Raw genomic sequence first — 542,173 nt, 5'->3', positions numbered from 1 at the left:
AGCTGGGTAACTAAGCCAGTGAATTTTACTTTCCCAATTTTAAAATACAGAGACTACTCTATCTACAAAGCATAGGTTTGTTATAAAGAATAAATGAATGACTACATGTATATTGTCTGTACGTAGAGCTGCCCATCTTGGAGTAAGTTCTCAATAAATGACAGGAATTATCTCTTTGAAGAATTGCTTTTTATGCGATATAGTGTTTTTTATTTGCTAATGCAGGTAGGCTATACCATTTCTTTGTTGTTGCTATTGGTTTTATCATGATATCTTTGTTATGAAAGAGTTTCACTCATAGGGAATTAATTAATTAAGGAACTCATGTACTGAATGTAACAGATCCTCTACTCTGAGTTAGGAATATCGATTGTCATCCAGATAACTCACTTTCCCCGAGTATCTCCCTCCAATCCACATATGTCCTATATGGACCTGTGTGACCTAACATCTTCCTATCTGCCCCCACCTTATGTCACACATGCTCCCTCATGTGCTGTGCTCAAGGCACACTGATGTGTTTAACAGTTTAACAGTTGGCATTCTTCAAGCAACACTTGCTTCTTCCCAGGCACCTGCTTTGTGTCTAGAGTGTTCTTCTATATTCTCTTCCCTTAGCTAGCACCTGCATATCTTTCAGAATGCAGCTTTGCTCCTCCCCAGGTCTGACCCACACCAGAAACAGGGAGCCTCCAAGCAATCAGGGTGCCCAGCCTGATAAATGATCTGTGAGTCCCAACAGAAGCCCTGTTTCCACAGCGGCTCGCCAGCTGCTCCTTGAGGTCTTGCCCTTTGTCACCCCAACACAGCATCCTTGCCCTTTCAGTGCCCCCTCTGGAGTCTTTTATCTTCTGAGATGACCACGGGGACTTTATTACTAACAGTAATTCTCACCACAGAACTAGTGGCCGCAGGAGCTCCTCACTGCTCTGTTAAAGAAGTTGGTCACATCCTTTAAGAGGGATGCACCAGAGCAGTCAGTGGTCATCCAACCGCAGTTGCCTGGAGGGCTTGTTAAAACACAGATCACTGGGTCCCAGTCCTGATTCAGTAAGTTTGTGGTGAGGCTTGGGATTCCATACTCCTAACAAGTTCCCAGGTGATGCTGATGCTCCTGGCCTGGGACCACACTTCAAGAATGACTGCACTGGGGAAACAAGCCTGGGGAAACTTAGTCCAGCACCCAGCGCTTCTGGCTCCTTCAGTTCTCTTGAGGGTCTGAGACTGACACAGGCTGCTGTCCCTTTTTTGGCTCATGCTGTGTTCTCCTGTTTTTAAGGGACTTCCTAGAGCCTGTATCATCTGGGTCCTCTTCTGGTTCCCTAATGGTAGGTCCCCTCACCCCCCACTCCTGCTCTCTTTTCTCTTTTCCTACTCAGTCTCTTGTAGCCATGTCTGTCTTGCTCACTATGGTATCCCCAGCATCTAACACAGCGCCTGGCACAGAGTCAGCATGCAATTGATGAGTCCTGAATTGACTGAACGCCTTCGTAAGTATGTGGTTCTTATATTAGTCAGGATAGATCAGGTTATGCTGCTAGAAAACAACTCCCAAATTTCAGTGGCTTCAAACATCAAAGCTTTATTTCCTTTACACTATGTGGCCATTGCACACTGGCAGGAGGCTCTCCTCCTCATCCCCACTTCGGGACCCTTTCAGAGATGCCTGCACTATTTGGAACATTGCTGGCCATGACAGCAGATATAAAAAACATATGGAGAAGTTCGCTCTAGCTCCTAAATGCTTCCACCTGAAAAGGACACACATATTTGGCTCATATTTTGTGCTGAACCTTATCGGCTCTTCTACAAAACTGTTGCAGAAGCCCGCTTGATGGTCCCCCGGCCTTCAGGCTCTGACCTTCCGTGCCACAAAAGAATGGGAAGAGTAAGATTAATCTTCCTAAGCAAAGGATTTATGTCATCCTCAAAAGTTTTCAATGTGTCTCTATTGCTTCAAAATAAAGTGACCTTCAAAGCCCTCCCATTTCACTCCACTCTATCTTGCTTGCCACTTTTGTCACCTCACTGATGTAGTCAAGCAAAATGAAATTGCTCACAGCTCTCCTTACACATTGTCTTAGCTCTGGCTGCTATCACAAAATACCATAGGCTGGGTGGCTTGAACAACAAGCATTTATTTTTCACAGTCTGGAAGCTGCAAGTCTGAGATGAGAGGGCCAGCATGGTTCTCGGTGAGGGCTCTCCTCATGGTCCACAGATGCTGCCTTCTCACTGTATCCCCACATGGTGGAGTCAGACTAACTTTGTGCCTCTTCCTTTTCTTATAAGGGCACTAATCCCATCATGAGGGCCCTACCCTCATAACCTCCTCTAAGCCTAATTAATTCCCAAGGCCCCACCTCCAAATACTATCACATTGGTTATTAGCGTGTCAATATATGAATTTTTTGGAGACACAAACATTTAGTCTACAACACATACCGTCCATGCTTTCTAAATTCCAGCCCTTTCCTCTGTCTGGAATATCTCTGTAGTCTTTGGGTCAAGGAGCCCACATTTTTCAGATACTATATCATCAGTGAAGGTTTTCCTTATAAGCCCATCATAAGTAACTTCTCTCTCTTTTTAATGACAATAAGGCTCAATCTGACTCTGTTCTAAGGTACTTGTGTGACCAGTGTTTATGTGTGTACTACTACCTGAATAAACCCGGGGTTTCTTTGCCTGGTGAGTAAGAAAGGACTCTCCACAAGAATGCAAGTTTTGATCAATAGGAGTTTTATTACTTGTCACAAGTAAGGGGTGCACCAGGAGTGTTCTCCAAACTAGGGTCTCCCAGAGGGAAAGGTTTTATGGGGGAATGGAGAGGTGATAGGGTGCATCACTGTATGTATAGAAAGGGTCCTCAGGCCGGGCACAGTGGCTCATGCCTGTAATCCCAGCACTTTGGGAGACTGAGGCAGGCAGATCACCTGAGGTCAGGTGTTCGAGACCAGCCTGGCCAACATGGCGAAACCCTGTCTCTACTAAAAGTACAAAAATTAGCCAGACATGGTGGTGGGTGCCTGTAATTCCAGCTACTCATGAGGCTGAGGCAGGAGAATCGTTTGAACCCGGGAGGCGGAGGTTGCAGTGAGCCGAGATCGTGCCACTGCACTCCAGTCTGGGTGACAAGAGCGAAACTCTGTCTGAAAAAAAAAAAAAAAAAAGTGTCCCCTGTGGTGCAGACACTGTGAGTCATCATGCCAGCACATAGGTCACATATTATGGTCATAAAGCTACAGCTCCTGCCTCCTCCCGCAGGGAAATTTTAGCATGTTTATGAGGAAAGTTCACTCACGTTCACCTATAAGTTGCCGGGGTTATCAGGAACTAGTTCCAGGCAACTAGATGACCGTATTCCACACAGTGTTTGGAAAAAAACAGGCTGCAGGGCAAGAGGCTATAAAACGGGCTGATTACTCAAGCTGGTTAAATTCCTAGAGTCCCTGGAGACCCTCCCTGTCTGCTTACAATACCTTACCCTTCAGGAGGCTGTAACTTCCTTCCTGGTGGGGACAGGCCTCTTTCTCACAGTCCTGGCCAGTAGAGTTTTGCACAGAGAAAGCTGTGGCTGTCTGACTGTAGAGTCCACCACTGTCCTTAGTGTCTGGACCCAGGACCCTAAGGAGTTTGTTGCCCTCTGCCCCACTTCTCCTTTTCTCATAGCAGATGCCCTCAGGATGCTTTGGGAGATCCTCTTATTTTTTTCTCTAAAAAAAGGCAGATCCATGACCACATCTACTCCCTGGAACTTTCTTCAACCTTTCAGTAAACTTTTCCTATCAAGCAAGATACATGTTCCTCTCTTCCTAGCCTAGTTCACCCACTGTTTGTCTGCTTTGAATGGACATATTTCCAATTCTCTACAGGGTTAGAGGGTTAAGGTCCAGTGAGTGGGAGCTCATGATGGCTTTGGAGACTACTGGCTTTGGTTTAAATCCTAGCTTTCCAATCTAGAGAGGCTGTGGCTCTGGGCAAATTCCTTAAGCTTGTTGAATCTCTGACATTAGTCTGGATAATGGGGATGTGAGAAAGGAAAAAAAAATTCTTTCCATCTTGGGTTCTCCAGTGGAAGCCCTGTGAATTAGAGTAGCAAAGGACAGATTAACAAGGAAAAAAAGCCAGTTTATTAACATGTGCATTGGGCATACACGTGGGATCATCCAGTGATAAGTAACCCAAAGGGGTGGTTAGGATTTGGGCTTCTGTGCCATCTTAAGCTAGATAAAGGAAAAGGAGTTTGAGGCTTCAGGGCAAGAGAAGCAAGTTATGAAAAGGTGACAATGAAGTAGGGTAAACAATAGGTGTTTAATAAGGTTTGTAATGCAGATTTAAGTCAGTGCTTTCTCCATTGATAATAATTGTTAATAGTCCTCTTTTAGGTAAGGGAGAGGAAGATAACTTTTCAAATGGAAATTTCCTTTATAAATGTAAATTTCCTTTACAAAGAGAAAACTTGTGCCCTGTTTTTAGAGCTTTTCCTGAATCTGCTGATTTTCAATGCTCAGTAGCTCAAAAACCCATATGGCAAAGAGACATATTCGGGGGTGGCATATTCTGGTATCCTTCAGGGATAATCATGCACCTGTCCCCCAGGCAGAGCGAGAAAATAAATCGGACATGCTTCACTTATTGTTTCCATCAAAGTATATATCAATAAACTGTCACAATTATTCCAGTCTGTTTTGATCCCCACCTTGCTTTGTTCCTCCCCTTCCCTCCCTTTAACTATGGAACTGCCATCCATCCATCTCCTAATGCCACACCTCCATCTCCTCCTCCCCTGCCCACACCCCGCCCCCTTCTCCTCTTGGTCCCCACTTTGTCCTCCTGAGGAAGGGAAGGGGCACTTGGGAGAACTAGAGTGAGATGGACAAGTCCCAGGGAAGCCTCATTTCAAACGCAGCTGCTTCCGTTTACTGCTTCTCTTGTCGGGAGAGCAGAGGGCTTTCACTTTGGATCCCACAGAATGTGCTTTTCTGCTCCCCCAGGGCACACCTAATCCAATCATCACTCTTATTCAATGCCAGCTGCCACTGAGCAGCAAAGGGTCCCCCAGCTCCTCAGCTTACTCCTGAGTCCCAACCTGCTTGCTTTCTGTAGGAGCCAACAGGATTGAACAGTGTTTCTCTCTCGTATCCAATGTGGTCCAGCCAAAGCCTTAAGTTTTGCCTTGTTTTGTTCCAGTGTACCATATTACAAACTTTTTTGTTTTTGTTTTTGTGGTTTTTTGTTTTGTTTTGTTTTGTTTTTTTGAGACGGAGTCTAGCTCTGTCTTCCAGGCTGGAGTGCTGTGGCGCAATCTCCGCTCACTGCAAGCTCTGCCTCCCAGATTCATGCCATTCTCCTGCCTCAGCCTCCCGAGTAGCTGGGACTACAGGTAGCCACAACCACACCTAGCTAATTTTTTATATTTTTAGTAGAAACGGGGTTTTACCATGTTGGCCAGGCTGGTCTCAAACTCCTGACCTCAAGTAATCCACCAGCCTCAGCCTCCCAAAGTGCTGGGGTTACACTGTGAGCCACCCTGCGCAGCCACCATATTACAAGACTTTCTGCTCAAATACTGAACAGCAACAAGGAAGATCCCTAGAAATGCCAAGCAAAGATTTTTATGGGCATATTTTAACCGACTCCTCATGTTTTAGGTCTGAATTTGACAGGCTCAGGCTGTGGGATCTCAAATGACTTTACCTCTGGGAGCCTGGGTTTCCTTCTCTACAAAAGAGGAGGATAAGCAGGAAATGTTCTAAGGTTTCTCCCAGAGCAAACATTCTGGGAGTCTAGAGGTAGGTACAGATTTTATAAAATATTCAAACCCAACTTCCCATGGGTGATTTTTGGGTCAAGTCAAGACTATGACCCAATACCAAAGATGCTAATTCCAGAGTCTCTTGACTCTATGCAGCTGATGGCTCTTGAAAGCACCAGTTAGAATCAGCCAAAAATTTCCAAATAGCAAGAATATTAAGAATAATGGCTAACACATGCCAGCCACAGAGCCAAGGTTTTTATGCATTAACCCTTGAATCCTTATAACAGCCCTAGAAAGCACTTTTACAGAGGAGGAAGCAGAGGGGTCCGTATTCTGCATGGGTACACGTACAACTCTCCCTCACCCACACTCTGTAGAGGGCATGCTTTTTAGAACCAACTGACAGCAACCGGCTATATTGTATACTATATGCATATGTTGGGAATTGCTGATTTATTCTGTTAATATTCTGCTATTTTTATTTTTTTTAATGTCCATTTTTATTATAGATTCAGGGGGTACATGTGCAGGTTTGTTACAAGGGTATATTGTGTGATGTTGAGGTTTGGGCTTCTATTGATCCCATCTCCAGATAGTGAACATAGCACTCAATAGGAAGTTTTCCAGCCCTTGCCCCTCTTTCTCCCTCCTTTTGGAGTTCCCAGTGTCTATGGTTACCATCGTTATGTGCATGTGTACCCAATATTTAGCTCCCAGTTATAAGTGAGAACATGCAATATTTGTGTATTAACCTTTCTCAAGCTGCTAATAAAGACATACCCGAGACTGGGTAATTTATAAAGGAAAGAAGTTTAATTGACTCACTGTTCAGCATGGCTAGGGAGGCCTCAGGAAACTTACAATCATGGTAGAAGGAAGCAAACATGTCCTCCTTCATATGGCGGCAGGAAGAGAAGTGCTAAGCAAAAGTGGGGAAAACCCCTTATAAAATCATTGGATCTTATGAGAACTCACTCACTAGCATGAAAACAGCACAGGGGTAACCATCCTTATGATTAAATTACTTTCCACTGGGTCCTTCCCACGACACATGGAGATTATGGGAACTACAACTCAAGGTGAGATTTGGGTCGGGACACAGCCAAACCATATCAATTGGGTTTTCTATTTCTGCATTAATTCACTTAGGATAATGGCCTCCAGCTGCATCCATGTTGCTACAAAGGACATAACTTCATTCTTTTTTTATGGCTGTGTAGTATTCCATGGTGTATATGTACCACATTTTCTTTATCCAATCCTCCATTTATGGATACCTAGGTTGATTCCATGTCTTTGCTATTGTGATAGTGCTACAGTGAACATATGAGTGCATGTGTCTTTTAGGTAGAATAATTTATTTTCCTTTGGGTGTATACCCAGTGGTGGGATTGCTGGGTCAAATGGTAGCTCTATTTTTAGTTCTTTGAGAAATCCCCAAACTGCTTTCCACAGTGGCTGAACTAATTTACATTCCCACCAACAATGTATAGCCATTCCCTTTTCTCTGCAGCCTCATCAATGTCTGTTATTTTTTGACTTTTTAGTAATAGCCATTCTGATTGGTATGAGATGGTGTCTCATTATGGTTTTTATTTGCATTACTTTGATAATTAGTGATGTGGAGCATTTTTTCATATGTTTTTTGGTCACTCGTATGTCTTCTTTTGAGAAGTGCCTGTTCATGTCCTTTGCCCACTTTTTAATGAGATTTTTTTTTCTTGTTGATTTAAGCTCCTTATAGAGTCTGGATATTAGTCCTTTGTTGGATACATAGTTTGCAGATATTTTCTTCCATTCCATAGGTTGTCTGAATACTCTGTTGATAGTTTCTTTTGCTACACAGAAAGTCTTTAGTTTAATTAGGTTCCACTTATCAATTTTTGGTTTTGTTGCAATTGCTTTTGAAGACTCTTCTTTCTAAGTACTTTCCTGATCCAAGAGAGATTTAACTAAAAGCGTGGCCCTTTTAAGGCCTGATAAGAGACATTTGCCATCTATTCTACATCTTAAGAACCTTGATCTCCACAATCTCTTTTCTTAATCCAGACACTCCTTTCTATTGATTCCAGGTCATTAGATAATAATTTAACTCTTTCAACCAATTGCCAATCAGAAAATCTTTGAATTCACCTATGAACTGTAAGCCCCTGCTTCCAGTTGCCCTGCCTTTCCAGACAGAACTAGTGCATACCTTACATGTAATGATTGATGTCTTATGTATCCCTAAAACATATAAAACCAAGCTGTAACCCAACCACCTTGGGCACATGTTCTCAGGACCTCCTGGGACTGTGTCACATGTCATGGTTCTCATACTTAGAATAAATATTTTATAGAGTTTGACTCTTTTTCATTGATAAAAAGGTATGATCTAATAATAATAAACCGAGGGTGAAAACTCAGCAAGGACTCTCTGTTTAGACTCTTCTTGATCTCTTGGTGTAGCATTTCTTCCTCCTGGGTATTGGGCAAGACCCCCTAGAATGAGGGTCTTCAAGGGAGAAGAAAGAAGAGAGGTTTTATGGCTTGCTTGCGGGGAGAGGGATTCTTGTTTCTATGACCTGCATTGTGGAAGAGGAATTCTGCTTTCTATGACTTACTTTGGGAAGAAAAAGGGGCACGACACAGGAGGGCAAGAGAAGGTCAGAGAAATCTTGGTTCTGAGGCCTTGAAAGCTCCTTTAGTTCAAAATATTCAGTATGCCAAAATTCCTTACTGTTTTTTAAGTATTGTTTTCTGAACCCTAACATTATTATTATAAATTAGGCATAATTTTTGGGCAAACTATATGTAAAATAAGCATTCTGTAGTTCGCAGATATTAGAAGATCACATCACTTAATGTGTCTTATTTTAGAATAAGGCACTAGACAATCTATACAAGGTACTTGGCTTTGATGGGGTTCGGGATATGCTACTCTGAAACATGGCACCTTGGCCTTTGATAAAAACAGCAAAAGCAGGAAGGGCACTCTCACTTTTCCCCTGCTCTTCTCCTCTGAAGCAGGTCATAAGACCCTTAAGAGGTACCCTTTCTATACCCAGAGGAAAGGAACATCCTTACATGGGTTAAAATAAGGGGTTGTGGAGACCAACGTTCTGACTATGTAGAATAGATGATAAATGTCTCTTATCAGGACTTAACAGGTGCTGCACTCTTAGTTAAATCTCTCCTGGATCAAGAAAAGACCTGGAAAAGGGGGGATTCTCTGCAGAATGTAGTTTTTCCCCATAAGAGACAGCTTTGCAGGGTCATTTTTTAAAATATGTCAAAGGAATATATTTTGGGGTAAAATACTTTGATTTCTTTCCGTCTCTGCTTTTTGTCATGTGATGCTGTGCTAGAATCAGTTTGGAATCTGGTCTCTTATTTCTACAAAGAGTCTGTTTTGTCAGTCTTAAGATCTCTGTTTTAAATGTGAATGCTGGTTAGTTGTGCCTGAATTCCAAAGGAATTAGAGGAGGGAGGAAGGTATAATGAGGCATGTCCATGCCCCCTTTCCTACCATGGCCTGAACTAGTTTTTCAGGTTTACTTTGGAATGTCCTTGGCCAAAAGGAGGGTCTATTCAGTTAGTTGGGCAGCTTAGTATGGTTTTGTTTTGGTTTACACTTTTGTCCAATCACATTTCTATATGGCTGTCCATTCGTCATCAAATCTAACCATAAAAACAGACAGTTTTCCTTGGTCTTTGAGTCTTCATTTCTGAAGTCTCTTATGTCACATAAAACTTTGACTAAATAAATCTGTTATGCTTTTCTCTTGTTAACCTGTCTTTTGTTATGGGAGTGTCTGCCATAACCCCTATGATCAGTGAGTGGAGGTATAACACCTTTTTACCCTATAATAATAGTAGCTAACATTTCTGAGCACTTCTCATGTGCCAGACCCCCAGCCTAACATATATGCACTGCCACATTCACTACCACAGCCATCCCATAAGACAGAGATGGCTGGTGCTCCCATCTATAGGGGAGAAAAGAGGGCTCAGAGAGATTATGCAATCTGCCCAAGTTCACAGAGCTAGGAAGTATCAGGCCTAGGGTTAGACCGCAGGCTTTGTTTGCTTCCAGAATCTATGCTGTTAACCACACAGCAGTTGGAGTTAAAGTGGCTGTATATGTAAAATATTTGACTTAAAAAATAAGGAGTATTGGGGGCAGACAGAGCAAAAGGAGGAAATTCGTGGATCAACAGGACCTAGTCCTCAGCAGAAATCTTCCCTTAATTCCTCTGGAGAATGGAAGCCTCGAGCTACAGGGAAGCGAAAGCATGAAATGTCCAGGAAGCCTCATTCAAGAACTTCACAGGGTGGGGGTGGGAAGCTTTGTGTCTCACCTCAACACTTTCCTTTCTTCAAATTCATGTCATCTTTCCTGAACGCATATCATTCAGTCCCAACATTATCCTTTCTCCCTGCTTCAAAAACCATCATCTGCCCTGTGGATAATTTTTATTGACACCCTATTCTCTTTGAGACTCTTGACTTATAGTAATGCATATTAAGAATTTATAAACTTGCTTTCAAAGACACCACAGGAACATTGTACAATTTTTTACACATTGCTTTGTCCCACTGGAAGAAAAAAATTAAGTGTACAATGGAATATAGTGAGTTAAAGGAAAGGTCTTAAGTGATAACAATTGATTTTCTGTGAAGTCTTTTCTTAGAATGCCTTTTAGAGAACAGCAGGGGTCCTCCCACTTTCCAAGGGTTCTCAGAACCATTCTTTTCTCTTATCTTGCAAGTGGAGGTGTCAAGTCACATGGGAGAGCTGTGGGGCTCAGCCCCAACCTTCATGATCTATTCCCAGAGGACAGCAGACTGCTCTCTAAAAGTTGCCTGAAACCAGTTCTAATGGCATACACCAGCAGCATTTAGTCAGACAATGCGGACATAATTACTGCCTTCATTCAATCGGTAGCTGGGGGAAAAACCACCAATCAAAAGCCTTGTAGTGTAGCTTCTTTATTAGGACAGGTTTCAGAGCTGCCTGCTGTAGCAGGGAAGCCCCCTGGAGGATACAGCGTGTGCCAGTAACGATTTCTGGATCCTCTCCTTAACAATTCAAAAGACACTGGGGAGAAATGTGACAAACAACTTTCTACCTAAGAAAAGCCATTTGTTTTCAAAAATTTAAAGCTGAAGAGACAATACTTTAGCATTTTCCAATGGACCCTTGAACTCCTAACAGGGATTAGGCGAGCCAAACTCCCACACACTTGAAAATTTGTTTATCACATTGTTCTCCCCCAAAACCTTACTAAGAGCCTACTGTGGACCGGAAGCCTTATTGGTAACATACACAGTAATGAACACATTTTTAATGTTATATGTATCATGTACTGTATCCTTATATTAATAATGAAGTAAATGAGAGAAAATAAAAATGTTAGCTAAAAAATCATAAGAAAAATATATTTAAATACTATTCATTAAGTGGAAGTCAACAATATTTATTCTGGTCATCTTCACATTGAGTAGGCTAAGGAGAGAAGGAAGAGGAGGGGTTGGTCTTGCTGTCTCAGTGGTGGCAGAAATGAAAAGATGGAGGTGGTGGAAGGGGAGGCGGGAGAGGCAGGCACACTTGGTATGGCTTCATGGAAGCATATTGTAATTTCTGTTTGACTTTTTTGCTTTTTAATTTCTCTAAAAATATTTCTATACAGTACCAATCCTTTTACTGTTTGCTTTAGTTTCAGTGCCCATACCATAGAAGGGGTTATGTCATAAAAGAAGTAGAAAGCAGCCTTTAATATTTGGAACCCTTCTGCCACATTGTCTAATGTCAATTTGTTTTCTGGCTGATATGGTTTAGATGTGTGTCCCCTCCAAATCTCAGGTTGAATTGTAATCTCCAATGTTGAAGGTAAGGCCTGGTGAGAGGTATTTGGGTCATGGGGCAGATCCCTCGTGGCTTGGCACTGTCTTTGTGATAGTGAGTGAGTTCTCACAAGATCTGGTCATTTCAAAGCATATGGCACTTCCCCTCCCAGCTCTTTCTCTCACTTGCTCCTGCTTTCACCATGTGACATGCCTGTTCCCTTTTCACCTTCTGCCATGATTGTAAGATTCCTGAGGCCTCCCTACAAGCTGAGCAGATCCCAGCACCATGCTTCCTGTACAGCCTGCAGAACCATGACCAATTAAACCTCTTTTCTTTATAAATTAACCAGTCTCAGGTATTTCTTTATAGCAATGCAAGAATGGCCTAACACAGAAAATTGATACTGAGAGTGGGGTATTGCTATAAAGATGCTGGAAAATGTGGAAGTGGCTTTGGAACTGGTTAATGGTCAGAGCTTGGAAGAGTTTGGAGGTCTCAGAAGAAGACAGAGGGTGAGGGAAAGTTTGGAACTTTTTAGAGAGTGGTTAAATGGTTATAAACAAAATGCTCAACTTTCCAGGCTCAAGCCATCTTCCCATCTCAGCCTCTCAAATAGCTGGGACTACAGGCATACACCACCATGCCTGGGTAATTTTTTGTATTTTTTTTTATAGAGACAAGGTCTCACTGTGTTGCCAGGGCTGGTCGCAAACTCCTGGGCTCAAGCAATCCTCCTCCCTCAGTCTCCCAAAGTGCTGGGATTACAGGCATGAGCCATTGCACCCATAGGCCCCACCTCTTCACACGGTAGCATTTGGGATTAAATTTCAACATGAATTTGGAGGAGACACAAACATTCAACCATAGTGTCTCTGAAGACACAAGGATACAGAGACAAATCTAAACAAACAGGCCTTGCTAAAATCCCCGCAGTTTATTATCATTAGAGCGTACTCTTGTCCTCCAATCACATTTCTCAGCAACTGCCCACTCTTCATCAAATCTAAGCACAAAAATATACAAGTTTACCTGTTTCTTGGGATCTTAATTTCCTTATACAAGCTCCTGTGTCAGGTAGAACTTCAATTAAATAAATGTGTGTGCTTTTCTCTTGTTAATCTGCCTTTTGTTATAGGGACCTTAGCCATGAATGTAGTGATAGGTGAGAAAAAGGTATTTATTTTCCCCTAAACACGCTACCAGCCTGGTCCAAGATATCCCCTGCCCACTCAGGATCCAGAAGACTCTTTTTAAAGCCATAATTTAGATCAGCCTGTCTTACTTTAAAAACCTCTGATAACTCCCTATTTCACGCTGACTAAAAATCAAAGCCCTATAAAACTAAATATAATCTGCCCCTCTTCCCCTGTTACCTCCCAGATCTCATTTCCACACTCATCCCCTCACTCACTCTGCTCAGCCACATTGGCTCTTTGCTGTTCCTTGGCTATGCCAGGCACACCCTTGCTTAAGGTCCTGTGCCCTTGTGGACACTCTTCCTCTGGGTAACCACATCACTCCCTCCCTCCCCTCCTTCAAAACCTGCTCAAAGCCCCTTTGCTAAGACTGCCTTCTCTGATCAATTTATTTAATCCTACCCTCTCTCTCCAGTCCATTTCTCACTCCACATTCTTGGTCCTTCCTATCTTGATCTACTTCTTTCCCATAGCCCTGGAACACTCTTCCTTCAGATATTTCACTCCCTCACTTGGCACATGGTACATGGGAGACAGTCAATAAATATAATGAATGAATGAAATTTCATTCTGCAAAATGAAATGTACAAGTTTACAAAATGAAGCAAAATTTTCAACAGCTTAAAAATATTTATTGAGCATTCCTTCCCACACAATCCACAGATAAGTTATGGGCAATTTTATACAGTATTTGTGGCTTCATTGTGGCAAAATGCAGGACTAGTTCTATACAAATTTATGAAATTGATAAAATTCCTCTTCTTTACCTTCCCATTTGGTCTTTCAACACTGTGCCCCCCACTTTTATTTTCTATTCTGTGTTTCTCCAACTCCAATTTAGTCCAGTTATCATGAACACAACAGAATGGTGATGAACATGTGCTTTATCTTTACTGTCCAGTATCATAGCCACCAGCCACATGTGGTTATTGAGCACTCAAAATGTGCCTAGCACAACTGAGAAGTTGAATTTTTAATTTTATTTAATTTTAATTCGTTTACATTTAAATAGGTACATGTGGCTGGTGGCTGGCATATTACAAATTACAGCTCCATCCTTACATAACATTTATAAGCTCTTTGAAGAAAAACATGTCTTTTTACCAACGTGTCCCTACAAATATCCCATTCATCGTTATATGGATTAACAAAAAACCAGTTGATATTCTCTCTTATTTAGGAGTTGGGAAAGTAGTATAGAAAGAAAATACTGAGAATCAAATTTTAGATCAAATACAAAGTTTTAAATTAAGCCCAAGGTGGCTAGTGTTGGGAGAAGGGAAACTGGAATGAAGGACACAGATTTCCTCTTCTTTCTTCCTTCACTTCCAAGAATAGAGATGATAATAACATCCCTCCGTGAGCACTGTGCCAGGCACCATGCAAGCATTTTTATCAATAATCTCATCAAATTATCCCAATAACTGTGAAACCCATTGAACCATTATCACCTGCATTATACAGATGAAGAAACTGAGCTTCTGAGAGCATGATTTCCCCACACAGCTGACCTGAGATGCTAACAGTTTATGCGATCCCAGCGTCTAAGCATTGTGCTGAGCCCCCTCTCTCCCTCCTCTCCCAGGGCTGAGAATCTATCTTTAAAATAAATCAAAGTAAATAGAGAGCATCTCTAACACCTCTACTGCATTTTCACAAAAGACTAGGTGATTTAAAATCAGGAATTAAAGCTGACTTACAAGGCACTTATTAAATTTAGCTTACTTTTTGAAAAGTAAGAGCAAGGAAATCAAAAGAGAGTAGACCACTGGGCTCTGGTTTTGCAATGTGAACAGTTCTGCCCACTTGCTTTTCTCTCCCCATTATGATTCCATGAGGGGGTACAGATCTTATCCAAGTCCTCATTTTCATTCATCTCTTTGTAAAAATGTGAAAACAATAATTCACCCATAGTTAATAGCAATGAAGAATGTCCCCCCTTAAGCATTCTCACCCCTCCTATGGGTTTTACTTTTCCACCCAGCAGGGGAGCCCCAGCACTTTATAATTACACATTAATGAAGAACAGAACCCTTCCTCATTTTATTTTGCATTTCATTTTCAGAATAATTTGATGTGTGTGTGTGTGTGGAGAAGGGAGGGTGTGAGGAAATGTAAACAGTGCTCATTTATCACAGCTTTAATCGAGACCAGATCTCCCCCTAATCCAATTCGGAGTTGCACAGTTTATACCAGTGAACAGTAAACATTAATAAAGATCAGCTGCAGGAAGGCGAGGGACAGCATTGCTGCTGGGTATGCCCGCCAGTGCAGAAACAAACAAAAAAACCAATATGTTCATAACTCACCACTTAATTTTGACCAATATATAGAAATCATGATAAAATTTTAGTTCTAAACCGTGTAGTTCTATGAGGCACAATCTTCCAACAATGTAGCTAACCACCTTCCTTCAGACTTATACCTATGGCCATATCCTTGACCTTGTTACCACCAAAACTAATACCAAACCCTGTAGAGCCTTGAGGTTTGGTATCTGAATATCCAGCTTATTTCCTCTAATATTTTATATTACTGAGTGAGCATTCCTAATCTGAAAACCAAACTCCGAAAATGCTACAAAATCCAAAACTTTTGAGCATCAACATGATGCCACAAGTGGAAAATTTCACACGTGACCTCATGTGATGGGTCACAGTCAAAACTTTATTTCATGTACAAAATTATTTAAAATGTTGTATAAAATTACCTTCTGGCTATGTTTATAAGGTGAATATAAAACTATAGTGAATTTTTGTGTTTAGACTTGAATCCCATTCCCAAGATATCTTATTATGTATATGTTAATAGTCCAAAATCCAAAATAAGCCCAAATCCAAAACACTTCTGATCTCAAGCATTTCAGAAAAGGGATCCTCAACCTGCAGTGTTTTCTTGCTGTCATAGCAAATCACTACAAACTTAATGGCTTAAACGACACAAATTTTTCTTACAGTCTGTAGATCAGAAGTCTGACATGGGACTCACAGAGCTAAAACCAAGATGTTGGCAGGGCCGTGTTTTTTTCTGTAGGATCTGGGTAGCATCCTTTTCCTTGTCTTTTCCAGCCTGGAAAGGCCACCTGTGTTCCTCGATTCATAGCTCCTTTCCTCCAGCTTCAAAGCCAGCAATGGAACGTTGGGTCCTTCATCGTGTCACTCTGACCTTCTTCTGTAGTCACATCTGCCTCCAACTGTCTTCTACCATTCCATTTTTAAGGACCCTGTGATTATGTTGAGTCCACTCTGATGAACTTCCTTTCTTAAGGTCTCTTAATTTCATCTGCAATCTTAATTCCCCTTTGCTGCATAACCTAGCAAACATATTTAAAGATTCTGAGGACTAGTGCATGGACATCTTTGAGGGGCAATTATTCGCCCTACATGTTCCAACTCCAGTAATACTTCTTAAAATTCTCAGGACTTAAAATTCATTGTTCCCGCAACTTGAACTCTCCATTGCCTTTCTTCATATCTTCATTTCCCTCCTTACCTAGCCTGAATTCCATGGTCAATTATTATAATCTTGTCTTCCATAAACCCTTAACTCCTTTGTCCCCCCACTCCTGCTTCATTGTTTTTACTTGGCAAAACAGCTGACTCTCTGCTTACTCCAAACCTGCATCCATGCAGCTAGAAATATTACCAGAGCAAATCCACCATCACATAGGACTGCAATGCTGCCTACCTGATGTATAGCATTTCCCTAGTTCATTCATTCTCCCATTCTCTTACATGACAGTTTCATACTTTCTGTATCCTCAAACTTCCAGCACCACCTATCCATCCACACTTGCAGCCAATGACCAATTTCACTGAGAAAATAGAAGCAATCTGAAGAGAATCTTCTACAAATTATCTCTATCACATTTATCTACTCGTAAGCGTGTGTTCCCATGTATACTGCCTTTTCTTCTGATACCCTATGACCTGTCTCTGTCCAAGGCCAGTCCCTCCTCTCTGTCTAAATTCCAGACCCTCTACTGGATAATTCCCATTAGCACTAAAACATGCATTATTTCCCTTTTCCTAAAAGCAAACAAGCAAATCCTTCTGTTGACTCCATTGATCTTTCCAGCTAACATTTCATTATTCTCCTAGCCTTTAGAGTGAAAAACTCCTCAAAGGAGTTACCTATATTTGCTGTCTTCTACTTCTGTCTTTCAATTCTCTCTTAATCTTTTGAAGTCAGGCTTCTGATCCCACCATGCAACCCAGACTGCTCTTATTAAGTCACTAATAACTGCTATGTGGGTAAATCCAATAGTCAATTTTTAGTCCCAGTCTTACTTTGCACATTGATTGCTCCATCATCCTTCAAATATTTTCTTCACTTGATTCTCAACACCCTCTTGCCTCTCTTCCTACCTCACTGGCTACTTCTCAGTCTCCCTTTGATGGTTCCTCCTGGACTGAAGAACCAGATTGATCCTCAGTCCTCATGTCATCTCTATCTATACACTCTTTGTGAGATCATCCATTTTTGTGGCTTTACATACATCTACATGTTGATGATACTCACATGTCTTTATGCCAACCTAACAGTTCCCCTAACCCCATACTTGTATCCAGTTGCTTACGTAATGGAGGAAAAACTTTCCCTTTACCCTCTGAGGGTTCAATAATTGAGTCTATAAAATAAAATAACAGTAGACAAATTTACAGGAGAAAACGTATACAAATTTCTTATGCACATGGAGACATAATATGAAGGAAAAATGAATACCCCCAAACCCAGTGAGATCTAGAAGCTTATATGCCCTCTTCATAGAAGACATGAGGGTGGGTGGGGATGCAGGGAGAGTAAATGATTTGGAGGTAAGGTGAATGGGTCCTCAGAAGAATAAACATTTGTCTGGGCATGGAGAATTCTTTCCTATGATCCAGTTCAACCTTCCCTAGTTAATAAGATTCCTGGGGAGGGGATTCATGACGGCTGAGTCCTTTTGAAGGATTCATCTTTAGGCAGATAAGGAGAGCTCAGAGAAAGCTTCTGTCTGTATATGAATTTCCTGAAGTAATCAGCATACCGAAGTGGCATATTTTGGCACATTCTGAACTCCTTTATTTCCCCTGTCTAAAACTTCTCCAGAAGTTTCATACACTAAAACATGAGTTCGTATAGAGAGGAAAACAAGGTTAGTAGCTGAGTGGTAAGAGACATAGGAATAGGTCAATCCAGTTAAAGAGTTGTGTCTTGGCCGGGCGCGGTGGCTCACGCCTGTAATCCCAGCACTTTGGGAGGCTGAGGCGGGTGGATGACAAGGTCAGGAGATCGAGACTATCCTGGCTAACACGGTGAAACCCCGTCTCTACTGAAAATACAAAAAAAAAAAAAATTAGCTGGACGTGGTGGTGGGCGCCTGTAGTCCCAGCTACTCGGGAGGCTGAGGCAGGAGAATGGAGTGAACCTGGGAGGTGGAGCTTGCAGTGAGCCGAGATCTCGCCACTGCTGCACTCCAGCCTGGGCGACAGAGCAAGACTCCGTCTCAAAAAAAAAAAAAAAAAAAAAACAAAGAGTTGTGTCTCATTTCAAGAAGTGGTGTTGCAGATGGGTTCCCATCAAAATTAGGCCTCTTTATGGTGCAAGCAATCAGGGATTTAATGAGATGCATTTCTATGGAAACAAAAGAAAAACAAAGCTTGTTGTCTGGAGTTAGTAAACTAGTTTTGTAAACTAGTTTCAGAGTCTGGAGGGTATCCAGTTGTGACTATTTCTAGATATTGGGCTTGAAGCATCTTTAGTTGGAGTGCAGGCAGGCAGTGGCAATCTGACAGATTTTCCCGGTTTGCAGTTTGCATTAGAGGTTCCAGTGAACCTTAGGAGTAGTCCATACTTCAATAGGCACAAATGTTGTCCATACATAAGTTGTCGTGGTGAGTTCTCTGAAGTTTATATCAAGACATCTAGCTTTAGCTTGCAGAGCTTTGGGAAAAGGGCAGTTTTAATTTCATAATTTCCAAGTCAGACAGATGGAAGAAAAATTGAAAACATTAGTTTGGAAAGTTGAAGCCAGATATTGGAGGAAACTAGAGGAATTCAGGATCCAGTCCAGTTTGTATGTAAATAACAAACCCTCAAAAACAATAAGCTGGAATCTAATAACAGGTGTACTATAGTTTCCTTCTGTAACATAATTTTTTCTCTCCATAGTCACCTCCCATTTTTACCAAAGGCAATCACAGTAAGATTGCAAATAAGTTTAGTATCATCAAACTTGGCCTGATTATTTACATAAATGCAGCAAGAATAATGACTGACCATACAGGCTCTTTTAAAATCTGTTTTGCTTAAAGGAAGTCTTATATTAGACTTTTAAAAAGCTTCTCTAGGCTAGGAAGCCAAGCCAATGACCTACTACAAGATTTTGCCTATAATACCTTCAGATTTGGATTAGTTTTTCTCTTCTTGAAGTTCCCAAAATATTTTTAAGCTCCTGAACCTGCCAGGAGTTGACATTCTTTACTCATCACAAGGCAAGGAACCCTGTAAAACAACCATGTATGCAAGCTACCAAGGCAATTTTTCCAGTGGGGGAGGCCTTATTGACTTTATAAAGTTAAACCTTAGTTCCTTAAAACTGTCTGGTCATGTATAAAAATATGACATCCTAGTAAAAGCCTTGGTAGTATAAGCAGTGATCTCAATTGTATCCTGTTATAAAGAGAACAGATTCTTATTGAACTTATGCAAATAACTATACACCATAAAATAAGAATACTCACAAACATTTTCCAAATTCTGGAAAGATCAGGTAGGGAAAAAAAAGTAAATGTTTCAATGCTGTTTACGAAAGTATAATTTACCAAATTGTTGTAAGCTATAGATAGATTAAGAGTTTAAAAAAAGTTTTCTTAAATATGGAAAACAAAACATTTTTAAAACCAACAAATTTGAAATCATAAAGACATCCTCATCAGTTTATTCAGCCTCGTGTAATTAATTATTGTTCTGCTTAATGAAGCTATCAGTTTCTTCATTAGAATTTTTAAAATTCTTACCTGATACAAATAAATTCATCAGCAATCTGTATTCGATAGTACTTGCCAGAGTCCTTTCCATGAAACTTCTTCAAGAAGAAGTAATTTTGGACTATGCCTGATTGCAAATGCTTTTAAAGAATAATCAAAGTAAAAGAATAACTCCTCAAGGCTTACGAAAGACTTTAAATGGCCATAGTTAAGAATATAATGAGAGTTCATTTTAATAATGGCACAATTGACAGAAAATTTTGGTTATTTCTATAGTATGCAACATTTTAACATAATAACCAAAATTGTGACTGATAACATATTAGATTTCTAGGAATTTCATATAATTTTTAGCATACTTATATTAATAACATACCCATAAATATAACTTAAAGAAGTTTAGCATCACTTATTATTTGGCAATGCTTCCCATATAATTTAACATGTCATATAATTCTAATTATTTTAATCTCTCTCTTTTATAGGGTGAAAGATATCTCCTTCAAAGCTTTTCAGGGGCCCAACTGGAAAATCTTAATGTTAATTTAAGGTCAAAAGACATAATTTAGAATTTGTTTTGGACAGGCACATAGACCAATGGAACAGACTAGAGAACTCAGAAATAAAATCACACCTCTACAACCATCTGATCTTCAACAAAGTTGACAAAAACAAGCAATGGGGAAGTGATTCTCTATTTAACAAGTGGTGCTGTGAGAACTGGCTAGCCATATGCAAAAATTGAAACTGGACCCCTTCCTTACACCGTATACAAAAATTAACTCAAGATGGATTAAAGACTTAAATGTAAAACCCGAAATTATAAAAACCCTAGAAGAAAATCTAGGCAATACCATTCAGGACACAGACGTGGGCAAAGATTTTACGATGAAATTGCCAAAAACAAAAGCAATGGCAACAAAAGCAAAAATTGACAAATGGGATTTAATTAAACTAAAGAGCTTCTGCACAGCGAAAGAAACTATCATCAGAGCAAACAGGCAGAAGAAGGTGGAAGGAGCTGACTTGCTGAGTCTTCCCACCTTCATCTTTCTCTTGTGCTGATGCTTCCTGCCCTCGAACATTGAACTCCAAGTTCTTCAGCTTTTGGACTCTTGGAAACTTACACCAGTAATTTGCCAGGGGCTGTTAGGCCTTCAGCCACAGACTGAAAGCCGCATTGTTAGCTTCCCAACTTTTGAGGTTTGGGAACTCAGACTGAACCACCACTGGCTTCTTTGCTCCTCGGCTTGCAGGCAGCCTATCATGGGACTTCACCTTGTGATCGTGTGAGTCAACTCTCCTTAATAAACTAGAATATTTCTCAGAAGCCTGAACAACATAACTTCTAAGACAAAGATTTTTTGTGTGGACCAACTCACACTCTCCTTAATAAACTCTCCTTAATAAACTCCTTTCATATATACATATATCCTATTAGTTCTGTCCCTTTGGAGACCCCTGACTAATACACCACCTTCACTCAACTGGACTCTACAGGCAGATACCCAAGAGACTGATATGGTAAGAAGTCTTAACTTTGTCAGATGCCAGGGTTTCTTAGCTGCAGCCTCACAGTTAGCGGTATTTGATACCAACTTCACTGCCAGAACTTTAGGGAAGGAAAAACTTTCCCTCTACTCTCTGAGAGTTTGATAATTGAGTCTAAGAAATAAACTGATAGTAGACAAGTAAACAGGAGAAAGGTATACAAATTTATTGCAGAAAAGTTAATATCCCAAAACCCAGTGAGATCTAGAAGCATATACACCCTCTTCATAGAGGGGAGGGCAGGAGTGTGGGCAACTTAGAGGAGAGTAAGTGATTTTGGGGAAAGATGAATGACCCCCAGAAGAAGAGATAATAGCTTGTGACAAAGTCTGTCTGGCATGGTGTGGACCTCCAGTCTCCTCTCCTGAGATCCAAGTCAATCTTCCCGGGTTAATAAGACTCCTGGAGAGGAGATTCATAAAAATTGAGTTCCTTTTGAGTTCATCTTTAGGCAGATAAGGGGAGCCCAGAGAGCCTATGCCTATATTTGCTGTTTTCCAAGTGCCCTCTGTTAAAGTAATCAGCATATCAAAGTGGCATATTTTGGGATGTCATTTCCTTAACTGTCTTACTTACATGACATGGGAACTTGATAGACACCTAAAAATTAATGTGTCTGAAACTGGCTGATGATCTGAAAACTTGATATCCCTGCAGTCTTCTACACTTCAGTCTATGGCAAGTCTATTTTCTTAGGCCCAAAACCTTACCTCATCCTTGACTCCCCTCTCTCTCTTATACCCATATTCAATCTACTGCAAATCCATAACTTTACTTTCAAAGAACACCCAGACTCTGCCTGCTTCTCACCAGCTCTATGGCTATCATCCTGCTCCAAGCCACCATTATCTGGCCTCAGTTATTATAATAACCTTCCAGCCAGTCTTCCCTCTTCCCCTCTTGGCCCCATCCCCACGGTCTTTTACAATACAGCAGCCAGAGTGATCCTTGTAAAATGTAAGTCAAATCATGTCCCTTGCGTACTCAATGGTTCCCCATTTTTCTCTGAATAAAAGCCAGAGTCCTTAAATGGCACACCAGACCCTGGAGGTTCTGGCCCTGCTTATTTCCATGCTCTCCCCTTGCTTGCTCCACTCCAGCCACACTGGCCTCTGCGGAGTTTTCTGAACTCACTAGGCATGCCACTCAGAGCTATGAATTTGCTATTCCCTCTCCCTGGACTACTCCCTCATCACTATAGCCATAAGATAGTGGATAGAGATAGTCCTCCCCGGACTGCTCCCTCCTCAGGTACAGCCATATGATTTGCTCCCTTGTTAACATCATTTTCTCAAAGAAACATTGACTTTAAGCCTTTCGATGGCTCGTTCCTAACAGTAAAACCCAAGCTTGGCCTGCAAGTCCTGGAGCAATCTAACTGCTTCTCCTCTCTGCAGAGTCATCTCCCCGCTCTCTTCTCCCTGTTTACTAGACCCAGCCATTGCAGCGTTCTTATAGCTTTCTGAAGGCACCAAGTTCTTTGCTGTCCCTGCTTAGAACTCTTTTCCATCTACTTCTCACTCACTAGCTCCAACTCATCTTCTAGGTTTCAGAGCCCACGTCACTTCTTTAGGAACGCCCCTCCTCACTTACCCCTGCCATCTATATTTGATCTCTCTCTGTAAAGACTCTATACTGTTCCTTCATAGAACTTAATGTATAACTTCATATTCTCATTATGTGATTATTTGTGTAATGAATGTTTCTCCTACTCCACTGTAAGTTCCATGAGGTCAAAAATCTTGTCTGTCTGGTTGGTCACCAGATACCCCACACCAGGCACAGTGCCCAGCTCATAGTATGTATTTAAAAATGAATAGATCTGATTTTATTATACCTCTATCTTACTTTTGCTAATTTTTCAAAAGGACTTTATTATCTGTTTACCAGAAAATAAAGTCTATTATCCAAGCTTGTGATAGATTTCTACTTGGCTAAATAAAACATAATATTCTTTTAGGTTCTCTGGGACTAGAGAGTAGTCGAAGAGCAAATGATTTTCATTGGTTTATAATGTATTCCTATAGAAATCACTTTGATAAAATAGAATAAAAATATGCTGGAAGTTTTTGAAAACAAAGCCTATAACTGTTCCTTTAAGGCTTAGATCCTTAGCAATAAAATCCCCCGTGATTCTAAGTCCCACTGAGTCTCTACAGCACTGCCCTCAGCTCTAACAGCTCCTGGAAGCACTGGCAGGACATGATCTACATTTCCACATGGCAGGGTTACACTCAGATTTTGTTCCAAGCATGCTTTTTATGGATCTGATTGTCCCTCTTCTAAAGGCAGAGTTACCTCACTAGGGTATTGAGGATGGGGGGCTGGCTATAGTAGGGATGGTGCTGGAGATTGTTGATACAAAGGGATCATGAAAATGAATAAAGCTGTCCAGGAGACTCAGGAAGATTCAGCCAACTCTAAGGAAGATATCAGTCTGGATTTAATCAGAGAAGCAGAACCACTAGGAGAGAGATATATAATAAAGGATTTGTTCAGGGATTTGATCTTTCACAATTACGGGATTTGGTTATAAAGTCTCTGTAAGGCCCTGTGTCTAATGTTAGAGCCTGAAGTTTTCAGCAAGTAGTTGGGAAAGGAATATGGCTATAAAGCAGAGGTTCTTAACTAGAGCCTATTTTGACCCCCAGGAGACATGTGGTACTGTTTGGAGACATTCTGGCTTGTCACAACTTGGGTGTAGGCTATGACATGTAGTGAGTACAAGCCAGGGAGGCCACTAAATATCCTACAATGAATAGGCCAGTCCCCCACAGTAAAGAATTATCCAACCCAAATGTCAATAATGCTGAGGCTGAGAAACCCTCACATAAAGTAAGGAAAAAACTGGAAACTGCGAGTGTAAGCTGGCGCCCAAGAAGATGAACTAGAACCAATGCTTCCTAATGCTTCCAGCTTTAACAATGCAGGTGTTCGGCAGCAGACATGGGTGCCTTTTGTCAAAAAGCTAACCGTGCACTTCACTAGAGCCAGAAAAGCTGAAGAAAGATCCAGGGGCAGGTGGAAAAGCTGCCAGCCCAGCTGCGGTTCCACACCAATAAGGTGAGCCAACAGATAGTGACAAGATGTGTGAGCTGCAACCAGCACCTGGTGCCTCTACAACAACCACCCCTGCAACCCCTGACTCTGCCCCCTGCACATAAAAGCAATATTGCCACTGCTTCCAAATCCTAGGCCAAATATCTCTTGCGGCCCACCTTAAACATACAGGGAAGAAATCTGTGGAAAATGTAGTTTAGCCTTGCCAAGTTGACACTTTATAAAGGTACTCACAGGATATGCATGGAGGAGTTACGTATTAGGGTTCTCCAGAGAAACAGAAGCAATATAAGGTGTGTGTGCGTGTGTGTGTGTGTGTGTGTGTGTGTGTGTGTGTGTGTGTGTGTGTGTTTGGAGAGAGACAAAGAGAAAGAGAGAGAGGTGTATTATAAGAAATTGGCTCACATGATTATGAAGGCTAACAAGTCCCAAGATCTGTGATCAGCAAGCTGGAAACCCAAAGAGCCGATGGTATAAATCCTTTCCAAGTTTGAAGTCCTGAGAACCAGCAGAGGCAATAGTTGAAGTTTTATTCTGAAAGTCATCAGGCTCAAGACCCAAAAGGAGCCAATGTTTCCATTTGAGTTGAAGGCAGGAAAAGACCAATGTCCCAGCTTGAAGGCAGTCAGGCAGAAGAAATTATTTCTTACTCAGCCTTTTTGTTCTACTGGATGAGACACACCCACATTAGGGAGGGCAATCTGCTTTATAGGAATATAGGAAGCTTTCAGTCTTTCTATTCAAATGTTAATCTCGCCCAGAAATTTCCTTATAGACAAACCAGAATAATGTTTCATCAAATATCTGGGCACCCTGAGGCCCAATCAAACTGACACATAAAATTAACCATAACAAGTTGCTTAAAGCATTTCTTAGGCTGTACTTCAGTAACCTCAAGACGTTGGAATAATGGTCCCTCTCTTCAGACCTTCTGTAAAACCTTGAGTGTGCTCTATTATACCATTTATTGATTTTTTTACACTGTCTTTCACCTCCATCCAACTATTATCAGATCCACTTTTATTCAGTTTTATATCTTTGCCTCCTGGCAAATGGCTTGGCACATAGTAGATACTCAATTAATACTGGTTAAATGAGCACAGGCTTTTAATGTGGAAGAACCCCAAGCTAAATTGGAAATAATAATTCACCTCAGATGAATTTGGTCCACACAAAAAATCTTTGTTTTAGAAGTTATATTGTTCAGACTTCTGAGAAATATTCTAGTTTGCTTACATCAACAACTTCAAAGACCTTCCCTGGGATATTCCAGCAATGACCTGCTAGAATGCTTTGTTAGAGTAAAAAACAAACTGGTCTTTTCTCTTGGTAGAAATGAAGTAAGGCAGAAATAAAAATGTTAAGAGCAAATACTTCAAGTGTAATAGACCCTTCAAGATGATTTTTCACGTTCAAAACATACTAATTAAGCAGCAAAATAGTAAATTCTAAAATTTGAAGCAACAAGAATCGATAGGAGGAAAAAAAGAGCGGCAGACAACCCTTGTTTTTAATCTAATCACAACAGATCACTGTGTTCAACTGGAGGAAGGGAAGCTTATAGAGATGAAAGTTCCCAGGAAAACAAAAATCATCGCTTCCCTGCTTTTCATTTTTATTTTTTGTTTTTGTTGTTTTTGTTTTGAGATGGAGCATCCCTCTTGTTGCCCAGGCTCGAGTGCAATGGCATGATCTCGTCTCACGGCAACCTCCGCCTCCCAGGTTCAAGCAATTCTCCTGCTTCAGCTTCCCAAGTAACTGGGATTACACAGGCGTGCACCACCATGCCCGGCTAATTTTTTTTTGTATTTTTAGTAGAGACAGGGTTTCTTCATGTTGGTCAGGCTGTCTCAAACTCCTGACCTCAGGTAATGTGCCTGGCTCCCTTCCCTGCTTTTTATAAATAAAAAAAATAAAACTGTTCTGAACTTCATTGGTCACCAAGAAAAAAACATATTATCTTAAGGAGGTTTTTTAAAAAAAACATATTATATTACATAGGTTAAAGGATCAAAACTTCCATTTCTATAAACTTTACTTTTCTATAATATTAATAATTTCTGAAATTATTGTGCATCTTGAAACCAGAAGGTCCTTTGGCAACTCTTGAGTTTCTAGTTGGGCTCATTTCAGAACCTGTTAGCTAGTGCCTTTTATAAAGAAACTACTACCAAGGAGGAATGTTCTCAAATCTGATTTCCACAAGAGCTAGAGAAGTGGATAGAAAAACACTGCAATCTCTATTAAGATGGTGTCTGTCATAAGAAGTACCAGATATAACGGGAAAGCCTTGACTATTAAGTCAGTTTCAAAATAATGTGAGGTGCCTCTGGTTTTAGGGAAAGAGTTCAAGATTTGGAGTTGGAAAACTTTAATTTAATATTTGGCTTTGCTGCTTAAGAGCTTCATGACCTTGAAGAGAAAAAAGGATGTATTAGTCCATTTTCACACTGCTATAAAGACATACCTGAGACTGGGTAATTTATAAAGAAAAGAGGTTTAATTGACTCACAGCTCTGCATGGCTAGGGAGGCCTCTGGAAACTTAGGGAGACAGGGAAGAGGCAGTGTTACACAGCGGCAGGCAAGAGAGAGAAGAGGGAGAAGTGAAGGGGCAAGGGCCCCTTATAAAATGATCAGATCTCGCGAGAACTCAGTCACCATCACAAGAACAGCATGGGGGAAACTGTCCCCATGAACCAATCACATCCCACCTGGCCTTTCCCTAGACACATAGGATTATGGAGATTACAATTCAAGATGAGATTTGGGTGGGGACACAGCCAAACCATATCAAAGGAGGAGTGCTATGGACAGAATTATGACCTCCCAAAATTCTCATGTTGAAGCCTCAACCCCTAATATAATGGTATTTGAAGGTGGGCCTTTGAGAGATATTCAGATTCAGACAAGGTCATGAGGACGAGACCCTCATGATAGGATTAGTATACTTGCAAGAAGAGACATCAGAGAACTTGTGAACTTTCTCTCTCTGTCTCTCTCTCTCTCTCTCTCTCTCTCTCTCTCTGTCTCTCTCTGTCTCTCACTCTCTGACATATAAGAACACAGCAGGAAAGCAGCCATCTGCAACCTGGAAGACAGCCTTCACCAGAACCCTACCATGCTGGCATCCTGATCTCAGACTTCCAGCCTTCAGAACTCTGAAAAAATAAATTTCTGTTGTTTAAACCACCCAGTCTATGGTATTTTGTTATGGCAGTCTAAGCTCACTGATACAGGAAAGCATTAATCTTCTCTGTGCTTCAGTTCCCTGTTTGTAAAATGGGGATAATGATACCTAAGCCATAGGGTTACTGAGAGATTCAATGAAATAATACAGTACTGCAAAGAATAGTACAAATGTAAAGTGTTGTTCCATGATTACTTGTAGAACAATAATTAATATTCGATAGCACAGTTTATAATATACTTTTAAGCACTTTAATTTGATGGCTAAAACAGTTGTACTAAGTATACAAAACAGTGTGCTCATCTTGTTAGTGAGGAACTGAAAGCCACAATTTGAAAATTAGGTCTTCTGACTCCAAATCAGCAGTATTTCCACTCTGCTCTTAAAAGGAGTTCTGGGCCAGGCGCGGTGGCTAACACCTGTAATCCCAGCACTTTGGGAGGCCAAGGCGGGCGGATCACAAGATCAGGAGATCGAGACCATCCTGGCTAACACGGTGAAACCCCATCTCTACTAAAAATACAAAAACAAAATTAGCCGGGCATGGTGGCAGGTGCCTGTAGTCCCAGCTACTCCGGAGGCTGAGGCAGGAGAATGGTGTGAACCTGGAAGGCGGAGCTTGCAGTGAGCCAAGATCATGCAACTGCACTCCAGCCTGGGCGACAGAGCGAGATTCTGTCTCAAAAGAAAAAAAAAAAAAGGAGTTCTAGTCAACTTCAACAAGACACTGAAAAATGTTTGCAATGAAGGCTCAGTTGGCGATACAGCTCTACATGAACCTAAGATGTTTTCTCGAGAGCTATTGTCCATAGGTACAAGTACTACAGCAAGTCCCTCCATTCAGAGTTCAATTGGTGGGGTGGTAGTGATAATTTTCTGGCACCAGTAAGAAGTGTGGGCACTTAGAATAATAAAGATGCTGAGAGAGGATCCTTGAATGATTATAATTGTTCCAAGAAATCTGGAAATTTGGCAGATGAAGCAGAATTTTTTAAAAGGGAAATATGGAGGGTAGTTAATGACAGAGATTCATGATCCTAATCTCAGATTTGACCTTTATAAACTATGTACTTTTGGGCAAGCTAACTTGAACAAAGCCTCTGTTTCCTTATCTGCAAATGAGAATAATAACAATACCTATCATAGGGCTACCTTAATGATTAAATGAGTTGATTCATGCAAAGAACTTCAGACAGCTTTTGAGCACATAGTGCTCAGTTTATGTGACCTTATGAGGAAACGGACTGTTGCAAGAAAAAAATAGGTGACGAGACAACAATGAGGATTCACAATTCTTTCCTGCCTTCTAAAAAGGGAAAAGCCTGTTTCCTTTAGCTTGTTGCCAGTGTTGGGGTCTAGATTTGCTAGTGAGGACATAGGTGGAAAGATCACATAATTTATAGCTTTTGAGGGTAAAAGGGGGTAAAAATTCAAATTAGGTAACTCTGTGACATGTTTTTAAGTTACTATTTTATTTTATTGATAGATCTTTAAAACAGTTCAAAAAGTATTTTCAAAAATAAATTAATTTCCAAAAAATAAAAGTAACATATACTGTGTACATTAAAGCAATATTTAAAATTGCTTTATTTTGATTATCTGAATATTAAAATATAACCCAAGTAGAATAATTATTTTGGATACATGTTCACGCATTTTAATCTGTTTCTTAACTGTATCTGTCTCTAACACCATCAGTGAGATTTCTCAATGCATTTTTAATGTGGTCTTATTTTCATAAAATAACCTGTAGTCTTCTTCATAGGTGCATGTTATGATTTATAATTTTAAAATTGTTGACACTCTCAATGACTCTTTTCTGTACACCATACTATTCTTAATTGAGAAAATATTCTCTCTATAAGTGCTGAGTTACCTGGTAAACTCACAGTCAATTCTGCTAAATGGAAGATAGTCTTATGTCTAATATTTTAATCCAAATATGTAAGTCTTTCAGCCCAAATATTTTTACATGTATTGTCTTATTGTCTCCATTCAGAATACCTTTATTTAACAAATAGTTTTACAAGACAAAACTTGTCAAATAAATTATCTCAATTTATTATTGGTCACCTTAGACACTAAAAAATACTGCACTCTTAATTTGTTTTCTAATAATGAATATAAATTTCTCTAATTAAAAACGGAAGCTAAAAAATAGTCAGAAAGGAACTCCCTCCTAAGAGTCGATCCCCCTCCCGCTGGATAACTCTCATTGCCCCTCAGGTCTCAGCTTCACCATCTTCCCCTGACCCTGCCACCATGCATTTCCCTACTCTCAAACTACTTACAGCTCCTTGTTACGTGTTTCTACTCCAACCTGGTGATGTTCAGTTTAATGTTTTCTCCCACTAGATTCCACAAGGGTGGGGACCCCATCTGTCTTGTTCACGGCCATTTCCAGCACAATGCCTGACACATAGTAAGTCCTCAGTAAGTAATAACTGAATGACTGAATGAGCAACCCATTTTAAAGACAAATACATAATCAGATCAATCTGTAAGAATTTAATAAGATCCCATGAAATGTGATTTCAAACCATTTTTTTTCCTAATAGTAACTTCACATTGCAGAAACTTGGTAGGCCTATTTTGGCCTTATGATCAAAATTAATATCACCAATAATAAGACATACTGGTACCATGTACCCATTGGTGAGGTGTGCCCAGAAGACATCATCGCTTCAGTGGTATTCTTGCCAAAAATCCACAATCTCAATCTAATCATAAGAAAACACCAGACAAACCCAAACTGAGGGACATTCCACAAAATAACTAGTCTGGACTCTCCAAAAGTGTCAAGGTCATTAAAGACAAAGAAAACCTGAAGAAATGTCTCAGTGTGGAGAAGACGAAGGAGACATAATCACTACATGCAAAGTGGAATCCTGGATTGGATCCTGGACCAGTAAAACAACAGAGAGTAGTGGGAAAACTGCAGGAATTTGAATAATGTCTGCAAATTATTTAATAATAGTTTACCAATGCTGATTTGCTGGGTTTGGTAATAGTATTATGGTATGTGACATGTTATTGGGGAAGCTGAGTGAAAGGTAAATGGGAAATCTCTGTACTATGTTTGCAACTTTCCTCTAAGTTTACTTCAGAATAAAAAGTTAAATATTTTTCCTAGTTACTTGTTCAAAGACCAAAAACAAATGTTCTCCAAATAGCTACCTTAAACACCACATTTACAGTATTTCTCTTGCCAGGGTACGTTGCGCTGGTTCATAGCTCATTTATCAAGCCCATCCACTTCTGCCTGATCATCAAGGCCGCCTTCAACCTGTCCACCCATGGGAGCAGACCCTTACCACTCATCAGCACAGTGCCTCAGCATTCTCTTCTCCTTGTCTTTGCACTCTCCAGGTCTCCCAGTGCTGATGTCTTCCTCTCTGCTACTTCTGCCAAAGGTACAGTCCCTCTCCATCTTTAACATGGCTCAAGGGTCACCTCTAGAAGGCCCTCTGGAATTTGCCCTTCCCAGAGCTGATGATTCCTTCCCCTCTCATGTCCTGGAGCTTGAATGATTATGTGCTCCTATGCATGGCTCTGCTGTGGTGCTGTTAAATCTTCCTTTGCATGCATGATGTGATGCCCAGATCAGTTGTCAGGGAATCTTCTGATGCCCATGACCCCAAGGGTCTCTTCAGGCCCTAAAATTATAACATTTATTGTCTGTAATCAATAATTGATAAATGAGGACCATAATGGCCCAGAGAGGCTAAGTAACTTACACAAGGTCCTGCTGTATGTGAGTGGTAGGGCTGAGAACACCCAGCTCTCCTGAATGGCTGTGCAATGCTAAGCACATGTCTCAGGATGCTCTGGGTGAATGCCATGGGGCAGACCAGGCCCAGATGATGCAGGTTATTGCAGGTCTGGGCAATGTGTGTGGTCTTTAGCCTTAAAACAATGAGGCACCTTTGGCCGGGCGTGGTGGCTCACGCCTGTAATCCCAGCACTTTGGGAGGCTGAGGCGGGCAGATCATGAGGTCAGGAGATCGAGACCATCCTGGCTAACACAGTGAAACCCCGTCTCTACTAAAAAAACAAACAAAAAAAAAATTAGCCAGGCGTGGTGGCAGGCACCTGTAGTCCCAGCTACTTGGGAGGCTGAGGCAGGAAAATGGTGTGAACGTGGGAGGCGGAGCTTGCAGTGAGCCCAGATTGCACCACTGCACTCCAGCCTGGGCGATGAATGAGACTCTGTCTCAAAAAAAAAAAAAAAAAAAAAGAATTATAAGCCTAGTTATTATTGTCAGCTCTGATCATGTAACTGCCTTATTCAAAAACTTTCAGTGGCTTCCACCACCAACATAAACTCTAAAACACTTAGGCTAGCGTTCACACATCCCCTCTCCAATCTGTTTTGATTTACTTTTTCAAACTTATCTCTTATATTTCCCTTTAATGTTATGCAAATTCAAATCAAACAATATACTGCCCCAGCACTTAGCAAAGTGTCTGGAACTGAAACATTCAATGAAAGAACTTTGATTTTCCTCCGAAGTCTTGGCCTATGATATTCCCCTAACTAGAAACACCAGTGAACTCTTTTCTTCATCTTCTCATCTATATTTCCATCTCATTGCTTCCTTCTCCACAAAGTCTGTTTTTAAAAAATTTTTCTAGCTGGAAGAGTGGCAGAATGCCCCCTCCTCTAATGATTCACATGTCTCATATCCTCCCAAATACTTTTGTAAGGCAGAGTCAGTTCTGTTTTGCCTCTGTTGTAGGTGATGCTGTAGTGACCCATCCAGATCCCTTTTACTATGCCAGTACACCATGCCCCAGCTTCTCTGAGGGTTGACTGCAAAGGGCTCACAGATGCCTCCTCTGTCCTGAGAATAGACACTTGTCCCTGGAGGTGACACTCCATAATCCCAACCAAGGCAGTCCACAATGATTGACTGATATGAGATGCAAAAAGCTGGCCCCTTTGTCTCACTGGGGAACAACTCTTCGGCTGTTAATGCTCCCAAGCCCCCAGGGATTGGGCCATGGCTAGACTTCACCTGAATCTACATCCTTCCTTGTTTTCTCCCCCTACCTTGTTTTGCTTCACTCTCTCCCTTATAGGCTTTTCATTTTATTTTCTGGGTTTTTTTTAAATACACAACTGTTTATAGCAGCATTATTTATAATAGTCAAAAAATGGAAACAACCCAAATGGTCACAAACTAGCTAGCAGATAAACAGAAAGTGCTATAGTCACACAATGGAACACTACTAAGCAACAAAAAGGAATAAAATACTGATACGTACTACAATGTGGGTAAAACTTGAAAACACTTCACCAAGTAAAAGAAGCCATTCTCAAAAGACCACCTATTATATAATTCCATTCACAAAAGGCCACATACTATATGATTTCATTCCACTATAACATTTCACATTATATGAGATGGCCTGAATAGGGAAATCCATAGAGACAGAAAGCAGATTACTGGTTGCCTAGACCTGGTAGACAATGGGAGAGTAGCTAAGGAGTTGCAGGGCTCTTGGGGGTAATTAAATGTTCTAAAATTGATTGTGTTGACGGTTGCACCTTATGGGTTTTTATTGAAATGCATTCTCTCAATAAATTACTTTCACAAAAGTAATTCCCATTTTGGGTTCTGCTTCTAGTGAACCTGACCTAAAACATCTGTGACCCTACCAATACCTAGATAAAGATGGGAACTAAGAGTTACTAAATGTCTGCAATGTGTCATGCACATATGCATGATCTCATTTAATCTTCTTGCAACCCTGTGCAATAAGAACTATTATCCCTATTTTTCAGAGAGGGTAATTGAGGGTTAGAGTTAAATAGCACAGCCATGATTTTAACACACATCTGCTCTTTCTACCATACCTAGCTGCTTAGGGTAATCTACTAGGATGATCCCAACTATCAGAAGAACTGAATAATTGTAGAGCAAATGAATGAGCCATAGTTGTGCCATCTCAAGACCGATTGCATAGCTTAGAGTTGGTCATTGCTTTGACCAACTTGAAAGAAGAAATTAAAGCTGGTATCGTGGTTCCTGCAAATAATTACAGTCTCCATGGCAAATATAATGTGCTAAGCTGACCAAAGCAGTGTAATGAATTGAAGTCAGAAAGGAATCATATCTTACTGCCTTAAGTTTGATCATCTCTTGTAATTAACCCAATCTGTTTTGTTTCTGTACACATATTAAACAACCATCTTCAGCCTCCAGCAGCATTTTATAGTTTGTCCATTTCTTTATCTTCCACCTTTTCAACATGCCAGATGGTTTTTATTGCAGTGGGAGGAGAAGATTAAAACAGTTAGACAAACAAGTCCAAAGACCCTCTTGTTTCCATAACAGACTCTTGCAGTGTGGAGAAAACACAACTTTTTCTCATAGCAGACATGGAAAAGACAAAAATGTCCATAGACGCCTGGTCTTCTTCTGTGAGCATTGTCTCTTCTCATTATAACCCTTATTAAAAATAATGTAAAGTATGGTAACGACAAAAGAAAGAGAGTTGCTTTTTCTCTCTTTAAATAAAAAAGGAATGGACTTTAAAACTGGATTGCAGTTGATGATTTCACAACTCTAGAAATTCATCAAAAATCGTGAAACTATACATTTACAGTGTGAATTTTATGATACATAAAGCTACTTCAATAAAGCTGTAGAAAAGTAGTAACCTGTAAGGGTTGGGGAGAGGACAAATAGATGAAGCAAGTTTGATAGTGTATTGATCATTATTGAAGTTGGATGATGCATATTGGGGGTCCATTATACTATGCCTTCTACTTTTGTGAATATTAGAAATTTTCACAATAAAATACTTCTAAAAAGGAATAGAGTAGAACAAAGGGAGACTGCTGCTTTGGTGTTCCCCATTAAACCTTGCCAAGCAAGTGGTATTTTGCCACTGTTCCACACTGTCCCATATAGTGAGTAATTACAATGATAACTACAATCATAATGATAGCAGCCATTGATTGAGTTCTTACTGTGTGCCAGGCACTGTGCTAAGGACTTTTGCAAGTGTCATGTCTACATAGCCCTATGAAGTAGGCACTATTTTTACTCACATTTTACAGATGATAAAGCTGAGGTGCAGAAAGCATAAGAAACTTGTGTAAAGCCACTTGCCACTATGAAACCACATGGTAAGCGCTGTACTAGAGAGAGGGAAGTAATCAGTAGGCTCTGAAAGCGCAGGAGGAGGTGGCAGTTACTTCAGGCCAAGATAGCAGGGATGGGGGTGGGGGATTTTAGGAGGACGTTACAAAAGAGAGAGAAATTCAAGGTGGGTCTTGAGGAATGAGTAGAGGTTCATCTAGCAAGCAAGTGAAGAGAGGGTGGAAGATGATTTCAATCAGAGAGAACATCAAGAATGATGGCATGAGTGTTAGGAAGTGCAGAGCATGTTCAGGGCACCTCAGGACGTGAAAGGTGGGAAGTGGCTGAAATTAGAGAAGAACAGATGACAAAGACAGGAGTTGGGAGCCCATAATGATCTGAGGAGGCACCCAAACCAAGAGGGTCCAGGCCTGTGAGCCCAGGGCTGAGGCTGGAGAAGGTGGTAGAAATAACCCTCAGTGACCTCAGCCTGTTTTCTCTTTGAGGCAGTCCTGGCATATCCACTACATAAGGTTTTTCAAGAATGTTGGAACAAGAATGAGAACTGGTCCCCATGCAGCAAATGTTCAACCTCGTACCAGCCTGCTCAATTACATTGTTTGGCACATAGAGTCAGAAATAAATACCCAGCTGTAACAGAACAAAAACACAGGTATTTTGTCAAGTAAACAGCCTCACTTCACCTCATCTGAACTCACATTACATATTTCATTTTGTCCTGCTCACCAGAAATTGATCCAAGAATGTAGGAATTTACTGATAAGATGTCTCAGTTGAATGAAAGCTGAACTGCACACTCTTTTGTCCTCTTTATCACTTTTCTTTAGGACATGAGAGCCATTTCTTAAGGCCTGGGTATAAATCTATGCCCAAAGGGGTAAGAAAAATGTTGAAGGTCACAGAGTTCTGGCATAAAGTTTCAAAAATCAATATCCTAGCTCAGATTCTGGAATCTTAATATTATTTAAGCAGGAATTTATCACCTCCTTGAACTACACAGGAGCTCAACAGCTTAAATTAGAGATTCTCTTTTTTTTTTTTTTTTTTTGAGATGACGTCTCGCTCTGCCACCCAGGCTGGAGTGCAGTGGCACGATAGCTCACTGCAACCTCCACCTTCCAGGTTCAAGAGATTCTCCTGCCTCAGTCTCCCAAGTAGCTGGGACTACAGGTACACGTCACCATGCCCAGCTAATTTTTTGTATTTTTAGTTGAGATGGGGTTTCACCATGTTAGCCAAGATGGTCTTGATCTCCTGACATTGTGATCCACCTGCCTCGGCCTCCTAAAGTGCTGAGATTACAGGCGTGAGCCACCACGCCCAGCCCAAGATTCTCATAAAAACACTCAATGTATTTTTTACATGAGTTTGAAGAAAGAGAGTAGAAAATACTGTACATATTCAATCTATATAAGACAAAAAGCCATTATTAATACCTCTAAATAAACCACTTTGCCCTGCACACTCATAGTGAATTACACTCACCTAGTGACCTGGTTCTAAATTCCTTATTCCCAAGTGTTCGGTTGACAGTAAATGAACTCTACTAATTAACCCTGGTGCCTTGTCTGTGAGGAGATTTCAAATAAGTAGAGGAACTGAAATTTGCTTTGTGAGTGAATTCAGATCAGGCCACAGGAAGACACTTCCATTTCCACTGCTGTTGCTTTAAAAATCTTCAGGAGAAAAGGCAAGTGCCTGAGGCATCCATGTCTGAAGAAAGCCTGGGCAGCTCCTTAGGAGTGTGCAGAGGCTGTGCCCTTAGGCCTTTTCAAGCCAAGCCAACGTCTCCCTGTGTGAAATCCATCCAAAGGGGAGCCAGCATCCCCAAAGTCACCAAAGTGAGATCCTATCCCCAGGCGCTAGCATTTGTCCTCAACCAACTAGTTCACTGACCATGGGGTGAGAGCAAGATGTTCTCACTCCCCTCCCTCTTTACTGCTCCAATCTTACCCTGGCCTCTGAAATACCCTGTGGATCATTAATCATTTAGGCACTGGACATTATCCCCCGCACATTGAGGTGAAATGCCCAGGGAAATTCCAGTGGCAATGCTAGAAGTTTATCCAACCTCCATTTATAGGCACCCACGGCCAACAAATCTTGATTTAAGGCTACTCTTTCTAAGGGACATGCTCAGGACAGCATCTTAGAAGCTGTCTGTGTCTCTCAACTTGAGAGACCCCCTTTTCCCAATGGGTGCCCAGTAATGATGGAATTTAGATGGCTAGCTCTTGGGGTAGGGCATAGCAATTCTCCTGTTTGGAAAAAAAGTGGCCCCACACAGGTTACTCTATAGGCCACTGTGCAACAGGCCATTTTTTTTCTTAAAACAAAACAAACAAACAAACAAGAAAACTCAGCCCTAGTCATGATTAGGGGAAAGCCATTCTAATGAGACTCTTAGAATTTGAGAATTTAAAAGGCACTTTAGAGATTATATCATCTAAGCATGCCATCTTATAGATGAGGAAACTGAGGTTCAGCAAGTCCACATGACTTACCTCCAAATAATCTGGAACTGAACAGAAGTCTGCAGGTCCTAGTCCAGTCTTTGTGAGGTTCAAGGTAATATGCTATTAGAAGCAGAGCCATAGGGTTAACACAACCTTTTCCCAGAGCAATGTTTAGGTAGTAAAAAAATCATTAAAATGTCATTTTATACTAAAATATATATGATAATTTTTTAAATTAAAATATGTCTCTTTAAGGAAATTTCATAGTTGTGGTCATGTTTAGGGCTATGTTCCCAAACCATAAGCACTGGGGCTGCACTATCAATATGGTAGCCACTGGCCACACGTGGCTATTGAGCACCTGAAATATGGCCAGTAGAAACTGAGATATGCTGTAAGCATAAAATACACAACAGATTTCAAAGACTTAGTAGAGAAAAAGGAATAAAATATCTAAATAATTTTAGTATGGCTATGTGTTATTTTCCATAATTCATTTCAATAAAATGGACTATTAAAATTATCTTAACTGCTTCTTTTTCACAATTTTAATAGTGATACTAGTAAGTTGGAAATTACTTTTGTGACTCTCATTATAGTTCCATTGGACAATGGCTAAACTAGAGGATAGACATTAGGGCCATTCACTAGTTGGGCTATCTTCCTTCCAGGAACACAGTAGGATTGCATGTCCCTGTCCCCTTTGAAATTAGGTGTGGTCATATAATTTGCCTTGGCTAATGACATGTGAGTGGAAGAGGCATACTGCTTCTGGGCAGTGCATTTAGTTGCCAACGCACAACACTGCAATGCCCTCCAAGGAAATCACTGAAGCGAATGTAGAGACTGAACTGCTGTCACGCTGACTGTAAGCTGAGGTGCTGACCCACCTGAGATATGGAAAGTGAGCTCTTTTTAAAAATAAGCAATTGAAATTTGGGGATTATAAATTCCTTTAGCAATCTAACATACTGCCGGGAAAGCCTTCTGGTGTAAACGTGTGCAAAGAACTATGCCACAGCAGCATTTCCCAAACTTGCTTGACCACAGAACACTTTTGAAAGTGTAATTTATTGACAGGATATTAAGGAGAGCTCATGAGGTATAATGCATACTTCAATTATATTAATGAAGACAGAAAAAATAATCACACTGATCAGTTAGTTGAGTCAATGATCAACATTTAATTTGCATGTGTTATTTTTCATAGCACAATGCAAAAAAAAACATTTTTATGTTGAGAATAAACTATATCAAGATCATGTTTTACTTTTTAAAATAAGTTATGCTTCACCAAAATTTTTTCATGAGAATGATGTTTTCATGACTTTTTAGAAATCGTGAGCCTAATATTCGAAATAATGTTGATGATCAAAGACAGCATTTAGTCCATTCCTAAAGTTTATCTTTACTGTGTTATAATCTGAAAAAAATAATATTTCTTTCAAAGTGAAAAACAATATGATCAGTGTACTTTGAGGACTAGTGAAGCAGGCTTCTCCAAAATTCAATTGTTTCATCCTAAATAGCTCACTTCCTTTGTTTTTTAAGCAAATAAAGTCTGTGATTTTCATTTTCATTTTGAAGCACTCATTTTTTTCTTGTTTGAGATAGACACAGTTTGTGCAGTATCAAGACTGCCTTTTATTTGAAACTTTCAATATCAGATCCACAAGGTTCAAGTTTAGGTAGTACAAATATTTTTACATTCAATGAAAACTAAATATTATAAATTGATTTTTAATTAAAATATAATGTGCCACAACCTTTTAATGTGGATTTTCAGTATAATCACAAGTCATGCAACTATCACTACTAATTTCAGAATATTTGTATTACCCCCAAAAGAAATCCCATTCCCATTAGTAGTCACTCCCCATTTCCCTTCTCCAGCTTTTGGCAACCACTAATCTTTCTGTCTCTACGAGTTTGCCTTTTCTGGACATTTCTCATAAATGGATTTATGCAATAATTATGCATAATGAGTCATTTTGCCCTGCTTTATTTCATTTAGCTTGGTGTTTTCAAGGTTCATCCATGCTATAGCATGAATCAGTACTTCACTCCTTTTTATTGCTGTATAATATTCCATTGTATGGAGGATATACTATATTTTGTTTATCCGTTCATTAGTTGATGGTCATTTGGGTTGTTTCCATTTTTTGGCTATTAGGAAATATGCTGCCATGATAATATGTTAATATATACAAGCATTTGTGTGAAAATGTGTTTTCAATTTTGGGGTATTTAAGTAAAATTTTAAGACAAAAAATAAGTTTTAATGCAAAATACTTAGCACAGACTTAGATAAATGCTGTCCATGTAACAAAGTGCATATTAAACATCCTGCCTCTGTGTCAGGCATGATTTGACTTCCTGGGGAACAGGAAGAACTGGGGAATTTCCAGATGGCTTTTATCATCCCAGCTTGGTGCAGGCAGGAGCTTTCCCTTCAAGCCACCATCATCACCACCAGGTACGCATGCCCTTCCCTGCATTTCAGGGGGGCTTCTGAGCATCCTGACTGTTACCCACTCATGGTAAGATGTTCGTCACTTGTGCTGGATAATTGATGAGAATCGTGCTGACAAGGGTCTATTGGCAGTCCTCTCTGGACCGCTACTGGAAGCACAGAAGGCCCATACTTAACTTTTGTAAGCCTTTGGGGACTAGTATCACATTGTGCTAATTCTGCGGGAGCTTATGGTCTCTCGTTTGTATGCTGCAGCCCTTTCAAATGGTTCCTCTCAATTCTTTCTCATATACACCTTTGCATCCCATGAGTTCTACCTTTAACTACTTCTGTAATTTTCGACATATACCAGTTAAAGACTCAAATATGCCATCTTTATTTTCTTGTCTTCTGTGCCCCTATCTACCTGGTGGAGAGGGTGCCTGGATTAGGGGAAAGAAGAGGTGAAAGGTCCAAGTAAAGGAAATAATTCTGATATACAACTTTAGAGTGGGAGGAGGAATGTAAGAAGAGCACCAATTGCTAATTCTCAACATTATTCTACCACGGCCATGTTCTCAGTAATGTCATACCATTTTTAATGATAATTATCCCATGCGATTAAGAATAACTATAGGTTTGATATTTTTCTTAGATATTTAAGAAGAAAGAAATTCACCAGTATCAATTTTCTTCCACTGAATTGTATTAATACTTGGCACAGATTTAGCCCTCTGTGGAACCCAGCTTGAGAAGTGAAACACTAAAAGCATGTAGGCACAGAGCATCCCATTTGAGTTTAGTATCGAGTGCTCTCAATTAGTCCCAACGGAGGAGTCAGGATAGCTGGGCTTTGTTGCAGAAGCAAACAATCCCTACATCAAATTGGCTTATAATCACAAAGGTTTCTTTCTCACCTGGCCCATGTGGGTCTGCTGTAGCTCTGCTCTGCCTCCTCTTCACTCCACGACCTCAACTGACAGAGCAGCCCCCATATGGAGCATCCCCAGTCAGAGGAAAAAGAGCAGAGTACACCACACACTAGCTAGCTCTCTGCCTTGCCCAGAAGTGACTGACACACATCACTGTTTCTATATTTCACTGGCCAAAACAAATACTACAGTCAGTGTGGTGTCCAAGTTCATAGGCTAGAGATATTTAATCCTCTCATAAGGAGGAGTACTACAGTGAGGGGCACTCAATTTGAGTGGACAGTAAATAAGTCAGCTACAGGACCAGAACCAGCAAACCCCACAAATTCTTGGATCCCTGTATAGCAACCAAATCACCAAGTCATACTTTGTCTTCCTTTCAGTGAGTTCTTTTTTTGCGTCTTTTGAGTTTTTTTGCACTGGAACTACCTCTCCTGGTCAAGGCCATCTCATTCCACCCCATCAAGTGTCCCTAACTTTGAATCTCAGAGAGCAGGGATTGGAGTCTCAGAGTCTTCCCTCTGAGAAGACTCTAGGCTCCTTATAGAAATTGATCTCCTTCCTTTTTGGCAATGTGTACAGCATTCTGTTGGCTGCCCTTTCTACTCCCTGCTCAGAGGCAATGTCTGGGTAAGAGAGCCATCTGAGTAGCAGGTTACATAGCTAGCTCCAATCCCAAGCCAAATCACAGATGGCTCCAGATGTTTGAGCTGCCATGTTTTCATGTTTTCGCTGTTCATGATTTCCTCCATGCAGTGATATTGAGTAGTTACAGAATAAGTGACACACCTTTGATTATAAAACGATAGGATCTTAACTAGTGTCAGCAGAAGTGATATGTCTACAGCACCCATGAAGCTCTCAAACATGCATGCTTATGTTTATGTATTTATTCTAAATCTAAAACCTTTCACTTCTTTGACCGCTGTATCAGTTAACATCGCATTCATTTGCAAATGAAGAAGACTCCAAAAATGGTAGTTAAGGCAGGATGTTTTTTTCGTGGAACATGAAGTTCTAAGCTAAGCAGAGCTATTACAGAAAGAAGCTCAATGATGCTATCAAAGGCCCAGGCTCTTTCTCTTTTTCTGCTTCTCTATCTTTAATGTAATGATTTTCACATCCATGTTAGCCAGTTCATGGTCCTCCAGTGGCTGCTGCCCCTCCAAGCTTCACTACCATGTCCAAGAAGGAAAAGAGGAAGGGACCACGGGCAAGGGGCTTTCTCTTCAAGAGGCTCTGGCTTTTTATTCAGAAAGTGACACACTAGGGGCTCCCCCAAGGGCTTCTGCCTGTGTCTCATTTATATCAAGTGTGTCATTTGGTCCCCTAGATGTAACAAAGGCTAGAAAAATCAAACGTTCAGCTTTTACAGCCTCTGTAGTTGAGACGGGTGAGGGAGAAGGAGTTAGACATTGATTTTAGTTCAGCCAGCCTACGACGTCTTCCCCATCCCTCTTTCGAGGGCTTTTACCCAGTATCTCTTTGTCTTGTTTGTACACTCCCCACAATATTACCTACTTCAGTGCCCAAATTAAGCATTTACATTGACTTTCTTCTGAAACCACATGATTATCCTGTGGGAAGCGGTTAGTGTACCAAGCTTCCTTTCCCTCCTTCCTTGGTGAGCAGCCTAATGCCAGTTGGTTTCACCTAACTGTGTGTAAGCCATATTATTCTTTGGTGATCAAAATTATGCAATGAACTAGATGTCTTCTTTCTGTTATATTGGAGAGATGCCAGTCAGTATTAGCCTGAACTATCTAATTTTCACCACCCTTGTTTTTTTTATTCTGTTTCTGGTTCAAGCTCATATTTCCTCGGACTACTAATTTTTAAAATACTGATTGAACCTGATTACACTTAAATATTTTATTCTCAGTTGTACTCCTCACTATTTGACCTCCTAACATATACCAATATAGCCCATATGAAGGGCCTGCTTTTTTTTTTTTAGTGTTTAATTTTTGTGGGTATCTAGTAGGTGTTTATATTTATGGGGTATATTAGATATTTTGATTTAGGAATACAATGTATAACACTCATATCAGGGTAAACGGGTATCCATCACCTCAAGCATTTATCCTTTGTGTTACAAACAGCCTAATTATACTCTTAGTTGTTTTTAAATGTACAACTAAATTTTTATGGACTATAGCCACCATGTTGTGCTATCAAATATAGATTTTATTCATTCTAGTAATTTTTTTGTACCCACTTCTGCCAAAAAACCCTACTCCCCTTCTCAGCCTCTGGTAACCATCATTCTACTCTCTATCCCCCATGAGTTTAATTGTTTTAATTTTTTTAGCTCCCACAAATAAGTGAAAACATGTGAAGTTTGTCTTTCTGTGCCTGGATTATTTCACTTAACACAATGATCTCCAGTTCCATCCATGTTGTTGCAAATGACAGGATCTCATTCTTTTTATGGCTGAATACTAGTTCACGGTGTATATGTACCACATTTTCTTTTCTTTTTTCTTTTTTTGTTTTTTTTTTTTTTGTGTGAGATGGAGTCTCACTCTGTTGCCCAGGCTGGAGTACAGTGACACAATCTCAGCTCACTGCAACCTCCACCTCCTAGCTTCAAGAGATTCTCCTGCGTCAGCCTCCTGAGTAGCTGGGATTACAGGTGCATGCCACCATGCCCAGCTAAGTTTTGTATTTGTTTTTTTTTTTTTTTTAGTAGAGATGGGGTTTCACCATATTGGTCAGGCTGGTCTCAAACTCCTGACCTCGTGATCTGCCCACCTTGGCCTCCCAAAGTGCTGGGATTACAGGCATGAGCCACCACGCCCAGCTTCCCACATTTTCTTTATCCATTCACCTGCTGATGAAAACTTAGGTTGCTTCTAAATCGTGGCTATTGTGAATAGTGCTGCAATAAACATGGGAGTGCAGATATCTCTTTCATATAATGATTTCCTTTCTTTTGGGTATGTATCTGTCAGTGGGATTGCTGGATCAAATGGTAGCTCTATTTTTAGTTTTTTGAGGAACGTTCAAACTGTTCTTCATCATGATTGTACCAATTTACATTGCCATCAACAGCGTACGAGGGTTCCCTTTTCTCTACATTCTCACCAGCATTTCTTACTGCCTGTCTTTTGAATAAAAGCCATTTCAACTGGGATGAAGTGTATCTTGTTGTAGTTTTTATTTGCACTTCTCTGATGGTCAGTGATGTTGAGCATGTTTTCATATACCTAATTGCCATTTGTATATCTTCTTTTGAGAACTGTCTATTCAAATCTTTTACCGAATTTTCATTGGATTATTGGATTTTTCTTATACAGTTGTTTGAGAAGTTATTAATCCTCTGTCTGATTGAGAACTTGCAAATATTTTCTCCCATTCTGTGGATTGTCTCGTCACTTTGTTGATTTTTTTTTTCCTTTGCTGTGCAGAAGCTTTTTAACTTAATGTGATCCCATTTGTTCATTTTTGCTTTGCTTTGGTTGCCTGTGCTTGTAGAGTATTATTCAAGAAATATTTGCCCAGATCAATCTCTTGGAGAGTTTCCCCCAATGGTTTCTTGTAGTAATTTTATAGTCTGAAGTCTTGGATTTAAGTCTTTAATTGATTTTGATTTGATTTTATATATGGAGAGAGATAGGTGTCCAGTTTCAGTCTTCAGCATATGGTTATCCAGTTTTCCCAGCACCATTTATTGCAGAGACTTTCCTTTCACCAATATATATATTCTTGGCACCTTTGTCAAAAATGAGTTCACTGTAAATGTGTAGATTTGTTTCTGGGTTCTCTATTCTGTTCCATTGGTCTATGTGTCTGTTTTTATGCCAGTACCATGCTGTTTTGGTTACTATTGCTCTGTAGCATAATTTGAAGTCAGGTAATGTGATTCTTCCAGTTTTGTCCTTTTTGCTCAGGATAGTTTTGGCTATTGTGGGTCTTTTTGTGTTTCCATACAAATTTTAAGATTTCCTTTTCTATTTCTGTGAAGAATGTCATTGGTATTTTGATAGGGATTGCATCGAGTCTGTAGATTGCTTTGGGTAGTATGAACATTTTTAACAATATTGATTCTTCCAATCCATGAACATGTAATATCTTTCCATTTTTTGGTGTCCTCTTCAATTTTTATTTTATTTTATTTTATTATTTTTTTTGGAGACAGAATTTCACTCTTGTTGCGATCTCAGCTCACCGCAACTTTTGCCTCCTGGGTTCAAGCGATTCTCCTGCCTTAGCCTCCCAAGTAGCTGGGATTACAGGCATGCGCCACCACACCTGCCTAATTTTGTATTTTTAGTAGAGACAGGGTTTCTCCATGTTGGTCAGGCTGGTCTTAAACTCCCAGCCTCAGATTATCCGCCCGCCTCAGCCTCCCACAGTGCTGGGATTACAGGCGTGAGCCACCGCACCCAGCCCTCTTCAATTTCTTTTAACAATGTTTTATAGTTTTCATTATAGAGATCTTTCACTTCTTTGGTTAAATTTATTCCTAGGAGATTAATTTTATTTGTAGCTACTGTAAATAGGATTACTTTCTTGATTTCTTTTTTAGATTATTTGTTATTGGCATGTAGAAATGCTACTAATTCTTATATGTTGATTTTGTATCCTGCAAATTTATTGAATTTGTTGATCAGTTCTAATAGCTTTTTGGTCTTAGAGGCCAAAATGATATGACCAGATCATATGATCTTAAATTTGGAGCCTTAGGTTTTTCCAAATATACGATCATATCATTTGCAAACAAGGATAATTTGATGACTTCCTTTCCCATTTGGATGCCCTTTCCTCTTGTCTGATTGCTCTAGTTAAGATTTCCAGCACTATGTTAAATAACAGTGTTGAAAGTGGGCATCCTTGTCATGTTCCACATCTAAGAGAAAAGACTTTCAATTTTTCCCCATTCGGTATGATACTAGCTGTGGGTCTGTCATAGATGGCTTTTATTATCTTGGGTATCTCTAGATAAACAAGGAATACCATTTTAAGTAATTCTTCTCTAAATAAAAAAAATCTGTTTCAAAATAATTTGCTGTGTCTTTCTTGGTAGAATCTTCCAGTTACAGGTGTAATAAAAATTTACTTGTAAAAACACTACCACACTTTCAAAAGGAGATGGACAAATAAGAACCTAAAAATTTAAATAGTCTGTGTGCTGAAGCCAATAGTAAACAAAGATTAAAGGGAAAAGGCAAAAGCAAATATAATTATTGTGAAGGTACATATGACTAATATTATTCTTTGGGTTTAGTGAGATGCAGAAAATATGGAGAAAGAAGAAGTGGATTAATACTTCTGTCTCAAGCAAACTCTGCACACATATTTACATTTGACTGTTCAGTCTGTTCAATGTAAACAGGGTTATGTGCACTGTGCATGTCCTCACCTGATTTTTTTGCAGCATCATCATGCCCCTTCCAACAAACATAGTGATAGTAGTGTTGAGGATACCAAAGAAAGAATGTCTCAGGATGCCTATCTCTCCCATCTGCTGGTCTTCAAAGCAGGCCATGGCTTATGGCTGCTGTCCTCAGATCCTCTATCTACTTCTCAAGGAGAAAAGAAATCCTAGAAATAGAAAGGAGACAAAAGTGGGCACTTAATTTTGAGTTGAGAAACTCCAGAAGACTCAACATTGTAGCTAAACATGATTTCCAAAGAGTTTGCAAACACAAACTGAGCTTTTATTTCTGTCATCTTCTCTATTTCTTCCTCCCCAACAAAAATATATGGTAAAAAGTAGAAAAATAGATTTTGGAACTTATCTTCCCAGAAAAAACACCTAAAATAGATAATATTCTCTACAGAGATCTTGAAGACAAAACAGATATGGAATCATGGTGCAACTCCAGCTGCAGGTGAGATGAGGGAACACTTAGGCCATGAATGTAACTCTGCCCATCCCAAATGACACATTCAGTCTTCTAAATTTGCCAAACCATGCCCAAGATTTATCTGTAGGTCAAATTCATAAGAACATTTAAAAAATGGCATTCATGACCAAAACAGTGGTTTAACTAGCCAATTAGCTAATTATTTTGTCTCTGACAATATGCAGGATTTTTCTGGGGAAGTCTAATTAAGCTACATGACCTCAATCTCAGATACTAAGAATATGTAACTAGTATTTCCATTTTTCTTTATTAATCTATTTATCATAAACTTACCCATAATGCATTCAAAGCAGCTTCGAACCACTACCAATAGGTAATGTATTGTGTAGTTACTGATACATATATTCATCTTGTTACAATAATTTCGGTTAATATGATCTGTATCTACCATCAGAGAAGTAAGATTTGAAAACCAGAGTGATAAAATTGTACTCAAGTGCTTAGGGTAAGAACTGTCGGCAATATTGGGCAATTTCGTTATATTAAGAGTTTTCTGAATGCAGGTAAGATTAGATAGAAGAATTTATTCTCCCATGTATTCCTGTCAGGATAACTTCTGAAATTTATGTAAAGTAAGAGTTGTGAATCATAGACCTTTAAAATTATTACTGGATTTATGTACATACAATCAGAGCTTCAAGGAACCTTCTGAAACATCTAGTGCACCCCCTTCTTTTAAAGAAAAGGACACCAAAATCAGGAGTACAGACTTCCTTAAGCCTGCACAATAGACTAGTAGAAAAGCTAGAACAGGTAGCATTTTTTTGTTTTTTTAACTTTTAATCAAACACGCTTTTTCCATCAACATTAAGTTAGAAACTCAAGCTCAAGAATGTATTCTTGCAACATAAGGATGGAATAATTAAAATTTATCAAGGAAGAGACTTCTATTAATAACCATATTCCTTCCCTTTCTCCTGCAGTAAAGGAATCCCCATTCTAGCTGGGCATATGGCTACCATTATGCAACCTGCAGATCTGCAGACTGTCCAGGGCCTATGTGGGGCCCACACAAGGCCCAAGCCAGGCTGCTCTCCCAGGGGCCACCAGAACAGAGATTAGGCAGAGCCGGCCACCCTGCAGCCACAACCAGTGAGAGCCCAGCATGGAGCAGAGGCTCTTCCTCCACCGCCTTAAGGTCTTATAAAATGCCCATCTACCAGCTGCCATTTTTGAGAGAATCTGAGGAAAGAGGCTTTATTCTGAAACTGAGACACAGGGACTAAATTACCCCAAAGGGATGACCCCAGCAGAGCCTGTAATATTACCTACAGGCCAGATTAGAGCTTGCCTCCCTCCCATCTCCACCCTCCCCTAACGCCCCATGGGGGCTGTCAATGAAAGTTAAATATCAGGAAGCTGCCTTTTGCTCACACATCCAAATGTAGCATGGGTGAATATTCGACCCTGGCAACTCTTATAAAATCAACGGCAGTGGCTTTTTAAAGATGACAAATCTGTGTATCTGCTACCAATCCTGTGATAGGAAGGTGTGATACTTACATAACATCAGGTCTTGCAGCACTTTGCTAAAACAACGGTGTTTCCTTATGGAGTATAAGAGTATATATATATATATATATTTTCTAATGTGAATTCATGAGTGGCGATTGTTTCTGCTTGGAATCAAAACAAAACAAAAAAATGTATTTCCTTTTTTGTTATTTTGGATATATCTGTGGTCCAGGTGCAACATCTGGAACTTGTTGAATCTGGCTCTTTTTACAAACAAAAATATCTCTAATATTAATTTTGTTTTGTAAAGAGATGGATATTTACTTAAACTGAGGCTGATTGATACAAAATGTTCAGTGTTAGAAAAAAACAAATTTGTCTAATTTGTGACTTGAAACAAAAGCTTTGGTGATATTGGATTCTGGGGGAATTTTGTTTTTACTGGTCAGACTTTGCACAAATGCCCATTAAGCATTTGAATGAGCTATTAACAGAATAGCATTTCTTTTAAACAGTGAACAGAAATATCAAGAAAACTCAAATGATTTTAGACTTAAAACATAGCCAAGGAGTCTTTTGTTCATTTTTAAATCATGTTTTAAATTAAATAAGAATTTTTGAAGTTCTTTAAGAGAAGACTTGTAATTTGCTAGTATATGTGCTTAAAATTGTGTTAAACTTTCCTACAAGATTAATATTATTCTAAAGTAAGAAGAAGTCAAAGTTTAATTTGTATAATATTCAATTAAGACCAAAGTTGGTGTCTCTAATATTAAAGTTAATTTGTAGCCTACTCATAAACAAAATAAGAAAATTTAAAAACATGTACTAAATGGCCAACTGTCTTTTCTTGATTGCCTCTTTTGAAATTAACGTATTTTTTTTACAGATTCTGAAAGTAATTCATGTCATGTGTAGAAATTTGAAATTTAGATTAGTATTATGAAGATAGACCCATAGACAGGACCTATAAATCCTAACACTAACAGATCACACAACCACTGTTTGTATTTTGGAATATATTTCTTTATTCTTTTGTCAATTTGGAATATATTTCTTTATTCTTTTATCAATTTTAAAATACTTTAAATTTATCAAACCAACAATCTGGAATTGCATTTTGCTAATCTGACAGATAACATATCATCATGTTTCTCTTTTTATCTGCTTCTGGAACAGCTTAAAATATTAACTAAAAAGGATTGCAACTGCAGCCAGGCGCGGTGGCTCACGCCGATAATCCCAGCACTTTAGGAGGCCGAGGCAGGCAGATCACTTGAGCTCGGGAGTTCAAGGACAGCCTGGGAAACATGGCAAAATGCCATCTCTACAAAAAATACAAAAAATTAGCCCCGGGCGTGGTGGCATATGTCTGTAGTCCCAGCTACTCAGTGGGCTGAGGTGGGAGGATTGCTTGAGCCCAGGAGGTGGAGGTTGCAGTGAGCTGAGATCACGCGACTGCACTCCAGCCTGGGCAACAGAGTGAAATCCTTTCCCAAAAAAAAGGGGGGTGGCAATCAATCAATCAACAAATAGTAAGGGATCTCAATATACCTTGTTGTTAATACTGTTTTAAGAACTATGAGAAATAACATATGATTGATTTATGCCTTAAACAATTTATAGGTTGTGCGCAAGATGAGACAAACATGAATGAAACAATTAAAAAACAAAATAGGATAGTAAATATTATACCAGCTGTTATTTTAGTGATCATTAACAGAGACCATATACGTGAGTCTGTGATTTAATCAGGGTTAATCTAATTTCGAGAAACAAAACCCTACTAAATGGAGCCTTTATTGGAATGTATCATAGAATGTAAAGTTTTAAAGTTTGGTTATACCACCAACGCACCAAAATCAGGAACTATTGATTCTTGGGCTCTTAATTAAAATCCTAATGAAAGAGAATCTGATTGATTCAGCTTGGGTTAATGTTTATTCCCATCTAATCAGTTGTGGTCAGTAGAAAGAGGTCATGTGGCATCCTGAGTTACCCAAAGAGTAACAGGATTGGTGCCTATGTTATAGCCATTCCCTCTTCTCCTTTGATAATAGAACACCACTTCTGGCAGGAATGTACCCAATCCCAGGAGATGAATCATAGCTGGTCCAAGTCAATTATGATAAGTGCAATTTCCTTCTGCCAGATATGTACTTACTCAGAATCCCTCCAAGCTTGGACACATCACATATTTCTGGCCAATGAGACATAAAAGAAAGCCAAGGGAAGGTTTTCTTCCAAAATAGTAAGTTGTAGGAAAAGAGTTCCTTCCTTCCATACTCTTGACTCTGCTGCATGAATGTAAGTCATGCTTTGTGGTACTAACTGATTCCCAGAGATGGCAATTCAGAGCCATGTATCATTGAGCCTCGACACCAGCACTAAATTAACATGAAGTATCATGTTAATTTAGTTTTTTTTTTAGTCAGTATTATTTGATTACTTTTAGTTAGGCATTCTGTTACTTAGATCCAAAAAGCATCTAAACTGGTAGGTATCTCTTCTGGGGCTCTAGCAGGCATAGATTCTTTCAGAAGGAGATATGAAGACAAGAAGGAAATTGTTGACACTTCTGGTGTAGTTCTTCCTGTGGCAGGCATGATGTTAAGTACCATATACCTATCTTTCCAGCTATCCTATCTTTTACCTAAGAAGTAAAGGTATCCTTACCTCTAAGGTGAAATCAATATTGTCCCCACTTTACAGATGAGAAAATGGAGCTTCAGAGAGGGTGAGTACATTGCCCAGTGTCATTAAGTGCAGTGCTAGGGACAATGCTAACCCAACGCAAATCCAAACACTTTTCCCACTTTCATACGTATTGCCATCCAAAATGGCACATTACATACTGTGGATACTGAAATGGCTACCAGAGGGGAAGATAAACTGGACAAGACAGAAAATTTCACAAAGAAGGGAAAACTTGACTGGACTTTCAATAAGAGGTAGAATTCAGAGAATAAAAGCAAAGCAGGAAGGACATTTTAAATGGAAAGAACACAGAAGGCTGTATGAGAAGGCAATGCTGGTTAGACTGATGAGGGCTAGATAGGATGGGGTCATATATTGAAGGGTTGTAAGAGCCAGCTTAAACTTAAAGCTTATATTCAATATAATAAAATTGGTACTAGGGAACCCTGGAAGGTTTCTGAGCAGAGCAGAAAAGCAATATATTGACAGTAGTGTTTGATAGAGTTTTAAGGTGGCATGAATACCGGTAATACAGGTATTGGAATATTCCAAAATAAAAAGAACATGACCTGGTTTTCTTTTAACCAAGGATATGTGTTATTGTCTAAAAGAAAGTGGTGAAATGGAAAGGAAGATTTGTTAGAGAATCCATTTAAAGAACTTGTTGGCCTGGCATGATGGCTTATGCCTGTAATCCTAACACTTTGGGATGCAAAGGTTGAGGACTGCTTGAGACCAGGAGTTCAAGACCAACCTGAGCAACACAGTAAGATCCCATATTAGTCCATTTTCATACTGCTATAAAGAACCGGCCAAGACTGGGTAATTTATAAAGGAAAGACGTTTAATTGACTCATGGATCAGCATGGCTGGAGAGGCCTCAGGAAACTTACAATTATGGCAGAAGGCAAAGGGGAAGCAAGGCACCTTCTTCACAAGGTAGCAGAAAGGAGAAGTGCCAAGTGAAAGGGGAAGAGTCCCTTATAAAACCATCAGATCTCATGAGAACCCACTGACTATTATGAGAACAGCATGGGGAAACTGCCCCCCATGTTTCAATCACCTCCACCTGGTCTCTCCCTTGACACATGGGGATTATGGGGATTACAATTCAAGATGAGATTTGGATGGAGACACAAAGCCTAACCATATCATTCCGTCCCTGGCTCCTTCCAAATCTCATGTCCTTTTCACATTTCAAAACTAATCATGCCTTCCCAACAGTCCCCCAAAGTCTTAATTCATTCCAGCATTTAACCCAAAAGTCCAAGTTCAAAGTTGCATCTGAGACAAGGCAAGTCTCGCCTATGAGCCTGTAAAATCAAAAGCAAGTTAGTTACTTCCTAGATACAATGGGGGTACAAGCATTGAGTAAATACATCAATTCCAAATGGGAGAAATTGGCCAAAATGAAGATGCAGCAGACCCCATGCAAGTCTGAAGTCTGCAGGGCAGTCAAATCTTAAGCTCTGAAGTGATCTCCTTTGATTCCATGTCTCATATCTAGATCATGCTGATGCAAGAGATGGGTTCCCATGGCCTTGGGCAGCTCTGCCCCTATGACTTTGCAGGGTACAACCCCTCTCCTGGCTGCTTACACAGGCTGGCATTGAGTGTCTTTTCCAGGAACACAGTGCAAGCTGTCGGTGGATCTACCATTCTGGGGTCTGGAGGACAGTGGCTCTCTTCTCACACCTCTACTAGGCAGTGCTCCAGTGGGGACTATGTAGGGGCTTCAACCCCACATTTCTCTTCTGCACTGCCCTGGCAGAGGTTCTCCACGAGAGCTCCACCCCTGCAGCAAACTTCCTCCTGGGCATCCAGGCATTTCCATACATCCTCTGAAATCTAGGCAGAGGTTCCCAAACCTCAGTTCTCGACTTCTGTGTACCCACAGGCTCAATACCACGTGTTGCTTGTGGCTGGCACCCTCTGAAGCAATAGCCTGAACTCTATGTTATCCCCTTTTAGCCATGGCTGGAACGCAGGGCACCAAGTCCCAAGACTGCCCAAAGCAGCTAGGCCCTGGGCCCAGCCCACAAAAACATTTTTTCCTCCTAGGGCTCCAGGCCTGTAATGGGAGGTGCTGCTATGAAGTTCTCTGACATGCCCTGGAAACATCTTCTCCACTGTCTTGGCAATTAACATTTGGCTTCTTGTTACTTATGCAAATTTCTGCAGCTGGCTTAAATTTCTCTTCAGAAAATGGGTTTTTCTTTTCTATCGCATCATGAGGTTACACATTTTCCAAACTTTTACACTCCACTTCCCTTTTAAACATAAGTTCCAATTCCAAACCATCTCTTTATGAATGCATAAAACTGAATGCTTTTAGGAGCATCCAAGTCAATTCTTGAACACATTGCTGCTGAGAAATTTCTGCCACTAGATACCCTATATCATCTCCTTCGAGATCAAAGTTCCACAGATCTCTAGGACAGGGGAAAAATGAATGCTGCCAGTCTCTTCGCTAAAGTATAGCAATAGTCACCTTTATTCTGGTTCCCAACAAGTTCCTCATCTCCATCTGAGACCACTTCAGCCTGGACTTCATTGTCCATATCACTATCGGCATTTTGGTCAAAGGCATTCAACAAGTCTCTAGGAAGTTCCAAACTTTCCCACATTTCCCTGTCTTCTCTGAGCCCTCCAAACTGTTCTAACCTCTGCCTGTTACCCAGTTCCAAAGTTGCTTCCACATTTTTGGGTATCTTTATAGCAGAACCCCACCCTCTGCAGTACCAACTTACTGTATTAGTCCATTTTCATACTACTATAAAGAACTGCCTAAGACTGGGTAATTTATAAAGCAAAGAGGTCTAATTGACTCACAGTTTAGCATGGCTGGAGAGGCCTCAGGAAACTTACAATCATGGTGGCAGGTGAAGGGGAGGCAAGGCACCTTCTTCACAAGGCAGCAGGAAAAAGTGCCAAGTGAAGGTGGAATAATCCCTTATAAAACCATCAGATCTTATGAGAAGTCACTACCATGAGAATGTCATGGGGGAAACTGTCCCCTGTGATTCAATTACCTCCACCTGGTCTCTCCCTTGACATGCAGGGTTATGGGGATTACAACTCAAGATGAGATTTGGGTGAGGACACAAAGCCTAACCATATTAGACCCCATCTCTACAAAAAATACAAAAACAAAATTAACTGGACATGGTGGCATGCACCCATAGGTCCTATCTACTTGGGAGGCTGAGGTGGGAGGATCCCTTGAGCCCAGGAATTTGAGACTATAGTGAGCTATGACAACATCACTGTACTCCAGCCCAGGTGACAGAACAAGACCCATCTCTTTAAAACAAAACAAAATAAAACTTGTTGACTGACTAGATATGGGAAATAACAAAAAAAGTTTCCCTCAACTTCCTTCCTTTTTTTTAAAAAAAGTATGTATATTATCTCTGTGTCTGGTCTTTCTTTATTCCATGATTTTCCTTTGACTGTATTCTCTTCTTTAGTCCTTTCACTTCCTCGTACTTGCTCATGCTGGCTGAAATGCTAGCTGCAGGTACACAAAGTTTTTGCCAAAAAAGTTTTGAAATTGTGGACTTTTTTTTAGTCAATTCCACATAAAACACAGGAAAAAAATCCTTCATGGGAAAAAACAAACATTTCAGCTTCTCCTTTTTATGGTGATCAGAGATTAATTTAGTTTAGTTTCGCATTAATCAAGTTGTTGTCAGAACCTTTCCTGCTAATCTGTAAATGCTGGGCTTTTCAATGTTGTATTTACTCACGTGATGTCTCACTTCTTTTCTCTACAGATATTCTCAATCTAAATTAAGGGAATCAGGGCAAGAAGAGAAATTTAACAGTTGTTAGACCACAACAAAATGTTGCCCTCAGCAAAGTGCTTTGAGATTGTCACATTGCCTAAAAAATGCAATATTTAGGAAAGTTTTTTAGAAATCACACCAAACAGTTCTCCTTTTCTTTGGCAATTCCTTGAGCTCCTTAAAAAAATGTTTGAAAGTACAGAGCTAACTGACTTGAGTAACAGCTCTCATCTGATTTTTTAGGAAGAGGTCCAGTGAAGTTGATGGGTTCAAAGACATTGAAAGGTTCAGTGGTTGATGTTTACACCAGAAATTTCCCTCCCTCTCTGATTCATGGCTTAAATCACTCCAGTTTAGGGAAAGAAATTCTTGGAAATTGATGTAACTCTCGTTCATTACACTGGACTGGAACACTTCAAAGAGGCACCAATACCACTGCACCTTTTCCTGAGGGACTGAGGAGGAAAATAAAGAGGGAAGCTGGCCGGCCGTGGTGGTTAACACCTGTAATCCCGGCATTTTGGGAGGCCAAAGTGGGTGGATCCCCTGAGGTCAGGGGTTCGAGACCAGCCTAACCAATATGGTGAAAACCCGTCTCTCCTACTAAAATTACAAAAATTAGCTGCACATGGTGACATGCACCTGTAGTCCCAGCTACTCGGGAGGCTGAGGCAGGAGAATCACTTGAATCCAGGAGGCAGAGGTTACAGTGAGCTGAGATCACGCCACTGCACACCAGCCTGGGCGACAAAGCCAGACTCCGTCTCAAAAAAAAAAAAAAAAGAGGGAAGCCAGATTCCCACAAAACAATATGAAAAAGACAAGCAACTCAAAGGGAAATTGGCCAGAGACTATAAACAGGTCATTCAATGATGAGGAACCTGAACAGTCAACAAACAGTAGAAAAAAATTTAACTCCATGAGCAATCAGGGAAATGCAAAGTAAAATGAAAACGAGATGCCATTTCTTGACCATCAGGTAGGCAAATTAAAGAGTGGTGATATCAATATTGGAAAGTGAATAGATAAATGAAGACTAACTCACTGATGGTGGAGTGTAAATGGGTATACATTGGCACAACACTTTAAAGGGCAATTTTGTGATATCTATTAAAATTTGAAATGTGCATATCTATGAACTGGCAGATATACTTCTTGGTGTTCACCCCAGAAAAAAAAATACTCATGTGTCTCCAATGAGACAGTTTCATTGTATATTATTTATAACCATGACAAAGTACAAAAGACCTAAACATCAATTGACCAGGGAATGGCTAATAACTGTGGCGTATCCATATTATGTAAAATTATGCCAAAGTTAAAAGGAATTAGGTAGATCTATATGCTGACATTAGAAATTTCTGAGTAACTGGGTGTGATGGTACACCCCATTAGTCCCAGCTACTCAGAGGCTGAGGTGGGAGGATCACTTGAACCCAGAGGTTCCAGGCCAGCCTGGGCAACATAGCAAGACTCCATTTCTAAAAAAGAAAAAAAATATATCTACCTAGTAATGTAGATATTTCTGAGTCATATTGTTGGAGAAAAAAAATCAAGTTACATACATTTTAACAGCATTTTTGTTCAAGAACATATACCCCAAAATAATATATATTCCCTCTATATACCCTTTAAGTATAAATATATAGTGTAAGCATATATTTTCTATAAGTTATATATAACATTTTTATATGAATATAATTTCTCTATTACAAGTATAATAAAAATACCACATATTTTATGTATCAATATGTTCTATAAGTTCAAATAGCAAATGTTCTATGTAAGTGTTAAAAGAAAACACCTAGAAAAACATCTGAAAGGATTTACACCAAACTACCAATCTCTGGGGATGGATCTGGGATGTAGAGCTGGTGGTCAAAAGGTAACTTAAGCCTACCTTAATGTTTTTAATTTTTTAAAGAAAGGGACACATATTATGTATTACCATATTGTCAAAAAAGGATAGGAAACAAAAAATTAACATAGAAAGAATAAAACTATGGAAATGGAGGTGAGAGTGATTAGGGATGAGGAAAGGAAAAAGAGTGAGTTCTACCAGCTTTTTCTCTCTGCTTCTTCCACAAGTGTTCAACAGCTTCTACCTCTCTGATTTGCAAGGGTTCGCTCAGCAGTGATGCCTCTTGATGCAGAAAAAGCAGTTTCAAAGCAACTGGGAGAAGTATGTGTGTGAGTAGGGAGTCAGTGGTGTAGAGATAAGATTGATTCCAACATTTGAAAAAAGTACTGAAAGATTTGTTAACAAGCAAAATTCAGAAGGAAATGTGGAAATTTTATTTTTGTTAAGCAGATAGGCTCCTCAAGGGCCAATTGTTTTGGAGCAATTCATTAGTGTAGGTTGGTGTCTTATCTGTTCAGGCTGCTATAATAAAAGCAATATTCCACAAAACACTAGTACACGAACATGATTCATCCAAGTTCGTTGCTACTTTATAACAAGGATTGCCTTTCCTCTAGTTTCCAATAACATGTCCCTCACATCACAATGGCTTTTACTGTCCATATTTCTACCAAGTCTGTTCACAACTACTTAGGCACTCTCTAAGAAGAGTCAAGCTTTCTCTACAGCTCTCCTTTTCTCCTTCCAAGCCCCCATCAAAACCAGCCCTTTATGGCCTGGTCTGTTCATAGCAATGTAGGATTTTTCTATGATACATGTCAAAACTCTTCCAGCCTCTACCCATTACCCAGTTCCAAAGCTGATTCCATAGTTTTAGGCATTTATTATAGCAGCACCCGTCTCCCGGTACCACCTTTCTTAATCTGTTCAGGGTCTTACAATAAAAATATCTTAAACTGGGTGGCTTATAAACAACAGAAATTTGTATCTCACAGTTCTGGAGACCGGCAAGTCCAAGATCAGGGTGTCAGCATGGTGAGGTTCTGGTGAGGACCCTTTTCTGGGGTGCAGGCTGCCAACTTCTTGCTGTATTCTTACATGGTAGAAGGAGTGACTAAGCTCCCTCAGTCCTCTTTTATAAGGGCATCAATCCCATTCATGAAAGCTCTGCCCTCATGACCTAATCATCTCCCAAAGGCTCCACTTCCTAATACCATCACCTCAGGGACTAGGGTTTCAACATATGAATAGGTGAGGAGGGCAAACATTCAGACCATAGTGTTATTTGGGGTTTTGCTTCTTTGTTTAGCTACTCTCATGGGAACAAGAGATTTAATACATAACTTTGTCCCATTATATTAGCCCTTTCTTCCTCCATGTAGTTTGCTAATATAGCATAATGGTTGAGAACTCAGACTTTAAAGTCTGACTGGGTTTAAATTCAGCTCTGATACTTACCAACTATCATCTCAGGCAAGTTATACAACCTCTGTGCACCTCTGCTTCCTTCTCTGTAAAATTGGGATAATAATAGCACCTACTATTGTTAGGAGGATTAGATGAACTACTAGTAGAAGTAAGATAATTAGAATAATGCCTGGTACATAGTATGTACCGTATTAGTATCAGTGCCTAGTGTCAATATTATTACTTTTAACAAGTCAATCATTTTTCAGTTAAATATTTAGGCAAGTATCATGAGGCCATCGTGAAGATTATGTCAGTTTGCTTCAGACCAACCCCAAAATTCAGACGACCTGCTTAGGAGATTTAAGTTTTGAGTGAATAAACTATTATTGCAGGTACCAGGGTTAAAGGTGAATAAGCAGGGCTTAAGCAACATTGCTCAGTTGATAGATGTCTCTGCAAGTATTCACAAGTGTACATGAGATGTGTGTTGCTATGCTGGACCACATGAATGCAGGCCCAATAAAAGACAAGGCACCATACCTTGAGATTTAAATGGAATTGGTTTAAACATCTGCTTACATGCAATGGAAATAGCACATATTTCTTTCTATCTTGCTGGGAATACTGAGCTTATGATTTTTGCTTTTCCAGGTCACTTTTGGCTGTAAGCTACTGTTCCTGCTGAATTATTTCATCTGTGGGTCATCTTGCTGTAGATCAGCATGCTATCCCTGTCCCATGTTGCAATGGAGAGTGTCCTTGAGACTCCTCGCAAAACACCACTGACATAAGGCATTTGTGTGTGTACTGGAAGCTTACTAAAGGTTGGACACAATAGCAGGACATTGCTACATAATCACAGCAAAGAGTCATAAATCTTTTAGCTGTTAACCTTCTTTTTAAAAGCAGTTTGGCTGACCTCACTCATCACCTAATGTAGTCCAGAAGCTTTGTTGTAAGCAATAGTCACAGAAGTTTTGGCTGGTTTAAGCAGGAAAAGAACTTATTAAAATTTATTGGGTAACTAGCTCACAGAATCTCAAAATGAACCAAAGGGTCAGGTTGTCTCCAGGAATGACACACGAAATCATGCTGCAGAACTTGTCCAGTGAAGAAACCTCAGCTGGCACTGAGTACACCATGGTTTGCACAACTGACAGTAGCAGTCATTGCAGCTCTAACCTATACCATGGCTGCTGCTGCTGTTGATACTCTTCTCCAGAAAGTATTCTCTGCAGTCCCTTCATTATGGCATCATTAGTCCCCTATTCAAAATTTAGGATGGCTGCATCTCATTGATGTTGTGTAGGTCACCTGCCCAAGCTGTTAGCTGCAAGAAAGGCTGAGAAAGTAGACTCTTAATTTGTAAGGTGAAGGATTCTCAAATCCAGGGAGGTAAGTTGTTTATGACAAGTGCTCTCTATGGCAATGTTTCTTCACCTTCAGTGTGCACATGAGCCATTTGGAGATCTTGTTAAAATGCAGATTCTGATTCAGTAGGTTTAGGGTGGGGCCTGAGATTCTACAGCACTCACGTGATGTGAAGCTGCTGATCTGAGGATCACACTTTGAGTAGCAAGGCTCTATAGCACCGATTTTCAAATATGGCTGCATACTGGAGTAACTAGAGAAACATTTATATATATATATATATATATATATATACACACACACACACACACACACTGACTTATGAGCCTTGCCCTCAGCTGATTTAATTGGTTTGGGGCGAGGCATGGGCATATAAATTTTTTAAAGTTCCCCACATGATTCTAATGTACTCAGATACCTTTCACTGCAGGCTCCAACTTTTTGTCACTTTGCAAGGTTATTTTTTATTTTTTTGAGACAGAGTCTCACTGTGTCACCCAGGCTGGAATGCAGTGGGGTGATCTTGGCTCACTACAACCTCCACCTCCCACGCTCAAATGATCCTCCCACCTCAGCCTCCTGAGAAGCAGGGACCACAGGTGCACACTGCCACACCCAGCTAATTTTTTGTATTTTTGGTAGAGACGGGGTTTCACCACATTGCCCAGACTGGTCTCAAACTCCTGAACTCAAGTGATCCATCGGCCTCAGCCTCCCAAAGTGTGGGGATTACAAGCATGAGCTAACATGCTGACCTGCAAGGTTACTTCTTTTCTCCAGCTTCTAGGACCTCCAATTTCCCTGTCTTGCTTGGTTTCTCCCCTTGTAATATGATTACTCTCATTTATTAGGCAGAACAATTTGAAACTCTACTCTTTAGTCCCTTGGGCCTAAGTTTGCATATCTAAAGCTCTATAGAGTTCTGCTAATCCAGTGTTTCCCAAAACTATGTTACTCGCTGCCCTGGGAGTATGTGGTATGAAGTGATGCATAAACAAACATTGTTTTAAATTCTAATCATTCTGTATTTATTTTAATGTCATTGTTAAAAAAATGTAGCTAAAACAGTAAGTCTGATCTTGCAAATATTGTTGTTTAGGACAAGAAGTTAATTTTTAAAACAGGTAAATAATAATAGAGACTCAGGACAGATATAACAAAAATCTTGAAAATGATTTGCAGAAGTGAAGTTCAAGTGCCTATACAAACATAGCCTTCTTTCCAAAGCCGTAGGCTTTAGGAGCACAGAAGAACTGGCAGAGGTGTTCAAAGACACCAGCGTTTTTTTCTTCTCCCCCCATATAGGAAGCAATATAGAGATTTATTTCTGAACTGATACGAATTATGCCACTAATCTTAACACATTGAAATGGATACAGTCAGTTTTGATCTTAGATAAAATTCTTTCTATTAAGCGATTTCAAGAAAACAGCACCAACCTTTGAAAAATTCATGATCTAAAGAAAAGTAAATTATAAGAATAACTTATGAAATATAAAATACAAATAATGTTTAATCCCTTAACCAGCTAATCTTTAACAAGAAAACGGGTGAAACTGTTCAGAATTATTAAGAGCTAATACACAAATCCAGAAAGTCTTAAAACTCCTAAGCAGGAGAAATTTTTTAAAACTCCACATCTACTTACATCATTGTGAAAATTCAGAACACCAAAGAAAAATTGGTCTTAAACATCAAAAAGACTGACAGCAGATTTCTCAGTAGCAATAGAAAATAGAAGATAACAGAGTAATATGCTCAATATTCTGAGGGGGGAAAAAATACTTGTAAACCTAAAATTATATATTCAGTAGAATTATCATGAAACAGCAGGGAAAAATCAAAATATTTCAGGTGGAAAAAAACGCAAGGGTTTACCACATCACACTCTCATTCAAGGAAATTCTAAAGAATTTGCTACAGGCACAAGGAAAATGATTCAGAAGGAAGATCTGAGATATGCAAAGAAATGGTAAGCAAAATGTTGTTACATATGTGGGTGTGTCTAAAAAACGACGTCTAATTTATATGATGAAACCAGGATAGAACTAAAATAGTGAATAACTTATAAACTGAGAGAGGGGAGGGTGTGTAGAGCTAAGACATCCTAAAGGCCTTTGCATTATTCAAGAAGAAAGTAAAGCTATTTATTAGCTTTATATTTTAAGTTTACATTTTAAAATAGTAATACAAATCACTTAAAAATACGGAGTGCATTGGCTCACGCCTGTAATCCCGGCACTTTGGGTGGCTGAGGCGGGCGGATCACGAGGTCAGGAGATTGAGACCATCCTAGCTAACACGGTGAAACCCCATCTCTACTAAAAATACAAAAACAAAATTAGCCGGGCTTGGTGGCAGGCGCCTATAGTCCCAGCTACTCGGGAGACTGAGGCAGGAGAATGGCATGAACCCAGGAGGCGGGGCTTGCAGTGAGCCGAGATTGCGCCACTGCACTCCAGCCTGGGCAACAGAGCGAGACTCTGTCTCAAAATATATATATATATATAATTAATATAATATAATTAATATAATATAATTAATAATTAATATAATATAATTAATAATTAATAATTAATATAATACATATACACACACATAGAGAGAGAGAGAGAGAGAGCCAGAGCGTGAGCATTACTCCAAATAAGTTGAGGAAAAAAACTGAGAAAAAGAAAAAAAAACCACGTATACACAATGCAAAAGAAGCTGCTTCTGTTAGTTTTTGACATTTTAACTTTCTTTTTCGTATGCCATTCTTATTCAAGGTAAGTAGTATTGTATAATTTTTTATTGTGAGCTTTTCATTAAAGGGTCATTTTCTTATGAGAATCACTTTCAGCCTAGGTTGCAGAAGCATTCATTCAAGTCGGTTTTATGTTTGCTTCTGCCAGGCATTCTAGATGCCCCATGTCTAGGATCTCTTAAGGCAGGAGAGAGGGTGATGGTGTAGGAGGATCCATTTCTTGGCTTGGGGATTCCAATAATATATTATAGATTTAAACTCCAAACGTTGATGAAATGCAGGTCTAGGGTTTTGAAATTTAATCAGAGTTAAATACATATTTTCTTCATCCAGAGATGGGACAAGCCTCCTCATCTGCTCGCCATGGGTGTTTCACATTTTCCCTACTCCATCCTTTTCCTAAGGATTTTAGGGACAATGGCGTTTTGCAGAGTACTCAGTTCCAGCTCCCACCCTGAGCCCTTACCTCCTACCACTAAACATCCAGATCTCAAGTTACAGAGAGTAACAACACTTTGCCCACACCTAGGATGACCAATCCTTCTGGTTTCCTTAGGGACGTAGGAATTTCTCAGTGCTAAAATCATGTAAGTCCTGGGCAAACTAGTATGACTGGCTGCCCTACAGCCCAGCCCCCATATCCCGGGCAGGAGAAGAATCAGTTGAATAAGTCATTGCTCTGGTTTTCAGTTTATTTTTGGTACTTGGAATTTCCCTTCTTTTCTTATGGGTTTAGCTGCATATTGAAAATAAAACGTTTTATTTTAATCCCGCATTACTAGGTGTTAGTAATGAGATACTGCTCACGTTATAGAAGTCCACCGTTTTGCCAGCTCAAAAAGTAACATTTTAATGCTTTCCGTCAGTACAGAAGTGAAGTTTGTGGATAAAGGTCATAGCTACTTAGCCCTGTGTGTATAGCTAAGGTGCTGCAGTGGTTCCCGAAGTTACGTGATGGGCTCCACCAACTGGCCCACAGCTTGCTCCTGCTCTACGCCCGTATTCTGACCTTAAGAATGTTCTAGAATTCTCTAGGCAGGCCTAGCGCCTTCCTGTAAGGCCTGGAAGGTGAATTCTCCCATTAAAATGTAAGATCCCTGAGCAAACACATGTTCTGTTATTCTGTTCACTCCTGCATCTGCTGTACCTGGTAATCACAGGCACTCAGTAACTATTTCTTGAAAGAACAAACATCCTGAATGTCAAACTGGCATTTCCTCCCATCCAACCCCTTCTATCTCAAACTTGACAGAAAGGAGTGCAAGTTTCTGGCCTGTTGATGTCTCCTTCTGTTTTCCACAGACTTGCTTCGATTTATTTCTGTAGGCATTTAAAAAAGATTTTGGGGTGAGTGTGAAGCTAAAAGTGATGGCGCTAACCCTGTGCCTTAGAGAAGCCATTTGGAAACTGCAGCCTAGACACATTAGATTATCATTTTTGTAAACTATACCATACATTTCAGTATGCATACTTATTTTAGGGGTGTTTTGGGGGTGATGTGTGTGTCTGTGGGTCTATGTGAGCGCGGCGCCTTCCTGGGACTGAGGCACCGGACCTGCGCACACGCGCTGCGTACCCTACGCCCCCGCCGCGTGGGCGCCGTCGTCCCCCGCAGCCCCCCCACGCAGGGGGCGGGGCGCTGCCACCCATTGGCTGAGGCCGATACCACGCGCCCCGATACCCGGCGCAGGAGCCACCTCCCTGAGCCCCGCGGACCACGCCTCAGTCCGCCTGCGCTCCTCAGCCTGACGGTCCGCCTTTCGGGGCTCCTCAGCCTTGTCACCCGCTCTTGGTTTTCCTTTTCTCTTCATCTTTGGCTCCTTTGACCACTCGAAGCCGCGCAGCGGGTTCCAGCGGACCTCACAGCAGCCCCAGAAGTGGTGCGCCAAGCACAGCCTCTGCTCCTCCTGGAGCCGGTCGGGAACTGCTGCCTGCCGCCATCATGGTGAGTTGAGGGAGAGGCCCGAGGGGCAAGGCTGGCGGAGTCTTCACTCGTGGGTGAAACTCGGCTCTGCAGGGTCGGAAAGTGAAGTCATCCTCGGCTTTCCTGTTTGGGGGGCACCTGCCTGGACGCACCACAGCCATGGCCCACAGAGTTGGGAGAGGCGGCCTGGCAGTGGCGCGGCCTACACAGAGAGGCAGGCGCGGGACGCCAAGGGCGGCAAGGTGGGGGTGGGCCCCGAGGACGCGCTGCCTCGCCGGCCACGTGCAAGGGCCACGGCCTTCTTGAGGCACCCATTTCCCGGTTCGGGTTCTCTACTGGCAGAGGTTTGGGGTGCGGGTTCCCCACCCCCGACTGCCCCACCCCGCCCCCACTCCCACGCGCTCCCCCACTCACGCGCCTCCGCCCCTCCCCCACTCCCACGCGCCTCCGCCCCGCCAGCCTCATTTCTGGCGCGCTCTCCCCGTGGCTCCGCAAGATGGCGGCGGGCCTGCTGAGGGACTTGCCTTCTTAAACTTCGAGGGCCGGAGCTTCCTTAGGAAGTGGTTCCCTCCTGGTCCCTGTACTTGGTGGGGTGGGCGGGGTTCGTGGGGGCCTCAGCGTGGGGTGTGGGGCGTCCTGAAGGCATGGCCCTGTAGCTGAGGGGGCTGGGCCGGAAGTGCCTCTGGTCCCCTCGCGCCTGTCAGCTGCGGGGGACTTGCTGATGGCGGCTCCCTCGTGTGGCGGCGACAGAAAAGCTCGCCTGACGCCATCTTTGCCGCACGAGGTTGGTTTCAGCAGTTACCATTAAGAATTTTAGAATTTTTAAATTCTGGGTACGGTTTTTTCCCTCTCGATAAACCAGGATCCTTTGACAAAATGTCCATTTGGTAGATAGCGTTGGGTGTGCGTTTTTGTGAGTTTGGTAAATGCCTAGCGTTGCTTCAGCGCCACCACAAGATGCAGCTCTGAACACGCAGACCAACCACTGAGTCACGAACGCGCGTATTACATGCTGTGTGTGTGTCTGCATTGATAATTCTCAGTCTCTTCAGGGAGGAAATTTATACACAGTTTATATTACCATGTATAAACATTAAAATAAAAATAAACACCTATTATGTGTAATTGTGCAACATATAGTTATCCATGCTAATAAAAAGTAATCACCTTGAGTTGTAAGTAATTATTTATTATAACACTTTTCATTTTTAGAGTTAAATCCGAATTGTTTCATTGGATTATTTTTCTGATTATAAAAGTATCATATTTACTCATTTGAAAACAATCGCTGTAAGAAAATAGCAATCCATCTTAATCCCAACACTTATAACCGTTAAATTTTGGTACATGTATGACCTTCTAGATTATTTTTATGCATGTATTGCATATAGATGGGCCAACTTTTACAAGAGTTACACCGTGCTGCATAATACTATTTTACAACTTGCATCTTTCAATTGATGTGGGCATTGTTCTGAAGATAATTTTAATTTTCAGTATATGTTAAAAATTATACCATTATTTTACCGAATTCGCTTATGATGAATACTTTTTCAATATTAAAACAATACTATCATGGGCTGGGCGCGGTGGCTCACGCCTGTAATCAATCTCTTTAGGAGGCTGAGGCGGGTGGATCACTTGAGGTCAGGAGTTCGAGACCAGCCTGGCTAATACGGCGAAACCCCATCGCTACTAAAAACAGAAAAATTTGCCAGGCGTGGTGGTGCGCACTTGTAATCCCAGCTACTCGGGAGGCTGAGGCAGGAGAATCACTTGAACCTGTGAGGCAGGTTGCAGTGAGCTGAGATCATGCCACTGCACTCCAGCCTAGGCAACAAAGAGGGGAGGCTCAGTCTCAAAAAAAAAAAAATGCTATGAATATCCTTGTGTAAATATCTTGGCATGCTTGTATTATTAATTCCTTGAGATGAATTGCTGTAAGTGGAATTGCTGGGTGAAAGCGCTTTACCCCTTTGGTAACAATTTTAAGTTACACCCCTCATTAGTATAGTGATGAGTATCCTCGCCTATCAAATTATGATACATCTTTTCCAAGCTACTCTTGGTGTAAAGAATGTATCAGTATTTTCCCACTGATGGTGTGTAGAGTGATCTCTTTTCCACACCCTTTCCAATGAAAGGTATTAGGATTTTTTGAATTGTCAACCTAATAGCTGGAAAATATTTTACTATGTTGATGTGCACTTTTAAAAATCATCAATGAAGTTGATCGATCATTAGCTTTTTAAACTTCCTTTTTATTTTTATTTGTATTGATTCATAAAGACTGTATTAATGTTCACCTTTGTCATACATAGTGGAAAAAAATACATAGTAGTAATAAGGAGGTGCCCTTACCTTATTCCTAATTTCAATGGAGATGACTCTAGTATTTCACTTTAAGCTTAATGATAGGGTAGAATTAGATTGATAGAAAATAAGATGTCTCTATTTCTGTTTTACTTGGATATTTAGATAATTTAAAAATGAATGCTGTATTTTGTCAAATGCTTTTTCAGTGGTGAGTTAAAGTAACAATATCCTGTGAAGTATTCTTGCATTTCCAATATAAACTATATTCTTTATATACTGCTGGAATTTTGCATTTGTGTTGAGGGCAGGGATGGCTCATCTTGATGAGGCTTTGTTACTTATATGCTGTTAGCTTTGTAAAATGCGTTGAGAAATACTTTTTTCCTCTTTGAAAATTGAAGAAAAGTGTTTGAATTTTTTAATCTCCTCTTCTGTGTTTTCTGTCTTTATTTCTGGTGTCTGATGTGTATGTGCACCTCTCTCTGACACAAACATACACCCAAGTTATCTATTTCTTTACAAGTTGAAAAAACTCCCACGGAAACTGAGCCAGGTATCATTAGGTGTTTTTTCTCAAGATTGTTTTGTAAAAATTTAAATTTCTCTACAAGTTTGTCATGTCGTTGATTTCCAAATTTATTTCTATAGAGTTTATGCATAGCATTGTTTTATAATCTGTGGTCATAACCCATTTCTCAGGTCTCATATATCCTTTTGCTTTCTTGCCTTTTCTTGCTTAGTTTTGCCAGGATTGTTTATTGCTTGAATTTCATCCTCCCCACCCCCAACTCCCCAAGAATCTACTCTTGGATTTACTTAAAGTTTTGATTCTGATTTTCATGTCATATTTTCTTAATTTTAGCATTCTCTTTATTCGTTCCTTCCTATTGGTGTGAACGTAACTTTGATAACTACAAATTATAGCCTTTTTCCTGGTCAGTTTATATAAATCTCAGTTTGCTTTCATGTTCACATAGTAATTGAATTAGATAATACTGTGAAAGAAGCTGACATCCCAGGAGTTACATAATAATTTTTTCCAGCTTTTAGCTGTCTTTGTCACTTGGTTGTCCAAATATAACAAGGAATATGTTTGCTATAAATAACAATGAGAGTTGTGTATATGATGGTCTTGAAGCTCACCCGTTTACTATTCCAACATTTCTCATTTCAAAATTCACCAACTCACTTGAAGGTATGATTAAGAAAATTACTTCTTTAATGCAGTTTGTTTTCAGGATGCTATTGACAGTTACGATGGTACTTTCTTTAAAATTAAGCTTTTGCTTATCCTAAGCATTCATTTATATTTTTGGCCACGGTTTCACCAAAGTTTGTCTATTGATTGTGGATTTTTATATATACATTATAATTATGTATAAATACAGTAGGAATTTAACAACCCTTGCTAATCAAGCCGTGGTAAAAATGAAGTACATTGCTTACTTTGTTAGCTTTGAGCGCCACCTGCTGGCTGAGAACTAGGACATGATGGTGCCTCCTTAATTTAAGATGTTATTACGCTATTAAAGTGATCCTATGAATTTTATATTTACGATTCCAGTTAAGCAGGCAGCCAGTTTGTAAGATCCAAGCCAAAGTCAGACTTCCTAATAATATCAAATGCCTCTTTTCCTCTTTACCAAACTACTGTTGTCGCCAAGTATCCGTTTTACTCTTGTATAGGGTATGAGAATTAGAAGAGACACCAGAGATCTTTTCCAACCATTCATTTTCAAGCAAGGAAACTGAGGTCCTGAAAAGACTTACTTTACTGAACAATGGAAATCAGGTTCTTCCCAAACAATAATTTTCCTCCTCAATTCTTGTGGCACTGTCACAAGGTTTCTTAACCACACCCTATTCAAATTTTGGACCAAATAGTTCCTTGTTGTAGGAAGCTTTCTTTGCATTGTAGGATGTGCAGTAGTATTCCTGGCCTTCAGCCCATCAGATGCCAGGAATACACCTCAGTTGTGACAAGCAATCTCTAAACGTTGTTAAATGCCCCCAGGGCTCAAAAATCTTCCCCAGTTGAGAATCAATGCATTATCATGACCTCTTATAATCTGACACAGTTTTCTGCCAGATGTTACACTTCTAAATTAAAATACATCCAAACACTGTGATGCAGAGACAATACTGTATATATAGCTTGTTTATCAAAGAAAAACATATCCAAAGTTCATCCACAAATCAAGGGGGAATTGAAAAGGAGAAAAAACTACAAGAATTTCAGAATTTATTTTGTTTTGTTTTATTCTGTTTGGGATTTCTGAATGAACTGAGAAGGGATTGGTAAATTGTCTGTAGGGGGGAAATCTAATCAGGTTCCTAATAGTTCAAGATACGCAGCTTAATGTCATTTAGAAAAACAACGTAAGACATTTTTAGAAAGGAAAAACTGTAGAAATAGTTTTTAAATTTTTCTTCCACATCATTGTCATGAAATACCACTATTAAAAGAAAGAATTAGGAATTATTTACAAACCCAAAATAGCAAGTATAAGCACAAACGAATAGAGAAAAGCAATAAACTCAGCTTTAGTTGATTTGACAATTTAGATTTCATCTCTAGTAAAGCTGTGTAGAATCAGTAACTTCTAGCATCTAATTAACAAAGCAGGAACTCTACTTTCTTATTAATTCCTATAAAATTACTGTGCTTTTCAAAAAGATAACAGTTGCTTTCTTTTGTCTTGTTTTCTTTCAGACAGGTATATGTGTAATAGCTTTCTCTTTTGCAGCTTTTTGTAGTTACCTTTTGTAGTCAACAGGCACTTCACCAATGATTTTTAAATTAATGATGTTTCATAGTTTCCTGATGTTTCAATTCGTTCTTAATTAAAAGTATCTTCAAGATAAGTCAGCTAAAATAGTAAAGCCAAAAAAGAAACTTGAAAAAAAATCTGAAAATAAATTCAAATAACAGGACACTAACTTATATTGATATACCACTTTATACTTTACAAAATGAATTCACAGATGTTATCTCATTTCCTTCTCAAAGCAGTTTGCCCAGAGATACACGGCTGGCAAGTAAGTGGCTTGTAACCACTTACCTGTAAGGGACATAAACCTAGATCTCCTGACTAAATTAATTTTTGTTTCACTCTGCTATATTGCTTCTCCAACATATATATTACTTACAAATTCTACTTCAGAAAATTTTACATTAGCCTTAGAGTCTACTGCGGAAAGAATAAAGACAGTTCTGATCAAAATCCAGAAAAAATGAGTTATATGTGTGTTTCTTTATCTGAAAATAAAGATGGTATAATTTATATCTGCCTACTGTGATAATTAGAATTATCAGTGGGACTGATTTGGTGTTAGGAAGAAAAATGTTATTTCAAAAAATGATTTGAACACCCTAGCATTAGGGAAGAGGATTATAATCCTTTTTTTAGAAGGAGCTGTGACATGTGAGCAAATAATGTTTCCATGATCCATTTCCAAAGTAAAGCAGGCATACTAACACAGCGTTAAAATTGTAAAAATTCATGTTAATTTTGGTGAAAAAGGCGAAGCAGGACAAATTGGTTTAAAACTTTGAGGCTTATTTTCTTTTTGATGTGGCTTTTTGGAGTTTTTTAATATTTGTCATCCTTTTTATTAGTGTACTCAGTAAAATGAAAAGTTGTTTATGAATATAGAACAGGATGATTTTAATTTTGATTTTTACAAATCTGAACTTTCCAATTTTGGGTTTGTTTTTTTTTTAAGTAATTCACATAGTATTTTCACAAATACTAAGTATTCTTCCACAGCATTGTGCAAGACTCGGTAATGAGCAATACTGGGTTTAAGAAAGTACTGTATCCTGGCTGCGCGTGGTAGCTCACGCCTGTAATCCCAGCACTTTGGGAGGCCAAGGCGGGTGGATCACCTGAGGTCGGGAGTTCGAGACCAGCCTGGCCAACATGGAGAAACCCCATCTCTACTAAAAATACAAAATTAGCCGGGCGTGGTGTCGGGCGCATGTAATCCCAGCTACTCAGGAGGCTGAGGCAGGAGAATCGCTTGAACCTGGGAGACAGAGGTTGCAGTGAGCCGAGATCACGCCATTGCACTCCAGCCTGGGTGACAAGGGCGAGACTCTCTCAAAAAAAAAAAAAAAGTACTATATCCTTTCATTAAAATTTCATGCTGATCTACTCTGATAAGTTTAAATCCTGAGCCTGAACTAACTTAGAATGAAAGTAATTTATATAAAATATTTTATACTTAAAATACAAAAATTATATTTCACATTATGTATAGGTTTTTCCTGTGTATCTAATTATGATGTCTACTTTCCAAATTACAGTCTACTGCAAATCCTGAAACTCCAAACTCAACCATCTCCAGAGAGGCCAGCACCCAGTCCTCATCAGCTGCAACCAGCCAAGGCTATATTTTACCAGAAGGCAAAATCATGCCAAACACTGTTTTTGTTGGAGGAATTGATGTTAGGGTATTGTATTCATACCTCATTTTTACCTTGAAATGCATTATGAATAATGGGATTTGGGCCCTGTTACAAACTTAAGGTTTTTTTGTACTTCATGGAGGTTTAGAATTGGTTTTACATTTGACCCATAGGTACTAAAAATATCTTTGACAAAGAGCTACTGGTCATTTGGGGATAAATGGGGGAGAAATTGTCACATCATCGAACCTTCTTTTAGTAAAATTAAAATTTTTGAATGCTGAATTTTTACTCTTGAAGTTCAATTCTTTTCCATAGATGGATGAAACTGAGATTAGAAGCTTCTTTGCTAGATATGGTTCAGTGAAAGAAGTGAAGATAATCACTGATCGAACTGGTGTGTCCAAAGGGTGAGTAATTTTATCAAAAATATCTGAACTCTAGCCACGTATAGAGTATCAGAGAAGACTTCAAAATTGGTATTCTGACACTTAACATAAATTTGTTGCTGTGTTAATTTCTTTCATGTAGAGGATAAAAGTTTATTGCCAGCTCTTTTAATCATTTTTCTAATGTTTGTTTTTGAATATCTTCAATCTTTATTTCATACAAATGAATTAATCAGTTTTCTCAAAGAACTGTTTTCTTCATACATTGCACAGTATCTTAAATTTTAACCACCTTGTCTTAGATAGTAAGTTAAATTCAGGTTCATGGATATGAATTCTTTGTTAATCAATGAAGTTTTCACACTACCCTAATCTTAGCACATTTTGATTGACATAGTTCAGATGAAGAAAAAGCAGTATTTGTAGAGGATCTATCATGTACATCTTAAATATTTAGCATAGTATATTATTCATATTTTAGTCATGATCACTTCCGTATATAGTAGAAGTTCTGAACCATGTACTGTATGATGGTGATTTTATACTTCATTTATCTGCCTTTATAGCTATGGATTTGTTTCATTTTTTAATGACGTGGATGTGCAGAAGATAGTAGAAGTAAGTAATCTAATAGAAAAATCTCATTTGTTTAATTGATACAATGTTTAGTGTCAAGTGATATACTCAGTCTTGTGTAAAATTTGGAAGACGATACACTTTCTGGTCAAAAAAATCCAAACTTAGAGGAATCTTACATAACTTGTTAGAACCTGTTTATTTTTGACTGGGCACCTAGGTTCATGAACTACAGACAGGAAGGGTTGGAGACAGGGCAGGGTAATGAAAAGTTTTTGATCAACTTTCACTTGATGCCTCTTGACACTGATTAGAGAAATAAGGGTAAGGTAGCTTCATGATGACAAATTTTAATTTGGTGTGTAGTTATCACTGATCTTCTATGATAATAGGAATTTTAGAAGACTTTAGGTGTTCATCCAAGTCTTGGAAGTAAAGACTTGAAAATTGATTCTAGTTTTGTTACTGTTTTATTTTCAGTCACAGATAAATTTCCATGGTAAAAAGCTGAAGCTGGGCCCTGCAATCAGGAAACAAAATTTATGTGAGTACAAAAAGAAATTGTTCTTTTTAAACATAAAAGAAATTGTGTAGCTTTTCAAAGAACTAAAAATAGGCCTTTTCTTTTTGCTTTTCAAAAAGGTGCTTATCATGTGCAGCCACGTCCTTTGGTTTTTAATCATCCTCCTCCACCACAGTTTCAGAATGTCTGGACTAATCCAAACACTGAAACTTATATGCAGCCCACAACCACGATGAATCCTATAACTCAGTATGTTCAGGTAAGAATTGCTTAACGTTCCTATTCTCTTGTTTATTGTAGTCATCGTACCTTCTGTGGAATTACATCCAATTTCTGTAGTAAGTGGTAATGGCATCCCTGTTTGAATACTTTGAGTGATGGGAAATTTATTACTTTTGTTAGAAATTTCTTATTCTTAGTGTTGTTCTTTATATGAGCTAAAGATCTTCTGTATACTTTGTCTTTATCTTAGAAATGACCTCTGTAGACACATGAAGAAATCTCTTCCTTTTTCCCCCCATATAACTAGTTCCTAAAGCATTTGAAAGCAGCTATCGTTATGTGTCTGTCTAGTATATTCTTCTCTAAGGTTAGCAAATCATCTAGCTATTCTTTATTTGCAATGATTTCCAGATGCCTCCTCATATAAATTGCTGACTTCTGGATATATTCTGGTTCTGGAATGGGTAGATTTCTGATGTGTTTTACTATGTAAATCCTGTGAGTTTCTGGCATATAATTTCTCTGATCTTGGTTACTTTGATATTTAAAGTAGGATTTGACATACTATCACTTACTGGTGGTAAATAACATTTTCTTCTTAGTTCATTTTATTTAACGATTTAGTTTAAAAGACATTGTCTTTGCTGGAAAATAAAGTAGCAAAACAGGAGTGAAATAGTTCTTCAGTGTCTTTCATTCATTGACATTTTCCATGTACTTGAAATGTGTAGGGTGTACCTCCTCTTCTTTCTCCTTCTCTGAACAATGGCTAGAAAAAAAAAAGCCCTACTTGTTTCTAACATTTACTGTGAGTCATTACTGCATCTGGGTGTATTCGTGTATGCTGCCACCTATATGTTTTCAATCAGTAGCTATTTATTGAAAAATATAAGACATTATACTGTTTCTTTTCCAGTTTTGGATTATATACAGCCCTTAGTTCTTCGAAATGAAGTACAGAAAAAGCCATAGCATCTGTAGGAGGACTACATATTACCCTATAATATTGTCAAACACAAAACTGTCTAGAAGTATTTTGACAAAGAAATAGCAAATGTATTAATTTAACTTACATTGAAGTCTGTCTGAATAGAGCCTTATCACCAGTATAAAAAATAACTTCTGGGTGGGAATAAGTACACAGTATAAATATGATAAACTTTGCCTGTTGAAATAGTCACTTCTTTTGTCATTTGTCTGTTCCCCCTCCCCACCCAAAGGGTAACACTTGACAGAGAATATTTCTTTCTTCATAAAGTCAGTCATGCATTTAGAATTCTGCATTGTTGTATATAGAAAAATATTTTAAAAGTTTTCATATTTTTGTTATATTGGGAATAATATTTCTAATTTTAAAAAATGTTTTATATTATTCATTCTTTCTGTAAACTTGATTTTCAGGCATATCCTACTTACCCAAATTCACCAGTTCAGGTCATCACTGGATATCAGTTGCCTGTATATAATTATCAGGTAATTTAAAAGGGAGTAAAATGATTTACTTTCAGATTTTATTGAGGCCTTTAACTTGTTTATACAAATTGTCTGAATGGTTTGTCATTTTAAACTAGTGAAATGTACCTAAAATTTAAGAAAAAAATTAGTCTAGAATTAAGACCTCTTTATTATTTAGAAGTAATGGAATAATATTTTGACAGGGATATACTTAGCAATAACTTTTCTCTACAACAGTTTTATGAGATTCGGTGTCCCCTTCTGTATTTCAGCATGTATTTTTTCATCTTTGCTGTCAAATAGCCGAAACAGCCAGACGGACTTTCATCAATTTTTTAGGGAGATAGAGTGAAATAAAATTATCCAATTCTTAGAGCACAGAATTCAAATTGTATTTTTATTTTAGCTGACTGCTTCATGATAGTAGTTCTTTGAGACTCTTTACATAGATATGACTGTATCTGTGACCCATAATCATATCTATGGTAATAAATTCAAGGAACTAATATCTCTGAGATTTCCACAATGCCAACTCCAGAAAATTGGGAAAAAGGTGAGGTTTTATATATGGAAGTAACAAGAACATCAGGGATTAGAAACATAAAGTACTTTTTTTTCATTCTGTTTCTTTTATTATAACAACAAAGGAGCCAGCATGATAAGTACTTCAATATTGTGTATCTCGTGTGTTTTTGAAAATTTGTAGGAATATTTGAATAATTTTGGTTTCCTTTTTTTTTTTTTTAAGATGCCACCACAGTGGCCTGTTGGGGAGCAAAGGAGCTATGTTGTACCTCCGGTAAAGTGAATTAGCCAAACATATAATTCCTGTTATTTTAAAGTATTTTTTTTTGTTTAACTATATTTCTTGATTGTTTTCCATGTCATATATGCCTATATTTTTAAATAGTTTTTTGTATTAATGTGTTACATTTTGTTACTTTCTTTTTAACCCAGTTAGAAACTCCCATGGGAGCAACAGTGCCTTCTTCTCTCAGGTTTTTGTGTGCTTAAGCAATGGCTGGTCCACATAATGATAAGTGTTCAGTTACTTGTTGATAGACTATATAATTCAGGAAAGGTAGTATTAATGTGGCTTTAGAATTAGCATGTATCTGCCTAGACTCTGCCTCTGGCTTTACCAGCCATAAAAAAAACTGTTGAAGAGGAACAGAAATGTTTTGCTGTTAATTACTGTTAAATAAAAATAGGAATAAAACAAGAGTATTACGTCTAAAACACCCAAGCTGCTGTCTTTTATCAGGATTGGAAATTTGAAGGATATAATAAGTGTTAAAATTCTCAAACACTCTCTTACTACATTAGTTTCTTAGAGTTCTTCTACTTCTGATTATGTTGATGCCTTAAAGACATTCTAAAACAGAAGGCTGCCTTACTGTATTTCAACTGTTCATTTAAAACAAAGTTTTTGAAATAATATAATTGAATTTCAACACAACCTACATTGAAACTTTTGATACCAGCTTAGCTTTTTGAAGAATAAGTGGCTTTTAAATATATCTGTATATCTGTTTAATTACACTTTCATTATTTTAAATATAGGCTTATTCAGCTGTTAACTACCACTGTAATGAAGTTGATCCAGGAGCTGAAGTTGTGCCAAATGAATGTTCAGTTCATGAAGCTACTCCACCCTCTGGAAATGGCCCACAAAAGGCAAACATCTAATTTTGTTTATATATATTTCATATTTATTTTTTCTAGTTTTAATAATGGTTTTTTGAGAAGCAATCATCCTTCAGCAGAAATTTGTAATTGAAAAGGTTAACTAGAGAAGAGTTAGTTGACTGGCTTGACCAAATAGTAAAAGAAAATTTTAGATACAGAAAGCAGATCTTGGCTGGGTGCAGTGGCTCACGCCTGTAATCCCAGCACTTTTTGGGGCTGAGATGGGTGGATTGCTTGAGCTCAGGAGTTCGAGACCACCCTGGGCAAGATAGGAGCCATAAATTATAGATCTTAAATAATTGACTAATATTCAGCAGTTAATGTAAAGGTTGGTGAAATTTCAGATAGCCCAAATTTTCAATGTATACATAAAGTTTCTGATTCAGCAGTCCTTTCCTATATTCCAGTTCCACTAATTTTTAAAAACCATACTTCAATAAATACTATATTAATAGGATTTGGCAGAATGTTATGGGAAGGTTTCCTCAAGAATTCTACTCTTCAAAAGAGGAATTGGTACGAATTACATGTACCTTTTCTTTTATAATTTTGATATTTACTTAAACAGTGAAACACATTACTTACGGCATTCTCTCTGTAACATTATATATGGCAGTAGTTCCCAACAGTGGTGAAGTCAGTAATAATTATTCAAATATTGAATTAGGCAGGGTTCTTTCTTCTTTTTATCATTAGAGCAAATTTCCATAATAATACTATCACTCTTGAATCACATATGTTCTCTTAAATGAGCGGGAGTGTAGAAGTAGTTGATGTGTTGGTAATATGTATAACACTGAAGTCCCATTGGAGTGTAAATTCCTTGATTTGATACTCGATTTTAAAATGCGAATAAATATTAAAATAGCTTACAGTGTAATTTTCAGGTTTTGTCCTGAATATTTTTTCTTGAAACATTGGAGTTCACTTAGGGATTTAACAAATTCAGCTTTTTAAACCAGTATTCTATCACTAAGGTTCTAAAATCTTTGTCAGAAAACTTGCATATTGAGTGATACGTGGTAAGAATTATGAATCACATTTTTATGAATTTCTTTTTTTTTTTTTTTCCCCAAGACAGAGTCTCGCTGTGTTGCCCAGGCTGGAGTGCAGTGGTGTGATCTTGGCTCACTGCAATTTCCACCTCCTGGATTCAAGCAATTCTCCCTGCCTCAGCCTCCTGAGTAGCTGAGATTACAGGCACCCGCCACTATGCCCAGCTGATATTTGTATTTTTTTAGTAGAGATGGGGTTTCACCATATTGGCCAGGCTGGTCTTGAATTCCTGACCTCAGGAGGAGGCAGGAATCCTCCTGCCTTGGCCTCCTAAAGTGCTGGGATTACAGGCGTGAGCCACCACTCCCAGTCTCTTTTAGCATTTTTTGCATTTCTTTAGAAATAAAGTAATATATTCATTAAACTATCAAAAAAAAACCCTTACTAAGAGTGAGTGAAAGAGTCGTCTTTACATTACTGAAAACTTCTGTGTTTCAGAAATCTGTGGACCGAAGCATACAAACGGTGGTATCTTGTCTGTTTAATCCAGAGAACAGACTGAGAAACTCTGTTGTTACTCAAGATGACTACTTCAAGGTATGAATATAACAGTTACGCACAATTAAAAAGCACACTTGTTAGCTTTAAAGTATCTGTTTTCCTTGTGGTATATGTATTTTGAGATTTCTTAGAGCATTTAATTAACTGTTGGCATTTGACTATAACACAGTAAACCAGAGTGGGTTTTACCTGGCAGTATATTTTCTGCTGCTGAACCTTGACATAATGTAGTTATCTTTAGGGAAGAATCCTTCAGCAGAAATTTGTAATTGAAAGGGTTAACTAGAGAAGAGTTAGTTGACTGGCTTGACCAAATAGTAAAAGAAAATTTTAGATACAGAAAGCAGATCTTGGCTGGGTGCAGTGGCTCACGCCTGTAATCCCAGCACTTTTGGGGGCTGAGATGGGTGGATTGCTTGAGCTCAGGAGTTCGAGACCACCCTGGGCAACATGGCAAAACCCCATCTCTACAAAAAATACAAAACTTAGCCAGTTGTGATGGTGCACGCCTGTAGTCCCAGCTACTTCAGAGGGAGGCTGAGGTAGGAGGATTGCTTGAGCCTGGGAAGTTGAGTCTGCATTGAGCCATGATTGTGCCACTGTACTCCAGCCTGGGCAACAGAGTGAGACCTTGTCTCAAAAAAAAAAAAAATACATGCATATTGGACTATAGAGAAGAAAAGAAATGGTTTACTCAGAAGATATACCTGAACAGTGTGAAGGGAGAAAAGGGGTAAAGTGAAGCAGTAAAATGTTGAGTAGAAAGAATTGGAGGTTGATTCAGACAGAGTTGGTAAAGTGGAAGAGAATGTGGGTAGTTGAATTCCAGAAAAATCTGATTTCTGATCCCGCCGTCTATCCATGTTGGATAGATAAATCTTATTAAGACTCCAGTTTTTACAAGTCTAAAATGAGAAGGTACAGGACTAAAGGTTTCTGGGTCCCTGTAGTTCTAAGTCTATGAATAGGAAAAAGAACTAACTTGGTCAGTCCAATGGGAGAGAAATATTACGGTTAGTAAAGGGAAGGTGTTTTTTAAATAATAGGTTTATTGAAATATATAATTGAGATACCAGTAATACAATTTACCTATTTAAAGTTTGCATTTCACTGGTTTTTCATATATTCAAAGTTGTGTAACCATGACCACAATCAATTTTAGAATACTTAAATCACCCCAAAAATCACCCCCCTACCTTAGCAGTCACCTGCTATTTTCCCCCATCCTGTGCAGCCCTAGGCAACCACTAATTTACTTACTTTCTCTAAGGATTTTCCTGTCCTGGACATTTCATGTATATGGAATCATACATAATGTGGCCTTTTGTGACCGGTTTTTTCAGTCAGCATAATATTTTCAAGGTTCATCAATATTCTAGCACGTATCAGAACTTCATTTCTTTTTATTTGTGGCTATTATTCATTCTGTTTATCCATTCATCTGTTAAAGACATTGGGATTATTTCCTCTTTTTAACTGTTAGAAATAATGCTGTGAACATTCATGTACAAGTTATTACGTGGACATATGTTCTTATTTCTCTTGCGTATATACTTGGGAATGGAATTGCTAAGTCATATTTAACCTTCAGTGGAACTGCCAGAATTTGTCAAAACTGGCTACACACTTTACATTCAAAAGGAAATGTTTAACCATCACTTTGTGTCTTAAAACAGAAAGACTAGCTTTTTTTTCATCTGTGAATGGATATAGGATGAAGCTTAAGCCTTTTTAAGGGGTTATTATTATGGATCTCCTGTATAATGTAGAAGAGTAGAGCCGTATAGCAGAATTAAGTTCTTAACATCTTCGCAACAGGGAGTAAACATACTTAAAGTTGACATTTGTTCTCTTGTTGCTTCATTCTACATAGATAGTATAATTTAGAAAAGAAGGAACTGAAATTGTATATCAGCTTACTTTGCCCAAAGTTCTGATGATTACATAGGTGTCTACAGTAGTACTTAAATGATTTTCAAAGCAGAAGATAGTCTTCTGTGGTTTTTTGTTTTTTTGAGGTGACCTCATTTAGTCACCTAGGCTGGATTGCAGTGTAACAATCACAGCTTACTACAACCTCAAACTCCTGACGCAAGGGATCCTTCTGCCTCAGCCTCCCAAATAGTTAGGACTACAGACATGCACCGCTACACTTGGCTAGTTAAAAAGATTTTTTTTTTTTTTTTAAGAGACAGAATCTTACTATATTGCCCCTGGCTGGTCTTGAACTCCTGGGCTCAAGTGATCCTCCTACCTCAGCCTCCCAAAGTGCTGGGATTACAGGCGTGAGCCACCATGCCCAGCCCAGAAGGAGTTTTGAAACTTGAGTTCTCACCTGGTATTAGACAAAAGACTCCCTTTAAACTCCCAGAGTTTTCTGCTTGTTTGGGAGACGAATCAGAAGTTGGCATCCTGTGGTTGTCTGACATCTAGACCTATTTTGATTGACTGCATGTTGTTGTATTGAATTTGAATGCATGAGGTATTTTTGAATGTATTTACTATTTCCATAGCTAATTCCACTCTTCACTGTCTTGATTCTGTAGTCCCTTCATAATCTTGTTTCCTGCGTGACCTGTGAAGATACATGTTGGTGACCAGTTTTCTAGATTTTAACTTAAATAGGATATCACTCTTTTGACAGATTAGGTAACTTCCAGAAGCCACTTTTATTTATATGACAGTGAAACTGAGGTCCTAGGAAAAGGGCACAGTTAACTTTGTAGAAAATAAAATGCTATTATGTTATTACTCATTTGCTTAGTCCCATTTCTCCTTTTAAGGCCTCTCACTTTTTTCTCTCTGCACATCTGTAGGCAACATAGAGTGAAAAGAAAGTTTTGCATGTATTTAAATTTTTTCTCTTTCTTTCTAAAGAATAATACATCTTCACAGGTTAATGATATGTCTTTAAATGCCAAAACTTACATCTTTTAACCTAAAAACATGAAATTTCAGATTGGAGAGCTGTTCACAAGCCGTGGTTCCTATTAGATGCAGTTCAGTCAGTGAAAACAGTATTTTTTAGAATTACATTTTCTACCAGCTGTCTTTGGGACATTACTGCAAAATCATTAATTAAGAAGTACATAAAATGATATTGAGTCTAAGTCCTGTTATTTCTGAGTTTAATGGGATTTCTTTTTTTTTAATTGATTTCTTTTTTAACTAAACTGTTTAATAAAACTAGCCATCCTGGTATATATGTTATCCCAGTGTTCAAGAATGCTTCTCAAAAAGAATAATCTTTTTTCTCATTATTTATAATGTTTAAACCCAAAACAAATGGTTTAAGTTTTTGACAACTTTCAGATCTATAGTAGTAATCAGAAATTTTCAGTAAAGTAAAAGGACTCTTTCTGTCTTTTCCAGGATAAAAGAGTGCATCACTTTAGAAGAAGTCGGGCAATGCTTAAATCTGTTTGATCCTCCTGGCTTATCTAGTTACATGGGAAGTTGCTGGTTTTGAATATTAAGCTAAAAGGTTTCCACTATTATAGAAATTCTGAATTTTGGTAAATCACACTCAAACTTTGTGTATAAGTTGTATTATTAGACTCTCTAGTTTTATCTTAAACTGTTCTTCATTAGATGTTTATTTAGAAACTGGTTCTGTGTTGAAATATAGTTGAAAGTAAAAAAATAATTGAGACTGAAAGAAACTAAGATTTATCTGCAAGGATTTTTTAAAAATTGGCATTTTAAGTGTTTAAAAGCAAATACTGATTTTCAAAAAAATGTTTTTAAAAACCTATTTTGAAAGGTCAGAATTTTGTTGGTCTGAATACAAACATTTCACTTCTCCAACAAGTACCTGTGAACAGTACAGTATTTACAGTATTGAGCTTTGCATTTATGATTTCTCCAGAAATTTACCACAAAAGCAAAATTTTTAAAACTGCATTTTTAATCAGTGGAACTCAATATATAGTTAGCTTTATTGAAGTCTTCTTATCTAAACCCAGCAAAACAGATTCAAAGCGAACAGTCCAATCAGTGGGTCATATGTTTATTCAAAATATTTTATCTTTTAGCTAGAATCCACACATATATATCCTATTTGATTAGGGTAGTAATTAGGATAACTAAAATTCTGGGCCTAATTTTTTAAAGAATCCAAGACAAACTAAACTTTACTAGGTACATAAGCTTCTCAATGAGTCACCATTCTTCTTTTTTGTAAAAACTTTTTTCTTTGAAATGCTAAACTTGGCTGTATGTCAAATTGTGCAAAATATTGGTATTAAAGAATGCTGCAACTTTTTTATGTCTCTTAGAGGTTAATCAGAGTATCTGAAGGGAATTGTTTTTATAAAAACATTGAAATATTAGTTACTTGCTATAAATAGATTTAGTCTGTTATATTTCCTTTTGTAAAGTAAAATATGTCCAGAAGAGTCAAAGTAGTTAGTTTTGGTTATTTCTAAACCACAAAAGTTGTTTAATAAGTATATCTTAAGAATGTGCTAGAGTTAAAAGTTAGCATTGTTTCTAGATTAGCTGGTGTCTTCATTTTACATTGTGACAAACAGCTAGAGCATCAGAGCCCTTTTGCTATACCACAGTCTTTCGTTTCCAGCCTTTGTCACTAGTCTTTGAGGAGGTTTGCTCCTAGAACTGGTGATATAAAGAATGAAAGTAGCTGTATGAGCAGAGCAGTTCAAGGGCCAAACCCTGGAACGGTAGCAATGGGATATAATACCTTTCTAAGGGAAAAAGTTGTATCAGTACCATTTGATCTGCCATGGACATGAGTTTAAAGCGGCTTTCTGGCCCTTCTTTCAGTGACTTCTTCCCTAAAATGTAGAAATTCTAACTTAATGTAGTTACTGTGAGCCATATTACTAGTGCCCCCTAGGGTCTATAATTCCTTAAAATTTTCATTCTGAATCTGAAGGAGAGAGTCTTTTAACTTTAGAATTCCCAAGAGGGCTTTATTACACCTCAGAAATTGAAAGCACTATGAATTTGTCCATTTAAAAATGATCTGTAGTTTTTTTGGTGCTATAACATTCTGACACATATCATTCTGTGATTAAATCTCCAGCTTACTATAAATGATATCTATATTCTAAAGAGCTACTTCTAATTATTCCAATATGACCTTAAGGAAAAGTAAGGGAATAAATTTTTGTCTTTGTTGGAGTGAAGCATTTAAAAGAGTAAGGGTAAAAAAGATAAAGTCCTGAACCTTTCAAAATGGAAAATTAATTCTAAACTTAGAAATATGCTTCTGCCTATTGCTGATACTGTCTTTGCATACATGAATAAAAATAAAGTTTTTTTCTTCAAAAGTGTTTTTAGCATTCTGATGTAATAATCTAAAATGGTGGGGAGTTGGGTGGGAACTGTGTAACAAGATTTAGATTCTTAAAATGCAAAAGTATAAAGTTCAATTTACTGATCTGGCAAAGTTAGGTCATAAAAGCAAATTCAGGTACAAAGAGAAATTTAAGAGATGCATGAACAGCAGTGCCGAGTAGGAATGCTGATGAACACATCTGACTCTGCTATCTCATGGCTAAGGTCCCTCTCAATTTGGACCCTATGAAACATTTTGTCTACTGTACGCTTTGGGCCTAATCTCTAGACCTTTTATTTCGGGGTATTGCGGTTGCCTAATAGAGCTTAAATTTTTTGTATTGCATGTACTTCTTATGGATGCAATCAAAAAAAAATCAGTACTTACTACCTCTTCCAGCTGTAGTTCTAGTACTCCCAATTCTATAAGCTGAGCCCAGTGGAGAGGAAATTCTCCCCTCAGACACTGCTTCTATATTTCATCATTTAGTAAGCTTACTGATTCATAACCAGAAAGTTGACTCCAAGGTTCTGCAGGATACCAAACAGTGCTTTCTGCATCACCAAAGATTAAATTGTGATGTTTAATGTCTAATAATAGGCTAAAAATTAGTAATTCTTAAATGTGTATATGTGTATATATGTATACATATGTGTGTCTGTATATGCGTATATCTATGGTTACGTATATACCAACCATTACCCAGAATATTTGGTTATAGCACAAGCTCAGTGAGTTTATGGTATTTTCAGACCCCAAAACTAGACTTACATATGCCTTAAGATAGTTGCTTTACACCAGCTTGTTATCTCAAGCATGTTTGTGGTTTAGTATTAAATTCTTAACACAAAATCAAATCTTTGGAATTGAAAAATACTGTTCAGCACTTTTTTGTAAAAAGTTCAAGTTATGGCAAAATCAAGCAACTCTAAAAAGGTTGGTCACCTCCATAAGTGTATTCTGCATGTTTGTTTTTTCTTTTTCTAAAATCAGATTACCTTTAATTCAGAATAATTTCAAAATTGATAGTACCCATCTTGCAAGGAAGTCATTAACTTTTAAAAATTAATACTCCATGGCAGTTCCCTCTAGTTGTAAAGCACCTCTGGCCCTTCTTCACTAAAATTCTCTTGGCTGTCTTTAAAGGTAAACTCAACAATGGGCTGCCACATTGCTTAATCGCCTTGCCTGCTTTCATTGCTGTCAATTGAGGGTAATAAGGAGCAGCAACTATAAGGCAATGTGCCACTCTGCTTTCACAAAGATGGCAATAGAGAAGGTGGGGAAATATAAGGGAGAGAAAAGCAGCAGTATTTTCCATTGACCAAGTCTTGCGAATAGGGCCAGCTGTTGAGTATGATCATTTGGAATCCCTGAAACACTTCTAGATGAGGATTGCTCCTGTACATATTTTGATAACTGTGTAATCTAACCCTTCCCAACATTATGTGTAGTATGTCTCTCTCTGTGTAACTGATGGTTGTGAGCAATTCCTCACCACCCATCAAAGACTGAGTTTTCCATCTGTAGACAGTACATTTGGTAGTAGAAAACAATAGACATAAGAAGTTCAGACTATAAACAGGCGTTTTTGAATGCTCATGCAGAATATTCAATCTGCATAGCAAAGAAATGATAGGTAATTCTACATTGCATTTAGAGTTAAAAACATCTGTCCAATATGGCTGTAGCTGTGGGCCTATCCCAAGAAAATGCAAAAAAATTGTCTCCTGGTACAGAAACTGAAACTACCACTGTACAATTAAACTCTATGGTAGCTGTATTTTACATTTTTAACTGGTCTGAAACAAAGTTTTCTAGTTGAGTCTCTAGTTCATTTTCCCAAGGCAAGGCTTTGTATCTTATGTGCACCTCCATTAAGGCTGCATGCCAGGAATGTGCGTTTTCCCACATATAAAACTTAAAGATACCAGTTCACCAGGTCTTTAACAGTAGAACAAATGCTTGCCTGACTGGGATATTCAGGTCATGAAAGCTCTTTATAAATTTGAAGGAATAGTAACATTTCAAGCACTTTGGAAAGTTGGAGGTTTTATAATCCTTCATTAGTTCTTTTTTACAGAAAAAAAATCTAGCAAAAGTATACTAAGGCTCTAATCACATCTATTGTCTTTGCCCAAAATAAAATGGATAGAGACACACCATTCTGGCTCAATCTTAATGGAACTCTACTATAGAAGAAAGGCAGAGTTGATACTAATACGGCCAGGCCGGCTGTTTAAGTGGACATGTCCCCTCTGCCCTTGTACCTTTGTTTAAAAATTTTGATATGATTCTCCCCACCTCCTCCACAACCTCCATAAATCTGACTGGGCCAGTAAGAATGGAGACAGGTAATTTAAAATGCAGAGAACATTTTCTCTTTGTTTTTATCTATGCTGATCCCCTACCTAGTGTTGGAGTGGCTTCACTGAGTAAAATCTGAACAGTATTTAAGTAGTACACCCGCTATATGAGAAAAGCTTGACTCTGCACTTTTTTTTTTTTCTGAACATGACTTGGTTGCTGCTTATCATTCTAGTTGGTGATGTGTCTGTCTGACAAAAAACCCATATGCTCACCATCCAAAGTTGTATCCATGATTAGATTAGATCAGCCCAATATTTGATAGGGCAGGTTTCCTTGATGCCAATTTTACAGGGAAATCAAAGAGAATCAGAACTATCATCAGGGGTGTTTTTCAGAGTTGCCAAATCCTGGGCCCCATTCTCAGATGCTCCTATTCTAATGCTCTGGATGGGCCCAGTGATCTGCATTTTTAACGTGTGCTCCAGGTGATTCTGATCACTGTAACACATACTTTGAGAAATACTGCCTCAGATGAGGATCTCTCATTATATCATCTCAAGCTACCCCTGGATTTAGGATAGAAACAGCCCTGTCAGGTCCATTATGACTTTCGTAAAGGATTTCATTGGCTTAATTCACTGAATTCATCTTCCCCTGCCAAGCCTGTGCCCGGGAGTGCTGGTTGTCCATAGGCAAGAGTGACTCATGAATGGGCTGAAATGGATTGAATGAAAAGTCCGAAAACCAAGACTTTTGGCCGGAAATGAGTGATAGGAGAGAGTGATTACAGAGGCAAAGCTGGATTGCAAGGCCAAGTGCAGGCAAGCCAAGGGTGAGGGACTAGGCTCGAGTGGGAGGGGGCAGAGTGGATATCATGGAGACAGAGACACTGTGCTTGCCTCCTGGAGTGAAGAACTATGCCCTTGACCTACTTGACAAATTTTACAAACGCTATTACCCATGGTTTTCAGAAAAGTATGGCCTGTCATTGCTCCTTTTCCTGCCGTGGAATTAACTAATATATCTTTAAGCAAGAATAATAATGACAAATCAATATGAAAAATACTTTGAGATCAAGTTCCAGAGACAGCCTTTAGGCATTTGATATCCATATTCTTTTTGAATGTGTGTTTGTGTTTTAAAATTTCACATTTAATTCACTCAAAAGTATAAAAATATTTCTTTAAAGAATAATACCCGTTAGCTTGAGAAATAGAACATTTCATTAATGAAAAAATGTGCCCTTCCTAATCGCACCCTCTTTCTCCCCAAGAAGAAGCCACTAAATTGAATTTTGGTTTAATCATCTGCTGAATAAAATGTTTATTTTCACATGATTTTGAACTTTAGAAGAACTTACACGGAAACTTTTTTTTTTTTTTGGCACATTGTTATACTCTTCCATGTTGACTGGGGGATTGTATTTATTTTACTGGTTTTTAGTTGTATCAGTTGAATATTCTGTGGTTTATCGTTTCACATGCTGGGGGACAATTGGATTTTATTTTTCATTTTAAAATTTAAAATGTTTAAATTGTGATGATTGGTTGATTGCTGTTACAAACTATGCTGCTATGAACATTCTTAAATGTCTCTGATCACTTAGGTACTAGAATGTCATAAAAAAGAGTGAACTTTAAATCCTAGCCCCAGATACTTCGCGAATAAGCTTGGATGAGCGTCTCACTGAGCCTCAGTTTCCTCCTTTGTAAAACAACAACACTAATACCTACTTTATAAGGTTATTATGAGATTAAATTGGGCAACACATCAATGTGGTTAGCTTCCCATCCGCCAGTCTACCCACCTACCTCCCACTCAAACCCAGCCAAGTTTTCTCTGGCCTTTACATTTCAGTAACTAGAACTTCAGAAGTGGTCTATGTACAGAACTGCCGTGGTTTGGTGAATGGCTGTGTCCTGAAATGTAGTCTTTTGTGTACCTTCTTTGGTAGTAGGAAGTAGGTCATCATGCTAGGCTCTTCAGGATATGTTCTGGAATGGTTCCCTTTCTTCTGAGAGGGCCTTAAATGAGTAGAACACTAATAAATGAGTAAAATCATTGTACATAGGCCAGCATTCCCTAAGCACAATTTCTGTTTTTCCTTCATAAAATGCTGGAGGTGGCAGGCAGGATTTCATATCCCATTTTTCTCATTACATGTATACTCCGTGATATTTGTATAGGAAGGATTTTAGGGCTTTCAGAGCTACTTCATATATATGATTTCATTTGGTCTTCATCAACTCCTTTGAAGGGCTAGACATGTCCAGGTTTTAGGTGTGATTTTCTTAAATGTACACACCCTGGGATTCAGATAAATAAGAACTTTATATGAGACTTTACATCTGGGCCATTGCTTTTTCTACTATATCATAGATAGCAGACTCTCCAAAAGACAAATTTTTTTTATGAATACATAATAATTATGCATATTTATGGGATACATGTGACAATTTGATACTTCCGTACAATGTGTGGTGATCAAATCAGGTTAATTGGGATATCCATCACCTCAAACATTTATCATTTCTTTGTGAGGGGAGCATTCCTAATCTACCTATTTGGAACTACACAATAAATTATTGTTAACTATAGTCACCCTACTGTGCTGTCAAACACTAGAACTTATTCCTTCTAACTGTATTTTTGTAACCAATAAACAATCTCCCTAATCCCCACCCCCCAACCCCAACACTCACTCTCTATAGCTTCTGTTAACTACTGTTCTACTCTTTACCTCCATGAGATCAATTATTTTGGCTCCCACATATGAGTGAGAATAAAGACATTTATTTGTCTTTCTGTGCCTGGTTTATTTCATTTAACATAATGTTCTTGGTTCCATCCACGTTGTTGCAGATGACAGGATCTCATCCTTTTATGGCTTAGTAGTACTCCATTGTGTAGATGTACCACATTTCCTTTATCTATTCATCTGCTGATGGATAGTTAGATTGGTTCCAAATCTTGGATATTGTGAATAGTACTGCAATAAACATGAGAGTGCAGATATCTCTTCAATATGCCATGGTGTTTTGGTTACTATAGCTTTGCAGTATATTTTGAATTTCACTAGTGTGATGCCTTCAGCTTTATTCTTTTTGCTCAGGATTGCTTTGGCTACTTGGAGTCTTTTGTGGTTCCATAGAATTTTAGGATTGTTTTTTCCTAATTTCTATGAAGTCTTTGGCATTTTCACAGGGATTGCATGAAATCTGTAGATCACTTTTGGCAGATGGTCATTTTAACAATATTAATTCTTCCAATCCATGAACATGGGGTGTCTTTCTACTTTTTTGTGTCTTCTTTATTTCATAAGTTTTTTATAGTTTTCCTTATAGAGGTCTTTTACATCATTGGTTAAATTTATTCTTAGATATTTTATTTTTTGTACCTATTATTATAAATGGGATTGCTTTCTTGATTATTTTTTCCTGCTGGCTTGTTGTTGGTGCATAGAAATTCTACTGGTTTTCATATATTAATTTTGTGTACTGCAAATTTACAGAATTCATTTATCATTTCTAAAAGTTTTTTGGTGGAGTTTTTAGGGTTTTGTATGTATAAGATAATGTCATCTGCGAACAAGGACAATTTGACTTCTTCCTTATCAATGTGGATGCTCTTTATTTTTTTCTCTTGCCTAATTGCTCTGGCTAGGACTTCTGGTACTATGCTGAATAAAAGTTGTGAAAGTGGATATTCTTGTCTGTCTGTTCCAGATCTTAGAGGAAAAGCTTTGAACTTTTCTCTGTTCAGTATGATGTTGGCTGTGGGTTTGTCATATATGGCCTTTATTGTGTTCAGATATGTTCCTTTTACATCTGAGTTGTGGATTTTTTATCATGAAGCCCTGTTGAATTTTATCAAATGCTTTTTCTGCATCTATTGAGATAATCAAATGATTTTTGTTCTTCACTCTGTCAATGTGATGTATCATATTTAAGTTGGTTTGCATACGTTGAACCATCCTGTCATTTTGATAATTATTTTCTGGTTGTTTTGTATATCCTTTGTTCATTTCTTTGTCTTATTGTTTATCATTGCAGTTTAGTATTTTCCTGTAGTGATAAGGTTTGATTATTCTTCCTTTCTCCTTTGTATATCTGCTCTACCATGATGAATCCCTTGCATCCCTGGGATAAATCCCACTTGGTCATGGGGAATGATCTTTTTAATGTGCTGCTGGATTCAGTTTGTTAGTATTTGGTTGAGGTTTTTGCATTTATGTTCATCAGAGATGTTTCATTTTTTTGTTGTGTCCTTGTCTGGATTTGGTATCAGAGTAATGCTGACCTCATAGAATAAACTTTGAAGAATTCTCTTCAATTTTCTGGAAGAGTTTGAGAAGAATTGCTATTATGTATTTAAATGTGTGGTAGAATTCCGCAGTTAAGCCCTCAGTTTCTCAGTTATTTGATGGGAGGCTTTTTATTACAGATTCAATCTTGTTACTCATAATTGGTCTGTTCAGGTTTTCTATTTCTTATTGGTTCAGTCTTGGTAGGTTTTATGTGTCCAGGAATTTGTCTATTTCTTTCTGCTAGGTTTTCTAATTTTTTGGTGTGTAGTTGTTCAGAATATCTCTAATGATCCTTTGTATTTCCTTTGTATTTCTAGGAGTTGTAATGTCTCCTTTTTCATTTCTGATTTTATTTGGGTCTTTTTCTCTTTTATTCTTGGTTTGTGTAGCTAACAGTTTGCCAATTTTATCTTTTCACAAAACCAACTTTTTTCTTTTGTCAATCTTTTGTATTTTTGTAGTCTCCATTTTATTTCTGCTCTGATCTTTATTTTTTTTTCTTCTACTAATTTTGGTTCTGGTTTGCCCTTACTTTTCTAGTTCCTTGAGATGCATCATTAGTTTTTTTATTTTCTATTTTTCAGATATAGGTATTTATTGCTATAAGTTGCCCTCTTAATATGGCTTTTGTTGTATCCCATAGGTTTTCAAATGTTGCTATTTTCATTTGTTTCCAGAAATTTTTAAATTATCTTCTTAATTCTTTTATTGGCCTACTTGTCATTCAGGAGCATGCTGTTTAATTTCCATGTATTTGTATAATTTCAAAAGTTTCTCTTGTTATTGATTTCTAGTTCTATTCCACTGTGGTAAGAGAAGATACTTGCCATGATTTCAGTTCTTTTAAATTTGTTGAAACTTATTTTGTGGATGAACATGTGGTCTGTCCTCAAGGATGTTCCAAGTGCTGAATGTACTGATGGAAAGAATGTGTATTCTGCAGCTGTTGGATGAAATGTTCTAGAAATGTCTGTTAGGTCTGTCTGGTCTCAAATTCATTTCAGATTTAATGTTTCTTCGTTGATTTCTGTATATGTATCTGTCCAATGCAGAGAGTGAGTGTTGAAGTCCCCAACTATTACTATATTGAAGTCTCTCTCTCCCTTTAGATTTAATAATAATTGGTTTTTATATATCTGGGTGCTCTGACGTTGGGTGCATATATATTCACAATTGTTATATCCTCTGGCTCAATTGGACCCTTTATCATTACATAATGACCTTTTTATCTCTTTTTGCAGTTTTTGACTTAAAGTCGGTTTGATTTGATAGGTATAGCTACTCTAACTCACTTTTGGTTTTTGTTTACATGGAATTTTTTTTTCTATTCCTTCACTTTCAGTCTATGTAATCACACAAGTGTCTTTACAGGTGAAGTCAGTTACTTGCAGGCAGCATACAGTTGGGTCATTTTTTAAAATCCATTCTGCTAGCCTAAATCTTTTATGTGAGGAATTTAATCTGTTTACATTCAAGTTATTATTGATAGGTGAGGACTTCCTCCTGTCATTTTGTTAATTATTTTCTGGTTGTTTTGTATATCGTTTGTTCATTTCTTTCTGTCTTATGGTTTATCATTGCAGTTTGGTAGTTTTCTATAGTGATAAGGTTTGATTATTTTTCCTTTTCCCTTTGTATATCTGCTCTACCAGTGATCTTTATACTTGTGTCTTTATAATAGTGATTATCATCTTTTTACTTCCAGATGTAGGACTTCCTTGAGCATTTCTTTTTTATTATTATTGAGACAGAGTTTCGCTGTTGCCCAGGCTGGAGTGCAGTGGTGCATTCTCGGCTCCCTGCATGCAATCTCCGCCTCCTGGGTTCAAGCAGTTCCCTGCCTCAGCCTCCCAAGTAGCTGGGATTACAGGCAGCCACCACCACACCTGGCTAATTTTTTTGTATTTTTAGTAGAGATGGGGTTTCACCATCTTGGCCAGGCTGATCTTGAACTCCTGACCTCGTGATCCACCTGCCTCAGCCTTTCAAAGTGCCAGGATTACAGGTGTGAGCCACTGCACCTGGCCGAGCATTTCTTGTAAGGCTGGTCTAGTTGTGATGGACTCCCTCAGTTTCTGCTTATCTGAGAAAGACTTTATTTCTCCCTCATTTCTGAAGATTGTTTTGCTGGGAATAGTATTCTCGACTGAAAATTTTTTTCTTTTAGCACTTTGAATATATCGTCTCATTTTCTCCTGGCCTATAAGATTTCTGCAGAGAAATCCACTGCTAGCCTAATGGAGATTCCCTTATATGTGACTTAATGCTTTTCTCTTGCTTTTGTAGAGAAAGACTCATCTGCATCTGAGTTTTCATGTGCCAGTTGAGAAGGGTGTAGTGATTCTGTTTCAAGATAGGTGCAGTGGTATGGCCTCATGCACCTTCTTTGGCTGCATTCAACATCAGCAGTAGCTGTGGGTACCTCAGTTTCTTAGGCCATAAAAGTTTGTGGTGGTGGTGGCATAGGTTGTTAATAGCCTCCGTGTCAAAGGCTTTGGGGGGTTTCTTTATTCTCATTTTCCATACAATGGGGAGATTTAGACTATAGAGTATCCCTTTTGGAGTCAGGTCTGACATGGCCTGTAAGCAGCTATAGCAGTGCTTGGTTCCAGCTTCAGGTGCTCCTAATGGCTATGGTGCTGGGGTCCTAGGCTCAAGGTCTCATGAACTTTTTGTGGCACTTGGATCTTGGGGTGCTTGTTTGTTCTCTGTGGTGAGGTTGAATGCAGGTTGCCCAAAGAGCCAGGATCTGTGACTCTGAGGTACCCCCTAGCAGCTTGGGCCCAGAGATTTGGGTTGTAGCTGTGATTCTATCTTTAGGGGCCAGGGAATGGCACTGGACCAACTCTGGAGAAGAAAGGGTGCTCTGGATATTTGGGCCTAGGGAGCAGGATAGTGCTGCAATTCAGGAACCTAAGCCAGTAGGGATCAGTGGCAATGTGGGTCCCATTGTAGTTGTAGTAGTAGTAGTGACTCTAGACCTTGAGATGGTGGAGTCAGCAGTATCCCAGACTCTCTGAGGCCAGGTGCAGCAGTAGCAAGTACCCTGAACACTGGAGCACAGCTGTCCTTTGGGCCCTGTTAGGCAGGAAACAGCACCGTGATGATTTTACTTCCCAAGGAGAGGGGTGTCTCAGCAGTTCCAGCTCTAGAGGGCTAGTCCAGCTCTCCAGGAAATTACGGTACTAGAGTTGTCTGGCCTGTAGGGCACATGGTCTCAGTTCAGCCACTGTTCTGTTTCTCTGGGATGCAAGGTACTACAGCAGTTTAGCTGTGGGGTGAACAGCTGCTCAGCTTGGCCAGGGCACTGATTCCCCAGGTGACCCAGACACCATTTTCTGGGATACAGGGCACTGCTTCAACTTAGGCACAAGGAGGCAAGACTGCTCAAAGTGACTAAGGTATTGTTTTCTAGGAGGCAGGGTACTGTTTCAGATCTGGCCTGAGGGGTCAGGGGAAGAGTAGGTGGATCAGCTCCACCTCCACTTGGCCCCACGGAGAAGGGTGTAACGGGCTTACAGCTCACCTTGGGGATGATCAGTCCCTAGGCTGGGGGTGTTTTGGTGGCAGTTTAGCCTCAGTGATGAAGGGGACCTGTGACTACTTGCCCCCTGAGCAAGACACACTCCAGCTGTAGGTCTAGCTGCGAGATGTTATAGCACAGTAGCCATGTGGGCCACAGAGGGGAACATAGTGTTAGCACCTTCTCTGGAGGGAACACAGCTTTGCGGGCTCTAGACAGCTCCTTCAGCTGGGCTTAGATAGTGCCTGTGAGGAGACTGCAGGGAACCTTTGCAGTGGTGAGTTCTGTGGGTGTCCAAGGTGTTGATAGGGGTTGCCGGGATCCTCTTGCTTACCTCCTCACTGTATGGAGAAGTTCCTCTTTGTTCCCAGCTGATCTCAATTTGGGGATGGAGTGGTGAAGGCCTGGCATTTCTTTCCATTCTGTATGTGGCTGTTCTGTTTCTGTGCTCATCAGCATTCCTGCTATTCCTCTGATTTTCTCTGGAACTCTCCTTCAGTTACTCTCATTAAAATGTAGTGTTTTTTTTTAGTCATTCTGGCATCTGTGATGGAGACAAGCACTAAGGGCTTCTAGTCAGCCACCTTGCTATAGAAATATTTTTGACTGGGCTTTATAAAAGCTATAGCTAGGACTATAATGTGAAATGGACAACTTAAACTTTGAGGGAGAAAAAAATTCACTTAGAATAGGTTGAGCTAAAATTTACCATGTTTCAGGCTCTGTACAAAATTGCATCAAGTAGCTTACCCCATTTAATCCTTACAACACCCTAGTGAGATTAGATATTGTTCTTATTTTTTATAAATGAGAACACAAATACTTATAAAATATCTTGCCTAATGTCACAGAGCTAGTTAGCTACAGAGGCAGGGGTCTGGCTGCAAAGACCCCCAGTTTAACTACCACCCTAAATTCCTATGTCTGTCACTTAAACTTCAATCCCACCACACTCCACGCTCTTTTCTTAGATTGCAGTGGTTTACACAGAACAGATCTGATTTGTTTAGAATATGGAGAATCTTTTGAAAAAATAATTTGTTGAGGTGAAATTAACATAACAAAATTAACCATTTTAAAGTAGCAGTAAGTACATTCATAATGTCATACAAACAGCACCTGTATCTAGTTCTAAAATGTTTTCATCATTCTGAAGTAAAAATACCTTTAAGCAATTTTTCCCCATCCCACTACACCTGCAATCACTGGAAACCACCAATATGCATTCTTACCTTTTCTGGATATTTCATATAAATGGAATAATATAGTATGTGAACTTTTGTCTGCTTTCACTTAGTATGTTTTGTTCACTTAGCATACATTGTAGCATGTATCAAATACTTCATTCCTTTTTTTTTTCTTTTTTTTTTGAGACGGAGTCTTGCTCTGTCACCCAGGCTGGAGTGCGGTGGTGTGATCTCACCTCCTGGGTTCACACCATTCTCCTGCTTCAGCCTCCCCAGTAGCTGGGACTATAGGCGCCCGCCATCAGCCCAGCTAATTTTTTATATTTTTAGTAGAGACGGGGTTTCACTGTGTTAGCCAGGATGGTCTCGATCTCCTGACCTCGCGATCCACCCGCCTTGGCCTCCCAAAGTGCTGGGATTACAGGCATGAGCCACCACGCCTGGCCTACTTTATTCCTTTTTATGGTTGAATAATATTCCATTCTATGAATATACCACATTGTTTATCCATTCCCCCTGCTGGACATTTGGGCTGTTTCTACCTTTTGGTTATTGTCAGCAGTGCTGCTATAAACGTGTGCACATGTACTTGAGTCTCTATTTTCTTTTTTTTACACTTTTATTTTAGGTTTGGGCGTACATGTGAAGGTTTGTTATATAGATAAACTCATGTCATGGGGGTGTTTGTTTTACAGATTATTTCATCACCCAGGAATTAAGCCCAGTACCCAATAGTTACCTTTTCTGCTCCTCTCTTTCCTCCCACCCTCCCCCATCAAGTGGACCCCAGTGCCTATTCTTTCTTTCTTTGTATTCATAAGTTCTCATCATTTAGCTCCCACGTATAAGTGAGAATATGCAGTATTTGGTTTTCTGTTCCTGCGTTAGTTTGCTGAGGATAATGGCCTCCAGCTCCATCCACGTTCCTGCAAAAGACATGATCTTGTTCCTTTTTTATGGCTACATAGTATTCGATAATGTATATGTACCACATTTGCTTTATCCAGTTTGTCATTGATGAGCATTTAGGTTGATTCCTTGTCTTTACTATTGCAAATAGTGCCACAGTGAACATTTGTGTACATGTGTCTTTATGGTAGAGTGATTTATATTCCTCTGGGTATATACCCAGTAATAGGATTGCTGGGTCGAATGGTAGTTCTGCTTTTAGCTGTTTGAGGAATTGCCATACCGCTTTTCATAATGGTTGAACTAATTTACACTCCCACCAACGGTGTATAAGTGTTCCCTTTTCCCCGCAACCTCACCAGCATCTATTATTTTTTATTGAGTTCTTATTTTTAATTCTTTTGGGTATCCACACAGAAGTGAACTTAAGGGTCATATGGTAATTCTATGTTTAATCATTTGAGAGATTGCCTTACCGTTTTCCACAGCAGCTGAACCATATTACATTACAACCAGCAATGTACAAGTTCTAATTTCTCACCAGCAGTTGTTATTTGCCATTTTTAAAAAAGTGTAGCCATTCTAGAGGCTGTGAAGTGATACTTTATTGTGGCTTTTATTTGCATTTCCCTTATGACTAATGATATTGAACATTTGTAAAACATGTTTGCCATTGTATATATTCTTTATAGAAATATCTATTCAGTCCTTTGCTCATTTTTTATTTGGATTGTTTGTTTTTTTGTAGTTGTTAAAAGTTGTTTATATGTATGTTCCCAATACTAGATCCTTATGAAAGATATGATTCACAAATATTTTCACCCATTTTGTAGGCTGGATTTTTATTTTCTTGGTAATGTCCTTCCTTTGATGCATAAAATGTTTAAGTTTTGACAATATATCTAGTTTTGTTTTTTATTCTTTTGGTGTCATATGTAATAATCTATTGCCAAATCCACTGTCATGAAGATTAACACCTATGTTTTCTTCTAAGAGGTAGAGTTTTGGCTTTTATATTTAGCTTATTGATTCATCTTGAGTTAACTTTTTATATAGTATGAACTAGGGGCTTGGCTTTATTCTTTTGCATGTGGATATTCAGTTGTCCCAGCACCATTAAGAGACTCTTCTTTCCCCCACTAAAAGGTCTTGGTACCTTTTTGTTTGTTGAATAAGTGATTAAAGTCACTTTAGCTTAATGCAAAGAATCAATGAGAAGAGGAAGTGCTGGGACTCTGCCCCATGTTTTCTTGATATGTCTGTCATCCAAGCATGTTCTTCTCAAGGTTCAAAGAAGGTCCATCCCAAGTGTCCTCCTCTCCACTGGCTGCTTCTCCTATCAGTAACAGACTCTAAAGTCTAGGAAGTCACCAGATTCTTCTCCCTACCCCAGACCCACAAAATGGTTCTCTGTTGTTAACAAAGATACAAATTGGATGCCATGGGTCTCATTCAGGCCCATTCACAGCCTTGTCAGTTTTACTTTTTCTCTTTTCCATCCTTTTAACAGCTTCATTGCAATATAATTATTGTACATAAACTGCACATATTTAAATTGTACAATTTGCTGAATTTTGACATGTGTATACAACTGTGAAACCATCACAACAGTGAAGATAAGAAACATTCCCATCATCTCGTTGTAATTCATTCCCCACCCCACCCTCAACTACTAATCTGTTTTCTGTCACTATAAATTAGTTCAAGCTTTCTAGAAGTTTATGTAAATGGAATCATACAGTATACACCCTTTGGTCTGTGGTTTCTTTCATTCCTCATAATTATTTTTAGATTCATCCATGTCATTGCATGTATCAATAGTTTCTTCCTTTTTATTGCTGAGTAGTATTTCATAATAAGGATTTTCCACAATTTGTGTTTCCATTCTTCTACTGATGGGCATTTGGGCTATTTCCAGTTTGGGGCTATTGCAAATAAAGTTGCTACTAACATTAGTGTATAAGTCTTTGTGTAGATGTATGCTTTTATTTCTTTTGCGTAAACACCCAGGAATTGAATGGCTAGGTCTATATTAGGTGCATTTTAAGTTTTTAAAGAAATTTCCACACCATTTTCTGGAAACACACAAGAATAAATTAACATAATCTTATCTTTTGTCATCTTTGTGCTACTATAACATTTGGAAGTCCTTATAACAATAAAAGTGTGCATCTATGTCACCTATGCCTTTGATTGCTTGGAGTAGATTTACTTGTTCTTTTTTTTTCCTTCAATTCCTAAAACAGTCCTTTGCATAGGAGGGTGGTTAATCAGCTTTGGATGAACAAATGTCAGATAATGGCTTATCTGAACAAATATGATGATGAACCAAAATGAATGATAGGGCAAAATTGGAGATGAGAGGAATAAAATAGGTAAATAAATAAAATAACACTGTCTTTTAAAATTATGCACATAATTCATGGGGAAAAAATCCAAAAATACAGAGTAGCTTAAAGAAGAATATAAAAGTCATCCGTGATCCTTCATGTCACTCTTTAAAAAATTATTTTGTTGTTTTATTTTCCACCCAATATTCTCTTAAAGTTAGGGCCACTGGTTCTCAACTCTTCCTACACATCAGACTACTCAGGGAGCTCTTTTAAATAGATCCAATATCTGGATTCCATTAGAGATTCTAATTTAATTGGTCTGAAGTGGAGTCTGGGTGTCAACAGTTTTTTTTAATCAATCTTTCCAAGGTATGATTTACGCACAACAAAATGCATTTATTTTCAGTGTACAGTTCAATGAGTTTTGACAAATATATATCCTCCCTATAAACACCACTCTAATCAAGTATAGAATATTTCCATCATCCTCAAATACCCCACATTTCATCCCAGGCAACCCCTGATCTGGCTTGTTACTATAGATTAATGGTAATTATTCAAGAATTTCACATAAACAGAATCTAACAGTTTGGCTTCTTTCACTCAGCATGTCTATGAGAGTCATCATATTGTTACATATATCCACAGTTGTTTATTCTTTTTTACTACTGATTAGTATTTCATTGTATGGAGGTACCACATTTTGTTTATCCATTTACCTGTTGGTGGATATCTGGGCTGCTTCCATGTATTGACTGTTAGGAATAGAGCTTCTGTGTACACTCATATTAAAGTCTTTGTGTGGCGATATGTTTTCATTTCTCTTGGGTAAATGCATAGGAGTGGAATTTCTGGGTCATGTAGTAAGTGTCTGTTTAACTTTATAAGAAACTTCCAAACCATCTTTCTTTCTTTCTTTTTTTTTTTTTTTTTTTCCCCCAAGACGGAGTCTCGCTCTGTCTCCCAGACTGGAGTGCAGTGGCATGATCTCGGCTCACTGCAACCTCCACCTCCCAGGTTCAAGCAATTCTCCTGCCTCAGCCTTCCGAGTAGCTGGGATTACGGGCATGTGCCACCATGCCCTGCTAATTTTTGTATTTTTAGTAGAGGCGGGGTTTCACCATGTTGGCCAGGCTGGTCTTGAACTCCTAACCTCGTGATCTGCCCGCCTCAGTCTCCCAAAGTGCTGGGATTGCAGGCATGAGCCACTGTGCCTGGCCTCCAAAACATTTTTCAAAGTAGTTGTACTGTTTTGCACTTCCACCAGTGATGTGTGAGTGTTCAGTTGTCCTACATATTTGTCACAACACCAAATATTGTCAGTATTTTAAATTTTAACCATTATAGGGGGCATTAGCAGTTTCTAAAAGCTCCCCTAGATATATGTACTTTTCTATATGTAATACATCAGTAAAAAGGGAAGAAAAAATAACTCTAAATGATTCTAATGTTCAGTCAAGGTTGAGAACCACTGAGTAAGACTAGACAAGTCCCAAGTATTTAAATAATGACAGATTTTCATTTGTGCATTATTTTTTTCTCACCCATTCATTTATTCAATAAGAGCTAGTGGGCAATATAGAGATACTACAATATTTCTGCCCTCAAGAAGCTAACAATTTCTTTTTTCTCTTAAGAAAACCAAATTTCACCTGTGTGACCACAGTTATTTCAGACAGCTTAGAATTTTTAATTGGTCTTTCTCAGTATTTTGCAGCCCTGGCCTTGAGTCAATCCTGATGAGGGGGAAAAAATAAGGGGATCATTCACGGTGTTTGAGATGTTGCTTTATTGATTTTGCACTTTTCCTTTCCTGCTTCCTGTCTCCCGTATTTGCTTTCGTACATAATTCAGCTTTGGGAACAGTGTCTATAAATGAGGTCACCACGGGAGCCATAAAAATAAAAATAAAAATACTTTGCTTCTGGTATTTGCACATTGGTGACTGCACTCCATAGAGGCCATGGCTGATTTCTAATTTTCATATTTTATTTTTCTCCTTTGTTTTTTTGATATAGGAAATCTTCAATAAAAAGAATATTCTAATAAAAATAAGACAAACTAGCATAACATTATAAAATCCTCACCAGAAGCCTATTAAAGAAATATAGTAGATGGGTAAAAAATAATACGGCCTATAAGCCCAACAAAACTCACATGTAAAATTATGTAATCAAATTGTAAAATATTCTCTTATTTGCTATTAAATGTACACTATAAAAAGACTTTGAAATGGTACAATAATGTCTACCTCCCTGGAATTGTTAGAAAGAAGTACGTAATACTTAATTTCTGTGCAGAATTTTTTTATCTTCTAAAAAATGGTAAGGTCAGTGTGAGAAGTGTTAAAATTGGCTGTAACTTGCTTGCAAAACAGGTTCTGCACAGCGCAATGATAGGAGATTTCATTTTCCTTTTTCTTGGGGCTTTAGTGATTTCAGAGACCCCGAAATTCTTGTGAAAAATTGGCTAATGAGAAAAGTCCAGTAATGAGTAGAAAGTTATTTGTCTAGCTGTGGCTTTAAAGAAATTTCATCCCCAACAGAGGTGGCTTTTCATCAGGAAAATATTTTCCAGCACAATGTCAAGCCAATTTAATCCCTTGATTGGTATTCTGTACCATGCAGCAAAGCCAGTTTCCATGTTTGCTGTGTTTATTTTTATTTCATCGAAATTTCTTTTCACTGCAATTCTTTTCTTATTTTCATTGTTTTTACACAAATCAGATTCATTGATCAGTTTTTTGTACCACATTAATTCTTCCTTATTTAGTTTCAACAGCCACAATTTTTGCTTCTGTTTTACAAATCCAAATCTCCCTGACATCAAATTTTGCAAGTCTAAATTTTGTCAAGAAAATGTCTTTTGCAGCAACTTGGATGGAACTGGAGGCCATTCTAAATGAAGTAACTTAAGAATGGAGAACCAAATACCGTGTGTTCTCAGTTATAAGTGGGAGCTAAGCTGTAAGGATACAAAGACATTCAGAGTTATATAGTGGACATCGGAGAATCAAAAGAGGGAGAAAGTGGGTGAGGCATGAGGGATACAAAACTACGTATTGGGTACAATATACACTACTCAGGTGATGGGTGCACTAAAATTTCATACTTCACCACTATACAATTCATCCATGTAACAAAAAACCACTTGTATCCCTAAAGCTACTAGAATAAAAAACAAAAACAAAAAATAAAAATTGGATAAATTTTATTAAAATGATGTGAGCCATCTGTCCACTTTTAATCAATAGCAATGTTGCCATGTGTGGTATGATCTGTTGTCAGTTTTATTTTATGCTGATTATTTCTACCAGCCGTAACAATTTGGAAATAGGCAAAAAGTTGGTTGTATTTATTTCCTAGATAATCAATAACAAAATCAGAGCAATCTAATGAGACAGAGATACAGGTAGACAGAAGGAGAAGAAAAGCTACAGTTGTGTGGAGCATGGATGGTTAAACTCCCAGTAACTGGATGGGGTCAAAAGGACAGTTGTGGCCCAGAGTTCAGATCTTTCGGCAGGCTCAAAGGATCCTGCATCAGTCCCTGGCTGCTCTCTTCTAAGTTTTCAGCCTCTCCTCTTCTCCATTCCTCACCAGATCCCTGGCCTCTTTGGAGCTACCTGGACAAGAGCTTTCTTGACCTCTGGCAAACTCCTGGCCAGGTTGTGGTTGGAAATTCCTGATACCTTTAGTTGAGTTCATACAAGCTGAACGTTTTCAAAAGGAACTAATTTTACTTGAACCAACTAAACAAAACCAAACTACACAAAGAAAATACAAAGGCACAGAAATAGATGAGGTTTCCATGCTGTGGGCATTTTAATCATGTGTATCAAGAACGTTTACAGAGTTCATGTCTGGCCCAGCCAGTCCACTTCTAGGAAGTTATCCTAAGGTGATACACTGGACATGAGTCAAAAGATATATATATATGACCTATTCATCAACAAAAATAGAAACAAGCTAAATGTGTTCTAATAGAGGAATAATTCAAATAGAATATTTTCATACCATTTAATACTCAGCTACAAAGCAGGGCTGGCAAACTCTTCTGTAAAAGAATAGATAGTAAATATTGTAGATTTGTGGGCCATATGGTTTCTGTCAGAAATAGTCAATTCTGCCATTGTAGCACAGAAATGGCCATAGATAGTACATAAAGGAATCAGCATGATCATGTTCCACTCTAAAACTTTGTTTACAAAAAAAAAAAAAACAGGTGGATTTGGCTTATGAGCCTTAATTTGCAGATTCCTGGTTTAAAGAAATGATACGGATTTATATTTACTGATACAGAGAGCTCATCGTTATATACTGTTGAGTAAAAACAAAAACAGATATTAGTATAGCATTTATGGTATGATGTCACGCAAAATGAAGATTTATATGTGTACATATCAGTACAGAAGTGTCTAGAAGAATGTTCAGCAAATATTAATGGGGGTATTATCACTAGGTTGAACAATTCGGGATGATTTTTTCTCCTTTTTATGCTTTTGTAGTTTTTCATTACCAGAAAAAAAATATTTTTATTTAATGATTCATACTCTTTGACAAAGTAATTCCATGGTGGTTGTTGGGGTTGCCGCACAGCTGTGAAGCCTGTGCAGTTGCACAACTCCAGGAGCTGCCATCACATGGATTACAGTGTGAAGGGTGCACCCAGAGTTGTGTGACGAGGCAGTCTTCCTACCTTCCATTCTCTGTTCAGCTCTGTCCAATTAATTCAACAAGCATTTGTTTGGCATCTACTACACTAGACATAGTTCTAGATAGAAATATCAGGAAACAAAGCACACAAAAATGTTGCCCTTGTAGTGCTTATTTTCTAGTCAAGGAGAAAGACAATAAGGAGAGTAAGGAGTGACACATATGGAAGGTTAGCAAGTGGTACTAGAGCAAGGAGGCAAGGGAGATCCAGATGGCTTCAGCAGAGTGGGATTTCCATTTTAGATAGAATGGTCACAGCAGGCCTTACTCAGAAAGTTACAAATGAGCAAAGACTTGAAATAGGTCAAGTAGGAAATCATACTGATATCTTGGGGAAGAGCATTGCAGACAGAGGGGACAGCCAGTGCAAAGGCTCTGAGGAAAAAGCATGCCTAGTGATCTTCAGGAACAGCAAGTTGGTCAGTGTGGTTGAAGTAGAGTGAGGGAGGAACCCAGTGGCAGGAGTGAGGACAGATTGGTAATGGGTGGCCATGTCGCAAAGGCCCTCAGAGGTCATAGTGAGGACATTGGTTTTTATTCTGAATGAGTTCTTAGCCACTGAAATATTTTTGGGTAGAGAAGTAGTGATATTGCTTGGCTGTGTCCCCACCCAAATCTCATCTTGAAATGTAGCTTCCATAATCCCCACGTGTCATGAGAGGGACCTAGTAGGAGGTAATTGAATCATGGGGGCAGGTTTTTCCCATGCTGTTCTCATGATGGTGAATAAGTCTCATGCGATCTGATGACTTTATAAAGGGCAGCTCCCCTGCACACACTCTCTTGCCTGCTGCCATGTAAGAAGTGCCTTTGCTCCTCTGCCTTCTGCCATGATCGTGAGGCCTCCCCAGCCATGTGGAACTGTGAGTCCATTAAACCTCTTTTTCTTTATAAATTACCCAGTCTTTATTAGCAGCATGAGAACAGACTAATACAAGTGGCGAGATTTGATTTATTTATGTAAAGAGTCACTCTAGATACTGAGTTGAGAACAAACTGTTAAGGTATTAGGGTAGAGGTAGCCCTTGACAGTGTTTTCGAATTTCCTTTTTTCTTACCTGTCTCCCTCACTGGCCTGTAGATTCCTGGAGGTCAAGGAGCCCAGTTTTTAGTAGAGGGAATAGCCAGTGGGAAGAAGGCAGGCAGGGCAAATATTTACAACCCTAGTTTTACAGAAGAGAACACTGGAACTTAGGAAGGTTTAAGTGATGGCTAAGGGTCAGAACAGGGTCAGCACCAGAAGCAAGTCCTTTCAATTTCAAGGTCAGGGTCCCTTCTACACTAGGACAAGAGGCAGCACCTACCAGATCAGGTGGAGGTGAATGAACAGAGGTGGCTTGAGTTAGATTCTGCAGACTTTTATGACAGGCCAAGGCATATAAATGATAATAGCTGACATCACATTAAAAAAAGATGCAACATCTCATGAGATCTACTACATGCTGCTGCTTAGGAAAGGAAGGTTGAAAAATAGCACTGAGTTTAAAAAATAGCATTTAGAGTATAAGCCTCATGTATTTAATACATGAATGCTTAAGAAAGATGTTCACCAAATGTTAATGATGCTTATTTCTTGATGGTAGGATTTCAGAGAGTTTCAAATTTTTTTTTTCTGAATTGTTTCAGTTTTTTGCAGTAAGAATGTGAAAACAGGAGAAATAAAGTTTGATGTTAGAAAGAGACCTTTAAGCTAACATTTACGTGCTCTTTGCAGTTCCACAGCACCTGTAGTACCACTATTTCTTTGTAAATTCTTCCAGGGCAGAGATTGTGTTTTATTCATTCTTGTATGCCCAGCATGTGGAACCTGCTAAAAAATAGGTGTTCAGTAGTGCTTGTGGAACCAACGCAAAGTGCGTTTGTGAACTGTAGCTCATATAATCTTCAATAGACACCTAGGGGGCCTCATGAATGACATGAACACAGTTTCTAGCCAAAGGGAGTTTCATTTCTTTTTCTAGTTGGAGTTGCCATGGCACCCAGAAAACCAGAGATCCTGGTAAGAAGGTTTTAAAAAGCTTAAGTGTTAAGTTTGTACATTTGTGATACCTGGTCTCAGGTCCTACTTTAGCAATCTACAAAAATTGAGCCTTTTGAATAGAAGTGTTTTAGTGAAGAATCAGTGATGTGACAACTTATTCTGATGATATTTCAATCTAGCTTTTTGGTTTTAATGGCAGTTGTCATTACTATTGGGCTGTATCATTCCCAGGAATGCCTTCTTTTAAAATCAGTACAGGTTGAGCATCCCTAATCCAAAAATCTCAATTTCAAAATGCCCCTAAATCTGAAAGTTTTTGAGCGCTAACATGAGATAGTGACACCTTTGCTTTCAGATGGTTCAGTGTACACATTGTTTCATACACAAAATTATTTAAAATATTGTATAAAATTACCTTCAGACCATGTGTCTAAGGTATGTGAAACATAAATGAATTTCATGTTTAGACTTGGATATCTCATTGCATATATGCAAATATTCCAAAATAAAAAAAAAAAACAACAAAAAACCCCAAGTCCGAAACATTTCTGATTTCAAGCATTTTGGAGAAGGCATTTTCAACCTCTACTAGAGATGCATTTGTTTGATGTGGTCAATTGCCTGATTATTCAGACTCCTCAAAAAGTGCTGGGTTTTCCTCCATACCACCTGGTTAGGTTTTGAATCATTTAGAAAAAAAATAAGTGACTGTCTTTAAGTCATCCATTAAAAATTAAAAAGCTTAAAATGCTTCCATTTCTATTTTATTACTAGTTACTGCTCAAAACGAGTTTTAGTAGTAAGAAGGAAAGTTGTCACCCATAGTTTTAGGCACAATTTTTCAGTCTCCTTTACTCACTTAGCATTAGACCATAAACATTTTCACAATGGTTTTGGGTTTTTTAAATACTTGTGTAGTATTTGAATTTGTAGATTATCACACTGTACAAAACCATTGCACAATTAGCATACATTCACATTGGTGCTAGTTTTTTCATGATTTTTAATTGAACAAGGAAATTATACTTATTTGGCTCTATTTATTCTCTAACTACAAGCAAAATCTTAACTGACTTTTCCTTCTTTCCACTCTTAATTATTAAACTCACCTGACCATTTTATCTTTATTTACTTAATTGATGAAGATTATATATACCCAAGGTATACAATGTAATGATTTGATATACATATATTAGGTTGGTGCAGTTATGTTTGCACCAATCTAATGCATCGTATAATGATTACTACAATCAAGTTAAAACATACATACATTATCACCTATGCTATACATTAGATTCCCAGAAAATGCTCATCTTATAACTGAAAGTTTGTGCCCTTTGGTCAAAATCTACCCATTTCCTCCACCCCCATTCCCTGGCAACTGCCATTGTACTTTATGTTTTGATGAGTTCTACTTTCTTAGATTCTGCATATAATATACTGTTGACCCTTGAACAACATGGAGTTGGAGCACTGACCCCTGCACAGTCAAAAACCAGCATATAGCTTTTTTTTTTGAGACATGAGGTCTCACTATGTTGCCCAGATTGGCCTTGAATTACTAGGTTTTAGGGATCCTCCTGCCTCAGGCTCCTGAGTAGCTGGGACTACAGGTATGTGCCACTGTGCCCAGCTCTTGCATAACACTTTTGACTCTCCAAAAACTTTAATGACTAATAGCCTACTATTGACCAATAACATAAACAGTCGATTAACACATATTTTGTATGTTATATGTATTATATGCTGTATTCTTATGCTAAAGTAAACTATAGAAAAGACAGTGTTATTAAACGAAATAATAAGGAAGAGAAATATATTTACTATTAAGTCAAAGTGGATAGGTCTTCAACCTCCTTGTCTTCCTGTTGGGTAAACTGAGGAAGAGAAGGAATAGGAGGATTGGTCTTGCTGTCCCAGGTGTGCCACAAGCAGAAGAAAATTCACATATAAATGGACCTGTACCATTCGAACTCATGTTCTATTGGTCTGTTTGTTTTTATGCCAGTACTGTACTGTTTGGATTAATATAGCTTTGTAACATAGTTTGAAATCAGGATATGTGATGCCTCCAGCTTTGTTCTTCTTTCTCAAGATTGCTTTGGTTATTCATGGTTTTTTGTGGTTCCATATGAATTTTAGAATCATTTTTTTCTATATCTGTGAAGAATGCCATTGGAATTTTGATAGAGAAATTCTGTTGCATTGAATCTATACATCACCTTTGGTAGTATGGACATTTTAATAATATTAGTTCTGATACATGAACATGTGATATCTTTATTTTTATTTGTGTCATCTTCAATTTATTTCCTCAGTGTTTTATAGTTGTCAATGTACAGATCTTTAAACTCTTGATTAAATTTATTCCTAAGTATTTTTATTGTGTTTGATGCTATTGTAAGTAGGATTGTTTTCTTTCTTTCTTTTTCAGATAGTTTGTTGTTGGTGTATAGAAATGCAATTCATTTTTGTATGTTGATTTTGGTATCCTGCAACTTTACTGAATTAATTTATCAGGTCTAACAGTTTTTTGGTGGAGTTTCTGTATACAAGGTCATGTCATCTACAGAGACAAGTTTGCTTCTTCCTTTCTGATTTGGACGACTTTTATTTCTTTTCCATGCCTAACTGCTCTAGGTAGCACTTCTAGTACTATGTACAATAGAAGTGGTGAGTGTAGGCATCCTTGCCTTGTTCCTGAACTTAGAGGAAAAGCTTTCTGCTTTTTTTTTTTTTTTTTTTTTTTTTGAGACAGAGTCTCACTCTGTCGCCCAGGCTGGAGTGTAGTGGCATGATCTCGGTTCACTGCAAGCTCCGCCTCCCAGGTTCACACCATTCTCCTGCCTCAGCCTCCCGAGTAGCTGGGAGCTGGGACTACAGGCACCCACCACCACGCCAGGCTAATTTTTTGTATTTTTAGTAGAGACGGGATTTCACCATATTAGCCAGGATGGTCTCGATCTCCTGACCTCGTGATCTGCCCGCCTCAGCCTCCCAAAGTGCTGGGATTACAGGCGTGAGCCACCATGCCCGGCCAGCTTTCTGCTTTTTACCATTGAGTATGATGTTGGCTGTGGGCTTGTCAAATACGGCCTTTATTACATTGAGGAACATTCCTTCCATACCTAATTTGTTGAGAGTTTTAACGACATTTTGAAGTATAAATGACATAAAATAAACAGCATATATATATCTAGTGTACAGTTTGATAAGTTTTGACATATGTATGTACCCATGAAGACAATCAACATAGTGAACATATACATTACCCCAAAAAGTTTCCTCATGCCCTTTTGTAATCTCTCCTTCCTGTCTGTCTCTGTGTACCCTCCTCTCAGGCAGCCACTGATCTGCTTTCTGCCATATAGATTAATTTTAATTTTCTAGAGGTTTACACAAATGTAAGAATACAATAAGTACTTTTTTTTGGTCTGGCTTCTTTTTACTCAGCATAATTACTTTAACATTCATTCATGTTGTTATATGTATCAATAGACCTTTCTTTTTATTGCTGAATAGTATTTCATTGTATGAATATACCAAAGTTTCTTTATCTAGTTACCTATTATGGACATTTGGGTTGTTTCCAGTGTGGGACTTTTACAAATAAAGCTGCTGTAAACATTTATGTATGAGTCTTTTTATGATATGCTTTTAGTTCTCTTGGATAAATACATACGAGTGCTGGATCATATAGCAGGTATATGTTTGACTCTTTAAGAAACTGCCAAACTATTTTCCATTTTTTGTTTCCAACAGTGTATGAGTTCCAATTCCTCCACCTCCTTGACAACATTTGGTATTGTCAATCTTTTTAAATTTAGCTATTCTAGTAGGCATATAGTGCTTTTAATTTGCATTTTCCTAACTATTAATGATTTTGAACATCTTTTCATATGCTTATTTGCCATCCATATATCTTCTTTGTGGAAGTGTCTGTTCCAATCTTTTGCCCATTGTTTTATTGTTTTTATAACTGAGTTTTGAGAGTTCTTTATACATTCTGGATGAAGGCTCTTATCAGATGTATTCTGTGCAAATATTTTCTCCTAGTCTCTGGCTTGTTTTCTCATTCTCTTAATAGTGTCATCTGAAAAACAGAAGTTTTAAATTTTGATGAAATCCAATTTATAAATTTGTTCTTTTATGGATCATGCTTTTGGTGTCACAGCTAAGAAATCTTTGCCCAATGCAAAGTCACAAAGATTTTCTTCTAGGAATATTATAGTTTTTGGTTTTTTCATTAGGCCTGTGACCCATTTTTCAGTTCATTTCTATGTATAGTGTGAAGTATGGATTTTGCATATGGTACCCAATTATTCTAGCACTATTTGTTGAAAAGACTGTCCTTTCTCCACTTAATTGCATTTGCACCTTTGTAAACACACACACACACATACACACACACAGAGTCCATATATGTGTAGGTCTCTTTCTAGGCTATTTTGTTTAATGATATCCCTTGTCTATTGTGATGTCAATACCCACGATTTTGGTTACTGTAGCTTTGTAATAAGTCTTGAAGTGAGATAATGTTCATCCTCTTAGTTCTTTTCCCATATTGTTTTGTCTAGCCTAGGTCCCTTTTATTTCCATATTAATCTTAAAGTCTTTCAATTTCTATAAAATGTCTGCTAGGGTTTTTATTGTGACTCCATTGAATTCATAATTTGGAGATCATTGGCATATTAACAATAATGAGTCTTTTAATCCATAAACATGGTATATCTCTCCATTAATATAGGTCTTGAATTTCTCTTGGCAATGTTTTATAGTTTATAGTGTACAGGTCTTTCACATCTTATGTCAGATTTATCCCTAAGTATTTCATATTTTTATGTTATTTAAAATATTTTTAAAATTTCAACTTCTGATTGTTCTTTGCTAGTCAGTAGAAATACAATTGATTTTTATATTGATATTTTATCCTAAAACCTTAGCTAAAATCAATTATTACTTCTAACTTTTTTGTGGTTTCTATTAGATTTTCTACATAGATGATCATGTTGGCTATATATAAAAACAGTTTTATTTCTTCCATTCTGGATGCATTTTTTTCATGTCTGATTATATGTTCCAGAGTCTCCAGCACAAGGTTGAATACAAGTGGTGAGAGCAAACATCCTTGTCTTAGTCCTGATCACACAGAAAATGCATTCAGTCTTTTATCATTAAGTATGTTGTTAGCTATAGATTTTTCATAGATGCTGTATTATTCAGGGTTCTCTAGAGGGACAGAACTAATAGGATAGATGTATATATGAAAGGGAGTTTTTAAGGAGTATTGACTCACACGATCACAAGGTGAAGTCCCATGATAGGCCGTCTACAAGCTGACAAGCAAGAAAGCCAGTCCAAACCCCAAAACCTCAAAAGTAGGGAAGCCAACAGTGCAGCCTTCAGTCTGTGGCCCAAGGGCTGAGAGCCCTTAGCAAACCACTGGTGTTAAGCTTGAGAGTCCAAAAGTTGAAGAACTCAGAGTCTGATGTTCGAGGGCAGGAAGCATCCAGCCCAGGAGAAAGATGAAAGCCAGAAGACTCAGCAAGTCTAGTCCTTCCACGTTCTTCTGCCTGCTTATATTCTAGCTGCACTGGCAGCTGATTAGATGGTGCCCACCCAAATTGAGGGTGGGTCTGCCTCTCCCAGTCTACTGACTCAAATGTTATCTCCTTTGGCAACACCCTTACAGACACACCCAGGAACAATGCTTTGCATCCTTCAATCCAATCAAGTTAACGCTCAGTATTAGCCATCACAGATGCCCTTTTTCAGTTTGAGGAAATGTTTTTTTATGCTTAGTTTGATGAAAGTTTTTATTTAATAATATGTGTTAGATTTTTGCCACATGCTTTTTCTGTGTCTTTTGAGATGATCATATGATTTTTCTTTTCTGCTAATATGGAGAATTGTATTGATTTATTTTCAGTGTTAAAGCATCCTGAATTCCCAGGAAGGAAAATCCCAATTTGTCATGATATTTTATTCTTTTTACATATTTTGAATTCAACTTGCTAAAATTTTAATTTTTTTCTTCTATATTCATGAAGGATCTTGGCCTATAGTTTGCTTTTTTGGTTATATCTTTGTAAGGTTTTTGTATCATGGTAATTCTGGTCTCTTAGAAGTATTCCCACCTCTTAAATTCTCTGGGATAGTTTGCATAGAATTGGTATTATTTCTTCATTAAATGTTTGGTAGAATTCACTGGCAAAGCTATCTGTGTCTAGAATTTTCTTTGTGGGAGATTTCTAACTACAAATTGAAATTTTTAAAATTTATTTTTATTTATATATTTACTTATTTTCTGAGATGGAGTCTCTGTCACCTAGGCTGGAGTCTAGTGGCATGATCTTGGCTCACTGCCACCTCCATCTCCCGGGTTCAAGTGATTCTCCTGCCTCATCCTCCCTTGTAGCTGGGATTACAGGTGTGTGCCACCATGCCCAGCTAATTTTTTTGAATTTTTAGTAGAGACGGGGTTTCGCCATGTTAGTCAGGCTGGTCTTGAACTCCTGACATCAGGTGATCTGCCTGTCTTGGCCTCCCAAAGTGTTGGGATTACAGGTGTGAGCCACCATGCGCAGCCTAAATTGAATTTTTTTTAAAATATAAGGCTATTATCTGTTTGTGACTGAGCTTTGATATTTTATGTGTTTTAGGAAATTTATTAATTTCATTTCCATTGTAAAATTTATAGGCATAAAGTTTTTAAAATGATACTCCCTTTTTATCCTTTTAATATCTGTAGATATTATTCTGTCATTCCTAATATGAAAAATTTTGATCTCTCTTTTTTCCTAATCAGTCTATCTCGAGTTTTATCCATTTTCTTTTTCTTTTCCTTTTTTTTTTTCTGAGATGGAGTTTCACTCTCGTTGCCCAGGCTGGTGTGCAATGGGGCGATCTCGGCTCAATGGGGCAACCTCCGCCTCCCGGGTTCAGGCGATTCTCCTGCTTTAGCCTCCTGAGTAGCTGGGATTACAGGTGTGCACCACCAAGCCCAGCTGATTTTTGCATTTTTCAGTAGAGATGGGGTTTCACCATATTGGTCAGGCTCGTCTCAAACTCCTGACCTCAGGTGATCCAACTGTCCCGCCTTCCAAAGTGCTGGGATTACAGGCGTGAGCCACCATGCCTGGCTCCATTTTATTTTTCTTGTCAAGGGACCAGCTTTGTTTTTGTTGATTTTCTCTACTGTTTTTCTGTCTTCTATTTTATCAATTTCTGTTTTGATCTTCATTATTTCCTGTTGTCTGCTTCCTTTGAGTTTAATGTGCACTCTTGTTTTTATTATTTATTTCCTGAGATGGATCCTGAGGTCATTGCCTTGAGTCATTTCTTTTTTTGTAAAATAGGCATTTGGTGCTATACAGTTCCATCAGTGGCATCCCACAAATTCTGATATACTGTATTTTCATTTTCATTCAGTTCAGAATATTTAGTAATTTCCCTTTTTATTTATTCTTTGAACTATGGGTTATTTAGAAGCATGTTATTTAGTTTCCAGATATTTGGATATTTTTCAGTTATCTCTCTTCTATTGATTTCTAATTTAATTTCATTGTGGTCAAAGAACATATTTGTATGACTTGAATCTTTTTACATATATTGAGAATTGTTTTATGGCTCAGAATGTAGTTGGTCTTTGTAAATGGCCCATGTGTACTTGAAAATAACATGTATTCTGCTGCCATTGGATAGAGTGTTGTAAAAATGTCAATTAGGAGTTGTTTGATAGTATTGTTCAAATCTATTATATCCTTGCTGATTTTCTGTCCACTTGTTCAATTAATTATTGAGAAAGGATTATCGAAATCCCCAACTACAATTATGGATGTGTTTATTTCTCCTTGCAGTCTATCAGTTTTTGCCTCATGTATTTTGAAGCTCTGTTATGAGGTACATAAACACTTAGGATTGCCACATTTTCATTAATTGACCAATTTATCATTATGAAATGACTCTCTTTGTCCACGGTAACATTTTTCACTCCGAGATTTACTTTTATTTTATTAATATAACCTCTGTCGAGAGCTGAGCTGCTAGGTTTTAAGGTGGTCAGTTAAGAAAACGGCCAAACTAAAAAAAAAAAAAAAACCATTAAGACTTTATTCACTTATGCAATAATATAAGCAAGAAGCAAAACAGGAAGAAGTGCCAGCTCCCAGAGTGTTCCATGTTTTCCCCCATGTAGCAGCTCTGAGGAGGGGAATTGGAGTATGGGGGTGATCGTCTCCCTGCTGAGGGAGAGGGGCTGCCGAACAAGAGGCTCCTGCTATTTTGCTTTTGCTGGGATTTTATGGACCCTGTGGTGAAGGGTGGGGATTGGGTAGGGGAAGGCCAGGAGTAGAAAAGTACTGAATGCTGGGTTAGAATGGAGAAAAGCGGCTGGGCACGGTGGCTCACACCTGTAATCCCAGCACTTTGGGAGGCTGAGGCGGGCGGATCACAAGGTCTGGAGTTCAAGACCATCCTGGCCAACATGGTGAAACCCCATCTCTACTAAAAATACAAAAAATTCTGTAGTCCCAGCTACTCGGGAGGCTGAGGAAGGAGAGCTGAGGCAGGAGAATCGCTTGAACCCGGGAGGCGGAGGCTCGTTGCCGTGAGCCAAGATCACGCCACTGCACTCCAGCCTGGCGACAGAGGGGGGAAAAGAAAGAATGGAGAAAAGCATGTTCAGGTTACCCCCAAAAGGCGGTCTCAGTAGAGGCAGCCAGTAAAGACCTCTGCCAGGGCCCCCCTGATCCAGGGGCCTCTGCATGGAAATGTCTGAGCTGGGAATGCAGGTATGTGTAAGAACATGAGGGCAGGGGAACTGAGTCCTTGATACAACTCCCCCCAAGGGACTTCAGTGCTCAGACTGTGCACCGAGGCCAGGTGGGGAGGGCCCATGGAACAAACCCTGTGGTGAGGCCTTTGTAATGGCTAAAAACTCACACACAGGGTTGGATTTTGGCTCCCAGGGAACTGCTCAGCCACTCCAGCTTCCTCTTGACTAGTGTCAGCAATGGCATACCCTTGTCAAAACTTTCACTATTTGGCTAGGCACCATGGTTCATGTCTGTAATCCCAGCACTTTGGGAGGCCAAGGCAGGTGGATCACCTGAGCCCAGGAGTTTGAGAACAGCCTGGCCTCAAGAAAAAAAAAAAAATTCACTTTTAATCTATTTGTGTCTATATATTTTAAAATGCATTTCTTGCAGGCAACACAAAGTTGTCTTGCATTTTTATCCAATCTGAGAGAGTCTGCCTTTTAATGGGGCTATTTGGACTATTTTTATTTAAACTTTTTATCTGTAATGGCTAACTTTCACTCTATCAGGTTGGCATTTGTTTCCTATTTTTCCACCTGTTCTTTGTTCCTTTTTTCCTCCGTCTTCTTTTAGATTAATTGGATTATTTTAGATTAACTGGATTGATTTGAATTAGTTGGGCATTTTTGTGGTCTATTTTTATCTCCATTATAGACTTATTAGCTTTAACTCTTTGTTTTATTATTTTAGTGGTAGCATACATCTTTTCTTATCACAATATACTTTTGAGTGATATTATGCCTCTTCATATGTTGTATGATATCCTTACATTAGTATACTTCTGTTTCTCCCCATCAGCCTTTATGTTATTGTTTTTATGTTTTCCAGTTTATATAGGTGATAACCCCTATAATACAAGGTTATTATTTGTGTTTAAATAGCCAATGATCTCTTATTGTTAATTTTTATTGTGATAAAATATACATAACAAAATTTACCATTTTAGCTGTTAGCAGCGGCGAATCCATACAAGACTGCAGCAACCTCAATTCTTATCTCCTCAGAAGAAATAATTCAACCAAGGGGAATAAGGCAGAGGGAGAAACTGAGGCAAGTTTAAGGGCAGGAGTGGAAATATATTAAGAAGTTTAGAGCAAGAATGAAAGGAAGTGAAGTACACTTGGAAGAGGGCCAAGCGGGTGACTTGAGAGATCAAGTGCGAGGTTTGACCTTTGACTTGGGGTTTTATATGTTGGCATGCTTCCGGGGGGATTGCGCCCTTCTCCCCTGATTCTTCGTTTGGGGTGGCCTGCCAGCACTTAGGAGGGGCCACATGTGCAGTGTGTTTACTGAAGTTGTATGCAAGCTGACTTGAAACATTTTTCCCTTACCGGTGGAGTATTCCCAGAGGAAGGTCATATACCGGTTAATTCCACCATTTTGCCTCTTAGTGTGCATGCTTGAGTTCACTCACCCAGCTCCTGAGATCTTATCAGGAAGCTGCTGATCATCAGTTTCAGGTGTTTTCTATCTATTGAGAGCTTGCCTTTCCCTGGCACCGGCTGCAACCAATTTGTATTTTAGAGACAGTTTAACAACCACTTGATCATCACCTGATGGTCGCCTGACATTCCTGGTGAAGGGGGCCCTCTCCTGCCCTGCTCGTGTCTGCCTAACTACTTATGGTAACAAAAGCTTTTTTTTTTTTTTGAGACAAGGTCTTGCTCTGTCGCCCAAGATGGAGTACAGTGGTGCAATCACGGCTCACTGCAGCCTCAACCTTCAGGGCTCAATTGATCCTCCCACCTTGGCCTCCTGAGTAGCTGGGACTACAGGTGGGTGCCACCACGCCTGGCTAATTTCTGTATTTTTTGTAGAGACAGGATTTCGCCTTGTTGTCCAGGCTGGTCTTGAATTCCTGGACTCAAGCTATCTGTCAGTCTCCACCTCCCAAAGTGTTAGGATTACAGGTGTGAGCCACGGCACCCAGGTCCCCGCATGACCATTTTTACAGAGACAGTGTGATAGCTGTCAGACCATCACCTGACATTCCTAGTAGGTGGGGGAAGAGCACTCTCCTGCCCCGCTCATGCCCATCTAACTACCTGCAACAATTTAGCTCAGCTTACTGTTATAATTTTTCTCACTGACATAGTTTTTGCAAAGGCAGTTTCAATACTATCAAAAGAAATAGTAACCATTTGGAAAGCATTTAGAACTAATTAAAGTCTCTACTTAAGTCAAATGAGGAAAAGCCAAACTACACTGTGGGACACACAGTAAAGCCCTGCATTAGTCAGCTGTTGCTGTGCAAAAACCTCCTCAAGACTCGGCAGGGTAAAGCAATGATCATTTATAACTGCTCTCATGTCTGCAGGTCAGCTGCTTTTTGGCTGACATAGGCAGGGCTCAGCTGGGCTGGCTCTGCAGCGTGTGTCTCTCATTCTCCTCGTGTGGCAAACAATGGCAGATGGCAATGGCAAATGTGGAAAGCCTTTAAGGCAGAAATCTCATAACTGGCTCCCTGTCACTCCCATTCATCTCCGTCTTTCAGCCAAAGCAAATTACATGGCCAAACCCCAAATCCAGGGGTGGGGAAATATATTCTGCTTTTTCTTAGGAGCAAAGTCACATGGTGGTCAGTGCAGAACCGGTTGAATAACACAACCATTCATCAGCCCTGAAGAAACTCATCGCCTATCTGCTTCCTCAAGACTCCCCTTATCAGGGTACCTGCTCTCCTCCAAAACTTTCTCTTTCCCAAACTGTATCAAACAGTCCACTCACACTAGCTACCCTGCTTCCTTTGGCACCCTCTTTCCACTAGATAACCTGTTCTCTCAGCATTTCTATTTTCATTTGCATCTCCACCGTTTGCCCCATTACCCTAGCAGCTCACAGCGGATCCTGACGGAACAGGCAAAACCCAGAAGTTGGGTGGGTAGGCAATTTTTGAAAGCTTCCACGTTCCTGATTCCTCCTTGCCATAGTCCATTACTAGCGAATGACATGTTTGGGGCCTTGCATGTTTGCAGAACCAAATCAGTTGTGGAGGAAATATGTAAATATCTCCATGGGTGTGTGATTGTACCGTACCTCACCTTAGCAAAGCTTAAATGTCATTTCCAAACTTGGCTAGGTTTCCCTGCGTTATATGTCATCGAGAGCCACTATAACTAAATATTTGTGGGAGTCCTAGCTGACTGCCTGCTTTGTTTCTCCCACTAAAGTGTAAGCTCTTCATGAACAGAGTGTGTCTGTATGATTCACCAGCTGTGTCTCTATCTTTACCCCACAGCCAATCCACAAATGAATGCCATCAGCCTTGCCCCCCATCATATCCCAACCATCCGTGTTTGGCTACTCCATTGCTAGCCCAACCTTGCATCTCATGCCTGTGTTATTTCACAGCCTTCTAGGCTGATACTCCCGCTGCTGCTGTGCCTGGCTGCAGCCTATTCTCCACATCATGAAGAGGAAACTTTGAAAAATGGATAAAATTGATAGCAAATTGTGTTTCTCCTGCACTCAGAATCCTCCTCTGGCTCCTCACTCTAATCTCTGGCTTCAGTAGTTGATGGCAAATATTTAAAAGTCAGCCTGCAGGAAGGACCCTGATTTACTGAGTTTTTCAATGTTGGTGGTGTAAATACTCATCATGGCCAATTTCAAGCCGCCTTCTTTCCTTCCCTCCCTCCCTCCTCCCCTTCTCCCCTCCTTCTTTCCTTCCTTCCTTTCCTCCCTCCCTCATTCCTTCTGTCCTTCCCCCCTTCCCTTCCTTTCCTTCTTCCTTCTTTCCCTTCTTCCTTCCTTCCTTCCCTCCTTCCCTCTTTCCCTCCTTTCTTCCCTATTCTCTACCTCCTACTCTAGAATTGACATTCCATGACAGGCAATCCATGTCTGTCTTAGTCATTGCTTAGACGTACCTGGCACATAATGGAGGCTCAGTACGTATTTCTTGAACAAATAGTTGACTAAATGAATAGATGATCCTTTCTTAATTCTGTACCAGGATTTAAGAATTATTCAAAGTAGATGTCATTGTTTTACAATAACCAAGTACTGCTCAGCACTTTCAAGTTCACAAAGCACGCCTCATGCATCATCTCTATGATCTGTACCCAGGTGCCATCCTGAGAAGCTGGGAAAGGCTTTTCTCTTCCTCCCCACTTTATAAATGAGGAAACAAAGACTCAGAGAGGTGGAGGTTCCCCCTCAAGGCCACACAGCAAGTGTGTATGCACAGGTCTGACTCTCAGTCTGGCACTCTTCTCAATGGTGTCCAGTAACTGTTTAGCTCTTGAGGGGATCTCATCAGAGAAGCCTGGAGGCTTCAGGGAAAGCCGTTCCAAGGAAGAGGAGAGAAAGACATGGTGGCGAGGAAGGAGGATTGACAACCAGGGAAGGCCTTACCTAGGCCTCCACCAGGCTGAGCTTCTGGCCTCAGGCCAGTAACATAATGATTCAGGTCCCCACTCCTGATTCTGCCACTAGATTCCCACTATCCTCCCCCAAGACATGGAGCATTGAGCCCCCCTTCCCCACAGATAGAGTACCCTGGATAGAGTGGGCTCCACACCTAGCACCCACCTTCTTGCAAGACTATAGCAATGAACAGCAGAGAGCGCAAGCTGGAGACCCACAAGCTGAACTCAGTCCTCGGGGATGATTTCTTTAGCCCCTGTAGAGTTCAAAAACTTGGGCCAACATTTACAAGCAGGAGATCCCAAGTGGTTACTTTCTTTAGGCAAACAGGAAAATCTTGCCACACCTCCTGGCCATTCTGGGCTGACACCAGTCATCCACCTGAGACCAGACAAGTGTTGTCCAGTTCAACGCAGCCCCAGTTTCCTATCCCCTCTCCAACCTTGAGGGCAGCCATCGACTGCAGTTCATTTCCATGCTAGTGCTGGAAGTTTTACTGGCGTCGAAAAACATGGCTCTGAAACCCAAGCTTATACCAAAAGGAGAAAAACAATATATGTAGGGCCTCATGATTTTATTACATCATGACTGACATAACCCTGAGTTTAAGAGCCTTGGGCTATGTCTCCATTTCAAATATACCTTTTCTTTCCCCTTTCTTTCTTTCTTTTTCTTTCTTTCTTCTTCCTTCCTTTCTTTCTCTTTCTTCTTTCTCTTTCTTTTCTTTCTCTTTTTCCTTCCTTCTTCCTTCCCTCTTTTTCTTCCTTTGTTTCCTTGCTCCCTTCCTTCTTTTCCTTCCTCACTCCCTCTCTTTCCTTCTCTCTCTTCCTTTTCTTTATTTCTTTTTTCTCTTTCTCTTTTTTCTTTCTTTCTCATCTTTCTTTCTCCTCTTTCTTCTCTTTCTTTCTTTCTTGACAGAGTCTCTCTGTTACCCAGATATGGAGTATGATACAGGCTCACACACCACACCCAGCTAATTTTTTAATTTTTATTTTGTAGAAATGGGGTCTTGCCATCTTGCCCAGGCTGGTCTCAAACTTCTGGCCTCAAGTGATCCTCCTGCCTCAGCCTCCCAAAGTGTTGGGATTGCAGACATGAGCCACCTCGCCCAGCCAAGTACACCTTTTCTTTGTCCTGTGAACAGTCTCACAAAGAAGGCATCCAGAAGCCTCCTTTAGGTGAGGATCCTTGAGTTCAGAGGCGTGGAGGGACTTGCCCAAGGTTAAATAACTAGACATAGACACAGTACGTGACGATAACATCTCATCCAGCACAGGCATCTGCATAAACTGCATTCCCAGCCACACACCACCAGTGTGTTCACCATGACAGGGTGTGCGACCTGATGCAATAGCCCTTGTGTAATCTGACACATCCCCATTAGGTGGCACCATAAACCAACAAAGCTTTCCAGGACAATGCCTTTGCGGAAATTGGTTTTCTTGCATTATTAGGGATTTTAAGGCAGAATTGTTTTTCCCCTCTTTCTCTCTTAAAAAAAAAAAAAAGTCTTTCAATATACAATGTAGCATGGCTTTCGTGCCAGGCATAAAATGAAATTTGCCTTAATCCATTGCCTAGGGAGAAAGTGTGTGTGTGTCACAACTGACATCTGTTAAATGTTAAATGAAGTAAGCAAGCAATAAGAAGGTCTGAAATACATTCTTTGTTCAAGAAGTCGTGCAGACACTGATCAGCTGCTCTGTACAACTGGGAATAAAACAAGCACCTTTTTCTCCCCCCAACAAGCGCCACTGAAAGCCCCCAAGGAGGGCAAAAGCAGAGGATGGGTGGACTTGCGTGCCGTGAGGTTAACACTTCTGTTTCAAGTTCAAGCAAATTGGCTTGGCACAGCAGGAATGACCACACTGCCAGCTCCATTGTACCTGCTTCCTCCCCAGGGCTGAACAGGAGCCCAGGCTTGTCTGTCCTTTCCTGCTATTTCTTTTGCAAAGTGTAAGAAGGTGTGAGGCTTCATCCAAATTACCTGATCAGTTTTGACCATCAGCATGTTATTATGGTGGATCTATTCTTAAAATATATTTGTTCTTTTGTTTTCCTCACTAGCAAGGAATTTTGAACCAGTCACTCCAAAGTTAGCCCTTGCAATTTATTAGTCAAGCTTCGTTATTAACATTATTAACAAGAGAATGAGAACAGATGTAATTCCAATATGCAGCTGGAATATCAGCTAAAAATGTGCTCCTTATAAAGATATACAGGATTATCAAATGAGAAAGAGAAGCTTTGCCTATGCAACCAATTATAATTGTGGGATGGTGTATTTTGGGTATTGGAATTTTTTGATAAACATAAGGATAGGCAGAAAGCCCTTCGGTTTCAATCCTTTGTTTCATCCTTTCCCTCATTCCTAGAAATAGGTTAGGTATCTATGGCAGTAACAGTGAGTGCTTCCCAAAGAGCCACACACGTTTTCAAGCCTCCCCTGCGGTTGAGTTGAGCCATATGGATGAGTTCTGGTAAATGGGAAAATATTTACTTGTATTTTCTTTGAGTTCTATTGTAGTTTTATTTTTGTATTTAATCCCTGTGGAATTTATTTTAGTATATTAGTTTCAAGCCGGTTGTTCCCAGACTATTTAATTAATCTTTCCTTTTCCTACCAATTGCACATACCAATCAGTATATGATAAATTCTGATTTCTGGTTCAGTAATCAATTTTCTCATTCCTATGTTGGTATCAAATTCCCAAATTAGAGTAATTTTGAAATATATCTTACTATCTAGTAACAGCTATCCCCTTTAATTTTTTAAATGGGGTCTCACTATGTTGCCCAGGCTGGTCTTAAACTTCTGGGCTCAAGCAATCCTTCTGTCTCAGTTCAGCCTCCAGAGTAACTAGAAATACAGTCCCGTAACCACCACACCTGGCTCCTTTTAAAAAAAATTATTTTAGTTACTTTCACATATTTATTCTTTGAGTAGAATTTAAAAATCAGTTTGTCAAGTTAAAAAATTAAAGATGGATTAAATTCACAGATTGATTTGGAAATAATTGACATTATGTCGGCCCCGAGCCTTCTCATTCAGGTGCGTGATGTTTCCCTGCATTTCAAGTCTTCTTCCATGTCCTTAGGTCGTTTTGTTTTTCTTCTGTGTTTGATCCTGAGTATTTGATTTTGGTTGCTTTTGTAAATGGGATATTTTTCCCATTTCTCATCATTTTTTTCTAATTTATTATGGCTGAATATTATTCCACTGTATGTATATATCACAATTAATTTATCCATTCATCCATCAATGGACATGTGGTTTGCTTCCACCTTTTGGCTACTGTGCTGCCATGAACATGTGTATACATGTACTTGTGTCCCTGTTTTCAATTCTTTTGGGTACAGACACCTAGGAGTGGAATTGCTGGGTCCTGTGGTGATGCTGTGTTGAGTCATTTGAGGAACCGCCAACTGTTTCCCACAGTGGCTGAACCGTATTACATTCCCACCAGCAATATACAAATTCCAGTTTCTCCACATCCTCACCCATACTCGCTATTTTCTGTTTTCTTTTTTTTTAAAATTATTCCCATCCTAATGAGTGTGCAGCGGTGCCTCATTTTTATTTGCATTCCCCTAATGATGAATGATACTGAGTGTGTTTTCATGTGTTTGTGGGCCATGGTCTGTCTTCTTTGGAGAAATATCTATTCAAGTCCTTTTTTCATTGTTTAAGGGATGGTTTGCCTTTTTGTTGTTAGTTTCCTAACTTTTTGACAGGAGAAAGGTTAACTGAAAGTTGCTGTGTTACATAGGATGCTTTCAAAAGCAACAACTAGAAGATGCAACACAAAATGTCTTAAATGATAAAAAAATGTTAAATGTTTGAGTGATCAGTTATGGTTCTAGCATTCTCCACATATCAATTCATTTAATTCTAAAACGAATACTACAGGGTAGGTATACAAATCAGAAATATGAGGCACAGAGAAGTCCAAAGTCACACAACTGGTAAGTGGTAAAGTTAGAATTTGAACCTAGGAAGTCTGACTCCATAGTCTCATCTCTGAGTGACTAGGTACTAAGTTTGTAGGGAGGCAGTACTGGCATTGATTGGTTTAGCAGCTCAACCTAATATAGGAGTCTAGATTTGTCGATATTCCTATTCTGCTACCCTAAGCATGTTGCCTTTGCCTCAGGCTTCTTCCCTCATGATTGCAAAATGGCTGCAACAGCTCCAAGCATCACATTATCTCCCAGCAACATCCAAATGACAGAAACAGAAAGTCTCTGTGATTTCTTCTTTTTTGAGATTAAGGAAAACTCTTCTAGAAGTACCTCCAGCAGACTTCTCATTGACTACAATTGTGGCACATGCCCCATCCTGAACTCATCACTAACAAGGGAAACAGAACTACAATTTTGGACACAGACTGATCAAGGTTTACACCTTGAAACTTCAATGGGGTCCAGATTCCAAGAACTATCTGCTGCTCAGTTCCTGAACAGAAATCATTTTCTATTAACAAAGAAGAAGGTGGTAATCACTGTTGAGTTGGTGACCAACAGCTGTTGCCACAATTGTCATTTACTTCTGTTAGCCTCAAGGTCAGTGACATCTCCTCTGTGGGCTGGTGATTTCTCACTCTTGATTTCTCCTAGGCCATGTGTCTGATTTCTTCTAGGCCACAGATGCAACACGTACATGAAAATCTGAATTCCCACCGCACATTTGTTTGCAAAACTCTGTTTGCCATTTCTCTCCACTTCTTACGCCTACCTCTACAGATAATAGGGGCATGCATCTCTTTAGGGTGACCTTTGCATATTTATGCTAATTGCAGATTTAAACTATAAGCCCTAACACTCATAATCTCCTAGCTTCCCTCTGTAAAAAAATCCCCCTAAGTGATACTTAATTTCACATGCTTGCCAAATCTTAAATCCAAAAGCAAAAGCCGATTTACCTCTGTACTGAAATTAAAGCTATACAAAGTTTTTGGCTGTGGGGGCACACCTCACTGTCCTCAGTGGCCCTTCGTAGCACAGATTTAAGTTAGGAGTCTCCCTAATTTATTATGACTGATATTTTAAAATGTCATCAAACTATCCTGTCTATAAAGAAATGACGAAGCTTTCTTCCACATTTATGCAAGTCACAGGAGACCTTTCTAAATGGACGAAGTAAAATAATCTTGGGACAAAGCATTTTACTCCATGTAAACACAATGAATACACTGCCCTGAGCATCTGTGATTTTTTCTGAACATTGCCCCTAATCCAATTTTAATGTAGGCTTGTCATGGAAACAAAAACAAACACACTTAACCTTCAAAAGGGAAGATGAATGACACTGACTTCAGGTTTTTGACAAATATCTGTAAATATCTGAGCAACCCAATCTACATGATGATCTTTCTGCTATTGCTGGCAGAGTCTAGTTCTCCCTTCCCATTTACTCTGGAGCTTATATGAGGTGGCTATGATCTAACCAGAGCAAGTTCAAGTCATAAGGCTTTGTGGTAGTGAGTTTCTCATCAAAGAAACGTAATAAGTTTCCCATAATAGAAAGGAGTCAAGCAGAGGGTAGATGACCTTTTGTCCAGGATTGTGCATAGTAGAGGTTGAACATAGAGAACTTACTGAAGGTCTCTTATTGAAGGTCCCTTCCAAAAGATCCTAAGATAAGTCAGGAAAACAATCCTTATATTCATGTGTTGTTTTATGAATCAGAAAACTCTTAGACATGTGCTTTGTCTCATTTAAGCATCAAAACAACCCTATGAGGTAGGTGGGTTGATTATTCTTGTTTTACAGATGATGAAATTGAGGTTCGGGTAGAGGTTAAGCGACTTATCTAGGGTCACACATTTAGGAAGTGGGAGGTCCTAGGACCTCTGGGTCACAGATATCTCCGTTCTCAGGACAGGGCAGACAGGAGGCAGGCCCGTCTCTGCGTGGCTGAAGCATTGTCAGGCGGGCGGCTGCACTGCTGGGCACAGAGAAGTGGCTGCTCCGGCCTTTCTTTTTCTCCTACGCCCTAAGGCTGGTCCTTGGCAAAGCTGTCTGTCCTCAGGGACCCCTATGTGTTCTTTCTCAGTTGCTGCAGGTCGGAGCTGACCAGCCTCCCCAAAAGCGAAGTGTGTGAAGCCTGTGGTTTACACTTGCTTGGTGTTTCAACCCATGCCCTGACTACACCCTCTTTTTTTCTTTATTTTTTTTTTTATTATACTTTAAGTTCTAGGGTACATGTGCATAACGTGCAGGTTTGTTACATTAAACATGTGCCATGTTGGTGTGCTGCACCCATTAACTCATCATTTACATTAGGTATTTCTCCTAATGCTATCCCTCCCCATCCCCCAACTCCACCACAGGCCCTGGTGTGTGATGTTCCCCACCCTGTGTCCATGTGTTCTCATTGTTCATTTCCCACCTATGAGTGAGAACATGCGGTGTTTGGTTAAAAGGACCATGGCAGAAACACCCCAAAGTAGGGGGCTGTCAGGTGGGCTTTCTCTCAGCCCACAGTGTCGGTGAAGGAGAAGGGGAACACTTCTGCTCAGTGGGGTCGCTCCAGTCATGCCGTACAGGCTACTCCACCTAGTCTGAATTGTGTGAGAACACAAAAGAAAATGCCACTGCTTGGTGGGGAAAGAATGTTGGTGGAGGGGACAGGATGTCCCGTTTCAATTCCCTCACAGCCCCCAGGCTCTGACATAGATGGGAGGACAGAGTCCCTTGTGTGAGGGCCTGGGAACTGAGCTTTCTTCCACGTAGTTCTTCCAATCAGATTCTGCCCTTTTCTGGTAATTCAATGGGAAATGAATCCACCCAGGAGTCTGGGCTGGCCCCCGAAAGGAAGGTAAATACAACAAAGAAAAAATCATTGCCAATTGCAGAGACCATGTGTTCACAGGAATAAACAGGAATACAGCTGAGCGGGAAAATGGGCGTATCACCACACATTACATCTGATCAGGCAAGTGCTGGGCCAGAAATGAGTTTTGTATCTTTTTTCATTTGGGTCAGCCAGAAGGGGTATATGAAAGGGAATAAAGTATACACAGATAGCTTCAAAAATAATATCTCTAAGCTTTTACAAAGCCATCCAGTCTTGCTATTCCTAATGCAACAGGAGATCATTACATTTTCATTGAATCTGGAAGATTTTTCTCTCTCTGCTTGACTGTATTTAACCACACAGGATGAGCCGTGGGCCTGCTGGCAGTATGTTTCCTTACTGTGAGGGCCTGAGGAAACTGATGTTTGGAGAGAGGTCAGAGGCTTGCCCAGGGTTGCACAGCTTGGAAATGTGAGGTCAGGACTCTCCACCTATGTCCTGGGTGACAAGACCCAGGCATAAGATAAGCCAGGCACCCACCGCACAGCAAGGTGATGTGCGGGTCCCGATTTCCTCATTATTTTCACCCCAAGGGCTTTCTCCCATTGGAACTATGCTGGGAGGTATCCGCTCTCTAAAAGAAGGGATGCTGAGGCATAGGAAGAGAAACTCATGTTTTCTGTTCCCACACAAAAGCTTTTGAGATGCAGGAGCTTAAAACCCTGAGCCTTAAAGGAGTTCAGGTACTAAGTTGATGCCAGAAGCAATTGACTTGGAAGGGTAAATGAAGTTGCAAGAGCTGGTTCTTCTCACTCCAGAGAGCGCGAGAGAAGAGAGACGTAGGGACCACGACAATTTGGCTGTTGGTAAATGTCACTGAGAAAGGGGACTGTGCCTCATTCCTGCCACAGATCTTTCACAGCAGCCCCCCAGGGGGATGTGGGAATCGCTGAGAGGATTCACTGCAGTCAGGGAGCCCTTGCTGATGGGGCTAGGGCAGAGGAGGTCTTCGTGGACCAATGGTGGAGAGCACAGGACAGCAAGGACATCTCAGAGGCACAACAGTGGGTGGCGATGGAAACCAGGTGGCCCCTGGGATCATGACTGTCACAAACCCTGGGAGTGATGGAGATACATTATCATCTGGGCCATATGTAGTTGCTGTTTTTATAGTTTAGAAAAGATCAAATAGCAGCAATTTCATATTGTTCTGTGTAACATCATGGGAAAGCCTAAATGGCCTGAGATTTCATTTCTACCATCCAGTAGAATAAGGGTTTGAAGCGGAACCAAATTCAGTCCTAGTCAAAGACAATTAGGCTTCTCACCCATTTGTGTGGAGGCTGCGTGTGGCACTCACCACACTGAATTGCCTCGACACTACCTCGCCACCAAGCAGTTCTTGAGATGCGTGATGGTTCAGATCTGCTTCCCCAGGAGGAGGCTGGGGTGTCTCCATAACATTTGACTCTAATTTGAATGGATTCTCCTCCACACTCTGCTATTTAAGACTTACACATAGATTCCGGTATTCAGATGGAACAGGCTTGGGAGCTGGGGAAACTTGATCTTTCCTCACAATTCAGACAAGATTTCAGTCTTGTCTATGTTATATGCCCATGAGCACAGGATGAGAGGAATGTAGGTAATTTCAGAATGTATGCAGGAGCCTACAAATTATCGCTTTTACTTTTTAAATGGGTTGGGTTTTGCTTCAGGCTTCTCACTGGAGTAAGGCAAACTGGATGGGGAAGCTTGGTTCCTCCTGGCTGAGGAACGATAGCCGGGAAATTGCTGGTCAAATCATCAGCCCTCGGTCCTCCTGACATGACACAGGAACCTGGGAAGGACAGAGGAAGTGGCTGCCAGGGAGGTGAGAAGGCATTACTCCTCCAGCAGATCCATATCTAGACATAGCATGGCGACTTGTACCACCATGCTTCTCAAGCTACATGCTGAGGCTCTCTGAGGAGCCTCAGTGAACACATAGGAATGCTGCAAGATAATTTAGATTTTTGAAGGAAACTCGTTAACACCTGTCAGATACTGTGCAAAACCACTAGTTTTGATGGTTTTGCCTAGTATCTGAGTTTCAGATGGTTGCTATGATAAAAAAAAAAATAACACATTGTGAAAAGTCAATGTGAAATAGAAAATGACAATGGCAGTATCCAATTTGAGTCCAAGGTTTGAGTAATTGTTCAGTGCCCAACAGGCACACACCTCCCATTATTAAGAAATTATGATCATTTAAAAGTAAAGTAAATGTATTTTTATTTCAGTCTGTCTGTGTTATTTTTTCCCGAAGTGGCAACTATGTTTTCAGGACATAAATAATTATTAAATTATTTGGACCTGACTAATTCATAAGCAAATTTTCTGGGTATTTCTTTTGACCTGTAGTTGCTATGAAAAAAATTACTGAGATACTAGGGGAGCTGTGAACTGAAAAAACTTGGGAATCTCTGCTTTAGAAGATGGTAGAGCAGGAAAAACAAGCTAAAACAAACCTGGGTCCCTGTATTGACCTCCCCGAACTTCCCAAGACCTCTGGACTGTTGGGTCTGGACTACTGGGTGAAAGAAACAAACTTCTAATTTGTTTGAGCCACAGTACTTAGGGTCTCTTTGTTACAGCAGATTAGCCTCTTCCTAAACCATACAGCAGTGCTCAGTAAGCACTTGTTGGTGAATAGGCTTGGCATTGATTTCTTTCATTGTTATAGATTTTGGATTTGCTTCTGGAGCAGTAATAAGGGGTGGGTTATGAAAGAAAGAAAAACATAGCAACAAGGGCCCATGGGAAGTATAAGAAAAGAACACTGGGTACTTGGAGCTTACTTGGGGTAAATTACCATGATGTTGGTGTCAGGATCCTGGTCTGTAAAATGGAAATAACATTTCCATCTTGTATACCTTGTAGTGCTAGAAACTGGATAAGATAATAACCATGAAAATATTTTGAAAAATGTTGTGTGAGTAGTCTTTCTTGTTGAAAGATTGATGAAGATGCTAATGACTCAGGGGACCATCTTAAAAGGTGCTTGTTGGTAGGAAAGAAAGCCTGAATTAGTGCAAGGTCTGAATAATCGGGTTTCTTCTTCCTTTTTTTAAAAAAATCAAACTTAATTGTTCACAAGCAGTTCAGAAATACATTTTAAGGGCTACCACTTAGAGGCTAAATTTTGACAAATAAAGAAAGGCCAGGCACAGTGGCTTATGCCTGTAATCGCAGTACTTTGCGAGGCTGTGGTGGAAAGATAACTTGAGGCTAGAAGTTTGAGACCAGCCAGGGCAACATAGTGAGCCCCTGTCTCTGCAAAAATTAAAAATTAAAAAAATTTGCCGGGCATGGTGGCATGCACCCGTAGTCCCGACTGTTGGAGAGGCTGAGACCAGAGGATTACTGGAGCCCAAGATTTGGAGACTGCAGTGAGCCATGATCATGCCACTGTACTCCAGCCTGGATGACAGAGCCAGACCCTGTCTGTAAAAAAAAAAAAAAAAAAAAGAGAGAGACAGAGAGAGAAAGCTAAAATTTCAGCCTCAGTAGCTCACCTACTTAGGTGGTTTGACTATCATTAAATTCATCAGGGTCCCCAAACAGTTAATTAAGTAGTTAAACAATCTACCATTTTGTTGATACCTTTTATTAAAAACTTTATTTTTCTTTGTCAACATTACTGTTAAACTCCATTCCTTCCCCTATGTGAGCTCTTGTAATATCAGATTGGTAGGATCTGAATTCATAACTGTTTTGGATAAATCTATCACATTTAATAAAGAACCTAGGAAAGAACAACTTGAGAGGTGGCCATAGAGGGGACAGGAGCCCTGTACCACATTGATCATTCGCAGGCTGCCTGGCCTCTACTTCCCTCTGTGACTGCCTCCTCTTGAGGGATTTTCCATTATGTGGGGCTTTGGGAGGTGGGAACACAGCCAGGGAAGAGGACTCTACCGTTTGTGCCCAACTTTCCCTGAAGACTCTGAATCCTGTAGACATGGGGCAAGCAGTGGCCATGGTACATCTCAGACTGAGGAGAAGCTTGGATCGAGTAGTTACTGTGACATGGCCCTTTTCAGGACCTCCCTGGTTCTGGGACCCCCCCCCAGTCTAAAATCAAGTTAATAAGCCCCAGAAATTACTCTTCTTTTCATTCAGGAGAGCCAGAATCGGCTTTTATTTGTAAATCGACAGCCTGCCTAATAAGGTGTCCTTTTCTGAACAGTTTTTCACCTACAAACAACTTTTTTGGTGCTAATCTATAATGTTGCTGAGTGAAGTGTTTAACAAGAAGGAAATCAGAGTGATTTCAGCAACAGGAGCATTCATGCCTGTCTCGATCTAGAATTCCTGAGATTTAAGATGGATCTGGAAAAAGTCTGTGTTCTCTTAAAGGGTAGCCATGTTTTCATAATTGATGTGTTGTGCCTTTTTAATACACTTTATCTGCGTGCAGCTGTAAAAATTATAAAGGAAAGTTTCTGTCCCCAAAGCATAATTCCTCTACAGAAAGTGGTTTGTTGGTTTTTTTTTTTTTTAAGTCACAATCATGTTTCTGAGAATGTTTATCTCACTTTACTATAACATCATACAATTCAACCTCATGGGCATTTTTATTCTGACACTTATAACTCTAAGTAAGAACACCATCCATCTTGGGAGAAAAAGCACAAGGAGAATGTTTCTTTAATAAATATGCTTAATGTTCAACTAAAGTGTGTCTGTGGCGGAGAAGAGGGACAATGGATTTTTCTTGAAATTTGTGGAAGACTAAGTTATTCAACACAGGCTGTCTACCTTGAATAAACTTTATCAACTAAAAACATTAAGAATTTGGGTCTTTGGATGCTGACATTCTTAACCTTGGATACAAACCCAAAGGAAGTGATTGCAACACCAATGGCTATATTTTGTCTGTAATATTCAGTCTGAAGGAGAGACTAATTATGAATGCAACTCTGCCTTTTTGTGTGTAAAATTACTTAGCTTACCATCCTAATTTTTGATTCAGCTCTATCTGTGCTAACCAAGTAGTTTAATCAATTCTCTCAAGCAATTTTCTTCTCTCTGCCACCATCTTGGTCCAGGCTGCCTCATCTCCTGCTCTTAGTAACATGACAGGTTTTTATCTGATTCTGTTATCCTCTTCTCACTCCCACTCATCTTCTCCAGTCCATTTTCAATAGCCACAGAGATCTGTTAAAACACAAATCTGGCCACTTTATCCTCTGCCAAAGATTAATATCTTTCCATTGTTCTTAGGAGGAAAACCAAAATCATTAATATGCTAAGGCCAGCATTATCACTTTATTTTTAACATTTAAAAAACCCCTGAAAGGTTTATCATATAATTGATATCTACCATATCATATAGTCAATTATTTCAAACGAATGAACCAGAGATGGATTTTGAAACTTGTAACTTGCCATCTTTCAATAACTTCATCTTTCAATAACTATCAGTAAATAATTGGTCAAATTTCATGCTTTTGATGGGGAAAAACTGACATTGCAAAGAAACAGAAACATCTGGTTTGATGGAAAGAAGATGTCAAAACTAAGCAAAAATATGTAAGTTGGCAAAAATTTGAGCCAAGAAACCATGGAGAAAACAGCCAAGCCCATCCATCAGGAAGCGCCTGGTTAGTGCCCATATCCAGCCTGGAATATACAATCCCAAAAGTTGAAAAATGTGTGGGAAAAATGTAACTTTGACCAATAGTCACTTTTTTTTTTTTAAAGACGTATGTGCTTGTCAGTGGGAATAAAAACAAAATGATATGCTTTTGGAATAAAATTGCTCCGGTTGCAATATCTTCCTCAGTGGGCAATTGGCCATGCATCATAAAGAACACGGTGCCAGAGGGAGATCTTTAATACCACATCTTTAGTATAATAGCCCTATTAACCTTGACTTCAGATGGATTGGCCATGGGGTTCGCTTCCTTCAGAGCCCCAGCCTACAGAAAAGGACTTATGCAAAACTAGGCTTATTTTTTCTTACCCTAGAGGGAAGGGATGTGTCAAATGTATAAAGATCCACTGCTTTCCTAAGTCGAGGTTCAGAACTGTAAAATGGTGTGGCTGGACTTGGAAGATCTTTGATCTGTGCTAGGATGCATTCTTTGCAGAGGTAATGACAGTATCTTCATTCTCTGGAGAAAAAGTTCAGATAGACCTGAATCAAAAATTAAGATGGTAAGCTAAAATTATTTAGCTAAAATTATTTAAAATTATTACATATTAGGCACTTCCCATAAGCCACACTGTGCTCTGTGTTATCTCATTACATTTTCACAATGTAGCCACAGTTGTTCCCATTTTACAGATGAAAAGATGCAGTCCCAGAGAGAGAAGAGACGTCTCTGTCTGCTCCATGCTCAGCATCCTTCCCCCTTTTTCTGGTGCCAGCATCCTGGCTTTCTTTGAGGGATGTGCTTTCTTCCCCCATGTTGGTGAACAGATGCCAGGAAGCCACCACTGATGGTATCCTGCTCTCCCCTGGCCAGTCGTACCCTCTTCCCAAAGAACCCAATATTGATTAAGTAACAGGCAGATAGAAAATGTTTGGAAGAGATTCATCTCTCCCTCAAAGTATCTTCTACCACAATCCCCCTTCTTCCCTTTCTGAGTTCTGGTTCTTCAATTTATCTTCCTTTCTGGCTTAGGTTGCCCAGAGTGGATTTCTGTTGCTTGCAGTTAGATAACTGTAGCTGAAACGAGAGGGTGAGTAGCTTTCCTGCCCACACACATTCCCACTGCTACATCCCTCACCCCTTCTGCCTCATCTCCCTGCTGCCTGTGGTTGTGATTGCTGGGCACTGGGTGCTTGACGCACGTGGGTCCCGACACTCCTTCCCACACTAGGGAAGTGGAGGAGGTGGTCATGCTGTGCTCTCTGGGCACAAGGGTTTGGGTTGCTGTTTCTCAGTTCTTAGCCCAGTTCTCAGCTGGACTGCACACAAGCCAAGCTTCCATCTCAGTGTGGTTTGAAGGTGGCCAAATGCTCTGGTGGCCTCCAAGTATTCATTCCCTGACTTGTTTTTGTTGTCTGAAGCTCCACCATGAGGGTCACTAGCTATGGGACTATTTCTAGGAAGTTCTTGTTGAATGGCATTAAGCTAGGAGTTGGTTAACCCTAGCGGATAGTAGGTGTGTATTTAGTGTCTATTGATTATCTAATCTTACATAATTATTTTTAATGAAGTATTTTATTCATCACAATGACTATATATATTTATTTTTAATATATATTTTAATATAAATATATAATAAAAATATATGAATATAAATATATAATATAAATATATATATTATATAAATATATATAATATAAATATACATAAATATATATAATATAAATACATATAATATAAATATATATAAATATATATAATATAAATATATATAAATATATATAATATAAATATATATATAAATATATATAATATAAATATATAAAAATATATATAATATAAATATATAAAAATATATATAATATAAATATATAAAAATATATATAATATAAATATATAAAAATATATAATATAAATATATAAAATATATATAATATAAATATATAAAAATATATATAATATAAATATATAAAAATATATATAATATAAATATATAAAAATATATATAATATAAATATATATATAAATATATAATATAAATATATATAATATAAATATATAATATAAATAGATATTTATATTTATTCATCACAATGACTATATATATATATATATATATATATATATAAAATATATACATTTGAAATATAGTGGTAGAACCCTGTGGGAGACACAGAAGAGATTGGTCCATGGACAATAAGCTTATCGATGGGTTTGAAGATCATCTCGCAAAACCTCTCTGTCTCCCCAAAAGAGCCTCCTGGTCTATGGGTGGGGATCCACTGCATTAATCTGTGCAGTATTCATTATCATATAGGAAGGATTCATTTGACAGACAACAGAGGCTGGAGAATCACACCCAGACAGATGCGTTGTGCTGGAACCTCCTCTGCTCAAAGCTCAAAGCAGACCCACAGAGGACGGCCCCACAGGGACCTGAATGTGGATTCTGCAGGTACCTTTGAGAGGGCGTTTAACTTACAGGAGGGCTTTGAAGACTAATTTTGCTGCCTCGTGGTTTGGGTTTGTTTGTGCCAACATTTTTTGAGAATCAGCAGTGGAAATGTAAGAAATGCAGTCCTGATTTTAGGAACATCAGTTTTCTTGCTAAAACTGCCTGGAGCTTGAAAACTGAGGCCCATGGCTAGGATGTGGCAACCATGCAGTGCATGTTTTGTTTTCCAGCTGAGCCTAGGGTGCAGCTGATCATAGGAGGGACTTGTGTGGACAGAGCTGAGGGCGCCCTGGGGAGCACAGTCTGCAAGGAGAAAAGAGACATTTGTTTAATCTTGTCTGGGGACGGAGGCTGGAGGGGGGAAGCTCCAAAATGGCAGAAAGGAAGATATGGAAAAAGAAATAACCAGGGGGTCTGATTCCAGCCCAGCCCAGGGACTAATAATAAAAACTCCCACTTGTTCATTTGGTCAGGGCCAGGCACTGTGCAGCCTCTTGCTCGGTCCTCCCAACAACTCTGTCGCAGGTACTTTTACTATCCTTCCCATTTTAGAGAAGAAGAAACTGAGGCTTGGATGGTAATTTTCCCAGAGTCACAAAACCAGATCTGTTGTTCTTTGAAAGCTGACTTAAAGGCCCTCCAGGGCTAACTTTTAGTGGCATGTTTCCGTATCTGTGGGCACATGACATAGCTCCAGTGAGTGAAACCTGAAGGGGACACTTTTTTTGGCACCTCAACATTATCAACTTTGGGAGTTGAGTGAATCAACCAACCTCAAGGGTGGGGCATTATTGTCCTTGAGGAACTAAAGTGCACACCAGCTATGGAAACTTGAGACTCCGTCTCTTCGTCTGTAAAATGGGATGACAATGCCTCCTATATCAGAACTGACAGAAAACACAGAGTTAACAGTAGCCTAACAGGAGAAGTATATTTCTCTCTCACATAAACAGTCTCTGGAAATTATAGTCCAGAGTTTGTATGGCGGCTCCGTGGTCATCAAGTACCCAAGATTTCTATATTTTTGTTCTGCTATTGTCACCACATTTCTTCCATCTCATAGTCCTAAATAGCTGCTCTAGCTCCAGCCACTGCTTCTGCTTTCATCCATCCGGAAGGCGGAAGGGGCAAAGAAAGGCACAAGCCCCTTTAAGGTCACGCCCTTCCTGGAAGTTGTACGCGACCCTTCAGTTGACATCCCATTGGTCAAATTCAGTCACGTGCCAAATCTAGCCATCAGGGAAGCTGCGAGAAATGTTTTTTCTGGGAGACCACAAGTTTAGCTAAAAGCCAGGAGTTCCATTCCTAAAAAACAAGGGGAGAAGGGCTGCTGAGGCTGCAGGGAAGCTGGAATGAGTTAAACATATGTAAGTTACCCAGCAGGGGGCTTTCCTGGCACTTCGCGGACAGTAGATAAACACTAGTCATAAATCTTTCTTTCCTTCCTCTGCAAGTTTTCTGCCAAAACTTTCCAATTTGGTCATATCTACATTTACATATGGATAGCAAGCTGATCAGGCACTTATCTTTTGGTGCTCTTATTATTTTCTAATATTTTGTAATAGAAATTTTTTCATGTAGCATTAATTTTTTTTTTTTTTTTTTGAGACGGAGTCTTGCTCTCTTGCCCCAGCTGGAGTCAGTGGAACGATCTCAGCTCACTGCAACTTCTGTCTCCTGGGTTCGAGCAATTCTCCTGCCTCAGCCTCCCGAGTAGCTGGGACTACAGGCACACGCCACCACGCCCGGCTAATTTTTTGTGTGTTTTTTGTAGAGACGGGGTTTCACCATATTGGCCAGGCTGGTCTCGAACTCCTGGACTAGTGATCCGCCCACCTCAGCCTCCCAAAGTGCTGGGATTACAGGCGTGAGCCACCGCACCGGGCCCATGTACCATTACTTTTTTAAAATTCCTTGCTGTCTCCAAAGATTTCTTAGTAAGGGAGTGGTCTTTACTTCTAAAGTTGCAATACTTGGCTTTCTCCCCTTTCCCGTAATATAATTAATGCTCATCACAGAGGGCAAATAAAAATGACATCAGTATTGTAATAAAGTGTGATAACTGAGAAAGCAAAACACCATACTCATCTTTTCTTGGCCTTGGGATAACTACTGATGCTCACAGCACTTCCCAAAAGGCAAAATAGGGTCTGCCACACACAGGCTATTAGAGTTTGGGCAAGTCAGTTTCCTGCTGTAAACCTTTATTTACTCATCTAGCAGATGGGGCTGTGAGGATTAAATGGAATGATTGATGGAAGGAAAACGCTCAGCAGACGGCCTGGCACATTATAAGCCCTCTACAAAGGGCAGAACTTATTGATTTGTTTATTTTTCTATCCAAAAGGATATTAGGCTTGGTGGGAGATTTTTATCAAGGCTTCAAGCTCATGACATTTTGCTTTTGTTATAATAAAACATAAGCTCTTAAAAAGCTTTATTCATTATATCCCCAAACTGGAAACAGTCCAGTCCATCAACAAAAGAATAAAGAAACTCTGGCCTATTCATGGAAAAGAATACTGCTCAGCGATCAAAAGGAATGAACATGGGTGAATCTCAAAACCATTATGCCGAGTGAAAGAAGCCAGACGCGAAAGAGCACATACTGTATAAATCCACATAAAGTTCTATAACAGGCAAAACGAATCTATGACAGACTTTTAAGAACCAGGATAGTGGTTGTGTCTGGAGGGTGGAGGGAGTGGATTACTGAGAAGGAATCTGAAGGAACTGTCTGGGGTGATGATAATGTTCTGTACCTCGACAGAGTTTGAGATGCATTTGTCAGAACTCATCTTATGGCACACTTAAGATTTGTGCACTTTATCATATGTAAATTTTACCTCAAAAGGCAAAAAGAGGCAGAGGACTTTGAGTAGACATTTCTCCAAAGAAGACACACAAGTGGCCAAAAGGCACATAAGAAGGTGCTCAACATCAGTAATCATTAGGGAAATGCACATCAACACCACAATGAGATACCACCTGCTATAGTTGGGCTTGTTTGACCCTTCCAAATCTCATGCTGAAATTTCACTCCTCCAAATCTCATGTTGAAATTTCACTCCTCCAAATCTCATGTTGAAATGTGACCCCTCCAAATCTCATGTTGAAATTTGACCCCTCCAAATCTCATGTTGAAATGTGACCCCTCCAAATCTCATGTTGAAATGTGACCCCTCCAAATCTCATGTTGAAATTTGACCCCTCCAAATCTCATGTTGAAATTTGACCTCCCCAAATGTTGTGTTGAAATTTAACCCTCAGTGTGTGGTAGGGCTTAATGAGAGGTGTTTGGGTCGGGGGGGGCAGATTCCTCATAAATAGATTAATTCCCTAGGCACGGGGATGAGTGAGTTCTCACTCTATTAGTTCCCATGAGAGCTGTTGTTCAAAAAAGGCTGGCACCTCCCCCGGTCCCTCTTTCCTCCTCTCTGGCCGTGTGATCTCTGTACACACAGGCTGTCTCCATCTTCTGCCACAAATGGAAGCAGCCTGAAGCTCTCGCCAGAAGCAGATGCTGGTACCATATTTCTTGTGCAGCCTTCATAACCATGAACCAATAAACCTCTTTTCTTTATAAATTACCCAGTCTGTGAAGGCTAAAGCAACTCCATCTCGGATGCTAATCTGCCATGACTTCTTATTAACCCCAGTTCTGGGAATACCTCTAAGATATCTATTTTCACATATTTACCATAAACCCTGTCCTTAGGCAAATTCCTTATGGTATATAAGCCCTGGGCCTGGGGGATAACAGTGCGGGGATCCACCATCTTGTCTTATGGCTGCCCAAAACATGCTTCTGTTCATAAATCTCTGTTAAATATTTTTTTTCTAAGAAATTGGATTTGTCAGCTTCTTTCTTTGGTCTTTCATCTTCCTTGGCCTTTGGGGGTAGGTTTGCATAGACCTGCTCACCATGGAACACAGCCTCAGATATCTCTTTCTAATAACACAAAAATGTACTAAGACACCACTTCACATCCATTAGGATGGCTAGTATGAAAAAAAAAACATATGTTGGGAAGATGTGTAAAAATTTAAACTCGTGCATTACTGGTGGTAATGTAAAATTGTGCATTCACTATGGAAAACAGTATGGAAGTTCCTCAAAAAAATAGAAATAGAATTATCATATCATCCAGCAATTCCACTTCTGAGTATATACCCCAAAAATTAAAAACAGAGATTTCAACAGATACTTGTACACCCATGTTCATAGAAGCATTATTCACAATAGCCGAAAGGTGGAAGCAACCCTGTGTCCAATGACAGATGAATGGATAAACGAAGTGTAATATATACATACTGGAATATTATTTAGCCTTAAAAAGGAAGGGAATTCTGACACATGCTGCAACATGAATGAACCTGGAGCGCATACAAAGTGAAATAAGCCAGTCACAAAAGGACAAATACTGTATTATTCCATTTATATGAAGTATGTAGAGTAGTCAAATTCAGAGACAAAAAGTAAAATGGTTGTTTCCAGGGGCTAGGAAGAGAGGGGAATGAGGGAGTTATTGTTTAATGAATACGGAGCTTCAGTTTTGCAAGATGAAAGAGTTATAGCTATGGATGGTGGTGATGTTTGCACAGCAATGCGAATGTTTTTAATGCTACTGAACTGTACACTTGAAAATGGTTAGGATGGTAAGTTTGATATTATGTCTGTTTGGCCATAATTAAATTTTTTAAATTTTAACAAGGAAAAACAGAAATGCCAACAAATATTGGACTCTAGTTAAGGATGTGCATGCTAAAATGAGTAGAGGTAAAGCATATTTATGTCTGCAACTTTGCAATGCATAAAAAAATACAATGGATGGATAGATAGATGGTTGAACTGATGGCTAGATACGTGATAAAGCCTGCACAATAAGCTGTAAAATTTAGAATTTAGGTGGAGAATGTATGTGTGATCACTCCACGATTTTAATTTTTCAGTGGGTTTGAAATTTTTCATAATAAAATGTTGGAAAACAAATCAGCACTTAAGTAGGACAAATATCTTGTGAACCTGTGCAATGCTTTCACTCACCCACTCACTCAATCATTCAATGAACTTTTATTGCATTTCTACCATATGTCACTGTGCTGAGCTCTGGCAATGCAAAAATATAGAAAACAGCATCTCTGTCCCTTCTAATGAAGCCAAAACAGATGTCTGAAGGAAACATCCCTAGACACGGGGAATGCAGAAATATTATTTTCCCTAAAAATTTACTCCAACCCTTTGTGCTCATAGCTGAGACTGCCTAATCAGTGGCCCCAAAGCATGCTGGGCTGACCCCCATAGCCTCTCTCCCTTCTCTGTCTCCTCTGGCCTAGCCCATCCTTCAAAGCTCTGTTCTATTTCTAGCACCGCCAAATAGCCTTCTGAGACTGTTCCTGCCCAGTGAGCTCTGGCTTCCTCTTTAAGGTCTCTTCACGGATTTTTGCTAAGTTGAGAGGGGCCAGGCTAGGGCTTGGGGTGGGAGTCCAAGACTTTGGACAAATATGAGTACAAGCATCTGGCTCTGTTAGGTATCAGAGGCTGTCTGCAGATGGTAGAGGCTTCAGGAAAGCAGAAACCCAAAGTAACCATAGTTTACATGGATTTGCATTATATACATTATAAATAGCAGTATAAAAATGTAAAGTCTTAATTTATGTACAAGACATAATAATTCAACCTATTACGTTGAAAAGCCTGTCTAGAATCAGGTAGTATTTCTGAGCTGCAGACTGATTGAAAGGTGGGTTTATGCTGCTGGCACCTGGAGGAGCCACTCCAGCCATGGAACAGAGTTACTATCACGCTTTGGAAGGATGTCTCTGGGATTATGTAAATCTTGACTTATTCCAAGTCTTCAGGGATGCACGGCTCCTGTAACATGCAGCCTCCGCGTAGCCTGGATGCAGAGCACTGAAGAGTGCGGCTGAGGTAAATGTATGCCAAGAGATCCTGGGGTTGGCAGAGAGAGGACACGTGAAAGGATACCGGGGGTGACAGCACAGGCGCTCTTGTCCCCAAGACAAGGGGACATAGTGGGGCAGTGCATCTGTCTCTGCACTCACTGCCCACATCTGGTTCTTCACGGAGGCTTTGGGCTGGTGTGAGTCGTAGATGTGGAGGCATCCCTGTCACCTCCCACCCCATTTGTTTCATCCCCAGGTTCTATCCATGCAGCCTCTTCAGTCTCTCCCAGTTTGCCATTTTTTTCCCTTTCCACCAGCTCTACCCCGGTCCAAGCCCTCAACACTCTCCCAGGAACAACTGCATTGTTAATTACCTCCGTACCTGGACAACTAGTATCCCTGGTCCTACTCTTTCCCCCAGCCATCCTCTACACCACAGGCAGAGTGGCCTTTATAAAATGCAAATCTGATCATGTCGACCTCCATTAAAACCGCTGGTGGGTGACAAGAAGCCTCCCCGATCCTGCAGGCCCTATCCACTCCCTCGCCCGCTCCCAGCACCTCACTTCCCCAGCTTCACTCAATCTACCCCAGCTGTTTCAGCCCCTTATTCCTGTCATCCCAAGAAATCACCTGGACACATGCTGGTCCCTCTGCCAGGAACACTCTTCCCTCCCCTCTTCACCCAGTAAACTTTTATTCATCCTTCAGACCTTAGGTCCACATCATTGGCTCAGGAACTTTTCTGAGCCCCTATCCCCGCTATTTTAACTTCATACTGTCGAGAGGCCCTTCACTTGGAAACATTTCTCACACTGACCACTCTTCATCCTCTGGTGGAATTTTTTCCTTCACATTTGTGTCCCCACAAGGTTGCAGATTCCTGGAGGCAGGGGGTGGGTTTGGCTCACCACTGTCTCTCCATTCTCTGCTCCAACAGCTGGCTTAGGCTAGAGACTCACTTAGTGTTAATTGAAGGAAGGAGCAAGAGAGGGAAGAAGAGAAGGAGGAGGGTGTGGCTGCCATGAGCACGCACCCAGCAGCATGCCTAGCACAGGGAGCACAGGTGGTCAAGGGCCCTGCTGCTGTGCTGAGAGGCCCAGCTCCACACTGGCGTGGAGCTTGCCTGGTGCTGCTGCTCCCAACCAATGACCCAGCACAGCAGGGATACTGAGGCAGTCCTGTTTCTGGGAGACATGGGACTTCTTGGATGGCAACTTCGGCTCAAGGGCTCCCTAACAGCCTTGCCAAACCTTCTTTAGGTGACACAGCAGTCTAGGGCACGCAGCAGTCTAGTCTCCCTTCCCTCTCTCTACTTGGGTGGACTTGCATTACCATTTGACTCTGGTACTCTCCAAGCCTTGCCTAGCTCCTGCCTTGTTTTCTCTGGCATGGGCATTTCTCCTAAGAAAATCCTTGAAAGTTGAACCCACCTTGGCATCTACTTCTCAAGGGCTCCAAATCACATAGAGGAAATGAATGAATGAACGAGCCAGCGCTGGCTTGGCCCAAAGTGACATCCTGATTGTCCAGCAACACCTTCTAGGTGGCTGACATATGTTGCTGTTTGTATTTTCATTACTTCAGTGTCTTGCCTCCATAGTTAGCTGCCTGAAGGGTGAAGGAATGGTCAGTGTGCTTCATGTAATTTGTTCCTATCCTTCCCCAGGACAGGTAAGCAGCCTTTCACACAGAGGAAGCAAAGTCCCAGCCACTATTTTAAAAAATGGAAACAGATTGGGCATGGTGGCTCATCCCTGTAATCCTAGCACTGTGGGAAGCCAAAGTGGGAGGATAGCTTAAAGCCAGAAGTTTGAGATGAGTGTGGGCAACAGAGCAAAGCTCTGTCTCTACAAAAAATAATAAAATAAAATAAAAATTAGCTGGTTATGGTGGTGCATGCCTGTAGTCCCAGATAGTTGGGAGACTGAGGTGGGAGGATGCTTCAGGCTGGGAGTTCAGAGGCTGCAGTGAGCTATGATTACTGCACTTCAGCCTGGTGACAGAGCAAGACCTGTCTCTAAAAAATGAAACATAAAAAAATGGAAACAGAATCAGACAGAAGAGGGCAGAACAGAGTGCAACTGTCAGGATATATTACACAAAGTAGGAGTTGGTTTTGTGTCCTGAGTGCTTTGTGTCAGTTTTTTACATATAGATGTGTTTGTATCAGGTCATGGGGTGAAACGTGTTTCTGACTGTGGGTCATGTTCAAAAATGTTTGGAAAGCTCTGATCTAGTGGGATAATCTAGTTCAGCATTTCTTCAGGATACATTTGTCAGCTAAAGTATGCCTTTTAAAAGGGATTTCCTCATGAAATTGCAGGATAACCCTGAGTGAGTGATTCTCATAGAAGGAAATCTCCTTAGTACATCACAGTCTGCCTGGAGACACACAAGGAATTTAGAGTAGCAAAGTCTCTGTCTGCATTATCAAATCTAGCAAACAAATAATTTTTCAAACACATTTGAGAATTAAATGCCGCCCTTTTATGTTTAACCGCCTGGGAGCACCTATGACTCTTTCCCTAGACATGACCGTGGTGAGACATGGCCCAGGCTCAGTGGATTTCTCACTACACTGTTCTTGTTGGTGTGACAGTGGTGATAGGGAGGTGGCAGGACACCTCTTTGGTGTCTGGCCAAGCCTCTTGGCTGCACACTTCCCACTCAGACGATGATACACTCAGAGGTCCACTGCCATGGCATGTGAACACCAAATGGCTTTTTTCCATTACGCCCCAGTAGACCTCCAGGATGCATTTACACTCTCTCCTGGCCCTTCTGTGCCAAGTGCATGCATGTGCAAGACTGCAGCCAGTCACAGGACTAACTCCTGAGTCATGAAGAGAGGGAAGTTAAGTGGCCCACTGGGGACTGGGTTTGGGACCTGGCTCTCGTTCTTCATTCTTGGAAAAATGGAGTGAAATAGGATGCTCTGGAATCAAAGAAAGTAAGTGCTAACAGTGTAATAGAACCCTGCTCCTCTTCTATAATTGGCAAGGAAGTTGGTCTGCCCTAGAGGACAATCTGAGTCAGGAGGTCTAGGTTCTAAACTGTGTCCTGGCTCTGTGACCAGGGGAGCCCCTGGGCCTTATAGGTAAAATCAGGGAGTTGATTTAAAAGATCATACTGACATAGAGCAGTCGAGGTGAAAGGGACCTGAGAAGGCTTTCGGTTCATGCCTTTGGTTGAACAGGTGAAGAAACTGAAGCCCAGAGAGGCCAAGAGACTTGTATTACTAGTCCATGACACAGATACCTGGCTCCTATTCCAGGCCATCCCCATCTGACTGGGCTGTCTTCCCATCGCAGCGTTTTCCAGCACATAAAATAATGACAGCAGAGGGGCCTCCAGCGTATGCAGCTCATGTTAGTGATTCTTATATGGTCTCTAAAAACAGAAAACAGTTACAGAAATGTAATTGACAACAGCATTAGCACACCATGAAATTTCCAAGTGCTTGAAAAATCTTATTAGCTTAATACAAATACATGAAGCTTTTCCCTGGTTTCCCTTGACAAATCATTTCCTTAATTCCAAACAAATAGCCTTTACATTATTGGGTGTTTGTCCAATTTCTTAATTAACCAAGACTCTTATGTGCAGTAGATAGAAATCCAATGATACCAGTTTGAGAAAGAAGGGGAAATGTATGGCTCACGTAAGTGGAAGTCCGTTCACAATTGCATTCAGAAGCTTAAGTGAGATTGTCAAGACGGTAGTTCATTCTCTCCCTCTTGCTGTCACGGGCTCTCTAAACTCTACACATCTCTGTGTTGTTGTGGCCACATTTTCTCCTTCTAAAGATACGCTTTCTCCACATAGTGGGGAAGATGTTTGCCAATAGCCCATTTCCAGCTGTATCACCAAAAATAATACTACCTCTTTTTCTCTATCTCTAAATAAAAAATTCTGGGGAAGAAACCTGATTGTTTCTGGTGGGGCCACCTGAGTATCTGTAGACTAAGCACTAGGACCATGTGATTGGATTATTAGGAGTAGCTGGGTCTAGATCATGTGCCCACACCTATGGCCAGGATATCTATCTGTTAGTATCAATAATGTCCCAGAATCTCATGATTAAGCTTGGGAAAAACACTCCCCAAACCAAATATAGAGCCAATTGTAAATGGTAAAAATTAACTAGGAAAGCAGAGATTGAGAGAAACAAGTAGTCTGCCTAAATTCCAGAAATGAGACCACTGACTAGGGCAAATATTTACATGTCCACACCTTGTTCACAGGTGTGTATTTGCAAAAAATAACACAACCCTTTTCACACAGCTATCTTTCAGCTGGAAGTGACGAAGCTACATAATTCTGACAAATGAAACGTAAGTGCTTGTTTACTCTGTGGTTTTTGGGCAAGCATATCCTTCCATGATATGCATGTTGTCTCTTCCCTCCTCCTTCTTCTCTGCAATGGAAGATCATTGTGATACTTGGTGTTGCAGCAGCCATCTTGCAGCCATCTTGCAACCATGAGGGAAAGGCCCATAGCATCATGAGATGCAAACCAGGGCCAACAGCTGTTGTCTTCAGACTTTTGTTATGTAAAAAAAACTTCTCTATTTGTTTAAACCATTAAGATCAGGCTATCTTGTACTGGCAGCCAAAATATTCCTAAATGATACAATGGATAAATCAGATTCATTTGTACTCAGAAATAAAATCTCAAAAGTTATAGAAGCTGATACAGTTCTCTGTCTCTCTGTGTGTTATTATCAGAGTTTTCAGTTATCCATCATTTCAAACTTTGGGGAAGATGAAGAAGACACAATTCTTTTACCCAGAGGAAGCTTACAATTAAATAGAGCTTAAAATTTAGGCCAATGTTGAACAAAGAATTCCTTCTCATGTTTAATTCCGCAATGTTTCAATTAAGCCCATTTGCTTTTTATTTCTTCCTCAGTAGAGCTCAGGAATGGCTAGTTACCATCTTTTTTTTTTTTAATAGGGAAGATGACTTAATTAAAATACTTTTCCATCTCTGTTGTGTGTGTGTCTATGCATGTGTTTCAGTTTGTTTTTCCTGGTTAATTAGCACCAATTTCTTTGACTCTTTTCATAGATTTTATTTTTCAAACCTCTAATCTTTATTTAAGATTATATCAAACAAAATCTATACGTAGAGTTTTTAAAACTTCTGTGGTCACTAAAGCCCTCTGGCCTAGTGGAGAACAAAATTGTGATGACTTTTTAGCCTGCTTTCAAATCCTCCAGCCCCAAAGCCGGAGCCACCTGCCTCTCCTGGGTGATTGAGTCTTCAACTGCATGACTCTTGCTCTCAATTCTGGAATCAAGATTGTCCCTGGGTAGAGGAATCTGATGCAACGTAGGTTCAGGGATGTTGAGCTCTGAATGGAGTCACTGTGCCTACCATGATCATTTTAACCTGCTGTTCTAGTTCACCAGTGACTGAATTCCTTACATGGTCTTTACTTTCCTTTGTTTGGGGTATTTTTCCTGTCTGGTCTTATCCCACTTCTGGTAATCACTTTCCGATTTTCCTGTGACATTGCTTCTCCTTTCCACTTTTGGAGTGAGCTGATTGACAAAACAGAAAGGCCAGCTACAGTTGGTGTCCACCTTAATCCTTGGGTTTCCAGTGAAATTAACTCCCTCCTTAGCTCCAACGGTGGGCATGTGAACCAGGCCTGGCCCATCAGAGCATCACATCACCTTAGCCACAGTGATTGGTTCAGAGATGGCCATTCGATCAGGTCAGGCTAATCAGGCCTATGACACTCAATGACGGAACTTTTGTAAGCTTGATTAGGAAAGGAAAGCCCTTTTCTCATGGGTATGCGAAGGAGAGAATATAAGCCTGGCATTATTGGCAGTCATCTTTCCACCAAAAAGGGACATACCTCCTAAGAATAAAGTCCACAAAAAGAACTGATAGAAGAAGAGCGGTTAGAGAGAGAAAGAGAAAGTGCTAGACCTTGGAGATGCTCTTTGAGCCCTGGATCCAATCTGGGTCAGCACTGTCCATTGACTTTCTCATTTCATGAACCAATGTATTTCCTTTTTTGCTCGTGGCAATCAGTAGACTTCCTGCCCTAAACCCCAAGTGTCTTCTGACTGGGTCCCCAGATCCTGTTTGGATTAGATACCTTAGATGCACACACCTTCTGCTCAATCCTTCACCATCTCCCATCCTAAGGACTAATTCCCTGGACTCACCTTGAAACTCAGGTCCTTACCTGCTAGTCTCTATAAAACAGGCCTTGAATGTGCCCCCATATCTTAATGTAGCTGAGGCTGTTGCAGTCCCAATCAGATCTCTGGCAATCTTTTTATTAACTGCTATTAAAGGCTCACAGAGCAAGCCTTGTCTGGGAAATGCCTTTAAGCAAGAGGAGTTGCCTGTCTACGAGATACCTAGGAGTTACAACCCTTCCCCTGGGGCTTCCCTAAGCTAAGGGTTGACTGATATGTGTGTACAAAAGCCCCACTTTTTTGCCTCAAGGAAGGACAAATGCTGCAGACAATGTGAGATCCAGTGCTGCCTACAAGATCAGGTTGAAGCTGGACTTCACCTGAAGCTACATCCTCGCTTAGCTTCTCCCTCTTCCTTAACTCACAAAAGAACCCCTATTTCAACCTCTGCTTCTAGGGAACACAACCTGTGGCAAATTGTAATTTCTAAAGATGGCAGCCATAATACCTCCCATTCCACATGCCCCTCTTACAGGGTGAGTCCTCTTATTAGGGCAGAGGTGTCTATATTCCCTTTCCTAGAATCTGGGTGGGTTTGTGACTGTTTGACCAACAGAGTATGATGAATGTGATGCTCTGTGACTCCGAAGCTACGTCATAATAGGCAGTGGAGCTTCTGCCTTGTTCATAGAAATATCTGCTATGGAGCCTTCGGCTTCTGTGTGAGTGAGTGCTCAAATTAGTCCATGTAGAGACTACCTGGGGAGAGAAAGAGAGAGAGGGGAGAGGGGATGGGAGAGAGGGGAGAGGGCAGAGAGGAGAGGAGAGAGGACAGAGGAGAGAGAAGAGAGAAGAGAGAGAGAAGATGATGCCCAGCCAGCTGCTCCAGCTTCAGGGTCCCGCTCCAGCCATCTGACTATAGCCACATGAGAGACCTTGAGCCAAAACCACCCAGCTGAGCCCTTCCTGAATCCCTGATGCACAGAAACCCAGAAACTTCTTAAATGGTTATTGTTTTAAGTCAATACATTTAGGCATGATTCACTGTTCAGTGATAAAAATCTGGAACACGACATGAGACACCAATCCTCAGCCTTTATGAAATATATGTGTTTGACCTGATTTTCCCTGGTCCTATTTGGCAGCTCAGAAAGCCAAGTCTTGGCAACAGCTGTTGATAGTCCTGTTGATGAACACATGTGGAAAAGCTGTGGCTTTCCAGTTTTCCACCATCAGGAAATGGGACAACATGGACACTTGTGGGTTATCATTGTCATTCCACCTATACCCAGGAGCGCTTATCTGCCAGGAATATGTGGCACTCCACTTGCTGTGTGGTCAGGCAAATGAGTCAGAGCCTGTATTTTTCCCTCCTGAACAGATTTTACTTGTAATATTCATAACACTTTCTGGGAAATTCCCAGATGTCAGGGTTTGAAAATCCTGAAGCAGCTGCTAATTGTGCCTTGGTTTTGTTTAAGTAAAAATGCTAATGAAGGTTTCTTCTAAGTGTCGTAATGAGAACCAAAAATAGGAACTCAAAGCTGAGGTAAGCTAGTGGTTCTCAACAAGTAGCAGGAATACTTTTGTTATTGTCCCTTTGTGGGCCACAGGACTCTCTCTCTCCAAACGATCTGAGGGTTGATGAGTCTTAATATACATCCCATAAAGTGAATGCATGTTTGTATGTGTGTGTGTTTGTGTCTTATAAGGCTTAGAGTCATTTTCTTACATATTTCAACCAATATTTTTAAAACGAAAAATGAGCATCAAAAAACTATGGCCCCCTTTAAAAAAAAAAAAGATATAGTCACAAAATAGGTGCCTACCCAAAAAAACAGCACCTGATATCTTTGACTGAGTTTTGTTTTATAGTGGGGACAAATAGGAATGGCAGGAAAGAGGGGCGGGGAGATTTCTGGAGGTTTTTGCTTTAGATTACTAACTTTACACTTAAGAAAACAATCTGTATGCCACTCTGAAAATTCACTGTTTTTTCTTATATTTCTGTAGAACCAGTGACTGAGCAGTGTGAAGTCTGGGCAGGGTGGAGGGAATCAAGCTCATGAGAAGGTTCTGTGTGAAGAAACTGTTTTTGATCCTGTTCTTACATTCCTTTGTTTCTGACTGTTCTTTTCTGCTTGCCTATTGCTGCATGATATGGCTTGGATGTTTTGTTTTCTCCAAATCTCATGTTGAAATGTGACCTCCAGTGTTGCAGGTGGGCCTAGTAGTAGGTGTTTGGGTCACAGGGGCTGATCTCTCATGAATGGCTTGGTGCTCTCCTCATGATGATGAGTGAGTTCTCACTCTGTGAGGTCACATGAGACCTGGTTGTTTAAAGGAGGCTGGCACTTCCTCTGTCTCACTCCCACTCTCACTGTGTGACAGCCCTGCTGCCCCTTCACCTTCTGCCATGATTGAAAACTTCCTGAGGCCCTCACCAGAAGCAGATGCCAGTGCCATGCTTCCTGTACAGCCTTCAGAACCATGAGCCAAAATAAACCTCTTCTCTTTATAAAGTACCCAGCCTCAGGTACTTCTTTTATAGCAATACAAGAAGAGACTAACACACTGCATAACCAGTGACCGTAAAACATACTGGCTTGAAGCAACACCAATCATTTTGTTATTTCTCATAATTTTTGTGGGTCAGGATTTGGGCAAGGCTTGGCTGGGTGGCTCTGGGCTAGGTCTTTCATGCAGTTTAAGTCAGTGAGGGGCTGGATCAGCCAAGAGCTGGCTGGGCAGTTTTCTCTCTCTCTTCATATAGTCTTGAGTCCTCTCCACATGGTCTCTGTGTGGTCTAGTTTGGGCTTCCTCAAAACATGGTGAGTTCTAAGCATTTAGACTACTTACATGGTAGCTTAATATCTCCTCAGTGAATTCTAGCCATCTAGGTGAAAAGTACGTTACCTACTAGCCACAGAAGTCACACAGCTTTACTTATGCTACATTCTACTGGTTACAAGTGTGTCACAAACTGCCCAGATGAAGGAGAAGAGAATTAGACTCTACCTTTTGATGGGAGAATGTCCACACTGCTTAAATCTGTTTTCTCAGCCTTCCCATCAATTCTGTGAGCTTCCCAAAAGCCTTTTTATAATTTTCTTTACAGGTTAAGGTGACCGAAGCCCATCTCTCTGGTATGCAATAAGAACCCTGACTGGCACACTCTTAATTGTTTAAATTGATATTTACTAATAGGCTTTTGCTTAGAGCCTCAAACTGGGGTTAGAGAGAATACAGGGGAGAGGTGGCTTTTAAAATCAGGGTTCCTTCCTTAAGAGTCAGTGTAATAACCTTGAGAGAAAAGGAGAGATGAAAAGAAGGACTTGCCTTATTATATCTTGACCATGAAGGTCTTGTCCTGCATGATTTAATTAGCCATCTTTTCAAGGAGTGATAACACTTGTAAAATATTGATAATTCCTTAATAATAGCATTAGCAAAGATGCTTGATACTAATTCCTGGAGAAGAAGGCAGATGTTTGAGCCTGGCCTATTGCCATCCAGCTGTTTCTCAGCCAAGGCTGCCTGCCAAAACCGGGATTTTAGGCCTGTTAAAAAGTCTCTCGTGCTCTTTCCCCTGACTGCCAAGGCTGCCAGCCCGACTCTTGGTACTTGAGCCTGGAAACTCCAGGGCTGAGGGAAAAGGGCTCAGTGGTGATTGACAGAGAGCTCTATTCCAAAACTCCCATTTCAGCTGAGAGAAAGACCACTGACAATGGGAGGGAGGAAAGTGGGCTTGCAGCCACTGACATTTAAACCCTCTAAATGCAACTCAGAAAGGGGTGGGGAGAACAGAATGAGTCTGGAGGAGGGAAAGAGCAGGCTTTACTAGAAACATTGTTATTTCAATATATACACATCAGCTCCTGGTATGAATGGTATTAACTTCTTCATCCATTCATTCAGTTCTTTGTTCATTTGTTCACTCATCATGTTGTTTCATATTGATATTTCTCATTCTGGGAAATGGGGAAGTGACTAAATCAGAACCCTCATGTGGTTGGGGAAATAGAGGAATAAATGGCTACCATATAAGGCACTGCAGTTACATCTCAGTTAACACCACCTCTTAGAAGGAAGTCCCTTTATAGAAAGTTATATTTGGTGGGTAGTTGGGGTGGATGGGGGAGTAGTGGTGGGAAGCAGATATCTTGAGAAGCTGTTCTCACACCTTAGAACCTGAACTACGTGCTAACAGTTAAGGGGGAAATAACTCTAAGTAGTTTCCATCTATACAGCATGGCGGGGGTGGGAAGAGGTCCTTCTGCTTGTCTGCTAATCATAAGTGTCAACCTTCATTGTCTAATCTTGTCCCTCATCTCAAACACACACATTTATCTCACAGTAGAGATTCAGATGTCCTAGGAAGAAAACATGCCTTATGTTTCTGTAACATTTCAGAGGCTGAAAGAGGCAGTAGAGGCTTATTCCCAGTCCATTTCAGAATGGGTCTCAGCTCCCCTGGAGTTATGCATGAGTTCTGCAGGGCTCACATCATGCCAAGGCGTGAGCAGGATTGAGTGTGCCTGGTCTGTGTCATCAACATTCAGGACAGCATCCACAGGACATCTTTGCATCCTCAGGCTGCCTGTTGTCTGATACTGCTCTCTGCTGCGCTATCCCTGGGGTCTGTCACAAGGCTCTGTCTCTCAGCTGACTCCCTTGCTCCTCGCAGGACATGAGAGCATTGTGCTGCTTTAGCGCCTTCACTGACTACAGAAATCTTTGTGGGACTGTTTGCAGCCCTTTGTCACTTCTGTGCCTCCCCACCCCACCCCCCACCCCCGCCCACCCTGTGCCCAGGATTGATTCTATCTCTTCCACAGTGTGTCAGGGGCCAGGGAACCGGAGACTCCCTCAGGCCCATCTGTTCAGTTGCTGTGGTCACTAGGACCTCTGTCTCTTGATTCCTCTGTTGGGAAGACTGTGGGTTTCTGCCCAAGTGTTGACTTCCCTATGGGGCACTCTCTGAGGTCTGCCCTTAGATGAAAGCAGCTGTAAAAAAAAAAAATGCAAAATCCACCCCTTGATGTTTCCAAGTGTTGCCTCCCTCCTAGTACCTGCCTATTTGTAGTTGTCCACCACTGCCTTCAGAGTTGGGTTTTAGATTTTGTCCCGAGTTCATCTGTAGGACAGTTGGTTCAATATACTTTACTCTGCTATGCCAGAGTGGCATTTGCTGCCCTTCCTTTTGAATAAATGGTAGGGGCAGGATATTGGCTCATCTTTCCTTAGGGGTTTACGGCGTCCACCCCCTCCTGCTTCCCTTCACGCTCCTTTCTCCCTCCCTGCAGTCTGGGGATATGTTATGCTCTCCAAGAGGTTGGGAAATATTTTTCTGGCACTTTAAGATTTTTTCTTCTAAATTCTGAGTCCCTTGGACATTTGCAACTCAAACATCCAAGGATTTGAGTCCTTAAAGACTTTTCTGCTGAAACAACCATGCCCTGAGATATGGATGCCATATAGTTTAGCCAGTTCTCAGATTGAAGAAAAGGAGAGAGATAACAGAAAATAATAGGAAATGTTGGGATTGTAAAGACCATCAATTAATATTTCAATAAAAATATTCCTCGAGATCAAGCATAACACCTATCTTGAGTGATTGCTGGCTTCTGGTTTAGCATGAGTGAGATAGAGTGCATCTGATATTTCAATCAACAGTTACAATTATGTAAGCCCACTTATTCATTTATTTATTTATGCATGTTTTATTCATTCAGCAAACATTTAGACAGTGCCTGCTATTTGTCAGTCCCTGTTTTAGGTACTAATTATGGAATGAAAAGTTTGGCTTATTAAAGAGGTTTCAGGTATCAGCAAACATTAAGGAAGGAGACATAAGGTAGCCTGGAGTTAAATTCCACCTACTCCTTGGAGCAAACTCAAAGTTATACTGATTCTCTTATTTTTAGGTGGCTTAGAAGAGTGAAGAAAGCACAAAATTTAGACTCATAAAGTTCAAGTGAAGTCCCACTTTACCATTTATTAAAGGTATCACCTCGGGCAAGTCTCTCAATTCCCCTAGGCTATAGTTTCATTTTCATGCAGTAAATAACTGCCAAGTGTTACTAGTCTGAAAGCTTTTTGAGGTCGGGAACAGTGTCTGTTTATTCCCTGCTGTATCCCCTATTCCTAGCACACAGTGAGCGCACAGAATAGATCCTAAATAAATACTCCTTAAATGAATGAGTAAATAACAGCTCTTTATAGTTTTTTGATCATGGGCTTCTCTAACTGGAAACCTTGGGAATTATTATGATTCCAGGTTAATGTGGGAAATGTTTCTCTAATTGGATCTTTTCCTTTGGCCTTCCAGCTCCTAGGTATGCTCATAATGCCTTTAAGAACATTCAATGGATTCTAGTAAGGTGTATCAGTCAGTATAGGCTGGGTTATGCTGCAGAAACAGACAACTTGTAATTTCAATGGCTTAAAAACAAGTCATTTCTTGTTTATGTTATGTAAAGAGTATAGGTCAGATGGGGGCTCAGCTTCTCACAATCACTCAGGGATCTAGACAGATGAGCAGCCATCATATGGAAGGTTGCCAGTGGCCTTGCTAGAAGGAAGAGAAAGCCCTGAATGGTCTTGTCCTAACAGTTGATTAATTGTTAAGGAAGTGATACATTTTGCTTCTGCTCACAATTCATTAGCCAAAGCTAATTACAGCCCCTCCCAACTATAGGAGCCAGGAACAGCCATTACTGTGGGGCCAGAAGGGGAGGACTAGGAATATTCGAGGAACAGCATTGATGATCACCACAGTGCTACCTTGTAAGGGGGATACTGAACTGGTCCCTTCGGGTTCTTCTACGTACAGGTGTGATGGGAAGTAGGTGGGAGCATCTTTTCATACCCTTGGATCTTCTCAGGGTCCAGGGCCCTGCTGTCCATCTCAAGAGCTTACCAGCACTCTAGGCTATTAAATGAGGGTTGAACTCATGGAATAGGAGTTAGCCTCTCTGGATGATCCACGGGTTGTGCTCTGGCTGCTGTTGATGGGAGTTCATTGTCCAGCGTCAATGGGAAGGATGAACAGCCTGTTTCCTTCCTCTACTGAAGGTCTATAATGCTCCTCCTGCACAAATCCCAAGAGCTGAACAGCTGTCCACAGGGTTCTCAGATACTATGGATGGATGATTTTCACTTGAGTGGAGGTGGTGGGTTTCTGAATTCTGACTCTGGTCAGTCACTGTGTCCTACCAGTTGCTGCCATCAACATATTCCCTGTGCCTTTCCTTCCTTGCTTTTCTCCAGTTGTGAAGCTTTTATTGATTTTTTGAAGGTATGTGTGTACAGGATGGTGGGTGGGTAGCAAAAGGAAAGGAGATATGCTGCGGGACACTGGTTCTGCCTGATTTCCTATTTTTCCATGTATTTTCGTTTTATGCCTGGACATTGACTTCCAAAACTCAAAAGCCAAGAATTTGACTTTTTTTCTGGTGGAGTTATGATAACTCTCCTTTTGACAACACTTCCGGCTGTCCAAATTGATGGGAAGAGAGTTGTACAGGAACAAGAAATACAAGTTGTACAGTGTAGCAAGAAATACAGTGGGGGCGGGGGAATGATGGTGGAAGGGAAATCAGATTAATTAATATATCAAAATGTTATCCTGCCATTCATTTAATGATGATTTATTTTTATGATCTCCTTATTTTGACATCTGTAGAATGTATAGGCTCCTTATACACACACCCCCCCCCCCCCCCACACACACACACACATTTCCCCCTTATCTCTGGTAATAAAGTTCTCAAATGCAAGTCAACAAATGTGTCCCATGAATGGAATAACCAGTGAAGGGGTGTGGATGTGGATGGCTTTTGGTAAATTCAGACAATTCCTCAGGCTGAGTGAGGGAAACAAAGCTACAAATAGCAATGTGTTGCACGCAGTATTCCTGAAATTCAGTCTCCAGTGGCTCTTTGCTCCAGAGAACAAATTCCATCTCAGCCACAGGAGGGCCCCTGCTCCCCTGAACTGCTTGACTCAGACTGGGAATTCAGAGGTAAAATGAGTGGATTCAGGAGCAGAATAACAATAAATGTGGGTGGTGGTTTTTTTTTTTTTTTTTTTTTTTTTTTGTATGGGAGTGAATGGAACATTTGGCTATCATCCAACATTTCCTCAAATTGGTGATGTCTGTGGGTGGCATTTTCAAAGTATTGTTTTGACTATACTTTGGACAAAAGTCCCTAGCCTTGGCTGATCAATGCATATGCAAAAAATGCCCTAACCAGCTCCCTGCCCCCACCCTAATTCACATCTCCACTGTACTGGGGAGTCAAAAGCATGTTTTGGCACAAGTGTACTCTGCTTTAACGTGGCCAAGGGTGCCATGGTCTTCCTAGGGGCGTGCCTGTGCAGGCTGTGCCTGTCACCATGAACAAAGGGCAGGGGCCTCCTCCAAAACCACTGGCTTGGGGCACAGAGCTCAGGCCCCTGCCACCGTGGCTCCTTACAGGCACGATTGTCACCGGATGCAGGGCCAGCTTCCTATAACTGTTTAGTACAGAGCAGCTGGCCAAACTGTGAGCTCACTGTGGCTGCAAACCCATTAAAATATTAACTGTGATGATAAAGATGAATAATTATTGCACCTCCAGGGCATAGATAAGTCTAGTTCTGTCTCCCACCAGCCCTGAAACTCTGCTGTTCAGCTGGCGAGTGTAAGGTCTGGGTTTCGTGGTCCTGTACATAAACAATTAGGACAATAGCTCTTCAGGTTCCAAAGCTTTTGTTTGATCCATTTCTGCTATGAACTGTGATTACTCTCTGCAGAGAGGGGGAATTGAATTATTTTGGGCTAAGTTAGGAGCAGGGTGGACCTAAGTGAAGTGAAATTGTGGGGATGGGGTCTGGTGGGAAGAAGGTGAGCAGAATAGGTTAGCTGGGATTCTCCTTCCCTCCAAGCCTCAGCATAGTTAGGATGCAGCGAAATTGCTCCGGCTGCTGGTACCCATGGCCTTAATCATCTCCAGAGTGGGGTGGTGCTGCTGAGGCCAAGAAAGAATTATTCCAGCGGGGGGTTCCTTTAACTGAGCTTTTACAAGAATCGTGCAGTCTGGCCACAGCAGCTTCTTACACTTGCCTAGGCTGGCTTAACTCCTCTTCTTTCCACAGGGGGTGTGAGGAGATCCAGCTTCCCCATTAGCTTGGGACCTGCGTCTTATTGACTGTGAACACTCGGGACCCCAGTTCTGGGGCCATCTGTGACCTGTCATGCAGTAATAGCTTGGTTTTTCCCGTGTTCAGCTCCTCCCCGAGTACTTAGTGTTAAATCACAGGGGGAGGAAGTGTGAGCAGAGAAAAAACAGCACTATTACATGACCCCCGATGAGACCGCTGTGATAGAATTAAAAGCTGCCGCCCTAGGACATTCTAACAGATGACATTGTGAGGTTGCCAAGGTAACCCACTAGGATACAGTCCCAGCATCTTTGGGGTTGGGGCTGGGTAGGCAAGGTCAGTTAGAAGTGAGACCCAGCTGCCCAGGGTCTCTCCCATGGCTGGCCAGTCCATAGCAGTCAAGTGGAAAATCCAGGCAGCTCTCTACAGAACACAAGTGAATCCAACATTTGGCTCCTCATTAAATATTCCAGGTGAAAGAGAATTGGAACACCCTGGATAATTGCTGAATGCAGGTTAAGAAGAGCCTTGAAAGATCTGCATGCTATTGGCTCATCCACTCATTCCACACATATTTACTGAACACCTACTATGTGCCAGTAGGAAGCATCAGAATATCAAGAAGATCAGGAGTTCTAGAAAACCCTCAAAAATGCAGATCCAAGCAGGGAAAAAAGTCATTTAAGACATTTGCCCATGATTATTAGCACTCGGGAAAATATTGAGTGGAAGAAAATGGAAGCAATCAGAATAGCATATTAACCTCAAGCACTGGTGTCTTAAAAAAAAAAAGCACAAAAAACACAACGGTGTGCAAAAGTTTTATAGAGTGAAAATGATTTGCTTAAAAGAAATCAAGCACACTGCAACTAGGTTATGCTGCATTCCCCCACCCCCACCCTCCTTTTTCCTTTATCTTCTTTTAAATGCCTACCGGTTAACACCTATCAATTTTATTTTCTTTCTGTGGCCTAGTGACCAGCAAAGGATCAGAAAGATTTTGGATGGACCCTGACTTGCAGCAATTCAAGGCCTCGGGCAGATAGATAGCATGAAGACCCCTCCCTTTGGCTTCATAAATGGGTGTTCACAACCTCTGGTGATGCCCCTGAGCAAATGTCCCTGCGCACTACTGTCTGAACCTGGACTTACGTGGTCACCTGGTCTTATTTTCTTTCATGTGGCAAGCTCAAGTGTAGGGGGGAAATGGGGGACACTGGGGATAGTGGTGGTGAGTGTGACACCAGGAAAAGGTGGGGTGGAAAGGGAAAGGAGAAAAACAAATAAAAACAAAACAGTGGTGAGGGAGGGGGAGCAAAACAGAACTAGAAAGGCTATGGAAAGAGAAAATAAGGAAGAAAATCTCTGAGAAGCTGTGGTAACAGGAAGAGTCCCTGAAAACAAAATAGTGCTTCCTTACTTGCTGGAGGAGTGTTATTAGTGCCAGAAGGACCTCATCGAAACACTGCTGGGCCCCTAAACCAGCCCTCCACCCTGTGTGCTCCAGTGCTTAACTTTGCCCACACAGGGTCTTCTTTGCCCAATTAGAAAATGGAGATAATTAATTAAATTATCTCACCCTTCTTGTTCTAGCCCCCTTAAAATAATGATAATAGCTAAGTTATAGAGTGGTTGCTAAACACTTTACATATAATAACCCACGAAGAAGTGCCATGTGACAAATAGGCGCAGAGCAGTTAAGTCACTTACCCAAAGTCACACAGCCAGTAAGTACTAAAGCCAGGAATCCAACCCTGATTATTTGACTTTAAAGTTCCCCCTCTTAACCCCTACACTGTAATTCTGCTTGGTTTAGTTTTACGAAGAAAATATTTTCTAATGGCTCCTTGCCTCACATCTTCACTTTACTAATGCAGCCTGGTTTACTAGTGCTTCACTCTTTATATAATTTTCTCCCTGGGTGCCTCAAGTTGCCACGCAAGGTGATTCTCCAGATCTTCTCAAACCTCTGGACATCTTAAGTAGGTAGACCAAGGGATGGCAACGGAGACAGTGGCATTACCCTTCCCTGAAGCACTAACTCGCAAGAGAGAATTTCAGCAGCACCTGAGATGTTTAGGGATGCTCCCACCTGTGGAATGGGGTCGAGAAATGGTCCTCTCTCAAGTCGGCCCCAACCCCACCCCCAGCCATCAGCACCTTGATGGCAGTCGCCCTTTCAGCATCCTGGCTCAAATCTTGAAGGATCCTTGTCTCCCAGGCGCTCTTCCTGACAGCACACAACCTTGATTAGGAGGGGCTGGGAGGGAGGATCGATGAGCCCCTGACCCCTGGGTTCTGAGGCTGCCAGGGTCGCTTGCAGCTCGGCCGCGTGGAGGTGACCGGGCGGAACTCCGAGGGGGCGCGGGGAGAGCTGGGCGGGCCCACCGCTCCAGCGGCTGCTGTCAGGGGCCGCGAGGCTTTCCCTGAAGATGCAGCGTAGCATATTTTGCACATGAGTTCAGAGGAAGAGGAAGTGTAGCCGGCGGACGCGCGGCGGCGGCGGCGGGGGCGCGTCGGGGCTGGAGCCGGAGCGCGCCGGGCGCTGGGCGCAGCGAGCGAGAGCGCGGCGGCCGCGGGCTCCGGCGAGGGACAGACGCACCGATCGCCGGAGGGACAGACACACGACCACGCGGCGCCACCGCCCACGCCTCCACCCACCGGCGCCCAAGTCCTCCCCGCGCCGCCTCCTCTGTATGGCACAAACTTTCCTCCCGGGACGGAACACGCTGCCTCAGGGAGCCCGCGACCGCGCCTTCTCCTCCGCCGGTCCCATACGGTAGGCGGCGGGGGGGGCGCGACAGGGCTTGGGGTGTCGACCGGCACAGGCCCCTCCGTTTGGCCCCATGGACCGGGTCTCTGGCGGGTAGTGGGAACCGCGCGTGGCGCCTCCCTGCAGGTTGCTCTTTGCCGGGGCTCCGGAGCTGCCAGAGCAGCACCCCCTGGCCCGCGTCGGATGGGGACCTGGGCTGATCCTTGGGACGCCTGGATCTTGGGCCAACTTTTTTTTGCGGGGAACGGGTGTAGGGGAGTCATTCCTGGAGCGATGTAGGGAGAGGCACTTCGGAGCAGCCTGTTGGGGGTCGTAGGCTCTGCAGGCTCAGAAGCGCCTAGGAAGGACGCAGAGGTGGGGGAGCTTGGAGGCTACAGGTGGGTCCAGGACACACTGCCGCTGGGGTCCTCGGAAAAGAACAGGAGGGAGCTGGTCGCGGAGTCCAGGTTTCCGGGGTGCGCGCGGCCTGGGTGGGGCAGGGTGGAGGCGGTGCCTGACTGCCCCTCTGCGTGTGCCCTGGGAGGTGGGTTTGCTCTGGGGACAGAGGTGCTGGACGTGTAGGAGCAGACATGCCGCGCGCTCCGAGGAAGCGCCGGAACCACCAGAAGCACAGGGACGCGGGTGCCGAGAGTCCCCAGCACTGAAAACGGGGATCTCCTCTTCTGTAAGGGATTTTCTTCCCTTGTCTTAACCCACTTCTCTAGACTCAAGGGACGCCAGGATGGATATGGGTCTGGGCGAGGAGGAGGTGGTTGTGTATTTCGGGAAGCCCCGTTGTCAGGCACGCGCACCCCAGTCCTAGGCCAGGGCTGGTGCCCTTCACCTCCGGTGTCGCTGCCTTTGGCAGCAAGAACCGCGTGGAGGCCAAGGTTGTAGAACCAGGCACGCTCCCTGCTGTCTGTCTGTGACTCTGTGCTTGCCCTCAGCTGCCCTGTGTGGTTATGGGTGATCCCTAGGGACGCTGGGTGGTGTCAGTGAGTTTCTTCGGGGGCTTAAAACAAACAAACAAGAAGTACTTTTTTAAAAAAAAAGTCTGGCTCAATCTCTGTCAGTGGTCACCCCAGTTTCCAGCAACTCATGTGCTGGAACCCTTGTAGTCGGTACAGCTGTTTCAGGAGCTGGGCGCTCAACTAGACTAGGCATCTTCCAACCCCTGCCATCGTGTGTCATCTCAGGATAAGTTAAGGCCTTGCCAGGAAGGAAGCCGGGTGTAATGTGAGCGACCTCTGGGCCTGTGGGTAGGGCCTCTCTGCTGCCGGGATTCCTAATTTGTATCTCTGAACAGCTGAATCCCAACGAAGTTCAAGTGACCCCAGATGTCACCAAACCCCAGAGAGGGGTTACGAAGCAAGCTGTTTGGGACTCTTTGGTGCGTGTGTGCTAACCTCAGTGAAATCACTCTAACCTCAGACTGAGCTCTGCATCCTCTTTTGCCTTCAGTGGGGTTTCTGGCCCGCCTGAGTGATTCAAAGCCCCAGAGCTGGCACGTCATCCTCTGGCTGCATTTGTATATCAAGTCACTGGGTTGGTTTTTCTTTGTTTGCTTTTTGGCTGTATGGACATGGGGCAAATGGAAGTGGAGTGTTGTGCAGTTAGCTAGTAGATTTGGTACAGGAATTGAAAGATAATAAATTGGGAATACAAGTCAGTGAGTTCTTTTTCTCCCTCTTGAGCAGGAATTTTTGGCTTACATTCAAATAATTGCTTTGTCTGTAGGGAAACAAGCAGAAAATCTTTGGCATGAGTGATGTGAGTTCCTGTAAAGCTACTTATGTTCTTCCAGTCTTCTCTTTTCAGCAGAATTGAAACTATGTGGTCCCATGGCTTGGTGGGGCATGGTGCTTTGCCAAATTTCTAACTTGGTGGACTAAGGAGAGGACACTGTGACTCTATCCCCATCCCATTTTTTAAGATATAGAAAAGTTGCAAGAACAGTGACCCCCTAAATATACACACCTAGAGTCTAATTCACATTTTGCCATCTTTGCTTAACTACACACCTCCCCCAACCATCCAGCCATCCCTGTGTCCATCCATAAGTCCAGCTGATGGTTTTATGCACTTTAAAGTAAATTACAGATGTTGGTACAGGTCATTCCTAAACATTTTAGTACACATTTTATTATTTTGACTTCAATATGTGCTTATGGTTTCCTTAAGATAAAATTTATATACATATAGTGAAATGTGCAAAGATGGAAAGTACCATTTGCATAATGTTTTGACAGATGCATGCACCTGTGTAACCCTAGTCCTTATCAAGACAGAGAATATTACTGTCACCCCAGCAGGTGCCTTCATCCTCATTCTCAGTCATTCTCTGCCCTCACCCTCTCAGTGGCAACCACTGCCCTGTATCTCATCATAGGTGAGTTTGGCTTGTTCTTGAACTTCATGTAAATGGAATTCTGCAATATTGTGTAAAGCTCACCATATTTTTGAGATTCATCCATGTCGTATCCATGATTTGGTCTTTTTTTATTGCTGACTTATGTTCCGGAGTATGTCTTACTCCACAGTTTGTTTGTATATTCTGTTAATGGATACATGGATTATTTTAGTTTCTTTCTTCTAGTTTCTTTCTTTCTTTCTTTGGTTATTGTGAACAAAGCTGCCGTGAACATTTGTGTACAAGTCTCTGTAGGGACATGTGTTCTCATTTCTCATGGGTAAACACCTAGTAGTAAATTGCTGGGTCAAAAAGGAGATATATGGAAACCTGAAAAGAAACTGCCAGACCTTTTCCCAACATGGTTATACCATTTTACAGTCTCACCAGCAAAGAATACAAGTATGAGATTCCAGATACTACAGCCCTGTCTTTCCTATCCTAAAGTCAAGAGCATGGTTTGACTAGTGTTCTTCTGGGGCCAGAGGGAATCTGAGGCAGTGGGGAACATGTTTTTATAGGTGGAGGGGCCATAGGAAGTCCCTGACTCTGCCTGAAAATGGGTTTAAACTTAAATCATTGCAGACGATCAGATGAATATTTTATTTTTAGAGATTTTCAGAGAAGGGAATTCCATAGGGGAATGTACCCTTGGTTGTGAAAGAAGATTGATTGAGTGCTTTCTATAAAAAGAAAAATAACCCCAAGCCCCACAGAATTTTACTAAGCTTCTGCCTAGAAACTCCCGGGGGATTTCTGGTCTATTGGTAGGGTTGATATTAACTTGGTGGAGAGTCCCCTTGGATTTCACCGGCTTGGTCAGCCGGCTACTGAAAGGGGTTGTGTTTATTTTGAGGGGCAGGTCAGATTTGGCTTTGTTAAGACTCAGAGAATGACTCTCTTGTGAAAGTGATCTGGCCTCTCAGTGAGAAACATGGCCTGTCAACACCCCTCTTATTGTCCTGACTGGGAAAATGGGCCTGTGCCCCTCGGGTCCCCTAATAACTTAGTCCCTCTCTGTGGTGCCAACAGCCAAAGCTTGCCTTGGCTGATCTAGGAAACGGGAAGTGAACTTTTCTGTCTGAGTGGGACCCCAGGATGCATGTTTTGCATCCCATCAAGGTGTCCCAGGGCTGACCAAGCTTTGCAGGAGTCAGATGGCAGACAGCTCAGTCTTGAGACATTGCACTGTGTTTGGGGACTGTTCCCTCCTCCTTAAAAGCCTAGCGCAGTGCCTGCCAGAGGGTAGGGACACAGTAAACATTGGCTGAGTGATTTCGTGACTCGTGATACCCATCTGGGTGATCGCCTCTCTGGAGGTTGACAGTGGGTGTCAAGATGTCAGGGCCCCAGGATGTATTTTACTCGAGGGCACTTTACCATGGCTTGGAAAACACATTCAAAGGGTTTGGGCCTAGGAAAATTTTGTTCAGTGTAAACTTTCATTGTATTAACACTGTTCTCTTTATTACTGATTTTAATATTGTTAATAAAATACAAATAATTATAGCTGCCACTTGCTGAGTGCTTACCCTTTGCCAGGCACTGTTGTACATTTTGCACGCATTATCTGAATTTAATCCTCATGAGAGGCGAGTACTTATATTATCTTCACTTCAGCCCTGAGGAAATTGAAGCTTGCAAGGTTAACTTTCCCTAAGTTCACGTTTTCATTTTTCTAAGACCTTAAGGGAAGAGACTGTGACATTCTGGTTTTTTGAAGGCAAAATCTGTCTACAATCACGGATTTCCAAATACACAAAGCCATATTATAATAGAAATGTAAATTAGATAATCAGAACAGCGTTACAGGAAATGATACACTGCAATCATTTTCTTTAGTTTTTTTTTGTTGTTGTTTGTTTGTTTTCATTTTGTCTTAAGCTTACTGAGTTTGGCACAGCCAGGGGCTTATACTAATTTTGATGATAATTTAAAATATTATTGGTTGATTAGGATTACAATTTTATTGAAGGAACAGAAAGACGTTGCCAGCTGAACTGTTCAATACAGTAGCCACTAGTTACATGTGGCTATTTACATTTAAATGTAATGAATTAAAAGAAAAGAAAATTTAAAATTCAGTCCTTCCGTCTCACTCACCGCATTTCAAGTGGCCCAGAGCCACGTGTGGTTAGTGGCTACTGAATTGGATAGCACAGATAGTAGTTTCATCATTGCTGAAAGTTCTGTTTGACAGTGCTGCTCTGTGGTGTTTTTTTTTTACCCTTCAGTTTAAGAATTGGTAACACACTTGGCTAGGGCTTCTGCTATTTTTCACTGACAAAGGGATACATTTAGCCAGATGTTGCTTTTGTGTTTACCTTTTAAAGGGGTGTGTGTGTGTGTGTGTGTGTGTGTGCGTGCGTGTGATCTTTCCTTCCATTCACATTCAGTTTTTGACATACGTTTGAATCTCCCTTTTCTCCTGGGCCCCAAAGGGGCTTTCATTATTAGCATTGCATGTTTTATCAAGACACTTTCTCATAAAAAATTGGTACAGCAGGCAAGCGATAGCCACTGCTTGAACCCGGCTAATTCCTTGCTCTCCAAATAAGAATTCAGTTCAGCTTTTAAATATGCAATTGTGTGACTTACTCCCTACCTGGGCTGAATTCAGGAGGAAAAATCACTCTCAGTGGGCCAGAACCAAAGAGCTGGAAAATCAGGTGACATTCTGCAGTGATGGCTCCCTGCCAGGACTGAGATGGAGGAGACACCATTTGGGGTACTTGAAAGCTTCGTTTAGAGTTTTCCTGGATTTGACCTGCCTCCGGGGTGCAGGGATTGATGGAGAAGGCTGGCAGCTTTGATGTCCCAGTTACATGGGACAGTGGAGGGCTGGTACTGTGGCTGTCACCTCTGCTGGGGTGTACAGTACTTCAGAACCAGCCTCACAGGAGAGAGGAAGCCACTCCTCAGGTGTCTGCAAGCAGCAAGTCCAGCCAGAAGTGGGAAATCAACATAAGCTATGCTTGGCTCAGTTGTTTGATGCCGACAAACTCTTATGCTACTTTAAGATCCCGTATTGGAGGTTTCCACACTTCTTCAACCAGGAAGCCAGATGCACCTCACTGACAACTTTCTCTGGCGTTTACACCTGAAATGTCCCGTCGTGTTGTTCCATAGGCAGACCTCCTTGAGGGTTACAATTTATTCTTTACGGGGGCCTATCAGCTTTCATATGTGTGCATGTGTGTGTGTATATATATGTGTGTATGTGTGTGTGTGTGTATGTATGTATGTATGTGCGTTTGTGTGTGTTTGTGTGTATGTGAGTGTATGTGTGTGTTTGTGTGTATGTGAGTGTGCATGTATGTGTGTATGTGTTTGTGTGTATGTGTGTATGTGTATGTATGTGTGTGTATGTGTGTGTTTATGTGCATTGTGTGTGTATGTATGTGCGTGTTTGTGGATGTGTGCATGTGTGTGTGTATGTGTGTGTGTGTGTGTGTGTGTTTTGAAACTCCCTACTTTGCCTTTTACCCTTTGTCCTGAGGAATCCTTCAAGTTTTATGGAATAGCGCTAAAGTTCCTCAGATTTGGGGGAACTGTTGTAATAGATTTTACTCAGAAAGTTGGGTAAGAGATTTGGTTAATCATAGACTCTGGTTAATGGAACCTGATCATATCATGTATTAGCAAATTTTGGAAATATAAAGCACAAGAAATCAGGTTGTTTATTTAAACACTTCTTTAATTTAGAGAGGTCTTTTGGGATTTTCTGGTGTCTTATGATACCTTATAAGTGCCCTTTTCAGTGTGGCATAATCATGACTATAGGCCAGAGTAGGTCAAAAGGTGTCTTCATAATGAGCAACAAGTAATCCCAGTAGAGTACTAAAACGGTTAATATTTATACTGCTCTTTCTATGTGTCTGAGCTCTTCTGAGCCCTGTTAAATAGTAACTCACCCTACCTTATTTAGTCCTCACCCTAGAAGTAGATATTGCAGTTGTCCCCATTTTACAGATGAGAAAACTGAGGTTAAATGGCTTCCTTGAGGTCACACAGGTAGGAAATAAGGGCAGCAGGATTTGAACCTAGTCAGTCTGGTTCCAGAGCCTGTATGACCAACCCCTGTGCTGTACTGTTAAGAAAGTGAATTTGAGAGCCACAGATGGAATATTCCAAATGCCCTTTACCATCCTGTACCAGATAAGTGTCTTTCCTATTCCCGAAAGATGCTGCTAAGTAGGTATTTATTGTGCATCTGTTATGGGCAGGGCATTGGAATAGCTGCTGTTGGGGATGAAGAAGACCCGCTTGCTGCCTTCCAGAAATTTACTGTCATGTAGGGAGATGAGGCATTACCAAGAGCTGTGGAGCTCTCCTCTGAACTCGAAATGGTACATCCAGCGGCCTACTGCATACCTCTGCTTGGGTGGAGTTAACATGGCTAACTCCTGGCTTCTTCTACCCATCTCAGAAGATGGCCACTCCAGCCTTGCAGGTGCTGGTGACCAACCCTAGAGGTGTCTTGGATGCCCTCTTTTGCTCATCCCCTTTTTCCAAATCATCAGTCAATCCTGTTTTCTGCCTTCAAAACATATACAGAATTTGACCACTGCTCACACCTCTACTTACTGTCATCTGGGTTCCCTGCTGTCATGGTCAGTCATGGCCAGAGTAATTGATGTCTTCTTTCAGCTCGAAACCTTCCAGAGGCTTCCAACTCAGTCAGGGTAAAGCTGAAGTGCTCACGGCCCGGCCAGGCCTACGCTCTGTCTCCCCAGCCCTGTTTGACTTCACCCTGAGGTCTGCTCAGCCTCCCAGGGGCCCCACACCCCAGCTTGTTTGCACCTGCCACTGCCTTGCCTAGCCCACCCTCCCCCTTATCCCATGGCTCGCTCTGTGGCCTTCCTCATGATTTTGCTTAAACGTCACCTTCTGGGTGTGGCCTTTCCCAATCCCCGTATTTAAAACACTATACCTCCTCCTGTGATTGCTATCCCTCCCCCCTGCATTGTTGTTTTCTAGTTGGCATACTTTAAAAATGGGATTTTGTGTATTATTTTTATTTGTTTGTCTATTGCCTGTTTCTCGGCTTCTGAAGGTAAGGTCCATGAGGGCAGGCGTGCTCTTTTATTGTGTGAATCTCTTTTGTTTTACTTTGGTATCACTGGCATTTAGAACAGGGCCTTGCACATAGTAAGTGCTCATTACTTATTTATTGGATGAATCAATGGCCTAGAGTGGCAATCCTGTTAGAGCTCAGCCTTGAAGGAGTGTGATGGTTAATTTTATGTCATTTTTTCCTAGGCTACGGTGCCTAGTTTTTGGCCAAACACCAGTCTGGGTATTGCTGTGAGTTATTTTTTAGGCATGATGAACTTTGAAATCAGAAGACTTGGAGTAAAGCAGATCACCCTCCATCATGTGGGTGGACCTCATCCATTCAGTTGAAAGCCTTAAGAAAAAATACTGAGATCCACAAGAAGGAACTCTGACTCCAGACCGCCTTTGGATTCAAGATTGCAACATCAACTATTCTCTGGGTTTCCAGCCTTCTGGCCTGCCCTGAAGATTTTAAACTTGTCAGCCCCCCAATTTCATGAGCTAATTCCTTATAATAAATACCTCTATTTGTCTCTCTCTATCTGGGTACACACACACACACATCTGACTGGTTTTGTTTCTCTGGAGAACCCTGACTAATAGAGAAGATGAGAGGTACGGGAAAGGAATGTCAGGTGGAGGTCCACTGGAGGAAAAGGGTGGTGCCTGGAGAGTTCTGAGGGTGTACAAAAGATTGCAGTAGCTTAGCCTGACTTCACTCTAGGGTCAACTGTGAAAGGAAACAATGGGAGGTAGGACTGGAAAGGAGGGAGGATGGAGGGAGATTGAGGCTGAGGACTCCAAGCTGCACAGCAGATGTGATTATGCTCTTTGAGCCACTTGTGTGGTGTAAAATGGTTAATGTGGGAAAAGCTGGAGATAGGAATTAGATGGATGAGGGGGAGGCAGATTCCAGGAAAGCGTTGGTAGCTGTTGCGATGGCAGATTGGTTTGGAGAATAAAGTGGAGGAATGGATAGCATCCACCAGCTCTGGATGGGCCAATGTCAGGGTGAGGATGGTGGCGGGAGCAGGCTGATACTGGGGTTTTGGGCCTGGATGTTGGGAGGGCAGTGGTACCACCCAGAGACGAGAAATGCAGGAGGAAGAGCAAGCTTGTTGGGCAAGGTGCTGCATTCTGTGGGGCATATTCTTCCAGAAGTGCTGAGAAAGTCTCAGGTGAAGAGAGAAAGTTCCAGGTGGAGATGTTGAAACAGTTCTTGGAGATGTCTGCCTGGAGCTGGAGAGAAGACAGGCAGGCTGGGAAGGGAACTGGGGAGCTCTTGCCTGGAGCAGGTCAAGTTAGGGCAAGAGAGGGAGTGTGAGTGCTAAGGGAGAGACAATAGCATGTAAGTAACTTTTTTGAGCATACATAATACTATGTATTGGTGGTTCCCAAATTCTGTGCTAAGATACCGCAAGGCACTGCAGCAAAGGCACAGGGTGGCCAAGGGATATTTCACATCTTTGAGGGAAATGCAGCAATACTTAACATCTGTCAGATACCACGCTAACTACTAGCTTGAGGCACTTCACAATATCAACATCTGACAGTACCATATTACTCTTGATGATGTCATATCTTTACAAGCTACATTTTGGGTAGTTGCTAAGAAAATCAGTGTGGAACTGAAAATGAGGGTGGTGGTGTTCAGTGTGGTTCCAAGTTTTGAGAAGTTGCTCAGTGTCCAACAGATGCACACATCCCATTAGCAAGTAATTGTGGTTAGTTAAGAATGAAAGAAAAAATATTTCTTCTTTCAGTTTATGTGTGCTATTTTTCTGAAAGGCTGCTGTTGTTAGGCTGTGAATAAGTATTAAGTTGTTTGGACCTAACTACTTAATAAAACGAACTATTGGGTATTTTTTTTTTAGTCTAGGGCATGCCATTAAAAAATGTACAGAGAAACTAAGGGCACTGTGAACGGAGAAATCCTCAGAATCTCTGCCATATGTTGTTCTGGGTGTTATATATAGATTGTAAAAGAGTACACGCAGGGATAGAAAGATAGGGAGACAGGGAATGGCATGAGGACTGTGTCCAAGATGTCTATTTATCCAAAAATAAACTATCTGAAGCAAATAAGGTAAAAATGTAAGCACTTGTGAAATCCAGGTGGTGGATCCATGGACATCTCATTTTCTGTACTTTTCCATATGTTTGAAGTGGTTTATAATTAAAATAATTTTGGAAAAGTGAGGCAAGAGGATGGAGGAGGACAGAAATGTAGGAGGTGCCTGTGCTTGCCTGGGAGGATGGCAGAGGAGACTGGGAAGGGGTGTCTGAGGTAGAAAGAGATTCAAGAGATTGAGGGATGTGGAACTAAGCAGATCCGTATGGCTGAGCTCTGAACTGTGGTTCTCAGTCCTGGAGGTGAGGGTGTAGGAGAGATCCTGGGCCCTGCTGAGTCCTGGCTATTAGGAGATTGGAGAGGGCTAGGAGTGGGAAAAGACTGGGTTTGCTCCTAGAGCACTGATGCTCAACCCTGGCTGCATGTTAGCATCACTTGGGGGTTTTAAAAATAATGGTGCTCTGGCCCCACCCCTAAATGCCTGAGCATCAGGGCTTTTAACAGCTCTCCAGATGGTTCCAAAGTGCAGTCAAGATTAAGAGCCACTGCCACAGCTCAGGGTTTCTCAAACTGTACTGTGAGTCAAACTTTAAGGGATCATTTATTGCTCAAATACAGATTCTGATTCAGCAGGTCTGGGATGGGGCCTGGGATCCTGCATTTTTAACAAGATCCTGGATGCTGCTGCTGGTCTGAGGTCCACATGTTGAGTAGCAGGTTCTGAGTGGGAGCTATTTTTAGCGAAGGGTGGCTGGAGAGCAGCAGAGCAGAGATGGACTCAGGTTCAGACCCCTCCTGAGACAGACTGAGATGGTGGTAGGTGTGGGAGTTGGAGGAGTGGGGGTAAGCAAGTGTTTTCTTCTTATAATGCAAACACCACTCCTATTAGGTATCTTTTATTGTGTAACAAATTACACCAAAACTTGGCCGCTGAAGAGTCAGCTCTCAACCACTCCACAATGCCACTTCTCATATAGGAGCAAGACTTCTGTTAACATGAACTGCCTGGATTAATTATCTATTGATGGGTGGTAAATTGCCCTAAAACCTGGAGGCTTAAAACAACAAACATGTTATCTTGCATGGTTTCTCTGAGTCGGGAATCCAGAAATGGCCTAACTGAGTGCTTCTGACTTAGGGTCTCTCATGAGGTTGCAGTGAGGATGTTGGCCGGGCTGAAGGCTGTAGGATCTACTTCCACATGGGTGCTGAGTTAGTGCTGACTGTTGGCAGGAGGCCTCGTTGCCCTGCAGTGGAACTTCATCCTGCTGATAGAGTGTCCTCACAACATGGCAGCTGGCTTCCCCCAGAACGAGAGATCTAGGAGAGCGAGGTAGAACCCACAATGTTTCCTATAAAGTAGCCTGGGAAATCACACTCATTTCCACCATATCCTTCTGGTTACACAGGTCAGCCCTATTCACTGTGGGAGGGGACCACACAAGGGTGTGAATACCAGGAGGATCACTGAGGGTCGTCCTGGAGGCTGGCTGTGATATCCTTATTGTTTTCTTTTCTTTTCTTTCTTTCTTTTTTTTTTTTTTTTGAGACAAGGTCTCACTCCGTTGCCCAGGCTGGGCAGTAGCGTGCAGTGGCACAATCATGCAGTGGCGAGATCATGGCTCACTGCAGCCTCAACATCCTAGGCTCAAGCAATGTTCCCTCTTCAGCCTCCCGAGTAGCTGGGACCTGCCATGTCCAGCTAATTTCTTTTTTAAATTTTTTTGTAGAGACAGAGTCTTGCCATGTTGCCCAGGCTAGTCTTGAACTCCTGGGCTCAAGTGATTCACCTGCCTTGGCCTCCCAAAGTGTTCTTATTGTTTTCAACCATGAAAATAATGCATGCTCAACAAAGAAAACTTGAAAATGTAGCCCATAGTGTCATGACTCAGAAAAAAGTTCTGCTAACAGGTGGTTTATGAACTGCCAGTTTTTCAAAAGTATGGATTTTATAAACAAATACACAGGCACTTTTAAAAAGTGGTACCATATAAACCGTTAATACAGTTTGATATAGATTGTTCTTTACATCTGGCATTGGATCAGGAACACTTTCGACGGGTACATTTTAGTTTTCCTAGGGTTTCTTAGACTCTGTTGCAGGACAGCAAAAAGTCTGACACCATCTGAATACTCTACTGAACTTTTAAGTTTAATTTATATTTCTGGATCTAGAGAGATGTCGTTATCATGTAAAGACTTTTTAATTTGGATGATCAGTTCTTACTTTGGATGACTGAATGAAGTAATAAACATGCTTGCGTCTTCAAATACAGAATTTGAGTGTAGAGATAAAAAATGGGGTTGCCAGCTGATCCAGCATCATTGCATATAATTGCCCCATCTCTGGTTGCTTGTCACGAGCTGTTGGCATTTGTTAAAATTAGCTTTACAGGCTGCCTTAGATTAGCAGCAAGTGTGGCAAATGAGGGCTTACTCTTAATGAAGCTAATTTGTATTTGAAAATATAACTGCATTTATTGCCCCCATTATTTAAATGCATGCATGCTAGTTGATAGTAAAAATGAACTTTTAAACTAAGCCTTTTCTACGTTATAGCTGAAAAATAGTCTTTTAAGAAGGTGATCCTTTTGAAGTGGTTTTCCAGTCTTTTTATGGGCATCGTGGGAAGCATTTCAGAAACAAATTAGGATACTTTTAAAATAATAATTTAAACATTTCAACATTTAAAATGACACAGGACATTGTGCCGCATTGCTGGTCAGCTTCTTCTGGAGCCAAGTATTTGGCGCTGTGCTGTGTTTGTGTGTGTGTGCGTGTGTGTGTTTTGTTACAGACAAGTCTTGCTCTGTCACTCAGCCTGCAGTGCGGTGGTGCGATCAGAGTTCACTGCAGCCTCGCAATCCTGGGTTCAAAAGACTCTCTCACCTCGGCCTCCCAAGTAGCTGGGATGACAGGTACACAGCACCACACCCATCTCTGTTTTATATAACAGCGATTTGTTCCGAATGCTCCCGCATTCTGTCCAGACTTCCCGAACAGTCAGCCATACTGCACCATGGGTATCTCGTCATTGTCTCTGTGATCTCCCTGAGGGCAGGGCCTGGCCTTCCCAGTTTTAGTGTTTCCTAACCAAGTGCCTGACTCAAAGCAGACCTCAATAAATGTGTGTTGAATGAATGGATGGATGAATGAATTTGGAACATAATTTCCCTCCCTCATGGAACTGATAGCTCCTGTAAGAAGCTGATCCACCGCTTACCAAAGAGACATCCCACTTAAGGTTTGATTCAGCCAAAATTTTTTCCAGAAGATCACCATTCAAGGGATCTTTGTTTCCAGATCATTTGCAATGTCTGTCATCTTCTTCTTGCAGTTCGGGTCTCGGAACCTTCTTCTGATTACTTTATTTTCCTCTTTAGAAAGCATCCAGTTCCTAATTACCCTTACCAATTTCTGCTAGGGAACTGCATATATGCTTTGATTATTTCCCCACTGTTTCACCATAGAAATGGGGAAAGACCTCTTCCATTTCCTCTACCTTTGAAGACTTCTTGGAAAGTTTTTCTTGGTACCTTGATGCTCGGGAGACCCATACACATAGTTTCAGGGATGTCTGCTGAGAAAACAAAATATAAAAAGAGAAACAAATGCCTGGACACCTGTCAATCAAAGCTGATCCAACAATGAACTCACACATAAAATAGGTAATCTGATTGACATTAGGTGTCAGTGTGAGGTGAGCATAGGAATTTGGAAGGGTGGAGCTGTGGGAGCAGGATGGAGCATAGATGAAGTACTGGGGGAGTCTCACTAGACACAGGTGACTTTTAGCATGTGTTTTTTACAAAAACAAGCAACAACCAGAGAAAAAGTCAGTGAATAGCACCGCTGGGCATGATTCCACCTAGTGGGCTGATGCCTCAGTTGAGCAGGGGCTAGCTGATCTTTGAGAGATCTCACTTTCCATACACTTTTCATGGCGGCAGTATCTGGACATCCTACATGTGTAAAGAGAAGCATTTTTTCATTAACAGGGCTCCTGCACTTATCATATAACCCAACAACCCCACTCTTAGGTATTTACCCTAGAGAAGTGAAAACTTATGTCCATATAAAAACCTCTACACAAATGTTTATAGCCACTTCATTCATAATCAGCCAGTGCCAGAAACAACCCAAATGCCCTTCAAAGGGTGAATGGCTGTAACAGGGACCTTAAAAGCAGGCCAACTTCAGCAGGTGCCAAGGAGGCGGCAGGCCATGGTCATTTCGAGCAGACTTGGTATATAAGTTGCTTATGGTATAAATGAACCACTCCAAAACTTAGAAGCTTAAAACAACAACAGTAGCTTATTTTGCTCAGGAATCTGCAGCTTTGGCAGGGCTTGGTGAAACAGCTTGTCTTTGCTTAACATGGCATCAGCAGCTTGACTGAGGCAGAAGCTCTACTTCCAGCATGGCCTGCTGGCAAGATGGCCAGCAAGTTGGTCCTGGCTGTCGGTTCCTCTCCACATGGGCCCCTCTTTGGGGCTACTTGAGCTTCCTCATGGCATGGTGGCTGGATTCCACGAGCAGGCACCCCAAAAGTCAGGGAGTAAATGCTCTCAAGTTTCTTAAAGCTGGGTCCAGAAACTGGAACTGTGTTATTCCGTCATATTCTATTGGTCAAGCCATCCTGGAGCCCAGATTCAGGGTAATTGACATAGACCTCACCTCTCAATAGGCTCAATAGGAGGAATGTCAGTGGATTTTGGAGCCACATTTAAAAACCATCCTACTTACCATTTACCTTCCACCTTACTAGAGACTTTGACCCATGTGAGAGATGTCCTTCTACTGAGACACTCCCTGAATGTCTGTGTGCGGGAATGTGCAGCACACCTGTGTCTTCTGTCTGCATCTGACAGTACTATTCCTTAGACCTTTTCCTCTGCCTTCCCTCCCACTGCCCTCAAAAGCAACATACCCATCTTTTGCCTCCATCCTCTTGCAGGATTCTAATGTGAGCATGGTTTGGGAATGTCACATGGTAAATAATATAGTCTACAAAACTCTACAATAGTGTGCAAGTCACTGTTACAGCTGATTTTTCCTACTTTTTATAAGCTAGATTTTTCTGACTTGTTTTGAGCATGGTATAGACATTTTTGAAATGATGTAAAAGTCTTTCCTATTTTGACAGGGGTGGGAGTTGGTGGAAGAATCCAGGGCGAAATGAAAGGAATGCCGGTGTGGCAGCAGGGAGCAGGCTAGCTGCCTCTACACAAAAGAGTAGGAGGAACTAATTCACACTAAGGTTTTGATGGCCAGCAACTACTTCCTGTGTCTCCCTTTCCAAAGAGGGCTGTGCTTTAGAAACAGTTGCTTAGCCAGGGTTGCACGCACTCCAGAGAAATCAGTCTCTAAAATTTGAGATTCAAGGATTCAATGATATTACAGTTTTGCTGCTGGCTGGTATTTATTAAAAGAAAAACTTGATACAAATTAAATTTAACAGAGTTTGAATGAGCAAAGAAAACTTCATAAATTGGGCAGCCTCAGAACCAGAACAGGTTCAGTGACCTGCCTGAAACACATCCTGGCAGTGTTTTGTGTACAGAAAAGAGAAGTGAGGTACAGAGACAGCTGGCTTGGTTACATTAATTCACTGCCTGTGATTGACTGCATTCTGCTGCTGTGATTGGCTAAGACTCAGCTATTTGTTACAGAAGTTTACATCCTAAGTTAGGCTTTTATATAGTTTACCTACTAAACTAAGTTGCAGTCGTTATGTAATGACTCAAGTATGGAGGCATCGTCAAGCCAAATTTGGTTTAATGTAACATACTCTTTATCTTTTCTGTGTCTGATCACATGGATGATTTGCCCAGAGCCCCTTTATGTCCTGTGATATCAAGCACAATGCCCTTTGGGATGAGCTGGGGCAGAAGCCTCAAGGTTGGGAGTCTGATTGAAACTTTAAACTCTTGTGAATCACAAGAGTTTTCTAATGCTTCTTGGTACTCTTCTGATCCCCACCCCAACCCTTTCCAAACCTTTCTTCTCATCCTGGTAACCCTCTCCTTTCTGCTATCAGGGAACCTGTCCTTTATCAAAGAAACTAAATATAGATTAAAAATTATAGACAAAATAAAATCAAACTAAAGTGGTAGTGGCTACCAGGAGCTTAGTTTCTTGTCCTTCCCATGGAGATATTTGTCATTTAAAAGCAGATACTTAGGAAAGGTAATTCTGATTTCAAAGGAATGAACCTCTAATATGAGAATTTACAGAATAAGGTAGCAAAAGTGGGAGGATTTTTGAGGAACAAGCTCCTTCTTGGAGGTCTTCAAACACCTTGCCTTCCAGAGCAAGGCAGGTCTGCCTGAGTATGCAGCAGGGTGGGCATGAGAGCCTTCCCTTGCTTGCCAGCCTATCCGCTCCTCATTCAGCCTTGGTCCCATCAAAGTCTCCAGCAGGGCCCAGTAGGGAGAACCTGCCGCTACCCATTAGAAGCTGCCACCAGCCTGATAGAGAGAAGAGTCCTTTCGCCTTCTCAGAACTCTGTAATGTATACACAGTGGCTTTATTGGATAAGCTAGCATCAGATGAACATGCCTACTGTAAATATTGCTTCAGTTTTTATTCAGAAGAATTGAGACCCAGTACGTAGATGATTTTGTGTTTTGCCTTTATTCCATCCTCACGTTATTGTTGGAGATGTATCTGTGCATTTGTAAGGTCACAGATTTGTTTATTATTTTTGAACGTTTTAGTGTAAGTATGGGAAAGCACACAAATCAATACAGAGACTGCTCAGTGGCCCAGTGAATCGTCACAAACTGACACCCAGATCAAGAAACAGCAAAGCTGGTACCCTAGAAGCCCCCTCATCCTCTATGCAGTCACTGTTCTCCCAAGGGTAACTGGCACCCCAGCTTCTAACACTGGAGATGAGTGTTGCCTGTTTTGGAACTCTGTATAACGGGAGTAAGAAAGAATGTACTTTTTGTGTCTGGCTGCCCCCACCCCCACTCCTTTTTGATTTTTGAGATTCATTAATGTAGTGTGTAATCCTAGGTTCCATGTTTTCGTTGCTTTATAATATTTCATTGTGTGAATATACCATAATGTATTCATCTATTCTCCTGGAAGGTGTTTGGGCGGTTTCCAGGATGGGGCTGGTATGAGTAATGCTACTGTTAGCTTTCTCATACGTGTCTTTCGATGCCCATATGTACACATTTCTGTTGGTATATACCCAGGAGAGGAATTTCCGGGTCACAGGATAGGCATGCGTTCAGCTTTCCAACATATTGTCAGTTTTCCAAGGTGGTTGTACCAATTCACACTCTCACCATCAGTGTAGGGGAATTTCATTTGCTTCTTATCCTTGCCAACATTTGGTATTATCAGTTTTTAAAATGTCGAGCTATTCTGGTAGATGCCTGTTAAATCTCACTGTGGTCTTCCCTTCATTTCCCTGATGAGTCATGAAGTTGAGCTTCTTCTCTTATGTTCCTTGGCCATTTGCATATCCTCATGGGTGTTTGTTGGGGCATTTCACCTGTTTGCTGTTGGGTAGTGTATCTTTTCCTTATCAATTTGTTAGGCGCTCTTTGATTCATGGTGGATGTGAGTCCTTTGTTGCATGAATGCATTAGTGTGCAGGAGCCAACACACACTGGCTTTTGAGAGCTGATTTTAGCATCTCTTCCTGACTCTGCCTTCTGTGGCATCATGTTTGGCAGCTTGAAAGCTGCCATGGTGGGTGTGTTTACACCACAGAAATAGGCAAACTACAAATCGGGGCTTCCTCTCTTTCTTGGAGAGCTGGTTTACCAGTGCACCACTTGACAAATGTATTGCAAATAGCTTATTTCAGTCTCTGGATTGCCTTTTCACTCTTTAATGTGGGTTTTGAGGAACAGAAGTTTTAAATCTTAATATAGCCCACATTGTCAAAATTTTCTTTTGTAGTTAGAGCTTTTTGTGTCCTCTTTAAGAAATCTTTGCCTCCACCCCCATATTTGTTTACATGGCTAACTAATCATAATCAATTTTGCTTAACTTCCCCCCTACTGAAGCAGCACTGCCACATACAGTTATAAAGATTGTTCCCAAGGGGGGATGCAGGGGCTTAAATCCAGACCTTGCTGTGCTCAGTAAGACATGGCTGGGACAGGGCTGCATTCCTCAGAAGAGGGGGCACCTTTTTCGAATTCTCACAAAGGCACCATATGGGCTAGTGGTGGGATCTCTGACACCCTAAACCCCACGCTGCCTCTCTGGCCTGCCAAACCACACTGCCTGCCCTTTCCCTTCAGGTAGGGCAGCTTCCTGCCTCCATGCCTTTGCTCTTGCTGTGCCTCCATCTCTACGTCATCAAATTTGGGATCTGTCCAGCAAAGCCCATCTCAAATACCCAATCCAGGTCCCTGCCATTTTCCCATCTTGTGTTATAGCTTGAATGTCCTCCCTCTTGTAGTAGCCTAACCTCCTTGAGGGCAAAGACCACATTGTTTGAATCGCTAATAATGCTTTGCCTGTAGTAGGCATGAGTAAATCTGCATGAATGAGTGACTTGGCGAGCCTTTGGGCTCTTTGCAGAGAGTAACAGTGCACATCTTGACGGGCTACGTGTTCCCAACACTTAGAAGCTTCCTTGTCCATTTCTTTTCTGCTTTGTCCCAGTGGATGCCAGCCGGCTTGCTTTTCAGCAGTTAAATATGCAGCCTTTTACATATCAGCTGTTTCATCTGCAGAACTACAGAGTATTTTACAAGTAATCAGTTCATGCAGATTGCACATAAATCATGTCTGCTCTGGCCCTTTGGATACTCATGTTCCTTTATTAAGGCATAAGTAAGCCTTCCTGTTCTCATCCATTCTTTCAGACTTTTTTTAATTACTGAAAAGTAGAGCCTGGTTGTCGCTACACCGTCTCCTTCCACTCCACCCGCCCCATGCCCTCGTTGCTTTTCTGAGGTTCAGTTTGTTTTTCTGGAGCTTGCCAAATTGCCTTAGGAAGCTGGGTACCTTGTAAATGAATTAAGCAAAAGGAAATTCTTATCTCTAAAAGGAAGCGGTCACTGGGTTTCTGTGTGTGATATTCTTGGCTGGTTAATATTTTTGTGAAATATGTTCTGATGGCAGCAGTGGTACCCCAGAGAGGAGGAAAGCATCGTTTATCCTTAGTACACAGAAGCAAAATCTCTTCTGCTGAAGTTGGGAGAGTGGATGAAAAGCTATTTCGTGAAAGTCATTCTGCCCAAATAAACAGAGAGCCTTCATTGCTTTTAATCCCATGGAAGATTGGAAGCTCAGCTCACCTTAATGTGCCCATTACTTTAACATTTCTTTATTTTCTTTTCAAACTGGAACTACAGATTTTTGCTGTAATACACGTGGATTTCTGCTTCCAATTGCTCTATCCCTGCTATTAGTGTTCAGTCAGTTTTCATTTTGGTCTAAGATGACTCTCTAAGAGCTTGGAAGTATAAAATTATTTCCTGCAGTTTGGTCTAAAAACGAAGAAAAAGGGGACTTTCAGACAAGGCCCATAAAAATACCACCATCTACTTTTAGGATGTTTTATGAATATAAATTTCCTGTCTAAATAATTACTGTTGAGGGTAGAAAGGACTCGGAGTTTGGAAACTGTAACAACGACTTATTCTGTGTTAGCAACCACAGTGAAGGTGACACATCTCTTGTTTTTTATAGATGGGCTGACACTATAATGCACCGTATTGCTTTTTAGATTCCATTTTTTATTCATGGATACAGATTATAGTGGAACTGAGGCAGTGGGAGGTATTATTTTCCTCAGATGGGGAAAAAAGATATAAAACAGGTATGCTTTTGGTGTCATTTAAAAAAATCTCAGGACGGCTGGTAATAGTATCTTAGCAGAAGGAGAAGCCAGCCTGAGTACTGAGCACAGTCCTCTGTGTTCAGGTCCTATATTAAATTATACTCTCAGTTTCATAAGGGCTGAGGTCTGTCATGTATTCTTCAGGAAAATTACGGCATCTTTTATACTAGGGTGTTTAAAGACAAAATCTCAGAAAAAAATCACCTCCCCGCCTTTTTCCTTTGGCCAGCAGCTGCTGAAATGGGTTGCGGATTGAACAAGTTAGAGAAACGTGATGAAAAACGGCCTGGGAATATTTATTCAACTTTGAAGAGGCCTCAGGTGGAAACCAAGATAGATGTGTCCTATGAATACCGCTTCCTGGAGTTCACGACTCTGAGTGCTGGTGAGTACATGGGGTGGGAATGGATGGGGGCAGGTGGGGTCTCCAGCAGGGGCCTGCAGGGGATGGGGGTGCAGTTGGAGAGCTGGATGGGGTGGGGGCTGTGAAGAAATGAAAAGGGCAGGCCTGTCTCAAGGGGGCGGCTTACAGAGATCCAGATTTTTATGTGAAATCTCTCACTTTTTAAAAAATAGTGTCTGGGCACAGTGGTTCACGCCTGTAATCCCAGCACTTTGGGAGGCCGAGGCGGGTGGATCACCTGAGGTCAGGAGTTCAAGACCAGCCTGACCAACATAGTGAAAACCTGTCTCTACTAAAAATGCAAAAAGTTAGCCAGGCGTGGTGGCGGGTGCCTGTAGTCCCAGCTACTCGGGAGGCTGAGGCAGGAGAATTGCTTGAACCCACGAGGCGGAGGTTGCAGTGAGCCGAGATCACGCCACTGCACTCCAGCCTGGGCGAGAGAGCGAGACTCTGTCTCAAAAAAAAAAAAAAGCAACGAATTACAGTTTTAACAAATGAAAATCATGTGTGAGCCAAGCAATACATATGGATAGGCTGAATTTGGCCCATGAGCCAACCAGTTTGCAGACTGTTTCATAGCAAGCTCCGTGGAGAAGGAAGGTTTGCCTTCTCTCCTCGTATGAAACTTCCTCTCCACCCAAATTCACCTGCCTGTTGTCTGCCATCTCGCAAGAGGGCTCATTCATCTGGGCTTGGCTTTGCCTTGGCTGAGCCAGAGGGAGTCGGGTCACCTACCATACAAGTGTCCAAGGACTAAGGAAACAGGGAATAGCCCGAGAAGACTGGCAAGGGATGGTCAGCATCAGCATCAGAGCATTTGCTGAGCACCTGCTGTGTGCAGAGTGTTGGGCCAGTGTTGGGGGGGAAGTCGTGAGCCTGTCCTGGCATCTTGGAGTGTTCTATCTGATGGGAGACAGGAGACCCATACAAATGAAAAGAATAAAAGAACTCCACAGGTTTTAATTGTAAGTTGGAAAACAGTATAAGACATGTTTTTGGAAGAGGAAGAACATGCTATTCTTTTTGGGTCCCAGGAGTTTGAGAGCAAAAACTGGGCACTATGTAATGAAGTCATCTGAACACATTTTCTCCCTGGGCTTCTGGATATACTTTAAGCTTCTATGATCAGAAAGGAGAATGAGTGGGAAAAGCCCTCATGCTCATGGATTTGAGTCCTGGCTCTGCCTCAGAGCAACTGGGTAAATCACTGAGCTTCCCAGTCCTGCAGTGTCCTCATCTATAGCAGTGTCCTCATCTATAAAAGGAACACGGGTGTCCACTTCATGGGGCAGTTGTGAAGATTAGAATGGGGTAGATATGTGTGAAGCTCGTAGCACAATGTCTGGCATACAGTAGGGTCTGCAGGTGTTTCTCTTCCTCCCCTCCTCCTTGACTACTCTTTCTGCTGTGACTGTCTCCGTGCGGAGGCTCCAATTGCTTCTTGAGCTCTGAAAAAGGACAGCTGAGTGTCTCTGCAGGGACATTCTGTGCATCCCCCTCAACAAGTCACCAAAACTGAAGCCAGCATCTTCCTTTTCAGATTGCTCCCTTCCGGTGCCCTTGATGGGTCAGTCATGCCACCACCATCCTCTTAAACGTGCAGATACCTATGACCATGCCTTCCCCCTGTGTGTAGTTGCCATTCCTTCACTCAAGCCTATTAAAACCATGTCTGTAAATGCCTCTAATATAGCTAATGTAACATACAATTATTTGGAGCATTTGGTCATGCATTTGGCCCTCCATTTTTTTGTTCAGTGAATTTTTAAGTGCCTACAATGTGCTGGGCATTGCGGGAGGATTAGGGAAAAACAAAAGCGTGTCTAGGAGAAAGGATTGAAAAGAAGTATATCAAGATGTTAAGTATTAGGATGCTGAGATGTTGGGGGAATTCTTTTTTCTCCCATTTGCAGTTGTTTTTTTTTTTTGTTTGTTTTGTTTGTTTGTTTGTTTGTTTTTTGCATCGTGGTTATGTGTTTTTCATTATGACGAAGAGTAACTTTGCTCCTAAGAACCTTCACAAACACATGAAGTTTCCATGCAGTGCTTTGTCCCCCCACTGCTTCATAGCTGGTCTCTGAATGATTTCCCCGACCTCCTTATTTGTTTGTTTCCCTGAGCTTCAGCTGCAGCATCCACACTGCTTTTGTGCATTGTGCTGTCCTTGATGGAATTATCTTTTGTTTTCTGCTTATGAAATAAACATACACCCATTATAATGAGCTAGGACAACACTGGGGGATATCCCACGTGGCCTCCCTGCTCCTGCCCTCGTCCTCCTACAGATCCTGCCAGTTCTCTGCTCAGAGCTCTCCTGTGGCTGCCACCACACCAGGAGTGACATAGCTCTCCTTGACCGCATTCTCCCACTGCTTGTCTTTGGTGTTCCGCTGCTTTGACTTTGCTCTTTTGTGAACCTGCCAGGCCTCCTCTGGGCTTTTGCACTGCCTGTTCCTCTGCCTGGAAGTCCTCCCCCAGGATCCCCCTGCTCATCTTCTTAACCCCCTTCTCTCTGAAACTTTCCTTGACCACCTCTTTAAAATTTCTACCTTCTCCCCAATTCTCCATGTCTTTCCCCTCTTGATTTTCTCCATAGCACTTCTTACCATGTAACCTGCTATATATCTTGCTTATTGCTATTTGTTTCCTCTTTGTTGTCTGCCTTTCTTCATTAGAAGAGAGAATCCCTTCCCATGAGTGCAGGGATTTTCTCTCTTTTATTCTCTGCTGCTCCCTCAGTGCTTAGGACAGTGCCTGGCACTTAAATAGATAATCAGCAAATATTTGCTGAGTGAATACTCACCATGTATTTTTGAATCCTGCTTTTATGCGACTTAACATTGTACAGTGAGGTGTGCACCTGTCATGCCTATGCTCGGAAAGTATGATTTAATGGCTATATATGATTTAATCACTCAGTGTACCATAATTTATTTTGCAGTCCCCTTTTATTGGACATTTAAGTTATTTTGGGCTTTGGGCTATTACAAATAATGTTGTGATAAGCAATATTGTCCATAAATCTTTGTACACATTTCTGACTATTTCCTCAGGAATTACTGAATTGAGGGATGCGAATGTCGGCACTCTTGATAAATTGCCCAGTTGCCCTGTAGATAGGACCTGCTTGTGTAAAACACACATCTGATTCTGCACAACTCTTTAGGGGGTTCCCCTGGATGGATGAAGTTGAGATTCAAGCCAGAGCTCAGGGCTTTCTGTAGCTTGGTCTTGCCCTTCCCAGATCCTCCCCCTATTGTTCCCTGGAGGACAGTGTGTCGTGCCCACTGCCCCCGCCTAGGACCCTCCTTTCTCTGCTTCTCTGATTCAGTGCAGGCAGCTCTTTCTGCACAGGCCCCTACCTCTTACTGCTTGCTAGGACCCCACCCACCTGGATTTGTTCCTTCTTGACAACCATTCTATCAGAATTAGTCTCTTGTGCACGCCTGTAGTTTGTCAATACTGTCCTTTTGACATTTTGATTACATCATATATTAAACCTATTTGTGTTTCCCTCAGGGCAAGGACCAAGCCTTGTTTATCTTTCTGTTTGTCTTCCTTGTTCAGCTTTCTAGCTGAGATGAGCCTGTCTTGCATAGTCGGGTCCTAGTAAACCTAGAACTAAATGCTGACTCCTTTCCCTGGCGGTCTCTCATGTTTTTCTCCCAGGAGTTCTAATGAGATTATTCTTTATTCTCCAGAATGGAGCTGACGTTTGTTGAGTGCTACTATGTGCCCAGTCCTGTGATAGGACATTACGTCCTCACCTCATTTTTCTTTCTTTATTTTGTTTTTTTTTGACATGGAGTCTCGCTCTGTCACCTAGGCTGGAGTGCAATGTTGTGATCTCAGCTCACTGCAACCTCTGCCTCCCAGGTTCAAGTGATTCTTATGCCTCAGCCTCTTGAGTATCTGGGATTCCAAGCATGCACCACTACACACGGCTAATTTTGGTATTTTTAGTAGAGATGGGGTTTCACAATGTTGGCCAGGCTGGTCTTGAACTCCTGACCTCAAGTGGTCCACCCACCTCGGCCTCCCAAAGTGCTGGGCTTACAGGCATGAGCCACTGCACTGGCCTGCTCTCATGTTTCAGAAATTTTTCAGCTTTATCAAGGTATAAATGAAGTACACTACATTGCACATATTTAAAGTGTTCCAACCCATAAAACCCTCATCACATCAAGATGCAGAACATTTCCATTGCCCCAGAAGTTTCCTCATGCCCCTTTGTTATCCCTCCAACCCCAGACAACCACTAATCTCCTCTCCATCACTGATTTTTTTTTGAAGCGAAGTCTCACTCTGTTGCCCAGGCTGGAGTGTGGTGGTGCAATCTCGGCTCACTGCAATCTTCACCTCCTGGGTTCAAATAATTCTTGTGCCTCAGCCTGCCGAGTAGTTGGGATTACAGGTGCCCGCCACCATGCCCAGCTAATTTTTTTATTTTTAGTAGACACAGGCTTTTGCCATGTTGGCCAGGCTGGTCTCGAACTCCTGATCTCAGGTGATCTGCCTGCCTCAGCTTCCCAAAGTGCCGGGATTACAGGTGTGAGCCACCTCACCCGGCCTCCATCACTGATTTTATTTCCCAGGATGTTATATAAATGGAATCAAATAGTACGTACTCTTTTTCAAAACCTAGCTCTTCTCATTCACTCAACTTACTCATTTAAGATTGATTTATGTTGTTTGGTGTGTTTTCTGTTTTACTGCTGAGTAGTATTCTGTTGTTTGATTGTACCACAGTTTGTTTTTCCATTCACTGGTTGATAAACATCTGGGTCATTTCCAGGTTTTGGCTATCACAGGTTAAGTTGCTATGAACATTCATCTTTGTGTGGCTTCTTATGTCATTTTATGTTTGCAGTAACCCAGTAAGGTAGGTGGATACACTCATTTCTTTTTGCAGACAAGGAAATGGATACTCAGCGAGGTTAAGTAACTTGCCCAAAGAGGCAGTGCTAGGAAGTGGTTGGGGGAAGAATTCGAATATAGAATTCTAGAATCTTGGGCATCAAAGCTCTTGTGATGCCAGACTGCAAGATGCGACACAAATAGGCATTAACACCAACTGGAATGTTGTTGTTAGAAAACTTATTATCATGTAGAATGGTATAAGAAGATTCCTCTTCCATAAGGTTTTAACCATAGCAGATTTTTAAATGACACTCTATACACTTATTTTTCATGGAGACGATGCTTATTTGACTCTTAGGCAAATACAAGTCAGGGAGGTATTGGCCCATGTCCACCTGATGGCTTAGGTAGGAAGGGTGCCATGTGCATTTTCCAAAAAGTGAGGATAAGCTGGGTGCAGTGGCTCACGCCTGTAATCCCAACACTTTGGAAGGCCGAGGCAGGGGGATCACCTGAGGTCAGGAGTTCGAGACCAGCCTGACCAACATGGAGAAACCCCATCTCTACTAAAAATACAAAGTTAGCCAGACATGGTGGCACATGCCTATAATCCCAGCTACTCGGGACGCTGAGGCAGAATTGCTTGAACCTGGGAGGTAGAGGTTGCGGTGAGCTGAGATCGCACCATTGCACTCCAGCCTGGGCAACAAGAGTGAAACTCCGTCTCAAAAAAAAAAAAAAAAAAAGTCAGGATCACAGTTAACACTGTTGAGTTTGTCCCTTGCTTAAAGCTCAGTGCTGTTGTTGAAGATACTGGAACATGCAGCCTCACTTGTGGGGCTGGCAGAGGCGAAAGCAGCAGGAATCTTACAGTGAAGCACATAAGCTGCCAAAAATCTCAATTCTGGGTGATTTGATTGGGTCTTAAATTTTCAATTAACTCTGGTCACCGAGGGATGAACCTGCCCTTTGATGGGTTTCATCGCAGATGGAGGCCCATAAAGCATCACAATTTCTGCAAAACGGTACCCCGTTATGCCTTTTATGTGAGCGTTTTGCCAGCCTCTCTGTGCCAGGCCACTCTAACACCACTTGAAAGCTACCTATGTCAGCTCTGTGAAAATCGACTATGTTTTATGCACATTTGGTGCCAGGGACAGTTGGCACGGAGAGCAATCTGTGTAATGAGGCCGGTGCCCAGGGCTTGGGCCTTCCTTGAATGGTCCAGTCCTGCACTGACTAGTACAGGAGCCACCAGCCACATGGTATTTATATGTAATCATTAATTAAAACAAAGTAAAATAGAATATTCTGTTCTTCTGTCACACTAGCCACATTTCAAGTGCTCAGTAGCCATGTGTGGCTGGTGACTGCTATTGGACAGCGCAGACAGAGAACGTTTTTATCATTGCCGAAAGTTCTATAGCTTAACACTGTTCTAGTCTGTTTTCAAGAGAGGAAAATTCGGTTTCAGGTCAGAATCTGTGTCTCTAAGTCATAACAATGTACCATTTTATCATGAAGATTTGCCCTTAGGTTCATAGTGACCATAAGAGGATTCATTGATTCCACAGATATTTATTGAAGGTCAACCTTGGGCCAGATGCCATGTCTTGGGGACATTTGGGTGAACTAGACAGGAGGTGTTCCTGGGTTGCCTTAGTCAGCTCGGGCTGCCATAATAAAATACCACAGACTGGCTTAAACAACAGATGCTTATTTTCTCATAGTTCTGGAGGCTGGAAGTTGCTACCCTGGATATCAAGGTGCCAGCATGGTTGGGTTCTGGTCAGGGCTCTCTTGGCTTGCAGACAACAGCCTTCTCATTGTGTCCTCACATGGCAGAGAGGGAGGGAGGGAAGACGGGGGTTGGGGGGAAGACAGAGAGAGTGAGAAAGAGAGAACAGGAGCGAGCACAAGCTCTCTTGTGTCTCATCTTGTAAGGACACTAGTCCCATCACGTTGTGCCCCATCCTTATGACATGATTTGACCTTCATTACTTTCTTACTCCAAATGTAGTCACTTTAGGGGTTAGGATGATTTGGAAGGACACAATTCAGTCCATAGCACCAGACTATAGATTGGTATTTTACTTTGGTTCAAACTCTCTCACAGATGAAGAACCAGTACTTGATGCTAGAGTAATGGAGACTGATGGGATGGTGGTAGCCCAGGCTTGATGGAGGAGTCTGTGTGTCAAGGAAGACTTGAAATCCTCAGGTGGATTTGGAGTTTTATGCAAATTTGGTGCCAGGGACAGTTGGCTGTTAGTCAGGCAAAAGATGGGAGAAGAGGGTGGAAGCAGATAATCTTTTCACGAAGAGGAGACAACTTGTGGGAGGGATCAAAACACGGAGATAACCCTGCATATGTGGGGAGCCACAGGCAGTTCAGTTTGGTTGGAGCATGTTCTTTGGGGGAGAAGAAAGTAGGGCCAGATGATGAAAGGTCTTAGGTGTTGGGCTGAGGAGTCTAAGCTCAAAAGCACTGAAGGTTTTTAAGATGGAGGGGGTGCAGGTGACATCAGATTCTCATTCTGGAAAGATTTCTCTGGATTTAGAATGAGGAAGGATGGAAGGGGCAATGCTGGGGGAGGGGAAACATATAGAAACCATTGCAGTCATCAGGCAAGGTAAAGGTGGCCTCAGTCAAGACAGTGGCAGTGGGGACAAGAAAAGGAGTGGGGGAAAGAGAAATTAGGAGGTGGTCCTAGGGACTGCCTGGCAGGTGAAGGAAAGCAGAAAGCAGAGGAGGAGGTGGGTGTGCTGGGCACCTGGGATGACACGAGTTCCCCACAGCCAGATGCTGAGTCTGCTTTAAAGCATTCTCCAATAATGCTCTCACTTGATGATTCAAGTAGCCCCGAAAGTTGAAAGGAAGGTATTTTTCTTTTCTTTTCAGATGAAGAAATTGATTTGGCAGGTAACAAGTAGTAAGTGGGCCCAGAATCCAGTGTTTCAGCTCTTTCCACTCAAAGCTTATCCACCGCACATGAAAGAGAGCTCAGCGCCAACTGCCAGTCCACTGAAGGGTGTCGCAGTGATATTTGTTTGAATAACTTTATTGAACTATAATTTAAATACCATGAAACACACCCATATGAAGTGCCTGGGTGATGAGTTCTGATAGGTGTAAACATTTGTAGAACTATCACCACACTCAAGATATAAAACTTTTCCATCACCCCAGAAAGTTCCCTCAGGTGCCTGCCCTGACCCAGCCAACTGCTGATCTGCTGTGTCACTGTTGAATAGTTTTGCTTCTTTTTGAATAACATGTACATAGAATCATACCGTGTGTGTGCCTCTGGCTTCTTTAACTCAGCCTAATGCCTTTGCAGTTCAATCTGTGCTGTTGTATGTATGGAGTCCTTGATGTTGTATGTATGGAGTCCTTGCTGTTGTATGTATGGAGTCCTTGTTGTTGTATATATGGAGTCCTTGCTGTTGTATATATGGAGTCCTTGCTGTTGTATGTATGGAGTCCGTGCTGTTTTATGCATGGAGTCTGTGCTGTTGTATGTATTGAGTCCTTGCTGTTGTGTGTATCAAGAGTTAATTCCTTTTTGTTTCTGAGTAATATTCCCTTGTTTGCATGTGCCACAATTTGTTGAATCATTTTCCTGTTGAACATTTGGGAAATTTCCAGTTTGGGGCTATTATGAAAAAAAAAAGCTGAATATCCACGAACAAGTGTTTTGTGTGGATGTTTTCACTTCTGTTGGGGAAATATGTAGGAGTGGAATTGTTGGGTTTATGCTAAATACATGTTTACCTTTATAAGATACTGCTCAACTGTTTTCCAAAGTGTTTGTTCTATTTTACATTTCCAACAACAATGTATGAGAGTAGAGAGCTTCATTTTTTATAGGTAATAATCAGAGTTACTTTTTATTCAGCACCTACTGTTGTATTAATCTCTTCTAAACAAACTAACAACAATCTTATGAGGTAGGTGGAGTCACCCCCACGGTATAGAAGAATAAATTGAGATATTGAGTTTGGAGCAGTTATAAAAGAAACTTGCTAGGCCACCAAGCACTTGGAGCTTTGCAGGATATCTTGTAGTTTTACTGAACAGCAAAGCCTTCACTTTGGCTTTCTTGGTTCCTGAATCTTCTGTGTGCTGTGGTGGGTTTAAACTAAATTGAAGGGCTTCAACATGAAAAAGTTCAAAGGTAATTTATTCACCTTTGCCCCTTTCTCAAGCTTGTCTTCTTCTATTTCTATTCTTAAGTTCCTCCTTATAAGACATTCCCATGACACGCATTACAATTTCGAGGATCATTCCACACTGCTGCATTTTACAAATTCCCATCTTTGTGGTTTTCCTGTCTAAGAGGACTTTAAGAACTGATTTTCGGGATGTTTTCTTCGACATTGTGCTGACCAGGCTCATACTTGGCTTTCGGCCACCAGCATTCTAGCCTTAAACTCTGTATATAAATTTTGGGTGGTCATGATAATAACAGGATGACATTCCTTATTCAAGACATGCACATTGCGCAATAAGTTTTCTACAGGTCCAGTTTTTCTTTGACCTCCAGTCTGGGGGGTGTTAGTCTGACACACAACTACAGAAGCAGCTGATAATCATTGTTTATAAGAGTTGTCCTTTCAGTCTCCCTTCACGGCTGGGAAAAAGACTAATCTAAAAAAATGGATCATGATTTACATTATATTCTGAAAATTAAGAAATGAAAGTTGTGGGGAGCTAAGTGTTTGGGTGCCTAATGGCTAGTTATAAATCCTGGCACTATTAGCCTTTCTGATTTCGTGAAGGGAGATGATAGGCCAGTTCCATGGCCTCATCTAAAATAATGTCAATCTCCAGAAAAGCCTTTAAAACTAATCATTAGCTTAAAGGAGTGGTTCCCAACCTTGAGAGTGAATCAGAATAGCCTGGAGGGCTTGTCAAAATGCAGAGTCCTGGGCCCCATCCTCAAAGTTTCTGATTTAGTAAGTCTAGGGCAAGGCCTGAGAATCTGCTTTTGTAATAAGTTCCCAGGCAATGCTGATGCTGCTGGTCTGGGGACCACACTTGGAGAACCTTAAAAGATCATGTGGAGTACAATTTTTTTTTTTTTAATTTGAGTGGAGATGGCAGAAAAAAATTATACTAGTGTGATCTTTTGAGTATAAAATAAATTCAACAAATGTTTACTTACCTACCTATGTATTATGACCAAATCATAACTTACTTTCTTTAGGTGACTTGGAATATATTTGGGAGGACAGGCCAGAGGAATAAAAATAAGGATACAAGGTGACACAATGATTCTCAAAGTTTGTTTAAAAAGTTCCCATGCCCAGCTGCACACCAGACCCATTAAGTCAGTCTTGGTGTTGTGGTTTGGTTCTGTGTCCCCACCCCACCTACAGTTGACACTACAGAACAGGTGTCAACAGACTCAGCTTAAGTCTGTGATGTCTCAGGGAGCTGGCTAAGATGGATACCTGGCTGCTGGTGCCTGCAGGTTCTGGGAGGGAGGGGGGTGCTTTACAGGGGAGCCCAACATCGTAAACTAGGGAAAGGAAGGAAGAGAATTGGAGGGGATGAGTACTTATTTGCATTACAGGAGGATTCTTGGTTTAAAGTGGGTTTCACCATGGGGTTCCTTTAGATAGAGCCTCAAGTACTCTGAAGTGTTTGTTTTGCCTTTCCTTAATGAGGTATTTATTACCTCTCTGTAAATATGATACCTGCAGTTTTAGAACATAACAAATCCATCTATAACATTTGCAGCTCTTCAGCAGAACTGAGCATACAGTCACTGACGTTGATGGCATTTTTTCTAAGTAAAAACAAACAAACCTTGGAGCAAAATGTCAGAAGCCCTGGAGGAGGGAAGGTGGATGGCTAGAAGGGAGGCTCTAAGCAGCCCTTGATACTGCTGCAAGAGGCCCCAGGGTCAGAGTTGGGTGGGGCGGGACTTTCTATATTTCCGCAAATTTAAGCTCACCCCGGTGGGAGGCTCCTCCTCGTACAGTCCTTCATCTTCATGGCAGAAAGGCTGTTCTGCCCCTGCGCCCTCCCTGGCCTCTCTGGGGATCCCTGCAGCTGATGTATTGTGATGGAGCAGTGGACTTGGATGCTGCTGGTATTGATATAATCATTGTTAACAGTAGCAACAGTAATAACAGCTAATGTGGCATGCATGGTGCTCAGTGTCAATTAATCCTTATAGAGATCTTGATTTTACAAATGAGGAAACAAGGCTCAGTGAGGTTACCTAATGTGCCCGTGGTTCTGCAACGAATGTGTGATGAGCTAGAATCAGAACTCAGACTTGCCTTCTTCAATTCTTTACTCTTAAGGATTGTGGACAATACCAAAGGTCCCTCGGGTATGGCTTTGAGATTTGGTTGGCTGTGATCGGTCATTCAAGGACCCCAGCTTTGATGTTCTCTTTTTGATTGAGCCCTACTCTAGGGAGAATTTGGCTGCATGTTTTGGTGAATCATAGATGGTGGGGATGAGAATAGACTGAGTGGTTGAGCATTGTCTTATGCTGTGTTGTTTGCAATGCAGCTTGATATACTTTAGCTCAATTCATCCTTACAAGTCTAGAGATGTTTTTTGTTCTGCTTGACAAATAGGGAGCCTGACAAATAGGGTGGTCTTGTCTTACAGAGCCGCAGCTTGCACTGAGGTCTTCCGACTCCATGTGCCCTGTGTGTCTTGCTGCTGCCTGGGACCCACAGAGTCTCTGAGGGTCCGGAGCCACATTAAGGGTCATGCTGCCCATGACCTGTTGGTGACCACTTTCCTTAGGTATCAAGAACATGAGTGTTGGTCAATAACCCACTGGAGCGTAGTGCTGGCTTCTGTTGTTCCCAGCTTTAAAATAGGGCTAGGTTTGACCTCCAGCTCAGATTCAGAAGGCCAAGTCTGAGCTTGAGTATGTGTGGATGGCTGCCACTTAGTCCCAGTTTTGTAAGTGTGCCAATATCGGGACTTTTCCTGTGCTGAATATAGACTCCTCCTTTGCTGAAAATAGTATATGCGGTAGGGTAGGGAAACATTTTTCTTTCCTAGAAAATCGCTCCTTGCTCCTCTAGGTAACATTGACTTCTGTGAAACCATCTGTTTCTTCCAATATAATTTCCAGACTATTAGATTAAACAGTTTCTCCTGACCCACTTTTGGCTTCTGTTTCTTTTCACTGTTCATTAATAAATTGTGTAGCAGAGTTTTTATGGAGAGTGTGTGTGTGTCTATTTATTTAATTTCAGTTTAGGCAAAAGCAATTGTTGGATGCAGTGAAGTTATTTAACTTCCTACTTGTGTTTCATTTTTGTTTCCGGTTTCTATAATTGCTAAGAGTTGGTTTTTGTTTTTGAGATTCATGCAAGGAAGTCAATGGCATGAGTTATGAGTTGAGGTTCTGGCTGGGAGGTGTGTTAAAAACAGACCATGTTTTTAAACAGAAGATGCAAAGAGTAATAAGGAAATCGGTTCCCATAAAACATGTCTCAAAGTAGATAAATATGCTCTTACAGTTTGAAGAGATTTTCAAAAGATAAATGAGATAATATGTGTGACGTAGCTTTAAGTTTTTCTGAGCAAAGCTGTTATATTCATCTTTGGTATTGTTGCTTTTGATGTTGCGACCAAGTCTGCTATTAGCGTTAGTGTTATTGTTAAATATTCACTAATGGGAGTAATAAGATTAGATTTAAAAGGAAGGAAGGCATTCTTTACATTCCTTTGCATTCCTTTCTGAATGTAAAAACTCTTCATGCTGTTTTCCCAGCTACTCTAAATCCAGACCAAGAAGCAACACTACTCAGTCTTGTATGAAAATGGGCTCAGGTGTGTGTGTGTGTGTGTGTGTGTGTGTGTGTCTGTGTGTGTGTGTGCATGTGCATATGTGTGTAACCCAAGCAGTAAATTTCAGCAACTAAGCCTGCCTTCAGTAAAATGAAATTCCTTGCTGATGACTGTTATCTGTCAAAGCAAAACCAAATTATTTTTCTGCAGGGATTCATAAAAGCAGCCTTGAGGTAGTGGTAATAATTGTTATCTAATTTGGTTAAAGCGGAACAGAAAACAAGTTAATATTCTATGCACCCTACTAATTATTATTAGCAATATTGCGTTAAAGAATTTTAAGCTTTCTCTAATTTCACTGGGTCCACTGTCATTTTATAGTTTGACCATATTTCACCAATGCTTCAGAAGACAGGAGTCCTGTTGAATTTTATCTACGAAATATTTTCAAAAGCAAATCTGGTGTGAAAAGGTAGGTGATTCTGGCCTCAAGTTGCATGCCACTGTCATTAAGTCTAGAAGGTCATTTCCTCAGTTCTGTGTTTCAGGCATACTCTTCTTTGTTTACAGGTCAGGGCTCCTGATAAGTAAAAATTACATGGGCAAGGAGTACCTGCTACACTTAGCAGCCACTGAGATGTTTTTCTATTCTGTTGCATAAACATACTTTGCAGGTACATACACATGATTTATCAGGAGGAGTACACATTAGTTTGACAGCCTCATTGGGCCCTCTTAAAAGAGGGAAGGGATTATTTCACTTGGGCATCCCTAGTGTAAGCTCAGAATTAGTTTGTAAGCATGAGTACAACATGGCACTATAAGGAATGCATGTTGCTTTGACACAAGATAGGTATAATAATATATTCCCAAGGGAGCTGGCAAGCTTGTGGGTGGACTTTTCTTTTTGGAGAAAGCAGTCTTGTCTGGCAAAGTTACTTAACAAAATTGATCCATTCAATATTTATTGATTATCTACTCTTTTTCAGGCTCTGTATTGAGCATGCAATGGTGAACAAGATAGTAAGGTCTCTCAATGTAGGAAACAGCGTCTGAAACATCCCACCAAATTCTGGAGTTTTTAATGTCCTAGTCTGGTGTCTGTTCTCCTATATCTGGAAACCAGGCCAGCTTGGGTATAGCCCTAATAGAGTCTGTGTGTTATCTTGGAGAAGCATCTGCCATGATTTACCATTATTTGCCTTTGGCCTGCTGCACCTTGCATGGCTAGAGACTTGTCTGCTGTTTGGTAGGTGCAGGGGGCCCTGGAAATCCTAAACCAAATCTAATCTTTGGACCCACCAACCAAACTGCAGCTTGGAAAAGGTACCTCAATCAAACGAGCTTCCTGGGGGTGAGTGGACTCATCAGGGCTGCTGATGCCAACAGGCTGAACTTTTAAGGCCTTAATAGATGCATCAAAGATGCCCTGAGCATGGGCTCACCGGTCTTCAGTCCATCATGGCTTGCTTGGTGAGAAATGGTCGAGATGAAGTGTGTGAAAGAAAAGTTACTGATGCTGTTTCTAATAGCCCAGGCTGGAATAATGCTGTAAAGGTGTGCAAGGAATGGGGAGAAGGATGTTGAGGTTTTTCTGGATTGCCTTCCATATCCCTCAGACTGGTGATCCAACTGTTTCTTTTCTTACCACTGTTTCTTGCCAATCTAGAGACTGTAAATGAAAACAAAAACTTACTCTCATGTCTATAAGTAGTTTCTTATTGTGGACTTCATTTAATGAATTAGCCTAAAACAACTAAAAACCAAGAAAATATCTTTTTTCTTAATACCATTTACTTTCTTGGATATAAAGTGTGAATTCAGAAGTGGCTTAAGGCAAGTGATGGGGATCAGTGTCCCTGAGGGGTGAACCAGCCAAGGTTTTGTTCTCCTACCTGCAAGGAATGTTAGAGTACTATACAGTGCTTGGGTTTGGGAGCCAAGTTACCTAATGAAAAAGCAACTTTAACTCAACTTTCCTGCTCATTAGTGTTATGATATCAAGTAGCATGGTGGACATCTGCCAAGATGGCCCCCAGTGACCCCTGCCTACTGGTATCCACGGCCTTGTGTACCTAGTGAATTGCTTCTAGTGAACAGGATACAGCAAAAGTGATGGGTTATCACTTCCGAGATTAGGTTACAAAAAGATTGTAGCTTCCATCTTGCACTCTCCCGCTCTCTCTTGATTACTCCCCTGAAGGAAACTGGTTGCCGTGTTGTGAGCTGACCTGTGGAGAGACCCATGTGGCAAGGAACTGAGGGAGGCTTCCTGTGAACAGGCAGTGAGGAATTGGGGCCCTAAGCCCAATAGCCCTGGGGAAAGTGAATCTGAATCTTGCTCAACAACTGTGTGCATGAGCTTGGAAGTGGATCTTCCCCCAGTGGAGCCTTGAGATGACTTCAGCCCTGGCCAATGTCCTCAGGCAACCTCATGAAAGATTTTGAGCCAGAGGCACCCAGATAAGCTGCACCTGGATTCCTGACTCACAGAAACTGTGAGAAAATAAATGTTGTTTTAAGCCACTGTTTTGTGGTAATTTGTTATATATTAATAATGCAGGCAGTTTATGTTAAAAAGTCTTGCTTCTATATGAGAGACAACATCATGGAGTTGTTGGGAGCACAGACTCTTGAACCAACCTGGTTTCAAATTCTGGCTCTGCTGCTTATTAGCTGTGTGAGCTTGAGAAAGTCACTTCACTTCTCTGTGCCTCAGTTTCCTTATTGGGAGATGGGAAATGTAGCTTTTGGCCCCCGGGCTCTATATTTCAGGAAGATTAGCTAGAAAGAGGTGGAAATGGGTTTTAATTGACACAGCCCACAGTCTGTGTCACAGTGAGTATAACAAAGGGGTCACATTAATAGTTTTTGTGACACTCTCAAGTCACTTAAACTCCCCCAGGAAGCTCCTGTTTGGTTGGGGACAATTTTCCAGAGGAAGGGGCAGCTGTGAGTGCTTAGCAGCCACCACACAGCACCTGGGAGATGGGAGCGATGGTCCTTTAAAGACCATCAACAAGAGTGGTCCCTACGATGTTCTTCTGCTAATCTAGAAGCAAATGATCACTGTGTTGATTTTTCCATTTTTGTCATTTCTTTGATACTGTGGAGACACATGCTTAGCATGTTTTTCTAATTTCATGCCATGGGCCTGTTGAGCAGAGCTCATCACTTCTCAGATTAAATTATATGTTTAAGAAATGCCTTCTGCGTCAACCAGTTATTCATCAGCCTGGTTGTAAGTGGCTAAGCCTGGCTTTCAGCTGTGAAAGTCAAGATTTGTGACATTTAAACATATTGATGAGATGCAAATGTCCTGTGGTTAGCCTTCCACAAGGCCCTAGCACTCATGTAAATAAATGAGAAGGAATTGGAAGTGTGGGCAGCAGAGCCCTCCCTTGAATAGGAAAATTGTTTTTTCCTGGGTGCCAGCATCTGGTCGCTGCCGTCAGTGGTAATGAGGTTTGGCTCTTCCCATATGTCCCTGATTCATTGCAGGTTGTTTATTTGTAGATACAACTTGGTTGTTTTTCTCCTTTTTCTTTTCTTTTTTTAAACTAGGTTTCCCTAATTCAGCACCACCACAGCCTCTCTAAAAATAAGCATCAAATTATTTGTCTAGGGAAACATTTTTTTAAATGATACTAGCTCTCCTCAACTTGTGAAAGTTTCTTGTGTCTTCTTGCTGTTTTCACTTTATCTGCTCTCTAGCAGAAAAATAAAATTGCATTCAATTGACACACTTTCCTGCTGGGAATTCAAGACATATTACAGCCCTATCTGTGTGTTCTCAGTTGTGATGAAACTGTGGAAAATCCCCAGCAACCTTAAATGAGATAGGTGCAGGTGATTAATCCAGTTTCAGGAAAAAAACCAAATAATTTACTCCTTTTTCCCCATTAAAGAAACAACCATGCATTGAGGTAGCTGATGCCATGTGAGCAGGAGTGTGCTTTAATGGAGGCACCATTAATAATTTACCTTAATAGTGTAATAGTTGCCATTTTTGTGACCAAAAATTTGTTTCAGCCCCTGCTTTATGGATGAAAAGTAGGATCAATTAATATTGAGTGATGACAGCCTCCCTGTGGAGAGAAAATGGGAAATCTTGGTGTCGTCATCCGCCTTATGACTAAGAAATAGCTTTTCTTAATTGTACGGAACAGAGAAACCCAGGGGGATGTAATTCATTTCTCTCCAGGCTTGCAATGTAAATTGAAAGTAAAGAAAAATAACCACATGCCAGAGTGAGGACATGAACTCAACCACTAAGCTATATCTGATTTGTAGGATTTGCTGAAAGTAAACAAACAGTTTCCCCCACGATGGTGAGTCTCCTTCGACTGTGGCATTGCTCCAAATACCTCTTATAGCACATGACCCAGGGTGTTTCTCTCTGATGGGGTAATGGAGCCCCTCTGCCTAGAAGCCTTGGGTCCCAGGTCTTCTCCCAGTTCATTCACTCTTCCCTCCCATCCTTATAGTCTCTGCCTAAATGCTAGCTTTTCAGAGAGGCCTTCTTTTACCACCTTGCCCCAAACAGCCTCTTTCCTTGCCCAACTCACTGTCAACCTCTGTTTCTATCTTATTTTCTTTGTGGAACTTACGATCATCTGAAATCATATTATTGTTTATGTGGTATTTACCATGTCCTCCAACCATAATGGTAAGCTCCATGAGGGCATGGTTTGTCCTTGTTCTCTAAGCAGCTAAATCCTTAGGGCCTCAGTGCTGAGGATGCTTGTTGAATGACTGAATGAGTGAATGATTAATATGAAAATGCAATAATTCAGAATAATTTAAAACTCTTGCACATGCACACCAGCTTTCTGTAAAGGTATATTGACTTTAAGGTTCCCCTCTGCCTTCTCCATCTTGAGCCCCTACTGGCAGAACCCAATAGAAATTCAACTGGCAAAGCGAGGATGCAGTTTGCACAGTCCTCGCCCCACCACACAGGTCAGACTTGGATCAGAAAGATGGCAACTAAATGACCAGCACAGTCCAACCCTTCAGATTCTCAGCATTCACATATCCTCCTGCACATTTTCAACTTGGCACAACAGCAGGACAGCTTTGTTTCTGCCTATGATGTGTCTATGCTTCATGCAGTATTCACACTCTTAAGGGAAGACAAAAAGTCCCAGTTGGCATGGTGTCTGTCTCTGGGTGGCATAAATTATTTTCCTGGTTCAGTCTGTAGGATATAGAATATTTATCTGGGATTGGTGGAATGAGAGGAGGAATTAACATTGCTTCAATATGGAAACCGTGACTGCTGGGACTTGGCTTTTGCCCTCAGCCAGCACCTTCTGTGGCAGAGGTTTATTTATTACCCGGTGGAATAACCTAGGGATCTCAATCCTCAGTGATTCTCTCTGTGTGTCTGTTAGTTGCTTTAGTTTTCCATTGATTTTTACTCTTGGACATGGAAGTACCAAGAGGCACTCTAGAGACTCTCCAGGTGCCAGGCATACTCTTCTCTGCCCCTGTTGTATGGCAGCAATGGCACCAGTCCAGTTTCCCTGTGGAAATTGGGATCATTCACCTCACCCAGTAGGGTAATTGCCTTCTTTGCCTTTTGTTTCTGTGGCATTGGTAGTCTAAAATAGCCAAGGGGCAATCTCAACTTCTAGTTCAGTAAAACCATTGCAGTGTCTCCTGGAGGAAGCATTCCTCTCTTGGGAACCAGCAGCTCCAAATCTGCAGATTCAAAAATTGTGGGGCTGGTAAGCAAAACTCTAAACATACTAGGTGTCTTGGTCTGTTTGTATTGCCATAAAAGAATACTTGAAACTGGGCAATTTATAAAGAAAAAAAGTTTATTTGGATTATGATTCCACCAGCTGTACAAGAAGCATGGCGTCAGCATCTGCTTCTGGTGAGGGCTTCCAGGAGCTTCCAAACATTGTGCAAGTGGAAGGGGAGCTGGTGTGTCACATGGTGAGAGAGGAAGCAAGAGACGAGGAGGTGCCATGCTCTTTTAAACAACCAGTTCTCACGTGAACTCACTCATTACCTCGAAGGAGGACAGCAAGCCTTTCGTGAGGGATCCGCCCCTATGACCCAAACACCTCCCACTAGGCCCCACCTCCAACGTGGGAGATCAAATATCAATATGAGATTTGGAGGGGACAAATATCCAAACCATATCACTAGGTTTAAGAGGAGAGGAGCCATTTTTGCTTCTACCCCTTGATGGCTAGTCCTGTGTATTCTGGCTGGGGAAGAAATAGAACTGATGCAGCTTGTATTCTTTGTCCCGAAAGAGTCCAACTTGTCAAGATGTCATCTCCCAACTGGCTCCATGGGGAATGTTGGGCTAACAAATGGTGCTTTTTAAAACAAAGTACAGAATTTTTGCAAATACAGTAGTGGCTAAGGTTCTTTTGACTTTAACACTGCATTGCATGGTGAATCAGTGGTTTAAAAATTGCATTGGAGGGGAGCCTATTTTTTTTTTCTTCACCTCTCCTTGAGTGCTTTAAAGTGGCCATCAGATGCCCATAGATGTCCAGTCTGCTGTTCCCAGCATCACTCATCACCAGAGAATCGGCTGGCTTCCTGGGGGTGTACTGGTATCTTTCTCATGGTCAGCCTTTGTTTATCTTGGGGGAGGAGGGCAAATAGCAGCAGCATTCACTAATTAATCAGCAGCTGTGTAGCAGTCCATCACCCTGCATGTCAGGGAATAGTGCTGGCAGAGTGATTAAAAGCATGGGCTGTAGTGTGGCACAGCTCTGGGCTGAGGCCTGCAGATTTGCTGGGAGACCCATCTCTCTCATTTGCTCTGTGACCTCGGATGAGTTACTTAGGCCCTGTGAGTCTGAGTTTCTTATCTGTAAAATGCAGTATATTTCCTGGCGTTGTTAGAATTGAATAAAGTCATCAGAAAAGGCATTGGTTAGACCCCTAGATAATTCTCAGTAAATGATAGCTATTTTTATACCAAATGCAAAGAAGAGTCAAATGTAAGTGCAAGATTTCCTCCCCAAGACAGGAATGATGTAAAGAATTCCTTTGAACCTTCATTCCTTCATCTGCAAAATGAGGGCGTTTGTCCTAATCAATCCCTCTCCAAGGGCTGTTGTTCACCATATTGGGTGGGCAACTGCACGATAGAACAGTGTGGAATGTGGCACAGCCCAGGTCACCAGGACCACAGGCATTGGTCAGAGAAGTCAGTGTTCACAAGGGCGAGGGCAGCCCGGAGAGGTAGGTTTCGTGCTTCTAGGACAGGGAAGGATAGGGAGAAGTGGGAGGACTTTGAGGGACTCTCCGTCTCTGAGGGAGTAGCCAGCAGGGTGGAAGAAAGTAAAAATGCCTTGTACTAATAGAATGCTTTCAAGAATACCGAGTATTTGGCCAGGTGCAGTGGCTCACAACTGTAATCTTAGCACTTTGGGAGGCCAAGGCGGGTGGATTGCCTGAGCTCAGGAGTTCCAGACCAGCCTGGGCAACACGGTGAAACTCCGTTTCTACTAAAAAAAAATACAAAAAAATTAGCCAGGCAGGGCGGTGCATGCCTGTAGTCCCAGCTCCTTGGGAGGCTGAGGCAGGAGAATTGCTTGAACCCAGGAGGCAGAGATTGCAGTGAGCCGAGATCACACCACTGCACTCCAGCCTTGGCGACAGAGCCAGACTCTATCTCAGGAAAAAAAAAAAAAGAAAAAAGAAAGAAAACAGAGTATTTTTGTGGACCTTATTTAATCATCTGACAGGAAGGTACTTCAAGTCTTACTGGATTTTTCAATAGGTGTGATAAGATGATCAATATGTGGACATTTGGCACCCCACAGCACACCCAGTCACCTGGTATCATGGAGTCTGGCCCAGTATTGGGGTGGAGGTGGTATACTGTGGTCAACAGTGTTGACCTAATTGTGCTGAAGGAATAGACAGGCAATTGCAGACTGAAAGTACTGTTTGTGTATGTGTGTACGTGTGTGTACACCATGGTTGTCCAAAGTCACTTCCTCAGAAAATCTAAATGGGAAATGAGTGTTATCGATGAGTTCATTTATAGCCAACAGATTTCCTAGTATCATTTAGAAGGGAGATGAACTTTTGGGGTCGCCCTACCTGTCTGACTCTGTGCAGATGAGGAAACTGAGGCCATTGTTGGAGAAAGAAATCTCCCAGGGCCAGTCAACCTGGTAGTGCCAGCCCCTGGAAGAATCCAGAGTTCTTGGTGACTCACCATGGCTCCACACTGGCCCCTTGCCTCAGCTTTCGGTCGTGTAACATTGTGTTAATTGCTTCAGCTTCAGGCGTCACTCCTGTGTAATGAAGAGACCAGAATGTCAGCCTGTGAAGATCATCATGTGTTGGGACAAAGCCCTCCTCCATTTCGAACAGGAAGTCACGTTCTCCTGGAGTGGGAAACATAACTGAGAATCGTTTCTGCCTTGCCAAGATTCCGCATATTAATCAGGCCGGTTGTTCCTTGTAATTCTAGAATGTTCTGGCTGAGTTCTCATCAATGCCTCCTGGTCCAGTCCTCCCACCATACACCTGTCAGAAGTTCCTGCACCCCTTTGGGCTCCTCCAGGTTTTCTGTCCTCTTCCTGGCTTGGTTGTTTGGGGTCTTATTCTGAAAACTTTTTAAGGTTCTAATTTCTTCTCACAAAACGAGAACTGGGCTAGAGGCTCTTGGCTTAGGTTTGGATCTGCCTATTTGGATGATCTCTGTTTCTTCTTTGCAGTTAGTGTTTAATACTTGTAGTTTATTTCTCAAGCCCTTCACTCGGTCACAGGGAGCAAGAGGGCTATGCAGAGAAGAACACTTTGCCTTTCTCAGTGGCTTTCCATCCCAACACCTGTTTGTTTGTTTTTTTTTTTAAAGACAAAGTCCCAAGTTTCACAAACAGGTATAACAATCCTCACATTATTCAGGCAAAGAAATGTGACTTTTCCTCTTTAACTCCTCAAGCCTTTTTTTTTTTTAACAGCTTAACTTCTTTAATGCTGTGTCAGCTGTTAGGGAAATGGGAAGGAAGAGAAAAGAAAAATGGTGAATGCAAAGAACCATATTCAGGAGGTGCTTGGTCTCTGCTTACAAAGGCTGCAGCGAGACCCCCCCATATGAAGATGCTATCGAGGATTATGTGTGAGTGAATTCTGAGGCTTGGTGTGGGCGCTGGTGAAAGTGATTGGAAATAGAAAAACACTCATGTAAAATTTTCAGGGTCACCTTTTAAAAAGGAGAGTGTCCTTCTAAACCACATCTTAAGACTTTTCAAATTCAAAGGAATAAAAAATAGTTTAAAAATAAAATATTCTGATTTCTAAAATTCATAATTTTTTGATCAAACTTGTGCCATGACAGAGCTATAATTTGTGTTTTTATGTGTGTGTTTTAGAATGCTTAAGGAACTTGGGATAACCAATTTATAGTGCATGTGTGTCTATTTAAAAACTTGTGTGAAGAAGAGTTTTAAAAATGGAAAAATAGATCCAGGTTCTACTCCCTGTTCTGTAATTGGCCAGCTGGACAATGCTGGGCAAGTTTCCTTCTCTCCCTGACCTCCTTTACAGTGGCTGCTATTTATTAAGCACTCGACTGTGCACCAAGTTGCTATGCAGGCCTGTATGTGAATTATGGCAACAATCCTGAGAGGCAGGGACCATTAATATTGATATTTTCCAATAGGAAACTGATGTCCAGAGAGGCTAAGTAACTCACCTTGGAAGAAAGCTTCTCTGTCATGAGGCTAAGATTTGAGCCCAGGTTGTCTAACTTCAGAACCAATGATGGTAACCACTATGCATACTGTCTCCTCCCACTGCATAAAGTAGACTGTGACATGTGGCCCATTTTGCGTTTTAAAATGATTTGTGGCGTAATAGGCATTATAGGCCTTGATTTATAGTCACACATTTTTGTCTTTGTGATTTATTTAACAATAGGGTTTTGATCAATCCTTGAGTGTAACTTATTCCTAGAAGAAAGATGCATATTAAAATGGTTTGCTTTATTCTGTGGTTTTTGGGAACAGATATAAAAAGTGGAGACCACTTCTATTTTTATTTTTTAGAGGTAGTGTATGTGAAACTTTCCAAAGCACTTTTTGCTTGCATATTTTACCTTTAACAACTCTGTGAGGTAGGTTGGACAGATATTGAATTTAGTTATAATAGTTATCTGGAAATTCTTGTTTGTTAATTCTAGCACCCTGTGTAACTTGGGATTGGTCTTCATTGATTGCCATTTTTCTTTAAAATGGGTAACATTTTTTATGACATTTTTGTGGTAATTTTGAATTGTATCCTGGACATTGTGACTGTGATGGTGTGGAGACTCTGGATTCTGTTATATTCTTCTGATGACTGTTGATTTTGTTTGTTTGCTTTAGCAAACAAGCAGTTGGACTCCAGCTGCCAACTCTGTCTCTTGGGTGGCAGCTGAAATTTGTTCTTTTAGCCTTAGCTGGGTTGCTTAGGGAGTACCTCGTGCATGCATGGTTCAGGAGTCTGCCAGAGATCTGGGCAGAGTTTATACACAGAATCTGGGGCTCTTTTCTCTGGCTCTCTCCTTTCTGGGGTTTTCTCTTCATATTCTACCAGCTGAAGTAGCCCTGTGTTCTGTCTTCTGTTTCTTCAAGCCAGTAAACTGTGGGTTTCTGTCCGAGTTTTAGCTGCTCCTGTGGTACCAACCAGGGCCTGCCCTTGGGCTAAAAGCCATCAGAGACAAAACCTCGCCCAGTGCAGTACTTTTCTTGCAAGTGTTGATGCCCTCCAGTATCTGCCTGCCTTGGCTTCCTCTCCAGTGCCCTCAGAAAGTTGCTTTGTTTTGTTTTGTTTTGTTTTTATGTCTGTATGTGTGTGTGTGTGTGTGTGCGTGTGTGCAGAGTTTATAGTTGTTATCTGCAGGAGACTTGATCTATAGGAGCATCCTCAGTCATACCAGAAGTGGAGCAGGAAGGACAAATATCCCCATTTTAAAGATAGACAAATGAAGGCCCAGAGAAATCCCATCTCTGGTGTCAGAACACAAGTTTCTGGGTCTGTAGCCTGGACCCCCCTCTCTTTCTGACAGATCTAGGTTCAATTTTCACTTCTGCTCCTTGCTAACCCCATGACCTTGAGCAAGTCACTTAACCCTTTCTGAGCACACAGCTCCTCTGGGTTATTGTCAGGGTGAAATGAGATAACATATCTGGAGCGGCTGGGGCAGAATAAACCTTCAGGAAATGTCCCTGTGTCAACAGAAAGGGTCCTTGGGGATGTACTTGCTGTGATTGTTTGTCCTATCTTCCCCTGGGGTTGACTTTGGCTTTGTGTCCAGTCAGTGCTGTTGTGCAAGGAGGGAAAAAGAAGTAGCTTCATGTTCAAGGTGAGCAAGCATCCTCTGGGCCCAAGGCCGTCCTCTGTGGAAGTCCTGGAGGGGCCTCAGGCCAGCATGTCTGCCCCCAAGCTCCTGGTCCTCTCTCTTCCCCCCTTCCCTCTGTGGAGCACGCCCTACCATGCTCCCCAGTGCGGCATCCTGGAGTCCCACTTTGCGTCTCCAGTTCCTTCCCGCCTGCACCAGGCATCTGTGGAAGGTCGTGCACCTGCCTTTGCACTGTCTCTTGGTGTCAGCTTGTCTTCTCCATTCCTCTAACCAGTGGCCCAGATTTGTCCAGCCTGGATAAGCATAACAGCCTCATAACTGGCTGCTGATGGCAACTCTTGCTATTGTAAAGTGCTTAATAATAATGATGATGATGATAATGATACTATTGGGAAGTATGTAATAACAACAACCGACTCACATAGCACCTAATATATACCAGTCACGCTTCGAAGTCCTTCACATATATTAATTCTTTTAATCCCCACAACACTCAGTGAAGTATATACTATGATTATGCACATTTTACAGATGAGAAAACTGCTAGGGAGTTGCGCAGCTAGGATTTGAACCTTAGTGCCTAGCTCCGGAAGCTATGCCCTTGACTTCTTCAATAGACAGCTAGATATTTTTCACATGTAACCTGTGGGATAAGGACACTGTTATTCTTGTACTTATTTGGACGTGGGATAGGCGGGAACTCAAGGATTGTTAGTGGCCTGTGGCCAAAGGAAACTCCACCTTAGTGGCCAGTGTCAGATGCGATTCAGGCAGGCTGAGTGATGGGGGGAATGGATTGGCCTTTTGGCAGTGAAGAAATGGCTGCATGCCTGCCCTAATGGGCCAGCCACAGGAAGGGGAAGCATACGTACCCTTTTCTGGCTGTGTCTAATTATGTGGCATTTTTTTTGTCTCAGTTATAAAGATTTAATTGCTCCATTGTACTGGGGCACCAGGGCCTCTTATAAGTCATCTTTTATGATTGGTGATAATTGGCTCAGCTTGAATTGGCTACAGCTAGTTGCAATTTCCTTACCATTTTTAATCTGAGATCTGATTTTAGCCTTATCTTTTTTCTGAGTAAAGTTTTTTTTTTTTTTTTTTTTACTCAAACGCTGGGTTGTACGTGAGGAAATGCGTCAGCCTCTCCCCGCTACTCCATCACTCTATTTGGGCTGATTTATGCATTAAGCATCTAATCTAAAGATAGCAAAGATATGAAAAGGCATCTTAAAGTGTTTTAATGGCTTGGAAGAGAAAATCCCACCAAAGGGAGAAACGTGCCCTTCACTCTGTCAGTGTTGTTAGGATCTGATGCCTGATCCCAGGGTGGGGACATTTTTGACAGTCATGGGGTATAGGCAGACAGCATCTAAGGGAGCCCTACTTATCTACCGGAAACTCGAGACAGAATGCAGGTACTTCAAAAACGAACGACAGTGAGGGTTTGGGAACTCCTACAGATAAGTTTCCAAATGAAAAAGATAAGAAGCCTGTCAGCTGAAAGGGAATGAGGAATGAGCCACATAAATTAAGCCGACGGAATTTCTAGAGAGTGAAGTGTGCTGAGGCATCACCAGCCGTGGGATATAAATATAGCTCACCCTGTTATCATTCTGGGGTCTGCAGTCTCCATATTGATGTTTCTATGTTTTGAGTAAGCACTTCCTGAATGTTCCAGTCTTTGAGTCTGGCAGACTTGATTTATGAAGAAAAGATGATGATAATGAATGGGAAAGGCTTGCTGAGGAATTAATTTGGGGGTAGTAGTAAGAGCGAGCCTGCTTCTCTCACCCTCTTTCCCCAAAGTGTACTCTTAGGTGGGTGCTGCCAAAATGCACGAGTGGGGTGAGGGATGAAGCTCTTTTAGACTTCCTTCCTCTGGGGTCTGCTCCCTGCTCTGTCTGCCAGAGATATTTGCTGTGAAAGGCTTTCACCCATTTCTGTCTTCTTTCCTTCCTTTCTTTATTCCTTTCTTCAACTGAACTTTGTTTCCATTCACTTGCATGCCCCTGAAGCTTTTGATGTGCATGAACTGCCGTTGGCTTTTTGCATCTCTGGTTTCCCTTCCATGGCGCACGGTCATCACCTCTTTTGGCCACTCCTCTTTGAGGGCTTTTCTCTGCTTCCCCTTAACCCTGGGCATTCCCCGGGCTCAGGCCCTGCCCACTCTCTTACAGAAGGCTCCTTCCGGGGTCAGCATGTGCTTGGCATGTTTGAGGATCACGAATGAGTCAAGTGTCTGGATCCAGTAGAGATGAGGATGAGTGGCGGGCAGCGGAGGCAGCCGGGGCCATGTCCTGTGTGTAGGGCCTGTGTGGAATGTTGTGGATGGCACTGGAGCAGTCTGAGAAGGAGGGGGCTGCATCTGGATGGCTGAGTTTGTGAGCCAAGGGGCCTCTGCATAAGTGAGGTGTTATTGACCTTGGGATCTTTCTTCCTCAAAATTGAAAGACCAAGGCACTGTGGTTTATTCTCCTGCCTTCCCTCATTTCCAATGCCATCATATCCACTTGATTATTCTTTCCAGCATCTCTCTATGCATCCGTCTGTTTCATTCCTCCCACTGGTTCCCAGGCTCAGGCCTTTAGCTCAGGAGTGGACTACGATCATGATTTCCTTCTACCCAAAACCCTCACCCCCCTTTTTGTTTTGTGTATCTCTCACACATCATTAGACTAAACGCTGCTGGTAACACATTTTTCTCCACACTGACAAGATAAGAATTGACCTTAGGCCTGCCAGTCTCTTTCTCCCACATCTGGCCTTTGCATCCATCCCCCTACTAACCATCTCCTCTTCAATCAGAGTGACCTTCCTTTTTATCCTCCCTCCCTTTGTCTGTAGCGTAATTACTGTGTCTTGACTTGTATTAGATACTCACTGTCTAGAAAGATGGACTGCCTTCCATGTTTTCAGCTATGAGAAGCGTATGTGTGTCTGTGTATGTGTGTCTCAGTGTGTGTGTCTCTGTGTACATGAGTGTCTATACCTACCTCAGTATAGTTCTTGCTTTGAGAAGCTGGCAGTCTTGTTTGGCAGACAGGAGGTATGATTTTGAAATTCGCAGGTAACAGGTTGGAAGAAACTTCTGCCTGTAAAGAAGGTTGGTTTCTGAGGATGGTTGGTGTTTTACTTTTTCCTTAAATTAGGAAGGAGCCTGAGTTCAGGCCCAGAAGGAAAGGGGTGTAATGGCTGCTTCTCTGAAACGGCCTTAAGTGTTCATCAAAGAACAGAAGGAATCCTCTGCATCTTTTTCTGAGCTTCATGAACCACCAGTTGAGGAATTTGGAGTATATGATGTTGGAGGTCACTTCATACTTCGTAATTTGGTAATTTTTGCAATATTTTTACTATCATAGGTAAATAACAACAGAGATTTCATAGATATTACATCTTTAAAAGTAAAGTAAAACACTGATTTCTTTTTTTCCCACGTAAATCCCTGAATAGGAATGCAGTCCTCATGTGTACCTGTTCCTTTGCAAGCTGGGATGAGAGGACGATGCAAGTTAAAAGTGTTCTTTGTTGCAAGAGCAGGACGTGCTAGGCAGACAGTGGCTGAAAACGGAATGTGATGAGAGATGCAAGATTGTGGTGCATGGTGTATCCTGCATTCAAGCGCTTGGACCCCAAAATTGAGCACTGGGGAGCCACAGAAGAATTCAGAGCATGAGAGTGATGTGGAGTGATGGGCATTTAAATGGCTCATTCAAAGAAATGTGAGCTAAGTTCTGCTTCTGCCTTTCTGCCTCTGGAGAAATCTAAGCGCTGAGAGAAACAACTATGGAATCTTGTCAGGGAGGCCCGAGAGCTTTTTGTTTCTCAACTTTTAGAGGAGTTTGTGTTTCTTTTTTAAGGGCATGACTCCCTTACTTTTATGAATTAGTCTTTCTCTACCTTACATCTTGCTTTTCCCGCTCAAGTCCTCCCTGGGAAAATGGAGCTCCAGGGTTGGCAAGATGTGGACATCCCCTGCTCAGCCTTCTGCACAAGGTATAGTGAAAAGAAAAAGATTAGCTGTCCCCAGCAGGTCTTTTTGGTGGGTGTGATAATTTTGGTGATCTTATAATTCTGAAATTTTTAGCATCCGTAATTGACATGGGGGCTAAATTGCACCACTCATCAGATTGTACAAACTATTAAAAAGAAGCAAATTACCATGTATTTGTATAAAGCAGAAGAGGGGAAAGCAAGTGGCCTTTCTTTTAAATTATTGTTAAGTTTCGAACTGTATTGGATTTTGGATTTTTAAAAATTATTTTGTTTAATCAGGCATGGGGTGTGTGTGTGTGTGTGTGTGTGTGTGTGTGTGTGTCCCTCTGAGCTGCCAACCTCTGTTGGGGATATTTTTTTCCTGTGCTCAGAGAATTGCCTTGATGAAAGCGTTCAGCAATCAAATGGATAAAAATTGAACACATTCTTCAGGATACTTCTCATTTTTCTTCCTTATATGTTCATTTTCTGAACAACAACAACAAAAACCTCTATGAAATACTAAGGCTTTTTTTTTTTTTACCTTGAAGTGGCATCCTTGAATAGTTGCCTTCCATTATTTGTTTTAGCAGATTTCCAAGGTGACTGCCAAAATTCCCCAAATATTCCAAAAATAGAAAGACCCTTAATTGTGTTCGCTGAGACACCTCCCTTTTCCTTACTGGGACTGTCTGCTTCAGACTCATTCCCCTCTGTCTCTCTCCTTGTTGTGTTAATCTTAAAAAATGATTGTAATAAATCATTGTGATGGGAAGCAAATTAGAAGAGTGGGGAGATGGCTGGAATAAGAATCAGGGAACCGCACATGCAATCTTCTCTCCAAAGTTAACTTGCGAGTCACTGAATGTGTCTGAGCTTCAGTTTCCTTCAAATGAAGCAGGGGCTGGCAAACTTTCTGTAAAGGGAAAGATGGTAAATATTTTGGGCTTTGTGGGTGATGTGGTCTCTGTTACAACTACTTAAATCTGCAACAGCTTTTGTAGTGCCAAAGCAGCCATAGACAATATGCACATTTTATTGGAATATGCACATGGCTGTATTCCAATAAAACTTTATTTACAAAACCAGGCAGTGGGCTGGACTTGGCCTGTGGGCCATAGTTTGCCCAACACTGGCAAACTGTGCTCTAAAATATCAGAGTAAAAAATACTGCCTTCTTCTTATTATTAGTTTATATGGGGGGGAACTAATTATGACAATGAAAACACTTTGAAAAATATAAAGGAGAAATTTCTGTTTCTGGCTAGGATTGGGTAGTTTGAGGCAAACTAATGATCCCAAGAAGAACAACAAAAACTATATAAAATACAGAAAGCAACATTCTGTTTAAATCTGGGAAGTGTTGAAACAATGAGGAGTAGGGGGCTAAAATATCAAGAAGAAGAGAACTGTGGAGAGGTGAGCTGACGATCTGTAGCTACTTTATTTTTGGGAGATTTCTAATTCTGAGTGCTGACAAAATAATGGGGACCTGGGCTTTGCTTGGACGGAATGTTGCTGCTCTGGGAAAAATAAACCTGCAGAGCGTTTGTGTTCTCTTGGGACTGGAGTGGAGAGACAAAATTGGAGCTTGAGGAGCCAGAAATGCACAGTTGGCTTTCCCTTCAAGACAGTTGCTAAATTCTGGACTGCATGGGACGAGAGGTTCGAAAGATAAGCAGAATCCCTCCGGAAAGCAGAAGGGGTGTTGAGTAATCTTCTGGTGCTGAGACAATAAGGATTTACAGTTCAGTACCTGCTTTTGGAGGTTGGGAGGGGTGGGGGCATGGTGAACACACCAGGCTCTCAGTGAAGTCCAGGAGGGCTAAGTCCTAGCAAAGGGTGTAAGCCAGGAGCAACCTGAGTCTTGTAATAGTTCCTGATTGGTTTAGGTCATCAGCCCGCACCCCCATCCCCAACTCTATTTTCCTGACAGAAGAAAGGAGAGCCATCTCTTGAGGAAGATAACTTCATCAGAAATCTTTTCAACTTTCTAATACATGATGTCTGGTATTCAATCAAAAATTATTAGGTGTGTCAATGTGACCATTCCCCAAAAATGAGAGAAAAACAAATGATAGAAACAGATTCACAGATGATCCAGAGTGAATAGAATTATATTTAGCAAAAAAGGAATTTAAAAATAACTAATTAATATGTTCAAGAAAATAAATTTTTAATGGATAAAATAGATGAAAATATGAAAAATTTAAACAAAGAATTGGAATCTATAAAGAATAAAATGGGATTTCTATTACTTGAAAAAGATATCTGCAATTAAGAACTCAATGGATAGGGTTTTAACAGAGAGATCATATGTAGCAGAAGACAAGAATAGTGATCTGGAAGAAAGGTTAATAGAAACGATTTAAGCTGAAATGCAAAGAGGGAAAAATGGAACATATAGAAAAAAGCATAAGAGACAAGTGGGGCACAGTGAAAAGTCTAAGATATGTATAACTGGAGTCTCAGAAGGAGCAGAGAGGGAGGGAATGAGACAGAAGCAGTGTTTGAGGGAGGGAATGAGACAGAAGCAGTGTTTGAGGCTAAGAATTTCCCCAGATTTGTAAGAGAGATCAACCCATAGATTCAAGAAGTTGTACAAACTCCAAGCATAATAAATAAAAAGAAAAAGCATAGAGTACTGACTGGATAAACATGTTATTTAGAAACAAACAACACACTGGCATTGTAGATTTCTGTCTCTAGTGGGTGAGAACCATTACAGGATCAGGCTCTAGCCTCATGCTTCCTGTGTTTCCTTCCCCGAACCCTTGTGTATCCTTCAACCAAACCTCTTTGCTCATTGTCTCTTGCATTCTTCCGCTTCTTTACTTTTGTTAAGCTCAATTCATAACACCAGCCCTTGGTGTTTCCGTTTTTTAGGCACCTTTATCTTTGGCTTTATCATTGTCACTGTTAACATCTGCAAGTTGTAGTTTAAAGGTCAAACGAGACCTGCACCCATTGAGGTAGTGTATTAGTTTCCTGGGGCTGCTGTCTATGACAAATTACCACACATGTGGTGGTTTAAAGCAATAGATACGTAGTCTCTTGGAGCTCTGGAGGCCAGAAGTCTGAAATCAATGTGTCAACAGAGTCGTACCCCTTCTTGAAGGAAAATCTATTCCTTGCTTCTTCCAGCATCTGGCAGCTGTCTGCATTCATTGGCTCGTAGCTGCAGCTCTCTGCTCTGTCTTCATATTGCCTTCTTCTCCATGTACCTATGTCCTCTCCTGTGTGTCTGCCTCAAAACTCTCTGTGCCTGTCTGTTATAAGGACCCATGTGACTGCATTTAGGGACCACTTGTATAAAACAGGATAAACACCTCTTTCCAAGGTCCTTAACTTAATCACATCCTTTGTTATATAAGGTTACTATTCACAGGTTCTAGGGATTAGGACATGGACACATCCTTTGGGGGAACCTATTAAAGGTGGTGCTGCTATAAGAATAATAATAGTACGGGCTTAACAATAGTAGTTATGTGCCAAGAAGCATGCTAAGTGCATTATGTGGATTGTCTCATTTAATCCTTGTTCTGACTCTATAAATCAGGTTCCCTTATTACCACCATTGTACAGAAGAGGACTCAGGCTTGGCAAGGTTTAGGAACTTGCCAAGGCCATTCAGCTAGTAAGTGGCAGAGCCAGGATTTGAACCCACGCATTTGGGCTTCAGACCTCCTTGCCTTACGTGCTATGAGTGAGCAGGCTGAATTTCTGGTTGGACTGCTTCCAGGAGCTGGCTTTTAGACTGTGGGCCCTGGATGGTACTTCCTAGCTCTAAAATTCTATGGTCCAGTGAGTTTTTGTCAGAAAAGAAAACCTCAACCTGGATTATTAAGAGTATAACAAATTTTAATCTGCCAGATAATGGAGAGGATTTGCTTACACTGCTTATAGATGAAACTGACAGGAGTTTGCTGTTGTGCATTTTGATATTTGCTGATGGTTTAAGGTGTGTGTACTGGAAGGAAAAATTACTTGTGGACACACAGGCCAAATCTATACCATCTGAATGAATTGAAGTAATTACTCAGGTTATTTAGACCCTGCCTGCCAGATAATTGAGGTAAATGGGGTTATTAATTTGAAGTAGCTAGGTAATTTGGTCTGCCTCCCTTTGATAATGTAAACATGGTCATATCGTGTAATTGTATAATTGGCTGAAAGGGCCCTATTCTTTCTCTTGAAGCATCTGCTATTGTCTGTGGCCAGGCCTTTGGGTTATAGTGTGATAGTGTGTTCAATTAGTACAGAAAAACCCTAGGTATTTAGTGTGGGTTTCCTGGTGGAAAATTCATACATTTATGTGTATGTATTTATGTACGTGTATGTGTATATATTTTTAATTAAAAATGGAAATATAAAAAGTATTTTAAAATGGATAATTATTCCTGATTATTCACGGAAGAGTTTTAAAGAAATATATATATGCTTCCCAGTTAAACCACCTTAGAGTCTATTTGAGGAGATCAGCTCCTTTGTGAGAGTTGTTTTTTTTTATTGAGCCCCACTGTAATGTCTATATTTGAATTGCCTAAGAAACTCATTATAGCAGAGCTTATTCCTTGTCAAAGATGGTCAAAAGAAAATTAGATTCAGTTCATTAGCTTCTACCTAAACCTTGCTTAATGGGGCCCATGTTGTGGTTTTGTTATTGGATCACAAACATTTAACTTGATCCTTCCTATTCCTGGCACTGGCCCATATTGTCATGGCAGCTGTGCTGCCCGAGGGCCTCTGTGGCGTGGCCTCCTCATCTCACTCTCCAAAATGGCTGAGCCGTGGGTTCTGAGACTTCATTTTACATTGGGACCAAACCTGCTTTGTCTGTCATTTGTTGAAGAAGTCTGGCCAGCCTCGAGTAGGGGCTGCCTTATGAAGGGTAAGAAATTCTGGGGTGGGTAGGTGGGAGAGAGTGGGCCACTTCACAGCTGTGGTGGCCACATGTCTCAGATTTTCTGGAACCATCTAGCTCTAAAATATTCTCTATGGTTTTAGACCTTAAATCCTGAATTTTGGCATGGAAAATGAGGCTCAAGTGACGTCTGCTCACGTGTCTCTTGCGTTAGTTATCTGTATAACAGGCCTCTTACATGATATTTCTACCCTCACCAAAAAAGGAGAAAATGAGAAGAAGATTTAGGTTAAAAAAATATATATTCCCCACCCAGCCTCTGCTTGAAATGTGAGGTTTTGGTTTTGGACAGCGGCGTTGGTTGTTGACGTCATTGATCCAACTATTTTATTTCCCACTTCACTTTGCTTGCCCAGGTGTGGTCCAAGGAGTATGAGGGCTGTTAAGATAAAACCAGGCTCCGGAAATTCAAATGAAATGTCTACCTGAACCTCCTCAAGTCTTTCCTGTGGGCTGTGTATTTATTTATAAGCCTATTGGGCTTTGGCAGCAGAAAAAAAGAAGAAAGGAGGAATTTGTTTCTAAAATGAAAACCAAATTTAGTTAATATAAATGCTACCCATGTGCAACTCATCCTGCCAGATCCCAGTAAATGTACAAATATCAAAATAACACAATAGATAAAAATCACGGTGGAAAAAGAGAAATTGAGACACTTCTGTGTTTTGCAGGGCCAGAATAATCTACACAGTTTACTCCTTCCACCATGCATATTTTACATACTACATTATTATCTGATTTTATATAATATTCACATTGTAATTTCTGAATCAACTCTAAAATTCATAAAAATTTAGAATAAAGCTATGCCCACTCAAAGCATTGAAATAAGTCAATCATATGGAAAATTCATGTTCTCAAAAATGTCTTGGCTTCAGTTATCTGAGAAGAAAAAAATCACATTTAATTTTCTTAGTTTTCCAGTTTAGTTTGCAAATGTCAAATAACTAAAAGTTATAGGAACCAAAAAATGATAAACTTCTCTCAAAACTTATTGTATATAAATCTTATTTTTTTTCTAGCATTTAAATAAACAACAATGGCCAATAATTCTATAATATGTTCCTTTTTCAACTTTTTTCTATAACATGATGATATTGACTAGATATAAGTGATGGCTTATTTAAGCAAGTGAATTCTGCACATGGACTAGAATTTTTAAGAAAAATTTTAAGAAAATTTTGAATGTAGAGTTGAGTTTTATTTGTAATTTTCATTTATTTACTTATTATTATTATTATTTTAGAAACACAGGGTCTCACTCTGTCACCCAGGCTGAGTGCAGTGGCACGATCACAGCTCACTGTAGCCTTGAACTCCTGAGCTTAAGCAGTGCCCCACCTTAGTCTCCAAGTAGCTGGGATAAAGGCACACGCTGCTATTCCTGGCTCATTTTTAAATTTTTAAAGTAGAGACTCCCGCTTCAGCCTCCCAAAGTGCTAGGATTTGTAATTTTCAATCTTTTGAGATATGAGAAAATGAAAAATAGTTTTCTACTAGGGCACATAACTCTTCATGTAAGAGTTTAGGTGTCTGTTACACATTGTGGATATTACTTAGTCCTTTCTGGTTCTGTTAAAACTAATTTCCTTCAGAAAACACAGTAGTGGCCAGGCACAGTGGCTCATACCTGTAATTCCAGCACTTTGGGAGGCTAAGGCGAGTGGATTGCTTGAGCCCAGGGGTTCAAGACTAGCCTGAGCAACAGCGAAACCTCATCTCTACAAAAAATACAAAAAATTAGCTGGGCATGGTGCACACCTGTGGTCCCAGCTACTCGGGAGGCTGAGGTGGGAGAATCACCTGAGTCTGGGAGGTCGAGGCTGCAGTGACCTGTGATGGCATCACTGCTCTCCAACCTGGTGACAGAGTGAGACGCTGTCTCAAGGAAAAGAAAAGAAAGGAAAACCCAGTAGCCCTGGGTTGTAACTTTTAGGGAATTCGTGAAGCTAAGCACCATGTTTTCAGATGACTCCCCTGATTTTTGTACTTCTAATCTGCTAGAAAAACAGATGGACAGATTCATTATAAATGTGTATTTAAAAAGAACAGCTATATGGCCTGAAGGACTGCCCAAAGGGAACTGAAGTTTATGGAAAGCATTATGGTTTTGAGAATTATTTGGCTTCTTGCTGTTTTGTGGATCTGAGTTTTTAGTTGCTGGAATTTGACATCTAAATAAGAGGCTGTTTGCTATGATATGTAAATAGAGTGTGTGGGTCGAAATGCTTGTCATTATGCATGTTGAAAGGACAATTTACGATTTACAAAGATGGAAAAGCTCAATAAAGATCCACTATTGAAAAGCTACTGCAAAAGGAAAGCTATAGATAGATGGGCTTCTTGCAGATGAACAGAATTAATGACAAGTGAAAGGAAAAATTCACATCATGAGGAGGGAAAATGTCTTCCAAATGTCAGTGAGAGAAACACTTTTCCTTTTCCTTTCTGCTGTATCCTGGGCATAGCACCCCACTACCTGAAACTCCAGCACCCCGAGCATACCTGGACCTGAATAATACAGCAGAACATGCTGCAGCAATCTATTTCCATGCTTGCCCCTGCTGGCTTTGTACACCTCTATTGTCTAATCATCTCATCTTGTTTCCTTTTATCTTCCTGGTACCTAACACAAGCATGGCACATAGTAGGTGCTCAAAGAATGTCTGTCTTAGTCTATTTTGTGTTGTTGAAACGAAATACCCAAGACTGGGTAGTTTATAAAGAACAAAGATTTTTTTTTGCTCACAGTTCTGGAGGCTGGGAAGTCCAAGATCAACTTGCTGGCAGGTTTGGTGTCTGGTGAGGGCTGATCTCCACTTCCAAGATAGTGACTTGTTTTTGCATCCTCCAGAGGGGTGGAATGCTGTGTCCTCACATGGTGGAAGGCAGAAGGCAAAAAGGACCAAACTCTGTCTGTGAAACCCTTTTATAATGATATTAATCCACTCATAAGGGCTGAGCCCTCATGACCTAAGCACCTCTCAAAAGGACTCACCTCCCTTCACTGCTGCGTTGAGGATTAAGTTTCCAACACATAAATTTGGGGGAGACACATTCAGACCACAGCCATGTCTATCGAATTAAGTCTTAATGGTAAAAAGTCTCCTTTGTCTAATAGTTGTGTGTATACTTATTCCCTGCTCCACTGTGAAATTAGTAATGTAATTTTTGTTTCAGGCAGCACTTGCCACTTTCAATCAGAGGCACCGAAACAAAAAACTAAAATTTTATTACTTAAAATTTACAGAACTAAATAAGTGGTATTTGAGGTAAGTTTGTAATGCTTATATTTCTGAAATTTCAGCATAAAACTGTATTGAGACTTTTGGGATGCCTTGTATATCGTAAAAGAAGGTATAATGATAACCGGCATTTATTGAGTACTACTATGTTCTAGAAATGTAACCCTTCATAGGATTCCTATGAAGATCCTACCAGTTAAATATTGTTATTCTTCCTTTTTATACTTGGAGGAAGATTAAGAACTCATGCAAGGTCACTTGGCAAGAGGCCAAGCCAGGATTTGAACCCAGGAAGTCTAAATCCAGAGCCTGGGCTCTTAACCACTGAGTTAAACTGCTTCTTAAGAAGACTTGCCTCCCTGCAATGTTTACTGAAGGGAATGGATTTACCCAGACAGGCCTGGCCTTTGGTAGAAACGCTGCACAGCTCTGCGTAGAAGCAGTTAGTCATCTGTACTTGCAGAGGCTGTAAAACAAATGTGGTGAACTGTAAAAGATTAAAGAGCCTGTTTTCCTGCCAGCTACCAGAAAGTTTCACATATACTTATTAAAGTTCTTATAGCAATGGCATCTGTCATTTAAAAAAAAAACTTTTTATTGACACATAATACACAGAGTGTTTGTTTTTATGACAGAAGTGGTTCTTGAAAGAGTTGACCTCTCTATAACTCTAACACATTTCTATGTCAACCAGACATGACTCTAGGTCAGTGGTTCTCAGAGTGGTCTGGGGACCCCTGGGAGTTCTTAAGGTCCCAACTATTTTCAAAATGATACTAAGACCTTTGTTCGCCTTTTCCACTCTTATTCTTTGACAAGCGTGCAATGGAGTTTTCCTGTGGCTACACGACCCATGATGGTATCATCACTAATTAATATGTGCTTGGATATTCTTATTTTTAAAATGTCTTAGTTTTAAATGTTCTAACGTGAAGAATATAGATAGATGTAACCCACATAAACAAAAGTTCTTAGGGGGGTCCTCAAGAATTTTTCAAAGTGAAAAGTGGTTCTGTAATCCTTTTCTAAGAGTTTGGTCAGCGGAGGGTGTTTATTACTTTTTAATAATAAACTTATTCCTAACATACCTGAGTTTACAATCACCTTCCAATGTGTAAGAAGTTGAATGAGATGAAATTAGAAAGATAAACCATTCAGAAAGATAAACCATTCTCCTTGAGTTTCCTCTCATCTTTTAGGATGCTCCCAGAGGCTGGAGTACCTTATTTTCTAAAAAGAGGGGTATACTTTCTACCACAGATCTCCGAAGATGGGGTCTTTATTCTAACTTGCTAGGCATTCTTTTGAAAAGAACAGCCCTGGTTACTGTAATTGTTAATAAGGCAGCCTGTCGAGTGCCGGAATCCATTTTTCTGTGTGATTAGAACCCGGCTGCATTCCTCCTTCCTGACATTTCATCCACTCTGCTTCGAGGTCTTAAGAATTAGCTGTTCTTGGATTAAGTGCCCTTAATCAGCTCATTTTACATTACAATGTAAAGTTTCGCTCATGTTCTGCAGAGAACTTGATTTTCATTTGCTGTCCTTGATCACAGAATAGTAAGTGGATTCCCAGGAAATTTCATGAAGTGGAATGATAATGCAGAGACGGGGGTGGGGGCGGTGGGAGGGAGGTGTCGGGGGATGTGAAACTAATTGATTAGTTTAGAATCTTCTAATTTCCATGAGGAATGGAGGAGCCCAATTTGTATTTCTTCTTGGCATCATGTTCTCACAGATTGTCTGATGTTTCATTATCATCTTGACAGAACAGCCGATGTAGAATTATGTTGACTAGGATATCCGTTGAGTTTTTGCCATGTGCATTAATAGTCCATGATTAGATTATTTTGACTCTACTAGTTGGTTATCTGAGAGCTTGAGGAGTTAAGAAGAGAGTGTCTCTGAGTCCTGAGTTTTCAGTGCCACTGTCCTTTGAACACAGCAGACACCTCCACCCCCAACACCAATATACTGGGCTTTGAGGACCATAAATGACTGGTGTTAATGTCCTCTCCTAACAAAACTTGTGGGCAGAATGCTCCCCTATTTAGAATTTTCCTAATCCTTACATACAGCTGGCTTGAGTGTTTTCATCTGTCAGGACTAGTCCTTTGCCTGGTTTCAGTGTTAATTTGCATGCTTGTCATCCTAGGGTTTTGTTTTCCTGCCCCCAACCTGTTTTTGGAGTCTCTTCCCAGTGGATTTGAAAAATCCTGGCTACTAGCGTGAGGATTTTCACATACGCACACAAAGTAGAAGTGAACAGATTGTGGCTTTTGCCAAATAAGCCTCTTTGGTATTCCTCACCCCCTGAAAATAACATCATTTCTCCACGTAATCGTTATAGAAAAACACCACAGAGCAAATGCTCCTCACAAACACACGCCACCTAAACAAACTGGGCAGGTCATATGCTGCTGTTGCTGCAGCTGTTTGCTGATCCCAACAGGGTCCAACTCTTGTGAGCAAGGAGGTGTTTATGGCGTGGAGACAAAGCCTGGCTGCAGTGGGAGGGTTGCTGGCCGCCAGCCCTCATTTATCAGCCTGTTTTTCCTTACCCTTGGAAGACCTGGGATCTTCATGGGAGACAGCATGGTGGAGAGGAGGAGGCTGGGTTTTGCTGTCTTGTCCTTCCCAGTAACTGGTTCTGTATTTGCTCTATCCTTTGTTTTTGTTTTTTCAATCACGTAGTCATTTGCTAAGGATTTATTGAATTCTAGTTATGGACTAGGCAAAAAGCTAGTTGTGAGGAGAAGAAAATGAACAAGACAAAGTCCCTGCCTTCCCTGGGAGACACGCCAGAAAACTGTGATGGTGAGTGCTAGATGGTGCCTTGACACAAGGAGGGAGGCCTTGGTGTATAGGTTGAAGAAGTCTCTTCTAGAAAGAGTTGTGAAGGATGAGTAGGAATTCTCTAAGCAGTTAGGGAATGAGGAGGAGAGGAGAAAGGAGAGATTTGTGTCTTATGTATCCATCTACCCAATTCCCCCATTCCTGCCACCATGCAGGCATTATGAATTGATTGGGAACTGTTTCCCAGTGAGCTCACCCTTGGCTTCACAGTCTTTCTCCAGACGTGGCTCCAGGCAGCCTCTCACACAATCGTCCTCAGACTTGAGTGAGCAAACAAGTCAATGGCCCTGGTTATTGAAATGCAGGTCTGATTTAGTAGATCTGGGGATAGCCTGGGACCTGCATTCCTAATGTAAACACACTCTTCCCACCCCTAGATGATCCTGATGCAGGTGTGCTCACCAGCTGCCACTTTGCTGAGAAGTCAGCACGGCATGGTCTCACTCCATAGATGGACTGTGAATTGATAAGACCAATGTGGGGCAATTTGGCAATTCCTATTAAATTTTGACCCTGTAAAGATATATAAGAGTGGGTTTTTAGAAAATCATCATTGTGATAGAAACTATTAAAATCTATGGAAATGACTCTCATTAGGAGAGCAGAAGGTGACTAAGGAGACCTGGTTACAGTGGCAGCCTTGTCATCTAGGGAAGCTCAGATCTGGTGGAGCTCATACTCCTTGTAGAGGTCTGGCATCATGTCCTGTTCACCCCTGGCTTTGACTTTTGTCTTCTGCCTTCCATTTCTGCACTGTGGGAAGGAAGTCCTGGGATATGGAGAAGGTCAATAACATGTTATTTGCATTTTGCATTATTTGCATTATTTGCATTTTGCTTGCCTTAATTATATCACTCTCTCTTTATAAATGTCTTTGAATAACACTTTTAAAATTAAAATTGGAAAGTTGAATTTGCTTTAAATATTTGCTTCATTTATTTTCTTGTATCATACCCTGAAATTAAGCATGTCTGGTTTATGCTTGATATTTGTAACCACTGTGTAACTATTCTTATTTTTCTGGTTCTTCCATTGTAGACTCCCATAGCAGTAAATACGTTACATACGTTCATGCTTTATTTTTTTCCAATTACAATTATACCACTAAATTCACTGAGGAAATAAACATTACATTTTTAAAAGGCTTTGTTTTTCTTCGCTGTAATCAACCTTTCAAAGAAAACCTGAGCCCAAGAAGCTGACTATTGATGGAACTTAAACAAGTCCTTAAGCAAGGAACATCTTGGAGGCACACAACTGTGTAGAAGCAAGGAGGTGTCGTTTGTTGGTTTTTAAGAGTCATTTTGTTCTGATCTTGCTACATTCACTTGCTGCACTACTGTGGTATAGTAGAAAAAGCATAGGATTGGGATCTGAGGGTGTCTTCTATAGTCCTGGTACTGCTATGTCTCTTTAGCCAATTGTTTAATCCCTCTGGACATCATTTTATGATCTATAGAATGAGAACATTAGCTTAGTTAATTAGGGAGAATTCATAGTGTAGAGGTTAAGAGCATAGGCTCTGAATGCGTGGGTTTGAATGTCAGGTTCAACCCTTAGTGGCTCTGCAGGCTTGGGAAATTTACTCAACTTCTCTGGTCCAGAGTTTTCTCATCTTTAAAATGGAGATAATAATAGTACATAGCTGAGAGATTGAGAATTAAGCAAGGATGCTTGTAAAGCATATAAAACAATGTCTGGTGGACAATATATGTCCAATGGAAGGTAGCTATCATTGTTACTGTTGTTCATATTATTTCCATAATACTTCTATCATCATCATCATCATCCTCATTCTCATTTTTAAGGGCTTTTTCTGCTGTAAAATACATTGAAACCATTTGCTCAAAAAAGGAGATTAAAAAGCAGCATTTAAATTCTGAAACACTAAGTGCAAAAGAACTTGATAGGGAAGAACGGCTTGTGATATTGTCACATAACAGTTGACTGTCTTCGGCCTGACTTGGTTGCATTTCTCCACTCCCAGTGATCTCTAAATCCAGTGGATGTCTTCCATTCCTCATCTTACTGAAGGGCCTGGCAACACTGACCACTCCTTCACTGTCACAGTTGAGACCATAATTGGTCAGTAAATCAAAAAGGTTGGTTGGAACAGGGAATTATTTTTTAAAAGGTATATATTGTAAACATTTTATTTTAGCTTAAAACACAAAACTGATTGTGTTTTCACAGTGAATTCATTGAAAACAAACGTTCATCTGCCCATCATTAGGTGCAGAGCTGTGGTCTTTGACAGTGTTTCTGCTGACTAGCTCTGCGTCATCTTTTGGCATAAACCCATGATACAGTAGCTAAGCATTTCAATCAACATTGTGAAGATGGAGGGAGACTTTAGATGTTTACAAAGGTATCTGAATGTAACCCCGCACATTTTAAAATTACTTTTCCCTTCGCCTTCTATTATATCCTTACCTTCATCTACCTTGACAGCTATTATTTTTTTTTTAGTTTTCTTTAGAATCTTTGGCTTCTTATGAATAACTCTCATTCACTGTTTGTACAGTAGTTCCCCCTTATCCTTGGTTTCATTTTCTGTGGTTTTGGTTACCTATAGTCAACCGTGTTTCCAAAATATGAAATGAAAAATTCTAGAAATAATGCATAAGTTTTCAATTACTCACTATTCTGAGTAGCATGGTGAAATCTCGTGCCATCCTGCTCTATTCCGCCCAGGACGTGGATCATCTATTTGTCCTGTGCATCCATGCTGTCCATAATATACCCACCCATTACTCACTTAGTGGCCACTCAGTGATCAGTTCCACTGTCTTGGGATAGAACTGCTTGTGTTCAAGTCACCCTTATTTTACTCAACAGTGGCCCCAAAGCACAAAGCTAGTGATGCTGGCAATTCGGATATGCCAAAATGAAGCTGTAAAGAGCTTCCTTTAAGTGAGAAAGAAGAAAACTCATATGCTGAAGTTGCTAAGATCTAAGGTAAGAATGAATCTTCCATCTATGAAATTGTGAGGAAGGAAAAAAAAATCACGCTAGTAGTTTTGCTGTCACACCTCAGGCTGCAAAAGTTATGGCCACAGTGCATGACATGTGCTTAGTGAAGATGAAAAAGGCATTAAATTTTTAGGTGGAAGACACGAAGAGAAATGTGCTCTGATTGGCAGCAATTGGGTTCTTTACTATCTGTGGTTTCAGGCATATCCCCTGTGGAGAAGAGGGGACCACTCTATTTTAGTTTGTATTCATATAATATTTGATTAGGCTTATTCATTATAACCAGTGCAACTGGCATAAACAGGTTTGAGACTACACCTAGCCAGCTGTTGGTTAGCCTACAAGCCAGCTAATGAAGCAGAAAGTCATGGGTGTACTGGAGAGTGCCCTATTAGACTTCGTGTCCAGCATGCAGGGGCATCTACCATGTGTCCTGGAAGGAATGAAGGCTTTGGGGGATCTGACGTGGTGGGTAAGAGGAGGTCACTGATGAGACGTTCTGCTGTTCCGTCTTCCCTTGACTTCTAGGACAGCACTCTTCTGCTTTGCTTCTTGTCTCTCGGGCTGCTCCTCTGCCTCCTTTGCAGATCTGCCCATCTGCGCTCAGCCACTAACTATTGAGAGTTTGGTAATTCTTGGCTGGAGACCTGATCTTCTGTCTGCATGTTTTCTCATAATGAGAGTTTATCCAAGCCCCTGACCTTAGTGAGCATTTATGCACAGGTACGTGAGCCTCCGTTTTCTATCCCCAGTCCAGAGTTCTCCGTTTGAGCTGAAGATCCTATATTAATGGCCTGACTAATGTTTCCTCTGGGATATCACAGAGGCCCTCTGTAGTCAACAGGACCAAAACCAAGTGGTGAAAGTCACCACTATCTGTTCAGGTCCATGCAAACCAGAGACCTAGGAGCTGTCTTTGCCATCCCTCTCCCTCATCTCCCAGCCATCTCTTTGGCTTTGTTTTCTTATGATGGAAAAAAAAAAGAAAGAAAGAGACTTGAGAACAGGGTCTGATGAAAAGGTAAGAGAAGGCAAAATAACACCTTCTCTGAAGGTTGTGGAACAGACACTAGATTAGTTTTATAGCATTTGTTAAACTTATTGTTTTAATCCTGGTTTGGGGTGCCTGTCCTGCCTCAGGAGCAGTTAGAGACAGGAGGTAGAGACAGGCCAAGACCTAGTGTTGTTTGATGAAGCTAATTTGCCTGTGGAAGCCACCTGAGGGAGCATAGACATGGGAGACATGTTAACCTGAACAGGATGCTGGTGGACTTCAGGTCATGCAGCATCATGGTGCAGTGGGAGAGAGCCCTTGGATGGGCCTCAGGCTCTTATCCTACCTGCCTTCCTTCTCTGAGGCCACCACCTCTGTGCACCTGGATGTGGCCAGACACTATCTCTTCAGCCTCCCCTTTCTATGCCATAGCTAAGGATAGACATTTGGGGCTTATTTTTTCATTTTAAATGTTTTGCCTGAAATGCTCCCAGACAGAGCTGCAAGCAAGGCAGGCCTGAGGTGGGAGGAGAATTTAAGATATGAGCCCTTGTTCTGGCAGTTAGTAGAGGAAATTAAAAATTGTGGGTTAGGAAGGAAAGTGGAGAAGCTGACATTTTATGACTCTTTCAGAGAAATATTTTCTGTTTGCACATTTAATTTTACAAATTGGGATGGATTTAAGACAGGCATGGAGAGTGGTCAGGATGGGGGTGACATGTCTTCTGCCTTTGCTTTGTGTGCTATGTCCTTAATGTATTCCTGCCGCAATTCCACCTCTTTCCCCTGCTGCGCCTCCCTGGGGCCTCCTGCAGCCCTCCTCCTGCTGCTTCCTGGTCACTTCTAGAGATGGGGCCATTTTCTAGAACCAGCTCTCTAGGCTTCTGCAGTTCCATTGCAGACACGCCCTGCCCCTTCCTCCTCACATCCCTTTCCACAAGTACTTCAGCAGCCTGTAGTGGAGTTCAGTGCAAATCAGAGGCAGCAGTCTGTCAGCATGGCTTTTGTCTCGTTGATTTTTCTGAGTCTTGATGTTCTAGACCATTTTTGGCTCACATTCAGAAATGACTGAGAAATCAAAGTCAGTTGTGAAAGCTGAAGAATATTGATGCAGAGCTGGAGTGGTTCCGAGACTTAAGGATCAACTCGTGGACATGACAGTCTGTCACGTTAGTAACAATGTGTGAAGTGATTAGGGTTATGCATAATGGTGATAACAACAATGATTTTAGCAGCTCCCGTGTATGGAGGAGTTACCAGTTCCAGGTGCAGTTCTAGGACTTTATGTGCATTATCTCAATCTTCATAGCAGCCTGATGAGAAAGGTGTTATTTTTATCCTCTGTAGACAAAAATTGAGGCCCATAAGCATTCGTAATTCACCCAAAGTCATATGGCTAGTAAGGGATGGCACTGAAATTTGAACCCAGGTAATCTGGTCCAGATTAGGAACTGGAGCCAATACACCACCCATCTGCCTGAGCCAGATTTGATGAATAATCAGCTTTCTCTCCTATAATTCAATTCCAGATTTCTGTTCTTTATTTGCCTAATAGGATCTGCATAATTTAGAACTAAGATAAAATGCACTCTGGTTAAAACAAAGTAATAATCCTACTCATTTCGTATGAATTTGTGGGGATTTCAGATATCATGAAGCCTTCCCACTCCACTCCCCAAGGAACCAGACCAGAAAGTACAGGAAGGGGAAAACTATGTTAAGTTGAAACATTAATACCACACGGATGCATTTATTAAGTGTGTGAGGGAGATGTTGCCTTTCTGGAGCATAACATAAATCATCTGGAAAATTCAGTACAAAGCATTTCCAGGGACTCAACACAACCAACTGGAGGGCCTACTGTCTATTGATATTTCTGCTATGAATAATCTCTGTGGGATGCCGGCTGGCTGCTTGCCTCCAGCAGTTATTTCTAGTTTTGCTAGAGCAGTGAGTCGCAGCCTGTAATCCCCGCATGGGGTGAGACTTGTGACTCAGGAGGATGTTTGGGGCCTGCCAATGGGGCAGAAGAAGGTCGGGAACGCAGTGGCTCCTGAGAGGTAAACATTTTAGAAGCAGTGTGATTGTGTTACTAGAGATTCTTGAAGAGCAGGCATTTAAGGGACACAGGGAGCAAACCATCAAACATGAAGGCAGTAAAAAGTTGTACTTTTTTTCCTCCAATTTGGAATAGCGACAGTTAGTTAAGAAAAAAAATTTAATGTGCTTCAAGGAAGGTTACTCTTTTGATCCCACATTGTAAGGGTTGTGACAGCTTGTCCCCATTCCTTGGTGTTATGGATTTATTTTGGGAAAAAGAAGTGACCTCAACTCATAGCTGTAGCTAAAGAATGTTGAAAAAGGAATTAAATTGGCACCTCCATAAAAGTCAACAAGGGATCATGTTTTTTTTTGGACTGTAAGAAAATGCATCTGTTTAAAACAAAAGGTTCTAGGACAGAGCAGTCCAATAGAAATACAATATGACTTGTGAATGCCATTGAAAAATTTTCTAGTAACCACATTAAAAAATAAAAACAGGCAAGTTAATTTTCATGATATATTTTATTTAATCCAATATCTTAGACAATTTATCATTTCAATATGGAATCAATAAAAAATTATTATTGGGAGACTTTTTTTTTTTTTACCAAGTCTTTGAAATCCTGTGTGTATTTATTTATACTTTGGGCACATCTCAATCACACTGGCCACATTTCAGATGCTCGATAGCCACATGTGGCTGGTGGCTCCCTGGATGGAAGGGAGGAAGAAAAGAAAAAAGAGAGAAAAGAAGGAGAGAGGAAGAGAGGGAAGAAATAATACATTAGAGAAAATCTAAAGATTCCTTATAAGCACACAAATGCCTATCAGATCCTCATGCGTAACCTCAAAGGCCAGACTTCTCCATGGCCCATCTCAGTAAGTGATCACTGGCAAGTCCAGAAAGTACATTCCTTTGCCTGATTAAAAATCCATCTTTCCCTTCTTGTGCCAACGGTGGATAGATCGTATTTTTCTTCTGGGTGTAATTAGAAATGATTTTCACCTGATTGCTTCGTTGTATTAGTCTGAAGAACATCCCCCTGACCATTGGCTCTCACCTAATTGTTTACTTGATCTCATTCTCAAACTTTTCTCTTTTTCACTGGAATGCCTGAGAAGGCAGCTGGGAGGGACATGTGCATGTGCCCCCAAACACCATTAGGGACCCCGTTTTCTTTAGTGGGAACCAAAATGCCTCTGAAAAGCAGAATCCCAAGGCATCCTAAATGCCATCTCTTACATAGGCAAAAAATAGACCAGAGAGTGCTGATGTCGATTTTGCATGCAAATTGGTTAATGGAGCCGGAGCTGCTCAACTCGTGTGTATGATTTTCTATTTCCATGCACCAATTTGGGAGTTTATGCAAGAAGGCGGTAATCCTTCATGCAAAGCTGAAAATGCAGCTGTGGAAGCCTGTTTTAGAGAACAAGAGCTGTCTGGTCCTGTTCTCATTTGACTGAGTTTTGTTGAATCTTTTGTGATGTCATAAGACAGAGGAATATTATTTGTTAAAATGCATTTACAATGCATAGAACTTTATGTAGACTTAGTGAATGGTTTTGTGGCTGCACTGCTGAATATATGGTGTGTCTACACTACAGTGAGGAAAAGGAGAATCCACTGATAGGAATTTGCTGGTGTGTCTTGGGGTGGTGCCTTTGAACAAATGAGTGGTCTTCTTTTGTGGATAGAAGTTGTGCCAAGCCCCCAGAGTGTGGAATTTATTCTGTCATAAGCCTCTTGAAACTAGTCTTACACGTGGTCTTTATGATTTCCAATAGTTTCCATAGTTTGTCATTTTATATTACTATATTCAGAAGCTTTTGAAAATTCACCTAAGACTTTATTGATAAACCAGTGTGAAATTTTGTTACAGAGTCGAGACCTTGATGATAATAACTCAGGAGAAAAAGAAATGACCTCGTTTCCTGTGTAGATGCCAAACTCAAGTGTGCTCATACCCTCGGGTACCGCACTTTTTGGGAAATCTCTTGTTTTCCATTTTCTGCTGTTTGGAGTTGAGATTTCCAGTCACTGTCTTGTATACAACCATGGTCTTTGTCCTATTATTATTTGGCCATCTTTACAAAGTGAAATTTTTACATTCTTCCTTTGCTTTTGTTGTCATATCAACCTTTGATTTTCCCAGTGGCATGTTTTTGAATTATCCCAACTCAGCAGCTTTTTTCTTCCTGTTGCTTTTGTAACTCCTGCTCACACTAGCAGAGACAGAGAAGGATAGTTGGTGACCTGAAAGTGAGGTGTCCCTTCTGCTTGTTGGACGTGGACCGAGAGATGAGGCCGATGAAGATTTCCTGGAGATAGATGGTGGTGATGGTTGCACGACAATGTGAATTTCCCTAACGGTACCTAAAATTGTTAGAATAATAAATTTGATGTTAGGCATATTTTACCACAGTTTTTTTTTTTTTAAAGGTTTCTAGGTTTCCTCTGAGCTTTACACTGGCTGACTCTTTTCCAGGACTCATTATGGTTCTTTCATCTTGGTCTTGTGGCTAATCTGCTTTAGGGCCCAGGGAATATGGGGACCCCAGAGTTCACCATCCACCAGAGTGACTGCAGGTAGCAGTTTGCATTGGACTTTCTTTGACGGAGAGAGTGCTACTGCAGTCCTGATGTGGACTGTGGCCTTATCAGAGGAGAATTTCTTCATTTAATGACAGCTGCTAATGAGCCTTCTCCAGGCACTCTTGGTTTGGCCACCTTGTTGGCAAATAAACCCAGCATGGGTTCTGGCCCAGTGGAAATTATTTAATAGGCAAGACAGGGAAAAAAAAAAAAACTTCAATGAACAATTTGTAGAATTAAAAGTTGTGATAGATGCTGTGAAACAAATGATTGGTAATTAATGATATAGAACAGAGCTGTCCAATGGAAATATACTTTGAGCCACATATGTAAGTTTAAACTTTTTAAAAGTCACATTTTTAAAAGGTAAAAAGAAACACATGAAATTAATATTAATATATTTTATTTAATCTTAATATATCCAAAGTATTGTCATTTCAGTGTTATTAATATAAAAAACTTCTTACTTAGATATTTTACATTCTCTTTTTCATGCTAAATCTTTGAAATTGGTTGAACATTTTATACTTATACCACATTCATTCAGACTGGCCACATTTTGAGTGCTCAATAGCCACATGTGGCTACTGTCTTGGACAGCGCTGGTAGAGAGCTGTGTGTGTGTGTGTGTGTGTGTGTGTGTGTGTGTGTGAGAGAGAGAGAGAGAGAAAGAGAGAAAGAAAAAATGGCAACAGACAGAGAGAGAGACAGAGTGGGGGGAAAGAGAAAGAGCAGGAGAGAGAATTGTATGGATGAGGGAGGGGGACTCATCCTTAGACGGTGTGGATAAAGAAAGCCTCCCTATATCTCCTTTTTGTCTCTCTCTCTTTCTTTCTCTTTTTCTCTTCCTTGAATTTGTGAGGCCCATGAGAAGGTATCAGAGCAATCATACTCTTAGTTGAAACTGAGACTCCTCAAAAGTGCCTTGTAAAGATGCATTATTTTTCTTATATGTTTTCTCTAAGAGCTTGGCTGCAACAGCATTGTTTTTGGAACTGTTTACATCTGCATAGTAAGTCCTCACTTAACATTGTTAATAGGTTCTTGGAAACTGCAACTGTATATGAAACAGTGTGTAATGAAACCAATTTTACCATAGGCTAATTGAGAAAATCAAGAGTTAAATTCCTATGGCATATTTCTGGTCACAAAAACATTACCAAACTTCTCGATAAAGACCAAAACATTTCTAATACTAAACATGGAAATAAATGTGAGCTATACATACAGTTAAGAAAGATTAATAACAACAAATAAGATGATGACTTACCCAGTTTTTGGTAAAACAGCGAGTGATGGTGGTTGTAGTGGTGGTGGGTTAAATCAAGGAATAAATGTTTGCAAAGTGAAACTCGTAAGGAGCACTTACTCCCACCACGAAGTTCAAAACCAATAACAAATTTGGTGGGCTCGCCAAGTGCTTTCATCCCACATTGTTTATTGTGGTACATTGTGGTACACATTTTTATTTTACAATTATTTGTATTCATTCCTTCATTCATTTTCCAACTCGCTTATTCCAGTTCAGTGTCTGGGGTGGCCGGAGTCTGTCCCAGCAGCTCAGGATGCAAGGCAGGCGCCAGCCCTAGACAGGATGTCATTCCATTGCAGGAGTACTCTCACACATACACTCACACTTGCTCAGACTGGGACAATGTAGACATGGCTGTTTACCTAACATGCACATCTTTGGGATGTGGGAGGAAGCCGGAGCGCCTGGAAAAAACCCATAGGGATATGAAGAAATTAAGTCTTAAGATTTTATAATAGAAAATCCATACAGGATTTCTATGACAAATCATTTTACATTGTAAATCCAGTAGTTTAATTTTTATATTGTTTGTACATACTCATTAGTGGCTAGTCTTTGATGCCATCAGCATAATGTACTCTCAAAATCAAGAGAACTACCAAGAATGCCAGCTATCATACTCATTAGGAAAATGGCTTAAAACATTCATAATTTGCTTTCTTCTGACTCACAAAAAGCTCTTCTTGGATTTGGTATGGATGAGTTTCGTTACCGATTCTGAATAATTGGTGATCCTTTGTGTCTTCTCTAACAAAAGTACTTTTAAATGTATGAAATATTGTATTAATACTCCAGGTTCCATATCTAGTGGGTTGCTTTTAATATTTGAGTGCCCACTACTAAACCTAAGCATCAGGGGACCTGGTGTTTCTTAAAAAGGCTTCTTGATGTATCTTAGCCTGTGTCTTCTCTGACAAAATGGACTGGTGAGGTGAACAATAATGCCATCTTCTGAGTTTTATTAATGGATGCAGTCAATGGAAATTGTTGAGTCAGTCTCCTTACAAATACCTGGACACTGAATTTTTACAGTACAGTGGTGTGTGTGTGTGTGTGTGTGTGTGTGTGTGTGTTGTGTGTAATTCATTGACTATGTGTGATTCTCTGAAATGACGAGCAAACCAATAACAACTTAACTCTTCCCCGCTCCCATTGTCACGACAGCCTGATGCTTTAACAGTCATTTGTGGTCCGGCGGCCGGCAACTTAATTCATTTGATGAGGCATCTGTTGCTTTGCCAGTTACTCCCTAATTGACCTGCAGAATCTTAGGTTTATATAAGCTTAAAGAAGTTCTTTTAGTCTTACTGAGATTCCCCTGTGTGTTCATCCATGGTTTAATTAAGGTATTAAGAATAGTATTTCAGAACTCATTCAGCTCAATAGCAAAAATACAAATAACCCAACTTGAAAAATGGGCAGAGGGCTTGAATAGACATATCTCCCAAGGAGATATAAAAGTGGCCCACACATATATGAAAGAATGCTTATTAACATCACTAAACATCAGAGAAATGCAAATCAAAACCACAGTGAGATATCAGCTCACACCTGTTAGAATGGCTACTATCAAAAATACAAGAGATAAGAAGTGTTGGTGAGGATGTGAAGTATAAGAGAACCCTTGCACCCCGTTGGTGGGAATGTAAACTAGTACAGCCATTATAGAAAACAATATGGAGGTTCATCAAAAATTAAAAATAGAAATATCCTATGATCTAGCAATCCCATTACTGGGTATTTCTCCAAAGGAAATGAAATCAGTATGTTGAAGAGATATCTGCACTCCATGCAGCATTATTCACAATAGCCAGGATATGGAAACAACCTACATGTCCATCAATAGATGATTGGATAAATAAACTATGGTATATATATGCAATGGAGTATTATTCAGCCTTAAAAAAGAAGATGATCCTCCATTTACAACAGCATGGCTGAATCTAGAGGACATTCTGCTAAGTGAAATAAGCCAGACACAGAAGGAAAAATACTACGTAATCTTGCATATATGTGCAATCTTAAACTAAAAATCAAATACACAGAAACAGAGAGTAGAACTGTAGTTTGGGGGGTCAGGGAGATGCAGGGAGATGGGGAGTTGTAGGTCAAAGGTACAAAGTTGCAGTTATGTATGATAAGTAAATCTAGAGATCTAATGTACAACATGGGGACTATAGCTAATAACATCGCGTACTGGAGATCTGCTCAGGGAATAGATTTTAGGTACTCTTACCACGCACAAAAAAGAAAACTAACTATGTGAGATGATGGTTATGTTGGTTTTCTTGACTGTAGTAATCATTTGAACTAAGTATATATACATTGAGGCATCATGTTGTACACCTTGAATATACACAACAAAAATCCATTAAAATTTAAAAAAAGAATAGTTTTTTTTTGTGAAAGCATGTTATTGATTGCTAGGGCTCGGGGAGAGAGGGGAATGGGAAGAGTAACTGCTTAATGGACATGGAGTTTCCTTTGGGGGTGATGAAAATGTTTCATAACCTATAGATAGAGCTGATGGTTGTGCAACATCATGAAGATACTAAACGCCACCAAATAGTTCACTTTAAAATGATTAATTTTATGTTATGGAAATTTCACTTCAAATTTTAAAAATAGTGTTTTAATGGTGTGGTCTCCTGAGCCTGGATATGTGTTTTGTTTTGTTTTGTTTTGTTTTGTTTTTTAAGTTTCAGATACATGAGTTTGTTTAATGAGAAGATGACAGAAGTCTAAATTTTTAAAGCCCTTAGAACAAACATTTTAACTTATTCCACAGATTTAGAAATGGCACATACAGAAGACATGGGCTTTGTCTTCTGCAAACATTATTTTAAAAATTGGACTCCTATTTCCTACCTATACAATAAAAAGTCCTGCATCAAAAAGTGATTGATTTTAGTGTTTTGCTAAATTGGATCTACTGCAAAGCCCAGGCAGATTGATGTTATGGCACTAGCAGTCTTGAAGGAACTTTTTAAAAAAGAGAGATTTGGTTGAGCAGTGTAACATTATCAGCTTCACCTGTGAGGGAAATTTCCCGAGGGAATTGGTGTCTGTCTCATGTTGCACTCCTTCGTATTGACAGATCCATTAGCGGATGTAATTAGAAGACCAAAGTCAGACTTTGAATAATTAGGTTAAAGTCACAAATGATTTCTGGGCAAAATAATAGAAGCTGTTGCAGTTCAGCCTGCTGTTTCCTGCTTTACAGAGCTGAGTGAAATGGGCAGTTGCTGTATGCGGTGGTTTCTTTCTTGTGTTGGAGGCTGATACTTTCCCAATAATCAAGTTTGAAATAGCAAAGACCTCACTTTGGCCCTTTGCAAATGTCTGAAGGGCTTCGTTTCCAGGGAATAAATGGAGCTGTGGAATGTTTTTGCTAAACAAAACATAGTCATAGCAAAAACAAAATTTACTTTATCCCAGGAGTGTTAAGAAATGTGTGGTTTTGTGGATTATGTTTTTTCTCTGTTTTCATTCCTTTCTTTTCCTTTTTTTTTTTTTTTTTTTTTAGTTCTTGGAATAATGGTTTATTTATTTATATGGAGTTATTTTCTGAAAGAAAAACAAAACACTTATTTCAAAAGACGTTTGGACTCTCATGCCACCCAAAATACCTTTTCAGCAGTAGTTTCTATATTTTGATTTTATAAAAGCCTGTTATTGGTAATAGAGTCTGGAATAAAAAAAAATATTTCCAAAAGATTCAAAATGCAATCATGTGATTCTAAACTTTTTGTTCATCTCAGTGCCAATATAGAAAAAAGAGGAATTAGGAAATAGAGGCCAGTATCAAATACCTGCAGATGTGTCCTTGAAGCTTTTGATGTACCTTGTGATGATGTGGGATGAACAGAATGACATCCTCCTCCATGTATGACTGATGCTCACACTGCGCCTGGACAGTGGCAGGATCAGAAATAGGAAGAAGTGCGGGGCATCCATCCCCCAACTTTATCAAATGCCCCATCCATACTCTGCAGGCTGCTAGGTCTTGACTTTGGCCATATGGGATTGAGAAAAAAATTACAGTTACTTGTCACATTTAAAGATTAGGAAGATTAAGATTTCTGACTTCTTGAAAGTAAGAGTTAGAAGTTCTGGCACCATTGGGCCCCCCCCCCATTAGCAGTAACCATCTTGTCCCCTTGGGCAAGATGGGGCCTCGGTGTTCATTGCTGTCCCCCTGGCTCATGTCTCTTGTTTACTTTATTTTCCTGGCCTGCAGATACCTCTGTTAATGGCTTTGGGATCTGCACCAAGCCCTCTGTCCAGTAAGGAGATGAGACTCTGCCCCTGCCCAGGTAGGGGAGAAGCCAGGAGAGAATTGTCCTTTGCACTGCAGCAGGACAAAGCCCTGGTATGGGATGAAGATGGGCAGGAGTTCAAGACCAGCCTGGCCAACATAGTGAAACCCTGACTCTACTAAAAATACAAAAATTAGCTGAGCATGTTGGTGCACACCTGTAGTCCCAGCTACTCAGGGGGCTGAGGCAGGAGGATCACTTGAGTCCAGAAGGCGGAGGTTTCAGTGAGCCAAGATTGTGGCAGTGTGGGAGCACGTGGGTGTCCTTCCCAGATGAGGCGAGTGTGATCACTGTAGATAAAAACTATAGAACCTGACAGATTAGAAAGTGGAGAAAAAGTGTGATCAGCCCTCGCGGCAGCGGCCCACTCTGAGTAGGCTGGCATTTTCTCTTTTTGGAAGGTAACGGTGGCTAAGACAGCCATACCAGTGTCCCTTATCTTCAGACTACGAAGTTATAATTAGAAATTTTAACTTATGATGAGACGGTTCATGTGGTTCAGCCTTAGAGTCAGCTCCTGGTCAAAGGCCAGGAAGCCAAAGTAACTACAGAATAACTCATGCCGTTTCCTTGTAGCTCTCTTCTAGGGTGAAGGAGACCCATCATCCTTGATACTTAAAACGTTAGTTTTCTCTCCCACCGCTGGGCAGGCATCTCTTCCCTAGAACTCCTCTGAAAAGCTCCCCACACTCCCCCAGAGGACAGTTAGCCCAGAATCCCTAGTGCCTGGGCAGGCAGAAGGCTGGAACCCTCGGGCAGCAGTGATGTTTCTCCCGCCCACTGGCAGTGGGTATCTTCCAGCCTCTCCTTCCTCACTCCAGCCACCCACACATGCCATGTGGGTGTTCCTTCTTCCAATTCTAGCTCTGGTTTGGGGGAACTCTTTTAGTTAACATTGAAAACAATTGTTATATTATCCAATGTTACTTTTTAGTTAGAAACTGGTACCTCAGCCTCCAAATTGAAATAATAAAATTATTGCATTTTAAAGTTGAAAGCGCCTTTTGCAATTGCCCATCCAAAGTCTTCATTTTGTAAATGAGAGTCCCAAGAGATGGGGAGGGAGCTATATAGCTTGCCCAAGGTTACATAATTTGTAAATGAAATCAGGCAACTATTACAAAACAAAATAGTGGAGAGGTTACTCTGATAAGTAGGGTGAGAAACAGACCAACAGGCTACAACTGGTATGTCCATCCAAGTGGAGAAATCATTCCTTTGTTTATTCGCCTAGGAGTAACACTGGGGAATTGGTCACTTCATAAGAACTATGTTTTCTTTTGTATTTTTAAGGTTAGGGTTCAAATAGAAACATGAGATTAAGGCCTTTAATCATGTTTATAATAGGAGCCTTTTTTTATTGCTTTAAGATCATTGAGATTCATTTTTATTTGTTTCTTTTAACCATGAAGCTAAATTTACTTTGACAGCATGCATACCAAAAATTAAAGCCACAAAATTGCTCAGCTTTGACAGGAGATACATCTTTAGATTTTAAGATAAAAATTTAAAAGGTATTATGTTTTTTTCAGGAAGCATTTAAATATAAAGTGGTTGATTGACTAACATTTTTAGTGCACCGATTTGGGAGCATGGAGGTTAAGGAGTGTGGGTGGGAATGGGGAAGGATTTCATGGCCCCACATCATGTTGTCATCACCATCCCGGGGTGACCAGTCCTCCCATTCACCACAGCCAGTGCCACCGCCTGTGATTGTTTTGTGTTCTGTAGATTACACACACATCATCCCACGTGATCCTCACAATGACGCTATGATGGAAGACAGGTTGATGTTGTTATCACCATTTTATACAAAGAAATTGAGTGTTCACATGACTGGGGTTAGCAGGCAGTGAGGAGAGCAGCTGGTATAGAAACCTGTCTTCTTTTTTTTTTTTTTTTTTTTTTTTTTTTTTTTTGAGACAGAGTTCTTACTCTGTCTCCCAGGCTGGAGTGCAGTGGCACGATTTCAGCTCACTGCAACCTCTGCCTCCTGGACTCAAGTGATCCTCCCTCCTCAGCCCCCTGAGTAGCTGGGACTATAGGTGCACGCCAACATGCGCAGCTAATTTTTGTATTTTGGGTAGAGACAGGGTTTCACCATGTTGGCCAGGCTGGTCTCGAACTCCTGCTCTCAAATGATCCACCCGCCTCGGCCTCCTAAAGTGCTGCGATTACAAGCGTGAGCCACCATGCCCAGCAAGAACCCTGTCTTCTAAACATATTAACTACTTTTATTTTTTATTTTAGTGTGATGCATAAGAGGAAACAAATGTATAAATTATCAAACTCTCAATAAAGGTTTATTTTATTATAGCAGGAAGAGTTTGAAAAATTTGAATCATTTAAAGAATATTGAACTGTAGAGACCAATATGAGTTTGAGTTAAATATGAGTTTGAGGGCCCATATTCGATGACTCACAGATGCTGTTTGTATATAGTTTTATCAAAGGAGAGGGGATCTTGGTGCTGGATAGTATTTTTAGGTTTGATTGACAACGTGCAGTTGCCTTCCATAAAGCCCTACACTCCTACCAAAAGTACATTCAGTTTTTCAAATAAAACAAACTGTCTCCGCCACATGTGGTTTTGCCCTTTTGGTTCAGCAGCCTTGTAATCTGTTGACAGCCCCTGGTTTCCATAAGGTCGACACCCAGCATTTGCAGGCTCTGGGACAAGAGGACAAAAGGAGATCTTGGGCTGGGCCAGGATTAGGGTGAGGGGAGTGAGGCAACATTTATAATAAATAAAGACAAGATCAGTGACAGTATTGTGCAAGCCGTATTGGAGCTTAAAGTGAAAGGAAAAAACACCGATCCTATCTTTTATTTATTTATTTATTTATTTATTTAGTAACTCTGTCACCCCAGGCTGGAGTGCAGTGGTGCGATCTCAGCTCACTGCATCCTTGACCTCTCTGGGCTCAAGTGATCCTCCCATCTCAGCCTCCCTAGTAGCTGGCACTACAGGCACATGCCACCACACTCAGTTAATTTTTGTATTTTTTTGTACAGATGGAGTTTTGCCCTATTGCCTAGGCTAGTCTCAAACTCCTGGGCTCAAGCGATTCTCCTTGAGGGCAGGGTGGTATTGCCCTTCAAACCTAAAAATGCACACACTCTTTGTCCAGCAACCCTACTACTGGTAGTACTTCTATGGCTGGACTCATGAATGTCTTTCAAGATATATGGACAAAGGTATTTACTACTAGGTTGCTCTAACAGCCCTCAAGAAAGGTTCACTCCCACCACGATGAGGGCCATGCCTGTTTCCCCAACACCCTTGCATGCAGTGAATATTACAGAAGTGAAAAAGGAAAATGTATTATTCCAATAGCAATAAAATATAGAATAACTAGGAATAAACCTGATAAATATGTGCTATCTGTGTGAAGAAAACTTTAGCATGCTCCAGAGGGACCCAAAGGAAGACTTGACCAAATCAAAATTTTGCCAGTTTCTTGCATGGGAACTTGTAGCATGGTGAAAATATTCATTCTCAGTCAAGCTATGATTTGAACATGACCCAATAAAAATACCCACAGACTTTTTTAGTGGAGCAAGGGGAATTTACTGAGCTGATTTTTAAAGATCATTTAGAAAAACGAATTAGGAAAATTCAAAATATAAACAGGAATATAGGAAGATTTGACAAGTAGTTTAACCAGATATTAAAACATAATATGAAATTAAAATTGTTTGAAGTAGTGTTTTATACAAATAGATTAATGGATCACAGTCATAAACTCATATTTGGGAATATAATAAATGATAAGTGGCATATGATATATGGCATCTCAAATCAATGAGGAAAAATGGATAAACCCCTGTGGTGGGGGGGTGTTCAATTCATATTGCACACTTTACATGGGATAAATTCCAAATCGATAAAAGATTTATATGCAAAAAATGAAATATGTATTATGGGAATTCACAAGAGAATTGTTTTATAATCCCAGGTCTTTCTGCTATGACACAAAACTCAGAAGCCATTGAAAGCAAGATTGGTAAATTCAGCTTCATTTAAAAAGTTTTTCATGGAATCACTTGAACCCAGGAGGTAGAGTTTGCAGTGAGCGGGGATAGCACCACCGCACTCCAGCCTGGGCAACAGAGAGAGACTTTGTCTTAAAAAAAAAAAAAAAATTTTTTTTTTCATGGCAAAACCCACTATATGCAAAGTCAAAAGGCAAGCAACAAATTGGGGGCAGATACATCAAAAACTAAATTTCCTAATATGTAAAGAGTTCTTACAAACCAATAGAAAAAAAGCCCAATGACTAAATAGGACACGAGGCAAAGATAATGGACAGACAGTTCACAGACAAGGAGACACAGCATTTAAATATGAAATGTTTAATAAGAAAAAATACAAATTACATAATAAGATAAATATAAGTTACCATGTCACAGGGATCTTTTTTTTTCCACTGAGAATTGTCAGAGTATGGGAAAAGAAATAACTTTATACATCACTGATGGCAGATAAATCCATAATACTCTATGGGGGAAATAGCACTAGCTGAAAAAATTACAATGCACACATACATATGTGTGTGATATATATATATATATATATATATATATTTACATCTCTGATTTTTTATTTATTTACTTTTTGTGGGTACATAGTAGGTGTATATATTTATAGGGTACATGAGATGTTTTGATACAGGCACACAATGCATATATTTTTAACCCAGCAATTCCACATCTAGGAATTTATTTTGTATATGTACTATAAGCGCACACATGCAAAATCATGTAGGAATGAGATTTTTCACTAAAAGATTACTTGTAAGAGCAAAAGTTTGCATACTCCATGGTATATCACACAATGGATCTGTAGAAAAGAATGAGAAAGCACTCTGTGTACTGCTATGAAATGGTCTCTTAAGAAAAGTATACTGTTTTGTTTTGTTTTTTTGCTTTTTGAGACGGAGTTTAGCTCTTGTTGCCCAGGCTGGAGTGCAGTGGCGCAATCTCGGCTCACTGCAACCTTCGCCTCCCAGGTTCAAGAGATTCTTCCGCCTCAGCCTCCCGAGTAGCTGGGATTACAGGCATGCACCACCACACCGGACTAATTTTTTATATTTTTAGCAGAGATGGGGTTTCATCATGTTGGCCAGGCTGGTCTCAAACTCCTGACCTCAAGTGATCCGCCTACCTTGGCCTCCCAAAGTGCGGGGATAACAGGCGTGAGCCACTGCCCCTGGCCGAAAAGTATACTGTTAATTGATAAAAATTGATTCTAAAAAGCTAGGTGTGTAATGTTATGCTGACATTTGTGTAGAAGAGGAGGGAAATATATAGACCTGTTCACTTTTGTATGAATTCTTTGATTGTTAATGCATATACACACAAAAAGATAATACTGATTTCCTCTAAGGAAATAAATGTAGGAGGTAGAGGATAGGGCTAGGATGTAGACTTTTCACTGAATACACATTTGTACCTTTTGACTTTTGAACGTTGTTTGCCCTTCTCAAAAATAAATAAATTAAAAATCCAAATTTTAAAATAATTCAATAGGTGAAAATATTCCTGGTTTTTATTTGTGTAATTCTAATGCTGAATTAAAGTGTGTTTTCAAATATTGGTTAGCCTTTTACACTTTTAAGGCAATTGCCTATTCATATATTTTTCCCGTTTAAAAATTATTTTGGGGTGGGGAGTGTTTTGCAAATTTAAGGAAATTAGCCCTTTGTCTTAAGGGTCACAGAAATTTTGTTCCAGTTTGTCTTTTGACTTTGTTTATGCTGCTTTTTGCCACCTAGTATTTTTATATTTGCTCAATGTATTTTTCTTCTTTTCCCTTCCCTTCTTCCTTTCTTTCTTTATTTCTGTGTGTTTTTTTTTAGAGGGTGGAAATGACTTTTTCATTGTGATCACTGATAAGACGACTCTAGATCTAAGACAGTCCATTATTATTTTATTTTATTTCATTTTTGAGACAGTGGCTTGCTCTGTTGCCCAGGCTAGAGTGCAGTGGCCCTATCATGGCTCACTGCAAACCTCCCCATTTCCAGCTCAAGCGATCTTCCCACCTCAGCCTCCTGAGTAGCCAGGACCACAAGCACTGGCTAATTTTGAGGGGGTTTTTTTGTTTTTGTTTGTTTGTTTGTTTGTTTGTTTGTTTGTTTAAGAGAGACCGAGTTTTACTATGTTGCCCAGGCTGGTCTCAAACTTCTCGGCTCAAGCGATCCATCTGCCTCGGCCTCTCAGAGTGCTGGGATTATAGGCCTGAGCCATCACGCCTGGCCGACATCCAATTATTAATGCCTTTGGGTGATTTGGAAAACGACAGGCTGCTTATAAAGTCTGTTTGAAGACAGTAAAAACTGGGACAAACTCATTTTAGCAGTGACCTAGAGGATCCTCCCCGAGGGCAAGGGAAGAGGGGTTTGGGCAGGGCTGAGTGGGCGTTGTGATGGGTCTTTGATGAGCCTCTCCTCTCTCCACTCCAGCGGAGCTCCCTGGGTCCTCAGCAGTGAGGCTGGCCTCCCTGCGTGACCTGCCCGCCCAGCTCCTGGAGCTGTACCAGCAGGGCTTCTCGCTGGCGGCCCTGCACCCCTTCGTGCAGCCCACCCATGAGCGGGAGAAGACGCCCCTGGAGCACATCTTTAGAGCCATCCTGATCAAGAAAACCGACAGGTAAGGCCTCCACGGGTGAATGGGTAGCATCCTGTTGCGGCTAAGTTATGCTCAATAGAGGAGGGGAAGTGAGAGGATGGGGTTGGGGGTTGAAATTTGCATGCTGTCCTCAGGGCCTCAGCCCTCAGACAGGTGAGGCAAACAGTTAGACAACCAGAGAGGTTTCTTTCCTAGCATCCTGCGATGAAAAACAAATGCATGTCCAACTGCAAGTAGAGAGTTCCATTTTACATTCTTTCCCTCTTTTAACTCACTGGATTAAACTCAGCTAGAAAAATGTCTCCTCAGAAGAAGCATATGCCCAGAATGATGTGGCTAGTAAAAGTGCAATACTTTTAAACTGAAAGGCATGACTGGAAAACAAATAATTTTGTTTAGAGGCTATAGACAAACTTAATGTCTTCCCGCAAAGTCTAGAAATACTTTAACATTTTGCGCCTACCATAAATTCTGTCAATCACTTGACAGTTAAAAAAATACAAAAAATAAACACCACCTAAATAAAATGCTATAATTGGTTTGGTCTTGATTTAGATTTTCAGGGCTTGGGGATGTTTTTCAGTTTGGCTTGCCCAGTTGAATGCTTATGCCTATATTTCAGTTGAGCCTAATTAAGAAAAGAGAAGTGGGGTTAGTCTTTCAAAAGGAACAATATTAATTTTTTTAAAAAAAAAAAACAGTGAGGATGGGATGGAGAGAGCAGTATGTTTTTCCTGCTTTCATAAAAATAAAAATTAAAATGAAGTCTGGGAAAGGAAATCAGATTTGTCTTTTGGCCAACTATCATAGAAGGAATGACAGCATGTGCCACATTTTAAAAAGGGAGTACAGAGCAGCTCCTCCTTGTTCTCTCCTTTTAAAGTCACTTTGCAGGTAGACAAAGCATTTGGCTGGTGTGCTCATAAGGGACAGCTGTGAGGCATGAGGTTGCGTGTCTAAGACTGACTCCTCTTTCCTTTCCTTTCCTTTATTTCTTCATGGTTGATCAAGCTCTGGGGCTCTTACTCTACATCAACACACATTACGTCAACACACATTAGAATTCAAAGTGAAAGGTGGTGCATGTTTTTGCTCGAACCCAGAATTCACACATGTTTTGGTAGGGCAAGACTTTTCTCAGTGTCTGCCTTTTATGTGTATTAGTTTGTCTTTCTCTCTCTCTCTCTTTTTTTTTTCTGTAGAAACAAGGTCTCGCTATGTTGCCTAGGCTGATCTTGAAATCCTGGCCTCAAGCGATCCTCCCACCTTGGCCTCCCAAACCACTGGGATTATGGGTGTGAGCCACTGAGCCTGGCTGCATATTGGTTTCTTTTCTTTTCTTTTTTATTTCCTTGAGATGGGGTCTCACTCTGTCACCCAGGCTGGAGCACAGTGGCATGATCTCAGCTCACTGCAACCTTTGCCTCTCAGGCTTAAGCCATCCTCCCACCTCAGCCTCCCAGGTAACTGGGACTACAGGTGCACGCCACCATGCCTGGCTAATTTTTTTATTTTGGGTAGAGACCGGGTTTCGCCATGTTGCCTAGACTGGTCTGGAACTTCTGGGCTCAAGAGAGTTTCCCACATAGGCCTCTCAAAGTGCTGGGATTAGAGGTGTGAGCCACCACGCCCAGTCCATTATTGGTTCCTTTAGGTTGATTGGCTGTTGATCATTATCTGGGTCAATCATGAGAAGATTGGGGGCCACAGTGGTTTTGAGTGACACTGACACATAGGATATGTATAATGACAGTAGCTTATATTTAGTGAGCACTCACTGTATGTGAGGCTTGATCATTATCATTTCATCTGTATCATATGGCTATGAAATAAGTGTCATCTTTGTTCCCATTTTAAAGGTGAGAAAACTGAGACACAAATGTTGAGTTGTCAAGGTCACACGGATGGCAGCAAGCAGAGTTCTGCCTTGCTCCCAGGAAGGCTGTCTCCCGTACCTGCATTCTTAATCCTGGCATGAAGCACGTGCTGAGTTCCTTTACCCACAATTCTTGTGGAGAACCACTTTAGGAAAAGAAAGTGGGGGAGGATATCTTTGATCTTCCATAAAGAAGTACTTTTATTACTCAACCTTTCCCCCATTTTACCCCTCAGTAGTCAGTAAGTAAATCAGAATTTCAGCAAGGAAACAAAACAGACAAATGAGTTGTATGGATTCTATAAGGCATCCACTGGGCTCCAGGGATTCTATTCTGCAGATTATCCGAGTGGCCTTAGTGTTTAAAGGAGACAAGTCCATTTGGGTCAGATCACTGGCACATCCTTCAGTGTGATCTGCCATAGGCGGTGACATGAGCTCAGGACTTGGCCTGAGCTTAACTCAAAAAGTGAAGGTGTATCTTTTTTTTTTTTTCTCCCTGCTGTGGAGCAACACTTCTCAAACTTTAATGTGCTTGTGAGTCTCCTGGGGATATGGTTAAAGAGCAGAGTCTGATATAGCAGGTCTCAGGGGAGGCCTGGGACTCTACATTTCTAACTTGTTTCCAGATGGGGCAGATGCTGATGGTCCGTGGCACGCACTTTGAGTAGCAAGTGTGTGGAGGACCTAATTCTTGCCTGGCTTCATGCCTGGCACTCAGCAACACTATTGGGGCTTGCCACTTTACTCCTAGGAGAGCTGTAAGCACCAGGCTAGGTAAGAAAGAACACAGAACTCGTGGCCAGGAGGCCTGCGTTCTAGGCTGCACTTGGCTACTAGTAAGCAGTGTCGTGCAAGGGGCACATCGATGGATCTTTCTCGGCCTCCGTATTCTAGCTGCTACAATGAGGGGCTGTTACTACATGATTTGCAAGGCTTGCACCAAACTCTAAGTTATCTGATGGGACAAGATGGGTGAGGAAGCCCGTCTTCAGAAATAAGAACCACCACTTTGGGGAATAGTGCATTATAAGCCAGCAGTGAAGCTGGGGGCTCAGTAGGGGTTGTTTACTTCCACTAACGTAGCATGAACAAATGAACTTACTTTCCAGAAGACAAAAATGAGCAAACTGTTGAGAGGAATGAGACTTTGTATGCAGGAGGGTTTTCAAGAAAGGGAAGTTGGCAGTCTCCTTGGGTTTGAGCTGACTTTCATCCAGAGTTCCTGAACTGCCTGCCTGATGAACTTAATGAACATTTCAACTCCTGGACAAGCAGATCCAGAGAAGGAAATTCCTTAGGTAACTTTGTGTTGAGTCTTTGGAACTGCCTTTTTTAAAAAAATGCAAAAGTTTGATAATTTATCATGTAAAATGAGGCAAAAATGATCAAGAGGATCATCCCCACTTCTAGCCCCAATGGTATTAGGTGGGAGGAGTGGTGGAGGTTGGAAGCAGTCATTGTAAAATATAATTTTAAAGTACAGGAATTTTCTCTCCTAGCAAATGCAATAACTGCATTTTTTTTGTATTATGGGGAAAAGACTCCAACGATCTTAAAAATAAGCAAACAAAAAAACATCAAGGCCAGGTGCAGTGGCTCACACCTATAATCCCAGCACTTTGGGAGACCAAGGCAGAAGATTCTCTTGAGCTCAGAAGTTCCAGACCAGCCTGGGCAAAGTAGAGAGACCTAGTAGCTACTAAAAATTTTAAAAATTAGCTGGGTGTAGTGGCGCACGCCTGTAGTCCCAGCTACCCGGGAGGCTGAGGTGGGAGGATTACTTGAGCCCACGAGCTGGAGGCTCCTGGGATGTGACTGTGTTATTGCACTTCAGCCTGGGTGACAGAATGAGATCCTGTCTCAAGAAACAACAACAACAAAAAAAAAACGGACTTTTTCTTTATCAATAGGGAGTTTAAGTAGTAAAAACAAAACAAAGGAAGACTTTTGTGATTAATTTTTAATTCAGACAGTTAAAGTGATACTTTTCACAAAGTCTGCCAAAGTTCTGACAGTTATAGATGCTGTTAAATGAAATGAGTTAGCTTTTAAAAGAGAAAGAAATACTTGGTTAATATTTTTCAAGTGGAGCACATTGAAAGAGATGTAGATACACATTCTAGATTATTGTTGACCCAAGTGAACTTCATTACCAAGAATCACCATGAGATGACTCTGTGAAACTTCGATATCAACCTAATGTGTTTGGAGGGTTCACATAAAATTTTTAACAAATAACTGGGCTTTGGGATATGCCAGAAACACCAGACGGAACCCCTCAAGCCTGCATTTATCCCCTCACTCATTCACTAACACTTGCTGAGTGAGTACTCTTTTCAGAGTATTGTGCTAGGAGCTCTATGTGGTGGGAAGTTAGAGAGTGCAAATGCCAGGCTCAGTTGAATGTGGAGCCTGCCTTCCAAGCACTTGCAGTCTAATTAAGTAAATGAGATATGTGCCTCATGCCACAGGAGTTTGGGAGAAGGAGATGCCACCTCTCACTGGAAGGGAAACCAAGGAAATGTTTCTGGAGGGGCAGCTTTTAACTTGGGCCTGATTTCTTTTGGGCAAACATGGGGAGTAATGAGCATGAGGCAGGAAGAGTTTATTTAAATCTCCTAATGAAATGTTTTCTAGTAGTATTTGAGTAATTGGAGAGCATCGTTGACAGTCTAACTAAATTATTAATGAGTCATTCCAAAAGTAGTTCTCAAGTGCAGTAACATTCCTCTGAGCTCACTGCCATTTTGACAGATTTCACTTACATCCCTGAAAAATTACCTGATCTTTTCTTCTGAAAATTCTAATAACTGCCATTTCATTTTACCATGGCAGGCCTAGCCACACATCTAACTGTAAACTGTTCTTAATTCTAAGTGTATTGAATTTAGTCAAGTCAGTTACTTTGACTCAAGTTACTTTGACTCAAGAATGAATAGCTGAATATGAAATACTTAGTGAATAAGTAGAAAGAGAGTTTGTACTTCATTTTCTCAACTCTTTCTTTGGAACACTTAGTGATTTTTAATAGACAATATAGTTGCACTCACTCTGAATTCTAAGTATAGTTAAGTGATCCTTCATTTTTTTCAAGTAGTTTTCCTTAGAATGAGTTGCTAAAGATCTTGAAACTTGATGGCTAACAGAAGTCAGTTATTAAAACGTCACTTCTGATGTTTCATGAGTGTGGGTTTAATTCTAGGTTGTTTTATGGTTATAGATGTAACTGCAGTACAAAAATGCATGGTGCTGGCCATTTTTCAGCTGTTGAATTGTCGTTGTACACACATGGAGCTAGGGGCGTCATTGGTGTGTTTTTCATCATGAATGAGTTGAAGTCCTTTGGCGACAGCTTCCGTAGAGTAATGCCTTACATGGTACAGGGACCAGCATACTAGGGAGCTCTGTGGACATTTATCAGGCACCTTTTGGCCTAGGATTAGGGTGGGGGCACACAGAGGACCTGTAGTTAATGCAGAGGCTGCAATTCTAAAATTCTTGTGGAAGGTGGAAAATGTGTACAATCAAAGTTACCCTTGAAAATCTTTTGAAGTGCATATAAAATGTAATACTGTGGCATCTCTCTACCTGACCAATGCATGTCTTCCTTCAGGACTAGATCAGATTGCTTTTCCAACAGTGAACCCCAAGGGGAGGTAAGCTGGTTTGGGTTTATAGTGAGTACTCATTGGAATCACACCTAGGATGGTGAAATTTTTGCACCTAGGGAAGCATTTGTGGGAATTGGCATTGAGGGAACAGGAACTCCACGCCTCCCTTCTCGAGTTCATTCTGGGGCACATCTGCCTATTGAATAGAATAACTGGCACTGTTTTAAGTGGTAAACATTTATCCCTTTTGTTTGGATTTTTCTAAGGTAAATATGTATATGTAATTTCACTATGCAAAGATGACTCTAAGGAGCTCCTAGATCTCAAGAAACTTATCTATCTACTAGGGAGCTGCAAAATATATGTGCAAATTATATAATTGCCCAGGTAAGTCTACAGGTCTTGGTTTGCATCTCTAACCTGGAATTTGTTAATGAGAGTGCTTTAGAAGAGGAGGCTCTGCGGCTGTCATTTGCTCTAGGTTGGGCATGATGGGTAGACTGGAATAGGGAGTGAAAAAGTGGGAAGGGCCTTCCCACTATTGACATTGTGGAACAAGTGGAACGTGGTGTCCAAAGAGAAACAGTGGGAGGGCAGGCATGAGAAGCCTGGAGGAGGCTGTGTGTGGTGCTGTAATGAGCCCCTCAGGCCAGGGCCCACTTCTCTAGCTGCTGACTTAGCCAAGGCTACTGCAGTCCTTGTTCTAGAACAGATTCCTCCAGTGATTCTTAGAAGAGATGCAGTGGGTTGTTGAGAGTTACGGTGAGCTGCTTCATCCCAAATTGACCATATGCTTGGAGTCTGTGAAATGTTTCCTCTTAGGCCATATCAGCAAGCTGTACTCCCAAGTGCTTACGAGCAACACAGATGACTGAATGAGTCAGCCTTGTCCACCCAGGGTCAAGTGATGCAAGAGAAACGATTCTTTTGGCTTTTGCTGTTTTATTTCCAGGAAAGTAAATCTCAGAGAATGCTCATCCCTTACCCTTTGTTTCTCCTCTTGAGACCCAGAATCTAAAATTCTGAAGACTCTGTCTTTATTCTAAGACAGGGCTTGCAAGCTCAGATCCCTACAGTGGCCTGGCTCATTGAATGGGGACTCTTGGGAAGTAGTGAGTCAATGCCTTAGCTCTGTCCTATGGTTATCAGGTGTTGCCAGGTCTTGTACTTTTTTCAAGAAAAGCCAGAAATCTGGATTTTTATGTGAAAACTTCTCTTTTAGCCTCACTTTTCCAAAGTAGGATTGTTTGTCCCTAACCCATGCCACTGGCTGCCATCTTGCAGCCTCTAAGATTTCTGTGTAGTGCTTACATCAGTAGAGGTAATCACACACCCTTTGAGCTGCTTATCCTGCCTTCGACACACAGCAATTGCTGGAATCTCAGTCTCTCCTGTTATTGTGTTTTAGATGTCTGCCCACCTCCACTCCCTTTGCTGAATCCTCTTCCATCTTTGGATTCCCATTGCTTGCTCAGAGTGCCAGGCCTTGAATAGATATTGCTCAATAGATTTTGCATGAATTGAGTGGGATAAAACCATGCCCTGGAATTTTGCTACAATCTTTTACTAAAGGACCATAAATTCATTATGAGATAGATCTGTCTTTGGTTTACGTATTTATCAGTACCAAAAGTATATCTTAATAATGCAGCCACATAGCACAGACCTCAAGTAATGGAACAGACACACACACACACACACACACACACACACACACACACGATCCTTTCATTGCCAAAATAACAGTGATTTGCCACAAGAATAGATGTCCATTATTTTTCACTCTTCTTTTTCTTTTAAAAGACATTCAAAGGATGGCCTTCAAAGAAAGGAAATCTTTGCGGACCATAAGTGAAGTACAAATGCATTATGTTATCTTTTTTTTATAGCCTACAAGATAATATGAACATTTTCTTTGGCATTTGAAAAGGGCAAAATTGGGAAAGTACAAAATTATACTGAAACTAAAAAGAAAATCCTTTAAAAAATTACAGTCGAAAGTGTCCTCTTTAAGTGGCCTTGTGTCTTTTCATGTCTAATTTTTACCAATTACCTTGACTCTTGGGAGAATTATAGGGCTTCTAGAAAGAGGTTTCATAATTAAGCGAAATACACAGGGGGTGGTAGCGCCTACTGGGGTGTGCCCTAGAAAATGTTCACACGCGAGGCCGAGGATCAGCCCTAGAGTGCGCTGATTGTTGGAATCACACGTGGGGAAGAAAGTAACGGTGGGTTTAGCACTGATTGATGCGTGCTACTGTGATGGGAAACTGCAGCCGCCGGTTTATTCCCAGAGAGCAGACATTGAGGAAGGTGAATTCAGAGCTCTTGCTTAAGGCAGAGCGGGGAATGAGAAGGTGTTTGTTTAGCATGTGGGTCGTTATTTTGGATTCCGATTTAGGTGGGGCGAACACCCGTTGCTGGCAGCTGCCCCTCGTTTCTGGTGTGGTATCTTTCCTCATCAGTTTTCTCTAGCTTCCTGAGGGGTGTGGAGGATTTGATTAGCTCTCCGGGCTGCCACCGTACCCCCTGAGGAGCTGTCCAGCATCACCAAGACTACCTTAATTTATTCCTCTTATTTTCCCATCTCACTCTGGAGTGACACCCTTTTCTGGTGTGTTGAAGTTTCAGGATTCACCGTTAATTATTTGTTTGCACTTTTCAATCTCATATGCCAGCGTAAAGCCACCTTCTCTTGGGGGAAAGAATTTTTTCCAATCCACACTCCTAAATGGCTTGCCGAGTTACTCTTGTTCTCTTCCTCCAAAGCATTGGCCTTTACCCCGGTGGAGAGAACAAGAAGGAGACGTGCATGGTTGGTGTGAGAGCTCATTTTCCCCACTCCTGTTCTATAGCTGCCCTTGATTGGCCTGTGTCTTTCCTCACATTTTATTTATTTTTTGTTTGTTTGTTTCTTCTGAGAGAGAGAATTAGCACACTAGTGATTTCCACCCTCTCCCCAGAACTATTTTGAAATGACAGAGAACAGTGAGCAGGTACCCAAACAAATGCACAAGCACTGAATTTCTTTGAAATTTCCTGTTAATCTTAAAACTTGGGTGAATACTTCAGTACCATGAAATGTCTGTATTTGTTTTTAAATAAAATAGAGGCCCCCTCTTCCCACATGTACATACAATCTTTAAGTAAAAATTGACTCTCTAGGAAGATTTATTTGGTAGCATTGCAAGGTAGACTACAGGGACATGATTTTGAGAATCGTATGCATAAGTGTAGGTAATTTAGTTGCAAATAATTTTACTAAAGCGTTGGAGTTTTCTATTTATATGTCTGTCTCATATTAAATATAGGAACTCAGATTGTCTTACTTTAAATCTTTGTGGGAGTCTTGTATTGAATAGTCTACCTATTCAACTCTGTTGAATTGAAAATTGACATTTTTTCCTCTTTGTCAATCAGAAGTAACTTAGATTTTTTTTGTGTGTTTTTCAAGCTGAAAAAGATATAATGGGCATTACCAGTGATGGGTCCTGGATGAGACTAGTCATTGAGTTTTACACTTTTAGATATGAATGCAGAAGTAGGTGAGATATAATGTTTAGATGTATATAAGTACATTATTAATGATTTAAATGTTCATGAGATTTTTATATAATGATTGTCTCTAAAATCTGTCCAAATTTTATATTTTAAATGATTGAAAGATGGAACCATTTACAAAGAGGTAAATGCTATAAAGATGCTATAAGTATATGAAAATATGATAAATATGCTATAAATATGAATACATCATTTCATTCACTTCCTATCATCGACCATGAGTTGGAACTTAAAATGGCTACAAAGACTTTAAAAACCAAATTAGCAGCTTGTATTCACATAACACCTGTTTCTGAGAGTCTGAGAGCACTTTGCTTTGTTCCTGTATGTTTTCGGTATTATAATTAATTCTCATTATGTCCTCATGATGGTTGTTTCTGTTGTTAATATTTGTCGAAAACATTACTGTGCTTTCAGCAGAGGTTTTAGACATACACTGTTTTGTAACCAAAAGATACCATGACCTTCCCTCATTCCCCACTTCTCATTTTATGTCTAGGAAAATGAGGCTGAAGAAGTCATTAACGACTTCTCAGTCCGAAGTTTGGAGTGGGTAATGGGAGTGTGTGGTGAATATAGAACTCAAGTTCCATCTTGAGACTCATGGCACAGAAATACATCATCTTTCAACTCAGAGGCCCCAGAGCTTATAGAAACATCCTCAGAGAATTCTGAGAATTTTCTGGGCTTTGTAACATCCCCAGTCCCCATGGCTACACTGTGGGACCAGAAGCTTTGCTAATTCCCCAGCTGGTTTCAGAACATAGGGCTACAACTGCAAACCACTTAGAGCTCCCCAAATGGCCCCATTCAGCAGGCTGGCTGGGTCTTTTCAGTTTCTGCACCAAATGATTATATGCAAATAATGGTTCTACGATTATCAGTGTGTTATTTTCTCTCTGCTCCCTAAAAACAAAATAAAAATGTATTTATTACGTGTCTTTTGGGTCCGCTAAGGTAGCAGTCTTTGTTAGAGAGAATGAGATGGACACGATTCCTGTTCGTGGGGAATTTGTAATATATTGCTATAGTTTAAGTCTCCAAAATTACTCCATCAAGCAACCTGGATCTCTTAGGAACATAATGCCCCCTTTTCTTGTAAAGAACATTTATGTGTTTGCAGGTACTTCTTCATATGATTTCTCATTTTTGATAATAGCCATCATAGCTACCATTTATTTACTGCTGTGGCTGGCTGGAGTCCTTGTTCATTGCTTCATGATATATATTATCTTTATTCCCCTAAGCCAAGATGAAGGAAATGAGACTCAGAGTGGTACTTGTCCAAGCCAGTGTCCACACGTTTCATGAGTGGAGAAACCGGTTTTCACATTGGCACCTGTCTTCTAATAGCATTCCTCTTTAATTGTTTAGCTGTGAGGGTTAAGGTAGGTAAGGATAGAATTTCTCAGCCTTGGTACTATTGACATTTTGGATCAGACAATTGTGTGTGGGACTGTCCTGTACATTGTAGGATATTTAGTAGACTCTCTGGTGTCTACCCACAAGATTCTACCAGCAAACCCCCCATCCCTGCAGTTGTGACAGATTCCAGACATTGCCTAATGTCTGTGGAAGGACAAAACTGCCCCGATTTGAGAACCAGTGGGTTAGTTAGGGAGTAAGACAGGGAGTCTAACTTTTTTTTTTTTTGAGACAGAGTCTCGCTCTGTCACCCAGGCTGGAGTGCAGTGGCGTGATCTTGGTTCACTGCAAGCTCTGCCTCCTGGGTTCTCGCCATTCTCCTGCCTCAGCCTCCCAAGGAGCTGGGACTACAGGCACCAACCACCATGCCCGGCTAATTTTTTTTGTATTTTTTGTAGAGATGGGGTTTCACTGTGTTAGCCAGGATGGTCTCGATCTCCTGACCTCATGATCCACCCACTTCGGCCTCCCAAAGTGCTGGGATTACAGGCGTGAGCCACTGCACCCAGCCAGGAGTCTAACTTTTATTTTCTTCTAGGTAGCCACCTTTGCCAAGAGCACTTATTAAGTTAACCTAACTTTGCCATTGAATAAATGCCACCTTTATTATAGTTAGGATTTCTATATGTACATCCCAATCTATTCCTGATTCTTTATTGTTTCTTTGATCTACTTATTGATTTTTGTGCCAGAACCATGTTATTTTGATGATAATAAATTTGTAATGTATGTTAACATCCAGTAGGGCACTATTCTTTTTTTTTTTTAGACGGAGTCTCGCTTTGTCACCAGGCTGGAGTGCAGTGGCACAATCTCGGCTCACTGCAACTTCCGCCTCCCGGGTTCAAGTGATTCTCCTGCCTCAGCCTCCTGAGTAGCTGGGATTACAGGCACGTGCCACCACGCCCAGCTAATTTTTTTGTATTTTTAGTAGAAACGGGGTTTCACCATGTTGGCCAGGATGGTCTCCATCTCCTGACCTCATGATCCACCCGCCTCAGCCTCCCAAAGTGCTGGGATTACAGGCGTGAGCCACCACACCCGGCCAGGGCACTATTCTTTTTTAGGATCTTGATAACTTTTGTACGTTGATTTTTCCATGTAAAGCCTGAAATAATTTCTTCAGTTCCTGGTAAACTCTGTTGAAATTGTAGTTACATTAACACACTAATTTAAGAAGAATTTCCACCTTGTGTTTTCAAGAACATAATGTTCAATATTATTATTGGAGGTAAATTTTATTTGAGAGCTTCATAATAATTCTGGAAATTCTATGTACTATCTAAACAGTGGTTACCAAAGTGGGGTAGACATATTTAATGTTGAAGGAGAACTGAGGTGTCTATTTTTATATATTTTATTGAAAAATTAGGAGAGAGATGATGTGTCATAATATTTAGCATTCAGGTTGAAGGTGGTGTCCTGGCTTGGTGTGTATGTCAGAGGTCACATGTGCTGTATGGAGCAGGAGGGGCCTGCAGAAGGGCTGGGTTCAGGGAAGCACTTTCAGCTGAGATCTCAGTAAGGTGAATTAGTGGATCGCTTTTTGTAATTTTAGCTAAATTAACTCTCATGAAATATACACATGGCTTTAAAAAATTTCTATGAAGTGATTGCAGATTGAAGAGAATACCCGTAATGTAAATGTAAAATCCTTCTCTCTCTCATGTGGAAATGGCTACACTGACCCGTCTCTGCCCATAAGAGCTTTGTGGGACGCAGTATGAGATTAAAACACCAATGTTGGGCTGGGCGTGGTGGCTCACACCTGTAATCCCAGCACTTTGGGAGGCCGAGGCGGGCGGATCACGAAGTCAAGGGATCGAGACCATCCTGGCCAACATGGTGAAACCCTGTCTCTACTAAAAATACAAAAATTAGCTGGGCATGGTGGCATGCACCTGTAGTCCCAGCTACTCCGGGGGCTGAGGCAGGAGAATCACTTGAACCCGGGAGGTGGAGATTGCAGTGAGCTGAGATTATGCCACTGCACCCCAGCCTGGGCGACAGAGTGAGACACCATCTCAAAAAGAAAAGAAAAAAAAAAAACACCAATACCAATGCCTACCTGTTCAGATCTGATTTAGAAATTTGGAATTATCAAGAAGACTTTTTGAAAAGTGTGTTATAGTTCCATTATGTTAACAATGAATCTCATTTCAAGTGTATATTTTGCCTTGAGGTATTAGCTATTAATAGTGTGAACTTACTGTGATCATCATTATAAAATATTGCTTATTTCATCATTTCTGTTGTTTACGATTTTCTGTTTTGTATGTTTTGTTTTATAACATATGTAAGATGTTAGTACAGTGGTACTCAGGAATTTTTTTCTGGCACGCTGTGTGATCAGAAAAATTTGGAGACAATTGATCCACTCAGCATTTGAGACACACTGGAACTGGTGGTTCCTGAAGCAGTCGGAATCTTGCTACTCAAAGTGTGGTCCATGCACCAGCAGCATCAGCATCACCTGGGAGCTCTTAGAGACACAGACTCTCAGGCCTACCCAGACCTGTCGAATCAGAGTCTGTACTTTAACGAGGTTCCAGATGATTTGCACATACATTAAAGTTTGAGAACAGAATTAAGCTGTCTTTTCCTGTAACACAGCCATTAGCCATGTATAGCCATTTAAATTGTTAAAATTAAGTAAGAATAAAAATTCAATTCTTCAGTTGCACTGGCTGAATTTCAGGTGCTCAGTAGCAAAACATGCTGTAGCAAAACCGTAGTGGCTATTTTACTGGACTGTACAGATATAGAACATTTCTATCACCTAACTCAGTTAGTGGGTATAGGTGGGATGATTTGGGAAGGAAGAAAACAATCAGCAAAGTTTAATGTGGAACATGTGCATTCAATGCACGTAGAGAAGAGGCTTCTTGTAACCTAACTGGACAGGTCCCATGAGAGAGTCTCATGAACACCATTCCTATGTAGCTATTATTGCTATTTTTGTTTGCAGATATGTGACTTTTCTGAACCAGTAAATGTCAGGCAGACTGCTTTTATTCAGTATTCTATTTGTGATAAAATATTATTAATTATGCATCGCTACTAATATTAGTTCTTTCTACATCTGTCAATGTAAAGGAGAGACTTGCAGCATTCCAGAGAAAGCAGGACCCTCCCCCAGCTCCCATTCTGTGTGGCTGCTCTCCTCTTTTCTGCAGCCCAGCTCACTGGGCATTGAAATTCTTTCACAACTCCATTAGACAGGGAGCACCGAGGCAAAGTTTGTCTGTTTTCCTCTTGGTCTTTACGGTTAACAGTGCACTCCTTGTAGTGCACAGTGGCTGATAGTTTGTCTCCCAGGGAGCCAGCCCTGACAGTAAGCAGCAAGACAGGATGATTTCTCTAGAATAAATAGCAGGGTCGGATAGTTAGATGTCCCTGGTAACATCTCCCCAGTAGGCATGCACAGCTCCCTGAGAGAGTGTGTAGTGGGAGTATCCTTTGCACATCTCCCCCATCATGTCCAGAATGTTCCCAGAGATACCAAACTTTTTTCAACAGAAGTGCTGAATGTCTTCTGCTAGAAGGGGAAGGGAACATCGGAAGAAAGGACAGTGACTCATCTGTGGGTAAATTCTTCTCCTTCGTTGTGCTTCCTACTTCACAACTCCCCTGGGGGACCCTATACTGAGGTGCTTTATTTAAAGATTTGCTAGGATTTGTTTACTTGACTATTTTTTCCTCAAGTATTTCTTCAGTTTTGCTATAGGGGAAACTTTTAACTCCAACAGGCTCATTGTATTTGTGTAGATTTGGTTCATTTTGCAAAGAGGGTTCATAAAATTATGGGAAACCTTTTCCCTATTGTACTGGGAGCATCTCTGGGAAGGTGCAGGTTATTCCCCTGCCCACAACCACCACCAATTGCAGGGACAAGAAATACTGCTCTTCCGTCCACCCACTCCCTTCGACAAAAATCTCAGTACAGTTCTCATTGCTGCTGTCCTAAAATATTCTTCCCCCCTTCCTACATCATACACACTGCCGCCTGCTTAATCTTCCCAGAATCTGTCATAGTATCTTTCTCTCTAAGGCCACCCATGACTCTTCTTTACTTCACAGTTAAGGCGAGTACCGTCCTTTCTCAGTAACTTTGTTTCCCACTATTCTGCCCCGGTCACTGCAGAGCCCACAGTCACAGACTCGTTCTAACAGTGGATTCACCCACACGTTCCCTAGGCTCATCATTACAGCCTCTGCTGAGTTACAGGCAACCCGCACCTTCACACACCTTTTGCCTAACTGACCTATTTATTATTTCCATCATATAACTCATGCTTTTCTCAATCTAGGTCTTCATTAATTTCTGTTCTCAGGCCTAGAATGTCCTTTTATCCATTGTCCCATGACTAACTTCCATACAGACTCAAAGACTCAGCCCACACACGCCTTGCTCCTTAAATTTTCCCCTGATCCTTGACACTGGAAATAATTGAATTCTCATAGCACTTCTGTTTATACACAGTCTATCTAGACTTGAGGGCAGGATCTAGACTTGAGGGCAGTGCCTTCAATCCCTCATATGTGGTCAGCAGTCAAGCAGGTGATGGATAGACAAATGAATAAGTGGAGATTTTTATTGTCATTAGTTATACGTAAGTTAATGAAACTAGGAATAGCTTTCTTTTTCTTTCATTGACAAATCTCTTTCAGATCTCTAGCTCATTTCTCTCCCTAATACTTCTTTAAAAAAAAAAAAATAAGCTGTTCTGATTATTCTATTTGAGCTTGGTGTTGCTTTGGGAAACAAAAATCTTAAAATTCCTTCCTGTTTCCCAGAGATAGAGAATTTGTTTTTGTCAACTGACGTTTAGTATTTTTTTTCCTGGCTGGAGAAGTGCCTAGTAATCTGTTTGTGTTTGTCACCATTTTTTTTTGATTATTTCTAAATGAAGCAAAAATAACCCTACTGATGAACTGCACATTCTCTCTCCTTTTCATAACTGCCTGTTGTCCTGGGAAAAAGAAGACATCGTTTAAACTCATGGTCTTTGAAGAGATCTAAGGGATTTATGAGCCAAAATGGGATTTATTACATGTTTATTATTTAAAAGTAATGTGTATCATAGTTTTTAGTCACATGCTTATTTTTTAGAAGTATAGTTTATAATAGTTTTTCGACAGGCAATTGTTTTTTAGTGGCCTCATTTTAGATCTTCCCATGAGACCAAAATGCATATTCAACTTACTACTTGGCACTTTGTCAGTGATTTGAGGGTTAACTGTTTTGCCTGTGATAATTACCAATATTGAAAGCACTCATAAGTGTTAGCAGTACTTGTTACAACAATGCTATTTTAATGTCTTAGGAAAGGGTTAGGTCCCACCACTGTGAGAGCAGAGTGAGGGGCTGTTTAAATGGGTCAGACAAGGCCGGGCATGGTTGCTCACACCTGTAATCCCAGAACTTTGGGATGCCGAGCTGGAGGTTCACTTGAGCCCAGGAATTTGAGACCAGCCTGGGCAACATGGCAAAACCCTGTCTCTATAAAAAATATAAATATTAGCTGGGTGTGGTGGTACACGCCTGTAGTCCCAGCTACTTAGGAGGGTGAGGTGGGAGGATTGCTTGAGCTGGAAGGCCAAAGCTGCAGGCTTTTATATGAGAACAAAATGTCTAGATTATGTGCTTTGGTTTCAGAAAGAATCTTTCACTCGTTGCCCATGGGCGTTTGAGTTTACAGCGCTAGTTTGGCCATCTGACCCTTCCCCTGCCTGGAGAATGACTACACCACCCTTGGCAGACGCTAGGGTGGTGGTGAGTGAAGATCTCCAGGTACATCTCTGAGTTTGCACACAGTTTTACAGTTGATGTTTGTGTATGAGTAATGAGGTCAACCTGACACAGAATAGGGGTCTTTTATCATGTTCTGAAACGACCCTGACATCTGTGGCCAGTTGTGTTGACATTTGTGTACAAGTGCTCAGTGTCCAAATCTACTTTCATATGTTTGTCTGACAAGCATTATTTAATGTGTGTGTGGTTTTTTTACTTGTTCACATTCAGTTTTGGCCCAAGTTCTAGATATAAGGTGTTAAAGAAATGAGGACTGTTTGGAATGACAGAGAAGTTCTGGAGGCCGGGTGCGGTGGCTGATGCCTGTATTCTCAGCACTTTAGGAGGCTGAGGCGGGAGGATCACTTGATGGCCTGGGCAACGTAGGGAGAACTCATCTTTACTAAAATTCAAAAAAAAAAAAATTAGCCAGACATGGTAGCATGTGCCTGTAGTCCCAGCTACTTGGGGGGCTGAGGTGGGAGGATTGCTTGAGCCCAGGAAGTTGAGGCTGCAGTGAGCCCTTGATCATGCCACCGCACTTCAGCCTGGGCAACAGAGTGAGACCCTGTCTCAAAAAAAAAAAAAAAAAGAAAAAGAAAAACAAGTTCTGGAAATGGGTAGTGATGGTGGTTGCACAACATTGTGAAGGTACTTAACGCCACTGAATTGTACACTTAAAAATGATTAAAATGGTAAATGTTATGTGATGTGTATTTTATCATAATAAAAAAATTTTTAAAAGTAAGGAAAGCAAGAAGTTGGAAGTAGTTTTGAGTTTTTCTGACCAGAGGAAGCATAGACCCCATTCTTTCATTTCATTATCCCTGGTCTTTTTCCTTGAAGGTTTATTTTCCTCTTAGAATACAAGAGTCTACATTACTCATCTTTATAAGTCATTCTTTCTATTTTTCCCTTTTCCATGGACTTGTTCAGTTATGTCCCAAGGAAAATCTCTAGGAGAGTGGCAGATACAACATACCCTGCCTAGGAATAACTTGAGATTTAACAGAAAAGTTGCAAAGGTATTCCAGAGAATTCTCATATGCACTTCCCCAAGTTTCCCACCACCATTAATATCTTACATTACCATACTATGTTTGTCAAACTAAGAAATTGACATTGGTACTTCACTGTTAATTAAACCGTAGATTTTACCATTTTTCTATTAATGTCCTTTTTCAGTTCCAGGATCCAATCCAGGGTACTATACTGCATTTAGTTGTCATGTTGTGATGGCTTTTTAAAACTTAACGGGGCTCAGATGTCTTAGTTGCTTCTCCATTGCCTCCAGCAATCAGAACCACTCTGTTTATGTGCATTATTAAAACTATGTTGCTACACTCTAAGGATTCGAGTTCATTTTGTCCTATTCATTCTTGATTTTCAGGAAATCACATCTCTGCCAGTAGTACCCTTTTATTCTCACTCCTTTCAGAAAATTCCTTTGGAATGGTGAAATACAGCCTCTCAAATCTCCAGTGCTCTGTGTAAGTGGGGGGTCCCAAGATGTAAGATGGGTCAGAGCTCTTTTTAGTTAATTTTTCCCCAGGCTGTTTCTGAGAAATGACTCAGCAGCAAGATGATGATTTTTTTTTTTCAAGGAGCCAAGCTATTCTGAACCCAAATCAAAATTTAAATTTGACAATCTGCCCAATTTATATGATTATCTGCCAGATAATCATATAAACAGATAAACAGATTAACAGATTTCTTCACACCTATTTGCATAGGGTGGATTAAATTCAGTTTCCCTCTTGGGATTTCAAGAGGATAAGTAACTTGGAGAGAAGATTATAAATTTGTTAATTGAGGAAATTGACAGGATGTCTCATACCCTTCTCCTTGACTTGCTTCCTTGCTTCCTTGCTTCCAGGAAAACAAACGTGTTCTCTTTGTTTTCTTCCTTCTTCCCTGGTTATTCTTTCTTTAGCTCCTTGGCTGTTTGTTCCTCTTTTCACCCCACCCTCTTCATGGTGGAGGGTCCCAAAATTAAATTCTTAACCCTTCTCTTGCTACATTAATGGAGAGCTCATTTAGCCTCATGCTTTAAGTAATACCTGGGAGACTGATGACTCCTAAATTTATATCTCCAGCTGCAGTCCAGACCGTTCTCCTGCAGTCCAGACTTCAGTATATATATTCAAGTATATATGTGTGTGTGTGTGTGTATATATATATATATATATATACTCAACTGTCTACCAGACATCTCAACTTGGATGTCTTCTGGATATGTCATATTCAACATATCTGAAACTTGAATTATCTTTCTTCCCCCCTAAGCCTGTGCCACCCAACCCTTCCCCATGATAGTTCTGGCAAAGTCATCCATTCTCCCAGTTGCTAAGGCAAAGATCCTTGGAGTCATCTTCATCTGCTTTCCTCCTTCCACACCCCACAACCTGTTCATATGAAAATCTTGAAGGTTTTACCTTGAAAATATAACTGGAACCCAGCACTTCTCACTGCTGCTAGGACACTGTTGCCAACCCACTCTGAGCCATCATCATCCCTTGCCTGGACCACTTAGATGGGCTTCTGGCTGCCCCTTACAGCCAGAGGGATCCTTTTAAAATTCACCAGATCATGTCACTTCTCTGTTCCACACCCTCCACGGACTTCCTCTGTCATTCTGAGTAAAAGCCATTGTCTTCACTGTGGCCTGAATGTCTATACTATCCATCTCCCCTGAGGCTCTCCAACTGTGTCTTCCTCCCTGCACCCCTCTGCACTGAGCCCCGGCCACAGGGCTTCTTTGCATGCCCTCAGCTTAGGGCCTTTGCATGAGCTGTTGTTCCCTCTGCCTGGAGAGCTCATGCCCTGGATGAGCCCGGTCCCTTACCTCCTGGAAGTCTTTATTCCAAATTTCACCTCATCAGTGCAGCTATCCTGACCACCCTCATTAAAACTACAACTGTCTCCCTGCTGCCCCTGCCATTCACCTTACCCTGCTGCTGTGTTTCTTTTTTCCTTTTCTTTTCTTTTTTTTTTTTTTGAGATGAAGTCTCACTCTGTTGCTCAGGCTGGAGTGCAGTGGTGTGATCTTGGCTCACTGCAACCTCCGCCTCCCAGGTTTAAACAATTCTGTCTCAGCCTCCCAAGTAGCTGGAATTATAGGCGTGCACCACCATGCCTGGCTAATTTTTGTATTTTTAGTAGAGATGGGGGTTTGCCATGTTGGCCAGGCTGGTCTCGAACCCCTGACCTCAGGTGATCCTCCCACCTCAGCCTCCCGAAGTGCTAGGATTACTGGCGTGAGCCACTGTGCCCAGCCCTTTTCTTTCTTTCTTTTTTTTTTTTTTTCAAGACTTCCCACCATTGGGCATACTCTGTTAGGTGCTCATGCATGTCTATTGCTTATTGTCTTTCTCCTCCTATTAGATTGTTAGCTCCACAAAGGCAGAGGTTTTGTCACTTCTATCTATTGATGAATGCTAAAGTATAGTACCTGACACAGTAGTAGTGTGGTCCATATTTAATGAATGAATGAGTAATGAACTGTGAAAAGTGCTAGGAAGGAAAAGTAAGAACACAATTATAGATGATAATAACAGATCAGTAGCAGGTAGGATTTGTTGAGCCTGGATGTTGTACCTCTGTGCTAAGGGCTTTGCTTCTTTTTGTCCTATTTAATCCTTACAGCAATGTTAAGAGGTAGCTCCGTATAATATCCCATTCATTAGTGAAAGAAACTGAAGCACAGAAAGTTTAAGTAAATTGCCCAAAGGCTCACAGCTGGTGTATTACCTGCCTCTAGTTAGCTCTAACACCGGTAGCCTCTAACTAATAAATCTATTGGAATTATCATACCAAGTTGGGGATGGCGAGTGATGGGGAAGCATATTTTATTATTAGTCATGCTCTCCTCAGAGTGTCTTTATTTAATTGGAGAGTGCTTAGTGTTAATTTCCAGATAAAGTAGGTTGGGGGGGCTTTTGCTGTTAGTTAACCCTGTGTACGTCTCCAGAAATGCATTCTGTGTTTTCTTTTTCTTACTGTTTAAAACCAGATCTCTCTGTCCTTTCCAAAAGTGGAAGTCATCTGGACTTCTGTCCAGGGGAAGTTTGGTGGTTTCCCATATTCTTTTCCAGGATGATACAATGACATGGCCCTTTGGGGAGCATACCTGGTATTTCCACTACCCCATAGGAAGGTGGCAATGCCTGCTCAGCTGGGAGTTTCAGGTTAATGCTTCTTCCATAGAAACTAGATTGATAGCGGAATATTTATTCCTTTGTCCTGTGGTATCTTGGACAACCAGGCCACAGCCCTGGAGGTCACTTCTAGGACATGTCCACTTCTGTCTCCCAGGATAGTCCTTGCCCTCAGGGACACAGAACACTCCTCACCTGATGGAGCTGCTTTCAGATGTCTGGCTGGATTTTGTGGGTTTGGGCCTAGGCCTGGTCACCAGTGGGTGGCCTGTTCTAAGCATGAAACTGCCATGTCTTCCTCCTCAGGAACTGTGTTAGTTTTCTGTTTTCTTTTTTTGGTATTAGTTTTCTATGCTCTGTAATAAATGATAACACATTTCATGGTTCAAAATGGTACGTATTTATTATCATATGGTTTCTGTAGTTTATCAGGGTTCTTTGCTTCAGAATTTTATCAGGCTGTAATATCAGTGTTGGCTCAGGCTGCAGTCTCATCAGAGGCTCAACTGAGGAAAGCCCCACTTCCAGCCTCCCTCAGTTTGTTGGCAGGAATCATCTCCTTGTAGTTGTAGGACTGGGATCTCTGTTTTCTTGCAGCTGTTGGCCAGGGACTACCCACAATTTCTTGCCATGTGGCTCTCTCCTTCTTCCTGAAGCTTTCTTCTTCAAAGCCAGTAAGGGATTCTCTAGCTCAGAGGGAGTCATATAACATAATGCCATCACAGGAGTGACATCCATCACCTTTACCATGTTTTATTGAGTAGGTGCAAGTCACAGGCCCTGCCCCCACTGAAAGGGCTGGATTGCACAAAAGTGTGAACACCAGGAGGTGGGGATTGTTGTGGGGGTCATCTTAGAGTGTGTTTGCCACAGCAACCATGGTCTCCCCACCACCACCTCACTCCCCACCTCCAGTGCTGAGAAGCCCAGAAACTCCCTCTGGCAGCTCTATAGGGCTTTGCTAGTGGATTTAATGCTGTTTTTCATAGGATTAGTGGCAAGGAGAGAGTTTCTGTGTGACTGTGCCTTCTGCCTTCAGCTCTTCCTCTGTGAGGCCATAGCTGCACCATCACAGAGTGCTGACTTCAAGGCTGGGCAGCCAGCATCTGTCCTCAAGGGGTTTAGGGATTTTTCCCCCTTCCTCTCCCTTTCAGCCATTCTTCAGTGTAATAATCCTTTCATTTCAAATTGAGGAGCTAATTCCCAAAGGCAGGAGAACGCCTATTACTTGCTCACCTATTCCCCCAATATGCATTAGATTTGCTTTTCCAAGAAACCATAGGCTGAGATGTAATTTTCCATGGTTCATCTAAAAAATTTGTAATGCCTATTTTTCTTGATCTTTTGTGCCCCTTTCAGTTCAGATGTAACTGAGTTAATTATTTGAAGAAATGAACCAGAGCTTCCTTTCTTGTTATAGAACTTCTTGTTCCAGAACCAGAGATGGTACTTATTAGATTCTATGCTAAAGATTATTCCCTAGAATCGATCTGGGCTGTGAGTTGCTTACAGACCAACTTGTCTTCCTTTTGTTCATCCTGTGAATGTTGTACTTAATGGATACAGCATTGACTTATTTAAAATGATTATAGTTTTTTAGTCTATTCATTTGAAATCTCAATGGATATTTCTAAATAACCTCATATAGCCTGTTTCCATGTAACAGAACAGCTGGATTTTAGATTTTAGAACCCCCTCTCCCTCATCCTGATTTTTGTTGTTTGAGACCTCACATGGTACGTATGACAGTGTGTCTTGACCAAGTCTTCTTTTCAAAGGTCTGGAATCATCTGCCTTAGTTCCTCTTAATATGTCTTTTGTTTGGGGAGGAAATGAGAACATGAGTCTAGTCTCTGACCAAGTATTAAGGCAAAAAGGTTAGGGTTCAGAATTGGTTTATTCTTTTGGGATTAGTTTGTTCCAGATTGAAATCAGTTTATTGTTTTACATTTTGAATGTATGCGCCACAGTACCCTACCCTTGGAAGGGTATGTTGGAAAGAAAAATAAAAATAAGCTATTGAAGTTTGCTTACCAAATCACAGTTGCACACCTGGGGAAAACCAAATCCTCTTTCATTTTTTTCACTTTTAAATTTAAGGTGAATCATACACAGATGGTTAATGGTAGCAGAAATTGCTTTTAATGCTATATAAGAATCTTAGAAATTTATTTAAAACGTTGCAGCAAATACACAGTTAGAAACTGGTGAGATGCATGTATCTCAGGAGTTCAGTGTGGAAGTGCCTGCTTTATGCATTTTCTGGACAGTCCTGCTCTCACAGGGACTTCAGGGGCCCCTCTTTGGTAGAACAGCCTCATAAGTGGGCCAGGAGGGCTCTGCTCCCTCCTCCACCAGTGCAGATTAGCTGTGTACATGAGCCCTGGACAAGGAGCTGGGAGCCTTGGTCTCTAATTCCCACTCCCCAATACCACCAGCCACCTAGAAGAGACAGCACGTTCTGCCAGCCTTTAGCTGCAGTACCACTCTTGTTGCCTTATGCCTGGCTGGGCCAAGGAATCCTCTTCAATTTCTGACACCCACGTGATTTCCACTCTAGTGTCATACAGGAGCCCTGCCTGTGAATGGCTGTGAAGTGGTGGAATTTCCTCCTGGTGACCACTTGCTGCTGGCTCTCCTGAATGGGTGCAGTTTTGAACTGTGCTGTATCACAGGGATGTCTATGTGGTGGTGCTTTGGAAAGCAGCCCCTGTGTGCAGAGATGGCAGGGTGCGCTAGGAAGCCTCTCCTTTGACAGCAAGACTACAGGCCTTCACCTCAGACAGCCGTTTACACCCACGCTGTTTTCCCAGAATTTCTTTTAGTTGCTCAGTAGTCTTTCTTTAATGCATCTTTAATTTCCATAGATTTTGCCAGATTGCCCTCTAAAGGGGTTGAACCCTTTTAAAGTCTTTTAAAAATTAATTTTTAATTTTCTAAGTGATATAGGAATATATTCTTTTCATTTAAAAATGAAAACAATTAGGGATTATGGCTAAATTCACTTTTGATCACCACCCCCACACCCATACCATCACCACCCATCCCCATCCCCATCCACATAAGCCTTCCCCATTCCCCAGGGGTACCTGCTATTATTGGTTTGGTGTATGTCTTGCTTGTTCTTTTTCTGTGCCCTGGCGGATATAAACCAATGGGACATAGACATTACTGGAGTGAGAGTTTGTGTGTGTGTGTGTGTGTGTGTGTGTGTGTGTGTGTGTGTGTGTGTATAACATGTAAGCTGTATTGTACCAAACCCATCATTCTATAATGATGTGTTTTACATGATGCTACATCTTAGAGGTCTTACTATGATGTGGATATGTATATATTACTTGAGTAGTTTCCATAAACCATTTTTCATCAGTGCCTTTTTGACGTTACTTTCGGGAAAGAATCTGGGGCTTCATTAAAGACCCAATGATTCTTTTTAAAAAAAAAAAAAAATATTCTGCGTCTGGGCACAGTGGCTCATGTCTGTAATCCCAGCACTTTGGGAGGCCAAGGCGGGCGGATCACCTGAGATCAGGAGTTCCAGACCAGCCTGTCCAACATGGTGAAACCCCATCTCTACTAAAAATACAAAAAAATTAGCTGGGCGCAGTGGCGGGCGCCTGTAGTCCCAGCTACTGGGGAGGCTGAGGCAGGAGAATGGCGTGAACCTGGAAGGTGGAGCTTGCAGTGAGCCGAGATCACGCCACTGCACTCCAGCCTGGGCGACAGAGCAAGACTCCGTCTCAAAAAAAAAAAAAAAAAATTAGCCGGGTGTGGTAGTGGGTGCCTGTAATCCCAGCTATTCGGGAGGCTGAGGCAGGACAATTGCTTGAACCCGGGAGGTGGGGGTTGCAGTGAGCCGAGATCGCGTCATTGCACTCCAGCCTGGGTGACAAGAGTGAGACTGTCTCCAAATTATGCAAGATATTAATCTGTTTCTGTGTGTGCTTTTCTTTCTCTTCAGATCTCAGAAAACTGATCTTCACAATGAAGGCTACATCTTGGAATTAGATTGCTGTTCCTCCTTAGACCACCCGACAGACCAGAAACTCATCCCAGAGTTCATTAAGAAGGTGAGCGCTACAGTCAGGGTACCATTGAAGAGGTTTGCGAGTGTTCCCCTGAGTGAACAGGCAGGTAGCTGCCTTAGGACAGATCAGCCACACTCAAGAGGCCATGCAAGAGCTGTGACCTAAACCTTTGGCAGCCCCACAGGGAAGCAGCCCCCTCCAGAGCTGACTCTGGAACAAGATGGCTAACCCCTCCTCCCCAGGCATGCAGGAGCCCGGGTCCTGTCTTTTCCAGCTGGAGTGGGGTTAACAGCTGACAGACCTGCAGGCCTGCGCCGGGACTCCTTTCAAACCCTCATGGTAATGTGACTTCCCAGATCCCACCTTCCTTTTATCTATGGGTCTTCATTGCCGCAAGCCCCCTTCCCTTCCTAGTGTGGAAGCATGCCAGAGTCCTGGGCCACCCACATTCGAACATACCAGGGAAAACTGCGTAGTTGCAGGGAATTCATATTTCTTCATGCCATATGAGGTTTTGTGCCTAACTGTAGGGTCTACTTGAGTTTTAATATGACATTTACTACAGAAGGAATGTCCTAGCCCCAAATTGGGGCTGAGTTCACTGCTTGATGCTTATCTTGTTCTCTCTTACCCAGTGTTCCCTAGTAATCGACAATTCCCCCACCCCATACAGGTGATTGTGATTTGAGGTCCAATCAGCCAATTAGGGAATTTGTTAATAATTATTGTCAGCTGTCAGCTTTGGGCCAGGAATAGTACTAGATGTTGGGATACAGAGAATAAAACAGCCGAACTAGTGAACCATATGAGGTTTTGTGCCTAACTGTAGGGTCTACTTGAGTTTTAATATGATATTTACTACAGAAGGAATGTCCTAGCCCCAAACTGGGGCTGAGTTCACTGCTTGATGCTTATCTTGTTCTCTCTTACCCAGTGTTCCCTAGTAATCGACAATTCCCCACCCCATACAGGTGATTGTGATTTGAGGTCCAATCAGCCAATTAGGGAATTTGTTAATAAATATTGTCAGCTGTCAGCTTTGAGCCAGGAATGTACTAGATGCTGGGATACAGAGAATAAAACAGCCGAACTAGTGAGTGTTACCAGCAGAAGTGGCCGGGGCTGAGGAGCAAGGGGATCCGGAAGGTACTTGGAGCTGAGATGGGAAGGATGACGGGGTGTCTTTGGGGATGCGGCTGTGCTCGGACAGGTCGGGAAGCCCTCCAAACAGGGAACAGTGTACATGAGGGCCTGAGGCAGGAGGGAGTGAGGGGAATCAAAAGAACGTCAGAGGGAGAGTGAGGGTCGGGAGAAGGGGCCAGAGACAGCTGGGACAGGGCTGTAAAGGCAGCGGGAAGCCGTTGAGAGGAATTTTGTATAACAGTAAAATGATTAGGCTGTCCCTTTAAAGGAGATTTGTTTCCTTGCTGCCACCCTCCCTTCAACATGTATTGAGTGTTCAGGCTCCAGGGACTCTGGGAGTAGCCGCTCATGTATGGGTCTATGGCCCATAGACCAGGAGCCAGATGATCTCTGAGGTCAGAATTTCTGGTAATTTTACTAGGATGAGGGAGGCTCTTTCTACTCTGGTAGAATTCAGATTATTATTTAAGAAATGGGGGAGGGGGGAAGTAGCTTTTGTTCACATACGCATAAGCCTGAGAACACAAGTGTTTTAATAACGCATGTAGCTTTCTATAGAAATAGAGCTATCTTTGTTTGGATTGCTGCAAATAATCAACTTGTATAGGGACATCCTAGAAGTGGAATTTACCCTATGATCCGAATACCAGGAAAAAATCATTTTAGAAATGGTTTTGTAATTAAGACTCAGATGCTTGGAATATTTGAGGGGTAAGTGAGTAAAAGAAAGGCATAAGGCTCTGCCCACTCTCAAATATGCTTTTTAAAAACATGTGATTTGAGGCTGGGCACAGTGGCTCAGCTGGTAATCCCAACACTTTGGGAGGCTGAGGCAAAAGGATTGCTTGAGCTCAGGAGTTTGAGATTAGACTGGGCAACATAGTGAGACCTCCATCTCTGCCAAAAAAAAAAAAGTCTCTTTAAAAAGCCGAGCATGGTGGTGCTTGACTATAGTCCTAGCTACTCTAGAGGCTGAGGCGAGAGAATTGCTTGAGCCCAGGAGTTTGAGACCACAGTGAGCTATGATTGCACCACTGCACTCCAGCCTGGCTGACAGAGTGAGACCCAGTCTCTTAAAAGAAAGAAAACATATGAGTTGATATGAGTTGGTGACTTTGTCTTAACCAAATTAGGTTATTGCATGGCTGACCCATTGCAGTGGTCCTGTCTCAGTTCTTCAGGAAACAGCCCGATTTGCGAGCTACTGGGGTGTTGTTTCTGTAGTACCCAAGTGGAGATGTCCATCTGTCCAGTGGGAAAGGCCCTCAAAGTTAGGGTTTTTATGCCCTGAAGGACATTAGCCAGTTTTTATCTTAACTTTTATGCCAGCATTCTTTTTTTCCCACTGATTATAGATGTGTGTATGCACATGTGTGTCTGATGATTCATTAGATAATTTATGAAGTAAATGACACCTGCTCATTCTGTGTTTGTATAAGTCCTTAACACTGTGTAGGTTCTTAGAAACTGACTTTTAGTGAAACAGCATACAGCAGGTCCTCAATTTCATTCAGTGTCATTTAGTTTTAACCTTGAGAAGAAAATTGGTTTCATTTGTCATTTTGCTCAAAGTCTCAGTTTCCAAGAACCTATTGACAACATTAAGTGAAGACTTATAGTAAGAATTCTGTTCTTAACGTTTTGAAAATAATAGGCTTTAAAGCCCATCGTATCATCCTGTTCCTGTCATACACTTGGTTTTTAAATAAGAAGACAGACTGGACAGCTTGTAAACCAGGGCAGCAGTGAGATTTCTGACCCGCAGTGTCTCCAGATGTCTATCCCAGAGTTCCATCTCTGTTCCTCTAAACAGAAATGTGGCTTACGGTCATTCCTGCCTTGGAGGAGCCAGGTGTGTTGAGGTTGCCCCACCGTTTGCCCCCGCATTGTCTGTTAGTGGACAGGGCTGGACTTGGAAAGACCTAGCATTTCTCGCTGTCATTGCTGGCTGTGGCTTTAGTTTCTAGTCCAGTTGCCATGACAACAAGAAGTGGGACAAAATAATGGGACTGGGCCCCCTTCTCCCTGCTCCTCTTTTCTGTTGCTGGCCATAATTTCTAAAGAAAATACCACCTCTGTGTGCAAAGAGCAGAGGACAATTCCACGTACCTCTCCAACACCCGTGGCTATTCCAACTGATGGCTGAATTTTACATGTGTAAATTTTTCTGTCATCACACCAGGTAGAAGACCACAGGTGCTTCCCAGGAAGAAGTATGCTAAAAACCATTTGTGGTTTTTTTCACTGCAAATATTTAATGAATAGCTTTGGCCCTATTTATATATATGTAGTGGTGACACTTGTTAATTGCAGCTCAGTTAGGTCAAGATGAAGCTGTGTCATTGGCCGCCTCAACTTGCAGTCATTTTTATCTGGGTCATTATTTTGTGTGAAATAATGGCTCCCGTTCCTATGACAAGTAGATTGATCTTAGGATGAGATGGTAATTAACTCGTTTTGTCATAGTACCATCATGCAGGACAGGTTCATATTCTTCTCTGCATATTAGAATTAAACTCAAAAGGATTAGATTTTTTCATAAGAACAATGCCCCAGTATTATTTTTCCACCAAATGTTTTAAATTAGCAGAACCTTTGGATAGAGGACACGGATAGAAGGAGGGAGAGAAGATTTCATTATTTCTCACAATTAGGAAAAGTAAAGTCATTTGTGTCTGTGTCATGTAAAATTAGCTGAAGACGCCGTAATTTATGCCTCTCTCCATCATGACTTTTCAGAGTGTGAAGGGAGTTGTGTAAAGATGATGATGACTCCATTCCTTTTGGTGTGGCCAGTTTCTCTGAGTGCTCTAGCTGGTCAAATGAAATCTACCTTACTGCATTTTGTTTTCTCCTGTTGTGTCCTGCTGTGTTCCATCCTATTGGCCCTTTATGTAAGTTATTATGGACCACAGAACATTTAAAATGCAGAGCTATGGGCAGACTTGGAGAGACTTGTTTTCTAAGTCCTAGAGCCGAATGCTCGAGGGATGAAAAATTGAGAAGCTGTGAGAGAGTGATGGTGCTGCCAGAATTCCTTTGGGACGAGGGCTCAACCAGCCCATCAGGTGCACCTGGAGACTGTGTGGCTGGCAGGTCCGTGGGGGCCTCTGGAATTTCCCACTCCTCAGGGCTCCCAGAGGATTGTAAAGCAGGCAGAGTGACACAGAATGAACAGCCTATGTGTTCATCTTCAAATTGCTGTTCATTCATGAGAGCGTCTATGGGAAAGGTCTACAGTTTGGAGAGCACTTTGAAGTTTTCAGTCATTGTGCACGTTTTCTGGCATGTACTTCTGGTCTCTCAAAAGTTCCATTTGAGAGACCAGAATGGCAGTGGAGTCTCCCTTCTAGACACCAGGAAACTAAGCTCAAGGGGCAGAGGGCTTTGTCCAGGGGCTGGAACTGCTAAATGATGGAGCCTGGATTAGACCCTCCATAGGAGAGGCACGAGTGGGCAGCCAAGGGGCTTCAGAGTGGCCAGAAGGTTCTTTGGCTAGGTGGACTGGAGAGAGCTTCGGAGAGGTGTGGAACGAGGGCTCTGCAAAGTGAGGAACTGAGACTGGAGGAGGCTGAGAGGCAAGGTGGGCAGCTCTGTGCCGTTGCTGGCATGCACAGGAGCATGGGTTGAAGGCATAAGGCTGAGGAAGAGCCAAGTCCTGTTTGACTTGAGTGTAGCTTGGACAAAAGAGAAGGAAGGCTGTTCTGGGTGGGCTTCCTTTGATTATGTGGAGCAGAGCCTTAGTCTGGCGAGCTCTAGTGAGTCAGGCGGGTTTACTGTAAAGATGTAGGGCATGGCATGGAGTCCCAAGGAAGAAATACAGGAAACCAGGAGAAAAACAAAATATATGTATATTGTGTATATATATTATATATTGTATATATATTATATATTATATATATTATATATTGTGTATATATATTATATATTATATATATTATATATTATATATTATATATAATATATATTACATATTATATATATTATATATTACATATTATATATATTATATATTATATATTATATATAAAATATATATTATATATAAAATATATATTATATAATATATATAAAATGTATATTATATATTATATATAAAATGTATATTATATATAATATATATAAAATGTATATTATATATTATATATAAAATGTATATTATATATTATATATAATATATAATATATAAAATATATATATAATATATATAAAATATAATATATATATAAAATATATATTATATATTATATATAAAATATAATATATATATAAAATATATATTATATATTATATATAAAATATAATATATATATAAAATATATATTATATATTATATATAAATATAATATATTATATATAAAATATAATATATATAAAATATATATTATATATATATATAAATATAATATAATATATATAAAATATATATTATATTATATTTATATATAAATATAATATAAAATATATAATATATATTATATATAAAATATATAATATATATTATATATTATATATTTTATATATAATATATAATATAATATATATAATATATATATTATATATTATATACATAAAATATATATTATATATATATTATATATTATATACATAAAATATATATTATATATATATTATATATTATATACATAAAATATATATTATATATATATTATATATTATATATATAAAATATAATATATGTGTGTGTGTGTGTGTCTCTGTCTCTGTCTCTCATATGCTGCTGGCCCATGTTTGTGTATCTATGGTTTATTTAAATTTAAAATAAGATTTTACTCTGCAGAGGGAATCCTCCTCATGCGTTAGGCAAACCTTATGCTGAAGTGCTCATGTCTACTCTACCCTTAACCCTCATCTCATGCCTGTGAAGACTTATCCTCATTTGACAGATGAAGAAACTGAGACACAGAGAAGCTATGCAGTTTGCCAATGTTATAACTGTGCATGGCAGGACTGAGATATGAACCCAGCCTGTTGGACCCAGGGACTGTGTTCTAGAGCACTTGGCCATGCTACCTCTCCTGTATAGCTTGTCCCTTTCTGGACAGAGGTGGAGGCTGTCAGAGCCAGAATGTGAGGTTGAGCATAGGAGGCAAATGGCCATAACGCGTGTTGGGTACATGGGGTCAGATGTTGGAGTGCCTTGAAGGTGTCCCCTCAGTGAAGGATGGGCTCCAGGCCCTTGCCGCCCAGGTTCTGCTGATGGAAATTGCCTCGTCCTGCCTGCGGGAGAAAGCCACGCTCCCTGCCCTTGTCCAGATAAGACATGGTGGCCTTTGCCTTCAGGCCCTCAGCTCTGGGCTCTGTTCCCCAAGTTGACTCCCTTTTGTGATGGAGCTCCTGACCTCCCTGATCTCCTTAAGAACTAGGTTCATCTTGCACTGGCCCACTGAGCCTTTGCAATGAAGACCGTTGAGGGGCGGCTGGTCCCACTCAATGAGTGTACTGTCCTGGATTAAACCGAGTACATTGTCCTTCAGAAAACCGAATGATGCTACTTATGCCTCAACCTAAAGAAAGCACCTTGACAGATGGAAAAATCTCAATGGCTTCTTTTAATGAAACAGAATATCCCAAATCTCCGGGATGATGAAATTTTGCCTGTTATGTAAATGACTCATCATTTACTTTCTGGCTGATTGTTGAGTATTCAGAGTTTCATTTCTACAAGTGCGGTGCAGAGAGTCTAATTTTAATTAGGGTAAGATGCCAATTCAGAGTGAAATGAAAATTATGTTAAAAAGGCTCTCCTGTGCTTGCTGCACCAGAACCCACCCACAAACCAAGAGAATAGTGACATTTAAAAAAGATGAACCTGGGGAGGGGGGTTGTTGAGGGGAAGTAAAGGCAGAAAATGGAGTGTCATCCCAGCAATGAGTGTGTCTTCAGAGTGGAAGACAGTGAGCTGGCGGCTGGCGCAGGCCTTGCAGGGGGCAATGGGGTACCCTGCTTACTGTTGTGTCTTCAGGACTTAATACATAAGCGTCGAGTTAATGGATACATTGAAAGAGAAAGAGGAATACTCACTAAACCTTCGTGTCATTGAAGGAGAGAGAGGTGCCAAGGATGACACCTGGGTGACTCAGGTGTGAGATGGGGTCATCTGTAAGGACCAAGAACACAGCATGAGGAGCCCTGGGGGCAGAGAGGTGATGAGAATGGGGATGGTTGTATGAAGACTTGAGGGGTCAGGGGGACACTCAGGGAACATTCCAGAAGGCAGCTGTGGTTGTTGGGCTGGGACTTGCAAGAAAGCCAGGAACAGAGATGTGGGTGTCTGAGGTGTCAACCCTGAGAGCAGGCAAGAATGGTGGTAAGGATGGTCATCCAGTGGCACATGCCCATCTCAAGGGGCAGTTTCCACTGAGCCTCCGCTCTCTGATGCCTGGTGGAAATATGGACCCAAAATTGCAAGATCTGTTGTTTGGTTGGGCACCTGGCTGGCTTTGTTTTAGAGAAGTTAAGTTTATATTTTCTTGTGAGGTTTCTTGGTTTTTCAGCGTAAGCAGACAGATCTATTAAAAAGACTGCAAGATCTAGACCAGTTTGTCTCACGCTATCTGTGGTGAAGGACCAGTTTTTTGCCAATTCATAACAGAGATATACTTTGGTAAAATCCAGAGAAAGAAAAATAGCACTTTTCCAAGGTAGAGGGAGGAACAGAAGAGTGTGATGTTACAGAATCCAGGGGAAGAGCATGCTTTGAGAAGAGATGGAGAATAGTATCAAAAGCTGGGAGGAGGTCAAGTGGGAGGGGCCCACCGGGTTTGGCCACTGGATGCCACGGGTAAGTTTTGCAAGAGCAGTTGTCATAGTATAAAACAGGCAGAGGCCTTCCTGCCATGGGCTTAAGTAAATGTGTCTAGAAGGACAGAAGAGCAGTTTACTTTAGGAGATTTGAGATCCCCACCCCGTCTTTTTTTTTTTTTTTTTTAACACGGCTTCATTCCGTTGCCCAGGCTGGAGTACAGTGGCACAATAACAGCTCACTGAAGCCTCGACCTACCCAGGCTCAGATGGTCCTCCTGCCTCAGCCTCCCAAGTAGCTGGGATTACAGGCGCGAGCCACCATGGCCAGCTAATTTTGTTACAGACAGGGCTTCACCATGTGGTGTCAAACCAACAAGGTTTTACCAGGTTGGTCTTGAATTCCTGGGCTCAAGCGATCGGCCCCCATTGGCTTTTCAAAGTGCTGGGATTCCAGGCATGAGCCACCATGCCTGGAAGATTTGAACATTTTTTTCAGCTGAAAGGTATTGGGAGAGAAGAGGTGATAAAAGATGGAGGCAGGTTCCAGGCAGGGCGAGGTGGGAGGGGCACAAGGTAATGGGCATCCCCTCCTTTGATGCTGGCAGGGGAGGGAGGAGGAAGGTTACAGGCTTAGATGTTCCTAATGGAGGAAAAAATGCAGGAGCTACTGCCTGGAGGCCGCTGTTTTCTTATGAAGTTCCTCTCCCACCCTGGCCTCTCTTGATCCTCTGTCCTCTTGCTATTTTTATTAGCCTGTGATCTTCCTGTTCTGTCCAGAGAGGTTCGCTGAAGTTAATTTAAGCCGGAGGGAGGGAAGGGGTCATACGCTTGTCTCAATCACTCCCCAAAAAAGGAGATACTTTCTTGTGCTTCATTTTCTCCCTCTGCGGGAATCTACTGTCCAGCATCAGTGGGTCAGGTTTCGTTCACATTTCTTTGAACAGATCTTTGCTGGTAGTGTTTGGGAATACTTTAGTAAGCCGGTCTAGGTAATGCCCTGGACACGTGAAACTTAGAGTCTAGCTGAGGGCACAGACACAGAGCAGATGGGCACATGAGGGTTGTAGGATCACAGATGGGTGAGCGCTGTCGAGTAGAACATGGCAAGGGGCCTGCCCCAGGCTGGCAGTGTTGGGGGAGTGCTCCATGAAGTGTACATACCAAGACCTGAGGGTCAACAGGGGAGGGAGGGTGGAGGTGGTGGGGACTCCTGGAGCAGCTCAGACAAAGCCAAGGTGGGAGGGAGTAAGTTTGGTTTGAGGAGCAGAAGGGAGTTCACTGTCTTGCCTGCAAATGACAGAGGGGTGAGTGAGGTGGAGTGAGGCTGGAGAGTGAGTCGGGTCCCCATACAGCCCTGCAGGCCAGGCTGAGGATGGGGCCCTTTATCCTAAGTGTAGTGCAAAGCTGCTGGAGGGCTTTCAGGAGCAGCTGGAGAATGATTCCTAAATGTATACTTTGGAAAGATCAGAATGGCTGCAGGTTAGTGACTGGCTTCTGGGTCAAGAGTGGGTGTGGTTAGGACCCTGTTGGAGTAACTCTTCATAGACAAGAGATCGTCACTTAGTTTAGGTGGAGCGTCTTGACAGAGATGTAGAGAGGTAGATCTAAGAAATATTGAGCCAGGCAGACCACCAGGGTTGCTTCTGGATGGGGTAACGAGGCACCGTGGAGAGGGAGAGGACAAGGCTGGTTTGGCTCCTGCAGTTGGATTAATGGGCCCTTTGCTGAGATAAGGATGACTGCAGAATGAGCTGTGGCATCTGTGCTTCAGGAGCTCTGTGCAGAGATCTGGGCTGGAGACGCCTGCTGGCAGATGGTAACTGAAACCACGGTCATGGATGAAATCGCCCAGGAAGGAGGGGAGGGTGTGAAGGAAAAAGGCCTTAGGGCTGAGCCCAGGGGAATTCCAGCATTCAGAGAAAAGAAAAAGTAAGTAGCCAGAGAGGTCAGTGTGAAACTTGCTGAGTGTGGGGGATGGAGGCCAGGGGAAGAGGGCATTTCAGCGATGGAGGAGTTATCAGCCCTTTCCACTAACCCCTAAGACTAATGTCAGAAACAGCTATTGCTGGAGTGGCCATGAAGTCACTGGCAACCTCCACAGAAGCATATTTTTGTGAGGCATGATCCAAAATGTTTTTGGGGTACAATTAAAAACCGCTGCCATTTATCCTATAGAGGTCTTGTGTGTTTTTGCCTTAGTCCTAGGATAGTTCTGAGGTTGTTTTTTTAAAATTTAAAATTTTAAGATGTTCTTTTTTTTCTCATGGGTTTGCTGAATTATCTTCATTGTTCTCCTTAATATAATTTTTTATTGAGCAATTGGTTTTAATATCTGACCAGGGAATTAGATCTTGCCCATGTAAAGCATTAAAATTTTATGTAATTTTTAGCATTTGGAGCACATATCATATGAAATAATAATAAAATGACTTATAGTTAAATCAGAAAGAAATAACAACTTGGGATCCCTAAAAAATGTGCACAGAATAGACAAGTGGCCTATTGTTAGCTCTGTGGACAGCCTGTGGCTGCTGTGAGGCCTGTACTCCTTTGTCGTCACTGCAGAGAAATTACCCCACATCCAAGGAAGTAAAACTATTCTAGAGCTAGTGCAGGAGGCAGATGACCAGAGGAGAAGCAGAAGGTAACCAAGGGGAGGTGGCAGCTGTGTGACCAGGAATGCTTTGTTCCAGGGAGAGACTGGGCCTGGGCATAACACTCTGTCATCTCAAGGTGACTTTCCAGCCACCCAGGGGATGTCTCCATTCCGCTTGTTGCTAGGAGGTTGATGGTATCAAGGCTGACATGACTTTGCCTGAGGCCTGGTGTTTTGGGTTGATTGTAGGCCAACCTGGGAGCTCCTGAAGGTGAGGGGTGAGCAGCTGCTTCTCCCGGACCTGGCTGTGGCCATGGGGCACCTGGATGTTACTTTGTCCCTACCCTATTGAGATGGGTCCCAAGGTAGACTGGCAGTGGATGAGCTGGGGCAGCCCACAGCTTCTGGCCCCTGTTGTCTCTGAACCATTCTTGCTCACAGCAGACACTCATGTTTGTTTTTGGCCAAGAGTGAAGCCTAAAGGGCTGAAGATTTGGAGTTTCTGTTTTCCATCCAAGCCAATGGCTCTTGATTGCACCCTCCCTGGAATGCTGCTGGGTAAGAGTTTTCCTTCTCCAGTATGTTTCAGAGGCACACACGTTGTAAGTAAGCCCTCTTGGAGAGTCATGATGCTTCTTTTTTTTTTTTTTTTTTTTTTTTTTTTTGAGACAGTCTTTCTCTGTCACCCAGGCTGGAGTGCAGTGGTGCGATCTCGGCTTACTGCAACCTCCACCTCCCGGGTTCAAGCCATTCTCCTGCCTCAGCCTCCCGAGTAGCTGGGATTACAGGCGCCCGCCACCACGCCCAGCTGATTTTTTCGTATTTTTAGTAGAGACGGGGTTTCACCATTTTGGGCAGGCTGGTCTCGAACTCCTGACCTCGAGATCCACCTGCCTCAGCCTCCCAAAGTGCTGGGATTATAGGCGTGAGCCACCGCGCCCGGCCCATGATGCTTCTTAAAAGAGTCAAGGCTCTGAAGAGGTCCCGGGTGCAAAACTTGCTTGCTTGGTTTAACTTGGCATTCTTCAAAATGACCTGAGAACTTTCTCCTGGCTTTTCCTCCTCTCCAAATACCGCTCTATTTTTCAAGGTGAGAGAAAGAAAGAAAAAAGAAAGAGAGAGAGAGAGGGAGAGAGACCGAGACCAAATACCTATCTATACCATAGCACATACTTCGGAAAATGTACCAAATCAATGATGAATCTATTGACCACCTACCAACCATGGAAAAATCACAGGTAGTCAGTGGGGTGGGCGGGGGTGTGGTCAGTTTCTTCTCTCTTTTCTATTTATTTTTAAGTTTTATTTTTATTGTACATATTTAAGGTTTACAGCATGCTGTTTGATACACATAGTGAAATGGTTACTGTAGTTAAGCAAATTAATATATCTTGCATAGTTACCATTTTTGCGGTAAGAGCGCCTAAAATCTCTCAGCAAATTTCCAGTATACAATAAAATATTATTAACTGTAGTCCTCATGCTGTGCATTAGATCTCCAGACTTATTCATCCTGCATATCTTCAATTTCGTACCCTTTGACCTACATCTCCCCATTTCCTTTCTGCCATAGTAACCAGTGTTTTATTGTTTCTATGTATTTGATATTTTCTTTTTTTTGATTCCACATATAAGTGAGATCATGCACTATTTTTCATTTCGTGTCTGCCTTATTTCACTTAGCATAATGTCCTCTAGGTTTATCCATGTTGTAAATGGCAAGATATTTTTTAAGGCTGAATAATATTCCATTAGACACACACACATATACCTCTTACAATTTTTCATCCATTCATCTGTTGACAGGTTTTCTTCTCTCTCTCTTTTTTTTTTTTTTTTTCATTTTGAGACAGAATTTCACTCTTGTTGCCCAGGCTGGAGTGCAATGGTGAAATCTCAGTTCACTGCAACCTCTGCCTCCCAGGTTCAAGCGATTCTCCTGCCTCAGCCTCCCGAGTAGCTGGGATTACAGGTACCTGCCACCACGCCCAGCTAATTTTTGTATTTTTAGTGGAAACGGGATTTCGCCATGTTGGCCAGGCTGGTCTCAAACTCCTGACCTCAGGTGATCCGCCCACCTCAGCTTCCCGAAGTGCTGGGATTACAGGTGTGAGCCACTGCGCTCAGTCCTCTTTTTAAAATGAGTACTAATCCTGGCTGTTTACAAAAGTACAAAATTGCCATAGATTCAAATGAATCTAGTACTTTATTGCATTTTCTTGGTTCCATTAAAACAAATCTTCCTGTCCCAAACATTTGGTGTAACTGTGTGTTTTCTAATCCTCAATGAAACCTCTAATGGAGGGAAAGATTTGGAGCAGAGCAATTAAAAACTCCCTCCTCTCTTTTTTCACTCTAGAAAGACGTGCTCGGCACTTCTGCCATTCTTCTAGTGTCTTTAATAACAGATATAGCAATCTTCTAACACCTAGCAAAAACTAGGTCAATTGGATTTGTTGACAGTGTGGAATTGTAGATAGAATTTGCTGTGCTGTCTGGATCAGCCCCGGGTAATCTGACCACTTTCTCTCAAGAGGTGCACTAGCTGAGCTAGGATCACGCTGCTGCACTCCAGCCTGGGTGACAGAGAAAAATCCTGTTTCTAAAAAAAATTTTTTTTAATTCTAAAAATTTAAAAAAAGATGCACTGGTTTCTCCCTTTCCTTTCTGCTTTCTCATATTTCTCCTGACTCCTGGACTTTTTCTGCCATAGCTGTTAATCAGATCTTCAAATATCAGTCTTTCCAGGTTTGATTTTTCTTTCTTTTATCTCTCCCCTGAGGTCTCTGATCAAAAATGGCATTTTATTCCTTAGCAACTCTGTCTTATAAAGTGAACCATCTATGTATATTTTAAATCTAATAGTCATGTTAAGTAAAAACAAGAGTGAAATTAACTTTAGTAATAAGTCTTATTTAACCCAATATATCCAAAATAGTATCTTTTCAACATATAATGAGATATTTTACTTTTTAAAAAATTTTTTACAAGTTTTTACAGGTTTCTTTCAAGGCTTCAAGTGACATCAGGTTTTCACACTTATAATCCCAGCATTTTGGGAGGCCAAAGTCTTGAAAATCTGGTGTCACTTAAATCACATCTCAATTTGGATGCTAACTTTTCAATAATTGAAGCGAAATATTCTACAAAGTAAAGTTGTACTTAACAGAAAAATATTTCATATTGCTTTCATTTTAAAATTAAAATTAGAGGCAGGAGGATTGCTTAAGGCCAGGAGTTTGAGACCATTCTGGGCAACATAGCAAGACCCTGTCTCTACAAAAATAAAAAATAAAATTAGCTGAGCATGGTGGTGCATGTCTGTAATCCCAGCCACTCAGGAGGCCGAGGGGGGTGGATCTCTTGATTCCAGGAGTTCGAAGTTACAGTGAGCTATGATCACACCACTGCACTCCAGCCTGGGCAACAGAGTGATACCCTGTCTCTTTAAAAAAAAAAAAATTCAGCTCCTTGGTCTCATGAGTCGTATTTTAAGTGCTTGATAACCACATGTGGCATATGGCTACTATCTTGGACAGCATATTTTAGTAGAATTCATTTATTTAAACAATTTTCAGTTTTTCATAATTTCTAAGTTGATACAAAGCATTTGTGATTGAGTCTTCTCAGTCATAAGGGGAGGCAGAGCACAGAGCAATATAAGGCATATATGCCAAGATCTAAAAGACAAGCTCCTATTTTTCCCATGAAAAACATTTAAAAAGTTTGGGGCCAACTTTGGCATATAACATTTGAGGAATATATTTGAAATAATTTCTGCTTATAATAATTTAATTGCACATGCATATTTTAAATTATATAAATTGTATAAACTTGGAAATGGTGCTTTTCCCCTGTGTTTAAATCTCATGGAACAATTTTATTTCTGTACTTTTTTTTCATGTATTATTGCACTTGGTTGCCTTTATCATCACCAGCATGATTTTCAGGGCTATCTAACACAGTTTCAAGCTCATCCTATTTACTTTCTTCCAAATTGTTTGGGATTCAGCACTTTTAAAATTCATAAATGATGCTATCTCTGGAAATTCTGTCCTGAGTCATAAGTGCTCAGTCACATAACATTAGGAGAGTTGATTTTTCTTGTCCAGCTCATATGTCAATAAGAAATCTCCATAATGGAAACACTTCACATTGCTCTTAAAAAAAAATAGAAAACACCTCTTTTTATTGAAAATAACATCAATACAGGCGAGTGCATAAATCATAAGTGTACAGCTCAATGAGTTAGCACAAAATGAACACACCTGAGTAACCAACACTCAAGAAATATTAATAGAGCAGGAGCAACAGCCTGAACCCTTCCTGTAGCCACGCCCACAATTCCCCACTCCCCTTCCAAGGGAAGCCTCTCTAACTTCTAACACCAAAGGGTGGCTTCGCCTGTTTGTATAAATGGTGTCTTTTGCTCAGCACTGTGTCTGTGAGATTCATTTATGTCACAGTGGTTCATTGGTGTTCATTTGTGTGTAGAATTCCTGCATTGCTTTGTTTTTTGTTTGTTTGTTTTTAAGGGACAGGGTCTCACTGTGTTGCCCAAGCTAGAGTGCAGTGGTGCAGTCATAGCTCACTACAGCTTCAAACCCTGAGCTCAAGCCATCCTCCCTGCTCAGCCTCCCAAGCAGCTAGGATTACGGGTGTGCACCACCACACCCAGCTAATTTTTTTAAGATTTTTTTTATAGAGATGGGGTCATGCTATGTTACCCAGGCTGGTCTCAAATGCCTTTTCTGGCCTCAAGTGATCCTCCCATCCTGGCCTCCCAAAGTACTGGGATTACAGGTATAAGCCATGATGCCCAGCCCTGCATTGCTTTTTTAAAAGCCATCTTTAAGAAGATTGCCTACTATAGCACCCCAAATTGTTTTCCATGTTGTAGGAATTATTTTAAATTTTTCTTAGATTTATTTTCCTCCTTAAAAAAAAGTCTGGCCGGGTGCGGTGGCTCACACCTGTAATCCCAGCATTTTGGGAGGCCGAGGCAGGCAGATCATGAGGTCAGGAGATCGAGATGATCCTGGCTAACACGGTGAAACCCCGTCTATACTAAAAATACAAAAAAATTAGCCGGGTATGGTGGCGGGCACCTGTAGTCCCACCTACTTGGGAGGCTGAGGCAGGAGAATGGAGTGAACCCAGGAGGTGGAGCTGGCAGTAAGCCAAGACCGTGCCACTGCACTACAGCCTGGGTGAGAAAGCAAGACTCCATCTGAAAAAAAAAAAATTAAAAAAAAAAAGTCCATCAGCTTATTTCAATAAATGTCCCAAAGTAGCTTTGAATATGTTTTCCCCAAGAAGCATCTTGCTGTTCAAAATAAAGTAACTGAGAGAGTCCTTATATTGTGAGAGATCTTGAACGTATGTAAATGTCAGAGCAATTCCCTCATTTTTGAGAAATAACATTTTAGGGGGTAAAATCCAGGAGATCACTAGGTTATATCCAGGCTGTATAGTGTATGAGTGTTTATAAGTGGTGTATTTCACTTTCTGTCTTATGTGCATTGGAGTTTTATGCTGTAGTTAGTGAATATTGGTCCCACTCTTGGCAGTGAACATAATGTCTATGGTGCATCTATCCCTAGATATCTGCTTGGCTGATTCCTTCACCTCCTTCAAATCTTCGTTCCAGGTTACCTCAGTGCACCTACCTTCCCACCCATCTTTAAGAGAGCAGCTTGCCTCCTGCCACTCCCTACCCTAGTATTTTGGACTCCCTTTGTCTCCTCTATTTTCCTTTTACCTAAAGTTCTTGCCACCTCTTAAGACACGTTACTGTTTTTACTTATTGTGTGTATTGTTTCTTGTCATTTTTTGTTTGTTTGTTTGTTTGATGCTGAGCTCAGAATAGGTCATTTAGCATGTGCTCAGTGAATGTTTATAGAATGAAAGAGCAAGAGCCTGTGTGTTTCCAAGGCTTGCAGGGCCTCAGAATTGTATGGGAACAGATGCTGTGAACAGTGATGCAATGAAGATAAAGTACAGAGGGTTAGGAGACTCACACATTTTCTTTTTTTGCAACTCCAAGTAGCTTTTTTCAGTATCTGGCATGGTTGGGACTTGTTGAAAAACCCTCCCTGGAAGTGACTTGTGAGGGTTGGATATCACCTGTTAATGCTTCATACGTCCCAGCAGACTCATTTACAAATATGGAATTTGCTGTTATCACCAGGAAAATTTCCAGACTTTTATTTATGATATATATATATATGTGTGTGTGTGTGTACATATATACACATATAACTTTTATGTATGTATAAGTAATATATACTTATATATGTAATATATACTTTTATATAGATGTAATATATATTTATATATGTAAACTTTTTATGAGCTGGAACATGTTTTGAGTGTCAATTATGCACCGTCAGTGAACACATGGGGCAGCTGACTGGTTTACAGCACAGGTTGAACTTTCCCATCTGTGTGTTCAGAAGTGCTGAACATCCCACCTCGGTGACACCTCCTGTCTGGGATCCAGCACAGATAATGAGTGTGGGAATTTGAACTAACCTCATGGCATGTGAGGGTGGGGTGTCTTGTCTGAGAAATGGAGTGTATCCTGGCAGGCAGTTAGGCTGCCTGCTGTATCTTCCCCTGACACTGGAAGGTTTCATTTTAATTGCTTGTGATTATGTAAAATCTTTTCTGAGGGTTTTGAGAATCAGTGTGACAGAATTACAACCCACATAAGGTTTTCCCCTTTTCTGCCTTTGGGAGAATTCCCACTCAAAGAGCCAGGTCCCATTAGGATTGGAGTCAGCAGGGCTGAAGATGGCTAGAGGACACTGCAGGGAGGGAGAAAGCACTTGGAGATGAGATACTCAATTATTGAAACTGACTTGCCTCCTCAAGAAATCTGGAACTTTAAACCCAGTTCCAGAATTCTCTCCTGATTCCAGTTAAAGAAACCTACTACCTAATAACTTAGGCAGCCATTTAGGTGGGATGTTTCACTTTCTGAAATTCTTAGCTTTCTTCCCCGTAAAAAAAACAAAAAAAAAAACAAAAAAAAAAAACAAAAAAAAAACCTTTGCACTAGAATGATAATCTCTAGGATTGCCTATAGCTCTGATATTCTGTGAGTCTATGGTCAATCCAGCTTTTAAATGACTTCCCCTTCATTATCAAAGAGCCTTATTTGATTAGTTCAGGTTTATGATAGTGGTGTGCTGCGTTTCGGTGCCATATACCCTCATTTTGTGAATTTTTCTGGGTATGTCTTAGTATTCCCTCTGCTCTTCATCCACTATGGCAGTGTTTGCTGATTGATTGGTAACTATTTTTGTCCTCCCACTTAACTAACAACTGTAATTGGAGCTCAATATAAGGGCTATTATTTTTACAAAGTTTGTTTTCCTTTTAAGGTTAAAAATAAACATTGCCTTCTGACACTCCAGTGGAAAAAATCTGTTGTGAGAAAAATCTAAACTTTAAATGATTCATTTGTGGGATCACTTTTGACTTCTTATGTGTTTAAAAGAATGAGAAAAAGGGCATATTACCATTATAGGGGTGGTACTGTATTCTATACATGTAACCCAGGATATGTAAGTTGGACAAAAGAGTCAAGTATTTTAATAATTCATTATTATAAATTTAGCATATGAAATAATGAGAAAATAGAATTAAACTGAGGTTTCCCATCTAATTAATTACTTCCCAATCTACATCTTCATTCTGTTAGCCTGATAGCAGCATTCCTAGTTTTGAAAAGGTAGCTGGGGGGAGATTCGTAGTGTAGATGTTAGGGATGAGGGTGATGGAGGTGTTATTCATTGGGGTACTAGTGATGGTCTTGGTAAAGGTGATAGTGGTGGTATTGATGGGGTGGTAGGGATGTTATTGGGCAAAAGCAAAAGCAGTCAAAGGAGCTGTTAGAAAGAAAGATTCTTCAGAGAGAAAAAGGTTGTCATGGGGGGTACAGGGAGTAGAAATCAGATGGAAAACACCTGAAGAGATGGAAAAACTTTAAAAGAAAATGTTTAAATATATTCCTGGTGGAAATAAAGTTAGTTTTTTGATGAACTATTCATCGTTCAGTTGGTGTAGAAATTTTGTTTCCAATGACTTCCCAGTTTGAATGAGATGCAGTGTCTACTCTGACTAACTTCTAAGACACTCCCCAGAGGGCAATGACAGCTTCTCGTTATGATGCCTTAAGAATAACACAGATGGATATATTTTTTAAGTTTCAAGCACAGGAGTCTCTGTGACCCTTTCTGACTCTGATGGTGCCTGGGAATGTGGGCATCATTCTTTATTGCTTTTGAATAGTAAAGCATCATCATTAATTCATGCTCTGTACATTTGTAACTTGTGATAAACAAGAACTAAGCCTAAGTTTGCATACAGGTTTGCTAAACCAATTAATAATGTAAGCTAAGCTGCAGGGGCAGTGTTTATTTACCTCAAGGCTACCTGCTTTTTCCAGCAGTTTGGATGCACCATCACAAACTGAGAGGCTAGTTACAAATTGCTCTTACCTCTTTATTAAAGCAGATCTCTGAAGGCTCACTCCTTCAGAGCTTTTGTGTTATCCTCGTTTACATTTCTGTATATTTGAGTGTGCTGCTAACTGCATCTTTTATAAAGGATTTAGATTTTACACTTTACAAAATCATTGCAGTCTGGTATTTCCTGTGGGTATGGATTAGTGACGATCACTGTATTTTAAAAGATGTCTATTGCTGTGTAACAAACCACCCCAAAACATATTGGCTTTAAACAATAGCAGTCATTTATTTTGCTCACAAATCTGCAACTTGGGCAGTACTTGGCAGAGGCAGCTAATCTCCATTTCACATGGTATCAACTGGGCTGTTTGGTGGTAGCTGGGGGATCTACTTTCAAGATGGCACACTCATATGGCTGGCAAGTTGGTGTTGGCTGTAGGCCTCTCGACAGACTGCTTAAGGCTTCCTCAAAACATGGCAGCTAGGTTCTAAGAGCAAGCATCCCAAGAGAAGAAGGTAGAAGTTCATGGAATTCTGATGATTATACCTTGGAGGTCACATAAGGGTCCTTTTCACCTACTCATTGGTTGAGGCCGTCATAAGGACCCATAGTGGTTGAAGTACAGGGGACATGGGTTCCAGCTCTTGATGGAGGAGTGACAAGGTTCCAGCAGACCATGTGGAATGAGAAATATTGTTGTGGCCATCTTTGGAAAATACAGTCTGCCACATACATGAATTCCAACATGCTTATGTTCATTTCTGGTTCATTCTTCTACTAGGAGAGAACTTTGAGAATACGTAACAAATAAAAATGAAGGCGAGAAGTGGAAATAAATTCAGTATTGAATATAAGGGTTATTGGACATTGAAGATAATCTTTAAATGTATAATTCTCAGTAGTTGTTAATGCAAAGCTGTTCCTTCCCTCCCCCCCGAAAAAAAACCCATCTCCTATTTGTTACTCAAAGGGATCACATATCTTCATGTGCTCTGAAACTCTCTTAAATCATTTCCATCTTCCAGAAAAACCATCCCAGTGTTCTCCAGGGTATTTACAAAAGAACAATAAAACATTCATTTTTTTAGCACACTGTAATGAAAACCATCCCCAAGTACTTAGTTTAACTGCCTTGTTTACCGTGGGAGTTTCAAATGTCATTAGGACCCTGTTATATTTTTGTTGGTCTGGAGTCGTGGGAATCACAAAGTATTTTTTAACCAAGGGTTAAAACTAGGATAGCAATGCCCAATGGCACCATCTCAACATTTTGTTAAAGTGTGTTTCATTAATGCTTTGGAAGCCTATGTAAATCAGAGGATGGTGGGGGGAAGAAAAGGTCACGAATACTGGATGTTAAAGCAGTGTGGTGTGAAGAGAAACATCTGCTCCTGGTTAAATTCTTTAAACTTATGTTCTTTTGACTCACTCATTTAACTGTGGTGCTGAGATTTGAGTTCAATGAAGACTCTAAAGCTGGTTTTCCAGAATGTTCCAGGGAGTCTTAATGAACCCTTGAGTTCTTAACCCCAAGCTTGTAATTCCAAGGTCACTGGTATTACCAAAGTATAAAACTAGGGTTGTCAACCTCAGCAACTCCAAAAAACTGTCTTTTTGTTTTTTGGGACCTACATTGCCTCATCTTAGTGCCTTTGTGAAACAAGGCCCATGGGTATGCCTGATTATGAGGCATTTTTTACCTTGATAAGAAGTAGTGATATTAACAAATTGCTTATTGCTACTTCTTTTCTTTTTCCTGAGGGGAAGATTGACTTGGTTTCTTAAGAGATGGACTGAAAACCCACGAACTGCACATTTTAACAGCAATGCTTTCTTGAGACATGTCTCTGGACCTGCAACCCCCTTAATGTCTCTAGGCCTCAGTTTTCTTCACTGTTAAGATGATAGGAGTAGCAAATGATGTGCAAGTTTTCTGAATCTCAAATGAATATATTTTTAAAACATTATTGGTCCCAGATGGATATTTCCTGAAATTGTAGACTCATAGATGTTTCCACTTGGGGGTAACCTCAGATACTGCAAATTTAATCTCATGCCTATTCATTCCTTTAATAAATGCCCAAGGAATACTTACTGTGTACCAGGAACAGTTCCAGATGCTGAGGACAAAGCAGGAGGCAAAAGAGACAAACTGCCTGTCCTCATAGAGCTCTCATCCAGCTAGGAAAACCAGTTGTAGGGAGATGGAGGGGGGAACAGCATGCCAAACAGAGGGATCTGCAAAGTGCTGAGGCCCCCTGATGGGAACAAATCTTGGGGTAGGGGGGAAACAATGACAAAGACTTGTGAAGGTGTCAGGAGTTTGGGATGTGGCCTGAGAGGTGGGCAAGACCCATTTCAGGGGCAGGGCAAGGGTTGGGAATCTTATTCTAAATGGGACATCGTTGGAGAGTTAAAACGAGCAGCCTTAACTGGCTCACATCTTTCAGATACCAGCCTGGCTGCTGTGAGGGCTGTATACAGGCCAGCATGCAGGAAGAAAACCAGCAGAAAGGTGGTGGTGAGGCCAAGGAAGAGCATCTCCAGGAGGAGGGGAATGCATGAGCTACCAGAGAGGATGGGGTGGTGAGGGCTAAAAAGCCTGTGGGATTTGGCGTCATGGAGGTGACAGGAGGGCTGTGGGGAGCTGCCGGTGAGGAGGCAGTACAGAAGCTAGAGAGTGAGTGGAGGTGGAGTCGGTGAGGCGGGTGGGTGGACGAGGCTTGCTTACTTCTATTGTTGGTTGGATTCTTTCCTCTTTTTCTTCTTTTAAAAAAAGATAACTTGAATTTAGTTGTATGCTGAGTGGAAGGAGCCAGTAGAGAGAGAGAGAGAGAGAGAGAGAGAGAGAGAGAGAGAGAAATTGAGGATATAGAAGAGAGAAGTGGTCCTAAGTAGAGCTGGGTCTTCCAGGGTGCCAGAAAACATGAGCTCTATGGCCTGGGTTTTGCCTTAACCGGGTCACACCGATGCTGGGGACAAAGAGTGGAGGGCCAGAAGAGGACATGGGGATGGGCTTCTCAGCTTCTGACCTCGATTTTGTCTTTAAGTCATCTCTGGAGGTGGTGGGAAAGTGGGGAGAGGGTGGGACCCAGCAGAGGGGAGAAAGCCCTGGGGAAGCACAAGACAGCTGATCAGGGAGGAAGGGAGCCACTGCAGGGTGGCCGTGTGGCCTCAGCCTTGGCGGGAGACCTTGAGCCCTCCTCCTTGTGGCCCTGGGTGGACTGGATGGATGCGACATTTGTGGGATGTGTCAGACAGAGAAAGCCAAGGATATAATAGGAGGAGAGTGATGGAAGCAGTGGGTCATGTGATGGACAGGGAAGGAAGAGAAGGAACACTCATCTGTGTGCCTCTTAAAGCAGCTTTCTGGGTCTTCACTGCTGGTCACACTGAACCAGGTGACCATATGTCCCAGCTTGTTCAGACAATCCCAGTTCATGCCTGTCATCTAAGCGTAATTATTATTTTACTTTTTGCTTCAGTTGTTTGACAAATCAGCATCCCATGGTGTGTCACAGACTGCTGCCTCTACTTTTTGTCTCCCGTGGACTTCTCACATCCTTTCCCATAGCAAGTGTAGGCTCTTATGACCTTTCCCATGAGCTCTGCAGTTACTTCCGGGCCCCAGCCATGTCCCTTGCCTCCTGTCTCCTCGCTCTGTTACCAACCCCCACCTCGATCCATACCACATCCTGTGGGCAGATTTCTTTTCCTTAGGACAGGCCTGATCATGTCACTTTGCTCAGAAGTCATGATGGCATCTCATTGCCTTCAGAATAAAAAGTCCAGACTCTAAAGATGCAAGACTCTGCAATCTAGCCCTGGTATTTCCCAGTACAGCTTAGAGTGTAGGAACATTGCAAATACAGCGCTGAGCAGCGTAACAGGTAGCAACGTGGGCTCTGGAGCCAGCTGCCTAGGTTTGAATCCTACTTGCCCTTTACTAGTTGTCTGACCTTGGGGAAGTTGCCCAATATCTCTGTGCCTCAGTTCTCTAATCTGTAAGATAGGGATGAAAAATAATACCTATTGTTATTATTATAAGGATTAAATGAGTTAATCCACGTACAGCCTTTAAAACAGTGTTGGGCATACAGTAAGCTCTCAGTAAATTGTGATTACAGAATTTCAGCTCAAGCACACTGAACATTTGCTCTTCCCTGCATGACTTCTGAGGCTTTCTTGCCTCTTCACTTTTGCTAGCCCTGCTTCTCATAGGAATCCTTCTCCCAAATCATTTCTGTATGCACAGATTTTACCTGTGGGTAAGGTTAAATCCATGGCTACCAATAATGGATTTTGACAGCCACAGAACTAACAGACTGGGAAGGCTGGCATGCATTCTTTGACTCCCACAGGACTATGACGAAAGTCTCTTTAAATGCTTTGCTAACATAACATTTTGAAGTTTGATTTATCAGTTTCCTTGTGGGTGTGCAGCAGCATTTAATGGAAGCCTGGGGGTCTTGCAGCCTTGGAGGGGGCAGCAGATTCTCCTGCCAGTTCTTTTCCTCAATGGTCCTACTTGGATGATGGCAGTTCTCATGGGCCAAGGTCGTCTTTGCTCCAGAATCCTGTTCTGAATGCAGACAACCACACATATGTTGAATTCTGCTGATGGGCATACACTGAGGAAGATTGGGATGTTCTGGGCCAAGGAAAATCTGCCAGAGGTGACTCCTGACTACTCCAGCGTGTTGACTCTTTGACTGTGCCCTCCTGGTCAGGGCATGCATCTACTATGACAAACTACTCTGTGCAATGGAATGGCTGGGGGTTGCTTGGTGATTCCAATTGGTATTCAGTAAGTAGTTATGGAATGAATAAATGAATATTAGTATCTTCATTTTATAGATTAAGAAACTGAGGCTAAAATAAATCAACTGATTTGACCAATAATATAACTACTGAGTAACAGAGCCAGGTCCAAAGCTTTAAGCCTTCAAACTCTTTGTCCAAGGGCAGATTCTAAGACCTCTCAGTCGCTAAATGAGAAAACCACAACAGCAGAAAGTTTACATGATCTTTCCTTGTGGCCCTAAAACGGAGCTAAACATCCAGCAGCGCCTGGCAAAGCTTCCAATTTCTGCAGCTAAGTGTTAACATGTCAAAACTAAAGGCGGCTTCAGATGTGAGCTCAAACCCGTGTTATTTTTGAGCCTCCCTTTTCAGAAAGCTGTACAAGAGTGTAGGTGACAAGATGGGAAGGGTTGTGTGTGTCTGATAAAATATTCACTGTAAAGACTCATGTGTAACTGCAACCCAGAATGGCATTTTTGTACCTGTTCTTGACACCTAGGGCATGCCTCTGCTGTGGGCTCCCTGCGTGTGCTGTGCTATGTTGTCACGGATCGGGGGCGTGTGAGTTATGAGGGAGGGCCGGAGTGGGCAGTGGTCTGATCTAGGGTATATAAGTATGTGGATGTGAGTCTTGGATTTACCCCATATTATATGCCTCAGAAATCACTGTCAAAAACTCTATTATTCAGTATTTTATGTGATTTATTATGCTCTATAGCAGAGCTACCCAATAGAACGTTCTATGATGATGGATATGTTCTACACCTGCACTGTCCATGGGGTCATCACTAGCCACAAGTGGCTGGTGGGTGCTTGAAATGTGACTCATGTGACTAAGGAGAGGAATATTTAAATTTTATTTTATTTGAATTAATTTAAATTTAAATAGCCACATGTGGCTAGTGGCTACCTATTGGACAGCACAGCTCTCTATTTTTTAGCAGTAGGTTTCTGATTCCCAGCATTAATTAGCTCATTAGTTACAGGCATTTCATTAAGTTTATTATGTAACTTGTAGAAAATAAATCCATCAGTTATAGATACAACCTCCCTTACCTGGTGTGTAGCAGCTCTCCTCAAAGCACAATGGGGGAAATTTCCTTTACCTGGGCAACAGTGATGGCTGAAAGCCTCCCTGCCACACTTCAGCCTCTCACGTAGGACCTGGAATCGATACCAGATGAAGTCCTAGTTGTCTTGTTTCTGTTTGGGGCTCACTGTCATTTGGGAGCCTGTACCGAACTTTTATTTCATGCCTAGTCAGGTTTAGATTTAGAGACCTCCATCAACTTGCCCTGTGCTATCTTATTTTCCCCTACCTCCTGGTGGGAAGAGAGAAAATTGATTATTTTAAGGAACTGGCTCATGTGATAGTGGGGGCCAACAAGTCTGACATCTGCAGGGCAGTCCAGCAGACTGGACATTCAGGTAAGGACTGGTGTTGCAGTCTTTGAGTTTGAAGGGGAGAAAACCCAGGGAGAATTTCTGTGTTGCAGTCCAGAGGCAGAATTCTTTTTCCTTTGGGAAATCTCAGTCTTGGCTCTTAAAGCCTTCACCTGATTAGATGAGACCCACCTAATAATGGAGGAATCCACTTTACCGAAAGTCAACTGATAGTAAATGTTAATCACACATTTAAAAAATACCTTTACAGCAACATCTAGACTAGAGTTTTACCAAACAATTGGTCACCATAGTTCAGTCAAGTGGACATAAAATTAACTGTGACACCATCCTCCTTAGAGTCAGACAAAACAGTCTTGGAAGTGTCTCTGACTCTTTACCCATGCTATCTACTACAGGCTGTGGACACTCCAATCCCTATTGACCTGTGAGCAGGAGGCTTTTCTCTTCCTTTTCCTATGTTCCATATAGCCTTCATTTTTATGAAATCCAACCTGTGTCTCACTTCTTTCTGATTTCTCACCCCGATTGATACACATACTCTAAATCACAAATACGTATATTCGCATGCACATAGAGTATATATCGCACTTATCATTAGCAACATGGTATTCATTTTGGACATAGAAACAGACAATCCATCCTAGAAATCTAATGTCATATTATTTTTAATAAAAATAATTCCTCAAATATATAACCAAAGATTTTTTTTACAATGACTTGTGACTTTTTATATAACTACATTTTTTTAAAAAGAAATATTTTTCACATCATGATTCCTGATTATAGTTACAGTGGAGCATGTCCTTACTTATTATAGAGCAACTGAGTGAAGTTGTGGATTAGTCAAAACAGCCATGTTTAATTTTCAGTGCCTCAACCAGAAATTGTTACTCTTTAAGTATTTGGGGCAGGTGGGTTCTTACAGGCAGCAGAAATGAGAATAAGGTGGGTGAGGGTGTATATCAGTTTAAACAGGCATCCACCTGGGCATCTTGGCACAGGTCAGATTATCTGAAGTGGAAAGAGTGGTATCGTTGAAGAGGCATCAGGTTGGGCTTAGGATACTCAGAGCGAAAGCCAGGCATGGCTTTGGGTAGTTCTGTGAGGTTTGACCAGTCACAGAATGTCTTAAGCAGTTTTCTCTTCTGTAAGGTATGATTTTGAGGCCTAAGGGAATGCATGTGAAAGTTCTTTGTAGAAGAGCTGTGCAATGTTAATAGTTGCTGTTTCCTGTAATCGCTGTTGTTAGAGATGTTGTGGGCATGCGTGGGAGTCTGTGGGGAGCTCCATGGCTGAGGTGACCTGGCTCCTCATGACCTGTTCTTCCATGTTGATTTGGTTCCATGCTCATGAAGACCCTGGCATCGCCTGAGGTCATGGTGATGTCCAGCAACAGATGATGAGGGCTTGAAATAAAGTGAGCTTGGATGGTCACTTTATGGAGAAGGAGGAAGTAATTCCAGAAACACTGGGGGATAAATGTGGTAGGGTGTGGTGAACAGACACACAGGATTAGAAACAGGGAAGAAGATACTGTGATTCCAGCTGGTGAGACCAGATCAACAGTGGACCCGTCAGCTGTGATCGTCTTCTGTGTAGGTCTGAACTTGCAAGGAAAGCCAGGGCTAGGGGTTCACACTTAGGAATAATGAACATCTGATTTGTAGCTAAACCCATGTGAGTAGAGGAAGTCACCAAGGGGAGTGTAGAGTGGAGGAGAGCTGGCAGCCGGGGATGAACCCTGATGAATACATCGCATGCCCACCACCATGATGAATGTGAGACTGGCTCAGTAAAGGTTATAAATGCAAGAATGAGAAGCAGGATTTACTTTAGCCATAAGTACACGGTCAAATGACTTTCTGAAAAAGAGGAAAGTGTCTATACTAGGGTAAGACAGAACTGTAAGAGTCGTGGCCCCTAGATCTAGCCAAATATTGATCTTCATAAAATCTAAATGTGGTCGTCTAGTTAAAAAGGACTACGCACCCTTTTTGGTAAACAACTTGGCAGCCTCTGCCAAGCCTTTGAAAAGTTAATATCCCTTCATTCATTAATTCTACTTCCAGGAATCTATTTGAAGGAAATAAGCAGAGCTACAAATATGCTTCCTCTTCTTGGGGGTGTGAATTTCCCTGGAATGCATAGGATAAGGGCAGCATTTAACTTTGACATCTTTTTAAAGTTTGGATCCTAGGTAGCACTATGGTATAAGATACAAAATTTGTGCTGAAGTTGAAGGTAAAAGATGAGCATTCGAAGAAATCTTGCAGTTTTCCCTCAGACTCCCACTCTCCTCTGCTCTTGAGGTTATGACTGTGGTGGGAGAGTCGGATATGCTGGCCTGCAGGGTGAACTGAGAGCCTTTGCGGGCATGGATCCAAGGCCATATGTGATCCGGTCCTTGTCATGTCTAGTCAAGCTTCATTTCTGGGCTCCTCTTGGTTTCTCATGTCATGTTCCAGAAATATTTCTAGAAATTTCCTCAACACACCAGGCTGTTGCATACTGTCACGCTTTTGCCCATCATGATCCTTCCTTGCCTTTACATGGATTGCCCTCTCCTTTTCCTTTACATATGTGCTGAACTCTTATTCATCCTTCAAAGCCTTCTGCAGAGTAGGTCCCAAATAGGTTTTGTCTAGCATGGCATTTTGGAAAAAAAAAATTGGATTTGAATGCTTTAAGGTGAGGCATGCATGCTCCAGTTCTGCCACATTTCTTATTCTTCCTTTTGTGTTACACCACGTCATTTGTTACATCCCTGATCTACTCGGAGAAACTTTTCTCAACCTCCCCTTCAGGCAGAAATAATCACCATTGTCACTGTCATGTCTATGCCTTCACATCCATTACTATATTATCCTCTATGAGGAATTTTTACAATATTTACTTTTTCAATTCTAAAAGTAACATCCATGCCCCTTAAGTAAATTTTGAAAATTACACAGTAATAGAAAAAAATCACTTATAGCCCCACTCCCCAAATACAGTGCTGTTTTCATTTTGGTGACTGTTTTTATGCATAGTTTATGTATGTGTATTACATAGTTGTCATAATAAAGTGTATGAAGTTTAGAATCTTGACTTTTTATATGTCATTTCAAGCATTAATTGTTCCATGATAGTGTAATTATTTTTAAACTCTGTTCGTAATAATTGGTCAAATCTTCTTGAGGGTTGGGGATCCTATTTTACATTCCTGGTACCTAAGCACCGTGTTGGCCTGGACCAGTGTAGGGGCTTATTAACTATTTGTTGGATTCTACAGCTGAAAAATTAATGTCTCCATCCCTACCTTCAAGGAGCTCATTTCGGGAGAGAAGGCATACATATTCATCCATTATTTAATATATTCATTCATTCAACAGATATTTATTGAGGACCTGCTATATGTCAGACATCATTCTATTACTGGGGATGCAGCAGTGCAAACTACCCCAGCCCTCATGAAATGTGTATTCTAGAGCAGTGATTCTCAAACATCAGGCTGCATTGGAATCACTCGGAGGACTTGTTAAGACACAGATTGCTGGATCTCACCCTCAGAGTTTCTGACTCAGTAGGTCTGTGGTGGGGCCTGAGAATTTGCATTTCTAACAGGTTCCCAGGGGATGCTGATGCTCTGGTCTGGGGCCCACACTTTGAGAACCCCTGGCCTAGAGGATAAATTTGCAGTACAAGATGGCAAAGGAATATGGTTGTCTGGTTTGTTGTGGGAGAAGGGCAGGTGTCTGTGTCCAAGCCTCTCCAATTCCTCCAGTCCCAGTGAGGAAGGGGAGGGCTAGGATAATGCCCTGTGTCTGGAGTCCTCGCCTCTTCACTCTAGATGACAGCAGTCTCTGCAGGGCCGCAGAAGCCCAGGACTGATAAGGAGAGAGGTTAGAGATACCGTCTTTGTGCCCCATCCTTTGGCGCACTTGCCATATGTAATGTCTAAACTAAGTTTCAGTGCAACTGCAAAATAAGTGTGTTTTCACTCATTTTATACATGAGAAAACTGAGGCACAGAAAGTTTATATAATCTACTCTGGTTCCTCAAGATGGTGAGTCACGTATCTGGGGCTCCACATCAGGCCTTTCCAAAAGCCTTTAAACTTCATGCTATTTCCGTGACTCTAGTTGAGACTGGCCTATGGTTGAGCCCTCCATGGAAGCAGTTATTAAAATGCTTCAGAAGTCATAGCTGTTTCCTCTGCAGTAAGAGAGTAATAGCAGAAGCTAGTGCAGGTGTCTCCTCATTTCATTTGAGGGCTGTAAAACCCATTGCCTTTCTCTTTTGGCATATGTTGCCAGAAAGCTCAGAAGTATGCTTTGCATGCAGTGGCTTTCCTCAGCCTCCAAAGTTCTTTGGTATAATTATTTCCCTGCTATTTTCTTTTAAAATTTGTGTTGCTGTGCCTTCTTTTAGGAGCTTTATAGAATAATTTTTAACATAGGTGGATATCATAGATTAATGAGGGAAAAAATTTTCAGAATGGAATAGATGGCTTTAAGATTTTTTTGTCTTTTGTTTTTTTTAACTTTTGAAGAGTGAATTGAGCCAACTCGGGGCGTATGAGTGGACACATACATGCCCATAGACATGTATGTAGTTGATGCTTTGACATGTGTCCACTGAGTCTTGTGATTAAAAGAATGAACTTTGGCCCAGGCCAGACCTGGTTTTGCACTCTGGCTACTCACTGCTTGTTTTATGACTTTAATGTCTCTGGGCTCCAGTGTCCTCATCTGAAATGGAGACAATGATACCATGCAGCATCATTGAAGGATGAAACGTTTTGTTGTTTTAATTTATGTAAAATGCCTAGCTCAATGCCTAGACATAGTAGGTCTACAGTAGACAGTAATTACTACTATTCTTATTTTATGTCTAGCACAGGCTAGGATTTAAAGACTGGACTGCATGTTTGCAACTGCAGTTTTCCAGGTTGCGCAGTGTGGAACAAAAATGACTTTCCATTTAATGTCAGGGTGGTTCTTCCGAGGAGAGCTGTCAGGGCAGCTTCTCCTTTAGAGAGAATACCTCTGTGCTGGCAAAACTGACTCTCAAATGAGGGTAGATTATCATTGCAGAGGCCTCAAGATTTTCTGAGGTCATCTGCTTAGAGCTTGGTGACTAAGACTTAGACAGCTCTGAGGTCTGCACCGCCTTATTTATTTGTAAAATGACTTAAGCATCCTTGCCTGGAAAGTCCCCTAAAGGCTACCTTCTGGCTTTGGCTGGCTCTTGCTTTATTTTATTAGGTTATTTATTTTCAATTTTTCTTTCAAACTTATGACTTACATTCAACCCAATTGCCTTGGGCTATTTTTTAGGGAGAGGGAAAGTTCAAGTACCTCGGTACTGCAGGTGGGTGTTCATCCCCCATCCCGTTGGTACAGGGAGTGAGAAGGAACCATCACCTCGCTGCTGATGGTGTGGACCAGGACTTGGAGAGCCAAGAGTCAGTCTGTGGCTGTGGGCTGGGCATGATCTGTGGGCTCCTTTGACCTTCCCTAAGCCTGAGAGCACCAGGGAGCAAGGTGTCCATCAGATGATACCTCTCAGGGAGGATTTGCCCACAGCCTTGGCACAGGGGTGATTTTCCCACCTCTGCCCTTCTCTGCCAAAACTATTGTCCAAAAAGGAAGCTCTTTGGGCCATAAAATGCCATCTGTTGTTTGTATATGGTTATATAGACAAGCTGTAGTTATACAGTAGCCTGATGGGCAGGAAGTCAGTGATTCGTCCGAAAAAAAGTGACAAAAAAAACTAAACTCTTAATAAAACAAACTTCCTCCTTCAAACTCTTTGTTTAGAACTTTTTCCAGCCTCTTTAAAAAATGTTAATAAGGACTAGTGTAGTGTTTCAAAGTAGTGATTTCAACTCTTCAAAGCCAAATGCTTTATCTTTCCATCAGACAATATAGTTAAAACAAATTAAAAAAACTGTCTTCTTCAGACTAGGGTGTGGGGGCAGGTGCCCCTGAGGACATGGAGTTCCTGTCAGCTTGGAATTCTTCTCCTGCACCTGAAACAGCCTCGCAGGCCTCGGGGAGGCGCTTTGCACGCTGCACGTGTCCCTTTGATAGACCATTTCATTCACTTGTTTCCCTTCCTTTTGTTTGCCTCACAGATCCAGGAGGCTGCAAGCCAGGGCCTGAAATTCGTTGGTGTTATACCTCAGTACCATTCCTCTGTGAACTCGGCAGGCAGCAGTGCTCCGGTGTCTACTGCCAACAGCACCGAGGATGCCAGAGATGCAAAAAACGCACGTGGGGATCACGCGTCACTGGAGAATGAGAAACCGGGGACTGGGGATGTGTGCAGTGCTCCGGCTGGGAGAAACCAAAGCCCAGAGCCCAGCTCAGGCCCCAGAGGGGAGGTGCCCCTCGCCAAGCAGCCCAGCTCACCCTCCGGAGAGGGAGATGGTGGAGAACTTTCACCACAGGGGGTGAGCAAGACACTGGATGGACCGGAGAGCAACCCCTTGGAGGTGCATGAAGAGCCACTCTCAGGGAGTAAGTATGTCAGCAATGGGAGTTTTGACCCACTTAAAGAGCAGCTAACAGCTTTTCATTAATCCCCATGGTATCTCAGAGAAAAAGGAATGGAATTTAGAGTGTAGAGACAGCAGTCCATCAAACAGGAGAAACTTTATCAAGCAGTTATCTGTGCCACCTGACTGTTTACTTACTGAAGTTATGACTTCTGGGGAGTTCAGAACCACATGAAATTGACTTGCAGTTTGCTCCAAAATGTCACGTTTGAAGTGGATTCTAGACTGTGAGCTCTTTTATCTCCTGTGCTCTCGAAATTGCCCTTGAATTATCCAGTTTTCACACAGGAAGTGTCAGCCTGCCAGGCACCGATGAAAACCTACACACCACCTGTTAAAATACTTGCCTAAAGCAAGACATTTTACAGCTGAGCAAACTGGGGTTTAGAGAGGAAATTTGTTGCCCAGTCTGGAAATAGGCAGTTCGGGCATATGAACCCAGGTGGACTTACCCACCATCCCTTCACGCCTCTCTGCTTGGTCTTTCCTGTGTGATAGACTAACAAGATTTGCCGAGGCCCTTAATAAGATTTACAGGGAGCAAAGTTTCCCTCCGTTTCTCTGTATTTCCTTTTTCTCTACTTTCTTCAGGAAATCAACCATCCATATTTCCCCCTTTCTCCAGGAAATCTAGCATCTGGTCATTTCCTGAGAGCAAGGTACTTACATAAGCCATGTAAGTAAGAACAAGTATGAAAACTAACAGAAGACCCCCAGGGCTTAGGAGGGCTTTCTGTTTAGGCCTTTCTGGATGATCTCCCTGGTTAATATTGTTATTACCATTTATTTACGAATTCTTGAATTTAGCCTCTTACAAGTGATAATGAACAGGTGGTGCTTCCAGAAGGGAAAACAAGGAGAAACAGTTTCTTTTGTTACATCAGAACTTCTTGAGAGGAAAATTATGGGATGGTTAATTCCAGGGGCTTATTTGCAAAGTTGATTTAGAGGGAGATATTGGAGCTGCGTCAGTTTTGTGATGTAGTAAGACTATTGTTTAATCAAGGCATTGAGCCTTCTTAGTATGCACTGAAGTAGAGCCCTTCATCTGTGTGATTTTTCGCTGTTTGAGGCACATGCCTGCTGCCCTCATGAAGTAGCTGAGCATGCATTTAAGCCCAGTGTGTCGTCCTCATGAACGCCCAGGTCTTAGTCCAGAAACCTCCATCTTCTCATGGAGGCTGGGCTGGATGTGTGTGCTCTGAATCCTGGGCAGGAAGATGGACCTCACTGGAGTCCTTCTGTACGGTCCAGGACTGTGGGAGGGCGAGAGTCAGGCCAGGCAGAGGCCCCCAGGAGAAAGGGCAGGAGTGATGGAGAGGTGAGGAGCATGGTGCTCAAGAATCTAGAGTATACATTCCGGCCTGCCTTCCGTGCCTCAGTTTCTCACCCTTTGAAATGGGGATAGAACGATAGTTTCTCATGGAAAGGTTAAAGTTGTACATTTAAAGCACTCGGCACTGTTTGACTCATGAGTATGAGCTGCTATTATTGGGGTACAGGCTCAGTAGTCCTGACACTCGACCTCCACCTCTCATGGAATCCTGGCTTTGAGAAAGGAGGCAGTTACTATTGAGGTTTCCTCAGTAGCTTTCAGATGCTTCCTGTGTTCCAGAGCCCACCTTCCTCCGATACTCCTTCCAGACTTCCTGCCTCCTGTGAGAGGATTATTCACTGGGGAAACTTGTCCAAGGAACTTCCGCAGGTGCCCAGGACCTTCTTGCTACCCCGTGGCCACTCACCTTCCTCACCCAGAATCTCCCCTGATGGCTGAACACAGAAAAATTGACACCCAAAGCATCTTGGCCCCTATCCCATCACCCAAGTCCCTGTTCTCTCCTGGAGAAACAGACCCTGCTGGGGAGGAATGGGTGAATGTGTGTGTTTCTGGAGGTGGTCAGCCCACCAGTGGATGAGAATTTCAGCTCTGCACGGGTAGGCCAGGAGGAGGGATTAAAGCCTCCTTCGAGCCCAGTCTCCCTAGGCAGGTAAACACTGCCTGTCTCTACACATAAAGCAGTCCCTTTATCTCTCTGCTCAGGCTGCGAATCTCTGAAATTTAGGCAGCTCACTATTATCCCTTTTCCCTCCTTTGATGGAATAGATGAGCTTTTGGGTTTTTCATACAGGGATCATTTCACATATAAGCCTTTCAGTGGTCACGATGGCAGTCACCCTCCAAGTGCCCTATTCTGTGTCCTTCTTGTGTCATCTCAGTAACTCCTCACAACAGCTTTATGGCAGAAGATGCTATTACTAGATCCATTTTACAAATAGGGAGTGTCACCTTTTATACCCCCATATAGTTAAATTTCTTTATCACAGCTTGAGTATTTGGCCTCCCTGAAGGCTGAACGTCCAGGGACCCTGTCCTTATTGGTTGTGACCCTCACCTGACCCCCAGCCTCTCTCCTAATCTTTCTCCTAGGAAGCCCACTCACTGTCACTCCCCCACAGGCACACACGGGCCCCCCCAGGCACCCCTCCCCACTGCCTGCTCAGCTCCCAGCTTGCCTTCTCTCAGAGCCCCCTAAGGGAGGGTGAAGTGTTTTTTACTCCTCTTCTGCCAGGTGGGCTTAAATAGGCAATCACAGCAAGACAATTAAAAAAAATCCAGAGGGAGTCTCCCTCCTCTTCCCTCCTTCTCCTCAGTTAATTTATTTCCTTTATAGGAGGCCTTGGGGAGAGGAATCTAGGCAATGCCTGCTCAGACAGGACTTTCCAGTGGATTCTCCATGCGGAAGCAGGGGCAGGTCGTCCCTCCCCATCTCTGCGGGCTCGGTGCAGCCGTCACGCCTCCTTGCCCCTGCAGGTTCTTGGGGAGGCCCGCCGTGGGTTCCTCTTCCTGCTCGCTGACTTATTTCCTGGTCTGGGGGAATTTCCTTTTGGTTGGAGGTCCGTGCTGTGCCGTGATCACCTGAGCCTGTGCAGGGACAGCCTCAGTGTCTCCGTTGCCACAGCTTCCATCAGAGAAACCAGGAGGCTAGACAGGTTCACGAAAATTCTAATCATTCTCACCGTCACCAAAATAACAAGTCTTCCAAGCACTGCCCTTCCTACCCTGCACCTCCTCACTTAAAATGCTTAGAAATGTCAGCCAGAAACCCAAGCGTGTGATGCCAATCATGTTTCTGGCTGAGAGGATTTTATTCAGTAGCCCTCCCTGGCTGCCAGCTCATTGTGAATGGCCAAAACCTGGGGGTTGGGCTTTCCTGATGTGAGGGCTCCTTCCCTCCCAACTCCCTTGGGATAGTTGGACCCCATGATGCGGCCCCCTCCCAGATCTGCCACCTGCCGCCATCTTTCTGGCCTTTTACTCAGTCCATTAACAAACAGCTATTGAGCTCCCACCCACGGTCATCAGCCCCTGCCTTCTGTGTCCTGATGAAGTTAGCCTCTTGTTAGATTTGGGAAAGAGCCCAGGGTTTGGGGTTTGAAAGACTCTTGGCTGTGCCACTTACTGGCTTGTGATTTCTGGGGGATCCACTTAGCACTTCTGGGCACAGAACCAGGGCCACCCCCTCTCATCAAGTTTGGGAGAGTCACATGAGATGGTGAAGGTGAAAGGCCCTTGTAAATATGGGACACATGCCTGTGGCTGCTGTCATGCTTGCAGGTGGAGTCCTGTGGATTGTTGTGCACGCAGCAGCGGTCCCTGCACTTTGCCTTTCCTGCTGCCCTGGCAAGCGGGCCTCACTATTAGTACCTGCTATTAGTACCCAAGCCTTAGCGAAGCTTGAGCAGCCTTGCCCAGATTTAGGCATCTGGATGGAGCAGCCTGGGGCCCTTCTACCCTCCTGCCCTGCCTCGCCACCATGGTGCCCACTGCCTCCCTTCCCAATGCAAACCTTTCTGCTTAGTTCCTTCTGCCCATGACCTCAGCAGCCTGCAGTCCCCACCCAGCTTGGACTGCCCAGCCAAGTGTGATGCCCACTTGTTCCTTCCAATGCAGCTAATGACCAGCTGCCTCCTCCTCCCACATCTAGCCCTTGGAGCCCCAGATTTTCACCCAGGCTCTAAACTCTTTCTTCTCTCCAGACCAGAGGTCTCCTGGGACAGCAGGGCCCAGCCAGTCCCCTGCTTACCCTCAAGACCTGGGCTCTCTGGGGCCCCACCTGCAGGCAAACTGCAGCCTTCCATCCTGTGCCAGAGTCCCCACGCCCAGGTACAGACCTCAGGGCTGGACAGCTGCCTCTTTCCTCCCCACTCCCTAGTAGCCTGGCAAGGCCTGAATGGACCAGGCTCCAAGGCTGGCAGGACTCAGCCACCCCCACCCTTGGGCCCCATGCCCCCTTAACCTGCCCTCACTTTCTCCTCTGGTTGGCTTAGGTCAATACGGTGAACACGTGTAACAGGAGGGATCTAAATGAGGCAAGGTGGGGGAAAGGGAGAGATGAGAAGACAGTCCAAATGCTCCTTGGGTGCTCTGCCAGTACAGTCCTTCAGCCACTCCCAGAACATTCTCAAAAACAATGCCTTCCCTATCCCTTTGGGACTTACCATCCCATGTCTGGAAAAATCTTCCAGCTGGGGTCATGGCAGAGTCACAGAGCAGCTGAGAAAATTTAAACAAACGTGGGGCTTCTTTTTGGAATCTTTGGTGCTTGCTCACGTGAGGATGTGTGTTGGAGAATCAGAATATTAAAACATCAAAGGACATCACTTTTGGACAGTTCTCTTGGCTGGTTTCCATGTGGGTAGAGAAAGGACTGGAGACAAGGAGATGATGGGGCAGAGGAGCGTACAAGGGTTATGCATGTGCAATCAGGTTTCTCCCAATATTTCATTGCTGCTGATGCTTTGGAGGCTCTTCGTTCCAACACTGTTTCCTTTTCCTGAGAAATTTATTTCTGTCTCTGGCTTCAGTCTGGCCCCCTGGGGAGGATCAAGCCGGGAAAGCTGTCAGCACCGTCTACCTTTTCTGAGGGTCTCTGTCTTCCTCCGCTACACCCCCAGCATTCTCACTTCTCCTTTGGCCTTCCCCTTTTCCTGGTTCATTACGCATTTGGGAAAGTTATGTTTCTGTCTTGCCATTGAGTGGGAGTTCCTTCTGTGTGATCAAGTGTTACCATGTAGTTTTGGACTTTGGCCACTTCCAAATTCCCCACCTACTTCTCCCACACAGAGGCTGTGATTTTTTTCTTCTTCTTCTTAATTCATTTGCATTTGTGCTTGACTGTAGCAGGCTGTAGCGAGTGGTGCTATGGCCCATGTTGGGGTCACCTGTGGACAGCTCTGGCCGAGCCCACCGCTTCCTTAGCCTCTCTACCTGCAGCCATTCTCGGGAATGGGCCCTGAGGAATTAATGATTCAGGAGTGACCTTCAATTTATGGGGATAAATGTCCCACCTTCCTTGCCCTTGGTGGGTGAATCTGAAGTGTGTTTTACACAGTGTCTCAGGGTCCTTGTTGGGATTGAGCCCTAGCTGCCCCAGTGGTAACATGCTCTTCAGTGCACTCATTCACTGGCATCATCTCCAGCTCCTTCCTGTTGCCCATTCCTACTCCTTCCCTCTGTTTCCTGGGATCACTTCCCAAATAAACTACTTGCACAGGAAAGCTTGCAGGGTCTGCTTTCGAAGGAATCCAAATAAACCCAAGAACTCACTAAAACCTTGCTTATCCTCTTGCCCTCGGTAGCTGCAGCTTTTAATTGAACCCCTGACACCCAGGACTGGAAAACACCCAATCATCTAGTTCACCTCCTGCCCACCCCAGCCCCAATTTATGGCCGGATTCCCTCCATTACGAACCTCCTCTGTGTCGCTCCATTTCTAAAGTTTGTATTGTGAACTCACAAACTAGTCTAGTGACTGCCAGTTCTATACACCAAGACCTAATTTCTGGTGTGAAAGTACTTCCTGGCTGGAGATGGCTTCCTGAGTAAGCAGGAGGGCTGAGAAAAGCAACTTGGCGTGGGGATGATGAACAGGCTAGAATTGGTGTTTAAAATACAGGTGGCCACTTCCAAAGACGGGCACCTTCCTTCCCTAATTGTTCTATTGGATGGAAAGCCTGAAATGGCTGCTGTTCATTCAGGTATTGCTGATGACAAAGTAATATGGCCCAGCGTTGGTCCCTAGAGATCTCTGCTGGTGTTCGCTCAGGCGGGGCTGTGAGAAGACTTTGTGACCTATGTGAGATAATTTTAGATGTTAGATGGATGAACATATTTGGTGTTAATGTGCTTCATCATTACCCCTTGTTTTTGGCAAGTGGTAGCGGACTGCCTTCATAGTCATGAAACAAAGTTTCCTTTTTCTAAAAAAATGTGTTTGTTTAAATAAAGGAAAGTGAGTCAATTAAAAAAATCAACTAGTACTTGGATACCACAAAACATTGTGAGATACTGAAATCTGAGAAACAGCATCAGAGAGTGTGGGTCCAGGTGTTTCATGCAGGGAGCATGAATGTGCTTTGTCCTTCTTGCTAATGTCAACCATTGTTTATGACCTTTAAATTCTTGCTTCAAAGAAGGGTGGGGATTTTCTTATGATTTAAGAAGATATTTTTGGAAACCAAAGCATATTCCTGACTAGCCTGTGTAAGCAAGACTTTTTAAGCTGGGTCAACTGATTGCTTGACTAAATGAGGAGCACAAAAATAGACTCTCAGACTTAGATTGAAATTCCAGGTATTTGCTTCTGGAGGCTGCTACTGCTAAGCCACGCCCAGCTGCACGTAGGCAGTTGCGGCTCAGCTGCTGGGTGGCAGTGATTATTGATTGCTGAAGAACTGAGCTATAAATGAAGGAACCAAAAGCTCAGCGCCTCATCCCCTGTGCCTTCTTGGCTGTTTGGACCGACCTGCCACTCCAGGCAGGAACTCTCATTTACGGGAACATATTTATTTTTACATATCAATGATGTATTTTTGATGTACTTGATTAAGTATTATGGGTTCAGCCCCAGGAAACACTACTGCAGTTTATAAATAGTGAGTTCAGGAGTGTACAAGGTTCCTGGAATTAGAGCAGTATTTTTGTTTTTATGTGTCTCTGTACATTTAGTTTTCCAAAGACCATTCTCACCCAAGTATGTCTGCTTTTATTTCTAAAACACATCTTTGTATGAATTTCTAGAACCATCTGCTATGTTCTTTTCTCAAACACCTAGCTGTGCCTATTAATCGCAGATAACAGCTATTCATTATATTCCAGATTAAAAACCTAAGTTCCCCATCAGAAGCCCAACCCTTCAGGTCCATGTTACTTTAAGCCAGCCTCAACTTATTACTTGGAATGAGGCTTTATTATCTGGCAACAATACAGCCTCACAGAGATTTCAGCATTCATCATATCATTTATTCAGGCTCCTGAGAGATTCCACTTAAGCCGATGAAACAGATTTTTATCATCAGTTGACCTCTTCTCTCTCCACTCCCTTTACAAATCCCAACAGAAATGGAGATCTTCACCCTTTTCAACAAACCGAAGAGCCATCAGAAGTGCCGGCAATACTACCCTGTCACCATTCCTCTCCATGTCTCCAAGAATGGCCAGACAGTGAGCGGTTTGGACGCCAACTGGTTAGAGCACATGAGCGACCACTTCCGGAAAGGAGGCATGCTGGTGAACGCAGTCTTCTACCTTGGAATAGTGAATGGTATGTTTGGAATTCACAGTCCTTGGGTGGCCCTTTGTGAACTCTGCTTCTAACTCTTGAAATCTTAGTCCCTCTTCAGAGTCTGCTTCATTCAGAAAGCTCTGCAGCCGATAACCATGCTGCATTTTATTTCTAATTAACACATCTTGAGGAACTTTCCATAAAGCCCAGGGCCTGTGCTCTCAAAACCTCTCTACGAGTCAGCCAGGTATCTTCTGAAATGACAGAGAAAGTGGAGTGATTCTATTTCATCGAAGGTGGCCTCAGTCTCTGTTGCTTTTAAAGGCTTTTAAAAAGATTGTTCCCTGGATTTGTTAATTACCCCCTGGGATTGTGGCATTCCAAAGTGCAAATTGTTTGTAGACACTATTACAGTTTGAAGTAGCAGTAGCAGCACCTTGAAATTAACAGCAGAGAAATAAATTGAACAGCCTGGTTTCTGTAAGCTCCACTGAGACACACACTGTTCCCAGGTCTCCCAGCACCCAGTACCCCCTCCCCAGTAATGTGCTGTCTCTAGTGGTTTGCTGCATGGGATAGCACTATTGATGTCAGCTCTCCTAAGGCAGAAAGTCTGCCCACAGTGGGAAAATGTGTCAAACAAAGAAAAGGCTTTAGGTTAACGAGAAGGCAAGTTGAGTCACCAGGGTGTGTCAAGTCTGGGAGGCAACTTGGGGAGTGGGACCAACGTGCCAGCACGTGCGTATCCTGAGGACTGCCAGTCAGCAGGATTCCTAAGTGACACATAACACCAAATTTGTCAATCCCAGCAAAACCTGGCAGGGGGCATCAACAGCGCCGTGTGTTGTTGTTGAGCTGTTTTCTCTCAAGAATTAACAGAGTCACGAACAGAGTTTGGATTCTACATTGTTTGCAATCCTTGAAATGCCAGCAAGCATCCTGAGAATAGAGACCATTCTGAATTCTAAATGAATGTACTTTAAATCATCCAAAGTCTTAGAACATGATACAGCACAGACAGCTCTTAATTTTGGATGCGAGTCTCTATCTAAGTATCATTGACTAATATTGACACGTTATCATAGTAGCAGCAGGCATTGTATAGTGTAGTGGTCCATAACCATTTGTTGAATGCATGAATGACACAAGAAAGGTGATTGGCTTGTTAAGAATACATCCAGAGCAGGGCTGTCCAATAGAAGTGCCCATGATGATGGAGGTGTTTGTTCTGTACCTGGGTTGTCCAGTATGGCGGCCACCGGCTGCCTGCGGCTACTGAGCACTTGAAATGTGGATACTGCATCTGAATAATTGAATTTTAAAATTCATTTAACTTTCATTAAGTTTAAATAACTATATGTGGCTAGTGGCTAGTGTCACTGGTCAGTGTGTACTTGGTCAGTGCAGTTCTAGAATATACATGCCTTTTTTTTTTTTGGACAGAGTCTCGCTCTGTCGCCCAGGCTGGAGTGCTGGAATGCAGTGGCGCGATCTCGGCTCACTGCAAGCTCCACCTCCCAGGTTCATGCCATTCTCCTGCCTCAGCCTCCCGAGTAGCTGGGATTACAGGCACCCGCCACCACGCAGGCTAATTTTTTTGTATTTTTAGTAGAGATGGGGTTTCGCTGTGTTAGCCAGGATGGTCTCAGTTCCCTGACCTCGTGATCCACCCGCCTTGGCCTCCCAAAGTGCTGGGATTACAGGCGTGAGCCACTGTGCCCGGCCGAATATACGTGTCTTTAATACAACTAATGTAGGGTTACTTCTGTGCCCTGGTGGCAAGGTGGGTAACCTCCCTCTACACAAGGAAGCCCTCCGTGGGTACTTACAAAGTTCCCCAAAGCCAGGGGTTGTCACGGTCTGGTTTCAGATGCATCATAAAACACCAGTGGCGGTACATGCTTGGGGCCAACTTGGGACAGATGTTTACAGCCTGACATATCAGTGTCAGAGAAGGCCAGGGAGGAACCTTTGGCTCCCTGTTTCCTGCAGGGACACCACATTGCCCATCTTGGGTTGTGGCAACAGTGGCTCCTTTCATCCCCTCTCGGTGCCCATAGATGCTATCTGTGGCCATGCATAGTTTTACATTCCTCCCTAGGAAACTGATGGTTAGTTGTTGAAGGTGTGCAGAGAGGTGCTGGAGATAGTGGATACACAGGTGGCCACTTGGAATTTCTTCCCCTCTTAGGAAAACTAGGGCATCAGAAGGAAGGTTTTCTCTTTGACCCCACTGCCTGAGCATGTCAGGGGCCCTAAGACCTCCAAGAAAGAACACTTGGAACGTTCACAAACCCATTTGCTGTTCCTCTACCATTATGGTTTGGTGATCAAGGCTGAGTTAGCCTCCTCTACTTCCCGTCACCCCACTCTTCAACCTGGAGTCCAGAAATGCAGACAACTTAAGCAGCTTTTTCTTCAGATTTGACTTGAGTGTTTGAAATACTGTTATAGCCTCCCTTGGCTTTAACCACATTAAATTCATTCTTCCTGCCCTGAAGACAGAACATGAAATTTCCCCTGGCAAGCGCAACCGTGAAGTCCTCCACAGGGCCCAGGCATCTTCCTGTATGCAGCCCGTATCTTAGAGCGCCACCATAGCTGTTCATCTCTATGTCAGGGAGGGCTGCACAATTCTCAGAACAAAATGAATTGAAACCCACTCTGACTTTAAACACCATTTCACCCTTTATATGTCTTTTGGGAGGGAGAGTATGACTGGGAGTAATGCTTCCTGGGTTAGGGCGTTTCTGCTCTGGAAAAGTCCAAGGTTTCCGTTGGCCAGGGATGAAATACGTGTGTGATCTTTTCCCAGAATTAAGAAAAAAAATGGCAAGCTAATCGTAATCATAAGAGGAACCTATTTCTAGTGAGATAATTAGTGTCCTTACAAATAAAGCTGGCAGAGCTAGAAGCACATCTTTAAGCTGTTTGCCATCTGGAATGGCACTAGTCACGACTCCTGAATAGAGATTTATACTCCAAAATATTTTCCACAGGGTCATAAAGCTCATGAGAACTGTGTCCCATAAACAAGGTGATGTTTCAGCCTGAATTACCCAGTGCAGACTCCAGAGCTTCTGTTCTTGAGGCATTACTCCCCTCCCCATGCCTCCCACCCTGGGACATAGAAAGACTTGTACAGTCCTCAAGTTTGGGCTCCTGCTCATGGTGTCCAGGACTCCTCTCCCTGGGTCGTTCATTAAACCTTAGAATGACCCGGTGTCTTGGGCTGGGGGAGGCTCTGCCCGTGGGCTCTGGCAAGCTTAGGGCACAGAGGAGGGGCATAGTGATGACCATGGACACCTAGCGGTTGCTTTGTGTGGGTGCTGGTCTCAGTAATTCAAACTTAGCATTGACTTCATCCTCACAATACCTCAGTGAAGTAGGTAGTTATGCCTGTGTTATAGCTGTGGAAACTGAGGCACAGAGACATTATGTCATTGTCAAGGTTACTGGCTAGTAAGAGCAAGAAGGTGGCAGGAAGAAAGAAGGGGGTAGGCAGACAAAAGGACCATGAGGTGGGCGGGATAGAAAAGGAAAGACGTGGCTATGCTGGCAGGAGTTGTGGCCCCCAGCGGGACTTTGGCGGCTCTCCCGGTGGGACGAGGAGGACTCCAAGGTCACTCTAGGGAGGTGGCAGGACCCGATGGAAGCAAGAATGAGTCCAGGGGCCACATATAGAGCAGCCAGGCACTCAGGAACATGTCGGCCAGTGAGATGAAGGCCAGTTTCTCTATTTCTAGAGGATGGGAAAGACCAGGAGGAGAGACCCCGAGCTGAGCCAGCTGTTGTGGAGGAGTTGGGTGGGAGCCAGGAGTTTGGGGTAAGACTAAGGCTGCCCACCCCTGAAGACCCAGCGAGGAGGCTGATTTTTCACGAAGGCCTCTGGGCCTACAGAATGGCTGCTGCCATCACCAGCCACTGAGGCTGCTGCCGCTGCCACCATCTCTCTTGCCCTGCCTTGCCCAGCATTCCTCTGGTTCTGTCCTGTCCCCCGCCTCCAACTACCCTCTTTGCCCTGCCTTCCCTGCTCCACACCCCTGCCCACTCCTGTCCTCGTTCCTCATACCCTTGGCCTGTGCTTGCCCTTTCCTACCCTGGCAGTCCTCCACCTCTTTGTTTCAGAAATGGCCTTTGCAGCTGATTATCCAAACCAGAATCTACTCCAGTAACAGTCGGTGTTTGCGGTGACTGTATCCTCACTTCTCTTTTTGCCTAGAAGAGCCCTTTTTTCTTTCCCTGACTGCTTGAAAGGAACCTAGCCTCTTATTCTGCAGAATGGCCTGCATGATGGTTTCATCTGGTCAGGGCTCATGGTGTCATTGATCTTATATCTCCAGCCTCTATTTCCTGTAACCTGGAAGTTAGTTCTAAGGCCTTGATAAGTTAAGAATTATGACAAGAATACGTTCCAGGCAATGTGTTCTCCACACTGCATCACATAGGGGTCACATGACACCCAGATGTCTCTCTGCTGCCACCTTTTTAAAAGATTAGGTCTCCCTTGAGACTTTCTCCGGTGCCCCAGCTGCATCTAAATCCAAGTATCACTTTGTATGGGTATTTATACCACCTTTTTTTGACACCTAGCATATCCTCCATGATCATATATTTGCAAAATACATAAGTAAAACACATGTACATGTTTTAAATAAAATATATATTAAATATGTGGGGTATATATTTTATACAGACATACTCGCAACCAACCCCCCAGGCAGGTCCTACTTTTTGTACTTTCTTAACATCACAGTGCTGTATTCAGAAGGTGGCTAATGATAGTTCTGGATGATGCTCAATAATGCCAGTGGTGGTGAGGGAAAACACTGATATTGGAGTGTTTCCCCAGGAATCTGCAGGTTTTAGGGTGGGACTGGTAAAGAGGGAGAATGAAGTAGTACCAGGTGTTTCTGATAGCCACTCCCTTGGGACACCACCCACCTCCAGGAATGTCTGGCCTAGTGGTTACAGGCAGGGCTTCTATTTCAAAGAAGCCACTTAATAATGTAGGGGCTAAATTGCACGTATGCCATTAAATGCATTTTCTCATGTGTCCATAGGACACCTTTAAAAAAACTTTTATTGCAGTTTAGCACACACGTAAAAAACTGTACAGATCATAGGATATAGCTCAGTGGCTTTTCACAAGGTGAGCACACCCATGTCACCAGCACAGAGATCAAGACGTAGAACTTAACAAGCCCCTAGAAGCCCCTGCGTGCCCCACGCTGTTTCTATCCCCCCAGAGTAACCACAGTCCCTACTTGAAACACTGTTGATGAGTTTTGAACTGTACAGACTTTATATACTTGTCATTGTGGGATTCATTCATATTTTTACATGTAATTGAAGACCATTTTCTCTCATTGCTGTGTGCTATTCCATTGTGTCAAATACACAGCTATATACGTAACTTAGCCATTTACAAGCATATTTTTATTTATTTATTTATTTTGCCCCATATAGGACAGCATGGCATCTGCACAGATGTGGCCCCAAACAGAAGCCCTAAGCCCATCTCATTGTGACCCAACTGAAATCTCACCCTAACCACCGAGGCAGAGAGAGTATGGTGCAGTGGTCAGAAAACACCAGCTCTGCAAGGGTAGAAACCTAGCCTGTCTAGCACCTACCCCCGGTGCCTCAAACAGGATCTGCTTCACCATAGTAGTAGCTCAATGTCTACTGTGGAAAACGAGTAGGTTTTAGGATGAAACAAATCACATTTCAGATCTGGCTTGGCCCTTGAACTCCACATGAACATGGACTAATCATTTAACTCAGTTGTCTACCCACTAAAAGGGAATGACAGCTCTTACAGAATTTTGGGGAGGATTCAATGAAAAGCCTTGAACTGCATCTGGCAGAGTGCTTCCACGTCCAGCTAACACTGAATCAGAATGTTTCTTCCCTATCTGGTCAGTTAAATGGCGCTGCAACTTGCAAGCTAACCCTTTTCTACCTGAAGAGGAGTAATATCTTTTCTAGATTATTCATTGCCTCAAATTGAGAATGTAGGAAGGCAGGCCGGCCCAGAGCAGCAGTGAGTGTTCAAGAAGCAAGAGAAGGCAGCAGCCTTGCTCATTCTTTGGTTAATAGAGCAAATTAGCTGCAGTGTGATTGGGAAGCAACATGGCACCGTTACCTGGGATTGGTTGAGCGGTGATTACATTTGCCATGGGATCACATGTCATATGATTGCATGTGCAGTTGGGCTTACGCAGTTGGCGATTGCTAATCCTGGAATCAAGGTGGTGCCAAGAATCCTGGAATCAAGGTGGTGCTGTGCGACCTCTGATGGAGAGAAGGCGCCCTCAGAGAGCCAAGAGGATCTGTTATGCCAGCTAGTCCAGGGTGGACAATCTGGTCCAGTCTAGCTTGTTTAAAGGAGAACAGTAACACTTTGTCTTTAACCCTGCAAAAATAGACCAAATGCATTGACCGCTTGTCATGGCATGCACATTCAGGCTAGACTTTGGCGAAGCACAGCACCCTGGGGCTGAGCCTGAAGGTTAGCTTGATATAGACAGTCTTAATGTCTCAGAGGCTGCAGAAGAGTGGTTGCCTCACAGAATTTACCTCTTGAAATAATATGGCAAATCTCCTTTTCCCACATCCTTCTTGTAAATCATAAGCTTGGAATATTAAGGTGGCCTTTTGCCAAAAGACCAGCATCAAATATTTATACAGTACGAGGGAAAATAGCTTTTTGTGCACAGTAGGGAAGCATCTTCGCTTTAATAAAAAATGCAGTGATAATGGAATGTTTTCCATAGACGGAGGGCAGTTTAACCTTTTTACATTGGAGCCTTCACTCTAAGATAAACCTATTTATACCCAATTCAGTGCACATTATAGTGAGGCTGAGCCATGAAGGTAATGAGGAGACAAGGAGTGGACAAGGCCGTCAAAACAAGCGACTCTTTAAAAGCCCAGCTGTCTGCTCTCTGGTTCATTGACTTTTTTGCTGTTACAGATAACCAGATTTTGATAGCCATTCTGAACTTCAGCCTCATGGTTAAGTAGGTGAATCAGTGCTCTGGATTCAGAATACTGGAGCATTAGGCTGAGGTGGGGAGGCTGGGAGGCAGGCAGTGGATGAGGTGGGTGGTGAATAAGGATCTGGGTGTGTTCCTCCTTCATGCCCTCAAGCTAGCCGTAGCTTTCCCTGCGGACTACACAGCCCCCTTCCCAGGCCTGTGACTCAGGAGGAAGGAGAGGAAGCCCAGCAGGGGATGGAGAAAAAGTCTGGATGGGCTGTGAGTGTCCCCTTCCCTCTTCTGGACCTCGGCTCTGCCATGCTCGCCATGGGCAGGCTAAACACCATCATATAATTTATGTTGAATTAAGCACTTAAGTACTGAAAGCACATGGCAGGCACTTTTAAAGGGCTTAGAGGTTTTCCATTGAGAAGATCTGTATGTAGAGGCTTTGGAAATTTGATATAACTTATTTTTGTAGTAGTCTTGAGGAAATGTGTGCTGTGTTGATACAATCCTGATGGAATCATTGAGTGTCTTCTGGTCTCAAGCATGCCCAGGTCAGGATTTGGGAGGGCTTTACTCAAAGGGGTCTCTTAGGGCATCCCTATTGTGATAGGGGCTCCAGATGGACTCCTGGAGTGTTACCCAGGACTTAAAAAGTAAGCTGGACTATGGTCCATACTCACCTTGGACCCCAAAATACTTGTGATGTGATTTAGCTGCAGAGCAGCTGTTTTTCCCTGATAACCTATGAAACATGTCTCTTAGGAGGCCATGGAATAAGCACTTGGGAGGAACATTTCAGCAAAGCAGATGAGAGAGGCAAGCTTAGCATCTGCCAAGGCTGTTTGATAACAGACTCTCAGGATGGGAAACAAGAAGTTGGAGTGTGTTATTGGTTTACCCATAGGGCTCTTACTTGAAATGGAGAACTATCTTATGTTGGGATAATATCAGGATAAGGCTGCTGTGCTTATTACCTTACAGCCATGGTTTGTTGAACCGGTTAGGCCTTCCTATTATTCTGGAATGAGGACCCAAGCTAAGCAAAGTACAGTGGTCTTGTTTTTAGGTCTAGGTTGTGCATTGTGTCAGTCAGCTATTGCTCCAATAATTCTGTGTAACAAACCACTTCAGAACTCATTGGCTTACAATGGTAACAATTTACTCTGGCAGATTTTGGGGTTGGCTGGAGCAGCTCTGTTGAGGCAGAACTGGTCTCAGCTGGGCTCCACTGCGGCAGCTCTGCTCCATTTGTCCTTCATCTCCCTAGAACCAACTGGCTAACTGGGGCATGCCCTCTCAATGTAATGGCCAAGACACAAGAGGCCAAGTTCAACCACACACGTGCTTTTTATGTCTCTGCTTGCATTACACCTGCTAATATCCCATTGGCCAAGCAAGTCAGATGAACAGAGCCCTAAGTGGCTGGCCTCCCCACCAGTCAATTTAGTCTTAACCACCTTCTCTCCTGATTCTGCTGCTCACCTGGTCCTTGGCTGTCCTTCGTTCACTCTGCATGTCAGGCTGGCTGTCCCTTCCTCCTGGAACTCTCAAACCCTGCAGATCCATGTTCCTTGCTTGCTTAGTTCACTCGAAGTGGGGAGCCCTACCCTGATGCCTCTTTCAAAAATAGCCACCACCACTGTGTCCACCTTCACACTCTCCCCTTGGCCCACTTAGTATTTTTCTAGCATGTATCACCTCTGACATGATGTTATTGTCTTCCTCCTCCACTGCAAGGTAAGCTTCATGTAGGCAGGGACTTTATCTTGCTGCTTGTGAGATCTCTAGTGACTACAGGACTACTTGGCACATAATAGATTCCCAGTAGGTGTCATAATGAATGGCTGGAAGGTTATTCAGTGCACTTGAACTCCAGTAACATGTCACTCACCCTTCTGAGGCCCTATATGCCATTTTTAGACTCCTCTAAGGGAAGTTTTTCTATTTAGATTACACTAAAATCATCTCCCCATAGTTTTAAAAAACTCTTTGATTCTAGTTAGGCCTTCAAGAGCCTTGTAGAGGAGAGAAAAAGGAAATTCTTTGTCATTTGTGTTGTCCATTTACTTGTGTTATACCTGTATTAACTTGTTAATAACCTCACAGAAAAGGATATAAAAGAAAACTCAAATTATATGTAATTCTACCACTTATAACTGCTGCTAGCATTTTGTGTATTTCCTTAAAGTTTGTCTAAACCATTTTAACATAAAAATCCATATTGAGCTCATGTGGCAGTTTTATATCCTAGTTTTTTCTCCATAATATTGTATCTAAAGCATTTTTCCAAATCATTAAATTCCCATAATATTTTTAGGGACAGGCTAGTATTTTATAGAAATCTCCAAATTTAACTATTTTTCTATGGTTAAATATTTGGATTGTTGAACATTTAGATTAAGTTTTTAAGTAATTTTATAAGTAATGCTTGTAGATGGGTATTTGATGGCATTGGAGGTTATTACCTCATGATAGACAAGAAAGGTAAGATTTCTGGGTGAAAGAGGGTGGACTTTTTGTGGCAAGCTCCTGCAACATTGTTAAATTGCTTTCTATAAAGATTGTACAGTTAAAATTCCCTTAAGCACTGTAAACTTTTGCATATCACCATACCTTTACCAGCAGTGAAAATTTTCTTTTCAAAATTTGTCACCTTGCTAAATAAAAAAGAAGTTGAGGCCTGGAACGGTGGCTCTTGCCTGTAATTCCAGCACTTTGGGAGTCCAGCAGTCCGAAACTAGCCTGAGAAACATAGTGAGACCGCATCTCTACAAATAATAAAAAATTAGCTGGGGTGGTGGCATGTGCCTGTGGTCCCAGCTACTCGGGAGGCTGTGGTGGGAGGATCACTTGAGCCCAGGAGGTTGAGGCTGCAGTGAGCCGTGATTGTGCCATGGCACTCCAGTCTAAGAGACAGAGTGAGACCCTACCTCAAACAAAAAAAAAAAGAAACTGCAATTTTTTTCAATGTTTACTGGCCATGGAAAGATAAAGAGAATTAATTAATTGCTTTATGTCCTTTGTTTCTAATGGTGTTTCAGTATTTTTAACTATAAAAGCTTTTTATATATAAAAATATTAAGCTTAGCCTTTATTTTTGTTATTGTTGTTGCAAATAATTTTCTCATGCTGATGACCTTTTGTTTATGGGGTCTCTTGGGAGCCAAAGCTAAAGATTGTTATATATTCACATTTGTCAGTCTTTTTCTTTGTGACTTCTAGAAAATACTGGCAGTTCCAGGAACTCCAGCATGATTCAGGGGACTTTCTGAATTTGTCTCCCTTCCCTCCCCATGAAAAAAAAAAGGTCACATTATTATGGATTTGCCCTATTAAAAATTGTCCTTTTAAAAGAGCGTATCATTGAAATGCGCTTTGTTTGTATGTTTACTAGGACTGTCATAACAAAATACCACACACTGCGTGGCTTAAACAACAGACACTTATTTTCTCTCAGTTCTGGAGGATAGAAGTCCATGGTCAAGGTTCCCACAACTTCAGTTTCTGGCTAGGGCTCTCTTCCTGGCTTGCAGACAGCCACCTTCCTGCTGTGTCCTCACGTGGCTTTTCCTCTTTACACACGCCAGGAAAGGGAGAGAGAGGGCTCTGGTTTCTCTTCCTCTTCTAATAAGGACACCAGTCCTATTAGACTAAGGCCCCATCCTACCCTAGTTAAAGGAGGACTAGGACCTCATTTAACCTTAATTACCTTCCTAAAGGCTCTGTCTCCAAATATAGTCACATTGTGGGTTAGGGCTTCAACATACGAATTTTGGGAGGAAACAATTCAGTCCATAATATTATGATTGAGCAGTGTTTATAGCATCAAGTCTGGGAACCAAGAGAGATTGTCCATAATCCCATAGATGAGAGACCTAGCCCTTGAAAGAGTCACATCACCTTTCATGATAGAGCCTAGCTTCAAACCACTTGCTTCTAAGTCAGTCTTCTTCCCCCAAATCCCTTATCAAAATGAACCTAGGACATTTAGGAGCCATGCCCCAAACAAAGGGGCAAAAGGTGCTTCCCTTAGTGTATTCTATAGGGTCAAGGACTCTGTTCAGTATTTCTTTTTTTTTTTTTTTTTTTTGGAGACAGAATCTCGCTCTGTCACCCAGGCTGAAGTACAGTGGTGCTATCTCGGCTCACTGCAACCTCCACCTCCCCGGTTCAAGCGATTCTCCTGCCTCAGCCTCCCAAGTAGCTGGGATTACAGCCATACCCTGCCACGCCCAGCTAATTTTTTGTATTTTAGTATAGATAGAGTTTCATTGTGTTGCCCAGGCTGGTCTCGAACTCCTGAGCTCAGTGAATCCTCCTGCCTTGGCTCCCAAAGTGCTGGGATTACAGGTGTGAGCCACTGCGCCTGGCCTGTTCTATATTTCTTTTTACCCTCATTGCCTAAGATAGTTCTTGATCATGCTATACATTTCATGTATACTTGTCGAATTGTGCAGAGCTCAGAACCTGGTACATTGACTAGAGCAGCACCCAGGGAAACATTTCCAGTGGTAAATTATTTGGGAAAATTCCCTCTCCCCCACATTCCACCTCTTGACAAGAGCTGCCTAAGATGTTGTCTGGACTGCAGCCCACATCATGTGAACTTCCAAAAATCAACGCATCTGACAAGCTCAGATCTGGTGTGTTATATCTCTTCCCTTTAAAAAAAAAGAAAAAAGAAAAAAAAAACCCTCACCTAAATATAGTTTGCTTCTAAAAACTGTCTCTAAATGACTGTGTTTTACCCTGGATAAGTTCTCCCCAGTGCATCCTGACGCTGGAGCATGAAAAGGAAGGTAAACGTGTGAAATCAAATGGTGATTGCTAACAATGAAATTTGGGCTCATAAAATCAAGGATATTATTCAAAACTGTGAGGTAAATTAGCCTCATTCATTCTGATAGGGCTAGATAGACTCTATGGCTTGTGTGTGCCTTCTTTAATTAACATGCTGAAAAGATGTTCTGATTGGGATTATTAATGAATGCAGTGGAAATGTTTGCTGCTTAGAAGACTTCTGCCACAGACGGTTTACAGACCCCCCCCACCCCCGCCTTTTTCTTTTTCCACAGATTCCTTACATGGCTTGACAGATGGAGTATTCATCTTTGAAGCTGTTTCCACAGAAGATAGCAAAACCATACAGGGCTATGATGCTATTGTGGTTGAACAATGGACAGTCCTGGAAGTAAGTGTGGGGTTGGCAGCCCCGCTTCTTTTGTTTAGACAGCACTTGTTTTATCCGCCTGCTTGATCTGACCGTGGGGCTGTGGCTCAGCTGTGGCTTTCTTCTGAGAGGGAGTTGACCTGGTAGGTCCTAGAAGGATCCCCTTAGTCTTTTCATTCCCCTCTTTTCCCACCCCCAGGTAGGGGTGGGCCCCGCTCTTCCCTTTCTGCAAGAAAAGCACATTGCATGTGCCTGGCCATTTGGTGGAAGGAGAGTTGTCTTCCATTAATTTGCATATAACTGACAACTCTAAGTGATATAAATGAGGCCACATAGTTTGTGGCCTCCGTTAATACTCAGAGCAGCATCAATATTGGAGCCAGACCCTGTGGCTCCCTCTGCAGCTATCCTTAGAGTTATGCACATGAGCTCACTTAATCTGCACAATAAGCCTTTTAAGTAAATACTGTTATTGCCCATTATATAGATGAGGAAACTGAGGCACAGAGAGGTTAGGTCCCTGGTCCAAGATTACACATTAAATACTGAAGAATGTCTTTGAGAAATGTTGACTCATGAGGCCACCAAATTGCTGTGGGAAGGGGAATTCCTCAAACCACGTTCTGCTGGGACTTTGGAGGAGCTAATTTACTTCCAAGATTCACTAGTGGGTAGCTGAAGGGCATTTCTCTAACTGCGGAAGCATGGACTTTTTAGCCTAGTCTCTTGTACACACAGTGTCTGGGATATAAAGGGAGAAGCTATTTGGACATAGAGAACTGAATTCTTGGTTTTTTTTGTTTGTTTGTTTGTTTGTTTTTTTGTTTTTTTTTTTTTTGAGATGGCATCTTGCTCTGTCGCCCAGGCTGGAGTGCAGTGGCGCGATCTTGGCTCACTGCAACCTCTGCCTCCTGGGTTCAAGCGATTCTCCTGCCTCAGCCTCCAGAGTAGCTGGGACTACAGGCACCCGCCACCACACCCAGCTAATTTTTGTATTTTTAGTAAAGACAGGGTTTCACCACGTTGGCCAGGCTGGTCTCAAACTCCTGACCTCAAGTGATCTGCCTGCCTTGGCCTGTTGAAGTGCTGGGATTACAGCGTGAGCCACCGTGCCCAGCCATGGACATAGAGAACTGCTTTCTGAATGCTTTGGAAGAACACAGGATTGGCATTGCTGGGAGGGCCTCTGCCAAAGAGGGCTCTCCAGGCCGAGGGAAGACAGAGGTGGATACAACCCTTTGTGAGGAGTGTGGGGCACTGGGACCCTCTAGACAGCCAGTGCTTGCCACACCCTTGTGCCTGCCAGAACTGCAGCCTTGAGGCAGTCCCTTGCCTGGTTATTGAAGTGGAGATGGGATGGTGGGGGGTGAGTTGGATGTCCCCCGGGACACTATTACTCAGCTTTGAAGCTGCAGCAGTTCCCAGCACACGTGAAGTGAGGAGCAAGGCTGTTGGGGGGCATACCTGCGTCTGAACAGGGATGAGAAATAACTGCTTGCAAGTGTGATAGCAATGGAGTACCCAAAGGAACTGGAGTCGTCAGAAGCAGGAGTTGGAAAGTCACAGCATCCGGGGCTGGTTAGCGTAGGGGCCAGAAGTCCTGAGGGAAGTCAGGAACCAGGTGACAGCCTGGTGTGAGATCAGCCCCACCAGTTACTCCTGTGTGACCCTGCTGCCCATGGTCTCTCCAGGGTCCATGCTCCTAACTAGAAATGGGATGCAGAGGAAGTAAAGCTCAGTCCAAGATGCCAAGCGAGTGTGGGCAGGTCCTGTCACCTCTCAGGACCCTGTCCTTCCTCAACTTGTAAGCTGGGCAGGTCACATGGCCCATCACGTGTGGTGGAGTGAAGGCTCCAGGTGGTGGTGAAATATGAAATGCCAAGAGTTGAGGATCTGAAGGACTGAGCAGCCGGCATTCAGTTTGCTCCGTAACATTTGGCTGTAACAGTAGCGATGCATGGCTGCACCCAAAACATGTGCCTGTGCCGAGTGATTGGCAGGCCATGGGGATGTGTGTGAAATTCCTGCTGTCTGTATATTAAAATGGCTGTTAAGGGAGGGCTCTGTGGTTCCTCAAAAAGGATGACTTGATGGCAGTGATCCAAAATCATCTATAAAATGGTTCTTAAAAATTAATGTGACTGCAGGACCAGTAGCCTCAGCATCATGTGGGAAGTTATTAGAAATGCAGATTCTTGGGCCCCACTCCAGATCTGCTGAACCCTCCGGGGGTGGGGCCTGGCAGTCTGCGTTTTAGCAGGCCCTGCAGGAGATTCTGAGGCTCACTCCATTTTAAGAACCAGGGCGGGTATAGATGCCACTCCCATGTGGGAACTGTACCCCACAAGGTGATGGATTTGAAAGGTGGGACCCCAGGAGTGATGAGGCTGCAAAGGCTCCACCCTCATGGATAGGATGAATGCCCTTAGAAGAGAGGCTGCAGACCACTGCCTCCCCTTTTTTGGCCTTCCACCTTTCATCATGCAAGGACACCTACATGGCACCATCTATGAGGAATGGGCCTTTGCCAGACATTAAACCTGTTGGTCAGTGTCAAGATGCCTGATCTTGGACTTGCCAGCCTCCAGAAATGTGAGGAATAAGTTTCTATTATTTATAAATTACCCAGCCTGTGGTACATTGTTATAGGAGTAGGAATGGACTGAGACAGAAATTGGTACCAAGAAGTGGGGTTGTTGCTATAACAAATACTTGAAAGTGTAGAAATGACTTTGGAACAGGGTAATGGGTAGACGCTGGAAGAGTTTGGACATACAGGCTAGAAAGAGCCTAGATTTCTGTGAATGGAGTGTTAGGGTGATTCTGTTGAGGGCTCAGAAGAAGAGGAGAGCTGTAGAGAGGGCCTCAGACTTATCGGAAATTATCTAAGTAGTCATGATCAGAATGTTCATAGAAATATGGACAGTAAAGGCCATTCTGATGAGGTCTTAGATGGAAATGAGGAACAAGGTATTGGAAACTGGAGGAAAGGCCATCCTTATTATAAAGTGGCAAAGAACTTGGCTAAATTGTGTTCGTGTCCTAGCGCTTTGTGGAAGGCAGAACCAAAGAGGGACGAACTAGGATATTTGGTGGAAGAAATCACTAAGCAAAGTGTTCAGGGTGCAGTGTAGCTGTTCTTGGCTGTTGATAGTAAAATGCAGGAAGAGAGAAACAAACTGAAAATGGAGTTTGTAATCAAAAGGGAAGCAGAGCTTAAAGATTGTGAAAATTCTCAGCCTGGCTTCGTTGTCAAGAATGAGAAAGTGTATTCAGAAGACAAAACCAAGGTTGGCCAGGCTACTGTTTGATAGGGAGATTGGTGCTGGTGGAAGGATGCCATATGCTATTCACCAAGACAACGAAAGGAAGACCTGAAGGCATTTCTGAGATCATCAAGGCTGCTGCTCCCATCAGAGGCCTGGAGTGTCAATGCCTGGGGGACAGAACTGTGTCAAAGGAGGTGACTTGGGCATCCTCAGTACCTTCAGGCTTACTGCCCAGTGCTGTCTCAAGTTTCTGCTCCACGCAGTCAGGCTAACGCAGCCTCTGAGATTGACATCTCCTGAAAGCAGATGGAGGAGAGATCTTGTGGGAAGACTGTAACTCCTTGGTTTATGGGTTTCTTTTCCTCTTTGCAGCTGGTGGAAACAACCTTCAGGAGTCAGCTCTTAGGTCACCTCCTGCAGGGTGAAAGACCCCTCCTCTGTGTTCTCATAACTCTCTGGGCATGACCCTATCACAGCTCCTGTTGTACTCTATCCTTGTTATTTGTCCACTTTCCTCCCTCCGTTGTGAGTTTCTTGGTCTGGGAATATTCATCTTTGTTCTCCAAGGCACTCCAGTAAATGCTTGCTGATTGGGTTGAAGGCTTTTTGGTTCAGCCCAAGGTAGACTAGTGTTTCTCAAAATTGAGCTTGTATCAGAATCACCTGGAGAACTTTTTAAAACACAGCTATCCAGGCTCTACCCCTATTTCCTATTCAATGGATGTCTTAGTCTGCTTGGGCTGCCATAACAAAATACCAGACTAGACGGATTAAACGACAGAAATTTCTTTCCTCTCAGTTCTGGAGGCTGAAAAGTCCAAGATCAAGGTTCTGGGAGGGTTTGGTTTCTGGTGAGGGCTCTCTTCCTGGCTTGCAGATGGCTTCCTTCTCACTGTATCCTCATATGCCCTTGCCTCTGAGCACGCACAGGTGGGAGGGGGCTACTCTGGTGTCTCTTCTTATAAGGACACTAATCCTGTTCAATCAGGGTCCCATGCGTATGACTTCATTTAACCTTAATTACTTCTGTAGAGGCCCCATCTCCAAATACAGCCAAACTAGGGCTTGGAGCCTCAACATACGCATTGTGGGAGGATAGAAAACATTTAGTCTTTAACGGTGGCTCTGAGATGGGGCCCAAGAATTTTCATTTCTAAAACATTTTCAAGTGAGCTGCTGCTGCTGGTGTGGGAACCCCACCTTGAGAATCCCTGTCTTAGGGGAACTAAGTGTAGACAGCTCTGTAACCAGCACAGCCCAGCAATGTCCAGTCCGGGACAGGTTCCCCCGCACCTCAGCTCTTTGAAGAGGCTCCGTCAGACCCTGACTTGGGCCTGCAGACAGCCCCTCTCCTGCCTGCCCCTCTCTAAGGCTGGGGGCATTTTTCCAGCTCTCACGTCTTCTACCCTTGAGACCCAGCTACTTCTTTTCCCCACCCTTTTGGCCTCTGGGAAAGATTTTTCCTTTTTAAGGCCTGAGCAGGTCCCTTTTGGCTTCTAGTTAACTCTGCTTTTCTGGTAACCACTGTCCTCCCAGGCAGGCCTATAATCTCTAGCTCTCCGACCACAAAACGTCCCTGCCCAGCTCTTTCTCATGTCTCACAGTGGGGACTGGTCTGTCCCTTTCCTGCCTCTTTCCTCCTCCTGTGCTGATCCCTCAGCTCTGTGTAGATGTGCCATTCCAATTCCACCCTGTCTCGCTGGCTTCCCTCTCTCTTCACGTGCATGGACACACGAAAATGTAGTGTGCGGACAGTGCAGCACGTTGGCAAGACAGCGGAGATTCCAGAGTCTGGCCTGAGTGTGCATCCTGCCTCTCTGATTCCAAGCTGAGTGACAGACTATGTGAAAAGTAAACCACACCTGCTTTTTCTATTTTCAGTTGTATAAATGGGGATACTGGTAACAACCTCTCAAAATTGATGAGAATTAAAAGAGAAAATATATTAAAAAGTTGTGAATGTAGGACTGGGCACATAGTAAGCCCTCACTACATACTGCTTTCTGTGTCAGTCACCTGGTATCATCAGTGAGACAGATCCTCCCCCCATTGCCTTCGTTTTATGCTAAAAGCACAGAGGAGGTTGGGCTAGGGAACCTGTAGAGTCAAATACAAATAATTGCATTTTGCTCGGTTGGAAACCTACAGCCTAAAATTAAAGGCATTTGTAAGATAAATGTCTATCCATAGGGCATTTATAACAGGTATTTTGTTTACTTTCTTTGAGTTTACAGTCTAGTATGTGAGCAGAAAGGGTAATTCTTGGAAAGGAAAGGAAAAAACTACATAGATGAATAGGTAAAGAGCAAGATACAGAGACCCTCTTCTTCCCTCTGAATCTGTTTATCTTTGAGCCTGACAGCCCATCAGAGCTTATAGACACCACCAGGTGCTACCTGAGCCATAGAGCCTTTTCCATGTTTATCCCTCTCCCTGGAATATGTTCTAGCATATCAGTGCTTATCGTGAAATTTGGTGCCAGAATGGAACATAAGAGAGTAGAAAAAGCACTTACAGCTGATGCAATTGGTATGGTGGCTGGTGGGTTAATTGAAAAAGCCAATTAAAGAGACCCAAAGCAAATCAGATTCCTATCTTACACATTTTATTTGAATGTAAAGTATGTAAATACATGTCCATTTGCCAGTCTTTTTGAGTTGAGTGTCTGCTGAAGTAGAGTTCTGCCTCATCTTTCTCATATAAACCACACCCAAAGTGTGCTGGCTACAATGCCCAGTGTCAGTTTCTTTAAAATATCAATGGAATCTGACTGCAGAATCCATGTTTTCATGATTTTTTTTTCTAGTCTTTCTAGTCCCCTCACCCAACACACCCCTAATTCAGCCAGTTGTTACTTTTTAGTGATTGTTCTTTGCTGAGTCTATTCAAGGAATTCAACTTAGTTTTTTGAGAAACAACTTGTTTTTGCACTTATAGTTTATATGCTTTTAAATCATTTAAATTAAGACATGTAATTAGGATAATGGGTCTAACTTATATACAGCTTACCCCTGAAGTGCTCAGTTGGTGAGGTCAGAAGGGCATGAGCATCCTAGAAAGCAGCTGCTACCTGCGAGGACTTGACTTCTGTCAGGGTGGACTTGTATTTCTGCAAGTACAGCCTCAGGTAGAATGGCTTAGGGTATCATTACAGCCTCTGCAACCCCGCAGACTTTGTCATGAGGCTCTGGAGTCAGCTCTTCTCCACTCTCTGCCTGCGTATTCAATCTTTTGTTGAGTTAACCCCCATTTTATTTCATACTATTCGCTTCTGCCCATTTCCCCAGCCTGTCAAGACATTTCTGATCATGGATATATCATCCTTCATTCTGGGGATCTTCCAGCCTTGGCTTCCCTGAAGGCTTCATATGTATGGAGGCTCCTGACTGGTCTCAATGGCAAACAGACTGGATCAAGGACACAGTCCTTGGCGCGCTGCAGGAATCTCTCCACCAGTGCCTGACACTAACCCAAACCATTCTGCAGTGGATTCAGGTGGCCCTGTTGTTCCATCTTCCATTCCTCTATTGTATTTACATGAAAGGCTCGATGACACACTTTTCTGTAACTGAAACCTACTCTGGCCTGTAACCCTGTCTCATAATCCTGTGAATCCTGTGTAATAACACATTAGGTCTCACTTGTTCTTCATGAAGTTCTGCAGGTTTCTGGGGCTCAAGCTTTTGCTTTCAAAGGCTCCCAACCATCTCTTTAAGAATCCACTCTAGGATTTGCCAGGGAGTAACATCAATTTCTATGGTTTCTAGAATTCACAAGGGAGCCAATATTTGTTCTTTTTAAACCATCTGGCTTTTTTCTTCTATTGCCACAGTTTCTCCAAGATAATTACTTTGGTTCTGAGATCATAGTCTTTAGTGCCAAAGACAGCAGTTCTCTGCCTTTTTCCTGTGATAGGGATGATTTTCCTGTGAATAATCACTCCCATGAAAGGCCCAGGAATCAACACCCAAACCCCTCCCAGGCTGCATCTCCATCCTTTCCCACTGCAAAGCAAATCATAGCACAGGTGAGTAACGAGGAAGTCAGAATAGCCTCAGATCTACTTTAGCAGCGCCTTCAGTACTTTGACTTTTATCAAATTCTTGTGTGCCACTCACCTTGACAGTTACACACCTGTTTACAGAATAGTATGTATGGATGAGTGCCTTTTCCTTTAAAAAAAAAAAAAAAGTGATTCATCTCAGCTTGAGCTCATTTAAAATTTTCAAGTTTGCTTCAGAGGGCAAACTGCTAACATCTGTTAACAATTTGAAATGCCCACGCCCATCCATGACTCAGCAATTTCATACTTCATGTCCATCTCTTCTAAAGAAACAAATGCATGTGTTCACAAGAAGGCATAGACAAGGATATTATCTCAGCATTACTTGTAATATCAAAAAAGGTAATAATGTTCATGTCCATCAGTAGGGGAATGGTTAAACAAAGGATAATATATTCTTATTATAGATGAGGTCATTCTGTATAAGCTGACATGGAAGGAATTACAGGAAATGTTAAACGAGAAAATTAAGTTGCAGAATTGTCCTGTGATGGTTAATTTTATGTCAGCTTTGTTGGGCTATAGTACTCACTTACTTGATCAAACACCAATCTAGATGTTGCTATGAAAGTATTTTTAGATGTGATTAACATTCCACTCAGTAGAAGAGTAAAGCACATTACCCTTCCTAATGTGAGTGGACTTCAATCAGTTGAAGGCCTTAAGAAAAAAGATTGAGATCCCGGAAGAGGAAGGAATTCAGCCTGCAGACTCAAAACTGCAACATCGACTCCTGCTGGAATATCCAGCCTGCTGGGCTACCCTGCAAACTTTGGATTTTACATCCTCCACAGTCATGTAAGCCAGTTCCTCAAAATGAATCTTTCTAGATACAAGATAGCCTACTGATTCTCTTTCTCAGGAGAATCCTGATGAATCAGATACAAATGCTGTGATGCCATTAATGGGGAGAAAACTTCACAGTCTCTTAGACTTTAGCCAAATTTGTCTCCTTGTAGAAAAGCAAGTAAAATAGGAGTTGAATAATCCCATTTTTATTGTCTTGAACATACCCTTTTCTTGTGCAACTTCTTGCTTTGAGCATGATTTTAAATGGCGTATGTGTATACGTGTGCACACATGCACATACGTAGTTCACATACCTCATCTCATTCTAGGCTGAGGTGCATGTGTGTATACCTCACGCCACCTGCACACCTCAGCTCATTCCAGGCTCAACATTCCTCCTCTTTTGGGTTTGCCTTACTTTTGTCACCATCCCTGGAGGCTCAGGTACCCCCTTCTGTCCTTATAAATTCACACTCATCCATCTCTACAGCCACAGTGGTTTTCCTTAGTTGCCTCCAACTTTTATCTTAGGGTGACAAGTCCACCTGGAGCCAGCATGCCTGTATTTCTTGCCATGGGGCCATATTGAACTTTCCTCTGAGCCTCTGAAATTCTTTTTCTTCTTGTCTCTGGAGATGGCCGCTAGTACTCTTCTGCTGTTAGGAACGTCACAGAGAAAAGCTTAGTTTATACAGTTTGTGTTGCCCAGGTAAGTCATTTCCCTTCCCATAATGATGGGGAAGAGATTACATTTAGAAATAGTGACCCCAAAAGGCCATGATCTGATTATTGAGTCCTGACTTCTGATCTGAAACTTTGACCCTGTCCTTGGATAGTGGAGCCTGGGATGGCTGTCTGTCCCTCTTTTACCTCTTTTAGCCAGAATTTTCCCTCTGCCTCCTCCTTGGCAGCAGCCACTTGCTCGGGTGTTCTGAAATGTGTGTGGATTGTGGCAGTGGCAGGACACAGAGATGATGGGCTATTGGACCAAAACCAGTCCTCCTGCTTCCCAGTGGGGCAGGTGGGCTGGACTTAATCCATGAAAGAGTACATAAAAAATGAGAAAGAACCACTTGAGATGGTGATTAGGGGTTCCATAACAGAACCCTCAGGGAACTGGGAAACTCCATAGGCTCAAAGAGAGTGACTACTTTTTGATGCCCAGGAACAAGGATGCAAAGGGGCATTTGCTGAGGCCCCACACATCAAGGAGCCTCGGGAAGAAGACATCCTACAAAGGAAATGGGAAGGCATTCAAGGCTAATTGTGCCCTGCTGACCAGAAGTGCCCTGGGAGAGAGCAGAGACTGAACAAGGCCTCCTGGACACAGTGGGCTCCAGCTGGGTATTGGCAAGTCAAGCCAGGACTTGGATGGGCTAAGGGAATTGAGTGTGGGGGCTTCCTGCTGTGGGAAGTGACAGGAGCAGAGGCCAGCTGGAAGAGAAGGCACATCTATTAATTTTTTTTTATAATTAGAACACATATTGGATAATGTGGATGATCTCCTAGATGCCTTCAATAATAGATAATGTGGGTGATCTCCTAGACGCCTCTGATTATGGATAATGTCAGTGATCTAGATGCCTCGGCTTCCTTTTTACCATCATGCTTTCACCTCAAACAGGCAGCACTTGTGCCTCTTAGCAAAGCCCTGCTCCTGAGCTCCAGGAGCCTGCCCTGCTTTAAGCAACAAGAGCCACAAGTGCTCCGAGGTGGTCCTCGTCGATGACAGAGGAGTGTGGGTGTATGAAAGCCCTGCTCCCTGGCCTCAGATGGGGACAACTCTGAGCATAACTCACCCCTCAGAGCTCCCCACAGGATCAGACTGAGCCGCTGGTCACGGGATGTTCTTAAAATTGTGTCCTTCCTGGGCTGCTTCTACTCTGTTGTACGACTTCTCCCGCTCCCTCACTGGCAGCACATCCTTAATAAGTTACTTGCACGTGAATACTTGTTTTAGGGTCTCCTTATAGGGAACCTGACCTAAGAGCATGTGTAAAAAAGTCCCATTGAGGAATATTACATTGCAAATCGAGATAAAAGTTATTGGAGGCTTTATAATAATTTTAAACAAAATGCTTACAGTGCAAATGTGTATATAGTAAAGACTGAATCCTCCTCTCTCCTCTGACCCTCAATTCCCTAGTTCCCCTTTCACAGAGAAAGCTCCTTCCAGAGAGGAGGTGGTGTACACACAGAGGTGAGTGTGCACACAGAGGTGGGTATGCATCTGTGTAACAGAGAGGCAGAGGGAGATTTTATACACATAGAGGTGAAGGCAGAGTAGAGAGTTGAAAATGCTTTGAAGATTGGAGTAGTGAGGCCACAAGACAAGAAATGCCAGCAGCCACTAGTGCTGGAAAAAAACAATGAGCGGATTCTCCCCCTAGCCTCCAAAAGGAGCATGGGCCTGTTATAACCTTGACTTTTGACCCAGTGATACTGATTTTGAACTTCTGGCTTCCAGAACTGTGAGAAATTTCTATTGTTGTAATCCACCAATTTTGTGGTCATTTGTTATAGCCCCCCCTAGAAAATGGATATAACATGCATGGACGTCTCTCCAGGGTTGCCCTGTAGGGTGTCCTTGACAGTATGTTTGCATGTGAAAAGTCTGGGGAAGACCGTGTGGGTGAGGCAAGGGCCTGGATTTTTGCAATGGGTTGAAGGGAGCCATAGTGGGATTTTCATCAGAGAGCTGTACACTGGGACAATTGGCCCTGGAGAAAGGGCCAGAATGGGGGAAAGGCCAACAGAAGCCCAGGGAAATAGAATAAGGGTGGTGGTCATGGGTATCAGTTGGGTTGCTTTCCACCGTTCATAGCAGGAAATCCAACTAAAAGTGGCTTAAGCCGTAGGGGTGTTCATCTCATCTCATTGAGCAGGAAGTCTAGAGCAAGGTGGGGAGGTTGCAGAGTCAGCTTTGTCAACAGCTTAAAGATGCCACCAGGGATCCAGATGTTGCCATCTTTCTGTACTCATCCTCAGCCTGTCTGCAGGGCTCTCCTTATGATCCTCCTCACAAGGTGACTGTGGCAATTCTAGGTGTCTCATGCAAATGTGATGACAACCGTGAAGAACGGGGCAGTTTTTTCCTGCCACACGTCCCTTTTTATTAGCAAGTAAAAGCTTTCCCAGAAACCCACAACAGAGATTTCCTCAGGTCTCATTGGCCAGGACTGAGTCACAGACCCATGCCACTTGTCAAGAGTCATGGTTGTCCAGGCCTGGGGGGTGTCAGTGAGGAAGAAGCCCTGGGCCATCGAGGGGCTGTTGGCTTTGGCAGCCAACAGAATGTGCCACTGAGGGGGACTAGCAAGGCAGGATGCTCCTAGAGGTATTTTCAAGAAGACTGGACTTGTTGACGGTTTGGATAATGAGATGACAAAAGGAAGTATTTGACCTTTAATCTTTATCTGCACTTTTTTCTTCCATAAACTCAATTGTCCTATTTTCTCAGACAGCCATATTTCACTTCATATACAAAATTTAGTGATACAAGTAAGTTATATCTTTTTAAAAATTTATCCAACAAATAAATATTGAGTTCCTACTGTGTGTCAGCCACTGTGAGAGCATGATGAATGGATGAAATTCAGGCAGGAAGGATTGATTCCATTTAGTCAAGGGAAGGTGTGTAGTCATTAAAAATGAATGTGCACCCCCTGGCCTTTCCACATTCATCAATAATTCCTCTTCATTGTCAAGCTTCCTGAGGGGTGCTGGAAGACCCTAAATCATAGGAACCTTTTCAATCTGACGAGGGGAGAGGCAAGTATGCCGTTCTGGTGAAGATCATGGGGCAAAGTGAATTTTGATTCTTGCTGCAGAGGAAGAGAGGATGAAACAAATGATCACGTTTTCAAAATCCTGTGACAAATGCGGTTTAAAATATTCAGTGTATGCCACAGAACAACAAGAAAGAAGTGTATTAGGGTTCTCCAGTAAAACAGAACCAGTAGGAGATTATACACATACACATGCACATGTGCGCGTGCGCGCACGCGCGCGCGCACACACACACACACACACACACACACACAGAGATTTATTATAAGGTTTTGGCTCATGTGATTATGGAGGCTGAGGAGTCCCACAGTCTGCTATCTGCAAGCTGGAGACCCAGGAAAGCCAGTGGTATGGTTCAGAGGCCTGAGAGCTAGCAGCTGATGGTGTGGACTCCAGTCCAGGTCCCAAGCCCTGAGAACCAGGAGCAACAAGGGCAGAAGATGGACGTTCCTGTTCAAGCAGTCAGGCGGTGTTAATTCAGCCTTCCTCCACCCTTTGTTCTGTTCAGGTCCTCAATGACTGGATGGTGTCCACCCACACTGGGGAGGGCCATCTGGTCTACTCAGTTGACCCATTCAAATGCTAATCTTTTCCAGAAACACCCTCACAACATGCCCAAAAATAATGTTTATGCATCCTGTGGCAAGTTAAGGGCTCAATGTGATAACAGGGGCTATATCTTTAGGTTTTCCCAATGTGTTTGAGATAAAAAAGTGGGAGATAATTCTATAACAGCTTTAAACACACACACACACACACACACACACACACACACACAACCACCTACTTATTATCTTACAGTTTCTGTGGGCCAGAAATCCAGGTGGGCTGAACTGGGTCGTCTGCTGCTTAGGGTCTCAAAACACTGAAATGGGATGTCAGCAGAGCTGTGTGCCTTATTAGAGGTTTTGGTGGGGAAGAATCCACTTCCAAGCTCACTTAGGTTGTTGGCCTTGTGGTTGCAGGTCTGAGGTCCTTGTTTTCTTGCAGGCAGTTATCCAGGAGCTGGTCCTTGCTCCTGGGGGCTGCCCCCATTTCTTATGCTTTCCATGTGGCCCCCTAAAAGAGCTTAAAATGCATAGTTTGAGAGCCACAGATGAAGAGAGGGCAAATGGTTCTCCAGAGAGAACTGAAGTATATTAAATCAGTGAGCATAAAAGGTTGGGGGGTGTTCTTGTAGTTATGTGTTCACTCACTACCACTCCTTGAAATATGTTCTTTGAAATTCACCTGGCCAAGGCTTTTAATACAACTAAATAAAAAGGAAGGGCCTATGGGTGGTGTATAACTGATTGAGAGGCCGCACTTGGCAACGATGTGCTTTCATTGGGAGGAGGTCTGTCTTCATGAGCTTTCTGATGCCATCCTGTGCCTTGGCCTGTTTCACATCTTTTTCAGGGGCTTGTGCAGTGATCTAGAAGGTGGTGGACCTGAAGAGACCTGATTCTGGGAGGCCACAGAATACCTTGGGTGGCCCTTGGGATCTAAGAATAAGAACATGGATGCTCTTGGGCTCCACATAAAGCATTCTAGTTGGGCGAGGGGGAAGAAGGCCAGGGCAGGTCTGAGAGTGGGGAAGACTCTGGACCACCCACCCATGCCAGTGTCAACCAGAGCCGCCTTTTCTGAATGTATCTGTTTTTACATGTTGTTTCTAAATTAGATTATAGTTGATGCCTATAGGAAGCATCCTACTAATTAAAAAAAAAAAACCTTGAAAATTACTGATCTAATCCACTTTCTTTTTTGAGTAGGTTTCCCTGACTTCTTAAACCCCTTCCAATCTGTTACTTCTTAGTATATGAATGTTGGACAAAAACCAGCCCAATAAAATGTAATAGGAATACATTTAAGTATCAACAAATTGTATTTAAGCTCCAAAAAGTCAATAATATAGAATGAAGCATACCTGATTTGACAGCAATTCCAATGAAAAAGAGTTAATACAGGCCAAGAATGTCTCTACTGCTTCCCTCCAAGTGCTCTGGGCTGTGACCCAGTGAACATTTCCAGATCACAGCCCATGTTTCTTTCTGGTTGCTCACTCTCTGCTGAGACCCTGCTCCACCTCAGATCTTCACTTTTGAGGCAGTTGCTCGTCATTTCCAGCCCAACCCTAATGCCACCAGCTTTGTGGGGCCATCTATAAGACTATCAGCTGGCTTTGCTCTCCCCTCCTTTTGAAACAACCACATTTCACCTTACCTAGGAATTACTGAAGTTATCAAATTGCTATGCAAACTCCTTGAGTCAGGGACCAGCCATTCCTTATATTCATGGTTTCTGGATCCACATTAGTTCCTTTTGTGTTGCAGGTTTTTAACAAACATTGATTGAATAAATAATTGGATAATATGAGGTTAGCACTGCTTAGAACAGATATCTTTGACCAAATTTATGAAAACACATGCATGAAGGACTTCTCCCTGTTTTCTTCAGTCCAGTGCTGGCTGACTTAGAGTCTTAGGTTCCACCATGACCACCATATTTGATGAGAAACATCAGCAGACTCTAGGGTACAGGTGAAAGTGACAGTGATGCGGGAGACACCTGGAAATGGTGGGAAACAATTGGACATGTTTATCTTGGAGGAGGAAAAAACAAGGGTAATCAGGTAGCTGGCTTCCTCATATCTTTGAAGGGCTGACTTATGAGGAAGGAAGTAGACTGTTTTTGTTGATTGTAAGGGAAAAACTAGGTCTAATTGGAGAGTGTATGTGGAACTCTTTAGCAGAGGAAGTGGCTGGGGCCTAGGACTGTCAACTCCCAGATGCTGGTGTGACTTGGATGTTCCATTACCACTAATTAGGAGTGATGTTTTAGGCAGGAAGGACTAGCGCAGTGGTTCCCAAACCTTGCTAGTCCTCAGAATCACCTGAGGACTTATTAAAAATTCACATTCTGGCTGGCTGGCTTATGCCTGTAATCCCAGCTCTTTGGGAGGCTGAAGTGGGAGGACTGTTTAAGCCCAGGAGTTCAAAACCAGCCTGGGCAACATAGTGAGACCTTGTCTCTCTACATTAAAAAAATAAAAATTAGCTGGGCATGGTGGTGTGTGCCTGTATTCCCAGCGACTCAGAGGGGCTGTAGTGGGAGGCTCACTTGAGCCTGGGAGGTTGAGGCTGCAGTGAGCTGAGATCGAGACTCAAAGTCAGTGGGTCTTCGGGGTGGAGATTAGGGAACTGCATGTAAAAAATTCAGCCAGGCCTAGCAGCCACTGGACTAGAGGTCCACCCTGACCCCTTCCAACTTGAATAAGCTGGGCATGCATGTTGACACAGAGCTTTTAAATCAGTGGCCTCTTTAAACATCCTTTTCGGGTGAAGTGGCAAATTAGGCTTGGCAAATTAGACTTAAGAAGGCTTGAGAACTAGTCTAGTGAGGCCAAGAGGCCTCTGCTTTCATTCTTATAACTTTTTTTATTTTTATAAAAGTGATCCATGGACACTTTCCCAAAATGTTAAACATAGTTACCATATGACCCAGCAATTCCACCCCTATATTTAAGAGAAATGAAAACATATGTCCACATAAAGACCTATGTACATTAATGTTGATGGCAGCTTTATTTGTAATGTCCAAAAAGTAGAAACAACTTAAATGTTCATCAAATGATGAATAAACTATGGTATATCCATATGATGGAATATTATTTTGCAATAAAAAGGAATAAACTACTGATATATGCTACATGTATGAACCTTGAACATATGCTAAAGTGAAAGAAGCCAGTTGCAAAAGACCACATATTATATGAATCCATTTATATGAAATATCCAGGTGAGGCAAGTGCATAGAGACAAAAAGTGGACTCGTGGTTGCCTCGGGGTGGGTGGGGGGAAAGGGGAGTGACTGCTAATAGGTACAGGGTATTGGTGTGGGGGGTGATGAAAGTGGTCTAAACTTAGATTGTGGTGATGGTTGTATAACTCTGAATATATTATAAACCACTGAATTGTTTGCTTTAAATAGGTGAATTTTAAGATATCCAATTATATATCAATAAAGATGTTGAAAAAAGTGACAAGTGGTCATTAAAGATAATTTAGAAAATACAGGTCAAGAAAAGAAAGCAAAGTAAACCCCAACTTTCAGCATCACTAGAAGGTAGCTGCATAGCATCTTAGGATAATCCTTCCTGTGTATATTCTATCTATATTTGCATATTTTTTACAAAAATGGTATCATACTCTTCAAACTGTTATACATTTTTGTATGTAACTGTATGCTGAAAATGTTTCTGTTATTAGGCTTTTACTTCATTATTTGTAATGGCCATAGAGTACTTCAATCTATGAAAAATTTTAATTTATTTAATTAGTTTTCCATTGGTGGGTTTTTGCTGACTTCAATTTTCTTGCTCTTGTATAGTAATTCATGTCAGTTTTGATTCAAGGTCCTTACTTTTTTTTAGAAAAATAAACTTTATATTTTAGAGTAGTTTTAGGTTCATAGCAAAACTGAACTGAATCTACAGAGTTCCCATACAGTATGTAGCCTTTTCCAGTTGGCTTCTTTCACTTAGTAATATGGATTTAAGGCTCCTCCATCTCTTGAGAGCTCATTGCTTTTTAGTGCTGGATAATATTTCATTGTATGGTTCCACTGCAGTTTCTCTGTCAGTTACTGAAGGGCATCTTGGTTGCTTCCAAGTTTTAGCAATTATGAATAAAGCTGCTATAAACAGCCATGTGTAGGTTTCTGTGTGGACAAAAGTTTTCAGCTTATTTGGGTAAATACCAAGGAGTATGATTGCTGGATCATATTGTAAAGTATGTCTAGTTTTGTAAGAAACTGCCAAACTGTCTTCTGTAGTGGCTGTACTATTTTGCGTCCCCACCACAGTGAACGAGAGTTGCTGTTGTTCCACATCCTCACCGGCATTAAGTATTGTCAGTGTTTTGGATCTTGGCCATTCTAATGTGGTCATTCTAAGGTGGACTGTCTTATTTGCATTTCCCTAATGACATATGATGTTGAGCATCTTTTTATATGCTTATTATTTGCTACCTGCATATCTTCTTTGGTGAGGTATTTGTTTAGAACTTTTGCCCATTTTTAAATTGGGTTGTTTGTTGTCTTATTGTTTAGTCTTATGAATTCTTTGTATATTTTGGATAAAAGTCCTTTATCAGATATGGCTTTTGCAGATATTTCTCCTAGTCTTTGACTTGTCTTCTCATTCTCTTGAGGGCCTTACTTTTTGAAACTAGGGAATTTTTATCCCACGGAAACAAATTTCACCTTTGACTTCACCTTGAAAATTCTTGATGTTGTTCAGAAACGGTTTGGACAAGAAGGTGAGGGGTAGGGATTAGCACAAAAGCATTATTCTATTTAAAATCTATAACTGCAGAGTTACCTTCCTGTATAAAGACAAGGTAACTTTGAAAGAAGCAGAAACACTCATCTCCATTAAATGTTTGTTGGATGTTTTGTTTTTCAGTCTCTATCAGTTGGCTTCTGCTGTGTAACTAACCATTCCAAACTTAGTGGCTTCAAATAACCATGTATTAGCTCATGATTCTTTAGGTCATCTGATCAATTTTTCAGCCATAGGGCAACCTTGCTGATCTCTGCTGGGCTCTCTCATATGTCAGCTGGTAGCTGAATGATCTAGAGTGGCCTCATTCATATGTCTGGCAGTTGGCTAGAACAGAGCCTTGTGTATCTTAACATTCAGTAAGCTAACCTGAACCTCTTCACAGGATGGCAGCCACAGGATTCCCAAAAGCAGCAAGTGGGCAAGCCCCAATGTGCTAGCTTATTTCATGCTGCGGTTTGCATCATATTTGTTAATGTACTATTGGCCAAAGAAAGTCACAAAACCAGCTCAGAGTCAAGAGATGGAGAAACAGGCACTACCTCCTGATAGGACCCTCTGTAATGCGTGGCAATGGAACAGAAACAGGGAAGAAACAAGTTTGTGTGTGGCTAGCTAAATAATGGCCTTGTGCTTTATGGCCAGTACATGACTGTGTCTAATTTTCATACGTGAATATACTTCCAACTTCCACATGCAAAATACCCATAAAAATGGTAACACAGCATCCTGGCAAATTAATTCACATTTTTGGTGGCAAACTCATGTCTCATTTTAGGCATGATTTACAGCAATTTTGATAAGACTTTGAGAGTACAAGACAATGGTGGCAGAACCTACCCACAAAATGCTAGGACAGGTGCATTTATTCACTCACTCAACAACTAATTATCGAACAAATACTTCCTTAAGTGCCTGGGATTCATCAAGAACAAGATAAACTCCTTGCCTTTGTGGAGTTTGTGTTCTAGTGCAGGGGCAGAAAAACGAAGCACCAAGTCATGATCAATATGTGGAAATGGTAGGACAGGGAAGAGTGATGGGAGAATTTTCTAGAGGACCCCAAATAGGATTGGCCAGTCTCTCTGAGACCATTTTCATTTTCTGGACTTTGGGTTTTTCATCATTGGTTTGTCCCGTGGTAGGTCTCAGTGCAGATGCTGATGGGGACCCGGCAGCGCATCTGTTATGGCTCTGGTGGATTTGTCTCTGGTAGAGCAGGGAGCCAGATAGAATGGGAGGTGGACTGCAGGACTTGTAACATTGGACTAATGAACAGCCAGATGTCTGATGTGTCCTGAAGGCAGGATATTCCAGCTGGAGGTTTCTGGCACCTCAGAAGCCCTATCAGAGCTGGGTCCTCAAAGAGCATGCTGTGGGATTAGTGCAATGCAATTTGGTTTAAATAAGAGCAGAGCATAAGGAGGGAGGGCTGAGTGAGAATTGTGGTAGCCATAGCAACATGATACTGACAGTTGAGTCACCACAAAGAGAATATTGGCCAACTGTGATTGCTCCAGCATGGCTTGAGAATGTGGCACCTTTGAAGTTACCAGGCAGAGAAAGTTAGGGAGAGAGAAATCCCATGTCTTACCCAATCCCTTCCTTAGTGAGTCAAGACTGTGACAGCCCAGCACATGGTGTGTTGTGTGGCTCTGTTCGTTGTTAGCTAGGACAGTGAAATAATCTTTAATCTCCATTTCCCTGTCTCTTAAGGTTTTGAACCAACCTTTATTCAGAGACCTCTTCTGGGTTTGCATTTTATGATTATCAGTAAGCTGTTAGGAATCCACTGCTGACAGGTGGAGGGGACAACGTTGACAGTTTTGGGTTCTAGAATTCCTGCAGACAGACTGGCTCTCTCCCCAGGTCCCCAACTCCAAAATAAACAACTTTTTAATTATACACTTTGGAAAAGCTCCTTTTTTCAATCCCTTTTCTCTTTTCTAGGTAATACATAAGGTGAAAAATCAGAAAGAAGGGCTAAAGATATGATATAGGATCCCTCATTCATCTCTGATAGTCTAAAGAGAGTAATAAAGTAGCAAGTCCCATTTACTCCCAGAAAGCCTAGTTTTCTCTCTCATCAAAGCCAGTAGGAGGGACCTGGCAAGTCTCTGGATGGAGAAAATGTTTCTTTTTTAATTGTTATCAAACAAAGCTATTTCTAAGTTGGCCTGGGAGGACCCCCTCACCCTGAAGCACTCAATGTGTGTTTAAGATGTCAGCTTCTAGAGGACAGGAGCCCTGTGCTATTGCATACGTGGTCCCGATGAGCAGCTGACAGGATGTGGCAGCTTTGTGTTGCTTAACCACAGTCAGAACTGCAGTGCCTGTCCCTGCTACGGGTCAGAGTTGGCCCCAGCCATCGCCCCTTAGCCGCCGCATGTCCGGCCTCATTACCTTCCCTGTGATCAGGAGCCTTGCGTGGTTGCATGCCTTGCCTGGTTCTCATTCTGCTCATGCAGGTGTGTGTGGGCAGACACCCCTGATAATAAGGATGCATGCCATCTCCTGCCCTTCCATCCCGTAGCCCCTTTCTTCTTTCTGCCTTCCAAGTAACTGACGTTAGAGAAACCGCATGTACCAGGACCAGATCACCCAGCGTGTCCCAGAATCCAGGAGAATGTTATCTTGCACATGCAGGTTTGGTTTTCTTGCCAGCTTGGCATGGTGCTTTAGGAGAAGCCAGGGCAACATCTCGAGCTAGGACGATCTACCCAGTGTGGGTTTTTATCTCTCTCTTCCAGGGCAAGCTGGTGGCACTGCTGGGCCTCACAGTAGGTTATCATAAATTAGACTTCAGGGCTCCAGAGGTAATGCAAGGCCAAAGTGTCCGGCCTGGAGCAAATAAGGGCTAGGTGTGCCAGCCTTGAGTGTGGTGACAAATTAGGAACACTCCCCTTCAGCAGTAACTATATCATTGTATTTCTCTCAAATCAAATGAGGTGACTTTCTTTTCTTTTTTTTTTTTTTTTTGAGATGGAGTCTCGCTCTGTCGCCAGGCTGGAGTGCAGTGGCGCAATCTGGGCTCACTGCAACCTCCGCCTCCTGGGTTCAAGCGATTCTCCTGCCTCAGCCTCCCGAGTAGCTGGGACTACAGGCGCCTGCCACCATGCTTGGCTAATTTTTGTATTTTTAGTAGAGACGAGGTTTCACCATGTTGGCCAGGGTGGTCTCGATCTCCTGACCTCATGATCCACCCACCTCTGCCTCCCAAAGTGCAGAGATTACAGGCGTGAGCCACTGAGCCCGGCCACAAATCAATGAGGTGACTTTCATTACAATTTTCCTCCTAGAGGTTTGCCTGGTATTTGGTTCTTAGAATAATAGTAATAATAGTAATACACCAGTTAGCTTCTGCTGTGTAATAAAGCTCCCCAAAGCTTAGTGAGTTAAAATCATAACCCAAACAGGTCAGCTGGGTGATTTTTCCTTCAACTTTTAGGAAATCGACTAATCTCAGCATGTGCCTGCAGGCGCTGATGGGTGGACCACAGCTAGCAGCTCCAAGATGGCATCTCTCACGTCTGCTGCTTAGCAGGGCCACAGGTCTCTCATCATCCGAAGGCTAGCCTGGGCCTGTCCTCATGGCGTAGGCAGGGTTCCTGGAGAGTGAGCAGAAACAGCAAGGCTCCTTGAGGCCTAGGTTCAGGATGACCGTAATGTCACATCTGCCATATCCTATTTGTCAGAGCAAGTCCCAAGACCAGCCAAGATTCAAGGGGTGACCAGAGGGACTCTCCCTCTTATGGGAGGAGCTGCCGAGCTGTGTTGGAAAGTGGCCTGGACACAGGGAAGTCATAATAGACACCATTCTTCCAAACAATATGTTTCATGTAATAATAACAATTATTATTTTTTATTTCGTTGAGCTCCTAAAAGGCTACTGAGTTTGCTGCCTTTCTTACCTGGTAGAGAAAATGAGACAAAGATGTGAATTCACCAGCACTGGGTGGGTAAAGAGTCTCAGAACTGAAGCTTTTTATGCACTACATGTATTTTCCTCTGACCCTTTTCTGCATCTAAGAACTAAGCTTTTTTAAAAAAAAAAAATTATTCTCTTTGAACATTATGAAAGCCTAAGTTGTCTAAAATGAGAAGACTGCTCTCTCAGACTCTATTATGTTGTCCTGATTACATATCAGCAAAATGTTTTTCTGGGGCATTGTGCATAAAACAAAGGAGAAAACAACATCTCTAGCCGGCCAGCGTGCCTGTCCCTCCCTCCCGCAGAGGCCTGGGAGGCTGAGGGTGAGGAAGGCCAGCTGTGCTGGCTGCAGAGGGCTTTGCTGTTTCTCCACAGAGCAGCAGGTCGCCCCTTCCCTTCTCCCTCCCTCCACCTCACCTCCATGGGCTCCACTGGATGGGAACCATGTGCTTGTTCTCCCCACCCCTAGACTGGGATCTCCTGGGGCAGAAGAGGCTTCCCAAGTGGCACAGACAGAGCCAGGCTGACTGAATGTGAGATTCATGAATGAACAGTGATACCAGGCATAGCCCTGCCCTTTAGCATCCTGAGGGCCACGTGGAGTTTTCTGCAACACTGCCCGCCGTGTTCCAGCATCTGCCTTCCACTTGCTAGGGAGAGGTAGAGGTGAAGTGGCCCTTCTTTCTGTCTTGGCATTCCTGTCCACCCTGCCTCTAGATCTCCACTTTCCATGGCCGTAGGAGAACAGGACCTCTACCCTCCTCGAGTGCCGCTATAGCCAGCGTGTGCTGAGCAGGGCCCAGGCAGCCCTGAGAAGGCGCCAGCATGCTCTGCCTCCTCTGCACTAGCAGCTGCCACCAGTCCTTGCTGTCGGCCACTTCCCTCCTGCGGAGTCCTGCCTGTGGCCTCCTGAGACCTCACCATCCATCCATCCAGTTTCCAGGCTCCTTGTGACTTGCCCTCTTGAGATATTTGATGGTGTGATCAAACTCCTTTTTTTTTTTTTTTTTTTAAAGTTCCAGGGTGCAAGTGCAGGATATGCAGGCTTGTTACATAGGTAAACGTGTGCCATGTGTGTTGCTGCTCAGATCAGGCTATCACCTAGGTATGAAGCCCAGCATCCATTAGCTATTTTTCCTGATGCTCTCCCTCCTCCCACACCTCCAACAGGTCCCAGTGTGTGTTGCTCCCCACCATGTGTCCATGTGTTTTCACATGTGTTTTCACCGTTCAGCTCTCCCACTTGTAAGTGAGAACATGTGGTGTTTGATTTTCTGTTCCTGCGTTAGTTTGCTAAGGATAACAGCTTCCAGCTCCATCCATGTCCCCACAAAGGACGTGATTCGTTCCTTTTTAAGGCTGCATAGCATTATGGACTGGATAAAGAAAATGTGGTACAAACTCCCTTCTTAAGCCTGTTTCCCATGCAGGATTGTCCAAGGGCTGATTCCTTCCCACTCAGCCCATTTTCGTTCATCTTCTGCTCACCCCCTCACAAGGAAATCCAGCCCTCAGCCAGCCTCATCCCTCCAGGAGTTTTCACCTACCCTGCATCTGTCAGCACCTCCAAGTGTTTATCCCCATCCCAGCCTTTTCCTGGCCCTGAGCTGTGGATTAATTTCCTGTTGCTGCGGCAACAAATCACAGATTTAGTGACTTAAAACAACGCAAGTTTATTGTCTTACATTTGTTGAGTCAGAAGTCTGAAATGAGTATTAAGGGGCTAAAACCAAGGTGTTGACAGGACCACATTCTTTGTGGAGACTTTTAGGAGACAATCTGTTACCGACCATTGCCAGCTTCTGGAAGCTGCCCATGTTCCTTGGCTCGTGGCCCCTTCCCTGCATCACTCCAGCCTCTGCTGCTGCCATCACATCTCTTCCTCTGACTCTGGCCTTCCTGCCTGTCCTTATAAGGACCCCTGTGATTATACTGGGCACACCTGGATAATCCTGGATAAACTCTCCATCTCAAGATCCTTAGCTTAATCATATCTGCCACATCCCTTTACCATGCGAAGGGAACATTTTCACAGGCTCCTGGGATTAGGCTGTAGACATCTTTGGGGCCATTATTCTGTCTACCACAGGCTGTTTCATTTAGTTGCCTCCTGGACATTTCCATAGGTTCCTCAAACTCAGGGTGTCTAGAATAGAATTCATTCCCTCTCATTGTCCCTCTTCATCCTGTATGCCCCGGCTCAACACATGAGCAGCCATTGCCCAGTTCTCTGAGCTGTTGTCTGGGTGAAACATAATGTTAAATACAAATCCAGCACTGATGGGCACTTGAGTAGTTTCCAGTGTCTTGCTACTGCAGACCGCTCTCCAGTGAATAACTCTGTGCATTTCTCATTTTTTAATACGTAGGTTAAATTCCCAGAAGTGAGATTGTTGGGTCAAAGGGAAAATGTGTTTGTAATTTTGAAAGATACTGTCAAACTGTTCTCCAGGAGGGTTGAATCAATGAGCCCTTCCACTAGCAATGTACAAGAACGCATGCTTCCCCACGGCCTTGGCAACAAAGCGGGCTGCCTAACTTTTGGGTTTTTACCAGTTCAATAGGTGAAAAAATAGTATCTCAGGGTATTTTTTGTTGTTGTTTTTTGTTTTTGTTTTTGTTTTGAGACAGAGTCTTGCTCTGTCGCCCAGGCTGGAGTGCAGTGGCACGATCTCGGCTCACTGCAGCTTCTGCCTCCTAGGTTCAAGCCATTCTCCTGCCTCAGCCTCCCAAGTAGCTGGGACTACAGGCACCCGCCACCATGCCCGGCTAATTTTTTAAATTTTTAGTAGAGACGGGGTTTCACCGTGTTAGCCCGGATGGTCTCGATCTCCTGACCTCGTGCTCTACCCGCGTCGGCCTCCCAAAGTGCTGGGATTACAGGCGTGAGCCACCACGCCCGGCTGGTAGTTTTAATTTGCATTTTTCTTATGAGATTCTGCATTTCTCTCATGCACTTAGTGGGTGTTTGAATCTTCTGTGATCTCTCTTCATATCTTTGGCCCTTTTAAAATTTGGATTATTGGATTTTTTCTTTTCAATTTTTACAAGCCCTTTTTTTTCTGTAATATGAGCTGCAAACATTTTTCCATTTTGTCATTTGTCTTTTATATCATATGAGTTTTTATGTAATCAAATTTGTCATTTTTATTTTTTGGTTTCTGGATTCTAAGTTATTTAGAAAGGCCTTCCAGTGTTCACTTTAAACATTAAAATAATAACATTTTATTAAATGAGGGGGATTGGACACAGGCATCTATTTCTTTTCTGAAAAATCCTCATGAAATGAAACTAAAGGAATGACATAATTAGATAGATACAGGCAATTCTCATATTCTCAGATTCTGTATTTGCAAATTCATCTGCTTACTAAAATTTATTGTAATCCCAAAATCAATACAAATGGCATTTTGTGGCCATTTGCAAACATGTGCAGAACAGCAAAAATTTTGAGTTGCCTAATGTGCACTTTTCTAGCTAAGGTCAAACAAGGTAATATTGTGCCTGGTTTCAATGTTCATACTAAAAGCAAGTGTCCTTTTTGTGGTACACATAGTGCCACATTTTTCACATTTTTGTGCTTTTTGTTGGTGATTTAGCTGTTAAAAATAGCCCCTATGCATAGTGCTGAAGTACTGTTGCCTAGTGTTCCTAAGTGCAGGAATGCTATGATGTGCTTTACAAAGCAAATACCAGTGAGCTTTGTTCAGGCATGAGTTATAGTGCTGTTGGCTGCAAGTTCAATGTTCATGAATCAACACTATCTATTAAACAAGGTTATATATTGATCAGTTTGCAAAACTGTTGCGACCAGATGCTTCCAAGACCCTAACCCTATATTTCTCTTATGGGCAATGGTTCAATAGTCACTAATGCACTGTTCACAATGACTTTACAGAACATAGCTACCAAGAATAATGAGGTTCAATTGTAGGTAGGTAGGTAGGTAGATAAATCGATGCCCACAAGAACAAAAAGATTAGAAGAAGATAAAGTAGAAGATGAGTGATTTCAACAAATTTTTAGATAGATGGAAAGTAGATAGAGGAATCTAACTAATTTAGCAAAATGAAGGAAGCTACAACCTGGACGAGAAGGGTGCCATTTGTTTCTTGCAGAACCCAAGAAAAGCTTTGGTTTTCAAAGCATAAATCACCATGGGATGGGAGGTTGGGGGATGTGAACTGCAGAGCAGAAAACCAGGGTACTGGTTTAAAATCCTAACGTGGCGTGGTAAGATCCCTAGTTCCCCATCTCTGTCACATGCAACCTGGGAACCGTGGAGATAATGTAGGTATCAGAAGAAACCATTTAAAGAGATAAAATAAATGTATCCATGAAGCAAAAACAAGATGCTGTAAAAAAAAAAAAGAAGCAATCAAAAGATAAGAAAGGGCTTTTGAATCTTAAAAATAGGGCAGCAGAAAATTTAAAAAACATAAAAGTTGGAAGACAAAATGAAGGAAATCTCTCAGAAAGCAAAATTAAAAGAGTAAGAAAACTGTGGGGGAAGGTAATAAAATTAAAACATTTATCACACATTTTGATTAATAGCAGGTCCAGAAAAAAAGAAGATAGAAAAGGGAGGGGAGAAAACTTATCAAAGGGGGGAAAAATACATTTTTCAGAACTGAAGGACAAGAATCTTCAGATTGCAAGGCCATCAGGTGAACAATCCTTTGAGTAAAAAAGACCCACACCAAAGCACATTGTCATGAAATTCCGGAACTTCTAGGGGAGAAAAAAAAAATCCTAAAAACTTTCAAAGCAATACAACAGGTTACAGTTAAAATATTAGTAATCAGAATAGATTATCTCAATAGCATTGCTGACATCTAGAAACTACTAGAGGTACTTTCAAAATTTTGACGGATAAATCAATTTCAGCCCAGACGTCTGTACCTAAACTATTAGTTAACACAAAGGCATTTTTAGAAATGCACGGATTCAGATGACTTCTAGGGCATTGTTGCCTAGAGAGTCACTACAGGATGTGCTCCTGCAAAATGAGAAGGAAACCAAAAAAAGAGAACATACCAGCCATAGACAGTAATTTACGAAGAACCCAGGCATGAAAAGCAGCCAGACCAGATTAGAGCAAAGTTTCAGAAATGATGTCTCCAGTGGGGAAAAATGGAACTAATGTATTTAGGATCTTGGAATATTTATCGATGAGCATTAAATAGGGGTATTGCAACATGTGGGATAAATTAGTGATGGGTTCAGGTACAACCAGGAAGATGAAAAAAATGGAGGTAATAATTAACTCCAGGAAAAACAGAGGGTTATATAAAAAAGAAGGCATGGTCATAGTGCATTATTTGACCCAGCATTGAGCAATATTTGCAAAACTGTGATAACACAAACATTGACTTTTGATTTACTTTAAATTACAAAATAACCATTTGGAGCACAAAGAAAAAGGAAATAAGAAATGTTTATGGGAGCACTAAACCTTTATTTCCCATGGTAGAAAATTAGGATACCTAAAACTGATAAGTAAAATAAGAGTAGTATAAGCACACCCTGCCAGTAATTTGTGGGCACTAGTGTTTTGGTAGCAATTTTACAAAAGACACAGAAGTAGTTTTTGCAGGACTCTCCCTTACATACCCTAATTGGTGAAAGGCAAGGTCTCAGTCCTGTGGATGTCAGGAATAGAGGCAAACTGTCCCCAGTCACTTTTCTCAGGTATGGAGAACACCCCAGAAGTGGTCTCAAGCACCTTTCAGACAAGGGAAATCAAATTCCTTTCTTCATTTACAATCATGTATAAAGAGCAAAATATTTTCTTTCAAACTCCTTTTCTCCTAGATTGCTTCCACAGGATGAAACACAGGAGAAAAGAAGAGCAAACTGACATTCAGAATGCAAACTTTCTCACTGGACCAATTTATGAATTCCTAATTATTTCTCTGCATAGAAGATCTTTTAAATCATCAAAAGACAAACATATTTCTTAGTAAACTCTACATTCTGTTGTCCTAATTTTTGGAGGGTAAAGAAAGGTTGTGTAGGATGTCTATTTCTTTAGTTGATTTGCAATCACTGGAGAAATTATAGGGAACAAAGGAAAAAAGAGCCATAAATACAAATGAATTCCTTTTATACGAGTTGAAAAACCACAGGACATGCTCCATTTTTTAACACTCCAGGTGTGATCGGAGATTACGTATCCACCACAGGAGAGTGGAGAGTTAATTAAAATTTTTGCTCCTACTCAGAGAAAGAAATGTCTTTTTGTTTGATAAGCAGGCTGGCTTTTGAGTGTTGTTGGTGCTTTCTTCTCTCCTCACTGGAGTGTCACAAAAAAGCAGATCAAAGAGAGCCTTCCATCCGGATATGTTTCCTACCACCTTTCTTAGCTAATGGACTTAAAAGTGTCTTTCACTGACAGGCTCATCTTGTATTTTAGAAATGCCATCTCTTTACTATATTGATAAATATGCAAACGGGCTGTGATAGATGCTTACGGAAAATCACATTTAACATTAATTAAGCCAAGACCATTCCAAATAGTCGGAGTGGGAGAGTCTGGCAGAGTGCAACATCTCACCCCTACCATTTGTATTTTACTTGTCAACTCACCATGTGATGGCCAGAAATTAACACGTGAGATTGAACCTTCAGCTCTCTCAAGCAGGGTTGTTTTGTTGTGTTTTCCCTTTTGCTTTTGGCCTTTATGATTCTGTACCCTCTGGCTGACATCTCCTACCCTGAGGGGGAAAAAATGTTTGGGAGAAATCCTGCTGATTTTTTCTTTAAGAGAGTGACAAAATGAAATAAAACGGAGCAAAATAGAAGCAGCCGGTTTGCAGTCTGTCTAAGCAGGCGGGTCGGGCTGCAGCAGGGGTCGTTCATTGTCTCGCAGCTCTGGGTGCCCGCAGAGAAAACCTGGCCCGAGATGCAGCCACCAATAAAAGGACTCCATTCTGCCACTCAGGGCTTTGTGAGGCGCCAAAGCTTGTCCTGGTTGCCATGGCTACTGTCTGATTGTGGCGGGTTTGTCACAGTGCTTGATAAAGTGGGAAGGTTATTCTTGATAGGCCCAAGTAATCATAACCTCGCAAAGCTTGAGAGTGTGGATTTAAAATTGGTTTTCCTCCTCTCTTTAAACTGGGAATACGGGGATGGGGGCAGGGATTCTCAGGATAAAGCAGCCTCAGGACTCCTTCAGCAGGTGGTGAGCGTGGCACCCAGCAGGAGGAATACGGGCTGTGCTGGTCTGGAAGGGAGGTGTGCGTGTGCCCAGAGGCCAGGCAGAAAGGATGGTCACAACTGCTGGGCCATCTCTGGCCTGATAGAGGCTTCAGGGAAGGGACCAGAATGGCATTCTCTCCTGGCCCCACCTGTAAACGGATTATTCTTGTACCTCTCTCTCCTTTCCTCCCTTCCCTCCTCCCTTCCGCCTTCCTTTATTAAGTTTCCTCTTTCCCTTTCCCTTTCTCCACTTCCGCCCTGTCTCGGTCCACTTGTGCTGTTGTAACAGGATACCTGAGATCAGGCAATTTATAAAGGACAGACAGTTCTTGGCTCCTGGTCCTGGAGGCTGGGAAGTCCAAGGTCGAGGGCCTGGCATCTTGTGAGGGCCTTCTTGCTGCGTCATCCCGAGGCGGAAGCGCAGAAAAGAGGGGAGAGAGCAGGAGACTGAACTTGTAGCCTCAAGCCCTTTGCCTGAGTTGGCATTAACCCATTCACAAGAGTGGAGCCCTTCTGACCTAAACACTCCCACCAGGCCTCACCATTCAATGTCATTGCATTGGGGATTAAGTTTTCAACACATGGAAACTTTTTGGGGGATACATTCAAACCTTAGCACTTTCCTTCTTTTCTCCCCTTGCAGTGTGGCAGAATTTCTAACAGAGCTGATCCTTTAAAAATATATATTTTTTTCTCATGGAGAATGATGGGAAAAAGTTAGATTTGAGGCAACAGCTGATAGATTCTGGCCACAGAATTACAGACTTTTCTTTTGCCAGGAGGGACCTACATGATTACCTAGGCGATGGTTCTCAGACTTAGCTGCATCAGGACTACTGGGAAGGGCTTTTTAAAACACAGATTCCGGGGCCCTACTCCCGGAGTTCCTGATTCATCAGGTCTGGGATGGGGCCCTGAGAATCTGGGCTTCTAACAAGTTGCCAGGTGATGCTGATGCTGCCGGCTCGGGCCATGCTTTGGGAACCGACATAGACCAGTACCCATTTTATACAGCGGAGGAAAGGGAGGCTGCCAAGGGATAAATTAGTCGCCAAGGGTTCAGGTGACTTGATAGCCACTCTGGAACTGGTGTCCAGTTATAGAAGCTTTAAAAGCCATTTGAAGAGACAGGGCAGGTAGGTTGTTCCTCCTCTGCCTTCCATCCCACTCGCCCAGGGCATCCAGATGAGCTGGTTTTGTTCCCAAAGGGCCACCAGCAGGATAGCCACTCACCACACGTGGCCACCTTCTGAGTGGAGCACTCCAGACCATGGTCACGCGCGCTGCCTCTGAGTTAAGCCGACCACAGACCTTGGCACTCTAGGCCCAGCTTTGCCTTCTAATTTTTGCCCCAGGAAGCCTGCTTTGACTGTGGCTGGGATCTCTCCCACCTCTGCTGGCATTCAAAGTCCCATGGCCCTGCCAGAGAGCCCTTAGGTTTTTCAGTTCCTGGCATGTTTGTGCTGTTGCCCCTGCTAGCCTGTGAACTCCAGGGGCCGGGGCTGTGCCTTTGCACCCATCATGGCTCTAGAGTACCTGATAAATGAACTATGTGGGCATACAGGGTGGAAGGAATCTGGATACATGTTTGAGATTTTCGGAAGCCAACTACAAGAAGCCAAACTATGAGGGATGAGGAGTCCAGTTACACACAGAGCAGGGGTGGGGGCTACACTTTGAGTGTTAGTGAGGAACCCGTAGTAAGAAATGAGGCCTGTTGCAGTGAGAACGCCTGCAGAGGTGGAAGCCAGTGCAGGGGCCTCACATCAGGGCTCTCTCCCTGTGCTAGCAGGGGGCTGAAGTTTTTTTCGTTTTGTTTTTTTTTTTGAGATGGGAATCCCGCTCTGTCACCCAGGCTGGAGTGCAGTGGTGCCATCTCAGCTCACTGCAAGCTCCACCTCCCGGGTTCACGCCATTCTCCTGCCTCAGCCTCCCGAGTAGCTGGGACTACAGGCGCCCGCCACCAGGCCTGGCTAATTTTTTTTGTATTTTTAGTAGAGACGGGGTTTCACTGTGTTAGCCAGGATGGTCTTGATCTCCTGACCATGTGATCCACCTGCCTCAGCCTCCCAAAGTGCTGGGATTACAGACGTGAGCCACAGCACCCGGCCGGGGCTGAGTTTTTTAACTGAAAGACAAATGTTAGTTCCCCAAATCCTAATTTGAAATAAAACATGGCAGCATTCATTTATCCCTGCAAGGCAGGGCACATAACACAGGCAAAGCAGCTTCTGCGTGTACACACACATGTGGATGTGCATGTGTGTGTTGCTGTGGCTGGACATAAACGACTTGATCATTTGTCAAATGTAAGTTAACTCCCCACAACACGCTCTGAACTCATTCAGAGCAGCACGTGTAGTTATATGCCCTGGATACCGCTCAGAGGTGAGACAGTTATGCTTCGTCAGTGAAACTCACAGGAGGCTATTTGTCCAGACAAGAATCAAACAAAATTAATGGATTAATCTTTTGGCTGTAATTCCTTGCTGACATCACAGACTGAAATGGGGCCCAGAAGGAAATCCCATGTTGGCAGTTTGACTCCAAACTTTTAAAGTCTTCAGCAAGCATCGGAGCAGGAGCCTCTGAGTGGCCGGGCACCGCCACTTCTTTTCTGTTTTGCGGATTGGCAGACTGAATAGTCCCCTCTCATTGCCTGGGAGTTGGCTTGTGGCAGCAGCAGCCCTAATGCTGGCCTTGTTCCCCCAGGGTGTCGAAGTGCAGACAGACTACGTGCCCCTGCTGAACTCGCTGGCGGCCTATGGCTGGCAGCTCACCTGTGTGCTACCAACTCCCGTCGTCAAGACTACCAGGTAACAATAACAGTAATCATTAGGATTCTATTGAACACTTACTCTGTGCTAGTCACTGTTCCTAATGAGCACCTCACGTCTATAAATTATTTAATCCTGTGCAAGAGGCTGGTAGTTATGTAAACTCTCCCACTGGGAAGCAGCAGAGCCAGAATTTCACATTCTTAACCACCGTCACCCAGAGAACTCCCCTGCACCCCTCTTCCCACATGGGGGGCCCTGTGAGTCATTACTGCCCAGAATGTCAAAGATGAGCCGCTCAGACTGAGAGGGCTCAGAGCCTCCAATGCAAAAGAAATTCAGCACCTACTATGTGCCTTGTGCTAGGCTAGGTAGGCACTTTATATATAAAAATCTCAGTCCTCAAAAAGAAAAGAAAAATACTATGAGGTAGAATTGTATTATTATTAAACCCATTTTGCAGCTGAGGAAAGTGTAGCCAGGGAGGTTGAGGGACTTGGCCAAGATCAAGCACTGGTCACCAGCTCCACAAAGGGGCTGTAAAGGCCTGCCTTTCAGGCCTTGGTGCGGCATTCCTTATAATTTCAGGTTCATGCTCATTTGTCCACTCTCAGCTCTGCTTACGCTCCCTTGAGCCCAGTCACACCAACCATAAAAGGCCCTCCATCTATATGTTGGGCTTACTATCCAAATTAGTCTTGCCCTGTGGGGTTGTAAGCATGGATATGATTCCCATTTTGCAGATGAGGAAACTGAGGCTAGGGGAGGCTTGGTCACATACTTAAGGCTACCCAGCCAGTAAGTGGCAGAAACTGGGCCTAGAACCTCAGTCTGCAGAATCAGGCACTTTTCCTGGAGCAGGCCGTCTCTCTGCTGACCAGCAAGGATGCCCCCGCTGTGGCCCCCAGAGCTCCACCTTCCCCAAGCCCTACTGCATATTCACCACTGCAGAGTGATGGACAGCATGGGGCAAGGCTGGCAAACCAGGGTGATTGAGAGTGCAGAATCATGGTGACAACTGATGTCTTTCCTAGTCCCTCCTCTGGCTCACCAGGATCCTCAGATTCCACATTAGGTCACAGTGGGTCAGTGCACCAGGGGGAGCCAGTCTGCGGCCACTTTTGAGCCCCTTGGCCACTGGAAACCACCATGTTCTTTCTCAGCCAAGACTTCGACAGGCATAGGGCAATGCAGTGGTGTAGAAAGAACCCTGGATTTGGGGCCTGAAGACTTGAACCCAAGTCTTCAGTCTGCCACTTACCCACTGTGTCATGTTGGTCAAGTGACATAGCTTCTCTGAGTCAGTTTCCTGGTCAATTTCCAGAAGACAAGACTCAGAATGTATTTGAATGTGAAGGCCCAGCTGGTTCTGAGCCACCTAAGCCCAGGGGCTACAGACAGGTCTCTCTGTCTCAGACCTTCACACCTGCTAAATAATCCTTCCTAATCCTCCACCTCCCTGTTCCTTAAATGACCACTTACGGTGGAATGGAGACTGTGTGGAACTGGGTAGATCTGTGTTTGAATCCTCACTGTGTGATCTCCAGCCTGCTCTTGAGCTGAGCTTTTGTTTCCTTCTATAAAAGTGGTAGTTGGATTCCGTGGAGCATTGAGGTGAAGCTTAAATGAGCCATTATGTGTGAATTCACCCAGCCTAGCCGCTACACAAAATAGGTGCAGAGTAAATATTAGTTCTCTCCCTCCTTTTTCTTACAGACTTTGTAGCTGAATGCAGTAACATGTAAAGAAATTTACAAAACAGATTTAAGAAATGCAAATTAAAACCACAGTGAGATATAGCCTCACACTGATTGGGATGGCTATTATAAAAAAGACAAGGGTATAGAGAAAAGAGAACCCTTGTACACTCTTGGTGGGATTGTAAATTAATATAGCCATTATGGAAAATAGTACAGAGGTTTCTCAGAAAACTAAAGATAGACTTAGCACATGATCCAGCAAACCCACTTCTAGGTATATATCCAAAGGAACTGAAATCAGTATGCAGAAGAGGGATCTGCATTTCCATGATCCTTGCAGCATTATTCACAACAGCTAAGAAATGGAAACAACTTAGGTGTCCCTCATCAGATGGATGAAGAAAATGTGATATATATATATAAAATACACACACACACACACACACACACACACACACACACACAATGGAATACTATGCAACCTTAAAAGGGGGGGGGTCAGGGACATTCTGTTATTTATTACAAGGATGAGCCTGGAAGACACTATGCTAAGTGAAATAAACCAGGCACAGAATGACATACCTTATAATCTCTCTCATACGTGGAATCTAAAAAAGTTGAGTCATAGAAGCAGAGAGTAGAATGGTGTTTACCAGAGGCTGGGGAGTGGGGCGGATGGGCAAACGAGAGATGTTGATCAAAGGGTACAAAGTTTCAGTTAGGAGGAATAAGCCTTGGTCATCTATTGCACAGAATGGTGACTATTATAAACAATAATGCCTTGTATAGTTTACAGTTCCTAAAAGAGTAGCTTTTAAATGTTTTCACCACAAAAAGTGCTAAGTATGTGAGGTGATGGATTTGTTAAGTAGCCTGATTTAATCAGTCCACATTGTAAACATATATCAAAACATCACACTCTACCCCATAAATATACAATTATTATTTGTAAATTAAAAATAAAATACAAAATCATCAGAAGGGTGGAAGCAGGGGAAAAAAAAAACAGTGATCTTCTTTACAATACTTCTATCATCTTTAGAGGCAGCTCCAGGTCCTGCCTTCCTGGGAAGAGAGAATTCACTGTATTGTAAGATACGAGTCGCCCCTCCCTCGCATGTGAGCCAGAGCTGGTTAACAGGCACTGCCTTGCAGGGCCCGCCTGGTGCTGTGCAGTCTTTGGTGTGCCTGCAGGAGCCATGCATGGCTGAGACCCTGGATGCAGCCATGACCTCTGTCCACTGTCCTGTAGCAGCTGGAGGGCTGAGCTCATCACCCAGGTCCTTATCTACCTGCCCATCATTACCAGAGACAGATTTGGAAAAGGCCCCTGCCCCTTTGAGATCCACTGAAGCAGCCAGTGTGTCCACATTTGGCCAAGATGCTGTTACTTCCCATTAAGGGAATGGGCGTGTCCAGCTAGGAAGCTGACTTTGTAGGGATACCCAAAAAGCTTTTGTTGGGCATCTGAGATAGCCCCTCGGAAGCAAGGTTGGATGGCCTGGGAGCGGAAGAGTAGAGCAGGCGTCTCTTCTAACCTGTCATAATCCTGTGGGTGGTCTGCTTTGATGAAATTAGGGATGGCAACATCTGTGTCAGGTTTTGGGTTCCTCTAAGGCATAAAGTGGCTCATTCTCAGCTCCGTGTGTTACAGCGAGGGGAGTGTATCCACCAAGCAGATTGTCTTTCTTCAGAGACCTTGTCTACCTCAGAAAATCAAGAAGAAGGAATCGAAGGTAAGAGACTTTGATGGCCTTCCTAGGTTTTCCTCAGCAGGGCTTCATCTTCAGTGGATTTTCTGCAGCATTTGAGGGGGCAGCCTGCTCCAGCTTCCAAGGGCTCGCAGAGCCCAAGGAACACCTGAGCCCCTGGCAACCCGAATCACATCTCAGGCTGCTAAAACGGGACAGCTGAGGGGACTGGAGGGCCTTGTCTGCCATCGTCCTGCTGGGCCGGCCAGAAGGATGGAGGAGAGAGGCTCTTCTGGAGGCTTCAGCCTGCTAGATATTCCCACTAGGATGAAAAGAAGGGCACGAAGTCAGCTGCAGCCTGACCATGGGGTGGGGATGGCTCGAGCTCATGGCCAGTTTCTTTGTGTCTTAATCTCATTATCAGCTAGTTGGAGCTCTGGCCTGCCCTGTTAAGATTCCTTAGGACATTAAAAGTGTGGGGATCTAAGCAGAGACCCTGCCAAAATTTCTTCATGACAGGCCTAGACCCAAAGGCCTCTGTGTGACAGCTGGTGATGCTAGCTGTAGCCTGTGGCAGCAAGTCCTCAGGCCAGGCTGTCCTCAAGAGATCCCCAGGGCCCTTTTCCCCCTCTCCGGACTCTGAACTACCCTAGAAACAGTCGCACAGAGACTGGCCTTCTCAGAGAGTCTTCTCTGTGATTCCTGAAGGTTGAGCACAAGGGCTGTACGAGGTGCAAGTGTCGGCAACCCTTGTGCCAGATGATTCTGATGCTTCCCACCCCACCCTGAGCAGCCTGTGGTGCTTTTCCTGAGGACATTTTCACCAGTTGCTGGGGAAGAGGCCAGTGAGTCGAGTGGACACACCAAAGCCTGAGTCAGGCATCACCTGGATTCAGCTCACTGCACCTTTGATGGCTGAGGCCACATTCTCGGCAGGGCCTGCCTGACCTGCTCGGCTCCTCACTCCTGGCATCACTCCTGCATTCCTCACGCTTGGTTCCTCATGTTCTTTGGACACAGAGCCCTGGGAAGGAGCATCAAGTAAATGAACAGATTGGAGCAGCCCCTCACCAGCCAACAACTCCAGGGGGAGCCCACTTGTGGAAGGAGTGCCAAAGCAATGGTGACTTGAAGCCAGATGGGCTGGAGTGTGGAGGAAGGTCTTTCTCCAGGCTCTGAAGGTGTAATGTGACAGGTGACGGCACAATGGACCAGAAGGGAACTGCCAGCCCACCATCAACCACCAGGAGCAGGCAGCCACCAGCTGGAAGATGGATCGGCTGCAGAGCGCTGTCAGTTTCAGCTCAGCCACAGGCTCACGGGAACTGCATGCATTCAGCAAGTGCAACATTCAACACACAGCACGCAAAGGGCCCCTGTCAGATGCTGACAGACACCCGCTGCAGCCTTACAGAGGGAGATGGTGCCACCTTTGCCTAACAGGTTCCTGGTGGTGGGGCACACAGATTCCAAAGGAGAGACATGTGGTTGGATGTTGGTGTGAAGGTCATGGCATCGCATGCAGGGGGACAAGTCAGTGGAAACTTGAGTCGGCAGGGAGACTTTAGAGATAGATTTGTAAAAGCTGCTGTAATAAGGTTGAACTGACTCTCCTCAGGGAAAATTCAGAGAGGATGGGACCCACTGTTTTTTCAGTCAGTAAAAACTTCTAATCCCAAGCAGCTGTACTCATCTGGGTGGACTGCTTTCTCTTTCCATGTACCTAATTATTTCCTGCCTCATTCCAAGACTGTAGGTGACTGGTGTGGAGCACTTGTTCTACACAAGACCCTCTGGGTCACCTCACAGATGGGAGTCCTCCAGAGAGGGGGGCTTCACAGCCAGACTCCTTGGAAGAATCTTCTGCACTGGGTGTCCCCTCCTCACTCCTCAGCTGACAAGGGTCAGCGTCCTACTCCCACAGGCCTGTGTCCCCTGGTGACCGAGAGTCACTCCATCTAGTCCTCATCATGCCTGAGCTCTTGCAGCCCGGATGTTGGGACCACCCCCACTCCCTGAAGCAGCTTTTCTCTTGGTTCTTTCCCACCTCATTCTCCTGGTTTCCCACTAAGTTCCTCAGGGTTCAGACCCAGCCCCATTTCTCCCTTCACTCTTGCCTCTTCCTTAGAAAATCTCCTTCACCACCTCTGTGCCAATGACCATTCCGCCTGCATTTTCAGCCCTCACTGCACCCCAAGACTCCAGCTCCATCCATCCTGTGGCTCGAGGAAACCTATGACTGTCCCCCTCCCCATACCTCGCCCACCTGGCCAACCGCCACCCTATCTAGAGGAATGGCATTGCACCTTAGGGGCTATCCCTGCTGACCCTCCCCTCTCCTTCCCCTATATTCAATCTATCCTTAAGACCCATCTGTGTTAGGTCCCGGAGGCTCTGGAATCCCTCCACTTCTCTCTACCATCACTCGCCTCAGCTATTCTAATCTCCTAATAATAGATATCCCCTTCAAATAGGTTCCCTATTCAGAGCCCAAGTGATCTGTTAAAAAGGGAACTTGAATCCTGTCATCCCACTGCTCAAAGGAGTTCTAGTTTTGTATGACTCTGAAGACAAAGATGGAAATCAGTACTGTGGCCCTCAAGGCCCCAAGGGATCTGGTCCCTCTTACCTCCTCTGCCAGCCTCCCATTCTCTGTGGCCTCCAGCTCCTCTGTGGCCTCCAGTTCTTCCGTGTCCCCTCTGCCAAGGACATTCTCCTCCTTTCTAGCTCTACTCGAGCATCCTTTTCTCAGAACAGTGCTGTCTCCTTTTATACCAAACCAGACTCCTTTGTACTACCCTGGAAAAGAACCACGTTCTTCTCCTTCAGAGCTCTCCTTTGGGCTTTTAGTTATTTGTGATCATTATTTTATCCTTCCCAGGCAGAGTCAGACATAGTCTCCACAAGAGCAAAGACCTTTTTCCTGTGTTGTGTACCCAGATTTTAGTTGGTGCTCAACAGATACTTGTCGAATCAATGAATGAGTAATCAGCTTCTTAGCGAGGACACACATAGTATGTCTAGCATTAAAACTTAAGAAAAGAAACTGCAAGATTGGCACACCGAGGATGTGGCATATTTAGTCTTCTTTTAATCAGCAACATGGATAGATTTTTCTAATCAGGACTTTTCAGCATTGGAAAGAAACCTCTGTGTACGTGCGTGTGATTTTCAAGGCAAATATTAAACTTCTTCAAAGGGAGTAGGTGATTTCTACAACTCGGGAAGACTTCCTTCCAGCTAAACTACTTGAAGTGGACACATCATGGGCAGTTTTTAAAATGTGCAAATTAAATCCATTGGCTCCTGCTGACATGGAACTCTGGACACACACTGCTGTAAAGTGAAGGATTTCTTTTTTTCTTTTAGACAGTTATTTCTGAATTGGGCGGCTAATTGGATTTGGTGACACACCCAACTGCCACAGATGCTCTGGCTTGGGAAGGCCCCCAACTCAGTGCAACCTGTTTTATCTGCGGCTTGCTGGTTAAGCTCAGAGACTCCCCCGGTCCTACTCAAAACCTGGAGTCCATTCCCCAGGCTGGACTTGCCTGCCTTTAAGTGGTGTGGATGTCAGAGCTCACCTCAGAGGCTCAACTGAAATCTGGCACAGTCCAGGCCTCCTCTTGCTTTCTGAGACGTCTCCTTTTTGAATTGTTGGGATCTGAAACAGTTTTTGTTGTTTGTTTTCTACCATTTGTGTTCTCGTTTTGTATTATATCAGCAGATCAACAAGATGTGATCTTCTACAGGAAACTGGATGTGGCCAGGCATCCAGGGGAAACTATGGAAGCTCTGTTATTTAGCAAGAGCAGCCCCGGAGAGAGTATCTGGGCTCATATTAGATGGAAGGTCTAGCACGTGGTGGAATTGTCCTCAGTTGTACACTGCACAACAGCAGAGGGCGCTATTCACATCAAATACAATATGAATGGGGCCCTGGAGGTGTGCACCGCAGCCCTGGAGGTAGAGACAACCATTTTAGAGATGAGTAACTTGAAACTCAGATTCATAACCTGCCTAAAGACTGACAGCTAATGAGTGCCAGCACTAGGATTTGAACCCATACTATAATGCTTTGACATTTTAGCACTTAAGGCCTCTTAGCCAAAACAATCACCACTTTTTTGGCAACAGTAAAACTTCCTCTGACTTCCCTGAGAGCCAACTGCCTCTCGGAGTACTATACTACACAGGTAGGCTTCACTGGTCCTTTTCTAAAAACACGTAAAATGATATAAAATGTGAAGAGGCTCTGACTGTTTTGGAACATCCATTAAAAAAAAGGAGAGACTCTTACATTTGGGCTGGAATTAAAATGCAACGGCAGCTGCCTAACACAGGGCAGCAGTTACGAACCATAACACGGTGCCTGGAAACTATGGAGGCTTGGTGGAGGCAGCCACGGTCATGCTGAGGGCTAAAATCAGGGGCCTCCTCTGGTGGGTTTGGAGCCTCGAGATGCCTGCCTGGCAGGCTCGGCTTAAGTAGGAGGTGGGTCTGAGACACCACTTAGCCTACAGAGTGATTCCATTATTGGGATCCTCACAGTTTGGGTGGAAGAAGCTCCACCCATCTCCTAAGGGAAGTCTGTCAGCTACAGTACGAGACATTTCAAAAGAAGTCAAAGGAGAAACCCATCCAACATTGTAAGTGAACTCATTTGGGTTTTTTGGGGGATACAGGGTGGGAAAGGACCAGATAAATGTTAAATCCTAACCTCAACATGTATTTCACTCATGTTTCTCTACTTTAATGGAACATTCCATTACCATTCTTATCTAAAAGGTGCTAAATCCAAGAATCCTATAATGTATTAAATCTCAGAATTCTGTGTTTGGGCAAATGTTTTATCTGAGGAAACAGATCTCTACCGTGGAAAACTACAAAAATGGCAGATTTTTAAACATTTACATAGCACATTTTTGGTTTTTCCTAGCAAAGCGCTCAGAATGATTTACAACATACTAAAGCCTTAAGAAATCATTTCCCACTGATGGTGCAACTGCATTCCTGGGCTCCTCTCTCTAGCCCAGCAAGAAATCATAGGAACTGAGAGCTCCCTTTTTCTCTCAATTATATAATGTCTAAGATTTAAGTGCGTATTTGGTGAAACCAATGAGATAACAGCTGAAGCACAAGGAAGTGGCCATGGTGGGAACTGAAAACTAAAACCCCACGTGCACTCTGGGCCACCGAGATGAGAAATTCAGATTGAGAAACTTGGCCGGTCAGTGACGGAGCTGGGGCTCGCTCTCGGGTGGTCTTGCTCCAGAGATTTGATGAGACCCTGGTTGTTGCCCAACTCTATTACTGGCCGCGTGACCTTGGGACTCTGAGCCCCTGACTTCCCTGTCACACCAGGAAATGCTTGGTTGCAGGTTGGGCCCCCGGGAAGCGGCCTCTGAGATTGGAAGTTTTTAGAGGGAGTTACCTTAGAACACTTGTCGGTACAGTAGCGGGCAGAGGGAGAATTTGGGCTGTGATGCAGTCACAATCCCCCAGGTTGGCTTGGAGCTGGGATGGCATTTGCGTTATCCCAAATTGGGATCAGGAAATGGGTTGTTGTATCCCACCTGGGGCAGTCATTGGTTGTAGGTTGCCCTGGTGTGACCCTTCTGTGAGGTGGTGGTCAGCAAAGGGCTATCGGCCTAGCTGGGGAGCGGGCCCGCCAGTCCTGTGGGGGGATCTGAGCGGTACAGCACAGTGTCTGCCCCATGTTCTGGGCCCTGCCTTACTCAGGTGACCTAGTGAGAGAATGCCAGCCCCGTGCCTGGTAATCCTCAGCCTGCTCAGAATGGAAATGAGTAGCTGCAGCTCTGGCTCTTACTGGGGGCAGGCCTCACATCTCCTCTCCATCCTGGCCCTCCAAATGATAGGACTTTAGGAGCCCTTTCCTATGTGGGCCTTTGGTATAGAGCCAGTCAAAAGAAATACTGCTCTGCCCCAACAGAACCTGAAATCTACATCTAAAATACACATCCTGGAAGGTGTGGTGCAGGCTCTTGGGGTGGGTGTGATGTGATAGTGTGCGATTCAAGTTTGGTGCCTGTACTGCCTGGCTGGGGGATGCTGGGAATTGTATGTCTCACTCAGACATGGTGTGGGTATGAATGCAAACAAGGCTTTGGGTGAAGCTCTGGGTTCCCGGAGGCTTGTTATTTATCCCCATCCTTTCTGATTTCTAGTTTCAGTGGCGATTCTCCAGAGAAGAAATGCACAACAGGCAGATGAGGAAATCAAAAGGTAAACTCAGTGCCAGAGACAAACAACAAGCAGAAGAAAATGAGAAGAACTTAGAAGACCAGTCTTCCAAAGCTGGAGACATGGGAAACTGTGTTTCAGGACAGCAGCAGGAGGGTGGAGTCTCCGAGGAGATGAAGGGCCCTGTCCAAGAGGACAAGGGAGAACAGCTGTCCCCTGGTGGCCTGCTGTGTGGGGTGGGTGTGGAGGGTGAGGCTGTGCAGAATGGTCCTGCCAGCCACAGCAGGGCCCTGGTGGGGATTTGCACTGGGCACTCCAATCCTGGAGAGGATGCCAGGGACGGGGATGCTGAGGAAGTCAGAGAGCTTGGTACGGTTGAAGAAAACTGAGTCTTGGGCAATTTGTGCTAAAACTAGGTGAGTTGCCAAACCCAAGGCATCTTACCAACAGCTGGTTTGGGGGCTGGTTTCCCTGGTGTTGTGTGTTACCTACCCTTTGGCTTGGCTTGACCTCTCCTTGTGAGCTCACCTGAGCCCTCCCAGGGCCAGGTTCCTGACAGTGTTGGTTTTTGCACATCCACTGGAAAGGTGTCATTAATGACCCAGTGTTAGAATGCAAGAGGTCAGGTTATTCTAGCCCTCATGGCTGAAGGCCCAGTCCTGGCTCCACCACTCCTCCAGCCAGAGGGTCTGGACCATCCAGTGCCTGTCCTCGCCACAGGGCCTCCAGGGAGCATTCGGGTCAAATCCATGGACACCCTGGGCTACAAACCAAGGCTGCTGTTCATCCCACATCGTGTGGGGCAGTGTCCATCCCCTGCAGCTACTTGGTGACTTAACAACTCCAGGAGCCCTGTCAGCTGCCCTCCTCCACCTAAACCCCTTCGACTCTTCTGCTTTGACAAAGAAAATGACATTGGGGAGGGGAGGTGCTCCGCCTCCCAGCTTTTCTCAAAATAGTCCTATAGATACTGGTAATCTGGAAATGAAGAAGTAATTCTGTCTCTGCACCTACTTTTGCAGAATGTTCAAGGAAGTATTCTGTGTTAGTATTAATGCCAAAAAGTTGTTTTTAAAGGTTTTGTACTCAGCACATCATACAAACCACATTACTTCTGTCACTTCAGGGCATCGGGACTGGCTGGCGCCCTTGTTATGTGCTATTTTAATCAGTGTAACATTGGTCAAGTTGTTACCCATGTATGCTGTGTTTATCATGTGTATATCGTCCAGAAAGTATTAAGGCTTTAGGTAGATGCAACTGGCGAACCTTGGAGAGGGAATGCTGATTGTCTTGACCAAACCCACAGCCTGTCTCTTCTCTTGTTTAGTTACTTACGGCAATAAATCATCTATGAGTTAGTGCACCGTGAGGATTGAGTGTTTATCGTGTCACTAGGAACAGTCCTGGCCTCATGTCCAAAGGATTCCAGCCCACACCCCCCATTCACTATAAGTTTCTAACTCCTGGCAGCATGATGACGTGGTGGAGGAAGACAAAGTTCCCATGGAAAGCTGCAGAGCCAGCTAGGCTTGCTGTGCTTTCTCGTCATTTGTAGAAAGAGATGGCAAGTGGAACTCAGATGCCACCAGGTAAGTAAGGGGTACAGCCACCTCCCATTTCTGGGATGGTGGAGACAAATACCTTTTTAAAATAAGCAAAAAACCTTACATCAGTGTCTAACAAACATTGTTTCCAAGCTTTTAAGTAAATTAGTGAGGCAAGTTATTTCTGAATAACTTTTTAAATTAGTGAGGCAAGTCTTTTCCCTTTGCAAGTTTATTAAAATAAAACATTTGTAGGCCAGGCATGGTGGCTCATGCCTGTAATCCCAGCACTTTGGGAGGCTGAGGCAGGCTGATCACCTGAGGTCAGGAGTTCGAGACCAGCCTGGCCAACGTGGTGAAACCCCGTCTCTACTAAAAATACAAAAATTAGCTGGGCGTGGTGGCGGGTGCTTGTAATCTCAGCTACTCGGGAGGCTGAGGCAGGAGAATTGCTTGAACCTGGGAGGCAGAGATTGCAGTGAGCCGAGACTGCACCACTGCACTCCAGTCTGGGCACAGAGCAAGACTCCATCTCAGAAAAACAAAACAAAACCACAAACATTTGTAATATATTTTTATAGAGCAAAATGTAAAACCTTTGTACAGCCACATCACATAGCTTTTTCTTCTTGACAAACTCCCCACCCAACCCTCAGAGCTTAAAGAGGTTGAAGGCCCTGTTCAAAGAGAAGACAACTATTTTTTAATGACATTTTCCACAACTAAGTCAATGTCTATACAGCATTTTGATTTAATAAAAACATTATCTCTTGGCACATATCTTAAAGGATCATGATTTTAAAAATATATGCTAGTCAGCAACAGGCCAGGACAAAAACACCACACTCAACTTTGAAAAGCAAACGGTTCCAGGCTAGAGGGCCTTACATTGCTCAGCTTTGGGTACATTTTTCAATTAATTAATTGACATTTATGTTGGCTGTATTTGCTATGGGGAAAAAAAGGTGACAATAATTTGAATTCCTCAAGAGAGTTTGGCCCTAGTGTCAGGCTAACAGTTCCTAAAGGTCTTGTTTTTTCTCCCTTGCTTCTCTACACCCTGCTGATTCTGGCAAAAATCAGTCTACAGTGGAGGGTGTTAAGTTAGCAGCAGCTTGAAATCACTGAGGAAGCTATACAAAATCCTGATGCCGGGGCTCGCCTGCAGAGCTTGTGAATGAATGATCTGGGGAGTGGCGTGGGCATCAGGATTTTTAAAAGCTCCCAGAGGACTCTAGGTGCAGCCAAAGTTGAATACCACTGGCCACAGGGTCTCTGTCAGTTGAAACACAGCTTGTGAAATAAAATGCTTTCTACAAGTGGTAAATAATAAAGGCCCTAAAATCCATTCTCAACATCCTGCATGTACATTTCAAGTGGAGGCATTTCTGAAGGAAATGTTAAGTTCCCTGTGATTGCCAATAGGGTAAAAAGCCATCATTTGCACTGACCAGGTCCCACGGACAGTAAAAGCCACAAAGACATACAGGGTTTGGCATGAGGAAGCTTGTGCACTTGGCAGTTAAGTCTGTGAGGCTGCAGCTGTCACAGTGGGTTTGCAGGGGAGTCCTGCAAACCCACTGTGATCAGGTGGTTATCAGGTGATTGAAATGTGGCATTCCTACGATGTTGTGGCTGAATCCAGATTCTTTCACTGGGAAGCTGTTTTCAACTACTTCACCTGCAGAGGCTCAGGAGAGGGTAGTGGGTGAAGTTTAGCACCACTGGCAGGGCAATGATGGGAGGAAGAAGAATTCTTATCTAATCTGCTTAAAGAAAGGCAGGTGCATTGCTCTGAAGTGCATATAGCCACAAGGTCAAAATACTGACACATGGAAAGCCTGAGGAAATCTATGTTAATGAAGTAGTAACACTGTTTTGGGCTTGGTGTAGTGGAAAAGCCCAGCTGGGCTTTGGAATCAGACAGAGCTGGTGAGGATGCTAACTAGACCCAGTCTACATGTGTAACCTCCTCAGTTTCTTCACAGCTCTGAGCATCAATCGCCTCAAGTGTGAAATGGGGTGAAATGGCACCCACCTCTTTGGATTTTTGTGAGGATTAATAAGATGTGAATAAAGTGCTTGGTCCATGGTAAGTACTCTGTGGGTAGCAGTTAATCACATGCTGATAGGTAATCAATGTGGCAGATACTGTTAGTGCCCACCCAATATCCATGGAAGTATATCCTCTACTCCCCAGCTTCTCTTGCAGTTTGGGGCCATGAGACTGGTTCTGGCAATGAGACAGGAGCAGGTCTGATAAAAGCTTCAGGGACTCCCAGCCCATCATCTCCAACACCCTCAGCACAGTTCAAGATGGACCATGAGGCTGGGTGTGGTGGCTCACGCCTATAGTCCCAGCACTTTGGGAGGCTGAGACAGAAGGATCGCTTGAGCTCAGGAGTTCGAGACCAGCCTGGGCAACATAGCAAGAACTTGCCTCTGCAAAAAAAAAAAAAAAAAATCCGCTGGGTGTGGTGGTACATGTACCAGCTACTTGGGAGGCTAAAGTGAGAGAATTGCTTGAGCCCAGGAGGTCGAGGGTGCAGTGAGCTGTGGGCACACCACTGCACTCCAGCCTGGACAATAGAACAAGACCCTGTCAAAAAAAAAAAAAAGATGGATCTTGACATGGGCGTTAAATAAACCTTTGCTAAGGTGAGCCACTGAGATTTTGAGATTTATTGGCTACTGAAGCGTAGTATATCCCATCTTAACAGAAATACTGTAATAATATTTATAAAGTCTTAAATTATTTATCAATGGTTTATAAGTAACAAAAAGGTAAACATTAGTCAAATGCCTGTCAGATTTTTTCAGATCTCCAGGTTGACCATGCTTCACTAGAGTTGCTGATGCTTGATGGGAGCAGCTTCCAAAAACATTAGCAGGAGGTATTCTAATTTATTTCTTATGAAGCACATTTTATCAGTACTCTAAACATATTCATCATGGCCCTCTCTAAACCACAAAATCGTTCAGGAATAGCTCTCAGGTGTAGACAGTGCTTATTAGTAGGAATAGGTTGACCCCAAACTCACGACTCGTGCAACCCACTCTAGCTGAGCTCCTAGCTGGCATAGGGGCACTGTGCTGCAGGGAGCACACAGTCTGGGCTCTGTCCTGCTAGGGCTCACAGCAGCCTAAGATTGAAGATCAAGTCCTGAAAGGACTGGCAAGACGGGAAGGGTGAGGATGACTGGTGTGTGTGGCCAGGAGAAGCTCGGCACTGACTCCCAGTTGTTGCCACAGATCTTGTTTCCAAGAGCCCTGCTGGAAGTGCTGGAGGCCAACTGCGTGAGTAGTGCAGGGTGGGCCCCTGGTGATTAGTGCTCTGCCTGCACTATGACCCGCCAAAACCACTGATGCAGCTTCCCAGGAGAGGCTGGGTTTCCTGTACCTGGCTCCTAGAGTTTTGAACAGGGAAGTGTGTGGACATGAGATCTAAGGACAAGACCCAATGAGCCTTTGGCTAGGTTTCTGAGGCAGCTGTTGCCAGAGAAGGAAGCAAAGTGATGTTCACCACAGGTTCCTGTTGATAACAATCGTTTCAGTGGCTAGACTAAGAAAATGAACCCTGGCTGCAGATGAATGGCTCTCTGAACCTGGCTGGTGCTTGCTTCCCCAGCCCTTGCACAACAGCGGCATGTCCCTCCAGCAGAGGAAGCCAGGCTACGGGAGAGACCTGTGCATTTATGTGGGGATGAGGGGATCAAATGATTTGTTAAACAGATACACATTTTAAAATTCCTACACAACTGTGCTAGGTGCTGAGAAGACAGCAATGCAGAAGGGCCTCGTGAACCATGGTAAGGATTCTGGTCCTTGTTGTAAGGCTTAATAGGAGGCCACTGATGACATCAGATTTGCATTTTTTTAAAACGTCTTTCTGGCTGCTGAATGAGGAAAATGCAGGGATCCCAGAGATGCTGCAGAGGCTAGTGCTTTAGTCTAGGTGGGGGCTGCTGGCTTGAATCTTAGCAAAGAAGGGGATAGATTTGAGAGTTATTCAGAAGCAAAAGTGACTGGATTTTGCAAATGATTGGGGAATGAGGGAGGTATTGAAGCTACCAACCCTGTCCTTATCAAAGGCATTTCCTCAGAGTAATAAATACTCCAGTGATATTGCCTGGAACTTTTCCAGAACCTCTTGCATGGATTAGTTTTCAGAGTTTGACACATTCAACATTAGACAAAGTCACTAAAAGTGAAGTCTTTATACCTTTCTTAACACCCAAAGAGGCCAGGTCAAGAGTTCAAGACCAGCCTGGCCAACATGGTGAAACCCTGTCTCTATTAAAAATACAAAAATTAGGCGTGGTGGCATGTGCCTGTAATCCCCAGCTACTCGGGAAGCTGAGGCAGGACAATCACTTGAACCCGGGAGGCAGATAGTTGCAGTGAGCTGAGATCATGCCACTGCACTCCAGCCTAGGTGACAGAGCAAGACTCCGTTTGAAAAAAATATATAAAATATATAATATTTTTAAAAAAAGACCCAAAGAACTACATCTTTCTTTTTGGGAGGGAGGGAGGGAGTTGTGTGGCAACAGAAAGCAGCAGCTCTTGGGGAGGTGCCATGGTATGCATGTGGGAGTACAAAGGGAACCAACTGTCTTGGTTCTGACGGGCAGAGTGGGAATTCTCCCAGATGATTTTTTTTTTTTTTTTTTTTTTTGGAGACTGAGTTTCGCTCTTGTTGCCCAGGCTGGAGTGCAATGGCACAATTTCGGCTCACCACAACCTCCACCTCCCAGGTTCAAGCAATTCTCTTGCCTCAGCCTGCCGAGTAGCTGGGATTACAGGCATGCACCACCACGCCCGGCTAATTTTTACATTATTAGTAAAGACAGTGTTTCTCCATGTTGGTCAGGCTGGTCTTGAACTCCCGACCTCAGGTGATTTGCCCACCTTGGCCTCCCAAAGTGCTGAGATTACAGGCGTGAGTCACCGCGCCCAGCCCCAAATGATTTCTAATGGTAATGTTGGCAATTCCAGCAAAGCCCTGAGCCAGGAATTGGTGGAGAACCACCCTGGTTGTCAACTGTAGGGACTGGGTCTTGAAGAAAGAGTAGAGATATTCATTCATCCAGAGACAGTTTTAAAACATGATCCCATGTTGCTGACTGGCTTTTCATCCTTTAATGTGGTAAAACTTGTGTATTTAAATGTGTTGCTCACTAGTCATTAAGTTCAGTTTGGATTTGGATTTTTCTGTGGCCTCTAAATAATATAAAGGCTTAAAGATAGTAAGAAATATATTTCACTTATTAGGGTGAGCATTAAAATGCTTCCTATAATGGACCTCTGATTTCATGAACCTTCAGTCCTGGGTACCTCCTATCTTGTTGATTGTTCAATGAAAAAAAAACAAGAGAATCAACTTAGAAGAAAGAACAACTAGCAAACTTACCAGTTTCTAGGTCCACAAAATGCGTAAGTTAATAACTGTCTAAAACACTTCCTTTTTATGAACCTGGGGAACTATCAATCCAGTCCCTGTCTCAGTCAAGTACACCTTAAGCCCCAATGGGCAAATGTCAGTTTTATTTCTTACTAACGGTAATTCCACTATTTCTCTTGAGCCCTGACTCCAGAATTTAATCAGCAGTATAGTCCAAAAGTCCCCTGTATCAAACCAAACTTTTCCCTTGCTTCAGTCCAAGACAATGTCTTCTTATTCTGTCAACCCCAGAGATACAAACAATAGTCATCCCAAGAATCAATCAAATATTTGAAGAGAGTTAAGATACTCCTTAGACATCTCTCAGTACAGTCAACCTTGATCTCTAAGGCCCATTTTTCTATCATGAAATTATAGAAAGGTAAAGCTGAAAGCAATTTTAAATTGCATAGTCCTACCCACAGCGACAGATAAGGAAAGCAGGTTTCAGAGAGAGGTGGAATGAGTCACACAGGAAACAAGTTGTAGAATGGGCATGATTTAGGTCTCTTGAAGCCTGGTGTCATGTTCCTCCCACCATCCCACACAGCCAACCAATCTGCCTCATTTTTTGTTTCTTCTCTCTGGGCTTCTATAGTCTCTAAGACAGACAGGCCTACGGAACAATCAGAAAATTCAATCAGAAAATTGTTAGTTAAAAAAATCACCTTTCATCTAACTGATTAGGGGAAAAGACAGACAGGCCTACGGAACAATCAGAAAATTCAATCAGAAAATTGTTAGTTAAAAAAATCACCTTTCATCTAACTGATTAGGGGAAAAAAAATACTTAAGTATGAGACTGAGGGTATCTAATGTTGGCTAGAAATGGGCACTTTCATACCCTGTTAGAATATAAACTGATTAGGCATTTTATAGGGTAACTTGGTAATACTAGTCAATTTTTTATTCAGAAATGGCACTTCTAGTAATTCTACAGGAGTATGTGCAGAAAAATTATACAAACAGGTTTACTGCAATATTGCTTGTAATAGCCAAAAACTCCAAACAATTTAAATGTCCATCATGGAGATATGGTTAAGTATATTATGGTATATAGCAAGAATTTGAAGTGTATTAAAAGAAAGAGAGACATAGTTGTATAGGTACCCACAGTTGTATATGTATACAAGATTAATATACCATAAAATTTCTAAAAGGATACCCAGCAAGTTTTTTATACAGAAGTTCCTTCTAGGCAAGGGAATAGGATGGGGGAGAAGAGAACGTCAGCATTTTAATCTATATAATTTTATTTAATATTTGTGGTCACATTTATTAGGTAATTAAAAAATTATTTAACAATTTTTGGTCATATTTATTAGGTAATTAATTTTTAAAAAGGAAGAGATAAAATCTTGTTATGCTCAAATATAGCAAAATAGGACATGGGGATGAGCTGGAAGGGGCCAGGTTAGGCTGATGAGCTCCTGCAGGTTTTAAGAATTCAGAACAGACCATATGAAGATGGCTGCTCAACAACTATAAAAGTTTGGATTTCTGGGCACGAAACATTTTAAAATGCATGCCTTGATTTTATGGCACATTAGGAGGTATCTACATGTCATCACCACACTGCTAGCTTATTGTATGTTAAGAAAGAGTAATATTAAAGACCAGACATCTCACTGTTTAAGATGAGAACAGTATACTTCTTTTGAGTTTTAAAATAAAATAAGATGAAATAACGGCTCTCAGGTTAAATTATCAGATCATCTGCAATAACCAGGAATGGAGGAAATTGCTGTTTTCCATTCAGACAGGAAAAAAAAAATAGGAGCAACAAGACATGCCCTTGGATCATTTGACAATCACTGCATCCACACGTGTTTGTGCTGTGAGTCCCATATAACAATCCTCCTACCCTCCAGAGCATGGGTGCAGCCTTTCCCACTCTGCTACCCCTGGGCCCCTAAGATCCATCATTCCAGTGACTCACCCAGTCATCCATTTGCTATAGCTTCTCTTTCAAACAGTGATAGGTGCAAAAAAATATGTTGCCCCAGAGCATTTCCACTTTCAATTTTGTCGAAATGTTCTCAATGTGTTACTCAGTTATTTCCAGAAGATACCTTTATCACTTAGACTTACAAAAAAATAGTTTCCCAAAGTATTTAACTTGCTCCTAAGATAACCTTTGTCTTATACGTTCCTATCTTCAATGTCTAGCTCAGTGACCGCACATAGCAGATGCTCAATAAATGACATCATCCTCTAGAAGAAGGTGTCACTTCCCTAACTGAGTCCCACTGAATTACTCTTCCATGGTTTTTCATACAATCAGGCTGTTATTTCACTCCTCTTAAAAAAACAGAACAAACTGTGCTTTAATAGTACTGTACCAATTTAGCTGTACTGTTCATTCCCTAGTTTTGATAAATATACCACAACTACGTTAAACATTTGGGAAAGCTGGATGAAGGATATAGAGGAACCCTGTCTTGTCTTTGCAACTCTTCTGTAAATCTAAAATTACTTCAAAACAAAAAGTTTAAAAAATAAAACAACCCAATGAGAACAATAAATGTTCTCTTGACCCCACTTCCCTTTCCAGCTACCATTCCATCTTTTTTCTTCTCTTTATAGTAAATTTCTTTAAAACTATTATCTATATTCATTATAATTGATTTCCTCTCAATTACTCCTAAACCTATTTCACTGTTTTCACTCCCACCATCCGTCTTATCAAGATCACCAATGACTGGACCAGTTGCCAAATCAATAGCCACTCAATGATCACTCATCAGACCTCATCTTTCCTGTCCTATTAGCAGCATGACACAGCTAGCCAATCCATCCTCTATGAAACACTTTCTTCATGAGGCTTCTTAACACCACACTCATCTCCTTTTCCTCCTACCTGTTTATTAGAGAACTTTTTGCACGTTAAGAGCCCCGAACCTCATCAACCATCATGATTGAGTGTGAACCACTGACACAGCAGGGGCGACCTAAAACAAGCTGAACATCAAAAAATTGACTGTAATGGATGAAAACAATCAAATGTATAAAAAGCCATGAGTTCATAATGATACTTTAAATAATCTCACTGGTCGTCTAAAGGTTGCTAAGGCACCAACTCATAGTATGCTAACTGATAAATGAAAGAAATCAAGCATCAATACTGCCATTTCTTTACAGACTCATTTCAGGGGAATCAAAGCTGATGAGGGAAAGTTCTATATGGAACAATCACAGACAATATATACAGGAAGAATAACAGAAATGGATAATTAATCCTTAATGAAAAAATAGCTATCAGCAATGATCAATGGCTGCTAAAACAATTAGGTGAAAGTTTGATGAAGACCATTATATTGGATGAATCAGGCTGACAAATGCTGAAACCACTGATCCATCTTAACAGCATTAAAAGTGGGACAGACATTATATGCCTCATGTGATGCCACAGGAAGCACACCACTTTATAATACAGGCTTGCAAAAAAAAAATCTTGAATCCGAATATAAACAAGTTCTAAATCTAATTACCAGTTTACATGAAATACAGAGGAGAGAGGATCAAGCAACACCCTGAGGATACAATAGGCCAGGTTCAAAATGTGGGAAAGCCTACAGAACAAATAAGTCAGTTTCTTTAACAAATGAATCATGGGGGAAAAAAAGTGTCCATGTATATGTGTAGGGGGTGTAAGGAGTGTGCCATTAATTAATTAAAATAAAAGACATTAACCTAATGCAATATTCGGACTTTTGAGGCCATGAGGAAACAACACAGAAGGGTCTTAGAGGATATTAAGGAATCATTGTCACTTGTGTTAGGTATGATGATGACATTGTGGTTGTGCTGAGGTGATGTATCTGTTAGAAATATATACTGAAGAATTTAGAAGTGACACGATACAATTGCTAGGCTTTGCTTGAAAACACACCAGCAAGAAGAACACCCCCACAAAGAAGCTGAGGGCTGACAAAAACAGAATGCTGCTAGTCATGGAAGCCGGGTGATGGATGCACGAGAAGTCATTTTACTATCTCTACTTTGTCATATGTTTGAAAAAATATAAATAAAATCTGAGAAAGATACAAATATCAGACTAACCTAGTCCCTTGAGTAGGCTGGGAAAGGGTCTTATGTCAAAAGAAGAAACATTTTTTCAAACTCATAGAGCCAGAGGATCCTTAAGAAGTCACTTTAATCCAGCTTATCAACTCTGAGCATATTAACAAATATTTATGAAATACCTATTTTGTGCCTGGCACAGCAATAAACAAGACAGACGCACACCCACATGAAGGTTTCAAGTTAGACCACATCTAAGGCATCCAGCCTCTTGAAATCCTTTCTGAATAGGACAAGGAATAGCAAATTAATAACGACAACACACTCATGCAGTGCTCTGCCAAGCACTTTACATGTATGATCACCTTCAATCCCCGTAACAGCCCTATCATGTAGGTAGGTAGGCAGCAGTATCATCTCCCTTTTACATGTAGTTGTATGTAATTTTAAATGAGGCATAGAGCAGTTAAGTGACTTGCTCAAGGTCATCTACCTAGTAAGTAGTATAGGTGAGATCTGAACCCAGGCAATCTGGCTCAAGGGCTTTCGAGCCTATACTCTGAGCCACCGCACTATGAATTCCAAGCCACTCTGGCTGGAGTTAGCTCAATTTAAGTACCAAAAAGATCTGGACAGGCCTGGCAGGCAAGAGCAAGAGGACATTCTCGGCTAGACCTGAAAATGTTCTTCAGCACTTAGCACCAGAATAATGGCACTGAAAGGATGAACACTCCAGGCAAAGGTGATGACCTGGCCCATCTCAGCAATTCTGCCAATACTGAGTCAGCAACAGGGTGGCAGGCATAGCTGGGCAGGACAGATGACCCTTGCTCTCTGACAGTAGCAGGCACACAGCCAGCCGTGGTGCTGGCTAAACCGAGACAGTGGGCGACACCTCCCTATCTTCCCATCCCATGCTGCACTGGAGATGCTCACTTTGCACCTCCACTCCTAATGCAGAGAGGTCTGGGTTAGGTACTTTCCGCATACCTTTAGGTGTCCTCCCCCGCAGACTGCCTTCACCAGTTAGTAGACGTGCCCCTTGATAATCCCACATCCTTGCATCTCATCATGCTCCTATGCCCTCAGCCTGGGCACTTTGGGGCCAACTGGTAAGTCAGGGCTCCTTGTAGTGATCCAGAGCTTCACATATTCCCTTCACCTCTGAGGTACTAATGACCATTTCCTTGAATGGATTATGATATTCCCATCAGGTCAGTAGCTCCTCCCTTCCTCCCCAAATTCAAATCTGGGATCAAAATAGTTGACAAATGATCTCTGCTTAAAACTTGACAAAACTCAAAACTGGGCAGAAGCTAGAGTCACCTTCAGGTCCCATGAATCATATCTGTTCAAGCCCACAAGTCCCTGGGAGGCCTGCAACAACAAAGATAAGAAAGGGTAACCTGTCTTCTCTCATCCGCTCCAGAACAGAATCTCAACTGGAGCTCCTAGGTCTCCAGCACTTATCTGTCCTTCTTCCCAGGCTCCCTTCACCCTCCTGTGATCTCTATGCAGGCAACCTTGGGCCCAGGACTACTTGTCATAAAAGGAATGGCCTGGCCTCAGTCAGGACTTCTTTTGGATTTTTAAAAATCTAAACAAAGAACTACAATCTGCTTTCTAGCAGTTTCATCAGAGCAGCTTTGGGATGAGGCTCCACCATTCTTTCTATCCACTCTAGGGGACTGCCTCCCAATCTCAGACTTAGCAAGGAGTTAAAACATTAGTTGCTTTCTTTCAGTCATTCAACAACTATATGTTAAGGAGCTGCTGGTGCCAAGAACAATTCTGGCAAATGAGTGAAATAAAAAGTAGAAAAGCAGGATTTAGAAACAGCTCTCTACCCCCTAATCAATGCTAAGCACATTTCCATAGCAAGCCAGCCCAGGCACTGAAGGCAGATTCAACATGGAACACATCACCAATGCCTTTGTCCCAAGCAAGAAGCTGCCTCCTACAGCGTTAAGGCAGACAGCCAAGACACAGAAAGGGTTTCATTTGAGAAGAAACTAACAATTAGTCAGGATACACACTTAGGATATTCATTAACAAGAAAGCAAATATGCTGGATATTTAACTCCCTAAAGCAGTTTTCCTAACAATTTTCCATGTCCAAACTTAACTTTGATGGACCAAATAAGACTGTAGGCCATGGTACAGTAAACAAAGGCATTAAATAAAAAGAATTTTCAAAGTAAAATTATTAAGATTGTATTTAAATTATACTTTCATTAAACATAAGATATATAGATGGCTGTCAAATAATTTAAAGCTAGCCCACATTTTATACTCAAAAATCACATTTTCCTATGATTAGACATAAGTATATATCTTTTTTTTGCCTAAAGACAAAAGAAAAATCTATACTGACCAATCATGGTACATCATGAGACAATTAAATCGTTGTTAATAACAGAAAATCAGTATAGTAAAAAATAGTTTGATCACTGAGGTCTTTGCAAAAAGTTTATCATTTAAGTCTGCCAGCTGGCTTTTATTATCCAGCTGGTCACTAAGTTTATAGCCTTAAAAAATAAGACAACTCAAGTAGAGATAAAAAAAATTAATCATGCCACAAAGGACAGGAGCTCTCCTGAGTAGATCTCACCTCTTTATTTTTTCTGCCTTTGTCTGCCTCCTACCACCACTTCTCAAAGCAAATGTGTTCTTTGGGTACATGGTTGTTTTCCAGTTGCTTGGAGAAAAAGTCTGTCATTGGAGGTGGGCCACAAATATAGAACAAAGTCTCTTTTGAAATATGATCTCTTATCTCCTTCTCCGTTATTCTTCCTTCTACCAAAAACCAGAATAAACACCAAATTAAGCCAGACATGGTTGTATCAGCAAATGAGGAAGGACTAACCACAATTCAGATACAGTGTTTATTTCCAAGTTCAGTGAGTCTAGTCTTCTTAAGCCATTCACAGTATGGCTCCTATTGGCATCTGGGCCCAGACCCAAGCAGAGTGCATCTCCAGGCTTCCTAAACCTAAGCAAGCAAAGTGGGAAGCTCATCGTAATGCACTCTGCAGAAAGGGCCAGCTAGCTTACTGGTCTTTGATGGAGATACAAATTGCCTTCAGCAAAGGAAGTAACTGTTTTATAAAAATCCTTTCAGAGGAAATTATGAGTTGTTTAAATGACCATTAATGGCAAATGGAATCAATTCAGCCAAATCTGGAATATAAATTATTTGTATGGACACTACAGTGATGATGCAAAGGCCTCTTAAAAAGTGTGAAAAGTACACTTTTAACACAGGCAATAGGAAACCTGTATATAATGAGTAAACCCAACTAAATATCCATTTTTCCATGAGGAATCATCCCAATTCCCCAGATAGTGACATTCCCAGCCAGCAGCTTCCAACAATAAAGCATCTACGCTCAACCAACTGGTGTGTCCATCAAATAACTGCATGGAGATAGTCAAAATATCTTTAGGGGACTCACCCGTGATGTATGGCTTGAGTTCCGCATTGATTTGTGTAGTCTGTTTTGTAACATGCAAACTGCATGCAATCTTCTCAGGAAATTCATTTACTAAATCAAGGATATTTTTCTGGAATGTCAAACATATTTGGTCACACTACAATTTTAAAAAATCAAAACAGATGTGCACAACCATTGACGCTGAACCTCAACTCCCATTCTGCACACGTCTGCCGCTCTCGCTCTCTACTTAGAGAGATATTGTTTGCAGCCTAGCAGGCCAGAGCATTCAGACTACAGAGGGCTATTTGGCTTTAATTGAAATCTGAATATGCTAACAAGCATATTACCAACTCTCCGGGAGTTTTTTCTTTTTCCTTTTTCTCAAGCATTGGCAATTAAGCAGCAGTTTCACTGACCACAGTTGTGTCTTTTAACTGTTTCTGTTCTTTTGTTCATTCCTGCAGCTGCAAAGCAATCCCCAGTGAAAGCTTTCTTCATCAAATGCACTTAGTTTAAACAGATGCAACTGACAGGGGTTTCATTTACCCAGCTGGGTCCAAACTGTCTAAGTCTTACCTACTCCTGTGATACACTAGTCCACTGTAGGTCTCTTGACTGGAATCTCGGGACCCTTGTGACTTTTCTGTTCATTTAACCTCCAGATTCCATCCCACCAAAACCTACCCTTTCCTGTCACCTAACTGCTAGCCTCTTCAACACTAGCAGTTTTACTTGTCTTGGGTAAGGTGTGTTGGTTAGTTCTCATTTAAGCATGATTAAATCTTGCCAAGCCTTTTGTTTGAACCTTTGCAGAGAAAACAAAACCTAGAGAAAAAACTTTCATGAACAATTAATACCACTACACAAGTTTGCTTACAGCAAGCTATACCTCCCTTACCTTAAACAGGAGTTCGCTGGTATTTTTTGCACTGTAGAATAGTTTTATTGTTCCTATCTCATATCCATTTCTTTTGTTTGCCTGCTCTCTGAGGAGATCTGCTGCGTGCCGCAGGATGGAAAGCAGAGGGTTAATTCCGACTCCTCCTGCAATCAACACGAGGTTTCTAGAGGCATCCGCAGGCTGAGGGTCAAAGAAGAACTCTCCACCCACTCTCACAGCCACTTCACAGTCAAGTGTACACTAAGGCAGGAAAGAAAAGACCTTTTAGTCTTTTGTAGCAAAGGTCTTAAACCAAATGTTCTACTTTAATAAAACTGGGTCTATCTCCTGTATTATCAGTATTTAAGACTATTTTTATAGCTTGCTCCCAATTTTCCCGATGCCCTGTGAATTGATTCCACTTGCTCATTTTATAGGCCACAGGCTAATCCACCTTCGTAATCCATAATGAACAGCCATTCCAATACTGAGAAAAGGAGATGTGCTTCAGTGATTTCACCATTTGTTAACTTCTTAGGCGATGAACTGGATTGAGGAAAGAGGCAATGGACTCAAAGGCAGGGTACAGCTCTGAAGTATGGGTCTCCTTTATCTGAGTTGTGTTCCTGTGTTCTAACCAAAGCTGAGAGAAACAGGATGTGGCAAATGTCACTAGACTGCCTGCCCTGGGTTCATCAAGGCTGAAAAGTGTAAGTACTGGTGCTCCTTCTTGATCCTCAGTAAGGCACAGCCAGACCAGCTCTACAGGCTTAGACCAGCCCTGTAGTACTGTTCAGTGCTGTTCCTGTCTCCCTAGAGAAACAAGAACAGGCAGCCAGAGGCTTCATACTAGGGAGTATCACATAGACCTATCTAGATAAAGCACCTATTTGGTGAGGTCACTTATGCCCGTAATACCATCAGAGTTGAATGTACTGTTTTTCTCAGTGGGGGTGCTACTGCTTCTGATGAAGGTGTTTGGGAAACTTGTGATGACATTTTTTATTGTCACAATGATTTGGGGAATCCAACTGGCATTTAAAGGGCAGGGCCAGAGATGCTAGAGATCCTACAAAATTCGTGGTTTCCCAGAGCTGGCTCCTACTAAGCTGGTGGTCAAATCTACAGGAATTTTGTGAGAAAGTTCCTACTGGTAGTTTGAAATCAGCCATTGTAGGAGTACTTACAGCACAGAAATCAGCAAATGATACAACTCAGATAAATTCAGACAGCTGGTTTGCCAGCACACCATTATCTACAATGCACAAGACTGTCCTGCACAATGACTTGTGAATGGCCCAAAAGACGTTCTTGTAGGTGAAAACTGGTTTATAATGATCTGAGACTAGACTCTAGCTCATTTTACAAATAAACTCAGTAGCCACAGTGTAGATTACACTTTGTTGTGTTCAGAACTTAACCAAGCATGTTCACTGTTCTGGAAAACCACATTCCACTTAGTGACATGTGTCACCCACACAACACATCTTTATCATCTGCATTTGTAGACAGTGTATTCACGGTGATTCTATGTTTAGGAATAGCCATCTGATTACTTCATTCTATCTTCCAGTTAGATCTGCCTAACCATTTATATTTTAAAATACATACTCTTTGATTATGGATCACTTTCTTTTATTTCTCCTTTGTATTAGTTAGAGAATTATGTTATTTAAAAAAAAACCTATGGGTACATTACATTAACTATGACTTTCATTTCAGGACAGTTCTAGAAAGGAGCATTGGATCTGACCGAGTTGGTAATCCCTTGTTTGGAAAAAAACCACTGATCTAGGAGTCAAAAGACTGAATTTTAATCATAGCCCCTATGAAATCCAGCAAGTCCCTTAAATTCTGAGCCTCATCTGCCACCCCTGGAAAATGGGTACCAGCACCTGCACTGCCCACCTCACAGGGTTGGTGTGAACATGAACTGACTCACAGTGGGTGGAACTCCCGAGTATCTGGCTCTACATAAGAAGGAATTTTGGTCATTGCAGCTGTCACAAAAGAAAAAGTGCTGGCAATACCAGCTTCCTTCTTCCCTGTCACTAAAAAACAGATTCTAGGAATAAAGAAACTTGTATTAAGAGCATAGGTTTCTCCCATTACACGTTCCTGGCATAAATCAACTAAATGAATGCCCTCCTAAGAAGTAATAACACATCGCGTGCTTTTTGAGAACCAAACCCTTAGCATTCACACCTTGGCACCTTGCATGTCAGGTGAGCAGTAGGTACTTCTGGACATGAATTTAATTTGGTCTCTGCAAGTTAAAGTTGAGTTAAATTTAGAGAAGATCTAAGAAAAATGAAAATTATTTGAATTCACAAAAACATGTCTTTTTTGGTAAAGAACTGTTAAATGAATGGATACTCTTTCAGGGGAAAAAATGTCTGAACCTCACTATTTTAAATATGTGGGAGATTTTTACATGAATGGTGATAAGTGGGTTTTCATTTTTGACAAAAGAAATTAGCAGCAAGGGAGCATTCAGTTAGGAATAACTAAAATCTAGGAACTGCTACAGTGGCTACCAAAGTGCTTTAAAATATTCTTTCCTTTCAAGTCTCAAAAATAGAATTTAAGATACAAGAGGCTCTGCCTAACGATGACAATGAATTTCATCTCCTATATCCTCCTTCCCTCCCTCTCTTGCTTGCCTGTGCAGTTCTCTCTTTATCTATAAGAATCAGAGTGAAAGAGACTGAAATAATTTTCTCCAGTGGCCATCTTTGGCATGCTTAGTAATGACAACAAAGAAAGCCTCTAGGTTATTGTTTTTAGAAACCAGAGTATTTTCAACTCTAAAGTTGGCAAGAAAATGTGCCCCAGGGAAAGATAATATTCAAGAAGCCTGTCTTATCCTTGACGACAAAATAATCTTCGGTAGGTCTGTATTCTGATTTGGTAGCATCCGGGAAGAATTAAAAGCCATCTTTGTCTTTTTGTTGATCAATAAAAACTGCGAGGGTAACACGAACACAAGACTCAAAGTACTGTACACTGTAATATGTAAGTGAATAAAAGGACATTACCTTCAATTACACAGCAATGTATCTAATTTTGGTATAGATTTTCTACTTGTGAAATAAACAACCTTTCCACAGCAACTGGAGCTGAGCACACAATAGCTGTCTAGAACCCTTTACCCTGCCAAGAGCTTGAGCCAAAGCAGATAAAATAAAGGAAGACGTTTATGGCACTTTATTCCATGTCTCAACGGTGCAGCCTGCTGCCACCCAGACACTCACGTGCCTCCATTGTCCACTCGAATGGCTTAATAAGACAAATCCTCAGGAGGAAAATAGCCACCTGAAAATGATTCCAAGAAAAATCTGACTTCATAAAGGCTGTTTGCAACTCCCACTGGGCAGAGTAGAGCAGGCACTACAATTAGGATGTGCATTCAGGCAATAACACTTTGAGATTTTCTACAGCCTGTAAGAATAAGTTTCTTCACTGAAATGCCAATGAGGCATGAAACCAAGCAGGAAGCTGTGGACCAGGACCAGGCCAGGTCGCGTGAGAAGCTAAGGATAACAGGGAGGATGGGGAGATGTTCATGGCACTAGGAACTGGGATGGCTATGCTTATTTCAACTCTGAGCAAGGGGCATGCAGATACCTCGTTGCTCTCACCCCAGCAGCATATTTTAGCACCTCTAGGAGCAACCTAGAGCCAGTAATGAGGGGAAAATCCAGAGACTCCAAAAAGCAATGAGGCAGCTGAGGCCACACTGACGGAGAGACTCAGAAGGTTGCAGGGTAAAAATGTGACAGGATACATTTACAATGGAAATGCCTACACAGGCATCTGGGGGTTATCCTGGACAGACACAACTTGACGTGTAAACCACAAGAATATATTATGTTGCTCCTGCACATTTTTAAAAACTTATTTTAAAAATTTCCTTAATAGAAATCTTTTTCTTTTGGTATACGGTTCTATGAATTTTAACACACATATAGATCTGGGTAACAATCATCAAAATCAAAACATATATTAGTTCCATCACCCCCTGAAAATATTCCCCTGTGCTATCGATCCTACCTTTACAGTAATCTCAACCCCAGTCAACCACTGGTTTCCCATCATTATATCTTTGTCTTCCAGAATGTGACAAAAATGGGATTTTACAGTATGTAACCTTTTGGGACTGCCTCCTTGCACTCAACAGAATGCCTCTGAGATTCACCCACATTGCTGCATGCATCAATAATTCATCTCTTTAATAGTCCCTTGTATGACTATATCACAAGTTATCCATTCACCTGCTGAGGGACATTTGGGTTGTTTCTAGAAGTTTTTAATAATTATGAATAGAACTGCTATAAATATTCATGTTATGCTTTTATATAAACATAGCCTTCATTTCTCTAAGACACTCAGAAGTGGTATTGCTGGGTCATATGTTAGGTGTATGTTTAACTTTATAGAAAACTGCTAAAATGCTTTCCAGATCGGCTGTACTATTTTGCATTCCCACTAGCAATATAAGCAATATATGAGAGTTCCAGTTGCTCCACATCCTTGCCAACGCTTGGTATTGTCAATATTTTTAATTTTAGACATTAGACTAGATCGTAGTGGCATCCCACCACATATGGTTTTAATTTACATTTCCCTCAGGGTTAACGATGTTTCAATACCTTTCATTGCTTATTTGCCATCATCATATCCTTTTTTACTGAAGTGTCTGTTCAATCCTTTGTCCATTTAAAAAAATCATGTTGCTTGTTTCTTTTTGTTGACTTTTGAGATTTCTTTATATATTCTAGATTCAAGCCCTTTGTTAGATATCTGATTTGTAAATATTTTCTCCTAGTCTGTAGCTTGTTTTTAAATTGTGTTAAATGCCTTTTGTAGAAAAAGTTTTACTTTTGACCATGTCCTATCATCAACCTTTTTTTTGATGGATCTTGCTTTTGGTATTGTGTTTAAGAATTTTACCTACCCTCAAGTTCCAAATATCCCATTTTCTTCTAGAACTTTTATAGTACCATGTTTTACATTTAGATCTACAATCCGTTTTGAGTTAATTCTGAATATAAAGTATGAGGTTTAGGTTTAGGTTGAAGGTTTTTGGTTTTTCGTTTTTTTGTTTTTTGCATCTAGATGCAAAATTGTTCCAGAACTTTTGTTGAAAAGTTTATCCTTTTGCCTTTCAATTTTTCCATTGAATCTACCACCTTTGTCAAAAATAAAGTGACCATATATGTCAGTCTATTTCTGAACTCTTCATTCTGTAACATTATTTGATGTGTTTCTCTCCTTTCACCAATACCATACTGTTTTGAATGCTGTAGCTTTATCTTAAATTTGATTAAGGTGATTCTTCTCACTTTATTCTTCTTTTTCAAAATTGTTTTAGCTATCCTAGGTCCTTTTTTGTTCCATATAAATTTTAAAATCACTTTGTCCATATCTATAAAAAATCCTGTTGAGATTTTGATTATTGTTATGTTAAATCTGTAAATCAATTTAAGGAGAACTGACTTCTTTACTATGTTGAGTTTTCCAATCTATGAACACAGTACATCTCTCTATTTACTCATGTCTTCTTTGATTTCTTTCATGGGATTGAAATGAACTGTGCTTTTTTTTGGACTATTTGCAAGAGGGTCCTACATTGGGGGATGGGCCAGAGAGTATCCTAAGCTAGCTGGTTTTCACAACATAAAAGCTCTCTTCAGCTACTACAGGACATATTAGTTCCTACAAACATGATTTGCCTGTGTGATTCTTTGCGTGCCTTCTCTCCTAACTGAACCTTGCTGCGTTCAGGTGGGCCTTCTACAGCCACAAAACGCAACTGTGTTTCCATACCCTCTTTGCAGGCAAGAGCTGTAAGTCCCACCCCACTCCCTCATGTATTTTTGTTGGTGCTCTATGAAATTTGCTACTCGGCCTCTCTCCTCTACTTATTTCCATGTGGCTCCTACAGAAACCCAAAAATTCTCTGCAACCTTTAAAAATATACTACAGTGTGTTTCCAAGTTTTGCTGAAAATAGAGGTTTTGTTTTCTTTTTCCTTCATTGATTTTCAATGATTTCCAGGAAACAGGAAAATGCTGTTTTTGAAGCCATATTTATACTGGTATGTGTTTTTGGTAAAGAAGGTAAGAAAATGCCTGGTTGGGATGGAGGTTGTTGGTAAATATAGAAGACACTCTTGCAATGAAGAGGAAGTGAAAGGAAAAGGAAAAGAATAGAAAAAGCAATAAGTGAAAAGGATAGAAGGGTCAAAAACTAAGACAACGAGTAACTGATCTGTTCTGAGCTCATTCTTTGTTATCAGAGTTCTAGTAGGTAATGACAGGCAGCTTCTGTAGGATTGTGTTGAGCCCTGTGGTGAAATAAGAGTTATTAACAGCAATCAAATTGGATTCTCTCTCAGAATCCCGAGTGAAGAGCTTTCCAGACACTGAAATAGAGAGGCAATGGCACCGTGGATTTAGCTGTGCTCACCTCTGGGAAGAAGCAGTACTATGTAATCAGATAGTTTCCCCTCCAAAAATGACAGAATAATAATTTAATTCCCTTTATTTAGGATGGTTAGGACAAAATAATCTGATTTATAGATTTACCATTTACATGACACAGAGAGCCAACTTTTTAGAACTTGTCTAAAATATAAAATATTTTAATTCTAAAGCAGTATTCAACTGAATACCGTTTGGTGACCCAGAAAATACTTCCAGATCCCAAAGTCTCTGACTCATACTTAATGCATCAAAGTTTCTTTGACCTTTCTTAGAAGCTCTTTCTGGGCATGTACCCTTTTACTCAAGCCCAGGTTTCTTAGGTGAATCAAATGAGCTTAACACAAATTTTGTGGGTGGCAGAGATACCCAGATCATCGCGTTTAAACAGGCAGTGTGCTTACCGTATTGTGAACCCAGAGGGCAGGAGGGTGGTTCGTATATTTCACTGCCAATTCTATCACTCTCTCTTGTTCTAGCAGTCTGGGACTGGAGCATATTGAAAACCCACCAACCACAGAGACTCCTGGAATAAAGAAATCAACCCTAAAAAGAAAGCCAAATAAATGATTATTGTTGAAGCAATTTTAAAAATTGGTAAATTAAACAGAATTGACAAACCTTTGCAAGACTATGAAAAAAAATTACTAAAATCAAGAATAAAAGAGGAGATATCATCACAAAGCTTATAGAAATAAAAAGAATTATAAAGGAATTCCATGAACAACTATATGCCAAAAAATTAGCTAACTTACATGAAATGCACACATTCCTAAAATGACATAAACTACCAAATCTGACTCAAGAAGAAAGAAAATCTGAGCAGACCCATAACAAGTTAAAGGATTGAGTTAATAATTTTAAAACTTCCCACAAAGAAAAGCTCAGGCCCAGGCCAGTCGCAGTGGCTCACGCCTGTAATCCCAGCACTTTGGGAGGCCAAAGCAGGTGGATCCCCTGAGGTCAGGAGTTTGAGACCAACCTGACCAACAGGGTGAAACCCCGTCTCTACTAAAAAAAAAATACAAAATATTAGCCAGGCGTAGGGACGCATGCCTGTAATCCCAGCTACTTGGGAAGCTGAGGCAGAAGAATCACCTGAACCTGGGAGGTGGATGTTGCAGTGAGCCAAGATTGCGCCACTGCACTCCAGCCTGGGCAACAAGAGCGAAACTTCATGTCAAGAAAAAAAAAAAAAAGAAAGGCTCAGGTCCAGATGGCATCCTGTTAAGTTCTATCAGACATTTAAAAATTAATACAAATCCTTCAAAATCTATTCCAAAAACAGAAGAGAACACTTCTCGACTCATTTTATGAGGCCAGTATTACCCTCATACCAAAGCCAGACAAAGACATTGAAAGAAAACTATAGACCAGTATCCCTTCTGAATTTAGGTACAAAAATTCCAGGAATACAAGGTTGGTTTAACATCTGAAAATAAATAAATGTAATACACCACTCAGTAGAATAAATGACAAAACCCACATGATCATCTCAATAGTCAAGAAAAGACATTTGACAAAATCCAACACTTTTTCATAACAAAAATACTCAACAAATTAGGAATAATTGGGAACTTTCTCAACCTGATAAAGGGCACCTACAAAAGACCCATAGCTAACATCCTACTTAATGGTGAAATGCTGAAAGTTTCCCCCCTAAGAGAAACAAGATTAGGATGTCTACTTTCACCACTCCAACTCAACATTGTACTAGAGGTTCTAGCCAAAGTGAGTAAACAAGAAAATGAAATAAAACGTGATCAGAACAACTAACATCCTACTTAATGGTGAAAGGCTGAAAGTTTCCCCCCTAAGAGAAACAAGATAAGGATGTCTACTTTTACCACTCCAACTCAACACTGTCCTAGAGGTTCTAGCCAAAGTAAGTAAACAAGAAAATGAAATAAAAGGCATTCAGATTGCAGAGGTGGAAGCTGCAGATGGTATGCTGTCATATATAGAAAATACTAATGTATTCACTAAAAAGATATTAGAACTAATAAATTCAAATAAGTTTGCAGGATACAAGATCAACAGACAAAAATCAACTGTATCTCTATACACTAGCAACGAACAATCCAAATGTGAAATTTAGAAAACCAATTACACTTATAATAGCATAAAAAAGAATAAAATAATTGGGAATAAATTTAACAAAATAAGTGTAAGACTTACACAGTAAAAACTACAAAACACCATTGGAAAAAAATTAAAGATCTAAGTAAATGGAAGCATATTCCATGTTCATGGCATGGCAGACTTAAATATTGCTAAGATGGCAATACTCCTCAAATTGATCCACAGATTCAATGCAATACTTACTAAAACCCCAGGTGTTTTCATTGTAGAAATTGACAAGTTGATCATAAAATTCATATGGAAATTTGAGGAACCCATAATCATCAAAACAATCTTGAAAAAGAAGTTTACATTTGTAGGACTCACAGGTCCTGATTTCAAAAGTTACTACAAAGCTACAGTAATGAAAATGCTGTTGTACTGACATAAGGACAGACATGTAGATCAATGGAAAAGAACGGAATGTCCAGAAATAAAGCCTTAAATTCATGGTGAATTGATTTTAGACAAGGCTGCCAAAGCAATTTAATGGCAAAAGAACAGTCTACTCAACAGTGGCACTGGGAGAACTGAATAACCACATACAAAGAATGAATTTGGACCCCTATTTCACAACATATACAAAAATTAAGTCAAAACAGAGCAGAAACTTAAATGTAAGAGCTAAAATTATAAACTCTTAGAATAAAACACAGGAGTAAGACTTCATGGCAATGGCTTCTTAGATATGACCCCAAACCAAAAGGGTTGGAAAAAAAATAGAGAAACAGATTTCATCAAAATTTAAAACTCTGTGCTACAAATGTTATCATCAAGAAAGTCAGGGCCAGGCACAGTGGCTCATGCCTATACAAATCCCAGCACTTTGGGAGGCCGAGGTGGGTGGATCACCTGAGGTCAGGAGTTCGAGACCAGCTTGGCCAACATGGTAAAACCCCGTATCTACTAAAAATAAAAAAATTAGCTGGGCATGGTGGCAGATGCACCTGTAGTCCCAGCTACTTGGGAGGCTGAGGTAGGAGAATCACTCGAACCCAGGAGCAGAGGTAGCACTGAATCGAGATCGTGCCACTGCGCTCCAGCCTGGGCGACAGAGTGAGACTCCATTTCAAAAAAAAAAAAAAAAAGTTAAGAAGACAATCTACATAATGGGAAAAATATTTTTAAATAATATATCTATTAATATTAAGGTTCTTGTATTCAGATTATATAAAGAACTCTTACAACTCAGTAATAAAGAGACAACCAAATAAAAAACTGACAAAATACTTTAAATTAATATTTCTTCAAAGAAGACATATAAATGGCTAATAAGCACATGAAGAGATGTTCAACATCAATAGTCATTAGGGCAATGTAAGTCAAAATCATAATGAGCTGGCAGTTCACACCCACGTGGATGGCTATAATCAAAGAGACAAACAATAGTGTTAGGGTCTGGAGAAATTGGAACATTTATACATTGCTGGTGGGAATGTAAAATGGCACAGCCACTCTAGAAAACAATTTAATAGTGCCTGAAAATGTTAGTTAGTTAGCATATGACCCAACAATTCCATGCCTAGGTTTAGACCTAAGACAGGTGAAACTGTATGTTCACTCAAAAACTTGTACATGAATGTTCATGGCAGCATTATTCACAATAGCCCCAAAGTGGAAACAATGTAAATGTCCATCAGCTAATGAAGATATAAACAAAATGTGGCATATCCATACAATGGAATGAAGTACTGATACAGGCTACAACATAGATGAACCCTGAAATCATGTTAAGTGAAAGAAGCCAATCACAAAAAGACCACACACTGTATTGTATGATTCTGCTGGTATAAAATGTCTATAAGAGACAAATCCATAGAGACAAAATAGATTAGTGGTCATCTAAGCCGGGCAGGAGGATAGGGAATGAATAAGAATCATTACAGAGTTTCTTTCTGGGATAAAAATGTTCTAAATGTGATTGTGCTGATAGCTGCACAACTCTGTTAATATACTAAAACCTCTGAATTGTACACTTTAAATGTTTGAATTTTATATGAATATATCTCAACATAACAGTCTTTTTAAGTTTTAAAAAGTATGAAAAAAGGGTCAAGAAAAGCAACAAAAACTCTCCCACTAGTATTTGACAGACTTAATAGGCCGATATGGCCTCTGAGTTACACAAGTCTTAACGTTTCCTTCTTTTCTTCTAACCACATCCTGTAGTCTAGAACTCCTGGGTTTCAAGCTTTCAATAATTCTATGCCACAGAAACCCTTTTTTGGTGAGGATTCTAGGAAATGCAATAAACCTAGTCACATACCAAGAAAAATGTATTGGAACACAGAACCACAAAAAATTCTCATCCCCATATCTGGGAAACATAAACATCCAATCTAGGTGTTTCACAGCCATCACAAGAGCAAAAAGTATCATCCTTCCCCAGTTGCTTACCTACATACAGGCCTAAAAGAAAAGCAAAAGATGTTCTCTAATCTGATCTATGACCTTAAAAAAATATTCTCCTGCAGTCTATGGCCTTACATTTCCAGTCATTTATTATAAGTGTTTAAAAACCAGTTCTGGATTGGAAGTGCTCCAGAAAAGGTCTTTGGCCAACTTTAACCTATTTTCACTTGACTCTTTTCCATGAGTACTTTAACTTTCTTTTCATTTCTGACAAGATAAAAATTTAAAAGACTATCGTTAGCATTTGTTAACACAGTTGCTATATGCTATCACAGAGGAGGTATACAAAAATCTCCATTATTTCCATGTTTAAAAAATAAATACATTAATAAGCTACTTTTGCTGCTTCATCTCCTGAACTACAGTGCCCTCTGCTGCTCAATGCTGATGAAGGCCATTCTCTCAGTTGAATGAAAGGGAACCAACCCTCTTCTCTAGTAACTCTGGAAAGCTACCTTTGGAAAAAAAGGACTCCTTCATTAAAAAATACAGAAGAATTTAAGTTACATAAAAACTTCATCTGAATGGATTTAAGAAAATATGCACAATACATATTTCATAAAACATCTGTCCAAGAAAGAATTATACCTTAAACACACACCTTTAAAAATGTCCTTTGCAGGATGAGCACTCTTGGAGCCATGAGTTAAAGCCCTTACTATATACCCAATGAGTGAGTGTATGCAGAAGGAGCCTAGGTGCGCGGTGAAGCAGTGGATGTCCACATCCAACCATGACACACCAGGCAGCCAGGTCCTGTCCACAAAGGGAGCCCCAGTGCCAAGCACACAGCAGCTATACTATGAGATCCCAGAACTCTTTAGTCCTTGCCTACAGTTCTCAGAGCCCCTCACTCATTCACTTAATGCAAACATCTAAGAGAGCACCTGCCTACCATATACAGGCACTGTGGTACTTGCTGGAGGTACAAAGATGCACATATGTCTTAGTTGCTGCCCTCAATGAACCCACTCTAAGAGGAGGAAAATTAACAAATACATACAATTAAATGGGCAATGATAAAATCTGCTTAGCGTAGCGAGGCAAGGCAGAGGAAGGAGGAGTCAATTCTACCAGGAGTACAGGAATTAAGAAAGACTTCACAGAAGAGATGCCCTTTAAACAGTCTTAAAAGACACACAATGCTTACCAGATGAGTAATGGGGGAGGACACAGTTTGAAAAAGATGCCAAGGAATACAGTGCTATGTTATGTGCAGTCCTGTGAGAATCAGGGCTGCCACACATGCTTGTGTAGGTTGCAAGGATATTATCTATCTACAGTGTGGCAGCCCTGCTCAAGGGTAGGTATAAAGTCTTATTTCTCTAATCTTGCTCCTCCAGTGTTTCTTCTTGGTGTCCTCTTTCTCTCAGCAGGGCTCAAAGTTGCTTTCTAGCATCTAAACTTATGTTATCTTGTAGAAAGTCAGACACACTAGGACCAGGAATTCCCTCCACTCTGTGAAAATGCTTTGGCCTTACTTCCCCTCAGGAGGCAAGCTATACCCAGCCAAGTGTGGATTGAGTACTGACTGGGGCATCAGTGGTGACATGGTGGTGATAAGCCCCCACTCCTGCCTGGCCTGCCACTCTTCCAATCAACAGCTTCAGTGCAGGGAAACTGACCAAGGAGATAAGAATTGGAATCTGTCCCCTGGGCCTTATCAGCACATATGATCTAACTGAATGAAATACTTATTAGCAATAACAAAAGCTAAAATCAAACAAATGAAGTTAACAGTAGGCATTATGCTAAACACTTTAAATATCCCAAAACGTAGGAATACTACTGCTCCCTCTTTGAAGATATGAGAACTGAAGCCCAGACAAATAAGGAAACTGACCACATCACAGAGCTGGCTGGTAGAAAGCAAGCATGTGAGCTGAGCAGTCTCCAGGGCACTAGGCGACAATACACTGCTACCCACAGTAGCATAACCAATGCCAGAGGCAGGCAGTGAGCACCACAGCCAAATGTGAATCTAGAAACTCAGGGCAGCTGCACACTGTGTGAGGACCAGTGGTGGCATGCTCCAGACCCAAGAGTGAGTGCCAAGCTTTCCACCCCAAGGGAGGAGGAATTCTGGTCAAGGGCAGGCCTCACCAAGGAGCTAGCAAGTGGTAGGCCTACTAGTAAGATGAACCAAGAAGTTCAACCCTGCTCATGTGAGAGATGTTTTGAGGTGGTTCTGCCTTTGGCCTTTCTCTCGGGATTGGATTGCTACAGTTCTTGGAACTGGTTTATTGCTACAGGAACCAGCCCTCTCTGCAAGGCCCAGTAAGAATACAGTGTAGTGCAAAAAGAGCCCCTTGAGGCCTATATCTGATCTATGCTGAAGGTGTCTACATGGGGATCTGTGGCCAAAGCTCCAGCTAGTCACAGACAACATTCATTTATTTAGTTAGAGTTGTGCCTGGAACCTCATTCTCAGAGTTTGGTAGGTGTCAGAGGAAGCCACTGGTCAAAAATTCAGAGATGTGGAATCACGGCCCAATCTCTTACCCCAAAGATAAGCCCAACAGCAACCCTCTCCTTGATTTCTAGCAGCTCTCCAGTCTGATAATCCTACCTACACAAACTGCATGGCAGCCACATCCTCACTTCCTATCCCTAATCCTTGCCCTCTTCTCCAAAGTACCACATGGCTGTTACTACCAAGCTGATGGTCTGAGACAGCCTAGAGCACAAAGCCATTCAAGCAACAGCATGGAAGGGACAGACACCGCCAACCTCAGCAAAATGGCCATTCTGTGACCATAAGGTCAAATATCAAAAGGAACTCACAACCCCTAGAACCATAAATCAATGGTAAGGGTAAAATTTGTTGAAAGAGGAGGGCCCAGGGGCCTGGAATGAATGCTGATCAACACCTGGGAGGGAAAGCGTCACACACTACCAGCCAGTGATCCTTACCCGCCAAGTCCGACCTCCGAAGAAGTCTGACAGGCACATACGAAAACCAGGCCTAAATTCAGTGAAATGGCCAAATCCATTCATTGGGATGGTATACATGACACCAATCCCAAATCATTTCATCTTGAGAATCACAGTAGGACTCTATTTCTACAAATATCACTAGGGAATGAGGACATTTTCTTATCAGGTAACTGAGGTTAGCAAGTGCATTACACTTGCAGGCACACCACGGTGGCAGCACAATAACCAATGCACAGGCTTTTCCTAACCAGGAGGCTGGGTCTGAGTCTTGGCAGGATTCAGAGTTGAAGGCACGGAGACAGTGCTTTGCACAGGACACAAACATTTCCACAGAAAGGAAATATGGAAAACAGATCATTACAATTAAAGTTTCCACTTTTCAATATAATGACTGCTAAACCATTTTTGAAGGGTAAATATGTTGCCCGCCCCCTAAAACAGGCAAAATGCATTTAATGTGTATCATCGAACATGTGCAAAGATTGCAGTAAATTGCTTCACAAACCCAAATTATTGCAATCAGCATCTTGTTTTCTAGTTCTAAATTCAAAGGCAAACTATTAACACACAAGACTGCTAACTCTTGCTATTATCACACTTGCTATTATCACACATCCTCCTTCTAACAAAACCACATTTCCAGATGGACTGCCAAAATTAGTCAAGTGACTCCTAAGAAACACTATCAAGACTGACATGCCAGAAATCCATTTAGAAATGAATGCTTTATTAAAATAAAGGACACACACACCCAAACACACCTTTCCTAGGGAAATTCAAGTTGCTTTCCTTACAATTGAACTTGAATTGAAGCTCAGGGAGGCCCCATTCGGAGGAAATGTTACCCAGTCAGCATGCTGATCAGTCCCGAGTCAAATGGGACAGACTTATGATTTGTGTGGGGGTTCTGGGGAGCTGGGCCTGACTGGGGAATCCTGATAACAAATTAGGCAAAGTATTTAAATTCAACCCAAATAAGGTACATATGATAGACAAATTCAGTCAAGAGGGTAGTGAGCCCTGTGATGACATCACTAGTTCCTCTTCTCTTCAGGATACTTTGTTTACTCTGCATTGGACACGAAGAAGACTACTTTTAAAAAACCTATGAATCTCCTGCAACACGTAACTCAAGGAGATTAGATTACTGAAGTGCATTCTGTTAGCAACCATTCCTGAAGAGTCTAATTATCAGAGCTGTCAGTTCCATGGGCCAGAACTAGCTTTGTTTGAATGTGGAAAACACAAGACAGCAATTTTCATATACGACTGAGGGAGCCACGGGCTCAAAACCCAAGTGGGCTCTGAGGCCAGAAAAGGAATCAGATCCTCTGTGCCAACAAAGGCTCACCCTGAGCAGATATGATTTAGAATTCCTCTTCCTCAAGGGAATGGCTAGCCTTTTCCAGGAGAAAAAATAATACCTTCTATCTGATGGCACCTTCTTGAACATACATACATGGAACACAGAAAAGTCACTTACCACTGGCCAGCTTTAAAGGAAAAGTCTTGATCAGCAACAAGCAAGCGGAGGCTCTTCACTGACGGTGACTCACTGGCAGCTCCACACACCTTAGCTGCTGACACAATCTAAAACCAAAAGATGAACTGTGGCTGAGGTTAGTGCGTACACAGCACAAGGGACAAATGGTGGCATCCTGAGAACTAAGGTTTTTGAAACCTACAAAGATGTGGTTTTTGAAAATTGCCAAACAAGGTAAAACACACTTTGCTTTAGTTCAGCCTACCACCATGTGAATACATTTTAATTAACTTTTTTTTGAGAGACTTGCTATCATACTAATTTAATTTTATCCTACATTCAAAAATCATCTATTCAAGGGATCTTTTAACCGGCATTTATCTGATGAGTATCCACAATGTGCTGTGCACTGGGCTAGGCACTCTGGGAAGAGCTCAGGGAATTGGAACTCTGTAAACAAGCCAGGGTCTTATCAAGGAGCTGCCGTTAAATTCTCCATCAGCACTGGGCAAAGTGAGGCCCACTCTTGCTTCTGGGGGTGTAAGGAGCCCACAAAGAGCTAATTTCAGAAATCAAAAGCAGGCACTTAGAAACTTTTAACAATTTCACAGAACAATCTTGTGCCTATTGAGTCTAGTAACAGAAAACAAAATGGGTTTGCATTCTTCATGTCTTTGTTTTTAATTAATTTTCAAATTCATTTTTTATCACACGATATTTTATAAAATGGAAACAGATCACAATCTTAACAATAAAAAGAGCCCTTCCCTACAGATAATTTGAGAAGCACTATTTTTACATGATGTATCTGATTTCTGGAAAGCCTTGAATAGGTTTGACTCGGGAGCTATGCAGGTATGTGCCATTCATGGCTCAACACCCCTCAAATTCAAAAGGTATCTATTTCCTTTATTCTTTCATCTGCTTTGTGTTTCTTTGTCCTGTAAGCCTGGGACATCTTCACAAGCAAAGAAAAAAGACAACATGACTCTTTCCTTCCTCAACCTTCTATGTCTGTTCATCTTTACTTGTGGCAGCAAATCAGCAACTAACCAAAATATAGCCCTCTCCTTGGAAAGTGTGACCTTCACAGCTCCACCAAAGGGTGCTTTGGAAATCTGTCAAGGTCAATGAACGTCCCATCCTAATGCTAGCTCATGCAGGCCCTCTACTCCAATAGGACTACTAAATCTCATCAAACTATTAGTGGAGACCATTTTCAAAAATCCACTGGATAATTCTCATGATGGATGGTGGTCTCTCTCACCACCTCAAAGTATCTTCTAGTATTATCTACCTTTCTCTCCCTCCTGCAAAATACCTAACCTTTCTTTCTCCATATTTTTGTCAACCCTCTCTTGCTCCTCTCCTAAAAATCAACTGGGGTAATTTTCCATTACTGACCCTCTACCTGCACTCTTGGTCCTAGTCCTGCCTACTCTCTCAGAAACACTGCTCCATCAGCAACCACCAGCCCTTTCCTTCATGTTCAATTTTCCTCCCTTTAGTACATTCCTGTTTCATCAAAGATTACATCTAATGCCATTTGCAATTCAAAGCAATTCAGCAACAAAATAAAGTAAGCAGCAGAATATGGCTGTTAACAGCATGGGCTCTGCAGCTGGACTGCCTGGTATTTAGTCCTGGCTCTACCGCTTACCAGCTGTGTGACTCTGGGCAAGTTACCTAGCCCTCCTCAGCTATAAAATGAGAATAATACCACCTATACCTCATAGGGTTGCTGGGAGGATTAAATGAGATAATACTGACAAAAGTACTTACAATGCTGCTGGCCCACAGAACTCATTAATGTTGGTTATAATGTACAGTCATGTGCTGTGCAACGACATTTTGGTCAACGACAAAGCACATATACAAGGTGATCCCATAATACCAGATTTTTACTATTTTTCTATGTTTAGACACACAAATATTGTGTTACAAACGCCTGAAATATTCAGTACAGTAACATGCATATAGGTTTGTCCTCTAGGAACAATAGGCTATACCATTTAGCCTAAGTGTGTAGTAGGCTATCCCCTCCAGGTTTGTTTAAGTACACTCTATGTCTGCACAATGACAATCAGCTAATGACACATTTATCAAAACATCCCCGTCAGCAGGCAACACATGACTGTATTTCATTGTCTTAATTAAAATTAATTAGCATTTGTTTACATTATATATTACATTTTATTCATTTATAACTATATATGCCACCATACCAATGCTTTTGCACCAGGGCCTTAAAGACTGAGCACTGAACATCTCAGAGACTGCTCACATGGACAACAAGAAACTGCAGTGTGGTGGGCTTGTACATGTTTTTACCAGTGCAAACGTAAAAGCCATACTGTCTTGAATATATTTTAGAAATCTTGCCTTTCGTCTCTTCCTCTACTGAGACAATCAGCTCTTCTATAGCCCACAGAATCTTCCCTTTTTCCTTGATGCTCACCTTAACCACAGGTAACCTAGCTTCGGTGTTCTTGCAACTTCTCCTTTGACGGTTGGGGTCTTTCTGAACAACCAAACTCAATGTCCAGTCTCAGTTCTCACCCTCCCTGACCTCTCTGAATTTGGTATTTTCCACACTGATGCATTCTCCTTGTCTGGAACAGCCATATTGAACTTCTCAGGTCCCCTCCTGTTATCACTGACCTAGTCTTTCTCCTTTACCATTCCTTCTCTCACTTCTTCTGTAGGAGCTTTCCCTAAACTGCCTTGCTCCTACTGCCTCTACCACTCCAGGTTGAGGCCCTCAAGGACTCACAGACTACTACTCTCCTCCCACCTTCTGCTGACAACTCATCATTACTTTTCTGCCAATCACAAACTGACATCAACACTCCCCATAAGTAACAGCAGCCAATGCCTGAGGAGCATTTATCCCAGGTATATACCAGATGCTAGGTTAAATATTTTATGTGCATTCATTCATTCAGTTGATATGAATAATCATATTATATCCCAAGAGACAGTGTTGTTATCCTACATCTTGCAGATGAGGAAACTGAAAGATTCAGTAACTTGCTCAAGATCACCTAGCTAGGAATTGCGGATTCAAATCCAGGTTAGCTTGACCCTCCCTAAATCATCTGATGGTTCTGCTCCAGTGGTAAACGCACTTATGCCATACAACGAAATCCACCAAAGTCATTCCTTCCACGAACACTTATTGAGCATGGTGCCTGAAACTGGGGAACAGGGTATGCAGAGATAGAGAAGACTGCACCTGCCCTCACAGAGCCTTGCAAAATCAGCTTATTTCCATTACCAGATATTCAATTATGGATGCATCTTGGACTCAACACAGTCAATTACATTTTCAGTTGATATTCAAACACACATAAACTTTGACTCTTTCTGGTATACTGTCCCTAACACAGCCAAATTCCATAAATTTGGCTCATGTTTTTTCTTTCCCTTGCCTACTTGCCATCACCCTAAGCTGAGAATTTCTTTCTTCTCACTTGAACTACTACCTTGGTCTCCTTCTTGTGTCTCTCAAAGCAGCCAACAGGCAAATATTCCTAATGTTCCAACCTCACTGAGTTACTCTCCAGCTTAAAAACCTTAAACGGCTCTCTACTACTCAATCACCGAAAAAAAAAAAAAAAAAAAAAAAGCTGAAAGTCCCGTTTAACTCATACGAACTTGGGACTCCTCCTGGATCACTGTGCTTGTGGTTTTTTGGCCAAACTGGACAACCTGCTGGTCCTCAAAGGTACCTAACACCTGCCCTTCCCCAAAACCCTACCTAGGTCATTCAGCATGTGCCAAGCTCTCTCAGTTCTACCAACCTTCTGCTCACCCTTCTAGGCCCTGCTCAAGTAACACCCCCTGCCTGAGGTCCTCCCTCTTCTCTTCATACTCTCAACTCTACCAATATAATGTTTTTGCCTTTCTGACCATATTCAGCATGTATAAGTCAACTCCCTAGATGAAGCACAGGGCCCAACACACAGTAAGGCTCAGTAAGTATTTGCAGAATGAATAAAAACTTGAACTTTAAGTCACTTAAAATGGTTTTTCAGAACAAAGATTGGTAGAAATGCAGGAGCACTTTTTTTTTTTTTTTAAGCTGGGTGGATAGGGGAAGAGAACACTACAGAAAATCCAGATTCATGTTTAAAAGTATGGGAGAGTTCAGGGAGAGCAGACATTTATTTAGTAGAACTGGTATTTTCCTTTGTTTGCCACACATTCTTTTTTAAGTATCTTATTACAAAGACAAGTAATGAGAATCATCAGAGGTCTCTATTACTTCATTATTCCCCTTTTCTTACATTTACAGAAGTATTTTGGGAGACCAAGGCAGGCAGATAGCTTGAGCCCAGGAGTTTGAGACCAGCCTGGGCAACGTGGCAAAACCCCACATCTCTACAAAAAAAAAAAAAAAAAAAAAAAATTACAAACATTAGCTAGGCATGGTGGCACACTTGTAGTCCCAGCTACTCGGAAGGCTGAGGTGGGAGGATCACTTGAGCCTGGAGGTCAAGACTGCAGTGAGCCAAGTGAGACCCTGTCTCAAAAAAAAAAAAAAAAAAAAAGAAATGTTATTTTATAAACATTCATTTTTTTCTTTCGATATAATAATCTGTTAAAATACAGCCTCGAGGTAGATTATTTCATTTCTGACAGCTTAACTGGCATGTGTTGAATTCCTTAACAAAACTAGATAGGGAAAAGAATTTCAGCTGAGACACCTGAGAATGCGTCACGATCAAGTGCTAGGCTATGTGAAATGGAAGCATTAGTCATTTTCCAATGTCCAAATGTAAAATTCAATGAGGAAGGAAACAAGCTATACTTTCTATTAAGCCATATTTTCATTTGGATGCTGTCTATGACCAATTATTGGTATGACAGGCTGAGTATCCCTTACCTGAAATGCTTGGACCGGAAGTGTTTAGGATTTCAATTTTTTTTCAATTTTGGAATATTTGCATTATACTTATAGGTTGAACATCTCTCATGTGAAAATCTGAAATCCAAAAGGCTCCAATGAGCATTTCCTTTGAGTGTCACGTCAGTACTCAAAACGTTTTGGATTTTGGAGCATTTCAGATTTCAGATTTTTGCATTAGAGATACTCAACCTGAAATACAAACAGTAATGTACCTACTGCTATTTATCCTAACAAACTGGACAAAATTGTTTTATCTATATCTGGAACATAAAATACCCTGCACAATTCATTATTTTTAAAGACATGCTTCCCTGTTACTATTTTATTTTGCTTAACACAAATGCTGTATACTATATAGATTTCTAGCAATGTGGATTAAAAACATCAACGAAATCTTTTTGAAGACCACATATTTATTTTACTCCAAAAGCTAGTTCATATAATTAGGACCTGTAATTGTGGCCCCTGTTATATGCTATTCTTTTGTTGGATAGGCAAAACATAGTGGAGAAACTATTTATTTTATCATTTGTATTGGCTCTTATACTTAATGGATCGAAAGATTCACAACTGAAACCTCAACTATCCATGTCCTAAGTTAAAACACATGGCAGGAAATGAAGTTTTCCATAAAACAACATTTATGCTTTTCCAGTGTTCAGTAAAATAACAACACATTTGCCAACTTTACCAGTACACATGTTTAATGCTGAGGCAGAGTCAGCATCTAAAAGGAAATTCCATCACACTTGTTTAAAAAGCTGGTTTTATGTAGGATATTTTGATGTTACCGCTGGTGCAAAAGTCTCTGTACAGGAAATAGGTATTTCTTTGGAAACCTGGCTAGCTTTCCCTGTTCACTCCTGTTCATTCATTTTCTGGCTTAAAAATTTAGGCAAAGCCATGACTAGAGATGACCTAAAACAAAAATGTAGGTATGGTTCAGAGAATTTCAGAATTGAAGGAAACTTTAGTCATTATCAAGAATCATATGCCATTTTACACACAAAGACACCGAGACCCAGAGACATTATTTAAATGGTAGCAGAGTATCAATCTGATGTGTAGGAATCTGACTAGAAGCAGATTTTACTCAAGTGATTTACTAACAAAGGTAGACACAAAATTCTCCGTCAACCACACAATTTAACTTCTTAAATGGCTTATGCTGGTTAACACTATGCCCTAGAATGACAAGTAAACTCACTTTACTCCTACCAAAGGCTAACCTGTCCACCTGGGCTGGTCTCCTCTCCGTCTTCTCAAGCCTTCCCTCCAGCAACTATCCTCTCTCCTGCATCACACCCTCTCTACCCTCCCCATCAGAACACACGAGCTCTAGGATCTCCCACCTCATGTAACATGTAACAACAACAACAGCAGCAAACACTTATAGACATCCTTACCATATGTCAGGCACTTTACATACATTGATTCACTCAGTCTTCACAACTCTAGAAAGCCAATATTATTATATCCCCATTTTACATATGAGAAAACTGAGGTCCCAGAGCCAGTAAGGGGCAAAGCAGATTTAAAACCAGGCACTTGTGGTCTTTGCTGCTTTTCAAAATACAACAAACAAAACAAGCTTCTCCTTTAATCCAGCTTTCACCCCATTTCTCTGCTCCCATTCATATTACAACATTTCAAGAGTTACATATGGTCCTGTCTCCACTTTCTCATCTCCCATTCTCTCCTCAACACAATCTGATCAGGCTTTCACCCTCAGTAATGTACTAAAGCCAGTCATTCTGGTCACCCACTATCCACTTTGGTAAATCCAGTGATGACCTCTCAGCAGAATTCAGCACAGTTGGCTCCTCTCTCTTTCTTGAAATACTTTTCCCCCTGGCTCCAAGAACACTCTGCTGATCTCCTTCCTATCTGGCTGGCCACTCCTTCTCCATCTCCTTTGCTGGCTCTTGCTCTTCTGCTTGGCCTCTAACTGTTGACACATTCCTGGGCTGAGTCCTGAGTCCTCTTCCCTTACTCTCTACGTGGCCTCAACTTTTCATCTCTAGCAGTTAAACTCTCATCTCACATGTCCAACAGCCTGTTTAATTTCCATTTCAAATTTAACACAGCCAACAGGGAACTCTTTTTTTCTCCGGCACTGTGCTAGATACTATGATTACAGAGCTGCTAAACTGGGCCTTTCCCCAAGGAGCCTCCCTTTCTTTGTAGCCTTCAACTCACAGAAGAGTTAGTTACACACCCCTAGGGGCCAGAGGCCAGCTGCCAGGGCCATCAGACTATACTTCCTTGGGAGTTTTTCTAAGAGCTGCAGTCCAGCCCCCCAGATCCCCTACAACTACCTCCAGGCAGTGAGTGCCTGAGGTTTCTCTCCACCTGCTCTGCTTTGTCACTGCTGACAGTGTGAAGCCAGGAGCGTCAAGCACTGCTCATCCCAGGCTGGATCATCTCTAAAAGGTTCTTTGACCATCAAGCTCTAATAACCAAAGCAAGTTACAGGAATAACTGTTGAGAAACAGTGCATGTTGAAAAGATGCCCCCTACCTCAAATTGAAGTGACCACTCTACCACAATCTCCTTGACATGCATAGGTGATGACCAGTAGAGAATTGTAAAAGTTAGCCTTGGGACATAGTCCACTCTGCAGCTAAGCAGACCATCCCATTCAAACCCAAGCCTCATCAAGATCACAAGCGGATTATAAGCATTGGAAAATCAGCACCTGGAACTGTAGGATCCCCAAAGGCATCTGCCCCAGGGGCCCAGCCATTTATTAACTAACCACTCTGCCATCAGTATCTCCCCCGTTTCTCATGCCTAGTAACACATTGCTCAATTAAGCCTTGTCCGTCTAAACAGAGTGTCATATTCTGCTGTAACATAAAGGAAAGCTGATTTTATTATCAAAGATCTGAGTTCAAGGACTGAGTCCTTGTCCCTTGAACAAGTCCTTTAAACTTAGGACAACAATATAATTTATCATTCAAGACAGAATAATTTTGAGAGTGAAAGTGAGTGCTATTACACCAGGAACGAGAGGCATAAACCAGGACTATTTCAGGCAAATGAGGAAGCAGGGTCATCCTACCTAAATCTTTGATTCTTAATCCCCTCATCTGTGAAATAGAAATTAAAATCCCTACATGTCCCTCCCAGAATGGTTGTGAGAATCAAGTACCAATCTGTTGTATAATCTGGTGCTTTGTAAACAAAAAGGCAACATACACATAAGATACTGTAGGAAAAGACACAGGCTTCTAAAAGCAAACTAGTACAATAGAAAAAGAATTAGAAAGATTTCCAAAATCAATTAGGTGCATAAAGTCTTCTGATCAGAGTCCCATTAAAATCTGAGGATAGGAGCTTATCTATCATTTTCAATGCTGTAACCCCAGGATCTGGCCCAGGGTCTGGCACATTTCCAAATGAACAAATGAATGCATATGAATTAGTAATTTAAGAAATTCTTTCACTGCCAAACTCTCCCAACAAACTGATGAACAGAGCATATATTGCTCAGTAGGCCAACAGTCTGTAGAGGCCAAGCACGGAATGACCCCCTCCAGTAAAATTTGTCTTGCCTGAACAATCTTTACTGCATTACAGTATTTCTATCTTTATCTCCTTGACATTTCTAGGGTTACTCAGACTGCTTATTCTTTTGATTCTTAAGAATAAAATGAATAAAACTTGAACACAAACATTCCAATGTAATTCAATTCAGAGTTCAGTTTCCTCCATCAGCACAATCTCAGACTACTTACAGTTACAGTCCCAAGTAAGAAGCATAAACATCATAAATGGTCATTCAGTAAACTTTCCAGAGGAAATACATGCCCAAAACCAAAAGAACATTTCTGGGTGAGTATTCCATTTCCTGTCGACTCCAAGAGTAGCAACACAGTCCTTTAGCTAGGAATTCTGAGCTGGAGCTTCCTTTCGTCACTGAGAGACATGTCCTAGGCCCTGCTTCCTCTTTGTAAAATCCAGATGGCATCGTATCCTTAGGCTACCTCATGGACTTGAACTGAAGAGCAAATAACATGTGTAAAGTATACTCACTATACAAATTAAAGGCAAGAATGGAAGACGAGACTATAAGAAGCTGATCCAGTTCTGTTATGGCCAAACCTGAGGTGCCATTCATTTCAACGAGTCCAGGGTCCAGCCCCTACTCTATGGCTAGGAGCACCCTCTGGAGATTGGGGCAAGTTCCTAATGACCATATACTGCTGAGAAAGCCAGATACCATCTAGCTTTCTCCAGTTCCTCCCAACTCTTCGCAGTTCTCATTCTGTATGGGAGAAGAGGGGAAATTAGAAACAGAAGAGGAGGGCCAGGAGCTGTGGCTCATGCCTGTAATCCCAGCACTTTGGGAGGCCGAGGAGGGCAGATCATGAGGTCAGGAGTTCAAGACAAGCCTGGCCAACACAGTGAAACCCCGTCTCTACTAAAAATACAAAAAAAAGTTAGCCGGGCATGGTGGCAGGCGCCTGTAATCCCAGCTACTGGGGAGGCTGAGGCAGGAGAGTCACTTGAACCCGGGAGGCAGAGGTTGCAGTGAGCCAAGATCGCACCATTGCGCTTTTAGCCTGTGCAACAAGAAAGAGACTCTGTCTCAAAAAAAAAAAAAAAGAAAGAAAGAAAAAGAAACAGAAGAGGAGAAGAGATGCAACTAAAAATTTCCTGAAAGGTAGTACCATGATTGGATTTTCCTGTAATTTTCTGACTTGTGGGCACTAAAATTCTCAAGAGTTTGCATTAACTTTCTTTGTAGTTTACCTAAATTTGGCTCAAAATAACCCCCAAAAGTCCCAATAATTTTGTCCTATAAAATTCTGAAATGGAAGAAGGGCCGCCTTGCACCTTTTGCTGGCCCCGGGTCTCCCAGGACCTCATACAAGTGAAACTCAGCTATACAGGACAGCGATTTACTCTACAAATCGCCAGGAACAAAAAAAACAAAGACCAGAAGCTGAGTTTTTACCCATTTCCTCTAAATGACAAAGAAACACTTGAAAAGTGGTAAAAAAAAAAAAAAAAAATAGCAAGATTGATGGGTTTCTAGTAAATACCAGTTACTATGTAGTGACCATTTCACTCCTGACTCTCTTGACATCAGACGGGGGATTTGATATTTAAAACAAAGTACAGTTCCAACAACTTTTTCCTCTGCCTGAAGACAATCAAGTAAAAGATCCTTCTTAAAAAAAAAAAAAATTCACAGAAGAAACAATTGGAAGATGAGAAAAAAGTATGCCTAAAAGCCAAATCAGAAAAATCACTTGTATTAAATGAGGCAAAGAAAAATATAGTTAACACAGATGTGCTCCCTGAACACGCAATTACTTGATTCATCTGCCTTGGTGAAGCCACTGGCTTCTAAAACCAAGAAGTATACAAAATACTTGTTAACTCTTTTCTTTTTGAGACAGAGTCTTACTCTGTTGCCCAGGCTAGAGTGCAGTAGCGCAATCTTGGCTCACTGCAACCTCTGCCTCCCAGGTTCAAGTCAAAATACATGTTAACTCTTAAACTAGTTAAACAAGATTAACTAGGAAACCAGAATCTACGTTGGAAACATCAGTTAACTAAAATATGGATATAGGTGCTTTTCACACATCTTTTGAGTATCTAAATTTTACAACTATTACTTTGATAATTTCAAATTCAGAAGGTATTCAACAGTCTTTGGAAACCCAAGAAGTGCTTGAAATAACTACCAATCATCTTGCTAATCCAAATTTTACAAATATTCCATGAAAATCAGGTCAGCACAGGATAATTCATTCTTATTTAGCACAATTAATCAAACAGTTGAAGAATTAAACACAAATAAATAATCTATTATTGCCATTTTTCTAAACCCGTAGTTAATTCTTTTATATCTGCCCAAAAAGAAACCAGGGAAATGGAAGACATAGACATTGAAGACTCCTTACATAAGGATGTAAACTATGGAAGATTCTTTTCTTTTCTTTTCTTTTTTAAAGAGACAGGGTCTTGCTCTGCCACACAGGCTGGAGTGCAGTGGCACCATAATAGCTTACGTTAGTAACCTTGAACTCCTGGGTTCAAGTGATCCTCCTGCCTCAGCCTCCTGAGTAGCCAGGACTACAAGCACACCGCCATGTCCAGCTAATTTTAACTTTTTGCAGAGACTGGGTCTTGCTATGTTGCCCAAGCTGGTCTTAAACTCCTGGTCTCAAGTGATCCTCCTGTTTCAGCCTCCCAAAGTGCTGGGATTACAGACACGAGCCACTGCGCTTGACCACAAATTGAACATTCTTACTGCAGACAAGACACAACTAAAGAACATTTTTGGCAGAAAGTCTGTAAGCTACATTCTAAGATAACTCTTCCTGACCTACAAACAACAAACTATAGGTAGACTGAAGTCTTTGGAAGTTCTTATAAGACAGCCAAAGCAGGAAAACTGGCTATCTGAAGAAAATGTCAGATGATAAAAAACTGTTTTACAACAGGGGATGTCACTATGATACAGAGTAAAAAGGCTTTAAAGCTATGACTGTTTTATAAGCTTTCTCCAGCCAAATCAAACTTTATGTAAAGGGAACTTTTTCCTGTATAAAGTTCTGATCTTAAGGAACTATGAGAGTGCTCTAATGTTATCAACTGTATCCTGTTCTTAAAATGCTCATTTTTAGAAAAACTAGAGAGTTGTGCTGAAGAGAAAAAGTTTTATTAGTTGATAATTTTCCAAATTAAAGTTAAAATTCGGTGAATAAATGGTACGATTCGGTCATAACATGAAAGAACAAGGGCATGTTCAAAAGAACCTGAAACAGACGTCAGGTTCAGCAATCAGTCCTGGTTTCACCACTGGCATATATGGCTTGGGCAAGTTACTTATCAAGACTGAAGCTCAGTCCCTAATCTATAAAATATTTACTAGATCTCTAATAGTCTGTTTCTTTATAGTTCTTTCCCTTTTTCTTAAGATAATTTTGTTAGAACAGGTTTTCCCTAAGATTAGACATACTTTCATAATACTAGAAGTTGGCTAGAATTTGACATTAACTATTGCATTATCCTCAGTATTTACTGAATTCTGTGTTGCCTGACCTTTTGGCTATAGTTATGTATCTGTTACATAAAGGAAAATACACCTTTTATAATTTTATTCCAGTGGAACCAAACTAAGGAACTGCCCCTTAGCCGAGTTCTCAGGTGAGGTACTTCAAACTTGAAAGAATATGTATATCAGTACTTTATATGTCACTAACCATCATAATACATAGTCATTTAAGCTTAACATACTGTAGTTATAGTTATATTTATAAACCAAAAATTTTAATGAGGTTAATTTTAAATATATTTAAGTATATTTTAGAAATCATAGTTGATATCTTTTGTTTTTTTTTTTTTTTTTAGTGATAGTACAGTGATTTATTGGAAGGGGGAAAGCACACACCCAACAAAAGGGAGTGTGAGCGTACTCAGAGAGAGACGTGCCATTAGCATCTATTTCTTAATAGGTGTAACCTTTAAAGTATGTGCCTGCCTCATTTGTAAACCACAGAATACTGAATACTGTACATTCCCACTTATGTATATTTTATTAAAATTAATAAGCAAGAAATTATAGATAAGTGGTGATAACCTTAGGGAGATAAAGGTCTTTTATTAGGAAACAGAAATGATGGTGATATAAATAAAAATACTGTTTATATCCACACAAATTTGAAAAATGTAAAAGACTTTGTGGTAACAATAAAAATGTGAGAAATAGATATGTTTCCTTAGAATTGGCAGTCAACATAATTAAGTATGTTAATGCCTATGATGGATGCTGTGCAAGTTCCTATTAGTCCGATTCTTAGTCTTTTCATCTGTTAAAAAGAAAATACTGGCCAGGTGTGGTGGCTCATGCCTGTAATCCCAGCACTTTGGGAGGCCAAAGAGAAGGGATCACTTGAGGCCAGGAGTTCAAGACCAGCCTGGGCAACACAGCAAGACCATCTTTACAAAAAATTAAAAATTAGCTGAGCACAATAGTGTGCCTGTAGTCCTCGCTAATCAGGAGGCTTAGGCAGGAGGATCAGTCGAGCTTGGGAGACAGAAGCTGCTGTGAGCCATGACTGTACCCCTGTACCCACTGCACTCCAGCCTGGGTGACAGAGCAAGACTCTGTCTCAAAAAAAAAAAAAAAAAACAAGAAAATACTATTAACTATCTATCTATCTTACCTGTCTTAAAATATTATTATGTATCTTACGGCATAGTTTTGAGAATTCTGTAAGGTAAGAAACAAGTTTTTGGTCCTGGAAAACAGGAGGTGCTCAGTAAATATCAGTTGACGCTAAACAGTAAATAATATACTAATTGTTTGTAAATGCTTGATGATTCTTTTTTGCTTATATTTCACTTAGTTTCTGCAGGCTATTAAAATTAATTGGTCTTGTAAAATAAAATTCTGAAATGAATACTCTAATTCAGGGACTAGCAAATTATTACCTGCAGGCCAAATCTGGGTGTTTGGTAAATGAAATTTGTATACATACTGTCTATGGCTCTTTTCACATTATAAAATCAAAGATTAGAAGTTGTAATTAAGACAGCACGGCCCAAAAAATCTAAAGTATTTACTATCTGGCCTTCTAGGGAAAGATTTTCAACCTCTGCTCTAATTCTACCAGCCTCAAAATACAACAGGAAAGAGCCTGTAAGATAAATCACTTTTTTTTTTCATAATTTGCAAGGCCTTCATTTTATAAAAAGAAATCCTAACAAGTCTCACATTTACAGAATCAGCATTTTTGGTCACTTGAACAAACCAAAAAAAAAGTATTTTCAGATTTATTATTGGAAAAAGTGTACTTCCCCACAAGCTCCTAAATCTACTATGCTAAACTAATTTTACAGACTTCTCAAAAAAAAAAAAAAAAAAAAGAACTTTAAGCTGAATCAACAAACACATTACCCTTAGTCCCAAAGTAACTTTCTGAAAGAAGTTAGCCTTAAAAGTAGGGCCTAAACAATATGCCTTTACATTAAAGTGTATCCTTCTATTAATAGATAAATTTAAATGAGACAATATAATTTCTGCCCATGTTTGTAGAAGTATATAATCCTTCTTTACATGAAATAGTTTTTTTATTGTTAGCTTACATATACTTATAACACTAAGCTAAATATATCTGAGTAAGTGATAAACATTCAAAAAAGCAAAATCAAATATCCGATTTATGTTTTTAAACAAAAATGGGGTTACTCACTGAGGTAAAGGGTGAGGATCCTTTATTTCTCAGCCCTTGACACCCCTTCAGGTGGTAGATTAGCTTTCTATAGTCTGAATATGGTGGAAAAAATCTGTACATTAGAAGGGTAACAAGAGCTCGTCCACTTTCCTTTCTCAGATGTTAGTGCTTTCTCCCTTGATGAAATAAGTTGCTCTAAAGCAGGAATGAGAACAAGAACTTTGAGATGTGACGCAAAAAAAAAAAAAAGACCCCACACAAAAAAACAGAGAAAGGTAAGCTATTCATAAAATGTAGGCTTTAAAGGAAGTTCTAGTGCTAAAACATAACCCTAAACATCATACCTGTGAGGATGGCTCCCTCAGTTGCTGCTCTACTTGCTTCATCAAAAGGTAATCCATTCATTCCAAGTTTAAAGGGAAAAATTTGAGTATCTGTCATCTTTTCAAATCAGATATCAAATGTCCTGCTCAGAAAATTTCTAAATAGAAAAATAACAAACTTCCCAACTCTCCTTCAAAAGGACCAGACTCATCTAATGCTTTACCCATAAGCCAGTCATAACCACATGTAAACGGTCTAGCTGGAAAAACCTGTCATACCCCAAAGATACAAACCTCCCGTCGAAGGACACTTGCAGTTCTCTCCATGTGATCAGTTTTCCTTTTGGATTTCATTATGCTTTAATAGAAAGTAAAATTAGGTTATTACATATTATCCTCATAAAAATAATAAAATTAGTTTTTCCTGAAATATCATGGTTATCCTAAATACAGTGTAACATTACAGATCCTATAAAATGGCCAGTGAGTATCTGCCCGTCTAACTAAAGTTTTGGCCGGGCATGGTGGCTCATGCCTGTAATCTCAGCACTTTGGGAGGCCGAGGCAGGCAGATCATCTGACGTCAGGAGTACGAGACCAGCCTGGCCAACATGGAGAAAGCCTTTCTCTACCAAAAATACAAAAATTAGCTAGGTGTGGTGGTGCACGCCTGTAATCCCAGCTACTCGGGAGGCTAAGACAGGAGAATCACTTGAATCCAGGAGGTGGAGGTTGCAGTGAGCTAAGATCGTGCCACTGCACTCCAGCCCAGGCGACGGAGCAAGACTCCATCTCAGACAAAAAAAACGGTTAACAACCTGACAGCATGCACATTGAAGCTAAGGTGTTACCTTTCCGGGAGTTTGATATGCCTCCCACAACCATCAGCAGGTCGGGTCTCTTTGAAAATTAACTTCAAATGACACAGAAGTCTTAATGACTCACCTGGTTAGAGTAAGGTGGCGCAAAGTGCTGAGTGTCAATCTCAGTGACGCAGCCTCAATACGGATGGCTCCAACAGAGCACCGCAACAACCCAGGAATCATAACAGCAGCACAGGCCATGGCGCTTTCTGGGCAAACAGAAAACTGAAATTTCAAATTGTTTTTTTAAAAGTGGGGAAATATCAGACTATTTTAGAGGGTCAGTGAGGAAGAGTGTGGATTTCTGTTGGTGCTATTATGAGTCAAGTTACCACCAAAGCAGCCAAGAGCCTAACTTCACCTTGACAAAATTTCTGCCACTATTTAGAGTTGACTCAAGGTATCTCCACAATTATGTATATAAGTATGTAATTTTTGGTATTATCAAATATTCATGTTCTCTATCACTTTCTAAAATCTCTGGCCAAGTTCACATGACTAATCTTATGCTATTATAGAAGAGGGGAGATTTTATAACTTCCTGATAATTGTATTCTACCTGAAGAGTACTGCATAAGTCTTTTATATTTCTTGTTAAGTGTAAGAGGAAGATAAATTTACAACGGTTCCCAAACAAGAAGCTTAAGGTTTCCAGATATTAAAAAACCAAAACAGAAAATAATAACACTATTCCTAATAGCCCAAACTGGAAACTATCCAAATGCCATTACTACAGGAGATAAGGTAACTGTGATACATTCACACAGTAAGATATACTACACAGCAATGAAAACAAACTGCAACTACATGCAGTAACACAGATGAATTACCACAAATAACATACTGAATGAAAGAAGCCAGACCCCAAAGAACAGATATTCTTTTATTCTAATCATATAAAGTATAAAAACAGAGAAAATGAATCCATGATGTCAGAAATCAAGTTAGCAATTTCCCTTGGGAGGTGGTAGTGACAATGTTGCTTCTTAATCTGGGTGCGGATTGCATGGGTATTTTCACTTTTTGTAAAAACTGATTAAGCTGTCCTCTTAGGATCTGTGTAGTTTTCTGTTTGTACTTGAACTTCAACAAAAAGTTAAACACACACACAGATTCTTCAACATTTCAAATTCTAAAAACTACCAGCCTGTCAAGAAAAGCACTGATTAGGAGTCAGATGATATTTCTTTTTGGTTCCTTTTCCATCATTTTCCTATGTCAATTTTTAAACATTTCTTTGTCTAAAATGGCCACATTTAACATGTTACATTGCTCTATTTGTCCATCTTAGTTACCTTGAGAATAAATGAAAATGCATGTGAATACTTTTTTTTCTGAGCTTTTTGGGAGGCAGTATATAAATTAATTGTGATAAATTGCTGTTAGCAAAATATTCAAGCTAAGTGTTTACATTCCTACTCCATATTCATTAATTTGGTCCTTCATTCAACGAGTATCTATCAAGAGTCCACTATGTGGCAGGCACTGGCCTAAGCAATGGTGCTTTAGGCATGAAGAAAACAAAAACTCTCTTAGAGAGCTTGCATTCCAATAGATGAAGACAGAAAATAAATAAAAATAAATAAATCTGATGGTGATATAAGTCATATGCAGTTTATTTGGTTATACCCAAATCATATTAAAAAGCTCACTGCTTCATAACTAGTCTTTAGATAAACGATATATTTCTTCTTGTCATAGTATGTTGCAGCATCATTGCGGATAAGCATGCTACTTGCTATTTTTCTCTTTACTAAATGAAAAAAGCAGAAGGCCTCTTCAACCTCATTCAAGACCACTAAACGTAGTTTTTCTCCATTAAATGTTCTAAGTCAATAATGTTACCTTAATCCCTGAAAGAAAGAAGTTGAAACTTACCTTAGAAGTCCACGAGATTTTAGGAGTCATTAAGTATATGGTCAGCTGATTGACAGAATATTTTGGTCCTGCTATTACACTGAGACTTTTGGATGTACAGCAGTTGGAACATGGACAGCTTTTCCATGCATTAAAATTCTCACAAAGTTCCTGCAATGGCACAAACAACATATAACAATGTTTTGGGGAACTGATCAAAAGCACTATTACCTCTTAGCTGCCAAAGGAAAGGCTCATTAAAATCAGTAGGCATCACCTCACAACAAGCCCACTCTCAATTACCCCCTCTCCATCCATTCTTTCCTCCATGCTTCCATTTTTCTTTTTTGATTATTTATCTTACAGCTTATTTTGTTCATCTTCCTTGCCTGTCTTTAACACCTGCTACTTAGGATATCCACCCCAGGAAACAGCAGACCAAAGGCTAGAATGACACAGTTACATGTCATTTAAGGCCAAGTTCCCTGATAAAATTTAACCACTATATTGTTAAATATGGAAATACTGTTCTGTTCAATGTTTTAGACAACTATTGCTAAAATAAGTTGTCCTCACAATAGGATACATCATTTAATGATTATGCTGTTTGAATGGTCCCCTTCTCAACTGAACTGGAAAACAAATGTTAATTTTAAAAGTAGTTCTTCCCGGGCACAGTGGCTCATATCTGTAATCCCAGCACTTTGGGAGGATGAGGTGGGTAGATCGCCTGAGGTCAGGAGTTTGAGACCAGCCTGGTCAACATGGTGAAACCCCATCTCTACTAAAAATACAAAAAATTAGCTAGGTGTGGTGTCGGGCGCCTATAATCCCAGTTACTAAGGAGGCTGAGGCAAGAGAATCGCTTGAACCTGGGAGGCGGAGGTTGCAGTGGGCCAAGATCATGCCATTACACTCCAGCCTGGGCAACAAGAGCGAAACTCAGTCTCAAAAAAAAAAAAAAAAAAAAAAAAAAAAAAAAAGGAGTTCTCTTTAAAATCCTAAGATTTTATTTTGTGAAAGTAACCATGACCAAGAGTGCCACCTACTGGTAAATAAAGGACATTTTTATAAAATTCTGTTTAAAGTGCTTTCCAAAGCTTTATGCCAGTCCTTTAAATAAAATATAAAAAATTTAAAACCTACTAATTTTTTGAAATATGTCCGGCGGTTCCATACTGTAAGCATTTAATCAACCACAGCAGATCAATATATATCAAGTTATTTCTAAAACCATATAAAGTAGACCATCCCATCAATGTCTGTATCCTCACAGGCCTTCCCTTACCAAAAAATCTTAATTAACTTTATTTCTGAAATGCAGAAAAGTATAATAAGTGCTAAATAAAACTGACACCCATTAAATATGTAGTAAAACAAACTTCTGAAAGCAACAGATTAAATTTAACATTTAAGATTAATTATATGGTTTCAGTTCAACAGGTATACTCAGTTCATTCAACAACTACAGGGGTGCCAGGCACTATTTTAGGCCTTGGAGATATAATAAAGAACCAGACGCAAGGCCCTTGCCATCATGAAGCTTTTATTACAGTTCCAGAGACAGATAGTAGTAAACAAATAACAAGATAATTATAGATTATGATGAGTATGATAAAGGGAGTAAGAGTGATGGGGTAGGTGGGGGAAATATCAAGAAAGACATCTCTCCAGTGATGACACCTTGGCTGAGATCTGAATGATGAGGAAAAGGCGGCCAAGCAAATGTTAAAGGCAGACAACTCTGGCAGAAGGACTAGCAAGAGCAAAGGTCCAACACAGAAATAAGCCCGGCATGTTAAAGGAACCAAGGCCAGTGTGACTGGAGAGCAGTAAGCTGGTAAGAGTGAAATGAGATGAAGTCCAGCAGTCTATAGTAAGGGTAAGAATTTTATCCTAAGGGTAATGGGAAGCAACTGAAAAGTCTGAATCAATCAGGAGAAGGACAAGACCTAATTTATATTTTTAAAGGACTGCTCAAGTTGCTGTGGGAAGGATAACAGAGGGAGAGGGGCAGGAGTGGAAGCAGGAAACCCAGTTAAAAGACTCTGGTCTAAGATTATAATAAGGTAACAGCTACAGAGATGGCAGAAGTAGATGAACATGACATATATTTTGGAATTAGAGCCCCAAAACTTGCTGATACATTAGGCAGGGTGTGAGAGGACACTGACAGAGAAAAGCCAAGAATGCCTCAATAAGCATAAATGCACTGAAATTAAGTAAGTTCAAAGAACAATCATGACATCTGTCAATTTAGAATCTTAGGTGTCACTGAGGAAGAAAAAGGGCTCCTCTTGCTCCAACAGGCAAAGACACCTTAGTGGTAAACAAGTAGTATACACAGAGTATTTGACCGGAAATCAGCGGAACTGGGCTCAGGTGTGACTCCTTCCTGCTTTCTAATCTTCAGCAAGTCTCCTCTTGCCATTTTAACATTACCCACGCCACCTCACTGGATTACTGAGAGGAATAAATAAAATGTCTACCAAAGTACCTGGCAAGCAACAGTGTTACTAAAATCAATCCTAATACATTGACCCCTTCTCTTCCTTGTCAAACAACCTAGAGAGGTGGAGGTTTGGTATTGCCAATAAACAACTCCTTCTGGCCTGATATACAACAGCACTCATCAAATATAGTTTGCATTATACAATTATGACCTACTTCTTTTTTTTTTTTTTTTTTTTTTTTGAGACAGCGTCTAGCTCTGTCGCCCAGGCTGGAGTGCAGTGGCGTGATCTCAGCTCACTGCAATCTCTGCCTTCCAGGTTCAAGAGATTCTCCTGCCTCAGCCTCCTGAGTGGCTGGGATTACAGGCACACCACCACACCTGGCTAATTTGTGTATTTTTTAGTAAAGACGGGGCTTCATCATGTTGGTCAGGCTGGTCTCGTATTCCTGACCTCGTGATCCGCCCTTTTAGGAATAAATGTAAAGTTTAGTAGTCATTGTAATGTTTTCTTCAAAAGTGCACAGGGATATATTATGTATATGTGTTACGTAAATGTAAACTAAATGTTATATATCATTGCTGAACCAAGTAAAGCTCATAATTTCCGTGCAAAAGTGGAACATTACATCTAAAAAGGATCTTATATCATCTCTACTCCAATCCTTTCTTAGAAGAGGAAATAAGGCCCAAAGAATGTAAATATCCAGTTGCCAGAGGTAATCAACAACTCAAGATTCCGATCCCAGATCTTCTCTCGAAAGTGCTTTTTCACTACAATGCATTTCTTCTCTACTAAGATATTAAAATGCCTAGTAATTAAGTAAGACCCAATGTAATCGGTTTTACCAAAACAGGCACTAGCACTGCTTTCAAGACAAAAATGCCTTTTATCTGCATTTCGCTTCAAGGCATACATAGGCCTCACACTGATAAACCTGCCTACTGACACCATTTCTTTCACAACGAAAAAACTGGTACTCACATAAGTAATTTGTTCCTGGGCTTTGGAGACAGACAAGCTCTTCATTATTTCCCAGGTGTATGATTTTAGTCAAGATGCCCAACTCTCTGTACCTCAGTTTAAAGATTAATAAAATGGAATAACATGTAAACTCCTAGAGTTGACAATTCCACTTAGTGCAATAGCTGGCACATAACTTCCCAATAATAAAAGGTGATGTTATTACTATTACTAAAAATCATCGTCGTTAATAATGTTATAAGCCTGGCAAACAGAAGACTAGAACTCAATCCCTGCCTTCCAGGGCTTGGTCCTTTCAGCAACACAATTTAGGGTATTTTAAGGCGTCTGGGGTGAGGAAGAAGCGGAATGTACCTGCAGCCAGGAATTAACAAGCTGACCGTCGCCCTGGGCTCAAGGTCACTCGGTGAAGCGAAATTCTACGGGAACTGTTCGTCCGTCACCAGGAAGGGAGGTCGAGGAGGCTAAGCTGCTCTCGCCTCCCCACCCCGCCTTTCCCGAGGGCCGGGAGGCTGCTACCTAGCACCTGCTGCAGCCTTCAGCGGGCTATTTAAGGCGTTAAAGCAGACGATAAGAAGCAGGGAAACTTTCCCCGCTGGCACCTAGCTTGCAGACCCGGCCACGTTTAGTTGCAGGCGCCTGGAATACTCCGCGGTCCCAGACGTGACGTAGCAGCGCGGGCGAGCCCCACATTCTATTGGTCGCTGCCGCCCAATAGGAGGAGCGGTGCGCGACCCCGCTGAGCAAGCTTTCAGTCTTCCCAGTGTCTCCGCCCCTAGTTCAGCCATCTCCATGGTGACCGCTACCGGTTATCCATTTGGCCGCGCAGGGCGGAGTTGCGTCATTGCCTATGCGCCGGAAGGGCTAGTCCTTGCCCGGCGCGACCTGATGATGCCGAGCCCAGGCCGGTTCCGGCGAAGTTAAACCCTCGGAGCTGGCCTCGGACTGCTGGGGCGTTACCCCTTCGGCCACCCCCGCTGACCATGGCAGTGTTTCATGACGAGGTGGAAATCGAGGACTTCCAATATGACGAGGACTCGGAGACGTATTTCTATCCCTGCCCATGTGGAGATAACTTCTCCATCACCAAGGTAACTTCAGGGTCCCGCCCGGCGGTTCACCCAAGCAAGCGCAGTTTGGTTCCGCCCGTTCCTTCCATCATTGGGTAGCCTTTGCTGCGCTGTGTCACCCACGCCCTCTTTCCCGTTGCTGAATCTTCCTCCTCCCGCGTCCCCCCACCCCAACTAATGCCCTGAGCTCTCTCGGTAGGCACGCAGTTCTGGCCTTAGATTAGGTCAGGGAGAGGGTGGCGGAGAGCCTCTGTCTCTCTGCCCGATCCCTGCCTTAGGGTCCCAACCTGGGATATTTCTGTCGAGGAGGGGACTCGTTTTTTGTTTCCCAGGGCTTTTGGGGCGACCGAAGCTCGCCTGACCTTCCTAGGTGTTTCCCCTAAGTGACGCTTCTAGGGGAAAATGATGTCGGCATTTCTCGCTGAAGGCCCTGGGGTTCTCACCCACCTTGGGGGGAAGGCAAGCCACCAAGAGACTTGCATCTAGGGGTGGGATAGGTTTGGGGGAGGAGATGGCGAAGAGAAGCTATCCTGACCACATGGTATTTGATTTCGTTGTAGGAAGATTTGGAGAATGGGGAAGACGTGGCAACGTGTCCTAGCTGCTCTCTCATTATAAAAGTGATTTATGACAAAGTAAGGGATATAATTTTAAAACGGGGGAAGGGTATTGTAAGTCAGTGGCAAGGACTTAGATCAGCTTGTCAGTGATGAGTGCAGGAGAATGTTTCATTGTGCTAGGTAAAGTGCGGTATTTTTTTAGGCAGGTTTTAAACACCATTGATAAACAGCCGAATAGTAAATTAAAACGTTTAAAGTTCAGATTACGTAATTTATTTTAGCTTTAGAGATAAATCTAGCTTTAGTGAAAATTATTATTTATTAAATAGAAAGTATATAGATTATTTTAGTGGACAATTTTTTATATTTCTCTTCTATTTAATATGTAATTAAAATTGTTTAGAGCTGCTAGACTTACTTTGAAGGGAACAATTGTATGGTATTTCGTGCTGGCTTATACACAGAATTCTGCATTATCTTGTTTGAGATATAATTCCTAGGTGCAGCTTTACAATTTCATTTTAGTCTTTAGTTGCCCTATTATCTTTCACCCAAGGATGTTGACAATAGAAAAAAAAAATGTTATTACTGCCCACTCCTACCCAAAGTTTTGTTCAGTACTTGGAATGGAATCTTAGGTAAGGACCTTAACACTCTCAAGGATGAAGTCCAAAATGAATATAGGGAAAGTGGGGATGAGGCACAGAGCCTCATGAGAGAAGCGGGCTATAATTTAGACTATAATTTAGAAATATAATGATTCATTCTTGTATTAAAATGTGCTCTGCAACAGAAAGCAAACGGTAAGGAAGATCAGGAGTGCTGGTCTGGGAGGAAGTTGCAGTTTTCCATAGGGTGATCATGGCAGGCCTTACTGAGAAAGGCCTTAATAGGTAAAGATTTGAAGGAGGTGAGGGAGTGAGCCATGTACATATGAGGGTATGAGGTAAGAGAGTCGAGCAAAGGATCGTTCAGTGAAGGGGACCTAAGACAGGAACATGCCTGATTTTATCAAGGAACAAAAAGGAGGCCAGTGTGACCAGAGCAGAGCAGGATGAGAGTAGCGTAAGAAGTTGTGGATCACTTTAAGGACTTAGGCTCTTGTTGTGAGTGATATAGGGAACCATTGGGGGATTTTTGAACATAGGAGTGCTATGATCCAACTTAAGTTTTTTAAAAAATGATTCTGGCTGCTGTGTTCAGAGTAGCCTATAGAGAGCAAGCATAGAAACAGGAAAACCAGTGTAATAGGAGGCTATTACACTAATTAAAGAAGGAGATGGGTGGCTTGGACCTGGTTACAGCAATGGAAATAATGAGAAGTACTTAGATTCTGGATACGCTTTGAATAACTGATTGGATATAGGGTGTGAAGGAGTGAGACAAGGATGATTTCAATATTTGTGACCTTAATAACTGGGAGGATGGAGTTACTGTCAATTGAGGGAATGTAACTATAGGTATAGGGGTTGAAATTGTACATACTAAGTGAGAGGTCTGTCATCCAAGTTGAGCTGTTGAGAAGGCAATTGGATATGCATGTCTGGCGTTCATGAGAGAGATTGGCTAGCAATGTCAATTTGGGAGTTATCAGTAACAGATAGCATTTAGAGCCATGAGATTGGATGAGACCACCAGGTCTGTGAATGTAGAGATGGATAAAATACAGGACTGAGCCTTAAGGCACTACAGTATTAAAAAGTCAGGGAGGGAAGCGAGGAATCACCAAAGCTGATGGTAAAGGAGAAACCACTGAGAAAGGAGGAAAATCAGCAGTGTCAAATCCTGGAAACCAGATGAGAAAGGATTGAGGAAGTGGTGATCCTTGTCACGTGACACTGATAGGAAGCAATCAAGAATTAACCATTAGCTTTAGCAACACTGAGTTCATCTGTGACGGAGATGAGAGCAGTTTCCATGGAGTAACAGGAACAGCGCATGAGTGAAGAAACCAATGGGCAGAATACTGGTTGGAGAGAATGAGAGAACAGAAGGCAGTGAGTATAGGCATTTCTTTTAAGGAGTTTGCTGCAAAGGAGAGCACAGACATGGGACAGTAACCAGTGGTGATAGAGGATCAAGAGAGGGTTTAAGGTGGTAGAAATTCAGCCTTCATTAGTGAATATAGACATGGAAAGTTAGATTTAACCAGGTTTAAGGTTTTCCCAAGTGAATAGTAAGGAGTGAGAGAAGAGTGGTTATAACTGACCATGGAGTTTGAACTAGGTAAAGAGAACATGAAGGGAGTGAGGGGCAGTGAAAGGGTGGTAGGATGAATATGGTGGAGGTCCAGAGGGGTTGGAATATGGCATCCAGGGTGGATAAATGACAGCAACAGAGAAGAATAGCAAGGCGGTAGTCTCAAGACATAAGATTCTAAACTGATGGGTTTTAGACAGGAAAGGAGAATGGAGGCAAAAAGGAGGAACTAGCCCCACTTCCAATCCCTCTGGTACTAGGACTCTGAGAACACAGAGCCTCCACTAGATGGGCTTGTAGGGGAAACTGTCCTTAAGAATATGACTTCATCTCAACCTCAGCCCTGTTGACATTTTAGGCCTGATAATTCTTTGTTGTTCAGAGATACCCCGTGCATTATAGGATGTCTAGCAGGATCCCTGGCCTCTACCTACTAGATGCCAATAGCAATCCTCAGTTGTTTCAATTCAAACTGTTTCCAGATATTACCAGTGCTCTTGGGGATAAAAGGACATTTTGAGAAAGAGGTTGAGAATATGAAGCATTGTGCTAACAATGGACCATGAATTCCAAAGGGCACAGTGAAAGGGTTCCACATATTGGGCAACAGAGTAGCAGGGACAGAGTAGGGGCTGATCCTTCGGGAATCAGATTGCTGGAGGTGAGGGATAACCTTGGAAGCAGAGATTTTTGGTGGTAGCTGACATAAGCCAGGATAAAAGACCAGAGATTGAACTTCATTTACAAAGTAGCTAACATAGCAGATTATCCATGTTGGGAACCACATAAAGACCTGTCCCTTTTAGTTAGAAGAAGTAATTACTTTGAAGAGGACTGGTATTTGAATGACCAAATATTAAAGTGGAGAAGTTTTAGTGTAAGTAGTAATTAATACAGAAATTTAAAATATGTGGCATGTCTTTATGTGATTTCTGAGAAGTGGTTGCTCTGAACTGAAGATAGGGATGTTTGTTTATAAGGTGCTTTGTATTAAATAATGAATTCAGATCAAAAAACTGATACATGTTTAAGATTCTACTTCTGGTGCTGTCATTGGCTCTTTGAACAAGGATGAAATGATAATAGCAAATGAAAAACAATTAACAGCGCTGGATTGATGCTGTAACAAAATGAAGGTTTAATATTAATGTATTTGTGACCGGAAATTCATTGGTTAATGTCATTTCTCACTCTGTCTTAGGATCAGTTTGTGTGTGGAGAAACAGTCCCAGCCCCTTCAGCCAACAAAGAATTAGTTAAATGCTGAAGAAGCCTTCAGGAATCCAAATCCTGAACATTTGGAATGAGCCCAGATAGAAATATCGAATGCAAAGCTACTGGCTTCACAGAGACAACCATTTATGATTTGCTGTTCTGTAAGAGTGTGGATTCTTTCTATCAACTGCTGATATCATCTTCAGGAAGCAAGTCCATAACATGACATATCTGGATTTTGTGCTTAGAACCTTAAATTGGAAGCATTCTTAATTATGCATCTAAATTTAAAAGAAGATAATTTCAAAACAGTGCTTTCTTTCCCTTGGTTTCATCATTTTCATATCTTAAACCAAATTACTTCGGTATCTGACAACAGCATCATCTACCTCAGTCATTAGGATTTCTTAATAAAAAAGAGATTGTATTTTTGACTTGGTTATTAAGATTATTAAAATTAGCCCTTCCTTTGAAATATGACATCAGCTTTGCTGTTCTAAATTTAAAATTAGTTGCTTCATCAGTACCACACTTCCAGTTTCTATACCAAGCCAGTCTCCTCAGTTTTCCCATTAGAATGGACATGTTCTGTTCAGCGTGTCATTTCTGTAATGCTTCATGCAGAGAGTTTGGTCATAGTATTAAAGAGAAAATACAGTGAGGTCACAATGTCTCCAGAGCTAAAAGTTAGTGAACAAGAAAGAAAGTCCAAAATGAAGTGATGAAAGAATGAGGACTTTTCTTATATTCTGCATATTCCTTGGAAGTCAGGACAAGATGAAAAGAAAAACATCCAAAAGAAGTGAAATTGGTGACAGAATGAGAGGAGCAAAGCATACCAGTGTAGTAAGTGGAATGTTTGAATGACTTTGCCAGGTCAGAGCAAGTAATATTTCTGTATCTGAGTTTTTGTTTGTGTTTTGATAAGGCTAATGAAATTGCATTCCAGGTAGGGGTTAACGTCAAATTTCCATGGCTGGTAGCTGTGCTTTTGGCATATCACAGTGTTGTGTCACTACTACAAGGTAAAGCATCTACAGCGGAGAATGAGCTTGAAAATGAGAGACCTATTGTGAATAAATATGCCCATGAGAGCATATTTAATAAGCCTCTATAACATGCAGCCAAACCAGACATTCACTCCTGCAGAGAAATGTTGCCCTGGAGAAAAAGAAATATATAAAGATAGGCTATCACCCTTCTTTTGCTGCAGTACTAAGCATAGCAAGAAATTAGAATCATTTACATTGGAAATTTGAAAATTCCCTTTATATACACAACTTTACTGTGTATAAATAAAAAATATTTATTAATGCAGTGATGTCCGTCAGGTTGTTTTAGGAATGGCTTCTGCAATTAGAAAAATAGCTTGCTAGAATGTAAATGTTCTGTTACTGGTAAATGTACTGCACACATTCATTGGACGTTAAAACAAGTGAGTAGCCTTTTTTACCTGCCAGCAGCATGGCTGTGTGCAGCCACTAGGCTGAGACAATAAATTACCAAAAATTATAATGTACCGAGCTGAAAATGCTCAGTACATTATGTGGCATATTCTGGATGTGATGAGAAATCTCATTGCCATTTGGGACACTGACATCCCAGAAGTAATCCACAACTGCTTTGCAAAAGCAAAGTGACTGCTCAGATGAACAGAGCAGAGTACTCACTCACTATGGTGGCATCAGCTGCAAAGCAAAATGAACTGTCCCATGATCATGTTGATGGTTTTCTAGATACTGCCAACATGTTAGCTCTTTCTGATGCTGATGAGTTTCAAACACGAACAGACACCCTTGATGTGGGTTTGCTAAGAACATAGAAGAACAGGAAGAAAAGTTGCCAGGTTCACACATCCCAGGAAAAAAGAAGCATAAAAAGCATTAGCAGTCAGTGACTGATGATAATGCTGCAATAATGGGAATGGTTTTGTTTCTAAACCAAATTATTTCTAAATCAAATCATTTATTGCTTTGTTTCTAAAGCAATTGAGTCACTAAGTTTGTGAACTGTAGGAGAACACATCAAGATTGAATCCTGTGTTAAGCAGAAGGTAAAACCAGAGCCAGGCGCAGTGGCTCGTGCCTGTAATCCCAGCTACTCAGGAAGCTAAGGCAGGAGGATCATGTGAGGCCAGGAGTTCAAGACTAGCCTGGGCAACATAGAAAGACCCTGTCTCTAAAAAATCTTCTTTTAATTAGCAAGGTGTGGGGCCTTGAGCAAATTGCTTGGGCCCAGGAGTTTGAGGCTGTGGTGAGCTGTGATCACACCACTGCGTTCCAGCCTGTGTGACAGGGCAAGACCTCATGCCTAAAAAATAAAGAGAAAGCAGAGTAAAACTGGACTCTGAGATACGACTAAAGTTCTGTGTGATACGTGTGCCTTATTTAGCTCAAGACATTCCTGGAGCACCTATAAAAACTGACTTGTAATCCAGGCTATGTCTCTTTTTAGCTTCGTAATCTTTGGCAAGGCCATTGGATTCTTCAGCTGTACAATTAGGAGACTCGATCAGGTGATTGCCTTTCTCAGCTGTCAGTTCTCTAATTTCAGGCTTGGTAGCTTGTAGGAACTGAAATTGCAATTAAAACCTTTATAAACTCAAACTAAATCATGAATTACAGAAAAAGTCCATTCTTCCAAAACTTGATGTTACCACACTTACAAGTTTAAAATATGAAGTCGACTGTTTAAAGGATTCTGCATATATTCTAGTGTGCACATTCAGAAACATTTTTCTTGGAAAAAGTACCCAACATTTTTTATAACTGCACATATTAATTTATTGCCAGAATAAATTGCATTGCATGCTAAATAAAGTCAGATAATTCAAATCCATTTGCTTTTATGTAGTTTTTCTTCTAAATGTCAACATTTTGAATTAAAATGTTTATGATTTTATATGAGGTAGAAATCTTAACTGCTTTGGGGTATTGTTAATAGACTTTTTGTTATGGACAGTAGTTTTTAAATAAGGAAATTGCCAATTTCTACAGTTTGGGCTCTGGATTTCTATTGTTTGGGAAAAAAATAACTGAGTCAAGTGGTAGTAAGACAAAGTTGACATTCTTAGATGAGTAACTCAGTTTATTACAAGGAAAGAAAACTGATTGTTTAAGGCTGATGATCAATTCTTGGAGTGGTTTCAGAGCCCAGCTCTGGTCAGAAGACAATTTGAATCTTAGTTCCTCCACTGTGATCTCCGAGAAGTTACTTAATAATTATATTCTGGTTTGTGAAATCTGGATCATAGTACCTCTTTGACAGGGTTGCTGTGTGAACCCATTCATTCTGCAATTAGAAAAATAGCTGTCATGTGCTATGCACTAGGCAAAGAAGTACCTGTCACATGCTAGGCACTAGGGGAAGAAGATTCGGTTTCTACATTTGGAAACTTAGTGGAACTAGAAGAGACAGAAGCAAGATTACAGATGAGTTAGAGCCCCCAAGGAAACAAACCAGGTGATGTGGGAGAGAGTAACTGGGTCAGGTGACTTTTTAAGGGAGTCTGAGCTCTGGCACTTTTTCTAAGACCTGAAGGATGAGAAGGAAACAGCCTTGTGAAAATGATTAAATGAGCTAGTATCTATAAAACATGACAGCTAATGCCTGTCATGTGCAAAAAATGGTTAACTATTCTAACTCCGAAAGGAATTAAACATTGTTTTGCGCTTTCTCCTAGTCCATGTTCTGCTGCTGTAACAATACCTGAGACTGGATAATTTATCAAGAATAAAGGTTAATTTGGCTCATGAGTCTGGCGCCTGGGGAGTTCATGTTATGACCATGGTGAGGGTCTCGTGCTGTGTCCTAACATGATGGAGAAGCAGAACGGGAAGCGGGCATGTGCAAAGATACCATACTGGAGAGTCAGCCTTATTTTATAGCAACCGCCTCTCTTGGTAACTAATCCAGTCTTGGGAGAGGGAACACTCACTCCCACCAGATGTCATTAATTTCTTCAAGGGCAGATCCCTTGTTATCCAAATACCTCTTAAAAGTCTCACCATCTTTCAACACCATTACGTTGGGGACCAAGCCTCAATATGAGTTTGGTGTGGACAAACCATATCCAAGCCACAGCAAACATTGACAGTATTCTTGGCATAAATATGAGAAGTGCAAAGTTTTGGACACCCTTGCCTCCCTCTTATTGAATCTAGGGGTAGGGCCCAGCAACCTGTGTTTTAACAAGCCTGCTTGCTGATTCGCATGCAGTTAAAAGTTTGGGAACCACTGGTTTTCAAACTTGACAGCACATTTGTAATCGCTTCGGGCGCTTTAAAAATTTGATGCCCCAGTGAGTCTGACTTAATTGATTTGGGTGCAACTTGGGCATCAGGATTTTTTAAAAAGTCTCCCTAGCGATTCTAACATGTAGCCAAGGCCTAGAACCACTGGGCTAGAAAAGCAGAAAGTTCATAATCACTAAGTTAAAAGGAACCATTTTTTTTTTTAGACGGAGTCTCGCTGTGTCACCCAGGCTGGTGTGCAGTGGCGCGATCTCCACTGCAAGCTCCGCCTGCCAGGTTCATGCCATTCTCCTGCCTCAGCCTCCTGAGTAGCTGGGACTACAGGCGCCCGCCACCATGCCTGGCTAATTTTTTATATTTTTTAGTAGAGACAGGGTTTCACCGTGTGAGCCAGGATGGTCTCGATCTCCTGACCTCATGATTCGCCAGCTTCGGCCTCCCAAAGTGCTGGGATTACAGGCATGAGCCACAGCACCCAGCCAAAAGGAGCCAATTTTTTAAAATGATCACACCTGCTTTGCACATGGACCAAGGAAAGGGGGCTCAATTGGCCACACACTGCATTTAGGCATGCAGTCAGCCTTAACAAGTGCCAGGAGAGCCCAGGCTGGGCTAATGTACACAGCGGGAGAGCTCTAAACTGGGCGGCCTCCGGGCTGCATCCCGTATTTAAACAGACAATCACATTTTCCAGCACACGCTGGCTGCTAATTACATACCTTACAAAAGCAACAGCTTCTGCAGGTGTAAGTAATTAGGATTTCTTTAACTCCATTTGAGGATGCCTGCCATTCCCTGCTTTTTACCTAGCAAATTGCCATGATTACATATTTGACTGGGAAACCAGTTTACAAATTATTCCTTGCTAAGAGTTTAAAACAAAGGACACACAAAAGAGAAATCACAATTCCACAAAAGGCTTAAAATACAGTGGAAGTAGAGTGGGGGGAATCTCCACCTTTCTCTACATACTTGCAGAGATGCACTTACAGAAGAGCCCTAGAACTCAGAACGAAACACAATTCTTTGTAATGTATGAATGAATATTGTTCAAATTCTAGGAAAACAAGTTAGCATTTTAAAAAGGAAAGTTGTTTTTCAGTCTTCAGACTTTACCACTCAAATTAGGGGGAAAAAAGGCACGTCCTCTTCAAGCCCTGGCACAGGTGGACAAGTTCGAACTTTGGGGAAATTTGGAAGTTAGGAATGTCCAGCTGCAGGAGTGGAAACCCTGGAAGGGGCTAGTGAAGAAGTCTGGAAGGGTCTTTGCTTCCCTGGTGAGATTACCTCTGAGCTTGCAGCCGAGCATCGGTAATGGGGTTGGAGTTGCTGTTGGTCAGTAAAGCTGGCAGGAAGAAGCACCAGGCATGCAGCAGGAAAGACGGAAGATGAAAGCCAACCCACCAGCGCCTCTGCAGCTGTCTCTCACCACCTTACACTGTAGCGCTCTCCAGTCACAGCTGCTGCCTCCTTTCTGCCTTTCAAACCTTGCACCAATTTCTTGTTTTTACTCATCTGTAACCCAGAACCATATTGGGAAGAGAATACTGGGAAATAGTCCCAGCTTGGCCAAGTTAATATAGTACAAAACTACCACAGTTACTGATACTGAAAAGCCACTCAAATCCACTTGAATATCTTAATTAGAAACCCTACTAATTTTCATCTTTGTACAACCTGGAAAACTTTGCCACAGCACCTGCTGAGACAGGACAAATGCCGGGAAACTAACCTAGCTACCAATGTAGATTGCAGAGGCACAGGTAGGCCCAGCAGTCTGTTTCCAAGGAAGATAGCCATCTCAGTCCCAGTTGTGGCAAGTGAGAGGTACTTGATTTGGTATATGAAGTAGCTCCCAAATGGGGGTACATGCCCAGTAAGGAGTAGGAGATCCCAATAAGTGCACAGGGCCACCAGCATTGCTTCAGTCCAGGAGGATCGACACTTGGGGCAATTTCCATGTGAGATCTGACCTTGGTATCAGGACCCAGTCACTAGGCAAATATTTGGGGCCAGACTTCATACTTAGAGGGGAACTGAATGTTTGATAGGGTCAAAGATTGTATCTTTGGACAAAAATTAATGCCAAAGTTGAGAATGAGGAACAGGGGAAAGCAAACCCTTAATGGGCACTACCTGTGTGTACTTTAGGACAGCACAGGCCACCGGGTCCACCCCAGAGGATGTTGGGTCCCAGTGTACAATTCCTAATGGCAGTGAGGACTTAGAGCATTACTGTAGCTAGCAGGTATCTCCGAACCACCAACTGATGATGGTGATGAGAGTAAAGCATACTGGATAGGGGATTGGGGACCATTTTATGAGATTAAATGAGATAACGCATGTAAAGCACTTAGCACAGATTTTGCACCTAGTAAGGGCTCAATAAATAATAGTTTAATCTTACGTGTTTCTTGCTCCATAATAAATTACTTAAGACTATGTTGTGAGGTACTTGCCTGAATTTACAGGTTTAGACAACAATGGACTCAGCCACAATGTATCAGGGTTCAATCCCAAGAAGCTGAAGAACCATGAGTGAGAGAGAATGGAGATGTGTTATAAGGATTAGACTTTACACGGCGTGGGAGCTAGTGGAGGCATCAAGGGAAGGCGGTTATTTCTGCATCTGATGTTGATCCTAAAGTAGTAATTGGTCGGCCAAACTGGTAGTCGTAAAAGGAAGCTTGGTGTGAACAAGAGAAAATACAAACCGGAACCTACATCTGTCTCACTACCTCCAACCTTAATGCTGTGGGTGACTTCTAGGGGAAGCTGGCACCCGTCTCCACAGAGTTGCATAACCACTTGGCCCAGAACAAGGCAAGCTAGCAGATTGCAACATGCATAAGCACCCACTGTTCCTGGGATCCTGCTCCAGCCTTCAGAGCCTAAAAAAACATGTCTGCTGCTTTACTTCTGGCTTCCATATCTTGCAGAAAAATTCTCTTGTGGTCAGTGCTAACCCAGGACCACCAGAGAAGGGAATACTGGGAAATGTAGGCCCAGTTTAGCTAAATTGTAACATACATCACTGGGGAAGTCAAGGCAGGAGTGGGACATTATTGGTCTTCAATGAGTAAAGGGATCATAGCATCGCATTGTTTAGATCACACTATGAAGTTGGTATCATAATCCTCATAGTAACTGAAACTAAGTCTTTGCCAATGTATCAATCAGGAGTTGTTACACTACAAGCCACCCCAAAACTTAAAACAAAAGTCATTTATTCTTGTTTAAGTGTCTGTTGGTCAGCTGGGGGTTGGCTGATCTTGGTTGGGTTTGGCTGAGTGGCTCTAAACTGCAGATTAAGTCTGGGTCCAGTCTTACGTTTCTCTTCCTTCTTGGGCCAGTGAACCAGCTGGAACAGGTGCAGGTGCCAAGTCCCACTGCACATGCACATTTGAAGTCATGGCTTGCATCCGATCTGCCAGTGTTTCATTGGCCAGAATGATCACATGGCTGAGCTAAAGTCAAGGGCAGGGAAATACAATTCTTCCATGGAGGTGGTGGAGGGAAGGAGTGAAGAATTTTGAAAAGTAATTTAATCTATCACAGTCATTAAATGACTGGCTTGGCATTTCAATACAAATACTTTTGACTCCAAATGCCATTGTCTTTCTTTTATGGTAGTGTTTGAATAATTGAAAAACTTTCCAAGGCATAAGATGGAAGCAGTTGAAACTTTCAAACAAATTAGTTATTCTCATCTTTCTGGCCAGACATGAGACAACAGTCCCATGGGATTAATTTTTGCTACATTTGCATTTTGAGGTGAGTGAGGCATTGGCTGTGGTTTCTGTATTCAAAACCAGGCTTCACCTTCAGCAACATAACTCTGATAATAACGAGTTAATATTCCAAAGTCTGCCATAAACATCCTCTTGAAGGTATTTATTAACTCTAATTATGGAGAGAAATGGAGCCATATACTCATAAGATGTCATTAAAAATGAGCTAGAATGCCCACGGGAACGTAGACTACTCACCTTACTGTGTCTGTTTCCTGGTTGCTAGAACTTTGGGATGATTCATTTTGAGTGTTTTTTTTTTTTTGCAGCGAGTTCCCTGATACATTTCAGTGGTGCCCAACAGTTTGTTATGCAGACTGTTTCAAATCAGGACAGCAGCTCTCACTTCAAGTCTGATATGATCCGCGTGACCATAGCTGAAACCTTGAACTTTGGACCTTAAACAAAGTCTGCCATATATAGCTTACATATTCCTAGCAGAATGTGGCCTATCAGTGACTTGTCCATCTGGCTTGGCTAAGCTCTCTCCATACCACGCTGAGTTAGAGGGGGAAAAAGTCAGTGAAGTTAGCCATGAAGGAGAACTTTCTGCTTGGAAAAGTGTTAAGATGGTTAGTACTACTCACTTCAAAATGGATAAACGGTGTCGTGCAATCAATAAATATGCTCCAAGCATTTTTTATTTATGAGAACTGGGGCCTAATCTCTGTGCAAGGGAGGGTTTAAAAACTAGAATTATGTTACAGAGAATCTGTAAGGACAGGACAGAAATGTTTCTCACCAATAAGTGACCCCAATGTATGTTTTGGCAGTTAAACGATTGGAAGCTTTGTCCTCTTTGCCAAACATGCACCTTCCTCATCATCAATTTAAAAAACTATCCTGTGGACATAAAGAGGCAGAAGGAATGCCTGACCCCAGCCAGATGGTTCCTGTTTTTCCTGCACACACACGTGTTCCTGCCCCATCTGTGGACTCAGTGGGTCACTGCCCTGGGCAAAGAGGCCAAAGATGATACTGATCACCTCTCTAGGTCTTGGCTTCTCAACTGTAAAATGGGGTGGCGGTAGGAGGAATGAAGGAATGACTTCTAAGGTTCCTCTCAGCTCTGTTCTGATGTGACTTTGAGAAAGCAGGTGACTATTTCTATACTTGGATGAAGCTGTCCTGGTTTGTCTGAAGGGGCAAACTCGAGAGGACTGCTGCCCTTCTGGGCTGGGGGATGGGGAGGAGGAAGAGGAGGAGCAGAGCGAGCAGCAGCAGTCCTAGGATGGTGGTGAATAGACAGCGCCAGGGCCTCTGGGGGAGCTAGAGTCATGGGACTCTGGTGCTGGCAGGCCCAAGCCCACGCCAGCTTGCAGGAGGGCAGTGCAGCCAGAAACCCTCTGCGATCATGTGTTCCCCTTCCCAAGGGGCAGCCTACTTCATGTGAGTGCCGGGCAGCTGACATTTGCAGGATCTTCACCCCAAGGTCTGAAGCAAACAGCCAGTCAGTTACTGGCCTCAGTGACATCTCAAGATGTGCCTAGCAGGGCTTTTGTGCTGTTCAGCATGGTAGCCACTAGCTATGTGTGGCTTTCTAAATGTAAATTTATTTATTTATGTATTTATTTATTTACTTATTTTGAGACAAGGTCTTTCTCTGTCACCGAGGCCGGACTGCAGTGGTGCAGTCATAGCTCACTGCAGCCTCCAGCTCCTGCGGTCAGCCTCCCAAGTAGCTGGAACTATAGGCACGTGCTACCATGTCCAGCCAATTTTTTATATTTTATAGAGACAGGGTCTTGCCATGTTGCCCAGGCTGGTCTCAAACCTCTGGCCTCAAGCAATCCTCCTGCCTCAGCCTCCCAAAGTGCTGGGCCTCCGGCACACTTATAGGTGTGAGCCTCCGTGCTCAGCCCTGAATTTAAATTAAAATGTATAAAATTAAATTAAGAAGCCAGTGCCTTAGTAGTCACACTACCACATTTCAGGTACACATGCGCACATGTGCTGTGGCTTGAGGTAACCCTACTGGATGGCTCAAATAACATTTCTATCTTCACAGCAAGTTCTCTTGAACAGTTCTATTCTAGAATGTGGCATGGTGCTCACGCACTGAAGAAATAACGCATCTACTAACTTCATCTTTTTTTCTATTACCTTTCTTTGCTTGCTATAGAATGTCTATATATACATTCTTTGAGAGTAGAGAAGAGACAGTGGATGTCAAATATCTGGGTTCAAGCCTCAGCTCTCCCACATCAATTTTAGGAGAACTATTTAGCACCTGTTTCTGCATCAATAAAAGGAGGTTCCCAGGGTAGTGGAAAAATATAGGTAATAAACATGAAGTTTTTGGTAAACTCTACTCACTGTAGATTTCCACCAAGTGATGCACAGAGAAATGGGAAGGGTCATGTCATTAAATTTTTGTTAAAAAGAGGTGTTTTTGGGGAATAATATTGGTGGTTTTTCAGAAGACACAGTAAGGATAAAATGATGCTACTTCCTTTAAGGTGGGAGGCACCCTTTAGGGAGCCTTCTTGACTTTTAGATTTTATAATGCAAAGTCTAGGACGTTCTAATCCTTAGAATACTAACACACACCTTGGAAATTAAATCAGGAGTCTCTGGAGGTGCACAGGAAACAATCACAAGACCCATCCATTTGTCACTCAAGGAGATAAAAAGAGAAGTTTTTATTGCTCTTTCTTCTACTTTATAAATTTGTGTGAAATTCTGTCCAGACTTTGGCATCACTTTCACGCAAGTCTGTTAATGCTTACCCAGTGACAAATTGGGCCCTCTCTCTCCTGTGTTGGTACGAAGGGGTCTTTTTGTTGGCAGGATTATTTCTCCAGCAGGACCAAAGGACACTTGAATTTCCCATGTGGCACAAAGGTGCCAAGAGGAAAGCACCCCTCCAGAGGAGATGGGCTCAGAGAGGAGGAAAGGGCTGGATTTCCAACCGACTCTCACTCCCCAGAGGTCAGCATCTGAGACACAGGCCAGAAGAAGCCAGCAGTTCTGGTTTCCAGGGGCCTATCAATGTCATCCCTGATCCACTCAGAGGAAGGGAGCACTCTGCCCTTGCCAATGTGAGAACGCCCCAGACGACTGGAAGGGAGCAGATAGGGCCTTTGCACCCCTCCCCAGCCTGTCCCTGCACCTCTGGCCAGTTCCAGGATGCTGGTTGTCAGGGCCCAGTCAGCCAGGGTCCAGCAGGCATATAGGACAACCCTGGACACTGCCAGGCTGCTCCCCAACAGCCTAAGAACTCACTAGAGTGGGCAATAGGGGGCGCTAATCCCCTATGGCTATGTCTGAAGTCAGATTGTCCTTGGTTCAAATCCTAAGTCTGCCACTTATTAGTGGGAATTGTTTTAACCTCTCTGAGCATCAGTTTCTTCTATAAAATGGGGACAATGATATTCTTTCACAGGGTGCTATGAGGGTCAAATGAAATAACAATTGTAAGCAGTTAGCACAGCACCTGCTTCATACTCATGTACATCCTTGCTTTGCCTTTTTCTAGTTTGATTCTGGGCATTTTAGCCTCTCTCTGTCCGGTCTTCCCATCTGTGAAATGGGGAGAGTAACAGCACCGGCCTCACTGGAGTGTTGAAAGGACAAAATGAGTTAGCATAAGAAAAGCACTTAGAACAAGGCCTGGCATGTGGAAAAATGTGAAGTAAGTGTCTGCTACTCCTCTTCATTTAATCAATATTTGTTAAGTTCTTGCTATGTGCCATGCATAATGATAGGAGCTGGAATGGTCCATGTTATTAACCAGTCTGCTTTCCACAGACTCCTAGCTGGTCAGGAAGTTCTGCCCTGCCTGGCCATGCCCCATCCACACACACATTGACGAGGAGCCCACCCCAGCCAAGGTTCTGTTTGGCTCCCGTCTGGGGCTCCTCAGTCTCCATCGCCTCATTCCCAAGTGCAGGAAACTGATTCCAAGGATAGTGCTTTCTATACATTGCAGAAATAGTGCTGGAATAAGGGCATCTCTGAGAAGATCCGTTCAGCTGTCAGAGAGCACTCAGGGATGCCTCCCACTGGTGTGCAGAAGTAACTGGCATGAAAGTACGTTAGAATTCACCACCCACCTGAGGTAAGCGAGGCATTTAAAAATGCATACCTATTTCAAGTAAAAACAGATGCCTCATTGTCATTTCTGTGACTCTCACAGTGATTTTGTCTTCAAGCTGTCTTTTTTTCCTCTAAGGAACTGAAGGCACAATGACCTGGGATTGTCAGTGTTCTCTACTGTGTCCAAACTGGATGCTGTTCAGAGAAGGGCTCATCATCCGGGGCCCAGCAGTCTTCTCCCCCGACAACTCCAGCTTTTCTGCACTGCCCATTCTCTGCCCTTTTTTGCACTCACCTTAAATTGTATTCCAATATCCTTACACGTGATTTTATATGTTCTTATATCACGGTGTGTATGTGTGTTTCGGCTTATGAAAGACAGAGATACAGATACAGAGAACGAGGAAGGGAGAGAAGGAATGAGAGAGAAAGAGCATGAGAGAGAGAATAAGAGAGAGAATGAGAGAGAGAATGAGGGAGAAAATGAATTAGACCACAAAAGCAGGGCATAGACCACGAGGATGTTTATTTGCCTGCTGGCTAAGGCACCTATATTTTCTAGGGCAGAATAACTTTTCATGTGTTTTGAGCGGGGGAGGGAGGCAGTGAACAGTAGCTTGAACGATAGCTTCTCTGTAAACATTGTCAGTAAACTGCAGGAGAAACACCGCCCCTCTTCAAAAACGACTGTAGTGAAAATGGAGCAGGTGGGACTGCGGCTAGGAGGCTGGTAGGTGGGCTGTAGAGTTTTCGCCACCAAATGACCGCAGCTGTTCACAGATGAGCTGGAAGCCTGGAGTGCCACATGTGCATGCCACTTCGTTCCTGGGACAGCCCCTGTGTGTGCTGGGTGACGTGTCGCCACCAAGCCAGGCCTCATGAGCACAAGGTTAGATCCTCAGTGCTAAAAAGGTGCTGGGTCCGGGAGGGGGACAGCAGACTGAGGTCGAGGGAAGCCCTGGAAATGCTGAGAGGTCAAGGGGATGGTGAGGGACTTTTATGTTCCCAGTACAGGAAGACAAAAAATGTATTTCAAGAGGAAATGATGCTTCATTTACAACACACTTTCCCAGGTTATCTGATTCTGGGCCTTGCGTTGTCTTTTATCAGTTGTGGGGTTGGAGTGAGTGTGGGTCACAGGCGTGCCTGTGCTTCTCCAGGTTTCACAAGCCCCGTTGAAGGGTGCAGCCTGCTGCTTTAATATTTGTTGCAGGCTGACCTGGTTCCTGTTTTAGTTCTGCCACTAGGTGGCGCAAGCTAACCAATTAGGGCTGCGGCGCTCAATGCAGACGGCAAAGGCATCATGATCTGACGTTCCTGGATTTGAATCCTTTGTTAGTTTTGTGACCTTGGGCAAGCCACAGTTTCTCCTTCTGTAAATTAGACATGATGAAAATCACCTTGCAGGGTGGTTGTGAGGATTAAATGAAAAGACATGTGCTAAGCACCTTGCACAGTGTTAGGCACACAGTCTAAATTGCTGCTTTTCTCTTTTCTTGTTCATCCATTCAATACACACTTATTGATCCATATTTCTGTGTCATGGCTGATAAGGACTTTGTCTGCAAGCATCCTTTAGCAGAAGGTCTTACAAACAGACACACACACACACACACACACACACACACACACACACTACAGTCTTTGCTGGAATATAAGATATATCTTCTACCCCCTGGTTCAAATTCATCCAAAATTTACTCTGTGCAAATGTATTTATGTATGAAAAGCCACATTCTGAAGAGGAAACACAATGGTAAATATATAGCAACAACAACAACAGCAAACACTGTGAATATACTCATTTCATGCTTCTCTAACTTTCTCAGAAAAATTACAAGCCATAGGCCTCACAACTCATCAAGTACAATGTCAATTTTCCCACCTAATTTTTATTTAAAATATTTTATTCCTGTAATACTTTCATTTCAATTATTTATTGCTATAAATACTTTTCTTTTTAATCTATATAATATTATGCTTTTCTTTCCAGAGTTAGAAGAGTATTCCTATATATGCAGAATCTATTATTCCCTACTGGGTTCTGCTATAGAGTATTACATGAACAAGATAACATGTTTCCCTCATAAAAACAATTTAAAATCCTTTTCAGGCTGGGCGCGGTGGCTCACGCCTGTAATCCCAGCACTTTGGGAGGTCGAGGAGGGCAGATCACGAGGTCAAGAGATCGAGACCATCCTGGCCAACATGGTGAAACCGTCTCTACTAAAAATACAAAAATTAGCTGGGTGTGGTGGCATGCACCTGTAGTCCCAGCTACTCAGGAGGCTGAGGCAGGAGAATCACTTGAACCCGGGAGGCGGATGTTGCAGTGGGCCGAGATTGCACCACTGCACTCCAGCCTGGCAACAGAGCGAGACTCCATCTCAAAAAAAAAAAAAAAAAAAAAAACCACTTTCAAAACATGTATGTTTGTCCCAGAGGAGGGCACAGTGACCCTTAGGACAGTTCCCTCAGGATGGCCCTGGGCTGTGGGCCAGTGTGCTCTGAGTGGAGGGTGTGTGAAGAGGAGGTTGTAGGGGCCAACTTGCGAGGGATTTGCATGTAACACTAAGGAGGTCAGGTTGTTTCCACAGGAAACTGTGAGCCACAGCAAGCTTCTGAGCTGAGGAAGATGGGATAATGCCCCCAGCCATAATCTCTTGAAAAAGCAAGGTCCATCCAAAGCTGAAGGCCAGATAGCTTCATTCACAGTCATACCCCAAACCTTCTTCCCATCCCACCTCCTCTTTTTCCCTCTTCCTCCTTCTACTGTTCATTCATTCAACAAATGTCTATTACCCATATACCATATTGCAGATACTGTTTTAGACACTCCAGTTAATCACTGAAAAAATAGTGACAAAGCTTCTTCCTCCCTGGAGCTTGCAGAAACACTTTCTCATTATGATATTTGCATATGCATGTGTCTTCTTTCATATGGGCCTCCTGAGCTGTTTGCGGCTACAGTCCTCCATGTGGAAGAAGCCGGGAATATGGCTTTTCCCCTGAGGCCCAGCTGCACCCCTGCCCTTCCCATGGATTGGGGAACCCTTCCTTCAATTTCATGTGATGCTTCAGTATTTTTCCAGTAATCTCCCCTGCTTCTACAGGACCAAACCGGTTCAATTTCAGTTTCTGTCACATGCCATCAAAATGTTCCTGCTAGAAAGGACCCAGCCAAGAAAACTGGAAAGAATTTCTTGATTATGTTTAGGATGTAGGACCAGCCCTAGAGTGGGGCCAAGGGCCCTGTGGCAGGATTCCCACAGGTGTCTGGATGGCTGGGCCCTGTTTCCGTTCTAGGGCCTAAGTTGGAGACTGAATGTGCATCAGCCATGTTAGTCTAGAAAGCCTGTGTTATAAAGGAAGACTGTGCTCATGTGTGGTTTAGTTTGGGTTTCCCTGAAAGCAGAGCATGAGACAAGGACTGGATGCAGGTGGTTCATGAGGGGTGTGAACCTGGGAAGCAGGAGTGTGGGAGTGAGGATGTGAGATGGGGCAGAAGGAGGCGCCAATATAAGGACACGTTAAAGTTGCCACTTGATTCTGTTGACCCTCTTAAAAAATATACAGGATGCGTTGTATAATTATCCACCTGAAAGACAGAGGCCAGACATCCATCCACTGGTTCCCATCCCCTCAGTGACTGAGAGTTGTCCTGGGAGTGTTAACTGTCCTAGCAAGCCAGGGTGCTTGCTCCCTGGATGTTTGAGTAACTCTGCCTTCAGAGAAAACCCTGGTGCATAATGCAGAAGACACTTAGCACAGGGCTCAGGGGATCTGAGGCTGCACAGAACTGTTCAGCAGCAGTGGCGGAAAGCAGAGAAGGCCTGAGGACATGTGATACAGGCACCAGAGGTTTCTCCGCCATACCTTACTGAACTTTGGAGTTATATTTTAAATTATATGACCTCAGTTTGGGTGACATGCCCCTGGCACAGACGAGGTTGTCTCTGGCTCATATCTGGAATATTAGCCTCTGCCAGGACTCCAGTCTTAAGCATGGGTCTGGTAAGAAAGAGATGAGCTTCCAGAAGTTCTAATGAGATTCTCATTCAACTTTGCACTGTCTACATGCCGATGGTGAGGCTGCTTTGTGGGGGCTCAAGGAGTCTGCACATTCTTCAAAACATGTAGCTTTCTCTAGTGTGTACCCCAACTGTGCTGACTTCCTTAAACCTTGGATTTGCCCAATGGCGTTAGGATGCCTGGCCCATCCTCCAGCCTGGGCCAACTATTGGCATTGATCAGTGTAGCAGTGGTGCACAAATCCTGTTGCTCTCTAAGTTCAGAATCCTGTTTAAAGCTCTCCTGTGTGGCTGCAGCCAGCAGCAGAGTCTGCCCCTGGAATGCCTGTTCCTCTCCTTCCTGGCAGCCAGGCTCCATTTAGTTTAAGGATTTTGTGCCAGGAATGTTATCTGAGCTGTCACCATCATGCTTTGTCACCCTCAAGTGAATGACAGGAAATGGATCGGCGAGCTCTGTCAGTTTCCTTGCTGCTGGCATCACTCAGGTTCAACCATGAGCATCGCACTGTGAGTCACTGAGGAGGTGGACAGAAGCCACTCAAACGTCTCTGCCAGACTTCAAAAGAGCTTTAGGAGATAGAAGAGTCCTATCGATCGGTGCCTGTTCTTCTGTCTTGATTGTTACTTTGAGCCATGCAGCTGTGTTACCATGGGTGCCTGCCACTCTTCTGAGTGTGCAGAGCCTGTGTCTTATGAGACCTGAGAAAGAAAAAGTCATCAACCCCCAGGTCTGACTGGAGCCCGCTCCTTACTTAACATACACAACTTCACAGAACACGACATCAGACAAGGTCAATCTGTGGCTGTGGTGGAGTGAGACAACAAGACCACACTGAAATAAGAACACCCAGCACACTGTGAAAATGACCAAATAGCTCCTTCTCCTGGCAAATATGAGGGGTGTTTATCAAGTACAGCTCCAGCCCTGCTCTGTTCTTCCCACAATCACCTAGATACAAATTATTAGGATGCCCGTTTATAAAATTGTCCCAGTTTCTGACAGCTCCCTAGCAAGACCATGCTTCCCAATCTTTTCCCAAATCACCTAACCCAAGCCCTGACCTCCTGAGAAGCTCCTTTGGACACTGTCCTACTGAGACACCCATGGTTCCTCATGTGGGTGGTCTTCCTTGCTACACCTGCCAATAAACCTAACTTTGATCACCCAGAGGTATGTTCCTGGTGGTGCTGGCGGGTGGGCATAGCCCCAAGGGAAGCTGGCCAGTGCCAACCTCTGCACAGGAAGGAGGTGCTCCCTGGGCGCCCACTGCATCAGCTGCAGAAGTGATCTCTGGGAGCCATTTGGCAAGGCGAGCTGGGCTCTGACCTGAGGGAACCTTTGTTGGTTGGCTCTTATTGCAGATGTTTCGGTGTCCAGTGTCGCATCCTTGGGCCTCCTTGGATATCAGCCCCAGCTCTGGCCGAACTTCCATGGGGGCTTAGATTCATCTTGCACGACATCCAGGTCAAGCCCCACCCTCTCCACATTTCTGCCTTGGGGTCTTCTCTAAAGCCTTGGGAGCCTGGTCTGCTCTTGCAAGTGCAGCCTGCAAAGTGTATCCCAGGGAGTGAATGGCCCCGGGTGTAACCCTCAACCAATAAGAGAGGAGAGCTGGTGGGAAAATGTCTCAGTCTGGTGTTCTTTAGGTAGATAGTTCTGGAACATGTTCTGTGGGCATCTCAGAGTAGAAAGAATCGAACCCCATTGCTCAAAGCACCCTTACATTGACTTTTCTTCCCTGCCTATCTTACTCTTCCCTCTCTCTCACTCCTGCTTCCTGGGATCACCTCCCAAATAAATCACCTGCATCCAAGGCCTTGCTCAGGTTCTGCACTTACATTACCCTAAACTAAGACACCTACCCAGCAATCCCTACCACCACCTCCTTCTTACAGAATTTTCTTTTCTTTTCTTTTCTTTTTTGAGACAGGGTCTCTCTTTGTCACCCAAGCTGGAGGGCAGTGGCACAATCACGGCTCACGGCAGCCTTGACCTCCCAGCCTCAAGTGATCTTCTTGCCTCGGCCTCCTGAGTAGCTGGGACTACAGGCATGTGCTACAATGCCTAGGTATTTTATTTTACTTTTATTTTATTTTATTTTTTTTTGGTAGAGATTGGTTTTTGCCATGTTGCCCAAGCTGGTCTCGAATTCCTGGGCGCAAGAGATTTGCCTGCCTCGGCCTCCTAAAGTGCTGGGATTATAGGCATGAGCCACCACGCTCAGCCCCTACAGAGTTTCTTAACCATAATATTGGCCAAAATTGTTTCCACCTCCAGCTCTAATCAAGATTTCCCAAGCTCCTGGTCACAGAGATTAGTTCAGGGGCAGACGCATTCTGCAAGTCAGTTCAGTCAGAGTAAACAGTAGAGCTTTGCTGGGGATTCTGGGACATAGACTCAGTCTTAGCCACTGGGCCTGCAGGCATGGTGGCTTAAGGATAGCTGCACACTTTTGCTACTTGTCCCTTTGATAAGTGGGGTCTGCTTCCCCTCCTCCCTGAGCCTGGGCTGGCCTGTGATTGCTTTGAGCAAAGGAGTATGCTGGAGGAGATGTTATGTCAGTCCCAGGTCTGGCCTTTAAGAAGACTGGCAGAAATCCTGTTGGTCTCTGGAGATGTTCAACCACTGTGTAAGATAGCTGCCACAGAGATGACGGAGACAAGTCTTGAGATTATATGGAGAGGGGAGGGCCCAGCTGAGTCCAGCCTGCCAGCCTCCCCTGCCATGTGAGAAGCTCTTTTGTACCCTCCAGAAAAGAACAGCCATGAGCTGACACCACCAAGTGACACCAGTTAGAGCCCCATGAAGCAGAGGACTTGCCTAGTTGATCATGAGCCATAATAGTTGCTGTTTTGGCCGGGTGTGGTGGCTCACGGCTGTAATCCCAGCACTTTGGGAGGCCGAGGTGAGTGGATCACCTGAGGTCAGGAGTTCAAGACCAGCCTAGCCTACAAGGTGAAACCCCATGTCTACAAAAATACAAACATTAGCTAGGCATGATGGCAGGTGCCTGTAATCCTAGCTACTTGGGAGGCTGAGGCGGCAGAATCGCTTGAACCCAGGAGGCAGAGGTTGCAGTGAGCCGAGATCGCGCCATTGCACTCCAGCCTGGGCAACAGAATGAGACTCCATCTCAAAAAGAAAAAAAAGAAAAAAAAGTTGCTGTTTTAAGCCACTAAGTTTTGGGGTAGTTTGTTATGCAGCAAAAGATAACTGGAACAGTGCAGTGGGAGTCTGGAATTGCTACAGCCACATGTGGAGAGTCTAAAGCCATCCAAAAAGTGATCAGGACAAAGTCCTCTTAAATTTGACCTCAAATAAGACCTCTTCAGTGTCTAAATTTTAGCTCTGTAATTTTTCTTTTCCACTTTCATTCTGCTTGTTTCTAGGCACAAAAGAAAGATGCTGTGATCGCTTTAGTTGAAGTTCAACAAGCATGTATTACGTGCCTGTCAAGAGTCAGATACTATGCTAGGGACTCTGGGCAAAAAGCTAAGCAAAATTTGTTTAAAGTCCAGAGGAGGAAACATCTTTTTGATAATTTTAACACAAAGTGGTCCATGTTAAGACAGGGCTACATATGCAGTGCTCCAGAAGAGGGGTAATTAATTCAGCCCGGGGGTTCGAGGAAGACCCTCCAGAGACATGATGTATATGAGTCATGCATGATAGGTAAGAAGAAGCTGGCAAACGGAGGGAAGGGCATTCTGTGCAGAGGGAACAGAGCATGGTTAGAGCAGAGACAAGGAAAAGGGTGTTGTATTGGGAACTACAAAAACTTTGGTGTTCAGAGATGGGGCAAATAGTAGCAGGTGAGTCCAGAGGGTGGAGGCAGGGTCAGGGAGGAACTTGTAGTCAGGCTGTGCTGGGGAGGCGGGTCATTACTCTGAAGGTGATGCGGAGTCATAGAAGAGATTATGGAAGGAGAGTGCTTTAGGTTGATTACTCGGGCTCTAGTGTAGATTGAAGGTGCTTGAGTGTGTGAATCTGAGGTTCATGGTTGGAGTCAAGGCTGGAGAAACACTTGGAAATTACTGAAACATAGGTGGATTATTACTTCACAATACATATTTTAAGGATCACTATAAGCTGGGCATATCCCCATGGCAGTGTTTGAAAAAGATTGTTATTTACAAATATAGGTCTATTTTGTGTCCCACTTGGCAAATGCATCAAAAGGAGCACTTGATTGCCTTCCTGGAAATGTTTTTGAAATATCTCTGCCTTCCCAGAAACCAGGGAGTCCATATTCAACTCTGACTGAGTCTGTGCTGACATAAAATTCAGTGAAGATGATATTTTGCAATTTTCTGATTCATGAGTGACTCATCAAGTCATCCACGCCAGTGGTTCAGAAAACACACGGGACAAGGCCCTAGAGGTGTGACCTTGGTAAATAACAGATATTTAATAAATATTTATTGTTTTTAAATCTGCAAAGTAATCCTAAGAACTAGAATTCACTCTGGAAAGGGCATTATAATCTGGTTTGTTAATCATGAACATATCATCCAGAAACTTAACTTTGTGCTTTGCAAACTACCTAAAGCACAGCCAGTGAAATTTGTCACAGCACAGAAAGGTTTTCACTTTACCAACCCAGCCCTCATGAGTATCGGCCAGATGCCATTACCTTCTGTGCTTTCTGAATGGACTAAGAAGGGGAGGATTAGAACCAAAGGGTTGGAGGATTTTGTCTTAAGCATCTGTCTTATGGTAAAGCCTTGAGAAAATCCAGAGGCCCCTTGACACTACCATGTAACGGCTTTTCCCATTAATGGGAAGCAGATGGGGTTAAAAGGTTGTCACTATTGTTTTAAGCAAGATTCTCACGCAACTTCCTATATCATATGTTTACAACAAAGGAAGAAAATCATCATATATCCCATGGGAAGCCCACCCCCTTCACTTTTACACGCCATGCTTACTTGCCTTTTATGTTTCTTTTAGAAAGCAAGTAGAAACCAGAATCTCAGAGACAAGAATAAAGTGAAAGAGTTCTATTGGTTGTCACACCTGGGCCACAAATTTTATTGGAAGCTGTGCAGTAAAAGAAATCAGAACACCATTGCTTCCCAGAGTGTTTGACCGATTATGATAGCAGTGGCTGAGTTCCAGATGGCAGGCACTTTCCTCATATCCCAAACTGAGTACACGGAGCTGCTTCTGGGGCATTGAAGGTTCCTACTTGGGCAGAGGGCAGGAGCTGAATGGATAATACCCAGGAATTGTGAGCACAGGATTTTATAGGTCTCTGTCTCAGTGTCCTGCAGTTTTCATCCCATGACATTAAAAAAAGAAGCTGAGCCCAATCTTGCCTGAGAGAGGAGGCATCTCAAAATGCATGTACTGTCACTGGCCATCCATCTGCCAACTTCCCACTTCCTGGTTTGCAGAACCTTTGTGAGGTTCTGGGTGGCAATGTGCCCAGCCTTTGCTGAGGTACTTTCCTTGCCACTGTCCCAGCCACCCTTGCTGCTAGGACTCTGGCCAATGAGACAGATGGGAAGGTCTGCTGGGGGGCTTCTGGGAAAGATCTTGCTTTCTCAGTGAAGAGAAAGACATTATTAATGAGGAGAACTTGCTTCTGCCGCCCTCTCCATCCTGTTTGGGATTCTGGGGCCAGGATGTCATGTTTGGTGTTGTGGTGACCATCTTGTGCTGGTAAAGAGACAGAAACCAGGATCAAAAGCCAACAGGAATGGTGAGTGGAAGTTTAAAAAGAGCCTGGATCATAGGTGTCTGTAAGCCATTGTACCAGGCACAGAACTGCCTGTCCTCAACTAGGCATGTGAGATGACTAAAGTTCTTTATTTCTTAAGCCCCTGGGAGTTGGTTATTCTGCTCCTTGTACCTGAATGCATCCAAACCAATGCACCTAATTTTGGCAGGTCCTAAAACAACCTGGCCCTTATTTTTACCCATTCCCATTTGGACAGTCCCTGTTTTATTTTCTTTACTCACAAATACTGGGAGGCAATCAAATGTGGAAGTTAAATGTGAAGGCCTTGGAACCAAATGAAACTGGGTTTGTGATCTAGGTCCATCACTTTGGAAGTTGCATAGCCTTAGGAAAATTACTCTGCCTGTGGAAACCTCACCCTTCAACTATAAAATGAGATAATATAAAACGGAGATAATAGTAGTCCTTACATCATTGGCCTATTGTGATTATAAGAAAAAATAACTTGAGTACAACAACTATTGCAATGTTGTTACAATATTAACAACAATATTAATATTAATGTTGTTAATATTGTAACAACATTACAATAGTAATAGTACATAGTACTAACAATGGTAATGTTATTACTATTATCATAGTAATAGTATGTGCTAGTAAGTTAGTACAGCCTTAGCACTATGGTTGTTGTTATTACTATGATTTCTGGCAGTGAATACATATGTTTGGTCACAGAGATATTACTGTCTAATGATGTCCACATTTTTCTCTAGTTGATTTTTCTCCCAACTCTTGAAATGTCATTTTTCTATATCCTAACTCCTGGTTTTTTCTCCTCCATACTGGAATCCACGAAGTCAAGCAACCAACTCCATGGTAACTGCTAAGAGGAAAATAAGGAAGTGTAGACCATGGCTCTTTGCTAAAAGAAGCCTATAACTTATTCTGGAAGATAATTCTGCAGAGCCGTACTGAATAACAGTGTAGGGAAAAGAGCCACCTTAAAGCAACACATATCACTTGTCCATCTGGATCCCACCTGCAAGGCTAGCGTCATCTGGATAGAGAGATTAGGTGAGGAGGTAGCAGATAGGTAGGTGGGGGATCCTGAATACCTGACAAGCTGAGGGGTGAGGCCATTGCGTAAACCAGTCTGTGAGGGGATATTATAGCCAGGGTCAGGGAGCGGGAACCTCAAGGAGACAGTGGTGGCTCCACCATCAGACAAACCAACCCACTACCTAGACCCAGGTGCCAGGGCCTCCCAAGGAGAGTGGTCAAGGATATGCTCAAAGAGTTGACTGGAGACTCTCAAAGAGTTACATTCCTTTACATATGACCCACACTGGGGAGTGGTGGGGGAACAGGACTTTATCTCTAAGATAAAAGTCAATAGGCCTCAACTGTGGCTTCCACCTGGGTACTCAGATCTGCACAGCTGCCTGTCCCTTGTGCATGGTGAAGGCTCACTAGACGATAATAGCTGGGGTCAGCAGCACGGCCAGTAGAGCAACAGAATGCAAAGTAGATGTAGGGCTGGAGAGCTTGGAACTGTCCATGAGTGTGAGGAGGGTGAGGTGCCTCAGGCCATTTGTTTTATCTGGAACCAGCCTTGGATATGCCAATACTGACATGTGAAGGGGCATGATGGGCTGGACAGCCCTAAGCATGGATCATAACAGGCAGGAGGCACCCTAGGCTTGGCTGTTAAACAGGTTTTATGAGCTTGTATTGGCTTCAGAGCACAAGGAGTAAGGTTTGTTGGCCTGGTATAGCCCTGGCCTCAAGGCTTGCTTTTGGAAGTCCCTTTCCTTGGCTTGACTTCTACCATTTGTGTTTTGAAGTCTGGCTAAATTGAACGCCAGAGATCAGAGTTTATATAAATAACCAGAGGTTATTGCTTTTGTCCTACACCAGAGCTTGTGTCTGATTGTCCTTACATCCCAAACACAAAAGATTTGTGTGTTAGCGGGAGCGTGTGCTTTGCCCTTTGTGAATGTCTTCACCACAGTAAGATAAAAACTAGAGTGTTAAACTGTATCTCTTGGCACAGTTTAATCACTTTGGCTTGGCTAAGATACTGAGAGTTACTCTGTGCTTCTGAGGAGCCCTCCCTTCCATGTTCATGTTCTTATTGCAGCTGTGGTCTCATTAAGAAAGCTCGTTTGCTCAACCTCTGTTAACAGTGAAGGCCCCTGGAATCTTTATGTCCCCCAAAGAAAGAAGACTGTGGACTACAGTGTCAATGTTTTATTATTTGATTTTTAAAAATAATTTGCTTATTCCTACTTTTTTATAAAAAGGACTGGAGTGTGCTCATAATGAGAACATATGCTATACACTGTTTCCCTCTTTTTTTGTTATTTTTTGCTGTTCTGTTATGTATAACAGAGAAACACTTTATTTTTATATTTTTAAAGCTCATTCACTATTTCGCTGGTAATATTTCTCTGTTTATTTTTAAGTAATCTGTAATTTGTCTCCTACAGTTGAGTCAAATACTGTAGTCCAGGGGGTGGCAAACTATGGCTGTTGGCCAAATCTGGCCAACCACCTGTGTTTGTAAATAAAGTTTTATTGGAATACAGCCATGGTCATTTGTTGATTATTGTCCATGGCTCGGCTCCTTTTGTACCACAATGGCAGAGTCAAGTAGTTAACAGAGTTAACAGAGTCTGCAAAAAAAGAGGGAAACAGTGTATAGCACTTTCCTATCTAGCCCTTTACAGAAAAGGTTTGCTAACCCCACTCTAGTTCATAGTCTAACATAATTTTGAAATATCCTGATTGGCACTCTTTGGTGGTATGTGGCAACAATCTGTATTAATTCTTCTCCATACCACTGTTACTCTGGCCTTTGAGTTCTAATTCCACTGATGCCCAGTCCTTTTTTTTTTTTTTTTTTTTTTTTTTTGAGACATAGTCTTGCTCTGTTGCCCATGCTGGAGTGCAGTGGTGTGATCTCGGCTCACTCCAACCTCCGCCTCCCTGGTTCAAGTGATTCTCCTGCCTCAGCCTCCCGAGTAGATGGGATTACAGGCACCCGCCACCATGCCCAGCTAATTTTTGTATTTTTAGTAGGGGCAGGGTTTCACCATTTTGTCCAGTCTGGTCTCGAACTCCTGACCTCAAGTGATCTGCCTGCCTTGGCCTCCCAAAGTGCTGGGATTACAGGCATGAGCCACCACACCTGACCTGAATGCCTAGTCTTACTGGTATCTATCCTACCCGGCAAGGCTGCTCTTTTCCTCTTTGTCCTGTCCAGGGACTTATCCCTGTTCCTTGATTTCCATCCCCAACATACTACGAAAGTCATTATGGAAGTCTTAACTAAAAGTCTGGGGTGATGGAAATAAGGCAAATAACTTTATATTGAGGACTAGACACCTAATCCTAAAATTTCTCTGGTAAGTCACTCCTGCCCTCACTAGAGATACCTTCTTGATCATCTCACTCTTTATGTCTTTATCAAATTGTTTGAATCCATCGCTTCCTCAATACTCATATCTGAATCTCCCTCGCTTTATCATGGAGAGCAATCATGCACTTCACTCCTAACTTCTATGGTATACTTCTATATCCTCTAACACTGGTATGTATCAGTTATAGGAAAATAACTGAAATATGAGGGGGAACATTTTTTGTGAGGCCGGAGGAACCTTGCTTCATCAGGCTTCAGGTTTCTTCAAGAAGGGGCATCAATTAGTGGAACACTCATGGCCTCTCTCCACTCCATATTCACTTTTCCCCAGGGAGGAAGGATGTCTAATGTTATAATAAGATTGGGGTAAGGACCGGCCAGGCACGGTGGCTCACACCTGTAATCCCAGCACTTTGGGAGGCCAAGGCAGGTGGATCATGAGGTCAGGAGATCGAGACCATCCTGGCTAAAATGTTGAAACCCTGTCTTTACTAAAAATACCAAAAAATTAGCCAGGCATGGTGGCAGGTGCCTGTAGTCCCAACTACTTGGGAGGCTGAGGCAGGATAATGGTGTGAACCCAGGAGGCAGAGCTTGCAGTGAGCTGGGATCGCACCACTGCACTCCAGCCTGGGCAACGGAGTGAGACTCCAACAAAAAAAAAAAAAAAAAAAGATTGGGATAAGGACCAACTATCTTGCCCCTCCCCCAGACTCTTTTCTTTTGGGCACAGCTGCCTAGAAGCCCATACTGTGGCCTTGCAGTTTGTAGGATAAGTTCAACTCAGGGGAATGGGGTTATCTTGTGCATGGGTTGAGACTACTGGTGAAACAAAGCTTAAACTGTGATAAGAAAGATAACTCTTAGAGATGCAAGCTTTTGTTGGGACAAGCCATGTGTGTTTGGGTGGGTTTCCCCATTAGGAGACATAGAGATAAGGATTTGTGTGCAAGTGGTTTACTTGGAAGATGAGCCCAGGAAACACTAGTAAGGAAGTGGAGAAGGGAATGTAGCCAGTTAAAGATGCATTATCAAGCCAGCTACCACTGTGGGTGACTAGAGCTTAATCCCATGGTACACTGTGGGGAATGGTGTAGAACATGCACCTCAGAGCTATCCCATGGGAGAGGTGAGGGAGCTGAGGTATTTATACACCAACTCCTGTCAGTCATCAATTGAGGACTGCTTCTGGGGAATGTGACTTCCAAGGCTTTTCTGGCCTTCCCCACATCATAAAGCAGTCTTCTTTGGCTTTCGCGGAAGAAAAAAAAAAAGAAACCCAGGTGAAGAAATGCAGATAACTGACAGTTGGAACTTTTTTTCAGAGAAAGCTAAAGCTATAAGACCAGAGGGATATGGGTGGGGCCAGAACACTCAGTGTCACTACTATAGCCTCTGGTGTTAGAGGATAAATTTGGTATCTCTTTCTTAGTTATGCATGCTTTAACTTTACTGCAGGACTTAAGGATTAAGACAATCAAATCTTGGGCTTTGGCAGGATTTGTTTTCCAATCACCTAATTTCATGTTTAGCTATTAGATGTGGCTGTTTTCAGAGGCTACAAGTCCTGGCCCATCTCCAGGGAGTCCCCTATACTTGCCTCTATGAAAATCCACTGTATAGGGTAATCTGCCTGCCAGAACCCCAGCTGCCTCCTCAAGATGAGGGCCATATTCCCATCAGTATTGGCAGCACTCTCAGTATCCCTGTTATTCCAAATCCATATTAAATGGCATTTCCTTACCCCCACACTATGGATTCCCTCAGGAGAAGCGCTGCCACTGAGAAGAGCTGAAAATCTGAGCTATTAATTTATTTGCTCAGTGTTCTAAAAATCCTTTGGAGAAATTGATGCTGTTCACTCCATCAAGATTAGTCAGTTGAAACTGGTGGCAGAAGGGCATGGAGGCCCAGATAGAGGAAAAGTAAGAGTGGAATAAAAATTACCACAAAAACCTGGTGCTGGAAAAGCAGGTTTGCTCAAAGATGAGAAGTAGAGGAAAGTTGGGGAAAGATAAAGAAAGTGAGGGAGGGACGACATGACCACAGACAAATAGCAAGAACAACAAAAAAAGGTTAAAAAACTTCCCTGGTCAAAAAAGCAGAACTAGTGGACAGAATGGGAAAGAGGAAGAATGCTGAGGGAAAAGAAGAAAATGAATTAACAACGGTTGTTATTACATTGAACAGGATACATTATCCTGGCTGGGCGTGGTGGCTCACGCCTGTAATCCTAACACTTTGGGAGGCTGAGGTGGGTGGATCACCTGAGGTCAGGAGTTCAAGACCAGACTGGCCAACATGGTGAAACCCCATCGCCACTAAAAATACAAAAATTAGCCAGGCGTGGTGATGCACGCCTGTGATCCCAGCTTCTTGGGAGGCTGAGGCAGAGAATCGCTTGAACCCAGGAGGTGGAGTTTGCAGTGAATCAAGATCGTGCCACTGCACTCCAGCCTGGGTGACACAGCCAGACTCCGTTTCAAAAAAAAAAAAAAAAAAAGATGCATTATCCTGTAAGACATAGGATCAAATCATCTTACCATGTGGCTTCAAAAAGAGATCCGTTAGAAGCAAAAAACAGTCCAAGAACTCATCCAGTGAGGATTTTCTGAGCTCTAAGTAACAATTTGGAAAAACCCAGAAAACTACTGGAATCGTTGCTACTCAGACAGTGGTCTCTGGCCAGCAGCATCAGCATTGCCTAGGAGCTTGCAGGAATGTAGAATCTCACGCCCCACACAGACCTACCAAATCAGAATCTGCACTTTAACATGGTCCCCACGTGATTTGTGAGCACAGGAAAATTTGAGGAGCACTGAATTAAACAAAATCATTTCCGGTTGTCTCACACACTCCAGGGACAGGGATCTATCAAGGCCTGGGGAACAAACTGGAGCCAGCGGATCAAATACTATCAAGGTGCTCTGTCCCACCTTTGCCTCTGCTCTTTTTATATTTGTTTCCACCCCCACAGCTGTCTCTGATTCACTCTCCAGACTGGATTTATCTACCTCATAGGACCATATACAGAAAACAAGGCTGCTGAGAGCTCAACATTCTCACATTATGTCTCTTTTAAATAAATATATATATATATATATATATATATATATATATATATATATTTATTTATTTATTTATTTTGAGGCCAGGCTATGAGACTGGCTAATTTTTGTTTTGGTTTTGTTTTTTGTAGAGATAGGGTCTTACTATGTTGCTCAGCCTGATCTCAAACTCCTGGGCTCAAGCGATCCTCCTGTCTTGGCCTCCCAAAGTGCTGGGATTAAAGGCGTGAGCCAACATGCCCAACCTCACATTATCTCTTAAGTCACTGGTAGAGAGACTGATTTCTTAGTCTCAGTAACAAAATTACTGAGGAATGTGCTGATTGGCCCAACATGGGTCAGATGTTCAGCTGGGAGGAGGGGCCATCTTATGGTGGGAACAAGGCAGCTCCCACTATAGCCATATGGTTTGGGTTGGAGAATTTTGGAGAGTTTTGGAGAATTTTGGATAATCTAATGAGGTGCTCACCTTTCACCCTCTCTGAACAGTTTCTGCATTGGTGCATCTGGGCAAGTTATGACTTTAAAGATAGCAGCTCCAGTTTTTCTGGATTTTATTTAAATAAGACATTAAACAATGCCACCCTTGATCTGTGCCTAGAGGAGAGTGATCGGCAGTGCCTTCTTGAGGATCTCTGAATGAAGCAAATGATGTCCTACCCATTGTTCACAATCTGCTGAAAAGTTAAAGGCCTTTGATAAGCTTCAGCAGCAGCAGAGTTGGCCCTGTTCTCATCCTGAGAGAGAAGGAGAGAGGGAGGGAGAGAGAGAGGAAGGACTGTATCATTTTAGCATTTGTCATAGGTACTGGAATGTCCATTGACTATGAGCTAGCTGAACAGTTTGGGAATTGTTAGGGAACTTTAATTTTCAAACATTAATCTGGTCTCTTTGGACTGAGCTTATAAACTATCACCCTAGGGGTAAAGTCATCATGGTGATTCTGATGATTCTTTTTTTAAGCCAAACCATCAGGCAAGCTGTTTATATGTCGTGATAACTTAGTGTATTGGTATTACGTAGAGCCTTCAGTGATGAAAAAATATAAACATCCCATACCCGTGGAAAGAACTACTACTCCAGCAAAGATCCTCATAATATTAAAACAATGCTTAGGACATATGGCCATGTCCAAAGAGCACATTTCATGTAAGAAGGAGTTGGAACTGGAAAGAAGATTTGAGATTGGAGGGACTATTATTATTTATTTTACTTTAAGTTCTAGAATACATGTGCAGAACGTGCAGGTTTGTTACATAGGAATACATGTGCCATGGTCCTTTGCTGCACCTATCAACCTGTCAACCCATCATCTAGGTTTTAAGCCCTGCATGCATTAGGTATTTGTCCTGATGCTCTCCCTTCCCTTGCCCCCCACCCCCCACCCCTCAACAGGCCCTGGTGTGATGTTCCCCTCCCTATGTCCATGTGTTCTCATTGTCCAATTCCCATGTATGAGTGAGAACATGTGGTGTTTGGTTTTCTGTTCCTGTGTTAGTTTGCTGAGAATGATGGTTTCCAGCTTCATCCATGTCCCTGCAAAGGACATGAACTCATTCTTTTTTATGGCTGCATAGTATTCCATGGTGTATATGTGCCACATTTTCTTTATCCAATGGAGGGACTATTATTAATACAGGAATGGTAGAGGGGTCTAGAATTCTGGAAATAGCACCTCCTTGGTTATTGTGCTTGACATATCATTTGAAATATGCCCAAATCAAGGTATTTGAATAATCGAGGCAGGACTTGTAGGTGCTTTGGGCTTTGCCCAAAAGTGATCACAGACAATTTGCACTTTTAAAAGAACTTCGAAAGAACAACATAAATAGTGTGCATAATAAGTAGAGTTGTGCCCAGCAAGGCAGCCTGTATCAATGTTTTGCACAATGTTTGCACAACTCTACATATTATGTACACTATCCTTGTTTTTTTCTTTTCTTTTTTTTTGAATGCTTTTTAAAAATGCAACTTGTTTGCATTTTGTTTGTCCAAATTTGGTGACTGGTCACAGATCACTTGGTGTCCAACTGGCTTTTTCATAGCCTTTCAGTAGAGAATAGAACCCCCTCACATTAAGCACAATAACATGACCTCTAAAATGTCAAGTTCTGCTGCAGTGGTGCCATCATTATTGTCACTGAGGACTTTTCAACCACCATGTCTTTGTTAGTTGGAATTCTGAATTTTCCAGTGGGATCTATGGCATTAAAACCAAAGAGGAAACAGGTCAGGCACTCTCCAGGAAGGATATCTGCTCTTACTGTTGTAATACAGCATGAAGAGTGTGGGACTCTAGACTGCTGGCCGGACACTTCTCTCTGTTCTCCCCAGTGGTATAGTTAATAATGATGATGAACTTGGTGGGGGTGGTAACAAAATTCAATCTTAAAAAACGAACAACAAAATCCAATCACAAAATTCAGGTAGACAAGTGAAACCAATCTCTTGGGAATCAGATCTCTCAACTGACAAGTTTCTCTACTTTTAAATTGATCATTATGGATAAAATGAATGCTGAGTTCATAGAGAAGAAGGGAATTTGAACACTTGGTTACACTAAAGGAGAAGGTCCTTCTAGAACTAAATGGAGGCATCTGTTTTACTTAAATTAAGGGTCTGTAAATACCAGCCAGGGACTGAGTTGACAGCCACTTCTGCAATAAAGTAATAAATCATGGAGCTGGTTAAGGAAGCAAGAAACACCATATTCTTGCTTTGTTCACCCAATTAGGCAATAAGCCATCTGGGTCCTTTTGTTAATTGCCACCTAATACAATTTATGCAATTAAATTCAGTCTTTTATTTAATTATATTAATTTATCCCAGCAACTTCAAAGACCCACAATGCCAATGATAAAGTTCAGTTAAAAAACAGAGGTCTTGAAAAATTTTTTTTCTTCAGCCGCTAATACCATTTACACGGTCGCCATCTGAGAATTTGTAGCTCCGTCTCAGTCTCAGGATTTAGGGAAATTTGTTTTAAATATAGATGGGTCTGAAGCAAGAAGACAGTGACTAAAGTCTCTTCTCTAGATGGGATAATGAATCTATCTAGATTGGTCCAACAGAACTGTGATGAAATGTTCTATATCCATGCTCGCCAATACAGTAGAAGTAGACCCTAGCCACAGGTGGGTAGTGAGCATTTGAAATGTGGCCAGCCCAATTGAGGAATTGAGTTTTAAATTTTCTTTGATTTTAATGGATTTCCATCAAAATGGCCACATTTTGTTAGTGGCTACCATATTAGACAGCACAGGTCCAGAGTGTATTCTGAGGAAGGAGAAATGCAGTGAACCCTTGACTTAGCAGGTAGACAATGAATACGTAGTTATGATAGGTATTGTTTGGAAACACTGCACTTCCCACTCAGTTTTTCTTATTTGAAGGATACTGTGTTCTGAGACAGCCCAAAGGAGATTAGCATCTTTAGGGGAAGATTTCTAAGCTGACCATGTGGAAAGGTAGGTAACTCCATCTGGGGAAAAATGAATATGAATGCTGTTTATTAAATAGCAGAACCCATCCCATTCGGCAACTCTTACAGCTAATTCAGGTAAGCCAAGTCATAGCAAGGAAAGTCATTTAGCTCTTACTAGCCTCAGCTGTGCTCCAGATGAGCCGTGTTCTTCCCACACTCATGGACATTCAACCTGTGGACACATTTGGGGGTTCCAGACAGTTATATGGGCTCAGAGATGGCCCTGTCAGCTCTCATGGACATTAACACCCAAATGTTACCTGTCATAAGAATTTTGGCTCAGGCTCTGGCATTTTCCTCCCAGGAAAAAGGTTTGCTTTTTTAGAAAGGTTGCTGTTTCTGCTCCAGTCAGTGCAAACCCTGTAACAGGGCATCAGGAGAGTTTCTCTCTTTTTTTTTTTTTTTGAGATGGAGTCTCACTCTGTCACCCAGGTTGGAGTGCAATGGCATGATCTCAGCTCACTGCAACCTCTGCCTCCTGGGTTCAAGCGATTCTCTTGCCTCAGCCTCCCAAGTAGCTGGGATTACAGGTATGCGCCACCATGCCCAGCTAATTTTTGTATTTTTAGTAGAGACAAGGTTTTGCAATGTTGACCAGGCTGGTCTCAAACCCCTGACATCAGGTGATCCTCCCAACTCTGCCTCCCAAAGTGCTGGAATTACAGGCATGAGCCACCGCGCCCGGCAGGAGAGTTTCTCAACTGTGAACACCTTTGTTAATGGGAATGCTCAAATTGTGCTGGTACTTCTAACACCAACGACTAAAGAGAAATCGATTGCAAGGGAATCTGGTTATGGTTATGGTTAACCAAGTTAGAGAAGAGCTAGGGCAGGGGGAATAGAGGTAGATTCTCAGTAGGAAGGAAATTCTCTACAATGGTGGAAATTCTCATTAACATGAAAATGTCTTTTCCTAGATCTCTTGAAGCTTTTCAGCTGCTGGGTTGAGCTGGAGAATTGGGCCAAAGTGCTCTTGCATCTTCTCTGCAATCCTAAACCTCCTTTCTGTAGCTCCCTTTCCTTCTTCTGAGATATGGCTCAACAAATGAACACAACATTTGTGCTAATAAACCCAATTCAGAGTTTTTGGAATGTCAGGCCATTACATCTGCTTCACTCTTTAATTTTCATGGTTGGCCAAACAGACAATCCAAGTTAAGGCCATTTGAAGACAAATAAATTGATCCATTGAATTTATGTATCCTGGAGGTGCTGCCAGAGAATGTCCAGGCCAGAGAGAAAGCAATTGTTAAGTGCTCAGTGGAGAAAAACAAAGAATCTTCTGTACTATGTAATAATCATTTCCCAGTGATGAAGACAACGGTACAATGGATCCTTTTTTTTTTTTTTTAAAGCAGCCAGCAGTCAATGAAATAAGGTGTGAAAAGGAGAAACTTCCTATATTCTTTCATAGAGCTTTTTTCTCTCCTAACACCAGGAGCACACACACAAAAGGATCAGCTTCATGAAATATATAAGCTCTTTAAGTTCACTTGGAGCTGGATTTTGATGGCCAAAATTCTCTTTTCCTTCTGACATTGACATTCATCGTTCATCCACAGCATTGATCTGGTCAAAACGCCACTGCTGGCGGGCTTTTCCATCACACGGACGCAGGTACAAATCTTTATTGTTTTCTTGCACCACAGCTTCCATGCATTTCCCAGAAAGAATGTGGACAATCATCCCATTCTAAAAAGAGAAAGGAAAAAAGAAAAGAAAACCAGTCCCCCACAATCAGTCAGCAAAAGAAAATATTTTTAAGATTTGTGCTAATCATTAAGAGAATAACAGATGGTGTGAACTGGCCTGGAAAGGAATTGTGGTATTTTGATCAACATAAAATATAAATTAGGTAGCCCTAAAATTTGGATGTCACTCAAAACCTTAGGGGTAACTAATCCAATTATCTTTATTGTAGTTGTGTAATTGCACCATTTCTTAGAAAGTTATGGTTAGTATAATTCCCAGAGCATGTTCAGTCTTTATGCTGTATTTGTGACATTCATTGTTATCACTGTAGTTGTAAATTTCTGCTTTCAAAACGATTTAATCCACTTTACCTTCTGTTAATCCTGCAGTTGGGCACTGTTGTTACCAGGCTGTGGTAGTGAGCAAGACCTCTAGGATATACTGAAGGGCTAAACCAGCCATGTTCAGAAGACCATGGCTATTCCCTGCTCAAAACCACCAGATTTAATATTGACTCCAATCTTCTCCTTTTCAAGAAAAATTTAATTACTTTATGAAAAGTTGAACAACCTTAACCAGCAATGCTGAAAATGCCTATTTATTCATCATTCATTTATTAATGTTTGAGATTGATATGGTTTGGTTCTGTGTCCCCACTGAAATCTCATGTTGAATTGTAATTCCCAGTGTTGGAAGAGGGGCCTGGTGGGAGGTGATTGAATCATGGGGCAGACTTCCCCCTTGCTGTTTTCTTGATAGAGTTCTCACAAGATTGGTTGTTTGGAAGTGTGTAGCACCTCCTCCTTCGCTCTCTCTCTCCCTTGCTCCGCCATGTAAGGACGGGGCTTGCTTCCTCTTCGCCTTCTGCCATGATTGTAAGTTTCCTGAGGCCTCCTCAGCCATGCTTCCTGTGCAGCCTGCAGAACTGTGAGTCAATTAAACCTCTTTTTTTTTCATAAACTACCCAGTCTCAGGTATGTCTTTATAGCAGTGTGAGAACAGACTAGTATAGAGATCATAATACTACCCCTTTAAAGTACACAAGTTGGTGGTTTTTAGTATATTCACAAAGTTGTGCAACCTTCACTCCTACCTACTTCCAGAATATTTTCATTACGTAAAAAGAAACCCACTGTCCATCAGCAGTCACTCCCCATTCCTCCCTCCTCCCAGAAACTAATCATTAATCTACTTTCTATATTTATGGATTTTCCTATTCTGGACATTTTGTATAAATGGAACTATATAAATGTGGCCTTTTGAAACTGGCTTCTTTCACTTTGTGTAATTTTTTTTTTTTTTTCCAAGAAGGAGTCTTGCTCTGTCACCCAGGCGGGAGTACAGTGGTGTGATCTCGGCTCATTGCAACCTCCATCTCCCAGGTTCAAGCGATTCTCCTACTGCAGCCTCCCGTGTAGCTGGGATTACAGGCATGTGACACCATGCCCAGCTAATTTTTTGTATTTTTAGTAGAGATGGGTTTTCTCTACTAAAAACCCATATTGGCCAGGCTGGTCTCGAACTCCTGACCTCAAGTGATCCACCCACCTCTGCCTCTCAAAGTGTTGGGCACCGTGTGTAATATTTTTAAGGTACATCCATGTTGTACCACAAATCTTTTTCTTCTTTTTTTCTTTTTCTTTTATTTATTTATTTATTTTGAGACAGTCTCTCTCTGTCACCCAGGCTGGAGTACAGTGGCACGATCTCAGCTCAGTGCAACCTCTGCCTCCTGGGTTCAAGCGATTCTCCTGCCTCAACCTCCTGAGTAGCTGAGACTAGAGGTGTGCACCACCACACCTGGCTAGTTTTTGTGTTTTTAGTAGAAACGGGGTTTCACCATATTGGCCAGGCTGGTCTCAGCCTCCTGACCTCGTGATCCACCTGCCTCGGCCTCCCGAAGTGCTGGGATTACAGGCGTGAGCCATTGAGCCTGGCCTCTTTTTTAAAAAAATTGTGATAAAAACACATAGCAAAACTTTTACAATCTTAGGCATTTTTAAGTGTAAAGTTTAGTAGTTGATATAGTTTGGATGTTGGTCCTCCCTAAATCTCATGTTGAATTGTAATTCCCAGTGCTGGAGGTGGGGTTTGGTGGGGGATGTTTGGATCATGGGGACAGATCCCTCATGGCTTCGTGCTGTCTTCTTGATAGCGAGTTCTTGAGGATCTGGTCATTTAAGAGTGTGTGGCACCCCCTCCCCCACTCTCTTTCTCTTGTTCCTGCTTTCACCATGTGATATGCCTGCTCCCACTTCATCTTCTGCCATAAGTAAAAGCTCTCTGAGGCCTCCCCAGAAGCAGATGCCACTATGCTTCCTATACAGCCTGCAGAACCATGAGCCAATTACACCTTTTTTCTTATAAATTACCCAGTCTCTAGTATTTCTTTATAGCAATGCAAGAATGGCCTAATAGGCCTGGTGTGGTGGCTCACACTTGTAATCCCAGCACTTTGGGAGGCCGAGGCAGGCAGATTACCTGATGTCAGGAGTTCGAGACCAGCCTGGCCAACATGGAGGAAACCCCGTCTCTACTAAAAATACAAAATTAGCTGGGCATGGTGGCAGGCACCTCTAATCTCAGCCACTAAAGAGGCTGAGGCAGGAGAATCGCTTGAACCCGGGAGGCAGAGGTTGCAGTGAGCCGAGATCCTGCCATTGAACTCTAGCCTGGGCAACAAGAGCGAAACTCCCTCTTTAAAAAAAAAAAAAAAAAAAAGAATAGCCTACTACAATAGTGTTAAATATATTCACATTGTTATGAAACAGATATCCAGAACTTTTTCATCTTGTAAAAGTGAAACTCTATAACCATTAATAAACAAATTCCCTTTTTCTCCTCCTCTGCCTGCCTCTGGTAACCACTATTTTACTTTCTGTTTCTATTAATTTGACTACTTTAGATATCTCATAAAAGTGGAATCATACAGTTTTTGTCCTTTTGTGATGGGTTTATTTCACCAGCATAATGTCCTCAAGATATGCCCATGTTGTAGCAGGTGATGGGATTTTCTTCCTTTTTAAGGCTGAATAATATGTGTATGCCACATTTTGTTATCTCTTCATCCATGGTGGACACCTGGGTTGCTTTCACTTCTTGGCTATTGTCAACAGTGCCACTATGAATAGTACCTCATTCCTTTTTCTGGCTGAATGATAATAACTTTTAGAAGTTATTTATTAATGCCTGAAATATGCTGGGTGTATCTTACTCCCTAATCTTTTACTCATTATTACTTATTTTACTTATTATTTTTAAATGCTGTTTCTAAAGTATATCTTATTCATAGGACTTGCTTAGAAAAATACTTTATGATCATTTATAAAGGACCTTAACTTGACTCATAAGACTTCTTTGAGGCCAGACATGGTGGCTGACAACTGTAATCCCGGCAATTTGTGAGGCCGAGTGGGTGGATCACCCGAGGTCAGGAGTTTGAGACCAACTTGGCCAACATGGCAAAACCCTGTCTCTACTAAAAAATACAAAAAGTAGCCAGGCGCAGTGGCTCACACCTGCAATCCTAGCTATTCAGCAGGCTGAGGCACAAGAATCGCTTGAACCTGGGAGGCAGAGGCTGCAGTTAGCCAAGATCGCACCACTGCACTCCAACCTGGGTAACAGAGTGAGACACTGTCCCAAAAAAAAAAAAAAAAAAAGACTTCTTTGAGCATGTGTGGGCCCCTTGAGTCCTGCCTTCAGTTGGTCACCAAAGCCCCAAATGCTCTGTTCTCAAGTGCTTATTGTGAGCTTAGCTTAAGTTTTCTATCATACGATTTTCTTCTTTCACAGCCTGCTTTAAGAGTACCAATGCACAGGATTCTGCTTAGTCATTTTATCCTTTTTATTCCCCAGCAGAAGTTGAAGAAATTTTTAAAAGGTGTGTATTTATTTCTTTGTATGTTAATACCCCAACTCATTTCAGGAAGAATTTGAAGTAGAGAAAAAGCTGTGTATGGACACAGTGTTGATACTGTCATCTTCCGATCCCGATTCTGTATATAGGACCTGCCCACTCTCCTTAAGTACGGACATTCCTCCTATTCCCTCCCTAACTTCTGGGAAGGATCTATAGTTTCTTTCCCCCAGGGTAATAGGGGTCAAAATTTTACTAAAATGATGAAATACTTACAGTGCAATTTGCATTGAAAGGAAGAAAGTGATATCTATATATCTATATATTTACATCTACATCTGTATCTAAAGTTTCTTGGTGGGGGGAGGGACTTTGAATTGCTCCTAAAACCACACCACCAAGGTGGCTGAACGTTCCTTGTAACATGCCTCACCATCCTACTTGTGAACTGAGCCAATAAACTTCAAAAAGAGGTGTATCCCTCTCTCTGCAATGACAAGCATCAGAGCTACACAGAGACCTGGCAAATCATTACATATGAAGATGCCAGTGGGCCAACTTTGCTGCTGGGTTGCCTTTTCCTCCCCCTGAGGCCTTACTGCCCAGCCACTAAGTTCAAAAGCAGAGGCAGAGGTCCCTAATACCTGACCTCTTGGAAGAGCCCAGGATCCAATGCCAACCAGCAGTTCCTTCTGACCAGCAGCACTACCAGGCTCTTCCTGAACAGATTACTCACCTCCTGGAAGTCCCAGTGCTGCTGGTGGATGGCCAGGCCTTCCTCCGTGCAGTTCTGAAGAATCACCTGCTCCTGCCTGACAGCAAAGCACAGGTGCTGTGGGCTGCCAAAGTGAATCTCCTTCCTGCTGGTGTGCTGCAGGTACTGTGACAGAAGCAATAGTTGTTAGCGCAGCTAGAAAGAGATCCTCTTCAAAGCTGTAGAGGAGGTAAGAAGAACCCACTATAGAGCTGAGGTCTAGGGGCAATCTTCAGATTCTATCGGGGTCAGAAAGACCATATCTCATGGTCAAGTCCAAAAACATGCTGCTAGACTAGTCATAGCCTCTGAAGTCCCCACATTCCACCTGCTCTTACATTCATATTTATACATTCTGGCATGTTTCTCTGTTACGTTATTTACCGTATCATAGGTGAGGCCATAAAAAGTGCTGTGTGTTTTGTTACTATACTGTTGAAAGCACAGATGAGGAACCTCTCTGAAGCCCAGGTTGATGTCTTTCTGGAGAGCCCTAACCTGCTCCTGAAACTAACTTTCCTGCCGTTTGTTGTATCTGCTGGCTCTCACTCATGGTTATTGTTTCCTCTAGTGTTTTGTAGTGTTGGATTGTGCACACCTTTGAGAGGGGCTTTAACTGTGAGGATCTTGTGATGATTAATTAGAAGTCATGTCCTGGAAAGACTATTTTCTGTTTGTTTCTGTCAGATGCAGCCTGAACCCATTTCTACATTAATTTTGTGGCTTACAGACAGGATCAACTTCATGGGTATGTGACCTGTGCAGTCACATGGGGCCTCATGCTTAGATGGGTTTAATAAACTTGATTTAATGCTCTGCTGTCACTGTCTTGAAATTCTTAATAATTGTCAAATTAAAGACTACATTGTCATCTTGCACTGGGCCCTGCAATTAGATAACCTGTCCTGCTTGAGGATTCCCAAGCTACACAATTAGTACACATGTGAACCTAAGCCCATATTAGATGCAAGCTTGTGGTTAAAAATTCTCAGGGAAGAATAATTTGTTTCCTACTCAAAGCCCCTGTAGGGACAAGCTTCTTACCATTTTCCTGTGGCAGGGGGTGGGTATTTCTAGTCAAACTTTTCAAGGACAGGTTACCCTTTGAAGGTCAAAGCTGGCTTGCTATGGGGGTGTCATTTCTGACTTTTCATCTCTCATGGGCTGAAGGTGGGCTCTCGTCACTTATCCCTTGCATGCAGCCAACAGCTGTAGATTCCCGGGGCTCATAGTAACCATCCCTCACACTTGGTAGGGCAGCTTCGCCCATGTCCAATTCCTCTACTTTCAGTTGCCTCTTGTTTTTTGACCCCTGGAGGTTTCCCTTTCTTTCTTATAAACTCGTTTATTCATGAAAAAGGGTGTTTCATATTTTTTTATCTGGCATATCTTATCTAGGTGTTTATAGGGAAAGGCTTTCAACTTTTCTAGTTTACAATATTGCAGGATCCTAAAGTCCTTACTATTTCAAAAAAAAAAAAAAAGAACAAGAAAGAGCTAATATTCCTTTTGCATGAAGGAGGCTGTATTGTTCTTTTGTTTCTTTATTTTTTTTTTTATTCTTCTTTTTCAAACCCAGAATAATCTCTGTAGAGGCTGCATTATTCTTAATTGCAGGAGAGGAAACCAGGATTTAAAGAAGCCTGCCAAGATCACACAGCTAGAAAATGAGAGAGCTCAGATTCAAACCGAGCTATGTCTGACTGCAAAGCTTGAACAATTTTCACCCTACCATGTGGCTTCTTCACTTAGCACTTGATGTTTATGTCTGCATCCCTTGTGCCAGGTGTGAATGCCTATCAGTATGTCCTAGGAGATTGGTAAAGGGCAGAGCCAAAGGAGGCCGGATGGATCCTGAGCATCTCCCTCCCACATGTCCTATAGGCCCACAGCCTGCCCCCAGGAACCCAGGGCCTGCACTGCCAAGCCCAGCCTCAGCCAGCCTTCCATGCAGGGCTGGACCACAGACCCTCAGAGAGATGCTGTCTTTTGCCCCCCAGATCTTTGATTCTCATCCAGTGAATATCTCCAGGAAATTATACTTTGATGTTTGTTTTATTAGGGGCCTTTGGGATGTGATAACTTAAAAGTCCCTATCACACCCTGAAAAGAGAGAGACTTGGGGACAAGCTAGGCTTTCTAGGTTGTGATCCAGTTGTGAAAAGAAGTGGACCTACCAGCCCTCAGCTAGCATCGGTGGAGGATTTCTACCACTTTGGGCAGTTACTCCATGATGAAAATTTTGAAGAGAAGAATTACTCCTAAGATATGAGGAGACCTTCCTAATGACCAAATGGTGCTGGAGGCTGGGATGACCCTGTTTTCTCTAGATCCTTATCCTGATTTGATTACCTTCTTCTTCAGTCCTGGGACAACTGAACCCTGCCTGAATCCTGGAGGCTTCTGAGTTTGCAATCCCTGGGCTAGTGACCCTAAGCCTCAGTTTTCTCATCTGTCAAATGAAAAGTTTGGCCAAACGGCTTCTCCATTTCCCTTTAACTAAGATGCTTTTATTTTCTGACAATGGCACATGTCTGTGCTTACAGATGGAGGTGAGGTGAGGAGAGCTGTGATGAGTCATTACAGTGGGGGACCATGGCAGTCAAGGGACATGGGACCACAGAAAGAAGATACCTCAAAGGGAAGTATGGGGCATCCCAGAAAAATATCGCCCACTTTCAAGTCTTCTTGGGCTATCATCCATCCTGAGAAGTCTGACTACCCACCTGTTGCTGCCGGCTGTCACTGCAAGGAGCCAACACCATGGGACAGCCCAGGATGTCCCCTTCTGCCTGGCAGTCTGCACAGAGCCCAAGTCCAGTGTTGTGGAGCTGAAAGTGGACACACACACAGGAGTGAATTCCAGATTCCACTGTAAAGACACCCTCGGTCAGACACCATTCCTTTGCTGTATTCTCTGGAGTGCAGCCCAAGGCACATTGTTCAGGCCACAACAACAGGTGTGGTAAAGCTGAAGCCACTGACCCTAAGGGACAGGCCTCTTGAAGGAGGTGCTTTGGGGTGGGTAATGGGGCAAAACTCAGCCACCTTCCTCAGACTGGCATGGAGGCACGGGATGGACCCAAGGCCTCTGAGGCCCTGCTAAACCGTGAATGGTTGACCAGGGACATGGAAGAGCTGAACATCTAGTTCTTGTCTTGGGAAGCTTCCCTGTCCCTCCCCATCTTCCCTGGGTCATGCCTTGCCTTTCCAGAGAAACTGGGCCTGGGTTCAGATGGGTACAGCTCAGGGTAGACATTAGCCAGAAACCAGTGGAATGTCCGACAACCCAGTCTCCTTTGCAGCTGCAAGCGTTCCATGCAGTCTGGCTTCTCAGCCTGGGGAGGAGAAAGACACAAGCAGGATGATGAAAGCTTGTCTTGCCCAGAATTCACATGGTTGGGGATGGAGTGGCTGGGAAGAAGCTAAAGGATCAGGACAGAAGGAAGGGGCCAAGACCACAGTTCTCCAGGGCTGCAGTGGGGAGGGTCATGTGTTGGGAGAAGAAGGTCTGGAAGGGATAGAATAGCACAGATCTTCCCTACAGAGAGTTGTGGAACCAGCAAGACTGTAAGTGATATCAGCCCCTTCCCACAATCCCTCAAATCTCCAGTCTATAAAGACTACAATAGGCCGGGAGTGGTGGCTCACACCTCCAGCACTTTGGGAGGCCGAGGCTGGTGGATCACTTGAGGTCAGGAGTTCAAGACCAGCCTGGCCAACATGGTGAAACCCCATCTCTACTAAAAATACAAAAAATTAGCCAGGTGTGGTGGCGCATGCCTGTAATCCCAGTTACTCAGGAGGCTGAGACAGGAGAATCACTTGAACCCAGGAGGCAGAGGCTACAGTGAGCCAAGATCGTGTTACTGTACTCCAGCCTGGGCGACAGAGCAAGACTTCCTCGCAAAAAAAAAAAAAAAAAAAAAAGAGAGAGAGAGAGAGTCTATGATATCTGTGCTTTAATGATTTTTCTGCAGAAGCTGGCAAAATGGTGGGGCTTTGCACCTAGCTTGGTGTAAGGAGAAACTACGAGGGGCCTCATGGAGTCAGGAACTGACCCATAGGCAATTGAGATGAAGTTGGTTGGGAAATCGTGGGCTAGGGGTTGGGGCAAGGCAAATTTATCTTTCTTCACCTCTGGGTACCATTAATGAATCATTCTTTTGGGCTACACTATCTCCTTTTTTTGAGATTCTCCTTTATGATACAATTGTCCTAGGATGGAGATGAAGGCAAATCCTGAACACTAGTACAAATTAATGTTTTTGGCCATATTGATGATACAAAGAACTGTATCCAAAAGTTTAGTACCAAATCTTGGATACTTTTAGGGAAGAGAGAGGTGACAAGGATGGGTTGGAATGACCACAGACAAAAAAAGAGAGAACCCTTTCCTGGCATGGGGAGAGGAAGCGAGCTGGCCATGTCAGAGTTCCCACTTGGTGGCCTCCAATCTGACAGTAAGACACGGGTCCACCAGGCTGTGTAAAGTATGATTGGTTTGGTTCTGCTTTCCCTCTCTCTTTTAGACCTCAGCTGGAAATGTGGTAAGTCTGTTGTACTGAAATTCTCTCTAGACACTTCTCAAAGTGTGATTCCCTGAGCATCTGCCTGAGAAATGCCACGGAGCTAGTTAAAAATGTAGATTCCTGGGCCCTGCCCCAGAGATGATACAGTTGTTTGGGTTGGAGGCCCTGGAATCTGCATTTTAACCATGTCTCCTGGTGAGTCTTTTTCACACAAAGTTTGAGAAAAACTTCTCTAAGTCAGGGATTTCTTGTTTATTCAGTGTATTTACCCACCATGAAACCAAGGGGATCTATTACTTTTTCCTCTAAGTAAATTAGTATAAGTTTCTTGATGGCTTCTTGGCATTCTTTGTGTTTATTTGAGACCTCCGTAGACCTTTCCCAGAGTTGGACTTTGCTACCAAAACAGAAACATTTCTTCATATGAGTTTTATCACCTTTACTTTCCTTGATAAAGAGATAAACTGATAAATCTACCCAATCTTTGTTTGACCTTGAGTGAGGGGCAGGCTGACAATGAACTTTCCCTTCTGTACAATTATGTCTGAGAGAAGAGAAAACAAGGAAATTTCAGCTCCCCAAGCAGCAAAAGTCTGGCCTTGTCTTTTGGGTGCCCAGGATTTCTGTCTCTCAGAATCCTTGTGGGGGTTTTGGGGTGGATGGAGAAATAGAAATCTTTAGGGCAAAATTAACTTTTGGTTATTTAAATTTAAAGTAAATTCATGCTATCAAATACCTTCAGGGAAGTAGGAATGTCACTGAAACCTTGAAATCAAAGTAAGTGATAGGACATTTCCAAAGCATGAATTAATGGAAATGCTCAACAGAGAGAGAAATAAAAGGAGCCCTCTGCTAAAGCTCTTCTCACTGACCAATAAGGGTGCCATTCTCCTTGCAAAAGTCATCAAATGAACAAAGTGGACATCTGTGAATCAGAGAATGGACACCCAAATGGATATAAGAAGAAAAAGGTACCTCACCTGTAGACTTTATGAAAGTAAGCCGAGCACTTATTCTCCATAGCACTCTTTCACATTTCATTTTATAGTATACTCACAACAGTTACTGAGTTCTTAGAGGTTAAATGACTTTCACAGGGTCAATAGCTTCTAAGAGGTCAGAGTGTTTTATTAGGTAGCTAGTCAGACATAAGCAGGGCAGGAGAGGATTTTCCCCGACCCCCCCAACCTCCAGGGATGTCAGGCCACCATCAGGTGTTGGTTAGGCAGCTGTTAACTGTCTCTCTAAAATAATAATTAGTTGCAGCTGGCACCAGGGAACGGCAGTCTCCCAACAGATAGAAAAACCTGAAATTGGTGATCAGCTTCCCGATATGATCTCAGGAGTTGGGCAAGTGGGCTCAAGCATGTGCACTAAGAGGCAAAATGGTGGCGTTTAACTGGTACATGACCTTCCTCCGGGAATGCGCAACTGGTAACGCCTCACGTGAGCATGCGAAAAATTTCAGTAAACACACTGCGCATGCTCCCCTCCCAAGGGCTAACAGGCCACTGCACGTGTGAACAGCCCCCGCCAGGGGAAGAATCAGGGAAAAAGGGACACAAGCCCCCAGAAGCATGCCAATGTATAAGACCCCAAGTGAAAAATCAAACTGCGCACTTAATTGATCGCTCAAGTCCCCCACTTGGCCCTGTTCCAAATGTACTTTACTTACTTTCATTTCTGCCCTAAACTTTTTTTTTTTTTCCCGAGACAGAGTCTTGCTCTGGCTCGCAGGCTAAAGTGCAGTGGGGCGATATCAGCTCACTACAAACTCCACCTCCCTAGCTCAAGCCATCCTTCCACCTCAGCCTCCCGAGTAGCTGGCACTACAGGTGCACACCACCACGCCCAGCTAATTTTTGTAGTTTTTTGTAGACACAAGGTTTCACCATGTTGCCCAGGCTGGTCTTGAGCTCCTGGTAGACTTTTTAATAAACTTTCACTCCTGCTTTAAAACTTGCTTTGGTCCCTCACTCTGCCTTATGCCCCTCAGTTGAATTCTTTCTTCTGAGAAGGCAATAATTGAGGTTGCTGCAGAACCATATAGATTCACCACTGATAACAAGAGCCAAAGGTTGATCTCAGGTTTAAAAATTTTTTTGCCATCCATCCATTCCATTCCACCAATAAATGTTTATGGAACACGTACTATGTGCATGGGATTCAACCAGGCATTGGAGATTTAAAGGTCAGCAGAATAAATACTCTTCCTGCCCTTTTTGAGCTTGTAAGTCTGTGGAACATTTATTGAGCGCCTTCTTCTTCTTCTTCTTCCTCTTCTTTTTTTTTTTTTTTTTTTGGCGGAGTCTCCCTCTGTTGCCAGGCTGGAGTGCAGTGGCATGATCTCAGCTCACTACAACCTCCGCCTTCTGGGTTCAAGCAATTCTCCTGCCTCAGCCTCCTGAGCACCTGTGACTATAGGCACGTGTCACCATGCCCAACTAATTTCTGTATTTTTAGTGGAGACGGGGTTTCACCATGTTAGCCAGGATGGTCTCGATTTCTTGACCTCATGATCCACCCACCTCGGCCTCCCAAAGTGCTGGGATTACAGGCATGAGCCACTGTGCCCAGCCGAGCACCTTCGATATACCAAATACATCCTTGCCTTCCCCCAAATTCAGACAGAACTGTAGAGGATAGCTTATTTATGGACGTCCAACTATTTCTGGAAAAGTATGGTGTCTACATTTGAGGATTACTGTTTCGATGTTAGAGAGCTAAGAGAGAAAAAATACTAAAAGGTTGGACTAGTTCTAGTTCTACTTCTGGTTCTTTCCCCACTTCTCTTTAGCAACTCACCCTCTCATGGGACCTCAGTTTTCTGTTTTATAGAATGAAGGACTTGGGTGAATACAAACAAGCACTTAAAAAATCCTGCAATCACCATCTGGACAAGCAAACTGGATTTTCCCAAAAGCAGACCAGTCATGCTCTAAAAAATCATGCCAGTCCCCAATTTCTGTAATTGTCTAGAACAAAGTATATATTCACAGGCACTTCTAATTGCACCAACCAATGTGGGAAGAAGGTTGAAGTTCTGTAAATAATTTGCATGCTGTTGCATTAGGCTGGCCACAGCCAACATGCCATGTCCTAATGACCCTGTCTGGTGGAAAGTTAGTCTGGCGCATCAAAAACTATGCAACATTTAACACTTCTTTAAGAGTTCTTTACAAATGCAGTCTGTGCCAATGTTAAGAAAATGTCCTCTGAAAGCAAAGAGCTAATACTAAATCCCAAGAGAGAAAAATAGATGGTTTGGCCAAAAGAAACCCAAGAGAGTAAAAACCAGAGAAGCTCTGTGGACCTCTACAGAACTCTGTAGAAGGCCAGTTGCTCCCTGTTGCTAATTGAATAAAGTCTAAACTGTTTAGCCTGACCCTCAGGGGCTCCAGAGTCTTCCCCCAACTCCTCCTCTGGATGTCTGAGTTGAACCCATTCAGCCATTCTTCAGATGTGACCTCCCCTGAAAAGATGTCTGTCATGACCCTGTCTAGGATGAATCACTCTCACCTCTGTGAACATTATCTCTTCCAGAGGAGCTCCTGCCCCACCAAGAACCTGATAAGCATTGGGTATGGTTCTCTGTCCCCTGCAGGACCCACCCAGGGCCTGGCACAGAGCAGGTGCTTGGTTGACCTTTTTTGACCATTAGTAGCCATGACAATAACGATGGTATTAATAGTAAACACACAAGCAGGGCTTACTCAGTGCCAGGCACTCATCTAAAGTGCTTTGGATTTATTAACGTATTTATTCTTCCTAACAACAGATGGAAAGCTTAACAAACGAGGAAGCAGAAACACTGAGTGTTTAAGTAACTTTCGGATCATATAACCAATACTTAAACCCAAACCATCTTGTTCTTGGAGTCCATGGGCTTAACCATCAGACTATACAGCTTCTAGATCGGTGTCTAGAGTTGGACACATGCTTCCACTTCCCACAGATGGCGATGGAGAAGGAGACTAAAGAAGAACAAAGATGCTAGCTAGTAAGTGAGCTGGGTCCTTGTGAGAGTTTTCCTTTCAATCCCAATGCCTTCCTGGAGGAACGAAGGAGGCTGCTGTTAGCAGCATTTCTCCTGCACCAGGAAAGGAGCCAGTGCCACTCTGTTTAATAGTGTGACTAACCGACGGGGTCCAAGAGGAGACTGTAGCCTGCCTAGACCTTGGGAATTACTGTTGAGTCCCAGGACTCTGTGTACTGTTAACACTCTCCCCAGCTAAAGAAACAAAGATCCTTGAAGTTCATGGAGCCCTGACACATCCCAGGCCCTGGAGGCTATTCCCACTTAGGGAAAGGATTGGATCTAGAATGGGGAGGAGGCAGCGCCCTGAGGACCAGGGCAGAAGGGGAAGCTCTGGGGCTGCTCTATGGGGCTTCCCTGTCAGGCTGGCCCTGCACTCAGGCATGTCCTTCCATTTAAGCGGCCTAGGCTTCATCTGTGGCATGCAAACTCACATCTAACTCACACCCCAGCAGTGTGGGCTGCTAAGGGGCTTGTGGGAGCTGCTCCAGGACTGTTGTGGGTCCTGGGAATCTTGTCTTTGGAGCCCCCACTTTCAGCACAGCAAGCATTAATGTGAACCCATTTCCCACATTAAACAGCATTTATGGGTCAATCTGGAAGGACTGGGCTGAGCAGCCACTGACCAATTGATAATGTGCTGTTTGTGGACATTTAAATGTTTAAAATTTTTATTTTTCTGTGGCTTTTTTGGACTCTATTTTTTTTTTTTTTTTTTTTGAGATGGAGTTGCTCTGTCACTCAGGCTGGAGTGCAGTGGCGTGATCTCAGCTCACCTCAAACTCCACCTCCCAGCTTCATGCCATTCTCCTGCCTCAGCCTCCCGAGTAGCAGGGACCACAGGCGCCCACCACCACACCTGGCTAATTTTTTGTATTTTTAGTAGAGACGGGGTTTCACCATGTTAGCCAGGATGGTCTCGATCTCCTGACCTCGTGATCCACCCACCTCGGCCTCCCAAAGTGCTGGGATTACAGGCATGAGCCACCGCGCCTGGCCTTTGGACTCTATTTTTATATTTAATATTTGTTTCATGTCTTGGATCATTTCATAGCCCTGAGCCCTTTGCTCAGGATGAAAGGAGACCTGGCCTTGGAGACCCATCTCATCGCTTCTCTGTGCCAACCCCTCCCCTGGCCCCAGGTGAGGGATCCCATCCCATAGATGTCATCCCATAGATGTTAGGGAGCTTCAGGCCAAGGCCAGCTGTGCTGTCCCATGGAGAAGCCAGAGAGACAAAGGACAGCCTCACCAGGTGGAGGAGCCACTTAAAATAGGGCAGCATGAGGGAAGCTCAAGCCAGAATCTTCTGTTTTCCCCTCCAGGCAAGAGAAAGGAGCCCTCCCTGGCCCACCTCCTGCTAGTGGCCCTGTGCTGGACACAGAAGCCCCACTTGGCTCTCTCCTTACCTTGCTCAAGGAGAAGGCCTCTGGGCTATGCTTGTAGAAGGTTTCTTTGAATGACCCCAGCCAGGTCTCAGCAATGCGAACCCTGTTCCTCAGGGTGGCCTCCTGGTCGAGGGGGGAATGGGAATCCTGATTTTGGTAGATGTGTCCTACCCGAGAGCAGGGAAGGATTTCAACAGAGCCACCACAGAGCCAGGCCTGCCACGAAGGGAAAAGATAAACACCTCAGCATTCCACCTTTAAGAACGGCGGGAAATAGGGAGCCCTATCTATGAGGGGCTGGCAAAATGCACAGGAAATCGTGAGCACTCAATGGTGAAGATGATTATGGTCCTCAGGGTGGCGTAGAGTTTCCAGATTTGGAGGTTCTGGGCAGGGGAGTGACAGGGTGGAGAGAATAGAGGTAGTTGTCCCAAAATGGGGACAAGAGGGCCATCCCCAGGCAACTACCTGAATATGCTGCCCTTCAAACACATGCAGGTCCAGCACTTAGAGAGATGTAGCATGTGAATTAGCACCCCTATTCCCCAAAGGACACTTCCTCAGGGAAAAAGATGATCTCAGTGGTCCGGGAATATCTCAAAGCTTGTGAAGTGTGCTACAAAGACACCAGAAGCTGTTTGTGGTAGAGACAGAAGCAAGCTTTCCTGAGACACAGTCTTTACTATTTCAAGAAATTTCCCTCTGCTCTCCCACTCCCAAACGGCTGGAGTTCATTCGGCAGGAAGACTTTCATTCCACATTTGAGGATAAAGGTTAAAGTAGAAGTACTGTCCTAGGATAAGCAGCATATGAATGGAAACACCAAAACTGGAGTTCCCAAATTATGTGCCAAGGTGCCCCAGGGTGCCACAGCAAACTCATAGGGTCTGGGGTTAAATTTTTGAGAGAAACACGGTGACATCTGTTGGACTTCATGCAGAATACAAGCGTCAGGTAATTCACACTTTCAGCATTAGATCTCTGCACTCTTGATGATGAATTTTTTTTGGTGTTGGGTTTTCGGAGGATACTGTGATGAAAAAGCAAGTATCATGCTAGAAAAGCAATGTGGGACAGGAAATGAGGGTGACTCCAAGGTTTGAGAAGTTGTGTGGTGCCCAACAGGTGCTAAGTTTTTATGACAAGTATTACATTGTTTGGACCAAACTACTCAATACACAGAACTTCAGGTATTTGTTTTGGACTATGGGTGCTGTGAAAAAATTACTAAGATGCTAAGAGCGCTGTGAATAGAGAATGTATGAGAGCCTCTGGAATCTCCGCACAGCAGTTAAAATAACTGAGAGTATGCCTATTCCTGGAAGCAGGTTTTGAAGGCACTGAGAGTGAAACCAAGCTACAGCACAGGAGAGATGGGAAACTGTGAGAAATGGGAGGTTTGACACACAACACAGGAATGACTTTATAATTTTCCCACAGCCTCATTCCTTCCCAGTGACATTTCTAATGCCTGCCTCTGAGCTGTGACCATACACACCACTCCAGAGATCCCACCTCTGTCCTCCCTTGGTCCAGGACATACCTTGAAAGACAGTTCGAGGTTTTCACCACCTCGCAGCGACATAAGAGAGTCATACGCTCCAGTGTTTTGGAAGTAATGTCTGTCCATGGCCACCACCTCTCCGGGCACCACAGGGCTCCTGGACACAGAAGACAGGCAGGACACTGCAGTTCAGAACCCAGAGCACAGCAGGCGAGGCTGGGGGCTGGGGCTTCCCAGGTGGGAGCTCCAGTGGCTGAGAGAACAGGCTTTAGGCTCAGGTAAAATGCAATTTTTTAATTGCAAGACTGGAGCAGAGCCACGATGTCAGAAATCCCAGTGTTTGATGGAAAGAGAGCTATTCTTGCCTGGGCCTTCTATACTCTGTCCTCAGATACTGCTCCTAGAGAGGGCCTAGGGACCACACCTGAGACTCCCCTGCCCTCTGGCTTGAGTCCCTCTGGAAAGATGTTTGGGAAGAAGGCCTTGCTTAAAATCAGGTACTCTAAGAGAGGTAGCACCAGGCCTGACACGGCGACATGGTCAGGCTCTTTCCTCCTTTCTTTTTCTCACCCTCTTCTGTTTTCCTAATGACCATCCACCCTCTTCCCAATTCTATGATGAATCCACCAGGGACCCTGGAAGCAGATAAGTCCCCACTGCCCTAGGGGAAAAATACATGATTTATAAACACAAGAAGCTAGAAACCTTTAATAAGGGAATTAAGATCATAATATCCCTCAGAGGGATTTTAAACAGAGAAAGATGTAGTCAGAGGGTTTTTGAAAAAGGGTCCCTTCATCTAGGAGGAACAAATTTGAATGCAGCCAAACTCTGGGAATTTTTCAAAGTGTAAATGACTAAGAGTTCAGATTTTTCTTAATTACCAAAGAAATAGTAATGCATTAACAAAGCTACTGGTCTTTAGGTTATAAAAATTCTACATTATACCAAAATACTAAAAACTGATATTGTAATGATTATTCAGTATAATTTCCAACTCTGCCACTCCCAATTTGTAAGATCTTAGGTGGGCTATGTGTCTTTGAGCTCAGCTTCCTCACCTCTAATTGGGGATAAAATAGTGTTTCATAATTGGGTTTTGCGGGATGACTAAGGTAAGCCATGTAAAATATGTAGCTCTGTGCATGCCACATTTTAAACGCTCACTGGATTTTGATGTTACAAGTTCAGCATTCCTTTTCTGACACCTGTGGGACCAGTGTGCTTTTTAATGCAGAATTTTTTGGACTTTAAAGAGGGACATACATCGTATACCACACATCAGTCCTAGTGGGGTCTGCCCGGCACTCTTTAGTCAAATATACTAATATTTCTTTGATGAAACACACATATTTTCACAGTAAGCAGTAAGTGGGATAAATAAGGCCAATGCAGACACCCCATGTCAGTTCAGGGCAGCTTTTGCTGCCTAATGATTTTGTTTTTGTTTTTTGTTTTTGAGACAGAATCTTGCTCTGTCACCCAGGCTAGAGTGCAGTAGTGTGGTCTCAGCTCATTGCAACCTCTGCCTCCTGGGTTCCAGTGATTCTTGTGCCTCAGCCTCCCAAGTAACTGGGACTACAGGAGTGTGCTACCATGCCCAGCTAATTTTTTTTTGTAATTTTAGTAGAGATGGGGTTTCGCCATGATGGCCAGGTTGGTCTCGAACTCCTGGCCTCGAGTGATCAGCCCGCCTCTGCCTCCCAAAGTGCTAGGATTACAGGCATGAGTCACTGCATCTGGCCTGCTGCCTAATGAATTATTAAACAAATGTTTGGTTTTTAGAGCTTTTTGGATTTTGCAATTGTGAATAATGAACTGTGGCCTTGTATTTAAAATATAGCATAGCAGTGAAGCAGTCGTCTCAAGGGCCTGGCTGTCTGGGTTTAAATTCTGGATTCACCTCTCACTGGCTTTATAGTGTTGGGAAACTTTAAAAATCCTTATGTACCCCAGAAACCATGGGGGCAGACAACCAACCCCACTGTGTCCTTTCAGAATTCATATCCCACAGAATTCATGAGCTTAATAAAATGGCTGTGTTTTACACCAAGTTTGAGGTGATTTGTTATGCATAAGATATCTAGTACTTCTACTTAAATAGAAGAGTCATCCAAAAACCAAACATGTGAGAAGCGACCCATACAATAGGATATATTTGAGACCTATGGTTCTTAGCATTCACCTGGTTGAATTCTTCCTATTTGCTAAGACGAGACCTGAGGAATTCACACTGTACCTGATGAGAGAGCTGGGCCAAGATTCCATCTCAGGTTGCCACACACTGGGGCATTAACTGATGCTATCTGGAAGACCCTGTCGGAACTTTATGAATATGACAATATAATGGTGGTAGCACCTACATCTGGGTGCCTGGCACTCTCTAAGTGCTTTTCACATATTAGTTCATTCAATCTTCACAACAACCCTTATAGGGTAACCCTTATAGGTAAATACTATGATTGCTCTCAATTTACTGAAAAGGAAACTGTGGCATACATTAAGTAATTTACTAGGAAACTGTGGAGGTAGGATTAGACCCCAGGCAGGCAGGCTGCAGAGTCCATCCTGAGGAGGCAATGGCAAAGCAGGTGTGAAATGGGGACTCACCTGATGGGGCTTATGGGGGACTGGAGGGCCTTCCTCACATGCTCTGGCAAAGGTTCCCAGTGGAAATCCAGCTTCCAGTCCAACACCCCACGCTGCAGGTCCTTTGAGGGGTAATACTGGAAAGTCTTCCAGTCAATCACATCTATCACCGGAGATACCACTCGGCTCCTGGAAAGAATTGTGGAATTAAACAAGGGACGTAAAGCATTTACTTGCTGGGGCTGGAAACAGTCTGTACATGGGCTGCCCAGTATGGTGGCTACCAGACACCCGTACCTAAAATGGGTTTATCCAAATCAGGTGTGGAGTAAGTGTAAAATACACCCTGGATTAAGAATACTTAGTATGGAAAAAATGATGCAAAAATCTTAATAATTTTTACATTGATTATATGTTGAAATGGTAATATTTTGGATATATTGGGTTTACTGAACTATATTATTAAAATTAACTTCATCTGTTTATTTTTATTTTGTAATGTGACTATTAGAAGTATTTTAATTACATATGTGGCTTGTGTTATATTTATATTATATAGCACAGTTCTAGAAAATGTTTTTCCATAAGGAATTAGGGTGTATTGCTTTAAAGAGCATGCCAGTACTTTTCTTTCTTCAAAAACCTTTCTTGACAGCACTGAGAGATACAGAGACGGGTCCTAGGCTCAGCTCTGCTACTAATGAACTATGTAATCTTGAGATACCTGTTATACCTCTCTGGGCCTCAGTTTCCTCATTTGTAGAATGGGAGGTTGAACTACTTCCCACAAAGGCCTTTCTCAGCTGCAATGCTCTAGGACTGTGGCTCTTAACTTCTTTTGGGGTGCTTGATCCCTTTGAGATTCAGGGGAAAACTATGGGCCACTCCTGAATGAAATCTTCCATGTCCATATAAAAAATATTGTGCACGATGTCAGAGAGTTTATGGACCCCTGCTCTCAGGTCTAGTTCTTCTTCCTCCTTGTAGTGTAAAACTGGATTGGCTTGAGAAATCAGGATTTCCAAGCCCTAGAAGTAACCCTACTGTCAATGCATGCATATATGAACATCTGGTATCTATAATCAAAGTCCTGACTATTTTGGGTTATTTGCTCATTTCCCGGTAATGGTGGGGAATTTTAGGCCCAATTTTTTTTTTTTTTTTTTTTTTTTTTTTTTTTTTTTTTTTTTACAGCCTGGAGATATGACTGCAGAGTGATGTGAGAAATTGACATGGGTCATATACTTTTTAACTAAGTAGGTAATCACTCAGGTGTCCCAGGAGCTGCTATCCACCTAGCCAATATCTCAATCACATTTTCTCCCCCTGGCCTGTCATGGTAATTATGTCTTCAATCTGTGCCATGGAATGAATCAGGCCTGAACTTCAGGGTGGCTAGAAGATATCACTCTAAGAGAAGTGAGATTCCTGGGAGGGGAGATACTAGCCACATTGTGTTTACACTACCATCAAATTCCATCTCTGTTCCATTGTCTTGGATAGAGCCAGGGTGGCCCCATGATTTCATTATCTGCTTTAATCTATGGCTTTAGGTAACTGACATAAGTGTAAGGAGTTGTGGGGTCTATATTTAGAGCAAGGATCTTAATATGCTTTTCCTGCCTCTTTCACATTGTTTCTGCTGGAAGGCAAAGGGAACATAATCCCTCTGGGTTTCCCCTATTTTGGGGTACCCTGTATTGACCTAAGAAAACTGAGAACCTAGACCAGGGAGGAAATGAGGGCACCCAGAGCCCCTTCCAGAGCCTCCACTTACTGTGTAATGAATCAGGCAGATGGATAAATTTGGCTATTGGCAAAGCATTTTGTGGAATTTTGGAATCAAGAGCCAGGGAACTGTGTGGCTGAATTAGGAAGAAATGCATGAAATTTGTGCCACCTTCAGCAATCATAAGAGGACAAGAAAGGGACTTGTATTCAAGCATTCCTGCAATCAATTCATCCTAGACCTCTATGCTGTGTATTTCTTTCTTTCTTTTTTTTTTTTTTTTTTTTTTTTAGACAGAGTCTCGCTTTGTTATCCAGGCTGGAGGGCAGTGGCGTGATCTCGGTTCACTGCAAGCTCCGCCTCCCAGGTTCACGCCATTCTCCTGCCTCAGCCTCCCAAGTAGCTGGGACTACAGGTGCCCGCCACAACGCCCGGCTAATTTTTGTATTTTTAGTATACACGGGTTTTCACCGTGTTAGCCAGGATGGTCTCGATCTCCTGACCTAGTGATCCCCCAACCTCAGCCTCCCAAAGTGCTGGGGATTACAGGCGTGAACCATCGCGCCCGGCCTTTTTTTTTTTTTAAATGGTCTCACTCTGTCGCCCAGACTGGAGTGCAGTGGCACAATCTGCGCTCACTGCAACCTCCACTTCCCAGGCCCAAGGATTCTTCAGCCTCAGCTCCCCGAGTAGCTGGGACTACAGGCATGAGCCACCATGCCCGGCTAGTGTGGGGGTGTGTGTGCGTGTAGAAATGGGATTTCGCCATGTTGTTGAGGCTAGTCTCGAACTCCTGAGCTCAAAGTGATCTGCCAGCCTTGGCCTCCCAAAGTGCTGAGATTACAGGTATGAGCCACTGCACCCAGCCTGTGCTGTGTACTTCTTAACAAAGGAGTACGTTGCTTTTTATTAGAAAATGAGAATTCTAAAATTCATTATGTTTCTCTTTTTGTTTTGTCTTTCTGGAAGCTCAGAGTCACATGTAAAACTCACTTCTAATAACTGTATTACCCCTGATTCCCAATACCCTCTTTTCCTTTCTGAAATCTTCTTTTTCCTCTATTTTAACTGTATACAAGAGTGATTAATCATGAGCTTCCCTGAGTACATTTTGGATAGAGATAAAGAATAAAATGTCAGTGAATGAAGTGAGGAGTGTTTTCTATTTTGGTCTTTATTCCCATGGACCACAGTGGCTGCCTAGCAGGACTAAATTACTAACTGTAGTCTACTGACTCAAAAACGGTGATTAATTCAAATAAAAAACCCACAGTCTTCTATTTAGCTTTGTGGTTTTGTACCTACCGATGTGTCTGGTGTTCTTGGAATTCACGTCAAGCAAAATAGCGAGCTGACCTCGTTTGACTTGGAAGGAGCTGGAAGTGTCTGCTTACTTCGTCAGTCCCTCACCTGTGAATTGAGTTTTAACCCTCAGGCAGGTACAAGGTTGATCCTATGTTGAGCCTAAGTTCCAGGAGATCAAGTGCTTATGTTTCAAAAGGCAAACAGAAGGAGTCAAGCTGCCAACAAAGACTGGTTCACTGAAATACGTGAGATCAACGAATACATTACTGTCCAGATATTCAAGAGCTAACTGTAGTTTCAAGCTTCCCATAACCTTTTACCACAATAAAGAATAAGCCCTCGTTTATCTCATTCCTTGTTAATTCTCGTGAGCCTGGATGTTCCTCAAGGTCCATGATACACAAGCCATTTTGAAAGTTCATGCGTATTCTTGGTGTTTGTGGAAAGTCTCTTATACTAGAAGCAGAAGGCTCTGAATTCTCCCTTCCCAGTGCTCTTGCTGCTCAGTTGTGACCGCAGGACTGGCATCGGCTTTTCCAGGGGCAGATACGAGGACGTGTCATGCTGAAGGGTATGAAGTACGATGGTTGCTGGAGAGTTTCCTTGGGGCACCTGAGCCAAAGAAGGCTGCTCCCTCTGGGGGGGCAGGAGGCATCCTGACCTCCTGCTGCTCCTTGACGCGCACATGCGCGCGCACACACACACGCACGCACATGCTCGCTCCCCCCCACACTCAGACTCTCACATGCTTACACACACACACTGACTCACATGCACAAGCACAAGGGGTTCTTACACTGCTTTCCATCATTTAACCCTTCAAAGGGCAGAGTGGGAGGTGTTCTTCTCCCTGCCCCACATTGCTTCTCCCCATAGCACCCCTGGCTGATCCTGAAGGACCGGATGTCTCGCAGATAGGGACCAGACCCATTTTCAAGTAAGAGATAACTTGTTCAGCTTCTTGAGATGATATCATCTTTCAGCCCCTTTCAAGACTGTCCCTTTCCCCTTAGAAACCTTCATCCTTCCAGGGGTATGGCTTCCACTGCTTGGCTTGGGTATGAGAGCTGGCAGTCAACACAAGTCAGCTGAGAGCTGGATACAACAGCTAGTCTTGATTCCCATCATTGTTACTTTGTGTAGAAACTGGCCATCAATCAGCATCTCCCAGGGCTGCCCTAAAATCAGTTGCCCATAGGGAGACTCTATGTAGGGTTGCTATGAACAGTTACAGGAGTTGCGCACTGTGCAACCCAAGAGAACATCTCTAATATTATCATTACTGTAAATTTGCATTTTTATTTCAACAACTTGCTGACAGTTGGCATTAAGATGTCTTATTCTAATAAAATCAGTATATTATGACCAATTTTCTGAGGAATGGGAGTCAGGAGGAATGGTCATGAGGAAGGGATTTCTACCAATTCAAATAAAGTTGCCACATGGCTAGTGGGAACCTGCTAGGCAGGGACAGGGAACAAAGGCTGGTCAGCAGGCTCTGAATTCCTTGGCCAGGGTGTGGAGGAGGCTACGGCTCTTTGAAAGAGCTGATTTGTGGCTTACTGCACTGTTCACTCACCACTCCCACCCCACTTTTTTTTTTTTATAAGAGCTCTTAAAGACCCTTTTCTGTCTTTTGGGCACTGTGTCCTCATCTGGTGACAGAATGTCTCCTGACACAAGCCTTGGAGACAGCTGGGCCCCCTCTCCTCTCCATGTGAGGAGCTGCACCAAATGCCTTCCACAGCTTGGCTTTGTATGAGGCACGTGGGCGACGTCCCTGGGGGAGTAAAGCACACACTGAATGAGGCTGCTCTCCCTGCCACAGCTCATAGAGCGTTGCCAGGTGGAGTGGAGAGAGTGGGACTCAGATACCAGAAAGGTGGCTTTTCTTCCAGATCCTCACCTGCCAGTGCCTAAAAGCTGGACACTAGGGCCCAGAGAAAACACAGTGGACAAGAAGCCATGAATGAGGTGTAGAGATGATGAAAATGTGGTCACATCACGCAGAAGAGATGGAACCCAAAGAGGAAGGCAAGCCAGTAACACACCAGGATCAGAGGCCCACTGTGTGTGTGTGTGTGTGTGTGTGTGTGTGTGTGTGTGTGTGTGTGAGAGAGAGAGAGAGAGAGAGAGAATGAGTGACCAAGAGACAGAGAGAGACAAAGACCGTGAGAGAGGTAGAGAGGCAGAGACAGACAGGAGAGGAAAAGAGGAGAGGGGAAGGGCACAGGAAACTAGAATGTCTCTTAATCACAAAGGGCTTCCCAGGGAGCCTCATTTTCTTTCTAGCCTAGGACACTGAGGTAGTGCCACGTCTTTCTACCTTCACCTAGCTCTGGGAAATGGGGCCCCGATGTGAGAAGCAGATACGAGGGACTCACAGCAGCAGGTAACACATGTCTCATAACCAGTTGTGGGGTTAGGGATGACTAATGTTCCTCCCTGACCAGCTTCTCCAACTCTTAAAAAGAAAATGTACACAATAAAAACAGCACTGGACCCAGAGTCAGAAAATCTGACTCAGCTACGAATTATCTGCCCTTACATATCATGTCACCTCTCTGAGCCTCAATTTCTCCCCCTATAAAACAGAAGCTAAAATACCTGCCTGAGGCCTCTCATGGGGGTCATTAAAGAAGGCATATGAAAGAAGTCTGCGAGGGTTACACATACATAAAGTTTAATGATGTTAATTACTGCATTTCTAAATGTCTGCATAAAAGCAGCATAGAAAACAGCCCAGTTGTCAAATGGCTGTGTGACCCTGAGGGGTCTTTTTTACTTTCCTGGAACTCAGGGTTCTCGATAGCGAAATCATGAGGTAAGACAAGATGATCTTCATGGTCCCTCTGAGAGCCACCTGTCTGTGATACCAGAATGGGAATCAGATGGGAAATGGGCAAGATCAACTTCAGAGTCTGACTCCAATGATAGACATCGCTCTGATTTCAAGATGGCCCTTTGCATGAAACAGAATCAAAAATGGCAGCTTTGGAGGGCTTGTGCATTTTCTTTTCTTTTCGGGATGGAGTCTTGCTCTGTTGCCCAGGCTGGAGTGCAGTAGCACGATCTTGGCTCACTTTAACCTCTGCCTCCCAGGTTCAAGTGATTCTCCCACCTCAGCCTCCCGAGTAGCTGGGATTACAGGCGCACGCTACCACACCCAGTTAATTTTTGTATTTTTAGTAGAGATGGGGTTTCACCATGTTGGCCAGGCTGGTCTCGAACTCCTGACCTCAGGTGATCCGTCTGCCTCGGCCTCCCAAAGTGCTGGGATTACAGGCATGAGCCACCGTGCCTGGCCAGCTTGTGCATTTTTGTGTCCTAGTTCTTGTCCTAGTGCTGAATTTATGTGTGTCTTCTTTTCTTATGAGATGTGAGTCAAGAGACAATCTGTCTCATGAAACTGGGAAACATTAATCTGTCTTGATCTCACTTGAGTTCCGATTGTTCTTCTTTGTTAAAATGGAATGCTGAACTATTAACAATTTACTTTCTGTCATTTGAACGTTTGAAACCATCTCCATTTGGCTGATGGTAACTCCTATGTCTCCAGGATTCATTCCGATCTGGTCCAGGAATTTTTTCTTATATTTGATTGATCATCCCTAACTTCAGGTGAGATAATAAACATTCATCATGGGTAGAAGTCATAAGGCTTGGTTCTAGCATTGGTCCTGTCTTGCTGGGCACCATCAAACAATTATTGATTGTGGTTCTACTCTGCTACATGCCTACATGAGCTCCAAGTGGTATGCCTGAGGTGGTCCAAGGTGGGCCAGCCACCAGGTTTCAGTTTTCCTGGGTAGGATATTCAGATTGAGGGTAATGTTTGACTAGACATGTTTAGGAACTGTTTGTCTTGAGCAAGGAAGTGAGAAAGAGATTGACGGTCAGATGGGGGAAGGAGAGCAGAGAAATGATCAAGAAAAATGTTAAGATGCTTGTCTACAGGGTAATGTAATGCAGTCCTCTCCAACTTCACATTTCCAAGGACTGGCCTTAGGTAGAAAATTAGGGACCCCTTATATAAACTGGGGAAACAAAGAATGCTGTTTAGTGATCAGAGAACATAATGTTTTCTTTTTATGGGTGAGTAATCTACGGCCTAGTGTAGTTCAGAGACTTTTTCCCCAGGTTATGTTACAAGCTTGATTAAAATTGACGAATTTTCGGCCAGGCGCGGTGGCTCACGCCTGTAATCCCAGCACTTTGGGAGGCTGAGGAGGGCGGATCACGAAGTCAGGAGATCGAGACCATCCTGGCTAACACGGTGAAACCCCTTCTCTACTAAAAATACAAAAAATTAGCCGGGTGTGGTGGCGGGCGCCTGTAGTCCCAGCTACTCGGGAGGCTGAAGCAGGAGAATGGCGTGAACCCGGGAGGCGCAGCTTGCAGTGAGCCGAGATCGCCCCGCTGCACTCCAGCCTGGGTGACAGAGCGAGACGCCATCACAAAAAGAAAAAGAAAAAGAAAAAGAAAAAGAAAAAAAAATTGCCAAATTTTCACCAAAGGCAATGATAGCTATGGTAAGGTGTTACCCTCGTCATGCAATTTAATACAATTTTAAGTATTTGCAACCTCATAGAAGCTGTTCTCCAGGCCTCGGTTTCTTTATCTATAAAGCAAGGTAGATGAAGACCTCTAACCTCCTTTCCAACTCTAACTCTATAGTCTTAAAAAACTTACACATCTGAAAACCCGAAGGGAATATATCACTCTCTAATGGAGATTCAGGAATTAATAGGTGGGTTGCTCTGTGAGTGGCTGATGCTGTAGACTGTTTCTCCCAGTTCCATGTCTTGCTTTGCAAGCCCAGGGAATAAGTTACCTGTCACCAGCTATTCTGCTGAGGAGGGGCTCCAGCCAGCCTGGGTGGCACTCGCAGTGGGCATCCATGAAGACGAGCACATCCCCGGTGGCTCTGGTGGCCCCCAGCATCCGGGCCCTGATGGCACCCAGCCTCTTGTTGCTCCTGAGTAACTTCACCCCCTCCAGCCTGGCCACATATTCGCTGAGAGCAGACTTGAGTTGTCCTGGAATCAACAGGGTTGTGGTCAGTGGAATGACAAATGCCACAACCGATGAGATTGTGACTAAGACAATCGTCAGCAACTCTCTTTTGGAAGCTGTGGTGAGCACCTGGGTCCTAAGAACCGAAAACATTACTACAGTGTGGTTGTTGCTGAGATGTAAGATGCTTGGTTAGGTTGGGGTGGGCCATGATTCTCTCCAGTAAAAATTAGAGGGATGGTGTCAGAAAACCAGGAAAGGGGAGAACTTGCTAACATTCTCCAAATGCAGCAGCAAGAATGTAGCAGATACTGTTGGTGTCTGATATGGTTTGGCTCTTTGTCCCCACCCAGATCTCATCTTGAGTGGTAATCCCCATAATCCCTATGTGGCGAGGGAGGGACCTGGTGGGAGGTGATTGGATCATGTGGGCAGTTTCCCCCATGCTGTTCTCGTGATAGTGAGTTCTCATGAGATCTGATGATTATATAAGTGTTTGATAGTTTTTCCTCCTCTCTCTCTCTCTTTCTCTCACTTGCTGCCATGTAAGACATGCTTCCCCTTCCACCATGATTGTAAGTTTCCTGAGGCCTCCCCAGCCATGCGAAACTGTGAGTCAATTAAACCTCCTTTCTTTATAAATTACCTAGTCTCAGGCAGTTCTTTATAGCAGTGTGAGAACAGACTAATATAGTGTCCTACTCAGATTCCCTGAGCTCCCCTTAACTGTTTTGGTTTGGTTTGCATGTCCCCAGCTGCTGTGGGTGCTAACTGAAATCTTAACCCTTCCCTGGAGACTTGCCTTGGGGTATTAAAACGGTCTCTGCTGCAGGTGCCAGACAGTCATGCAGGATGCTGCCCCCAGCCCCAGTCATGGTCAATGACTGACCATTGCAGGGTAAAAAGCAAGACAGACCCCGCAGTGCAGCCTGTGCTCCAGAGTCCCCCATGGGATCAGGCTATGGCTGGACTTCACCTGAAACCACATATTTGTTCAGCTCTTCCCTCTCTCTCTTCTGTATCACTCACTCCCCTACAGATTTCCCCTGAGAGTACACCCTCAAAAAAATCAAATGCACGTGAATCTCCATCTCAGGCCCTGCTTTCAGGAAACCTGACCTAAGACAGTGGTCAAGGAAGTCAAAGGCAAAAGGCTCCATTAAATTTGGCAGCTGGTAGGAGATTGGTGGTGCTGGTCAAAGAGATCTCATTGCAGTTGATAGGGGAGTCTGCAACACAGTGGGTCCGGGAGAGAAAACGGAAGATGAAAAACTGAGACCAAGAGTCCAGACGGTTAGGAAGGTTGATTCTATAGGGGAAGGGAGAAAAAGAGGCCTAAGAAGATGACGGAAAGGATGAGAGAAGCTTGTTAGGTTTTGTGTTTAAGATAAGAATAACTTGATTGTGTGTGTGAGTGCATGTGTGTGTGTGTGTGCATGTCTGTGTACACACACACCAAGAGGAACAAGCCAGTGGAGATGGAAGGAACAATGTGTTCACAGAGAAGCAGTGGTCTCCATGAAGTCTTGGAAATGGGGAGTCCCCCCAGGCCAGTGGACTAAGATCTCCCCAAGGACAGGGGTTGTACCTAATGCATCTCTTCTGCTCTAACCCTTAGTGCAGGGCCTGGCCCACAGTAGGCACTCAGTACATGTGCATTGAACAGAACTGAGCCAAAAAGCAAGAATTTCCCCCCCAGTTCCCCAGCCCAGAGGTGGCCTTAACTGTGGATACAAGTAGCCTGGCTGCTTTGGTAGCTGGATCTCTGGGGAGGCTGGAGAAGGTTAAGGCAGCCCCACCCGAGAGCCCCCAGCAGACTTCATACACTCCTTCCCTGGGAATCTGTCTTCTAAGCACCATGGATTTTCTGCAGGGTGAACAATGTCCTGAGCAGTAGAGGAAAGGAGTCCCAGTCACTGGGCTGTTGCAATTCTCACTGGTAAAATGCTTCGTTGATGTGTTACTTTATAATTATTTTTCTGGTAAGACTGTCAGCCCTGGTCCACTCCCTAGAGAGGAATCTCTGTTAGTCAAGCTATTAACATTTCTGGACTTGCATATCTGAGAAGCAGCCCCTCAGTGACTTCATTGGCTTTAACATTGCTAAATGTAACATCTTCCTCACCATTCATTCTCCCCTTCCACTGTACTGACAGAACTTTGATGTTTCTCGGGACAGCTAAAAACACGTATCTCTCGAGACTTCCTGTCACTGCTGGCAGCAGCTCTGGTAGAAATAAAATGAATGAAAGGATTCTGGGAAAACTATTATTTTACTAATTTTTTTTTTCCGAAGAGCACAAACCGGACTGGCCTCTGCCTATCTCTTCTTCGCCTTTTCCCTATTTGAAATATGTATGTGATGTCCAGAGGTAGAGCAGCCCTGTTGTGATTATGAGGCCAAAACTACTCTCTAAGCATGTTGAAGTGGAAAGCAGATGAAGGTGGGTGTCCAATGGCATTGTGGAGCTGTCACACCAATACTGCATTGCCACCCTGTGAGCTTTCTATACTATAAGGAAAAATAAATCTCTATTCATTGGTTAAGTCACTGCAGCAGGTTTCTGTTCTGTGCAGCCAAATATAGTCCTTCACTGATATTCCCACCAAACATTAATTTATGAAGCCCTCCTTGGGCTGACTGCTGGTCTCTTCAGCTATACCTCTAACCCTTGTTAGTATTATTTAGGACAGACTTCTAGCAAGAGAGCTTCGGAATAGATAAGGAAGAACTTCCAGACTGCGATGGTTGTTTGGCATTCTCAGAGGGTTTTGAAGTGGGTAAGAGCACCCATGTCTGAGTGGTATAGTGCTCGGAAAAAGCTGGTATGATCCTCAACTCCTTCCCTCCAGAAAACAGCAGTAATACTGACTTCCACTTGTAAAGGGTCATCATGGGCTGGTCATCGCAAGCATTTTCTGATTTAATGATTTGGTGTGGGCATCACCACCCCAGACGAATACCCTGAAACCCATCTAGCTGATTCTATCACACTACACTATGCTGTCATGACCATCGGCTTGGAAGCCCATCAAGGTGGCTCAGGGCAACCCGCAGCATCTTTTTCTGTCTCAGTTTTCCTCACAGGTAGAGTAGGGTTGATAAGCCCTGCCTCTCTGGGTGGCCAAGAGGATTAAATAAAAACAGTGTGCAGGGTGGTGCTTGTCTGGGATCTGGGTCTTGGCAAGCACACAGAGGAGAGGGACCTGCAGAAATAGAACCAGTGCTGCCCTTGGTTGTGGAAAAGGCCTTGCACCCCAATGTCAACAGGAAATATGGGGCCACTGGATGGAGAGCCAACCCAGTGGTGAGGGGCAGAAGGGGAGTTGGCCAGGAGGGGGCAGCTTAATTGCTTGGCAGGGGATCCAGATCCCCTCTGGTGGGGCTGCCAGCTCTGGGGTAGCCCATTTCTCTGGGGCCCAGCTCCTCCACTTTCCGTACTCCCGAGGGGCACAGACGTAACACAGCTCATCAGATGGTGGGGGCCTCACCACAGGTGTGCTCTTGGGCGGACCCCGCCCCACTTGAGGGTTTGGAGAGTCTCTGGGCACTTTACCCGCCAACCCAGCCCTGTCCTGCACCTGTTCATTAGTCCTGCCTAATATGCAGCCAGCTGCACCCAGGAACCCCAGGTGTTCCCAGAGCCTCTGGCTAATCTGACTCACTGCTATGGCCAGGCTAGGCCCATCCCTGGAGTGAGGACCGTAGAAAGAACTAACAGAGGCACCTGGCTACCCTAGCCCTTCTCCATTATTCCCCTTAGAAAAACGTGAATGCTCGGCTTCCCTCAGAGCGTTCTGATCTTCCCAGAAGGCCAGGAGGGGTGTCCCTAGGTCATTTAGTTGTGCCAGAAATGTAGGCCTCACGCCCAAGCCAAAGACTAGAGCAGAGGTTCTCAGAGTGTGGTCCACAGAAAACAGCAGCATCAGCATCACCTGGGAGCTTGTTAGAAATGCAAATTCTTCGGCCCCACTCCATCACCAGAAACTCTGGGGGTGGGCCCTGCAGTAGTATTTTAAAAATCGCACCAGGTGATTCCGATGCATGCTCAAGCGTGAGAGCCACTGACCTACGAGTCAAGTGGGGGCTTCTCTGTCTCCATCTTCTTTTAGGGCTGTCCCTAGTAGCCAGGTTCCTGTGAGAGGAAGCACACAGGCAGGTTCTGCAAGTCTGGGCTCTGGGCCTGACTCTGCTGCTTTTGGCTGACTCCGCTCCAGTCTGCTGTCTTCTCTGGGCCCCAGTTTCCTCCTCTGGAAAGTGAGTGGGTCTGTCTAAGCCATGATGAGTGAAGGACCGATACACATATGTGCGTATGTGTAAAGTGCTGCACCAGGGTCTAGGAGGCAGTGAGCACTCACAACAGGGCCGCCCTATGTGATTCTTCAGTGTCTTGGAGAGAGGATTGTTGGACTGGGTGGCACCTGGGAGAGAGATCCCCACGGGATCAGGCTGAGGCGACACCCCTCAAGACCCTCCCCAGGGCTGTTTCCCCTGCAGGGCTCTTTCTCCTTCTCTGTCTTGCAGCCCCCACTGCCTTACTGGTTTCCCCAGTGGCTCTTCATTCATAAGTTACTTGCCCATTAATCCTCATCTGGAGGTCTGTAGTTGGGGAATCTTGCCTAAAATAGTTCCAAACTTCAATCTTTTGCTTGAGAACTCCACCCGCCAGGGGGTAAGGCTCACCCAGACGAGCCTGGAGGAAAGCCGTGGCTACCTTGCTGGCTGAGGTCGTCCACGAGGATGATCTCCTTCAGGAAGGCCCTGGGCACTGTGTCGAGGATGCTGTGTACAGTCCGCAGGAGAGTGGACCAGGCCTCATCATGGAAACAGAGGATGACGCTGGCTGTGGGCAGGCTGTCCTGAGGGTGCTGCTGCAGACACCTGCAGGGAAGAGAGCCAGAGAGCCATGGGGAAGAGAAGGCCACAAGAAACACTCCACACCCTCTAACTCGCTTCCTTTGCTCTGGCTGGAGCTGCCCCCATTATATGGCTGTCCTATGGGATCTCTTAAAATTCCCATATAAAAAGAACCTGTTACGCCTCATAGTGGTGCTGTCTACTATCTCCCAATTCTCAGATCTCAAGAGCTCCTTTATCATTTAATCCAAAGTCCCTCTCATTGCAATTGAGAAGCGTTGCCGTCATCCTCAGCAAATGACTGTCCTCATCTGTAAAATGAGAATGAATGACAATATTATCACCCTCACAGCGCTCACACTTGAGCATGCATCAGAATCACCTGGTGGGATTTTTAAAATACTGACTGCAGGGCCCACCCCCAGAGTTTCTGGAGATGGAGTGGGGCTGAAGAATTTGCATTTCTAACAAGCTCCCAGGTGATGCCGATGCTGCTGTTTTCTGTGGACCACACTTTGAGAACCTCTGCTCTAGTCTTTGGCTTGGGCCTGAGGCCTACATTTCTGGCACAACTAAATGACCTAGGGACACCCCTCCTGGCCTTCTGGGAAGATCAGGACTCCCCGAGGCTGTGGTGAGGCTTGGATAGGATGATGCGTGTAGTTAAGTGTCCAGTAATCTCTGTCATCCATTCAAGGTCAGGGACACTATTTTCTTTATTTTTATGTTCCTACAACCTAGCATAGCACCTGGCACACAATTTTTAAATGTTAGCACTTACTATTTTTTAAAATTTTATTTTAAGTTCCAGGATACATGTGCAGGACGTGCAGGTTTGCTACATAGGTAAACATGTGCCATAGTGGTTTGCTGCCACCATCAACCCATCACCTAGGTATTCAGCCCCACATGCATTAGTTATTTATCCTGATGCTCTCCCTCCCCATGCCCCCACAACAGGCCCCAGTGTGTGTTGCTCCCCTCCCTGTGTCCATGTGTTCTCACTGTTCAGCTCCCACTTATAAGTGAGAACATGCGGTGTTTGGTTTTCTGTTCCTGTGTTCATTTGCTGAGGATAATGTTTTCCAGCTCCATCCATGTCCCTGGAAAGGACAGGATCTCATTCCTTTTTATGGCTGCGTAGTACTCCATGGTACATATGTACCACATTTTCTTTATCTAGTCTATCATTGATGGGCATTTGGGTTGATTCCGTGACTTCACTACTATGAATAGTGCTGCAACAAACATACATGTGCACTTCTGCACAGCAAAAGAAATATCAGAGTGAACAGACAACCTACAAAATTGGAGAAAATTTTTGCAATCTATCCATCTGACAAAGGTCTAATATCCAGAATCTACAAGGAACTTATGCAAATTTACAAGAAAAAAGACAAACAGCCCCATTAAAAAGAGGGCAAAGGACATGAACAGACACTTCTAAAAGAGAAGACATTTAAGCTCTTATTATTTTTATGGAAGAAAAAACAAGGATGGAGTGTCTGTGAGTGCCAACAACATGCCAGACACCGTGCAAGGCCTTTAATATATCACTGCACATTCATCTGATAATTAATCCGTGGGTTGGGCTATCTTACTCCCATTTTACAGATAAGGAAACGGAGGCTTCGAGGGAAGGGAAGACATCAAAGCTCACATTGCTGGCAAGTGGCAGCGCTGAATGTTCTACCTTCAAAACTCTCACACCCTTTCCACTTTGCTGGCTTATGGCTGGATAGCAGGGGTGTTTGCATTTCCCTCTGCTGAGGGGCTGTCTGTGAACAGGGTGCTTGGTGTTTGCCTTGCTTTGGGTCTGTTGAGAATCAGTGGGTCCAGGGTGGAGTGAATTATAACAACCTGATACATGGAGCAGTATATAGCTCACACTTGCTTACAAAAGGCACTTTCTTAACGTGTGTTTCTGAAGAGCCTCTTTCTGAGTTGCAGCTGCTGCTCAAACTATGTTCCTCCTCAGAGGGACATTTGAATAGGAGCCATCTCAAGGACCCCAAACTTCGGACACCTAAAGGAATCTGTGAGGTGGAACTGCGGGCAGAGTGACAACCAGGCTGAGGCTGGCCCTGTCTGAGGGAAACACCTTCTAAGATGTGCCAACTCTTGCTGCTCCCTAGCTTGGTACCAGTCCTAAGAAAGGCAGAAAACTCTCAATGCACAGGAAACCTGTGTGTGACTCTCAGGGCAAAATCCTGTGTAGAGAGGGAGAATTGAGTCTAGGTAATGGTAAGCAGAATTCCTAAATAATTTTTAAAAACACATAAACATCTCATAAAGGAGCTAATTATTTTGTTGGTTTATAAATTTACAAGCTATTTATTTCCATAAATGATTTGAAGCCACTCACAAAAAAATACACACAATACAAATACTTAAAATGATGGTAAAATAAAAATAAGGAAGAAAAGTCAGGAGCTGAGGAATATAAGTAAATTTAGAAAGTCAGCATTTGGAGAAAGAACATAAATATATAGGTTATAAGGGCCTAGGTATTTCTAGAATGAATTTAAATTTGACTCTGAGATCCCTGGTAGCCAAAGTAAAATGTTTATTCTGCAACAGAATTATCACCATTAGAGAAGTTACATGCAAGGTTTTTGGGGAAAGCAACACTCTTTCTAGTAATTTTTTCTTTCAATTCCCACTTTACCACTTTTTATTTTGAAATCGTTTAAGACTGACAAGAAACTGAGAGTTCCTATGTTCCCTTTACCTAGCTCCCCATCATGAAAATATCTCACGTAATCATCCACAATGAGCAAAACCAGGAATCCGACATGGTTCAATACTGTTAACTCAAATATCATATTAGTTTTAAAGAGAAAATTTAACACCCATCTAACACTTATTTGAAAGATAAATTCCTATGGACTTTAGCAAGAAGTCCCTAAATGCATGGCAGCATTCTGAGAACCATTCTTAAAACAAATAAAATAATGAACTTTATATGAACTTTTATAGTCTGAGTTCAGGGCTGCTCAAATAACATGTCCAAAATGGAACCAGCTTCCCTGTAAGGTTTTAGGGAGATGACTGCGTCCCCAGCACATGCATAGTCTTTGCTGAGGTCTTTCACCCCCTTCATTCTCTCCCCTTCTCCCCTGGTGGGGCTGAGAATTTCTGCTCTGCCCTCAGACTTGCTCTAGACTGCTCACAAACAGGTGCAAAATTTCCTCATATCCTCTCCACTTCTTTTGTGGCCATGCATTTGGGTAAACCCAGGGGTCCTAGACAGGGACTGGTGGCTGTGAAAAGAAATTTTGCCTCAGTGAATTTAGTGGGTATGAAAAAAAAAACCCTAAACTATTAATTGGGCTTGTTGCCGGGAGGCTGGCTATTTGCCAACTGAGATAGGAAAGGAGTTTGGGACAGAGAGCCCTGGGTTTGGAATTCCTGTGGGGACAGTTTAATAGTTTACCAAAGTCAGTCCTGTCTGCTCCAAGAAGAGAGCACGGCTATGCCTGCCAGCCATGCCTGGCTCCTTTCTCTGTCTCAATTCATAGACTATGAGAATTGGAAACAACACAAGTGTGTGTTATGCACACACATGTGCACGTGTGTGTGCGTGTGGTGTATGTATCCTTGTAGTAAGATGGTCAAAAGAACTTAGACTTCAGAATCAGACATATTTAGATTTGAATGTTCACTCCGTTGCTTCCTAAGTTTCCTTGGGTAATTCACTCAATATTTATAGGTATCAGTTTCCTCATTTGGAAGGTAAGGGTAACCATAATTACCCTTTAGGCCCATTGAGAGAATCAAAGAATAATAATAGGCACCCAATAGACAGTGACTGTTTTATAGCCATTTTCCAAAAAGACACAATGTAATTAGTATGAATGTTATATTTATGATCATCTTTGCAAATTATAGCTATCTTTAAACAACTATTCTACAGTATAGCATGAGACATCCACTGAACTACTTTCAAGTTTGGGTTTCCCAACAGTGTCCACTTCAGAGCTTTTGGGAGAAATAAGTTTGATAAAGGGCTTGGCACAGTGCCTGGCATGGAGCAGGGCCTCCTTCAATGAAAGAAATTTGTATTTAAACTCTAGCTCTTTAAGATCACACTCCTTGCATATTACTCAAAGTAAGGAGATGTGAGAGCTTCCATCTCTGCTAGTTAAATGGTGACCAGGGCACTCAAGTTCCTTTCTTTGATTTCACAGAACATTCTCTGCCGGGTGGCAGTCTCACCTGGTAACTCAGGTTGTGGACACTGAGGCTCCACCACTTCCTAGCTGCGGAGATGACCCTGGGAAAGTTGCTTAGCTTCTGGGTGCCTTGGTTTCCTCAGAAAGGTAGCCGTAGGGCCCACTTTTTGGGATTTGCTGTTGTGGAGATGAAATGATCTTTATAAAGCACCAAGAACAGTGGGTGGCACAGAGTGAGCACCATGCGTTTGCTGCCATTATTAACAGATGTCCCATTACTACAAGAGGTACCTCTCAGGCTCTTCCAGCCTTGAAAGTGTGTGTTCTTGATTCTTTGGGGGCTCCTTCCCGCAGCAGGAGGAAGAAGGAGGCAGAAAAATAAGGACAGCAAGCATTTCAAAGAGAATTTCATAGACTCCCCTTGCTCCAGGAATTTTGGGGTTTTATGAACAGATGTAACTTCTCTCCTCATAGTGAGAGAGAAGATGGTGAACCAATGGATGGGCAGGGAGTGTGAGTGGGATAAACTAAACAGGCTGCTAAGAGATGTGAAAGGCCAAATGGGTTCTTGAAAGCCATTACAAGGCTATGGGGGATGCCCCGCCAAGCTGTGGAGGCAGGTCTCCTGGCATCAGCTCAGAAAGAATCCTTCTCCTCTCTCAGGGAAAGAAGTTCACGCAGCCTTCAAGACGTAAACCGACAGCTGTGGTTTGTTCTGCAACTGCAGAACTGCCTGGAGACCAGAGCTGAAAATCACCGTGGAAATAATCTGGTGTTTCAGTGGAGGACCAGCAGCAGCTGAGCGGACCCAGCCTGAGGTTTGTGAGAAGGCCCAGCACCCACAACATGGCTTGGAGTGTGGAACTAAATATTATAACCCAAATTTGACAAAGTCTTGTGTCTCAGGGCCTGTTAGATGCTTTTAAGAAAAGCCAGGGATTCTTTTGTTTCTTTTTTTTTTTTTTTTTTTTGATACGGAGTCTCGCTCTGTCCCCCAGGCTGGAGTGCAGTGGCGCGATCTTGGCTCACTGCAAGCTCCGCCTCCCGGGCTCACGCCATTCTCCTGCCTCAGCCTCCTGAGTAGCTGGGACTACAGGCGCCCGCCACCACGCCCGGCTAATTTTTTGTATTTTTAGTAGAGACGGGGTTTCACCGTGTTAGCCAGGATGGTCTCGATCTCCTGACCTCGTGATCCTCCCATCTCGGCCTCCCAAAGTGCTGGGATTACAGGCGTCAGCCACCATGCCCGGCCTAGCCAGGGATTGTTTTGTTTCTAGTGGGCTGGAGGGGGAGCCTGAGGATGGTGCAGACTGTTTAGCTCCCAGACAACAGTGGAAGGGAGGGATACCAACTACATGTACAGGCTTATGGCAGTCCATGGTCATCATCCCAGGATGGGCTTCATCAGCCTATGGGCAGCACAGTCATGCAGGTATGGGCAAATGGGATGAATCCTCTCTCATTGTTCCAGGTGGCAGCACAGAACCAAGTAGGAGGGTGTGGCAAGCAAATAGAGTCCCTGAAAGCGGCCAAACTGCAATTCCATTCACCTTGATAAACTTGCTCAAAAATGTGTTAGTTCAGCTGATGTTTTATCAAGTGGATAAAAGGCGAAGTTTTGGCATTGGGTTCAAATCCCAGTCTGTCCTTATGTGACCTGGGCAAGTACCATAAGCTCTCTGAGAACTATCCTTGCTTTCAACAGTCTCCAGACCAACAGACTCAGTTATACTTCAGTCACTAATTCTCATTTCTCACAATCTTTTTGACTCCATTAATCCATCTTGAACATACAATTTACTTAAACTCATGTTGCTCATCAGTAAAATGAGGTTGTTGGAAGGACCAAATGAGCTAATACATTTGAAGTACTTATGCATAGTAAGAGCCCCAAAATGCTAGCTAGCTATTGTTGATTCTTGCAAACCTCTCATGTGCCTGGATATCTTTCTAGCTTCAATTTCTTCATCTATAAAATGAGGATAACAAGTAGGGTTACTTTAAAGGGCTATGTAAAATGTTGTGTGCTTTGTCCACAGCAGGCTTTCAATAACTGGAAGCTGTTACTATTTTTCAGGTAAAAATGTGCTGACTGGCTTCTGGTATTGTCTGAACATGTCTCTGAGGATGTCCTTCAACATAGCAGAGGAACTGGGCTGGTATTCTGGGAATAACAATCACTGATATTTGTAGGATATTCTCATGCATTATCTCATTTACTCCTCATCTCAACCACTAGGGCTGGTGCATTGCCCAACACCAGTGGGTGCCATGCTCAGAGATCACCATGCACTGGTGTCTCTTGGAGTTATGCAACATGGTGGTGCTGTTCACCTCATGGATTACAGGCAAAGGAGGCCAGGTGGGTGATTGGAGTTCAGCTAGATCCCCTGTTGGACCTAATCTCCCTAGAACCCTGGCCTAACAGCAAAATGTTTCCTGTGATTCAGGCTGCCACCGGGAGCAAAGCTCTCCAATCTTCTTGCTCATCCAGTGGCTTTGGTGGCTTCCTTTTTTTGTTGTTGTTGTTAAAATGCAGGATGACTTCCCTTCAGAAGGATAAAGCTTGTAATAGAAAGCATCCAACTCCTTAGCTGATGTGAGTGTGTAAGTTTTGGGAGATGCTGAGGAGACAATAAGAAATGGTCCAGATGGTATGGCCCTACTCGCCCATGTTTGGGAACCCTGGGCTCCTCATGTCATCATGAGGACCTTGGAGAGAGAGGACACAAGGAGGGAGGTGGAAGTGAGGACAGAGAGGGAAATGGTGCTAAGGACCTGTCATCTGCTTTGCAATCTATCCACTCTTCCTCCCCCGCTCCCACCCAACCTTACAGAGCTTCAGGCACTAAGGAATGAGGGGTGGGTAGACCAGAACTAGGAGGAGGGTTTGAGCAGCAATTCAGAGAAGCCACTGGAAACCTAGGAAGCTGGCTAAGGTCCAGCCAACAAAGATCTTTGAAAGGTCCTGAACTGCATCTACACCATCCCCTCCTAGTGCTCCAACCCCTTTGTTCAGGTTTGAAGGGAGCATAAGCTCAAACACCAGCCAGGGAGATGTGACTCTTGCCCTGTGGGTGCTTCAGTGAGCCCGAGACCACATGGCCCACCTAAAAGGAACAGCTGATGTCACTGGGAGGAAATTTAGTCCAGTTTTGCCACATCTTCCTGATTTTCAGAAAAAGCCAGAAACCTGAACTGTTTCTGGGAAATATCTTAATTTTTAAATGTTGACCACTAATCCAACATTTTTAAATAAAACTGCATGGCCAAACAAACATGTCTGTGATGGGACACGACCTATGGCTGCCATTTTGTGCCAACTGAGTTCCTGTAACTTCTCACTTCCACCACTGGGGAAGATTCCTCTTCCTTCACCCACAGGCAACACTTTGCCTTCTGTGATTCTTTTCCTCTGAGACGCCCCCTTACAAGTATATACAGCCGGAGCCAGGATAATGGTCTGGGGGGAAGAGCGTGAGGCTAGATGTGCTAGATGTGCCACATGCCCTGGACGACGACCTTCCATCAGGCTCAGACCTCTGAATCCCCCTTGAGGGAATGGAGATAAGGGGCCTTGGACAAGTCTCTCCCTTCTCTCCTCTGGCCCTTGTTCCCACATCTGACACTGAGGGATTCACTGTGTAATATCTAAAGATCCTTCCACCTTTGAGTCTATGATTTGTTTTCACTGAGGGAGAATGGAGGAATAGGGTAGCACCTGTGATGCAGGTGTCTTATTAATATTTATCATAGCCACCACTTCATGAGGAGTCCTATGTACCAGGTGCTGTGCTTTAGCAGCATGAATTATTACAAGAATTATTACATTTATTCCTCCCAAATGCCCTTTGAAATAGGAATTTTCATGTGTGCAAAGATGGTCACAACATATCTGTTCATCGTGTTTCTTTATAATGTGAGTCAGCCACTCCTTGCATCAAGAAATGGAATCTATTTCTTCAGCCCCTAAGTCTGGCTGGCCTTGTGCCTTCCTTAGACCAATAGAATGTACTAGAAGTGACATTCGAGAATTCCCAAGATTAAGCCTCAAGGCCTTCCACTTGCTGTCATGAGATGCCATGTAATGAAACCAACGTAGCCTAATAGAGGATTACAGTCTGCTTGAAGAAAAACTAAAGTGCCCCAGCTGAGGACCAGCATCAGCTGCCAGGTCTGAGAGTGAGGCCATCTTAATATTCAGTGCAGTCAGCCGCCCTCTGATGGCAGCCACAGGGGTGAACCCAGGGGAGATCAGCAGAAGAACTGCCTGGCTGAGTCCGGTCCAAATTATAGAACCATAACATAGAAATGGTTATTGTTTGAAATCACTAATTTTTTTTTTGAGATGGAGTCTTGTTCTGTCACCCAGGCTGGAGTGCAGTGGCATTATCTTAGCTCACTGCAACCTCCACCTCCCAGGTTCAGGCGATTCTCCCACCTCAGCCTCCTGAGTAGCTGGGATTACAGGCATGCACCACCATGCCTCGCTAATTTTTGTATTTTTTGTAGAGACGGGGTTTCACCATGTTGGTCAGGCTGGTCTTGAACTCCTGACCTCATGATCCACCCGCCTCGGCCTCCCAAAGTGCTGGGATTACAGGAGTGAGCCACCACGCCCGGCCTGAAATCACTAATGTTTTAATAATATTTTTATTGAGATATAATTCACATACCATAATGTCCACCTTTATAAAGTGTACAATTCCATGGATTCAAGTATAAAGGTGTGCAGCCATCACCACTGTCTAATTTGAGAACGTTTTCAACACCCCACCCCCAAAAACCTACTACCCATTGGCAGTCACTTCCCACTGCTCCCACAACTACCACAGCCCGTGGCAACCACTAACCTACTTTCTGTCTTTACAGACTTGCCTACTTTGGACACTTCATATGAATGAAATGACATAACGTGGCCTTTTGTGACTGATTTCTTTCACTTATCATAATGTTTTCAAGCTTAATCATGTTGTAGTCTATATCAGTACTTCATTTCTTTTTACTGCCTAATATTTCATTGTTTGAATATACCACATTTTGTTTGTCCATTCATCAGCTGATGGACATTTGGATTGCTCCTATTTTGACTTATATTATGACTAATGCCACTATGAATATTCATGTATAAGTTTTCATGTGAACATGTTTTTAATTTTCTTGAGTATATACCTAGGACTGGTATTACTGGCCATATGATAGCTCCATGTTTAACATGTTGGGGAACTGCCAAACTGTTTTCCAAAGCAGTTGCACCATTTTACAATCCCACCAGCAATGTGTGAGGGTTCCAATTTCTCCACATCCTTGTCAGCACTTGCACTGTCTTTTACTTCAGCCATCCTAGTGGGGGTAAAATGTCATCTCATTGTGGTTTTGATTTGTATTTTCCTACTGACTAATGATTTGAACATCTTTTCGTGTGCTATTGACCATTTTTATGTCTTCTTTGAAGAAATGTCTATTCAAATCCTTTGCCCATTTTAAAATGGAGTGTTTTGTTGTTTAATTGTTGGGTTGTAAGGGTTCTTTTTGTATTTTGGATACAAATCTCTTATGCAATATAGGACTTACAAACATTTTCTTCTACTCTTGGATTGTCTTTTCACTTTCTTGATGACATCTTTTGAAGCACCAAAGTTTTAAAAATATCTATTTTTTAAAATCTACTAAGTTTTGATAAGGTGCGTTATACAGCACTAGATCATGGACACACTTTCCCATTTTTAAGATGAGGAAACTAGAGCCCAGAGAGCTTAAATGACCTGTTTAAAGTTACACGGCAAATAGCTGATAGTATATTGCTATAATCTATCATCTATCTATCTATCTATCTATCTATCTATCTATCTATCTATCTGTCTGTCTATCACCATCTTGGACTACAGTGCGAGCAGAATGTTCTGGATTCAGAGTCATAAAGGGACAATGATGGAAGGTTATTTGAAAAACATGCGATCCATCAGTTCCTCCACACATTCTGCACTGTCTACGCTGATTCCTTAAGGTCTTCAAAAGGCAACTTACTTGACCCCTCAGTCTTGGCTGCCTTACAAATGTGCTTACAGGGAGTCGTGCTTGTCATCGTGCTCTCAGCTTTCATCAGGGAACAATGCAAGAATCACTTTTAGGAAACCTGCTCTCCATTACCGAGGGAACTTATTGAGGATGTTGTCCCCCTGTCACTTGTTATCTCCACTTTGATGCTTTGGAAGAAAAGTCCTTGCAGATATAAGTGCCACAAAATACTTTCCTTCATCTGAGCAACAGTGTGCTTCCTCCTCATGAAGAATACAAATAAGAATATCGTCTTTTTTTATTTTTCAGTGTGGCTGCCAGGAAGCTCAGAGTAAGGAAACAGGATATTTATTCATTGAGGAGGCTCTAGACAGGACTGCCTATCTTCATTCTGATTTTCTCTTTAATCTTCACCTTCCATCTCTCTATCAAGTCATTTAACAGATATTTATTGACAGCCTATTATGTGTTAGGACTGAAAGATGAATGAAATAGACATGATGCCTGACCACAATCTGTGGTGCCCCTGCCCATATCCTCTTGGGCCATCTCATTATGATACAGGACGGCCCAACTTCTAATGGCCCTAGGGCTTTCTCTGGCTGACCAGTGTGATTTCCCCAGTCAGAGCATCCCTGAAGAGCTGGAAAATTAACCCCTACCCCACCCCAGTGAGCTGTGCTCAGCCAGTGATTGAAAAGAGTTGGTTTATTAAACACCCAGCACCCTCACCCCTAAGGGCAGAGGGTAGGAAGCGCTGAGATGCATGCATGTTCTACACTGTCTCCAAGGGCTGAGCTCCAGCTGCCCACAGAGGTAGCTGCCTTGAACACATGCCTCTCTCAGGCATCTCTGCTCCGCTTTCCTGAGCCCCTACCCGTGCTTCTTGGGATAACCGGCAAAATGAAGCCTTCTTTCAGGATCTTCTTTAGGGGAAACCTAAACTAAGATAGCCCCTAATAGCATGGAGTTTATGTCCTATTAAACATAACCAAATCATTATTCAGCAGCTGTAGTGAGACGTTCTGGATGTAGGGACGTGAAATCAAAGCCAAGACCTGAAGGGTGGGTAGGACACAGCCCAGAGAGAGAGTGCAGGTGGGGAATGAATGACATGCCTGGCAGGTGTCACAGCCTCTGCTAAGGCCCAGAGGTGGGAAAGGGCTGGCATGTACCAGGAACTGAAGGAAAGACATTCATAGCATTGCTGAGCCAACCAATGAGGCAGAGCATGGCAAAGGCTCTTGAACATCATAAAGCAAGGCCCCAAGTGACTAGGGACTTATGCAGAGGATCCAGGAAGAAATGTATGTTTTTATTGTTAAATAATGAGGCTAACTTCTCTGCTTCAACGAAATATCCGGTGAATATTTTACTATCTCGGTTTGTATGTGTCACTCAAGTGTCCAAAACCCCACCCCTGACCTCCTTTGTTCATCCTTTGAGTGGGAGCAGCGGGACAGGAACAACCAAGGGCTTTGGACTCAAATCAACCTGGGCTTAATCCCTAATTAGCCAACACAGGGATGTTGATACCTTTCTCCAGCCCAGGGGTGTGTCCTGGATTGAAAGGGATAATCTTAGCCTAAGAGAGCTGTTCTGCAGGCTAGCTTTATATCTTCACACTCCAAGATCAGAGGAGTCTGGTGTCTTGTGTTTACATACAGATGCACACCCTCTTTTCCTGCAGCTCCAGGATCCCCTGTGAACTTGGAAAAATGCATTTGGATGATGGCTCTGAAGAGAATGAGTCACAGCATTGCACCAGATGGCCTGGCTGTAGTACTGACGCTCTTCCCTCCCTCCCCTTGCCTGGCCAGAGTAGAAAGGTTTCTGCCAGGTTTCCTAAAGCTGTTTTGGGGATACTGACTCCCAGTTCCTATCAAATCAGTGGAGGCGCCCCACTCGGATAGGCTTCTCTATCTCAGCCCTGATCCCACTGATGTACCAGCCTGTTTGCTTGTCTGCATCCCCCAGTGCACCCCAAGCTTCTTGGGGTTGGGGCTGGGTATTGCTTACCTTCTTACTTCTGATAGTTGTTCAATAGCTATTTGTTCACTGAAGGAAGAAAGACACTGAACTTGTTCTCAGGAAGTGTGTAAGTTGGTTGTCAAGATTAACAGGGGAGTAATCCCACAGAGCCAAGTTCCTCCATTGCAAGAAAATCCTAGCTTGCCTGTAATTGGTGGCACTTATCTTGGGAACACCATACCAACTTCTAGGCCAGGCCTGAGGCTGCTAGGGCTGGGACACAGCCTGGAGCTGAGGCCTTAGAAGAATGGATGAAGAAGCTTGCAGACAAGAGAGATGGGAGGAAAGGGCTGGAGTCTGCAGTGGAGGCTGATTCTGCCAGCCTGTCATTCTCCATCAGTGGACAGACGTCACAAGGTACATGCCATCCCCTTCTCTTTGTGCAGGTTCTCCAAACTCTCACAGCTCACTTCTGGAGGGGTTCAGGGGATCCTTGGCTTGCTCTGATCCTGGCATCTACCTCTGAACCAGAGACAGGCACACACTGGGAGTCACTGGTCTGAACACTGACCGGAGGCCTATGAAGCATCTTGGAGCCATAGTTCCACCTAACAGGGACAGCCTCCCCAGGCTAGCGGCCAGAGAAACCTGCCAGATCCTCCATCTCAAGAAGTGTGAGCTTTAGACATGCAAAAAGTGAGCAGTTGATAGCAGGTCATAGAGCAGACAGTAACCCAAAGACGGGGTGGTAGAAGCCAAGACGTAGCTCAGTGCCTCTCCGGTGTCCATATGCCCTTGAACCATCCGGGACCTCATTAAATGTAGACTTAGGTCAAGTAGGTCTGGGGTGGGGCCTGAGATTCTGCATTTCTGGTGAGCTCCCAGGTAATGCTGATGCTGTTGGTTCCTGGACCACAGTTAGAGTAGAGGGCAGTGGTTGTTAGTGACAAGACAATAGGAGGTGAGCTGACAGATGTACAGAATACTTGGCCAGGTTCTAGGGCCCCTACTGCTGCAGGATGTCAGGAAGGCCAAGTCCCCAAAGGAACTGTGGATCGTGGGTCTCCCTCCTGTCCACCTCCTTCAACCTTGTCTGGACAGTTCCCTGTTCCTTACTTACTTCCTGTGTAAACTTGCAGTAACTCCATCACCTTAAGTGACTTGAGCATCTCTGTTCTTAGTCACCTAAAGTGGCCTAAGCAGTGGTCCTCAGCCTGGTTACACATTAGAATCACTTAGAGAGTGAGTTCCTGTGAATCACATTTACTTGGTCTGCTTTGGAGCCTTGACATGACGACTCATTGGTTCTAATGTGAGTGGGGGCTGTGAACCACTGGCCTCATAATGGCTCTCAAACTTTAACATGAATGGAAATCACCTAGGGATCCTGTTAAAGTAGAGATTTCATCTAGTAGGTTTAAGTGGGGTCTGAAGGGTCTGCATTTCTGAGGCTGCAGGTCTGAGGACCACACTGTGAGTGGCACTGGAGTAAATAACATCAATTCCTCCCACCCCAGGACAAGGTGCAGATTAACCACATCTAATCTAACCCCCAAGGCCAGCTGGGTTTGTCCTGAAGTGCAGGGTAAGACCCTACCACACTTGTTACCATGAATGCATTTGACCCAAAAAAGGGCGCTATATAGTCAGCTCTGTCTACGCTGCAACCCCACTGCGGGGTGATGGATCCAGAGTGGAGGTCCAGAGGAGGTACTGCCTCTGCTGCGGCCACTGTGGACTCGAGGGCTGGAAGGTTGGTGTTTGTGGCATCCCTTCACGACTTGGACAGCCAGGCCCCATAAGCACCACTCACACTGCCCATACTGGGTTGTCTTCCCTCTCTTGTGGGGGGAATTGAGCTAAGTTCCAGCCCCAGGTCTCAAGCCCAGCTTGTTCCTGTTCTTGTCCCTCATCCCGAAGGGCATGTCTGCTCTCTTGGATTTACTGATGCCCTGTCAGCTGCCTCCTTCCTCTTTTGCAGGCCAGGCTATCACAGCCAACAAGGGGTGTGGGGAGTCATCTTGGGGTGAATCACGGCCTGGCAGGACAGAGTCTTCACAGGGAACTGAGTGGACCCCGCGTGGATTGCAACACCATCTTCTACTTGACAACAAAGCTGCAGCCAAGGCGACTCTCCCGCCCCTGCCCTTCCCTCTGACCCCTTGCCCATTATGGCCTCTGGGGCAGGAAGTGGGGAACAAAGCAGAAGATATCCCTCCCAGCTCTCCCCACCAGCTGTGAAGAGCCATTGACCACCTGGGGCCTTGCAGCCTGGCTTCACGATAGAACCACCTGGGGAGTTTTAAGCTCTTGGTGCCCAGGCCTCACCCCAGACCAACTAAATAGAAATCCTTGGAAGTGGAGCATGAGTATGAATAGTTTTTAAGACTTTCCAGATAATTCCAATGTACCTGCACATTTATGATGATTTAGCAGCCTCCAGGGCCAGAAAATAACTTTTCAGTCAGAAAAAGGACAGCAATATGATATCCACAGCTCCATTTTTCTCCATCACTCCAACTTACTCCTAGGCCATTTACTCAAGAATATGATAAGGGCAACTTCTGTTTGGACTTAATACACAAGGAAAATCATCACACGTTGTGTCTCATTTTCTCTACAACCTTATGCAAGGGTGTTATTATTATCCCATTTTACAGTTGAGGAACTGAGGCTCAGAGAGGTTGAGTGACTTGTACAAGGTCACACAGTAACAGGTGGTACCAGGATTCAACCACAGGTCCACAACTGTTTAATCACAGCTATGGGTACATAAACCAGGGAAACACAGGCTGAACCATAAAGGCAAGTTAAAAGCAGGTAGCACACAGCCAGCTACCGCTGAGTTGACATTTATGTTTAGGGACAAACTGCCGGGGCCATGAGGGAGCCTGTTCCTCTCTGCTCTCTTTTCTATTTTCTGACTCTAGTATTGCTTCCTACGTGGAAACTTCCCAAACTCTACCAGCTCTCCACTCGCTTTCTCTACCAGTAGTTCCCCAGACTATCTAGCATCAGCTTAAAAAAATTCTGATTACTGGGCTCCAACTCAGAACTCTGGAGCATTGCCAGTGAGGGGGTCTGAACATCTACGTCTTTTTAACAAGCAATATAGGGGGGTTGGGTGTGCACATACTTTTGGGAAGTCGTGGTGTAACTCCTCACTGTTGAAAAATGTGCTCTGTGGGCCAACAGTGCTGGTGCCACCTTGGAGTGCCTTTGATAGAAATGGAGCATCTGAGGCTGCCCTCCTGACCTGCTGAATTTGACTGCATTTTAACAGGATGCCTAGAAGATTCGCATGCACCTTAAAGTTTGAGGAGCACTGCTCTGGCCAGTCTGTTCGGCATAAAGAGTGTGCCTTAGAGCAGAGGTTCTCAAAGTGTCTCTGGATTGGGAGCAGCAGCAGCAGCAGTACCAGGAGTTTGCAGAAATGCAAATGTTGAGCCCCACTTCACACCCACTGAATCAGAAACTGGAGGAATGGAGGCCAGGAATCTGTATTTTTAACAAGCCATCTAGTTGTTCGGATGCACGCTCAAGTTCAGCCGTAGATGTAGATTACAAAGCACTGGCTCACACAGCAGCCTCTTTGATCCTAGGAACCCATTGCCCCTGCACTGGATACCAGGATGATCAAAGGAGAGCTGGGGCCTGGAAGAACTTTGAAAACCATCCGTGCTACAGGAGGCTAAATGGGCCGGGCTTGTTCCTCCCGCCCCTTCTTTGACAGCAGCTTTGAAGGGCTGAGTTAATCCCGTTCCTGTTTGCGGTTCCATCATGGGCTCTTCTCTATTTTGCCTCAGTATTCATTCAGTTTTATCCCCACCTCTGCCCCGAGGACCCTCCCTTTCCCACAGCACAACCATTTCATTGAGTTTGTTCTGTTCCTGTAAAGAATGGATTGGTTAGTTTGCATGGATTTACATTTCCCCTAATGATACAGTGCTGTAGGCCGCTTTCTGTGCCTTACTTTTTCACTCAGCAGGGGATTTTTAGGGTCTCCCTTCATTGTTGAATGTACCCAGAGTCTGTTGCTTCTAACTCAGGCTGAGTATCTCATAGGGTGCACCCAGCTCCTCCTGCCCTGTGACAAGACATCCTGGTGGCTTCCAGCTCCTCAGCACCATCAAGGATGCTGTGATAAGCATTTCCGCAACTGTCTCCCCATGGACCCGTGTGAGTTCTCCCCATTTTAAGATGAAAACACTTCCAGCCCATGTGACTTGCCCAATCTCTGGTCTGGAGAGTGGCAGACTGGCAAAGTGTAGTGTGGTGGTTAAGAGTATGACTTTGGTGTCAGACTCACCTGGTCAGATAACCTGGCACCAGTCCCTCCATCTTTCTGTGCCTCAGTTTCCTCATCCATGAAATGAAACCTACCTTAGAGGTTTTCTATGAAGAGTTGAAAACAAAAACCACTTAGCAGAGCCTCTAGCACATAGTAAGTGCTCAATAAATGTTCACTGTAATTTTGCCTCTCTTTTCAGAGACTGTCTTTTGACCTCTTTTCCACTGATATTTTTCTTTTTTGCTCTTGCATCATTGGTAATTTTCCTCAAATGCCACCTATTCAAACTGACCTCCAGAAATGACTCTAAAGGTACTCAGAAAAAGGCCTGTGGCCTGGGCAGGGGGGAAAGGACAACAGGCAGAGCTAGTTTGGGCATTTGGGTGTAGGAACTGGGCCAGAGGGGCTTGTCTGGCTTAGGAGTCAAGGATGGAATTGCAAGGGGATGTGTGGCTGGCGATAGCACGGGGTGCGCTACAGCCCGAGGCACAGGCTCCTGATGTCCTAGCGCTCTGCTGGTCCTGGTGGGAAAGCAGCGGTGCAGGGCCCGCATACTGCAGGCACTTAATATATGCCTGTTTCTCTTCTGTGTTGTATTGTGGCCCAGATTTAAAGGGGTAGGAGCCGAAGAGTCCTGTCACCCTGGGGGGAGGGTGGAGATCGTTTGCCTTGCTTTGCAGGGACTCTCTTGTGCATGCAGGCGAGGAATCCAGTTAAGGGAAGGCGCCAGAGCTTGAACCGCAGACTGGAGAGGGGAGTCTGCAGCCAAGGCCTGGGCTGCGCAGGCCGCACGCACCAGCCGGGGCCAGCAGAGGGCGCTGAGCACCTCCGCACAAAGCTGGCGGCCGTTCCGTGAGAACCCTGGCAAGCTGGGGATTGGAGAATCCAATCGTCTCCCTTCGCAGGGGTTGAGGAGTTTCCTCCCGACTGCCTGGGACCTTCAGTGCTAAAATCTGGGAAGTCTCAGGCAAGTCAAGACGAGTTGGTTACTCTGGCTGGAAGAAGCAACCACTGAAGTGTTGCACACACACATAAACGCACACGTGCACATCAAACACACACAGCACAAAATGTACCCACACTTGCACCACGCAACTCACAGTGCACATCACACACTCATGAACATCACACTACATGCATAACATACACAACATGCCTGCACATATACACATGTATCACTCACACCTCACATGTATAACATACATGCAACACACAAAGAATACATACGCACACATGTACCACAAAACATGTAAAACAAACACTACAGCACACACAGGCACAGTACATGCACAGTACATGTGCACATCACACCACATGCACAAGATACGCAATACACACGTATTACACCCATGCACACTACACACACAGCACACACAAATACGTGCACAGCACACACACCACAAAATTTACCTGCACTTGTGCCACATACAACATATCCATGCACTTTATACCACATGCATAATAAACACAACACACTTGTACATATATGCATATCCCATTCACACAATGCATTTATAGCACAATGCACCACAGAAGCACATCATACACAAGAAACACAGTTACAACACAATACCTGTGCACACATGCACCACGTGAACATATGCAAAACAAATAGCAAACTGCAACACACACCCAGATGAACAATGCATGTGGCATCACCCCAATACACAATACATATATGAACCATGCACATAATACATGCACATTAACACACATGCACACAAGATGACACATTGCACAATGCATAGCTGTGCATATCATATCACATACACAAAGTAACATGCACCAAGCATATAGGCACCACATAACGCAGTACCTGCATGTACTACACATACATGCACGACATCCATTTAATACACATAATGCAATGCACACACAACACAGAGAATATATACAACACACATGCACGAACATACATATACCATGACCCACAAATATGCATATTCACCACACATTTGCACTATGCAAACACACAGTCACACACACAGACCACTTTGGTAGCCACAGACCCTCTCGTTTCAGGCAATATTATTTCTTATCGGCAAAAAGAGGATGCTCACTCTTGCTCCAGGCCAGTGAAAAATAGTGTCAAAAAATTTGAAAACTATGTTTGTTCATTCAGCAATCACTTCTTTACTGCATGTTGGGCTTTGGGATGTACAATACAAACTCAGTCCTGACCTTCTAAGGGGCTCACAGCATAGCAGGGAAAGCAGGCATTCGACTGATAAATACATCAATAATCATTTGGCTTTAGTTTTGTAAGTGCTGTGAGTTAAAACTCCAGGGTGCAAGGAGGGCACAAAACTAGAATGGGGTGGGAATTTCCTGAAAATAGCTTTTAAAGGTAAGGCTTGAAAACAGTGTAGCGGGTTTGAAATGGAAGTAGGGTGCGGTGAGTGAGGCACCCGGGGCACACAATTTAAGGAGATGTTCACTCCCGGCTGCTGACCCTGCAATTGCACACCCTCGAGTGTGAGTGGCTGAGCAGCCAGGCTGAGGGGAACTAGATCAGGGATCCGAAGAGTGTGTGGCCCTGCTTCCAACTGCTGCCCTGCACAAATGTTTGCTTTCCAGGAAACTCTCCAGGCTCTGGGAGGAGCAATGGCCTATAGGAAAAGGGACCTAAATCACCAAACTAAAACTAACAAGCTGCCTTGCTCCCTGGATGCTGGTAACCAAGGCTCCCTCCTCAGTGGTCAGCCATGGTGACAGTAAGGGAGCAGGGGGTGTGGAGGATGGGCCAGCATCTCCCTGGGCACAGCTCTGCCCATCACCTACACTTCTCAGCTTACCTCCTGGGGCTGGGGCTGCCCTGGCAGGGTAAATTGCAGTCAGCACAGTATTCTGGCTCTCAGGCACTGGACCTGTTTCCTTAGTCTAGTGGCCCAAGGCAGGTGGCATGGAGTGGTGGGTCAGGCAGACTGGAGCTCACATGCCTGCATTCAAATCCTGACTTTGTTACCTACTAGCAGCGTGACTGGGAAAGCAACTTCACCTTGTTTTCATACCTATAGAATAAGCATGATGATACTACTAGCACCCATCTTGCAGAGCTGTGAGGACTTTCCAGGACTTTATGAGTTAATACATTAAAAGCTTGTAAAGTAAATCCAGACGCATGGGAAGAGCCCCCTAAATGTAAACTGCAATTGTTATTTTGATCCAAACTAAAAGCAAACACTAACAATAACCCTAAAATCAAAATGTAGTGGAGTCAGAGTGTTAGAACTGGCAAATGTCTGCTCTAACCTCCCTTCTGTGTTATAGAAATAAAGCCATTTGACCTAAAGACAGAAGAACTAGAACCCAGGACGGAGAAGAGAATGAACAAGCAAGAGTCCTCACTTTCTGCTTTCTAGGACAATGATTCTCACCTGAAGGGCTTGTTCATACAGACCACTGGACCCCACCCAGAGTTTCTTGTTTGGCAGGTCTGGGATGGGGTCTGAGAATCTGCATTTCTGAGAACCCACCAGTGCCCAGGGGCTGCTGACGCTGCTGGCCCAGGTACTGCATCTTGAAAAGCACTTGCTCTAAGTCAGGAGAGGCAGGCTACGGAAAGTTTGCATTCCCGAGTTTGCTACCACCCGATCATGCCCTGGGATCAGGGAAGGGAAAACAAGGGCCTTACTTACAGTGGGTGCCGCACCTCGGGCAGAGCCCTCTGGAGGGGGATGCGGGCACTGAGTGCCTCCTGGAGGCCACGTGGGTCCAGGCTGAACGGGGTCAACTCCTCTTCTTCAGACACCTCCCCGTCCTCATCAGCCCCCCAGTCCCTCTTTGGGGCTTCCTTATCCTGCCTCCTTGGCTGCTTGATGAGGCGGTAGCTCCCACCTCTCCTGCCCTGGCTCTGGTTCCTTCTGGCCTGGGGTAAGGCCACGGCCACCAGCAGCTGATCCTCCCGCAGTGAGATAAAGGGTGGCAGGCCCTCCAGAGGGCTGTACTCTTCACCCTCATCCTCAGCTTCCAGTACCCAATCCTGGGATTCCCCAAAGTCCAGGCGGTACCTGGCTTCAGGGCTGTGCTTGCTGGCTTGGGCTGTGACAGTCTGGTGCAGGGTGTGGTGGGGAGGGTGCAACATCGCCACCATCATCAGGACGCATCCCAGCATCAGGAGCAGCAGGAGGAACTGGAGTCTGCATGGTCTGTGCCTGTATCGCTTCCTTAGGAGCATGTTGCTAGAACTTGCCAAATGCAACAGGTCATGTTCAAGTTAGCTTTCTCCCGCTCCAGGCTCCTTCAAGCTTGCAGCAGAACCTGGGTTGCTTGTTCCACCTGGAAGTTTTTCTGCCAGTCACTTAACCTGGTCCTGACATTTGCCAACAGCGTGTGCAAGACCTGCTTCCACTTACAATCAGAAAACCACAGGACCCAAGTTTCACCCCAAGTCCTCTCTGAGTGGATTTCTTTAATTGCCTTCTGAAAGCCCATTCACAGGGACTTCAAATTGAATTGCTTCCCTCCCTTTACCCCGGTTTTCTCCTTGGGAAAAAAATAATGATTCCATTCTGCTCAGGTGTTTCTTTCCCCCTTTGTATAAATAGGTTGCTATGAGGTGTCTGGGATGAGCTGGTGGGTTCTCAGTCAAGCAGGGCTGACAGCCGTCCCTCTTTGGACGCTTCCAGTCAGGTCAGATCAACAGATGTAAAGCCGGCAGGCAGTGCCTGGTTTCCTTTCACACATAGCTCCACTCAGCCGAGAGCCCTCTGCCAGACACAACCCAGAGCCAAGCGTGCGCGTCACTCCTGGTCCTAATGCCCTCACTGTTCCCAGGCTTTGCACAACTCGGTGTGGTCACTGCTAGAGCCAAATCAAAACAGGAATATCCCAAGAGTTCAGAAGGAAAGACTAATACCCTCTGATTCAGAAAGGCTGTGTGTGTGGCATAGCTGCAAGGAGCTGCAGCTGTCTGTTTGCAACCTCAGCCTCCCATGGGGGATCAGGCAAACTAGGTTGGACTCTCCTTCCCTTCCTGGGGACCACTGTCCCTGGCCTCCTGAAAATGAGGGAGCTAAGGGAGATGATCTTGCAAGTCCCTTCTTCTCCCACAAGAGCAGCTGAATGCCTGCTCTGCCCTGGCCACCAAGGGGGACGCTGGAAGAGGAGTGGCATGCTCTTTCCCTCATAAAGCTTCCTTCATTTAACCAACACATAATTAATGAACACATGCTATGTGCCAAAATTGTTCTGGGAACTGGAAGTAGAGCAATGAATAACACAGACAAAAATGTGTGTCTCATGGAGCTTGCATTCTAGTGACAGATACAATTAAAACTATCCACTGGGTCAGATAGTGATGAGGATGAAGGCAAAAAAGCAGAGCAGGGATGGGGCTGGGGAGCATGGGCTGGGCTTGGAAATGGACATTGAGTGGTGGAGAAAGGTTTCATGGAAGAGTTACCATTTGTGTAAAGGAGAGGGCTGCACAGCTATTTGAGGTTGAGTGTTCGGGGCAGACAGAATGATAAATGTGAAGGTTCCAAGGCAAGAGTATGCTGGCATGTCTGAGGAACAGCCGGCATGGCTGAAGCAAAGAGAGCAGGGTGGAGCCTGATGGGAAGTGGAATAAGAGAGGCAAGGGGGCGGGGGGCAGGAGGACCATGCAGGACACCCCCTGGTTGCATTGAAGGAACTTTGGCTTTTCCTCTGAGTGAGAGGGGAGCCCTTAGAGGAGAGACACAATCTGACTTGGGTTTTAACTGGATCATTCTGGCTGCTGGGTTGAGACTAATCAGTGGGGGGCAAAAAGCAGGAGCAGGGAGACCAACCAAGAGGTTCTTGGCTTGCACTAAGTGGCATCGGTGGTGACAGGGGTCAGCTTGTGGATATACTTTAAGGAAGAACCTATAGGATTTGCTGATGAATTAATGACTAATGTGAGAGGAAGAGAAGAGTCAAGATGAGTTCAAATTTTTGTTCTGAGTAGTTGGAAGAATAGACTTGCCATTAACCAAGATGGGGAAGGAGAGAAGGTGGAAGGAGATGAATGCATGCCAGTGGCTTGATTTGGAACATGTGACATTCGAGATGTCCTCTAGACAGCTAAGAGGAGATGAAGTGAAGGCAGCAGTTGTAGGATAGCTGAAGGTCAGGGGGAGGTCTGGCCTGCATATACAAAGCTGGACTCCAGCAGCACTCAGATAGTGTTTGAAGCCGTGAGACCTGAGATCACTGAGGGAGTGAGGTAGGTAGAAGGGAGAAGAGAATCCAGCATGCTCAGTTTTCAGGCTTCTGGCTTGAACAGGTTGAAGGATAGCTGACCATCACCATGAGCAGTGTTTCTTCTGATGGCTGTAAAGCAGCCATGCTGTCTGCAACCAAGAGTGGAGGGGGGAAAACTGCCATTGGGGAAGTCCTGCAATGAACTTGCTCATTGTTTTTGTCTTTATTTTGATCTTAGAATGTCAGCTAAAATGTTTGTGGAAAAAAATGTTTTACCTTTTGACTCAGTTGTTTCTTCCAGTGTGTGTGGTGTGTCTGTGCACACTCACGTGCACAAGCATGTATACACGTGTGTTTTCATGAAGTCAGAGGTGAAATAGTGGGTTATGTGTGGTTGTTCTCCTGGAATCCCATTGTAATGCCCCAGTGGACAGTGCTTAGCAATTTCTGGATTGAATTGTGTCTTCCAAATCTCAAATCACGGTGTATTGCCAGGTGGGAATACTGTGTCATTTCCAAATTCAAGAGGCAGACACCCTGGGAGATGTAGTTCAGAATATCTGGGGACATTTTGAGGTTAATGAGGATGAAGGATTAGAAGGTTCCAAATCCAGGAGGCCTTCAGAAAACTGAGTGTGCAGAGTCACCATCTTCCACTCATCTCTAGCAACGCTGTGCTTGAACTTACCAAGAACAGCCCACCCCAGGGCTGTCACCCTGGCCAGCCCACTGCTTGAGCACTCTTTCCCCAGAAAGTCATCCATATGGCTCATTTCTTCATTTTTGTGTTCCCCAGAAAGTCATCCATGTGGCTCATTTCTTCATTTTTGTGTTCACTCCAATGTCACCTATTTAGTGAAGGCTTCGTGGACCCCCCATTCTACATTGAAACCCCTCATCAACATGGGGCTTTCTTTGAGAATCTCTGTGGCTCTTCTCAACACCTGGAAAATTAAAATACTAAGGTGTTTATTGTCTGTTTCTCCACCCACTCCCATAAAACATAAGCTCCACAAGGGTAGGGCTTTTGTTTGCTTGTTCACTGCTGTTTTTCCAGAGTACACAAAGCACATTTTTCCACTCCCCAGGCCTTTGCTGCTGTCCCTGACAGCTTTGCTGCCAGTTCTTCCCATCCCCCACCATCACTTGGCACATGAGGCCCAGACCTTGCTCCCTTCTCCTCTCTTTCTCACCCTTGCTCCTATCATGGGTTGAATCGTGTCCTCCAAAATTACACTGAAGCCCTGCCTCTGCTGGGGAACCTGTGAAGGGGGCCTTGACAGCAAATAGGATCTTTGTAGATTATCAGGTTAAAAGGAGGTTGTTAGGGTGGGCCCTAATCTAATATGACTGGTATTGTTACAAAAAGGGGACAATTGGGCAGAGACAGGCATACACAGAGAACATCATGTGAAGAAGAGGGCAGACCTGGGTGACACATCTAAAAGCCAAGGAATATCAAAGATGGCCAGGAAATCACTGATAGCTAGGAGAGACATGAAACAGACTGTCCTTCACAGTCCTAAGAAAGAACCAGCACTGCCAACACCTTGATCATGGACTTCTTGTTGCTACAACTGTGAGATCATACATTTCTGTTATTTAAGCCACCCACTTGTGGGACTTTGTTATGGCAGCCGCAGGAAACGGATACAGTTCCTCTTGCCCTCCCCACCCTCCCACCCTCCTCTGCCTTCTCTCAACTCTTGCTCTAGCTCTGTCATTTCCATCTCTCCTTCTCCCATTCCATCTCCTTCCTCAACCTCTAGTGAGGTTAGGCATCACACTAACCTCCTCAGCCCATGGCCTTCCCATGACAGAGACAGCCCATGAAAAAAGGCTCCCAAAAGAACTGGGGCTGGGTGACTCTGGCCTGGGATTCTTGGCTCCAGTTCAAGATAAACTAGATCTGGTGAAGTCCCAGATGCAGGCCGTGGGTCTCTCCTGGGACTCAGAGCATTGTTGATCTAACCTCCAGGCTGTCTCATTGCTCAGAGAGGTGAGATGATCAACACCCCAATTAGACCGCCACTGGGGTTTCTGTATGTTTCTCTCTTTAGCTTTTCATCTGTCTGTTTTCTCATAAGCCATGGCAGCTTTGGTGTTAACAATTCTGCTGTTTTCCTAGAAAAAAATGAAATTTTTCTGTTCAGATGGATGGCAGGTTAAAGTGCCAGAACAAATCAGAGACTGAGAGTATTCATGAAAGGAACAGTAGACATCAGCTAGTGAAAAACAAAAAATTCTGCAAAGCAATAGCAGACCTGGCCCAAGCAATTCAAGAAGATGTCATCAACGGCCCAGTCGCTGTTCTTCCCATCTCAAGCTGAGGTGAAAAGAGCAAGAATAAGGGAAGCTAGAGAGGCAATTCCCCAAATAACTTAACCCCAGGCATTTTTTTGTTTGACTTGGTGCTATGGTTTGAATGTTTGTTCCTCCAAACTTCATGTCGAAATTTAATTCCCAGTGTTAGAGGTGGGGCCTAATGGGAGGTGTCTGGGTCATGAGGGTGGATCCTTCATGAATAGGTGAATTTCCTGCTTGGAGCAGAGGGAGACCGGGTGAATGAATTCTCACTCTGTTGGTTCCTGTGACATCTGGTTGTTAAAAGGAGGCTGGCATCGCCCCCATTTCTTGCTTAATCCCTTTCTCGCCATGTAATCCCTGCAGGTGCAGGTTCCCCTTTGCCTTCCACCATGAATGGAAGCAGCTTGAGGTCCTCATCAGAAGCAGATGTTGGCACAGTCTTCTTGTACAGCCTGCAGAAGTGCAAGCCAAATAAACTTCTTTATAAATTACCCAGCCTCAGGTATTCCTTTACAGCAACACAAATGGACTGAGACAGCTATAACACACAGTGATGGCTGTTTGCTTTTTGGTCTCCTCCATTAGTGGTTGTTCCGTCTTTGTCTCTCTCACACTCAGCACAGTGCCTGGCCCGGCAACACATGGTTGTCCAATAAATGACTCTCAGAGATGAGTGATATGATATACACTATGCATTATGCAATAAATAAATTCTTAACAACAAGGTAACACCCTAGGACCTCAGAAAGGGAAGAAGGGAAATGGATGGCATGCAACCACTTATGCAAATGACCAACCCCAACTCCTCCCTTCCCTCAGTCTGCCCAAGGTAGCCTAGCCCACTCTCTCTTTCCTCTTTCATGATCTGGCTATGGATTTTATTGTGAAGGAACAGCACTACAGAGTAGGATCTTACTGTGTGTCTAAATGGCACAGAGGCAAGCATGGGCAGGGAATGGCTTTTACACAGGGCTAACATGAAGAGGCCTGGTGTCCGCAGTGCCTGAAGTGCCTTCTCTGTGCACAGCTATGACCAGCAGGGCCATCACTGAATGCAAGGGCATATTAATCCATTTTCATGCTGCTGATAAAGACATACTTGAGACTGGGAAGAAAAAGATGTTTAATGGACTTACAGTTCCACATGGCTGGGGAGGCCTCATAATCATGGTGGAAGACAAGGAGAAGCAAGTCATGTCTTACATGGATGGCAGCAGGCAGAGAGCGAGAGCTTGTGCAGGAAACTCCCACTTTTAAAACCATCAGATCTCATGAGACTCATTCACTATTGTGAGAACAGCACAGGAAAGACCCACCCCCATAATTCAATCGCCTCCCACTGGGTTCCTCCCAGGACACATGGGAATTGTGGGAGTTACAATTCAAGATGAGATTTGGGTGGGGACACAGCCAAACCATATCAAAAGGTAACCAAGAACAAAGGTCCTTCTTAGGCCTTTCTCAGACTTACTGAGCCAGTATTTATGGGGGTGGGCCTGGGCTTCTATGTTTTAACAAGCCCTCTGAATGCTTCTAATGTATGCTAAGGTCTTAGAGCACTAGTGTAAAGAACACATCTCCCTTACATGACAAGAAAGGGGCCCACACTCAAGTTGCTTCTCTCTGGTCCCAGGAAATGTTCTGCTTGGGTATGAGAGGGAAACAAAGGAGCTTTGTTCCATGTGTATGGAGGCCATAGGCTCAGATGTGCAAGGAAAGATGAAAGTTTTTATTTTCACTGTAAGTGAATTCATGAACCCCTTCTCCTTGGTAGTAAAACCAACCTCAGGAGGTTCAAGGTTTCACCATTCACTTTCTCCGCAGGGCAAGGTCTACTTTGTGGGGGTCCCACAGGGCCCAGGCACCTGTCCTTGTCCTTGTCATCTACATCAGAGTCTCTGAAAGGGCTCTGTCCCCATCTGGTCTCCAGACACTTCTCTGGAAAGGTTTTGCTACATCCACCTGCTCTCCATACCCAAGGCCTTTGTGGGTCACAACTTCTGTGACATGCCCACATCCCTCTTCTCAGGGGAATGAGGGACTCTTTGAGGCTGCCTTACACCCACCAGCCTAAACACCCAAGAGGTTTCTTCTGCTCCCACACCATGCTATTTGAAGGAGATTCTGGGATCTTGTCATTTCCCTGTGCTGTAAAAGATGGGGACACTATTGGGGGTTACTGTCATTTACCTTCCTATATCATTTCTGTCCTGGGATTTGGCTTAGCAGAGCAGTTTAGGATACTTTTCAGGGACCCACCAGAATCTAAAGTCTTTTTGCTTTCTCTTCAACAATTCCTCTCCCGGCATAGGGGACTTAAAAGACATACGCGAATTTAGAAATGTTCTAATTCCCAAAGAGATTGCAGCAGCCATGGCAGATGCACTGCTCTCTATTCCCTCTGCCCCAGCTCTGAGTTCATGTGCAGCTGCAGATGGACAGTAACTGTGCGCAGAAATAGCTTCCCACCTCCGGGGCCTGCATCTCTCTGCCTGAGGGCTTCCCCAGCATGAGGGAGTGGCTCACCGTTCATGCAGAGCAGGCCAGAAGTGCTAGGGATTTAACTTCAGGAACAACTTCAATCCTTAAGAAAAGGAAACTGGTGGATAAATATTTCAGTAGGTAATAGTGGGTAATAGTGAATAGGCTTGATGGGACTATTCTGAGATAGAGTTTACATAATTCTCCAGAATTCTTAGAGTTCTAGGATTTCTAGAGTTCCTGGCAGGACTGAGGACCCAGTTGTCCACAGTGGTAACCTGTTCATGCGTGCTTCCTTTATTCACTGTCTCTTTCTTACTTTCCCCCCCTCCATACTTGTACTTCTTGGGTTCTGTTCTAAATAAACCGTCTACATCCAAGCTTTTATCTCAGAGTTTGCTTTCAGGGGAACCCAAACGAAGACACAGGTATCAACCAATATAAATAATTTATCTCCTTTTTTATTTATACTGGTGGAGTAAGTTACTCGGTGAAATAAATAACTTCCTATGGTATTCAGCAAGATTATTTCTCCTTTTTTTATATAAACTGGACTATGACAAGTTTTCGGATCTGTATTCTGTGCAGTAAAGTGTGTAATTATGTAATTAGTACTCTCTTAGATTTAAAGTCCTAACAGAAGTCAAACATTCTTCAGTATATTCTGTATTATGCCTAGAATAATATGCTAAAGAGTAAATCAAAGCCATACCTGACATTATAAAGTCAACCTGTTCTAAAAACCCAGTCAATCCCAGTGACTCTAGCAGGATTCTAGGATTGATTCTAATCACTCAATTCTACTTTTTCTTCTAAGGACAGTTTTTCAGGAAACTACGTCTTTTGCTCAGTAGACTGCTCACTAATGCCAGGTGAGTGTCACACTGGGAGGGAGGTAATGACACTATGCTCACCCCATGTGGATCCAGCCTGCTAGGGGCATGGGGAGGCAAGAGCACCCCTAACAGTGCCTTCTGGAATGACCTAGATATGGACAACGGCCATGACCCAAATCAACATCTTCCTGAGCCTAGAAACAAAACTTCAGAAAGCTCCTGCCAGCTCCCAGTGGCAAATGTACTGGAAGAATGACTACCAAAAAATTTAGGTGGTATGCCTTTCAGTTTCATGTTGAGGACACTCCAGGAGAAATTCTCTCGTTATTTCTTCCATCTTTTCAGCCATCAATGATTCTCTTGTTCTGCTGAACTAAAGACAAAAATTCTTATTGTAACCACCCTAAGGCTGGCCACATGAGCCCTCACTGGGTGACATGAGACACTGTCGATGTCATAGTCTCACTCTCAACAGACTCTGCTCAGGGAACCTCTGGCCCTTGCACAGAACAGGGAGCCTCTGTTGTTGCTCTTCAGGTATTCTTACCAATTTTTTATTTATGTCCTGATCTAGTGTTCTGAACCTCAAAAGCCAAGCATTCAATTCTGATAGAATGCTATCAGCATTCTGCAATGCCATTCTTTTCTGGAAGCAAGGAAGACCAGTAATGCCAGTTGTCAGAATAAAGAAAAGGCTAGGGTGCAGAAGAAATTATGACAACAAAATATATAAGTACCTCAAAAATCTTATCCCCTCATTTGAGGTCCAGGTGTCTTTGAAGGTCTGAGAGGTTTAGGAGACATGTGCATCTCTGTCCTTCATTATCCCTCTAATTCTTAGAATAAAGGTCCATTCCTGGTGTAGAAGGCAGGGTGAGTGCACCATCCTCTATGCTCAGATTACAAAATGTGTAGCCCGTGTGTGTGTGTGTGTATGCGGCTGTGCATGTGTGCGTGTGTGTGTGTGTGGGCACACATGTGCATCTGTAGCACACATTTGAAATAGGCTTTGCCAATAATTACACTGGCTGAAAGTAGGATTGAAGGGATTGAAAATGCCACTGAACTTTTGGGACTATACCTGAAAAAAAAATAACACAGGGCTTGGGATAGATTTTGAGTTATGATACCAATATAGTGGGTTTTCAGTACCTATAAATATTCTTTTGGAAAAGCACTGTGAAGCCCTACTGGGTCTATTTATTATTGTGTTGTCTCCATTCATTCTGCAAATGTTTATTGAATTTCTACTATGTGCCAGGCATAGTGCTTAGCAAGGGAATAAAAAGATGAATAAGATACAGCCAGTAAGGCCCACAAATAATTACAGCCATATAATGTGCTGAGAGCAATCATAGAGATGTGTACAAATATCTGGGTTAATATGCGAAAAATAAAATACAAATATCTGATATTTTTTCTAAGTCTTTGTTCAACAAAAGTGCAATTACCTTTCCACCCCTCCATAGGCTGTAAGAGCTTAGACAACTGTGAGGGATCTTAATGTTTGTGGCATCTGCTGATGCTGTGACTTCAAAGGGACTTTTTAGTAGAGTATCAATAATGAATTAAGCTAAATTGATTCCAGCTTTGAGGTTGCCACTATCAAAGCTTCACATTTGGTTCCATTAGGTACACAGAGGGCTGAGATGGAATTTACAGTGGGAGACTTTGAGGCAGGAGGATAATCCTGCTATGGTTGATTAAGACTTTGTTTACAAGGATCTCCCACGGGGTCTGTGATCCATGGAAGGTGGATGTAGAAGGAAAATTTGTCTTCACCAGTTCATTTTAACCCTAGTGATCTGATCATATTGAGAGTTCTCTCCTTGCCAGGCTGGTTCTTGTACTTTTTGCAATGCAGGTTCAGAAAAATTTGTAAAGAGAGATTAAATTAAAGAGGCATGGGGAAAGGGGGAGAATTCTTATGTTGGGGTCAGTTCTCAGGTTCTATTTTGTTCTAGGAGAATCTGAATAATGAAAACCTGGGGAACAAAGAGAAGGAGGAAAAGGAAGAAGAGGAGGAGAAGCCATCATAGGAGAGGCTAAGTTGATTATATAATAAAGAGGTGAGAGAGAATGAAGAAGGAGAAAAACAAAGAACACCCTATGGACTGGGCATGACAGGAAGAGAGTTCAAGCTTAGAGGGTGAGATGCTGTGAAATAACTGTAAGGAAGAGAGAGTAAGATATGAGAGAAAGGAGATTTTAAGAGGTGTCCCTTTCTTCTACCCATCAATAGTAAAATACATTCTTCTCAAGTGTACATGGAATGTTCTCCAGGAGAGATTATACACTAAACCATTAAACAATCCTCAGTAACTCTAAAAGGATTTAAATTATACAAAGTGTGTCCTCCAACCAAAATAGAATGAAATAGAAATCAATGTCAGAAAGAAATTTGAGTAATTCACAAATATTTGAGAACTAAACAACATACTCCAAATAACTAATGGGCCAAAGGAGAAATCACATGAGAACCTAGAGAATACTTTGAAATAAAAGAAAACGAAGACACAACAGGCTAAAAACTTATGGAATGTGGGAGCTTCCAAGATGGGTGAACAGGAACAGCTCCAGTCTACAGCTCCCAGCGTGAGCAACGCAGAAGATGGGTGATTTCTGCATTTCCAACTGAGGTACCAGGTTGATCTCACTGGGGCTTGTCAGACAGTGGGTTCAGGACAGTGGGTGCAGCCCACGGACTGTGAGCTAAAGCAGGGTGAGGCATCATGTCACCTGGGAGGTGCAAGGGGTCGGGGAATTCCCTTTCCTAGCCAAGGGAAGCCGTGACAGATGGCACCTGGAAAATTGGGTCACTCCCACCCTAACACTGTGCTTTTCCAATGGTCTAGGCAATTGGCACACCAGGAGATTATATCCCGTGCCTGGCTCAGAGGGTCCCACACCCACAGAGCCTTGCTCACTGCCAGCACACCAGTCTGAGATTGAACTGCAAGGCAGCAGCGAGGCTGGGGGAGGGGCATCTGCCATTGCTGAGGCTTGAGTAGGTAAACAAAGCAGCAGAGAAGCTCAAACTGAGTGGAGCCCACTGCAGCTCAAGTAGGCCTGCCTGCCTCTGTAGACTCCACCTCTGGGGGCAGGGCATAGCTGAACAAAAGGCAGCAGAAACTTCTGCAGACTTAAACGTCCCTGTCTGACAGCTTTGAAGAGAGTAGTGGTTCTCCCAGCATGGAGTTTGAGATCTGAGAACGGACAGACTGCCTCCTCAAATGGGTCCCTGACCCCCGAGTAGCCTAACTGGGAGGCACCTCCCAGTAGGGGCCGACTGACACCTCATACGGCCAGTGCCCCTCTGAGATGAAGCTTCCAGAGGAATGATCAGGCAGCAACATTTGCCATTCTGCAATATTTGCGGTTCTGCAGCCTCCGCTGGTGATACCCAGGCAAACGGTCTGGAAGTGGACCTCCAGCAAACTCCAACAGACCTGCAGCTAAGGGTCCTGACTGTTAGTAGGAAAACTAACAAACAGAAAGGACATCCACACCAAAATCCCATCTGTATGTCACCATCATCAAAGACCAAAGGTAGATAAAACCACAAAGATGGGGAGAAACCAGAGCAGAAAAGCTGAAAATTCTTAAAATCAGAGTGCCTCTTCCCTTCCAAAGGAATGCAGCTCCTCACCAGCAATGAAACAGAGTTGGATGGAGAATGACTTTGATGAGTTGAGAGAAGAAGGCTTCAGAAGATCGGTAATAACAAACTTCTCCAAGGTAAAGGAGGATGTTTGAACCAATTGCAAAAAAGCTAAAAACCTTGAAAAAAGAATGAATGAATGGCTAACTAGAATAAACAGCATAGAGAAGACCTTAAATTACCTGCTGCAGCTGAAAACCATGGCACAAGAACTACGTGACACATGCACAAGCTTCAGTAGCCAATTCGATCAACTGGAAGAAAGGGTATCAGTGATGGAAGATCAAATGAATGAAATGAAGCGAGAAGTTTAGAGAAAAAAAGAGTAAAAAGAAATGAACAAAGCCTCCAAGAAATATGGGACTATGTGAAAAGACCAAATCTACGTCTGATTGGTGTACCTGAAAGTGACAGGGAGAATGGAACCAAGTTGGAAAACACTCTGCAGGATATTATCCAGCAGAACTTCCCCAGTCTAGCAAGGCAGGCCAACATTCAAATTCAGGAAATACAGAGAATGCCACAAAGATACTCTTCGAGAAGAGCAACTCCAAGACACATAATTGTCAGATTCACCAAAGTTGAAATGAAGGAAAAAATGTTAAGGGCGGCCAGAGAGAAAGGTCGGATTACCCACAAAGGGAAGCCCATCAGACTAACAGCGGATCTCTCGGCAGAAACTCTACAAGCCAGAAGAGAGTGGGGGCCAATATTCGACATTCTTAAAGAAAAGAATTTTCAACCCAGAATTTCATATCCAGCCAAATTAAGCTTCATAAGTGAGGGAGAAATAAAAATCCTTTACAGACAAGCAAATACTGAGAGATTTTTGTCACCATCAGGCCCGCCTTACAAGAGCTCCTGAAGGAAGCACTAAACATGGAAAGGAGCAACCGGTACCAGCCACTGCAAAAACATGCCAAATTGCAAAGACCATCGATGCTAGGAAGAAACTGTATCAACTAACAAGCAAAATAACCAGCTAACATCATACTGACAGGATCAAATTCACACATAACAATATTAACCTTAAATGTAAATGGGCTAAATGCTCCAATTAAAAGACACAGACTGGCAAATTGGATAAAGAGTCAAGACCCATCAGTGTGCTATATTCAGGAGACCCATCTCACGTGCAGAGACACATATAGGCTCAAAATAAAGGGATGGAGGAAGATCTACCAAGCAAATGGAAAACAAAAAAAAAGCAGGGGTTGCAATCCTAGTCTCTGATAAAACAGACTTTAAACCAACAAAGATCAGAAGAGACAAAGAAGGCCATTACATAATGGTAAAGGGATCAATTCAACAAGAAGAGCTAACTATCCTAAATATATATGCACCCAATAGAGGAGCACCCAGATTCATAAAGCAACTCCTTAGAGACCTATAAAGAGACTTAGACTCCCACACAATAATAATGGGAGACTTTAACACCCCACTGTCAACATTAGAGAGATCCACGAGACAGGAAGTTAACAAGGATATCCAGGACTTGAACTCAGCTCTGCAACAAGCAGACCTAACAGACATCTACAGAACTCTCCAACCCAAATCAACAGAATATACATTCTTCTCAGCACCACATCGCACTTATTCCAAAATTGACCACATAGTTGGAAGTAAAGCACTCCTCAGCAAACGTAAAAGAACAGAAATTATAACAAACTGTCTCTCAGACCACAGTGCAATCAAACTAGAATTCAAGATTAAGAAACTCACTCAAAACCGCTTAACTATATGGAAACTGAACAACCTGCTCCTGAATGACTACTGGGTACATAACGAAATGAAGGCAGAAATAAAGATGTTCTTTGAAACCAATGAGAACAAAGACACAACATACCAGAATCTCTGGGACACATTTAAGGCAAGGTGTAGAGGGAAATTTATAGCACTAAATGCCCACAAGAGAAAGCAGGAAAGATCTAAAATTGACACCCTAACATCACAATTAAAAGAACTAGAGAAGCAAGAGCAAACACATTCAAAAGCCAGCAGAAGGCAAGAAATAACTAAGATCAGAGCAGAACTGAAGGAGATAGAGACACCAAAAACCCTTCAAAAAATCAATGAATCCAGGAGCTGGTTTTTAGAAAAGATTAACAAAATTGATAGACTGCTAGCAAGACTAATAAAGAAGAAAAGAGAGAAGAATCAAATAGACGCAATAAAAAATGATAAAGGGGATGTCACCACCGATCCCACAGAGATACAAACTACCATCAGAGAATACTATAAACACCTCTATGCAAATAAACTAGAAAATCTAGAAGAAATGGATAAATTCCTGGACACATACACCCTCCCAAGACTAAACCAGGAAGAAGCTGAGTCCCTGAATAGACCAATAACAGGCTCTGAAATTGAGGCAATAATTAAGAGCCTACCAATCAAAAAAAGTCCAAGATCAGACGGATTCACAGCTGAATTCTACCAGAGGTAGAAAGAGGAGATGGTACCACTCCTTCTGAAACTATTCCAATCAATAGAAAAAGAGGGAATCCTCCCTAACTCATTTTATGAGGCCAGCATCATCCTGATACCAAAGCTGGGCAGAGACACAACAAAAAAAGAGAATTTTAGACCAATATCCCTGATGAACATCGATGCAAAAATCTTCAATAAAATACTGGCAAACCAAATCCAGCAGCACATCAAAAAGCTTATCCACCATGATCAAGTGGGCTTCATCCCTGGGATGCAAGGCTGGTTCAACGTACACAAATCAATAAACGTAATCCATCATATAAACAGAACCAAAGACAAAAACCACATGATTATCTCAATAGATGCAGAAAAGGCCTTTGACAAAATTCAACAGCCCTTCATGCTAAAAACTCCCAATAAATTAGGTATTGATGGGACGTATCTCAAAATAATAAGAGCTATCGATGACAAATCCACAGCCAATATCATACTGAATGGGCAAAAACTGGAAGCATTCCCTTTGAAAATGGGCACAAGACAGGGATGCCCTCTCTCACCACTCCTATTCAACATAGTGTTGGAAGTTCTGGCCAGGGCAATCAGGCAGAAGAAAGAAATAAAGTTATTCAATTAGGAAAAGAGGAAGTCAAGTTGTCCCTGTTTGCAGATGACATGATTGTATATTTAGAAAACCCCATCATCTCAGCCCAAAATCTCCTTAAGCTAATAAGCAACTTCAGCAAAGTCTCAGGATACGAAATCAATCTGCAAAAATCACAAGCATTCCTATACACCAATAACAGACAGAGAGCCAAATCATGAGTGAACTCTTATTCACAATTGCTTCAAAGAGAATAAAATACCTAGGAATCCACCAAACAAGGGATGTGAAGGACCTTTTCAAGGAGAATTACAAACCACTGTTCAACGAAATAAAAGAGGACACAAACAAATGCAAGAACATTCCATGCTCATGGATAAGAAGAATCAATATCATGAAAATGGCCATACCGCCCAAGGTAATTTATAGATTCAATGCCATCCCCATCAAGCTACCAAGACTTTAAAGTTCATATGGAACCAAAAAAGAGCCCACATTGCCAAGACAATCCTAAGCCAATAGAACAAAGCTGGAGGCATCATGCTACCTGACTTCAAACTATGCTACAAGGCTACAGTAACCAAAACAGCATGGTACTGGTACCAAAACAGAGATATAGACCAATGGAACAGAACAGAGCCCTCAGAAATAATACCACACATCTACAACCATCTGATCTTTGACAAACCTGACAAAAACAAGAAATGGGGAAAGGATTCCCTATTTAATAAATGGCGCCGGGAAAACTGGCTAGCCATATGTAGAAACCTGAAACTGGATACCTTCCTTACATCTTATATAAAAATCAATTCAAGATGGATTAAAGACTTAAATGTCACATCTAAAACCATAAAAACCCTAGAAGAAAACCTAGGCAATACCATTCAGGACATGGGCATAGGCAAGGACTTCAAGTCTAAAACACCAAAAGCAATGGCAACAAAAGCCAAAATTGAGAAATGGGATCTAATGAAACTAAAGATCTTCTGCACAGCAAAAGAAACTACCATCAAAGTGAACAGGCAACCTACAGAATGGGAGAAATTTTTTGCAATCTACCCATCTGACAAAGGGCTAATATCCAGAATCTACAAAGAACTTAAACAAATTTACAAGAAAAAATCAAACAACCCCATCAAAAAGTGGGCAAAGGATAGAAACAGACACTTCTCAAAAGAAGACATTTATGCAACCAACAGACATATGAAAAAATGCTCATCATCACTGGCCATCAGAGAAAAGCAAATCAAAACCACAATGAGATACCATCTCACACCAGTTAGAATGGCAATCATTAAAAAGTCAGGAAACAACAGGTGCTGGAGAGGATGTGGAGAAATAGGAACACTTTTACACTGTTGGTGGGACTGTAAACTAGTTCAACCATTGTGGAAGACAGTGTGGCGATTCTTCAAGGATCTAGAACTAGAAATACCATTTGACCCAGCCATCCCATTACTGGGTATATACCCAAAGGATTATAAATCATGCTGCTATAAAGACACATGCACACATATGTTTATTGTGGCACTATTCACAATAGCAAAGACTTGGAACCAACCCAAATGTCCATCAATGATAGACTGGATTAAGAAAATGTGGCACATATACACCATGGAATACTATGCAGCCATAAAAAATGATGAGTTCATGTCCTTTGTAGGGATATGGATGACGCTGGAAACCATCATTCTAAGCAAACTATCACAAGGACAGCAAACTGAACACCGCATGTTCTCACTCATAGGTGGGAATTGAACAATGAGAACACTTGGACACAGGTTGGGGAACACCACACACCAGGGCCTGTCATGGGGTGGGGGCCTGGGGGAGGGGTAGCATTAGGAGATATACTTAATGCTAAATGATGAGTTAATGGGTGCAGCACACCAACATGGCACATGTATGCGTATGTAACAAACCTGCACGTTGTGCACATGTACCCTAGAACTTAAAGTATAATAATAAAAAAGAAAACGTATGGAATGTAGCTAAAGCAGTATTACAAGGAAATTTATAGCTGCAAATGCTTATATTAAGAAAGAAGAAAGATTTCTGATCAATAACCTAACCTACTTCCTTAAGACACCGGAAAAAGAAGAGCAAAGTAAATCTAAAGCAAACAGAAAAAAGAAAAAATTAAAATCTTGCATATTTTTTCATATAAGTATTTATAAAGCTGCCTCATTTTAATGACTGCATAATATTTTATTGAACAGATCAACTAATCAATGATTGATTTAGCCAAGCTTCTACTGATACACATTTAGGTTGTGGCCAATTTTATACTTTTAGAATTATACTGCCTTAATATCATACACAAAACATTTTACATATTTGTGCATATATTTGTGAATAATTTCTAGAAATGAAAAGTCTCAAATAATGTATGCATTAAAAAGTTTAGAGCTATTAAAATTATTCTCCAAGAGATTGTATTAATTTACACTTACACTAATAAATTATGAGATTGTCCATTTTCCTATAATCTTACCAGTGGAGAGTGTTATTAATCTTTTTGATCTTCTCCTTTCTGGTAAGTGAAAAGTGGCATTTCAGCAACAAAAATTCTAACTGCCTGGTAATAAATCTTACACCATATATGGGAAAACTATAAAATTTATTGAAAAATCAAAGTAAACCTGGAGAGACATAGATGAGCCTGGATAGAAAGACTCTACATGAAAAAGATGTCAATTTTTCCCAAGTTCATCTAGAAATTCGCTGTCATTACATTCCAATGCTAACTGAGCTTTCCATAGATTTTGACAAGTGATAGTCTCTGACTCTGTGTCCCCACCCGAATCTCATCTCGAATTGTAAGCCTTACGTGTTGAGGGAGGGACCTGTAATCTCCACCTGTGGAGGGAGAGGGAGGTGATTTGATCATGGAGGAGGATTCTCCCATGCTGTTCTCATGATAGCGAGTGAGTTTTCATGAGATCTGATGGTTTATACAGGGCTGGTCCTCCTTTGCTTTCTCTTCTTTCTCCTGCCACTTTCTGAAGAGGGTGCCTCTTCCCCTTCCGCCATGATTGTAAGTTTCCTGAGGCCTCCCCGGTCGTGTGGAACTGTGAGTCAATTAAACCTATTTTCTTTATAAATTATCCAGTCTCGGGGAAGTTCTTTATCGCAGTGCAAAAACGGACTAATACAACAAGCAATCTATCCTACAATTCTTACAGAAGAATAAAATAACAAGAATAAATAGATAATTATGAAGAACAAGGAGGTAAATCCCTCTTAGCAGATATCTAGATTTATAAAGCTATAATCATTAAAATAGTGTGGTATTAGCATATAATTGAGAAGCAAATCAACGGAACAGAATAGAGAGTCTAGATATAGATTGATACAAATTTTTTAAAGCTGATAATAGTGATTCAGCTAAAGATGTGGGGAAAAGGGACTGCTTCTGTGCTGTTGCTAGGAGTGTAGATTGGTATCCTTTGATGAATATTCTGGGAATACCCAGTAATGCTGAGGACACACACGCTCTATAACACAGCATTTCTACTTCTGGGAGAAACTTTTGTACGTGTTCACTAGGAGACATTTGCAAGGATGTTCACTGAACCACTGTAATAGCAAAAACACATGAAATTACTAAATGTTCATGTAACATCATAAAATAAAGCAGTTAGAATGAATGAACTAAATCTACACAAATCAATACATATAAATTTCTAAAACATAATACCGAGTGAAAAAAGTAAGTTGCAAAAGGATGGTGTGATATTACTTATGTAAATGTTATAATAATCAAAATGATACTCCATATTAAGCATATATGATAATATATAAAATTATTAAAAAGAAAAACACCTTCAGGAGATGATTAATTCTGGGAATGGAGGGAAAGAAGAGACCAGAAGGGGAGAAAGGAGGCTTTAGCTCCCATCTTTATATCTGTATATATCCATAACTTCAAAATATTAATTGAAAGTTCTGATGCAAATACAACAAATTATCAACTTTTTAAAAACTTGGAATATAAATATATGGGTGTCTACTATATAGTTTTCAGTATGTTTGAAATAGTTTATAATTAAAAGAAAGTTAGTGGTGTCTTATTGAGGTTTTAATATTCTTTTGTGCGGGACCCCAGCATTTATTCAGGGTGTATTTAGTAATGTCTGAGAATGGGCTCATATGGTGTGAATGTTTGTCTCCTTCAAAATTCATATTGAAATTTAATTGCCGTTGTGACAGAATTAGAAGATAGAACCTTTAAGAGGTGTTGAGATCATGTGGTCTCTACCCTCATGAGTGAACCAAAGCTTTTATCATGGCAGTGGGTTCCCTATTGTGGGAGTAGGTTCACCCCTTCTTGCTCTCTCTGTCTCTTTGCCCTTTGCTGTGTGGTGCCTGATGCCATGTTTTGATGCAGAAAGAGGGCGCTTGCCATGCTGGCACCTTGATATTGGACTTTCTAGCCTCCAGAACTGTAAGCCAATAAATTTCTGTTCTTTATAAATTACCCAGTTTGTGGCATTCAGTGATAGCACTAAAAATGGCCTAAGACAAAAGCTCAGAGAAGCTGCTGAGAAAGGCAAACCCATCCTTGATTTTATATTTTATCATCCAATAGAAACAGAAGCTATAAGACAGGTCCAGTGGCTTGTGCCCATAACCCCAGCACTTTGGGAGGCTGAGGCAGGAGAATTGCTTGATGACAGAAGCTTGAGAGCAGCCTGGGCAACATAGAAAGACCCCATCTCTAAAAAAAATGTTTTTAAAGAGAGAAACAAGAGCTATGAAAATTTAGTGTAATATTTAAGACATTGATTTCTTTATTTTGTTATTCTGTTTTAAGAGTAGCAAGTCTTAAAACAGAAAGAAACTATGTTTATAGGAGGACAAAAATTGAGCAAAGAACTGAGGAGACAGGAAACTTCATAGCCATTCTTTCCTAATTCCTCAGAAGAACATCCTTCAAAAGTGTGTGGTCTCATCTTAAAAAGTTGAACCCATAGAAGCAGAGAGTAGAAACATGGTTGCCAGGGGGCAGTGGGTGGGGGCAATGGGGAGATGTTGATCAAGGGTACGAACTTTCAGTTGTGAGATGAAGATGTTCTGGGGATCGAAAGTATGGCATGGTGGTTATAGTTAGTAATACTGTATTGTTTACTTAAAATTGGATTAAAGAGCAGGTTTTAAGTGTTCTCAACACATACACACACACACACGCACACATGCACACAAATGATAACTATGGATGCTGATGGATATTTTAATTAATTTGATTGTGGTAATTGTTAGATAATGTATATGTACATCAAATTTCACATTGTATACATACAATTCTTATTTGTCGGTTAAATATATTTTTTTTCTTTTTTTTTTGAGACGGAGTCTCACTCTGTCACCCAGGCTGGAGTGCAGTGGTGTGATCTTGGCTCACTGCAAATTCCGCCTCCTGGGTTCACGCCATTCTTCTGCCTCAGCCTCCCAAGTAGTTGGGACTACAGGTGCCCGCCACCACGCCCGGCTAATTTTTTGTATTTTTAGTAGAGACGGGGTTTCACCATGTTAGCCAGGATGGTCTCAATCTCCTGACCTCGTGATCCACCCGCCTCAGCCTCCCAAAGTGCTGGGATTACAGGCGTGAGCCACCGCGCCTGGCCTATATTCTTAAAATATAACAGGTAGAAGCAGCTACCCACCAAATCTCTAAGGCCTGAAAGAGGAAAGTTAGAGAGTGTTGGAGACATCTGGAGCCTGAGCCTGGGCAGGAGCCTCATACTTCTGCTTCGCACTGTATCTAGGAAACTTAGCCCCTTGTCCAGCTTTCCCTTCTGTGCCCTCCCAAGGGCCACAAGCACTGTGTGTCAGTAAGGTTCCAGGGACAGACTCGAATGATGAGCCATTAGAAGCCATACTGTAATAAAGCTCCTGACTTATCTTACTTTTTTCTTCTCTGAATTCATCTTGAATAGTTTTTATTGCTATGTCTTCAATTCAACTAATCTTTTCTTCTGTAGTATCTAATTTGCTATTAATCCCATCCAGTGTATTTTTCGTCTCAGACATTCTAACTTTCTCTCTAGATGTTCTATTTGAATCTTTTTTTATATATATCTTCCATGTCTCTACTTAACATGCTCGATGTCTCCTTTACTTTCTGAAACGTGTAAAATATAATAATAGTTTAAATGTCCTTGTCTACTAATTGTATCATCTGCATCGTTTCTTGATCTGTTTCTATTAATTTTTCTCCTCATTATGGGTTATCTTTTCCTGCTTCTTGCATGACTGGTAATTTTTAATTTGATGTCAGACATCGTAAATTTTACCTTGATGAGTGTTGGACATTTTTGTTTTCCTGTAAGTATTGTTGAGTTTTGTTCTAGAATATAGTTAAGTTACTGGAAAATAGCTTGATTTTTTGAGCAGTCTTTAGTTAAGGGTCAATTTTTTCCCCACCACCGAGGCAAGACCCTCTCACTCTATCTGATGCCCCATGAAGTACAGGGTTTTCCACTTTGACTGGTGGAAACACTAACTAAACCTAATTCTCCGTGAGCTCTTAGGATTATTCCCTCTGCTCCTTTCAGGTGGGTCTTTTCCCAGAACACACATTGCATTGTTGCTTCACATGTTTGCTCTGATCAGAACTCATATGAAGGCTCTGCAAATCACTGGAGCTCTCTCTGGGTGTAGCTCTCTACTCTTCAGAACTACAAACTGTAACCTCCTTGACCTCCCCAGACTTCCAGCTCAGTCTCTTCAACTCAGGGGAACCACTAAGTTCCACCTGGTTTCCTTCTTCCTGCACTATAGCCTTGTAACTGCCTCCAGGCAATACACTGGGTAAATCACAGGACTCGCCTCATTTGTTTTCTCTCTCTCAGGGATCATTACCTTTGCTACCTACTGGCCAATGCCTGAAAACCACTGTGTTATATTTCTTCCCAGTTGTGTATATTTCTGAATTACAAATACTGAATATTTGAAGAGGAAATTACTTGAAGAGAAAGCACTTCTAATAATGTCCTCATTTGAGGTACCCTAGAGGCAGTTTCTGGGGAACAGTCGATCCTCTTTGTTAACAGATTTCATATTTACAAACTTGTCTACTCACTAAAATTAATTTGTAACTTCCAGAATCAATATTCTTGGCACTTTCACAGTTGATTATGGATATGCACAGAGCAGCAAAAAACTTGAGTAACTCAATGTGCATGTTCTCAGCTAAGGTCAAACAAAGCGATACTCTGCATTCACGTTTCAGCTTTCATATTGTAAACAAGTGTCCTTTTCATATTCTGCATAGCACCATGTTTTTCCAATTTTTATGCTTTTTATTGATTATTTTGATGTTTAAAATGGTCCCCATATGTAGTGCTGAAGGCTGTCTAGTGCTCCTGAGCAAAAGAAGGCTACAATGTGCCTCACACAGAAAATACATGTGTGAGATGAGCTTCATTTAGGCATAAGTCATAGTGTTGTTGGCCATGAGTTCAACGCCAATGAATTAATAATATATATTAATTTAGGTGTCTTTAAACATAGACATACCTAAAACAAGGTTATCTATTGATTAGCTGACAAAAATATTGTGACTGGAAGCTCACAGGAACCTAACCCTCTATTTCTCCTAGGAACAATTGTTCAGTATTTGCTAATTCAGTGTTCATGCAACTTTACAGAACATAAGTACTATGAATTCTTGTTACTGTACAATAAAATGTATAAGTGGTTTATTCAGGCGGTTAAAAAAATTACTGGCAAAGGAGAGGGGAGGAGAGATAGGGAGGATAAGGCAGCCTTTAAAGGGCATTTTATCAAGTCAGCTACCATTGTGGGTATCTAGAACTTAATAGCATTGGGGAACTCTGAAAATCAGGGTACTGATTTTGTGCCTCAGAGTTATTCCAACCAACGGGAAGGAAGCTAGGGTATTTATACACCAACTCCTATCAGTTGAAGACTGCTGAGAAGGTGCACTTATGACCTGTTGGGGAGCAACCAGAGAGGGAGTGGCTGCCAAAGAAAGTCCTCAGGTAAAAAGGTGCAGATCCTGGCAGTTTGAAGTCCAGCTTGGGTTTCTACTGCAATGGGAAAGGATATGAGCAGGATGCCAGGCAGCATCTGCTACAGATGGGAATACCAGTGCTTGTAAACTTAGATGCCTCCAGAAGCCAGGCAGGTAACATAAGCAAGAGAAGCAGGTTGGGTGGAACAGCATGAGCTAGAGAGTTCTATCCCTGTTTAACAAGAGCAGCTGTTACTCAGCTACAGCCAATTTTTGCCACGCAGGAAAAAAGGCCCATACTTGCCAAACCTTCTGATTTTTTCAAGAAAAGTGGGAAATTTTGTTTTTTTTAAATGTGAAATCCCCAATTTGTGGAAGTTGGCAAAAAATTTAAAAACACTGTTGAGTTCAAAGAAAACATATTGGCAGGCCAACTTCAGCCCACAGTCTGCCAATTTGCAACCTCTCTGATAAGAGATGTGCAAAGCTCCACCTGTTGGGTTTGAGTCCAGAGAAAATATATCTTTATATCACGTGCACACTGGGGCATTCTGTGAGTGCCAAGGGATGCCCTGGAAGTTGGCCCTGATATCCATATGGCAAGGCACCCCTGTCTCTGTCTAGTGATCTTACCTTACTCTCCTGTCTCAAGGTTTATTAGATATCCAAGAATCACTATTTTTCATGGCTAGTGGACTTCTTCAGTTATTTCTTATCACTGTTTGGCATTTTCCCTCTTGTGAGAAATTAGCTGAGTTTATTGGGCTATCTGGCATCTGCAAGTCTATGTAGCCCACTCCATAGTGAAGAACAGGGCTGCCTGCCCAGGCTTCCACCTGCACATAGAATAGAGACTGTCTGAAGGAGCTTACAATTTGAATGGCAGTGTTCACAGAGGCAGCACCTAGGGAATTGGCCAACATCTGGCATTTTCTGCAACACAGAAGGAGGAAGATGTCAATGGCTAGGCTCCCAGAAGGTGGCAGGGTACCTGTACCAGCCAGGGGTCAGGATTCAACCAGAGAAGCAGAGCCACTGGGAGATGATAGATAGATAGATAGATAGATAGATAGATAGATAGATAGATAGATAGATATAGATAGATAGATGATAGATAGATACAGATAGATAGATATAGATAGATAGATAGATAGATAGATAGATAGATAGATAGATAGATACATAGACACATTTTTTAAAGATTTGTTACAGAGATATGTCCTTACATCACTATGAGAACTGGTTAAGTAGCTTCTGGAAAGTTATTGTCTTCACATGTGATGTTGTAACTTTAAGTTCACAGGGCATGCAGTTGGGAAGGAAAGATGGACACAGAGTGGAGAGATCAAGAACAAGTTGGAATCCATAGGTACAAGGTGGAGCCCCACAAAGATGAATTAAAACCCGTGTCTTTTCTTGTTGCCTCTGATGTAGGTGGTTTGGGTGTCTTGGAGAAGCTGGGGCCTTCTGTCATAGAGCTAAACATAGATGGCTGGCCCAGAAAGCGGAAACTGAAGGAGGATCCAGGAGAAGATAAAGCACTTGCAGGCCCAGCAGTGGCTTCCTGCCAATGAGGCGAGTCAGCAGATCAGCAACATGTGTGAGCTGCAAAACAACTCTTGCTTCCCTCTGCCCTTCTAATCTCCCAAGAATCTCTCTTGGGTTCCACCATAGAGATACTGGCTGTATTAGTCCATTCTCACACGGCTATAAAGACATACCTGACACTGGTTAATTTATAAAAGAAAAGAGGTTTAATCAGCTCATGGTTCTGTGGGTTGCACAGGCTTCTGCTTCTGGGGATACCTCAGGAAACTTATAGTCATGGCAGAAGGCAAAGCAGGAGAGAGAGAGAGAGTAAAGGGGGAGGTGCTACACACTTTCAAACAACCAGATCTCATGAGAACTCTATCACAAGACAGCACTAGGGGGATGGTGCTAAGCCATTAGAAACCACCCCATGATCCAATCACCTCCCACCAGGCCCCACCTCCAACACCAGGAACTACAATTCAACATGAGATTTGGGTGGGGACACAAAGCCAAACCATGTCACTGGCAAAGCTCTATTTTTATTTCTGGGGATACTTCAATGTTTGGTTTTTGGCTCCTGACCAAGACAAGGGCAGTGGGACAAGGGATGTACTATTTAAGGTCCAATACTCCCCTGGCAATCCGCAGTGTTATCTTCTTTATTGGTGGTTTGCACCTGGCCTCACTAGTTTGAGCAGCCAGACTTGCCTACTTACAGAGCCACATAGCTCTTTGCAGTGGGTTCTCCTGAAGCCAAGATTCCTAGCACAGATCTTGGCAGTTCAATCCAGAGATTCAACATGGGCTGTGGGCACAAAGATTGGGCCCTTGTGGACAAACCTGGTGCTGCAGAATGCCTGTCAGACCTACACTGCTTCCCTGCATTCTCTTTCATTCCCTGTTGCCTTTAAATAAAAGCCTTATGTGAGTATACTCTGTAGAGCCTAGGAGATCCTTTCAAATATCTGAACTGGGGAAAATATACCCACTCTAACTGAAAACACATACGAAAGAAGATTCTGGAAAGAGTAGGTTGGCCTAGCTAATTGACACACTACAAAGTCACTGAAGTGTCCAGGGGCTTCGGTGTTCTGTGGCTGCCATCTTGATATAGAGATGGCTGCTGTTGGTACAGGGAGCAAGGACCCAGACCTAGGACTCTTCAGATACAACATTCCACTCATGCATGGGAAAACCAGAACCGGTGGAGTCTTAGAGGAAATAAAGACTTGTTGATTTCCTCAAGTTTACCCTTGTGATTCTACAGCTAAAAAATACGGCATTTCTTACTAGTTTCTAATGCTACTGAAGAGAATGAGAATGCAGAAGGGGTCTGCTTTGCCTTTGAAAGTTCTCTCTAGAGGCCGGGCGCGGTGGCTCACGCCTGTAATCCCAGCACTTTGGGAGGCCGAGGCGGGCGGATCACGAGGTCAGGAGATCGAGACCACGGTGAAACCCCGTCTCTACTAAAAATACAAAAAATTAGCCGGGCACAGTGGCGGGCGCCTGTAGTCCCAGCTACTCGGGAGGCTGAGGCAGGAGAATGGCGTGAACCCGGAAGGCGGAGCTTGCAGTGAGCGGAGATCGCGCCACAGCACTCCCGCCTGGGCGACAGAACGAGACTCCGTCTCAAAAAAAAAAAAAAAAAGAAAGAAAGTTCTCTCTAGAAAGAGCAGAAAGATAGGAGAAAACTAGAACTGCCAAGGGCAAGGTACAATATGGTAGATTTTGGTTCAATCAGTGGGAGAATTTTGTGCCAATAAGAGTAAGGGTTCAACCCATAAAGGAATTGCCTTGCAAGGAGCTGAGTCCACTTTTTTGACTTGATAGTTTTGAGTCAAGGTTTAACAACATTCATCGAATCATCCATTTATCCTTCCACACATCTATCCATCCAGTTATTGATTTATGAATGCAATAATTCACCAACATTTATTGACTACCAATTATGTTCCAGGTGCTGTGTTGGGTTGTGGAATTACAGCCCAGGGAGGAAGGCCCCTGGGGTTATTGACCACCTACTATGTGCTGGGTACTGCATTAGGTGCTAGAGTTTAGAGCCTGGGGTCCTGATCTGGGGACTCGTGAGAATTCTTCAGTTCCAAGCCACTGCCCTTAAGTGGATCTCCTAATTTGTGAGTCCCAGTCTGTTTCATCCTACCAGCCATGACTCCTTGACTTAGAGCAAACCATAGGGCTCCTGTAACCATTAAGAATGTGTTTTCTTGGCTGGGGCCAGGAGGGCTGGGCTGTTCTGGGCTGTGACCTCATTGTTTACCATCATTTAAAAAGATCTTCTGCCTCCCTTCTGTAGGCTGGATCAGAGCCAGAGACAGCAGGGTGGATGTGTGAAATAAACTCCAGCCAGCGTTACTATAATCTTGAACACCAAAACAATGGGTCACACGCCTACAGCTCCTGACTTCTTGGCAGCTTGGTGGGGCCTGAGCGCTTCCACTTTACCGTTTGAGATGGAGAGGCACTAGAAACAACTAATCTGTGAACATTTACAGTGTAAAATCCAAGTAGTTAGGGAGGAGATGAATTGATGAGCACTCAAATCTTAGCCCTCTGGGAAAGACTAGAAAATATCTTTAGCTTGACATTTAAATCTCTGATATGATCCAGATGCTGTCAATTTACCAAACACCTCTCCCCAAACTCGCAGAGCACCTGGAAGGGGAAGGGTGAGGTGTTGTAGGAAATGCAGTCTCAGGAGGACAAGGAGGGCAACGGTCCCTGAGCTGCGTGGGCTGGGCTTTACTCCTTGAATGTTCTTTGTACTGTGTGCCAATTTGCAAGGGTGGGACTGTCTCTAAAGGGGGCTTTTGAAAATCATGTACTCTCCTGGAAACATGAGATGGTCCCTGAAAGAGGCAATGTGCAAGGCTGGAGAAAACTTGCTAATAAGCAAGGTGTTCATCGGTCCAGAATGTAGGCATTCCCTGACTCGAGAGAGGAGGCAAGGCTGAGTTCCCCTACACAGAGTTCCCATTGCCCACGGGAGCCTTCAGTTAGGCCTCATGTTCAATTATGGGTTCAGAAGGCCGTATATTCAGATGGTTTGGGGCATAGAATGCATCAGGAGGGTACCTTGAATATATGAAGTAGGTTGGAAGTAGAGTAGGACTGGAGGAAATCCCTGGTAAGCTTGTCTGAGGAGGCTAGAATTGAAGTTTATGCGCCTGATTCTGGGTTGGTCAGAGTTGTGAGTGGGATTGGATCCCAGTCCAAACTCTGCCACTCATTCCCTATGTGGATCCTGGACAAGTCCCTTCAGCTTATTTATTCATCAAATGAAAGGGCTGCATTGGATGTTCACCCAGATAATTTTCAGCACTAGGATTCTATGATGGAAAGTGGGCATACAGTTCATGGACTGAGTTGTAAATGTTGCTTATAATATGGAGGGTTTGCCTTAGCCATTTGTACAGAACCTCTGAATAGTCATGCAGCTGGAAGAAAGTGAAGACATCTTGAACACCCTACATAGCCTCCTTGCTTTCTGAACAATAGAGCTCTTGGAATAACCAAGTTCCTGGCATCTGCAAATAAAACTCCATGGAGAATCAAGTCATCAGTCACAAAGAGCTGTAACTTCAGGCATTTAAGACTATCCTGCATTCCGGTTAAAAATGCCCATGCTCTTGGTTCAGAATATTGATTTAAGTTTTAAATTACATTTGCATATTGATATCAAAAGCCCTTCTCATAACCCTGAAAATAAATCAAATAAATTAATTGGAACAACTATGGCAACACTCCACCCCAGCAGTGAAATCACTCTCCTAGAGTCCTGAGTTGAGCTTGTAACCCGGTAGAGAGAATCATAGCCTTGACTGGGGAGGATGGTGTGCTGTTGAAGGCAAGTGTCTACCACAGCTGTGTGAAGAGGCCAGAAGACAGTGTCAGAGAGAAGGCTGAAAGGCACTTCCTGGGTTGGGCATTAGTACTTTTTCTGCATGAGTCAGGGAGAAAAGCATTGCAACCTGAGGAGGTAGCTTTGCATCAAAAACCAGAAGCTCTGCCTCTTCCTAATAATAGCATTACCATTTGCATTTTATTTGTTTATTTATTATTCCCTTCTTCACTTCTGAAAGGATTTGTGGCAGCTGGTGTATACATTCAATTCAATCAGACAAAATAAATAGCTAAGTACATGGGGTTGAAGGGAAAGTAGGCTCAGGAAGTAAGATAAAAACAGAAATGAAGTTAGCAAAGTAAGTATAAATCTGTACAATTCCTAGAAGTGAGCTACAAATTGACTCTGAGCTTCCTAGCAGCCAGTGTAAAGGAAGGAACATGGTTAGTCATCAGACTCACAGTATCCACAGTGCAAGAATATTCCAATTGGACAGTCAATAGAGCCTCCTGATCATTGTCTGTGAAACCAGGAGCTTTCAGAGTTTTAGTCTTTAAATGGCAAGAACCTGGAGAGAAAATATTTAAATTGATCATCAAAAGCAGTGCCAAATGCTTTGATAATCAAGAAAATAGAACAGGGCTGATATTCTTTTGGGTCTTAAAATACCTGCTTATGCCATGGTGCATGTCCATAATTCCGATTACTTGAAAGGCCAAGATGGGAAACTCACTTGAGGCCAGGAATTCCAGACCAGCCTGGGCAATATAATGAGACCCTGTCCCTCCAAAAAAAAAATTGCAAAGCAAACATGCTTAATCTAGGATTTATGCCTGTGTATAAGCCCCCCCTCCACTCGCAGGGAGGTGGGCTGAAGGAGACCCTGGGCAGGGCCTGACTGACCTCAGAATGCTGTTTTGGACAAAGGTGCAGTAAAATGTCCACTGTTCTAGGCCCTAGAGCAGTGGGCCTTTAACCCTGGGTGTGTGTCAGAATGATTTAGGCATTTTGAACAACAACAAAGCTTGGCCTCCCAGGGTATTCTAATGTGCAGCCAGAGATGAGAAGCACTGCCTGGGGCATGGATGGGGTTTTCAGGTGGAAAAAACCCAAAGCAGCTGTTACCAATCACTAACTACAGTCACAGTTAGTAAGATGCCCTTGCTATACATGATGGTGACTGATGTAAGATCCTGGGGAATGCCCAGAAAAATGTACCTGGAGATGCTGAAGGAGTTGCACCTGCTGTATCCAATTGTTGGGTCTTAGCCAATTAACCTTAGGAGATGCCTGGCCACAGGAATGACTCCATCCTTTTCAGAAGGAGGCCTCCTATGGACATTTGCTATGACTGGTTTCTAGGGTGACGAGCCATCCTTTTTGACAGGCTTACCAGATCACAGGGCTTTCAGTGCTAAAATCAGGAAAGTCCCAGGCAAACTGAGATGAGTTGGTCATCCTCTTAGTTTTTGGTTTTTGGTTTTTTGTTTGTTTGTTTTTTTTTTTCAGGACAGGATCAGAGTGAAAAGGGGATGACTTGACCAATGAGAAACAGTCATGCCTGAGACACTCAGGGCTGGTTGGGATGCAGGGCGGGATTATAGTCCTCTGTGGAGGTTGACCCGGTCAGCTTGTGGTCTCCCATGTAGCTGAGCTGCCAAATTTGGGGTCTTCCTTCACTTCTGTTCCTATCTCCCTAAGACATTTCTGTATCCATTCCAGAGCCAAACAGGTACCAAGCCAGGGATCTGGAGCCTCTGGACCCTGGGAGAAAGTGAAGTTTCCCCAAACCCTGAAGATCTGCTTTGTTGGGTCCCCCAGGACTGCGGCTCTCCTTCCAAGTCAGGACGGGGTCAGCGCAAGACTCACTGCCTTTCTCTGCAGCCTTGGTCCTTAAAAATCAGGTGGGCATCCCTTGGGTTATAAATATTCAGATAATATAAGATCTCCACAGGCAGCTGGTGACCAGCTACCAGGACCAGTCTCATGGGGTGACCTTTGCCATTACATACAGGCCCTGGGGTCAGAAGGGCCCATGTCTTAATGCTTTGCCATCACTGCCTTGAAATCCTTAGTAATTTTTGAAAAAGGGGCCCACATTTTCATTTGACACTGAGCCCCGCAAATTGTGCAGCCTGTCCTGCCTGCCACCACAGCCCCAAAGCTACCCTTCTATCTCCATTCCACCCCAATACATTGACTTCTGCTGCCTTTGGCAGTGATGCCATTGCAGAAAAACCAGCAATAAAATAAAGAGGTTGTATCTCAGGGGCTTCCAAACCGCTTAATCACCTTTCCAAGAGGTGTAGCTCCCAAATCTGCATTTTAGGAGAAGTTCCTAGAGGAACATAGTGCAGATTAGTCTTGAATATTTTAGAGCAGAGGTCTACTTTAAATTTAAAAGAGAGAGAGAGAGAAGAAACTGAGAGGGGAACAGCTTGGAGTTCCTGACCCTGGAGGCAGAGCTTCAGGCCATGAGATTCTGCCTACGATACCCCCATTTGGCCCAGATTGTGGGGACTTTCCCCTTCATGTGTTTCACTGCCTGAAATTGAGAGAAAAGGATCTCCATTACCGTTTCTGAGTGCAGGGTCTTTGAGCCCTGGGCCTGCTCTCTGCCTTTTAGCCTCTGCCACCCCAAATGGCCAGGCCGGGTTCCTGGGAAGAACCTCCAGATCAGCTCTGGAGTCTCACCCCTTGCCTGCACCCCTCTCAGCTCTAGGGGCCTCTCTGCTGCACCCCTCTGTCCAGCCCCTCCAGCTGTTATGCCCATGTTTGCTTCTGATTTTGACTGACCTTGGCTGGTTGCTCTGGGATGAGTCCTCCAGGCACCCTTCCAGAAGACTCCAGAGAAAACAATTACCTGTCCCTTCCAGGGCCAAGCTGCTAGTCCATATGATGTCTTTGTGAGAGTTAGAAAACAGTGCCCCTAGGTAAGTCTCATTGGTAAAATGTACAGCAGTTTTGGCTTCAGGCTTGGCTGGATCTAGTGCTCAGCAGCACATTTTTCCATGCCAAGTCTTGTTTGGAAAGGCATGATGATCAGTACTCCTTCCCCCATCACAGGCAGCATGGTTTGGGTTGGCATGCTTTGCCTTCTTTCTGCAGGGTCTCTTGTCATCTGATGCAGTGGTGTGCTGGTAAATGTTTAACAATTAGTTCTCAGTGTTGGTAGAAGGGATGCTTTGACTTGTAGTGTGAGGGTTCAGTCAGGCTGGTGGGAAAAATTTTAGTTATAATAGCCACAGACCCTCTTGGAAGGCCTGAGAGTTTGCATAACTTTGGTAATAGATCTGGCTGAAGGCTGCCTAGTCCCTTTACCTTTAGTTAAATAGATTAAAGTAGATACAAAGGAATGTGGAGGAGTTTATCTTACTAGCTTGTTTACTCATGACTAACCGTTGATCTACTGCAGGTGCTTAATTGCTTTCTACTTGGGAGGTCTGCAATGTCAATTACCCTCTAGTGGTGTTGACTCAAGCCTTTGTCAATTAATCTTTACTGAATAAATGCCAGTCTCACTGGCTGGTGGGGGCTGCAGTCGCAACTGTTTACAGCACTCTCCTGGGAGTCTGTAAGCATTCCCCACACTCAGCTGGACTGACAAAGCAAAATATCTGTGTCGGTGCATGTTATTCCTCTGTCGCTGGGTCAGGGTCTGCAGGACAGCCCCCCACATCATAGCATTTGCCAATTTTTGTGATGTAAAACAGTGTGTCATTGTGGCCTATTTCAAGCTACCAGGACCATATCACTAAACAGGAAGAGATGTAGAGTAGGGCATCATTATATAGTATTTCCAGATTCTATAGATGTAAATAACCTCAGAACCATAGGTAATAGTAAAATGTGGTAAAATAATTAGGAAATGTATTTTGTGTATCCATTACCTTTGCTTTCATATAATTCATTTAATTATAAGTTCATATAATTTAATTTTTAATAATGGGCATGTTTAACAACTGGGTAGCAAGAAAATTTAACAACTGGCTCTCAAAAGTTAGTACCAACCAGCTCAACACATCACTGATTCTGGAACTGGGCTCAGTGATTAACAATGCTGTGATCAATTAACAATGTCTGCTAAGGACACAAGAGAAAAGTTTATGGCACACGTGCTACATGTTTGCCTTTTCTAGAATGTAGTGATTTTATAAAAGCAAACTTTTGGGGTTTTGTTTTGTTTGTTTTACTGCAAAGAGGCTGGTATCACCAAAGGAAATGGCACCTTTCTCCCTGGGAAGAAACGTGTAGCTCTTGCCCCAAATTTACAATGCTTCTGAGGTGGTGTCTGGCCACATCACATTGGCATTGCCAAAGTCCTGGAAAGAAAGGAGTGGGAAACACCTGGGGAAATTTTCTCATTTTTGTCCTAAGATGCTAACAACTCCATTAAGACTGCACAATACAGAAAAGTCAACTGCTGAAATGTGGGAGTAAATTGTTTTTCGGCTTCTTTTGCTTAGATGTAGGGAGTCCTCAAGGTCAGAATTGCACAGTTTAAAATCTCATTAACACTTTCTGCACTGGCTTTCCATTTCCTTTCTGTTTTTCCTGGTGGTATTTGCCAGCAGCTGAACCAACCCAGGGTCTGGCTGGCTCTCAAAGGGACCAGGCAACAGCTGCCTCAGTGGAAGCACGAAGGGGTTAATGTGGCTTCTCACGTGTCAAGAAGTCTCTTAATGAGCTGTTAGCATTTGATACAATCTGGCTCAGTGGCTGTGACTTAAGAATGTCCAGATATTATTATCTGTGGAGCTGAAAAAGGCTCCTTGAGAACTAGGGACCAAGGCTGCTGCTGTTTTCCCCGCTCTTGCTATACCTGTGATTACTGCCAGAATCTGTACACAGTGGGTGCTTCATAAATCTTCATCCCAAATTGATCAGTTAGGGAGGTATGAGTCACAGTGCAGAAAAAATTCTTGCCAACAGTGGTTTTTCAGTTCTTTATTGAGGTGTCATTCATAGATAGTAAAAGGCACACGTCTTAAGTGTACAGCTCAATGCTTTTTGCATACATGTGTAAATATCCATGTGACCATCACCCTATCAAGATGTAGGACATTTCCTTCCCCCTAGAAATTTCCCTTGCCAGTCACTAACCCTTCCCTTGATGTAACTACTTGCTGTGGACTATTTGTATCCCTCCAAAATTTACATGTTGAAACCCCATCCCCAATGTGATGGTATTTGGAAAAGGGGCCTTTGTGAGGTGATTAAGTTTAGATGAGGCCATGAAGATGGAGCTTCCCAGGATGGGATTAGTGCCCTTAGTGGAAGAGAAAAGAAACCAGACCACATGTGCTCACGCTTGCATTCTCTCTCTCAACCTCTGTCTCTGTCATGTGAGGATTAAACAGGAAAATTGCCATCTGCAAACCAGAAAGAGAGCCCTTCCCAGACACTGGCTTTGCCAGTGCCTTGATCTTGCACTTCTCAGCCTCCAGAACTGTGAGAAATAAATGTTCATTGTTTAAGCCACTCAGTCTGTGGTATTTTTGTTATAGGAGCCCGAACTAAGACACCACTATTCTGATCGTAGTCTCTTGATGTTGCCATAATAAAATACCATAGTCTAGGAGGCTTTTACCAACATAAATTTAGTTTTCATAGTTCTGAACTCTAGGTCCAAGATCAAGGTTCTGGCCAGTCAAGTTTCTGGTGAGGGCTCTCTTCCTGGCCTGCAGGTGGCTACCTTCTCCCTTTGTCCTCTCATGGCTCTCCTTAGCACATGCTGGTGGAAAGGGAAAGAATGAGCTCTCAGGTGTCTTTTTTGTTGATGTTGTTGTTGTTGTTGTTGGAGATGGAGTCTCGCTCTGTCACCCAGGCTGGAGTGCAGTGGTGCAATCTTAGCTCACTGCAACCTCTACCTCCTGTGTTCAAGTGATTCTCCTTCCTCAGCCTCCCAAGTAGCTGGGATTACAGGCACACACCACCACGCCCAGCTAACTTTTGTATTTTTAGTAGAGACAGGGTTTCACCATGTTGGCCAGGATGGTCTCGATCTCTTGACCTTGTGATCCACCCGCCTCAGCCTCCCGAAGTGCTGGGATTATAGGTGTCAGCCACCGCACCCAGCCAGGTGATTCTTTTTATAAGCACGCAAATCGTATCAGGGCCTCATTTAACCTTAATTACTTCCTTGGAGGCCCCATTTCCAAATAAACTTCTACACAGGGGCTTAGGGCTTCAACATAGGAATTTGGGGAGGGATACACCAACATTCAGCCTATAATAGACCTCTGTCATACAGATGAGTATTGCTGGTTCTAGAGCTTCGTACAAACAAAATCATGTAGTATGTACTCTTTTGTGTCTGGCTTCTTTTCTTCAATGTAATCTTTTTGAGGTTCATTCATGTTGTTGCATGTCAGTGGTTCATTCCTTTTTATTACTGAGTAGCATTTCATTATACAAACAAACCGCAATTTGTCTATCCATTCTTCTGTTGATGAATATTTGGGTTGTTTCCACTTTGCCAACAGGTATTTATTCTATACAGGGCACTATGTTAGCTGCTAGGCTATAAAGAAATGTCACCCATGTCCCTGCCCATCAGGAGCTTATGCTTGGGATCTGTGCTTAGAAAATAGCCAAGGATACACCAATGTATAAAACAACATATGACTCTGACTCACTGAACAGAGACTGAGTCGGGTAATCAGAAGGAAGCAGTTTCTTAAGGAATACCAGTAAAGTCTGTTTGTAAATACACACACTTAAATGAGCCAGCTTAAGAACGCTAGCTGCCAGAGAAACAAAAGCAACTCCAAGTGAGGTCGGAGCTGGCAGGTACTTGGTCCTGCTGCATGGATACCTCCGGGAAACCTCATAAATGCTTCATTTCCTGTGTTCTGGGCCAAAGAACTTCATGAAGTGGGAGCAGGGTGAAAACATTCCCCTTGGAACAAAGCTGGCTCCTGATTTGTTTTTGTGGTTTTCTCCAAGAGGGCAGGGAGGGAAAGGTCTGTCCTCAAAAGGACAGCTAGGCCATGGTCAGGATGGTTTCACTGTGGTCAGGCGTGGATGCTCTGAGTAGAGGGAAGGCAAGGTGGACAAAGGGGTAAGGGCCCTGGGGTCCCAGTTTGGGGTCTAGTGGCTGAATAATGAGTTTCTCTGGCCCACAGGTGGATATGGGTAAGTCAGGTAGAATGTTTGGCACCAGGGGCAGGGCCATGAGGGCAGGGATGGGCGGCTGGAACTTGACAGCCCAAAAGGGTGCCTGAGAGCCCTCCCAGGGCTCTGTGGCAGAGCTGCTCATATCCCTGCCCATGGGTCTGAGAGTTGGGGTTTTGTGTGTCCTCACAAACCTTTGGAAGCCCACCCCTCAAGTTCTATCCTATCAAGCTCTATCTATGGTCACAGGACGTGGTCTTTCCTTGCCGTGATGATATTGGATGACAGAGTAGTAAGTGACCTCAGAGCTCCTAAGTTTTCAGAGGTGAGGGGTGATGGAATGGGGGAGTTCGGGGAGATTTCAGGACAGTTACTCAATGAAAGTTTCCAACCAGAATTTCATGACCATGTCAGTTATAACTATTCATGGAATATCAATATCACATGAATTTTCTGTTTCCTCTGGTTTTAAACTTTCTCTTTTACTTTTTTTTTTCACTGAAAAGACAAAAACTACATTAAATATAACTTGGAAAAAAAACCAATAAAGTTTCCTAATAGATATTTTCATGTTTGATTTCCCTCCAGTTCATATTTTACATATTGCTTTTTTCACAACACGTTAGCTTGAGCATTTGCCATGTTGCTGCAATAGTCTTTATGATAATTATGCTTATAGCTGTGTAATATTAACTGCTCATGTACCATAATTTTCTATTTTCTATTTCTGGCCATTTAAGTGTTCAGATTTTGCTCTTATGTATAACTCTGCCAACGAGTAATTCCTTTTTTTTTTTTTTTTTTTTTGAGATGGAGTCTCACTGTTTCACCCAGGCTGGAGTGCAACGGCGCGATCTCTGCTCACTGCAACCTCCACCTCCCGGGCTCAAGTGATTCTCCTGCCTCAGTCTCCCAAGTAGCTGGGATTACTGGCGCCCACCACCAAGCCCGGCTAATTTTTGTATCTTTAGTAGAGTCAGGGTTTCACCATGTTGGCCAGGCTGGTCTCGAACTCCTGGCCTCAAATGATCCACCCGCCTCGGCCTCCCAAAGTGCTGAGATTACAGGCGCGAGCCACCGCCCTCGGCCTGTAATTCCTCTTTTAAAAGAATTTTTACCCAAAGGTGCCACTCAGCACAGCCTTGACGGAGAGCCAGGTTTTCTCTGTTTGTGGGGCAGAAGGATGAAGAAGACTTGGACTTAGAACTACATCATTGTGGGTTCAAAGGGAAAGATAAATGGGTGTGCAGTGAGGGGAACTTCAAAAAGTCTAATTTCCAAAATGTTAAAAAAAAAAAGCATGATTTTCATACAAATACATAATGAGTACATGTCAAGGTTTTATTTTAACTCATTAATGGGAGAACCAAGTATATAAGAAAAACAGATGTAAATGTGGTTAGTAAAAGAAAAAACTGTAGAATAAGATCTCAAAGTTAGATACTAAGCTGATTGTTTTTCTTCAGAGCAGTAAAACTGTAAACTTTAGGATTATCTTCTCTACTAAACAGGAGACATTTTTATTTCTGTAGGACAAAAAATTATTTGCACTGTTATTGGATAAAAACTCTTTGTATCAGCTGGGCACGGTGGCTCACGCCTGTAATCCCAGCACTTTGGGAGTCCGAGGCGGTCGGATCACGAGGTCAGGAGATCGAGACCATCCTGGCTGACACAGTGAAACCCCGTCTCTACTAAAAATACAAAAAATTACTTGGGCGTGGTGGCGGGCGCCTGTGATCCCAGCTACTTGGGAGGCTGAGGCAGAAGAATGGTGTGAACCCCGGAGGTGGAGGTTGCAGTGAGCTGAGATCATGCCACCGCACTCCAGCCTGGGCGACAGAGCGAGACTCCGTCTCAAAAAAAAAAACAAAAAGAAAAACACCTCTTTGTATCTTAGTGCTTCTCAACAAACTAACAGCTAACCTTTGAGAACTGTGAGAACTGTAAAATCATGAATCGAGAATAAATAATAATTCTACTAGAAAGTCGCATGGCCCATGTGCAAGCTTGACAGTGAAGGTCATGCATCTTTTTGCCTTTTTCCCAACTTTTGGGTATTTTTTTTTTCTTGAAGACAGACCTGGAGAGGAGACTCCATGATGCTATTAACTGCCCATCCCCCATTCCCCACCCCCTCTACCCGGCAGGCATTTTAGTACAAGGTAGCACAGGGAGCATGTCCTCTTGGTCTGAAGCCGGGTAGGGGTACGCAGGGTCAGCAAGGACAAAAAGGAAGCTTGAACAATTAACGTCCTATCCCTGAGACGGCTGGAGAGAGAGGTCCTGGAGCCTATGAGAGGAACAGGAATGAAGCCCAGGATTTGACTAGAAGCCCAGACCACCCCTAACTCCCAAGGACTCTCACTGGGAAGGACCTGAAAGAGACTCCAGAAGTTCAGGTGGAATTTGTTTTACGAAGTTAAATGATTACTTCATTGTAGATTGGGGTTTTGCCTTAATATTTTTGCACTGTTAACAATATTGTTCACCTTAATCACCGTGAGCCTTTTGTCCCACGCACTCCTTAGCACCTCTGAACCTAGAAGTCTAACGGCCTGGCAGCCCCTCGGGCTTTGTGCTTTCACCTCTAGGCCTGGCTGAGGCATCTTTGCCTCCTCTTCTTGTTCCTGGGCAGACCCTGGCTCTTTGAGACAGAGCAGCAGGGGTAGAGAACTACAGTCCAACTTGCCCTGGTGCCCCCAGCACTTTCTAGGTTAGAAAACTGGAAGTTTCACATCCCAGGATCCCCACTCAATTCCAGGAAAACTGGAACCGTTAATGTCTCAGTCAGCTCAGGTTGCCGTAACAGAATACCATTAAACAGGACAGCATAAACAACAGAAATTTATTTTCTCACTGTTCTGGAGGCTGGCGGTCTAAGATCAAAGTGCCATCATGATTGGGTTCTTGTGAGGTCTCTCCTCCTGGTGTGTAAACAGATGCCTTCTTCTTGTGTCCTCACGTGCTAGACAGTGGGGTATGGGGGGGGAGGGAGAGAGAGAGAGAGAGAGAGAGAGATCTGGTATTTGGTGTGTCTCTTCTTATAAGGGCACTAATCCCATCATGAAGGCCTCACCCTTATGACCTCATCTAAACCTCCTCATCTTCCAAAGGCTCTGTCTCATAATACCATTACATCAGAGGTTAGGGCTTCAAGATATGTATTTTAGTTCAGTCCATAGCAGTTGGTCACCCTAAGTCTAGTCCCACTCTTGATCTGAGCAGCTGTTGGATGCTGCTGTTTTCAACCTGAGAAGTTTTTAAAACTATTTTCCTAGTCTTAACTCTATTGTTATATCTCTCTTAAATATCTTCTTAATTCATGAAGGCCAGACTATAGTCCAGGACCCATAAAAGTTTCCCATGTATTTCAGTCTGGAACAGAAATGAGTACAAGTTTTGTATTTTTGTTTTCTAGCAAGGAGACATTTGTGGAAGCTTCCAAGAAGACAAATGGAATGGAATAGGATGTTTACTTTCACGGATCAGAAATGAATCACGTTGCTTTCTTTCAGAGTTGTAGAGTCTTAGGAAAGAAACAACAGAAAGAAAATGTTTTGTAGAGGAGAGCTGTGAAAAGAACAGACTTCTGAGTGGAGTACCTGGGTCAGGAGATATGGATCGATTCTGTGATTGGGCTCCTGAAAAACAATAAACTTGCCATGCTTTTGTATACCTGGATGCGGTCTCCAAATGCTCTCTCTAGGCATTTATTCTGCTCCAGGGTCTTCAGAAGAACAGGTTAGTAGCTGGTCAAAGGGAAGGGAGGAAGAGGGGAATTGTGCTGGTGTGAAACGGTTTGATGGCTGAACTCCCCTTAGGGTTGTAGGCAAAAGCAGATCCCTGGATAATGGGGGTACCAAGCATAGCTCTGAAAATAAAATGTTATTGGCTCCAGTCTGAAACTGTCAATTTCCACTGAAACGGAATAAATTATTCAGAAAAGAGAAGCACCAAATATTATGCAGTCTGCCTTTGGGGAAAGAAAAAAACACCCACTTCTTATAAAAACACTTTTTTGGGATGAAGGATTTGATTTCAACTGATGAGTCATCACTGTGTGTGTGTTTTTTACCACTTAGCCAAAAAGTGAGATTTTTAAAAAGCATTTCTTGAAGCAAATTCTTCCATTGCTTGGGGTTCTCTCATCTAAGAGAGAAGGCATCCTAAGCACTTATATCCACAGTGCCAGCAGCTGTCCCAGCTTGCATGAAAGATATTGTTGGGCAAGATTTGTAGCTCTCAAGTTCCAGATTCATTATGAAAAGGCGACCTCAACATAACATTCATCATCTAAAAGCAAGAAACAGAAAATAAAGAAACAGAAAATAAAATTTAAAACCAATTTCAATGAGTAAAGCATATGTTTACAAATGGCATGATGAATGTCGGAAAGACAAAAGAATTTAAGAGAGCTTGTGCTCCCACTCGTGCGGGCATGGCAGTGGGGTGACCACACGTCTTGGTTTCCCAAGGACAGTCCTAGCTCATGCCTGAAAAGTGCCCACTTTGACTCTCAAAAGTGCCCACTTTGACTCTCAAAAGTATCTTGCTTTGGACAGTGAGTTATATGGTTACCCTAAGTGTTGTAGTTTTAAAACATGTCTGCAAATTCTTTGACACTCCTGTCATCAAAAAGTCGATGTCCCGGCTGGGCACAGTGGCTCACGCCTGTAATCCCAGCACTTTGGGAGGCCAAGGCAGGTGGATCACCTGAGGTCAGGAGTTCGAGACCAGCCTGGCCAACATGGTGAAACCCTGTTTCTACTAAAATATAAAATTAGCTGGGCCTGTTGGCTGAGTGCCTGTAATCCCAGCTACTCGGGAAGCTGAGGCAGGAGAATCACTTGAACGTGGGAGGTGGAGGTTGCAGTGAGCCAAGATCGTGCTATTGCACTCCAGCATGGGCAAAAAGCAAAACTCCATTTAAAAAAAAAATATCTATGTCCCTTCCCCTTAACAGTGGCCAGGCTTTTGTGATCACCTGAGTGAATAGCATGGGATAGCAGTGACGCTACCTGATTTCCAAGTCTAGGTTAGAAAAGGCCATGCAGCTTCTCCTGGTTTTTCTTGGGATACTTGCACTGGGAGTCATCTGCCACCCTCTAAGAAGTTTGACTACTCAGGAGCTGCTGTGCTGGAGGGACCACATGGAAAGACCAGAGAGTGAGAGAGTGGGAATAAGAGATGCATGCTCAGCAACAGCTGGTCTAGCTCCAGCTATTTGAGTGTTCCCAGTCCAGGTACCAAAGATGTGAGTGAGAAAGGCTTTGAGGTCACTCCAGGCCCAGCCACCACCTGACTACAGCAACATGAGAGGCCCCAAGTGAAAGGTGTCTGGCTGAATCCAGTCAACCTCCAGAACCATGAGAGAAAATAATAAAAATAAATGATGTTGTTCTTGTATGCCAGTTAAGTTTGAGATGGTTTGTTATGCAGGCAGAGGTAACCAAGAGACTAGGTGTAGGCTGGTTAAGCATGGCATTACCTGATGGTAGCTGGAGGGTCCCTACTAAGCACTTTCAAGTTGCTGCAACTTTTTTATTATGAACCTTTGCTCATTCGTTTTATTATAAATGTTGCAGCCGCATTGGCTTCCTTTCAGTTCTTCCTGTAGCCAAGCTCATTCTGTGCCAGGATCCACTGTCTGGAACATTTCTCTCCTCTCCCCTACTCCTTCCCTTTTTATCTGTCTTAGTCTTATTCGCCCTCCAGGTCCCAGCTTAAAAACACCTTCTTGATTCCTTCTGATAGGTTCTTAGCTTTCTCACAGACACTTGAGAGAAATTGTATTTTGAAAAAATCACCACAGCTATACTTTTATCATGCTATTCCAAAATTTTGCCATTCCCTTATCAAGAGGTGGTGTCTATTTCCCCTCCCTTTGAAATGGTGCAATACTTTCTGTTTGCAATATTGACTAGAATGGGGCAGAAGCAACGATGTGTGACTTTGAGTCTAGGTCATAAAGGAATGTGGTTTCTACCACTATCCTTCTCAGGATACACACCCTGGGAACTCAGCCACCATACTGTGGGGAAGCCCAGGCCACATGGAGAGGCCACGTGTATGTATTCCATCTGACAGCTCCAGCTGAGGTCCCAGCTGCCGGCCATCATTAACTGCCAGACAGGTGAGTGTGTTTTCCTTCAAATGATAGCAGTACCCTACTTCTGAGCCATGCTAGCTAATGCCAAGTAGAGCAGGAATGAGCTATCTCTGTTGACTGCTCAATACTATGCAATCTATTGTCATTGTTGTAAGACTAAGTTTTAGGATGGTTTGTTATGCAGTAATAGATCATCAGAGCACTACTGTGTTTTTATTTCTTAAAACTGCCCCAACTGTGATTATGTAAATATTATTAAAATGATACGCTCGATGTCTGTTTCTCCTTCTGAATTGTGAGACCCATGAGAGCTGGGACCCTGAATGCCTTGTCCACTGTTGTATGTCCAGCACATGACCATGTCTACTACAAAAGAGGAGCTTCAAAATAGAATTGTGGAATGGAAGTTGTTTTGATAGAGTTATACTCTTTGAGCTCAGGTTATACTGAGTTCCCTCCTCTACTGTAATTTTACTGAATAAAACCTGTCCCCCAATCTTTAATTTAGTGTCCGGTTCTGTTTCTCTTTGACAGCACCCAAGAGAAACTGTGACTTCAACTGTAGTAGAAAGCTTTGAAGAGAAGAGTGATGAAGTTCCATTTCAGAGGGTCCTGGTTTTGTCCTGCAATAAAGCAGGAGGTGGACATGAGGATGAATGACCCTTTCAAGGCCTTCTGGCAAATTTGTCAGGTCATTGGTAAAATATCTCTTCAGGAGCCTCGTGATTATAAGGAAAGGGTCAGGCAATGAACACAGTCCTCCAAGTGAATAGAGAAGTGCTTCTATGGTAAATAAGCACAAGCCTGATCCCGACTCTGCTTCTCCCTTGCTGGGCAACTTTAGATAAATTGCATAACCTCTTCCAAGGCTCAGTGCCCTCGTTCTGTATGAAGAAGGGGTTGTAGTAGACGCTGTTTGAGTTCCCTTCCAGCCCTGATATATTATGATTTCCAGGGCCCCCATATTTCTGAATTAACTGAAAACTCCCCTCTTGCTCACCACCCTTGATGGTTATGTTGAAATGCCTGTCATCTGTGTGTTAAGCTGGGAGAGGAGCTCTCTACTGTGTGCCAAGAAAGAGCTCTCGCGCCTCTTCCAGGGCCATATGTGGCCAGGATCCCCTGGGAAAGCAAAAGCACATATCGTTGCCAAAGAGTCTAACTTTGTAACTCAGAATTTGCCATCTGCTAAACAGCTTTTAATTGAAGCTCCAAGAGGCAGAAGCTGGCTGGAAAAATCTTGCAAGCAGATCCAATAGGATTATCTTCCCTAAAAGAGGTTTTTCTATGTTTAATTAGTTGGAAGCCATTTTGTCACTGACAGATTATTTAGATGTCAGTCCTTTTGGTGCCCTATTCTCACCCCTCACCCCCATGTTTGAGCCTCACAGATTTTTTTTTTTGTTTTTGACAGAGTCTTGCTCTGTCGCCCAGGCTAGAGTGCAATGGTGCGATCTTGGCTCACTGCAACCTCTGCCTCCCGGGTTCAAGCAGTTCTCCTGCTTTAGTCTAACAAGTAGCTGGGATTACAGGCGTGAGCCACCGTGCCCGGTCTCACAGATTCTTTAGTTAGTACCAGCTTCTGATTCTTTTTTTTTTTGGAGGCTATACTGCCCATCCTCAGGCATCCAGTGTTCTCAAAGCCCTTTCTTCACCACTCAGAATACAGGTGAGCTATTTCAACCTGGATGGAGAAGCCAAGTATAACCAGTTCTCAATTTTTGGTGCCTGAGCTCATTACCACGCACTCAGGAGCCACAAATTCATGGTCCTTTAACCTACACCAAGAATCATCAGGCAGGCCTGGGCCTGAAAGGCAGCACCAATCGAGGGAAAGCCCAGTCATTCCAGGGGCAGCGTGTTAACCCTTTGCGCTCAGGGCCTTTCCATAGCCCAGACCGGCTCCATCTGCTGCTGGCAGGAGATGAGTGAAGGAGTAAGTCCCCAGAGTCAGGAGCCTCCTCCAGTTAGGGGCTTGGACTGCTGCATTTCCTTGTCTTTTTTCACGGGGCACATTGTGAGATTCTGGTATAGCCGCAAATGGTTACAGTCAGGAAGTGGCAACTTGGTATGGGAACCAAGGTCAGATGTGGCTGCAGCAAATGAAGATGCTGTTCATAGTGCTTCTTGGCTTGCAACTGGGTAAAATACTCAATATCAACCTGCAAATCAGTAACATTATCTTTATTTTAATGTTTTTATTATAGAAATTACCTTCATGTTAACCTTTTTATTATAGAAAATTTCATAACATAAAAATGGAAAGAAGAGTTAATGAATCCCTATGTGCCCATCACCCAGTTTCAACAGTTATCTACTCAAGGCCAACCTTGTTTCACCTGTATCCTCACCAATCCCCTGCTCCAACTCTCCATATTATGTCCTCACATTTTATAGTTGAGGAAACCAAGGTGCAATATAAATGAAAAAGAATGAACGGAGTCAGTTATTGTCAATAGATGAGGGTGGGGTAAAGGTGGAAAGCAGGGGATGAAGGAAGTGTATCACGTTCTTTGGGTTGGCATGTATATATTTTGGAAAATGCAAGGTCAATAATACACTCTTTTTTTTTTTTTTTTTTTTTTGAGACAGAGTCTTGCTCTTTCCCCAGGCTGGAGTGCAATGGTGCAATCTCGGCTCACTGCAAGCTCCACCTCCCAGGTTCAAGCCATCCTCCTGCCTCAGCCTCCTGAGTAGCTGGGACTACAGGTGTGCGCCACCACGTCCAGCTAATTATTTGTATTTTTAGTAGAGATGGGGTTTCACCATGTTGGCTAGGATGGTCTTGATTTCTTGACTTCCTGATCAACCCGCCTCGGCCTCCCAGAGTGCTGGGATTACAGGCCGTGAGCCACCAAGCCAAGCCAATAATACACTGTTACATAATTTTTGTTTGGAACATAAAAAAAATACCTATTGTTTTCATAATATAATTTACAGAAGGCAAAGCTGGACAAAAGCTTTCTCAAACCACTGGTGGGGATTACATCAAAAGCTCTGAGCCTGTGAGATTTTTATATTTGTCAGAAAGAGGCCATGGGTTAGAATAGGTTATAAATATAGGATTAGAATATGTCCAAGGTTCCTTTCCTCTTTGACACCCCAGGTCAACCATAACCCTAAATTGGAGGCCATGGCTATTTCCCTTTACAGCATCTAGTACTGTTCTGTGTAAGCAGGAGGCTTCAATAAATGCCTCAGAGAGGTGGACTTCCTTGCAGTTGCAGTTAATGTGTGAACTAATGGGAGACCTAGAGGAAATTGCTCGAAAACATCTTAGATATGGCATTTCCAAATTTTAAAAAAAGACTTTGAGCAAGCCCCATAATTTTCAAACTCTGTTCCTTAGGACCTTATAGATGCATGAGGGGTTTGGCAAACATTGACATGTACCATTCAACCTTGGAAGAATTAAACTTCCTGAGGAAAGCCTTTATTGCATTGATTTTATTTTGGGGTTTTGCTGGAAAACTTCAGTAGAATTTTTTAAAAAGAGCTCTGCTGCTGAAAAATCACTGACAATAGCCTCCTTCCACAGGAGAGGAGCTGATAGTGCAGAGAGGGTGTGACTGGTTCAAGTTCATACAATAGATTAGTGGAACTGATGGGACCAGAGACTCGGTATCCTGGGATCTGTGGACAGTTGACATGGTTATTGGATTGGGAGCTGCAGGAAGTGCCCAACATGGGAAGAAAAACCCTTTAGAATGAAAGGGCTGTCCACACAAGTTCTCTTGCTCTCCCAATCCCAGGTTGGGCTCAGCAAACAACTTTCCAGCTGTTGGTTCTGTAAGGGTTTCAGTGAGCAAGACGCACTGTGGTCCAGGAAAATCGAGCACCAGGGGCCTCTGGGCTGCAGGCCAAGGAACACTCGGTATGTTGTGCCACCCAGCTTCAGCCACTAAACAGTCCTGTCTCCACCAACTAACAGCCTAGAAGGGAAACTGTGGACAGATCACACCATTAATGAACAGTAGGGGAACTTTGGGAAGATTCCTGCAGAGGAAGTCATTGTTCAGGGACATGGCAACATGATCAGAGTACAAGCTGTGGAATTCTTCTCTGATGAGCTAGGGAACCCTTGAACCATGGCCCTCATAGTACTCTGGTTGCTTAGCTAAGTCCATGCCAGAGATTGCAAACGAGTGGTCAGTAGGCTGAATACTATTTCCAGAGATGTTTTGTTTCACTTCAGTGGTGTTTCAATACTTTTTAAGTAAGTCACCAACATTTTAAAATTGAGGGGTTTCACATTAAAAACTCCAGATTTCTGATGTCTCTTGAGAAAAAAGAGAGAAAGATCTAGCAACACTGAGCAGCACTAGCAAGACATTGTATCCCAGTCAGCTGGAAGTTGGAGCTTTAAACTGGGCATACATTCTGTCATTTGCTGCAGTCCCCACCAGCGTCGACTGCCTTACACCAGCTGCTGCTTCACTTGTTCAGTTTACCTCCTGGACCCTGTAGCAGTCTGGATTGGTGACCTAATACTCTCTGACAAAGAGTGTCAAACAATGACTCTCAAATATTAGCTCTGAACCCTCTATGGTGCCTACCTGAGGCCCTACCCCAGAGACCCCGATTCCTATGTATAAATGAGGTTCAGGATTTACATTTTAAACCAGCAGCCTAGAGGTTCTGATGCAGGTGGTTTTATGACCACAGTTTAAGACAAGCTACCATAGAATCAAGGCCCTGAATACTGGGTACACATTTGAATCAACAAAGTGAAATTTTACTCCATCTCCCTTATTACACACACACACATGCATGCACACACACATTTCCCTTTAACCATTCAAGTCGCTGAAGAAAATAGACATTTCACCCCTAAATGTTGCAGCACACCTCCCGTAAGAATATGGACATTCTCCTGCAGAACCACAAAGCATTATTAAGCCTGAGAAAGTCATAATTTCCTCATGACTAGATTCAGTCAAATATGTCCAGTAAGAACCTCACATAAATGATTTTGTGTGATGTTGTATACTTCCCATTGCATAAGATTAGGATGCAAAAAAAATGCAGAGGTTCACAAACTACAGCATGCACTTGGAGGGCTGGTTACAACCCAAGTTGCTGGGCCCTACTCCACAGTTTCTGATTTGGGAGGTGTGGAGTGAGACCTGAGATTTGCATTTCTCAGAAGTTTGCAGGTGATGCTGATGCAGTGGGTCCAGGGACCACACTTGGAGAACCACCCACACGATGGCAGGCCATCCCACCATTGGCAACAGATATTGGTATTTTTTAAAGCTCCACCAGGTGATTATTTGCAGCCAGCATTAAGATCCATTGCTAGTCTGGCCCCTCACTACTCAGATAAAGTCCTCGAGCCAGCAGCGTCAGCAACACCCGGGTGCCTTGTGAGGAAGGTAGAATCTCAGGCCCTACTCCAGACCTACCAAACCAGAATCAGCATTTTAGCAAAATCCACAAGTGGCTCGTGCTCGCATTCAGGTTTGAGAAGCACTTCTCTAGAGCACCCGGGAGCTTCTCTTACCTTTAACTGGGGCTTCCACTGGTCTGGTCTTCCCAAGACACCCCCGGCCACTGGTGGCCCTGTAAACATGGTGCCACCATGGATGAGTTGATGCCTGAGTATCGATGGGGGCAAGCCAGAGCGTCCTTCCTAAACGCTATCGAAGTCTCTGACATAGGTACAGCCTGGGGGTGATGGTGGGTGAGCTGCTGCTTAAGGGCCACAGCCCCGACCCTGGAGGGAGCAGGAAAAAAATGAAGCCTACCAGATTCACTCTGGGACCACTATCCCACCCCCAACTTCAGCCTTTCAAGATCTTTTTATTAATACCCACAATTACTCTGATGTGATTACATTACACATTGCATGTCTGTTTCAAAACATCACATGGACCCTATAAATATATACACTATTACGCACCCATAATAATGAAAAATAAAAAAAAAAATTTAAAGAAACCACTTGCTTTGGTCCCATCTATAATGTTAGTGCCTGATTTTACCTGCTCCTCTGGCTTCCAACTTGCTGCCTGCTCCTCACTCATGGCTTTGTTTAGTCTTGATATTTCTTGGTGGGTGGCGTTTTACTAAGTCCTAAGATATAAAGGTGACTAAAACAAATCCCCACTGTGAGGGAGTCGAGTTCCCTATTGCCTGACTGGCCACTCACCTGGCACTGTGAGGCCCCTTCTCAGCCTCAGTATCCCCATCGAGTGGCCTCACCTGTTCCTCGGCTCTGGACCTGCAGGGATGGGTTGGACATAGAGATCATCTGACCTCTTCTTTCTCTTTCCAGTTTGACTTTTAGAGACTGAGGCTGTCTGAGACCATTTACCAGCTATCACTGAACAGTGCCCTAAGCCTTGGGTGTCATGGAGGGAACAGATATGGCCCCTGGCCTTAGATTACCTACAACATGGTGTGGGAGATGGGGCACTTATGAAGAATGTGTTGTGAGATGTAATTTTTCAGAATGAGGAGAAATCCTTCCCACTAAGGGATTAAGGTAGGTTTCATGGAGGAGGTGGCATTTAGGAAGAGGCAGTGGACATCTTCAAGGTCAGATAAAACAATCAGGTGTCTTGGTTTTGCTTTGAGACAGGCCCAGGAGTTGCTGTGATTCAGGCCATGTGAATTGTTCCCCCACCTGCACACCCTGGGCATCAAGGAGAAGGCAATATCTTTGCTCACAAAGCATTTTGCAGGCCTGGGAAATGGAGCTTGGATTGTAAGGGGTCCGAACTACTTTAGCGCTGCAGTGGAAATAGCCTCCGCATGAGGGAGGAGAAGAATCAAGCGGGGAATGTGCCAGCTGAGGACTGGAAACCGCAGTCAGAAGAATGGATCTGCATTTTCCACTCCTGGCAGAGAACAGGCCTCAGTCAGGAATACAACCAGACGGCTGGGCCTGGGAGTCTCCGAAGCAAACCTGGAACTGAGTAAGTCATTATCCTGGGTGAAATTGAGTTTGAGGATGATCAGGAGAAGGGGACAGACAAAGAATCAGAAAGCGTGACAAAGGAGCTGTCTCCCCATCTCAAAGCATTAGACAAGGTAAAACTGTGATCACTAGTTTCATCATCGTCTGTTCACGCGGAGGCCCCTGTCTGCTGGGGTGGCCAGGGAGGGCTTCATGGAGGAGGAAAGTCTTGAAATTTGAGTTGGAACTTTCTGGATAGAGGAGAGGTTGTGAGAAGGTGGAGAACAGCACAGGACAGAGATGTGAGTATGCATTATGTCCCAGCAGCGATAAGACGAGGATGACCACCCGTGGCTGCCCATGTGCCAGCCCACGCCTCAGCCCAGGTGGGGCCTTCATGGTGAATTGCATTAATGGCCCCAGATCATCACCTCTCTCTGAATCCATGCCCTTTGTTATGCGACTGTAGTGACCTCCCAATCTGCCTGGATTCAGCTGTGTCAGCGGTGCTTTAGCCAATAGAAGGAGGCAGAAGGATGCTGTGCAATGAAGGATTAACTCAGCACACCTGGGTGGTCCAAACCTGCCCATTCCAAAGCAAGTTTTGGCCTGTGGCAGCCTGATAAGAATGTCATTGTTTACCTGGAGCCCGTGGGTCATGTC

The 542,173-nt window shown here is 42.4% G+C and overlaps 5 protein-coding genes, 8 long non-coding RNA genes and 1 pseudogene across 46 annotated transcripts, besides 37 other annotated features; 7 read left to right on the top strand and 7 right to left on the bottom strand.

Moving 5' to 3' along the window:
- Positions 9,100-9,394: a silencer, noted in NCBI's record as "tiled region #448; HepG2 Repressive non-DNase unmatched - State 23:Low". NCBI's record gives its function as "represses a minimal TATA promoter and a strong SV40 promoter by Sharpr-MPRA in HepG2 cells {active_cell/tissue: HepG2}" and the evidence as "EXISTENCE:reporter gene assay evidence [ECO:0000049][PMID:27701403]".
- Positions 10,114-10,919: an enhancer, noted in NCBI's record as "OCT4-NANOG hESC enhancer chr3:16699444-16700249 (GRCh37/hg19 assembly coordinates)". NCBI's record gives its function as "activates a minimal SCP1, AML or CMV promoter by ChIP-STARR-seq in naive H9 embryonic stem cells {active_cell/tissue: H9 hESC(naive)}" and the evidence as "EXISTENCE:reporter gene assay evidence [ECO:0000049][PMID:30033119]".
- DAZL (deleted in azoospermia like) lies at positions 63,433-82,064 on the top strand. Of its 2 annotated transcripts, none has more exons than NM_001351.4 (11): positions 63,433-63,653; positions 70,258-70,404; positions 70,678-70,769; positions 71,315-71,366; positions 71,805-71,868; positions 71,967-72,106; positions 73,471-73,542; positions 74,273-74,323; positions 75,088-75,201; positions 76,708-76,806; positions 80,143-82,064. In NM_001351.4, the coding sequence occupies exons 1-11, from the start codon at positions 63,651-63,653 to the stop codon at positions 80,194-80,196; spliced, it is 888 nt and encodes a 295-aa protein (NP_001342.2). In that variant the 5' UTR covers positions 63,433-63,650; the 3' UTR covers positions 80,197-82,064. The 2 variants fall into 2 exon arrangements, with proteins under 2 accessions (NP_001342.2, NP_001177740.1); NM_001190811.2 differs by lacking the exon at positions 63,433-63,653 and adding an exon at positions 64,066-64,416.
- On the bottom strand, positions 127,483-132,538 carry LINC00690 (long intergenic non-protein coding RNA 690). Its single transcript, NR_103843.1, has 3 exons — positions 132,362-132,538; positions 129,330-129,480; positions 127,483-128,521 (listed from the first exon to the last, which is right to left on the bottom strand). It is a non-coding gene; the product is annotated as a long intergenic non-protein coding RNA 690 (long non-coding RNA).
- Positions 132,998-133,193: a silencer, noted in NCBI's record as "fragment chr3:16577170-16577365 (GRCh37/hg19 assembly coordinates)". NCBI's record gives its function as "represses an EF-1alpha promoter that drives an FKBP-Casp9 reporter gene in an ReSE screen in K562 erythroleukemia cells {active_cell/tissue: K562}" and the evidence as "EXISTENCE:reporter gene assay evidence [ECO:0000049][PMID:32094911]".
- Positions 148,491-148,540: an enhancer, noted in NCBI's record as "active region_19552". NCBI's record gives its function as "activates an Ori minimal core promoter by ATAC-STARR-seq in GM12878 lymphoblastoid cells {active_cell/tissue: GM12878}" and the evidence as "EXISTENCE:reporter gene assay evidence [ECO:0000049][PMID:35858748]".
- Positions 151,370-151,870: an enhancer, noted in NCBI's record as "H3K4me1 hESC enhancer chr3:16558493-16558993 (GRCh37/hg19 assembly coordinates)". NCBI's record gives its function as "activates a minimal SCP1, AML or CMV promoter by ChIP-STARR-seq in naive H9 embryonic stem cells {active_cell/tissue: H9 hESC(naive)}" and the evidence as "EXISTENCE:reporter gene assay evidence [ECO:0000049][PMID:30033119]".
- Positions 151,871-152,371: an enhancer, noted in NCBI's record as "H3K4me1 hESC enhancer chr3:16557992-16558492 (GRCh37/hg19 assembly coordinates)". NCBI's record gives its function as "activates a minimal SCP1, AML or CMV promoter by ChIP-STARR-seq in naive H9 embryonic stem cells {active_cell/tissue: H9 hESC(naive)}" and the evidence as "EXISTENCE:reporter gene assay evidence [ECO:0000049][PMID:30033119]".
- Positions 152,942-152,991: a silencer, noted in NCBI's record as "silent region_14119". NCBI's record gives its function as "represses an Ori minimal core promoter by ATAC-STARR-seq in GM12878 lymphoblastoid cells {active_cell/tissue: GM12878}" and the evidence as "EXISTENCE:reporter gene assay evidence [ECO:0000049][PMID:35858748]".
- Positions 153,599-153,774: a silencer, noted in NCBI's record as "fragment chr3:16556589-16556764 (GRCh37/hg19 assembly coordinates)". NCBI's record gives its function as "represses an EF-1alpha promoter that drives an FKBP-Casp9 reporter gene in an ReSE screen in K562 erythroleukemia cells {active_cell/tissue: K562}" and the evidence as "EXISTENCE:reporter gene assay evidence [ECO:0000049][PMID:32094911]".
- Positions 154,928-154,997: a silencer, noted in NCBI's record as "silent region_14118". NCBI's record gives its function as "represses an Ori minimal core promoter by ATAC-STARR-seq in GM12878 lymphoblastoid cells {active_cell/tissue: GM12878}" and the evidence as "EXISTENCE:reporter gene assay evidence [ECO:0000049][PMID:35858748]".
- Positions 155,028-155,387: a silencer, noted in NCBI's record as "silent region_14117". NCBI's record gives its function as "represses an Ori minimal core promoter by ATAC-STARR-seq in GM12878 lymphoblastoid cells {active_cell/tissue: GM12878}" and the evidence as "EXISTENCE:reporter gene assay evidence [ECO:0000049][PMID:35858748]".
- RFTN1 (raftlin, lipid raft linker 1) lies at positions 155,157-353,011 on the top strand. 10 transcript variants are annotated; one of them, NM_015150.2, is made up of 10 exons: positions 155,157-155,414; positions 174,979-175,131; positions 234,819-235,005; positions 259,373-259,481; positions 290,754-291,138; positions 298,577-298,780; positions 310,809-310,924; positions 341,980-342,083; positions 345,399-345,480; positions 351,624-353,011. In NM_015150.2, the coding sequence occupies exons 2-10, from the start codon at positions 174,987-174,989 to the stop codon at positions 352,026-352,028; spliced, it is 1,737 nt and encodes a 578-aa protein (NP_055965.1). In that variant the 5' UTR covers positions 155,157-155,414; positions 174,979-174,986; the 3' UTR covers positions 352,029-353,011. The 10 variants fall into 10 exon arrangements, with proteins under 10 accessions (NP_055965.1, XP_005265042.1, XP_016861496.1 ...); XM_005264985.2 differs by having other exon boundaries at positions 174,976-175,131; XM_011533530.2 differs by having other exon boundaries at positions 155,334-155,785.
- Positions 155,678-155,757: an enhancer, noted in NCBI's record as "active region_19551". NCBI's record gives its function as "activates an Ori minimal core promoter by ATAC-STARR-seq in GM12878 lymphoblastoid cells {active_cell/tissue: GM12878}" and the evidence as "EXISTENCE:reporter gene assay evidence [ECO:0000049][PMID:35858748]".
- Positions 156,308-156,717: an enhancer, noted in NCBI's record as "active region_19550". NCBI's record gives its function as "activates an Ori minimal core promoter by ATAC-STARR-seq in GM12878 lymphoblastoid cells {active_cell/tissue: GM12878}" and the evidence as "EXISTENCE:reporter gene assay evidence [ECO:0000049][PMID:35858748]".
- Positions 158,446-158,605: an enhancer, noted in NCBI's record as "active region_19549". NCBI's record gives its function as "activates an Ori minimal core promoter by ATAC-STARR-seq in GM12878 lymphoblastoid cells {active_cell/tissue: GM12878}" and the evidence as "EXISTENCE:reporter gene assay evidence [ECO:0000049][PMID:35858748]".
- Positions 160,535-160,614: an enhancer, noted in NCBI's record as "active region_19548". NCBI's record gives its function as "activates an Ori minimal core promoter by ATAC-STARR-seq in GM12878 lymphoblastoid cells {active_cell/tissue: GM12878}" and the evidence as "EXISTENCE:reporter gene assay evidence [ECO:0000049][PMID:35858748]".
- Positions 169,943-170,444: an enhancer, noted in NCBI's record as "NANOG hESC enhancer chr3:16539919-16540420 (GRCh37/hg19 assembly coordinates)". NCBI's record gives its function as "activates a minimal SCP1, AML or CMV promoter by ChIP-STARR-seq in primed H9 embryonic stem cells {active_cell/tissue: H9 hESC(primed)}" and the evidence as "EXISTENCE:reporter gene assay evidence [ECO:0000049][PMID:30033119]".
- Positions 172,378-172,547: an enhancer, noted in NCBI's record as "active region_19547". NCBI's record gives its function as "activates an Ori minimal core promoter by ATAC-STARR-seq in GM12878 lymphoblastoid cells {active_cell/tissue: GM12878}" and the evidence as "EXISTENCE:reporter gene assay evidence [ECO:0000049][PMID:35858748]".
- Positions 172,568-172,697: an enhancer, noted in NCBI's record as "active region_19546". NCBI's record gives its function as "activates an Ori minimal core promoter by ATAC-STARR-seq in GM12878 lymphoblastoid cells {active_cell/tissue: GM12878}" and the evidence as "EXISTENCE:reporter gene assay evidence [ECO:0000049][PMID:35858748]".
- Positions 179,324-196,065, bottom strand: LOC124906219 (uncharacterized). The gene is made up of 3 exons (XR_007095839.1): positions 195,987-196,065; positions 191,768-191,871; positions 179,324-189,455 (listed from the first exon to the last, which is right to left on the bottom strand). It is a non-coding gene; the product is annotated as an uncharacterized LOC124906219 (long non-coding RNA).
- Positions 185,324-186,176: an enhancer, noted in NCBI's record as "OCT4-NANOG hESC enhancer chr3:16524187-16525039 (GRCh37/hg19 assembly coordinates)". NCBI's record gives its function as "activates a minimal SCP1, AML or CMV promoter by ChIP-STARR-seq in naive and primed H9 embryonic stem cells {active_cell/tissue: H9 hESC(naive and primed)}" and the evidence as "EXISTENCE:reporter gene assay evidence [ECO:0000049][PMID:30033119]".
- Positions 200,933-201,062: an enhancer, noted in NCBI's record as "active region_19545". NCBI's record gives its function as "activates an Ori minimal core promoter by ATAC-STARR-seq in GM12878 lymphoblastoid cells {active_cell/tissue: GM12878}" and the evidence as "EXISTENCE:reporter gene assay evidence [ECO:0000049][PMID:35858748]".
- Positions 201,303-201,432: an enhancer, noted in NCBI's record as "active region_19544". NCBI's record gives its function as "activates an Ori minimal core promoter by ATAC-STARR-seq in GM12878 lymphoblastoid cells {active_cell/tissue: GM12878}" and the evidence as "EXISTENCE:reporter gene assay evidence [ECO:0000049][PMID:35858748]".
- Positions 211,892-229,372, bottom strand: LOC124906220 (uncharacterized). The gene is made up of 2 exons (XR_007095840.1): positions 223,991-229,372; positions 211,892-222,501 (listed from the first exon to the last, which is right to left on the bottom strand). It is a non-coding gene; the product is annotated as an uncharacterized LOC124906220 (long non-coding RNA).
- Positions 212,458-212,977: an enhancer, noted in NCBI's record as "NANOG hESC enhancer chr3:16497386-16497905 (GRCh37/hg19 assembly coordinates)". NCBI's record gives its function as "activates a minimal SCP1, AML or CMV promoter by ChIP-STARR-seq in primed H9 embryonic stem cells {active_cell/tissue: H9 hESC(primed)}" and the evidence as "EXISTENCE:reporter gene assay evidence [ECO:0000049][PMID:30033119]".
- Positions 235,002-235,131: a silencer, noted in NCBI's record as "silent region_14116". NCBI's record gives its function as "represses an Ori minimal core promoter by ATAC-STARR-seq in GM12878 lymphoblastoid cells {active_cell/tissue: GM12878}" and the evidence as "EXISTENCE:reporter gene assay evidence [ECO:0000049][PMID:35858748]".
- Positions 253,770-253,859: an enhancer, noted in NCBI's record as "active region_19543". NCBI's record gives its function as "activates an Ori minimal core promoter by ATAC-STARR-seq in GM12878 lymphoblastoid cells {active_cell/tissue: GM12878}" and the evidence as "EXISTENCE:reporter gene assay evidence [ECO:0000049][PMID:35858748]".
- Positions 289,822-289,911: an enhancer, noted in NCBI's record as "active region_19542". NCBI's record gives its function as "activates an Ori minimal core promoter by ATAC-STARR-seq in GM12878 lymphoblastoid cells {active_cell/tissue: GM12878}" and the evidence as "EXISTENCE:reporter gene assay evidence [ECO:0000049][PMID:35858748]".
- Positions 295,014-295,063: an enhancer, noted in NCBI's record as "active region_19541". NCBI's record gives its function as "activates an Ori minimal core promoter by ATAC-STARR-seq in GM12878 lymphoblastoid cells {active_cell/tissue: GM12878}" and the evidence as "EXISTENCE:reporter gene assay evidence [ECO:0000049][PMID:35858748]".
- OXNAD1 (oxidoreductase NAD binding domain containing 1) lies at positions 316,761-403,644 on the bottom strand. Of its 20 annotated transcripts, none has more exons than NR_148217.2 (12): positions 403,351-403,644; positions 399,581-399,730; positions 397,785-397,911; positions 397,134-397,197; positions 396,535-396,711; positions 382,408-382,514; positions 373,859-374,000; positions 366,988-367,230; positions 366,108-366,216; positions 365,264-365,448; positions 346,322-346,459; positions 344,376-345,757 (listed from the first exon to the last, which is right to left on the bottom strand). NR_148217.2 is itself a non-coding variant. In NM_001352982.2 (11 exons), exons 5-10 carry the CDS (start codon positions 396,634-396,636, stop codon positions 365,294-365,296), a joined length of 858 nt encoding a protein of 285 aa, NP_001339911.1. In that variant the 5' UTR covers positions 396,637-396,711; positions 397,134-397,197; positions 397,785-397,911; positions 399,581-399,730; positions 403,351-403,644; the 3' UTR covers positions 316,761-319,680; positions 365,264-365,293. The 20 variants fall into 20 exon arrangements, 13 of the variants coding, with proteins under 13 accessions (NP_001339911.1, XP_011532532.1, NP_001427140.1 ...); NR_148218.2 differs by having other exon boundaries at positions 346,342-346,459; NR_148219.2 differs by having other exon boundaries at positions 396,535-396,608.
- Positions 330,499-330,558: a silencer, noted in NCBI's record as "silent region_14115". NCBI's record gives its function as "represses an Ori minimal core promoter by ATAC-STARR-seq in GM12878 lymphoblastoid cells {active_cell/tissue: GM12878}" and the evidence as "EXISTENCE:reporter gene assay evidence [ECO:0000049][PMID:35858748]".
- Positions 332,141-332,640: an enhancer, noted in NCBI's record as "H3K27ac hESC enhancer chr3:16377723-16378222 (GRCh37/hg19 assembly coordinates)". NCBI's record gives its function as "activates a minimal SCP1, AML or CMV promoter by ChIP-STARR-seq in primed H9 embryonic stem cells {active_cell/tissue: H9 hESC(primed)}" and the evidence as "EXISTENCE:reporter gene assay evidence [ECO:0000049][PMID:30033119]".
- Positions 337,220-337,514: an enhancer, noted in NCBI's record as "tiled region #2856; HepG2 Activating DNase matched - State 6:EnhF". NCBI's record gives its function as "activates a minimal TATA promoter and a strong SV40 promoter by Sharpr-MPRA in HepG2 cells {active_cell/tissue: HepG2}" and the evidence as "EXISTENCE:reporter gene assay evidence [ECO:0000049][PMID:27701403]".
- Positions 366,181-366,760: an enhancer, noted in NCBI's record as "OCT4-NANOG hESC enhancer chr3:16343603-16344182 (GRCh37/hg19 assembly coordinates)". NCBI's record gives its function as "activates a minimal SCP1, AML or CMV promoter by ChIP-STARR-seq in naive H9 embryonic stem cells {active_cell/tissue: H9 hESC(naive)}" and the evidence as "EXISTENCE:reporter gene assay evidence [ECO:0000049][PMID:30033119]".
- Positions 366,761-367,342: an enhancer, noted in NCBI's record as "OCT4-NANOG hESC enhancer chr3:16343021-16343602 (GRCh37/hg19 assembly coordinates)". NCBI's record gives its function as "activates a minimal SCP1, AML or CMV promoter by ChIP-STARR-seq in primed H9 embryonic stem cells {active_cell/tissue: H9 hESC(primed)}" and the evidence as "EXISTENCE:reporter gene assay evidence [ECO:0000049][PMID:30033119]".
- Positions 367,225-372,198, top strand: LOC107986065 (uncharacterized). The gene is made up of 2 exons (XR_001740608.2): positions 367,225-367,679; positions 368,692-372,198. It is a non-coding gene; the product is annotated as an uncharacterized LOC107986065 (long non-coding RNA).
- Positions 367,748-367,867: a silencer, noted in NCBI's record as "silent region_14114". NCBI's record gives its function as "represses an Ori minimal core promoter by ATAC-STARR-seq in GM12878 lymphoblastoid cells {active_cell/tissue: GM12878}" and the evidence as "EXISTENCE:reporter gene assay evidence [ECO:0000049][PMID:35858748]".
- Positions 382,456-382,595: a silencer, noted in NCBI's record as "silent region_14113". NCBI's record gives its function as "represses an Ori minimal core promoter by ATAC-STARR-seq in GM12878 lymphoblastoid cells {active_cell/tissue: GM12878}" and the evidence as "EXISTENCE:reporter gene assay evidence [ECO:0000049][PMID:35858748]".
- Positions 392,152-393,997, top strand: THAP5P2 (THAP domain containing 5 pseudogene 2; annotated as a pseudogene).
- Positions 403,772-404,081: an enhancer, noted in NCBI's record as "active region_19540". NCBI's record gives its function as "activates an Ori minimal core promoter by ATAC-STARR-seq in GM12878 lymphoblastoid cells {active_cell/tissue: GM12878}" and the evidence as "EXISTENCE:reporter gene assay evidence [ECO:0000049][PMID:35858748]".
- Positions 403,913-411,795, top strand: DPH3 (diphthamide biosynthesis 3). Of its 2 annotated transcripts, NM_206831.3 has the most exons (3): positions 403,913-404,087; positions 404,627-404,701; positions 408,027-411,795. In NM_206831.3, the coding sequence occupies exons 1-3, from the start codon at positions 403,980-403,982 to the stop codon at positions 408,090-408,092; spliced, it is 249 nt and encodes an 82-aa protein (NP_996662.1). In that variant the 5' UTR covers positions 403,913-403,979; the 3' UTR covers positions 408,093-411,795. The 2 variants fall into 2 exon arrangements, with proteins under 2 accessions (NP_996662.1, NP_001040899.1); NM_001047434.3 differs by lacking the exon at positions 404,627-404,701.
- LOC124906218 (uncharacterized) lies at positions 408,444-417,670 on the bottom strand. The gene is made up of 2 exons (XR_007095838.1): positions 413,581-417,670; positions 408,444-411,331 (listed from the first exon to the last, which is right to left on the bottom strand). It is a non-coding gene; the product is annotated as an uncharacterized LOC124906218 (long non-coding RNA).
- Positions 412,673-413,174: an enhancer, noted in NCBI's record as "H3K27ac hESC enhancer chr3:16297189-16297690 (GRCh37/hg19 assembly coordinates)". NCBI's record gives its function as "activates a minimal SCP1, AML or CMV promoter by ChIP-STARR-seq in primed H9 embryonic stem cells {active_cell/tissue: H9 hESC(primed)}" and the evidence as "EXISTENCE:reporter gene assay evidence [ECO:0000049][PMID:30033119]".
- A 2,961-nt stretch (positions 417,671-420,631) lies between the features above and the next one.
- GALNT15 (polypeptide N-acetylgalactosaminyltransferase 15) lies at positions 420,632-494,176 on the bottom strand. Of its 4 annotated transcripts, none has more exons than XM_005264852.6 (10): positions 493,166-494,176; positions 472,930-473,096; positions 468,033-468,237; positions 460,186-460,353; positions 457,615-457,732; positions 456,093-456,287; positions 449,322-449,453; positions 448,842-448,946; positions 446,098-446,241; positions 420,632-424,852 (listed from the first exon to the last, which is right to left on the bottom strand). In XM_005264852.6, the coding sequence occupies exons 1-10, from the start codon at positions 493,702-493,704 to the stop codon at positions 424,844-424,846; spliced, it is 1,782 nt and encodes a 593-aa protein (XP_005264909.1). In that variant the 5' UTR covers positions 493,705-494,176; the 3' UTR covers positions 420,632-424,843. The 4 variants fall into 4 exon arrangements, with proteins under 4 accessions (XP_005264909.1, NP_001305980.1, NP_473451.3 ...); NM_001319051.2 differs by lacking the exon at positions 420,632-424,852 and adding an exon at positions 436,864-437,063; NM_054110.5 differs by lacking the exon at positions 420,632-424,852 and adding an exon at positions 438,691-441,502.
- Positions 421,220-421,514: an enhancer, noted in NCBI's record as "tiled region #8904; HepG2 Activating DNase unmatched - State 1:Tss". NCBI's record gives its function as "activates a minimal TATA promoter and a strong SV40 promoter by Sharpr-MPRA in HepG2 cells {active_cell/tissue: HepG2}" and the evidence as "EXISTENCE:reporter gene assay evidence [ECO:0000049][PMID:27701403]".
- Positions 423,985-424,484: an enhancer, noted in NCBI's record as "H3K27ac hESC enhancer chr3:16285879-16286378 (GRCh37/hg19 assembly coordinates)". NCBI's record gives its function as "activates a minimal SCP1, AML or CMV promoter by ChIP-STARR-seq in naive H9 embryonic stem cells {active_cell/tissue: H9 hESC(naive)}" and the evidence as "EXISTENCE:reporter gene assay evidence [ECO:0000049][PMID:30033119]".
- Positions 522,486-522,765: an enhancer, noted in NCBI's record as "active region_19539". NCBI's record gives its function as "activates an Ori minimal core promoter by ATAC-STARR-seq in GM12878 lymphoblastoid cells {active_cell/tissue: GM12878}" and the evidence as "EXISTENCE:reporter gene assay evidence [ECO:0000049][PMID:35858748]".
- Positions 531,329-533,185, bottom strand: LOC124909349 (uncharacterized). Its single transcript, XR_007095837.1, has 2 exons — positions 532,177-533,185; positions 531,329-531,465 (listed from the first exon to the last, which is right to left on the bottom strand). It is a non-coding gene; the product is annotated as an uncharacterized LOC124909349 (long non-coding RNA).
- On the top strand, positions 531,924-535,221 carry LOC124906216 (uncharacterized). The gene is made up of 3 exons (XR_007095835.1): positions 531,924-532,241; positions 534,502-534,633; positions 535,144-535,221. It is a non-coding gene; the product is annotated as an uncharacterized LOC124906216 (long non-coding RNA).
- A 3,177-nt stretch (positions 535,222-538,398) lies between these two features.
- On the top strand, positions 538,399-541,889 carry LOC124906217 (uncharacterized). Its single transcript, XR_007095836.1, has 3 exons — positions 538,399-538,483; positions 540,887-541,096; positions 541,193-541,889. It is a non-coding gene; the product is annotated as an uncharacterized LOC124906217 (long non-coding RNA).
- Positions 541,890-542,173: the final 284 nt, after the last annotated feature.

Source organism: Homo sapiens, chromosome 3 (genome assembly GCF_000001405.40).
Source record: "Homo sapiens chromosome 3, GRCh38.p14 Primary Assembly".
Taxonomy (NCBI): domain Eukaryota; kingdom Metazoa; phylum Chordata; class Mammalia; order Primates; family Hominidae; genus Homo; species Homo sapiens.
This window is presented reverse-complemented; position numbering and strand designations above follow the sequence as displayed.

Coding starts and splice junctions, on each gene's coding strand:
- DAZL (NM_001190811.2), top strand. CDS start 64,354: ATGGCGGCTCCCTCGTGTGGCGGCGACAGAAAAGCTCGCCTGACGCCA. Junction 71,869..71,966: donor AATCAGGAAACAAAATTTAT/GTGAGTACAAAA, acceptor CTTTTCAAAAAG/GTGCTTATCATGTGCAGCCA. Junction 72,107..73,470: donor CTATAACTCAGTATGTTCAG/GTAAGAATTGCT, acceptor CTTGATTTTCAG/GCATATCCTACTTACCCAAA.
- RFTN1 (XM_047447779.1), top strand. CDS start 196,246: ATGTTCTGGCTGAGTTCTCATCAATGCCTCCTGGTCCAGTCCTCCCAC. Junction 291,139..298,576: donor TGAAGAGCCACTCTCAGGGA/GTAAGTATGTCA, acceptor AAATCCCAACAG/AAATGGAGATCTTCACCCTT. Junction 345,481..351,623: donor TCAAGAAGAAGGAATCGAAG/GTAAGAGACTTT, acceptor TCTGATTTCTAG/TTTCAGTGGCGATTCTCCAG.
- OXNAD1 (XM_011534230.4), bottom strand. CDS start 403,041: ATGAAGAGCTTGTCTGTCTCCAAAGCCCAGGAACAAATTACTTAT. Junction 397,198..397,784: donor CGCCACCTTACTCTAACCAG/GTGAGTCATTAA, acceptor TTTCTATTAAAG/CATAATGAAATCCAAAAGGA. Junction 365,449..366,107: donor ACTCAAGCCATACATCACGG/GTGAGTCCCCTA, acceptor GGTTTTTGGTAG/AAGGAAGAATAACGGAGAAG.
- DPH3 (NM_206831.3), top strand. CDS start 403,980: ATGGCAGTGTTTCATGACGAGGTGGAAATCGAGGACTTCCAATATGAC. Junction 404,088..404,626: donor ATAACTTCTCCATCACCAAG/GTAACTTCAGGG, acceptor ATTTCGTTGTAG/GAAGATTTGGAGAATGGGGA. Junction 404,702..408,026: donor TAAAAGTGATTTATGACAAA/GTAAGGGATATA, acceptor ACTCTGTCTTAG/GATCAGTTTGTGTGTGGAGA.
- GALNT15 (NM_054110.5), bottom strand. CDS start 493,704: ATGCTCCTAAGGAAGCGATACAGGCACAGACCATGCAGACTCCAGTTC. Junction 473,097..493,165: donor CCCGAGGTGCGGCACCCACT/GTAAGTAAGGCC, acceptor TCTTCCCTGCAG/GTGTCTGCAGCAGCACCCTC. Junction 456,288..457,614: donor ACCTCGAACTGTCTTTCAAG/GTATGTCCTGGA, acceptor CCTTCGTGGCAG/GCCTGGCTCTGTGGTGGCTC.